Source organism: Colletotrichum costaricense, assembly GCF_030867565.1.
Source record: "Colletotrichum costaricense strain IMI 309622 chromosome Unknown Scaffold_18.1, whole genome shotgun sequence".
Classification (NCBI taxonomy): Eukaryota; Fungi; Ascomycota; class Sordariomycetes; order Glomerellales; family Glomerellaceae; genus Colletotrichum; species Colletotrichum costaricense.
Genome location: NW_026848247.1, coordinates 1 through 531,047, shown reverse-complemented (window position 1 = coordinate 531,047; position 531,047 = coordinate 1). Strand labels below are relative to the sequence as shown.

The 531,047-nt window shown below is 53.8% G+C and overlaps 177 protein-coding genes across 177 annotated transcripts; 95 read left to right on the top strand and 82 right to left on the bottom strand.

Annotated features, from left to right (window-relative positions):
- Positions 1-507: 507 nt before the first annotated feature.
- CCOS01_13725 (pre-mRNA-splicing ATP-dependent RNA helicase PRP28) lies at positions 508-2,700 on the top strand (the record flags this gene model as incomplete). The annotated part of the gene is made up of 1 exon (XM_060461870.1): positions 508-2,700. The coding sequence occupies one exon, from the start codon at positions 508-510 to the stop codon at positions 2,698-2,700; it is 2,193 nt and encodes a 730-aa protein (XP_060307590.1).
- Positions 2,701-4,451: 1,751 nt separating this feature from the next.
- Positions 4,452-5,519, top strand: CCOS01_13724 (uncharacterized protein; the record flags this gene model as incomplete). The annotated part of the gene is made up of 2 exons (XM_060461869.1): positions 4,452-4,562; positions 4,626-5,519. The coding sequence occupies 2 exons, from the start codon at positions 4,452-4,454 to the stop codon at positions 5,517-5,519; spliced, it is 1,005 nt and encodes a 334-aa protein (XP_060307589.1).
- Positions 5,520-6,301: 782 nt separating this feature from the next.
- Positions 6,302-7,041, bottom strand: CCOS01_13723 (TspO/MBR family protein; the record flags this gene model as incomplete). Its single annotated transcript, XM_060461868.1, has 3 exons — positions 6,302-6,692; positions 6,773-6,866; positions 6,930-7,041. The coding sequence occupies 3 exons, from the start codon at positions 7,039-7,041 to the stop codon at positions 6,302-6,304; spliced, it is 597 nt and encodes a 198-aa protein (XP_060307588.1).
- A 1,628-nt stretch (positions 7,042-8,669) lies between these two features.
- Positions 8,670-11,483, top strand: CCOS01_13722 (arsenite resistance protein Ars2; the record flags this gene model as incomplete). Its single annotated transcript, XM_060461867.1, has 3 exons — positions 8,670-8,793; positions 8,917-10,934; positions 10,959-11,483. The coding sequence occupies 3 exons, from the start codon at positions 8,670-8,672 to the stop codon at positions 11,481-11,483; spliced, it is 2,667 nt and encodes an 888-aa protein (XP_060307587.1).
- Positions 11,484-13,177: 1,694 nt separating this feature from the next.
- Positions 13,178-15,734, bottom strand: CCOS01_13721 (indigoidine synthase A like protein; the record flags this gene model as incomplete). The annotated part of the gene is made up of 4 exons (XM_060461866.1): positions 13,178-14,153; positions 14,207-14,500; positions 14,564-15,231; positions 15,327-15,734. The coding sequence occupies 4 exons, from the start codon at positions 15,732-15,734 to the stop codon at positions 13,178-13,180; spliced, it is 2,346 nt and encodes a 781-aa protein (XP_060307586.1).
- Positions 15,735-17,072: 1,338 nt separating this feature from the next.
- On the top strand, positions 17,073-18,252 carry CCOS01_13720 (uncharacterized protein; the record flags this gene model as incomplete). Its single annotated transcript, XM_060461865.1, has 2 exons — positions 17,073-17,165; positions 17,440-18,252. 2 exons carry the CDS (start codon positions 17,073-17,075, stop codon positions 18,250-18,252), a joined length of 906 nt encoding a protein of 301 aa, XP_060307585.1.
- A 643-nt stretch (positions 18,253-18,895) lies between these two features.
- CCOS01_13719 (uncharacterized protein) lies at positions 18,896-19,627 on the bottom strand (the record flags this gene model as incomplete). Its single annotated transcript, XM_060461864.1, has 3 exons — positions 18,896-19,095; positions 19,151-19,395; positions 19,485-19,627. 3 exons carry the CDS (start codon positions 19,625-19,627, stop codon positions 18,896-18,898), a joined length of 588 nt encoding a protein of 195 aa, XP_060307584.1.
- A 1,165-nt stretch (positions 19,628-20,792) lies between these two features.
- CCOS01_13718 (uncharacterized protein) lies at positions 20,793-22,035 on the top strand (the record flags this gene model as incomplete). The annotated part of the gene is made up of 4 exons (XM_060461863.1): positions 20,793-20,867; positions 20,926-21,223; positions 21,319-21,611; positions 21,874-22,035. 4 exons carry the CDS (start codon positions 20,793-20,795, stop codon positions 22,033-22,035), a joined length of 828 nt encoding a protein of 275 aa, XP_060307583.1.
- A 950-nt stretch (positions 22,036-22,985) lies between these two features.
- CCOS01_13717 (U3 small nucleolar RNA-associated protein) lies at positions 22,986-24,779 on the top strand (the record flags this gene model as incomplete). The annotated part of the gene is made up of 1 exon (XM_060461862.1): positions 22,986-24,779. One exon carries the CDS (start codon positions 22,986-22,988, stop codon positions 24,777-24,779), a length of 1,794 nt encoding a protein of 597 aa, XP_060307582.1.
- Positions 24,780-24,952: 173 nt separating this feature from the next.
- CCOS01_13716 (uncharacterized protein) lies at positions 24,953-25,750 on the bottom strand (the record flags this gene model as incomplete). The annotated part of the gene is made up of 2 exons (XM_060461861.1): positions 24,953-25,141; positions 25,211-25,750. The coding sequence occupies 2 exons, from the start codon at positions 25,748-25,750 to the stop codon at positions 24,953-24,955; spliced, it is 729 nt and encodes a 242-aa protein (XP_060307581.1).
- A 1,418-nt stretch (positions 25,751-27,168) lies between these two features.
- On the bottom strand, positions 27,169-30,882 carry CCOS01_13715 (uncharacterized protein; the record flags this gene model as incomplete). Its single annotated transcript, XM_060461860.1, has 1 exon — positions 27,169-30,882. One exon carries the CDS (start codon positions 30,880-30,882, stop codon positions 27,169-27,171), a length of 3,714 nt encoding a protein of 1,237 aa, XP_060307580.1.
- Positions 30,883-31,276: 394 nt separating this feature from the next.
- Positions 31,277-31,453, top strand: CCOS01_13714 (uncharacterized protein; the record flags this gene model as incomplete). Its single annotated transcript, XM_060461859.1, has 1 exon — positions 31,277-31,453. One exon carries the CDS (start codon positions 31,277-31,279, stop codon positions 31,451-31,453), a length of 177 nt encoding a protein of 58 aa, XP_060307579.1.
- Positions 31,454-33,196: 1,743 nt separating this feature from the next.
- Positions 33,197-33,766, top strand: CCOS01_13713 (uncharacterized protein; the record flags this gene model as incomplete). Its single annotated transcript, XM_060461858.1, has 2 exons — positions 33,197-33,376; positions 33,542-33,766. The coding sequence occupies 2 exons, from the start codon at positions 33,197-33,199 to the stop codon at positions 33,764-33,766; spliced, it is 405 nt and encodes a 134-aa protein (XP_060307578.1).
- Positions 33,767-35,863: 2,097 nt separating this feature from the next.
- Positions 35,864-38,379, bottom strand: CCOS01_13711 (COG4 transporter; the record flags this gene model as incomplete). Its single annotated transcript, XM_060461857.1, has 2 exons — positions 35,864-37,081; positions 37,135-38,379. 2 exons carry the CDS (start codon positions 38,377-38,379, stop codon positions 35,864-35,866), a joined length of 2,463 nt encoding a protein of 820 aa, XP_060307577.1.
- A 376-nt stretch (positions 38,380-38,755) lies between these two features.
- Positions 38,756-42,099, bottom strand: CCOS01_13710 (calcium-transporting P-type ATPase; the record flags this gene model as incomplete). The annotated part of the gene is made up of 4 exons (XM_060461856.1): positions 38,756-39,294; positions 39,347-40,645; positions 40,703-41,876; positions 41,935-42,099. 4 exons carry the CDS (start codon positions 42,097-42,099, stop codon positions 38,756-38,758), a joined length of 3,177 nt encoding a protein of 1,058 aa, XP_060307576.1.
- A 794-nt stretch (positions 42,100-42,893) lies between these two features.
- Positions 42,894-43,058, top strand: CCOS01_13709 (uncharacterized protein; the record flags this gene model as incomplete). The annotated part of the gene is made up of 2 exons (XM_060461855.1): positions 42,894-43,010; positions 43,056-43,058. The coding sequence occupies 2 exons, from the start codon at positions 42,894-42,896 to the stop codon at positions 43,056-43,058; spliced, it is 120 nt and encodes a 39-aa protein (XP_060307575.1).
- Positions 43,059-43,866: 808 nt separating this feature from the next.
- Positions 43,867-45,861, top strand: CCOS01_13708 (uncharacterized protein; the record flags this gene model as incomplete). The annotated part of the gene is made up of 2 exons (XM_060461854.1): positions 43,867-44,130; positions 44,185-45,861. 2 exons carry the CDS (start codon positions 43,867-43,869, stop codon positions 45,859-45,861), a joined length of 1,941 nt encoding a protein of 646 aa, XP_060307574.1.
- Positions 45,862-48,258: 2,397 nt separating this feature from the next.
- CCOS01_13707 (EXS family protein) lies at positions 48,259-49,529 on the top strand (the record flags this gene model as incomplete). The annotated part of the gene is made up of 2 exons (XM_060461853.1): positions 48,259-48,349; positions 48,400-49,529. The coding sequence occupies 2 exons, from the start codon at positions 48,259-48,261 to the stop codon at positions 49,527-49,529; spliced, it is 1,221 nt and encodes a 406-aa protein (XP_060307573.1).
- Positions 49,530-49,750: 221 nt separating this feature from the next.
- On the bottom strand, positions 49,751-51,370 carry CCOS01_13706 (glycolipid 2-alpha-mannosyltransferase; the record flags this gene model as incomplete). Its single annotated transcript, XM_060461852.1, has 3 exons — positions 49,751-50,059; positions 50,340-50,778; positions 50,847-51,370. The coding sequence occupies 3 exons, from the start codon at positions 51,368-51,370 to the stop codon at positions 49,751-49,753; spliced, it is 1,272 nt and encodes a 423-aa protein (XP_060307572.1).
- A 3,105-nt stretch (positions 51,371-54,475) lies between these two features.
- CCOS01_13705 (uncharacterized protein) lies at positions 54,476-56,059 on the top strand (the record flags this gene model as incomplete). Its single annotated transcript, XM_060461851.1, has 1 exon — positions 54,476-56,059. One exon carries the CDS (start codon positions 54,476-54,478, stop codon positions 56,057-56,059), a length of 1,584 nt encoding a protein of 527 aa, XP_060307571.1.
- Positions 56,060-57,560: 1,501 nt separating this feature from the next.
- CCOS01_13704 (NUDIX domain-containing protein) lies at positions 57,561-59,489 on the top strand (the record flags this gene model as incomplete). Its single annotated transcript, XM_060461850.1, has 3 exons — positions 57,561-57,986; positions 58,452-58,668; positions 58,747-59,489. 3 exons carry the CDS (start codon positions 57,561-57,563, stop codon positions 59,487-59,489), a joined length of 1,386 nt encoding a protein of 461 aa, XP_060307570.1.
- A 449-nt stretch (positions 59,490-59,938) lies between these two features.
- CCOS01_13703 (ctr copper transporter) lies at positions 59,939-61,161 on the bottom strand (the record flags this gene model as incomplete). The annotated part of the gene is made up of 4 exons (XM_060461849.1): positions 59,939-60,056; positions 60,233-60,320; positions 60,658-60,841; positions 61,051-61,161. 4 exons carry the CDS (start codon positions 61,159-61,161, stop codon positions 59,939-59,941), a joined length of 501 nt encoding a protein of 166 aa, XP_060307569.1.
- A 1,850-nt stretch (positions 61,162-63,011) lies between these two features.
- On the top strand, positions 63,012-63,752 carry CCOS01_13702 (3-hydroxyanthranilate 3,4-dioxygenase; the record flags this gene model as incomplete). The annotated part of the gene is made up of 3 exons (XM_060461848.1): positions 63,012-63,043; positions 63,149-63,224; positions 63,318-63,752. 3 exons carry the CDS (start codon positions 63,012-63,014, stop codon positions 63,750-63,752), a joined length of 543 nt encoding a protein of 180 aa, XP_060307568.1.
- A 310-nt stretch (positions 63,753-64,062) lies between these two features.
- Positions 64,063-64,945, bottom strand: CCOS01_13701 (fumarylacetoacetate hydrolase; the record flags this gene model as incomplete). Its single annotated transcript, XM_060461847.1, has 3 exons — positions 64,063-64,490; positions 64,559-64,770; positions 64,860-64,945. 3 exons carry the CDS (start codon positions 64,943-64,945, stop codon positions 64,063-64,065), a joined length of 726 nt encoding a protein of 241 aa, XP_060307567.1.
- Positions 64,946-66,426: 1,481 nt separating this feature from the next.
- CCOS01_13700 (uncharacterized protein) lies at positions 66,427-67,262 on the top strand (the record flags this gene model as incomplete). The annotated part of the gene is made up of 2 exons (XM_060461846.1): positions 66,427-66,483; positions 66,690-67,262. 2 exons carry the CDS (start codon positions 66,427-66,429, stop codon positions 67,260-67,262), a joined length of 630 nt encoding a protein of 209 aa, XP_060307566.1.
- Positions 67,263-70,925: 3,663 nt separating this feature from the next.
- On the top strand, positions 70,926-71,676 carry CCOS01_13699 (uncharacterized protein; the record flags this gene model as incomplete). The annotated part of the gene is made up of 3 exons (XM_060461845.1): positions 70,926-70,987; positions 71,106-71,234; positions 71,328-71,676. The coding sequence occupies 3 exons, from the start codon at positions 70,926-70,928 to the stop codon at positions 71,674-71,676; spliced, it is 540 nt and encodes a 179-aa protein (XP_060307565.1).
- Positions 71,677-74,982: 3,306 nt separating this feature from the next.
- CCOS01_13698 (uncharacterized protein) lies at positions 74,983-76,641 on the top strand (the record flags this gene model as incomplete). Its single annotated transcript, XM_060461844.1, has 2 exons — positions 74,983-75,173; positions 75,225-76,641. The coding sequence occupies 2 exons, from the start codon at positions 74,983-74,985 to the stop codon at positions 76,639-76,641; spliced, it is 1,608 nt and encodes a 535-aa protein (XP_060307564.1).
- Positions 76,642-77,029: 388 nt separating this feature from the next.
- Positions 77,030-77,182, top strand: CCOS01_13697 (uncharacterized protein; the record flags this gene model as incomplete). Its single annotated transcript, XM_060461843.1, has 1 exon — positions 77,030-77,182. The coding sequence occupies one exon, from the start codon at positions 77,030-77,032 to the stop codon at positions 77,180-77,182; it is 153 nt and encodes a 50-aa protein (XP_060307563.1).
- A 1,080-nt stretch (positions 77,183-78,262) lies between these two features.
- On the top strand, positions 78,263-80,344 carry CCOS01_13696 (uncharacterized protein; the record flags this gene model as incomplete). The annotated part of the gene is made up of 9 exons (XM_060461842.1): positions 78,263-78,511; positions 78,663-78,753; positions 78,830-78,871; positions 78,949-78,981; positions 79,048-79,205; positions 79,382-79,509; positions 79,600-80,043; positions 80,113-80,142; positions 80,242-80,344. 9 exons carry the CDS (start codon positions 78,263-78,265, stop codon positions 80,342-80,344), a joined length of 1,278 nt encoding a protein of 425 aa, XP_060307562.1.
- A 741-nt stretch (positions 80,345-81,085) lies between these two features.
- Positions 81,086-82,706, bottom strand: CCOS01_13695 (methyltransferase domain-containing protein; the record flags this gene model as incomplete). Its single annotated transcript, XM_060461841.1, has 8 exons — positions 81,086-81,152; positions 81,186-81,620; positions 81,708-81,845; positions 81,984-82,021; positions 82,114-82,274; positions 82,340-82,381; positions 82,464-82,551; positions 82,629-82,706. 8 exons carry the CDS (start codon positions 82,704-82,706, stop codon positions 81,086-81,088), a joined length of 1,047 nt encoding a protein of 348 aa, XP_060307561.1.
- Positions 82,707-83,988: 1,282 nt separating this feature from the next.
- Positions 83,989-85,305, bottom strand: CCOS01_13694 (short-chain dehydrogenase; the record flags this gene model as incomplete). The annotated part of the gene is made up of 3 exons (XM_060461840.1): positions 83,989-84,468; positions 84,533-84,828; positions 84,912-85,305. 3 exons carry the CDS (start codon positions 85,303-85,305, stop codon positions 83,989-83,991), a joined length of 1,170 nt encoding a protein of 389 aa, XP_060307560.1.
- Positions 85,306-86,766: 1,461 nt separating this feature from the next.
- On the bottom strand, positions 86,767-87,764 carry CCOS01_13693 (uncharacterized protein; the record flags this gene model as incomplete). Its single annotated transcript, XM_060461839.1, has 3 exons — positions 86,767-87,132; positions 87,202-87,494; positions 87,611-87,764. The coding sequence occupies 3 exons, from the start codon at positions 87,762-87,764 to the stop codon at positions 86,767-86,769; spliced, it is 813 nt and encodes a 270-aa protein (XP_060307559.1).
- Positions 87,765-89,389: 1,625 nt separating this feature from the next.
- CCOS01_13692 (BOP1NT domain-containing protein) lies at positions 89,390-91,751 on the bottom strand (the record flags this gene model as incomplete). Its single annotated transcript, XM_060461838.1, has 2 exons — positions 89,390-91,015; positions 91,068-91,751. 2 exons carry the CDS (start codon positions 91,749-91,751, stop codon positions 89,390-89,392), a joined length of 2,310 nt encoding a protein of 769 aa, XP_060307558.1.
- Positions 91,752-93,814: 2,063 nt separating this feature from the next.
- Positions 93,815-95,300, top strand: CCOS01_13691 (uncharacterized protein; the record flags this gene model as incomplete). Its single annotated transcript, XM_060461837.1, has 2 exons — positions 93,815-93,884; positions 93,937-95,300. 2 exons carry the CDS (start codon positions 93,815-93,817, stop codon positions 95,298-95,300), a joined length of 1,434 nt encoding a protein of 477 aa, XP_060307557.1.
- A 124-nt stretch (positions 95,301-95,424) lies between these two features.
- On the bottom strand, positions 95,425-95,718 carry CCOS01_13690 (uncharacterized protein; the record flags this gene model as incomplete). The annotated part of the gene is made up of 1 exon (XM_060461836.1): positions 95,425-95,718. One exon carries the CDS (start codon positions 95,716-95,718, stop codon positions 95,425-95,427), a length of 294 nt encoding a protein of 97 aa, XP_060307556.1.
- A 2,326-nt stretch (positions 95,719-98,044) lies between these two features.
- On the top strand, positions 98,045-99,288 carry CCOS01_13689 (uncharacterized protein; the record flags this gene model as incomplete). The annotated part of the gene is made up of 2 exons (XM_060461835.1): positions 98,045-98,596; positions 98,656-99,288. 2 exons carry the CDS (start codon positions 98,045-98,047, stop codon positions 99,286-99,288), a joined length of 1,185 nt encoding a protein of 394 aa, XP_060307555.1.
- A 2,036-nt stretch (positions 99,289-101,324) lies between these two features.
- Positions 101,325-102,502, top strand: CCOS01_13688 (uncharacterized protein; the record flags this gene model as incomplete). The annotated part of the gene is made up of 6 exons (XM_060461834.1): positions 101,325-101,369; positions 101,425-101,545; positions 101,737-101,876; positions 101,912-101,949; positions 102,009-102,146; positions 102,205-102,502. The coding sequence occupies 6 exons, from the start codon at positions 101,325-101,327 to the stop codon at positions 102,500-102,502; spliced, it is 780 nt and encodes a 259-aa protein (XP_060307554.1).
- Positions 102,503-103,389: 887 nt separating this feature from the next.
- CCOS01_13687 (UMTA) lies at positions 103,390-104,970 on the top strand (the record flags this gene model as incomplete). The annotated part of the gene is made up of 9 exons (XM_060461833.1): positions 103,390-103,449; positions 103,514-103,543; positions 103,617-103,707; positions 103,764-103,805; positions 103,859-104,013; positions 104,093-104,130; positions 104,212-104,349; positions 104,410-104,829; positions 104,886-104,970. 9 exons carry the CDS (start codon positions 103,390-103,392, stop codon positions 104,968-104,970), a joined length of 1,059 nt encoding a protein of 352 aa, XP_060307553.1.
- A 731-nt stretch (positions 104,971-105,701) lies between these two features.
- On the top strand, positions 105,702-107,230 carry CCOS01_13686 (UMTA; the record flags this gene model as incomplete). The annotated part of the gene is made up of 8 exons (XM_060461832.1): positions 105,702-105,752; positions 105,814-105,931; positions 105,991-106,032; positions 106,095-106,249; positions 106,316-106,353; positions 106,407-106,544; positions 106,646-107,065; positions 107,137-107,230. 8 exons carry the CDS (start codon positions 105,702-105,704, stop codon positions 107,228-107,230), a joined length of 1,056 nt encoding a protein of 351 aa, XP_060307552.1.
- Positions 107,231-107,901: 671 nt separating this feature from the next.
- CCOS01_13685 (methyltransferase domain-containing protein) lies at positions 107,902-109,519 on the top strand (the record flags this gene model as incomplete). The annotated part of the gene is made up of 8 exons (XM_060461831.1): positions 107,902-107,952; positions 108,004-108,033; positions 108,098-108,188; positions 108,334-108,488; positions 108,559-108,596; positions 108,683-108,820; positions 108,894-109,313; positions 109,366-109,519. 8 exons carry the CDS (start codon positions 107,902-107,904, stop codon positions 109,517-109,519), a joined length of 1,077 nt encoding a protein of 358 aa, XP_060307551.1.
- A 941-nt stretch (positions 109,520-110,460) lies between these two features.
- Positions 110,461-112,232, top strand: CCOS01_13684 (methyltransferase domain-containing protein; the record flags this gene model as incomplete). The annotated part of the gene is made up of 9 exons (XM_060461830.1): positions 110,461-110,502; positions 110,573-110,599; positions 110,683-110,773; positions 110,829-110,870; positions 110,931-111,085; positions 111,193-111,230; positions 111,294-111,431; positions 111,521-111,940; positions 112,001-112,232. 9 exons carry the CDS (start codon positions 110,461-110,463, stop codon positions 112,230-112,232), a joined length of 1,185 nt encoding a protein of 394 aa, XP_060307550.1.
- Positions 112,233-113,218: 986 nt separating this feature from the next.
- Positions 113,219-114,802, top strand: CCOS01_13683 (uncharacterized protein; the record flags this gene model as incomplete). The annotated part of the gene is made up of 9 exons (XM_060461829.1): positions 113,219-113,263; positions 113,330-113,374; positions 113,433-113,523; positions 113,581-113,622; positions 113,680-113,834; positions 113,931-113,968; positions 114,048-114,185; positions 114,261-114,680; positions 114,751-114,802. The coding sequence occupies 9 exons, from the start codon at positions 113,219-113,221 to the stop codon at positions 114,800-114,802; spliced, it is 1,026 nt and encodes a 341-aa protein (XP_060307549.1).
- Positions 114,803-115,057: 255 nt separating this feature from the next.
- On the bottom strand, positions 115,058-115,476 carry CCOS01_13682 (uncharacterized protein; the record flags this gene model as incomplete). Its single annotated transcript, XM_060461828.1, has 2 exons — positions 115,058-115,278; positions 115,353-115,476. 2 exons carry the CDS (start codon positions 115,474-115,476, stop codon positions 115,058-115,060), a joined length of 345 nt encoding a protein of 114 aa, XP_060307548.1.
- Positions 115,477-116,214: 738 nt separating this feature from the next.
- On the bottom strand, positions 116,215-118,236 carry CCOS01_13681 (carboxylesterase; the record flags this gene model as incomplete). Its single annotated transcript, XM_060461827.1, has 6 exons — positions 116,215-116,816; positions 116,872-117,289; positions 117,341-117,546; positions 117,659-117,800; positions 117,857-118,033; positions 118,123-118,236. 6 exons carry the CDS (start codon positions 118,234-118,236, stop codon positions 116,215-116,217), a joined length of 1,659 nt encoding a protein of 552 aa, XP_060307547.1.
- A 3,549-nt stretch (positions 118,237-121,785) lies between these two features.
- On the top strand, positions 121,786-125,570 carry CCOS01_13680 (F-box domain-containing protein; the record flags this gene model as incomplete). Its single annotated transcript, XM_060461826.1, has 2 exons — positions 121,786-121,907; positions 121,976-125,570. 2 exons carry the CDS (start codon positions 121,786-121,788, stop codon positions 125,568-125,570), a joined length of 3,717 nt encoding a protein of 1,238 aa, XP_060307546.1.
- Positions 125,571-128,052: 2,482 nt separating this feature from the next.
- Positions 128,053-128,635, top strand: CCOS01_13679 (uncharacterized protein; the record flags this gene model as incomplete). Its single annotated transcript, XM_060461825.1, has 2 exons — positions 128,053-128,552; positions 128,623-128,635. The coding sequence occupies 2 exons, from the start codon at positions 128,053-128,055 to the stop codon at positions 128,633-128,635; spliced, it is 513 nt and encodes a 170-aa protein (XP_060307545.1).
- Positions 128,636-130,194: 1,559 nt separating this feature from the next.
- Positions 130,195-130,816, top strand: CCOS01_13678 (WSC domain-containing protein; the record flags this gene model as incomplete). Its single annotated transcript, XM_060461824.1, has 2 exons — positions 130,195-130,478; positions 130,603-130,816. The coding sequence occupies 2 exons, from the start codon at positions 130,195-130,197 to the stop codon at positions 130,814-130,816; spliced, it is 498 nt and encodes a 165-aa protein (XP_060307544.1).
- Positions 130,817-131,152: 336 nt separating this feature from the next.
- On the bottom strand, positions 131,153-134,688 carry CCOS01_13677 (impB/mucB/samB family protein; the record flags this gene model as incomplete). The annotated part of the gene is made up of 2 exons (XM_060461823.1): positions 131,153-134,384; positions 134,441-134,688. 2 exons carry the CDS (start codon positions 134,686-134,688, stop codon positions 131,153-131,155), a joined length of 3,480 nt encoding a protein of 1,159 aa, XP_060307543.1.
- A 452-nt stretch (positions 134,689-135,140) lies between these two features.
- CCOS01_13676 (uncharacterized protein) lies at positions 135,141-136,774 on the top strand (the record flags this gene model as incomplete). Its single annotated transcript, XM_060461822.1, has 2 exons — positions 135,141-135,283; positions 135,334-136,774. 2 exons carry the CDS (start codon positions 135,141-135,143, stop codon positions 136,772-136,774), a joined length of 1,584 nt encoding a protein of 527 aa, XP_060307542.1.
- A 1,194-nt stretch (positions 136,775-137,968) lies between these two features.
- Positions 137,969-139,477, top strand: CCOS01_13675 (inosine-uridine preferring nucleoside hydrolase; the record flags this gene model as incomplete). Its single annotated transcript, XM_060461821.1, has 4 exons — positions 137,969-138,034; positions 138,186-138,271; positions 138,351-139,007; positions 139,105-139,477. The coding sequence occupies 4 exons, from the start codon at positions 137,969-137,971 to the stop codon at positions 139,475-139,477; spliced, it is 1,182 nt and encodes a 393-aa protein (XP_060307541.1).
- Positions 139,478-140,940: 1,463 nt separating this feature from the next.
- CCOS01_13674 (uncharacterized protein) lies at positions 140,941-142,076 on the bottom strand (the record flags this gene model as incomplete). The annotated part of the gene is made up of 3 exons (XM_060461820.1): positions 140,941-141,820; positions 141,889-141,941; positions 142,044-142,076. 3 exons carry the CDS (start codon positions 142,074-142,076, stop codon positions 140,941-140,943), a joined length of 966 nt encoding a protein of 321 aa, XP_060307540.1.
- Positions 142,077-144,637: 2,561 nt separating this feature from the next.
- On the top strand, positions 144,638-145,840 carry CCOS01_13673 (uncharacterized protein; the record flags this gene model as incomplete). Its single annotated transcript, XM_060461819.1, has 1 exon — positions 144,638-145,840. One exon carries the CDS (start codon positions 144,638-144,640, stop codon positions 145,838-145,840), a length of 1,203 nt encoding a protein of 400 aa, XP_060307539.1.
- A 1,653-nt stretch (positions 145,841-147,493) lies between these two features.
- Positions 147,494-148,472, top strand: CCOS01_13672 (superoxide dismutase; the record flags this gene model as incomplete). Its single annotated transcript, XM_060461818.1, has 2 exons — positions 147,494-147,716; positions 147,850-148,472. The coding sequence occupies 2 exons, from the start codon at positions 147,494-147,496 to the stop codon at positions 148,470-148,472; spliced, it is 846 nt and encodes a 281-aa protein (XP_060307538.1).
- A 1,351-nt stretch (positions 148,473-149,823) lies between these two features.
- On the bottom strand, positions 149,824-149,928 carry CCOS01_13671 (uncharacterized protein; the record flags this gene model as incomplete). Its single annotated transcript, XM_060461817.1, has 1 exon — positions 149,824-149,928. The coding sequence occupies one exon, from the start codon at positions 149,926-149,928 to the stop codon at positions 149,824-149,826; it is 105 nt and encodes a 34-aa protein (XP_060307537.1).
- A 521-nt stretch (positions 149,929-150,449) lies between these two features.
- CCOS01_13670 (PH domain-containing protein) lies at positions 150,450-153,177 on the bottom strand (the record flags this gene model as incomplete). The annotated part of the gene is made up of 3 exons (XM_060461816.1): positions 150,450-152,816; positions 152,893-153,096; positions 153,175-153,177. The coding sequence occupies 3 exons, from the start codon at positions 153,175-153,177 to the stop codon at positions 150,450-150,452; spliced, it is 2,574 nt and encodes an 857-aa protein (XP_060307536.1).
- A 1,899-nt stretch (positions 153,178-155,076) lies between these two features.
- Positions 155,077-155,812, top strand: CCOS01_13669 (uncharacterized protein; the record flags this gene model as incomplete). The annotated part of the gene is made up of 2 exons (XM_060461815.1): positions 155,077-155,518; positions 155,580-155,812. The coding sequence occupies 2 exons, from the start codon at positions 155,077-155,079 to the stop codon at positions 155,810-155,812; spliced, it is 675 nt and encodes a 224-aa protein (XP_060307535.1).
- Positions 155,813-156,958: 1,146 nt separating this feature from the next.
- Positions 156,959-157,189, bottom strand: CCOS01_13668 (uncharacterized protein; the record flags this gene model as incomplete). Its single annotated transcript, XM_060461814.1, has 1 exon — positions 156,959-157,189. The coding sequence occupies one exon, from the start codon at positions 157,187-157,189 to the stop codon at positions 156,959-156,961; it is 231 nt and encodes a 76-aa protein (XP_060307534.1).
- Positions 157,190-162,801: 5,612 nt separating this feature from the next.
- Positions 162,802-163,191, top strand: CCOS01_13667 (uncharacterized protein; the record flags this gene model as incomplete). Its single annotated transcript, XM_060461813.1, has 1 exon — positions 162,802-163,191. One exon carries the CDS (start codon positions 162,802-162,804, stop codon positions 163,189-163,191), a length of 390 nt encoding a protein of 129 aa, XP_060307533.1.
- A 773-nt stretch (positions 163,192-163,964) lies between these two features.
- Positions 163,965-164,204, top strand: CCOS01_13666 (uncharacterized protein; the record flags this gene model as incomplete). Its single annotated transcript, XM_060461812.1, has 1 exon — positions 163,965-164,204. The coding sequence occupies one exon, from the start codon at positions 163,965-163,967 to the stop codon at positions 164,202-164,204; it is 240 nt and encodes a 79-aa protein (XP_060307532.1).
- A 1,240-nt stretch (positions 164,205-165,444) lies between these two features.
- Positions 165,445-167,726, top strand: CCOS01_13665 (uncharacterized protein; the record flags this gene model as incomplete). Its single annotated transcript, XM_060461811.1, has 2 exons — positions 165,445-165,619; positions 165,814-167,726. 2 exons carry the CDS (start codon positions 165,445-165,447, stop codon positions 167,724-167,726), a joined length of 2,088 nt encoding a protein of 695 aa, XP_060307531.1.
- A 3,316-nt stretch (positions 167,727-171,042) lies between these two features.
- On the bottom strand, positions 171,043-171,360 carry CCOS01_13664 (uncharacterized protein; the record flags this gene model as incomplete). The annotated part of the gene is made up of 1 exon (XM_060461810.1): positions 171,043-171,360. The coding sequence occupies one exon, from the start codon at positions 171,358-171,360 to the stop codon at positions 171,043-171,045; it is 318 nt and encodes a 105-aa protein (XP_060307530.1).
- A 1,994-nt stretch (positions 171,361-173,354) lies between these two features.
- On the top strand, positions 173,355-174,674 carry CCOS01_13663 (uncharacterized protein; the record flags this gene model as incomplete). The annotated part of the gene is made up of 1 exon (XM_060461809.1): positions 173,355-174,674. One exon carries the CDS (start codon positions 173,355-173,357, stop codon positions 174,672-174,674), a length of 1,320 nt encoding a protein of 439 aa, XP_060307529.1.
- A 2,437-nt stretch (positions 174,675-177,111) lies between these two features.
- CCOS01_13662 (methylmalonate-semialdehyde dehydrogenase) lies at positions 177,112-178,910 on the bottom strand (the record flags this gene model as incomplete). The annotated part of the gene is made up of 2 exons (XM_060461808.1): positions 177,112-178,166; positions 178,238-178,910. The coding sequence occupies 2 exons, from the start codon at positions 178,908-178,910 to the stop codon at positions 177,112-177,114; spliced, it is 1,728 nt and encodes a 575-aa protein (XP_060307528.1).
- Positions 178,911-179,843: 933 nt separating this feature from the next.
- On the bottom strand, positions 179,844-181,896 carry CCOS01_13661 (calreticulin family protein; the record flags this gene model as incomplete). Its single annotated transcript, XM_060461807.1, has 4 exons — positions 179,844-180,344; positions 180,404-181,188; positions 181,257-181,536; positions 181,750-181,896. 4 exons carry the CDS (start codon positions 181,894-181,896, stop codon positions 179,844-179,846), a joined length of 1,713 nt encoding a protein of 570 aa, XP_060307527.1.
- Positions 181,897-183,913: 2,017 nt separating this feature from the next.
- Positions 183,914-185,114, top strand: CCOS01_13660 (methylthioribulose-1-phosphate dehydratase; the record flags this gene model as incomplete). Its single annotated transcript, XM_060461806.1, has 3 exons — positions 183,914-184,065; positions 184,299-184,820; positions 185,021-185,114. The coding sequence occupies 3 exons, from the start codon at positions 183,914-183,916 to the stop codon at positions 185,112-185,114; spliced, it is 768 nt and encodes a 255-aa protein (XP_060307526.1).
- A 489-nt stretch (positions 185,115-185,603) lies between these two features.
- Positions 185,604-186,243, bottom strand: CCOS01_13659 (uncharacterized protein; the record flags this gene model as incomplete). Its single annotated transcript, XM_060461805.1, has 2 exons — positions 185,604-186,002; positions 186,076-186,243. The coding sequence occupies 2 exons, from the start codon at positions 186,241-186,243 to the stop codon at positions 185,604-185,606; spliced, it is 567 nt and encodes a 188-aa protein (XP_060307525.1).
- A 350-nt stretch (positions 186,244-186,593) lies between these two features.
- CCOS01_13658 (uncharacterized protein) lies at positions 186,594-187,050 on the bottom strand (the record flags this gene model as incomplete). Its single annotated transcript, XM_060461804.1, has 2 exons — positions 186,594-186,753; positions 186,827-187,050. The coding sequence occupies 2 exons, from the start codon at positions 187,048-187,050 to the stop codon at positions 186,594-186,596; spliced, it is 384 nt and encodes a 127-aa protein (XP_060307524.1).
- A 2,585-nt stretch (positions 187,051-189,635) lies between these two features.
- On the bottom strand, positions 189,636-190,960 carry CCOS01_13657 (uncharacterized protein; the record flags this gene model as incomplete). The annotated part of the gene is made up of 2 exons (XM_060461803.1): positions 189,636-190,539; positions 190,635-190,960. The coding sequence occupies 2 exons, from the start codon at positions 190,958-190,960 to the stop codon at positions 189,636-189,638; spliced, it is 1,230 nt and encodes a 409-aa protein (XP_060307523.1).
- A 546-nt stretch (positions 190,961-191,506) lies between these two features.
- Positions 191,507-191,896, top strand: CCOS01_13656 (39S ribosomal protein L53/MRP-L53; the record flags this gene model as incomplete). Its single annotated transcript, XM_060461802.1, has 2 exons — positions 191,507-191,687; positions 191,784-191,896. The coding sequence occupies 2 exons, from the start codon at positions 191,507-191,509 to the stop codon at positions 191,894-191,896; spliced, it is 294 nt and encodes a 97-aa protein (XP_060307522.1).
- A 483-nt stretch (positions 191,897-192,379) lies between these two features.
- CCOS01_13655 (inorganic pyrophosphatase) lies at positions 192,380-194,042 on the bottom strand (the record flags this gene model as incomplete). Its single annotated transcript, XM_060461801.1, has 5 exons — positions 192,380-192,521; positions 192,603-192,686; positions 192,746-193,089; positions 193,165-193,284; positions 193,407-194,042. The coding sequence occupies 5 exons, from the start codon at positions 194,040-194,042 to the stop codon at positions 192,380-192,382; spliced, it is 1,326 nt and encodes a 441-aa protein (XP_060307521.1).
- A 1,430-nt stretch (positions 194,043-195,472) lies between these two features.
- Positions 195,473-196,800, top strand: CCOS01_13654 (dihydrouridine synthase; the record flags this gene model as incomplete). Its single annotated transcript, XM_060461800.1, has 2 exons — positions 195,473-195,641; positions 195,695-196,800. The coding sequence occupies 2 exons, from the start codon at positions 195,473-195,475 to the stop codon at positions 196,798-196,800; spliced, it is 1,275 nt and encodes a 424-aa protein (XP_060307520.1).
- Positions 196,801-197,093: 293 nt separating this feature from the next.
- On the bottom strand, positions 197,094-197,956 carry CCOS01_13653 (uncharacterized protein; the record flags this gene model as incomplete). Its single annotated transcript, XM_060461799.1, has 3 exons — positions 197,094-197,723; positions 197,781-197,870; positions 197,930-197,956. The coding sequence occupies 3 exons, from the start codon at positions 197,954-197,956 to the stop codon at positions 197,094-197,096; spliced, it is 747 nt and encodes a 248-aa protein (XP_060307519.1).
- Positions 197,957-198,365: 409 nt separating this feature from the next.
- CCOS01_13652 (peptidase family M3) lies at positions 198,366-200,735 on the top strand (the record flags this gene model as incomplete). The annotated part of the gene is made up of 1 exon (XM_060461798.1): positions 198,366-200,735. One exon carries the CDS (start codon positions 198,366-198,368, stop codon positions 200,733-200,735), a length of 2,370 nt encoding a protein of 789 aa, XP_060307518.1.
- A 695-nt stretch (positions 200,736-201,430) lies between these two features.
- On the bottom strand, positions 201,431-201,715 carry CCOS01_13651 (uncharacterized protein; the record flags this gene model as incomplete). The annotated part of the gene is made up of 2 exons (XM_060461797.1): positions 201,431-201,460; positions 201,497-201,715. The coding sequence occupies 2 exons, from the start codon at positions 201,713-201,715 to the stop codon at positions 201,431-201,433; spliced, it is 249 nt and encodes an 82-aa protein (XP_060307517.1).
- Positions 201,716-202,900: 1,185 nt separating this feature from the next.
- CCOS01_13650 (uncharacterized protein) lies at positions 202,901-203,221 on the top strand (the record flags this gene model as incomplete). Its single annotated transcript, XM_060461796.1, has 1 exon — positions 202,901-203,221. The coding sequence occupies one exon, from the start codon at positions 202,901-202,903 to the stop codon at positions 203,219-203,221; it is 321 nt and encodes a 106-aa protein (XP_060307516.1).
- Positions 203,222-204,248: 1,027 nt separating this feature from the next.
- On the bottom strand, positions 204,249-206,441 carry CCOS01_13649 (FAD binding domain-containing protein; the record flags this gene model as incomplete). The annotated part of the gene is made up of 4 exons (XM_060461795.1): positions 204,249-204,577; positions 204,628-205,662; positions 205,721-206,100; positions 206,158-206,441. 4 exons carry the CDS (start codon positions 206,439-206,441, stop codon positions 204,249-204,251), a joined length of 2,028 nt encoding a protein of 675 aa, XP_060307515.1.
- A 3,535-nt stretch (positions 206,442-209,976) lies between these two features.
- Positions 209,977-211,686, bottom strand: CCOS01_13648 (WSC domain-containing protein; the record flags this gene model as incomplete). The annotated part of the gene is made up of 2 exons (XM_060461794.1): positions 209,977-211,430; positions 211,533-211,686. 2 exons carry the CDS (start codon positions 211,684-211,686, stop codon positions 209,977-209,979), a joined length of 1,608 nt encoding a protein of 535 aa, XP_060307514.1.
- A 1,157-nt stretch (positions 211,687-212,843) lies between these two features.
- Positions 212,844-214,549, bottom strand: CCOS01_13647 (acyltransferase; the record flags this gene model as incomplete). Its single annotated transcript, XM_060461793.1, has 2 exons — positions 212,844-214,150; positions 214,222-214,549. The coding sequence occupies 2 exons, from the start codon at positions 214,547-214,549 to the stop codon at positions 212,844-212,846; spliced, it is 1,635 nt and encodes a 544-aa protein (XP_060307513.1).
- A 1,600-nt stretch (positions 214,550-216,149) lies between these two features.
- On the bottom strand, positions 216,150-218,699 carry CCOS01_13646 (uncharacterized protein; the record flags this gene model as incomplete). The annotated part of the gene is made up of 1 exon (XM_060461792.1): positions 216,150-218,699. One exon carries the CDS (start codon positions 218,697-218,699, stop codon positions 216,150-216,152), a length of 2,550 nt encoding a protein of 849 aa, XP_060307512.1.
- A 5,989-nt stretch (positions 218,700-224,688) lies between these two features.
- Positions 224,689-226,590, bottom strand: CCOS01_13645 (uncharacterized protein; the record flags this gene model as incomplete). Its single annotated transcript, XM_060461791.1, has 2 exons — positions 224,689-225,833; positions 226,059-226,590. 2 exons carry the CDS (start codon positions 226,588-226,590, stop codon positions 224,689-224,691), a joined length of 1,677 nt encoding a protein of 558 aa, XP_060307511.1.
- A 1,213-nt stretch (positions 226,591-227,803) lies between these two features.
- On the top strand, positions 227,804-228,235 carry CCOS01_13644 (uncharacterized protein; the record flags this gene model as incomplete). The annotated part of the gene is made up of 1 exon (XM_060461790.1): positions 227,804-228,235. The coding sequence occupies one exon, from the start codon at positions 227,804-227,806 to the stop codon at positions 228,233-228,235; it is 432 nt and encodes a 143-aa protein (XP_060307510.1).
- Positions 228,236-235,298: 7,063 nt separating this feature from the next.
- CCOS01_13643 (uncharacterized protein) lies at positions 235,299-235,496 on the top strand (the record flags this gene model as incomplete). The annotated part of the gene is made up of 1 exon (XM_060461789.1): positions 235,299-235,496. One exon carries the CDS (start codon positions 235,299-235,301, stop codon positions 235,494-235,496), a length of 198 nt encoding a protein of 65 aa, XP_060307509.1.
- Positions 235,497-236,101: 605 nt separating this feature from the next.
- CCOS01_13642 (uncharacterized protein) lies at positions 236,102-236,312 on the top strand (the record flags this gene model as incomplete). Its single annotated transcript, XM_060461788.1, has 2 exons — positions 236,102-236,126; positions 236,236-236,312. The coding sequence occupies 2 exons, from the start codon at positions 236,102-236,104 to the stop codon at positions 236,310-236,312; spliced, it is 102 nt and encodes a 33-aa protein (XP_060307508.1).
- A 6,160-nt stretch (positions 236,313-242,472) lies between these two features.
- CCOS01_13641 (uncharacterized protein) lies at positions 242,473-242,571 on the bottom strand (the record flags this gene model as incomplete). Its single annotated transcript, XM_060461787.1, has 1 exon — positions 242,473-242,571. One exon carries the CDS (start codon positions 242,569-242,571, stop codon positions 242,473-242,475), a length of 99 nt encoding a protein of 32 aa, XP_060307507.1.
- A 4,756-nt stretch (positions 242,572-247,327) lies between these two features.
- On the top strand, positions 247,328-249,091 carry CCOS01_13640 (uncharacterized protein; the record flags this gene model as incomplete). The annotated part of the gene is made up of 3 exons (XM_060461786.1): positions 247,328-247,576; positions 247,902-248,334; positions 248,739-249,091. 3 exons carry the CDS (start codon positions 247,328-247,330, stop codon positions 249,089-249,091), a joined length of 1,035 nt encoding a protein of 344 aa, XP_060307506.1.
- A 942-nt stretch (positions 249,092-250,033) lies between these two features.
- On the top strand, positions 250,034-252,874 carry CCOS01_13639 (uncharacterized protein; the record flags this gene model as incomplete). The annotated part of the gene is made up of 6 exons (XM_060461785.1): positions 250,034-250,515; positions 250,725-250,956; positions 251,067-252,104; positions 252,232-252,391; positions 252,492-252,552; positions 252,784-252,874. The coding sequence occupies 6 exons, from the start codon at positions 250,034-250,036 to the stop codon at positions 252,872-252,874; spliced, it is 2,064 nt and encodes a 687-aa protein (XP_060307505.1).
- Positions 252,875-253,260: 386 nt separating this feature from the next.
- On the top strand, positions 253,261-253,614 carry CCOS01_13638 (uncharacterized protein; the record flags this gene model as incomplete). Its single annotated transcript, XM_060461784.1, has 1 exon — positions 253,261-253,614. A coding segment is annotated over one exon (354 nt), but the record flags the coding sequence as incomplete, so codon positions are not given.
- A 4,551-nt stretch (positions 253,615-258,165) lies between these two features.
- On the top strand, positions 258,166-258,348 carry CCOS01_13637 (uncharacterized protein; the record flags this gene model as incomplete). The annotated part of the gene is made up of 1 exon (XM_060461783.1): positions 258,166-258,348. The coding sequence occupies one exon, from the start codon at positions 258,166-258,168 to the stop codon at positions 258,346-258,348; it is 183 nt and encodes a 60-aa protein (XP_060307503.1).
- Positions 258,349-259,468: 1,120 nt separating this feature from the next.
- CCOS01_13636 (uncharacterized protein) lies at positions 259,469-261,663 on the top strand (the record flags this gene model as incomplete). Its single annotated transcript, XM_060461782.1, has 2 exons — positions 259,469-260,068; positions 260,143-261,663. 2 exons carry the CDS (start codon positions 259,469-259,471, stop codon positions 261,661-261,663), a joined length of 2,121 nt encoding a protein of 706 aa, XP_060307502.1.
- A 3,580-nt stretch (positions 261,664-265,243) lies between these two features.
- Positions 265,244-266,004, top strand: CCOS01_13635 (ER membrane protein SH3; the record flags this gene model as incomplete). The annotated part of the gene is made up of 2 exons (XM_060461781.1): positions 265,244-265,331; positions 265,439-266,004. The coding sequence occupies 2 exons, from the start codon at positions 265,244-265,246 to the stop codon at positions 266,002-266,004; spliced, it is 654 nt and encodes a 217-aa protein (XP_060307501.1).
- A 439-nt stretch (positions 266,005-266,443) lies between these two features.
- CCOS01_13634 (valyl-tRNA synthetase) lies at positions 266,444-270,010 on the bottom strand (the record flags this gene model as incomplete). Its single annotated transcript, XM_060461780.1, has 5 exons — positions 266,444-266,850; positions 266,908-268,376; positions 268,428-269,364; positions 269,431-269,865; positions 269,980-270,010. The coding sequence occupies 5 exons, from the start codon at positions 270,008-270,010 to the stop codon at positions 266,444-266,446; spliced, it is 3,279 nt and encodes a 1,092-aa protein (XP_060307500.1).
- A 751-nt stretch (positions 270,011-270,761) lies between these two features.
- CCOS01_13633 (uncharacterized protein) lies at positions 270,762-272,461 on the top strand (the record flags this gene model as incomplete). The annotated part of the gene is made up of 3 exons (XM_060461779.1): positions 270,762-270,875; positions 270,955-271,891; positions 271,947-272,461. The coding sequence occupies 3 exons, from the start codon at positions 270,762-270,764 to the stop codon at positions 272,459-272,461; spliced, it is 1,566 nt and encodes a 521-aa protein (XP_060307499.1).
- A 318-nt stretch (positions 272,462-272,779) lies between these two features.
- Positions 272,780-273,917, top strand: CCOS01_13632 (uncharacterized protein; the record flags this gene model as incomplete). The annotated part of the gene is made up of 2 exons (XM_060461778.1): positions 272,780-272,904; positions 272,975-273,917. The coding sequence occupies 2 exons, from the start codon at positions 272,780-272,782 to the stop codon at positions 273,915-273,917; spliced, it is 1,068 nt and encodes a 355-aa protein (XP_060307498.1).
- A 319-nt stretch (positions 273,918-274,236) lies between these two features.
- On the bottom strand, positions 274,237-275,007 carry CCOS01_13631 (uncharacterized protein; the record flags this gene model as incomplete). The annotated part of the gene is made up of 1 exon (XM_060461777.1): positions 274,237-275,007. The coding sequence occupies one exon, from the start codon at positions 275,005-275,007 to the stop codon at positions 274,237-274,239; it is 771 nt and encodes a 256-aa protein (XP_060307497.1).
- Positions 275,008-276,511: 1,504 nt separating this feature from the next.
- On the bottom strand, positions 276,512-278,049 carry CCOS01_13630 (RNA binding protein; the record flags this gene model as incomplete). The annotated part of the gene is made up of 7 exons (XM_060461776.1): positions 276,512-277,038; positions 277,097-277,244; positions 277,298-277,467; positions 277,520-277,551; positions 277,607-277,638; positions 277,843-277,941; positions 278,002-278,049. 7 exons carry the CDS (start codon positions 278,047-278,049, stop codon positions 276,512-276,514), a joined length of 1,056 nt encoding a protein of 351 aa, XP_060307496.1.
- Positions 278,050-279,074: 1,025 nt separating this feature from the next.
- On the top strand, positions 279,075-280,231 carry CCOS01_13629 (uncharacterized protein; the record flags this gene model as incomplete). The annotated part of the gene is made up of 2 exons (XM_060461775.1): positions 279,075-280,157; positions 280,211-280,231. 2 exons carry the CDS (start codon positions 279,075-279,077, stop codon positions 280,229-280,231), a joined length of 1,104 nt encoding a protein of 367 aa, XP_060307495.1.
- A 964-nt stretch (positions 280,232-281,195) lies between these two features.
- Positions 281,196-282,016, bottom strand: CCOS01_13628 (ubiquitin-conjugating enzyme; the record flags this gene model as incomplete). Its single annotated transcript, XM_060461774.1, has 2 exons — positions 281,196-281,521; positions 281,617-282,016. Coding segments are annotated over 2 exons (726 nt in total), but the record flags the coding sequence as incomplete, so codon positions are not given.
- A 1,118-nt stretch (positions 282,017-283,134) lies between these two features.
- On the bottom strand, positions 283,135-285,915 carry CCOS01_13627 (cell wall proline rich protein; the record flags this gene model as incomplete). Its single annotated transcript, XM_060461773.1, has 1 exon — positions 283,135-285,915. The coding sequence occupies one exon, from the start codon at positions 285,913-285,915 to the stop codon at positions 283,135-283,137; it is 2,781 nt and encodes a 926-aa protein (XP_060307493.1).
- A 2,504-nt stretch (positions 285,916-288,419) lies between these two features.
- On the bottom strand, positions 288,420-288,623 carry CCOS01_13626 (uncharacterized protein; the record flags this gene model as incomplete). The annotated part of the gene is made up of 1 exon (XM_060461772.1): positions 288,420-288,623. One exon carries the CDS (start codon positions 288,621-288,623, stop codon positions 288,420-288,422), a length of 204 nt encoding a protein of 67 aa, XP_060307492.1.
- A 4,737-nt stretch (positions 288,624-293,360) lies between these two features.
- On the top strand, positions 293,361-293,843 carry CCOS01_13625 (Cgr1 family protein; the record flags this gene model as incomplete). The annotated part of the gene is made up of 3 exons (XM_060461771.1): positions 293,361-293,427; positions 293,493-293,638; positions 293,703-293,843. The coding sequence occupies 3 exons, from the start codon at positions 293,361-293,363 to the stop codon at positions 293,841-293,843; spliced, it is 354 nt and encodes a 117-aa protein (XP_060307491.1).
- A 1,109-nt stretch (positions 293,844-294,952) lies between these two features.
- Positions 294,953-296,340, top strand: CCOS01_13624 (uncharacterized protein; the record flags this gene model as incomplete). Its single annotated transcript, XM_060461770.1, has 2 exons — positions 294,953-295,635; positions 295,707-296,340. The coding sequence occupies 2 exons, from the start codon at positions 294,953-294,955 to the stop codon at positions 296,338-296,340; spliced, it is 1,317 nt and encodes a 438-aa protein (XP_060307490.1).
- Positions 296,341-302,376: 6,036 nt separating this feature from the next.
- Positions 302,377-305,751, top strand: CCOS01_13623 (PX domain-containing protein; the record flags this gene model as incomplete). The annotated part of the gene is made up of 7 exons (XM_060461769.1): positions 302,377-302,689; positions 302,758-302,987; positions 303,088-303,396; positions 303,461-303,749; positions 303,799-304,159; positions 304,213-305,056; positions 305,107-305,751. Coding segments are annotated over 7 exons (2,991 nt in total), but the record flags the coding sequence as incomplete, so codon positions are not given.
- Positions 305,752-306,558: 807 nt separating this feature from the next.
- On the bottom strand, positions 306,559-308,142 carry CCOS01_13622 (uncharacterized protein; the record flags this gene model as incomplete). The annotated part of the gene is made up of 1 exon (XM_060461768.1): positions 306,559-308,142. One exon carries the CDS (start codon positions 308,140-308,142, stop codon positions 306,559-306,561), a length of 1,584 nt encoding a protein of 527 aa, XP_060307488.1.
- A 1,239-nt stretch (positions 308,143-309,381) lies between these two features.
- CCOS01_13621 (pirin) lies at positions 309,382-310,299 on the top strand (the record flags this gene model as incomplete). The annotated part of the gene is made up of 1 exon (XM_060461767.1): positions 309,382-310,299. One exon carries the CDS (start codon positions 309,382-309,384, stop codon positions 310,297-310,299), a length of 918 nt encoding a protein of 305 aa, XP_060307487.1.
- An 876-nt stretch (positions 310,300-311,175) lies between these two features.
- Positions 311,176-313,323, bottom strand: CCOS01_13620 (ELMO/CED-12 family protein; the record flags this gene model as incomplete). The annotated part of the gene is made up of 1 exon (XM_060461766.1): positions 311,176-313,323. The coding sequence occupies one exon, from the start codon at positions 313,321-313,323 to the stop codon at positions 311,176-311,178; it is 2,148 nt and encodes a 715-aa protein (XP_060307486.1).
- A 1,801-nt stretch (positions 313,324-315,124) lies between these two features.
- Positions 315,125-315,841, top strand: CCOS01_13619 (uncharacterized protein; the record flags this gene model as incomplete). Its single annotated transcript, XM_060461765.1, has 2 exons — positions 315,125-315,425; positions 315,513-315,841. The coding sequence occupies 2 exons, from the start codon at positions 315,125-315,127 to the stop codon at positions 315,839-315,841; spliced, it is 630 nt and encodes a 209-aa protein (XP_060307485.1).
- Positions 315,842-316,690: 849 nt separating this feature from the next.
- Positions 316,691-319,007, bottom strand: CCOS01_13618 (oxysterol-binding protein; the record flags this gene model as incomplete). Its single annotated transcript, XM_060461764.1, has 8 exons — positions 316,691-317,132; positions 317,184-317,497; positions 317,547-317,796; positions 317,849-318,127; positions 318,183-318,293; positions 318,361-318,466; positions 318,554-318,637; positions 318,959-319,007. The coding sequence occupies 8 exons, from the start codon at positions 319,005-319,007 to the stop codon at positions 316,691-316,693; spliced, it is 1,635 nt and encodes a 544-aa protein (XP_060307484.1).
- A 2,700-nt stretch (positions 319,008-321,707) lies between these two features.
- CCOS01_13617 (uncharacterized protein) lies at positions 321,708-325,098 on the bottom strand (the record flags this gene model as incomplete). The annotated part of the gene is made up of 2 exons (XM_060461763.1): positions 321,708-321,775; positions 321,834-325,098. The coding sequence occupies 2 exons, from the start codon at positions 325,096-325,098 to the stop codon at positions 321,708-321,710; spliced, it is 3,333 nt and encodes a 1,110-aa protein (XP_060307483.1).
- A 1,676-nt stretch (positions 325,099-326,774) lies between these two features.
- Positions 326,775-327,317, bottom strand: CCOS01_13616 (uncharacterized protein; the record flags this gene model as incomplete). The annotated part of the gene is made up of 1 exon (XM_060461762.1): positions 326,775-327,317. The coding sequence occupies one exon, from the start codon at positions 327,315-327,317 to the stop codon at positions 326,775-326,777; it is 543 nt and encodes a 180-aa protein (XP_060307482.1).
- A 1,582-nt stretch (positions 327,318-328,899) lies between these two features.
- CCOS01_13615 (uncharacterized protein) lies at positions 328,900-330,560 on the bottom strand (the record flags this gene model as incomplete). The annotated part of the gene is made up of 2 exons (XM_060461761.1): positions 328,900-329,978; positions 330,038-330,560. The coding sequence occupies 2 exons, from the start codon at positions 330,558-330,560 to the stop codon at positions 328,900-328,902; spliced, it is 1,602 nt and encodes a 533-aa protein (XP_060307481.1).
- A 1,482-nt stretch (positions 330,561-332,042) lies between these two features.
- On the bottom strand, positions 332,043-333,326 carry CCOS01_13614 (uncharacterized protein; the record flags this gene model as incomplete). The annotated part of the gene is made up of 2 exons (XM_060461760.1): positions 332,043-332,891; positions 332,979-333,326. The coding sequence occupies 2 exons, from the start codon at positions 333,324-333,326 to the stop codon at positions 332,043-332,045; spliced, it is 1,197 nt and encodes a 398-aa protein (XP_060307480.1).
- A 2,718-nt stretch (positions 333,327-336,044) lies between these two features.
- On the top strand, positions 336,045-336,926 carry CCOS01_13613 (uncharacterized protein; the record flags this gene model as incomplete). The annotated part of the gene is made up of 1 exon (XM_060461759.1): positions 336,045-336,926. The coding sequence occupies one exon, from the start codon at positions 336,045-336,047 to the stop codon at positions 336,924-336,926; it is 882 nt and encodes a 293-aa protein (XP_060307479.1).
- Positions 336,927-337,519: 593 nt separating this feature from the next.
- Positions 337,520-339,277, bottom strand: CCOS01_13612 (ubiquitin-conjugating enzyme; the record flags this gene model as incomplete). The annotated part of the gene is made up of 7 exons (XM_060461758.1): positions 337,520-338,398; positions 338,460-338,628; positions 338,753-338,849; positions 338,906-338,927; positions 338,983-339,077; positions 339,131-339,164; positions 339,245-339,277. The coding sequence occupies 7 exons, from the start codon at positions 339,275-339,277 to the stop codon at positions 337,520-337,522; spliced, it is 1,329 nt and encodes a 442-aa protein (XP_060307478.1).
- Positions 339,278-340,786: 1,509 nt separating this feature from the next.
- Positions 340,787-342,106, top strand: CCOS01_13611 (replication factor C; the record flags this gene model as incomplete). Its single annotated transcript, XM_060461757.1, has 4 exons — positions 340,787-340,902; positions 340,972-341,050; positions 341,100-341,882; positions 341,936-342,106. 4 exons carry the CDS (start codon positions 340,787-340,789, stop codon positions 342,104-342,106), a joined length of 1,149 nt encoding a protein of 382 aa, XP_060307477.1.
- Positions 342,107-342,230: 124 nt separating this feature from the next.
- On the bottom strand, positions 342,231-343,778 carry CCOS01_13610 (uncharacterized protein; the record flags this gene model as incomplete). Its single annotated transcript, XM_060461756.1, has 1 exon — positions 342,231-343,778. The coding sequence occupies one exon, from the start codon at positions 343,776-343,778 to the stop codon at positions 342,231-342,233; it is 1,548 nt and encodes a 515-aa protein (XP_060307476.1).
- Positions 343,779-344,373: 595 nt separating this feature from the next.
- CCOS01_13609 (Sec63 Brl domain-containing protein) lies at positions 344,374-351,048 on the top strand (the record flags this gene model as incomplete). Its single annotated transcript, XM_060461755.1, has 2 exons — positions 344,374-350,459; positions 350,517-351,048. 2 exons carry the CDS (start codon positions 344,374-344,376, stop codon positions 351,046-351,048), a joined length of 6,618 nt encoding a protein of 2,205 aa, XP_060307475.1.
- Positions 351,049-351,902: 854 nt separating this feature from the next.
- On the top strand, positions 351,903-354,052 carry CCOS01_13608 (PWWP domain-containing protein; the record flags this gene model as incomplete). Its single annotated transcript, XM_060461754.1, has 6 exons — positions 351,903-352,107; positions 352,193-352,682; positions 352,753-353,104; positions 353,156-353,329; positions 353,434-353,958; positions 354,011-354,052. 6 exons carry the CDS (start codon positions 351,903-351,905, stop codon positions 354,050-354,052), a joined length of 1,788 nt encoding a protein of 595 aa, XP_060307474.1.
- Positions 354,053-354,859: 807 nt separating this feature from the next.
- CCOS01_13607 (origin recognition complex subunit) lies at positions 354,860-357,311 on the top strand (the record flags this gene model as incomplete). The annotated part of the gene is made up of 7 exons (XM_060461753.1): positions 354,860-354,925; positions 354,978-355,193; positions 355,252-355,325; positions 355,375-355,603; positions 355,659-355,798; positions 355,851-356,124; positions 356,172-357,311. The coding sequence occupies 7 exons, from the start codon at positions 354,860-354,862 to the stop codon at positions 357,309-357,311; spliced, it is 2,139 nt and encodes a 712-aa protein (XP_060307473.1).
- A 1,996-nt stretch (positions 357,312-359,307) lies between these two features.
- Positions 359,308-359,822, top strand: CCOS01_13606 (uncharacterized protein; the record flags this gene model as incomplete). Its single annotated transcript, XM_060461752.1, has 2 exons — positions 359,308-359,636; positions 359,699-359,822. The coding sequence occupies 2 exons, from the start codon at positions 359,308-359,310 to the stop codon at positions 359,820-359,822; spliced, it is 453 nt and encodes a 150-aa protein (XP_060307472.1).
- A 405-nt stretch (positions 359,823-360,227) lies between these two features.
- Positions 360,228-361,106, bottom strand: CCOS01_13605 (preprotein translocase subunit Sec66; the record flags this gene model as incomplete). The annotated part of the gene is made up of 3 exons (XM_060461751.1): positions 360,228-360,527; positions 360,598-360,902; positions 361,001-361,106. The coding sequence occupies 3 exons, from the start codon at positions 361,104-361,106 to the stop codon at positions 360,228-360,230; spliced, it is 711 nt and encodes a 236-aa protein (XP_060307471.1).
- Positions 361,107-362,059: 953 nt separating this feature from the next.
- On the top strand, positions 362,060-364,172 carry CCOS01_13604 (nuclear protein localization protein 4; the record flags this gene model as incomplete). Its single annotated transcript, XM_060461750.1, has 4 exons — positions 362,060-362,143; positions 362,197-362,321; positions 362,373-363,858; positions 363,906-364,172. 4 exons carry the CDS (start codon positions 362,060-362,062, stop codon positions 364,170-364,172), a joined length of 1,962 nt encoding a protein of 653 aa, XP_060307470.1.
- Positions 364,173-364,988: 816 nt separating this feature from the next.
- On the bottom strand, positions 364,989-368,709 carry CCOS01_13603 (carbamoyl-phosphate synthase; the record flags this gene model as incomplete). Its single annotated transcript, XM_060461749.1, has 4 exons — positions 364,989-365,096; positions 365,168-366,545; positions 366,597-368,277; positions 368,370-368,709. 4 exons carry the CDS (start codon positions 368,707-368,709, stop codon positions 364,989-364,991), a joined length of 3,507 nt encoding a protein of 1,168 aa, XP_060307469.1.
- Positions 368,710-370,355: 1,646 nt separating this feature from the next.
- Positions 370,356-371,953, bottom strand: CCOS01_13602 (tRNA synthetase class II core domain-containing protein; the record flags this gene model as incomplete). The annotated part of the gene is made up of 2 exons (XM_060461748.1): positions 370,356-371,504; positions 371,558-371,953. 2 exons carry the CDS (start codon positions 371,951-371,953, stop codon positions 370,356-370,358), a joined length of 1,545 nt encoding a protein of 514 aa, XP_060307468.1.
- A 524-nt stretch (positions 371,954-372,477) lies between these two features.
- CCOS01_13601 (uncharacterized protein) lies at positions 372,478-373,568 on the top strand (the record flags this gene model as incomplete). Its single annotated transcript, XM_060461747.1, has 2 exons — positions 372,478-372,734; positions 372,791-373,568. The coding sequence occupies 2 exons, from the start codon at positions 372,478-372,480 to the stop codon at positions 373,566-373,568; spliced, it is 1,035 nt and encodes a 344-aa protein (XP_060307467.1).
- Positions 373,569-373,600: 32 nt separating this feature from the next.
- CCOS01_13600 (18S rRNA biogenesis protein RCL1) lies at positions 373,601-374,809 on the bottom strand (the record flags this gene model as incomplete). Its single annotated transcript, XM_060461746.1, has 1 exon — positions 373,601-374,809. One exon carries the CDS (start codon positions 374,807-374,809, stop codon positions 373,601-373,603), a length of 1,209 nt encoding a protein of 402 aa, XP_060307466.1.
- Positions 374,810-375,137: 328 nt separating this feature from the next.
- Positions 375,138-377,693, top strand: CCOS01_13599 (pentatricopeptide repeat domain-containing protein; the record flags this gene model as incomplete). Its single annotated transcript, XM_060461745.1, has 1 exon — positions 375,138-377,693. One exon carries the CDS (start codon positions 375,138-375,140, stop codon positions 377,691-377,693), a length of 2,556 nt encoding a protein of 851 aa, XP_060307465.1.
- Positions 377,694-377,790: 97 nt separating this feature from the next.
- Positions 377,791-378,873, bottom strand: CCOS01_13598 (G-patch domain-containing protein; the record flags this gene model as incomplete). The annotated part of the gene is made up of 1 exon (XM_060461744.1): positions 377,791-378,873. One exon carries the CDS (start codon positions 378,871-378,873, stop codon positions 377,791-377,793), a length of 1,083 nt encoding a protein of 360 aa, XP_060307464.1.
- Positions 378,874-379,610: 737 nt separating this feature from the next.
- CCOS01_13597 (Nop14-like family protein) lies at positions 379,611-382,408 on the bottom strand (the record flags this gene model as incomplete). The annotated part of the gene is made up of 2 exons (XM_060461743.1): positions 379,611-382,052; positions 382,109-382,408. The coding sequence occupies 2 exons, from the start codon at positions 382,406-382,408 to the stop codon at positions 379,611-379,613; spliced, it is 2,742 nt and encodes a 913-aa protein (XP_060307463.1).
- Positions 382,409-382,729: 321 nt separating this feature from the next.
- On the top strand, positions 382,730-383,796 carry CCOS01_13596 (uncharacterized protein; the record flags this gene model as incomplete). The annotated part of the gene is made up of 2 exons (XM_060461742.1): positions 382,730-383,102; positions 383,153-383,796. The coding sequence occupies 2 exons, from the start codon at positions 382,730-382,732 to the stop codon at positions 383,794-383,796; spliced, it is 1,017 nt and encodes a 338-aa protein (XP_060307462.1).
- Positions 383,797-387,454: 3,658 nt separating this feature from the next.
- Positions 387,455-390,001, top strand: CCOS01_13595 (CAP-Gly domain-containing protein; the record flags this gene model as incomplete). The annotated part of the gene is made up of 2 exons (XM_060461741.1): positions 387,455-387,945; positions 388,000-390,001. 2 exons carry the CDS (start codon positions 387,455-387,457, stop codon positions 389,999-390,001), a joined length of 2,493 nt encoding a protein of 830 aa, XP_060307461.1.
- Positions 390,002-390,438: 437 nt separating this feature from the next.
- On the top strand, positions 390,439-391,071 carry CCOS01_13594 (uncharacterized protein; the record flags this gene model as incomplete). Its single annotated transcript, XM_060461740.1, has 2 exons — positions 390,439-390,671; positions 390,876-391,071. The coding sequence occupies 2 exons, from the start codon at positions 390,439-390,441 to the stop codon at positions 391,069-391,071; spliced, it is 429 nt and encodes a 142-aa protein (XP_060307460.1).
- Positions 391,072-391,472: 401 nt separating this feature from the next.
- Positions 391,473-392,927, top strand: CCOS01_13593 (uncharacterized protein; the record flags this gene model as incomplete). The annotated part of the gene is made up of 3 exons (XM_060461739.1): positions 391,473-391,592; positions 391,670-392,294; positions 392,380-392,927. 3 exons carry the CDS (start codon positions 391,473-391,475, stop codon positions 392,925-392,927), a joined length of 1,293 nt encoding a protein of 430 aa, XP_060307459.1.
- Positions 392,928-393,328: 401 nt separating this feature from the next.
- CCOS01_13592 (glycosyl hydrolase family 38) lies at positions 393,329-397,290 on the bottom strand (the record flags this gene model as incomplete). The annotated part of the gene is made up of 5 exons (XM_060461738.1): positions 393,329-393,938; positions 393,991-394,721; positions 394,776-396,519; positions 396,583-396,963; positions 397,286-397,290. The coding sequence occupies 5 exons, from the start codon at positions 397,288-397,290 to the stop codon at positions 393,329-393,331; spliced, it is 3,471 nt and encodes a 1,156-aa protein (XP_060307458.1).
- A 1,632-nt stretch (positions 397,291-398,922) lies between these two features.
- On the bottom strand, positions 398,923-399,864 carry CCOS01_13591 (uncharacterized protein; the record flags this gene model as incomplete). The annotated part of the gene is made up of 1 exon (XM_060461737.1): positions 398,923-399,864. One exon carries the CDS (start codon positions 399,862-399,864, stop codon positions 398,923-398,925), a length of 942 nt encoding a protein of 313 aa, XP_060307457.1.
- A 3,360-nt stretch (positions 399,865-403,224) lies between these two features.
- CCOS01_13590 (MutS domain V) lies at positions 403,225-406,371 on the top strand (the record flags this gene model as incomplete). The annotated part of the gene is made up of 2 exons (XM_060461736.1): positions 403,225-403,695; positions 403,780-406,371. 2 exons carry the CDS (start codon positions 403,225-403,227, stop codon positions 406,369-406,371), a joined length of 3,063 nt encoding a protein of 1,020 aa, XP_060307456.1.
- Positions 406,372-406,834: 463 nt separating this feature from the next.
- On the bottom strand, positions 406,835-407,934 carry CCOS01_13589 (ribosomal protein L10; the record flags this gene model as incomplete). Its single annotated transcript, XM_060461735.1, has 3 exons — positions 406,835-406,861; positions 406,911-407,678; positions 407,761-407,934. 3 exons carry the CDS (start codon positions 407,932-407,934, stop codon positions 406,835-406,837), a joined length of 969 nt encoding a protein of 322 aa, XP_060307455.1.
- Positions 407,935-408,375: 441 nt separating this feature from the next.
- Positions 408,376-410,159, top strand: CCOS01_13588 (WD repeat domain-containing protein; the record flags this gene model as incomplete). Its single annotated transcript, XM_060461734.1, has 2 exons — positions 408,376-408,953; positions 409,010-410,159. 2 exons carry the CDS (start codon positions 408,376-408,378, stop codon positions 410,157-410,159), a joined length of 1,728 nt encoding a protein of 575 aa, XP_060307454.1.
- Positions 410,160-410,658: 499 nt separating this feature from the next.
- Positions 410,659-412,089, bottom strand: CCOS01_13587 (DnaJ domain-containing protein; the record flags this gene model as incomplete). The annotated part of the gene is made up of 4 exons (XM_060461733.1): positions 410,659-410,978; positions 411,032-411,868; positions 411,925-411,994; positions 412,054-412,089. 4 exons carry the CDS (start codon positions 412,087-412,089, stop codon positions 410,659-410,661), a joined length of 1,263 nt encoding a protein of 420 aa, XP_060307453.1.
- Positions 412,090-414,808: 2,719 nt separating this feature from the next.
- Positions 414,809-416,102, top strand: CCOS01_13586 (uncharacterized protein; the record flags this gene model as incomplete). Its single annotated transcript, XM_060461732.1, has 6 exons — positions 414,809-414,856; positions 414,913-414,982; positions 415,032-415,055; positions 415,117-415,772; positions 415,858-415,988; positions 416,063-416,102. The coding sequence occupies 6 exons, from the start codon at positions 414,809-414,811 to the stop codon at positions 416,100-416,102; spliced, it is 969 nt and encodes a 322-aa protein (XP_060307452.1).
- A 543-nt stretch (positions 416,103-416,645) lies between these two features.
- On the top strand, positions 416,646-417,314 carry CCOS01_13585 (cytidine deaminase; the record flags this gene model as incomplete). The annotated part of the gene is made up of 3 exons (XM_060461731.1): positions 416,646-417,001; positions 417,097-417,178; positions 417,237-417,314. The coding sequence occupies 3 exons, from the start codon at positions 416,646-416,648 to the stop codon at positions 417,312-417,314; spliced, it is 516 nt and encodes a 171-aa protein (XP_060307451.1).
- A 3,374-nt stretch (positions 417,315-420,688) lies between these two features.
- On the bottom strand, positions 420,689-422,238 carry CCOS01_13584 (ATP-dependent RNA helicase eIF4A; the record flags this gene model as incomplete). Its single annotated transcript, XM_060461730.1, has 5 exons — positions 420,689-421,342; positions 421,400-421,758; positions 421,812-421,880; positions 421,958-422,032; positions 422,205-422,238. The coding sequence occupies 5 exons, from the start codon at positions 422,236-422,238 to the stop codon at positions 420,689-420,691; spliced, it is 1,191 nt and encodes a 396-aa protein (XP_060307450.1).
- Positions 422,239-423,210: 972 nt separating this feature from the next.
- On the top strand, positions 423,211-424,973 carry CCOS01_13583 (F-box domain-containing protein; the record flags this gene model as incomplete). Its single annotated transcript, XM_060461729.1, has 2 exons — positions 423,211-423,569; positions 423,806-424,973. The coding sequence occupies 2 exons, from the start codon at positions 423,211-423,213 to the stop codon at positions 424,971-424,973; spliced, it is 1,527 nt and encodes a 508-aa protein (XP_060307449.1).
- Positions 424,974-425,804: 831 nt separating this feature from the next.
- On the top strand, positions 425,805-426,498 carry CCOS01_13582 (uncharacterized protein; the record flags this gene model as incomplete). The annotated part of the gene is made up of 2 exons (XM_060461728.1): positions 425,805-425,868; positions 425,912-426,498. Coding segments are annotated over 2 exons (651 nt in total), but the record flags the coding sequence as incomplete, so codon positions are not given.
- A 323-nt stretch (positions 426,499-426,821) lies between these two features.
- Positions 426,822-429,115, top strand: CCOS01_13581 (smr domain-containing protein; the record flags this gene model as incomplete). Its single annotated transcript, XM_060461727.1, has 3 exons — positions 426,822-427,762; positions 427,818-428,504; positions 428,557-429,115. 3 exons carry the CDS (start codon positions 426,822-426,824, stop codon positions 429,113-429,115), a joined length of 2,187 nt encoding a protein of 728 aa, XP_060307447.1.
- A 1,092-nt stretch (positions 429,116-430,207) lies between these two features.
- On the top strand, positions 430,208-431,545 carry CCOS01_13580 (uncharacterized protein; the record flags this gene model as incomplete). The annotated part of the gene is made up of 2 exons (XM_060461726.1): positions 430,208-430,998; positions 431,080-431,545. 2 exons carry the CDS (start codon positions 430,208-430,210, stop codon positions 431,543-431,545), a joined length of 1,257 nt encoding a protein of 418 aa, XP_060307446.1.
- A 498-nt stretch (positions 431,546-432,043) lies between these two features.
- Positions 432,044-434,018, bottom strand: CCOS01_13579 (uncharacterized protein; the record flags this gene model as incomplete). The annotated part of the gene is made up of 2 exons (XM_060461725.1): positions 432,044-433,549; positions 433,785-434,018. 2 exons carry the CDS (start codon positions 434,016-434,018, stop codon positions 432,044-432,046), a joined length of 1,740 nt encoding a protein of 579 aa, XP_060307445.1.
- An 888-nt stretch (positions 434,019-434,906) lies between these two features.
- CCOS01_13578 (uncharacterized protein) lies at positions 434,907-436,366 on the top strand (the record flags this gene model as incomplete). Its single annotated transcript, XM_060461724.1, has 2 exons — positions 434,907-434,967; positions 435,018-436,366. The coding sequence occupies 2 exons, from the start codon at positions 434,907-434,909 to the stop codon at positions 436,364-436,366; spliced, it is 1,410 nt and encodes a 469-aa protein (XP_060307444.1).
- A 48-nt stretch (positions 436,367-436,414) lies between these two features.
- Positions 436,415-438,253, bottom strand: CCOS01_13577 (carboxylesterase; the record flags this gene model as incomplete). The annotated part of the gene is made up of 4 exons (XM_060461723.1): positions 436,415-436,611; positions 436,675-436,732; positions 436,793-437,869; positions 437,957-438,253. 4 exons carry the CDS (start codon positions 438,251-438,253, stop codon positions 436,415-436,417), a joined length of 1,629 nt encoding a protein of 542 aa, XP_060307443.1.
- A 1,459-nt stretch (positions 438,254-439,712) lies between these two features.
- On the bottom strand, positions 439,713-441,104 carry CCOS01_13576 (uncharacterized protein; the record flags this gene model as incomplete). The annotated part of the gene is made up of 1 exon (XM_060461722.1): positions 439,713-441,104. One exon carries the CDS (start codon positions 441,102-441,104, stop codon positions 439,713-439,715), a length of 1,392 nt encoding a protein of 463 aa, XP_060307442.1.
- Positions 441,105-442,285: 1,181 nt separating this feature from the next.
- On the bottom strand, positions 442,286-445,713 carry CCOS01_13575 (DEAD/DEAH box helicase; the record flags this gene model as incomplete). Its single annotated transcript, XM_060461721.1, has 12 exons — positions 442,286-442,323; positions 442,407-442,512; positions 442,563-442,647; positions 442,702-442,806; positions 442,864-443,091; positions 443,138-443,581; positions 443,636-443,863; positions 443,916-444,019; positions 444,153-444,602; positions 444,661-444,843; positions 444,895-445,160; positions 445,329-445,713. The coding sequence occupies 12 exons, from the start codon at positions 445,711-445,713 to the stop codon at positions 442,286-442,288; spliced, it is 2,622 nt and encodes an 873-aa protein (XP_060307441.1).
- A 5,925-nt stretch (positions 445,714-451,638) lies between these two features.
- CCOS01_13574 (uncharacterized protein) lies at positions 451,639-452,234 on the bottom strand (the record flags this gene model as incomplete). Its single annotated transcript, XM_060461720.1, has 2 exons — positions 451,639-451,981; positions 452,179-452,234. The coding sequence occupies 2 exons, from the start codon at positions 452,232-452,234 to the stop codon at positions 451,639-451,641; spliced, it is 399 nt and encodes a 132-aa protein (XP_060307440.1).
- Positions 452,235-452,627: 393 nt separating this feature from the next.
- CCOS01_13573 (uncharacterized protein) lies at positions 452,628-453,137 on the top strand (the record flags this gene model as incomplete). The annotated part of the gene is made up of 1 exon (XM_060461719.1): positions 452,628-453,137. One exon carries the CDS (start codon positions 452,628-452,630, stop codon positions 453,135-453,137), a length of 510 nt encoding a protein of 169 aa, XP_060307439.1.
- Positions 453,138-453,486: 349 nt separating this feature from the next.
- Positions 453,487-458,727, top strand: CCOS01_13572 (BAH domain-containing protein; the record flags this gene model as incomplete). Its single annotated transcript, XM_060461718.1, has 5 exons — positions 453,487-454,282; positions 454,405-454,888; positions 454,946-456,803; positions 456,859-457,255; positions 457,307-458,727. 5 exons carry the CDS (start codon positions 453,487-453,489, stop codon positions 458,725-458,727), a joined length of 4,956 nt encoding a protein of 1,651 aa, XP_060307438.1.
- Positions 458,728-459,112: 385 nt separating this feature from the next.
- On the bottom strand, positions 459,113-459,850 carry CCOS01_13571 (cytidine and deoxycytidylate deaminase zinc-binding region; the record flags this gene model as incomplete). Its single annotated transcript, XM_060461717.1, has 5 exons — positions 459,113-459,137; positions 459,222-459,393; positions 459,458-459,551; positions 459,635-459,721; positions 459,779-459,850. The coding sequence occupies 5 exons, from the start codon at positions 459,848-459,850 to the stop codon at positions 459,113-459,115; spliced, it is 450 nt and encodes a 149-aa protein (XP_060307437.1).
- A 2,516-nt stretch (positions 459,851-462,366) lies between these two features.
- Positions 462,367-462,762, bottom strand: CCOS01_13570 (uncharacterized protein; the record flags this gene model as incomplete). Its single annotated transcript, XM_060461716.1, has 1 exon — positions 462,367-462,762. One exon carries the CDS (start codon positions 462,760-462,762, stop codon positions 462,367-462,369), a length of 396 nt encoding a protein of 131 aa, XP_060307436.1.
- A 2,017-nt stretch (positions 462,763-464,779) lies between these two features.
- CCOS01_13569 (RhoGAP domain-containing protein) lies at positions 464,780-468,483 on the top strand (the record flags this gene model as incomplete). The annotated part of the gene is made up of 4 exons (XM_060461715.1): positions 464,780-465,130; positions 465,192-465,888; positions 465,947-467,970; positions 468,022-468,483. The coding sequence occupies 4 exons, from the start codon at positions 464,780-464,782 to the stop codon at positions 468,481-468,483; spliced, it is 3,534 nt and encodes a 1,177-aa protein (XP_060307435.1).
- A 1,123-nt stretch (positions 468,484-469,606) lies between these two features.
- On the bottom strand, positions 469,607-470,858 carry CCOS01_13568 (3-beta hydroxysteroid dehydrogenase/isomerase; the record flags this gene model as incomplete). Its single annotated transcript, XM_060461714.1, has 2 exons — positions 469,607-470,248; positions 470,370-470,858. The coding sequence occupies 2 exons, from the start codon at positions 470,856-470,858 to the stop codon at positions 469,607-469,609; spliced, it is 1,131 nt and encodes a 376-aa protein (XP_060307434.1).
- Positions 470,859-471,583: 725 nt separating this feature from the next.
- CCOS01_13567 (uncharacterized protein) lies at positions 471,584-473,131 on the top strand (the record flags this gene model as incomplete). Its single annotated transcript, XM_060461713.1, has 1 exon — positions 471,584-473,131. The coding sequence occupies one exon, from the start codon at positions 471,584-471,586 to the stop codon at positions 473,129-473,131; it is 1,548 nt and encodes a 515-aa protein (XP_060307433.1).
- A 513-nt stretch (positions 473,132-473,644) lies between these two features.
- On the bottom strand, positions 473,645-474,665 carry CCOS01_13566 (HMG box protein; the record flags this gene model as incomplete). The annotated part of the gene is made up of 2 exons (XM_060461712.1): positions 473,645-474,055; positions 474,156-474,665. The coding sequence occupies 2 exons, from the start codon at positions 474,663-474,665 to the stop codon at positions 473,645-473,647; spliced, it is 921 nt and encodes a 306-aa protein (XP_060307432.1).
- Positions 474,666-475,385: 720 nt separating this feature from the next.
- On the top strand, positions 475,386-476,359 carry CCOS01_13565 (proteasome A-type and B-type; the record flags this gene model as incomplete). Its single annotated transcript, XM_060461711.1, has 3 exons — positions 475,386-475,415; positions 475,505-475,652; positions 475,746-476,359. The coding sequence occupies 3 exons, from the start codon at positions 475,386-475,388 to the stop codon at positions 476,357-476,359; spliced, it is 792 nt and encodes a 263-aa protein (XP_060307431.1).
- A 520-nt stretch (positions 476,360-476,879) lies between these two features.
- CCOS01_13564 (glucosamine-fructose-6-phosphate aminotransferase) lies at positions 476,880-479,408 on the bottom strand (the record flags this gene model as incomplete). Its single annotated transcript, XM_060461710.1, has 5 exons — positions 476,880-477,100; positions 477,158-478,731; positions 478,830-479,061; positions 479,160-479,230; positions 479,404-479,408. 5 exons carry the CDS (start codon positions 479,406-479,408, stop codon positions 476,880-476,882), a joined length of 2,103 nt encoding a protein of 700 aa, XP_060307430.1.
- Positions 479,409-480,284: 876 nt separating this feature from the next.
- Positions 480,285-480,718, top strand: CCOS01_13563 (uncharacterized protein; the record flags this gene model as incomplete). Its single annotated transcript, XM_060461709.1, has 2 exons — positions 480,285-480,344; positions 480,434-480,718. The coding sequence occupies 2 exons, from the start codon at positions 480,285-480,287 to the stop codon at positions 480,716-480,718; spliced, it is 345 nt and encodes a 114-aa protein (XP_060307429.1).
- Positions 480,719-480,916: 198 nt separating this feature from the next.
- On the bottom strand, positions 480,917-481,189 carry CCOS01_13562 (uncharacterized protein; the record flags this gene model as incomplete). Its single annotated transcript, XM_060461708.1, has 2 exons — positions 480,917-481,096; positions 481,148-481,189. The coding sequence occupies 2 exons, from the start codon at positions 481,187-481,189 to the stop codon at positions 480,917-480,919; spliced, it is 222 nt and encodes a 73-aa protein (XP_060307428.1).
- Positions 481,190-481,726: 537 nt separating this feature from the next.
- Positions 481,727-482,131, top strand: CCOS01_13561 (uncharacterized protein; the record flags this gene model as incomplete). Its single annotated transcript, XM_060461707.1, has 1 exon — positions 481,727-482,131. The coding sequence occupies one exon, from the start codon at positions 481,727-481,729 to the stop codon at positions 482,129-482,131; it is 405 nt and encodes a 134-aa protein (XP_060307427.1).
- Positions 482,132-482,237: 106 nt separating this feature from the next.
- Positions 482,238-482,609, bottom strand: CCOS01_13560 (uncharacterized protein; the record flags this gene model as incomplete). Its single annotated transcript, XM_060461706.1, has 1 exon — positions 482,238-482,609. The coding sequence occupies one exon, from the start codon at positions 482,607-482,609 to the stop codon at positions 482,238-482,240; it is 372 nt and encodes a 123-aa protein (XP_060307426.1).
- Positions 482,610-482,853: 244 nt separating this feature from the next.
- Positions 482,854-483,165, top strand: CCOS01_13559 (uncharacterized protein; the record flags this gene model as incomplete). The annotated part of the gene is made up of 1 exon (XM_060461705.1): positions 482,854-483,165. The coding sequence occupies one exon, from the start codon at positions 482,854-482,856 to the stop codon at positions 483,163-483,165; it is 312 nt and encodes a 103-aa protein (XP_060307425.1).
- Positions 483,166-484,309: 1,144 nt separating this feature from the next.
- Positions 484,310-485,758, bottom strand: CCOS01_13558 (26S protease subunit rpt4; the record flags this gene model as incomplete). Its single annotated transcript, XM_060461704.1, has 4 exons — positions 484,310-484,430; positions 484,491-484,947; positions 485,013-485,399; positions 485,548-485,758. 4 exons carry the CDS (start codon positions 485,756-485,758, stop codon positions 484,310-484,312), a joined length of 1,176 nt encoding a protein of 391 aa, XP_060307424.1.
- Positions 485,759-486,814: 1,056 nt separating this feature from the next.
- Positions 486,815-488,407, bottom strand: CCOS01_13557 (uncharacterized protein; the record flags this gene model as incomplete). Its single annotated transcript, XM_060461703.1, has 1 exon — positions 486,815-488,407. The coding sequence occupies one exon, from the start codon at positions 488,405-488,407 to the stop codon at positions 486,815-486,817; it is 1,593 nt and encodes a 530-aa protein (XP_060307423.1).
- A 1,631-nt stretch (positions 488,408-490,038) lies between these two features.
- CCOS01_13556 (uncharacterized protein) lies at positions 490,039-490,263 on the top strand (the record flags this gene model as incomplete). The annotated part of the gene is made up of 1 exon (XM_060461702.1): positions 490,039-490,263. One exon carries the CDS (start codon positions 490,039-490,041, stop codon positions 490,261-490,263), a length of 225 nt encoding a protein of 74 aa, XP_060307422.1.
- Positions 490,264-493,924: 3,661 nt separating this feature from the next.
- On the top strand, positions 493,925-496,755 carry CCOS01_13555 (uncharacterized protein; the record flags this gene model as incomplete). Its single annotated transcript, XM_060461701.1, has 2 exons — positions 493,925-496,528; positions 496,576-496,755. 2 exons carry the CDS (start codon positions 493,925-493,927, stop codon positions 496,753-496,755), a joined length of 2,784 nt encoding a protein of 927 aa, XP_060307421.1.
- Positions 496,756-498,282: 1,527 nt separating this feature from the next.
- On the bottom strand, positions 498,283-503,199 carry CCOS01_13554 (RecQ family ATP-dependent DNA helicase; the record flags this gene model as incomplete). Its single annotated transcript, XM_060461700.1, has 3 exons — positions 498,283-499,470; positions 499,528-503,003; positions 503,052-503,199. The coding sequence occupies 3 exons, from the start codon at positions 503,197-503,199 to the stop codon at positions 498,283-498,285; spliced, it is 4,812 nt and encodes a 1,603-aa protein (XP_060307420.1).
- Positions 503,200-504,818: 1,619 nt separating this feature from the next.
- On the bottom strand, positions 504,819-506,414 carry CCOS01_13553 (nitrite transporter; the record flags this gene model as incomplete). Its single annotated transcript, XM_060461699.1, has 2 exons — positions 504,819-506,225; positions 506,280-506,414. 2 exons carry the CDS (start codon positions 506,412-506,414, stop codon positions 504,819-504,821), a joined length of 1,542 nt encoding a protein of 513 aa, XP_060307419.1.
- Positions 506,415-515,738: 9,324 nt separating this feature from the next.
- On the bottom strand, positions 515,739-516,592 carry CCOS01_13552 (uncharacterized protein; the record flags this gene model as incomplete). Its single annotated transcript, XM_060461698.1, has 2 exons — positions 515,739-516,253; positions 516,361-516,592. The coding sequence occupies 2 exons, from the start codon at positions 516,590-516,592 to the stop codon at positions 515,739-515,741; spliced, it is 747 nt and encodes a 248-aa protein (XP_060307418.1).
- A 5,238-nt stretch (positions 516,593-521,830) lies between these two features.
- Positions 521,831-522,664, top strand: CCOS01_13551 (uncharacterized protein; the record flags this gene model as incomplete). The annotated part of the gene is made up of 3 exons (XM_060461697.1): positions 521,831-522,434; positions 522,520-522,572; positions 522,638-522,664. The coding sequence occupies 3 exons, from the start codon at positions 521,831-521,833 to the stop codon at positions 522,662-522,664; spliced, it is 684 nt and encodes a 227-aa protein (XP_060307417.1).
- A 951-nt stretch (positions 522,665-523,615) lies between these two features.
- On the bottom strand, positions 523,616-525,188 carry CCOS01_13550 (KH domain-containing protein; the record flags this gene model as incomplete). The annotated part of the gene is made up of 2 exons (XM_060461696.1): positions 523,616-524,617; positions 524,673-525,188. The coding sequence occupies 2 exons, from the start codon at positions 525,186-525,188 to the stop codon at positions 523,616-523,618; spliced, it is 1,518 nt and encodes a 505-aa protein (XP_060307416.1).
- A 2,122-nt stretch (positions 525,189-527,310) lies between these two features.
- On the top strand, positions 527,311-528,346 carry CCOS01_13549 (uncharacterized protein; the record flags this gene model as incomplete). The annotated part of the gene is made up of 2 exons (XM_060461695.1): positions 527,311-527,418; positions 527,471-528,346. 2 exons carry the CDS (start codon positions 527,311-527,313, stop codon positions 528,344-528,346), a joined length of 984 nt encoding a protein of 327 aa, XP_060307415.1.
- A 1,986-nt stretch (positions 528,347-530,332) lies between these two features.
- On the bottom strand, positions 530,333-530,908 carry CCOS01_13548 (pyridoxal kinase; the record flags this gene model as incomplete). The annotated part of the gene is made up of 1 exon (XM_060461694.1): positions 530,333-530,908. The coding sequence occupies one exon, from the start codon at positions 530,906-530,908 to the stop codon at positions 530,333-530,335; it is 576 nt and encodes a 191-aa protein (XP_060307414.1).
- Positions 530,909-531,047: the final 139 nt, after the last annotated feature.

Here is a 531,047-nt window from a genome sequence, read left to right as displayed (position 1 = left end):
AGGGTTTCGTCGGGCGATTTCTCTTCGTCAGTTTCCGTTCGAAGATGCTCTCTCAATCGATACATTGGACAAATTTGGGAGAAGACCAGCCTTATCCACCCCTGTACGTGCATACTACTGACAGGGGTAGGAGCTAAGAGCTTGGGAAAGAATTGCCGGAAGCTCTGCGATCTGATTGGGTCGCATTTGTGTGGCGCCTTCTGACTTGTGGCGCAAATCGCAGCCTTCTCTCGAGGTATCTGAGATAAATCATTCGTCTTTAACTTCTGAAATACATAGTCACCAGGCCCCAACTCAACTTGCAAGCGGCCGACGATTTTGCGAGGGACTGCTTCCAATCCCCTCACTTGTTGCATCCACCCCGGATAGTGAAACTGTGGACCTTGTCGCATCAAGGGGTTTCCACCATTCTCGGCACCTACTCAACACGTACTGCCATAACGAAGATCTCCGAACCCAGCAAGCTTTCCCTCATCCTTCCCTCACAGCACCACACACAACCTGAAAATGAGCACCAACCAAGCGAAGAAGGTCCCTTTGGACCTCGAAGAGATTCTCAAAAAGAAGAAGGCCGCCGATGCTGCATCATCGAAGCTACGATTCATCCCAAAGAAGGAACGAGAGCGCCAGGCAGCAGAGAAGGCCAAACAGGAGGAAGAAGAGCGCAAGCGTAAAGCCGAGGAGGATGCGAAAAAGAAGGCAGAACTGGAGAGGAAATGGGCTTCCGAAGCGAATGGCACGGGCGATAACAGAGCGCAGAATGGATATGGCAGCAGAGTTCCTACTGGTCCCAAGGCCATGAATGGCACGGAAAACGGCAGAGACGGTCGAGGTGCCGGAGGCCGCGGGCGGGAAAAGCCAGAACGAAAGACGACAACGAAGGACGGCAAGGAGAAGAAGACTGCAGAAGCTATCGAGGCCGACCTGCTGCGCAACCGGTATCTCGGACCGGAGGTGAACAAACAGTCCAACTTCTCGGTGAAGAAGAAGCGCAAGAGGGCAACGGAGTTCAAGTTCGAATGGGATGCGGAAGAAGATACCACGCTCGAAAACGACCCAATGTACGAGTCCAACTCGACAACCCTGAAATCCTACACATTCGGCAGTCTGTCTGGCGAGTACACCGAAGAAGCCGAAGAGATTGCGAGGAGAAGGGCAAGGATGATTGAGGAGAGAGACCGCGAATTCGGAAAGCAACGGGCAAAGGAGTTCATGGAGGACTTCTACAAAGCACGAGAGAAGGCAAAGGAGCGCGCAGATCGGTCAGGCCTGGGCAAGCACTGGTCGAAAAAGACACTCGAAGACATGCGGGAACGCGACTGGAGAATCTTCAAGGAAGACTTTGGCATTGCGACAAAGGGTGGTCTCATCCCCAACCCGATGCGCAGCTGGAAAGAGTCAGGATTGCCGCGAAGGCTACTGGAGATCGTCGACAGAGTGGGCTACAAGGACCCTTCGCCCATTCAGAGAGCAGCCATTCCTATCGCGATGCAGGCTCGAGATCTCATCGGTGTGGCTGTCACTGGTTCGGGTAAAACTGCAGCGTTTCTTCTGCCGTTGCTGGTCTACATCTCGGATCTACCGCCTCTAACGGAAATTAACAAAAACGACGGAGCGTACGCCTTGATCCTGGCGCCCACGCGTGAATTGGTCCAGCAAATTGAGACGGAAGCGCACAAATTCGCCGATCCGCTTGGCTTCAACGTAGTCAGCATCGTGGGTGGTCACTCCATGGAGGAACAGGTGCATGCATTGGGCAAAGGTGCCGAGATTATTGTCGCGACTCCCGGTCGTCTGGTTGATTGCATCGAAAGACGCGTTCTTGTTCTGTCTCAATGTTGCTACGTCATCATGGACGAAGCAGATCGGATGATCGATCTCGGTTTCGAGGAGTCAGTGAACAAGATTCTCGATGCCCTGCCGGTGACCAACGAGAAGCCCGACACGGACGATGCGGAAAATGCGACCTTGATGAAGAGTTATCTCGGTGCCAGGGACAGGTACAGACAGACGATGATGTACACGGCCACCATGCCGCCGACTGTCGAAAAGATTGCGAGAAAGTATCTGCGGCGCCCGGCCATCGTCACGATCGGTAATGCTGGCGAGGCCGTCGATACGGTCGAGCAACGGGTCGAGATGGTGTCCGGCGAGGACAAGAAAAAGAAGCGGCTGCAGGAGATCCTTGCCGCTGGAGAATTTGCCCCGCCCATCATCGTATTCGTCAACATCAAGCGCAATTGCGACGCGGTTGCGCGAGACGTCAAACAGATGGGCTACTCTGCAGTCACGCTACACGGAAGCAAGACGCAGGAGCAGAGAGAGGCGGCGCTGGCATCGGTTCGCAATGGGCAGACGCAGGTTCTCGTGGCGACAGATTTGGCAGGAAGAGGTATCGACGTGCCCGACGTCAGTCTCGTCATCAACTTCAACATGGCGACCAGCATCGAGAGCTACACGCATCGCATCGGTCGTACGGGTCGCGCGGGCAAGAGTGGTGTTGCCATTACATTCTTGGGCAACGAGGATGCGGACCTATTCTACGACTTGAAGCAGATGCTCTCCAAGAGCTCCATCTCGCGTGTGCCCGAGGAGCTTCGGCGGCACGAGGCCGCGCAGCAGAAACCCACACGAGGGCACAAGAGGGCCGGTGGAGAGGAGCAGCAGTCGTCAGGCAAGGGGGGTCAGTGGGGCGCCTAATGTAGGGTAATGGGTGACGGTAGCATGGCGAGTGGATGAGGAAAGAGACTGAATAGATGAAAGTGGACTAGGTCCGGCCTCATAGATTATCGTGATAATCTGATCTGATAAAAATTTTATGTCCGAGCCATTATCGTCGGCGCCTCGGTTCTGTTAGCGTCTCTACTTTTGTGCCGTCTCTCCTGTCGCCCCTCCACACCGTCCCATACTGTTGTTTTTTTTGGACAAAACTGTGTCTGATCGTTGTGGGTGTTCATGTACGTCCTGAGACCTTATTTGATCCCTAAAATTCATGTCTGTCGTTGGATGTCTGTTCCAACAGATTCGTTACCTCAAGTACCTTTTTGCCTATTGAGACTCGATATCTACTGTGTATGATCCTGGTTCCTGCCCAGATGGCGGGGCTCCTTGCTGTGCCTGACACCGACAGCGGGGAAGGATTCAGCACCCGCCTTCATCGGTTCGGGGTTTCCAAGAACTCACCCGACTGCCTAGCTCCCGCCGGCCAGAGTGACAGGGCACTTCAGAGTTAACCCCACCAAGAAGAGCACTTTTACGCAATGTTCCTCCCTCGGTCTGATGTCAGGACCCCCAGGGATGTTCTAGGCTTGGAAAGTGCGCCTAGTGTCCCGTTGCAAGACGCAGGAAGCAGTGCCCGATGAAAAGGACCAGGCAGGGTACCTTATTCAGAAGCGGGAAAGGGAAAGAGGACAAGAGAATTTTCTGCAACCCGACCCAAGGTGACTTGGCTCAAGGTATATAGTACCATAGGTACATCCAAGTTGCCTCATTCATGGAAGATGGGAATGTACCGCTTCCCATGCTGACCTTGCCTTGCTGGTGCCGCCCAAAACTCCACCAGCAACTTGCAATTCCGCGCTTCCTTCCTACCTGCGCGCCCGCCCTTCACCGTTTCTTTCACATGGTGGTTCTAGTATAAACCCCATGCCATGCGCCTCTTCAAGTCATGAGCTGGCCGTTTTGACAACCACGTTGTTAATTCCCTCTCTCTCCTCTTCTGAGCTCTGAGTCTTTGGGCTGCCTCCCTCCCGCGCTCCCTCTCTCTCGTTCTCTCTAGCGCGCGGGCTTTTCAACGTTGCGAGAATTATTTCACCCAACGGGATCGACACTGACACAAACAAGCCCTTCGAATTGGTCGCAAGCTTGGTGCAAAGAATCCCCAACTTGGAAACTAAACTAAACCCTCCCCGGTATCGGTGGGTATTTTTCTGATCGAATACCACCCACCCCCGAAAAAAAAGTTCTTGGGCGTTGCGCGCTTGCTGGGTGACACACTCGTGGACACTGCCCAGCTACATTCGCTTTTGCCCCGCGGTACCCGTCCGTACTCCGTCTTCCTGTACGTTCATCCCACCTCCCTGATTCAACTCAGTACGAGGGGGAGCAGTGAGGACAGTGCTGAATAGCCTTCTATTCAACCAGACGTCCTACACTTGCTCCTTTTTTGAGCAAACTTGTTTCTTGTTTTGCTCTTTGATGTACTTGGTGGTCTCGAAGTTTCACGGCCGCAACCCAAAAAGCTGTTGAGCTGCGCGGTATCCTGGCTGGTACTTTTCGTCGAACGACCAACTCGCTCAAACACACAATAACCCCCTCCCCTCGTCCCACCGACCTTTGAGGGATAACTGGAGGTGCTCGATCCTTCGTCCGACCTGACGCATACCTTTGACGACCTCCAAGTAGCTCAGGCAGCTATCAGCTAGCCATCGCACCTCGCAATTACCATCATAATGGACTCGGCCGCAGTAGCGATGGAGATTCCCCACCATGACGCACCCGTGTCGCTGAAGAAGAGCCGTACCGCGGCTCTGGAGGCTATGGAGGACATCGTCTACGGATCAGTAAGTTGCCCGCTTGCAAATGAAGCCTTGAGCGAATTTCGCTGACGAGCCAATTACTGCCAGGTCGCCGGCGTTGTCGGAAAATACATCGAGTACCCCTTCGACACAGTCAAGGTCCGCCTCCAATCCCAGCCCGACAACCAGCCCCTCCGCTACAAGGGCCCGATCGACTGTTTTCGCCAGTCCTTCAAGGCTGAAGGCTTCCGCGGCCTATACCGCGGTATCAGCGCACCGCTCGTCGGAGCCGCGCTCGAGAACAGCAGTCTGTTCTTCTTCGAACGGATCGGTCGCGCCGCCGTATACCAGTCGGGCTGGACGCCCCAAGGCCAGGAGCTGTCACTCTCAGCCCTGTGGTTCACCGGTGCCTTCTCCGGCTTCTTCACTTCATACGTCCTGACGCCCGTCGAACTCGTCAAGTGCAAGATCCAGGCCCCTGCCGGCGCCGACGGCTTGGGGGCACCACAACAGCTGCGCCCGCTGTCTGTCGTCCGCGATATCTACCGCCACCAAGGCATCAGGGGCTTCTGGCATGGACAGATGGGTACTCTGATCCGCGAGTCGGGCGGCTGCGCTGCATGGTTCGGCAGCAAGGAGACGGTTACGAAGATGTTCAACGTGCTCAACGCCAGGTCGGCCAAGACGCAAGTAGAGAAGGACGCCTTGGTTGGGAAGCCACTACCGCTGTGGCAACAGGCGCTGGCGGGCGCCTCGGGCGGTGTGTCATACAACTTCCTCTTCTTCCCGGCCGACACGATCAAGTCGCGCATGCAGACGGCAGCTATCGGCGACGCAGCGCTGAACCGGTCATTCTGGCAGGAAGGCGCGGCCGTCTGGCGGCAACACGGCTTGAGGGGTCTGTACCGGGGCTGTGGCATTACGTGCCTTCGCTCGGCGCCCAGCTCGGCCTTCATTTTCATTGTTTTTGACGGCCTCAAGCGACATTTCCCTCTGCAGTAGAGGTCATTTTTTCCCTTTACACGTATCGAAACCCTTTTGAGATATCCCTAGACTTGGGTGGTTGTGGCTGCTGTTGTGGTAGGAAGACGGGGAGGTGGTTTTATACAATTTGGCATTTAGAAGGCGTACAAGGGGATACGATTCCGGAAACAGTATATATACTTATACATGTGCATACACTTTGGGCAGAATTGGCCCGGCTAGATGGATGTGGGTTTTTACCAAAAGTTGGGAAGAGACGTAAGCATAGATTATTGAGTCTTTTATATACAACCTTGAGTCAAAGGCTATACGATTTGATGTGTTGCCATCTACCGTCCGGGGCTTCCTCTTTGAAGACTACTCTTGCTGGCTTAACCAAGGTACCACGCATTCTTTGCGACTTGTTGGCTGTGATGATGGTAGTAACGTAAATGCTTTACTCGACAGCTGCTGAGACCCACGTCGACCAGTCCTTCCTGTCCTATATTCTCGTCAGTTTTCATACGGCTATGTATGACCTGTGACAACTGTACGCCTTTCATCTATTACAAGCTATTCAGACATTGTCTGCCCGTTGAACGGTTTTCAATTCATACGTTGAGCACATGTTTTCATAAAGATGGATATCGAATTTATTTTCCTAGTAAACGCTCAACGTAAGGAACAGGCCAGCCAATAACCAACTAGAACGCCATAGCACGCAGATACGCCCACCAAGTCCACTCCTCCTCGTCATCTTCCTTCTCTAGACCATTGCACGAGTCACACACGCCCGCACGACAGCGGTAACAATCACAACACTACTGCTTCTTCCCAGCCTTGGCAGCCTGCTCGGCCTCGTATCGCGCCTCGGCGCCCTTGAGGTCCCAGTCGTTGAGGTAGCCCGCTCCCGCGCAGAGGTAGGTCGCGAAGGAGAGCCAGCCGAGGTAGGGGACGAGGCAGGCGCCGGCGACGGCGTCGACGGAGCCCCAGAGATAGGCGAGGTAGGAGTTTATGCCGAGGAGGGCGAGGATGTCGACGGTGGCGGCGACGGGGCGCTTGAGGAGGAAGAAGAGGGGCATCCAGATGAGGTTGAGGCCGAGCTGGATCGTGTAGAGGGTGGCGCCGTGTTTTGTGTCGGCGATTTGGGAGAGGGTCGAGGTTGGGGAGAGGCCCGTGTGGAAGGCGCGGTAGGCGGAGTAGCCCATTAGTCTTGAAGGGGGGTTTGTTAGATACCAGAGAACAGCGTCATCGTGTTGGTGAAGTGTTTTGGGAGAGGAAGTTAGGCTTACCCGTAAAGGAGAGTCCATGCCGGACCAAACACCCACGCGGGAGGGCGGCCGGGAGGGTTCTTGATGGCGGCATAGGTCTTCTTAGTATCCTTGGCTGCATGAGCTTTATTAGTATCGCCTTTTTTGAGGGTTTGAAGTATCCTCAAGGGGAACGTACGCCGCGAAGAGAAGCCGACGGCCGTGCCGAGAGCTATGGGGAGCAGGATCGAGGCGGCTGCATTCTCGAAGACCTGGTGGGGTAAGGTCAGGGCCGGGATGAAGGTTGTCATTGTGGCCGATTTCGGTTATGTAGTCGGTGGGAAATTGACTAGAATTGTGAGAAAGGTATTAGACGCGATAATTGCGAGTGGTGTGTTTATAAGTAAAATGCAACGGTTCGTCTGGAACATGCGATGCGGATGGTGAGAAGTAACCTCGGGGCGGGTCTCAGTCCGACATGCGAGGAAGCTATCCTCTAACAGGAGAGCTATGACGCAATGTAGAGAAAGTCTCCTGTCAGGAACCACCTCAATCTGGCGACTTCTACTTCGAATTTCGATGTTGACGAACGGGAAAGCGCAAGACAGACGTACTCACGAATCAGAAGGTGCATGTGGTGCTTGTCAATTCTTGAAAGACGATTGGGTCAAAGTAGTGAAAATTGTCACGTTGTCTATCCGCCCATTCTATCTCAGCTGAGGTGGCAGTTTGGCAGATGGGGACCCCCGTTCCTCAGATGGACATGCTTCTGCCGCTACAGGGGTGAAGCTCTGGAGATCGCTGGGATCGACCGCCGTTGTCTGCAGCTCTCCAGCAATTGAATTCCACTGGACATTGACCCGCCTGTCACGGCTGGGGGCAGCTGCGACAGCATTAGCAGGTCTCGAGGAAGGCACTGATTACTGCGCTTGCCAGTACCCGGGATGCATTGTGTAGAGAAGGCATAGTCAACTCGAAAAGACTCTTTTTGGACTTGATTGACTGCGGCATCTTATCCATCATAAGGTAAGGTACTTCCCTTGTACCTAGAAAAGGTGCAGATCAGTCAACGACTCGTATCTAGCAAGCACATATGCGAAAACGAGGACGTATGCAGTTAAGAGTGCCGTCGCTGCCGAGGATCCTCCGAAAGAAACACTAAGCCCGTTTTGCTCAAGGTGGACCTCTCCAGCCGACCCTTTGTTCGTGTCTCGCTCCCATCGTCTCGTCGCCCTTTGAGTACGGAGTCGGGTCAGCCTTCCCATCTTCAACCTCTCCTTCGTGCATCCCAAAACCCTCTACCTTTTGGATCACGACAACATCACGCGTCTTATCGTCGAGGCATACGCCCTCGCCATCGGAATAGTTCGTTCTTCCCTTTCTTTCTGCATTATCTTTACTCATCCGCAACCTATTGTCCATCCATCACCTCAATTCAATCCCCATTATTCCTGTCTTCCCTCTCCCAGACCATCCATTCTTACTCCCGCCCAACTGCCTGTCCAACCATCCTCGTTTGTCAATCATTCTCAGCAGGCCTCACTTGGCATTCCGTCTTTCTTCTTCTTCCGTTTGCACCGTCATCGTCAGAGTGACGAGTCGGTTTTCAACTCATCTTTGCCCTCTGGCAGCTGCACCACTTTTTACTGCTACTTCCGTCCCGAATTCTCAATTCTTTCTCTATCTCTTCTTCCGTTTCCCTCAGAAGCCGTCCCGTATTCCGCCTGCAGAATGATTTCTCTAACCGCAATCATGTTGCCAATCAACAGGCTTCCTCCTTCCTTCCTTCGATCGAGCAAGCGAAACGAAATCACATGAGTAGCAACCACGCAGCTACCCGACGCCGACGCGATACTTAATCTGGCTGAAGAGGTCAATTGAACTCAACAAAGACGCCATTCACCGTCCCACACACTAGACTCAGCGCGACATATCCACGATGGATTCCTACTCTTCACATCGAGACTCTGCGCGCTCGCCGGGTGACAGGACGTGGAGCAGTCGCGACGACACGCGAGTCAAGGAAGAGCGAGCTGACACATTCTACCGCGGTAGATCGCCTGGTGTGTAGGATCTCTGATTTATCCCATCCAATGGCTCCGGTCGTTTCTTGTCGAGGCTTCTTCCACGATACTGAGCCTTGAACTGGCAAGGATTTCCTGGTCAATTACTGACAAATCTTTCAGGCCATGAGCGTCAGCACCGTGACAGACGGCGCTCACGATCCCCAGCTGCTATCGACCGATATGAGCCAAGGGGTCGCGGTCGCGACGACTACGCTGGTGGCAGAGATCGCGATGACCGCCGGGAAAGGAGAATCCAGTCACCGCCAGCCAACATTGATCGCTACGTCCCTGGACAGGACAGTAGCGCCTCTGCGCCGATGACAGTCAACCCCCTTGCGGATCCCGTCAAGCTCCCATACCAAGTCGGCTTCTCATACTTTGGCGAATGGTGGAGGATGAACGAAAAGATCAAGGAGGAGAAGGAACGCCAACGTACTGGCCGTCGCCGTGAACCGGAACGTGCCCGAGGCACACGTGAAGCCCAAGAAGAGCGCGAAAAGGAGAAGGCCAAGATTCAGGTCGCGTATGACGCCTACAAGGAAGAACTTCAAGCAAAGATGGCTCGCACTTTCGTTGGCGAGCACAAGAAGGAGCAGTGGTTCCGCGAGCGATACGTCCCTGAAATTCGTGACGGTTTCAGAGCCCAGCTTAACGAATTCCGCCGTGGCGCTTACAGCCAATGGGAGCAAGATCTTGAGTCCGGAACCTTTGACGAGTTCTCGCTGGAGGGAATTCCCAAGAGCGAGACTAATGGCCTTGGAGGCCTCGTAGAGAAGGAGGAAGGTGAAGCAACCGCCGCCAACGAGATCCTGGGCGTGGGAGACCTTGTGCCAGCCAACGGCGGTGACATCAGAGACGAGAACCTGTACCAGCCCACCCTTCTCATCAAGACCATTGCGCCCCATGTCAGCAGACAAAACCTCGAGACTTTCTGCAAGGAGCATCTCGGCGAAGAAGAGGGCGGCTTCAAGTGGCTTTCTCTGTCAGATCCCAACCCCAGCAAGCGGTATCATCGTATTGGTTGGGTTATGCTTCACCCTTCATCAGAAGTTGCCCCCGCAGTCGTTGACCGCGTCGACCCCAAGAATGAGGATGGCGATATGCCTTTGAAGTCGCCAGCAGTCGTGTCGACTGCTGAGAAGGCACTTGATGCTGTCAACGGCAAGACTGTCAAGGACGAAGTCAGGGGCGACTTCGTCTGCCACGTCGGTGTGCACAACCCTCCCAGTCACCCCAGAAAGAAGGCTCTCTGGGATCTCTTCTCTGCACCCGAGCGAGTTGAGAAGGACTTGGGCCTGGTTCAACGACTTGTCAACAAGTTTGAGGAAGACTTCGGCTCTGACTTCAACGCCGTCTTAAAGATTGAGGAACGTGTCGACGATCTTAAGAACGGCGGCCGCCTTCAGCCCGCAGTCACTGCACCTAAGAAGAAGGCCAAGAAGGAGCGTGACCTCGACGTTGATGACGGCATGGAAGACGGAGAGGATGGTGCCATTGACGATGACGAAGATGAAGGTGCTGTTGAGGAGGACGACGTTGACGACGAAGACCTCCTGGTCAAGAAGAAGCAGCTGGATCTCATGATTGAGTATCTCAGACGCGTCTACAACTTTTGCTTCTTCTGTGTCTTTGAGAGCGATTCAATTCATGAGCTCACTCGCAAGTGCCCCGGTGGTCACCTGCGTCGCCCGAGGACCACCCTTAGCACTTCCGCCAAGGCCGTTGCGCGTGCTAGTGCCAATGGGGAGCCATTCCCTGGCAAGAAGCGCAGCGAGATCGAGGAGGAAGGCGAAGCGACTGAGGACAAGAAGTTCCGCGGTACTACCGGCAAGGCAGAACAACAGCTGCTTCGCGCCTACAACTGGGTCAAGACTTTCGAGGACAAGATTATGCAAATCCTTGAGCCCGAAACGGCAGACCTGCGCAAGCTTGGAGGCCGCCCCGTTGAGGATGCCGTCAGTGACGAGCTGCTGAAATACGTCAAGCAGGAGGACGAGCACAAATGGAGATGCAAGGTTCCCGAGTGTGCCAAGTTGTTCAAGGAAGAGCATTTCTGGCGCAAGCACGTCGAGAAGCGCCACAACGAATGGCTCGAAACCATTGAGCAAGAGGCAAGTCACCTTTCCCAGCTACTTGACGTCAGCTGCTAACCAACTCCACAGTTCCACCTTATCAATGCCTATGTCATGGACCCATCTCACATTGCTCCATCAAGGACCGATGCTAATTCCAACGGTCACTTCCCTCCGGCTAATGGTTCTTCTGCAACTGGAACCCCTCGTGGATTCAACTTGCAGAACTTTACTATGAATGGCATGATGCCCATCCCTGGATTCCCCATGCCACCCGGCGGGTTCCCGCCGTTCGTCGGTGGCGGACATCCCGGTATGCAGTCCGGATGGAATGCTAGTGGCGATGACCGCGGAGGCTCTGGCCCCATTCGCCGCGGAGGTATGAGCGGTAGCCGTGGAAACTACCGAAGCGGTCCCTATGACCGACGCCCGAATCCCCGTTGGGACGGTGGTATGAGGGGAGGAGGCCGCGGTGGCGCCGGCAAGTGGGGAGACGGTGCTGCCGGCGGTGGAGCGGCTGTCGGCCCACGGGAGGCCACTCAGGGACGTAGTCTCAAGAGCTACGAGGATCTCGATCACGTCGCTGGCGGCGGCGGCGGAGAGCTGAATTATTAGGACAAGAACTACTCCCATCGCTTGGAACGTCGCAAAACAGTGGTCAAGGAGGGATAGAACCATTGGTTGTTGTTGAGAAATTTTGACTCGTGCGACTGGTCACGGGCGCCGAGAATGACGCTCTACCGGGGGCTTGCTTCTTACAACATGGGCATTGCATAATCATCGGGCACATCAAGTTGTACTTTGTAAAATAACAAAATTTCGGGGTTAGGTTGGGATTGCGAATGAAAACGGGTTTTAATTATTTGACCTGGATCATCAGACAAACAAAGTCTTGTCAGTATCCTCCTATACTGAGCAATGCTGATTCAAATGCCCTCTCATGTCCTTTGTTATAGATTGTGCCATCTATGTCAATAAGCAGAAGTACAGTAAAGAGTCCACGCACAAAGTCTCCCCACAGCCAAGGCTATTCTTCATCTCTTTTTGTTTGTTGCTGGCATTGTATTGTTGCCTCTGATTGACAAAGGCCCCTTTCATTGAGGGCTTGGTATTTGAGGATGTAATTTCGCCATTTGCTCTGGGCGCAACAATTGTTTGAGACTTATGCAACTTTGCTAGCACTGAATATCTCTTGCTGTGAGACTGTGCAGGGCAATTCTCATACAGATCTAGATAGTCAAGAGATCTAGACGCCGTGTTGTCATCACTCTCTTTCACAAACTACTTCACTTCCATGGCTGTATATGAATGCTACTAGCTCAAACAATCCCGTTCCGATATGACGCGTTCATGATGTTCATAGCCGGATCAGGGCTCTTCTCTCGTCAAGTGAAAATTTGAAGTGAATCTCTATTCTTTACATGAGAAATGATGTCTCGTTCTTACTGTTCGTGTCTGTATACCTGTTTGATACCGGGACATCAAACGTTGCCGGCCTGGACAGGCATGCTTGCTGCTAGGTACTTGTCTGCAAGCTTGAGAGTCGGGGGCAAGTATTGGCTTTTACCCTCAGTAGCTAAAACTCGTTTTAGGATTCTTTCCTCGACATAACATCTAGTGTTTAGCTATAGTAAGAAACACGGTCTTGATATCGACTTGGTGACAGCACTGTCACTTCCTTAGGCTGGTATAAGAACCATGGCTTCTTTTTTTTCCATAGCTCAGAAGCGAAGAATATAGTCGCGTGTAGCCAGGTTCGCCTCTGGCTTCACGTTGGTAAACGTATTCGAATCCGAATACGTAGGGCGAAGGGAGCTAGCTGTCTAGGGAATGATAAACGCTATAAGAGAATGTGTTCAACATAAAGAATGAATAATATCACCAAGAAAGAACGTCGATATAAGGCAGCAGCATCACTCTCACATGCAGTCCGACTAGACCCAAACCCCGGGAACCCGCCAACCTTGCCTTTCGATCTTATCCTCAACTCCTGACTTACAAGACTACGAGAGGAGCAGAGTAAAGGGTACATAGATTATAGATTTAAAGGACGGAGCACCCCGCATTTCGAAGCTGCCGAGGCCATCCAGCTGAGTGGTTGATTAGTATGAACAAACCGGGACGCTGGTGTTTCTCAGGCATATGGTTCGACTCCTACAACCCAGCTGTTCGACAGTCAAGTTTGCCTCTGCTGACATATCATCACAAGAGCACGCAACACGTTCGGTATACATGAAGCAGGTCAAAGGGTCAAGTCTCACTGAACGCCGCGAACTTTTCTATTCTACATGGGTAACTTCATGATGCTCTCAACTCCTCACAGAAGCCTTTAGGGCCCCATCCAGCCTTTCCAAGTCAGGGCTCACACTCTCGTGGCTCTTGAGCGTCATGACTGCCGCCTTTTGCGCGACATCGATCAAGTCCTCCACCTTGCCCCCCTTTGACAGGCCAGCAATGAGAACTCCCAAGAATGTATCACCAACCCCATTGACGGATACAATCTCGTCGAGGGCAACCTTCTCAGCAGGCGGGAACAGGCGCATGTAGACGCCGCCGACGGTGGGATGATCAACGTAGCCTCTCGTAAGCAGCCACTTCTCTTCGTTTCTGTCCTTGAGTCTGGGATCATTCTTGCCCAGAATCGTAGTCAGGAGAACACCCTTGGACCCCAGCTTTGTGACTAGGGTAGGGATGTACGGCAGGAGGTGAACCGTCTGCACGGGGATGCCCGCGTCAGTCATCTCCTTGGACGTAAGAGCCACGAAGCGGTCTCGCGCACCGCGCATGTTGAAGGCGTCAATAACCTCGAACCACTCGGGCGTATCAAAGAAGCCATTCTCCTTGGCCGCGCTATACATGGCGTTAAGCTCAAAATTATTGGGCGACGCGATGTCGATGCCGGGGCTGGGAAAGACGCCGAGGTGCGGGTGCTCTTTGGGAAAGAGACCGATGGACTTGGCCGTCGAGACGGGCTCAAAGGCGACTTTGCACCCTTGCTCGCGGCCGGCGTCGATCCACGCCCGGACGTCCTTGGGGCTCCAGTTGCCGTCGACGACGAGCCATGCCGGCTTGGCGCCGGCGACGGCGGACTTCCAGTAGTCTGGGAAGGAGTGGTTGGCGAAGATGCCCATGTCGGCCATGGCCATGACGAGGTTCTTCTCGGCGTCGTTGACGGCGACGTACTGCGCCGTGCGGTTCGCGACGTGGTACTCGGAGGTGAGCTGGCGGATGTAGGTTGTCTCGAGGCCTGAAGCTTTGAGAGAGGACAGGACGGTTGCGCCGGCGCTTTTCACTTCGTTAGGTGTGGAATTGTAGGTATAAGGGGGGAGCGGGCTTACACATCGTCACCGATCAAGCTACATAGGCGTACTGTCGTGTCTTTGCTTACTCTGTGAGCTGCTAGAGCGACGTTGTGACCGACGCCGCCGATGGACTGGTTGATACAAGCAGGGTTTGAGGTTTGCATATGAGGCGCGACCTCTTTCTTGTCACCCAGGGGATGGTAGTCGCAGCTCAGGTCAATCGCTACGGAGCCCGCCACAAGCACATCAGCCTTGCTGGACTTGGGTTCTTCCACTTTGACGGTAGCTTTAGGGGGAATGTCATAACCAGAAACATGCGTGCTCGAAGAACTATCTACGCAGTCAGAGTCCGAGTCCCCGGCTGAGCTATATACAACGAAATCGAAAACTTACGATTTCGAAACGCCCTCGTTCAGCAGTTTCGAGAGCTCCACCGAGATCTTGGTAGCCCGCGCCACGTTGGACCTCACCAACGCCTTGTTGGCCAGCGTGCTTCGCTCCTCCGTCAGCTGCCTGATCCTGCCGAGGACGTAGGGCGTGTTCTTGGCGCCCGTGAAGCCCTTCTCAATGGCCTCCGTGACCGCCGTCTCGATGACGGCGTCCATCTCCGCGCGGGGGATGCCGTACTCCTCGGGGATCGGGTTGGCGAAGAGCATGCCGGACTCGATGCCTAGGCTTTCTTGCGCCAAGATCATGGCGGCGGCCTCGCGCTCGGTCTGGACGACCGCGGGGCTCTTTGTGCCGCTCTCGCGGGCCCAAAAGGCGGGGAAATCGACGTTGCCGGTTCTGCCGTCGGCGAAAGTCGCGACGAAGGCGCCGTGCGTCTCGAGGAACTCGAGCGTGCGCGGGATGTCGAGGAAACCCTTGCAGCCTGAGCTCACGACGGCCACGCGCGTGCGGCCGAGCTCCGTGAGGTCTGCGGAGACGTCGAGGGAGTTCTCGCCGCCGCGGTGAACGCCGCCTAGGCCGCCAGTGCCGAAGACGCGGATGCCTGCGAGTCTTGAGAGTAGCATGGTTCCGGCAATGGTGGTGCCGCCATGGACCTTCTTTCCAGTGATTCCCTGAGATATGTTAGAACTGAGGCATGGAATGTGTGCAGAAGACGTCTGTCAATGGACCAACATGAATGATAGCGCAATGCTATCTAGTGACTTACCAGTCCAACGAGGTGAGCAACATCTCTCCTCGACACCTTGCCCGCCGTGCCAGAATCGACCATGAAGGCAACCTCAGCTTCCGTCATTCCGACGATAGGCTCGCCGTTCAGGATACCACACACAGCAGGAACACCGCCGCCCTGACGGACAATGTCTTCCAGACCGAGATCATTGCCCAGCGCACCGTGTGTGTAGATTGTAGACTCCAAAGCCACAACCGGCTTATTTGTGGCAACGGCATCGGCAACCTCTTCAGAAACACGCAGGAGATTCTTCAGTCCGCCTGATTGGTATGCAGCGGCGCTCATGTGACGACGTGCTGCGTTGGCCCCAACAATTTGGCGTGAGAGCTGCAGCTGCGAGAGAGCTTGTCTGGCCAAGCGGCAAGATGAGCGTGGGACAATCATGTTTGATAGACGACGGCGATGTGCCGTGCCCCTGGTTGCTTGGTTGTTCGTTGTGGATGAACTGATCAATGTTTTGCTTCTTCGACAAAGAGAGTGGCTGCCAAGCTTGTCGTATTAAGATATGAAAGTCGAGACTGCTACTGAGAGCTGAACACGATTCAATTAAGCTCGCTGGGTGCTCAACATATAAGATGAACGTCTAGCTTTCAAGAGCAGCGGAATACGGCGATATGAGAAGACGCCCTGCCAAGTACCCAGAGCCGAGGTGCACGCCCTCCGAAATACAGTGGTGCTTACCTTACTTACAAGGAAGGTCCAGACTGGAACCCCACCGCGCCACGCTGCCTGTGGCTTAGCGTAGGTCGATTTCGCGATCCCACGATACTCACTCTCACAACTCATAACCATGACAAAAACTTCACAAACACCACCCATTCTTCACGATAACTCATAAAATGATGAGTCCGGGCAAAAGAGTACTCCTCGACGGGGAATTGAACCCCGGTCCCCTGCGTTTCATTGAATTTCAGTGACAAGCAGATATCCTCACCACTAGACTATCGGGGATGTGTGGATGTTTTCATCCAGTGATAGTTAGTTGACGGCTCAGACCCGCTGAGGGTATATGAATAACCCATCTCTTAGCGCAAGAACAGACATAGCCCTAAGCTTAGTAAAATAGTATACCGGCCGAGACATATTTTAATCCCTTTTTATTACTACTACCTCTCTCATTGCCTCTCTCATTGCCTCTCTCATTGCCTCTCTTATTATACTCTTTCTTAGCTTCTCAAGACATATTATCAATGGAATAATTATAGAGTAAAGAAAAGCAATTGTCTTAGCAATAATGATAGTATTAGGAATAGAGCTCAAGATATACTTAGACTTGGGGATACCGATTTTTAGTCCGATCTCTTACTCCCGTCGGGGTCAAGGAAGCAGGCCTTCTCGAGGGTGTCTTTCTCTTCGTCGTCGGGGAGGTTGAGAGTAACAGCAAATAAAGTCATATACTATTACAAGACACCGACCTGCCATTCTATTGTGGGACAGGTCGAGGCACTAAAACCCTCGGCCTCTTTATAGCTTTCTGCTTTGCAGGATAAAGTTGCCACGGACCCGGCTCGGTATATACACGGCCACTACATAAACACTACAATCAGCCTATCATAGCGCACATAAACACTGTCGACTGTGGGTTCATCACGGGCTTGATCACCGAGGGCGATGGAAAAGAGTATACCTGCCTGAGCCACTTTATCGACCACTGGCCGACCATCGATAGCTACCTTGCCAGGGAGTCTGATAGCTTCGTCGTGCTTCTATAGAAGCTGCCCGATGGATTTTCCCCTTGGTAGTAGTCGCGATGCCATCTTCATTGTCGGTGTCGCTACCACAGGCTGTGTAGCTGCTCAGAGAGTAAACAAGGTGGTAAGGCCAGATCTGGATACGAGCTTAATATACTCTTACGCGGGTGATAGATTCATCCACTGCTCTCCTGGGCCAAATCTGCCACTCTTATAGCGAACAAAGGAAAACAATAATATATATATATGTTTTTTTTAGAGAAATGCTTTAGCTTATTCTGTATTGTTATATATTACTCTATCAATTGTTTTTGGCTTATTCCGTGCTGAATAGGCCTTGGTTGGAATGTGAGAGCTTGAGAGGGCCGGCGAAAGGTTTTTGGCTTTATTCGTCACAGGGTCTCTTTTGTGAGCTGTGTATCAACGACATCACGGCGCCAGAGCAGCGAAAGCAGCGGCAATGGCCAGACGAAGCACACCTGAAGCGCCACCAGGAAACAAAGTTTCATGTCGGCTACGAAGCTTGGTGCAGACGCGTCAAGTTTATCAAGAAGACACACAAGAGCACGGGATATGAATGCGAACTTTATGCGAGTTCTGCGCCCCCCAAGGCCCCCGTCCATCTCTTCGCCACAGTCGACGAGCTCGAGCGTCACATCTCCGGATCAGATTCTGGTGGTATCACGGGCATTCGGGCGGCTTGGGTGACGGAGCCTGCGATTATCGAGCAGCACGATGCCTTGAAGCAAGCTCTGGGATGGGATCGACCGGAGTTCCGATCCTCCGCTGCCGGTGAGCAGCGGAACCAGGCTGATCGTAGCAAGAAACGAAAGAGCCGCGGGTGGCAGTCTGAGAATCTCCGGGAGCTCGACGATGGACTTGATGTCCCAGGAAATCCGGCCATCATCTTGGGCGGACCGCGCAGGCCAAGCTTTCCAGCCATCAACGACAGAAAGGGCAGTGTACTTTTGTACCCAGCTCAAGAGATACTACCAGAACGTTTAGCGGATTTGCTCTCGATTGCATTCACCGTCCCGGATGAGCATGTGGGTGTGCCGGATGCTGAGTCAACTGTGCACGCACACCTTGCCAACCACCGCTCGAGTATGGTTACTATTCTGCCGCCCCCAGGCACGAACGACAACACGCCTAGCCACCATCTTGACATCATAAGCCTTGTCAACAACAAGGCCGGCACGTCCAAGCCCTGAGAGGATGCTGGGTTTAATGATATGACTTATACGAGCAGTGTGGAGAGACATGATTCGCGGCTTTACTCAGGGGAGGAGTGTCGTGAAGGTGACGAAAGGGGGACGGCCGAGTCGCCGGGGACGAATACTTACTTTGCAAAACAACTGCTTGCCTCATAAGTTCAAACTGGCCTGGTCTTTTCTCTCCTTTTTTTCCTAGGAGATAGCAAGATATTATGAAGTTCAATGTCCAACAGCCTCACCAATGCCTCTTGTAGATTCACAGTCCGTTTCTCATACCAGAGGCACTTGATGTACATTGCCTCTCTGCGGAAAGAAACGAAATTTGAGTTCCCCATGATTTGACGTGTTCAAGTGACGTGATGGAGAATCTTACAGTACAATGTCCCTTGAAGCTTCATATTCAAATCGTGTATGGCACAGTACGATAACAGCAGCCAGAACGGTCGGGACACGTTGTCAATCTTCGTTGGATGTCTTGTAGGTAGCTGTCTAAAGTATGCTTCTGCAACGTGAATCTGATACGTGATACATAGCTCCCAACGCTTCATGCACCATGGAGTGCGCCCTATAGTTCTATCTCTCATTGACATGCCAGATGATGCTCCCTTTCGCGTTCAAACGACCATTCTCTACCACACTATCACTCTTTGCTGTTATTGGAGTTGCTCGAGCCGGTCTTCCGGCGCTTCTGGCGTGATGGCCTTTGCAGAGACTCGTCGGAATCCGACGGCTCCACCTGTGTGGCTGCTGCTCTCTTGACTCTGTCGGCACCCAGTGCCAAGTAGAGGTCCTCAATCCCCTCCTGCGAGAGGCTGACGAGGGCAGTGACGAGATCATCATCTATGCTACGGTTAACATACGCATCCAACTCCGAGTAAAAGGACTTTGTACTTACTCGACTCGGAAGAATCCGACTCCAACTCGTCGCATATGGCGTCCCTGAACTCGGTGGCATTGTGGCCAAACGTGGCAGTACTGCCTCGCTTGACATACGGCTTGTACTTCTTGCGTGCGATGAAGGAGTCGTATTTGGTTGTGACTACTGCCCAAAACTGCTCCTTGATGCATCGAACGGCAGCCTCGTCCTCGTCGTCACCCTCATTGTCCGACTCATCCTTGCGCTTTTTGCCTTTGCTTATGCTTTGCTCAAGGTTAGTTACAATGTCTAGTTATAGAAGAACCAATGAAGGGGCTGCCTGGCTCTTCACCGTGCTCAAGAGAAGTCATACTTTTCACTCTTTGTGAGCTGCTGCTCGATCCTCGTCAACAGCTTGAGCATCAGTACATTCTGCCGACATAAGACCTCAAGATTGTTCAGGACTACTTGGTCCGAGAGGCTCAGGACGGACGCATCCCGGGGCATCGCCCACATCGCGGTTTTTTGTACGTCTACCTCAACGTCGGGTAGCTGGGTGGTTGTCTTTCTCGCTCGGGGCAGTGTACTTTAAGTAGGGTTTATCGTCTCTGTAGGGAAGAAAATTGGACGTGTACGTGAGAGGACACTCGGTGGTGCGGCTGGGGGGGGGGGGGGGGGTGTGTGTGTTGTTGGTGTGGGGGTGGGGGGTTGTTTTGTTGGTGTGGGTGTTTGGGGGGGGGGGAGGGAGGGGGGGGGGGGGGGGGGGGGGGGGGGGGGGGGGGGGGGGGGGGGGGGGGGGGGGGGGGGATCAGAAAAGATCAGGCTGCTTCGTACGAAATCGAAAACTTGATGACTCTCGTAAGAAACAAAAGGATAATGTACTTCGTGTGACTAGATGTGAAAGTGTACCGGCCGAGTCGACGTGATCACATGGAATGATGGAGATTTGAACGTTGGTTATTCAGACCCGACGATGCTAGACTGAGAAAGCTGAGATTTGGAGAGGACGAGAGGACGAGAGGGTAATGCTTTTTTTTTTGTGGGATTTGCCGATGTGCCTTGGGGTATGTCACGGGCGTGACGAGGTGAGAAGGAAATTGGTCTGCGGAAGGCACGATGTAGTCATTGCGCTTGCCCATCGTACCTTCCCACCCATCGTACCTTCCTACCCATCGTGCCTTCCTATCAACGTTACCCTCCCCCCCCCCCCCCCCCCCCCCCCCCCCCCCCCCCCCCCCCCCCCCCCCCCCCCCCCCCCCCCCCCCCCCCCCCCCCCCCACCCCACCCCCCCCCCCTCCCCCCCCCCCCCCCCCCCTTCCCCCCCCCCCCCCCCCCCGGTGCCTTCCCACACAACCACCCTTCCTCCTCCCATGCCTTCCTACCCAGCCGTCCTCCCTAAAACACTATCCTCGCTAGGTACATCACCATCCTCGCTGCTTCACCGTCCTCAACGCATCACCATACAACTGACTAGCTTCACGCTCTGAATCACTACTTATATCAGACATCTCTGGCGGCAGGCCGAGTAAACTTTTCGCTTCCTCTCACTTTTTTATATTCGGCTTCGACACCTCTACCTCTCTCGGGCGAACTCATCTCGCACACGAAGGCGTCATAAATTCATACAATTCAGAAAAGGACAGTGCCCTTTCACTCAACTATCACGCAACCCGAGGACAACATGGTCTCCAAGAAGCTGCGTCGCAGAGTGAAGGGCGAGGCCCAGAAACTTCGGCGTTTTTGCGCCGAGCATGAAGTGAGTCTCGCTCTGAATCTTTGGCTGTAAAAGGAGACACACTTATCCATTTGTTTAGGTTGGTCAGGCTTGGATGCGCTATAAGGCGGAAGTTGATGCGATCTCGATGGCCAGAAACCTCGCGAGATTGGACTTGGGCAACGACACCAAGGCCATCGAGGAGACGGGAGCCGAGCAGTCATCTCTGCCTTCATCAAGGCCCAAGAACAAGACGCAGCGACAAGCTACTCGTCGCAGGATTCATTACAAGGAGGACACAGACGGCGACATCTCTAGCGATGAAGGCGAGGACGATGACGATGACGAAGACGACGATCAGAGTACAGTCACGGAGGCCATTACCGACGATGGCATGAGTCTGTCAAGTCTCGCATCAGGAGAGGAGTACACAGCGGAGGAACTGGCCGACGCTCACACCAGCTTGATGGCCAAAAGAGCTATGCCCTTTTAGCGCGTGAGCAAGACGACGACGATAACCAAGTCTTGTTTATGGAGGTTAGTGATGACGAGGATGGCGACGATGATGAGGAGTACGAGGACGATGAGATGCTAGATGCGAGCTCGGTGGACTCCTTTATGGAGGAGGACGAGGCGGAAGTAGAGGATATTACGGCTTCGGAGAAAGTCTTCTTTGATATTGACGAAGGCTTTGCGGCTCAGAAGCGTAAGGGCGAGGAGCAGAGAGCGGCCAGGAACGAGGACAAGAAAGCGAGGCGTGCAAAGAAGAGAAAGCTGGCACAAGAAGTAGAGGAGTAGCTCAATTTCGGGGCATTTGGGACCCCTATGAAGCGAAAATAGACGCGTGCTGGGCAGTCTTTTATTTTGGTATTCTGAGAATTCATTCTGGTTTCCTACCTTTGACAAAGAGGTTGAATAGTCAAGACGACAAGAATAAGAAAGTCAGGAATGATAAGCAGGCCAGTAGGCATCGTAGTCTTCGCCTAGCATCTTCTTATTTGGTCACCCACTTGCCAGCCTGAGTCTCGCTTTGAGTACGGGCACATAGGTCTGCTCGCCGCCTGGCAGCGATACCATGACTGATGACGGCAATAGTTTGTCAAGTCTTGCGGCAGGGGAAGATTATACGGCAGAGGAACTGGACGACGCTCAGAATCAGCTGAACAACCAAAAGAGCTACGCCCTGATGCCGACGAGGACAAGAAAGTAAGACGAGCAAAAAAGAGGAAATTAGCAGAAGAAGTAGAGGATAACTAAAAAACAAAAAACAAAATAATATCTCTAAATACCAAGATCACAAACTACTAGTCAAGTAGGCAACACAGTCGTTTACCGCTCTATAAGTATCAAAGTACCTAGCTCTCTTATCCTTCTTCTTCAGAGTACTCTCTCATAAATATATAGAATACAAAGATAAGAAGAATGATGAAGACAGCGAGAACAATGAGGATAGTAAAAACAATAAGGATAATAAAAATAGTACAGGAAAGCTGCCTCTGCCCTGGCAGTCGGACTGATTTGGAGTAGCTGCAGCATTGTCATGCTGATGGTCGTGTCTCGCAGGGTTTCTCCGATGCTGAATGGCTTGATACCGTACTCAGTTGTGCCCTTGATGGGCAGCAATGTCCTGGGCCGTCTTCCAGACTTGGCTTCAACCGCGGTGCGATTATGATGGTTGTCTGCATTGGTTGGTGATTGGGGTGATGCCTGTTGTCTTTGTTTTCCCTTGGAGGCTTCATTTCCTCCCTCCCACCAAAGGCAGTAAGAACGATAAAGATAATAAGAAGGATAAAGATAGTGGAAACCTCAAGAATGAAGATAAGAAGAATAAGAAAGTCAGGAACAATTAAGAGGTAAGTAGGTATTATGGTCGAGTGTCGACCAGCATCTTATTTTGTCACCCACTTGCCAGTTTGAGTCTCGTTAGGAGGGGTCCTAAATGCCCCGCAATCGAGCCTTATCATCACTCAAGCACCATTGGTTGATTTGTTTTCTAGCGTGTACAACTACGCCAATCAAATCCTCCTTGAAGATGCAAGGCTGAAAGCTCCATTAAAAAAATTCTGGACGTCCTCTGCAAGCCGCTCGTCCATTCCCACCTCGATCCGCTGGTGCGCCCACGACCAAACGAGACAAGAAAATCACCACCGACCGGCGACAATGGCAAAAGAACAACCGTTTGAGCAATTCTCCGAAGAGGAAGAGGTCACCTCCTCCGAGGAGTCAGAATTTGAGGAGGAAGTCCCCCGCCAACGCAAACCGAAACCCGTGTTCGACGAAAAGGATTCCGACGAAGAGGAGCTCGAGAAGCTGGTCCTGGGAGGCAAGGCCGATTTCCGCGAACAGCTCTTCCGCAACGATGTTCTCGGCGATATCGAACGACTCGAGAGAGAAAAGAACCTCCAGCTCACCAAGCCGGACGACGAGCCCACACTAGAGGAAGTCGCCGACCACGATCTCTTCTTCCTCGACACCGGAGTCCCCGCGGCAAAGGGCGGCGCAAAGGCGGGCAGCAAGCAAGAGCCAGCGGCCGTTGACGAGAACGCGCCTGCGTGGGAGGACAGTGATGACGAGCGATTGACCGTTTCCCTAGCGGCCGCGACGAGGTTACGAAAGCTGCGCATCACCGAGGCCGAGGACATGGTCAGCGGCGCAGAGTACAGCAGAAGACTGAGACAGCAATTCGTCCGCCTCAACCCGCTGCCAAAATGGGCGCAAGAGCCTTCGTCCGAGGGAAGGCCCGCAAAGAGGAGAAGGCGCTCCTCGGCCGCCGCCTCCAACTCCTCTATTAGCTCCGACGAAGAAGGCAGCGATACGAACCTCTCCGCGGCGCCCCTCGAGAAGTTCATGCGCGACGTCCACCGCCTCGCCGGCAAAGGCGCTGCCAACGGCGGCAAAGCCCGCCTCCGCCCCGAAGTCATTGACATCCAGCGCACGCGCGAGATCCCCGACACCCACAAGGCAGCCGTCAACAACCTCTCCTTCCACCCGCGATACCCCGTCCTCCTCTCCTCGAGCGTCTCCTCCGTGCTCTACCTGCACCACCTCAACCCGACGGCCCACCCGACGCCGAACCCGATGCTTACCTCAGTGCAGGCCAAGGGCGTCGACGTCCGCCGCGCAGAGTTCCTCTACCCGTCGGGCGACCAAATTTTCTTCGCCGGCCGGCGCAAATTCTTCCACAGCTGGGACCTGCAGACGGGCAACGTGCAAAAGACGTCGCAGATCCAGGGCCACAGGCTCGAGCACAAGACCATGGAGCGCTTCAAGCTCAGCCCCTGCGGGCGGTACATGGGTCTCGTGGCGTCGACGCGCAAGGGTGGCGGCATCATCAACATCATCAGCACCGAGTCGAGGCAGTGGATCGCCGCCGCCCGGTTGGACAGCCGGCACGGCATCGCCGATTTCGTGTGGTGGAGCAACGGCGAGGGCATGTCAATCCTCGGTAGGGACGGCTCCGTCGGAGAGTACAGCGTGGCCGAGAAGCGGTTCCTGGCTGTATGGCACGACGATGGCTGCGTGGGCGGCATCGTCATCGCGCTGGGTGGCCATCAGGGCCCCGAACTCCTCGGCGACGACAGGTGGGTTGCCGTCGGCTCCAGCAGCGGCATCACCAACATTTACGATCGCCACACGCTCGTCAAGACGTCGTCCAAGGCCGGCGAGGTCGACGTCGAGCAGCGGCCCGAGCCGACGCGCACGTTTGAGCACCTCGTCACACCCATCACGGTGTTGACCTTCTCCCCCGACGGCCAGCTGATGGCATTCGGCAGCACAGAGTCCAAGGACGCGCTGCGCCTGGTTCACCTCCCCAGCTGCACCGTCTACAGGAACTGGCCCACGGAACAGACGCCCCTGGGCAGAATCACGAGCGTTGCGTTTGGGCGGAGCAGCGAGCTTCTCGCGGTCGGCAATGATACGGGCAAGATTAGAATGTGGGAGATTAGGAGTTAAGAAGGGTATCCAAAAAAGAAAATTCGGTTGGCATGTTTGTGTATTGAGGTTAATCATCTGGCGTGAGGGCCTGTCTTAATTACATCTTCCTGCATCAAAAACGGGCTGTCCTCTGTGCTCTTGCCATGTCGACCTTTCACTCATCTCTCATTTAGCATTAGAACCTCCCAGCATTAAAATCTCATCTTGCGCCGTAGGGAGCGGAGCGGATCGCCCTTGGGGAGCTCCTTGCTGGACATGAACATGCGGTTCTTGCGGCAATACCGTCCAAGCTGGGAGGGATTCTTGAAGAACTCGACCTCGCCGGGTCGGTTCTCGACACTGAGAAACTGCTTGATGCTGACGTGGACCGTCTTCAGGGCCTTTATTCATAGGAGATTCACACTGTCAGCCGCCGATATATCACGCAGTGCTTCTTGAGGGTAACTCACCTTTCGGCATTGGGTCTTGGTGGGCAGATCCGCTTCCAGACCCAGATCACCGCAGAGACGCTGCCAGTCGGCCAGCTCTCTCTTGCCAAAGTACTCCTCCCAGCGCGCGACGAGGTTCGTCTGAACCTTCGCCTGCTCCTTCTGGGTCAGCTTCCTGTTCATCCTTGGCGCGCTGTTCTCGCCGTTCGCCTTCTTCTCCTCATTAGGATCGACGTTCTTGGGGTTCTTGAGACCATCCAACGCCTCCTTCAGCTCAACACAATCCAAGATCGCATCATTACCCTTCTGATCATGACCGTCGTCGTTGCTGCCGCCGTCTGCATTCTCCTCCCTCTTGATGTTCAACTGGATCATCATCTCCTCAATGTCGCGAAGATCGGCGCCTCCTTCGCCTCCATTATTGCCATTCTCCTCCTCCTCCTCCTTCTTGATGGTGAGCTCGCCCATCATCTTCTCCAAGTTCTGCAGCTTGGCGCCTCCTTCCTCAGCTGCGGCCTTCTCCCGGGCCTTGCGGGCGGCGCTCTTGGTTCTGCGAGTCATTGTCGGTTTGCAGGAAAATGAATGAGGCCGTATCTGAGAGAAGTGAGTAGCGGATGAAAAAATGAGAAATTCTCAACTCAAAAGAGTACGAGAATGAAGCATGAGCCGATGCCGATATGACCGAAAGCGGTTTTATGCGGGCGCTCCGTTTGACCCGTGTTGGTTCAATAAGGGGGATAAGGTCGCACAAACCCGCCGCGGAAGGATGGCGATCGCAAAAGGTGGGAGAAAAGATGAAGTGAGGAACGAAGACTCACTCGACTGAGAAGCAGGCGTTTTTTGTTCCACTCGTGTATTTAGGATAATACTCAGAGCCATGGAGTATTGCGTCTCAACTTTAGAACGTACATGGACCCTGAATGGCGCAGCATGAGATTGTCTCTGGTCTTAGCACAAACCTTGATCCCAGTCATATTTAATTACAGCAAACTCAAACCAGATCCAGTGCAAGAGACGAGCAGGGGAATCATGTTCATTTACACGTCAAGAGACGTTCAAGTACTGATCGATGGCGGATGGGATTCTCTGTACCGCGTGGTCGTGTAGAGACAGCCGAGCAAGTTTGACACGTCCAATAAGGCGCTCGAGGTATACCATGTAAGACAGATTGAAAGACATGCCAAGTTTAGAGTAGCCTCGGAAGAGACAAACATTTCCCCGAGATAACCATCTGCGCCTCTTTGCCTACATAGGGGTAAAGAAAGAATAAGAAACAAAAATTCCACAAAATTGTATATGATACGATCGCACTATTGCAGCACTGCTCTGAAACATTATCATTTAGAAATAAATCTGGAGATCCCGTGGTTATGGACTCCGAGATAATCGTTCAAGGTGCTCGAGGCAAGGCACTCGAGGTTTAGATCCCATGCAAGCTTGTTCATTTATCTACCCTTGCCACGAGCCTCGAGTTTGGCCCCATTGCATTTCCAACTGTTGGTGAGTGGCGGTATGTCGGGCGAGCGCTCAAGGGCGGTAAACGCAACTTTCGGGAGACAAACGGCTCAAGTTACACAGAAGTCTTGATAACAAGGCTGACCTGGATCAGAGCAATGTCACAGAGTACGCACATATACCAGATCTGTTACAAGCGAGCATATAGAATGAGTAGTTCATACCGGTTTCTAGATTTCGTGCTTTTGATTGCCTAATTCTAGTAATAGCGACGTAGACTGCGCTTTTGATCAGGCAAAACAGCCCGCCATGCATCGCTTGCGCGCTTGCGTTGAAACCCGTTGTATCAAAACAAAGTACCCCAAACGCCAATTCATGCCAACATCCGGATTTCTGCCCGGGTGGCCGCTGGACCTAGTCTCCGTGCCGCCGTCCAATCCCCCCCCCCCCCCAAGTCATCATATCATCATATTTTTAAGAATCCTCCTGTGACGTTTATCCTTCTATCAGTCCCGGCAATGCGTTCAAAACGCGAAAGCGTTGCCCAGCCCCAAAACTCCTGCACCTCCAATTCCCCTGCTCTCGCTATTGCGTCGACTATTGCCAGGCACAAGGACCATGCCCTTATCGTTGTCGAGTGTCAACAGTACTTGCGATGGCCGTCGTTCTAGCTTCCCCTGGCTCTGTAGGGCTCTGATACCGACCAAAGCACCACGGAGACCAATGTCGAGACGACGCGGTTCCTGGAGGCCGAAGAACCCCGCAGTCGGTGATGAAAATTGACGTTTATGGCCGAATGATCCGCCGAAGGATGCGTAACTCGAGCTAGGACGGGCAAACAATGGCCGAGGGATCGACATCTTGCGCATGTGACCGAAGTAGCTGTCGCTCGAGTCGTCAAAGTGGTATGATCTTCTCTGCGGCGACCAGTGCGAGAGAGACATGGTTTCGTCGTGAACGGTCGCATCGCTGGAGAATTCGGGGAATGGTACGGTAGGCTCCGAAGGTTCTGAGTAGTCCGAATCCTCAGTTTCAGTCATCAACGGCGGAGTAGACGGTTCACGAGTTTCCTCTTTGTCGCTGAACGAGGGCGCCGAGTCCGATGTCGGCGTACGAGGAGCTTCATCCGAGACGGACTGGGCCTCGGTCAGGACTGGAGGTTGTGAATCTCTGTGAATCTGCTCGGAGGAATCAAGAGTCGGCTCGACAGGTTCCAGGGGAACCGCGGACAGCTCAATGGCTTCGGGGGCAGGAGGAACGTCGGGAACAGCGGGCTCGTGTGTTTCAGGAATAGAAGGGTCCTCGGCAACTTCGGGAAGAGAATCCTCAGTTGCTTTGGGTAGCAAGGGCTCGATTGCCTCGGGAATGTGCGGGGCGGTGGTAGGTTCGATCGTGTCAGTGGAAGACGTACAAGAATCGACTTGGATAGTCGAAGCCAGAGCGGATGGCACATCCTCAAATAGAGAACCTGACTCCATCACCTCAACAGCAGGCGGTAAAGCTCCCTTCTCGAGATCAAGGGAAGGCGAAGCTGAATCAACCCGATTAGGTGACGCCGTCGCAGAATCGAGAATAAGGGGTGAGAGTGGCCCATTGTCGAAGTTGACGGGAGAGTTCAGCCCAGTCTCCGTCGCCGTTGCAAAGCTTGAAGGGCTCGACATGATGGCGAAGGCAGATGTAGAGTCTGCGTCATGGAACTCAGCATCAGAGTCGTCCTCGTCCTCTTCGACGATGGTTTCAATAGAGTACTCTAAGAAGCCTTCGAAGGATCGGGGAGGGGTAGAAGGCCTAGCTCGTGGTACGTCTGGAGTGATGACGATCACTGGCTGTTGTTGGCTTATCGACTCCTCGGCATTCTGTACTTCGGCTTCAAGCAATGCTTCCGACTCCGGTGCGACCGACTGTTCGTCGGCATCGACTGGTTCGCAGCAGTATTCGAGCCAACCTTCTAGAGCAGGCTCTTCAGATGGCTCGTCGACCTCCGCGGCAGGCGATACCGGCAAACAGGCGGCAGCAGACTGGACCTTGGGCTCCGACTCAGCAACTTCTTCGACCTGGACAATCACATCCTCTAGTTCTGGCGAAGGCGACGGTTCCGAGTCGGTCAGTGACCGCTGTTCGGAACCAGAGTCGGTTGATACCAGAGATTGTCTGGAAACAGACCGGCTGCCTTTACCCAGCAGGCTGAACTGTCGTGGGCCGTTGAAGCGCTGCATCGTCGGTGTCGGCGGCCCTACTAGTGAATCGTCGACAAGGTCGCTATCGGAGGTTTCTGAACCGGCAATGTTCGGATCTGCGTCAAATTGTTGAGGGGTTCCCGAGAGCGTTCGCATAAAGGTCGGCGTGATCAAGAGGCTATCGTGGGGCGTGCCAATGTTATCGTCGGCAAGGCTTGGAGTAGACGACGAGGATGGATATGTAGTTTCGCCGTCTTCAGTCATCGAGAAGGACAAACTGCTGCCGCTGCAGTCGAGCTGATCTCTGGAAGCGATTGCTTTGGCTGGAGTTTCAGGCTGTTGCGAGGGCCCCACGGTGTCATTGACGCTTCCGGCCATCGTTTCAACCCCACTGCTATTCTGAAGCGTTTCATCTTCGAGGATCGAAGGTTCGGACGACTCAGTGAAGCTGCCATCGAAAGAGTCCGGCACGGCTCCATTAGGCGTCGGGATCGGGAGCGGGCTACTAGATGGTAAAGCTTCCATCTCTGCAGGGTCATTCGCTGCAGGAACTGGCCGCTCGACAACGCGAATGTTCTGTGGCTGAGAGTCGTAGAGAGCGCACGTGTCTTTCACCACCAAAGCAATGTCGGATTGGATTCGGCTCTTGAGTTTCGACAGGAAATTCTCCTTCACAGTCTCAGGATCTTCGTCTTGGCGCTGTCCCGTCGCGTAGTACGGCGAACGGGCCACGAGGGTCTTGTCCAAAACCAGGTGGCCACGCTTGTGAACCATCAGAGTGATACTTATATCGTTGCCTCCGAGGATATCCGCAACGCCGGTCTGCACTCTGTCCAAGATGGCTTTGACCGTTCTCCGAGAATAGCAGGCAGTTGAGTCGAGGCAGACAGCAAATGGCTTTTCGGTTTTCCAGCCGCGCCCGGAGAGTTCATAAACTGTGACTCTGAGGTCGTCCATCTCGTTCAGTTCCTTGTCAGTATCATCTCGCACCGCTTCAAAGGCATGTTGGAGCTGGCTCAAGAACTGGTCGCAGTCGAGACCCTCAGGGTGCTCGAAGAGGAGCAGGTTGCTATCAAGCTCGCGGCGCAGGTGCCTGTGATCCAGTCCAAGTTGATTCCGTATTTGAAATCCGACATGAACAGCGTTTTGCTCAGAATGATGGGACTCGTCAAGGAAGTCAAATCTGTCACGAGATTGGCGGTGATGCCTATCAAACACCATCTTCCTAGCATCCAAGGCACGTTGCATCGCTGTTGACAAAACCCACGCCATATCTTCTCCATGGGATAAGGTTAGCGGGGAGCTCTGCTTGCTCTTCAGCGTGATAGTACGTTGCCATTCTCTTTGCCTGCGTGACTTGCATCGACTCCGGAAGGATAGAGTGATCTCGTAGCCGGGGACGAATTCCCAATCTTGGGTAGCATCAATGAAACGCGATTGGGGGACGTGAAGGAGGGAGACCGGGTTGCTCAAAGGTTTGAGAATTTCCAGCTCGCTTGAGGATCGCTCACGTGTCCTTCCTTGCGTCCATCTGAAAGACTTGTCGTGAAGCTTCATAAAGGAGCCTATAATGCGGTCTGTCGAGCGAGCGATCTCCATGGCAGACGGCTTATCCATGGGATACTTCTGGTACGAACTGAACGTTTTCGTTGCCCATGGTTCCGGGCCTCCGCGATAGATCTGGTAGGTCAACTCAAATCGAAGCGGCTTCCCTTCCCCAATCTGTGGGATAGTCCGCTCGAGGGCGGTTGAATCTCTGCGGGTGAGAAGCTCATGAGAGCAGTGGGTTAAGCGACGCATAAGTGCTTTACATAGTTGATCGGTCGGTTCGAATCCGTACGATGATTGATATTGTCTCTCATAGGTAAGATCCAAAGACGGCTGAAACTTGATGCAGACTCGGATAGCCAAGCCACCAGCAGGCGAGGGGGTGTTGAATTTGGGGTCGTTGAGACCAGTTGCGGTTCGAGGCCGCCCCGGGCTTGAAAGAAGAAACCTCCTCTGAAAGCCCGAGGCGCCGGAATGCGACGTTGAAGGACGGACGAGATCAGACTCGGCCATGTCCGTCTAGAGTTGTGAAGGTGAGAATAGCGCCAATGGCCATTCGGTTGGTAGTGTTGAAAAAGGGAGTTTGAATCTCAGTTCCCACCAGACTCAAACCGAACCCGTCAGATGGTGTCCGGGGGAGGGACAACGGGGGTTTTAAAAAGCGGTTTCGACGGGGAAGAGCTAACACTGGCTGGCCCTAATGCAAGCAGTCTCCATCAACAAGTCCATAAAAAGGACGGTAGCACCCAGAGAGGAAAGGTTGCTTGGGACCAAAGAAAGAGGAACCAAGAAAAGTGACGAAAACGGGTAGGAGAAGGAAGCGTAGGCGCTGCAGAAGCAAGAAAGCCAGAAGCACCAAACAAGAGGGCAGCACCAACCGCGCGGGCGGGTCACGCGAGGGATATGTATGAGATGTTATGGCTACGATTGTGGTGCGGTTCTGACGCGCCGATGCGAGAGGTTGGGCGACCCATGGCATGATACGCCCAGCGTAGCTTATTACAGGGGAAGCCTAGCCAACCGGAGGAGCCTCTGCGCAGGAAGCTTTTCTTTGCAGGACAACCTCAAATTACTCTTTAGGTAGTCCGCTACTCCGGATGCCTTTCCCAACTTGGTCTACCAGTTCAGGGTGGTGGTGTGGCCGTGTTTGTTTCTGGAGTGTCCGTACGATAAGGCTGATCATGGCTGATGAGCTGACAGCGAGACTGAGACAGTAGGAGCGGGAGGCAGAGAAACCACAGAAGGAATCTATCCATATTGGTTGGTGACCGAAGTGGGCGCCAGCGAGGTGATTGTCAATGCTACCCGTACCCGCATTGCCGGAGAAGCAAGCAACAAGGGAAATTCATTCAAGGCTCGGTCGGATTGCCATGGTGATTTCCCACGGGCGGCTGCATTGTTGTAGCGTCGTAGCGAATAGCGGCAAGACAACACAACAAGACAACAACATCTCAAATCCACCAGCCATATCCGCTCTTTTCGTTGCCTTGGGTGCCATATTCAGCGAACCCGCGCGAAACCCAACATCGCAGACTCAGTGATGCCCCAAATGAGTCAGCAGCGGCGCAAGCAAGCAGCTTCCAAATAATGGAAGTGGCTGTTTAGTCGCCCGAAATATGCCACTTGGTCGTGGACTCCTCACTTCTGCTCCTCTTCGCTGCATGCTGTGCCTTGAATTGCGCTGTCCTGTCCTGTTTCTGAGGCTGGCATGTGCATATTACTCCGTAGTCTCCTGCCTCATCCAACGCATTGAAATGGAGTTCGCGCTTGACATAAACACAAGGGTCAAGCGAAAGCAGGTGGGGATTGAGCGGATTCCGTACCCCTTATGGCTGCGATTTCTGCAAGTGGTCGTCGGCGTCAGCGACTTAGCAGGCCCATCGACGACTCAGCGCTCGCGTGTCCGTAATAATCCAAGGATTCAGATATCAGGCAATTGGGCAGACCCGACTCGGGGGATGCGGGCCTGGCAAACTGTCGTACAGCACACACGCAGTCTGCAGAAGGCTGGATGCTCCGGGCTGGGCGCCATGGGCTGAACCTGGGCGTCGGAAACTCTCGCTAAGGCGCCTGAAGGAACCCGAATCCGTCACCAGATCCTGGCATGATCTCCGTCCAAACCAAGCTGCCAGATGCCGGGCCAAGGGTGAAGCGTGGGAGAGGAGAATTACGGCACAGATCGGAGAGGGGCGGGCTCACTGGAGTCACTTCTGGCGCCAGCTGCTGTTCCTCCTCCTCCTCCGGCCCCCGGTTTACCGTTCGAGATTGGAGGAGCTTGGGAATCGTGAATGTCTCCAAAAACGACTAACTCGACCCGGGCTGGTTTGCATGACGACAGTCGGACCCGAGCGCCCGTTCTTGACCGCTGCTAGACTCAGCCGTCCGCGCGAGACATGTGCCGAAGGGATTCAGAAACCCAAAGGGATTGCATCTATTTTTCTCCCGGATGGCAAAGCTTGGAGTTGACCCCCGTAATACTATGCCTCCCAGCCAATGGTGACTGTTGCATGACTGTCAAAAGGAAGGTCTACATCGCATCGATCTCTGCGCCCAGTCAACGTCCCGCATTTCATAAGTAGGAGCTCCGCATATTCAAGAACCCGAAAAAGGACCCCAGAATGTCAAGGGTCGACGAGAACCCATGTCCAAAACCCACCTACTAACACCATGTCGATGTCGTGGTCTTGCATCTTGCCCACTCCAATGGGACAATCCACTCACAGTGGAAACCGTGGATACTCTCCTGCGACCACTCAAAGAATCGAGAAAGAGAAAAAATACTCGTCGCTTGCAGGTCCGAGTCCTTCTGCGCGTGGGAATTGGCGTCATGGCGCCAGCCACGCGCCTTTTCCGCTCGCCGCCCGTCTCTGGAGTCTGCCGTTACTGGCTCCTTACCGCTCCGAGACCGAGAGTCTTTGTTCAGGCCGGCATTCCCGCTGCCGAAGAGGCATGTGGCCGCCGCCTGCCTCAGCACCTCTTTACGAATACAAGTCGTCTAAAATGTATGGTTGGTATACGTCGTCGGGCCATCTTGGCAGATAATGGGCGTCATGGAATGCATCCAGACTCGATGCAATGCAAAGTCTCAGGGTCCCACCATTCTGCTTCTTCGGTCCCCTCGGCGTCTCTATTGCAAAAAAACGCCCTCTGGAACCATGCTGCGATCTGCCAGATGCTAGGTTCTCTGACTCAGGTGAATTGGACGGATGGTGGTCCGTCCGAAGTCGTGGGCAGCTTCGAGACTCCGCCGACGCACAGAATAGTTCGTCTCGATCGAGCAGCAGATGATGCATCGAAGCCTGGGTCCGAGCTCGAAGTTGTTCAGGATCCTGAAGTGATTCGACGGCCATCCTGGGGTAGTCGACGACGCGCCGTCGTTGGCCGCCACCAATCGTAGAGTATTCTTGTCGCGGCCCGCAAACGGTTCCACGCTGCCGAACCCTCAATGTCTTCAGGTGAGCGGCGGTCGTCATCGATGGCTAGTTTCGAACCGTCTCTACGCGGGTGACCCTTGAAACGCCGGAACTTGGACCCTGTCAGTGTGCCAAGCATTCTCCCGACGACTAAGCTCACTTGATTAGTCCTGAGAATGGAGAGTTGAGATTGAGCCCGTGGCCATCTTTTATGTTGCGTGAGAGATGGTGATAGCAAGGCTGTGGACAAGAAATGGAGGACCCATTTATACATGATATCGGCTCTCTGCATAGACCGCAAAGCTTGGTGGTTGGACCTCAAGCAATGCTTTCTGCTGCTACCGCGACCGCGTTACAAGGCGATGTCAGGCTATTAATTATGAGGGGTCGGGAATGTGACTCGCTTTTAGCGACGAGATACCTAAACGAAGTCAGTGCCGCCCGCCCTGCTCGTTCATTCATAGACGTTATGTTGTGACAGAGTCGAAAGAATCCGACCTACAGTCAGGAGTGACACGGATATGCTCACAGATCAACTCGATGAGGGCTCAACATACTTGGGCCTGCTTTTCATTTCTTCCCCACAAGTTTTGCTCGTCTGGAGGTCTCGCTCGTTTCTGTTCTTCCCACCAGTGTAGTTGTTAACACGTTCGACGTTTCGTTCTTCGGAGGTGAAAATTTGGCTATAAGGAGTGAATACAGGGGCAATTTGACGGCTCGTAATGTACTAGAGCGATCGCAGAGTACACGATAAATCTGTCTCTGTCGAAGATGCGGGTTTGCCTCGCAGGCGTATTCCTCAAGTACACTTCTTAGTCACCGCCAGCACGATACCGTCTTAAGTATTCGAAGATGGAGCTCTTTTGAATTGCCTCTTAGGCCACATCGCCGAAATCTGATCTCCGAAACGGCGCGATCAGTCTCACCCTGAGTGAAGATCATCAACCAGGGATTAGTGGCGGGTATTTTTGACATACTTGCCTTCACAGTACCTTACCTAGAAGCATAGCTATAGTCGATCTTATATACTAGAGTCTTTGTCGTCTATGGCCGTTTGTCTTGCTCTTACAATTGGTTCACGAACCCGTTAATGACACGCGCTCGTACTCGATAGACGACGGCCATATATGACCAAGGGAAATTGAGTTCCGAGATACTGGGGTTCAGTCAGCTCGAATGGACTTCAAGTAGTCGAGATGATCTGTACTTACACCTCGGGGACAGGCTTCGCGATATGACCGTGGATATGTTCATCCTGCAGATACTCCAGATCAGCTCGGCTGTCGGAGCTGGAGTAGCCTTCTTGATCCAACCTAACCCCTTCAAGGATGGAAACGCGAAGAAAAAGACATCGATTAACCCTACAGGTTGAGTGCTCAAGACTGATGAGTCCCATCATCATCATCAGGTCAGCCTTGTCATGGATGTCAACGCAATCAATAGACGCCAACCGACAGATGATGGCAGGGTTTTGTTCAAGGACATCGCATGGCATGCAAACCAACTGCTTGAGACATTTGCTCGTAGTTTCGATGTCGCCACCATCTCTTCGCTTTTTGATAGTGTGGTCAGGGGGGCTGTGACATGGAAGATGTGGGAACTTGAGGATGGCAGGTGGAAATTGAGAGAAGATTTCCTTTGCTCAAAGTAGAGTATGGATCGTGATGGAAGCCTCGAGTGTGGGAAGGTATAGACCGGTTGGGGTCCTACTAGGAAGGAGGCAGGATTACGTGATGAATTAAAAATGACCAGTTGTTAAGAAATGGCCTCGAGCTGTCATACTCGATGGCAGGTGCGGCCATAGATCGATACGTCTTTGACCCGTGCTATTCACCATTAAATCAAGCAGATCCTTAAACAGCACAGATGCTTGTAACAGTCTCGATAATATTCTTTGTATCTTGGATACCCACCCCCAAGCAAACATCTTGATCGTGAAATGCCGCTTTGCTGGAGTGAAAAGGAGGTCATTTCTCATCAGCTTTTCTGTATTCCAAACCCGCCCATCACTTCTTTTGCACAAAAGCCTCCTTCTTGACAAAGGAGGAGTGCATCTCTTCTCTTTCTCTCGAGATGGAAACTCATCCTCTGCGCTCCCTAGACGTAAGATGCCTCGCCCGTCGCCTCTCATCTTCAGTCAGAACCCAAATCATACCATCATCCTCCCCGTCATCCGGCTGAGCAGAAATTTCCTCCCATTCCTCCTCTTCCATATTGGCCACCATCAAGATCTGTGAGACCCTCGCAAACAGCTCTCTGACGCCGTAGTTGCCCTTGGACACGGTGCTGACGATGCTGGAGAAGTCGCGCTCCATGCGGATAACACCATAGGCGTTCGCCCGGGCATCCCAGACCCTGCGTTCGAGCACACGCGAGAGGTACCGCGCCGTCAGGTCATGGAGCGTCGTAAAGGTGTGAGGCGTCATGAGACGCGCGACAGGCTTCATGAGCTGGTCCCAGCCGTGCTCAAAGCGACGGGACACCTGGTCTAGCATCTCCTCCTCGTCCTCGTCGTTTTGTTGAGCAAACTCGGCTAGCTCTTCTTCCGTCAAAGAGTAGTCCACGTCGCGGAAGGTGTCGCTGAGCACAGGCCGAAGGCGTGGTTGAACGACCTGCTTGAAAAGAACCTGGAGTCCCTCGTTGAGAAGCTCGGTGGTCTTCGTGGTGAAGGAGCTTTGCAGTGTGTTGAGAGCAGAAGCCACGAAAGCAACGTCTTTGTCGAAAGGGAATGTGTCTCTAAGTGATGCCTCATGAGCATCGCCATTTACCTTTGGCGGGTCGTTTGTGCTTCCGACGTTGGTCGTAATGATGCGTCCGAGGTACTCATTGGCAGTATCAAGACTGTTGATGAGGACGATGAACTGGATGATCCTGTCTTCTGGCGGGAATCCTCCTTGCACAATTGGTTTGGGGTAGGACTCGTCTCGCATCTTTCGTTGAATCATGCCGACAAAGTCTGAGCCGAGGACGCGACCGATGGTGGGAATGACGGATGAGATGACGTCTCTTTGAGATGTCGATATTGACTTTTGGATAACGGCACTGACGACGTACATGACGTCGTCAACCGCAGAGATGATGAATGCTTGGTTTGTGTCAATGTGCTTATTCATACTGAGAGACAGGCTGCTCGCTGGCGACTCGTCCAGTTGGAACGCCTTTTCAACTGATCTCCGGAAGAAGAAAGTCATCATGATGTTATAGGGGGATGTAAGCTTGTCCGAAACCTTCTTCCTGAGGTTGGACTTGACGACAACTTCCGGCACGGACAGGGGAGCGTCGTCGGGTGTAGATGGGTCCTAAAGGAGTCGTTAGTAACGTGTTCGTAGTAGTAGGGAGGCAATCAACTTACGCGAGTCTTTCCTGCTAGGAACTTGGAGTATAGAGACCACCGGCCGAGCATGATTGCGATCTCACTTAGAAGGCCATCGACCTCCTTCATGTTGACGCCCTCATCCTCACTAGCTCGCGGGTTCGCGCCGGCGCCCATGGCAGGCGAGTTGACCCGCGGGGTCCCACCTCTCTGCTGAGGGAGAAAGCTCTGCACCAAGAAAGAAAAGGGGTAGCTCTTGACGTCCTTAAGCCGCCTGTCCACGTCTCGCTCATCGCTCCACGAGTCGAGGACAATGCCTCCTTGTACGTCGGCCTCCTGCTGCAAACGCTCAATGACACGAACCATCTTGCCAGAGCCATAATGCAGCTCCACAAGACCTCCGTGACCTTCCACAATGCGTGCAATATGGTCGAACAATCTGGTGAGAGCATTCGCATAGAAGAAGCCTTCTTTCCTCGCCTGGACACCGGGACTCTCCTTCAATACCGATCGCGCCGTACCGGCCACGCCTTGGCAAACATACCGCCCATATACGTCCAGACCAACGTCTCCTCTTCCAATGAGCGGGAAGAGCTTGAAGAACCTCGTCACCTTGGCACCGTCTCCCTCCTTGGTCGCCTTCTCGAACTCCCTGAGGAACAGCCCGCATAGACTCTCCTTGGCGTTCTCGAGCGTCACCCACGGGGGGTCGGGAACCTCGACGGACGGTACAATCGACGCCGCAAATTTGCCCTTGGTGATATCTTCCGGCACCTGCGCCGCCCGCGCAAGGTACGCCGCGGCCGCCTCCCAGTCCTGCGGGGCACCCATGCTGCCCACGACGCCCTGGACACAAGCCTTGAGCTCGACGACCTGCTTCACAACCTCGAGTGTATCCTCGACCCGGCTCTTCTCCAAGTCCAGCTCCTTCACCTTATTGCTTAGCCGCCCCGCCGTGTCCGCGGCCGTCGAGAGCATGTCATTGCCAACGGACCGGGCAGCAATGACCTGACTACCGAGCCCCGCGCGCAGCAGGTCTAGTCGTCCTAATTCGCGGGCGAGGTCGGCCTGGGAGCCTAGGAGTGCGTCGAGACGGCTCGTGATTGTCGATTCGCGGGCGTGGAGAGCTTCGAGGGCAGCATGCACCTCGGCGACGCTCGATGCTGCGTAGATGCTGCTGGTGCCGCTACAGCTGGGTCGGGCCGCAGCGCTGCTGTGTGCGCCGTCGGCGGCATTGTCGCTGTCCGCGCGATGGGAGGAAACGCCATTCGTGAGTGTTGACATTGGCGCGAGCTAGCTGACGGGTGCATAGCTACCTTGGCCTGCCAGCAGAGGTAGGGGGGTGTTGTCTGTGCCGTGAGGGTTGAGGTCCAGGTCAAGGTGTTAGCTGGCCCGAAGTGCTAGGTAGGAGGTTCGGTGAACCTAGCTCACCGATAAGCGAGGTTAAGGTGTGGGCGCAAGGGAGGAACATACTTTGGGCTGATCTGCACAGCTGTCCTATTCCAGAGCATCGGACGAAAGCAGGTAGTGATTTTGCAATTGAATTTTGAAAAGGCCGTTAAAATTATTTACCGTATTCAGAGTTTTACATATATGCTAAGGCCGTTGACTGGTACGATTCCCCCGTACCTTCGCATGAGTGATACTTCCGCGTCTTGGTCTACACTGCCTGACTGTAACCGCCCCCCATGCGCCGTCTGGCATACTTCCAGTACTTTCTAAACTCATCCGCCCAAAACACCGTGCTGCAAAGCATCAAAAGCCCCAACAGATCGAATAAGCCCAAAGCCTCTGTCTGGAAAACCTCCTGGAGCCAAGGGAAGTAAATGACAAGCAACTGGCCCGCAATGCTGAGAGAGACTGCCCAGTTGAATAAGGTGTTTGAGAAGAGCCCAACCTCGCCTCGCAGAACTGACTTTGATTCGGATCGGCAGGCCATTGCGTTGAACATGTCAAAAAATACAAAGCAAGTAAAGGTCATGGTTGTATCGCGGCGATTAACCTCGCCATCGGCAAGCATCTCGCGTCTATATACGAGCATCGTGCCCGCCATAATGATGAATGCCGAGGTCATTACCCTGTAGAGCAGAGCCCTCGTGAGTACCGCATCGTTCCGCTTCCGAGGAGGCCGATTCATTACATCGGCATCAACGGATTCTACGCCAAGAGACTGAGCAGGTGGGCCATCCATGATGATGTCTGGGATATTGTTAGTCTGGGCACAACCTTCTCTAGAAATGAAAAGACTTACTGATCCAAAGGATCTGCATAGCATTCAGCGGCGATTTGAATCCGAGTATTGTGCAGATAAGTACCAGAGACAAACCGGCTGCGCTTGTGCTCAGCTGGAATGTCAAAAAGTTCTGGATATTGTTGAAGATTCCCTTGCCCTCTTCGATTGCTCTAAGGATCGTTGAGAAATCGTCATCCGTGAGAATCATATCGGCAGCCTCCTTGGCCACATCAGTCCCGTGTAAGCCCATCGAGATGCCGATGTCCGCTCTTTTCAGTGCTGGTGCGTCATTGACGCCGTCTCCAGTCATGGCGACAATATCACCTCTGGCCTGGAAAGCCCGAATGATCTTGAGCTTATGGTCCGGATTCGTGCGAGCAAAGATGGTGGTGTGCTGAATGGCGTGGGAGAGCTCCTCTTCTGACATATTATCAACGTCCTCTCCCCTTAGGACTGGCCGAACTGCAGCTTGATTAGAGGCGTATTCGATTGGCTTCGCAATCGGCATGCCAAGCTGCCTGCCAATCGCCACGGCGGTCGTCTCGGCATCTCCTGTTATCATGACAACTCTGACACCTCCACGCAGAAGCCTCCTAATTGACTTGCCAACTCCTGGCCTTGGCGGATCGCTCATGCCGACCAGACCAGCAAACGTCAAGCCCCTGTAGGTTTCGTCGACGGGTTGGGGGGTGTTGGTTCGGCTAGTCGGCGCAAGTGCTGTTCTACCCCTAGATCTAGAAACTGCGCCGCTGGCAAATGCAAGTACGCGGAGGCCCTTTGACGCCATAGTCTCAGCAGCTTGCAGGGCCTCTTCACGACGCGTAGAGTCAAGGACAATCTCTCGGCCGTCCCGAGTGAGATAGGTGTCACAAGCTTCGAGAATTCTGTCGATGGATCCTTTCATGTAGGCGAACTCCTTATCGTTAGTTCCAATGGTAACACCCATCCATTTCCGCTCAGAACTGAAGGGGGTCTCCGTCAGACGCGGGCCGATAGACTCGCGAACGTCATGTTCCTTGAATCTGTCAAGCAAGTCGAGCATGGCAACGTCCGTAGGTTGGCCACACCAGCGCGTGTAAGTCGAAGTGAAGTCAGCTCCTTGAGTTGACGATAACACAGCTCTTGCAGCTGCACCGTTTTCAGTATACTGCTGTGCTAAGCGACCATTGTTCGCAATGTTACCAATCCGTAAAATACGTAGAGTAGCAGGATCGGGCTTGGTTTCCGTCGCTTCATCATCGGACTCGACATCAATGGCATCGTTAGCACCAAAGTACCACATTTTGGCGGTTGTCATGTGGTTCATGGTAAGAGTACCTGCGGCATGTCAGCAACCAGCTGGTTCAATCTCCCTCTAGTCCTTCTACCACACACCTGTCTTGTCGGTACAAACAACATTTACTGAACCCAAAGTCTCTACCTTGGGCATTCTGCGTACGATGGCGTTATGGCGAGCCATTCTATGAACGCCCAGAGCCAGGGTTACGGTTACGATAATTGGCAGACCTTCCGGAATAGCTGCAACAGCAAGAGAAATCGAAATAGTAAAGATTTCCAACAGCTTCTTTCCTTGAAGCCAGCCGACTAGCGAAATGAGTCCAATGACCACGAACGAGGCTTTGCTGAGCTGAGAGCCTAGGTCGTCCATGGAGAGTTGGAGAGGCGAACGAGGACTCTCTGTTCCAGACACGCTAGTCGCAATTGTTCCGAAGTTGGTTTGTCCGCCCGTTGCAAAAACAATGCCTTGGCCGTGACCAGACCTCACCAGCGTGCCCATCCAGGCGATGTTATTCTCGCCACTCCCACCTGCATCACGATTGTCGGACAAGGCAGATGGGCTCGGAAGCTGAAGCGTGTCTGCACCATATGCAGGAGATAAGAGGCTCCGCGCCTTCGTCTCTGCGGTGATCCGCACAGGCTCGTTTTCTCCTGTGAGATTTGACTCATCAATCGTGAGATCTGCTGCCTTGGTGACCCGAATATCCGCCGGAATACGATCGCCCGTGGTGAAGTAGACCAAATCTCCCGGCACAAGCTGTGAGGCCATGACCTTTGATGAGGTTGCTTCCAGCATTTCTTCCCCAGGCGTGGTAGATCCAACTGACTCTGTGCCGTCCATAGGTCCCTGTGGCGGCCAAGTCGGAGTTTTGGCGCTGCCGGGTGTCTTGCTGATAGCTGAGCGGACCAGATGGGCATGGGCCGGAACCAAGTGACTAAGAGCCTCTATCGACTTCTCTGAGCGGTATTCTTGCACAAAACCGACCGAGACCACGATGGTCACGGCGACTGTGATGCTGACTGCATCATCCATGTTGCCCAAAAACAAGGACGCTCCGGCCGACACGAGCAACAATAAAATAAGCGGCTCTTGGAATTGTTTGATGAAACGAAGCCATAGCGGTTCTGGGGGTTCGTGAGGGATCTCGTTCGGACCGTAGTCGCTGAGTCGAGTCAAGGCTTCGGTTGGCGATAGACCGTGGGTAAGTGACGTTTGAAGGCGGCTGGCGGCTTCTGCGGAACTCATCGAGGAGAACTCGTCGGCGGTGCTCTATGCAGACAGAAATTAGCTAGATATCGAGGATATGGAAGTTAAGGGAGCCCATTACTCTTGATTGCGCTGATGTGGTTCGAATGTGGCCTGGCCTAGATCGCGATGATTCCGTCTCCATAGGTTCCATGGTCAAACCATTGATGCTCGGCATCTTGGCCGCCAGAGGCAATAAAGCTTCGCCATCGTCGGAGTCCTTCCTTTTATGCCACGGCCACTGCATATCTGCGTATGGCGAGGCAGAAATCCCTCGGTCACGGCCTTGGAATAGTTGCAGAACGCCCAGCGCCGATCATCTGTCAGTGTACGAAGCGAAAAGGAGGCATGCGCCCAAGCGAAAGGATATGTCGTCGGAAGTCAGAGTACGTTCGATTTGGGAGGACTAAAGTTCCTTCGTCGCCAAGGTATCAATTGCGGGGAGCTAGGTCCGAAGACATAGTTTCGTGGAAGCTGGTAACTGAGTGAAGGCAAGCGGATGTCGTGGTAAAAGATGAGAAAACGTGTGCCTTCGGCTGGAATAGCAGATGCATGGCCAAATCTGGTACCAGGGACAGGGCGTGCGGCGTGCCAACGCGACGCTTAGTACGGCGGGTCCGTGGCTGTTGTACAGGGGGCCCTGGAACGAGGACTCGGGAGCAGTGTCGCCGCTCCGCACATCCCCGTGGATGGCTGCTCCAGTGCCGTAAGCAATCCAGACATGGGCATGCACGATATCAGTTACATGTCTCATGGCTGCAACGTCAAGTTATCCATGCCATAGGTAGGTATATAAGGGAACGAACGGTTCTAATTTGACGACTTGGTGCTAATGCCAGTGTACCTATCGTACTACTCCTGCCTTGCTCAAGTTTGTATGGGAGAGAAAATGCACGGGACCTTTCACCATCGAGGTCAGTTGCACCGAGTGAGTTTCTAGAGTTTTCAAATCGCAGCGCGAGGTGACACCAACATTCATCTTTGAAAGACAATTTGACTTGCTGCACGCCAGATTTAGCCAGGGCCTCCAGGTCCCAAAGCATGGTGATCATGTTGGGGATTCAAATTGGAGACACTGGGCCTCCAATGATATCTCGAGAGCTCACACTACCCAATTTTGGTTTCATCTCATGTGTATCTCCAAACGGACCTGTAGCAGTAGGAACTCCTCGCCTCGAGATTCCTCAGCTCAGCTTACAGTAGTAGCTGCAGCTCAGGTGTTTACCGCATATGAACGATGCGTTGTGGGTGAGATGAACGAGGCAAAAGGATATCCTGTTAGAAACCCAACTCGAGCTGCATGTTCCGCGGTACCTCGACACCTCAAGTGGTATTCACCATGCATGGTGCCTGCTTCGACTTACTTGTACAGCTTCCTTGTTGGTAAAGCTCCGGTCCTCCTCGTACCTGAAAATGATTAGATAAGGCATGGGAAGTTGGCATCCCTGCCATGTACTCTTCACACCGCCACAGGACGGAAAGATACCTATGACCCGCTGCTTCCGGGATGGTCGCCGGGTCAGCAAGTTGATGATCCAAGAGCGGAGCAACGGCCTCACGTGATGTGGCTGGTGCCACCAAATTCTGCGCGGACCAATCCCTGCCCAATCCCAGCCCCGTCAATTTGCGTCCACCGGCACGGCGTCGAGAGAGAGAAGACCACCACACCTTGACTCCCCCCCTCCTGCTCATTTCCTCCATCTCCCTCATCGCTGCACATCGCGCTCTTGCTACTATTGCTATCGCTGCAACTTACTTTTCAGCCTTTCGCGATCCTCACGACTTGCTTCATGTCACCGCGCCTCGTACTCCGCGCGTGTTAGACTTCGCCCCGACCGCTACATCCCCAACGCGACCCGATTTCCCATAACAACGCGTTTTCGTGTTTACGAGAGCTTCCGCAACCACCCCTCCAACACCGGCGCGCGTCGCTGCCTATATACCTAACGAGGAGTAGTTCTTGCTTCTTGCCTCTTGCATCAACACCCTCGCGTCACGAATCGTTGTCGCCGCCATGTTCTATTCGGAGACGCTTCTCCAGAAGAGCGGGCCGTTGGCCCGCGTTTGGCTGTCGGCCAACATTGAGCGCAAGCTTTCAAAGACGCACATTTTGCAGTCCAACCTGCCGGACAGTGTAGAGGCTATCATTACGCCTGGCCAGGCCCCGATGGCTCTTCGTTTAAGTGGCCAGTTGCTGCTGGGTGTTGTCAGAATCTACAATCGCAAAGCCCGTTATCTGCTCGAGGATTGCAATGAGGCTTCAATGAAGATCAAGATGGTGCGCTTCTTGCCTCCTGCTTGGATATTTGACGCGTTTTACTGACTTATATAGGCCTTCCGCTCGAGTGACAATCACGACATGGCAGCCGCCAATCTCTACGTCAACAACCGCGAAGCGCTGCTGCTGCCTGACAAGATTACTCCACTAGACAACCTGGATCTCCCGCCGCCTCCTGATGCCGCTTGGCTTTTGTCGCAAATGGACGATGTCACAGCTACTCCAGTCGGTCGCAAGGGGCGTGTCAGCAACCGCGACATTAACCTTCAAGAGGATTTCAACAACAGCCAATTCCTCAACCAGGCGGACACCCTCGATGACGAACTGGAGCTTGCACCTATGGAAGATCTCGACCTTGAACTCGACTTTGGCATGGACATTGATGAGCGACCCACCCGCATGGATACGACCATTGAAATGGGAAGAGATGCGCCTCTGGCTCGCTCAGTCGAGGACGACATGTTCAGCGAGCTCGACATCATGCCGCGAGGCAAGGACCAGACCGAACGTGAGCCTTCACTGGGTCTGAACCTTGACTTTGGCGACGACACTGTCCGTATTGCTGACGAGGAGGGTGACATTCAAATGGGCGATGACGACTTCCAATTCCCTCTCGGCGATCAATCTGTTGTTCCCGGTCTTGCTGGCGGTCCTCTGGATATGCCTCGTGGCCGTATCTCCGAATCACCACTGTCAGAAATCGACCCGGAGTTCGCGAGAGAAGTTGAGGAGGAATACTCCCGTATCCAGCACACAGATCTCTACGAGCCAGATGAGGAGGAGGAGCATACAGTCATTCGTCATCCTCAACGAGCCAAGAAGAGGAAGGTTCTGTTGCCTGACGAGCAGACGATGCTTTCAAGCACTCACATCAAAGACCAACAAGCCAACCACGCCAACATCCTCAGAGCTCAATCGTTCTTGCCTAGAGATCCTTTCGTTCTGGCTCTTATGGAGATGCAAAAGAGTGGCGGCTTCGTCTCCAACATCATGCTTGACGGTCGCAGTGCCGGTTGGGCACCTGAGCTGAGAGGAATGCTTTCTCTCGAGGCTGTCAGCCGATCAAACGAGTTGAAGAGGAAGCGGGACAGCGGAATCGCTGATGTGGAGAGTGACAACGGCGCCACATCCAAGTCGCCTCGCCTGAACGTCGAAGAGGATGACGCGTTTGCTGTCGAAGATGCCGGGTTGGGCAACCAAAGCATAGCGGCCGATGGCACTATTCTTGAGATCCCGGCTGATGAGGAGGGCATTGCTTTTGGAGGAGACGACGACAACACCGGCCGACCTGTTTCGCGCGAAGGCAGCGCCATGCCCGACTTTGACGAGACAACAGCTCCTGCCGTCCACCCTCAGGACAGTGGTCCGGTTTCTATGGGTACCAAGCACGCTGTCCACGTGCTAAGAGACATTTTTGGCCCCGACGCCGAGCACGACGCCGACAAGCGCAAGAAGACTGCCGTGGTCTTCCAAGACCTCCTTCCCGAGGGGAGAACGACGAAGGCTGACGCCACCAAGATGTTTTTCGAATGTCTCGTCTTGGCCACGAAGGACGCGATCAAGGTTGAGCAGGGCGAGACACTCGGCGCACCTATCAAAGTCCGAGCCAAGCGTGGCCTCTGGGGAGCCTGGGCTGAACGCGAAGCAGGCGGCGAGATCGCCGAGGAGGAGGAGCTTAACCAGCCCGAGCCAGCAGCAGTCAGCGCCCCGGCTGTTGCGGTGGAGGCATAGACGTTCGCTGCTTGCTTTGGCGAAGACCACTCGATTAATGCATAGCTTTTGGAGGCTTGGCATGTAAAGTAACCGTTCTTTCTCTCTGTTGGACTACGTTTTGGGGTCGGTCCTGGAAATGGCACTCTGCCAAGTGGCGTTTGGAGTAAATTGGGAGGCTGGAGAGATACCAGATGCTGTTGCGGCCTGGGAGGGTGGGAAAAGCATGATTTGGGAACCCGAGCCGCATCTTCGTCGTTTGGAGTGGCTTTTCTACTGGCTTTTTTTTCTGCTGGACTGCTAGTATAGCTTGTTTTTGATTGAGGCCATGACGGGCCTGTAAGGATACCTCAGTACCTAGTTAGCTGTTCTCATTGTCAATGAAGCTAGACATTTCAATCATCTAGATACCTCAAGTGAGTGGTTGATAGACTGCCATGATATTTCAAATGCAATAGTCTCTGTGCCACGCCCTTCTAGCCCTAAAACATACCTCACTACAGACTCGTGTAATCTATGAAAACAACTATACAAACTTTCCTCATCAGCGGAGCCACCATGTTGTGAACAAGTGCTCGCTAGTATCGCAAGATTACAGATGGACCAATGATTGTGATGATTGGTTCATGTTGGACAATTCGCATCTTTCGCATGTGAGAGGGATTGAAATTGCTCAGCGTTGATTACTTTGTGAACACTTGTTCCAGCAAGCTAGCAAATGAAGACTTTCTAGCTCTTTGTGCCATTACCCTCATTTGGAAACATAAGTCTGTCAAATTTCAAGATCTTCAAGCACATCTTCAATAATGTATCGGTATCTTGGGAGGGAAAAGGAATACGATTCGAATAGCATGGGCACGAGTGAATGAGCCATTCCATGCCAATTTCTAATATATCCGCCCCTATATCACTGGTTCTATCAAAGTTCAAAGATTCTTTACATTGCCAGCCACCACTAGTCATCTTCATCTATTCCTTGAAGCTTGGTGATACGAACGTAGAACTCCGTCGAAAATGTTACCAACAGCAACTTCAATATATAGACCTGGCAAGCAAGCTTACCTTGGTAAGGGGTGGGGGGAACGTATCCGCTGTACTACAGGATCACCTGGAGTGACTGGCTGGATTTGACATGTGAGGAGGACGAGGCCTTCCTGATAGAAGTACGAGAGGATGCTAAGAACCGGACTATTGATGGCTAATGGCCCGTGTAAGAAACCCTTCTTAGTGTACTGATTCTCACCTGCATCTCGAATCTGCAGTATCAAGCTTGGAGTTAGGCAGTACCTTACCGAAAGCCTACTGGAGAAGAAAAACACTGCGCCTTCAGAGGGAGTGTCCATGGAAGCCGTCACTTATACGGAAATATAGCTCACCGTCCAGGATTTGCTATTCCTACGTAGCCCGTACTACATGGCGGTCATCGACAATGCCTTCCTCATCTACACCCGTGATGAGCTCAGAACTGAAGCCACATGCGCCTATATGCCCTCAGATGTTACAGCTCTAAGTATAGCGTCTCCTAAATCACTTTGTCATTGACATGTCTGCTTATTAGTCCCGAAGGACCTCGTCTCCGCTGGCATCAATTGACACAGTCTTGAACCACGCCGACCTAACAATCTTACTGCAAGGGGCTGGTTTACTAGTCAAATAACAAGTTTCGGGCAATCTTAATCACACAGTGTATGTGCAAGTAATGCTGGAGACATGACACTCAAATCCCAAAGAAAGCCCGCCAAGCCCGGCACCCAGCGTCCGGCAGCGACGTGGAGCCCTCAATGCCCTCTTCGATCGAAGATGAATTAGAATACCTATGTTTATGAGGGCCCCATTCACATCGCATGTGTCAAAGCCATGGGCCTGATGGCTTCAAATTGTCTTCTTACATGCTAATAAGGGAAACCTCATTTGCCTCAGCTTTCAACCTCGACTTTACCTCTTGCAAGGTTTTACCTTGGGTACAAAAGTGAAGCAGAGCTTTTGAACTCTCCAGACATTCTCAAAACGATTAGGCAATGCTCATTTCGCGAGACTATGGTAATGCGTATGAATTGGAATCACCATGAAAGCCTCTTGACCCAGTCAGTTACCTAAGAATTACCCCAGACGTTATTGCAGCGCCGTCAGGGGTACGTAAGGTGGTAAGGTCCCTTGAGGCACAGACCATCCGCCTGATTGATAACGATAAGACGTACAGGACAATTTACCTCCTGAACTGTACAGAGTACGGGACAAACTATCCTCATTTCCAGGTCGACCTCGAGGCTTTGCGATCCACGTCTTGAGCGACTCGGATTTTAATTCGTATGAATCTTCTTTGTATTCTCGTCACTCCTTTGCACTCGAATTTTGGCTCCAGAGAGTTCGCCTTTCCTTTCCTTCACTCGATGCCTCTTCCCCCTTCCACCAAAAACCATGGACGGTGATCCCAAGGTTGAGTCGCAGCTCGACTCGTTCAGCTTGACCTTTCCCCTACCCTATCGCATTGGATTCATTATTGTTCTCGGTAGGTCGCGACTGCGCGCAGACTGAAATGACACGCTGACTATGGCATAGCCGTATGGGGCTGGGGTGTCAACCTCCACTACCTGCACAAAGTCAAGATCGATGTGCCCTCCCTGATTCGATATCCCTCGCGATCCTCTCCGACACAACCGGCGCATCACCTATCGACTTACCGCCTTGCGACCGTACTTTCGACGGTCTTCCTTCTCTCGATTTCGACGTTCTGGATCTTCTCCCGTCGAAACCCCGCCCTTGTCATCGAGTATGACTGGTTACCGATGACCTACCTGGTCGCCCTTGCGGCCCTGTTCTTTGTGCCCATCCGCAACTTTTCGCAAGGCGGGCGATCGCGGTTTCTCGCTACACTGCGACGCGTGAGTATCGGAGGTATAGCAGAAGCAAAGGATGGGAAATTTGGAGATATCCTGCTCGCCGACGTATTGACGAGCTACTCCAAGATCCTGGGAGATCTTTACGTGGTGCTTTGCATGTTCTTCACGCCGTCAGGGTCTTCGACTGCGCGACCGGACCGAAACTGCGGCGGAACAGTGATAGTGCCGCTCATCATGGCAGTGCCTTTCGCGATACGATTCAGGCAGTGCATCATCGAGTACTTTCGAGTCCGGAGAGCGCCTTACAAGGAGTCAGTCGGTTGGGGCGGACAGCATCTGGCCAACGCCACCAAATACGCCACGGCTTTCCCCGTTATCATCTTCAGCGCACTGCAGCGGAGCGTTCCGGCTGATCAGCCAGCGCCTGGATTGAACAGAGCATGGCTGGTGGCAGTGCTGGTCAACTCCCTTTACTCGTGGTATTGGGATGTTGCCAAGGATTGGGACCTAACACTATTCTCGTCGGCACGCGAGCGCAACAATCCGGAGCACCCGTTCGGGCTTCGCCGGCGGCTTGTTTTCCAGCAGCCTGTCATCTACTATGGTGTGATCGGGATGGACTTGATGCTGCGGTGTACCTGGTCGCTCAAGCTGAACGCACACTTGGACAAGTTTACCGACTTCGAGAGTTCCATCTTCTTACTGCAGTCACTCGAGGTATTCAGACGATGGGTATGGATTTTCTTCCGGATTGAAACAGAGTGGCTGCGGAACAACACGTCGGGACTTGCGGTGGACGACATCTTGCTTGGGGACTACCAAGGCAAGTATGACTCTGATGAAGATTAGGAGCTACGCCAGCTTCCTTGATGAGATAGACCTTGTAATGTACGTGTGTGACTATAGGTGCCTGGAGTTATTGGTCTAGACGGAAGCGGATCTGAATAAGATCTTGACCTGGGCTTAGATTTCTGTATCAACGAATCCTTCTTCTATGTATTCTAACAAAACATGGGTATACTTCTGTGTGTCTCCTCCAGCGCGCGTCTATCCAACCGCTCCAACTCACGTCACAATGTCCAAGAAAACCAAGGTCGCTGCGCAGTGTTCGGCTCCTTCAACTTATTGAGGCAGTATCCGTTATGGTTCCTCCTCACCTTGCCGTCGCACTCACATCGACACCCGATTCCTCCATCAATTGGTGTTGAGTATGACGACGCATTCCCAAGCGTCTGAGACCCAGGCAATTGCCCGTCTGGCGCATTAGCCGGGCATTGAAACAGTTCGTCGTGCCTGTATCCGAAATCCTCAAAATGATGCACTTTGTCCGCGTCGAGAAGCATGCCGACGGCCAGTGAGTGTACAGCGGCGTCACCCCACTAAATGCAACGCAAAATCCTGGTTAGTGATCGACTTCAGGCTGCCAAGGGTTCGGGCACAGGGGAGAGAACGTGGTTGGACGAGATGCGACTCGGCAAGTCTTGGAAGAAGGAGCATCAAAGCTCACGGTGGAGAAGGAAGGCAGAAGCTTGGCTTCCTTGTCATTCCAATTCTCCAACGACATCCCTCAGCTTCTTCATCTCCGAGCCTTCTTTTCCAAGTCCGATTCTTTGCCCACCACACAATACTGACTGAAAATACCGTTGGAAATCCACTTACCCTTTCAAAATAGAAACCTCCCGTATCATCGAGCGCCTTGAAGAAAGCCTGATACTGTTTTCCGCGGAAGAAGTCGAGATCTGCTATCTCGAAGTTGCTCCAATAGTGGCAGCCGCTCCAGGCGTCGCCAGATTGATCGCGGTGCGGCAGCAGGCTCATCAGCGGCCGCAGTGGATACGGAAGCCATGACGGTTCCATCATGGCCTTCCACAATGCCGAAGACGCCAGATCGAACGCCTCCTTGAACTCGGCCGTGTGTCGAAAGAGTGACGGTACCGTGTCCCATTCTTCCCATAAGGAGATTGTAAAGCCGTATACCTTCTTCCGCCGAGCCATCTCCACGAACGGATCGTAGGTAATCGAGCAGAGGAAATCGACATCGGGTTCCAGTCTCCAGTACCATTTGTACTTTCGCAGAGCTTCGAGCTGGTAGAAACTCCTGCAGGTTTTAAAGTCAGTACGTGCCCCCAAGAAGCTTAAGCTGGACGTTGGGGAATTGTCACTGACCCTGAATAGAAACGACACATATGGTGGTAACCTTCCTGGCCTGCATGCATAGTGCCCCGCGCCCCTTGCTCAACGATACTGCTCTTCGCGGCTGTTTGGTTGACCCACGCGGGATATGTCCAGTCTTCCTGCGGAATCACTTCAAATGTCGCCCCTCCGCTCGCCGTACTGTTCAACACCTCGATAAAACGGTCGTCGAATGGCTCGTTGTTGAGGAAGACGATTGGGTAGTGGAACCATCGGTTAAAGTGCTTCTCAAGCGAGGCAACCGTATGGTTGGCTTCCTTAAGCTCCGAGTTCTTCGCCAACATCACCAAAACTCCATTCTCACGTTTGCCTGTCACATCTGGTTCGCGACAAGACGTGTAGAAGGGCTGATCTTGCTCGATGGTTGGCCGTGGCGCATTGAAGGTTCTGCAATGAAGTACAGACTCCATCACACCGAACGCGAGAAGCAGCCAAAGCCAGCTGGGGAGTCGGAAACGCGACGGCCGTCGCCGCGGGCTCACATATCGGCGGATCATCGCGATGGGGGGCACGGCTACATGAGCCTGTTTTCACAAACGCACCACGAGAAAGACAGACAAATGTAAGAGGAATGCAGAAAGAAAGTTTTGAGATGGAGCTCAGTAGGTTTTACTCCCAGCGAGTAGTTCGAGTAGCTGGGCTGAAGGAATAAGACATACGACTACGCTATTGACGAAACCGCCGTGCAACACGGAATGCCAGGCTACAACTTGCTACCTCCTACAGCATTGACCTCCAACAACACATACACGTGCTAATTATTCCTTGTTCGAGCTGGATCTAAAGAAGCCGACTGATAGAGCTGACGTACGCCAGAGACACGTAAAATCAGGTCCTGGGCTCGATTTTGGGCCGGCGCCTTCTAGACTGATGGTGCTGTGAAGGGAGAGCAGCTTGGGGGACAACCCCTTGACTAGCTCTGCGATGGTCTGCACGCCATCGAGACACAAGATGGGACGGCATTGGCTCCCACTTGCCGGGACGGGCCAGTGCTTGACTTAGCGGCGGAATGTCAGCCCTTCGCACGAACTTGCATAAGGATCAAAGGCTTATGATGGGATCGAAAAGGAGGTCGTTCTAGCAGCATTTTGTTCCCATCCTTTTGCTATCCTTCTGACCAGAGCGGGACGGCAGGCGACTTGCAATGTCAGTCCAGGCATCAAAGTCCGACTTCCGACAATCCACCGTCTCTGGCCCCATCTGGGTATATCGTACAAATTTTCTCTGGCTCAGGAAGACCTTCTCGTCTAGGTCTCTCACAAAGCCCGCTTTGGGGAGCTCCGACCGACTAGCTAGGGATGGACCGATGTGGGTTAGGCTTGAGCACTTGGGAAATGCCCATCCAACTTCGTCTTTGCACAATTGGGACGAATTGTGCTCATTTTCAACACTTCATTGACCAAGACTGATTCTTAATTGGGAGCTACGGGGCACGCCCCGCTGCTTGGCTTGCCATCTAATGCGTCGTCGAAGAAAAGTTACCGGGCCACGGCCCGTCACGAAGCACGTCCAGTCAGGAAGAATCGATGCGCCACTTCTTCAAGGCACCCGCCAAGTGATCTCGCCCCGAGCCTCAAAGACCTTTTTCGTGAAAGATTTACTCTCGGAGCGTGGGAGGGCGCTTGCGCTGTCTCGTCGCAGAGCTTGACAGAGACTTACGGACTGGTTGGCGACAGCCCGCAGACGAGTTTACTCATGTGATGAAGACTCTCGAGGCCAGACACAAGACAATCATGTTTTAACGTCGGAAATGGAATAAACTCGTTGAAAAGCTTCCAAACATAGAAAAGTCTATCTCTCTTCGGTCTACGGGGTCCAGACCGGCACCAGAGATGGATTCCAAAGATAACGTCATACAGAGCAGCAGCGGCCCACCCATGGTCTGCTGAACGAGGGGTTCGCAATATCTCGTTCCGTTTGCGGTTCCATGACGCGGAAACACCTACCAAATCAGAAGTTTTGTCAGGCCATGTGCAGTTTCTTGTCCCGGATGCATTCAAGATCCAACCCCTCAAACGGTTCTTCCATGTTTCAACGGCCAAGATCTGGAGGGTTTTCCAATCCCTAAGTTATATCAGCGTGTACGGAGTGTCGAGGAGGGTTCAGTCATACTCATGGTGCTAGCCGGGATACGATTATTCAATCCCCGTGTCTCAGAAGGCCAGCGGAAGATCTCCAAGATCGCCCTCGTCCCGGGAGAAGCGGCTCATCACTAAGGAAGCCCCACGGGGTTATCTTGGCAGACCCATCTTCATTTGATTGCAAAGTCCGGCGAGGTCGGCGGGGGAGGCCGAGATTCCTCTACCCATGCCGCCGATTGAGATCACCTAGCTCGAGCCATGGTGTCGGGTCAGAGGTTTGAAGAAGGCCTGCGGGCGCAACTTGCCTAATCACCAACGTCGTCAACGCACATTTGGAAACTCGATTCTACGGCACAATGCTACTGCAGATTTGCTGGTGAAGAAGATAAGAGCGCTCAGCTTTCTGCTGTGATGCATGCCACTTACAGCCATGCGATTTACCTCCGCACTAGACAGCACGGCTTGCCGGTGTCCAATATGAAGGCGCTCCTTCGGATTGAAGAGTACCGTGTTTGTCGCCCAGCACGCGGCGCAACAGTTTTCTTGGCTTCTTTGTCCATCTTACTGGCTCGCGGTTATAATGACTGAGTGTCTTTTGGCGGTTGATGAAGCTAGTACAACCCGAGCCTTGGAATATCAGCCAAGCATCCATGGTGGGATCCTCCAATAACACCCCAACGTTACGCACCGAGGAACCCTTGTTCTGCGCCTGTCAAAGTCGATTAAACTCATGATCCTACCGTCCCGCGTCTACGAATATGGAGCAAGTGGTTCATCAGGTGGGAAGCCAGGGGTGGCACAGGGAGCAGGATAACCACTGCGTCAGCCCTGTGATCCAACGACTTGCAAGGACATGACCGGGGGAGTTCTTGATGCATCCCGGCATCCTTTACGATGGGACAACACGAACAAACAAGCAAACTGATTTAAGCAGGTAACAGGATGGGTGTGGCCACTGATTGAGTTCATTGGATGGCGTAAAGGTGGCTCAATATTGTTGGCAAACAACGTCCAGCATGGCAATATCCGATCTGGACGGCGGGCGCCTGGGGGCTTTGTCTGCTTCAAATATAGATACAGTGATCCGGGCCCCTCGAGAACAAACTCTTTTAAAATCTGGCTCTCGCCCAAATCATTTCATGGGGAAGAGCACGTTTCTAGAGACTGCGGATTTTTTTGGACTGGAACCGAAGCGGCCTTACCTGACAGAGGCTGATAGATACTGCTTGGCCTGCACTTTGCATAGAAGCCTCCTTTGTCGACAGAGTCATTCCCTCGAAGCTAGCCATTCCCGATTCAGTCAACAAGCCCGACAAAGAACTTCGAGTTCACTTCTAGAAAATCGTCTCGCCGCATCCGATCAAAGTGTCTCGGTCATCAGCTTTGTCATTTGAACCGGTGGCTACCAGTGGCATGGGACATATTGCGCCAGAATCCCGGATTTCGTCCTAGGCGACACTTTCCTGCTTCGTCTTCCCTCTTACCACACCACATCGACGAAACCCGCCGCTTTTTTTCGAGATGTCCACCATCATGGAGCCTCGAATCATTCCCAGCCAGCTTCCGCCTGGTTTGGAGATTGCAATACCGCCGGGAGGCGAGCTGCCTCCTCAGCAGCCGAGAGGCACTTACGACAAGAAACCTCTCCCGCCGCTACCTCCTCTCCGCCCAGGATTTTATCGCCAAGTTTCAGCCTTTTCTGTCATGTCGGCCATGTCAGTTACTTCAGCTATATCCATCGAAACAAAATCGACTACAAGAAATTCATCGAGGTCGCGAAGTCGTGCCAGGACGACACCATCACCGTCCCCTTCGAGATTGGAACCTACTGAGGGACCCGAGACAATCGAGAGACTGGAGAATGAGATCAGCACAATTTTGATTCAGCATAGCCCGACTCCCTTATCGCCTGTATCACCAAGATCAGAACATAGGAGTTGCTCGCCTCAGAGTCGTCGACCCGAACCAGAAATCAGAAAATTGGCCGTCCGGCGTCTCTCTACACCAATTACAAGCCCGTGTACTCTTCATCGATCATCGGCAAAGATCAAGCAAATAACTGGACTGGATGTTGATTTTAGTGGCTTCACTCCAACGCCCCCCCGGCCACCTCGTTCGCCATTGGTCTCGGAAACGCTGATGCCAGCTACACCCGACAAGTCTAGCAGTGTTCACAGCACAGAGAAGCATAGTTCGGAGAAACCGGCATCAACTTCGGAGCCAGCCCGAACTTTGAGCTTGATCGACGACTACGATGACGACTCGGAACCTGATAGCAGTGAATGGGACTTCAGTCCCAGTTCACGGAGGAACCACCCGTCGTGGATACCTGCATCTCCGGTGCCGCCTCGGGTAGAGATATTAGACTTTGACGAAGCGAGCCCGCGACGTCGGGACTCTGAGATTGGATGCTTGAGATCGCCTGGTATGCACCACTTCGAGACGCTTCCCGCACGGCGAAATAACCATATGGAAGTCAGTTACGTGGGGGCCAAGGACCTCTACCACGCGACGGCGACATCGATTGCGAACTCGGCGAAGAAGACTGCGGGAGCTTCCCGAGACAGCATGGAGTCCGGGCGGAGCTCTATTCGGCCACCAAAGAATAGGCTGAGTTTCGCGGCCAAGGTGCTTCAGTCTGGTAGAAAGCGGCCACCCACGGGCATCAATACGACCCCTCAGTCACCATCATCACTGGGCCCTGGGACGGGCTCTACCATGGGAAAGCAGTCATTGAGGTCGCTTCACCCGGATATGCACGCACACTCGATGGACGACGACCGTCTACGGGTCAAGTACTCGGACGCTCTTTCTCGCGTATTCCGATGGAGCGGCGAGCACAGGAGGGTAGTTTCGGAGGGCACGACAGCGACCGACCTGCCGCCGACGTCAGAGCCTCGCAGTACCGCAGCTACGCCGGTGCCCGACTCACCTACACAAGCTGGACCCGGACTGAAGAGGATGAGTAGCCGGCGTTCAATGCAGGGCTTGGCGGCTCAGTTCAAGAGGACAGCGAACTCGATGGTTCTGACTAAGGATGAACGGCGGAGAGAAAATCTAAGGCAGAGCATCCGGGTGATACCGGAGGGTAGCACACTTGAGTAGTGCAAGCCGGGCATTATGGGACGGCGCCGGCGTGGCGTTTCGGGGTGCGGACTGCCTGCGCTGCTTAGGACGCTGGGTAAGGTACCTTAAGATGCGAACCATCTGGTTCGCGTCAAGGGAGGGAACAGCTGGCTCAGGCCAGAAGTCCTGGGATGGTGTCATGTCTCGGCGTTTGTGTGTTTAGCGTTGTTTGTTTGTCAAGGATGAAGGGTGTCTAGACTACTCACTAGTCTACCTGCCTGTCCATCGTCCTTTCTGAAAAGCGAAGAAGCGTTTGTCGTTGTTTGGGCAGTGTACGTATTACGTCTCTGCCAATCCATGAAACCTGGCAAAAGTCCAGATGACTACTTTACCTTAGATAGACATTCCTACCAAGAACAATCTATAGGGAGTGAAAGAAGATAATCTCTACTTTCTACAATATGCAGACGAATCCGGTGGATGCAAAGCCAAAGTCTGAATGCGCCCGAAGCTGTGTGATGTGAACAGCTCCCCCACCTCTAATACAGTAATCGATAAGTAATAGCGGAAAAGGGTCCCGCATTCCCATGTAAGACGTCAACCCGGGCCAATGACAAGTTCGGGTTATGGCAAGCTCCGCGGGACCTCCGTGTTCGCCGGGCCGCGGGCTGCCGAGCTTTAGGTGAGAGACCCGCGGCGACGTACCTGGGAGTCATAAGGTACCCGGTGACATGCTTTACCTTATGGTAACTACTTGCTTCCCATGGAAACAAGATGCCTTAGCTTGCCGACCCAATGAGAGTTGACCATAAGTAAGCCTTTAGGGCAGAAGTGACATCTCATAATGAGATCTCAAAAGTATGGTTGATCTGACTGCTGTTGCTACTTGCTATTGACTCACTCTGTACTTCCATACTGCCCCGGCTACTTGGCTCTTCGGGATATCTTAACTAACCCCACCCCCGCAATTCGGCTCGGCGCTTTTTCCAACAACTTTCCCCCAAGACACACGTTCGCACAAGGTGACTGTTCTGGGCCCTCGGTTTCCTCCTCCTTTTCTCCAACTCCAACCACAATACTCCGTACACAGTCTGAAAGACCTTACCTTAGATTGCCTTGGATAAGCACACAGCAACTCCGTCATCCACCCTCCTCCAACCACGTCTCACGTCCGCGACCTTCTAGGCAAGAACGCGCGCAGCCGCCCCCCTCCTCTTCCTCCTCTACCCTTGACTCCCCGCGCACGACCGCTGAACGCTTGAACGCCGCATTCTTCCTGGACCTCGCTTCCTCGTGTCGGTCATCCTTCGTCCGGACCTCTAACCGGAGCTCCCGTCCACACTCAATCACACGCACACGCTTACATACTCCTCACAACATCCTAGGGATTCTTTTTACCTTACCTTCCCCCCTTCCATCCTCATCTCATTCGATCCATAGGCGCGCAGATAGAGTTGCAAACCTGCACCTCTTCCTCCCCCTCATCCTCCTCTCCTCTTCTTCCTTCCCCCACCCCCCGTCGGATAGATAAGACCGAGAAATGAGCCAAGCGGCCGCGACGGACCCCTCGCCGGCCCCAACCTCTCCTCCGTCCTTCTCCGAAGACGCTGCAGCAACCACGGGAACCAACACCAGTAATACTGCTTCTTCAACTACTACTACTACAACGACCACCAGTACCACCGCGACGGCGTCGCCAGCCCTGCAGCATCAGCAGCAGCTAGACGAGGCCACGCCACCGACGGATCAGGAGGTCCACGAGATCAAGACCACGCTCGCCGCTGCCGCTGCCGCCAAGGATCCGGCCGCCACCACTACTGCTGCTACTAGCCAGACGAACGACAACAAGAACACCAACGACAACGGTAACCCCAACCCAGAGGGTATCCTCATCCTCGACGACCACGAAGAGGTTACGAGCTACTGGGATGCTGGAGCCATGGCTCCCCTCAACTCAGTATCTGCGGTTAGTCACTTTCTTGATTCTCTTCGCTCCGTCTGCCTCCTCACGAACTCCCCCTTCGATGTCCATGTAGATTGGAGTTGGGGTAGATGCAACCTAGATGCAGCGTTGCAGTCATGCCCGATCTCGCTCTTTTTCATGTGTTCCTCAGCCTATCACCATTCATGTATTATGCTTCCCCAAAGTGAAGCTATATTCTCACGCCCTGTTACCCCCCTCCTGCTCTATCTTGCTGCCCATCATCATGTCGCCGCATATCAAGCGCTGTATCACCCCATGAACTCATGACTTGGTGCCCTCTTGGCCCTTCCTCTCCTTCCTCTCGCGCCCGCTCCCTCGCCGCCGTCTCTTGCTCATCTTCGCTGTTCTGGCTTTCCTTTCATTTTGTTGTATTGTATCGTTTCAGTACATGAAACACCTCTGCCGGCCATGTATCTCTGCGCAAATAGGATGCTAATGCGCTCCAAGGCGGCCATCGCCCGCCTGAGACGATATGTACCGCCCGCATTCCCTCTCTGGGACAGACTCCCCGTCAGCCGCCGAGCGGCCGTTTTGATTCTACTCTACGCCGACCGCAGAGGCGACCTGCGCGTCGTCATCACGATGCGCGCGGCCAGCCTGCGGAGCTTCTCCGGGCACGCCGCCTTCCCGGGAGGCAAGGCGGATACGCTGCAAGAAACACCGTGTAAGTCACGATCCCAACGGGGTCCACCACCCACGCTGTCAACAAGTGTGTGGGCTGTGTAGCTGACTACCTTGCCAGACGAAATCGCAAGAAGAGAAGCGTGGGAGGAAATCGGCCTGCCCATGGACGACGCCCGCATCCCGAAACCCTTCAAGATCGAACCGCTCTGCTACCTCCCCTACAACCTTGCCCGCACGGAACTCGTCGTCCGCCCCTGCGTCGCCTTCCTCCACGCCGACGAGGACCCGGACGAAGACGATCCGAGCCCCCTCGTCGAGGAGCGCATGATCCCGCGCCTGGACGCCAAAGAAGTCGCCGCCGTCTTCTCCGCGCCCTTTCAGAACTTCCTCCGGTCCAAGGATGCCGACCTCCCACCCTCGTCATCCAAGGTCCTCCCGCCGGGCCACTGGTACGACGGCAGCTGGATCCAGTGGAAAGAACACCCCTGGCGCGTACACAACTTCTACGTCCCCGTCGACGACCAGCGCGTCACGACGCCGGGGAACGCGATGGAGGTGGATCACCCGCAGAGCAACCTCGCCGAGAAGCTGGAGGAGGAGAAGGATAAGGAGGGCGGCGGGCGGTTCAAAGTGTGGGGACTGACGGCGCATATGCTCGTCGACTGCGCGCGCATCGCGTACGGGAAAAATCCCGAGTTTGAGTGTAACGAGCACTTTGGCGACGAGGAGATTATTCTGCAGGCGGAGAGGGAGGGAAGTTTGGTGGAGAAGAAGCGGAAGAGGGATGAGACGACAACGAGTTCGACAAGTACGACTGTGGAGGACGGGAGGGGGGACAAGGCGGAGCCTGCGAAGATGTGAGCTCAGCATGTAGGTGACTGAGATCCAGAAGATGGAATTCACCCATTTCTTCGAGCGTATAGTGTCGGAGAATCAGGATTATGGGGTGTTTATACGCATCGCCCCCGCTATCAATATGTAGAAATCACATATATAGAGTCTGCCGCTGCAGCTAGAGCAGCCGCAGCCGCCACGATGAATGAATATTTGCTTGAGCATATCATGTGTATTCCGAGTCCTGTCCCCCTTATGCGAGGGGGGTCTCCTTCTCTTGCCAGACTCACCCGTCGCCGCCTGTCTTCGGCCTGCAGGGAGTCGGAAGCTAATGCTATAAAAATCAAAACAGATCGATGAACGCCCCTCCACCGTTGATATTTCCAAAAGAAGCTATTGTGCAAGGGAAGATACAAAAGCATGTCTATGGCTTGTCTAGGCCACCCGGGACCTTGTGCGAACGTAAGGGGAACCTATTAATGGCACGCATTGTCCTTGGTCGAGGAGGTTGAGCTTCCGAATGCGGCGTATCCCACGAAGGCGCCAATAGCGACGGCGACCATGACCCAGCCATTGTATGTCATGAAAACGAGCCTGTTTCTCGTCAGTCGCTTCTTCCTTGCATCGTGCAGAATTTCCTTCTTCTCTCCAACTTGCACATCTTCCGAACTCGCCTCTTTCCTCCCTCGAAAGAAAAAGCCAGTTGAACCCGAAATGGCACGCAAAACTAGAAAGGCATAGAGCATATGGGAGAGGGAATCAAAACTCACATGAGCATAAAGGCGTAAAAGTTCTGGGCGGCGTAGAGGGCGGCCTTGACGAGGTGTGCGCTCCTGCTGGCCTCTGCCTGTTCGCGTCCTGTCCATAGGAAGGGGGTTGTCTCAGTAACGGTTCCAGCGACGCCTCGAAAGACACAAGACTTCTTAGCTCATTTGTGTTCGGTATCACGTTTGATGCAAGGGGGAGTGAGGGGATGTATGCGCTCGTCCTAGGTCCACCTCTACGTCGGTCGGGAAGAGGGGCGCTTGGTTGGGGAGCGCAGCTTTCAAGGTAATGTGTATGTGCAAGATGGGAAGCATGTGGGTGGGGGATCATGGGCGAAAGGTAATTGTTTGGTATACAGAAGATGTGTATGATATAGGTTTATGTGTATGTATGTGCGATGGCGACTGCCGGGAGGAGAGAGGGTGCTTACTCGGGAGAGAGTCGACGCGCTTGTTCACAGAGTTCTCGTAACGGCGGGATGCGGCGCGGAGTGCTTCGTAGCCTGCGGCGAGTGCGACGACGAGGAGGAGTGAGATGACGAGGCCGCTGGTGGAGCGGACGTGCCATTGGCGGAAGACGATGCAGAGGTTCTTGGTGTCCCAGGTGAAGAGCATCTAGAAGAGAAGGCGGGTTAGCTTTGAGCTGTGCTTTCATCTTAACACTGAGCTCCGAGAGGAGCGCATCGCGGTGGAGAGGAGCTCTACGGCCGGCTCGTGGAGAGCTGAGGGGACGCCTCGAGGGGATTCCGCGATAGTTCGAAGAGGAAGCGGTAGAGAAAACACATGGCATGCGCAGGTATGACGGGCTATGTGAAGAAACGTACGTTCATGCTGCACCGGTCGCCCATGCCGCCTCCCATTCCGTGGCCTCCCATATCGCCGTGGTCCATGGCGGAGTGGTCCATCTTTGAGTGATCCATGTGCGCGTGGTCCATATTGATCGGTACTTGGGGTGGTTATCGAGGGAAGGCTTGGTTGTCGAAAGCTCGGTGTGGAATTTTCTAGCACGTAGATTGGGATATTGCGTGCTTCGTTTGGTACGGTTTCAAGATGGGTGATTGTTGTTGAAAAGGAGAGGTTGCGTCTGCCCAGTGCGTGGTCGGTCAGTCGGTCAGTCACCTCAGTGAGATATGCGGGACCGGGGATATGTCGGTTCCAGAATGGATAACGGTAAGGGTACGGGTTTCGCGGGGGTGGTACCGTGGCGGTAGGGGTTCCAATGGTGTTCAGCGATCTTGTATCTGTACGGAGCGGGAGCTAGCAACGATTCGGTTGATGACTGCCGGGGACGACAAAACGGTGAAAATTGCTGAAGAATGGGAGATGGTTTTGTCGTTTATTGCAAATGCAAAGTAATGTTTTACCGGAGAATATGTACAAGCTATCTATCCTGCACGTTCACGACTAAGGCTGAAGAAGGGGTGGCGGCCCGTGGCTTGGGGAGGATGAGATGGAAACTCGCTCAAATGTGCGCAGGTTCCCAGCCTCTGAGACGGGGTGTTCCCTTCTTGCGCTGCCTCTCTACTCACCAACCAGCCAACACTTTACCTTCCAGAACCTTAAGCACGCTTGCCGCTGCTGTGTCCGTGTAGGAAAGTGGTCAGTAACAGGTTGTCTGTGTACGAGCACAACAAAGAATACTTTAGCAAGAACTAAACCAAACGGCGGGGAGCTGACGTGCTGGGGCTAAGGTAAGATAGCTTGTCCTCGTGAGACTCGGAGGGGCTGTTAGGAGAGACTTGAGGCGGGATGCTGGCTGGGAAAGGCCTGTAAGAGACCGTCGCGGCGGCTAAGGCGTTGACTCGTCTGAAATGTCTCTTTTTCTCTTTCCATTCCGCACATGCCCGGACTCTTACTGTGTAGAATGCTGCTTAAGCAGGCAGGGGCTAGAGCATGCAGCTTTGTAAGATGGTGATGCCCTGCACTGATGCTGTGAGACTTGCTGGAGGCGGATTGTAAGATCGACAACCCGTGAGGCGGGTAAGTGGGCGCTGGACAAGACGGGTAGGGCGGGGCGGGTGGTCCCCTCCTTCCCCCATCACACTCCTCAGACGTGCCAGGCCAGGCGTCACTTGGGACTGGCCGGGTGGCTTACCAGTGACATTCTGATGTTCTCTCTCATTGGAAATCGCACCTGGGGTTACACAATGGAGTCCTCGGAGCCTGGGGCGTGTTGGTATGGCGGGGTTGTTTTTAGTGAGAGGGGTCGTAGGCCATTGTCGCCGCTCGCTCTCGGTTACTCGGAGTCTTCAGTCTATGACCATCATTACTAGGTAACTGCCTATCGACGGCTAACTGTGCCGGTGAATCACTTCCTAGAAGCTCGTCAAGGACTTACTACAGGATGTGATTCCGACCTTCAACGTTGTGTTTGTCAGCGATGAAGATGACTCGATATTCATTTCACATCTCTCTGTAACTATATGGAGGAGGATCTCAATACCTTCATAGATTGTCGGTCTTTACCTTACCCGCCGCTGTGGGCGGCCCGCAACTCTCTCCAGTGGCTCCGCCGGGCCCGTCCGGAATGAGAGCTCTGGCGGCTGATAAATGCAGCCTCATCAATGAGATGTTGTAGTCATCCAAAGCCTAAATATCTCATTCGCCACGGAAGAGAAGGAGGGGATGAAATCAACTTATCTACACAATCTCATAGCCTTACCACCCGATTTCAACTTCAGCAGCCCACAACTGTTGAATCATTGACGCCAGAGTTTTGCAAAGAAGAGTTTTCATTAAAACGCGAAACAAGCTCAAGTGACTCACGACACCACAAGCAGCCATCATGCTTGGACCCCCTGTCAACCTGCCCAAGTGGTGAGTTCCAACTCATCCTATGCCACCTAGCTCTGTTTAGCATGCTATTGTGAGGCTATTCGCAACGGGGCTCAATTAATGCTAACGTCTCTCTCACGCACTCAGGCTAGAGGAAAACTCCCACCTCCTCAAACCCCCAATCAACAACTACTGCGTCTACAATGAGGACTTCACAGTCATGGTAAGCAAAACAACTCAAAACTCATCCCCTTGACCCCTCGCCCCCGCCCCCACCACCACCATCATCATCATCATTTCTGACGCCGAGCCTTAGATCGTCGGCGGCCCCAACGCCCGAACAGACTACCACATTAACCAGACCCCCGAATGGTTCTACCAGTACAAGGGCGCCATGATGCTCAAGGTCGTCGACGAGGGCGTCTTCAAGGACGTCATCATCCGCGAGGGCGACATGTTCCTGCTCCCCGGCAACACCCCGCACAACCCCGTCCGCTTCGCCGACACGGTCGGCGTCGTGCTCGAGCAGCGACGACCGGAAGGCTCCATCGATCGCATGCGCTGGTACTGCGAGTCTTGCCGCGAGGTCGTCCACGAGGCGGCCTTCCACTGCACCGACCTCGGGACGCAGATCAAGGCTGCTGTTGAGGCGTTCAAGGCTGACGAGGGGGCGAGGACGTGTAAGAAGTGTGGTGTTGTCGCTGAGGCGGCGCCGAAGCCTGGGTCGATTAAGGATCCTAACCTGGAGTGAAGCGGCCTGCGTTACATTTCGATGAGTGGATGAGCGGGTGAGAGAGAGGCACTTTGTTTCTGAGGTACGCGGTGTGATCTTTCAGGTTTGGGTATTTGTTGTAGGCGAAGGCGAGCAGACGGTCTATATGATTTAAAAGTACATGTGATCATGATTGATCTAGGTGATCCAGGCTGAGATGTTCACACCTCGGCCCCTTTTTTATATGAGACCCAACATGACTTTTCCGTAAAACATTGCAGATAAATCGCTCAAATCCTCCCCCTACTCTAGAAATGTCACCTCCCATAGGTCATCATCAAAGCGACACTTACGTCTCGGCAAACTCGTACGAGCTAGGAGACTCCTCAACGGCAACCTCGATCTTGGCCTCGGCCAGCTCCTTGCCGCCGACACGGAGACCGGCGCGGATCACGTCACCGGGCACGGCCGGGCCGACACCAGCGGGGGTTCCGGTCAGGACGATGTCGCCGGCCTCGAGGGTCATGACCTTGGAGATGTCGCTCAGGATGCGGGGGATCTGGAAGAGCATGAGGTTGGTGGAGCCTTCCTGCTTGACAACGTCGTTGACCTTGAGGAAGAGCTCAATGTCGTGGGGGTCGGGGATGGCGGATTTCTTGATAATGTCGCTCATGGGCAGGAAGGTGTCAAAGCCCTTGGCGATAGACCAGGGGAGACCCTTCTTCTTGGCTTCGTTTTGGTTGTTGCGTGCCGTCATGTCAATGGCGAGGGCGTAGGCTGTCTTGTGTGTCAGTGGCTGTGAGGGTAGGAAGGGGGACGATGTGCCCCAAGCGAGTGAGACGAACCCTCAATGGCGTCGATGGCGCCCTTGTGGTCATCGGCCTTGAGATCCTTAACCTGCTTGCCGAGGATGAGAGCGAGCTCGACCTCATAGTGCATGTCGACACCCTTGGGTCTCAGCACTGGGCCGGCTCCAGGGAGGAGGATGGAGGAGGTGGGCTTCAGGAAGAAGAAGGGCTGCTTAGGGCGGGTGTTGTTGAGCTCCTTGACGTGATCGCTGTGGATTGGTTGTTAGTCCTCTCTTCTGTTCCCTGTGCCTGCATCTCATGTTTGTGAGAGTCGAGGGGCAGGTGACGAATCACTCACGCATAGTTGCGGCCAATGCACATGACCTTACCGGCCCTCTTCAATGAGGCGGCGGTAGCCATTGAGCGTCTGAAAACCATGGACATCTTGACGGTTGTGATTCGCGTCTCCTCGAGTTACAGATTCTTGCAAGATTTGAGATCTGTTGATTTATGAGAAGGCGTGAGGTTGATAACGACCTTCGGAAAGCATGCCGAAGCGATGCCGGAGCCAGTGTCGGATTCTCCGAATAACCGGGGAACGCAGGCCTGGGAGACTCGAGGATGCTTAGTCAGATTTTATACTGGTTGGAAAGTTGGGTGCGTCGGGAGACCTGCCGGCACTAAGCACGGAGGCTTGCCAATCTGGTCAAGGCGATTCGGAGGACGGATGCGTCAATCGGCGGCAACCATTGAAGCTTGCATACCTATAAGAAGGGCCTGTGCAGAAAGCAGTCCAATGCACGCGAGATCTGGCAGTCTGGAAACTGACTGGATTGGATTGAAGCTGGCCTCGATTGGACGGGATCGACTTGAAGCTTCGGGGGAGACACTTCCCGCCCAACCGGTCGGGGAGAGCAGGCGACAGATGTTCCAGCAGTCGCATGAGTGGCCAGAAGACAGCGGGGACAAGGAGGGCCTGGGGTGCTCAATGTGGCTGAAATGGCCCAGTGTGGGGGAAGGTGCCCTGTGTCTCTCACCCCGCTTCCTTCCTTCCCTCCAGCTCGGTTTCGTGGATTTGATCATCGACTTGGACTAAAGTCAAGGTACCTACTGACCTAGGTACCTTCACCTGGGAAGACAGAGTTGAAAGTGACAGACCATTGCACCGGACCCGATGGATGGCTAAGGAAGGCCCAATAAGGACACTTCCCTGCTACCATCTGCCACTTGGAACTGTTCCTTTACCTTGTCTCCGGCGGGGTAAATGTTGATGTCTTTGATCTTTACCCATATTCCCGTACTCGACTGTGATATACGTATCGTCACTACGTACCCCATGCCATAGGGCACACCTCACACCTCACATTTCAAGGTGGCATTCCTCCTACATCAAGTCACCTTCCACACGCAGCCTGATCACTGTTGCCAAATTTGTTTATCAACATCACTACGCGGTGAATACCTGCCCTTTTCCTATTCATCATCACACCTTAGCAAAAACATACACACACATAAACACACAACAGCGCAGCCCTTAACACTAGCTCACGCACCCTTCGCTCTGTCCCTTCTCCCCCACCTCTGACATCTCTCACAGACCCGACACAAAGAGCCTTACTGTCAGGCACTTGTGGCCAGTGGTACCTGGCCTTAAGAGTCAAAAAGTCTCCTTAGCCTTGGCCTGGAATGACGGCGTCGGTGGGTTCTACCTTATGCCCCATGCTATAATGCTCCATGTCCATTCCCTGCCCAGATCCACCCGCTTTCACTCTCCTCTCGGCCAAATTCACTGCTAACTGCCTGCATCCACTTCTAGCCCGTTAATCAACACTGCATTGTTAATTGACAGCATTTTCCATTCTACGCACTACACGACACGAGACCACCAACAACAAGAATCCGCAGACCCAATACTAAAAGTCGCCATGGAGAGCCTCCAGCTGGCGCAGATGCTTGCCGACCTGAGCAGCCTCAACGCAGCCGTTTGTTTCCCTTATTCCCTACTCTCTACAATTGTATTCTCGTCCCGGTCGCATTCTCTGACTCGCCCATGTAACTCCCTCTGCGATGCGATGCGCTTCGGCGGCTGCAGGGGCTCATGGGAAGAAAGGAGATCCGCAATAAACTTTTCCTCAACTCACCCATCTGCCCTATCTACAGAAGTGCTGATGACCTCATTCCAACACAGGAACCCAACGCGGCAGCCGCTCTTGTCACCGCAAACAAGGCCATCCAGACAGTTGAGAAGACCAGCGCCAACCCCGCCGCCCCCGGACTGCCCAGGCGGCCCACCGATGAACTCCGCCGCGTTCACACGCACAGTTCCCAGACCTCGCGGACAGGCACAGGCACCGCTTCGCCCGCCCGCGTCGACAAGTTTGGCCGTCGCATCATGATGAGCCCGCCCGCCTTGTCGCGCTCCAACTCGGCCCAGGGCTCCATCCCCGGCACGCCCAAGAGGGACTCTGATGTACGAAGCACTACCACCAACACCTTGCAGCACCAACAACAACCACTACTTGGAACGGGACAGAGAGCTTACATGATGGGTGATGAACAGGCCGAAGATGATATGGACCGCGCGTCGACCCTGATGGCACTGTACGAGATCCGCGCGAAGCTCAAGCAGCAGGACAACAGCAGCCTCATGAAGGCCCGAGAGAAGATTGCCGACCTCGCGGCGCGGCAGCAGCAGACGACAGCGACGTCTGGCAAGAAGGAGCCCGAGAAGATTACGTCCCGGTTTACATTCCCCAAATAAGCGAGGGGTTTCTTTTCAAGTACACGCATACCTTTTTCAACATAAGCGGCGGTACGGCGTTTGGGAGTGTGGACTCGGTGTGGTTTCATTTTCGACAAAGTCCGGCATGAGGGATACTAAAAGTCACGACGAATCGGTGTTTACGGGTCACGAGCGGTTCTCAGTGGGACGCTGAGCATGTCCATTTTTGCGATTTTTGTTTTGAGACCTGCAGCGGTCACTTGGGATTTTGCCATCAGGCCACGACGCATGTTTGTTCCTCATCCTTCATCTGGCTACTGAAGGACTGGGGAAAAGGTCAGGGATCACATGGGGAAAATTTGAGGGCCAGGGCCGAGTCCGGAGGCAAATCCGGGGTTCCGTTTATTCGTCGACCGGCTGTGTTTCACAGCGCTTGTCGGAATCATGCCCTCACTCGGTGAACAGCGCTGAGGGGTCCGTATGTCCTTAGAGAGACTACACTTTTTTTGATGTCAAGAGCGTACCTTGAATCCCAACAAGTCTTTGCTGAAGTTTTTAGAGTGAAGATATCTAAAGACATATGCCGTTTTACAAAAATCACTGTCGAGATGAAGTAAAAAAAACAGGCCGTTGATCGCCTAGGCCGGGTTTGTGTTGCCGGAGTGTCGCGGAAATTTTCAGGTGACGGAGCGGTTTGAGACAGTCCCAAGTGCGCGGCAAGCTGGCTGACATACCGAGAAAGAGTTGTGCCCAGATGTTTTGGAAACAGTCTTGGCGATGAGCAGCGGAGTGCAGTCGATCGAGCCCCGGGTCGAGTTGCTCGCAAGATAATGAGACCAGGCAGTGAGGCATTCCACATGGCGAGATGGACCATTGGTCCTTTGCCGGCTGGTCTATTTTTGTTCAGAGGGATTACAGTGTATTTGTTGCCTTATTCCAAGGGAAAGTTTCAAGAGAAGGGAGGCTGCTCGTCATCTCGGACAAGTTCACGAAAATTGTCGAAGAAGCTCGAGAGAAGCTGACTGCTGTTTGCGGCGAGGTGGATCTCAGCATTAGGGTGATCCGGATGGTAAGGTCCCTTAAGGTAGTGGGGTCACCGGCGTTGGGCGGAGCGAGGTGGGAAGGGGAGAGCGGCCGCACCACCTCAGCGTCAGCAGCCAGCCAGTGCGGCAGTGCCTTCAACTCTGCTGTCCAAGTAGCTCCCGTTTCTTCCAGAACATCCGGGGTTCGCGAGTCGCGGGTGACCAGGTTCTTTAGAGTTGTGTCTGGCAGTGGCACGCGTGGGGTGACTGGTGAGCGAGGGCAGACACGCCAGCTGAAAGCAGAGGAACTGAACGCAGAGGTCTGTTCTAGCTTCTCCCTGTGGTTCACGATGTACCGCAAGCTCAGGCAAGGTAGATCATGATCGAAAGATATCGGTCTGCTGCGGTGTGAGCTCAGCTTCCCTTGCCCGGATCCACCCCCGGTATGTCGCCGCCGGGGAGGCCGGCCCTTGGAAATCCCAGAGAGAAGCCGCAAACGAATATTGAAGAAACCGCAGTGCCGCGAAAAAAACTGAGGGGAGTCCAGGGCAGCGGCGACTGCAAAATGGATGACAAAATGATTGCCATGCTAAGAATGAGTAAACGAGAGAAACACAACGAGTAAATGACAAATAGGACAATGTTTTTTGTGGAAACTTGCTGGAATAAGCTCGCGAGGCGTGCACCGCCCAGTTTGCTCGGTGGGGATGGTGTTGGTTGTGGTGAACAACAACTCAACTCTCAGAGGGCCGCCGTGAAGGCCGCATGCTATTGAGGCACGTTAGGCTTTTTGGTGAGCAATGATTCCAATTCCCAGCGGCGGTTCGCTGGGGGGAAAGGCTATTTACTGAACCTCACCACAGGTATCTTAGTTGGAGAGGTCACGCTACCGCGGCATCGCCACAGGTGAACGAGGAACCCTTGGGAGGAGGATGCGGTTGATGGGCCCGCGGCAAAATGTACCACTGTTGGATGAGGGGAGGCGCGCAATAATTGAATGGAGACGGCCAAGCCTCGCTCGTGCCGGTGATGTCAGGCGCCGCCTTGAAGCCCCATTCTTTCTTTCTTTTTTTGCTCAGGTTCTTCTGCTTCTTGTCTTGTTCGTTTACCGGAACGGTGTGAGGCGCTTTTGCGATTCGTTCACGAAGGCTATGGTACCACGGTTATTCACCTTGTGGGCTACTGGGCGTTGGCCGGGCCTCTCTGGCTGACGAGAGGGCGAGAGGGCGAACACAGCCACATTCGATGCCGGAGCCCGGATGACTCGATAAGAACTCTTGCCGGGCGACGTGATGGGTTATTGGATAGTTTGGAACTGGGTGAACTATAGTGTATTGGGTCCTTGATGGCCTGAGGAAGAGGAGAGGATCCGCGGTGGCCAGTTGGTACCTTGCATGGGGCTTTGATGGGTTCGTGTCTTGGAGGAGGACCGTTAGCTTCTTGGTGAAGTTGGTGAGTGTCCGCGCGAGAGAGATACGTACAAGTATATGTAGATTCAGACGAAAAAGCACCTAACCCGTCCAAACAAAACATCGGAGGGAACGGAGGGAAAACTAACCGTCCGGGGGCCCCATTCATTCGAATCACTGGAGATGCCTGGCGGTGACTCGGCGGTAGAGTGTGGTCGGAGAGGACTTTCGTTGCTGAGGGCTGACAATGGAAGTACAATCATTGTACCTAATTCCAATTCCATACCACCCATGATGAGTCCATCCGTAAGGCAAGCACGGCAAGGTAAGTAAGGTAGGCCTGTTAGCCTATAGGTGCCTCATGACTGGTGACGGTGGTGAATCGTGAGTGGCCAGGCTCTGAGGAAGGTGTGGGCATCACTGGAAGCTTCGCCGGGGGACCAAGTATGCGAAGTCTGGGCAGAGGAGGGAGGCCACGCAATGGCTTTGGGGCCAAGTGACTGCCCAGCCTCCAAGACGTCGCTTTTGTCTGGCGACGGTTTGCTTGGCTTTCTTCATCACGCCGTCGGGCGAAATATAACTTGGATCCCTCATTCCCCCCCTCTTCCTCGTACCCCCGTCTGATTTTTTTCTCAAGAGTCTTTTCCATCAATCAACCCTGTACTTAATCAAAAACCTAAACGTCTTGACTCTCTCTTCTGGCGCTTCGCTGCTGCCTTCCTACACTGCGGATACGGATACATAACAGAAACCATCCAAATTCTTATTTGATTAATTCAACCTTGGATTGTCTCGCATTGCACTCTAAATAGGCCGCAATCCTCCCACCCAAACCTACCTACGCTACCTATTCTCTACGGGTACAACTCACCTTAATTTTTGTGCATTGCACTGCACTGCACCACCGAGAGCTCTAGACCGGATCTCGCCCATTCTGACAGGACGTCAAAAGCCATCACGTCATTGAACATCACTCGCCATCTTCCCTCCCCGCCAACGAAAAGCATAGCGAACGCCACGCAGAAGTGAGCTCTTGGGTTCTTCTGAAGCACGGGCAAGAAATACAATAGTCGGACGAAGCTTCTCCCCGGACAGCTCCTCCTGCCGTTTACATCTCGTCTTTTCTTTATTCGTCGCACCAGAACCCTGTCCGCCAACGATAGCATAAGAAGTTCGGTATATCACTGAGAGGCCAACCTTTTCCATACCTTCAACATCGAGGGTCACGAACAAGAAACTTCCCGTTCAGCGACAACATCACAGTCATCAAGATGGCGGACGCTGTAGGCAATGTTCACATTCTGCCCTTTCCCATCGACTCACTCGACAAGAGGTAAGCCTTCTCCTTCCTTCCTCCCCTCATTGCATGCCATCCGAAATGGATCTGCGAGACCCTGCATACATCAACACCCCCCGGCGATGCCCTCCGGACGCTAACGTCAATCTCGCAGACAATTCTACTGCAGCTCCGGTCAAGTCTACAGAAACGGAGCATGCTATGAACGCGGCGCATGGTACTGGTGGGGACGCTGGGTTCTCGCCGCCGTCGTCGTCGGCATCGCACTTCTGATCCTCATCTTGTTAGGGTACTCCCCCAGTGCTATTTCCCGTCTTCTGGCACGACCTCCCATTGCGTGCGTTCATCATGGCTAACCGATGTTTTTGTGATGTAGCTGCATGAACTCCCGCCGTCGCAGAAAGCGCGGTGTCCAGCCCTTCTACGGCACCGGATGGATGAGCAACAACAATAAGCACAATCAGCAGGGCACCTACGCCTACAACCAGCCGTACAATGGCCAGCAGCAAGGATACGCAGGCTACCCCCAGCAGGGCGGCGCCTACCAGAACCCGCCTCCGGCTTACGGGCCCGCTCAGCAGCAACCTCAGTACACTGGCACCACTTTCAACCCAAACGATGGATACTACGGCGGTCACAACGAGGGTATTCACCTGCAGCAGCCGCAAAACGCCTACCAGCGGGATTCTTACGCCCCGCCTGCTGGCCCGCCGCCCGGAAAGTAGATGGATGATGACGATGAAAGATAATGGGGCTTGGGTTCCGAAGGCGTGGAAGGGTTGATGCGGAGAGGCGTGAAACTTCTTTGACTGTCATGAGTACGACGACTTGCGAACACACAGATGATACCTTGATTGCGAAACAACCCGGTTAGGCGTTGGCAGGTTTTCTTTGGAAGGATTTTTACGACGATAGGGGCCAAGAGGGAAGGAAGATGGGGGCCAGCCAATATGTATGATGACGATGATATTCGGGGTTGAGCCCGGCCTGGAGAAAGAATCGAGAAAGCTCTGGACTATGACTCCATAGTAAACTTCAACATTAGTGATGCCTTCATGGCCACAATCAAATTTCCGAGACTGGTGACGACGTGTGAAAGATTTCTACCCTTGACGGGCCTGTTCCTCAATCTATGTCAACATACCTAGGAATGCGACATCTGCCCTGATCCACGAGGTCATCCAAAAACTGCGCGATCAACGCAAGGTTGTTGGACTTGGCTATCGCACAGGTTAGGTTGCTAGCCATAGCTTCTACATCAGACGAGCCCTGCGTTGTGCTGGGCTGCAGCTGTGAATTCAATTACCCTTCTAGACGTCCAGACGCTCTTCTTCTGGACGTGCGTGTCGGTGCCACTGCACAGAGCTTCTACTCTCGACGTCCCAGGACAGAGCGCCTCCTCTGACGAAGATCGACTACTTGGAGCAGCGAGAGTAAGATTTCGAGCTATCGCAAGCGGTCTCTCGAACCACGGCGGCATCCGTTCCTGATCCTACTCGCTGTCCCATCGCTACTCTTCCACGCTTCCAGGCGTTTCGTGGGGTCCTCTAGTCAGTTAGCTCGACCCTGAGGTTCATTTCAAGCTGGTGAGATTGGGGGCCAAGGACTGTTCTCGAAGCCAGCGACGGCGGTCTTTCTGAGACAAGAAGGAGAACCTGTCTCCGAGATGCCCTGTCCACTGCCGAGTCTGCATTGTCCTGGTAAGGCCCGGTGCTCTGCCGCCGTCTCGGCCGAGTTGATGCAACTCTGCACATCACATGGGTGCTGAATGTGGCGAGTGGTTGTGGCTGAGTAGAACGCAGGTGTGGCTGGAAATAACCATTGGCTTTTTACGTATTCCCGTCATAACCGAGCGCGAGGGAAGGCAGCAAGGGGTGCCCACTGTCACGGGGGTTGCGACCCAGACGCTTTGGCCAATGCCAAGTCGTAATGTGCTGTACGTATGCCTGAGGACGAGAAGAGCACCATGTTTCATCATGTTGACTCTGCATGCTGCTAACTGGCGGTCCCTCGGTCCCCAGGTTGTCTCGTTTTCAATACGGAAATGCTCCGTACGGTTGGTGCAGTTGGGTGGCGGGCACGCGCGGCGGCGGCAGACCAGACACGCTGCAAGTCAATACTCGCTAACTGATACCTTATGTGCTTACCTTACCTTAGTTAGTATCTTGATTTATCGGCCGGGGGAGAGGGGACTTGAGGGACGGCTCATCGGCGCAATCAAGATTGGGGTCGACGAATCCAAAATCATCTCCGAACCGACCCCTGAACGAACTTCATGAGGGAAAAAGCGGCACTTGCGCGATTACAAGGGGACTTGCCAGACAGCCGTTTTGGAGTTGAGGTGGAAGTGGACACGGGCGTTGGGTGTTGGCGTTGCAGACAGGCAGGCAGACAGAAAAGAGAATGCGAGGCCAAGCAGCAGCAGCGCAGCATGGCAGCATTGCAGTGATTTGACTGAACAAGCCGCAGCAAAAAGCAAAGCAGAAGGGGGGACGGGAAGTCAGGAACCGCTTCCCCCACTCAAGTTCGTCTGAGCAGGGATCTTCAGTCCGCTAGAGTGTGGCATGGCGCTCGATCGCAATTCGAATTTCCCTCTGGAAATCTCCCTGTGCTCAGGTCGCGGCGTCCCGTCGCGCTCGCTCTCTCTTAGGTACCTTACCTCAGCTCAGTCTGTCAAACAGGGAGAATGGAAAGGTGCTGATGTTTCTACCGCTGCTCCTTGACCCTTCCCACCACTACCAGTGACCACCTGGACTGCTTGACTGCCACTTTTGATCGTCCCCTCGTGGCTTTCCCGGCAAAGTAACTCTGTGTGCGTCACGCCAATCTTTTCCCGTTCCTTCTTCCTTTTCCCACACCTCGTTGCAAATCCTCCTCTCGTTTTGCTGCTCTTCTGACCTTTTGGCTAAGGGAAACATATCCTCACATCTTCTTCATCTCATCTACGGCGGCCTCTTGTCACTCTTTTTCTTGACAACCTCCCGAGGTGCATATTCCTCCGACAACCCGGCAGACTGCGTCCTGTGCCGTTTCGCTCCTTTTTCGTTTCGTCTCATCTCCTTGGCCATTCCCGAGGCTGTTTGACGGTCCTCCTCGTGTCTCTCATTTTTACCCTTTTTCGTTCGTTCTCTTCGCGAAGCAGAAGAGCAGAATTCCAGCTCAAAAGCCATTCCTTAAGCAAGCCATACGAATACCGGTACTCCGCCTCTCTCGCCGCCACTTTGGGATTTATTTATCCTCAACACGTCTCACGAAAACGACCACCCCTCAGCTACAGCCTCCCTTCTACCTGGGATAACCGTGTCTCTCGACAGCTTGGACACGAATTGCGACCCACCCCTTTTCTCGATACTCGCACCCAGCAGCGTCACCAAGCAATAAGACCAAGACACCCAATCTGTTGGCCACGGATCGCCTATTTTTCGGGGTCATCCTGTTGGACCTTGCCGTGCTTGCTGACTTGCACCGCCCAGTTTCAGTGCCATTTTGAGACGAAAGCCTCTGGGCTTTTTGCTCGTTTGTCGCTACCATTCGCTACAACGTCCCCTACCACTCGTTCACCAGCCCACCCACGCAAGGGGGCGAACGCTTTGCCCTCCCATAGGCAGTGACGACAGAAGAAGACTTGCATTCATTTACCGGCACCACAGCGGCACTACTCATTTCGGTTCTTATCCTCTGAGGCTCTCGAGGCTCGACTTTTTTGGTCACGCCTACCACTTACTTTCCTTTGCCATCTTGACTTCAAGTGAGATCGTTTTGTGCGAATCCGGCCGCCCGTTACACCTGCACGACGACGTTCTCTTGTACCACGAAGCGGCTCGCCTTATCCCCCAACGGTCCGCCGATCACCGTTCAAGCCGATTAAACGACGAAACATCGAGCCCATGAGATGATGGAGCTATAGTCCGCTTCTAATTCCGCAGATCAATCCCCCTCGACCAACCAAGCTCGACGTACCCAAATTTTGTGGGTAATTCGCCGAGAATCACGTTCTTTGTTGGAGGAAAAGCAAAACAAAATCATTCAAAATGCCTTCGATCGATGTCGCCATGGCGAGGAGTCTCCGAGGAGGAGTGTGGGGATCAGTGGTGTCGAGCATGGCCGCGGACATTCAGAGTCGCGGAATTACAGACACAGTACAGAGCGCCGGAAACTCGATCAACGATGTGAAGACGGCGTTGTCTAGTTGGGACAATTGCATGTCCGTTAATTTCTGCAAGTAGGTTATGGTCATGGCTTCACTTGAATCCCGACATACTAACTTGCGCAGGTGGCCCGTCATTGGAATTATGATCTTCGGGGGCCTGATTATTTTCTCTATCGTATGGTGCATCATCCGGTGCGCTTGCTGCGGTCTGTCGTGCTGCTGTCAGTGTTGCTACTGCTTGAAGTGCTGCGGTAACTGCTGCGGTTGCTGCGACACCCCCAAGGGAACACCTCACAAGCACCTCGACGACAATTCGTATGGACCGAACAATCAGGGATATAAATCCCAGGCGCCCATGGCTCCCTTTTACAACAATGCCAGCACCGCGCCTGCACACCAGGCGAATTCAACAGCACCCGTGGCTTCCGGAGCCGCGGCGCCGCCTCAGTATGCTGAATTCGAAGTCAGCAAATCAGGTGCCAATCCGGCAGACGCCGATTCACTTCCCGCGATGCCCAGTTGGGAGGGTGCAGGCTCGAAGAAGGTGGCACTTGAGGAGGAGGTGGAGCTCGAACAGATGAACAAACCGGCTGTATCACCGAACCCGAACGGACAGAACATGCCTCTCATGGCACCCAACGCCATGTCCCATCCGAACAGCCCCATGCCGGGTGACAGGAGCCCTTATGGCCAAAATTCTCAGGCCGGACCCAGCGGTTACTTCACCAACGCCAATCAGCCTGCGGGTCCCTACGAAATGGCAGGCAACGGCTACAGTGATGGAGCATACGGACAGTCAGCGTCTTCTTTCGGGGTAGACCAAGGATATGGAAATGGGGCTATCGCTGCCGGAGGTATGGCGATGCAGGGCAGAGGTACACCTCACCAAGATTTCAACAATAATGGCTACGGGCCCCAGAGAGGTCAGACCTACCCCCGTCCTCAGCAAGAATTCGATCAGGGTTTCGGCAACAGCTACGAGCAGGGAGGCTACGGCATGGGCCGTCCTCCCCGGAACGGCCCCAGCCCGGCACCGATACCCCGAAGCTTCACAGCACCACCTCGCGATGGACCTAGTCCCGCCCCGGCTGGATATCGCCGCTCTCCTGGTCCTCAAGCCGGTGGTTACCGCGGCCCTCCACCCCCTCCCAGCGACTACCGGCGATCCCCCGCGCCTCAAAACGACTACGGCTTTGACCAGAAGAATCAGCAAGGCCAGTTCCTCAATGAGAACTATGGTCGTCCCCAGTACGGAGCAAACTCGCGTCAACCCTCTTCAGAGTCGACTCGCCCTCTTGCTCCTCAGCGCAGCTACACTGGCGACCAAAGCATGGCATCTCCGGACCTGCATGATTCTGGCGGCTTTGACTTCAGCTCTGGCTACAGTCGTCCCCAACAATACAACTACAACCGCGGCCCGAGCGGTGGCAACCAACATATCGAGGACGAAGACGAACAGCGACCTCCGCAAAGCAGCGGCGGCACCTATCCAGGATACAAGGCGTACCAGCCAACAAAGGATGGCTGGAGTGGCGTCTGAGCGAAATGACAACAATAACGACAGAAGGAAAAGAGCACATGCACACCTGCCCAAGAGCACCAACAGCTCCCTGCACTGGGGGCGACTTCTATTTAAAGACTAATGCAGTCAGAAGTTCATTCGAGGCGGCGTTACTTTGAGTTTCTGATAAAGGTGTGCCTTGGATGGTTAATCCTTGCCTATTACATGCAAAACTACTGGACGTTTGTTTGGAAACACCCAAAAAAGAGATGCGGTTTTTCGGGTGCCTTTTGGAGTTTCGGGCATACAAAGAGCCACTGTTTTTTCAACCCATGACCGAGGAGCAAATCGGAGCTGTATAATGACCACGGTCAAAGATTCTGTTTGATTGGATTTTCAATTGTCGGATTTTTTTGTTTCATTTTTCATGTTTACAAGGCGTCGCATTGTTGGCGCGGCATTCTCAGATTCTCTGTTTGGCCCTTTCTTTTGCATCTTCTTCGAGTGGAAATGGCCAACCACATGGCAAGGTTCTTCTTACTTGGCGATGGACGAGCCGCAGGCTGGCGACGTACTTTGATGCCATGTCATCCAGTTTCGGATGATTTAGAGTTTGGGGCTGTGTGTGTGGAGGATATGACTCTGCGTGGAAGTCGCAGTGTTGAAGATGACAGGGGAGTGGGCGGCTGAGGAGACGAAGCTGGGTGTTAGGTGAATAGCACTGATCCAGCTGGCTTGAAGTAGTTGTGCTTGGCTAGAAGCCTTTCAATCGGGCTTTTCGCTGATGGCATGGTGGATGAATACCAAAAACTTCCCGATACAAAGATTGATGAAGTGCTATGTGATGGTCATGGAAGTGAGTTGGATTGCCTAGATCCACCTGCTTGCCTCAATCTATGTGTACGCTTCATCAACGACAGCCACCAGTACTCATGAGTCCGGTGGGCGACCATGATCCAACCATTCGATTGATCAAGCAAGCTCGGTTCAAATAGTCATTGAAGCGCTGATTCTGCGCTCAAGCGCTTGTCCACCAACCCACTGCTAAGAGAGTTGACTTTTCTTCGCCCACTAACCCGGGGGTCGGCCCGGCCTGCATACAACCCCCCGGCTCGTCTCCCTCCCCGGTCGTGTCGTTCCATAGCGCGGCCAGAGTGGAAAAAGATTAGCGGGCCCTCTGCAGAAAACGCCGCTTCACATTCCCAATTTGACAGCTGCAATTTGCAGACGTGCATATGCTGTTGGTTCCTTCTTGCTCCAACTCCAACTCCAACTTGTCTTCCCCCCTGCCTAGTTCGGTGTGCTCGTAAATGTTTGCCCTGGTATGTTTGCCTGGGGGGGGTAAGATGCCTGGGCCCTGGGTCGAGGAGGGGTTCGGTTCGGTTGGCCATTTTTGGGGGGCCAGACGGGCTTTTGAAGGATGCGGGTATGGGGGAAGAGGAGAGAGAGAGAGAGAGAGAGGAGTTGGTTGGATTTGTGACATGATTCCTTTCGCTCTTTTTTCTTCTTTGGTGTATTGAGTCTGGGCGCTGTTCTGTACTTTGATCGAAAGTGTTTTTGGTCCCTTACTATTTTTGAGAAAAAATAACGACGACAACTTCAGGCCCCCCGACGTTGCTTCTAAAGTTCTGCTCTGCCAGCCTTTCCTTACCCCCTGCAGATGTCACACTCTCCAGAGCGTGGTGTAGGAGAGATCGATCAGGCCAAGCATGATCAACTGTTTCTGAGCTTGAAAGCGAAGTTGATGGCGGATTATGGGATTGATCCGGACCGTGATTTTGGTCAGCCTTCGAGGGGGCAGCAGCAGCAGCAGCAACAGCATTCTCACGATGACGATGGCGATGGTCAGGACGAGGAAGAGGGATGTGGTCACGCCGCTTGCGAACATGGGCATTCCGACGACGTCCCTGTGAGTTTCCAGCCTTTCGTCTGTTGAGAATCTCACTCTCTTCAGCCTTATCGCCCCCGCCTACCCCTGCCTCTTGACTTCATTTTTCTTCTTCTGTATCTTTCTTTAAGAAATACTTAACTGACCGTGTCATTGCTTTTCTTTCCTGAAGGGCTTGTCTTCATCTGGGCTGAGTTTGAGTGAATCTATACTGGAGTACCGTATGGAGAACGGGAGGACATATCATCGGTACAAGGACGGCAGTAAGTGGGAGGCCGCAGTGGTCCGGGTCGGGTTATTGTTGGTATTGGTGTTGTTTCTGACCGGCCTTTTCTGCAGAATATACTCTTCCAAACGACCAGGCTGAGCAGGAGAGGTTAGGTGAGTCTTGCTGTTCCCTTCTCCCGCCGACATTTGGTTGGTGCTGCTATTGCTGCTGCTGCTGCTGCAAGACACAGGCACAGCACTTCCGCTCGGCAGTTTCCTCTTACGTTCGAAGCGGCAACCCTACGTTTGTCTCCATATATCCAGGCACTGATGGGAAGCTGAATTGCCAGACCTCCAACATAACGTCTTCCTCCTCACGTTTGACAACAGGCTCGGTCTCGCGCCGCCGTGCCAGAAGGGGGCCGAAGTCCCTGGCAGGGTACTCGACGTTGGAACGGGGACGGGGATATGGGCTATTGACTTTGGCGACGAACACCCCGAAGCCGAAGTAAGTTTTTCCTGATGTTTGACACCCTTTTCAGACAGTTGTGAGGAGTCGTTTGCTGATGAATGGTTGGCAAATAAAAAGGTCCTTGGGATCGATCTTTCGCCTAATCAACCTACTTTGTGAGCTCAGAACTACCTTATCCCTTTATTTATTTCGCTTTATGGGCCTGCTGATAGATTCAATCCAGCCTACCGCCAAACGTCGACTTTGAAGTAGACGACATTGAGGAGGAGTGGGTGTTTGACGAACCGTTTGACTACATACACAGCCGCCTCATGACTTCTAGCATAGCAGACTGGAAGGAGTATCTGAAGAATTGTTACGAGTTGAGTTCTTCCCCCTAACTCTCTTGGACTGTGCTGCAAACTCAGACCCTCTTACGCTCTCCCAACAGCAACCTCACACCGGGAGGCTACCTAGAACTCCAAGAAGTCGACGTAGGCCCCTCATGCGACGACGGCACCCTGGACCCTACAACCTCGGCGCTGGCGCGGTACTGCGCGCTCCTGCACGACGCCTCGGTGATGCTGGGCCGTCCTTACCAGGAGATCCCCAAGCTCGCCGACCTGATGCGTGATCCGGAGGTCGGGTTCGTGGACGTCGAGGTCCGCGTGTTCAAGTGGCCGACCAACGGGTGGCCTGCCGCGGACACGGAGGAAGGGAGGAGGCTGAAGGAGCTCGGGGTGTGGAGCGGGGAGAATATCGTGGCTGGGCTGCAGGGGTTTGCGATGGCGCCGTTTACGAGGGCGTTTGGGTGGTCCAAGGAGGACGTCGATGCGTTTTTGGTGGGTGTCAGGAACGAGATGAGGGATGAGAGTATTCATGCTTACGGGCTCGTGTGAGTGCATTCCTGGTGTCTGCTTTAGGGCAGGGGTTTTGGGTGAGAGCTTGCTAACGATACTCATAGGTATTCTATTGTTGGAAGGAAGCCATTGGAGTAAGGATACCGTGGATCCTCCGGACTACGTTAATACCAAAGAGAACAAGACACGTAATTCCGGGGTAAATAGCTTCGCAGCTTTGTGCAATAAATCAGACTGGACGGTGATGGCGCTAAAGCCCGAGTAGTGCTCATCGACGTTCTCAATGGGATCCTGAGACCAGAAGTTGATTTCGCCAGTATCGCCATCAACGATTAGTAGCTGCGTGATGTTACCATCGGAGGACAGGACCTCCTTTAGAGGGCTGTAGTAGTTATACTATCGAGATGATTGTATGGATAAAGAAGGACGAGGTTTTTGGGATGGTCACGGAGGGTATGATGAGTTTGGTCTCCTCTCTTGTGAGTTCAGAAGGAAGGGTAACAAGAGGCCGTATTTTACCGAGATCCGCACATATCTAGCCGGATACCTCCAGTACCCTCGCTCACCTACCAGTCAATCGGCCCGGCGCGTTCTATGGTACTCTAATACGGAATTAGTGAGTTTATGATGGACAAGGGAGTCTTTGACGAGATGATATTACTCGGCTCAAGTAAAGTACCTTACTCGATCGTTCTATCTTCAGCTTCAATTCAGGATGGCGGTACAGCGTGAGAGGTGTGGATCAACCGAGCGAATGTTTGGCAAACTCAAGTAACAACTATGCATACCGCAATGCTCATGGGCACTCTTCTTCTACTGTAGCTATTTGATATGAGAAGCAGGTAACTCTCCGCCGGTAAATAAGATAAGAGTGATGCTTATGCTGCTAAGGCGACTCCCCAGGTATTTACGAATGTGCTATAAAATCATGCAAAGTGGTCCGACTTGATTCACTCGCTGTTCATTGCCAGTCCACTAATGCCATCGACAAGATTTTGCCCTTGATCGTCTGTGCTGTACTGTGAATACGATGCAGAAAGTTGAAGCCTCGAGTGATCAAATCCCCTTCAACGAATCTTAAGCAGTACTCTCCTCCTTCGCCTCAAGCTCACCCTTCTCCGGTTTGCGACCAATAATGCAGTACCTGTATAACGTATTAGGATATCAGTGGATTGACAGAGGAGGGATTAAGACATACGCTGGCATATAAGCATGAATAGCCTTGTTCCTAAGATCATTCCGGACATCGACGAGGAAGACGTTGACCTCCTCGGGCGACCACTCGTACGCGCGCGTAAACGCCGCCATCGTGAAAGCCTCCATCCCAGTCGTGCCGTTCTCGAGCTGGATCCTGCCCAGCTGCTTGTACTTGGGGTCCTTGGGCCACTCGTTGAGCGGCCACTTGAAGGTGGCGATGGACACGTCGACGAAGCCGGCCGCCTTGAGGTCCAGGGACTTGGGGTCAATGTAGGGGCGGCCGAGCTTCTCCGAGGCGCCGTGGAGGAGCTTGCTCCATTGCGAGAGCGCGTGCTTCTCCGTGAGGGTGCCGTCGTCCGAGGTGACGAAGATGTCGAGCTCTTGCAGCTCAACCCAGCCGCCTGGCTCGAGGTTCCTTTTCAAGAGTGTCAGCTGTGGCTTTTTATCGGTATGATTTGGCAATCTTCTTTGTTGCTATGAGTAGCCTTTTTTCAGAACTCACTTGTATATCTTGCGGAGATAAATGTCCCAGTCGTTGACGGCGCCTGTCATGACTCTGCTGTGGATGTAGCTGAAAGGGCGGGACCATGTCCAGTCCTCCTCGAGGTCATCAATCTCGAATTTGAGGTTTGGGGGCACACTGAGAACAATCAGTGAACCGATGAATTGCTGAGGGGGTTGGCATCGGGGAACGCAAGTGTCTTTTTGCTCTTAAATGACACATTTTGGGCTTGAAACAAAAAGAATGAGCCTACGAATAGGAAAATATTAAACGTACTAATCGGTCAGGGGCGGTGAGAGGTCGAATCCGATAACCTTGCGAGCAAAACCGTTAGATGGTCACAGTTCAGTCGCCATTTCTTGCGGATTTGTCGAAATGCGAATCCTGATTTTTTTTTTCTCCTTACCTCTGACTCCGGATGATCATCTGCAAAGTCAATGGCCCAGCTACCGGTACCGGTACCGACGTCCAGGGCACGAGAACACACGAACTTTGAGTCCTTCTGGGCGGGCGGGGCGACGCCGGAAGCGAAGTCGAGAGAAATCAGCCATAACTCATTCTCCAGCTCTGGAATTTCCCGTTGTTAGCTGAGGACCAGCTGGTAAGAACAATAGCATCAGAAAGGAAGTTACCGAGTCTGTCCATTTCCCGCTCATCGTTGGGCTTCGTGTATTCTGCGTCATTGTCAGACCGTGTCTCGATGCCAAGAGGCATGGGTTTCATCAAAGGCAATACAACAAACAATAGAAAACTCACTGCCGTCTTTGTAACGGTGGTATGTCCTACCGTTCTCGAGGCGGTAGTCGAGGACGGAGTCGCGCAGACTTGTGCTGGACGAGGCAACCTGTTTGCGATATTCAGCGGTGCCAATCTTTTCTCCGTACATGTGTACGTTGGCGACGTGGACGCGCGATTGCTTACACTCCCAACCTCTGACTGGCTCTCATCTTCCGTATCGTCCCCCACAATCAACTCGTCAGGATACCTCTCAGTCGTCATCTTTGTTTGCTAAAAGAAACCCTGGGGCAGATCTCGAGAACGAAGATGTCTGGTTGGTGTCAACCCTTGCTTTTTGAGATTTGTTTGCTGGATCCCGCGAGAGAGAGCAAACATGCGATGAGAAAGAGACACACAAACTCCACGAAAAAAGAGGGGTTGGGCTGGTATTCGGTGATTTTTTTGTGATGGCCACGCCGGATCGGTCAAAGGGCGGAGAAAAATCCCAAGATTTCGAACATGCCACTCATGTTTCCGTACGGCGCAGCCGTCAACCGCCCAGTCAACTTGTGGGACCTCCCATTGAAGAACGAATGAGCAGGGGTGCAATGAGATCCATGGACGGGGAAGGCGTCGGGGGATGATTTCGATAAGGAGTCTAGTTCTCCCATCCTGCAGATTTTCCCACTTTCCGTATCTGGTTTTCATATATTGGCATGCGATATGTCTGGGGGATGGTCACCCGTTGGAACTTGGCCACGGGCCGCTTGTTCGCTCGCTTCTACAATGCGCAGAGACAGTTGGTCACTTGTCACTTTTACCCAACCTAAGACAAGGCCCAGAGACAAGGACGTTGGTTGATTGCTGCCAGCTAGTGGCCCTTCGGAGCGAGCGATCGAACTCTGCAAGACATCTTGAAGATGTGTTTTTCTGATAACGCACGACTCAGTCTGTCGCAACAACAACGGTTTGGGCTATTGGTCCTGGGCAGAGGCAATGTGTTCGTTTGTCTTGAGGCTTTTTTTTTTTGAACGATAGGAACCGTCCCGAGACATCTTTCATCCATGGAATTCATAGACTAAAGAGGAAGAGCGGTTATCGTAAGGTGGTATCTGTTTTTCTCTTCTAAATTTGCGACCGAAAGCAGTTGATCCTTGTTTGGTTCGGTGTATCACTAAACCCCGATCACCCGATGATAGAATTCGGACCTTCACGTATGTAGACAACAATACATGCCGTCGAAACAGATCGCTCAGTCAGATCCGAGCGAAGATAGTCCTGGATTGAAGTGTGCAGGTCGCCTATGATAGGCGAAGTCGCGGTTCATAGTTCTAGCTCGGAACCCACGACCAGCTGGCGGCTCTGCAGGTGTCGTTCGTGGACTCGTGTAACGGGAGACACCATGTCCCTGCAAGGATGTACGCACCCGCGGCGGGACCCTCCATCTCACTAAAGTAGTTACAAAGTTACATTTCTTTTCGGGGCGAGAGCAACGTGTGTCAACTTTATATGTACTGCCCATCTCGTCCGTCCTGCCGCAAAATAATTATCTTCGTCATCCCTCTCATTCAATGCCATTCGGCTCGGGAATGGGTTCCGCAACCAACACCGTGCTCTCCTCTGGCCTCTCTTGCGCCTCTTCGGCCTTCTTGTCCCTCTTCTCGTAGAACCCCTCAACGTCCTTAACCACCTGCCGGCCCGAAAAGTTCTTCATCAGCTTCTGCGCCTCGCCCCGGATGCGGTGCTGGTACCAGTACGGGAACGCCCGCAGCGCCGTCAGCACGTTGCCGTAGGCGGGCAGGACGACGTGGCCGCTCTCGCCCGTGAGCACCTGCCTGACCACTGCGTCGGCGACGGTCTCGGGCTCCAGCGCCGGTACAATGAACTCCACGCCCTGCTCGTAGCCGGTGAACAATGGAGTCTTTGTGAAGCCCTGGTTGACCAGTACCGTGCGCACCCGCGGGGCGTTGTACCGGGTGGTGAGCTCTGCCGTGATGCCCTCGTGGAACGCCATGGCGGCGGCTTTGGACGCGCCGTAGTCGACCTGGTGAGAGTTAGTCATCTTTGTTGTATTGACAAGTCAGATTAGCGCCGAGAGTTCATCCTACCATGTTGGGGACGCAGAGGTAGCTTGCGTACGATGCAACCGTCACAATCATGCCGTGGTTCATCTTTGCCATGTGCGGGAGGAATTCCTTGGTCGTCCAGTAGTGCGCAAGCGTGTTGACGTCGAAGGTAAAGCGGATATCCCGTTCCGTCGAGTCGAGGACCGTCTTTCCACGCGCTACGCCGGCATTGTTGATCAGCACCGTCGGGTGGCCGACCTTTGCACGAATATCGTTGGCTACGGCTCCGAGTTTCTCAGTCGAAGTGATGTCGCACTTGAAATAGTGCACGTTGGAAGCTGTCGGCGGGTGTTAGACGATGAACCCTACAGAAAACGGGCATCACCACAGATTTCTCCACTGAGAGGAAGGGATCACTCACCAGCAGTGAAAGTCAAGTCCTGGATATCCAACACAACGACAGTGGCACCGTGCTCAGCCAACGACCGCGCAACATGCCCACCAATCCCACCAGCACCGCCCGTGACGAGGACAATCTCCCTGCGCCAGTCGTACCGGTCGTCGACCCAGTTGTTCAGGGCGCGCCGCGAGAGCCAACTGCTCGCCCAACGCGTGACGGCGCAGTACGCCAGGAACTTGATGCGCGAAAAGGCTGTGGGGTGGAGGATGGCAAGATCACCGCCCTTTTTGGTGTAGCGGGCGAGGAGTAGGAGCGGGAGGAGTACGGACGGGTTCAGGGCAGTCCTGGCGATGAGGCGGAAGATGGGGTCGGCTGTGAGGCCCTCGCGCGGGAGGAAGCCCTGGTGTAGAGGCATCGTCGGGCTTGTGTTTTGTTACTGCGGTTCGCGATGGGGCGTGGAAGTCTGTCTTTACAGGCTGGCGATGTGTCACAGGGGGATCAGGCTTCCGTTTCTCGAAAACGTTGATGAATCAAACGACAGACTGAGATGGAGTTCTGAGGTGGGATTTTGCTAACACCGGTGAGTTGAGTGAGTATTCGTCAACCAACAGCCTTGAGTTGCGATGCAATGAAGCTTGAATTAGAGCTTGGGTTGTATCTGATTTCCAAGACAGGAGGGATTGTCAAAAGAAAGACAATCTCAACATGACACCACCGCACAATTAGTATGCGAACCCTCTATACTTAAAGGGTGTTTCAATGACGAGGGGGGTTTCAACAGTCATAAGTAAGAAAAAGGTGGCCAGGGTTAACCGTCGCGCACCGGGTGACAAAGGCAGAATAGCTCCCAACCCGACTTGATGCTTGGCGGGAGTGAGGTGGGAAAGGAAGCTACGACCATCCAAGTCCCCGTCCGCCTTCCCCGTCCCATCATTGCTTGCCGCACTTCAGTCGTACAACCACACCATGTGCAGACGTCCTTTTCCAGATTGGAGATGCAACGCGCAGCCGAGGTCTAGTGCGGCCAGAAAGTGCGGGGAATCTGGGGGGCCGTAGTGGAAACGGCGCGGAAGTCTGGGGTGGCAGCCATGTAGAGCCCGTCTAGTGAGTATTGTGATAGGACAAGGGCCGGAGAGAAACGTGAGTTGCGAGCTTGCGATCGACATTTCCTCGTGCCATAACTCCCAAGCGCCTACTAAGAAAAAGGCTGAGCCGAATGGTAAACCGTAGGTGTGCACTGCAAGCGCGGGTGGTTGGCCACATGCAAGTTGTAAGTGTAACGGCTCGTCGCCTGGCCTGGCGTGCGTATTGCCTTTTCCAGAAAGCAGTTCGTCGCGCGTGCGGCATGGGGCCCACCGGATGGCTAGGACTCTCAGCTCCGGGTACTCACCGACCCGGTGGGAGTGGGGAATCACCAAGGTCCCGGGAATGAGTTTCCTACTGCGTAATAGACCCGTTGCTAGCGATCGGCCGGTGTTTGCTTACCTGTCTTTGAGTTCTGCATGGAGTTCTACGAGACGAGCAGCCTTTTGTGTATCCGTACTTTTGTTGGAGAGAATTAACCTTATCTCCAATTGGCTTCCCTCCATCATCGTTTTTCACTTCTGCCAACTTCTGGAAGACATCAAATGTTCGGCCCTTTGAGATATCTGTGCGCAAAGGTAAGATACTAAGGATGTATATGCAACCCATCGGTATCGGTTTCGGCACCATCCGACGGCCGACGGACAAGAACTATGATTCCCGTCGGGAGGGATTCGATTAAGAAATATGTACTAATACAGCTTCCGCGTCTGGGGGTATCATGAATGGGCACAAGCGTAACCAGCCAGCTCGTCCGCAACGAAACTGGCAAAAAGTCTCCCTCTCCCTCCGATCAGAGTACCAGCGCAGCGCCAATGCTCACCAAACACAACCAATACGCCCCGTCCCTCCACCTCAAGCTCGCTCCCGCGCCGAGACCGTCACCGGGCGTCGCCTCAGGCTTCGTCCCGCCGAGCCCGTCGTCGCTGCCGCTTCCCGATTTAACTTCAATCGTGGTCGAGTCGCCCGGCGCGAAGAGCACGCCGATCGAGTTGGCGGCCGTGGCGTTGAGTTGCTCGGGGGTGAGGAGCGGGTTGTTGAGGGCGTCGCATGAGGGCCGGCCGTCTTTTTGCTCGATGCTGTTCGTGACGGAGATGGGCACGTCAAAGATTGTGTAGTGATCTTCACCATTGAGGCGGAAGTTTTGGCGGATGGAGATCTGGGGGGATTGGTGTTAGTCCTAGCTATATCGGAATTACATGAAGATCAGGTGAAATGCCAGACTTACATTGTATGCGCCGCGATCGCTGGAGCTGGAGCTGGGCTGACCATTGCCGACGAGACAATCCGGCCATATCCAGTTTACGTGCTTCACCGTGCTGCCGGGCTCCTGTGTCATAATCTCCCCCAAACTGGCATTGTTGGCGGTCGCCGTGCCGTTCGAGATAGTAAAGTTGCGGCCAGTAGTGTAGCTTGACAAAAACATAGTCACATTGAAGATCTTGGTCGGACTATCCGAAGCATACGGCGGCAGCGGCATCTTGCCGTTCGTCGAGACGTCAATCGCAACATGGAGGTTATCTATAGTTCAACCAGTATTAGTATTAACCATTTTTGGCCCGATGGAAGTCAAAATTCATGTTGTTTGCGAGACTTCATCTGAAGTTTTAGGAAAGGTGTATGGCAAGTTTACTAACCTCCGCCCAACGGGGTCCCCGGCTGAGGCGCGTCCAAGATGACCAGCCCGGGCGTGAAGATCTGGCCGTTGGCAATGGTGAAGTTCTGGGCCGTTCCGGAGGCCGCGAACAGGGCCACCACCGCGGTCGCGGCGTACGCCGTCGAGGAGACCATGACGATGGAACAGAACTGAATGTGACGCTGCGGAAAGGAAGATCGCGAAAGATTTGGAGAATAGAGCCGGGAACCGAGAAACAAGAGGGACAGAAAAAGATTAGCAACGTCGTTGCGCCTGCGCGGGGCAGGCAGTTTGTTTAATTAATTCAGAGTCCCACGCGCCTGAAGCATCCAACAGAGCGGGAACAGGGTTTCCTGGATCTCTCTTACAAAAGGTAAGGGAAAAAGTGGAAACGGGCGGCCCTTGAAAATTCGAGAGAGAAGAAAAGGATGATTTCGTTCGATGCGGGATGATGGATCGGGTGCTCGCGAGGGAAATGAGCATATGGGCCACACACACCTGGAGTAGATTGCCAGGGATGAAGTGGGCGAACAGAGATGAGAGAAGACGGGCGAGACAGAAAAGGTAAACAGTCCAAATCCCAAAAGAATGGGACGTCAACCGTTCTTGAAGCAGGAAGGATGAGGGGGCGAAAAAGTCTTGAAGGCTTCATACTACGGATACAAGCTACGTCGTTATGCAAAAGGCATCTCAGGGCCTAAATCGCCTCCTTTCGGTTCGATGACAGCGGCGATCCGACGCAAGAGACGGCAGAGAAACCTTGGCCCTTTGTGAGCCTTGCAGGTTCTGGGCCACTATCATTCATGCCGTGTTTGTATCCCTACACAGAAGAGTGCGTGCCTCTTCCCGGAAGTCGAGAACCGGGGCCAGGTGTTCCACCGCTTTACAATAACCTTACAACTCTACCACTATTATCCCACCTAGCACCGTGGCACCATACGATACGCGATCTCCAGCCAACCCTTCGGTTATGGCGTCTGTGCATGACGTGGGTTCGGATTCGCCAGGGGACTGGAACAGAGAGGAGCTAGAGGACGAGGAGTGAGAATTGTGAGAGGAGGGAGGGTCAATAACGGCTGGGGATTAAGATGACCGACTTGCCCCCCGCGGGTGTGACGCCCTCTTGATGCATGGCAGGTTTCAGATTGAAGGAGCGGGAAGAGTTGGATAAGAAGAACCTGAAAAGAGCACTGTAATTCTGCCAATTTGCGGACAACCCGTTACCCATCGCACATTCCGCCAAGGGCCCTTCTTCATCAACAAGAGAGCGAGCGGCCCCAACATCGAAGGAGAAAGGGACATGAACTTCCGTCAATGAGAAATGAGACGGCGAAGACGCACGAGCCAACGCCTAATTAAACTTGCAGCCAAACACCCTGCGCTGGCGCCGTGGGGTTTCCGGCTCCTTCGGTCCCTTCGGCATCGTCTTCCGTCGCCAAGTGACTGAATTCCATCTTGCATTTTGTCAAGGTCTCTCCATAATATGGATATTATGGGGTTCTTCTCGTCTCTCCAGGTTCACGGCGAGTGTTAAAAAATCACGATATCGGAAAAGATGATTTGTACAAATTCGACATCCATTAATAACACCATCCTGCGTTGTAGGTAAATCGAGGGCGAATTATCTAACATGAACAATTTTTTGGAAAAAAAAAAGGCAAAATTGTCTAGTTTTGTTGAAGGATCCTTCTTTTGGTTCTTTTTGGTTCTTCCCAACGCCTCGCTGTCTTTTTGTGAAAACTTACAAGTATCCTCCCCCAACCATGGATGAACTCACTCATTAGGTCCAGAGGATACAGGTGCCGTCAGCGCCGGCACTCACACACCAGGGCTCCGTAGGATGCCAGTCCACGTCCAGGACACCGAGCTTGTTGACAATCTTGTGGCCCTTGAGCATCTTGACCGGCACAATGGTCGGGTTCTCCATGAGATCGGTCACGACCTTGCCGTGGAAGATTTGCAGCGTGCCGTCGTCACTGGCGTCAGCGAACAGGGGGAAGCTGCGGTGGTACTTGACGGCGCGGATGGCCTCCGAGTGGAAGCGCATCGTCTTGTACGGGCGGTTGGAGAGGTCGAGGTCGTGCCACAGGAGACGTCTGTCGTAGGATCCCACCACGATGTTGTCACCACCAGAATGCACATCAAAGGACGAGATCCAGCGGGCGCCGGGTTGGATGACCTTGACGAGCTCCTGTCTTTGAAGATCGTAGCAGCGGATCATGCGCTGGGTCGCAACGAAGAAGAGAGGCCGCGAGGGGTGGAACTGCGCCGTCTGGGCGAGACCGGGCAGCTTGCGGAAGGGAATCTGAGTCAGATGCTTCGAGAGGGTGTGAATAGCAACTGCGCTGCGCTGGCCGTTGGGGGAGACGGTGCTGAGGAAGTCTCCGCGTCTGTGCCAGTTGATCACCTTGATGACGGACCTGACGGTGGCCTTGAGCAGAACCCCGGCAGCCTCCAGCTTGGAGCCAGGTCTGGCCCACTTGCCCGGGTGTTCCTTGGTGACGGCAGCTGCGGGCTGAGGGTTCTGTGTGGCGTAACCGAAACCAGCGTCGATAATGTCACGGCTGGCCTTGTCGATGCCGTCCGCACCGCGGGGAGGAACCGCAAAGAAGAGATCTTCACCAGCAGCAGCGGCCAGGATGAAGGTCTCCTTGTTGGGACGCCAGCGGACAGCGTTCACAGCCTCATCAAGACTGAGCTTGGCCATCCACTCCTGACGACCGGTACGGAGATGCCACAAGCGCACAGTACCATCGTCACCGCCGCTTGCAAGCCACTCGCCGTCGGGGCTGATGGCCGAAGACCGCACGCGACCTTCGTGGCCGCGGAAGACAGTCTGGCAGGATGTGGGGAAAGGCCTGAGCTCCTCGGGACGGGGCAGCTTGGGAAGAAGCGACGCGGGATCGATGTTGAGTCTGTTCTTGCGCACGCGAGGAGCGAGGTAAAGATCCAGACAGCGCTCAAAGCGCTCCTTGACGAACTCGCCGTAGGCGGGGACCTTGCGCAACGAATCAAACTTGGCGGGCATGTACTCCTTCTCTCTGTCCTCGGGATCCGCCTTCTCCCACTCTTCCCTCTCGGCTTCTGTCGGAAGGTACTCGGGGGGAGGATTGTAACTGAGGTCGTAGCCCGGAGGCGGAAGCTTGGGTGCAGGGATGTCCATGACGTGCGGCGGGCGCTCCTCCTCGTTCGCCCAGACGTCGTAGTAGACTTCTTCCTTCTCAGCTTCCTCCTTCTCCTTCTCTTCCGCCGACTTGTACGGCAAGATGTGTCCGTCCTTGATGGCCTTGACGAGCTTGGCAATGCGCTTCGCCTCGTGCTTGGAGGGGACGAAACGGCGTTTCGGTTCGGGCGCCGCGCTAAGGGGCATCTTCTCCTCGTGGGCTGTGAACCAGTGGACCATTTCCTGGGTATCATTAGTCTCGAAGGCATGTCGCACATAGTCTGTGGATACTCACGGGGTAGGGGTCATAGCCTTCTTCGGGAACCTCGTTCATCTGTACGCGGCGCAAAAGCTCCAGCTCATCCTGGCTCAGGTTGAGGGGCTTGCCGGTCTGGGGGTCAGTCAAGCCAGTCCAGCCCTTGGGGAGCTCAATGGTCTCGAGCAGGGCATCCAATGCCTCGCCGGCGGCCGGGCGCATAATCTTCTTGCCATTGATGTCGTACCCGATGTGAGGGTAAGAATCGTAGAAAGAAAGAGGGATGTTGCCGATTGTGTTGACGGGCTCCTGGGCGTCACTGTCATCGGAGTCGTACTCGGCGTTAATTTCGTCGTACTCGTAGCGCTCTTCGCCGTTGGCACCAGTCACGACGCGGTAGTTGGGCTTGTCGTCCTCATCGTTGTCGACAGCGCCAGCGTCCTTGCCTAGGTTTGTTGACTTGAGCTTCGAGGCAATGTCTTCGTCGTCGGCATCGGAGGGTATTTCGTCGCTGAGAATGTCGTCCTCGTCTTCCTCGTCCTCTGACTCCTCGCCGTTCAGGCCATTGTCTTCGCCCTCAGACTCGGAAGTTTCTTCGTAGTCGGAATCATCTTCGCTCCCGGACAAGACACCTTCCAACGTTGCGCCAAACTCGTCGTCAACAGGAGCAGGTACATCCGCCTGCGGCTCCTTCCGCTTGCCTAACGCTTGTCGTGCACCCATTGTGGTGGTGGAAAAATTGTCAGCCAAAAGAGGTTGTCAAGGGCTATTTTTGGAGCTTTCGGTTCGCGATGCAAGCACAGGCGGTTTGGGCGGACGCCTTCTGGGAATTTTTTTTTTCTGCCGTCGGTCGATGCTAGTGTTTCCCAGACCGCCTAGCGGGGTCGACCGAGACGCGAGGCGGAAGAGTGGAGGGATCGCTCCGGTTCGTCTCCAACTGCGACTCCAAAATCTGCCCCGAAATCTGCCCTACAACAACACCGCCAATTCCGCCCACGCGCATCCCGTTGGAACACAACGATGCAAGGAGACCAACTCTAGTATCTTACTGGTTGTTTCAACGTTTCGATTCGAACGCTGCAGGCCTTCAACTACCGCACATGCAGAGAGTTTCGAGAAGAATGCATATTTACCCGCCGGGAGAATGGCACATGCGCCACAGTGGCTGTCAGCCCATCCTGAAGTTCTGAACGCCTCTACCATACTCGAATACCTAGCGCCATTCCGGCTATTACTTTAGGTTGGAAGGGCTGTCCCTATGCAGCAGTGCACGGGTTGCCCTACAGGGCGTCCTTCAGCTATTGTCTTGCTAAGCGCACGCAACCTTCCAGCGCTCAAGACACTACAACGTAACATTGGACTCATTGGCAGCGGGTACGAGATGGTTTCTTGGCACAATTAGACGCCTACTGCGCGCTGAAGCAGGCGCAGCGACGCCGAGTGTCTCCTTACACACGTTGATGGATCGTGGACGCAACGGAGAGATCTCACCATTCCCAATGGAGGACTTATGTGTGAGTATTCTCATGTTCCATCGTCAGCCCGCCCGACCATGCCAGTGATGGGTAAGACGCTTCGGGCTGCTCCGAAACGGCTCCAAGGGAGAGAATTCTCGTGATGCCGGTGCCCTGTCCGCATCCATGGTACTAATACTAAGGCACTTACGCCGATGACTCAAATCTTTACGAAATACGCACTCTCGACCAATAACAGTGCCGCCGAACGGCACCTCAGGGTAGTCCAAGCACCGGGGGATCTCATCCTGCAAACACACGAGAAAGGCGTTGAAGCCCAATTCTTTCGCATACCAATCTGAGGAGAGCATATCTCATGGTGTCTTTCTGTCAAGTTGAGGAAGACTTTCATTCACAATAAGTGTCTTGGCGTGAGCAGGATAGAGAACCTTGAGAGGTGGCTCAGCCTTGATTCTGTTCGAGCGATGGGTCGTCTCGGTTGTTGCTAGAGAGGTACCACTGATATGAACTCAGAGAAGTGAAGACAGCTTCAACGGTGAACCAAGCTATATATCTAGCAAAAGTACTTATGGCTGAACTTTGGCTTCCGTCATATGCAAGGTTGGCATGGTGCTGACGCCGCTCCGAATCCTTCAAAGAAAGGACTTTGGAGTGACTGGTGACGAGGCCGGCCAAGCAGTGTTTTGCTGTGTACCTACCTTACTTTTACTGGGCGGATGTACCTTGCCCTACGAATGGATCCCGTACAGCAACCACCCCCGACTGCGTTGGTCTTAGGGGGCGGGCTGGAGCTAACGCGGGTAAGCTGTGCTGCGTGGCTTGCTCCTCGCCTACAACAATTACGCCGTGGGCCGGGAGAGCTTTGCCCTTTTGCTTCCCAACCGCATCTCGTGTGTCTCACCCCGTCTTTCTCATCCCGACCTCTGGACCACACGCACAAATACCTACGTCTGCATTTCCAACGTGGCCGTCGGTGTCACCATCTGCATGCTTTCATCTCGTGCATACCGCAGCCTTGAGCAACAAGAAAAACACTCCGGGATTCAGCTGGAGAGCAAGCCACGAGCTAAGGCAGCCAGGGCTTCATCGTCGTGCCTCTGGGCTTGTCACTACCTTGCCATTCAGAGTCATCGGCCCTATTAGCACATCAACTTTTACGAACTCTCCGTCACCTACATATAACCCTCCCGAAAGCCGCACTCCCAGCACTCTGGGAAGTTCTGAGTAATCAGAACAATTCAACCATCGGTATTGTCAGGCAACCACGACAACGCCTCTCTAGTCCCCTATCACATTTGTCCATATCAAATCATGCCTCAGAGTAGTAGCCCGTCCAAGTCGGCGGCCGGTGTCGTGAAGCATCGCGCGTGTGATGAGTGTCGTAAGTGAGGGTCTCAAGCCCAAATTGAATAGATGCTAACAACCCATACAAGGTTCACGAAAGCTGGCTTGCACCAAGGAACCTGAAGGTTGCTCGAGATGTCGGCGGGAGGGCCTTAGGTGTGTCTACTCGGCCCAGAAGCAGATGGGCCGGCCAAGGAAGCGTAGACACGTCGAGGAGGCTGAAGGACAATCCTCCCCCGACAAGCCCGAGAACCAAGACCAGCAGACGCAGATGCCACTCATGACGCAACCGACATTAGACACCGACTTCTCGGCCTTCTTCACCCAAGACTACTCTAGCATGAACTACCTTGACCTCCTCTCCCCCTTGGAAGGCTTGCCGCCTTCGACGCTGCCGCCCGAGCTGTCGAGCTTGACCATGGCATACACCGAGCCGCGGTTCCCTAATGGAGACTTCCAGTTTGGGGTTGCGGGTGTTGACCTGTTAGGTGGCATCAACTTTGACGAAAGTGACTCTGCTGACGAGGATTTACCTCAAGATATCAATAAAAGCCTTACAGAACTGCTCTCGGCGCAAGTGCCCGAGACGGTTCCTAGTCTCTCCCCTCCTACGACATCAGAGACATCATCTCACACGGCTGCCGCAAGCACGCCGGGATCATCCACATCTGGCAACACCAAAAATGAGGATGGAACTGGCAAAGAGGTGGACGGGGCACCGAAAGCATACAACAACACCACTTGCTCCTGTCTATCCCAAATCTTCCTCTCCCTGGACGCCTTATCGAGACTGCCGAACGATGTCAAGATTGCAATGGGCATAGCTAGGTCCGCCGCTCGTGTGGCCCACGACGTCATCCACTGCCCTTCCTGCAGTCTTACAGATATAACAAAGCCGCCTCCAATGCAGGCATTCCAAAACATGATGATGCTGGGCGCCATCCTCCCGTCCACAGCCAACGCCTACGCCAAGATTCTCGAGCTCATCGACAACGAAGCCTCCCAGGCCAAGAAAGAGAAGAGGAATATCACGTTCCGTTTCGCCGAGTACGGCGGGCTGTGGGGCGAGCTTAGTAGACGGGATAACGACTGCGGCGCGATAGAGACGTTTGACAATCGAGAGATGGACCCCGACAGCTGGAGGCTATCCGTCAGAGGCTTGCTGAAAGTCGACATCTACGGACACGATTTTCAGAGATCAGATGGGGCGGGATCTACAGTACCCTACCATCACCTTGGTCTGAAGGACGTCATCAAGCAGATGGAGGATCGGTCGAATAACCGGCATGACAAGCTCGATGAGATGGTCGCGGCCGGGCTACCCCATCCGATGCTGCATACGGATCAGCACCTGATGGTTCCGCAGGGCAAGGATGATAGCAAGGAGAATCGGCACTGCCTGAAGATTATTGAGATTGCGCGTGTTGCTTTGGACAAGCTGGTGATAGCTTAAAGGTCGAGAATGGGATGGTTTTTTTTTTTTTTTTTTTTCTTTTTCGATTGTTTTGTTTTTAGATTGGTTTTATGTTCACTGGGCTCACTACAGGATGAAAGGTATTATGATGGCAACATGTTGGCTACCGCGAGGTATTTTGGCGCATAGGATGCAAAAAGCGTGTTTGGAACGGGGACTTGGCAATATTAGACTCTCGCCTATCGTAATTATACCATGAAAAGAAAGACAATCTTTTGACATTCAGCGGCCAGAACATGGTCGAAAAAGTCGAAGATTGGAACATTCCACTCCACGATAACCTCACACTAGTGCCCGTACGTCCCCATTCCAACCCCGAGCCGAAGAATTGTTGCGCAGTACTTGACTTGGAAGATGCATTGTCTGAGTGGCTTTGATGCGCAATGCCGTGGTACATCGGGAAAGCTAACAAGCAGATGAGATAATCTCGCGCCCCTCAAGTCAACGTTCCATGACAGCTTCCATGCAGATGAGATGTGAGACGGGGGCTATGTTTGCCCTGGGCAACCCCGGGCAACCAGTTTCTCGGGACGAGTTTGGATGTCTGGGCAAAGCCAAATTTGTGGGAAGAGAATCGCCTGGCCCGTCAGCGGCGGCTTTATGATTTGGGAGCACGAGACATTGCGAGGTTGTGGCTGGAGCATAGGTATAGTACAGCAGAGGAGTGGCTTTTTTGTGAGATTTTTACTTCTTTGGTGGATGGTTAGTTGGCTGTAACAAAGGAACGATGTTTCTATTGATAGATGGCGATGAGTCGTGCAAGAGTCCGAAATGGAGTGAGACCGAATAATAGCGGGATCCAACTAAGTTACACATCAAAGGCTTCGGTATCGCATTTTCGAACGGGTTTGGGGTTTAGGAATTTGTGGTTTGTTTCTTGACCTCGTATCGGATCCTCCAATCCCTTTTTTTCTTTTTTGCCCTATCTTCCTTTTGGGCTCCTTTTGGGCTTCGTTTCGCGAAATGGAGCAGATTGTCTATGGAGTAAGTACCTGACTTCCAAGAGGACCGGAGACGGTGCCGTCTTTCGATCCAATGGCTCCGGCGGGTAGACTCGGTGGTCTGCGGAGACAGGGGAAATGGGGGAGGCATTGGGCCAAGCGCCTGTGAATCTCGTAAATCGGGGTTCTCGGCACCAGGCCGGCCTGCATTTAGGTTGATAGTGCAGGAGAGGGTCGAGAGTTTGGCAGGCTTGTGTCCTATTCTGTCCTGATGTGGCTTGCCCAGGTCAACGGCTTTTTCAGGCAGGGCAGATGGTTTTTGGGACGGATATTGGCCGCTGCAGCCACATTGACGGTTTAAGGTCTCTTGGCCTTTGCATGATACGATCCGTAGAAACAAGTAGGTGGTGGTGGTGGTACCTAGTTTAAGGAGGTAGGTAGGTAGGTCGGGTGGTGGATCTTAAACGGCGGTGATTTCTCCGGTCCGTCGTCCGCTCGTTGGCCGCGGCCTCCTGAGCTTACCTCACCTTACATTAGGTAGGTAGATAGGTACCTTACGCCAAAGGACAAATCTCGTGATGTCTTTCGCCGGCGGTGCCATCCAGACGGCGGTGTCTCTCCGTCCTTTTTAAAATCTCCTAATCTCGCCTCGATCCACCCGAGCCCCCAAGCTCCAAACTGTAAAACCCGTGGAAGCCAACAACATTACACACAAGCCTTGGCTGGTGGCCCCCCCTCGTGCCTGTCCTGACTCCGTCTATCCGCCCCCCTAGCCCATAGCCTGTAGCCTGTATCCGTAGGTGCTCCGTAATACAGAGGAAGTATTGCTCCAGGCGAGTTTACGGCAAGTCTGGGCCGTAGGAAAGTGACTAATGGAGGATCCCCCAAGGCGGCAAAGCCAGGTGTGTTAAGGTATGTGGGGACGCTAAGCCCAATCAGAAGTAAGCTTGTGTCAGGACCCGGCCATTGCCTTTCTCCCATTTCATTGTACGTACAGTACCTAATTACCTACCTTACTCTTTGTATGTATCCGTGGTATCGTTCCTTTACTCATCAATAGCTAGGTACCACCAATAGGTCTGCTCATCATCATCACCATCCTGAGGTGCTCGCTCGAACAGACACAAACGCCAGACCGCTCACTGACCGTGGCTCATACCTACTTCAGTATCAGGGCGCCACGGTGCCAAGATATCAACCCGTCACCTACCGCAGTTGCCTAAGCTGAAGGCTGAAGCTCCCCCAAGTCTGTGCTGCATGTCACTTTCTTACTCCGCCTCGTGACAGCCCGCCCTTCTGGCCCATCAATCCCCGACGACGATCACCTTTTTTGCCTGTCCGCTCCTCGCTACACCTTGGCCCGCTCCTCTTCTTTCTATCTCCGTGTTTCTCTTTATTTTTTTTTGCTTTCTTCCCTCTTCTCTTAAACATCCCTCCTCGCCCAGACTTTTCGGAGGTTTATTACTTGTGTTGCTTCTTCCTTTGGCCGCCGGTTTCCAATTTTCAAATTCCTTCCTTTTTCCTACGGTACCCCAAATCCACAACGCGGTTGCATGCGCTTGTCTCGCCTTCGCTCCTAATCCGTCAGCCAAAAACCCGTTGTTCGACCTAAAGCGATCGACCCTCCTCCCACCCCAAAAGAACGTCATCCACATACCGACGGCCGCTTTATCGCCCCCTTCCGACCAAACATCACCCCGTCATTCGCACGAGACCGCCCTTTTTCTCTCTGTCCCTCCCTCTGCTAGTCCCATTTCAACACACCCCGACCCGGCCAGGCCAATGGCCCCTCCGCCACCCTACCTGATAGCGACTGCCGCCCAAGATGTTCCTACTTCACTCGCCGCCTTCGTAGCAGCTACAGCAACAGCAGCAGTCGACGCAGCAGCAAACACAATGATCCCTATCGCGACCCCGACAGAAGCCCTCGACGGCGCCGTCGCGACTTTCACGAGTGCTGTCGCCGCGGCCACGGCTACCCACGCTGCAACACAGGGCGAAGAAGGTGGTAATGGCGAGTGCAGCCTGCTCGGTTCCTTTGCCCTCATTGTCCAGGCGGCCCTGGGCGGCCTTGCCTTGCTGGCGTTGGTTTTCAAGCGCTGGAGAGAGCGGCCACAACGTCCAGTCAAGATCTGGTTCTTCGATGTTTCGAAGCAGGTGTTTGGCTCGGTTCTCGTCCACATCGCCAACATCTTCATGTCAATGTTGACGTCAGGGCGCTTTTCTGTGACACTGGACCCCGCAACCACGGCCAACGCGCAGAGGTTGATGAGACGCGGCGAGGACTACACACCAAACCCGTGCTCCTTTTACCTGCTCAATCTCGCTATTGATGTAAGCAACCCACTCGCTTCCTTTCTCTCTCCGGCATCGTACTAACATGCGTCTTGCAGACCACCATCGGTATCCCCATCCTCATCGTACTTCTCCGCGTTCTGACAGGCCTCGTTGCCTACACACCCTTGGGCAAGCCTGAGGAGTCGATCCGGTCCGGCAACTATGGCACACCTCCCAACGCCTGGTGGTGGTTGAAGCAGTCCTTCATTTACTTCTGCGGCCTGTTTGGCATGAAGTTCTGCGTCCTCATCATCTTCCTCCTCCTGCCCTGGATCTCGCGCGTCGGCGACTGGGCCTTGCGGTGGACCGAGGGCAACGAGCAGCTGCAAATCTTCTTCGTCATGATGTTCTTCCCGCTCGTTATGAACGCCATGCAGTACTACATCATCGACTCTTTCATCAAGCAGCCGCAGCACGAACACGAGCGACTTCCAGAGGATGACCCCGATTGGAGCTCGAGACACGCAGGTGTCAGCCCGTACGACGACGCCGACTCGGCAAGCGAGGAGGGTGCGAATTCGGACGATGGAGCGAGCTTGAAGCTGAAGAAGGCGAAACATGCGGATGATGCCGAATACGACCCGGACACGGACGGCGACGCGCCGACGGTCATTGGTAGCAGCTCTAGCCGGACAAATCACCAGAGAAGGGATAAGGATATTTCGGCGGAGTTGTTCCCAAAGGAGTGATGTGCGCTTTGTTTTACTGTTTGGTTTAAGCTAGGAGTTGGAGCTAGAAACATGTATAATCGGACCAGGTCTAGATGGCCTCCATAGGGCTGTAACAATACGGGTGTTTGGTTTAAGCGCATCATCCCTTGTCAGTCCTCATGAATCATATTCAGATCTTTGACTTCCTGAAGACCGCCATATTCCTTGATGAAAACTCTCATGATATCATGTATTCACCAACGTCGACTATTGACTACTTATTCCGGCATCATAATGACCATATCCCCGGAGAACGCACTTTTGTAACCGCATCCGCGAAGCCTACCCGAATTGAGAGAGCTGGTCACCGGATATACCTCTAGTTGGCTGAGGCCGCTAGGATCGGGTCGAAGCCGGGTGCTCATCCGCGGTTCCATCCGCAAGGCAGATCCACTTCCCGGACGGCACGCTGAGGGGGAGGCTTCCGTCTAATATACTCGCCCACATCAAGATCAACTGATACGTAAAAGTGAAAAGGGTTGTCTGCAGTCCACGTGCTTTATTTGTGTATGTAAATAACAATGACCAGGAATCCACACCGGTTACGAGGACTGCAGGGAACGTGAGCTCAACCTCTTTACCTGCCCAGGCCGGGGTTGATGAAGCTGCGGTTTCATCGGCTCCACATAGAGGCGTCGTGGCCTTTTGTGAACGGGGACAACTTCGCCGTTGGCTTGCATGTCTTGTTATGTTGGTTCGTGTTCACCAAGGTGAGGGGGGAAATCGAGTCCCCCTGCCCCGGTGCCTGGACACATAATGTGGCCTATTCCTCGTTCTTCGGGCGACTTTTATCGAATAAGGCTGGTTTGCAACGAGCAGAAGTGACTCCAAACCCAACTCTCCAGTCTCCGATGCTTGAAGAAACATGGCGGAGATTGGGGTACTGCGTCCTTCAAAACTTCGTGTGTACCTCCTGGTGATAGTGGACTGACAAGTATTGTGTAATTAGATTTTAGACAATGGCCAGGCAGAAGTCGAAGTAAACCATTTAGATTCTCCTTTGTGAGTGGCTCGGCATGTGCTAACTACCTCTGAGAGTATCGCCTCGTCTGGCACAAGCGTTTCCGATTCGATTCTAGACTACTGCTTCGAGAATGGTCGAACTTATCATCGGTATAAAGATGGGAGTGAGTTCACAATCTGACCTGGAATTCTAATTCTTTATTAGTGCGGGAATCTAATCGAAATGCAAGGGTACAATATCCCCAATGACGAGAGGGAAATGGGTAGACTAGGTGAGAGTTGTCACATTACTGTTGTCCTAGGATTTAGAATCTGATGGCGTTCCGATAGATCTACAGCACCACATCTGCCTCATGACGCTGGAAGGCAGACTCGGTCTTGCGTCCCCTTGCCAAGCAGGCGCTGAGGTTGGAAGAGTCCTTCATCTCGGTAAGGGAACCGGTATCTGGGCTATCGAATGTGGCGATGACCATCCGGAGGCCGAAGTAAGTTCCGTCAATCGATGTACAGTGTTTCTTTGGACGTATACTGACATTTGGTCTGCCTCAGGTTCTTGGTGTTGATCTGTCCTCGACACGTATTAGACCTTCCGACTAGTAACCTGTGTGCTGTCATCTTGTTCGCAGAAACTAAAGAAGAGGTCGAGGTTCATGTTGGTTGTGCCGGTCGCATTCAGGGAAAGGGATGACAGTCAGTCACATATCGAGTCAGTCACCGCGGAAGCAAGTGTGAGGACCATGCAGAACAAGGACATCGCTTTTGATACACCTGCCTTGAGGACTTCGCTTTCCATTCGGCGGCAGCTCCTTCGGGTCCACCCAGAATGCTGCCAAGGGTCAACTTCGCCGGTGGCATGCGTTGTGTGCGCGTTTCTCTTGTTGGTTTGATTCGAGTCTCATTGAGGGGTTCTAAGCGATGGCATGTTGCTTTTCCACAAAATTGTCCAGCTTTCTTTCTTCCTCTGTTCCCATGCCTTTGGTCAAGATTGTCGACTCTTGCTCACCGTCGATAAACTACAGCACGTCATTCTCGCCCGACCAACACTTGTAATCATGGCTGAAGTCGATCACGAGATCAACATTGTTGCGGATGAGCAGGTATGTTTGTGACCGTGCCACAGGTGCCGTTTCCTTGGGATTATAGCAGTCGTAGGCTCTGGAAGACAGCCGAGCAGATATTGAAAGCATTGCTTCTTCGAGCACCAGCCTCAGTGGCTCAATCTTGTACTATCGGTTCGAAAATGGACGGACGTACCATCGCTACAAAGACGGGAGTGAGAAACAGGCTCCATGTCTCTTGTAAAGCCGTGCTGCCTATTGTGGTAACAAGAATATGTGATTCCTAACGATGAGTAAGAGAATGATAGAATGGGCATGTCACCTCCACGGAGTCCTTGGGACGTCTCAAGCATGCGGCTTACTTGGTCTAACACTGCTAGATATGCAACATCACATATGCCTATAGCCCTCGGTGGTCGTATCGGACTAGCACCTCCATGCCAGCCTGGTGTCAAGGTTAACAGGTTATTGGATGTTGGTACGGGCAGGGGAATCTGGGCTATTCAGTTTGGCGACGATCACCCCGAAGCCGAGGCAAGCTCAAAAGTGATGAAAATTGAATGCGTGTTGACCGTGAACAGGTTCTCGGCGTTGATTTATCTGCTACGCAACCAGGCATGTAGGTTTCTGAATTCGTGAAGCTATCGGGAGAGAGGACTAAGAGGTCGGGTCTCCCAGCGTAGCTACGAATGTCAAGTTCGAAATCGACGACATTGACGAGGAGTGGACGTATACCACCCCGTTCGACTACATTCACAGTCGCTTCATGTCGTCAAGCATCGCAGACTTGGAGGCGTACCTCACTAAATGTTTCAAGTAAGTGCGACTTTGACTCCCGGCCTTTACTCAATAGCTGTCTGCTAATGAGTGTAAGTCACATCCAACCTGGCGGCTATCTAGAGTTGCAGGAGCCAGAGATGGAGTTCCAGTCCGACGACGGCACGTTTCCTGCCGATTACCCCTTGGCCAAGTACGGTAACCTCCTCAAGGAGGCCGCGGCCATCTTTGGGCGAGAGTACGTCTCGGTGTCTTCCTTGAAGACACTGATGGTCGAGGTGGGCTTCAAGGACGTGACGCTGAGCCGGTACAAGTGGCCCATCACACGTGGCCCAAAGATCCTTCGTTCAAGGAACTGGGCACTTGGGGCTTTGAGAAAAGCAATGCTGGTTTAGAAGCTATTTCCATTGCAAATCTGACGCGCGCCCATAAGTGGACTAGGAGGGAGGTGAATGTCTTTTTGGCTGATGTCCGGAAAGACCTGGCTAACAAGAATTACCACACCTACGTTCCCATGTAAGTGCCTGCATCATACTTGGACATTGAGCAACCCCATTCGCATATTGACTCGTCGGACTCAGGTACTTCGTCGTCGGACGTGAGCCAGGATAGAGACAGAGGAACTGATCCGAATCTTGAGAATGGTAGCAAGCAATATCATTGTCAAGGGACGGGTGGAACTGTTTTGAGACTTAGTGAGTAGTCGTGCTGGCGACACCGTGGTTCGTAGCTCCTGACTCTGTACGCTTTTTCGGTTGCCACTTTCCAGCAAAGAATATCTTCAGTCATTGTCATCTTGATCAATTGCCCTCAGTAGACCTCAAACCATCTCGCGCTTCTCATCGATAACATAGTCAAAGACACCTGTTGCCGTAGCCCGTCGTTGAAGCCCTGGCCGACTCGGACATTCGCCTCGGCTCCGGTACCCTTTGCCAAAGGTCTCGTGTTACATCCAATAACTTCCAACGGTTCGCTTGTCTCACGACCAGGGGTGCGCGCGATAACTACCCCGAGTCCCACAATTTTCTTCTTCAAAGAGGCAACTTGACCGTCGGGCTGCGTTATGCAGTGTGCATTTGCTCTGTTGGTCCTCTCCGGAGACAGGGGTTGGCCAAGAAGAGGGGGCGCGCAATCGAATGTTTTGGTCACAACCGAAAGCAGATCAGCGTGCCATTCTCCCCGCCCTTCAAATGGTCTTCGCCTCGCAGAAGATCTTGAGCTGTTTCTCGTTGTCTCCCAGAAACCATTTGCAGCGAAAAATTTCCGTTGAAGATATCTCACAATGTGCCAAGACACCCCTGCAAATGTGGACCGCGAAGACCAGCTGGTCGCCGATGAGCCTGTATGCATTGAATAGTCACATCACAACCACATAGCTGTACAATGAGTTCTGATTACAGGTGTAGGTCGAAACTGACAGCGAGGCGGACCTCGAGGTGAGTGCGACTTTAGTCATCTTCATCTTGATTCTCTGTGAGAAGCTCCTATTAATATTATGACCTGGCACAGAGTCTGCTGTCCGAGACAACGAGTATAAAATCTTCCATGCTTCAGTATCGTCAGGAAAATGGCAGAACCTACCACAAGTATAAAGATGGACGTAAGCAAGCGGCCTCCCATGGTCGGTAATAATCTGTATCTGACAGGCCATGCCAGAATACTTTGTTCCCAATGACGAGACGGAAATCGACAGACTTGGTGAGACCCAATTTAGGCCTTGAGCTGATCCGCCGCTGACCTTTCACTACCAGATATGCAGCATGAGATCTTCTACCTAACGTGGGACGGTAAACTCGGCGTCACTCCGCCGTGTGAGCCCGACGCCAAAGTTGGTCGTGTTCTTGACCTCGGTACCGGTTCTGGACTTTGGGCCATCGAGTTTGGCGATTTGCACCCTGAAGCCGAGGTGAGCAATTATTGAAAAGCATGCAATCCGGGATTCGCATTGCTAGTTGAGAACGGCCTCTCATTAACCGCCTATGAAGGTACTCGGTACGGACCTCTCGCCCACCCAGCCCTCGGAGTAAGTCTGCTTTCTTCTAAGTATCAAAGCGTTCGAAGCTGTCACTCAGGACAGGAATACTGACTGCATTGCTACCCACAGGGTTCCTCCAAATGTCAAGTTTGAGATTGATGATTTCGACGAGGACTGGCTCTACTCGCAGCCATTCGACTACATCCACAGCAGAATTATCAATGGAGGAGTCGGTGATTGGAAGAAGTTGATCAAGAAAGCATACGAGTAAGTTACCTTGAAGATACGATGAGTGAATCACATTTTTGACAGAAGTACTGTAAACAGTAACCTCCAGCCCGGTGGTTGGTTTGAGATCCAGGAGTCAGAGTTCTCCCCGGCCGCCGACGATGGGACGTTGCCGCCGGAGAAGGCATTGTCCAGATTCGCCGTGCTAGTTCGCGACGCCGTAAAGGCCTTTGGCCGGCCCTTTGTCGAGGTTCCTACCCTGAAGGACATCCTGACAGAGGTCGGGTTCGAGGACGTGGCCCTCACCCGCTACAAGTGGCCGACAAATCCCTGGCCCAAGGACCCTAAGCATAAGAGAATCGGCGAATGGAACTTCCATAACTTTGCGGGTGCGGTCGAGACCATGGCACTGGCGCCGCTGACCCGCGTGCATGGTTGGACCAAGGAGGAGGTCTTAGTGTTCTCTGCCGAGGTGCGGAAGGATCTTAGGGATCCCAAGGTTCATGCCTACTTCCCCATGTAAGTCCCAGAGTGATTTTTGCCTATCTGCACTCTGGATCTAACAACATTGATAGTTACACGGTTGTGGGCAGGAAGCCGTTGAAAGCGGCCACTCCGGCAGCAGCCACCGAGACCGCTCCGGCTGAAACCTCAGCTTGAAGTGAGCTCAACTGAAGCTATTCCGAAGCCTTCTTTGGCTACTAGCGACTCAAGGCAGGTTTTTTAGCTTGGGCCGGATCTGTTCGAGAAGATGGCCCACTGGGGTATCGGATAATTCAATGTGTCTTGAATACATGGCGGCATTGATTCTGAGCGTAGCGAGTTGTTAATCAAGCCGGGTAGATGGCCCGTTCATACTACGTGTTACAGCCTCGTATAATTTGGTCATGTCAACTTAGAGATGTGACTTTGCCTCGGAAGCACCAGTTCGGAAACAACATCAAGGCATTTCTCTGAAAAATCAATGGATGCTGTACGTTGTGCCATCAGTGTGAACACTCCAGTTGATTAGAGCAGCTAGAAGGGCAGAGACACTAGCTTGGCGGATGGTTTGCCCGCGACCCGCGGCGGGGGGAAGTCTGACCCATTCCCCTGCTGCATCTCCAATTTTCTCGGTCTGTAAATAGGCAACGTCGCCGCTCGCCTGCGTCATGTGCGCTGCACGTAGACAATGTGGATGGCGACCGATTGGCAAGCCGCGTTTGGCAGCCCATAGGTTGGTTTGACAATGAGGGGTCAGTTCATCTGGCCATGTTCAAAAACTTCGCACCATCATCACCTCGCGAGGTTCCGAAACTGGTCTGCACTTCGCGAGCCTTTAGGCACAGGAAACCCGAGCATTCGCTTATACCTAAAGATACTCGTAAGGACAGCCTTAAAACACTGCCATCATGGCCGCCGCACAGGACGACCCTGAGGTTCACCTGGTCGCTGAGGACGAAGTACGAATCTGTGCAAACATCGTGCGAGTTGGTGACCAAATACTGATGAGCATCGAACCAGATTTCCGACAGCGAACAGGATCTTGAGAGCATTCGCTCAGAAACCACTAGCGTAAAGGACTCTATCCTTGAGTACAGAATCGAGAATGGAAGATCCTACCATAAATACAAGGATGGGAGTCAGTTTATCCTCCCTGCTGTAGATTCATGTTACCAATGATCTACTAACATAAATCAGAATATGCGTGGCCCAATGACGACAGGGAGAATGACAGGATGGGTAAGTCTTCAATCCTGGGATATTCTTGTATAATTGCTATTCGTCTAACTTGAATATATCAGATATGCAACACGAGATTTGCCTCCTCACATTCCATGAGAGATTGGGATTCGCTCCTCCTTGTGACGAAGGTGCAAAAGTCGGTCGCGTTCTTGACCTTGGCACCGGAACTGGCCTATGGGCCATTGACTACGGTGACCAACACCCAGAGACGGAGGTTGGTGTCGATTTCTACCAGAGTTTTTGGTAAGGAGAGGACAAGGTATCTGACATTGAGACATAGGTGCTAGGCGTCGATTTGTCTCCTATTCAGCCACGAGAGTGTGTAAACCCTCCCAAGTGAAGCCCGCAAAGTTGCTAACGATGCGTCTAAGCGTACCTCCTAATGTCAAATTTGAAGTCGACGATGTCGAGGAGGAATGGCTATATTCTCGGCCCTTTGACTACATCCACCTTCGATTCATGAACGGGTCTATCTCAGATTGGAAGAAGATCATTCAAAAAGCCTACGAGTAAGTACAAATCTCCAACAGTCTTCACATTGCTCATTGTCTTGACGATTCCTCGTTGCGAGGCCTCGCGATCAGAGCTGACAAACTTGTTCGTCTGATAGTCATCTCGTCCCCGGTGGCTATTTTGAGATTCAGGAAGGTGATTTTGTCATCAAAGCTGACGATAATACTCTACCTCCTGAGAAGCCTTTGGCCCAGTTCACTTCCCTCATCCGAGAAGCTGCAGAGAAGTTTGGGCGCAGATTCGCTCCTATCCCCGAGATGAGGGAGGCAATGGTCGATGTTGGGTTCGAGAACGTCGTCCAACAGGATTTCAAGTGGCCCTCCAACCCCTGGCCAAAAGACGACCACTACAAGAGAATCGGCGAATGGAACTTCCACAACTTCGTGGATGCCGCTGAAGCTATGGCTCTTGCACCTTTGACCCGAGTTCACAATTGGACGAAGGAGGAGGTTCAAGTCTTTCTTGTGGGTGTTCGTAAGGACATGAGGGACAAAAAAATCCACTCATACATGCCTATGTAAGTTTCTCTTGATCTTGGATCATTCTCATGAAGAATGTTTTCTAAGACTGATAACTCTGTCTCTTTAGCTACACTCTTGTGGGCAGGAAGCCGTTGAAAGAAGCCACTCCAGCCCCGCCTGAAGACCAGAATGCAGCAGCAACTCCGTCTTCAACTCAGTGAACCTATCTTCATGTATTTCTAAGATCTCGCTGAAAAATATCAAGCTTGGCTACAGCTGATTCGGGGGATGGGCAGGTTGGTGAGAATCCCAATCCAATCTGAGGGGATTTATTGGGCAACAGCAACATCCATCATCCGAAGAGAATCGATGACCTGGCTGTGTAATTCCTTGACCGAGACTAGAAATCCGACCGAGGCATCAAGAATTCGAAGACATGGATGAGGGTTTGGCGCACCGCGGACACGGGACGGCTTCCGACAGTGGGCAGTCCAGATTTTGCGGTTGCAGGGGTTGGCTGACCGAAGTGGCAAGTGGTTAGATCGTAGGATGCTGTTGGAAGTTGTCTTCACATGCCCATGTCGCATTCTTTGTCTCTTCATTCGACCATAGTTTCCCCTGCCCCGCAATTATCTGCAATGGGGAAACTGCACCGTCGAGATGCATATGCATGTTTGCTCGTTGGTTCCTTCGCCAAACCCCAGCTCTCAAGAGGGGTGGTGGGCTGAGATCGACTGTTTTGGTCACAAAAACATCGATAACCCCTCAACAGTTTTCTTCATCACCCTGTCCTAGGATTCTTTACATTCGGAGTAGTGCTCTAATATCATCAGTATTGGAAAGGCAAACAGCAAGATCGGCACGAGACTTGCCAAAGCTCTAATCCCCCAAGATGGCCGAACCGAGCACCACCATAACACCCCAAATCGTCGCAGACGATCAGGTAAAGCCACCATGCCCTCCCGAACTGTGATTCTATTCTAAATTCGTTTAGCATGAAGATGCTCGGTCAGATATTGGAAGCGTATGTGCAAGCTACACTCCGACTCTTAAACGTATCATGAGTCTTACATACATGCTTAACACAGAGCATTGCTTCTTCAAGCACCAGTCTCCGAGCCTCAATCCTGGACTACCGCGTTGAGAACGGCAGAACATACCACCGGTACAAAGATGGCAGTGCGTTTACTCTGGCCTGTTATTGAAGAGCTTTTCTAACTTTGACTGAGAATACACGATTCCCAACGATGAAAGGGAAATGGAAAGGCTAGGTAGAATCCACTGGCTCATGTACTATACAGACCCTCATTAACATTCACCATAGATATGCAGGATGAGCTTTGGGCCATCTCAATGGACTTCGCATCAGGAATGGCTCCGCCTGGGCAGTTGGATGCTGAAGCTGGACGAGTCCTCGACGTCGGTACCGGCAGTGGCATCTGGGCAATCAACTATGCAGATGATCACCCCGATGCTGAGGTACCAAGATTCTCGTAACATTGAAAACAGTTGTTCCCATCCATACTTGACTGACTTTTGTTTCCCGTAGGTCCTGGGTATTGACCTCTCTCCAACCCTTCCTGACTAGTATGCGTCTCCTTTTTCCCTTTCGTAGGCGTCGCTCATAGAACTAATGTGTTGTGCAAAAATCGGCTAACACATATGTCTCTCAGCGTGCCACCAAATGTCAGATTTGAGGTTGATGACGTCGAAGAGGAATGGACGTATTCAAGGCCTTTCAATTATATCCACAGCCGTGTTATGACAGGCAGCATCAGCGACTGGGATTTGTATCTTCGCAGGTGCTATGAGTAAGTCTATTCATCCTTCTACGTTGCGATCTGCATATGATTACCGCATAAGCTAATCCGTGTGTCAATAAAGCAACCTCGTACCTGGTGGTTGGGTCGAATTGCAGGAGATTGCTGTATACTGCGACTCTGATGACGGGACGCTGACTCCAGACCACGCGATTTCCAAATGGAGCAAGCTGCTGCAAGAGGCAACGATCAAGCTTGGGCGTCCTTACATTGATCCCGAAGGCCTCCCAGAGAAGGTGCAGGCTGCCGGATTCGTTGACGTTGCTATCACTGCATTTAAATGGCCGCTCAACGACTGGGCCAAAGACCCCAAGTATAAGCAACTTGGCAGACTCCAGCTAGAAAATGGCCTAGCTGGCATCGAGGGTTTCACCATGGCAGCGTTTACCAGGGCCTTTGAGTGGACTGCTAAAGAGGTCAACGTGTTCCTCATTGACGTGCGAAAGGATGTCAACAACCGGCGAATTCACGGTTACCTTCCAACGTAGGTCACATTGATTTCTATGCTATCAGGTTCATTCTGACTCTCGATTTAGCTACTCCATCATTGGACGCAAGCCAAACAAGGGAGAAACCTCAGCTGCCCCAGCTCCTGCTTCCTCCGAGACTCCTGCTCCATCAGAAGCTCCAGCTGCAATTGAGGCTCCTGCTTCTACTTCCTCTCAGGCCCAAGCACCGAGCTCATCTTGATGACATGGTTCGGAGTCACGGTTGTCGACTGAGGTTGCGTTCGAGACGGGATCTAGCGGCTCTAGTCGCTTTAGTGTCAATCTTACCCGGGGGTTTTGCAGGGATAGATCGACTTGCAACCCACGAATCATACGGATGCAAACAACAGCGGCACCAAGCTGCAAGTTTCAATCTCTTAGCAACCATGAAGGAAGGCATGCACTAGAGATGGAGGGGCGGCTTCGGTTCTAATTCTGCATGCCTGCTTTAATATCTGGCTGAGAGAACAATGACGGAATAACTAGACGTTATTTCGTGACTTGCTTAGACATAAATAATAAACAGCTTCCGCTCGCCGTAATTTCGCTATCCAAATGGCTTATGGCTTACGTTGCCGTTCACTTGCCGAATGGTCTTCTTCGAACGGGGCTTCCATTGTTAAAAGCCAGGCCCTATTGTTCGTGGAGCTAGCATCTGGGCAACCGCACAATGTTGGACACCAGCGGCATAGATAAGGGAACGCTAGTTGACTAACAGTCTCGATGTTTGCCTGGAGCCTTTGCAGACAAGGATGGGAGCAACCGAGGTCAGATGTGGCAAGCATTACCATACATTCAGTGGGAGACACTATTTTCCCCTTGTCCGAAGTTGGACCTTCCTATTCGGTCGCATCTTCTTCAGTTCCATATTTGTTTGCAACGCGGTGGCAACGCCATCGGTGCGCATATGCATGTTTCCCCGTTGGTTACTTTTGCGAAGAAGAGGGGTTGGCCGGGGGCATGTTGGCAAGGCCGGTTTTGTGCTTTGCACAAAAGGAATTGTAGAGCCCAGTCCTACCCCCCCATCGCTGCTACTCTTCAGTCCTTTTTTTCTCCGAATTTTGTGACATACCTTACTTGTTGACAAACTTGACCCGGTACTGTGGTTCAATAAGATTGACTGCAGCTTTCGACACGGCCAACATGGCTCATGACAATAACGCCGCGGCGCTTGACGTGGACGATGTAAGTGGAGCTAGTCTTCCGTCATACAACCAACTTTGCTTCAGAAGTATACTGAATGTAAACATGATAGGATGATGTTCGTTCAGAAGTGGGAAGTGTAAGTTCAAGCTCGTGCTGCCAGAGGCAGCACCCCAGACCGAAGAGGAAGGTCAAAATCTCACACACAGTCTCATCTTCCAGAGCGTAGCTTCATCAAGCACCAGTCTTCGCAATTCTCTTCTTGATTACCGTCTTGAAAACGGCAGGACCTATCACCGATACAAAGATGGCAGTATGTGCATTCGCACCTTTGTCTTGTCTGGAATCCCATTCTGACTCAGTTTTAGAATACAATCTTCCCAATGACGAGCGAGAATTGGACAGGCTAGGTAAGCCTATCTCACATGGTTCTGCCCCCTGCGACGACACTTCTCTGACATTGTATCCAGATTTGCAGCACCATTTGTGGCTTCTTGCGCTCGATGATAGACTTGGAGTCGCCCCGCCTTGTAGAGAAGGCACCAAAGTCGGTCGGGTACTCGATGTTGGAACTGGATCTGGCATTTGGGCCCTCAATTTTGCTGACGAGCACCCTGAAGCTGAAGTAAGTCTGCGAAGTAGGCTCATCTCGTCACGAGCCAAGGGTCGCTCCGTCTCTTGGTGTGCTCAATGATATGGCATGGACTTCATCTGACTGCGATGGTTTATTAGGTGTACGGCATTGATCTGTCGCCGACTCTTCCTGGCTAGTGAGTCGACTTTACAAAGATGTGTGTACGAGATACAATTTCTGACAAATTTCATCGTCACAGCGTGCCCCCAAATTGCAGATTCGAAGTCGATGATGCTGAGGAAGAGTGGACATGGTCACGGCCATTTTCCTACATTCACAGCCGAGTTATGACTTCCAGTATCGGTAACTGGAAGTTGTATCTTCAACGTTGTTATGAGTGAGTCTTTACACCTTTATACATCAACCATTCTGGGTTGAGGAAGAAGTACCTCAAACATGAACAACACGCTGACTCTCTGGATAAAGCAATCTGGAGCCTGGTGGATGGATTGAGCTACAGGAGTTCGATCTCTATCCGCGATCGGACGACGGAACTCTCACGCACGAGCACTCGCTAATTAAGTGGTGTGACCTCCTCCTTGAGGCATCGGAGAAGTTCGGTCGCCCCTATGTTGAAGTTCCGCCATTGAAGGATCTCCTCACAGAGGTAGGCTTCGTGGACGTGTCATTGGATCTATACAAGTGGCCCACCAACACTTGGCCGAAAGATGAGAAGTACAAAGAAATCGGCTCCTGGCACGGCGAGAATGTCTCTAGCGGCCTCGAGGGCTTCACGATGGCGGCTTTGACGCGTGCTCTGGATTGGTCGCGGGATGAAGTGAATGTCTTCCTCATTGATGTACGCAACAACATCAAGGATAGAACCATCCACGCATGGTGGCCAGCGTAAGTGTTCCGAGGAGGGCAAATTTCAGGCCGAGGCGAACATCGGCTGACACGGTACAGATACTTCATCATCGGTCGTAAGCCAGAGAAGGTGGACAGCCCGGCTCCCCCGGCTCCCCCGTCCCCTGAAGCCGCTGCCTCCCCTGCGGCCCAGACTCCGGCACCGGCTGAGACTCCATCTTCCCCTCCGGCTGCAGCTTCGGCTCCAGCTGGGAGCACAGCTTCCGCTACGAGCCCAACTTCTGCTACAAGCCCAACTCCGGCCCAGAGCCATACGCCGGCTGCGTCTTGATGGGAAATTGCATGCAAGTGCCAGAGGAGAGACAGATTTGGATTGAAGGATATTTCCATAGGACGCTCAATGTCAATGCCACTGACGTGAATGCATACAAGTGCAACATTACTTAAATTAGCGAGGGAAATTTGTATAAGAAGTTCATTGAGTGGAACGAGTTATCGGCAAGCTGAATGATGTCTATACCATTTCTCTCACCTAAGCTAGACGTCAAAGGTTGTATAACGATACAGAGGCTCTGCCCTTAGGTGGGCTACCTCCCTAGTTGGCCTTGGCGGCGGAACAGGATACCAATGAGAATGGCTGAATTAAGAGACGCTATAGGAACATGAATCAGCTATGAGATATGACACTGATTCGAGCGATGCAACCTTCACGTTATGGAATAAAGGTCGTTCGCATGAATATGTAAGTCTTTGTAGCGAAGAAGCGGTTCGCCACGGGCGTTGCTCCAAATTGCTCATCACTAGTCGTGTGGAGGTGATTTTTGCACCTTCATTTGATTGCTTTTAGTACCGCAGTCGATTTGCGTTGAGCTATTCATGGTGAGCTATTCATGGCACAGAAAATGAAGCTTCTTCGAAGCTGGTCTATGATGGTAGGCTAGCGGCGATGAGATTGCCTGATCCAACCGTCCGGTTATAGTGCAGGTCCGGCCTGCCCCTGTCACATTGCGTTCGATAAGGTGAATACCAAGCGACTGTGCCTCTTCCATGTATCCACTGTATCGACGGATGACCATTTCTAGAGACGCGTATGCATGTTGGTCTGTAGGTCCGTTGGTTCTTCTGTGCCTCCGTGGCCAAGGACAGGGGCGGTCTACCCTGGGAGTGCCGAATTCCATCACAAAAACAGCTGCTGCCCCGCGCCGGTCTTGATTTCGTTGTTTCTTTTCTCATGATTTGTTTCCGAAAGCCGGGAAGTTGGTCCCATCTGCGAGAAGAAATCATGAACCGGTGTCATCACGAACTGTAACTCCGAACATGTCGCAAGACAATCAACCTGTTGAAATTGTGGTTGACCAGGAGGTAAGACGGAGCCCTCCAAAAAATCATTTGGCGCCTTACATCTAAACAGAATTCAACGCTCAACAGCCGGAGGCAAACCACGGTGACGCCGATTCAGCCTTTGGAGATGATGTAAGTTGTAGGTCCTAGACCTCGGAGGCGCCTCACATCGCTCATATCTCCTGCACAGGACGCTGCTTCCTCTAGCATCAGCCTCCGAGAGTCTATCTTCCAGTACAGGAATGAGAACGGCAGAACCTATCACCACTACAAAGATGGAGGTAGCACTAATCCATAAAATCCACCTTATTTTTGAGCCACTTCTAATGCCATACAAGCATACATCTTTCCAAACGATGACAAAGAGCTGGAGAGGCTAGGTACTTATGAGCCACTAGAAAGTTTGCTTCAAGTTGCTTTGTTAACAAACGGGGTAGATTTGACGCATTCAATGTGGCTTCTCGTCACGGACAACAAGCTCGGAGTTGCTCCACCATGTCAACCGGGGTCCACGGTGGGCAGAGTACTCGACATAGGTACCGGCACCGGTATCTGGGCTCTTGACTTCGGAGACGAACACCCCGAAGCTGAGGTGAGCAAATCTATCACATATATGCACCACTCCAAGCATGCCACCGATGCTACTGGCTGTTATGTTTGGGTATATACTTAGAGAGGTATCCGACAGGTTATCGCCGTTGATCTCTCACCGACGATGCCTACTTAGTGAGTTTCTATCTCTCTTGGATGCTCGACATTCGACAGCAAGCAGCCGCGTACAAGATAGGCTGACATTAGCTCGCAGCGTTCCACCCAACGTCAAGTTCCAAGTCACTGATGCTGAAGACCCTTGGACATACTCACGGCCTTTTCAGTATATTCACAGCAGGGTTATCACCTCAGGTATCAGTGACTGGCAAAAGTACCTGAAAAACTGTTATGAGTAAGCATACGTCTACCTTATCTCTTAGTTCTCAAAAACAATGATTGCGAATATCTAACCGGAGGCGACGCAAAGTTTTCTTGAGCCCGGGGGTTGGGTCGAAGTGCAAGAAATCGACCTCTACCCGGCGTCCGACGACGGAACACTGAGGCCCGATTCAGCACTCCAAACGTGGGCAAACTTACTCGCAGAGGCCTCGGTGATACTAGGACGCCCGTTCCCGGATGTAGCCTCACTTAAACAGGTCATGATGGAGATTGGATTCGTCGACGTCCAGATGACGAGGACCAAGTGGCCGATTAACCCTTGGCCGAGGGACTACAAATGGAAGGAAATAGGCATATGGAATAGTGAGAATCTCCGCACCGGTATCGAGGGCTTCTCCATGGCTGCGTTGACCCGTGGTCATAAGTGGTCTCGCGACCAGGTCGACCTCTTCCTCGTTCAGGTACGGAGGGATATCAAGGACCGAATGATTCACGGTTACTGGCCAATGTAAGTACGAACTCCAGAATCTAAGACATCTTCATCACGTCCTCGACTATAGCTAACGAGTACATGTTAGATACTTCATTACTGGACGCAAAGCCGGTAGAGAAGAATTCACGCTTCCGTGACCCGCTCTCTCCGAGGCTGTTTCGTGGCCCTGAGTAACGAGAGCACCTACTAGATAAGATGAAGTGTGTTTTGAGGCAATGGTTATCACTTCCAGTGATGCAGAGCATCGGTTGTGGGTGGTAGATGATTGACTACGGAGTAGCATATAGGGCGGCTGGTTCATTAAGTTGCATAGCGGATAAGTTTTAATGATTTTACGAGCTCTTGGAACAATCCAAGGTTGAGGCATCAGACAGCCCATAAGAATAATCCAGCTAGGAAGAAAAGCTACCACAGCCACAAGACATGATTAGCTTCACTGCCTCTTCCGTCATGTCAGAAAGGAAACGAAAACTCACAAGCTCAGAAACAACATTCCCTTTCGCCTCATCTTCCTGTCTTCGAAGTCCCTGCCACCGGCGCTCCGGTCTCTCAGGGGCTACCTCAGTCGGCGGGCTGAGTTCCCTGTCTTCTCTATACTCCTCTTCAGCCGTTTCTACTGCTCCGTCAACTCCCAGACTCGGAATGATTCTCCCAACTGATCTGAAATCGTTGAACGCATAGGCATACCTTTCTCATCGATAGATGCCCTCACGTGCTCCCAGTCCGCATCATCATACACAGCCTGCTCTTCACGCTCCGACTTTTCCTCATCCTTTTGTGCCACCTCAGCTTGGGGGTCCTTCAACGGCATCTTTTTCCGGTTATCAGTCTTTTTAGCGCGAAACTGAATCCTAAAAACGAGACGGAGAAGCTTGCGTAGAGTCGAACACAAAAACCGACTCTATGATCTCACAAGATTCGCTTCCTTCTGCGGGCGGCGGGAAGGGGGATGAAAAGCCCACGACAATGTACGGACTCGTTTCGAATGTTGAGGCGGCTGCCTTGCGCCGCGCCGCTGCGTTGAGGTCGACAACATCAGTCACATGAGAGAAAGGCGGCACCTTGCCATGTCCGTGACGCAACTGTCCAGTTCAGGCCTCGTTTACTGGTGGTGGTTTTGCTGAGCGTAAGCACATGCAGGTTGGCCCCGTTCTGTGCCCGAATCTGCGGCGCAGCTTCCCTTGACTTTACCCATTTGGGATGTCGTTCCCTGGTGGTTTTCTACTGCGTCCATTATCGTGTCAAACGACTCTAGTGGCATTGATATACTCTCTCACTAAGGTCCATTATATTGCAATAAGAAGCTATTATGTGGTGAAGAAAATCAATAGTCCTTGGAGAAAAAGACACGTGTTTAAAAACAATTTTGCAATTATGCAGTAGAAAGAAATCTGAAATAGACACATTATGTGTATCATCCAATGCTGGTATCAACCCGATATGCCATCTACTCGTATGCACAAGAAAAACAAGAAACCAACCCACCAGATGCAAACGCCTCATTATCCATGGTCCGCGGTGCTCTAATATCTGAGAAAAAGGCCCTCCCTCACTGCTCCATGACCTCCACGATCCCCTTCCAAAAGTTACACCGATCCCTCTGCCCATCATCGACGTTCTCCATCCGGTTCTTATTCAACTCAAACACGTACCGCGACTGATTCCGTCCCCAATCGCCCCAGTCCGGCGCACCCGCGAGCTTATACGTATTGGGGTTGAGATCGCGCACAAACGAGATGACGTACTTCATCATCAGCGAGACAATGGGTTTGTTATACGTCCGGAAACTGTCGGGCGTCGGACACGCGTCGATGCCAAAGATGGCGGGCGCCTCAAACACGTGCGGGACGCCGAGGCCGGAGGCCGTGTTGTCGTTGTCCTGGACGTTGAAGCGGTAGGACCAGCTCGTCCCGGAGCGGTTGGCGGTTGCGTAGGCGTTCATGATGGTGTTGGCGGGGCAGATGAAGGTCGTCTCGCCGTAGGCTTGGCTGGTGGACGGGAACCAGACGTTGTGGTTCGGTAGTGGCGACAACAGGGGATACTTTTGCAGCATCGGGTCGGTTTCGTTCTTTGTGAGTTTGGGGTAGTTGTCTGTCATGAAGGAGACGAATTCGTCTTGGGTTGCGACGTTGGCGGCGAAAACGGATCCCTCTGAAGGAGTATGTGAGTACCTCGGTCATGATTGCAGTTGGATGACGGGACTAACCGTTACTTCCTGTCCCAAAGAGGACGGGGACTTTGATGAATGAACCCTTGTCATAGAGCCGGTACGGATAATCTTGTAGAATATCGCCATCTATACATGGAGTCCAGTAAAAGTGCGGGTTTGCCGCCCTCCCCGGAAATGGCGATGCGATATTGGCGTCCTGGATCGCTTTGATGTCTTTACCGCGCAGACAGCCCATCTGGTCCTTGTCATCTGTGCAGCCTACCTTAGCCAGCGTCTGATTGAACTGGTACTCAAGCTCCGGAACACGAGGCTGCGCGGGGAAGAAGACCGACTCGGACATGGCGCCTATGAAGAGCTTGTCGTCGCGTCCGCCGTAAGCTGCGAGGTGGAGGGCGACCGAGCCTGCTCCGGCTGAGAGGCCGTGGATGACTACATGGCTTGGGTCACCGCCAAACTGCAGTGCGTGTGAGTACGAATGAAAATGGCATGAAACATGAGAATTTACCTTTGATATATGAGTCTGAACCCATTTCATCATCAATCGCTGGTCCAAAAGTCCCACGTTCAGCTCGCCGTCTTTTCGAACCCGGTCACTCGCCAGGAATCCCCAAAGTCCGACTCTGTAGTTGAAATTTACAAAGACAACGTTTTTGCCCGAGACATCTACAACTTGGGAGCCGTTCCAATTGGGATTGGCATTTGAAGTGTAACCTTAAGCAGTGTCAGATCAGGGCTCAAGAACAGAATGACACACAAGAGCGTGAACACGAGTCGACTCTCATCTCTAAATGGAGCAATGTCGTATGAGTGGAGGGGACCTTACCACCGCCTTGAATGAATAACCATACAGGAAGCTTCGAGTCAGCCGTCGTGTTTGTTGGCGACCAGACGTTGGCGTATAAGCAGTCCTCGTCTTGACCTGAAGTAGGATAAGTCACATCCGTCCCGAGACAAATGGGCCCAAACTGAGGTTCTGTCAGCGAGGTGGCACTCGATCCAACGACACGTCCCGGTGCCTTACATCGATGGCATCTGTCGTGCCCTCTTTCGGCTCAGGATCTTGAGGTGCTCTCCATCTCAGATTTCCTATCGGAGGCGCCGCATACCGCATTCCCAGAAACTGGTTCACGCCGCTCGGAAGCGAATTCCCAGAATACCTCGCGTAGCCGAGATCGACGGTGACCCTCGGCAAGTTGGCCTGTCACGCAGCGTCAGTACTCTTGTGCGACGTACCGCCAGGGAATTTTGGGGAAAAGTAGAGACATCAAATCGGACCCCATCTCGAACAGCGAGATATTCACGAATGTTGAAGTAGAGGACGACGGAGAGGGCCGCTAGGATCATGCTGGCGATGGCAACTGGCGCAGAGTATCTCCGCCAGTTGAACTTCCTCGTCTCCATGACGGGTCGAAGGAGGGGTGAACATGTTTCGAGGTCATATGGTCCCGCGGGCTGCGGCGGCGCTGCGCGATCCCACGTGAGAGCCACCGTGGGAAGCCGTCTGCTCTGCTTCGGGAGACAAGAGCCCAAAGCCGAGCGGGGGAAAGCAGCAGGAGGAGCGAGACTGGAAGTGAGTGAATGCGAGAGAATGAGGCTAAACTAGCGGCTGCTGCATGTCGTTTCCGAGGAGGGATCCGTGCCAGCCTCACAGACTCTCTGCAGCAGTGAGATGGCGCGGGTAAGACGCCGAAGATGAGTCTTGAGGGGATCGTAGATGGACCTGCGGACAGTCTCGGACGAGAAGAGGCTGTAGATGTACGGGTGTTGATCGGTTCCAAAGAGAAAGGGGTGGGCCACTTTTCGGAATGACGATTGATATCGCTGAGAACGACAATATGGAATGTGTCGAACCTTGGCGGCGCCGAGCGTGTCTTTGTTCACTTTGGCTTGGCCTACCCAACTGCTACGGCCAGGTACCCCAACTCCTCTCACCTCAGTGAAGAAGGGATCCGGGAGGTGGGAAATGCGGGTTTTCTGGGGTGATACTGCCCACCTCACGCACTACACAACTGCCATCTCCCATCTACAATTCCACGCCAGGGCCCCCATGCTGGCTGCGCGCTGCAAACTTGATAGGGGGCACGGGCTGTGTCAGCGCACTGCCAAGTGGCCCATCTGCAGTGACGTCGCCAGGGCCTGTGTTCTCTGTTGGCCGGCTTGACGCAGGGCACGCAGGTAAAGCTGGCCAGGAGGGTTCTGGAAGCCAGAAAGTCCTTGTAAAGAGACCCGGCGAACCCCCCGCCAGTCTCCAGGGGACCACTGGAAACACTGGAGCGTTGTCCAACAGTCCAACAGCAGGCCGCCGGAGAGCTGGGGTCTCGCTGTTTTCGGTAACAGGACGGCAGTGGTTCACCGAGGGAGAGACATGGGCATCGTCATCTGTTTGATCGTATCGGAGCAAAACTGACGCAAAAATACCCCGTTGCTATCTTCTGATCAGTTGCCGACTTGTCCAAGTAGTTCACGGCCACATAGTTCATCCTGAAAAGGGAATCATGATGAAGTTTTCCAGGCTCAAACAGCACCGGTAACAGAGAGCTCCTGGCACGAACACGGCCACGCACGCGTAAGGGACTACGGTTCCTCCCTCTGCGCAGGGTGCTGCCGGCTTGGCGCTTCATCTGATAGATGAGGCTTCCCGCGTTCTCGTAGCCCGTCGACGAGCTTCTATCCTTGCGCGAGTACTGGCCGTGTTCCCCTCTGTGTGCCAAGGATCAAGACTCGAGAATTTCTTGTTGATCCTTATCCGCTGTCACAGAGCTCTTATCGCTCCCTGCTTTTTGGCGTCACTGCTCCTTATTCTGTAGCATTCGGTCGGGGTAAATATGGGCATCTTTCAAGGGACCGTTGCTTAGATGAAGCAAGAAATACTGGGGAAGGTCTCCAGCAGTCATGGACTCATGGCCCATGGAAAAACTTCGCAAGGTCCAGAAATAGCGCTGGCGAGACATTCTCAACTCCCGGGTGTCCATTCTTGTCGTAGTCCGACTCGGTGCCGAGTCGTGTCCGGGTTAGGTAAGCCGGCACCTCGAAAAGGTAAAGTGAGAAAGTGAAGCCAGCTGACTTGTCTCGTGATACCGTTGGTAAGACGAATCTGCTACACTGCTTCGAGCAATATAAGATGGCATCAGGCTGTCTGTCTTACACATGGCGTCCGCTGTCTCCTTTTGACGACGGTCTCTGAATGGCGGGTTTAGCCGTGGAGGCACCCACTCAGCATGTGGTGTTCAACCACGAAATCCAAAAATAGCATCACCCTTCGCCCGGAGGGTGTTTGGCGTCTCGCTGTGGTTGGCCGCTGTGAAGGGCTTGAAGGCTTGAAGCACCCACGACGATATATCATGCGCATCCGCATTCGGAAATTCTGCAACTTCGGCGAGTCGCTGGGCTTTCTGCGTGTTGGAAGTGGACTGTTGGAAGAGAGTTGTGTCGGGCGGTTGGGCTAAGGTAGTTGGCGGGGGCATTCCACCTTTCTAGCTGAGATGTGAAAAGGCCCATCTTTCTCACTTGTAGAGTTATGTGGAGATGAGACTGGTGGCTGCTCATAAGAGACACTTGATTAATGCCTTCGGGGCTCAACTTGACACAGTTGATAGTACGCTCTCTCCCTGCATATCGCGATTCGCAGGTTGCCGCTGAGGTCCCGCATCCCTGTTTCAATGTCTTCCCTAACAGCGTCAAAGCTGCACCAGTCAGAGAACGAGTCTGCCATTCTCTGTTGGTTCTTAGCGGATAGCCAGGCGCCACCGGTTTGATGTTGTGTCTGAAGTAGCTACCAGAGACTCACGATAGCCACATGGTGATGAGGCAAGGAGAAGCCAAGATAAGCTTAGAGAGAGTAAGCCCAACGAAGTGGTAGAGAGTCTGCTGCTGTTACATGGTTTCAAGACTCAGCCTCATGTTGTCAGCTCCCAAGTGACCTGGCGAAGCCTTGTGTCTCTGAAGTAAGGCCTCTATCTCCACCTTCCCATAGGTAGGAAGACAGGTTCCAATCGCCCAGATGTCAATGACAGATCCAGCGGGTAAGAGGGTGCAGCTGTGGTTGCAATGGGATGCATGTTGGTTGCCTTTGATGTAGTGCTATCGGTAGTGTTGTGAACCTCGAAGCGTGTCGCAGAATCAGAGAAAGGGATCATTCACCTTCATGGCCTTTGACCATTACTATTCAAAGTGCTTTTTAGCACTCCCAAGTCCCAAGTCTTAACAGAAAGGACTTGAGAACGTGCAGGCCGTCACGCCTTATTGATAGAAAGGGGGTCCCTGGTCTGTTTGAAATATGTTTGCCTGCGGAAAGAAACTCCAGGGGCCCCATGGAACGGAAGATCTAGGCAAGGTCAGCTCGGGTTGGTCGGGTACCTTCCGATAAGGTGCCAACGCCGATGATTAGCGCCAAATCAGTGGGTAAAGTACGTTAGGAACAGGGGGGGATGGGGGGCAGAATGAGCCCAGCAGCAGGCAGACAGAAATGCACCTGGTTGTTTTGGAGGATGCCCTCACGCAACTCACCACTCACACCATCCACCCACTGATGCAAAGATAATGGGCTAACTTCAGGTGGTCCAGTAGCGTCGCTCCGCCACATGTTGCTTGCGTTCGCACGCGCAGCCGCATGTCCATGTCCCTCAGTCCCCAATTCCCAAGTCCCAGCCTAAAGACCAAAGGGCCCAATAGAGACAAAGCCTGTGATCCCACACTCAGTTCACACTGCTGTGCTTCCTGCACTTGTTGTCTTTGCGTTTGCCTCTAACGCTTCGCTTCTGCTTCTGCGTCTACTGCTGCTTCTCCTGCACCGCACTGCGCTGCCTTCCTACTTCGTCTCAACAACGGCCCTCTTCCAAAACTCCAGACGATTCATCATGTCAACTTCCTCCCGCCCTTCGCTCTCTTAGCCTCGCAGCGACAGCAACTTCGCCGCAAGCAACCAAGCAACCGGGCTGCCCTTGGTCCATCATGGACACCAGCACTGACGCTGGAGGACATGGGGAAGTGGCATCACGGTCGTCCATTGACAAACCCCCCATCCTGGCTCCGGATTCCGCTTTTGATCGCCTCCCGGACGAGATTATCCAACAGTATGGCTGTGTCCCTGCTATCTCTCTCAATCTCTCTTCTCTTACAAGTTTACTGACATTGGCCATAGGATATTGCAGCTCACCGACCCCGACTCCTTTGCGTCTCTCGTCCTCCTCAACTCGAAATGGCGATCAGTCGCCCAGCAGGCCCAGCTCTATGCCCTCCACCTCTTCAAATGCGAATCCTATGCCTCGAGCCATCCTCAGCTTCGCGATACCGATGTCAAAGATGAAGATCTTCCGCGCCTAAGGCGACTATTCGCCAGAGAAGTCAAACGCAACCTTTTCGAAGCATACCTGCGACCCCGCGAAACCGTTATAAAGTTGATATCCAATTCCATCAGCTCCTCGTCATGCCCCGGCGGCGAGGGAATGCAATTTAGTCCGTCGCCCCGCGGTCACCACATTCTAGCCTATAACTCATCTCGAATTTACGTTCTCGATGTGCGGGGGAAGGATATCGATGTCAAGAGGGAGTTCAAGATCTTGCGCCGTCCCGTGTCGACCTGTATCAAGGACGACGGCTCGATGCTAGCCGTGTTATCTTCTGAAATGCAGGTCGACCTCTATGATCTGGAACAGTCACCACCGCGCCGCACCCAATCTCTGATCTTGGATCATGCTCCGCGCACTATCGCCCTCTCACCCTGCGGGTCTGTCCTAGCTGCTGCGTACGAAGGGGGTATCGAAGTATCCCTAGTCAACCCTGGCGCGTTACCTACAGATAGACGCGCTGTCAAATGCGACGGAGTCGATTCCTTGTCCTTCTCGTTCGACGGCACCCAAATCCTTGGAACCACGATCCACTCATCACCACCTACCACAGTCATCCTCACAGCCCCGTATTATGACCCGGGCAACCAAATGGCCGACGATAGCATCAGCGCGCTTTGGACTACGTCTATTCTATTCCCTAATACCAGTCGTGACTGCAGTCATGCTGTGCTGCTGCAGGACTCTGCCCAAGAAGAGGCGAGCTGGACCTTTACTTACGATCGTAGTTTCGAGACGTTCAGGGCTGTACGCATCGAAGATCTGAGAAACGGAACAACATATTTCACGGGTCCGAAACCTGACCCAGGATCTCAGGCTAAGCTCACGCCTTGCACTCTTCCCGCAGCGACTTTCCATGGGGATCTTGTCAGTGCTGGGTTCCAAGGAAAAGATGTCTGGCTCTATGGTGTCCCTGAAGACCTCGACGCTGTACCCGAATTCAACTCTTCAGGGGTTGATGGATTGTCAGCCTTGGCTGGACAAGCAAGAAGAAATAGTGGTCCTCCCTCGCGTTCGTCATCGTCCCGGGCGCAAGAGAACCCAAGGATCCCCCAATGGCAAATGTTGTGTGATAAGCTCCGGAACACTTTCATCTGGGGTGCAAAGATTGCCGAACTCGACGGTGTCAGCACGGTGAAGTGGGTTGCGGGCTTTGGTCAGACATCGGCACAGGAGCGCCTCGTCATCGCAGCCCGGGGCATCTCCCCTGGAAAATCCATTATTGAGGAGGACGACATCGACTTCATTGACGGTGGCAGAGTTACCCTCCTAGACTTTGACTACAATATCGAAGATGGTGTTAGAACGGAGATTGAGATTGAAGTGGGCACCAAGGAGCCTGAGGTGCTCGAAGAGGAGCAAAGAGATATCGATACCGAAGTGGCTATTGTACGTCGCAGGACTGTGGCCCAGAAACGGGGAGATCGCGGTGCCTTGATGCGTGCAGCTACGAGCGCTGCAGCCCGGAGCAACCCTTTGCCGTCTATGCCGTCGATGCCACCGATGCCGCCCATGCCACAACCCCGAGAAGAACGACAAGCCGACAACGATAACGTCGAGGACGACCCTCTCGTTCCGAGGCGAATTGGAGCAGCCCCACGTATCAGTGTGCAAGAGCCAACCTCACCTTCGGCGCCTGGGGCAGGCGAGACCGCCTCGATGATTGGAGAAGAAGAGGCAGAGGAGGCAGTCGAAGCCCCTTACTCGCATGACGGGCCCCGCTCCACCAACACTCTCCGTCGCGCTGCCACTGCTGCTGCTATGAACCGAAGCCGCCACCCGCAACCGCCGGCCGCTGGACCGGTAGAGTATCGGCGAGCTGACGGCCGACGTGAGCATCCTCACGAGAGCGACGCCGACAACTGGGTTCCACCGCCGCCTCCCTACCAAAAGGACGACCCCGGTGACTTGCCCTCTTTCCTACGGAACGCTGTCATTACACCTGGCGGTGTGCAGATACCGAGTCAGCCAGCGAGGACCCAAACAGCCGCGCCTGCCATTGGCGCATCGGCGTGGGCTCTCCCGACGCGACCTGCTCTACCTCAATCATCAGGCCGCCCTCTAAGCTATCAAGAGCCGGTCAACAGCCCCCCGGCTAATGCCAGCTATCATCTGCGTATAGCTAGTGACTCGACGCTTATGAGCCGGCCGCGCACTGCAGATTCGGCAGTTCGTCCGACGCACAGCCCTTCGGCCCATGTTGATCTTGACGATGATATCTATGACGTCTCGCCACCAGACTCCCCACGGATGGCGGCGAGAAGACAGAGCGAAACTCATGCCATCTCTCCTGACGACCAGCGGATGGTCAGCCAAGTTTCAGAGGCTCGACCATCAAGTTCTGGGACACACCAAGATTCTGAGGCAGTTTCTCCCGAGCAATCAGTCGTATCCCCGGTCGCTCAGCAGGTTCAGGCGCCTCCCTCGCTGGGTTTGGAGATTCCATCAGGCTCCTCTGCAAATACTGCGGGGCTGCGACAGCCACAATCAGCATCTACTACTGACTTGCCGTTAGTCAGACGCCTTTCCAATGCGTCAACTTGGCCTAGATCTGCGCAGCCAGGTGATGGATCTCACCTTCGTCCAGATGGCGGTCCCTTAAACAGCCACCCCTACTCCGCTCCTGCGACTGACGCAAGAGTCGACGACATTGCCGGGTCTTCACTGCCACCATTCCCCATGGCAGATCAATTGGCCAGTCTGCGGGGCCATGAGCAGCTGCCTCCATCTAGACGGTTTTCTGGAAACTTCAGTTCAGTCCAGCGCGTACCAGTGGGAAGCCGCCGGCCTGGATCTCGTCGGGCATCTGTCCCACAGCCTGTCTCGCAGCCTGCTTCAGAACCCCAGGGACAAGCTCAGAACCAGACTCAAGTTGCCGAATCACAGTTCGAAGACCAACCCTTGATTATCAGCACACCTAGCGGCGTCACTGGCGCATTCGATGCGCCTACTCGTCAGCAATCGAACCGGAGAACCGAGATGCCTCTACTGGCCCCGATCCCGCGTCATCCACGCCCAACCCAATCGGGCCCGGTACGACCAACAGTGGAACGTCTCGAAACGATATACAGCACAAACTCCACAAACCGGCCTGAAGCTTCTGGCAGCAGAAGTCTGATGCCGGCATGGTTACAGGCGCCGTCGTCGTCTGCGGGCCGGCAGTCGCATTCTTCGGTCAACAGAAGACCCAGTCGTGCCGAGCGGAGTGCAGCTAAGAACATCAAGGACGCGAAACGGCGCGGTTGGAATGGTTCCCAAAAGAAGAAGAAAAAGAAGAAGCAGGTTGATCACGAGGTCGCGAGCTCTACTGCGTGGACGGAAGTTTCCACGTCTAGTAGGAATGCCACTCATGGTAAATCAGAGAAGGATAAGAAGTGTGTTGTGATGTGAGAACACTATTGAATGTTGGCTCATTGGAGGTATTGTGATGCGGCGACAATTGCTCCAAGGCTTTTTGCATGTTTGAATCTTCATGATTGGAAGTATAGCACCGGAGTTGGGGCATGGAAGAATACGTTTGAAAGATAGAGTGGAAGCCACTGGGCTGTACCTATTGTATTGACGATTCAGATACGGGAGGGAAAAGCGGTATTATTATGGCTTCCATGGCATGCTATTGCCTTGTTGACTCTGCTATAAAGAAAGATAGGAAACTTGTAGCTCCTCACTCGCTTGAGATCGATGTGAGGTTGGTGCGTCGATCTATGATACCAATTTCTTTACGCACACACGCATTATACTACATATTCAAGTTTTTGAGGTTATTTTGCCTTCCACGTGTCCATCCGCTTTAAGGACGCTCATGGAGATCTTAAGAAAGTTCGTTGTGCGATGCCCTGATTCCTGGCCCGCCACGATGCCTACCTCATTCTGCGAAAGTTTTCGCATCTGAGGATCCCTCGAAAACGGCAGTGGGGAGCGATGTATAAACAGATGGACGGTTGTAATCTTGTTGAGCTCGCCAGGACCGCCTTGGCTGTAGAAATCATTTTAAGAAGGAGCGAGCCATGGGTATGATATGCATTCGGCAGGCGATAGACAGTTGGTATATTAAAAGAAAGGAAATTGAACGATACTCCGACATTCCGCCCATCATAGACCGTCCTGGTCGGAAGCGCGGACCTTGAACTGGCAACCCTGGATGGTCGCCTATAAAAGGGCATTTTCTAAGCAACTTGTTTCTTTTCTGTTCATCAGGAGTTCATTCCCACCGCTTCCCGAGGAACATCAAGTCGGAGAATCATGACTTGGACGTATTTTGCTTCTCAGAATCCAAGTCGTGAGATTATACGAGCAGAACGCGGAATAGCTAAGGGTAAGGGGTAGTCGAGTTGGGATTAGGGGCCGCTTGGGCTGGGTTTAACGGCAAGTCGATGAGTGATGCATTGTGGCAATGAAGGAAGGAGTATCAGTAAGGGAAGAGTACCCGCGCATTCATGATGGCTTTCCCTACTAGCAGCCTACTGAGAATGGGTTTTTGGGTGTTTGAGCTCGCTTTGAACTAAAAGATTACTGTTTGGACCTTTTTAAAAAAAAGTTCTGCACATGGATGTGTGGAAGATAAATAAGAGATGCGATCCGATATGAGTAGTCCCCTTATGGACCATGCCTTTCCACTGCCGGAATTGTGTGAAAGTTCGAGAGGCTCTGGTTTGATCAAGTGACTTTGAACTTTAAGGGGATTCTGTGATCCTTGGTTGAAGGGTTTGTGTGCATAGATGTGTGAATAGGTGAAAGACAACATGAGTTGCTGTTGCCTTTGTCGAGGATGTAACGGACGTCCCGTAACGGCTGCATCAGTAGAGCCTGTGAACCTTGTCATGATGCTTGAAGTTCGCGTGGGAGAGCTTCTCATGACTACCCATGGCATCCATCAAGCTACTGGTTCGGAAAGGTGTAGTGAGCTTCCTCTGTGGGCTGCAGAAATCGATCACATAGTAGATCTCAATGCGGCGGCTAGCTTTACGTAGTGCACAAAAAAGCAAGGTGTATTGAAAACTGGCTTTGCCTCTATACTCCACCGAGGCTGGCTTCCATGACTGGGAAGATGAAGGGGCTCTGATCAACCCGGCAGAAGGGCTCCCATTGAGTGAGGAGGACCGTTGATCAGCAAAGTAGGTGGTCAATGTAGTTCAGCCTCCGATCTGAACGACGACGGTTAAGACCCCTGAGCCGTTTCCAAAATTAGCACTCGGGAGTTAGTGGTCTACTTCGTTGCCGGTAGTGGTAGTGATACCCAAGCAGATGGAAGAATAAAACGGGTCGAATCGACAGCGACGTGGTGTTAGGATGTCATCAGCGGCGTGCTTATTTGCTTGTGGTGCCAGGCAAGCAGAGGACCCTTCGAAATGGAATGCCAAAAATCCGGGTTTTCTTGCACCGTTGGGGGCGGTTCGGGTTCCACACCTTCTAGCGATCGGCTTTCTTGCAGATCTCGGTCGATTCTTGGCCAGAGCTCCGGGGGGCGCACCCGCGGCATTCTTGACTACCCTGGGAAGCGAATACCACCCGGGCCCATCCATGATTTCATTGAGCGGTGCAGTGATACCTGGTCCAAGTGGTCACTGGTGAGAGGGCCGGCCAGGCTATTCGAATCCTGCTCGGTGCTGTGTGCCAAGATTTTGTGAGGTGCTGGCTCGTTGCTGATGGTGGTTGATGTTGGGGGATATGATGAAAGAGTTGGTCTGTTTGGGCCGGAGACGTACTTAGATGACTGTTTCCCCATTTCTGGATAGAAATGCATCTATCCTTTTGGCCAAATTCTTGACAGTCTCTCACTTCTTGACTCTCGCTGTTCTTTTTACGTACTTACACTTCACTCGCTTATACTACACTCGCTATAGAAAGGAACAGAGAGAGAAAAGCAGAAGAGATGGCAAAACGCGACAGCTTGACAGTATGGCTGCCGAAAGAAATGTACGGCTCCGTAGAGCCTCTGGCCGACGATAGATTCATATGGTGCCCGATGCCATTTGACAACTCCCTACCAGTCGAACAAACATCATTCATCGACATGGGCGGAGATGATGAGGACAACACCAACAATAAGGACCCGACACGAATTCCAGACGATGATAAGCCGATGATAGACTACGAGCTTCCCGCCCCGCCGCCCGCGGCCGTATTAGCGGGGCCGTCGACGGACATGTCAATGTCGGAAACCGAATCCGAAAGAGAGTTTCCGATGAGACAGATTAGTCAAAATCTCGGCCGGGGACGGCGAAGGTCCCGGAAGACAAGACCCGTCCGGCAACAACAGCACAAGCATGCCGGGTCCGAGAGCCGAGGGTTTGCGGTACATCTGGGGTTGAATCTTGATATTGAGGTTACCCTCAAGGCGAGGATATTCGGAGACTTGGAAATTAGCGCTTTGTAAGTTGCTTCCTGGAGGCCCCGGGTTAGGGGTAGTGTGCGTACCTGTGCTAACTACCGCTGGTCAAAGTGACGCATTGTGATTACGACTCTGATGGGTTGAAGTGATAATAGATGATTGAAGACGAAGGCAACGCGCAAACGTATCTGAGCGATTACGAGCTGAGGGTATACACAAACTTCGCCGAGACTAGCGTCGCCGAACTGGATGGGCTTCTGTCAGACAGCAAGTAATGCTGCAACACAGCCGGTCCGATGCTGTGGGTTCTCGTACTCTCAGAACACACCAGCACGGAACGCGATGGCCAAGTCCAAGGCAGCTCAGCTGTCGATTGTTTCTTCAAGAAAGAAGAGGACAAGGATCATCGGAGGTGATCCATATCAATCGCTTACCAGAGGACCTCTGTCGAAGCCAGACACTCGGTCATTCTGAAAGACTGCAGTGAGTCGTTATCATGGTGGAATCAGAAGCCAGCGGCCAGCTGTTGAAGGCCACCCATATGCGTGTTTGTGGGAAGAAGAGACCGAAAAGAGAGTGAAATGCAGATTGGCAGCTAATATGTTGACGTTGGAAAACATCTGCCGCCCGGTGCGCCCCTCGGTCTAATTAGAACAGACCATGGATAGTGGTAATTCGTCTCTTGGTTCAAACTATGATAATGAGATAGGATGCGAAACGAGACATTCACAATAATGATAGTAACTACAACATAATGGCATGCCATTTGAGTTCATCAAGTGACTATATTACAAGAAAATGCCAAAGCCTCACGAGAGAAAATGTATGCTTCACATTCTTGGTAGTGGAAACAGCTGAGATCTTCGCCCTCATCATCAAACCCCGGCGCCGGGCTCGCCCACGGACCACACCCAACTCCCACCCAAAGAGATCGTTCTCGCCCGTCTCAATCTGGTCTAGAACACGCCCCAAACTTCAGCTGTAGTGGAGACAACTCACTATTCTCCCGAAGTGCGAACAAGGGCCCTCCCCTGAAATGTGCGTTTTTGAGCCTATGCAAACCACGCGAGACCTCTAGCGGGCTCCCGGACGCTAAGAACCCACTGGACCGTTCCTGAGGGACCTGAATGTGAGATTTTCCCGTTTGTGAGGTTTATCGAAAGGGTGCGGTAGCGTCTGGGCACTAAACCCAAACCACCAATGGCTTCCAGCCTCATCGCGGCGCAGTGATGGTGTGCAAATCTCCTTGAAGGGGTTTCGCGCCGCCCGGACGGAATAAAGGTGATTTAGCCTGCTTATCATTTTTCTCTCTCATTCGTCTTGCCTCCGCGCTCCTTTGCTTCACTCATTCGCTCATTTCGGTGTTTTGTGTTTGGACGACTTGAAGGAGAACCGACCAAGAGATGACCTTAGCATGAGAATACGCCATACCCGTGTCCCAATCTCCCCTTACGATTTATGATATCCGGTGTGCCATTGTTTGGTTCCAGATAAGCGTCGATAACCGTCTTCTACTCAGCGCGCAAAGAAACAATACTCGACGATCCCGCCACTGCCGAAGTTCCCACAGCTTCACCAAGAAAGACTCAATAGATAGCAAGAGAAGGACAGAAACGAGGTCCCCCGACTACAATCGCATCCAACTACAGCCTTATTTCCAAGAAACACCCCAAAACGACAACAATGGCCCGCAACTCCCTTCTCTCCCGTCTCCTCCTCCTCGCCGTCCTCGCCATCCTCGCGCCCCTCACGGCGGCCCAGCTCTCAATCTACACGGGCTCCGACAAGTACAAGTACCAAGGCTGCTACAACGAGACAAACGACCTCCCCAACACGGCCCACGAGCGCGCTCTCTCGGGCGGCGCATCCAAGGTCATGGAGGGCAATATGACGGTGCCGCTATGCCTCAGCTTCTGCAGCAGCGGCGCCGATAAGCAGTACACCTACGCCGGCGTCGAGTATTCCCGGTACGTGTTCTCACTCTTCTCGCTTCTCTCCCCCTCCCTTCTTTCCTTCAAACCTCTCCGATAAGGCCATGCCCGCTGTGTGTGTAAGACGAGAAACAAGACTGACGAGCTCAAATGTGCGTAGCGAATGCTGGTGCGCCCAGAGAATCTCAGGCCTGGCGGTCAAGCTCGACGATAGCCAGTGCAACCTGCCCTGCGACGGAAACCAGGGCATGGTCTGCGGCGGTGCGCTCAAGTTGAGCGTGTACATGGTCAGCGCCGGCTTGCGATCGTCGCCAGCAGCCGCGTCGTGGGCCGCGATTGTCGTGGGCGGCTTGGCGACGTACGTATTGCTGTAAAATGTGATGGTCTAGTGATGAGGTGTCTTGGTGGTCATGGGAGAGAGCCTCTTCGAAGGGCGAAAGAATGGTTACACGACAGCAGCGTTTTATTGTTTCTTTGGAGGATACCCCCTGTTATGTGTGCATCTGGCCTATAGAATCTCTGAATTGATGATTTTGTCTCACTCTCGCAGCGTAAATCTCAACGTGCATCTCACATGTGAGGTCAAAAGTCAGACATCGCGATGCTTTTTTCAATTGCCGCCTCAGAAACGCTGCATAAGGTAAATCGATGCCAAACTGCAAACGCAATCAATGGTATCCTATCATAACTTCGTGACGTATACGATAGCCTTACAATCTCACGGGACCCAAGCCTCTTTGCTCAACAGCCCTCTGGACAGCCGCTTTGACATCCGCGACCGTCTTCCTCCACCCCTGCTTACCCCGTCCCTCGCTGCCGTCGTCCTCCACCAGCCAGTCGAGCCACCGCACCAGCTTCGAGGCCTTTTGCATGTCTCGCTCCTCCGAGACGACCCTGACGAGATACTTCTCAAAGACCTTGACATCGTCTTGGTGCGGCCCATCGTACCGCGTCCCGTCGTGCCAGGCCTCGAGCATGTCTTTGATCTCCTGGATGGACTTCACGGCGGAACCCATGAAGTTCATCTTGGGGGGCGGCGCAGGGAAATGCAACTTAGTCTGTCCAGCGGGCGCAGCGTCGCTCGACTCACCATTCTGTTGCCTTCTGGGGGCGTTGAACAGGAGACCAGATCGTTTGGCCAGCCGCTTCTTGCGGTGGTCTTCGATGATCTCCTTCCGGACGTCCTCTGGGAGCTCTGCGAGGAATGCTTGATCCAGCTCTTCTGGGTCTTCTTCCTGGGCGGCATTCGCAGGGCCTTTGTTCGCCAAGAAGTTCGTCTGCTGGCGATTGGCAGCTGCATCCTGCTGCCTCTCCCTGACGTTGAACAAGTTTTTGCCTCGCTTTGTCGGCGTGATTGGCTTTTTCCCCTGGATAAGTCGGTCCTTGCGTGGTGATTGCGGCAAACGGGTTTGTTGCACCGGTTTGCGTCCATACTGCGCCAGGACCTCAGCTTTCATGTCATCCGGCAAAGCGTTGAAGACCTCCGGGTCAACTTGAGATGGGATCATCTCATCCTGAACCGCCGGACTATTACTCCGCGATTTCACTTGGGGAGATGCCTGTCTAGACTCCGGCTTTGGTCTTTGGCCCCTCAGAAGCTTAGCTCGTATGTCGCCTGGCAGCTCAGCCAACACCGCAGGGTCGACTTGGGAGGGAAGGATGAATTGAGTGCCCATGATGTTGAGAGGAGTGTGGGCCTTTTCGTCCCTTTCACCAGCCCGTGCTAGAGCCAAAGCAGGATGCACTTTGGGCTTTCTGGGTGTTAACGGGTCATCTGCAATGGGATCTACAGACACATCGCCCCGAGTTTGGGCATCCCTTGTCTTCTGAGGACTCTTTGAATCCTCAATCGATTCTACTTGAGCCTTCTTTGCCGACGGTTGGCCACCAAAATTTGGAAATGCCAACCGTCGTTGACTGCTTTCGAGCCCAGTATTGCTAGACTTGAGAGGCTCCAGTTTTGTCAACTGGACACCAAGACCTCGAAGGTCACCCGGGGTAAACTTGTAGGATCGAAGAATCGAGACAGCTTCCTTGGCAATGGTTTCGGCGTTGTGAGTTGCGACTCCAAACAGGACGCTCTTGCTGAATGAATCGCATTTTCCATGCCCTAGGTGTTTTGGTGGATCTCGGGGTGCGTCTTGAGCTCGTCGCATAATCTTCATTGTGAACTGCTTGCCCTTGACCTCTTCACTGAGCAGGCGTCTCTCCAGCTCTTTGCACAGATTGAGTATAAACTCTTCGGCTTCCTGTTGATTGATGAAGCGAATGCCCCAGTTGACCTCTGCCGAGACGGACTTTCGAGGTGTTTGTTCGCCCACCTCGGTCTTGTCAATGCCGCGAGCATACTCCCAAAGTTTCTCTCCCGTCTTTGGTCCAAGCGAAGAAGATAGCCGCTCCTTAGATACCTGTCTGATATCTTTGACAAACTTGACACCGATCTCCTCGAGCTTTCCACTAAGACTGTAGGCGACCCCAGGCAGGTCCTTCACCTCAAGTTCACCAATGACTTCTAACGCCTGCTCCGGCTTTATCTGGAATTGCCCGGCTGGTTTCGCTCTTCGTAGCGCGACCTTCGCTAACAAAATGTTGGCCCCAATTCCAACTGATACGGCACAGCCAGTCGCGTCTTTGATTTTGTTACGCAGGGTGAGAGCAATCTCCTCAGCCTTTTCCTGTTCTCTCCAGATATTGCCTTCGTCAACCCCTGCGCCATCGGATCCGGCAGAGGACAGAATGATTGACGTGATGTCAACGAGGGCCTCGTCGATGCTGACACTCTGGACAACTCCTCCAATATCGAGAATAGACTCGTAGAACAGTCGACTGGCTTCTTCATACGCGGGGAAATCGTATGGCAAGACCTTGATATCCGGGCACAGCTCAAGTGCTCGCTTCATCCACATGCCATTCTTGACTCCAAATTTGCGCGCAACGTAGTTACAGCTTGCAATCTCCGAGGCCGTGCCGCTGCTGTGAGCAACTACAGTTGGTTTGTCGACGTATTGTGGGTTCTTCTTGAGGGAAACAGCGCAGAAGAAGCTGTCAAAATCGACGTGGATAACGTACCGCCGTGACCCTGGCCTCCTCCGCACCGACTTGAGAGATGGCCCTTTTTCCTTGGCGAGATTCTGCATCTTCGACTTCAGCTCAGCTTTCCAGGTCGAAAGATGGTGAAGACGACTTTCCGAGTAAAACTGCTTCAAGAAATCGGGGTTCGCCGTTGATGATTTCCAGATCTTGGGATCCGAGAGAAGTATGGCATTATGTTCCTCAGATGTCATATTGTTTGATGTCTTCGGTTCCTGCTTGACTTCATCGGTTCCTCCTCGGGTGCCGTCTTCGTCAATTGTTGGCTGTGGTGCGGTTTTCGCTTCAACCTCTTCCACTTCAACTGCTTTGTCCTCCTCTGGGACTATGCCAACCATAAGCTCGTCAATCTCCATGTCATCGTATTCCTCCACGTCATCCTTGGACTTCATCGGCGGCTTCTTCATAGCCTGCGAGACGGCTGGACTATACGAGTTTCGACCATGGTGTTGAGCGAGCGGAGACTCGGACCGTTCAGCGAAACGGCTCAAAGAGGGCGTCGCGGGACTTGCAGTAGACCCCTTGAACTGGCTCGTGTAGAAGCTAGCATCAGTCTGGTCCCTGTAGCCTCTCTTCACTTGTGGTGTCGATTGACTGAGCTTATTAGATTCGTCAATCTTGAAGACCTTCTGTCGCGGTCCATCGTGGTTGTTTATCCGATAATCCGACCAGGGTAGGAGTTTCCCAGCCTGAATTGAGTCCGTCACCCAGGCTGGTTTGACCAGTCTATACCTGCTGTAATCCACGGACTTCTTAGGCGGAACAGAGGACGCTATTATGTGCGTTGCCATGGTCTTCGAATCCAGGTACTGCAAAAAGCCTGCGCCATGTTGAACAAGCTCGCGGTGTAAGCTGGAGCGTTGATTAGCGATAGTCTTCACGTGGCAGAGATATAGATAGTGACTCACATATGAAGCGGCGGTTGCGTATAGCCCATAACATGCGCAACGACGCCTTTGAATATTTGAGGCTTGTCACTTGAGGCGGCGCGCATGTCGGCGTCCAAGTTTTGAAGCTTGATCTTTTTCCGACGAAAGTAGTCGCCAAAGCCGCCGAAAGCGCTTTGCTCATACTCTTCGCCAGTCTCATCGGTGAACTCATGGTTCTCAATCCGCTTCCTCACCTGCGAGGAGTTCTTCTCAAGGCGACTACCCATTCTATCGGTTGTCTCGGGTAATGCGCAGACTCACGGCTGGGTGAGTGTTGGTAGTGATGGCGGCGGACGACTTTTGACTTGCGTCTCGACGATTTTTCTTGCAAATCAACCCGTCCATACAGCTAGCTGACTGTAAAGCACCATCTTTGGAAGTTGTGAGTGAGTCTGACGTTCATTCGTTTCTCTTGATGAAGCGTAAATCAACAGAAGGGCGTGGTGACAGTTCAAGGTTGGTGAGTGACGGAGCCCCGGCCGAGGTGAATGCCTGCAAGCGCGTTAAGTGGGTGGGTCCGTCGCGCTCTGCAGCCCGCACGTCCAAAGATCTGCATGACTAATCAAAGTTCTTCAACTGCTCAGGAAGCACTGACAGCTTCCGCCGACGACGCCTGATAAACTAGCCCAGCTTGCGGCCGCTCACCTCTCTGTCACCAATTCTGCGACAAAGAGCGATCATGAATAATCAACAATTTCGAAAGCTTTTGGGTGCTGACTCTGGCAAGGCTGCGTCGCCGAGCAATGCTTCAACCAAAGGCGCCGCAACCCCAGGCGGCGGCGCGCTGGGATCCCGACAGCGATCTAGCATTCCCATGACTCCGTATGTTGTCTTCTTCACTTTGTGATCCATCGGCTGATTACGTGTACCAGACGCTCCGTTGGAGTTGGTCATAGCCGAAATGAATTTGCGCGACAACTTGCCGAGAGGAACCAGGCAGGGCAGCCCCAGAAGAAATTTCGCACATCAGCCCCGAAGGGATCTAGACTCGCAGAGGGCTATGTCGACCGAGCACGAGACCGAACCGACGACGAGGAAGATGACCGCGCTAAAAGGATAAAGGCGCTAGAGGAAGCCCTGAAGAACGAGGAGATTGACCAAGCGACGTTTGAGAAGCTTAGCAGCCACATCGCGGGAGGAGACCTTTCGAGTACGCATCTGATCAAGGGACTGGACTTCAAGCTTCTGGAAAGAATACGAAAGGGCGAAGATGTTTACGGGGACAAGAAAGGCAACGAAGAAGAAGCCGAAGCACCCCCGGAAGAGGAAGTTGACGATGCGTTCGACGAGCTGGAGTCAACAGAGGTGCAGGCTGTCGAAAAGGAAAAGGTGAAGAAGAAGGGCCAACTTGCGCCTGTAGCTCTCGCACCTGGGAAAAAGAGAACTCGCGACCAGATCCTGGCCGAAATGAAGGCTGCGAGAGAGGCTGCCAAGGCTCAGCAAGAGGCTGCCTTGAACAGCAAGTTTAAGAAGATTGGTGCTAAGCAACAGGCCGGAAGCCGCATCGAACGGGATAGCAAAGGCCGTGAAGTCTTGATCATTATAGACGAAGATGGCCACGAGAAGAGGAAGGTCCGCAAGTTGCAGCCAGGAGTCGAAGAGGAGATGCGCAAAGAGTTTATCCCGGACAAGGATGCGAAGCCGCTGGGTATGGAGGTACCCGAATTTTACCAAAAGCAGCAGCAAGAAGCTGAAGAAGACGACAACGACGACATCTTTGCCGATGCAGGAGACGATTATGACCCACTAGCTGGCATGGATGACAGCTCTGATGAGGATAGCGAGGGAGAGGTCAAGGACGAAAAGAAGACCAAGAACGAGAGCAGCGCCGACACGATGGCGATGCCGCCACCGCCGCGGCCAGCACAAGCGCGCAACTACTTCAAGGACTCCAAGACAGACCTTATATCTTCGCAGACTCTGCAAGGACCCTCCATGTCTGATCCGGCGATACAGGCTGCTTTCAAGAGAGCTGCGCAGCTCAAGGCGGCAAACAAAGATCCGGAGGGAGAAGCGGAGGACGACGACGAGGAAGCCAAGGCTCGTCGGGAGCGCCACAAGAGGATGCTGCAGAGTGTCGACCGAGATGCCGAAGATATGGACATGGGCTTCGGCACCAGTAGGTTCGAAGACGAGGCAGACTTTGACGATGCGCCGGTGAAGCTCTCGGAATGGGGCAACGAGGGAGAGGATGACGACGGTCAAGGCGGCAAGAGCAAGAGGAAGAGAGGCCCCAAGAAGAGGAAGGGCGACGCGAACAACGCCGCTGATGTGCTGAGAGTAATGGAGCAGCGAAAGGCAGCGGGCAAATAAGTCAACTCAAGCTGTCTAACAGCTTGTACTAGAGCTGTTGCTTGAAGTCTGCTGGCTTGTTTCTTGAAATATCCTGCACAAACGCATACAGCCGTCGTTTTTACTAAATCAAAATGATACCCTTCACGCGCCCAAACTAGAGCGCGTCGACCACACAAATCGTCCTGTTTTACCGCCCAGCGTGTGAGAATGTTGATTTTTACATGGACTTTTAAACCCCTGGACTGTCGGAAGACTATCGCTACAACCCTCAGATATGTTGGGCGGTTTCTCACTACGAATCATCCTCAAGGCACAAATCCCTGAGCTCAAATACGCAGCAGGACGTCGAGACAGTCAAGATTCAGGGTGACTCAGCTAGGCTCTAGCTTCCCAGAATTCCAGCGACCCGGCAAGCACGGGAGGTTGTCTTCTCGGGTGTGGATGCGTTTGTGTGTCTGCTGGACCTTCCGAAACGGGCGCAGGTCGAATTGCAGCGGCGCTCGGAGGGCACCGCCTCACTTATCAGAGACCGCCCGACTCCGCCCACGGTGCTTGCCTGCCCGCCGCCCCAAGAGTAATTTCGTCCTGTGAAGTGAGCTTGCGAGGTAAGAAAAGCCCGGTGGACTTTATTTTGCGCAGGATTCATCCAAGAACCATGGAACCGCAAAGCTTCCCTTGTCCCATGACTCCCGACCACTGGGGTTACCTAGATGAAGAAGCCGAAACAGAGCAGACATCATAGTCCTGATGGGATTGGCCAAACGTTGTGTGGAAAAGTCCAAAATCCAAGTCATTACCTAAAATTGACCTCCTGCTTCCTCTCGACTCGTCACCAGCAATTCCGCAGTCCGCAGTCCGCAGACCCGCTGTAGACCGGCCGGCTCCCCGCCCCCATCCTTGGAGCCCCAGAATACCTTACCTTTTGCGCAGTGTTCTACTCCATTCCACCACCCCGTGCTCGTTTGGTTTGGTCTTATCCACCGAAAGTGGACACCAGACACGGGCTTGTAAACTAAAAGCGCAACCCCACGGCACCGGCGACAACATCCGTGGTCTGCTCACCTTGCCGAGGGAACACCAAAAACCCACGTATCTGTACAGAGCATCATTTTCATCATAATCTTGTGCCGTTTCACTGCCTCTTGTGATAAGACACAAATCACACACACACACATACCTGTCATCCTCAACAACCATTTACCCTGAGCCATCATGGTTGACCTCGATTTGCCCGAAACACCGGTGCCGGTCTGGCTGGATTGTGATCCCGGCCATGATGTGAGTTGTTGTCTGTCCTAAGCTTCGTGATGTGTCACTCATCCTGTCCCTGTGATGTTACGCTGCCTCACTCAGATGTTGGTGACAAGTCAGACATACTACAACAAATCATCACTGAACACCATCAAACCAGTACTAATTGGTTCCACAGGACACCTTTGCCATCCTCCTAGCAGCCTACCACCCAACAATAAAGCTGCTAGGCCTCTCAACCGTCTTCGGAAACGCCCCCCTCGAGTGAGTAAACTTCATCCTGCATCCCGCATCTCTTACACATCTCATGATCACTCAATCACAATACTAACTACGATCTCAGAAAAACCACAAACAACGCCACCTCAATCCTCACAGCAATCGGCAAACACAATGACATCCCCGTCCACGTCGGCGCCGCAAAGCCAATGTCCCGCCCGCCGATGCAGGCCGCCACCGACATCCACGGCGAATCCGGCCTAGACGGCACCGACCTCCTCCCCCAACCCTCCAAAGACGCAGACCGCTCCGTACCCGCCATCGACGCCATGGCCGCCGCCCTCTCCGCTCAGCCCGCCGGAACCGCCTGGCTCGTCGCGACGGGCTCCCTCACCAACGTCGCAGAGCTCTTCGCAAAGTACCCGGACCTGGTCGCGCACCTCAAGGGCCTGAGCATCATGGGCGGCGCCATCGGCGACGGCTTCACCGACATTGTACTCGGTGTCGTGGACGGTGTCCCCCGTGTGGGTAACTGGACGCCGTGGGCTGAGTTCAACATCATCATTGACCCCGAGGCCGCCGCTGCCGTGTTTCATAATAAGGCGCTCGCGGCCAAGACGACGCTTGTGCCGTTGGATTTGTCGCATCAGGTTCTTGCTACCGTGGAGGTGCGGGACGCGCTTCTGTATGGTACACACGGTGGGGAGAAGACGGGCAAGGGGAAGACGACGCTGAGGCAGATGCTGGTTGAGCTCCTCATGTTCTTCGCCAAGACGTATAGGTATGTGTATATACACAGAATTCACTTACACTCGTCCCCTCCCTCCCACTGCCTCATCACGAATATCGCAGGTGATACTAACACAGATGGCGAAAAGCGACGTCTTCGGCATCACAGCCGGCCCCCCGCTCCACGATCCCCTCGCCGTAGCCGCCGTGCTGACGGGCACGCGGCACGAGATCCCCTTTCACGACTACGACGCCAAAAAGGGCAACTGCGTAAAGTACCACGAGCGCTTCGAGCTCACCGTCATCACGGAGGGCGACCTGGAAGAGGCCAAGACGGGCAAGTCGCAGCTGGGGCGGACCGTCGCGAAAGCCCTGCCGCCGGGGAGCGAGGGCGTGAGGATACCGCGCGGGTTGGATATCCCCATGTTCTGGCGGGTGATTGAGGAGTGCACGGAGAGGGCGGATAAGGTCAATGCGGGTGAGGTTGTTGGGTTGAAGGAGAACGGGACGTTGGAGAAGTAATGAGGTAATGAGAAAATCGGTGTGTGTTGTTGATCATGGTGGGTGGGACGAATACACATATTTTGGTATCAATAGACGTGAGTATTCATACACTCAGTGACCGCCTATGGTCCTTAGGTCGGTAATTTGCTTCCTCTGCCACCATCGGATGAGGAGATCTCTTTGGCCTAATAGTTGGGACTGCCCACTCCCGACCTCAACCCAAAGAAAATTGACCCTGGTGGCTTCTTCTTTTTGAAGGTCTTCAGTTCGAGCTCACTTGTAGGCTCATTTTTTTAGTCGAGTCCAATCAGTGAGCCTAATCACGAAGCACATAAAATGATGAACAATGTCTCTGAGGCAGCACGCTATGCTATTGCATGAGATTCATTTATAAACGTATAAATCGTAAGATCCATAAGACCATCGATTCCCTAAGAGACTTCATAGTTGACCAGCTCTTTTGGAAGTAAAAAACGGGAATGAAATGCATCGCGTATCTGTTATAATGAAGTTAAGAGTTAGGGACCCTGAATTTGGACTCCATTTTATAACAGCCATTGAGATATCCTAAATCTACCTGCCAACGTCGCTTACCTGCTTACTTCTGGACATAACTTAGGTAGCGATTCAATGGCAAGAATACCCTGCATAATGAGAGATCCGACGTCTCGTCGGCCCCTCCCCGGGGCAGCCGTCGTCTATTCCATATTCAAGGTAGTCAGTTCTGCCGAACGTGGAACACATCAACCACACCCAACTCAAGCCCTCGTGCGATGCGCACAATGGCTTCCAGACGTACCCTAGCTACGGTAAAGAGATGGGATTCATCGACCTTGATTAGTCTCGCCTCACCACTTACTAACCCCAATAAGTCACTCGTCTCTCTCCGTTTCCCGTCGGAGGCTGGAGAGTATTCCGATACAACGCAATGGGAAACGGCAACCAGTGGTGTCATGCCGCTTCGAACTATACGAAGATGGACAATTCCGTGGATGGGGGTGTCATCTAATGGGAACTAGAGCCCTTCGAGGACGCTGAGCCGCCAGGCGCTTTCACCACCGGCCTTGACCAAAGAATGAACACCATCAAGCAGCTGATCTCTCGTTCGGAACTCCATTCTTCCTCATCTCATTGTGATTGTCGTGTTTAAATCCCCCGCCTACAGGTAGCAAAGCAAAGGTTCCACGCCGTTGAGGGTTCCTGCAAGATCTATGTGTTAGTCCCGTAGTCAGGTGTGTGTACTCGTCACAGAAATGAATGACAGCCATCTGGCGGCTAAAGTTGTCTCCTGACGCACCAAATGTGCCTTTGTGTATTACGTCTTATCTATATGTGAAGGATGTATCTATAACCTTCAGATTGTTGTACAAGGAAACTCTCTATCCCATTCCCGTTCTCTAAAAAGGGGTATCATGCTTTTTTAGGCCCACGCGCAACTTTTAGTGTCTCCTTTTCTCTCCTTCTTATCCGTGTAGAAAGACTCAAAACCGCTGGTCATCAGAACCATCAAGTCTCTGCAACACCCTCAAAACCCTCTCATATGTCCAAACCGTGATCGCGCTCCCAGGCGCAGCCTTGATAAGACTCACCATGAGACCCCGGTACAGCCCGCGAACACCCTCTTTCGCGAAAATGATGCGCATGGCGCGCACCGCACCGGGGTATTCGGGGATGTTCTTATGCACGTACCGCGCCCTCGTCGGCCCCTGGACCTGAATGCGCTTCCGCACCAGGTCGAGCGGGAAGACGGCCGTCTTGGACAGCACGCTGGCCACGACGCCGGCCGTGGCGTCGCCGCCGCCCCAAGGCAGGTGCAGATCGCCCAGCGGCAGCCGCAGGCCCTCGTACAGAGCAAAGAAGATGCCCATGTACGGGACGATCTGCGCCACGCCGGGTCCGAGGCCGCGGAAGAAGCCGCGCGGGCCCTCGTCCCGATAGATATCCGCCACCGCGCGCCGGAGGCTCGTGTACACCCGGTCGTTGCCCTGCGCCGCGAATCGGGTTCGTAAGAGATCGAGGGGGTATGTGGCTGTCGTGGCGGCCGCGCCGGCGGCGGCTCCGGCGATGAAGGATTCAGCGGCGTTCGGTAGGCGGTTGTCAAACGCGGTCTTGAGGAACTGCGCCGTGGTGCGGTACGTCGTGAACTGAACGGCCGAGTAGCACACGTACATCATCTCGGCGGGGACGTTTCCCTTCCATAAGCCAGTGATGCCCTCGTTGGCGATGATGTGCCTCATGGTGTTCAGGGTGCCCTTGTACACGGGCCCGCCCCTGGCTGATCGGATCGACAGAGGGTCGGAGAGCGAGTGCGTCTGCAGCTGCAGGCGGATCTTGACGACATCGAGGGGGGCAATGACAAAGCTATCGCGACAAAAGGCGGCAATGGTCAGCGTGAATCACTAAGCCTCAACCGTTGGGTTTTGTCTTACCGAGCAAACAGGCCGGCGGTGGCGCCGGCCGTTACAACCTGCAGACGGGAGCCCTGGGCGCGAACAGTGTGTCAGCATCGTGACGTGACTTGATGTCGTTGACAGGTCGGAGAGACCGTCACATCAGGCGTGGAAAGGTCTAGGTCTAGCCTTACCTCATCCTTGAGGCGTTCGCCGCTGGGCGACATGCATCCGGTAGTGTCCTCGTGGGACCTGGCGCAGAAACTCTAAGATGCAGCAGGAATGGATGACAGAGAGAAGCAGAGCGGACAGGCGGCTGCTCGCTTGCCTCTGACCTTCGGCGATGGACAAGTGGGCTTCGGGCCCGGGTGTGCGAGGTTTATCAAGGTCAGATGGTTGGTGTCGTCTGTGGGTGTCCGTCCAAGTGGCGCGATCCGAGATGGCACGGCGAGGTGTCCGTCGTGATTCGTTTCTCTATGTGGCGATGACGGGAAGCTAAAACAGCAGGAATTGAGGCTTCCGCAATGAGGCTGAGGGGTCTCAATTGATGGTGAGCGTGTTTGAGAATCGGCGATTTTCTTTCGGGATTGTGAAGAAACGAACAATCTTCTAACGTCTGTTCGCTAGATGTCGCTGTTATTCTGGAATTTCCGTTGATATTCGTTGCGTGTGGAATTTTTTTTGTTTGTACGTAAGATGAGTAGCTCTGAGTACTAGTGTTAGTTAAGGTCCGAGCAGGTAAGTTTGCTTGGCCTTATCGCGGGCAAACACCCCCAGCTTCTTTACCTTGCCTGGATGGAACCGACCCCGAAATGCTAGGAGACCCCAAGCAGTGTGACGCAATTTCGACGATAGCGGGCTGTCAAGGACGGGACCTTCTCGATTCTCCCACTTGGCCACTGCAGCTCGGGGGATGTTTACTGCGGCCTGGCTCCACTGTGGGCGTGACTGCAAGCTGCAGGCTGCAACAGGGGCATCTTCCTCGCATTGAGCCTTTGCTAGATGGATGAAAAGTCACCAAAAGCAGACTAGCCAGTCGTGCCAGCACAGCCACGCAGGGTCTGGTCCCCTTCACCCGTGCGGAGGGAAACATAGCGGGCGAGATTCTTAGAGAGCGAGCGGCGATGGAAGACCACGGACAGATGCAATATGCAAATGCAAGTTCAATTTCAACATGGCATACCTACGATCGGAAAAAAAAAAGGGAAGAAGAAAAGAAGAGACGAGAGGGGGGCTTGGCTATCTCACGGGACTCGCTGCGAGACTTGCCTGCGGGAGAAGGAATGTGATGACATATCTCGAGTTCTCAGACTCGCTGTCTTGTGACGATGGTAGGTAAACCCTCGTGATCTACATTGATAACACTTTGATGATTACAGAGGACACGATAAGGTAGGGCAGAGGAAGAAGAAATTACAGGAAGAGCGCCTCAGTCAGGGGCCTGTGCTGCACGGGTCACTATGTTAGGTATGCCTCAGTGATAGCGATGACAGAGGTAAACGAGGAAGAAGTCTAGAAAAGACATGGCAATGCGGTCACTGAGTGAATGCCATGTGGGAAAGCAGTCCTGACAAATGTCTTTGTCTCGTCAATGCTCGGCAACTCCTGTTACGAGACTCCGGGAAAGCCGCGAGAAGAGAATAAGGTACCGATACCGGGTATTTTTCCAACACGTACGGATATTTTGGGAGGAGAGAGAAACAGAGACAGGGCCGGCAACGAAAGACGGAACACAGCGTAAGAGAAAAAAACAACCGTGAGACTAGGTAGCAGCCCCAAACAAGCCACGCCGAAATGAGACGAGACGTGGATGAGCAGGCAAGGACATACGGAAGTTGGAGCCGGAAATCCCATTGTGTGCAAATTGGCACCTTTGGTACCATGAGCAATGAAGAGTCTTGACACGTGCAAGAGACCTCAGCAGCGTGTCATTGGTCAGCTCGCCTTTTGTCAAGGACACCTGGGCAAGTAGCCAGTGGAGGAAAGTTCGGAGAGAGGTACCACGCAGGGAAGTAGTCATGTCGCATTGGGTCGACTGTCAGTGGTCAACTTCCCTCCGTCCGAAACGACTGCTCAGGGCGGAGTCGCAACTGCCTTTGACCTGCTTGAATGTGCCTCCGCATTGGCCAGAACCGCCTGCCTTGGCGACTTGCCCGCCCTTGCCTCCCCTCAACTGTGGGGTCAGCCCCCCGACCGAACTCACCACCTTACGCAGTATCCGTCACCCGGGAAGGTCGACACCAGCCTTTTCCAGGTGGATCTGGACCTGTTGGCCCTTGACTTCCTTGGGATCTGGGACGGGAGAGGGGGGAACCACGGAGCCATCGAGCGTGGGGCCGCCGACTCTGCGTAACTCGACGGAGACCATACCTTCCTTACCTTAGACTTTGTCGTCTCGCCTCGCCTCTCACACCTGCTTCTCATAATAGTCGCGACTTTTCCTCCTTTTCATTTCTGCGATCCCCTCTCTCTACCGTGTATACTCTCATACCTCATATCTTACAACACTTACTTACTTACCACTTTGCCCAGACCCAACTACAAAGGCAGAGATTTCCAAGGCAGGCTGAACTGAACACCAGGATACCCAGTAGCGCTGCCGCATGTGATACCTACTGTCACGAGTGCCGCCGCCAACACATACACACAACCAACCACCACAGTCGCACAGACTCAACCAGTGGCATCTCGCCTCCTCAAATATCTTACATTCCCCGCCCGGCAAGGAGTGGCCGCGAGGGAGCGATATCTCTGAAAGCATACCCTTACCTGTATCACAACCACAAACATGGCTTCAACTACCACACCAATGCCCAACATCGGCGGCCTGTTGGCTCCATTACTGCCTGCTCTCGTGCCAGCAAGCATCTCTAAACAGCCCGCCATCGGCGTCTTGCCTCTTCTCAGCCCTATCCTAAGGCAAAGAGTCCAACTTCTTTCAGAGGCCAGCACCGAGCCATGGCTCCGTCTCCTCGCATATGACACCGACAAGGCGGCGCGCCTGGCAGAGATTGTTCAGAGCGGCAGGCTAGAGCCTCACCCGGTATCTGGCGAGGTCGAGGTAGACTGGGAATACGACGCGAAGACGAGGTACAGGCGGCTCGATCTCGAGACCTTGCAGGCCTTTGTTGCTCTCGAGGAGCTTGAGTTGACCTTCCAACTCATCTACTGCGTCGGCGACAAGGATGGCGGCGGCGACGGCTGGAGGATCGGCGAGGTTAGCGTCACCGACAAGGCGGCACCCTTTGGAACTTTTGGCGGCTATTCGACCATCGCCGAGGCCGAAAAGGCCTATGCAGACGAAAAGTCAAAGGCGACGACGACGTCAAAGGCATCAGCCAGCTCAGCGTACAATGACGCTGCCGAGGCGGATGACGATGAGGACGATGGCTACTGGGACAGATACGACGCAACTCCTGCCCGCACGCCAGCAAATGAGTCCCCCGCCGCCGTCAAGCGTTCCCCCGCGCCGCACGTACCACAGGCGTCGCAGCTGGGCCAGTTCCGAACCGACTCGGCAGAGGATGCGTACTATGCACAATATGATTCAGTACAACCGGCAATGGACGCTCACGACCCCGACGAAGAGGTTGAGGGTTTCGAAACGGCCCCTCCTCTAGGACTCGGCGCTGTTGTAGGCCAGCATAACTCGGATCAGGGTCTGAACGAGACAAACGGCTCCTGGACACTGGCTGAACCCCCGCGGTCGCCCTCGATTCATAGTCAAATTGACGAAGACAGGGCTGCTGTGCTCCTTCATCCGCGCCCGGCTTCGAGCGCTAGCAGCAACGGGAGCCGCTTAGTCGAGAAGCTCGAGGAGAGCGTGGGCAAGCAGGACCAGAACGAGTTTGGCGTGAAGCAGCACGTGTCGAGGAGCATTCGCAGTCTCTTCCTGCTGGCTCGTTCGTCCGGTATCGACAGGGAAGAGTTTGAGCGGTTGGTGAAGACGGAATTGGATGTCCTTGGCATGATTGAAGACGACGAGGTTTGAAGCCACGAGGCTGGCGGACTTTTCTTGTATATGACGTTTCTCCTCCTCGGTGATGCTCCGTGGGGATTTCCGCGGGATCAGGCTGTCATTCGGCATAGGGTTGTGTTGGGCTGCATGTAACGGGGCGTTTATCCATGGCCATACCTTTGAATACTAAGAATTAAAACATACATCTTGTAAAAAAAACCTGTATCAGTGAAAAGAAGTACAAGTTATAACGAAGAAGCAGCGACCATCGGGAAACGTGTTGGCATATAGCAAAGAAACGCTCAACAATTCCCGTAGTCTGATGAGCGAACCCCGGCGCTGATGATAGTTGAGTACACGTCGGGGAAGAAGATGTTGTCCAACAAAGTGCCAACGTTAGGCCTGTTGACCGAATAAAAACTTGAGGAAGAAGGAGCGTGAACAAGAACAAGAATGAGCGCCTCTAAGTTGATCGTAAAGCCATAGGTCCATAAGTTGAAGAAGTCAAAGTAGTCGCATCGAGGTAGTCGTCTATTTGGCCGGTCCCAACTGTTGTGAACCTTCCAGCATGCCGCGGTCTGAGATGGGAGGGGGGGGGGGGTTCGAAATGAGCCGACGGCTGTCCAACCGTATCGCCCCTACTAGGTATAGGTAGTCTCGATCGTCTGATCTCTGACATTCCTCGCGACGAACGAATGGGGGAGACTCCGATGTAGGCTATATTTAATTACAGCACTTAAGTTGAAGATGCACTGTTTGAAGAAGATTGTCGGCATTGATTTCTCTTGTTGCTAGGAGCGGATCAGGTGATTTGCTGATTTTGGATCTCGGCCCATTGGGAGCATTCGCCAGTGGAGTGAGAAGTGTTGTCCGATGACGCTTGACGAGAGAAGATACATGTGAGTGTGTAGCAAGCCCTTGACAGAGAGCGCGGAGGGAGGATCAGCGACCTTGTTTGCTCATGGGTGGTTCTCAGTACTGTGTAAGCGCCCAGTCAGTCTTTGGCGGTGGTGTGTGTAAGACGAGCGGGCGCGCGGGCGGTTACGCAGTCGCCGTGGGCTGGAACCGAGTTCATGCCGTAAGCATTGAAATTGGCGGTTACGTTGGTGTGCCTGTTCAAACGTTGGTCGTGACAATGATAGACTACGATTGTGGAAGGATTGGCGGGATGACGAGTGGCAATGTTGAATGAAGATTGGGTTTGTAGTCGATGTTGGTGCATTCACGGCTTAGAACCGAACCATCCGGGAGGAGCTTGAGCAGTGGCCAGTCGCTGATTCTTCTAGTCTATCAAGTCACAAGAAAATCCAACACAGGGTTGTCTTTCTTCCCGAACTCTTCGGAAGATGCTCCTCATTAGTCGTCATGCCGTGCAAGTTGGAAGTTGCATCTTGTAAGTGGAAGCCATCACCAAGTACCTCCCGGCTCATAGACCCACCCCGAAAAAGACCCCACAAAACATCGGAACGTCTTCGCGCCTCAATCATAAGGCCACAAACAAACGCGCCAATTGGACACGCGGGAACAGCCGTCCCAAAAAAAGTTCACCATCGTCGAAGCTCCCGGCCTACAGCTTTCCCTTTCGTCGGCGACACGGTTCAACTTCCCTACCACGCCCCTCCAAACGACCGTCCTCCCCAAGATCCACCAGTGGTTGAGGAAATCCGACATACACATACCACAATAATGCTCTCACGATTAAGGTTACCGCGCATCGGCGCGAGCATCGCCGCCGCCGCCAGAGCAGCACCGGCCAGACCTCTCCAGCAGCGCTCGATACACTACGTCCCCCAGCTCTCCCACGACTTCAAGGACGGCGTGCCGGGTCTGCTGTCGGCCGACGGCTACGATATGGCGTGGAACCAGTACATGACGCTTGTCCTTGACAAGCTCAATGCCTTGATTGCAGGTCAGTCTACGCTGTTCTCCTTCTCCTCACTTGGCGATCCTAGCTCCCGTCGCATGATAATCTCGAATCGTTCCAATCACATTCAATGTGACACACAACGCAACCAGAGAAATACTAAACCACAGCAACACAGGCACCGACCTCGAACAGCGCGACGTCAAGCAAATCCTCCTCGCCTCGGCCCAGGACCCCTCCCAAGCCCCCGTCTTCAACAACGCCTCCATGGCGCACAACACCCACTTCTTCTTCAAGAACATCACCCCGAACCCGAAACCCATGCCCGAGTCCCTCGCCGCCGAGCTCTCCCACTCCTTCTCCTCCATCGACACCCTCCGCCGCGAAATGATCCTCACCGCCTCCTCCATGTTCGGTCCCGGCTTCGTCTGGCTCGTCAAGGCAGGCCACCAAGACTACCGCATCCTCACCACCTACCTCGCGGGCTCCCCCTACCCGGGCGCCCACTGGCGCCTCCAGAGCACCGACATGAACACCGTCGGCCTGGGCGGCTCCGCCAACAAGTACTTCCAGCGCAGCGCCGCCGCCCAGAGGCCGGGAACGAAGCCGCCCGGCGCGCTCGACGCCGTGCCGCTTCTGTGCCTCAACACGTGGGAGCACACGTGGATCCGCGACTACGGGCTCGGCGTCGGCGGCCGCGGCGGCAAGAAGGCGTTTGCTGAGGCGTGGTGGGAGGTGGTTGACTGGGAGGCCGTCAACCTCGCGGCGGACATTCCTTCCCGGCCACAGTTCATGCGGTAAACTAAGAAAGGAGGAGGCGGGGGTGAGAAGTGATCGCCGGACTTGTGGGAGCTGCGAGAGCTGGTGAAATGATGGCTGTGGCGCGACTACTATGCGACCTACAAGCCGCTATAGGGGAGCTTAGCCAAGCTTTTTGAAGAAGTTGGGGCGAAAGGGGGAGAAGTGAGGAGAGACCCGTCCATCGACACGGGAGATATCCCCCCTATAGTCCTGCAAGATCTTGTGTGGATAGTAGTCGGGGGCGGGCGACGGACTGGCGGACTACATGTAGGAATTATCAAAAAAGGCAAGACGAAACTGTAAGAATAGAAACCGCTGCACATATAGAGAAGATGGGTGGTTGCAGAGTAACATGTACTATTCCTGTACTACTTTAAAGACTCCCCCCCCCCTGGCAATTAAGATCGTGCCATCACTCTGAACCGAACAAACTGTTTAGATGTGCTCTATAGATTGAGTACGACTCTTGGTCGTACCACCGGGCTCATCCCCCTCGGCCTCTCCATATAGCTGCTGGCAAGACCATACCTTCTCCTACCCTAAGCTGCCCTTGATTCATTCAGTGACAGCAAGGGAAAGGGGAAGAAAAGACCTAGGAAGGAATTCTTGATGGTCCTCAACTGGGCCTTCGAGATAATGCGCCTCGTCTAACCGCGCCCGGCTGGAGGTGATGCAAAAAAAAAGCTTTCCCCTGTTGGTATCTTGAAACCGATCCAAGGGGCAAGGTAAAGTTACCTCCACGTCTCTCTACGCATACATTGATGCCGCAAGCGAAGCAACGAAACAGGACCGCAATGCTCGTTCTTCATGCCGAGTTCCAGAAAAGGGCCCGGCCACTATGTCAGACGGAAACTGCAGAGAATCCCCACGAGCTTCACCGGGTCGAATTAGCTCACCCACAAGTAAACCTTCCATTGCCCTTGCCTTTCATCTTTGCTTCAACTTGGGAAAAAAAAAGGCTTTGATAGATGGATTCTATTCGAGTCGCTCAACTCAGCAAAGACTCTTCATCGTCTCGTCTCAACACCCCCCCCCCCCCTCTTCCTCTCAACTCTGTTTCCCCTGACTGCATTTCGCGCCAGGCCAAGACTCTCTCTTGAGCAAAGACCAAAGTTCAATCTCTGATACATCACATCACAAGGGAAGTCTTCACAGCTTCAAAAGTCACGAGAAGAAAGAGCAAATGGTATTCATCTTCATAACCGAGATCCCGGAGCGTCGCCCACAAAAGCGGCTCGGCTCCTGTTCAGGTCCCCTATTTTTCATTTTGCAACCAAACTCTCTCAAATAGCTATAACAAAAAAGTTAACTTAGGTATCATGGTAATCCCTCCCAGTAGTAAGTAATATGTTTAGAAAAAAGGGCAAAGGAGTGTCTTTTCGTTCCATTTCATTCCGTTTCCATTCCGTACGTGTTGTTTTCTTTTTGGTATTTTGTTTTTCTTTTCGGTTTTCATCAGAGAAATAAGAGACAGCGAGAAATAGAATAATTATGTTCAGTGAGGAACCTCAACCGAGTTGTCCAAATCAAAATCCCCGGGTTTCCTATCCTTTCCCTCCCCCCCTGTTGTAATAAATAGAGGAAAAAAAAGGAGTCATATACCCGGCGTCAGGTAGAGGGGGGAGGGAGAATCTGATTTCAAGGATGTAACAAATGCCGCTATCCAGATGACTTATGCAAGAGAGGAGATGAAACGGAAAAAAGAGATGAGAGAGTTGATTCAAGCTTCTCAGAGTGCCCGAGAAGCTCGACCTCTCAAAGACGAAATCCAAAAAATGGCAAAAGAGTGTACCAATGACGACCTTTCATAATAGAAATAGAGTCCCCGAGGCAAATGTTGCTCGCTTGCTGGCTTGCTTTGCTTGAAGTGAAGATGAAAAGCAGTGAAAAACAGACGTTAAACACGAAACGCAAGTCATTATCGGATATTCGGTGCTTTTCTTGGCTTTTGAGAAAGGATCGTTTCGACAGGGAGGTCTAGATCATGTTGCCGTTAACACTGACTTCGAACCCATCACCCTTCTGCTTCAGCGCCTTGGCGAGCATCAACTCCCGCATCCAATCGATACGGTCATCGCGGCTCTTGACGGCAAAATGATGTGTCTTGCCCGTGCCGTTGGCGCCCTCGGCGGGGATCGACCCGGAGCTCGAGGAGTGCCCGTGCCCGAAGCCGTGCAGCGCGCTCCCGCGCTTCCGCAGCTTGGCGCCCGCGGACTCCTTGTCCTTGTCCTGCGGGATGAGCTGGAAGCTAAACGCCGCAACGGGGTCGCTCTTCTCGCGGCTGTGTGACGACGAGGAGCTGAAGTGGACGGCCTTGAAGGCGGCGGAGAGCTTGCTCTGCGACGCGAGGCTGGAGCACGCGATGGCGTAGTCGTCGACGTCGACGTACTCGAGCGTGCGGTCGACCGTCTTTGCGTCCTTGTGGACGGCGAGACGAGTGCCCTTGAGGGTGCAGAAGGTGTCGTTCCACTCGTGGCGGAGCATCTTTGTCTTGCGCTTCTTCATGGGGCCCTGGAAGGTCACGCCGTCCTGCTGAGCGGCGGAGGCGGCTTGTTTGACGGGGAGGGAGGGCGCGAGGTGGGTAATGGGCGGGATAGCTTGCTCAAAGGGGGTTGTGCGCTCGATGGGGGACCAGGGGTAGTTCACACGGGGAGGGGCTTGGAGAGGCTGCTGTTGCTGGAGGGGTTGAGGGCGGACGGATGTGCGCGGGGAAGTGTGTCTGGGTGATGTGCGGGCGATGGGGGTCGCGGTGTTTTCGTTCAAGGCGGGAAGGACGGGGAACGACGGGCGGCGGGCAGAGGAGCGGGATTGGGTGCGGGAAAGGGGCGGCTGCTGCTGCTTGGAGACGCCGGGACGGTAGTTCATCTCAGGAGGAACAGACTGGGACACGTCGCGGGCGATGCGGTCCATGGGCACGGCAGTGACGGGAACATCCATCTCGGAGAAGGGAGTCCCGAAGCGGTAGGGGTTGTTGATGGGGCTCTGCAGGTCCGGAGACATGGCCTCGGCCCGGTCCATGTGGTAGGGGACGAAGCCTTGCGGCTGCTGCTGGTGGTGGTACGGGGGTGTCGAGAGCGGCTCCGGGTGGGCTGACGGAGGAGGGACTGTCGAGGCGCGGAGAGGGCTGGCGCGAGGAGCCTGCTTACCCGGGATGGAGAGCTTCGGCAGGTGACGGAGGCGTTCAGGCTGGGCCTTCATGGCAGGGAAGCCCATCTCGAAGGGGGGTGTCGGCGGCACCGTGGTATCCTCGTGCTTCTGGAAGTCGAGGAACTGGCGCACATTGTCCTGGGGGTCCCTCGAGATGACGTTGCGGAGGGCAGCCTCTTGCAGATACTGCAGAGGCGTGGCGTTGCCGGGGCCCAGCACGTCAGAGGAAGCCACCACGGACGGGACGGCGTCCGAGACAGGCCTGAGGATTTGCGTAGGATCGAGGGCCCTGGCAGTGTGCGGATTGCCTGGGTTTCCGGTGATGACGACCTGTTCCGTGTCGAGGTCGACAAAGGGGTGCTCCTTCTTGAAGGCCTCGATGAGGCGCTGCTGCTTCCTCCACTTTGAGCAGTTCTCACCCTTGGGGCACTGGTGCGGTTTGGGGACGACCTGCTCGATGCCGACGATGGACACGGATTCCATGGGCGTGATGATATCGTCGTGCGACGGCTTCTTGGGCCGCCTTCTGCTGCTCTTGCTCCTCTTCATCCCGCAGTCGTCCGTCTGCTGCCTTTCCGCCGCCCGGACCTCGCGAGTCTCTTTTTTGACTTCTCGGCTCGGCTCGTCTTGGATCGGCGTCGGGGCGCGTGGCGAGCTAGGTCTGCTGTCGCGCAAGACCTGAATCTGGTTCCAAACGCGCGTCCTCATGCCGAATGACGGAATGTCCAATTCCTTGAGATCCTCAAACTTCAACGTAATTAGGATGGGCCCGTTGATATCGTTCTCCACGAAGCGGCCGGCGACCGAGAGCTCAATGCCAGCATTGAGCATCGACTGCGCAACCATCTCTGGCGTCCATGAGACGAGCTCCCTCGACTCAAACTCTTCGTACGTGAACTGAAAGGGACCGCTCTGGTGTCTGGATGGGGGCATCGGCGGCTGCTGCGGTCTGATGTGTCGGAATGGCTCATCGAAAGGTCGCGCCGTCTTGGGTGTCACCGGGGACAGCGTCAGGATGGCCTCGTCAAAGTAGCTGGCGGTGGAAGCACGGAACAGGTGCGGGCCGGAAGGACCCTCAATGTTCTTGTTTGGTGACTCCATCATCTCTGTCGCATACATCATCCGCCCTTGACTCGATCTTGGCGTCTGCACCTCATCGTAGGATGAGAGTGTTGTGATACTTGGCTGGCCGCCAGACTTTTTTGCGCCCACACACGTTAGCTATAGCCCTCTTGGAGACGAGGCCACTGCCGCTTCCAACAAAATCACTTACAGAGTTGACACTGATCCGAGGAGAGTTGTCTTCAAACTCGCTGAGCACGTCGTCGTCCCATTCCATGTCCATGAACTCGGTCGCTACCGACGTTGGCCTTTGCGGCTCGGCTTTGATGCCAAAGAATGTGTCGCGCATGGGCGCCTTTTCGCGCATCTCATGGCGCAGGCGACGCTCGCCTCTTTCATATTCTTGTGTGTAGTTCTAGCGGCGCAAAGTCAGCCTCAAAAGCCACACACCGCGTCGCAAAACCCCCGTTTTGACTGTCATTCCTCAACTCACCATTTTGTGTGTATGTGTGTAAGTGGTTATTCCCAGATACGGAAAGTGGGGTGGAGGAATGTTCAAGAGGGCGTGGACTGGCTATATCTGACTTGCAGTCTACAGCGTAGGACAGCCTCCTCCGTGGCAATTTTGGTACCCTTTTCTTCTTTGCTTTTTCCCGTACAGCTGGGAATCGAGGGGGGAAGCCGTTGCCGGCAGTACTCTGCTCTATGAAGCCTGTAGATACTTGGGGATAGCGGCACGCAGTGCAAGCTATGGGGAGGTTGAATACGCCTCGGGGCTAGCAAACAAGACCAGCGAAAAGGAGATGCCTAAAGGAAAAAGAGATGTGAGGTCCAGCAGAGCCGAATATGCTCGTTTGGTATGTAACGGGTCGCAAAAGAGAAGAAGGAGGGGAGCCGGTACAAGGCGGGCGCCTACCGCGAGTTATGTATGTCTAGTGTGTCCATGCACGGCGGAGCAGTGTAGGGATGTGAGACTGGGGGGGGTGGTTGACCGTTGAGAAGGAGGAGGTGGAAGCATGGTGGTTGAGAGAGAGTCGGATCACAGCACATACGCAGCAGCAGCAGAAGCACGCACAGGTATCCCATCACCTACCCATGGCATGCCCTCGTTCCCCAATATGCATGCTGGCTCTGGTGTGATTCGACCTGTGGCACTTGCACACGGCGCCGATGGTGGCACTCTGAACAGACCAGTCGAGTGTATAATAATAGCCCGGGTGGTGTGTGGGCAGGTTAGGTATCTAGGTTCTGTGTGCTAGGTTCTGGGTTGGAGAGACGACAGAGGCAGATAGAAGAGTGCGCTTGCGTGTACCTACGTGCGTGTGTGTGTGGCCGAGCGGGCAAAGGCCCAGCCCATGAATCGACCATTCATTGAACCCTGAACAACGGCGGTGGTCCTAGGCGACGATACCGGCGTCGATTAGTTGTTGGGTGAAGATGTGAGGAGAGACAGAGAGTGAGTGAGAGAGAGAGGGAACGCTTCAAAGGCTGGTGGTTCCCCGGCCAAAGGGGGTGTGTAGCCGGGCAGCCATCCATGTGGATAGAGGTGCACAACCGGCAGCAAGCACTTTGCACTTGCAGCGAAGCACCACGCAGGACGCGGCATGTACTCCGTTCGTCCCCCCCCCCCCCCCATATCCCAACACAGGCAACTGGCCAGGCACAGGGCAGCACAGCAGCAGCAGTGGGCGGAAGCTGTGCTCGTACAGGCGTGGGGAAGCGTAGTAGTCAGTACTCAGCAATGGACCTGTCTCTGCTCTGTGAGGATGCGTGAATGGAAGGGGGGTGGTTCGAACTTCGAACAGAGAGAGGAGACAGAGGTTGAAGCGAGGAACGGGAGAAAGAGGGTCTAGGACGGCGCAAAGGTCGGGAAAAGTGTAAACCTGATTGGCCGGGGACGGGAGAAGAAGCTCGTGCATAGCGCCCAGCCGACGGACCTGGACTTTGGGCAAGAGCAAGAGGCAGGCGCTGGAGATTCCCATTGGCCATAAATCCAAAGAAACAAAATGTCGTGGGATGTTATTTTAGGGAACGCTAACACGCCATTGGTTGGAAAATCGGGATACCGTGAAGTTATCTACGGGAATACGTACATATATCCTTGCCCCCGGCTTGCCGCTACGGCGGCGTTTAAGCGCCCGTCTTTCTCAATCTGGCGGCCACTCGCTGTTCGCTTGTCGTCTGAATAAGTGGGTCATGTCGACGACCACCCCCCCGGTCGCCGGCCGTCAACGGCGTGAAGCACAAAAAAAAGGGAAAGGCAGGAGACAGAAGGGAAAGAGGGGAATGGGGGTGTGGCACACATCCGCCGGGATGAGACCTTGCCATCCTCTTTCTCTTTCTCTCTGCTGTATCCGAACGGATACGTCTCTCACCTCACCTCACCTCACCTTCAATGCTTTTCCATTTCACACCTTTTTTTGGGCAGTCATCCACAACTCCACAACACCCGATTGCGCACCCTCGTTCAACCCTCGCTCAGTCCACCGCCCGCAACATGGGCTCTTGCCTCTTGGTACATACACTCCGTACGTCCTCGAACTCGACTCTTCTGGCCCATAGCCCCCACACCATTCGAGCTAAAATTCCCATCGTGCCCTGTCCATCACCTGCAAGGATACCACTGACAAGGACCAGGGGCAAGGACGAGCAGCTTCCCCGGCACACACACCTCTCTCTCCCCGTCCATTTCTCTTCTTTTTTCCTAATGACCTCGCACCACACAAGCTTGAAGCCGCATGCCACAGCAATAAAAAAAGCAAAGAAAAAAGCTGCGCTGCACTGCGCTGCACTGCACACTGCACGCTTTCCTCAACCCGCCCGCCCGTCCGCTCGTGGTTCGCTAGTGCCCAGCTTACATACCATTACCGATACAACCAGCTTACAGCTTTACCTTAGCTATCCATGCCAGAGTTCCCATGCTTGCTTGGCACCCTCTTCTCGCCTTTCGCGGCCTTTGCAGAGAACCCCCAAAATGCGCCGCCCACCGCCTGCTGTTCGCGGACTTGTGTCACTATCACCGCCCACGGCCCACCACCCATCACTTATCGGACCTTAGCTGTCATCACATTCCAATCTTATCAAGTCTCTTTTTTCCCCCCAGGATCAAGCCCAGCACCACACAGGCGTAGTCTTAGCTATGTCTTTGACACTTCGCACCTTTAGTCTGGTCAAGGCATGTGGATCAAGACAAGACGAGACAAGCCATGTGAGCGCCCTGCCCAATCCCGTCATGGCCGTCCTCTCAACGGCCACCCGAATCCTTCTGGCTGGGAAACTTTCCCAAGGAATGCAATGGCCCGTAGAAGTCCTGCATCGTGCGGCTTTTCTTGCCCAGCAGTTCGTTTTCCCGTATGGCGGGACGAGCAAATCAGTGCTACACCGTGACCGGCCACCTTACTTGACCGTCCGTCAACCATACGCAGTAGAGAGAGGCCCAAAAAGAAAGAAAGGGGAGAATTACAGCCACATCTACACCCCCTCTCCCCATTTCTGCCTCCTTCATGTTGCACCCTCGGCTACCTACAGCCCACCGCACACCTCCGATCCCGACGAGTCTCGACTCTCAAATGTCCACGGTCCAGGGCCAGGACCCCACCCTCACGATCAACTGACTTCCCCTCACTGGTCTTCTCAGCCACTCAGTATGCCCATCGGGCCTCCATCGGAGAAATCCCCATCAAACCGAGACTACCATTCCGTCCGGGGGTTTTCGACGAGGCCAATGGCCTTGCGAGAAGCCTCTTTTACGAAAGGTCCCAATATGAGGCGAGATTTCGTCTTGGAATTGGTCCTCTTGGGTGACTGGACTGACATGGGACGCTTCGGATCTTAATGGGTCCTGCCACGCCCAAAGATGACCTTTCTTCGCCCAGTTGGCCCGTTGCGCTCCTCATCCTCCACCTTGCGTGTCACTGTCGGCGCAGTCCGTGGATCGCTTATCATTAGTCTCGCCTTGCCCTCAGCTCGCAAATCATGCGCGCCTCTGGATACTTACTTACCGCCCAATCGCTCCGTGTCAATAGCGAACAACGTGACCAGGCAAAAGCTGTAGCTGTGGCACATGACCTGCGCAACTGGCTCACCGTTGCTGCCAGACAAATTTGATAGAGGCAAAGAAATCTCTCAACAGTCAATGAATCCCCAGTCACATATCCACGTATGACTTCATACTCACAAGCCCTGCAGATGGCGGTCAAAAGTGTGACGAGAGGACATGGTTGATGCAGCAGCAGCAGGTCTCTTGGGCTTTTGCATTCGTATGTATGCACCCGTCGCTAGCTTCCATAGCTTGATGCCGTGGAATGGGAACTCTTGGCCTTGTTTGCTGGATGAGAGTCTCCATCCAGCGAGCCATACCTATCCCAAGAGGGACAAAGGGGGCTGGCAGAATGTGCTCTTGATAGGTAGACGACGATGGACGGTCTGGAGATGGTGGTACGACAAGACCTTGGTGGCCAGCTTTCTACCCCGCAGAGCCGTTGAGACAAATATGCGATACATGCCATGTCCGAAATATGGTTGCTGCCACACTCTTGTAGGTTGGCGGATTGGGATGCGGTGATATCTGATAGAGCTGCAGTATCGGACCTTGCAGAATTTGGGAAGCTGACACCACCACTCTGCTCTCTCTCTCTCTCCGGATACAGGATCTGACTCTGCTAATCGAAGTGTCCAAAAAGCACATCTGATTGGGGCGCAGATAATGACATTGGAAAAGTCAAAGCATTGGTGAGTTGCCATTGCTACCATGGTGGCAGCCGATTCCGGTCCCAGAAATTCCAACCCCTCTCCCGGCCGGCAATCAACCAGTTGCGCAACATCAACTTCTGTGTGTCGGTGTCGGTGAAGCACCACACATCTCCACATGTAAGGGAGCAATAATGTGCTTCGAGGAACGACAAGAGGCCAGCGCAGAGAATTTCCGCTGACTCATAAGATAGCCTAAAAGTGCTGTGAACTTGTGAAGGTCGACCCCGTACTTGCCTTAGCAGTGTGACGCTCTGCAGGGAAGCATAAAGCACGCTCCCGCTACTGCATCCCCATCTTCCATGTTCATTCCAGGTGGTGTTCGATGCGTCTCCGAGACATAAAAAAGCCGTGGCGGTATCCGACGGGACAAGAATTTGTGAATCATATGCAGTCTTGCCTTCTTCACCGACTCTTCACGTCGTCTGGCATGCCCTTGGATGACCTCATCCGATCATTTCCGCGAGACAGGGAGAACATGTGTTCAACAATGCCTCAGTGTCTCGGCCAGATCAAGAATCTTTCCTTGCGCTGTTGTCTCAGTCCCTTCAACGGCAATCCATAGAGAGCTTGTCCGACCGGAGCCGGGTCGCACAGAGAAACACCTGGCGGTGATTGAGGTTAAACAGCGACCAGTAAGAGGCCGAAATGCGAATGGCGGAAGGAAATCCCAGCAATGGAGAATTGACTGTCGATAATTATGCTCCGCGGCCGACTCTACCCGATGGCCATTCGAGATTCAGTGCAAGACCAGGCCATGTTCCAAGGCAATTGGGCAGGGCGTCCGCATTCAATTTCTGATCCTGGAGGAGGATCATCGAATATGGCTAACCCTAACGTGGGCTGGGGCACAGTGCACCTTGTACACACCCCTCAGCCCGCAATTGAGCCCAGCAGGGGTTGATGGCTATAGTATGGCGGACGATGGTGTGGTTTGGGGGAGGCCATCCTCGAATGATCCGGCGTATTCTCGAGGGTGTTTTTACCTTGTATGTGTTCGTGAGAAACGACGTTCTCCAGACATGTCTCCAGTGCGCAACTCATGTCCTCCAATGAGTTGGCTGGAACACGTTTTCACGCGCTCTCACATGATGGCGAACTAATGCGAGCCTCGCACTACTGTTGTGGATGGATGACTCTCCCGCTCATGTCAACCAGTGGATTTCGATGCTGCAAAGGGGATTGTGATGGTGTTGACGAGTCTCAGAACCAGAACTCGTTGCATTGTGACCGTTTGCAAGCCCCTAGAAATCTCTTCGTCAGATCGCATGGCGATGCGGCGCGGATGGCCTGAGCGAGACGGATGCAGGTCATCGTGATTTCGGTCCGCAACTGGCGCTCCACTAGTGGCATGTCGAAAATGGCTGCCATCTCGTAGTTGACAGGGCGAGGCGAGCCGATACAGAGGGCGTGGCTTATCATCTGCAATGTGCTTGGCATCCATCTGCCACGAGTCGTATCGCTAGCAGTCAATTTATCCAGACAATGGGAAGCATTGTCCGTAAGATGGCTCTTCAAGGTTTCCTTTGTCATTCGTATCCTCAATGCAACATCAAATTCGTAATTCATTGTTGGTTGAAATGCATCCGATGTTAGGGCCTAGAATGCTAAATCTTCGGTGTTATTTGAATTGTCGATTGTTGAAGAGAAAGGTTGTCAGCTGCATGCCATCCCGTAATGTCTAGACATGCGACGTTGAAAATCATGCAAACTTTCCTATTGTGCCTTGGGGTCCGAAATCTGACCTCACGGGGGCCATGTTCTCTTCCAAATTGCAATGCAGTATGCGCTGTATTTGTGATTCTGTGCCGCAATACAACACAGTATTTGAGTGAATCGCGGCGTTGGGGGTTGGACCTGGAAGCTTAGATCCACAGATTCAGCGGGAGGGCGGGAGAGCATGGATCTGGTACAGTGCTCCCGTACGGTACGGAGCTCAAAGCTGAGAATGTCGGCCAGGGTGTTCCTGGCCTTGTGAGATTTGCTAGGTAGTCGACCACAAAGGTTTGTCTGCCGCTTTGAATAATGCCGCGATCTTTCTTAGTTCGCGCGTCTTCTTCTCCATGTTTACGGACGTAATATTTTCGCCAAAGGCAAACAATGAGCCCAGAGACAGACTAGAGGCCGTAGGTTCCGACTAGGATCTGTGTCGATGTGCCGCGCGTGGCTGGGGTCCAGAAGCGACGCGATGTTGCGCCGTTCGCGAGCTGTTAGCGGAAGAGCGGGAAGACTGGGATGCCCAGGCGTGGTTTCTGTTCTCCGCAAAATCTAGCGGCCGCATTCCCTGCAATCCGATATCTCGACCCTCAAGGTTCAAAGATGCTGTTCACATCACATCACATTAATCTAGCCACAACAGGACAGTGATTGGGGATGATGGGCACACCTCAACGCCTCAAAGTCTGTCCGCCAATCAACGGCGCGGGGTTTGCTCGCTGCCATTGACGACTCCAGAAGATGAAAGCCGACATAGGTAGTGGAGGGAAACGATATGTGTGATCTGGAGAAAAGGAGATTGCACCGTGACAGGGGCGTCCTTCTGTCGCCTCTTTCTGGCTGAAAGCAGGTACGAACGAGGCTGTTGACCTTGCAACCGAAGTCGACGATCGCCTCAACTCAATCGAATGGTTCAATGCCACCATATCCGCAGTGTAGTATCCGTCATGTACAAGGGGAAATTAGGGCCCGAGGGTGAGGCACAAAAACAGTGTCTTGGCCACGCCGATCGTTGAATCATGCCATATTTGGCTGCGAGAGAATGAATATTTATGTCGAATAGTGTTGTTATATGTGCCGCACGAGCTGACAATGCAAATGGAAGGGTCGGATGTAGATGAGGTTGTGATAGCGAGCACCGATATCAATCAGTTGGGCACTGACAGTCTGACAGAACGGCAACCCGACCAGCGAGGCACATGTGGCGTCTGACCGGATAAACTTGCGTCTTCCGCGGGACGGACGCTGACGAACGGCGGGCTCTACTGCGGCGAAGGCGGGACGTAGTGTATCCGTACTGCGGGACGGGCAGATAATTGTTGCGCACTCCGCGAGCCATGGGCCCCCTGAGACTCGAGAGACGCGATGGGCGACGATCGTGGACATTTTGCGATGATTGTGATTGTCAGCGGGCAGAAAGGCAGGCATCATGTTGCGAAGGAAAAGAAAAAAGACCCCGGGCTGTTGGCTGATGACCGCGTGCGCAGAAACCTAGTCAAGGTAGGTACGGCACGGATGCTGTACAGGCCGGGTGCTGCCTCGAGGCGGCGAGCTGTTGGTTCGAGCCGCCGATGCAAGACCGTTCGTTACTGACGGGTAGGTTTGCAGTGTACTCCGTAGACCCCGGATTAATGGCAAACCAACGCTCCGTCGAGTGTATTGGCGTGAACTAAAGTTGACGGAGTTCGGATGTAATGGCGGTAGGTAGTGTCGTTGGAGCTAATTAGGTCCTTTGGGCGATGGTGCCAGTTGGGTGGGAAGCTGTCGCCATAATTAGCCCGCATGATCTAAAAGTTGGCAGACTATCGATATGGGGTGATATCGTGACCTGGCGGGTTAAACTCCCGGATAAGAGGGATAATCCTCTCAGAATGGGGGTAAAATAAAAATAGAAGCAGACGACGGTTGTTAGTTGGCGTGACTGAATTCTGCGGGTGACAGTAAACAGCTGCAGCGGCTAGACGATGTGACGGGCTGGATGACGCATGGAGAGGTGTGCTCAAATTAGCCCACATGTCAGAGTTGCAAAAGGGCAAATAGTGTGACGCAAAGAGGGTTAATTCGATCACGCATCATGAGCTGGGCGGCTAATTAGGCCGCCAGAAATAGGACCAGATGGGATCATGGATGAGGTTTGTTCCGAGGGTGACGGATGGCCAGATGGTCAGATGAACGGTACCTATCCGTACTGCTTAAGCAAGCAATGGAAGGTACAGGGAAGTGAAGATGATCCGAGTATTCCGTCTCGGAAGGTGGTGAGGGCGGTACTCCGATGCCGTACCTTAGGGCAACGTAGCCAAGTACATAGGTAGTCCGTACCTTAGCTCACCAGGCAAGAGCGTCCTGTTGACGGGAGATCACCATCATCGGCGGACCTTGCCCGACGTGCCTCCTCCAGACAGCAAACTTGCCGTGCGGCGGGCGGCGTGCCTGCCAGATGCATACGGCAAGGAAGGTACCTTAGGTTGTCGTTCGGCAGCACTTGCACGGCACGGAAGGAAGCGGAGAGCAGGAATAGGAGGGGAAAGAGATGAAGATACGTCACCGTGATTGGCCGAAATTCGTGAGGAAAGCACAAAAGCCAGATTTTGGCTGGCAGATGGTGGACAAGCATCTGAGGAACGTGCCATGCGTGCCTTCCGCTGCAGCGCCTTTGCTTCCCTGCGAGGGCAAGAGCAAGAGACAAGAGGGGCAGGAAACATGGAGCTAAGGTGCCTTAGCATGCGAACCCCGCGAGAAGGTGCCCTGTCACTTGCCGCGCTCCTGCCGCGTATTGGCCAAAGCTCTGCCCCCACCCGGAAGACTAGCTGGGGGGTCCCTGACCAATATTCCTGCACGATCTTCTCGCTTGCAGCAAACAATAGCCAATCCGGGGCCGTAGCGGTCCTTTCGTAAGAGCTTAAATCCCTGCGACATCACAAGCGCTAATGAACGGTTGGTCCCGAAGCCCTGCACGAGACGACAAGTCGTCACACCTCGCCGTCGAATCAACGTCTGCGCCAGCCCTCTTGACAAAGGAACCTCGACTGCACCGACAATGACGCTAACGACGTACTCCGTACCTCTGTCAGGCTGTCCAAGCAAAGAGGTGGCAGGTGCTGGAGACTGGAGAGGGAAAAAGAAACGCAAAGCAAATACCTCAACGGAGTAGTACCTACCTACCATCGGGAGGACGAGTAGCCAGCCGCAACCTTGTCCCTGTGCCTTTCTGCAGCCGTTATTCGCAACGACTTCGGAGTACAGCAGGCAAGAAGTAAAGAAATCCTTACGGCTTTGGCGGAGCGGAGCACCTTGCACGACATCTCCCGCGGTGCCATGATACCCCCTTGCTTGCTGCACCTGCCACCACTTTCGGCTGTAGTTGGGTATCGATGGCCAAGTACCGGCCTCGACATCTTCCACTCTCCATCAAAACCCACTCGCTCATCTTTGGAGATGGATACTCGCCTCACTCGCCTATCCTCCCCACGATCCGAGGTATTTTCACTCTCTTGATTATCTACGGATAATCCAATTACACCAAGCACAAACCCACCTGCTGACAGGCTACAGGATACAGCAAAGCACCCCTGAACTTCTCGCCATGCACGACAGAAAGTCCTAGTTCCACCGTATCAACTCTGGCAGCCACATTCGACCGACATTGAGTGGCCGTATGGACCATCCAATCCGGGAGCTGACCGCCTTTCTTGGCCTTCTCATTTGTGGATGCTCTTTAGAAGGCCCTGTCTTGTTCGGTCGAGTCCAAGTCTCAAAGAAGAACACGAGGCAAGATGAGATCCAACATCGCTCTCGCCAGAGTCGGCAACCTGTTGCCAAAGTAGCAAACACTACGGGACCTAATTCGACGGGGCTTGAACTTTCACCCAGCATGGGTCTTTGGAGAACCAACAGCAATGAAGATCATTCCCAGAAAACGATCAGGCTGATTGCCATATTTGATGCCATTCAACGGGGGCTCCAGCGGTTGACTAGTCATGTTCCGCTCATGGACATCCATCATGCAACCATGAAGCGAGGCTCCTCACATGGGATGATCGGATGAATCCACCGCGTTTGTCAGACACAGGGCTAACCTCACCAAAAAAGGCTGACAGGGCCCCATACCCATGCAAACCCGTAGGTTCTTGCCCGGCTTTCGCTTCTGGCTCTACGAATACCTACGGTAGTATTTCGATGATGGGTCCCACAAGCTCAGCGAACTGTGTTGGTGGTTGGCAAGCTTCATGCAAGTACGTGCGATCCTAGGACAGAGCTTGTTAGTGGGAGAAATGATCCACGACCAAATATCATTTGCAAGGGGGAGCCTGGCTAACTGTAGCTCTGCTCAGTGCTTGGTCATCCGTCGGCCCCCGAAATCCTCTCCTCAAATCGTGCCATCGACGGCCTGCTTGGCGGCCGAGGGGGACCATCTATCGATAGTACTTGATGTCGGGGCCGGTGCAACGTATACAAGATAGATCAAGACCATACAGATAATCCATACGGATACTATTATGTGTTTCTGCAGCTCCGGCTGCGCAACGGACTCCCGCGGGGTGAACTCGCATCCGGGCGAACTGCTACTCGCAGCATCAAGTTTCCCCTTCCAGTCGATATTGAAGATCAGCATCTGCACCGGTCAGGGCCCGGGACGACAGAGTGGACGCGGCATCGACGGCGGACAGCCGGAGAGGCATATGGCCGGATGGAGCACAACTCGATAGCAGGTTGGCAAGTCGGGTTGGGCAAACAGGAGGCGGGCCCCATGTGGTTCTGCATGTCTCTGCGTAGCGTGGTGACCAGGTGGTCGAAGGTGTGCTTGGCACCTTGGTCCCCATGGCCTGCCATCCAGAGCCAGCCATGGCAAGCCACGATATGCATGCGTTGCCCGTTCACTCGCTCGACAGCTGCTCGCACCCATGTCGTCCATCTCGAAGCTGCCCCCCCTCTCGACGCGGAAGTGTCCATTCCTATTCTATTCTCAGGTGGGGTCCAACAGTGAGTGCGACCGCCTTTGGCGGCCCATTCTCATTGGAGCCTGTAAGCGCAGGTCAAAGTCTCACGCACTCGATGTGAAGGCGGCCAGCCGGCCTGCCTTGTGCCCTAGCCTACGTTAGTCTGGAATGCAGAGCAGACACACACACACTCACGGCTCGGGGGGACGATGGAGACACACATACATAGGTGTATCCAAATTTAGAACAATATTGATGTTGGCTACGTAGTGAACACCAGGCAGACCACTCAAAGGCCCGTTGGTTGGCGCAACAAGAGGACGGTCATGATGAAGGCGGCCACAATATAAGACTTTGGACCATCCATCACGAACAGTTGGATTCTGGCCTCCTCTCGTTGTTGATCTGTAGAAGTCAAGCAGAAGAAGAAGAAGAAGGAAAAGTGATCCAAGTGTTTGTTCAAGGTTTTTTCTCTCTCATTCATACAATTGTTTTTTGATACCCTCCGTCCACAATCTTCGGAAAACCCCAACCACTCGAATACCACCCGATAATCCAGTTCAAGGCAAGCCGGACTTGCTAAACGACCAGTCACTCATTCGACACCACCGAAACCAAAAAACCCACAGTCGATCACTCTCGACATATTTGCAATTTTACAATTTGCAGCGCGCCCATTGCTTACAGTTCACGAAACGAGATCAAATTTGCTGTTGCATTTTGAACGACAAGGAAGAAAGAAATAATTCAATAATCTGATACGATTTGGAACCTCGGGTTTCTGGAAACTCGACAAACCATTCGACAAACAACCCGGTCTCCCATCTCAAATTGCGTTGACAGCGGGCGAGCGAACAGACGATTCCTGACCATCGAGTCCCCCTCGTCGAGTTCTCCCCCCTCTCCAACATCGATCCCAGGTTGTCCCCGCCTTTTTTTTTTCACTCTTGGCTACCAGGAAAGAAAGAGAAGCGAGAGAGCACAGAGGAACGAAGACTGCTTCACCCAGCACACAAACGCACAGCACACACAAATCAGAAGAAAAGAGGAGAAGGCCACAACGCGCGCACTCGCACTCTCACACCCCCCAGGACCCCTGGTCGTTCTTTCCCCGGTCCAGAGCACAGTGTTGGTCGCTTCCGTCTCTACACAGTGTAACGGTTCCTGCCACGCCCCTCCACTTGTCGACCCTGGTCCCTGATCACCCCCGGTCCACCACACATTCACACACCCTTCACCACACCCCTCCCTCCCTCCTCTCTCTCTCCTCCGCCCCAGCCAGCCAGCTCTAGCTCTGTCTTCGCTGCTCGGCTTGTCATTCACACGCAGGTACCTCCATCGCGAACAGAAGAAGGGTACAAATGGCATCTCTACCCCCCAACCACATTCGAGAGGACTTCATGAGATCAACAGCTGCAGTCAACATGGCCGTCGCATCTTCTGCGAAGGCCAAGTCGGCCTGCAAAGCCAACACCACCAACAACAACAATGCCAGCTCCAAGGCAAAGTCACAAATGCACCGCCGTTCAAGGACAGGTACGTTCATCCCAAGAATCCCCTTCTTTTCCCCAAATCCCATCCCATTTGGCATGGTATTAGCCATGCTTGACTTACACCCACATCCAAATCCCACTTACACGGGAGCGACTCTCCCTTACTTACCTCAAATTGTGACCTCCACGCTGGTCAAACCTCATCTAAGCACTTGAGACTAATTGAATTTTCTACAGGATGCTACACCTGCAGACTGCGCCGCAAGAAGTGCGACGAGGGCTCGCCAATGTGCTCCGCTTGCAAACATCTTGGTTTGACATGCGAATACAAGCGCCCAATGTGGTGGAGCAACAACGATGCCCGCCGCAAGCACAAGGACGACATCAAGATGATTATCAAGCGCAAGAAGCTCTCAGAGAAGGCGTCGCACACGATCCAGACTTCCGTCGGCTCTCCTCCCGGCCTGTCGCACTCTTTGCCCACCTCTGCCACCTTTTCCGACCCTCTGGACCGCACTCGCTCCGCCTCCATTGACTCGCACTTCTCCCAGGCTTTCAACTTCAACAGCCCGCCAACTGTCGGTGCCGATTATGCTGCCTACAACCCCCAGATGCACCCCGACTTCATGTTCAGTGGCTTCCCCTCGCCTTACGAGATTGATGTCAAGACTGAGCGCCAGGTCTACATGAACGATGTGCCCACTCTAAGGGAGTCAACCATTTCCACTTTCAGCACCTACCACACTCCCCCACCTCCGGGAACCATCCTGCCTTCCTCCGTGCCCCTCGACGGCGAGTGGACCGAGCAGATCTACTCTGAGCGCAAGGAGTCCCTTAGCGAGGAGGCCCTCAACGTCAACTTCTTCGACTTCTCTCATGGCCCGGCCATGTCCAACCGTCAGGTCGCAGTTGAGCTTGACGAGAACGATCAGCGCCTGCTGGACCACTTTATCCAATTCGTCCTGCCCACCATCTTTCCCATCCTCGACTCCAACCAACATGGCTCAGTCGGTTCCGATCTGATCTTGCCGGCTCTGCAGAGCAACAAGGGTTACCTGCACTGCTGTCTTAGCATCGCCGCCCAGCACTACAAGGCGACCATGAACGTTCCCGGAGAGGAGATTGATCAGGACATCATGCGCCATCGGTACGCCACCATCTCGTCTCTTTGCGACGCTTTGAACAAGGACGAGAACCATCAGGAGATTCTCGAGGCTGCTTTGGGTCTCATCTTCTTCCAGTGTGTCGTCGGTCGCTTCGACGACGCACTGCCCGACATCCCCTGGCACCAGCACTTCCAAGCTGCCATCAGCTTGGTCCAGAAGCTTGACCTACCCCGCCTGGTTTCGGATCCCCATGAGCAGATAACCCAAACTCCCTTCAACATGACTTTGACCTCTTGGATTGACATTCTTGGCGCCACCATGCAGGGACAAGCTCCTACCTTTGCCCACACCTACCGAGAGAAGCACCTGTCAAACAATCCCAGCCTGGGTCTTCGCGAGCTCATGGGATGCGATGACCGTGTCATGTACCTCATTTCTGAGATCGCCTGCCTCGAGGCTCTCAAGGGAAGCGGCATGGACGACATTACTCTTTGCCAGCACGTCCACGCTCTTGGCGACCAGATCAACCTCACCGAGATTGGCGAGCCTGGTCCTAAGATGCCTTACAATAACAACGGAAGCCTTTCCCCTAAGCAGCTTTCCAAGAACATGACAGCCGCGTTCCGCCTTGCCGCTCGCATCTACCTTTGCAGCTTGGTACCCGGCTTCAATCCCGCGCAGGCTTCCTGTGTCGGCTTGGTTGAGAAGCTTGCCAACGTTCTCCAGCTTATCCCCTCGGGACCTGGAGGCTTTGACCGCAGTCTCGTCTGGGTCTACCTCGTGGGCGGCTCTGTCAGCTTGCCTGGCATCTCTTTCCGCGCTCTCTTTGAGGACCGCGTTGCCCAGCTTGGCGATGTCTCTGACTGCGGCTCCTTCGGCCGCGTCGCCTCGCTCCTCAATGAAGTCTGGATGCAGACAGGCAACATCAAGAGCAGTGACAGCTGCGCCGGCAGCCCTGGTTCCACGCAAGGAGCTGAGGCGGTAGCATACATCCACTGGAGGGATGTCATGCAGATGAAGGGCTGGGACTTCTTGCTCATCTAGCATCCTGGCTGGTTCCGGGTTGTATAAATGTGTGCAGAAGGCTCGCCTTCCATCTGCATGGTATGTATACCGCCTCCGCAAAGGTGATTCAGGCAATCGCTTATTCCCTTTCGCGCAACCAGGGCTGCTTGGCAGCCTGTCTTGCACTGCTGGACACTTTAGAATCTTCTCTTCTGATCTTCCCCATTTTGATACCACATTTTTCTACATTTACACCAACCTAATCAAAGGTTGCTTTGGGTTTACTAGAAGGACACGCCGCAAGGCACACGGAGCGGACATGAACGATGAGAGCGAAGACACTTGGATCACACTTTTTTACCTTTTCTTCTGACTGGACACTTTCACGGGTGAGGGTGCACGGGGCAGCTGGGCCTGGCTGCCAGGATGATGGATGATGACGAGGGATGATGGGAAAGGGACTGCCTGGGTGAGGCCCTGGAACATGCAATGCAAACATGAGATGCGACGAACGACTATTCTTCATTTACTCAGACGGAACTCACTTTCGTCTGATATCTTGGTTTTTCTTTCTTCTCTTGGGTATACCATAGCATGAGCACGGGAAACGGGCTTCATCGGAGTTTATGTTTGGGACTTTGGGACTTTGGGACTAGCAGTTCGGTGCATCTGGACTGGATCGGATGGATCAAAGAGAAGGGCTCTGGGAGCTGCGATGGGCTAGCTTCCCAGTTGACTTCTTCACATGGTACTCATTCGGTAGCCTTTCGGCTCTCTACGGAGCAGTTGGCAGAATCGAGCAGGATTATATGAATCATGTAATACCAAAACATTATACCCAACAATTTCAAAAGCACTACTTTCGAATCATGCCTTTTCCCCCCCCTTTACTGGGCTTTGAAAGCTGTGAAGAATTCCCTCACCAGTGGTGCCCACCGGCCGAGTCCGAGATTTGTCTGGGCCAGTCTATGCCAGGGTGGGGGGTCGAATCTTGGAAGAGTACACAGTAAGTTAAGGTAGGAAAGTTCTCCGGCTTACTGCGTACTTGCACGGGTGTGGCGAACACCACCACCTTCCCCCCTTGGAAGCACTTGGGCCGAAGCTTACGCGCAAATGGGACGATGGAGGGGAGGGTGCGTAAGACGGGAGTGACGGACGAGAGGAATCGATTACTGGACGAATTGAACATGAGAGACAAGGAGAAAGAGAACAGCGATGGGGCGTTTTTCCTTTGGCAACTCGGGAGTAGAGGAGGGGAACGGTGGGAGGTGAAGATGCAAGCTGCCGATCGAGGGTAGTACAAAGGGTCACTGTAACGTGTGTTTGCTCAAGGTGAGGTACCTAAGGCACCTTACAGTACAGTGTCTTCTTCGGAAGCCAATTGAAGCACGTCGCGGGAGGATGCGGATTGTTTGGATGCGATGGACATGGCGTGGGTAGGTAATTGGCTCTGTGGGTGGTCATGAGGTAGCGCAGGTCCAAAGAATTTTCCCAATGAAATGGACGGAGAGCTTGTTCTTCTCATAGTGGGCCATATTACTGTTCACACGCACTATAGTACACCTTACCTCGCTTGAGTGTACCGACGCGGTAGCGCCATCTCTTTTTCGGTCCTTTCTCTTCTTCGTCAATGGAGGTTGTTCTTGCGATGCCGGAGGGGGTCCGGTGGTTATGAGATGGGGGAAGGGGGTAGAGGTATGGTGGGAGGTTTGGAGGGGTAAAGAGGTCGCGCGGGCTGGTGGTACCCTGGGTTTGTGTATCCATGTCCCTTTGAAGTCTGGTGGTGTCGGTGTTGTGGAGGTGAAGAGATGGTTTGCCGGTAAGGTAGCGGTGAAGGTTGGCTTGGCTCGGTGAGCTTTGGCCCGGTGTGCGGCGGGGTGTTTTACCAGGTACCTTAGCTAGGGAGTGCCCTGCGAGGTGTGCGGTTCAAGGTGAGCTCACCTGACGTCCATCCTCGGTCTGTGTGGCTTGTCTTTGGCCGGGATCACGAATTGGGTAATCCCGTTTTTTTCCCTCCCCCATACCGAGGTACTCAGGTTCGGGGTGATCACGAAAGAGGAGGGAGGGAGGAGTGAGGTAAGAGAAAGATCCGAGATCGTTGAGTGTGCAATGTTTCATGGATTGGAGGTCCGACGCCAGTGGTGAACAGGGTCGTTTGTTCAGAGTGCTGACGATATGATGAGTATTGAAAGAAGGGTTGATTGGAGACTATGGGGCCTGGGGTATTGGGAATGTGGACACCGAGTTTTGCTGGTTCTGCAAGAAACCCATCGTTGTGGGATAGGATAGAGTCAAGTCATCTGGAGGCCCATGGCATCATTCCTTTGTGTGTATTCATGTTCGCTACCTTACTGTGCAATGGGGGTGGGTGTGCGTCTGTAAAACAATACAGCTGATGTGTTTTGAGGACCACAGTACCGAGTTAACTGTGGTCTCAAGATCCTATTCATACAGGCTTTGATATCGAGTCTCAATTGTTCAGATTACACACCCCTCTGTCATCCATCTAAGGTGTTGACGACAGGGAGGGGAGTTTTTGGGTTTGTGCGGGGACTTACATCTAAGCAAGGAAAGAAAAAAAAGAGACAGGGAAGAGAGATAGGTCTCAGATGACGGAAAGCGAGATTCACCCAAGCTTAAGCGCCAACCACTTGCATAGCCCGAACCCGTACCCGTTCCCCACGATTTCGGGGGACCGTTCACCGCCGTTGTTGAGTCACTGAACACGCTCGAGATACGGTGTACGCACACATGTTTCCGTATATGTGTTGTGAATCACTGTGAATTGGCGAAAATGGAGTGGTCCCCTTGGGGGTTGGTTAATTCTCGGCGCCGATATCGTCTTTGGGGGAGGGGAGGGGAGGGGTGCACAAGATTGGTACCAGCATTATTTAGCGTAGTACGAAAACAGGGAAATTCAATCAAGTATCCACGTGACGACGGTGCTCGTGGTTTGCGATTTGCCCTTTCTCCCTTGCATGGGGCTTAAAACCTTGAAGCTTGGAAAAGTCGTTCCCTCATTCCTCTCTATTTCTCTGTCTTTTCATTTGCCGGGGGCCCTGCAGCGGATGAGACCACGGGATCGGACGTGCGTGGAAATCTTCGAGAGAGGTTCTGAGCGAATCCAGTATCGTCACGTGGATGAGGGGGGGGGGGGTGGTGTATCCGTACAAGTGGGATGTTGGCGAATGGGCAGAAACATGGCAATCATGGCAAGGCATTTTTGCTGCTCGTAGATCATTTGATAGGGAGTGGATGAGGGGGCATCGGGTCGAGATGGGGACCGCCGTTGCGGTGGATCTTCATGGGCTTTTTTGGCGAACCCTGGGATTTGTGGCCGACACGACTTACATGCTCACCGACGGCGACGGCGAAGGTTGACGGGGGTTCTGACGATGGTATCATGTATGGAAGTTGAGAAGATCAAAGTGTTCCCAGATACACCCCTCCCCCCTTGGTGAGCTGAAGCGAGAAGGACAACGACGATGGTGATGCTGCCTGGTGCTGTACGGACAGTGTAGGCCAAGGCCGATTTTGGCCCGTGGACGTGGTGATGGTCCCCGGTTTCCTCCATTGCGAGATGGGAGGCACGGCTCTTGACTGGAGGTTCGTCGTCTGCCGGCTGCCGATCGGTCAAAAGGTGAGGCTTTCGCGAGGCGGTCCTGTGACCCATCTTCTGAGGGAACGTGAGGGAGCCGATGCATGGCCAGCAGAGCGGCGGGCGTATAAGCCTATGAGGTAGAATCAAGGTACGGGAATAGCGGCTTCGGTGGCTTCAGTGGCTGCAGTGGCTGGAACGGATGGCGTACGTCACGTGTGGCTTGGACGGCCCCAGTGGCGGGCCATTAAAGGTTGTCGTTGTGATTTGGAGGCTAAATTTCCTCGGTCAATGTCCATACCCTAAGGCACCATGTCTTGAACCCTTGTTTTCCTTTAGTGAGGTCAAGGGTTGAGTCTCAATCCCTACGCACCACGAGCCTTCCTTCGTGTTGGTTACCCTGGTTGCTTAGTACCTAAGATACTGAACAGTGTCATGGATGGGATAAAGCGGTTAAAGGCGGACGCCCCAAAAGAGTACGAAAGTACCTGGATCTTTGCTGAAAAGAGAATGGGGCCTTGAAAGGGAACGACGGACGCTAACAGAGCAATGGAGCGGCCCAGCGGTCCCGTTTGTCTCCACTTCTCAGCGTCCGCCACCCCGGACGCCTTTGACGCAGGGGCCATCCCTAAAGTCGGGGCCGCAATCGCCAGGAACGAATCATAGGCGCGCGTTTCGGCTGCGCGGCTACATTCTGGCACTTTGGATGACTCCTTTAGGAAATTCTATTCTTTGACTGGGCGACTCGCCAACCGCTCACAACCTCTCATTCTCCTTCAACCCTTCAACCACCAAGGGGAATAGAAAGTCCCCACTACCAAGGAGACATACTCCAACGACAGCCTCTCGTTGTCGCCGGCCCAGCGACTACCCAGACCAGCACTGCCTCACGGCGAGACTCTCTGCCGCCCAACGTTGCCATCTATCTGCTGTCGCCGCTACTCATTTGCTGATTATTGATATCCGCCAATGGTTTTCAAGCCTTTTTGGGGGCAGCGGGCCCTGAGGTCTGAATTTTGGCCGCTGATGCCCTATCATACTCTCTCATGATGGGAAAAGCTCGGGGGCTATTGTCTTCCGCGTCGACATGGTGACACTGGAGACGTCCAGAGTTCGCAACACCATCGCTCCACCGATTTTTCACGCCCGCTGCGATCCAGTCGCGCTTGCAGAGCCCAAGGTAATCTCTGCAAAGCAGGAGTCCCCCTTCGTAGACCCTCGTGAGTCGCCGCGATGCCACTCGGGGGCTACTTGGTTGGCCACCGACCAGCCGGCCTTCTTAGGCGAGGTCGATCGGGTGGCATTGTTTCTTTAGGCACAGGCGAAAGCTCGTTCGTTTCGGAGCCGCGCAGCAAGTTCGTTAGCCAAACCTGAAAGAGTCTTCTACTTTTTTCTTCTTTTCTTACACTCTTGCTGCGGGAGTCCTCCGCCGAGTGGCAGTCGTAGGGGTCCGAAGAACTGGCCCCCATGCCGCCCTGCCGCGATATCGAGCCAGACCAAAAAAGATTGGGCTTGGATGACTTTTGGCTCAGTATCGGGTGGGAGCGACATCGTCATCTCATTCTTCGGGTCATCGCCCGATTCTTCTCTTTGCTCACCTTTTCATTCTCGTCATTGTTGCATCTTTCTTCCTGAAGTCATCTTTTGCTCGATCAAACTGCTTCTTGGGTTCCTTTTGTGAGGCCTCTTGCCACCTGATGAACAACATAGTAGCCACTCCTTGTCTTACACCCTTTCACCTGTGAATAGCGACAATCCCATTGTACCTGCTTGTCTCTTTCAGCTCGAAACTTCTTCAGCCCACGACTTACTTCTACGCCTTTGTGTCCCGTTTCTCCTCCCCGCAAGGGTCTCGGGGCCTCGTTACTCTCCTTCCGTGGTCATGAACCATTGACACAAGCCGCCACCTGACTCCCGACTTACACAACTGTTGATACGAGCCTCTGACTCTGCGGTAAAAGCTCAGACTTCACCGCTGGCCCTGCAACACCATCAAGCAACGTCCCGGCTGAAAGAGACCCAACTATTACACTATCATAAACACAATACATTACCCCCAAACTCGGAACATGTCGAGATTACGAAAATGCACACGAGTCGCGGTGCTCTCCATCCTCATCGCCTCTGCTCATGCCGCCTCCATCCCCTCCGTCTTTGGGCGACAAGACAACACTTGCGCCGCCTCGGGCTTCACCTCCTGCGGCAACGGCCTCCCAGGAAACTTTTGCTGTGGTACGGGCAAGAAATGCATCACTCTAGCCGGGAACACCACCGTCCTCTGCTGTCCCGAAGGCGAGAGCTGCGACAGAATCTCGCCCATCACATGTAACATCAACCTCCAAGATCCCGTGGCACACCCCGATGCCTCCATCAAGACCACCGTCCTCAACGGCACACTCGCAACCTGCGGCGACAGCTGCTGCCCCTTCGGATACAGCTGCAATAGCCTGTCGCAGTGCACGAAAGACTCGGACCAGACCAAGGCGCCGGAGGAGGCGTCTACCCTGGTCCCAAAGCCGACGTCTACCGCCACCGCCGTCCCAAGCGTGATCCCGACGACCATCGCCGCCAGCACGACGCCCGCGGGTGACAATAATAACAACGACAACGGCGACAGTGACAACAAGAACGGCACCTTCCCCACCGCCATCGTCATCGGCTCTCTCTGTGGCCTCCTCGTAGGCGTAGGCCTCGGCGTCGCTCTTCTCCTCTTCTGCGCCCGCCGCCGTCGCCGCGGCCCGCCTCCACTCAGCGAGAAGAAACGCGGCGGCAGCGGTGGTCCTCGCCCGTCGACGTCCACCTCGTCCTTTGGCAACATCATCTCGGAGCCCATCCCCATCACGGACAACGCCACCGTGAGGACGGACTTTATCCTAAAGACCCCGTCCACGACGCACTCCCGCTCGCGAAGCGACTCCGGCTTCGTCACATCGCCGGCGGGGTCTACCCCCAACAAGGGCCACAACCGCCTCTCCTCGACGGCGACGACGCTGGCGCACCACCCGATCGGGCTCGCGCGCAGCGACTCCGCCCCGCGGACGCCGCCCGGGAGGGGAGCAGGCACCGGAGCCGTCGCTCCCATCAGGGGTATGCGTCCCAACTCCGGGTCCAGGCGCCTCCAGCCGCCCAACGTGCCGAACCCGCTCGCGCCGCCGAAGCCGGGGTACATCAACAACAACAGCAGCAACAACCAATCACACCTCCAGCGCGAGCCGAGCAGCGAGAGCATCAGCGTGTTCGCGGACCCGCGAACAGTGGGCGGGCGGCCTGGGGTGAAGAGGAACACGACGTTTACGGATATGATGGAGGAGGCGGAGCTCGGTGACGTGCGGAGGGGAAAGCCGTATGTGCCGTACACGCCGCAGATGCCATCGCAGCCTGCTCGATGATTTCTTTTTGTCTCAAGGGGAGTGAAGGGGGGGGGGGGGGATGTTGAGTGTGTCTTTCTTGATGATATTGAAGTTTTTGTAATGTCGGCATATTTGCTCCTTCGCTTCTTCTTCCCTTGTTTCTCGTATTTCTTCTCATATTCTTTAGAGAAACATTTAACATGCTGGACATGAAGACGGAGATTTGGAGAAGATTATAGGCCTGGCAGACATTCGCTTGACGCTTAGAAGACTTGGGCAGATTGTACCTCGCGGCAGTGGCAAAAGGGGCGTTTCATGTTTTTTTCTTTCCTTTGTTATCCTGGTCAGGATTATATACCCACGGTCGCTTTACTTGTCTTTCGTTGTTGGTGTAGGTTCAGTTATATAGGTTGATTAGTTTGAAGCCTAGGTGACGCTCGAGTAGGCAGAAGATATATAAATACATATCTTGTTTGCACGGATATCCATGATAAGGGCTCACCCGTGACGAGAGTTTCCTTGAGAAATTAGACAATGGGAGGCATGGTTCATGTTAAGTAAGAGGTATTTAAATATTGGCTGTATATGGTTCTGGTGATGGTCTCGAAAGAGTATAACAAGAGGTCGGCCGTGAACGACAGTCATTTGGGCATTCCATGTCCGACATTTAACAACCGAAAGCGAGGTAGAAGTTCTGTGAAATGGCCTGCCATAACGGCCGAGTGCAAGTTTCATACGATGACCAGGCATCGATTCACACTCACTAAAAGTCCGCACCATACCTTCCTTCCTAGACAAGAACAACAAACTACGATCGAAACGCCACTACCGACACCAAAGATACACATCTCGAAACACATCCCCAACCTCACTCCAAGCCCACCAAAAGCAATAGAACCGAAAGGAATCAATAAAAAGAACATTACCGTAGAAATAAAACGCCTAAAAATTCGGACATAGTCGCACCGCCGGGATGTCTGACACCCGGGGTTGAACCCGCGATGCCGGCAATCGATGGAGGATCTACAATCCTATGAGAACCTCCACCCCCCCCCCCCCTCCACCAGGGGTATTTTCTATCAGGTGTTTAACCACTCGAATACAGCGGCCCAGGGCGTCCCCTGGGTTTCGAGAGGCAAACAGAAAATTGTGAGTGATTAAGGGTATCAGGTGGGCGGTGTGAGAGGTATGAGGTACGGCTTGTGACCTTGGGGGGGGTGAGTTGGGATGAAAGGGTTCTGGTGAGAGGTTTGATGTTGTTTTTTCTCTTTCACCATGAGGCTGTGTACTATGAGGGTGAGTGAAAGGTGGTCTTATGGGAGGAGACTGGTTACAAAGGTGAACAAACGGCCAGACTCTTGGAACGTGATGAGCCCTGCTCAAGGGAACCACATATAACCGCGATGGTACACGTCGCAGTCGACCACGACCATAACAGACGATTTAAAAAAGACCAATATGTTACCATGGTTTTTTTGTACCTTCTCCTTCACGCAGCTAGCGCCCTGTCAGATTTCGAGACCCTAGTGCAGGTTCACAAGGCTGTGCCATATCCCGGCGTGCTATGCTCTTCTTTCGCACGGAGAATCTTTAACAAGTCGACGCGTTGATCACTTCCAAACGGATGTCCCGGTAGAAACGCTCATGACTTGAACCCATCAGGAATAACTTCTATCCAAGTGCTTAGCCAAGAAAACTCACAAAGACGCAGACCTACTCTGTTCCGGTCTATCCAGCTTACCTCTTCTTGACTCCGTTGTGTGACACCACTAGACGCCTCATTGTGATATCATAAAACCCTCAACGTCCTTTACGAAAATCCCAAGTCAAAGAGCGCGGGCTTGTCGTTCACGTGGTATTGTCTCCAGTGACAGTATACACCAGGAAAAAGTGACGAGTTGCTAAAGAACATTGGAAGTGAAACATTCTAGAGTTTGGTTCGCGGAACATGATGAACGAGGCTTGTTCTTGGTCGTAATTTGTTTGTAGTGGTGGGAATAGATCACGACATATGGGTTTGAGGAGGTGCCGCCATGTTTCAAAACCAGTGAGAAGGGTTCTCAGCAGGTCAAGGTATATTGGCATATGGCAAGAGTAGGGAATCGCTCTCATGATATGATGACCGAGGTCTTTTAAGTGAGGCACTACAAGGCGGGAAACACTTGACAGGGCGGCCTCGACATATTCTAGTCTCGCCGAGGATCATGACATACATATGGATGCGAACCATGGTATTTGATTGAAATTTTGTTTAATTCTTTTTCATTTTTTGGTGTGGCTATTATTCTCGAACTGTCTCTGCAGTTCTCATCATTTTTTGCCATGCCGACGTTTCAACCATCACAAAACAATAGCAATCATCCCGGTACGTGCTCAAGCAACATCTCCCTTCACAACCCACTTTACGCTGCCTGGCTCGAGGTACCTACATACGCACCATACCCACCACTCCCTTCCTCACCTCAACACACAGAACTTATGAGTGTGTAGGCATCGAGACATCAGCCTTTTGCGAAATCGCATCGGCAGACGCCCAGAAAGACGTGACCGTCTTCTGCTGCGTCAAGAAGGAAATACCGGGACGTCCGTAAAACGTGTTGGCGCCGCCCGCGGCAACACTCTTCTTGTTGCCGGTGAAGGAGAACATGGGCAGAGGAACGGGGATGGGCACGTTGATACCGACCTGGCCGGCCTCAATATTGCGGCGGAAGGCCTCGGCGGTGGCGCCGGAGCGGGTGAAGATGGCGGTGCCGTTACCATACTCGTTCTTGTTGATGAGCGCGACGGCCTCGTCAAGCGTGTCGACGTTGAGGCAGACGAGGACGGGGCCAAAGATCTCCTCCGTGTAGCACTTCATCTCTGGCGTCACGTTGGTGATGATGGTGGGCGCGACCCAGTTGCCGTTGGGGTACTTTGCGGGCTTGTAGCCGCGGCCGTCGAGGAGGATGGTGGCGCCCTCGTCCTCGGCACTCTGGATCAGGCTCTCGATGCGCTGCTTGCTCTGCGGGGAGATGACGGGGCCGAGGTCGGCACCGGCCTCGAAGCCGCCGTCAACCTTGAGCTTCTTGGCCAGCTCGGCCAGCTCGGGGAGCCACTCCTTTGTCTCGCCGACGAGGACGAGGGTACTGAGGGCCATGCAGCGCTGGCCGGCGGCGCCAAAGGCTGCGCCGACGACGCTGTTGAGGAAGTGGTTCTTGTTGCAGTCCGGCAGGACGGCGGCGTGGTTCTTGGCGCCGAGGTTGGCCTGGACGCGCTTGCCGTGGGCGGAGCCCTTGTTGAAGATGTACTCGCCGGCCTTGTTGCCTCCGACGAAGCTGACTGCCTTGATGACGGGGTCCTCGAGGATGAAGTCCACCGTCTTGTGGGCGCCGTGGACGACGTTAACGACGCCCTCGGGGAAGCCGGCCTTTTGGACGAGCTCAGCGAGGATCATGGCCGCGCCGGGGTCGCGCTCCGAGGGCTTCAGGATGAGGGTGTTGCCGGTGACGGTCGCGATGGGGATGCACCAAAGGGGAATCATGGCGGGGAAGTCTAAACCCTATTAGCTTCGCCTCTCACTTTATTTGATGCTTCACCAAAGAAACCATGTTGGGTTCACTTACTGAAAGGGCAGATGGCAGACACAACACCCAATGGCTCACGGTAGCTTCTCGTCTCCATGTCCTTGGCCACCTCCAACACCTCGCCCTTCAAGAGCTCAGGCGCACCGCAGGCGGCCTCAGCAACCTGCAGACCACGGAGAACATCGCCCCTGGCGTCGGCAAACGTCTTGCCCTGCTCGAGGGTGATGCTCGCCGCCAGACGGTCCCAGTTCTCGCGGATGAGGGCGACGAACTTGAACATGATCTGCTGGCGGGCGAGGACGCTCATGGCACGCCACTTGGGGAAGGCCTTCTCGGCCGAGTCCACAGCGGACTGCAGCTCCTCGGTGGTCATCTGCGGCACGCGGGTGACGAGGTTGTTGGTGGCCGGGTCGTGGAGGTCGATGAAGTCGGTCGCGGCCGAGGTCATGAACTTGTTGTCCAGGAAGAAGGGGGTGTCTTCTGGCTTGGCAATCTTCTCGTGGGTGTTGGGGTAGGACTCGGCCGTCGAGTCCAGGGCGGCGTTGAGGTGCTTCGCCGTGGCGTGTATCCTCCTCGCCGCGACGGCGGAGGTGGGTGAGCCGGAGGAGGCCATGATGGTAGGCTTTGAGAAGAGGAGTGACGAGCGGGTGAGAGATGCTCTAGAGGTTCGGCCAGCACCGGTAGTAATGCTTCGAGTGAATGCTCGACGCATTGTGAAAGAAAGAGGGAAAAGGGAGAAGAGGGGAGAGGAGAAGGAAGAAGAGGAAGAAGGGTATAGGAGAGGTCTCTGACGACAGCCAACGATTGGGTAAACTAGAGACAGATAGTGCTACACACTGCAAGAACAACAAACTGTCCGCTCCGTCGTCTTGGGATCGTTCGTCTCAAGCCAATTGCCAGCCACTTCTTTCACAAGAGACGCGGGCACCGGAGTTGAGCGACATCGTAGTCCCTTATAAAGTCCCAGGGAACTCGGCGAGCTCCCAGAGTGTGGGGAAAGGTTGGGGTGGGGTAAGATAACGCTGCCATGGCTCCTACTGATTCCAGAATCCCTGCCCAGTTTCCCCCAAGCTCCCAGTTGGCTCCTCCCAGCCGAAGCCGGCCCCAATGCCGCCTTATGCCGAGAGGGAACCGTGCTTTTTGGTGCTACAAGCGTCAGGTGGGCGCTCTTCGCCGGCGTAAACGGCGTAAACAGCGTATCACCCTACTGCGTATGCGGCGGAGAAGCGGCTGGTGGATCTGAGACCTTCATAGCGGGAGACCGGGGGCCACATTTGACCGCGGAGCTGATGACCTTATCTTGAGATGACGGGATGGACCTGGAACACAATTACATTTCGCTTTTAACATGTCATTTCACATCACATCTGAAATCGGAACGTAATGTTGTAATCAATCCCTTGTTTTTTTGGTAGCTAGAATACACCTACGCCATGCTCTCTGTCTGTCCCTCGATGACCAAAAACAGGCATAGAATGAGGGAGTTAAACTGAAAAAAGCAGCATCCATGATTCTCTTCGGTTCCTGATACCGCCCTTGTGCTTACGTTGAAGCACGATACTTTTAGGCCTCTGGCCTTCTCCCGGCGACGATATCAAAGAGAAAGCAAACTAATTCACAATTCAATCGCAAGAACCGTTCTCATCTAAGACGAGCTGCGGGTGTTGCGCTTGGTAGCGTCCTTCGCGACGTCGGCGCCAGAGGCAACAGCCTTGGTGGCCTTGTCCTTGACCTCCTTCGCCTTGTCCTTGACATCAGCCGCGGCCTTCTGGGCAGCGGGGGGAGCACCACCAGAGCTGGCAATGCCGACAATGATGGCAATCAGAGTGACGAGAAGAGCACCGATACCGCCAGCAACCTCGGGAACGAACTTGACGGCCTGGATGGGGTCCTTCTGGGCAATGGTGATGAAGAGGTCAAGCTTCTCCTTGATGAAGTGAACGGGGTCGTCAAGGAACTTGAGGTCGTTGGGGGACTTAGGCTTCTCGGCTTCCTTGGGCTTGTCGGCGAGCTCAGCGAGCTGCTCAATGGGGTGCTTCTCCTTGAAGGTCTCCTCGGCAAGCTTGGCAGCATCCTCAACGGAGTGGCCAATGTAGATGTTGTCGAAGAGGATGTCGTTCTGCATGGTCCAGATCTCGAAGCCAATCTGTTGATTCGTTTGTTAGTAGGCGAAAGACATACCGGTACGTTATCGGGGATACTTACAGCGCCCATGGGCTCAAAGTTGGCGGGGGTCTTGTCCTCGAAGTAGTCGGGGTTCTTAATCTTGCGAGGAGCCCAGACGCCCTTGTAGGCGGGGTTGTCAATGTACGGCGCGGTCCACTTGCCCTTGTAATCAGGGTTCTTCTTCAAGGGCTTGGTCCAGGGGCCACATCCAGAAGCCTCAGTGCACTTGGGGTTGGGAACAGTAGGGGCGACCCAGTCACCATCCTCCTCATCGTCCCAGTCCTCGGGCTTCTGGGCCTCAGGGTCAGGGATGGTCTGAGCCTCATCCTCGAGCCAGTCCTCGGGCTTAGTGGCCTCCTCATCGACAATCTCGTAGGGGGCGTCCTCATCCCAGTCCTCGGGCTTCTTGGCCTCGGGGTCGGCGATGCGGGCCTCATCGACCCAGTCCTCAGGCTTGGAGTCCTTGGCGTCGTCAATCTCCTTCTCAGGGTTGACGGAGGGGGAGAAGTCCTCAAGAAGGGAGCCGGTCTTGACCTGCTCGCCGTTCTGCTGGATGATGAAAGTGTTGTTGGGGTGGACAATGAGAGTGTAGAGCTCGGTGGTCTTGACAATGCGAGCGGTGGGGGGAGAGGTAAGGTGCTTCTCCTCGTAGTCACCAGTCTTGGGGTTCTTGTGGTTGAAGATGAAGTGAACCTTGTTGGTGTGGCCGCACTTATCGGGACCGAACATGATCACATAGGGAGTGGCGTTCGAGAACTCCTCAGAGTGAAGAGCCTTGTTCTCACGGAGAAGCTTGAGGTAAGCACCACCGCACTCAAGACCGTCTGAGAGGGAACGATTGTTAGCACTCTGTTGTGAGGCTGTAGTTTGAGCGAAGTGATGCGGAACTTACTCTGAAGCTTGACTTCGTACTGAACAACGAGGGTCTTGCCCTTGTTGTCAATCTTCTTGGGGAACTTGGCCGAGATGGCGTGGTGAGCGGCGGGGTTCTTGACAACAAGACCCTTGTCGCCCTCCATGCCCTTGTAGACGGTAGGCTCCTCGACGGACCACTCGCCAACGTAGGCCCATTCCTCGTCATCCTTGGAGTCCTTCTTGGCGTGAGAAGGGCTCCAGCGGCTCTCCCAGTCGTCGGTGAACTGCTCCAAGAAAGGAGCCTTCAGGGTAGTAGGCTGTAGAATAAAAAAACCATTGTCAGATAATCGCTTATTTCGTTGCCTATTGCGCAGGCGCGGAGAAGCTCCAAAGAATGATTCCAGCCCGTTCCCATTGTGCATTGAGCTCATGCGTCAAGCATCAGATTGCAGCGAATGAACAGTGAGGGGGAGGAAGCTTCACTCGGAGCAACAAAGAAAGCCATTGGCGAGGAGAAGGGGAGAGCTTACCGTGAAGGTGGACAACTGGGGAGTGACCGAGGTAGAGGACTCAGCAGCAGTGGAGGTCTTATCCTCACTGAGGACCTTCTGAGCATCGTCGGCGTAGACGCCAGCGAACATTGCCGCGGCGGACAACGCGGCAGCGTTGAACTTCATGTTGGGCGAGATGTGGTATCGGTGTCTCGGCTTCAGTCGGGTTCAGGTAGATGAGGGGGGGAGGTAAGTAGCGTTAAAGCTGTTGGGTTGTAAAGGAAAGATTGTCAATTGAATGACAAAGAGGGTAGAAAGGGCTCCCGGTCGCAGTGGATGGAGAGGATTGGTATTTTCGAGGAGGAAATTCCCAAGGAGAGGGAAAAGAGTTTCGGAAGGAGGAATGGGGCGAGGAAGACGACGGATTTATCAGTCTGTGAGGCAGGCACGCGCAAGCGGGTTGTGCTCAACGTGTCCTTTTTTTGCGGTAAAAGGTCCCCAGCATAACCTCAGCGACCAAAGGCAGAGAGCACCCGAAAAAAAGGCCAGGTAGGGGAGAGCTCACTAAGGTGTGGCCCGTCGGGGTAAGGTTCGGCAAGGCAGAGGTTCTGAGCCAATCAAATTGACAGAAAATTGGAGAATTTTCGGGGGTACCAGCAGCGAGAGCAGTTGCCGTAGCATGCAATCCGCTACCTAGCTTCAGGGGTCGTCGGGGTAGCACGCCGCTGCCCACCGCAGCCCGGTGTAGCCAATGCAAAGCCGCTGCGGTACCTTTTTCAGTGGGCTGCTTCTGCTGACAATGACATGCGGGCTGCGGACTGTGGCTCGGTGAGGTGAGGAAAGTGCGGGGGCCCTTGGCGACGGAACGGGATCCACTGGTTCTAACAGTGAAGGGAAGGAGGGGATATTCATGGTGCTTCGACGAGCTTCCAAAGTCTCGATTGCTGATCCTGGTTGATGGACTGAGCTCTTCCGCCCTTGGCTGGGTTGCCATTCTCTCCTTTTTACACCAGTTGGCGGAAGATGAAGAGCGACTGGTGTATCGCTCTCAGGAGCATGCACTCCGCGATGTATTGCGATTCAATCGAGGCTAGTATCTGAGGTTGGCGGCTGATCCCGAAATGTCTCGAGATGGACTGTATCAGTGCCGCGCCGTTGGACCTGCCATTGCCATTCACTGCTTTACTAATATCACACACAGTCGACCAGGGTAGTAATATGGGTGCGCATTGAGCAGACAAGACTCCGAAAATGCACAGATATGCCTCGATTTAAGCCAGCGCCTGATTGACACTCGCACGACACGATCCCGGCTGGGGTTCACCGGCTCGATTGATCGAAAAGATGTCCGTTTCGGGCAGGCGTGTTTGTGGATTTAATATGACAGGAGTCAGGCTTCTAATTTGTCCTAATATCTCACGAAAGCTTCCTCCTGAATAAGGGCGTCAAGGTGGGCGCTCCCCACTCGACGGGATAAATAGAAACATGGGCGTTCGACCGTCGTCGAAAAAAGGCTAGGTGTCCTCTTTTTTGTCGCATCACCTGCAGGACGCCTAATCAGCCTCAACCAGCGACCGGACTAGCTGCCGATTCTTCACCAGTCTGTCTCATCATCTCTTCTAGCACCACCTGCTGGTACCCGTCCCCTTTTTCCAATGCCTGAACCCGTGCTATGAGACTTTGGCAATCCCGCCGTCGCATTTACCAGCTATGACCCGGTGCCCATTTGTAGTTGGGGCTGCCGATGGACCCGAGTTGAGAGAGCTGCGAGATGGCGAGGATTGACCAATCGCAAGAGCCTCTGTCACTGTCTCCTAAGTCGCAACTCTTTGTAGTGGAGGAGGAGCGTTCCGTGCCTTTGCGTGCTCGCCATGTGGGGAAGGCGACAACTGCCACTGGCTCAACTCTCCTCCCGCCTCACTCAGCCTCATATGAGCTCGTGTGGCTGGTGAGAAAATTTACCGACTCTTGTGACTGGGAGAACTCGGTTTTACTGAGTAAATATATCGCAATCGTGAGCTCGGATTTTCCTGGATACCCGAGAAACAATTTTGTACCTCCAAACTAGGATCTCCGTATTTTTCACTGCCATCTACGAGTTTTAGCCCGAGCCAAATCGAGCATAACAGAGTCTCACAACTCGAGAACCCCCCGTTCGCTACCCAAATTACCCCGCGAAACTCACCTTAGAAGCCAGCCCACCATGGCGTCCACAACTGAGATTGAGAACCCCGACCTGCTCGTCACCTCAAACGACCCGGAACACCCCGCGAATCTCATTCCTTCGCTGTGCGCAAAGTTCTGGACACTAGGCTGGGTCACTGGCACCGGCGGTGGCTGCTCTATCCGGGATGAGTAAGTTTCGCATCTCTCATAATTGTACTTCTAGAAATGGGCCATATTCGCCCAAAACAAAAGGCATCGTGTATCTCATTTTGATAACCACAACTTGTTCCCTCATTTCATATACGAAGAAAACAAAACATCATCATCATACCCCTATCTCACAAACTTCACCTCACTTGGTGCACATACACACAAAACTACCTAAGACACACAAATCATGACTCTCACTTACACCCTCCCAGCGACCTCGTCTACCTCGCCCCGTCAGGCGTCCAAAAAGAACTCATGAAGCCCCAGGACATCTACGTCCTCTCCCTCGCCGCTCAAGAAGCATCCCTCAAGAATCGCGTCTACCTCCGCTCCCCGCCCTCCTATAAGCCCTCCCAGTGCACCCCCCTCTTCCTCGCCGCCTTCACCCGCCGCGGCGCCGGCTGCTGCATCCACACGCACTCTCACTGGGCCGTCCTCGTCACCCTCATCCTCGAGGGTCAAGGCCGCGCCGGCGGCAACGACAGGCTGTTCGAGATCAACAACATCGAACAGATCAAGGGCTTCGGAAAGGGGTTCCAGAAACAAGGCAATCTCGGGTACCACGACACCCTCCGCATCCCCGTTATCGAGAACACGGCCCACGAGGAGGACCTGACAGAGTTCCTCGAGGAGGCCATGGACAAGTACCCCGACACATACGCCGTGCTGGTGCGGAGGCACGGCGTCTATGTTTGGGGCGACAACGTCCACAAGGCCAAGACGCAGTGTGAGAGGTGAGTTTGAGTCTCCTCCTCTGGGAGAATGAGATTATCATGTCTCTCTCCTCGTTGCAGAAAACCGGGACGGAAACCTGCTCTTCCATCTTGGGAACATTCCTCCTCTTCCCCCATCCCTTGTTCCTGATTTCCCTCATACCGAGTGTTTGTCTCGCAACTAAATAGCGTGGAAATATGCTAACGAGGATGTTCCGCAGCTTGGACTATCTCTTCCAATTGGCCGTCGAGATGAAACAGTTGGGTATCCCCTGGATCAGCGACATTCCAGTGACTGTTCCTACCCGATCCTGAAAGAAGATTACGAAGTAGAAGTCGAAGAAATCGATCTAATGACGAGGGTCTTGTGACGCCCCTGCAGTGAACAACGTGATAGGGGTCACTTACGGATGACTTACGTCTGAAACCAAACCGCCACCCGTCAAAAAGCAAATCGCATCGCGCACCGAACCAAGATAATCTTGCAAGGAGCAACGCCTCAGATCCGCTTATCACTTGGAATATGCGTTCAACTCAGTACATGGACCGCATGTCACACAAAAACACGAACACCTTCAAGCACGCACGAACTACGAGGAAGACATTGTGATATTGACGTTTGGCAGACGTTGGTGTCCGCTAGTAACATTAACACATATCCTTTAATCTGCCTATTAAATCATTGACCACATATGTAGCAATCGTCTCCCAAATGGTATATACCCCTCTCCGTGAACCCATACATTCGTCCCACTCATCCTGTCATCCACCTTTTGATGTTCATCCTCCGAATGGCAAAGGTATTTAGATCAGGAGAGCGGCGCCAATAAGACCAACAACACCGAATGAAGCAGAGCCGACCAGAGCGGGAGCAGCAGCGTTGGCGGTGGAAGATGAGCTGGAAGCAGCCTCGGTGCCAGAGGCAGCAGATGAGCCGGAGGCGCGAGTGGCAGTGCCAGAGGCAGAGCCGGTGGCGGCGGAACCGGTAGCAGTGGCAGCTGTCGCGCTACCGCTTGAGCCAGAGCCGGATCCAGATCCAGCGGTGGCAGCGGGGGTAGCGCCGCTGCTGAAGTAGTTCTCAGTGATGCATTTCTGCGTACAAGCAGCGTAGCGATCCGTGGCGGCAGCACTCCCGTCACCCTGATCACACTTGGCGACGCAGGCGGTAGTCTTGTTGACCTGGTCCTCGTTGGGGTTGGGGACCTGTGAGCACCATGTGTTAGTCTTTCGTTGAAAATACTTCAGCTTGACGCCATTTTCGGGTCCCACAACGTACAGAGATACACTTGGCCTGGCAGTTGACGTCGGTGGCGGGGCAGCCAGACAGGCACTTCTCGATGACAGCCTGGGCGGAGGAGGCAGCGGAAGCGGAGGTGGTGGTGGTAGACTGGGCGGCGGCCAGGACGGCGAAGGCGCCGGTGACGATGATGGAGGTGAAACGCATCTTGACTGGTAGTAGTTCGTCTGTGGTGTTACACGGGTGTATTAAGAATGGTGTAAGTTGTTGATATCCGAACAAGAACAGCGAATGTAGGCGTTTTGAAACAAGTGATCGAGCAACGAGTGTATGGCAGAGGCTGGAGAGGGAGGAAGGAAAGGAAGGGAGACCAGGAACAGAGTGGATGGACTGGAGGTGGGTTTAATAGTGTGCAGTGTTCCGAGCGAAAATCCATCTCTGGATCCAATGTCGACCTTTTCCCGCTCGGGGTGACAAGCCAAGGCGCGCCCCCAGGTGCCATGCTATGATTAGCCTTGGTAGTGTGGTCTCTTCCCTGCGCTGCCCACTCACCCCCTTCACCTCTTCAGCTGCAAAGTTGTGTGGCCCATCGATGTTCTCCGTGTGTCGATGGGCCGGGAACACGCTTGTGTCTGCACGCAACTTGCAAGGGCGGATTCTGGGGTGGGTAGACAGGGTGTGGGTTCAACGAGGACCTGGAAAGTTTTACTGCGTACACTAGGTATTAGCAAGAAACGACGACCAAGAGAGCAAAGTAAGTGAGTACTAGGTACGGAGCAGCACCACGTACTAGAAGCCAAGCCGGCCAACAAGACCTGATTCTCCTTCGGGTTGAGCTTGTGACTTGTGACTCGACTCATAGCCGGTTGCCCCCGTCCCTTGTTGTTGATGTGGGCGGAAGGACTCAAAAGCCAAACACAAGCGAAAAAAGGGGAGCCCAAAGCAAGGTTGGATGGAGGTTGACGATCGAATTGGATCGCGCCGCGTCTGGGGAAAGATTGGGACCTGCGCCATGGACTGAGGTCAGGACGTGACCTAAGGCAGGTACGTACCGCATATAGCCTTAAGGTTAGGCACTTTGAGCCTTTTCAAAGTAAGGCAGGAACTTACGGATACACTAGGAAGGAGGCACGGAGGAGAGAACCCACTTCCTTCTTCCCTCCCGTCCGCGTCGAAAGCGAAAGCAAGAGCGAGAAAATACTCCCGGCCTAGAAAAAACGAGGTGCAGCACTTGCAGTCTTGCAGACCAACCATGCCTGCCAAAGTGGGCCCGGACCAACTGTTTAATCCCAATTTTAAAATTGCACTTTGACTTTTTGCCCTCTCCCTCTGCCAGGATTGCCAGGGCCTCTTCGAATCTCCTCTCATTGTTTACAACGGCGAGCCAATTGTCACCTGTCTCGTCCCTTGCAATGTCTCCATCCATCAGGACTTGCCGGGTCCCAGGCCAGCGAGGTATTACATCAGTGTGGAGGGCCGTTGGTCTGGTGGTCTGTTCGTATTCCCCTCTGCGTTTTGTCGAGGCCCTCGATCGAACCTTGCCACGACTTTAGCCTCCGTCCACCACCACCACGCGGGTACAAGGTCTCATTTGACACATTGAATTTGGTATTCGAGGCATTGACGCCTCAATTTGAGCCCTGTACCCATACAGCACGCTATCGATGCAACCACGGCAATATAGCTGCAGAGGCTTACCTGTGCCTGCGTGGTATTAGAGAAGAAACCCGTTCAGACGATGTTGACAGTCAAGCACAGAGGAAACATAAGCAGAAGAAAATAAAACAACAGACGATTTTCACGGACGAATGCTCAACGACCAGCGTGACACGACCCTGGCGCGTCTCCTCGAGTAATGCAGGGTTTCCTGGCAAATGGCACCGTGCCATTGGCCGAGGGCACATGCCCTTGTCTCAGGGGCTAGACGACCAGCGCTGTCGACCTGTCGACCGGACAAAGCGCTGGAGCGCCACACTCTATACCACTGCGCAAGCGCTCCATCGGGTACCTGAGAAAGCTGAGATGCGCTGCCGACTAGCACCTGAACGGCCATTCCAAGGACCCAAGATGAGCACTAGATGAGACAGAACCACAGAACCTGAGCGAGTCTCAACCTGCCGCCAAGTTTTCTTCTCGACGGTAGGACGGCCAACTGCGGTGAAATGGTGAATAGTCAACAGCATTTGGCACTTTGCCCATCCATCGGCCTAGGAGCGACACCGGTGACGGGTCATGACGATCCATCAGTCCACTGAGAATCCTCCCCCCTGTGACCTAGATTCGTTTCGAAGCACCTCCTAGTGACGGCTCTTTACAGGACGGGATGGATATCCGTCCAAACGAGCTCATGTTCGTCCGGATTCATTTGGGTCTACTCTATTCCCGACCGACAGCCGATCATCGTCATATGCCGTTACCCGTCAGGCCAACCACTTACACGGGCGTGTGAGGGCTGATGGGGGACACCCACAATGCATTCCTAGAGTTACAAGTGTCGTTGCCAGCTGCAGTGAGATCGAGAATAGGACCAACAAACCCAGAAATACATTTCGCCTCATTGGATTTCGTATGAAGCGGATTCTGCATGAATACGAGATGCTCAGCAACCACATCGCTCAATGAACGATCTCTGATCTGCATCCCACAGACAGTGCCACACGACACCTCCCAACACACCAATGCCGTGCCGTGAAGCCGTTGGACTTGCGTTACGGGTTATGGCCCGTCCAGAGGATGCGCCGTCAAGCCTCCGCCTGTGGCGATGCACCATTTCAGTTCTTCTGATTCCCGTTTGCAGCATCAAGCCGGAGAATTTGGCAACAAATAAGACATCGTTACACCTTTAGTTGTCTTGGGTCGTGTGCAGCCTGCCACGGGCTGTCTCGTATATCTGGACCCTCGAATAACTACTACAACATCGGCATACGTATTTTCGATGGCAATATTCTATGATAATGGGTCTCACCAAACCAAATCCCACGGCATGTCCGACTTTGCTCCCTGTTGCTCAATCCCAGAGAACGGAAATTTCACAACGTCATGCCGTCCTCCCCCGTCCGAACACTAGACCGCTCCGGCCCTTTCTATGCTACTCCCTGGCGCCCAAGTTCAATGCACTGGGGAACGTGGCAGAGAAAAGACACATCCCTGCCTCACGATCGCAGCATGTTATTGGCTGCTTACTCGCCCGGCTTTCCATGTCACTTCTCCTTTCTAGAAGTTAGAACGGCGCTTCTCGAAGTAAGCTCTAAAGGGTGCTTCTTGGGACGATTTTTGGAGCCGGGGTAAGGATTCGAGATGCGCCAGTATGCGAAAATCATAATTGCTAAATTCCTCATCGCGGCCTGGCCGTTACAATGGTATGCCACATACATAATGAACAAAGGAACGGCGCCTTGGGCGCTTCTCCAAACTTGCAACGAGGCACCGCTAGATGTAGGTCCCGCAGCAATACAGCTACTTAGTCGCAAGCTGGGTCAAACGTACGAGTGCCGGAGATCAAAATCATTGTCCATGTGATGATATTTCTTCTTTTACCGAAACCGCTTAGGCGTTTCGTAAGAGCAGCCCCTCGACATTTGGTCGCCTGACTACCTTACTTAGAGCTCGTCTCGCTGCCTAATCTCTTCTTGCGCCCCTTGCTTCAGCTCATCAACGGGCACCTGGTCAACGACGGCCTCACCCTCTAGCGGCTCGCCTTCGTCCACAGCCGTCTCCTCGCCGATCTCTGCCGGCATCTCCTCCACAATCTTACCCACCTTCTCGACCAGCGATTCGGGATCTCCACCGACCGCCGATCGCTGCGGCTCCCGTCCGACCTCAATGGTAGGCAGCGACTCATCCGGCAAACCCTCGACATCAATCTTGCCCTCGTTGACCACCACGGCCTCGGAGGGGCTTTTGGACCCGGCGTACTTGACCACCGCTCCGCCGCCGCCGACAGTGAGGTTATACACCAGGCGCAACGGCAGCCAAACGAGCCACCACATGGGCCCGTACAGTAACCTCCGGAACAGAAGCCACGCGCCCGTCGCCATGAGCATGTAGAGCGCCGTCTGGAGGTACCACGTATCACTCTTGTTCGAGCGGAGCAGTGTGCCCAGCAGGTCCTTGGAGCTCGCCAGCATCGTGTCGAGCGAGCCGTACGAGTCGTCGAGCTGCGCCAGCGCCGCCGAGGACTCGGTCAGCGTCTGGTGCGCGAACTCGCTGCGGGCCAGCTCCGCCGCGATGAGGTCGTGCGTGCGCCGCAGTGCGCTGGTGACGTTGCCGCTGGCGCCGACGGTCTGCTTGTCCTCTTCTGTCAGGGAGCTCGTGTTGTGGTGGGTTTGGTGGACCTGTCGGTGGCGGACGACGTCGGGCTTCTGTTGCGCGCTGAGGGACGGCGAGGACGCTTCGGAGACGGGCTGCGAGTAGGATTGGATGAGGAGTTCGCGCTCGAGGCGCTGGGCCTGGGAGAGGTTGCGCCGAGCTGCGAGTTGTGCCTTGCGGAAAGTGATTCGTGAACTATGTGTGACATTGCGTGTTAGTGACCTTCGATCTCCCGTTCGAAATCCCCTGCAATTACTGTCAACCGAGGGTAGAGCTAGGGGGATCCTCACCTCTTGATCTCCTGCTTCAACCTCTCCACGCCATCCTTGAGACGGGTCTTTGTGTGCTCCACCTCGCTCCCCGGCCTGCCGTCCCTGAGATCTTCCACCTCCTCCCCGAGAAGCTCCAGCTCGTCCTCCTCTTCCCGGAGGATCTGGCTGATTTCCGAGCTCAGCTCCGCGCTGGCGCTGTTCTCCTCGTCTGCTGCTGCGCCGCTGCCGAGCGGGACCGATCCCGGCTGGAATTTGAGGTTCTGAAGCCTGTCGATGAGGTCTTTGAGCTGGGTCGTGGTCTCTTGCAGGGCCGTTAGGCGCTCCTGCAAACCTTCGAAGGACATGGCTTCTTTTACTTCCTCTTTTTCCTTCTTCGACTTTTTGATCTGGCTCGTTTACTTCGCTGCGTGCGCATTTACTCGTCTTTTGCAAGAGTCGGGTGGGAATGCTCTCGGGCAGCGGGGGGAGAGTGTTGTAAGTCAAGGTGCGATGATGCAAGGTAGGGGCGTAAAGCTGGCCTTTCGCGGTGACGAAATGTGAGGTACAGAGGGATATTGCCCCCCGTTATACCAATATGCAACTTTCTGCGCCACATGGTCTCCGGCCACCGGGGGATGCGGCAAGCCACACGCGGCGGCGTCCAAGCTCCTCCCCCCGTCCTCCCGAGTCCCGACACGAGCCACGCGACCCAAATTTTTGGCGACAGCTTCGAAGCGCATTGTGAAGTACCTAATCGAAAGTTGAACCACCTCCCGCTTGACTACACCACCACCAATCCCCCCTCTCGTCCGACCTCGCCCTCAAGTCCGCTTTGAACGATACGATACCACTCAAACACTTCACATTCTGCCATACCTACACCTCCTGCGAGACACAATTGAGCCGCCAAGATGATTACCAAATTCATGACCGAGATCACGACAAAGTTCAACCCCTTCTCGCCCGCAGCCAAGTCCGCGCGCCTCTTCATGTCCAACATCCCGCCCACGGCGCGCTCTACGGGCACGACGATCAAGACTATCCTCCTGCCCCGGACGTCGACGGAGCCCGCTTCGCTTTATGTCAAGTTCAGTGCGTTCCCCCTTTGCCGTCTGCACCTGCCTATTTCCTATCTCAACCTACCAGGATGAAAGCATGGATCTTGGCTAATGAATTGCGTGTGTATAGAGGACGGCAAGGAGATTACGATTGACTGCGAAAAGATGGGCGTCAAGAACATGATTGAGGAGGTGGACAGACACTCTCGCGGTCTGCAAAAGGCTGCCGACTTGACCGACTAGACGTAAAGGCCAGAGAGGGAAGAATCCGTGTACTATTATAGCATCTTGTTCTTTTTAACGATAACCCGGCGTTTCATGTTGGAATTGGGAACGATAGATATCCCTCAGGGCTCTCTCGATTGGCTACGTCAGGCGGCTCAGTGTGTAGGAGACAGACTAGACGAGTGAGGCAGATGCTGTCGAATTGCTGTTGTATAAAAGTGCTTCGGGGGACTAAAACGACTCCTACGAATAGAAAAATATGGACATCACAAGAAGCTCAAGACTTGGGTCATAAACAGCAGCTCCAATGGCACAGATTTTACGGTACTTTAACTTTTTTGGTATTCTAGTTGACGCCTTTCGGGCCCTCGAGCTCTGACTCCGTTTTCGACTACATCTACTAACAAAGTGACGCGAAAAATATGGTCTGAGCTTTCGTCTGGCTAAAGCAATCCGCCGGTACTACCAATTCAAGAAAACACAAGAGGGAGGAGGAATCCCTTATGCGGAGGCACCGCTGATGAAGAACCACTTGTCGATGGAGGCGTCGATCTTGGCGGCGGGGAGCTCCTCGTGAGCGGGCAGAGGGGGAAGCTGGCCGGCGCTGATGAGAGCGGGGGACTGCTGAACGGTGGTGTTGCCGCTAAAGACATAATTGTCAGTAAAGGGTATTCAGACAACACGTGGCTTGCTGTGCCAAGATATTGCGTGATAAAAAACTTACGTGGAGACGCTGCCGGCCTGGGTCTTGCCGGTGATGAGTCTCTCCCAAGCCTCGGCGCACTCACGGACGACGTCCATGGCGTAGCTGTGGCATTTGGTTAGCTTAAGGATGATAGGTAAGTATATCAATTGTTCAAGACGAACCTCTTGTTCTTGCACTCGCCGGTGAAGGCGAACTGGTTCTCGGGCTTTCCGTCGGGGATCTTGTAGATGCGGAACCACTCGTTGGTGGCACGGAGAAGGCCGGGCAGGTGGCGCTCGACGTCCTCGACGTCGTTGAGCTTGGGGGCGAGCGGGTCGTTCACGTCGATAACGATGACCTTCCAGTCGGTCTCCTCCTCGTCGAGCAGGGCCATGACACCGAGGACCTTGACCTGCTTGACCTGGCCGGTGTAGCCGACAAGCTCACCGATCTCGCAGACATCGAGCGGGTCGTTGTCACCCTTGGCCTTGGTCTCGGGGTGGATGGCGTTGGGGTCCTCCCAGGTCTAGAGCACAGCGTTAGATATTGTTTTTCTCGACCACAAGCTGTTATCTTTTCAGGGGCCTTTTTTCTTTCGTACCTGGGGGAAGGCACCGTAGTTCCAGAGGTAGCCCTTGTGGGGGAAGCAGTTGCGGACGTAGCGAAGCTTGCCCTTCTTGATGTCCTGCTTGATGGGGTTGAGGAGCTCCTCCTTGGAGATCTGCGGGTGGAATTGTCGGTCAGCGTCACATGCCCGTTTTCGTTCGTGTTCGTGTCACAATGCCCATGGCAGAGCAACAATAGCGATCACGGCACAACAGAGAAGGGGACACGAATGCTTACCTCGAGCTTGGCGTTGGTCCAGCGGGGAATCTCAACAACCATGTTCAGGATGGTCTGCTCCTGGTTGGCGTACAGAGGAATGTCGTGGAAGGGGGAGACGGGGACGCCATCCTTCTCGATGTAGACACGGTGCTCGAGGGTGTTGGGAGCACCAACCTTGCGGAGGGAGTAAGGGGAAGCCATTGCGGGCGATTGGTGATGGAAACTTGGGTCAGAGTCCTTTGAGATGGTAGAGAAGTGACGGGCAATCTGCGCGGTGCGTTGGGAGGGAATTTTGGATTTAATACCGGGGGCACCAGCAGTTTGTGACGGGCGAGGAGGGGTGCCGTTGGCGGATGATGCAAGGAGGGATGGAGGGGGAGGGGTAGGAGACCCGGACGTTAGCTTGGTGTGTGCCGCCAGGGTTGCAGAGTGATTGGCCCGGGACGGGGCCTGTGTCGGGAGTCGACGAGTGAGTGTGGAAACGGGGCTGGGTCGGGCGGAAGGCACGCGAAAACTGAGTGCGCGGCGGCCAGTACCAGTACAGGCGGTGGAAGGCAGAGGCAGTGCGGATACGGGGGTGAATGAGCTGACAGAGCTGACAGTTGTCTTGCGAAGGGACGGGAGCTGCAGCTTAATGCCTCGTAGCAGCGGCATGTGTAGGTAGTGTAGTATACAAAGTGACCTTGGGGCCGGGCCGGAGGGAAATCGGTCAAAGGAGAGTAGAAGAAAGGGTGATCAAAGGGGAATTCGGCGTGTGGCGTTTAGAGTTATATCACACAACAGAGGACTCTTCAGCAATTGCGGTAAGACTATTTCGGTCTCATCCGAGGTTCAATGGCAAAAAGAGGTGAGTGTTGCGCAAGACGCTAGGAGTTGTAGCCGTGGCTGGATTGCTGCCGTTCGAACAGGATGGATGCTGGATGGGTCTTTGAGGTACTCGCGGCTATCGGGGCTGCAGAGGCTAGGCAAAAGGCAATTGCTTCTGGTCAGGACGGGGCAAGGAAGAAACCGGGAGAATCGTTCAGTCTGTTTTTGTCGCGACAGCAACCTGCCGACAACGCAACGCAGCCTTCAGAAAATTCTTCACTAGCCTCACCGTGGCTGGAGCTTGCTGATGTACCCCTGCAACTTTGCCCCTCAGTTACCCCTCCATAGGGTCGAGGTCTCTACTAGATGTCTCTTAAGTCTCAACCCAAGGAGATGCCATTAATTGTTCAGGTACATGACATGGTCAAGGCTCTCAAGCAGTGCCTATTCGAGTGAATTGTGATGTCAGCCTCCCAAGGTGCCTATGTCTTATGTGTGCGCTACCCATACAAAAGGCTCGAGTGTCTTCCTACCAGAGTGCACCAATTTGTGCTCATATAGCTGATATTGGTTGAGTTTTCTTCTAGAACACAATCTTTAAAAGGCTTAGCTGTAAGAGGGAATTTGTCCATGATTAAGTGGGAAGGTTGTTGCCTCGGTTTTGTAAGTGAGACGGTCAAAAACCCCAGCAACAAATTATAATGAGAACTTCGGTAGAACACTACTGCACTGGTATTTGGGGAAACCCCCAAAGCAAAAATTCTTCTCTAATCCAGTATCCAAATATCGAGTTATCAAAATGACTTACTGGATGCAACGATTTCAAGTCGCGGGCGGCACTTGACATACCTTACAAAAGCAGTGCCCAACTCGCATCCAATTCGGCAAAGCGACGCCAAGCTGAATAGTCAAGAGAACTGCCAGCAGTCAAGTACCTTTCTCAAGTAACTCAAGCAGACGCACATAAAACAGCCAATGACCCACAATCAGATTACATAGTGATCAGGGACATTTGATGGCAGATTTTCGGTAGAAAGATGGAATTCGTGGCATCTCAAAAACTTTTGGTCGGTAGGTTCCTCGATTGGTGATCCTCATTGCTTGTTCACTCGAACGCCACACCCCGATACTTGCTTATCGATAAGATACCGTGACACTTTTCTCCGTAATGCACTCTAGCCCGTCAGGGCATCGCCGAAGGAGTCAACCATCGGATTGCGCCGACCATTCCCATTCCTTTTGTACAAGACCATGTAGATTGACTTTCCCCTCTGGCCATGTCCCTTCGCACGCTGCTCAAGACAATGGGTTCAGAAATCAAGAAAGTCCCGATTCCTCGCCGGGGTGTGGACTATAGGGGCAAGCTTGTTCTTGCGCCCATGGTCCGCTCTGGCGAACTTCCCTCTCGCCTCCTGGCCTTACACTATGGCGCAGACCTAGTCTGGGGTAAGTCGCAAGTATGGGGAACATTGGAGGAATCGCACTGACAGGTTCAACAGGCCCTGAGACCGTCGACAAAGCCATGATCGGCACGACGCGCACAGTGAACCCAGTTACCAACACGATAGACTTCACCAAGATCCCCTCGTTCGGCCACAAGAACCCTCCAAAGCACATGCCCGAGGCGATGATCTTCAGCACACACCCGGAGAAGGAGGCTGGAAAGCTCATCTTCCAGATTGGGACGGCAGACCCAGACTTGGCAGTACAGGCGGCTAGGCTCGTGGCGGGTGATGTCGCCGGCATCGACGTGAACGCAGGTTGCCCGAAGCCGTTCAGCATTAGCGGTGGAATGGGCGCGGCTCTTCTAAAGACTCCGGACAAGCTTGTCGCAATCTTGGAGGCTCTGGTTGCGAACATTATGCCAGAATTCGAGATTGGCATCAGTGTCAAGATTCGCCTCTTGGACACACCCGAACAGACCGAAGCCCTTGTGCGCAAGCTTTGCGCCACGGGCATCACTGGCCTCACGATCCACTGCCGCACGACACCTATGCGTCCTAGAGAGCGTGCCATCCGCGAGCAGCTTCGTATGGTCGCGGAAGTATGCCACGAGGCGGGAGTTGCTTGCATCATGAACGGCGACGTCGAGAGCCGAGACCAAGCAGTCGACCTGATCAAGGAGTTTGGAGTCGATGGCGCGATGATTGCTACTGCAGCTGAGGCGAACTCGAGCTGCTTCAGGACGGAAGCAGACGGAGGCCTGGCGTCCTGGGAGGAAGTGGCGGCAACATACGTCAAGTACGCGCTCGAGGTCGACAACAAGTACGGCAACACGAAATACCTGCTCTGTCAGATTGTCCCGGGCAAGAGCGCGACATATCAAAAGATGAATCAGTGCAAGAGCTATACCCAAATCTGCCGCGCACTCGGGCTCGAGGATCTCATCGAGCTTGCTCAGCAGACTGATCTGAACAAAGGGGTCGACCCGGAAAAGGGGCCTGGCAAGGGTGGAAAGAAGCCTAATTCAACCGCCATGGCGGCCGGCGGCAAGATGGTCGAGAGCCGGGCTGCGCAGGCCCCTCGAAACAAGTCTCAAAGGGGTGTCGGCGCGCCCAAGGAAACACAGCCAACGCAGCCGGCTCCTGCTACCTTACAAACTTGAGGTACATCACATAGCACTTCTCAACCGGGTTCATTTACATAGATAGGAGTTTGGGGCCATCGGTAAAAAAAAGCATAGCGGCATCCTGGGTCCTTCATTGACAGGCCAGGTTAATGGAATTGAGGGATATAGAACCCAAATACGACTTTTATACACATAATATTGGATAATGCCTACTCACCATGATTTGCTACGCTCTGAAGACAAGCATCGAGCTGATGAAACATGTCAATTACAAAAGGAACCGATGGTAGCGACTCTGTTCGCTTCTATGGTACAGTTCCACGCTTCCTTTATTTGCCCTTCTTCACCCAGTCCTCGACGGTTTCCCGGGCATCCGTGACCTTCTCATCAACATATCGTACACCAATCTCACTGTGGAGCCTCGCCATCCTCCAGCTGTTCTCGATGCTCTCGCGAAGCTTGAGGTGACCCTGCGCAATAACGGGGAAACGCTGCTCGTACTTCCAGGTGAGGTTGGAGACGTTGCCCATGGTGATGGGAAGGACGGTCCAGCCGGCAGTGATACCAAAGGCCAGGGGCGCCGTGGCGCGCAGGATGATGCTGCGGTTGCGGGTGACGATGCTGCCGGCCATGGCGGCGACTAGGACGTAAATGGCGCCGGGCATCAGCTTCTCGCCGCTCTCGCGGGGCGGGGCGAGGGATGCGATCGTGCCCGTGAAGGACTGCTCGAGATTGAAGGCCTTGTCCATCGTCCGGTTGACGGCATCCTCGGCACCTACGGCGTACTGGTACAGGGCGAGGCGCGCCTTGCCGATCTGGACAGCGAGACGGTCGGTAGGGGTAGGTCCTCGCGACTTGGGTTCTTCGGCCTGGGGAGGCTGCTCGGCCTTGGGGATCGGAGGAGGGAGAGTGCCACTCGTCGCGGGGAGCTCCAGGTCGTCGTAGATGGGCTTCTTGGACTGCATAATTGTCAGCTATGCTACTATCTATGTGCTGCGAGTCGACTGCGGACGTACATGGCTGCTCTCGGGAGCTTCAGCGTAGGCAGTTCGGGGTGCCAGGGCGAATCCTCCCAGCATAACCGTCGCTGCTAACGGCGCGGCGCGCTATGGATCTCATATTAGTCGTTACTTCGATTACTAGTTGATTGGCAAGAGAAAATTACCCGTTGTAGCAACACTCTAGCAGCCATGGTCCGCTCAATTGGTCGATTGAGGGAATTGGGTCTTGGTCTCGCGAGAATTATTTGGATGTCACGGAATGATGCTTGTGCTTGCAAGCACCTAACACCAGGCCCACTGGACGCTGGTGCGGCTATTTCCGGAGCTCGGGAATTCGATTATGCACTGGCCTGAGATGACTGGCAGCACTGCACACCCTTGCACAAAAAATTACTCCCGCCGTCAGTCCGGATACCATCCCGGCTACGGCCTATCGATTGGTTTATCTCATTCCCATTAATTCTCCCTATCCAGAAGCATTCCCATGGTCACGGCCCTTGGTCGCATTTACAACCGCCCTCCTTTTTTCTTGCTACATGTTTTACTAGAACTTTCGTCTCGACTCGTAGTTATGGTCGCGCCATCGACGGATTCTTCATAATGATCAAATCTTCAACCCGCGGCCTCTGGGTCTGCACCCAATGCGTTCGGCAAGCTTCCCGAGGCCAACAGCGCCGGTGGATAGCCGCAGTGTCCGGCGCCGCTCACTCGAGCATCACGGCCGACCACTCACTTCCGGGAAGGATTACCGACGATGCGATCCTGCGCGAACTCTTCGACTCCCCCGACCGAGTGTCCAAGGCCTTCAAGGCGGCCGGCCCCAGTGTTGGCCTCTTCAAGAATCGATATCTCACTAGCCCGAATGGCTTCTACGTATTTGCCCGCAAGAGCTTGGACAAGGCGCAGAAGATTGTCCACCGAGTCCTCCATGCGTCGAGTGTGTCCGAATACCAGGCCGTCGTCAAGGACCTTGACCGTCTTAGCGACCTTCTCTGCCGAGTACTCGATCTATCCGACTTTGTCAGAATGACACACCCAGACCCCAGATTCCAGCAAGCAGCAGCCGGAGCCTGGTCGCTGGTCTATCAGTATATGAACCAGCTGAACACCATGACCGGACTGAGTGACCAATTGGTCAAGGCTATGGAGCAGCCCGAAGTGGTCGCGGCATGGTCAGAGGAGGAGAGGACGGTCGCAGAGATTCTCAAGCTGGATTTCACCAAGTCGGCTGTCGACTTGCCACAGCAGGAGCGGGACCGCTTCGTGGACCTCTCGCAGCAGATAAGTGAGGTTGGATCCATGTTCGTCTCAGACATGCAGCCTGCGAAGCGGGAAGTTGTGCTTCCCTCATCGAGCTTCTACGGCTTATACCCCGGGATCGCTCGAGCGCTCACAATGAGGGGCAAGTTGCGCCTCCCCACCACCGGCCCTGAAGCTCAGGCCGCGCTCCGGAGCGTCAAGGACGAGGGGACGCGGAAGGAGGTGTACACCGCCATGCGTACCGCTTCGAAGCAGACAGTCGGTCTGCTCGAGACGATGCTCAAGCTTCGTTCTGAGCTGGCGGACCTGGCGGGGTTCTCGAGCTACGCCCACCTTTCCCTGAAAGACAGAATGATGGCAAAGTCTCCCGGCGCTGTGATGCAGTTTCTTCACGCGCTGCAAAAGTACAATACCCCTATTGTTCGCGAGGAAATGTCGGACCTCCTGAAGTTGAAGCAGAACCGACTAGACAGCACTGCTACTCAAGTCCATCCGTGGGACAAGGATTTCCTAATGGACGGCGTGCGGTCCGAGATGAGTCTGCCAGTCCGTCATCCCGATCACCTCCCGTCCTTTTTCTCCATCGGCACCGTCATGCAGGGCATGTCGAGACTGTTCACTCGTCTCTACGGTATTCAGTTCAGACCAAAGGAGTCGCAGCCCGGCGAGACTTGGCACGAGGATGTGCGACGCCTGGATGTTGTGACGGATACGGGCGATCTCATTGCCGTCCTGTACTGCGACCTGTTCTACAGAGAGGACAAGTCGCCCAACCCTGCTCATTTCACAGTGCGCTGTTCCCGAGCCATCGCCCCGTACGAAGTTGAAGAGGCTGCGGAAGACATCCATAACGCCACCTCCGATATGCCCAAGTTTGAGAGACCTGAGCAAGCCGCAAACGACGGCATGGAGAGCTTGCAGCAGGATGGCGTCCTGATGCAGCTGCCCACCATTGCCTTGGTCTGCGATTTCCCCAAGCACGATGCGAAGAGCTCCGCCCCGGCGCTCCTGTCGTACTACCAGGTCGAGACCTTGTTCCACGAAATGGGCCACGCCATCCACTCCATCCTCGCTCGCACCAAGCTTCAGAACGTGTCCGGCACGAGATGTGCCACCGACTTTGCCGAGCTCCCATCCACGCTGATGGAGCACTTCGCCGCAGACCCATCCGTGCTAGGACTCTTCGCCCGTCACTGGAAGACGGACGAGCCCCTGCCGTACCAGATGGTCGCCGAGCGGATCCGCCTGGCGAAGCGCTTCGAGGGCATCGACACGGAGAATCAGATCCTCCTCTCCCTGCTCGACCAGTCGTACCACAGCCCCGAGGTCGCCGGTCCGTCCTTTAACTCCACGCGCGTCTACCACGGCCTCCAGGAGCAGTTCTCCCAGGGCGGCGCCGACCCCGCCGGCACGTGTTGGCAGGGCTTCTTCGGCCACCTGCACGGGTACGGCAGCACCTACTACAGCTACGTCTTTGACCGCGTCCTCGCCGAGCGGGTCTGGCGCGTCGTCTTCTCCGCCGGCGCCGACGGCAAGGCGCTCAGCCGGGAGAACGGCGAGCGACTCAAGGAGAACCTCTTAAAGTGGGGAGGCAGCCGGGACCCGTGGCAGTGTCTGGCGGATACCTTGCAGGACGACCGTCTTGCCAAGGGCGATGACAAGGCCATGGCTTTGGTGGGTAGCTGGGGCATCAAGGATGACCATGCGTGAGGGACGTATACCAGCCAGTGTATTATATATGTAAGAAGGTCCGCATCGTACGAGACTAGAGTTGTATAAGAGTAGACATGTATCAATGACTAGATCGCACTGATACGCTCATCTTGTATCAACGCCGTGATAACACTCATTCTGTCCCTAGAGGCTCGTACCTGACAGCCAGCTCTGCTTACGTGGAAAGATATAAACAGCGCCGACCGTCCCTGCCTTACCAAGCCTTCATCCGATGAATTTTCCCACCCCCGAATACACAGAGAGTACACACAGGAAGAAGCCTATATACCCCCCCTCAAGTCCATTCTCGCCACCAGCAACAGCAGGCGCCCCTCTAGGTCGGGGGGTCAGGACAAACTGGCTGGGTGGTGGAGTGGTTCAAGCTCAACAATCAAATTACGCCCACAGCCTACTCGACGACAGGCTCACGAGTTCCCGAGTTCGAATCCCAGTATGAGCACCAAGAGATGTAGCCCCCAACTCAGCACCGGGGGAGTGAACTCTTTTTGACTGTCGTTGTATCTAGTAGATATCGGCATGGCTATTCGTCTAATATTCCCATGTCTCTAATACCATTCTCACGACGCCCGCCCCACCCCCCTTCATGAACTCGCATCATGAACAGAACCTATCACAAACACCTCTTCTGGCAAACATCAACAATACAAGCAGAACACTACAACACCCATCGATTAGCGATACATGACTTCCCAGCAAATGAACTAAAACAAAAGTCAATAACCACGAGAGAAACTCACGTATTTATCTCCATTCGCTTCCTTGTACCAGCAATATCCGGACCCCTTCGCTCTGCAGCAGTCGCACTTGACTCTCCTGGGCAGCAAACCACCGCCGACATTGTTAGGCGAGGAGGATTGATCGAGAGAGCGGGCTTCTCGGACTTCTGCGGTGTCTAGGGCTGCCGCGGCGGCGGAGGAGAGGAGGAGGGGGAGGATGGTGAAGACGGAGAATTGCATGGTGGGCGATGTGGTGCCGTCTGGTGAAGTTGTGAGTGAGTCTGCTGTGTGTAGTTACACGGGTAGAGGCAGGGTGAGAGGATTGGGTGATGCTTTGAACGAGTTGGTGTATGGAGCTGGAGTAAAGTAGTTTGATTTGCTGCGATCATGGCCCAATTTATACATGATAACCTCGATTGTTACGTGGTTGGTACAAGTAGGTACGGTAGGTGCGTAAAAAGGAGCAAATTCCCGTAAACGATACTCTAGCCTTTGAGTTGGCTTTTGAGTTGAGACTAGTCATATCATACACCGTAACCTTCTGACTCTACAAATCATTGCAATGTCTACAATCTCATTTCTCTGTGTCCTCGCCAAGAGTTCTGATACTTTATGGTTCTCGTAAAAATCCCCGTACAGCTAAACGGCCAATTGGCCGTGGTGAGAGTTTGGGGCACCAGTCGATCTTTCAAGACTGTGAATCGTCTCGTTATTCTGGGTATTGGGTTATTTCTTTAGTACCCCCAAAAAGTCAAATATAGTTTAGTCAAAGCTAGAGACAACTTTGAGACTCAACCGCCCTACGCCAACAATAGACAGACCCCTTTACCATCATCCTCATTTGATTTTCCCCCTTTCGTACCTTTTCATACGATGATATTGGATCGTTGTAGAGTCTCAAGAGCTCCAGCAGTGGTTTATAAATAGGTCGCACATTTCACTGTGGACGGCGTCACCGAGGGGCTGCTGCTCATCTAACACGGGCCATTGGGCAATCTTCAGAAAAAAGCGTCGAAACCTTCCGGCCCATTTCCCCTGTACATCAGCTGTTCTTTAATGCCAATGTGTACCTCAACGTCCACTCCTGGTTTAGCTTAGTAGTTGGTTCTGCTGAGGGCTACTCATAAACTAGAGCCCATGTATCAGAGTAGAAGTGTTACGTTATATCTACTGGAGAACCAACATACAATCGCATCCTCGCAATTGGCAAGTAAATGATCAACTTCAAAATCTTCATCATCGTTGTATTCAGGGAAATCATCTCTGTGCCCAGGCGTAGCAGAGAAAAAAACGAAGGGCTGACTCTCCCACTGCTCCGCCACTAAACCTCCAGCGAGGCCTGAGAAAGGAATCCTGGATTTTTCCGCAGGCCAATGAGGTGACCTACAAGCTACCCAATACCTCCAAGTCAAAGAGCAGAAGCACATGTTGCGCACCTCACTCAACAAGGTGACGTCGGAAACCCCAAACCCCCGCAGGTCCTTAAACTCCCGAGCCTCCTCCGAAGGCCAAAGGCCAACAGCCCTCCGAAAAGCCGGTCGTGACGAGGGCTCCGGTCATCATCCCACCGGAGCCGACTCGCCGCAGTGGAGTCACCCGGACCACGGACGTCGTCGGCATAGCAAACTTACCCAGCCGGACAGCTGCGCTGACCCCCGTCAGTCCATCCCCAGCATATCACCTCAAAAGTCCTCCACAACAAACGTCTACCTCCACGACCCCGAAGAAACGAAACAAACCAAATAGGGCAAAACCACAAGACACCAACGGAGAACGAGGTCGTACAAGCAGGCATCTAAGCAGCGGGAGAAACCCCAAGCCGATGCCTACCAGCCAGCAGACGACATGCGGAACAAGGTAGGAAGACGTTCATGAAGCGAACTCCCTCTAGCGCACAATATCCAGGTACATTACAGCTTGGGCGTACGGCATGGCGTGGGAGGTCTAGATCCCCATCACATCAGACGATAACCTCACGCCAGCCCTATCGGAATCGAATCATGCTCACGTCCCGGAACTTCGCAGCACCCTCATTGATGACCAACGGCATGCCGCTGGGCGGTGACGGTCCCCATCCCTCCCTAGACCTGTGCCGTACAAGCTACTCACTCCTCCCTTCTAGCGCATGCAGACTCCGAGCAGGGCAGCGGCAGACCGACCGGTTCCTTCGGAGGGAACAAGATCCCGGATGCTTACTGCTTAGGTTTGGGACTTGAAAAGGGACGAGAGAGAGCTGCCAGGGTGGGTACATGGGGAAATAGAAGATGACAGCTCGCATGAACCCTCCCAAACGTGGTGTCATGTTCTCACGATCATTGCCCTAGCTCACAGCATACGTGGGCTCGTGGAGCTTAATTTAACCGGGGGAGTTAACCTAAAGCAGGGGATCTGTAATGAAATATTGCATCTATTGACATGTGTCTGCCTCATGTGGTAAATCTCATCCCTAAAAAGCTCAGCTATGGTGGAAAAAAACAAAATTGAGATCCAAGTACCCCTGCTTTGCAACAGAGCGTACTTAGCGACTATCCCCTTTAGCTCCTGAAAATGCCGTGATAACAACCGTACCGCGCCGCCACACTCCCCAACACCTGCCGGATAAGTTGGAAGAGAGAAAGTGATGATTTCGTGTCTGCGTCTTTCCTTGCATGCCTGGTGTCTCTCAGGCTGTGGATTATGTGTTCGCGTTTGTCGTGTGAAGTGGGATTTGTATGATACAAATATGCCCGAGTAAGAATGTCCCTGAATCGGACTCAAAATTAAGGGAATCTGTCTAAACTGCCATGGGGGTTGCGGTAGGGGTAGGCGATGCGCCGCCAGGCAATTGGAGGAAGCCGCCGTAGTATTCGTCTAGCCAGCGGGCAGCCTCCTCGCCGGCGTCGTCCATGCTGGAATCCCATCGGCCAACGGAACCCACATAGCCGTCAGGTCGTACGTTGACAATGGAAACCTCACCGGGACCGAGGCTACCAAGCCACTTGTTCGTGCAAAGCTGGCCACGCGTGTCCTGTTCTGGAATGTCGTCCAGGTAGAAGGTCCAGCGGCTGTCCTGCAGCAGGGCAGGCAGGTCCGAGATCTCCACATCATCTTTGGGCATTGTAGCTGTGGCTAGTGTTAGTGATTAAACTGAATTTCTGGTGAACAAGACTCACTAATCAAGGCAAATGTGAAGAGATGGCTGACGGCCGTGTATCTCTCGGGCCGGTAGTAGATGTCTTCAGACGATGGCAGTCTGGGCTGCGCAGCGTAAGAAGCACTAGCCGAGGCCGAGAGCTTGCTGATGAAAGAGTTGGCCGAGGCGATGGATTGGCAGAAAGTCTCCAGGAAAGGGCTCGACGCCTGGATATCCCACATCAAAAGGTAAATGCGGAACTGTCCGAGCATCGGGATGTCGAGCTGAATATCCACAGGATTTGAGTCGATGTATCTAGTGACCTTGGCCGGGGGAAGCAAGCAGCCAGGTCTGGCATCTCCCATAATGAGGCCTTGAGAGTCGGGCCTGTTCAGGGGGCTCTCAGAGTACTCAGCGCCGATGCCAGAAATGAAACGGACATTCGTCTTGAAGTTTTCTGACAGTGCTACCGCGTCACCTCCCGCAATCTGATTGGCGTGCTCGTAGTCGAAGTTGACCAGGTCAACAGCGATCTTTCTCCGCTCTTCTTCGTAACTCTCGAGCAGGCATTGCTTCGCGAGTCCTCGAATGCTCAGGTTGAGCTTCCACGCAATGTTCCACGAGTCGTGCATAGAGGTGTTCATGCCCTGAGCAGACTTAGGGGAGTGCGTGTGACTGGCATCACCAGCGAGGAACGCCCTCAGATGGGGGTCGGTGAACCGACTGGCCACTCTCTGACCAATCTGGTAACGTCCGAACCACTCAATATACTTCCAGTCGACCTCGAAAGGCGCCATGATCTTCTTCGCTCGAGCCATGACGAATTCCTGGCCAAGCTCTCGCTTGTCGGCCTTGGGGTTCGCCTTCAGCTCAATGTAGAAACGGGTCATATTCCTCTCTCTCGGGATAATTAGAATAGAGCCGTATTCTTGAGAGTATACTAGCGTCTTGGACCAAATGTCTGGGAAATCGGTGATAAGTTCGCCATCGAGAACACCCCAGATTGCTGGTTGCGAAAGGCCAATAGCCCGTGCATCAGGAATGCTCTTTCGTACTTTGGAGTGGGCACCGTCACCTTTTTCGGGTCAGTATATGTCTTTCCCAGCGCAGCGGTTTTGTAGTAGTTCACTCACATCCAACCAAGTACTGTGTCAGGATTGTCCGCCGGTCTTGGGTTACGTTTGTGCGACAGTTAACCTGTAGGGGCCCCGCCTTGTTTTCCGGAACGCTGTAGGACTCGAATGCGGTATTCCTCCGGACCTCGACCCCGCGCTTCTTCAAGTCATCGATGAAGAGGCCTTCAACCATACCCTGGTGAACGAGCAAAATGTAGGGATCGAGGACGTCGATGACGGGAGGGTAGTGTACCTCGCGGCCCAGTCTGTGCAGCGGCTCGTCGGCAGTGCTTCGCCAGAAGGAAATATCGTAGACACGAACACCGCGGAGGAGCAGAGGGTCGGCGAGGCGCATTTGACGGAAAGTCTCGATCGTCTTGGGCTGCAGTCCGTCTGCTCTATTTCGGGTATTAGCTTACAGAGGCATGGTAGGTATGTGTGTATGGATTGTCTACCTTCCAACAGGCGTCTGGTCAGCTCTGTCGTCAATAAGCTCGACCTTAATTCCAAAGCGCCCGAGATTGGCAGCCAGCATCAAACCAGCGGGGCCAGCACCAACCACGCACACCTGGGCCTCTATAGGAGGCTCAGGCAAGCTGCGCAGGAGGGTGAGTGTGTCTACAGTGGGATCGATAGCATGGAGACGGCCAGCGGCGGTGCCGGCCAGCCCGTTCGTCGGGGCAGTCTGTCCGTTTTGGTCCTCCATTGAGCCGTCCGAGTTAAGTACACCAGGTGCCATAGTCGAGAGGCGTGTTGTGATGTCACAGTCTCACAGGACTACCGAATCGAGGTAATTGGTCGTCGGTATGTGATACTGGGTGGTTTGCAAAGTAAGTGACTAGCTAGCTAGCTATGGCAGAGGACCAATCGCCAACGAGGTCGAACGAAGACTATTGGAGAGGTACGTGTAGGTGTTCAGGCTGGCTTGCCGCGCTCGCACGGCTTGCGGTTGAAGACTTTCGAACGTGGGGTCAAGGATGTAATGCGCGGGCTTGAGATACACCACACTGGCGCTCAAAGGCACAGACTGAAGCAGGCGTGGAGCTCGAAGCGAAGCGATGAGGGAAACGGGATATTTTCGTACGGGCTCCAGCCGTCAAGAGGTTTAGTGTGGTGTCTCTTCGTCCGAGGGGTCTTTGTCTTGTGTGCGACGTAAGGGAAAAGTGTTGGGTCCCAGGAGGTGGTATTCGAGATATAATAATAATATGAGATACGGCAGGGTCGCTGAATATGCAGCCAGACCAGGGCGGATTAGAGACCAAGGACCAGAATAGTGGGTGTGTGGTGAGGTGGGTTTGCAAGTTGCAGCGAACTAGCAGCAAGACCAATGACGGATGCTGCTGGACCAGGGCTGCAGCAGCAGGCGGGACAAGCACACACGGGGAACGGGGTGAGAGAGCGCAGAGAGGGCAGACAAGACGGTGAGAAAATCAGAGAAGGGAAAGAAGGGAAGAGAGGAAAAAACAACCGACGAGTCCCTACAAGACCGAGAGAGTGGGAAGAGAAAAAAAAAAAAAGAGGGGAGGGGCCTGCAGACTGATAGCTGGGTGGTTCGACAGAATTGGAGATTGCTTCGCGGATGCTTCAAACGATTTCAGAAAGTGGCATGATGAGCTTTTGGAGAGCGGCAGGAATCGAGTGAGAATCAGACCACCACGGATTATTTACCCATGCCTGCCATACTTTCAGCCTCTTCCCATTGGCCGACCCCCCTCCGGAAGGGACAGCAGGGTCCAGCTGGTTGGGCGCTAGTCCCGTTTCGGTGTGCTCCAGAACGTGGCAGGTGCGTTCAGTGCTCCTTCCTCTACCTACGAATACCACTACCTAGGCCTGGCGTGCCTGGTTCACACCTTCCAGAATCCACGGGTTGGACCTCTGAAGGCTGACGGATGACTGCGTTCACGCCATGGCGGGGGCAAGCCGCGACCGTTTATGAGGCCACTTTTTGACTTTAGCCTCGTTTCCAGCAACACCTGCCCAGCGTTTTTAGCATCACCACTTCATAGGTACGCAGTAGTTCACTTTCACTTCACTTCTCTTCCCACCTCAAGCTCCCACCCAATCCAACTCAGACCCTCTCCTTCTACACTATGACTACTGCCATGCAAGATATGGATATGGATACGTCGCTGCTCACAAATCATTCAACCTCATCCGGCCTAAGGAGTACCGTCCCATATCTTTCGATGGAGTCTTCAGTCGGATTCCAGTCTCGACCCCTCCGCTAAGGTCCGCCTATGCACCTTGGCAGCTTGTCCTCTCGGCGCCCAAGTGGGTTCTCTCGATAGAGTTGCAACCTTTGGATACCTTAAGCTGCGCTGTATAGAGTACATACATGAACGACACCATCACGAGCCAATTACTCCAGACTTTGCAGACGCCGACATCTGTCACCCTGACTCTCATATCTACCCATCCCAAGGTATTATCACTGCACCACCAGCAGACTGCGGAAACATTCCAATGTCAACGTTGGACCATCCTCGTCCGGGATTAGCTCCGCCAGCGGGTACCAAGCACGGAGGTTGGAAACGTGGAAACCCCCGATGCCGGGCATGGCATTATCTTCTACTCCCGTCGGCCCCTTCCCCATGTTACGCCAATGCTCATCTCTGACATGGCGAGGTGCGAACGGATACATCATACACACAGCCTAGTGTAGCAGCGCAGCCAGCATCCGACATGTCACTGTCACTGTCCCTGACGGAGCCCTATTCGTTTCTTTTTTCAACTTCTGACACCGGCTTTCTGCAACTTCCAGAGACCCCCTACTTTCCATGTTCCTTCCAACAAGTTCTAAGCAGAACCCTAGGGCCCATTTCCCTCCCACACCGCTGCAGTAGTCTTCACAACACCATGGCAGAATCCTACGAGACTTCATGCCTACGATGACTTTCCTTTGCATAACATGCGCGGCACAGCTACGCTCTCGTATGGCAATGGCATGGTATGGCGTGGCTCCGGCCTATACCTTCTGCTCTATCAACTGCCGTATCCAACGTGCCTCATCCTCATAGCTTTTTCTCGCCCAACTATCGACCAACCCGGCCGGCCTTAACACAACACCACGCGGCTGCTCTCCAGATTTTCCGATCTGACCCCACTCGCCAATGCCATGAACAGCAGACCCCGAGGGTACCGCCAACTTGGTCGTCCCCAGGTTTCTTTCTGGAAAGTCTTAGTCACTAGCACCGTCTTTGGTTCCTCGGGACTAAGACGGCACGTTGAGGGCTTTTTGACTAGACTGGCTAGTTCCATTGCCTCTTTACCCTGCTTGACCTGGCTCCCCTCCTTCTGATCGGCGAGGCCCCGCGTACAAGGCCTGCCTGCAGACCGGAGCCGACCGTCGATTGCTTGACCCCTAGTCACGGATTGAATGCGTCTGCTTCCAACATATCCGGATCAAACATGAGAGACAGCTCGCCTATCGGTGCAGCTATCCCAACGCTATGGCTCGATTGATAACAACGTCCCCTACGTCTCAGTGTGAACATTCTGGTTGGCTGTGAGAACGGCAAGTTTTGCCGTCTCATCATGCGGTTTGCGCGTGGACAATCGGCAAAAGGCACCAGGGAGTCTTCCCCTGCGTCACAGCTCCCACTCTCCCCGCGGCAAGTGACTTCTGGGGAATGCGAGAATCAAACACAAGCATATCGTGCGACTTGGCACATGTGTTCGAGCTAGACAAGTGCTCTTCGCTCGAGCTACGGCAAATGAAGAAGCCTTCGTTCTACTCTTGAGATGCGTAGTAGAAAGGTGCCCCTAAATGATCATACCATATGATGATGCTGGTCATACGGTTTTGCTTCGGAGTGATAGTATCTTTCTTCACAGTGCTCGGACATCACCTAACCTCTTCCCTATTTGTGATAACTTTCACATGGTATTCTCTCTGATACTGCTGAGGAATGCCGTCGCACGCATTCTTGCAATATCCTGGCAACACATGCTCAGTAGCCTCAGTCTCGCGTTCGCTTGGTATATTGTCCTTCTTCCTTCCATATGACTTCCTTGAGGACGATATACGTCCTTAAAGGCAGAAGTTGGTGATATGGAATGACACAGTTTGAGCAGAAGCCTTGGGACAAGATCCTGGATAGTTTCAGAGTTCCAAACTGCCGCGACGGGCGTAATGATGCCAAATAGTGTTGATCTTGGTACACTCTAACATCACCCAGCACTTGTTCACCCATCGCTTTGAGCTGCGGTGCGGTATCTCCTCAATGAATTATAATTATAGAATCACAGACGCGGTGATCAGAGTCACCTAAACATCATACACGCGGACAAGCTTGCGTCTTCAGAAAGTCAACCCGAACTTCCTTTTCCCCTCCCAAAACAAGATCGAAGCTGGTGCTCCAGCCGCTCGTCGCAAGCTGCACCTGGGCTTGGAAGAGCGCATACCCGCTATCCTCCTTGCCCGTCGCCGCGAGCTCGACGCTCTCGACGTCGAGCCTCCTGTGGATCGCCTCGGAACGCCGCACGAGACGCACAACGTCCATCGTCACGGCATCTCCCGCGCGCTCCTTCAACACCGCGGCCGTGACGGTGAATGTGCGCTCGTTGTTCACGCTCGTCCGGTTGACGCAAGAGGAGGCTGCTTGGTAGAGCAGCGCGTCGTCTAGCGGGAACCCGCTGCCGTCGTTCTTGTACACGGATGTGGCGTTGCTCGAGGGCGTCGTCAGGTGGACAAGAAAGCTGCTTATACCGCTCGCTGCGCTGATGGCCGTCTCGAACTGGTACCAGGCGAACGTCTCGCCCCAGAGCCCATGCGTGACGCCGCCTTCGTCGAGCGTCGCGGGGACAACAACGGAACCCTCGCCCCCTCGATCTGCGAAGCTCAGATGGACGGCCAAATCGCCAGTGTCCCGCCCCGTCCCTTCCGTCGTCCTCACGCGCACCCAGCCGCTGAACGCGAGGCTCCCGTTGCCGCTCAGCGCCAGCGTGACGTAGGGCTTGATATCGACGGGCTCCACGGGCTCCGTCAACTGCACCGTCGCGGGCACGGTATCAATCATGCGCGTAAAGACGTCGGCGCACGCCGTCCTGAACCCGTTCTTGGTACAACCCAGGTCCCTGATCGTCTTGTTCCCGTCCGACGAGAAGATGTGCTTGTCCGAGTTGAGCGTCTCGTTGTGCCCGACGACCAACGGGTTCGACGTGTTGCCCCGCACGTACTCGGTCGCGATCCGGTTATCAAAGTCGTCAAACGTGCTATCAAACTTGGTCACCGTGTCCGGGCTCGGGTCGAGGCCTGTGATGTGCGGGTTATTCCGGCTGTGCACGCCGCCGAGGGTATGCCCGCACGCCACGAGCGAAATCATCTCGCTCTGGCTGAAGCCGGCTTTCGCAAACGTCGCCAGCGTCGTGTCGAGCGGCGTCTGCGGCTCCGGTACGCCCGCGGGCCCGGCGGTGGTGGCGTCGACACGCCCCGCGCGGAAGGGCATCTTTGCACCACCGCAGCCCGCGTTGGCGACGACGACGCTCATGGCGAGCAGGTCGGCGGCGGAGGCGCGGATCGAGTAGAGGTTGCTGAAGAAGTTGAAGGTGTTGTTGAAGGCCGCGCCGCCGTTCTCGGCGCGGCCGACCTCGAACCAGATGGAGCCGTCTAGGCCGCCTGTCCCCGCGGCGGCGTCGGTGGTGGCTACGTCGTGGAAGGCGGTGCGGATCCACTCGGCGGCGAACTGGCGGCCGGCGATGTTGCCGCCAAAGGAGCAAGGGGTCACGCCTGGAAGTCATCCGTGTGTGTTAACCAGATGGAACGCTGAGGGAAGGGGAGCGAAGGAGGGGGCGGACGAGAGAGGCGGGACTGGAGGCGTAGATCACGAACCTTCGACGAAACCCCTGCTGCGGTATCCCGTCTGTAATGAGAGGATATCCTCAATCTCGTCGTACTTGGAAGGCCAGGCATATGCGGCTCCCACGCTGTGCGACAACGCGGCGATGCCGCTGATGACGGCGACGACAAGTCCGTCCCTTCTCATTATCAGAGCTGGTCTCAAATTATACCCCCAACGAGCGTCTGATCAAATGAAGGGGAAAATAAATCAAAACGAGAGAGAACGCTGGCAGACATCCCAGGAAATAAACCCACGTCGCACGCGCGAAGATTTGGTGCTGGGTATTCCTTTATAAATCCCCATCATCGCATTGGACCCGACCCTTTTTGGCACTTCATTTTGCCCCGGGGGGTTTTTATTGACTCCATTACGTGGAAGAGGGTCAATTGGTCTTTTTGTTTTTTTCCCACTCGAGGAACTTTTTTCTAAAGAGAGCGAGAGCTCCAGTATCGCCAAGACGTCAAAGGAAAACGGATCTGGCTTGCATCGGGTCCCTGGCCCGATGGAGCATCTCTGCCCGAAACTCGTGGGTTCTTGTTGGCGGCAACAAAACCTCTGCAGTGTGAAGATGCTGCTGCTTCATAGCTGCAGGTTCGAGAAAAAAAACCCTCGCAGCTGAAAAGGTGTGGATAAACGTCAAATAACTATAAACTAGTTCTCTAGACTCGGCCGAGTCAGTTCTAGTTCACATCATTCATGAAATGGAGGCAATCCTGCCCCAGACCAAGAGGAAGGGAATTCCCTTGAAAATCAGGAAACCCGAGCGGGATGCGAGCGTGGGAGGCTAACGTACTCCGTAGACCCGCGCGGAATGGCCGACAAAGCTGGACTATCAGATGTAAAAAAAAAGTTATCTGATCGACCAGGGGGGCGGTCTGTAATATTAAAGTCCCCGCTGCCGTTGTGGGGGGAGAAGGGGACTCGGCGGCGACTCGAGGGATTTGAGGAACCAACCTAAACAGGTGATCCGGCTTAGCTTTATGGTTTAAAATCTGTTCGGACAATATTCATCTCTCCTTCTTCCTTCTTTGACGGGAAAGTGATTGGTGTTAAAGGTAGGTGTTCATTTCTCCTCAACGGCATGATGATGTGAATCTTGCGTTCGAGGAAGAATGATTCCCGTCTCAAGTCAGATGTCTTATACCGGATTATCTGTTGTCATTATGATACGGCGCAACTTTGCCATATCACCCACGCAAGACTACAACAACTCTCATCATTACATCCCGCTCGTCACAGGCCCCCTGGTCTAGAGAAGGTAGTGTAACAGCATTTCAATACAAGTATTAAAGCACCCATCTCTACCTCCTCTTGTCAATCAGCTTCCCCTCAAACCAAGCCGCAAACTTGACAGCATTGGCATCCAAATACCTCTGCGCAAAGTCAGCCACGCACACCACGCCAGGCATAAAGAAACACGTCGCCAACAGCACCCCAAACGTAAACTGCCCGCTCGTCTCCGCCCCCGTCAGCCCCGTGAAGAAGCGCACGAGGTGCCACCCGTACAGCCACAGCAGCGACCCGTGGACGAGGTACAGCGCGTACGAGATGCGGCCAAAGTACTGGATCAACCGGTTCGTGAAGAGCGGCTGCAGGAACGGCGACCGGTCGACCGACAAGACGAGCCAAGCGGACGCGAGCGGGATCCAGAGGTACTCGCCCTCGCCGTAGCGCTCCGGCGTGATGGCGACGAGCGTCTTGTACCCCGGCGAGAGGCCCGCCGTGCCGGTGCCCTTTGGGTACGAGAGGAGCCAGAGCGCGCCGAGGAAGGAGAGGGTGCCGAGCATCTTTTTGGTTACGCTGTAGGTTGGTGACGATGTGAGGGAGAAGCTCAGCCGGGCGAAGCGGCCATGTGGTCCCGGGGTTGCTGCTGCTGCCACGTACGGCAGGGTGTTATTGGCTATGGCAGGCTGCCAGTAGAAGTGCAGGTTGGCGCAGAGGAGCCCTGCGAGGAAGAGGAAGTACTGCCAGTAGTTGAAGTAGAGGGTGTACGCCACGAGGAAGAGGTTCATGCCGAGCCTAACCCGGGTGCGTAACCTCGAAAAGGCGACGTGAGCGAGGAAGATGACCAGAGAACAATCAAATTCAATCGGGATCGTCCAGAGCGTAGGCTCGTACGGGTACCCCTCTCCCCTCCGCAAGTTCCTCCCGAACGGATCCGACAGCCCGATGAGGTTCATCGCCCAGTCCCACAGCTGGTCGTAAGCACGATCGAACCGTGGCGGCCGCAGCGCCGGCACGGCTACGCCCGACGTGGGGATCTCGAACCATCCGAAATACGAAATCCACGCAATCACAAACGTCGTCATCGCGGGTGGCAGAAACAGGCGAATGTGCCGCCGAAAGGCCGACGAGGCGGCCGCGGTCGCGAACTCGGCCGTCTTGTGCTGGCCGAGGAGCTTCAGGGGCTTGTAGCTCAGCGCGAACCCGGAGATGACGAAGAAGACGCAGACGGACCAGAAGCCGGAGATGACGAGGCGGATGATGGGCAGCTGGATGAACATGGGGTCATCGTCGCTCATGAAGCCGCGATGAATGTTCATGTTGGCTGTGACGAGGGACCAGTGGTGGCAGACGACGAAGAAGGCGGCTACACCCCGGAGACCATCTGCGGTTGGGGCGGGTTTCTTGTTAGCTCTTGTCCTTTGAGACTGGAAGGCGAATTGAAGTAGAACTCACCGAGCCATGCTGTAGGATGAAGCGGCTTCTGGACGGCATTCGGATCTGAGGCCTTGAGGAAGCTTGGAATCAAGGCACGGAAGATGTTTCTGGGGTATCGGAGCCACACAGGCAGCTGCCGTGCTCGAGGATGTGTCCGAGGAACAACGACACCAAAGTCGTCGTCGTGATCCACCAGCGGGATCTCCTCCTCTGCTTCATAGGCCTCCTTGCTCGGGGTGTCGAGGTCCAATGGGCCGATCCCCTCGCCGTCGTATGAGTTTGGCAAGTGCCTCAAGTGACACTCAGCCTGCGATGCCATGGCGTCAGTCCCAATATTTCCAGGCATGGCTTATGTCGTCCTCAGTCCTGCCAAGAATGTGAAGCCTCCGCGGGATTGTTCTCCTCGTGGATCGACAGGAGAAGAGAGAGAGAAAGGGGAGCGGAAAACCGATAGCAGCATGCCGCACAAGCATGAGCGGACCGGCACCACGTATTAAACCATACCGAAAGGCCGGTGATTCATCGTGCCGCCATCTCTTCCCCGTTCCCAAGCCCTCAACGTTGTTTTCTGAATATCGATCTGAAAACGATCAGCCGGGCAAGGCTAGCGGGTTTCGCCAAGATCGTCGCCGTCTAGGGCGAATCCGACGTCAATGAGGTCGTTCGTGAGGACGCATTGCGGATAGGATCGAAAGCCACGGCGTGGGAAGTGAGACAATTCGGCCAAGAAACTCGCTCCTCGTGCCGGGAATTATGTGCAGACGTCTCGGATATTGGCTTGGCTTTGGTGTCACCCGAGAGGCGGCGTAAGCTCCGTTTGCATCTATTCCGATGTATGTCGTCAACATAGAATGGCGCGGCTGACGACTACTTACTTGTGCATGAGAAGAAGACATACATCAGCGTATCTCCTTCGTGCAAGGTTGACTTATTCCATCGTGCGCGGCTCGGACCTCGACGAACACAAGCATTCCACGTCCACTTGCTCCCCGTCGCATTCATTGCCTCATGTTACACAAAACCAACTCTTTGTGATAGTAATTGGTAAAAGGCATTCATGTCAATGGTCTAGAAATGCAAAAATGATAACTGTGAGATTCGAACTCACGCCTCTTGCGAGACCAGAATACTCATCCGTTGAACGAATGAAGCTTAGTAAGCTTGAGTCTGGCGCCTTAGACCGCTCGGCCAAGTTACCTTGTTGAACTTTGCGATCAGTTAGCGTTTAATGAAGGGCGCGCAGCATTCCACCCCGCTTTCGCCAATGCTGCCCACCTCGATGTCAACTTCAAACACACCAGACTTACAAACATAACACATAATCAGCGTGGATTTCACCAAGATATCACGATGCTATTTTGTTTGTCAGTTCGCCCCGAGTCGCACACTAGAAGCCGGTGGACGAATGACGCATTCGAATCGATGATTTATGAAAAGGGTGTTTGCGATTCATTCTGACCGTCCGTCTGGTTCTCATATCACGTCTGCTTCCCTCCATGTCAGGAGATGCCACCGCGGCGAACTGTCTCTCCACTCGGTTGTACTTACGATATTTTCTGAACTTAACGTGCGCTCTGGGGAGGAGATTGCGCCTGTGCGTAATTGCTCTTTGGTAGTGTATTCCATATGAGCGAACCAAGAGACCGATTAAGTAGACTGCCACCCAATCGTATATCTCATCCTTGCGCAACGCCTCCGATGGCCCATTCCTTCCATAAGCTCGATCTCAATTCTGAGACTTCATTAATCATGTTCCCGGCTGTAGAGTGAATAGCCAACTCATTGAGGAATGGAGATAGGGGCCTCGGTACTTCAAAGGCCAACCCCCCGGAAGAGCGCCGAATGGAATGTCATGAAGAGATAGTCACAGAAGCAGTAATATACTCCAATTCCCTTGCAAATTGAACCTTTTGTCTATTTTCTTCATAGAAAGCCACCCATTGTTTTTACTTCCAAAGCCCAAGAGCGAGAACTTCCTCTCCATCAACCCCCCAAATCGACCTGGCTTTAACAAACGCCGTTGCCTGCCCTTTCTCTCCTCCAGAAGATCCGGCCGGAGCCGCAGCAGAAACCGCACACTTTGGCACATTGAGATACACCAAATACGGTTGATCTCTTCCTTCACCAGCATCTCCAACAGACTCCCGATACGCCCTCCTCACCCACTCTTCCACCTCATCAAAGGACTTCGGCGCACGTGTAGCAGGGCCATTGACAGCAAGCCACGCGACTGTAGAATGCACCAACGTCCCCGACACGATAACGTGGCAAACACGTCTGTAGAAAGGAACATCAGCCGAAGGCGCCTGGTCCGCTGACCGGTACTCGACAGACGACGAGGGCGCCTTTGCAAGGCCGAGGTGGGCGTGCCACTCGACGCCGGCCTGGCGAGGCAGCTCCTCGACCTCGACGGAGAAAAAAGGCGGAACGGAACCCTCGGCCTCTCCGTCGTCTCCGTCGGTCGTCACAACGGCCGACCAATCCGGTAGCTTCTGCGCCGCCGCGGCGTCCTCGCCGAGAGACATGTACGCCGGGTTAAACTTGCGATCCCACAGATCGGGTCCGCCACTTCCATCGCCGTCTCCGTCCTCGTCCTCGTCGCGCTTGTGAACGGCCCTCCACGCGGCCGCGGCAAGTTGGCCTTGCCGTGTCATGTCTGCCTCCTCTGGTGTGCGCGGGAAATATGCTACCGCGCTGGTCCAGAGCTGCACTTTCATCTCGGTGGCGATGCGCCAGAGGTGCTGCAGAGATAGAGTGATTTGCATCTCCAGGTTGCCCTCCTTTTCCGTGGGCAAGATCATGCTGGCCGGGACGAGCGGAATTTGGCCCGCAATCGTTACTGCTCTGATACCGTCGTGTGCCGTATCTTGACCGCCGCTCCTCAGGGGTACATCGATAGCCTGGCTATAGGGGCCGATGTTGGCTGGCGCCCAGTACGATCTCGACTGCACATGAAGTCCATTCCGTTCACGAGGCTCCAGCGCAGGCTTTATTGTCAGATGAACGTTGATGGCACTTCCGGCCTGTAGTTCGCCACAAGAAATCGTTACTCTGGACGGAGGATTAGGGTGCTGGAAGAGTTTACTGTAGATCTTGTTGATGGCTGGAAAATCCGACATGGACTGCAAGACGATGATGGTATTGGTGATGGCCGTAGTCGGCAGCGGCGGAGTGTGGTCAGCAAGAAGCTTCTGAATCTGCTGTACTATCTCCTCAGTCTGCTGCTCGACAGAGGAGCCCTGACCCGATACCGCTTGAGCACCAAAGGACCAGTGGATATCGTCCGAAGGAGTTCTCGGCAGAACCGGTGTTTTGCCATTACTTTGCGTGAAGCCATCAACGGATGATGATGAGTCCGTTATTGACACCTGGCTATCCCGAGCCGCGGGCAATGACTCTAGGATAGACTGAAACCGGGGATCCAAGGCATTGGGAACCCGGGGCGGAGAGCAGCTTTCTCCCGTGCCCGCGTCAAGGGTTTGCTTTTCTCGGACACTCGCCCCCTGAAAGCTCAACCACGACGTCCCGCCGCCCTCCCTCACGGTCCGCCTGCCGGACTCCGGCACCTCGATGGCCTTTTTGAACAGCCCGGGCGGGCCGTCCAACACGAGCGTCTCGAACTCGCCCCCCTCGCCAATGACGGCGCCCTCGGCGGTGCCAAAGCGTCCGAGAGCACGCTTCACGCGCGACGCGCCCGTGATGCTGCTCACCTTCTCCCACAAGAAATCGTCATCAAGCCCCGCGCTCGCGACCTTGATGATCCTCGCGTCGAGACCGGCGGCCGCCATGTCGTGGAGCAGCTGGGCGTCCTCGACGGCGCCCGGAACCACCGGGGGCAGCACGGGATACTTCCACAGGTACGCCAGCGGCGTGAGGCCCAGGCGCAGCGCGACGGATTCCACGCGCGTCCGCTGGTACGTGGACAGGATGGCTCCCGCACAGAGAGCGTTGGCCTCTGGGTGGTTCGCCATGACGGTACGGAGGAGGGGCACCATGCTTTCCGTCTCATCCGCGTCGACTTCTGGGCCCGCTTCGCCGCCACCGTCGCCGTCAGGACCACCTGACGGCACGGCATGGGAGTCGTAGTCTCTGCCCTCATACTTGGCACCGCCGTAGATGGGCTGGCGATAGAGCGGCAAGCCGGTGGCGTCTGCGTATAGGGGTATGACCTGGTGGCCGACGGTCTGGTACATGAAACTATTCAGGTCGGCTTCATCGTCGGCCCCTTTACCAGCCTCCTCCTCCACGACCTTCTCTTCCTTTCCCGTAGACTGATCTGACAGCTGAACATCCTTTACGTGATCCCTCGTGGGCTTGTAAATGATGGTTGCTGGGGCCGAGCGCGTGGCGTCGGAGCCGGCGCTGACGGAGGCGGAGGGGAAGAGATTAGCGAGTGCCACGAGTCGGTGCCCGTTCCTCTGACAGTGCAAGGCGGAGAAGAAACTGTCCTTGCCGCCCGAGACCAGGGCGATGACATTGAGCTGTTCGGATGACATGGCAGGCAGGCAGACTTCAGCCTGGCGTCCGACGTTATGCAGGCGGACGGTAGGACTGGGGGGACTCGGGTGAGTACGTCTGTCCGTGTGTCTTTACGGATATGTGTGTGCCTTGTGCCCGTGATCCGTGCTGTGCAGCGTGTAATTTATGTGCAGGCCCTCGCGTTGGCGTATGCGTCCGGGCGTAAAGTGTGGAAAGCCTTTGTGCACAGAGTCAATGGTCCGAGATTGATGGGCTTGTCTGGGTCTCCGCGCACCACGGAGGTATGACGGGATGGGGACTGACAGATTCGTCTAGACCTCAAGGGGACCCTTGAACGACTAGGAGCTCCGTCTTCGGGACGTCGCGGCGTCGCGAGGCCGGGACTGCGGATGGAGGTTGATGAGTGTTGAAGTGGTTTGAGCCTTTGACGTGGTACAAGACGGAGTCAGTGAGGAACCCGGTACGACGTTTGGATTTCTGACCATGGAGGGGAAGGAGGGGAACGTTCACAGAAAAAAAAAGAAAGAAAAAAAGACGGGCCCACTGACCGTAAGTTCGAAATGGAGCCCAATACGGAAAGCAGGAGGAAACGGTTAACTTACAACGAAAAGGTCAAGAATAATCTATTGTACCTGCATTATTCACAACCTCACAGCAATTGCAGCTTCTCCGCTAGTATAATGCCCCCATCCTACGTGAGGAATGGAAGTCGCAATTCCTTCTATTGCATGGATTGATGATGTGGGTAGTGGTCAGCCGTCAAGATGCTCCCCGGCTCTTATCGAATCATTCCCTGGTGACGGTATCCGTACGCATAAGATACCTTCCAGAAGGCAAGACAAGCTTGACAAGGTGAAGTGAGGTGAGGTACTCCGTACCCGCCAAAAACGGCACGGCAGCTGGATGCAATAGAAGCTATGGAGACCCTGCCCTCCAGTCGTTCCTCGCAGCGATTTCCTTCCATCGAGATCCGACTGGCCGGCCTCGACTCCTTCTTTGCCCATCAGTGGATGCTGTCCCGGGGGCCCTTGGGGGGAAGGGGAGGGGGCAACATACGGTACAGTACCACATTACAAACACGACTGTTGCATGATAAAAAGCCGTTACGACGACTGACTGGAGCATATCCATTCTCATACCCTTCGCTAGCCCTGGGCTGTCTCTGGTCTGGGTTACGTTCGGCGCATGGGTGGTTGGGACATGGTAAACAAAGGTGGTAATTTGATATTCGTTAGTCGGGGGCCCCGGTCAGTTCCGCGCCGCTGGGGACTCGGGACTGGTGGACAACGGGTGGGGTCTTTTTCGGGGGTGGCCTGGAGGGAAATTCCAAAACCTGGCCGTCCTCCCGGGGGCCCGGCCGTCTCGAACGCCTCGGTTCCCAGGATGAGGGAATCCCTTCAGCTTTGTCAAACTTCGCCGGTCCTGTTAGTGTTAGGGGACCTGGTCTGGCTTTGATTCCTTGAAGCCTTGAAGGAGAGGGGCTTTGGGGTCGCGGGCGGCGACGGGCCTTGTAGATTAGCGGGACTGCCGTTCTATGCCTGTGCCTGAGGTATCCCCCTTCGACCTCTCTCTTTCTCTCTCTCCACATCCGTAGAGTCTCATTCTCCCCTCAGGCTCACACTCAGTCTCCAGTCTCCCGAGTTCCCCCCTCCACCTCGTGCGAGTCGAGAGGTGCCCCTCTGAAGATAACCCTCGCTCGGGCGGGCCGCCCCAAGATTGCGCTGGAGTTGTCACTGGAGTTCGCTTCATGCCTCATGGGCTGATACCCTCCAAGGCCCCTCCAGTCAACCTTACACCGCCGGCACCCTCGTCCCTGAACTTCCATGTGGAATTCTAGAAAATCTCGACTCGCGAGCGAACTCGCTTAAGACCAAAAGAAAAAAAAGATTGAGAGTGAGGGGGGAAAGAGGCAATGGGACGGGTTTGCGGGTTCCAATGGAACATGTACATTGAAACTGGGGCTACCGGCACAACGACGTTGGATTACCCGGAATGCCCGCCTTGTCCCTACGGCAGCATGGCTACCTATCAAGTTGCTTGCGCCAAAAGAGTCCAGCCCTTGGATGAACGGTGATGGGCCAGCTTTCATTTCGTTGAGGTATCATCCACCACGGGGGAACTGTCAAAGACGAGTTAGGACTTTTGTTGTGAAGTCACCTGTCCACGTTGAATTCCACCAAGAGTCCGTGATCACCATCGCCATCATGTCCATCAGAGGGCCCTTCTGTGTCATAATCACATCAGCAGAAGAGATACGAATAGTTCACTGCTAGCCTACGAGCACGGTTCAAGCACCATCCCCCATCAAGCAAAACCTACCCGTCAAACTTTCGTGGCAAGAGAAGAGATAATTGTCCGAGACGCGACGACTATCCGCAAGACCCTGTTGACTAAGCCCGGTCAATCAATCTCAAGTGCAACTTCTTGCCAGCCTAATCACATCCACTTGCCCCCGCCAGTCCATCAGGTAAACCTGACAGAGCTTGAAGCCTTGACCAGCGCAATATGGATCTTGGACGGTATCAGAATTTTCACCCAGAATCGCCGTAGTTCAGAGGATGAGAATGAGATGAGGAGACGAGCCCATCTGGGAGGGATTGCTCGAGCTCAGACCCCATCCCTCATGAAGCGGTGAGAAGAAGCAATCACCAGTCCTGCAACTCTCGTCACATCTCGCTCCAAACTAAACCGTCGCTTTGCCGTCTTTTTTAATTTACTGTTCCATCGCGCGGGGGGGGACCAGTAAGATGAACAAGAGCCAATAGTCACCACCAACACAGATTTGCTATTTCACATCCGTGCCCCCCCCCCCCCCATCCCATGTAAATGTGAAGTTTGCTCAAACTGCTCCGTGCACCTTGCGAGAGCCAAGGCACCTAGCAGGAAGATCCAATATCGAATTTCATCGATTCGAACCACAGACAGGGCCTGAACTTCCTAAACTTCCTGAAGGATGCGGCGAAAACGGAGCTAGTGGGTGGCTTGGCTACCAGTCTGCGGTAAAGCGCAAGATTGACTTTCTGCTCTTCCCGCATCGTTAGTCAGGTACACGAGCCACGTTGCATGGCCCCCAAAAGACATGACCCTCGATATTAATACCAAAAAGTCAACTGAACCAACAGGTGAACTTTACGCTTTCCAACGAGCCGGGCACCCGGGCAGGCGAGCAAAGCAGGTACATATTACGGATAGGCATCCGTCGATAGGCAGGGCAAAGCCGGGGGGAAAGCTTGTACGGAGTAGTAAATGGTTTGTATTGATCCATTGTGTAACGGTGGTGGTAGTGGTCGGTCCAGGATTTGACTCGATGTTGGGCAAGCAATATCCGCGTCGAACCAAAAAAAAAACCGAACGAAAAGTCCAATAGCATTATCCCACTCCCGCCGCCCGGCCCCCAATCCTCTCGTATCGGTGCAGGGCAAGCCTGACAGCAGTCTTTGGCAGCTCGTCACTGTGACTCGTGAGTGTGTAGTGTGTATACGACCATGCAATGCATCATTGCTGACAGAACAGGCTGACGTACCTCTCCTACGACTCGCGCCTCTCTTACACAGTAGTCAGTGGCACGGTAAAATCAAATTGTTCAACCACCGATAGCTTTTCCTTGGTGCCGTTCCATCGAACCAGAATAAAGAAGAAGCTTCGATCATCCTCCCGCCGGATAGAATTGCCTCGGTTCTAAAAAGGATCAACCCACCTTACCGTCCGACACCACATCACATCACCCCGCCATGCAAAGAAGAAAGTGAGTGAATGTGACAGACCTATAGAAACAGAGCAAAACTTCGTAATCCGAAATATATCTGCCGTCAATGGTACGATTGCGGTGAGGCATGCTGTGTGTACTCGGCTAGGCTTTTTTCACTTACCTACCTCGGCACTTACACCTGTAATGTGACTTGTTCATCACGTCTATCGCACCCTCCATAGTTCCTCTCCGACTCGGATAGTAGAGCTACAGACCATATCACGGAGTATCGTTTAAACATAGCCTTCAGAGTCCTGACTAGCGAAACGACGTGCGGACGGTCTTACCGAACCCGCCGGGAATCGCCCATGTCAAATGTCCACCCAGAGAATGGCAAATAGTGTGGGAGAGAACTTGGCGAAGAGAATAAAAAGAAAAAGTGGGAGAATGAGACCGTTACAGCCGGACCTCAGTCCGCGACCGAAAATGGGGAATGGGGAGCGGAGCCCGGCCTGTCGAACAAACAAAGAAAGACGCGCGACCTACCTATGCGTACAGCCTACCCAGTCAGTTCCGCGGCAGGCTGACAAGTGTGATGACTCAAAAAACCCCAACGCACGCCTTACTCACTCCCAGAGCCTAGGCGTGCTAGGCAGGTTCCCAAGTTCCCAAAGGAAAAAAGATAGTGAGACCAACACCCGTGGCGGCGTGACCCAACAAAGAGAAGAAGAAACCAAAAAAACGTCACTTCAAATGCCGTCCGCCGTTGAAGGGGGCGGCGCACTGGAATCGTTTCGGGTACCTGGTGCCACACAGCCAGGTGGACTTTTTTTCTCGATCAGTCATAAACGCTGCGGCGCTAAGGCAGGTGTGTAAGTCAGGCACGTCGGGAGGGGGGGTGTTATGTTAGCTACTAAGCTGAGTTACATCCCGCTGGCGAGACAAGACAATGCCTAAGAAAAGACTTGGGAAGAAGAATGGGAATCGGGAAAAGACCTCAGAGATTCAGAAAAAAAGAAACCATAAAACATCCGATTGGCGAATACAACGCATGACGACGGTATCCTTTTCCGGGCTGGAACACCGGTTGATGTCTTGTCTTAGGTAGGAAAAAGCTGAGCCCATGTCGAAGGAATGTAAAAGTCAAGCCCCCATCGATCGATGAACTAGAACATTGTTCAGCCCCCGAGTCAGATCACACAACGCGGGACGCGAAAGGCACTTAGGGAGAGGAGGCATTGATCACAGGAAAGATGCGGGCTAGGTAGGGAAAAGTTTTTGGCAGCGCGTAAAAGTGTTCTCTTTTTTTTTGTGTTCAGAAATGTGTTTGTGTGTGTACAGGTTTACAAAGTTGTTTTTGCGGCGAAAAGAAATGAAAATCCATCTTCTGTTTGTCCGATGATGAGGTGACCTGCACTCCAAGCACCCCCTCCTCCTCTGCTTCCGCCTCCGCCTCCTCTCTCTCACACTGAATTGGATCCGCGACCAACAAGATAAGAGCTCAAACGAGAAGAATCCCAACTCGATGGTGAAAAAAGTAAACACATGAAGGCGACGAACCCGCAGACGGTGAACCTTCCCGAGAGAGAGGTATCCGAGCGTCGGGTCGCCGCGCACAAGAAGAAATGTTCCCATGTTCCAAATGCGATGCTGGCTGCCGGCCTCCGAACATGCTGGAGAGATTACAACGAGCGTAGAGAAAAGTACGCTTTGGCCGCTGCCAAAAAAAATTGGATGGATGTTGAGTCTTGGGTTGTGTCTCTGTGTCTTCCCTCTTCCTCTGTCTCCGAAAAAAAATCCAAACGAATAAACAATCATGCTGCTGCTGTGAGTCTGTTTGAAACAAAGTCCGCCGTTACACGCCGTTGTCCTGGTTCCGGATTGCTCTTGCCTTTGCCCTTGCGTTCTTGAACTTTTGGTGGTGATCATCAATGCTGCCCTTGAAACAACGCATCCCTTCGACGCTGACCATGTTCCGAGACCTGTGGGGGAGTCGGCGAGTCTGGCGTCGCAAATACTGATACAGTGGAAGATAATGCGTTGGTGAGAAAATGCCCAAACCCGCTTGCACTTTTCGCATGTGGCCCTTCCCAAGGCGGATCATCTTCTGGTGGTTCATGATGGTCCTCCTGTGGAAGGGCACCCTGTGTGACCCTAGTGACCTATCCGCGTAAAACATAGCGGGGCTGGCCTGAGAAGGAAAAAATATCAAAAAAGAAGTTGTCGTCATCAAAGTCGTGTCGGGCATGATCGAGAGCGACGGTTAGTCGCTGTCGATGCTGAAATTGAATGCGAAAAAAACAAGTCGCTCGGACTGTTTAGTCAGAGCGCTTGCGCTTCTTCTTGCTGTTCTCATCTTCCGAGGAGAGCTCGCTGGCGCTTCCGGGAATCTCAGAGGCAACCTGGAAGAGGACCTTGCCAAGAGTGTGATAGTCTTCTGGGTGGCCCATCATGCTGTGGTCAAAGGAGTGAACGGCTGAGTCGTCGAGCTCCATGACAATGGCGCCGCTGCCGTGGGTTCTAGCGTGCTGAGACAGGTTGTCACTGCGGGAGAACTTCTTGCCGCACTCGTGGCACTCAAAAGGCTTCTCCCCGGTGTGGAGGGAGCGGTAGTGACGCTTCAGGTGCTCCTGGCGGCGGAAGCGGCGGTTGCAGAGCTCGCAGACAAAGGTCTTGGAGGGGTCCTCGGTGAGGGACTGCTTGCGGCCGCGGCGGTTGACGGGAGCCGGGAGAGGCGCCGAGTTGGACTCAGAGTCGGAAGAGCTGTTGGCCTCGGAAGCAGGAGCCTGGCTGTTGGAACGCTGCTCGCTGCTAGCAGCCTGGGAAGCTCCAGAAGCTGTGTTCATGCTGGGCGCCGACTCGCTCGCGTCCTTCTTGACTACCTTGCGACGCTTGACCTGGTGGCAGTCGTTGTCGGAGCAGGAAGAGGAGGGGCTGGGAAGGCAGGCCGGCGCAGAGAAATCCGCCTCGTCAAAGTTGAACTCCTCGCCGATGAAGCTGGCGTGGCCGAGAGAGACGACGCTGGAGCCGGTGCAGGCACGGGGACGACGGACCTCAGAAGAGTGAGCGTCGCCGAGGTTGACAAGACCGTTGACGAAGTCGTCCTCAGACTCCAAATCACTCAGGTCCTCAAAGGCGGGAAGGCCGTGAGGGAAAGCAGGGTTGAAGTCAAAGGTCGGTTGAGAAGGGGCTGAGGTAGGGGTCTTGGCAGAAACTTCACTCCTGAGCTCATCACCGAGGGTGAAAGCGGGGAACTCGGGCGCCAGAGTCGGGTTGGAGGTGTTGGGTGCAGCAGCGACAGTGAGATTGCGAGGATCGCAAAAGTCAAGATCCTGTTCAGACGCGACAGACCTGGCGTACGGTGAGGGAGAGGGAGAAAGTGAAGGGCAAGATGCGGTGGACAGGAGGTCGCTAGTGTTGGTGTTAAGCGAGGGGACCTGGGCTGCTTGGTTTTGGAGGTAGACTGCCAAATTGAGTTAGCCTCCGAAAAACGTCCCTCAGTAAATCCCACGAAGTGCCCCGCCAAACTTGCTTTCCGGCAACCACCACCACCCAGGCCGTTGGGAATGGGGTCAAAAAATCCGCCGAGGCCCATGCAGCGCAAAAGTGTATGGAATTGCAGGTCGAGAGCATAAAAGTCGGTGCACAACGAAGAGGGAAAATTAAACGCAGTATGATTGCAACTTACCAGGTGTCATCGGGGGTGACCCGCAGCTGCTCCAGTCGATAGCGTGGTTCTCAGGCACTTCCAGCGTCTCCTTGAAGCCCTCCAGGCCGTCAATACCCTCCAAACCGGAGAACATGGGGTTCATCGGTGTCTGGAGAAGATCGTAGCTGGCATTGGGGCTGCTGATGGCACTGCCGCAGGTCGACAGCGGCGGTGTTGACGGGAAGTAGAGGCTATCGTCGCAAATCTCCGTCTCGAGCATGATGGCGGGCTTGTGGCTCATGGGTTGAGGAGATGCCATCGGCGTCATGTTCGCGGGTCCGTTGCTGTACAGCGTAGGGCCCATGGGCTGCGAGCAGGACGAGTTAGGGCGCGAGTAGATGGGCGTTGAAGGCAGAGTTGGGACCATGGGGTACATGGGCATGTGCTGGGACATGGTGGGCTGCTGCGAGAAGTGACCACGGTGCCTTGAGGTGTCGAGCTTCTGTTCGGGGCGGTAGTAGAGGAAGGGAGCTTGTCCCATTGCCTGAGCCGTCATCATGGTGGCGTCCATTGTGATGCGTCTGCTTGATGATCAGTTCCTAACTTCTTCCATCCGTTGTTCTCTTATTGCTCATGCGGGACGCACCAGACAAGGTTGTCGTGTTGAGCTGTGGGTGTTAGTCGGCGGGGTGTTTGAGTCCGTCGTTACTGATTAATCGTAGGATGCGTGGTGTAGCGTAGTCGATGTTGTACACTTAATCCAAGTTCTTTCGAACTGGGTGATGGGCAGTTGGCCTAATGACGGTGGGTTTCGGTTTCTTCTGTGTGAAGGATAGGACGACGGGTCGTTGGTAGACAATGACCGTCAGGGTGTTGATGACTCGATGAGTGAAAGTGTGGGTTGTCTTAGTTGTACATGGAACTCGTCTGGAGCGTTTCTCTGTCTGTCTTCTGTTCTCGGAAGATGTCGTTGGAAGATCGAAAAGGTATGATAGAGTTGAACTGGCTTGGTGTATTATGTGCTCGAAGACGGTTGATGGATACTGAGTTGTAGTTGTGTTTAAAGGAAGGACGGGATGGTTCGAGCAGGTCGAAGTGTTTCCCAAATGTCGAGTCTCAAAAGAAGGAAGAACCGAGAGGTCATAAGAAGAAAAGATCACAGCGCACTGTAGCCGAACGGAGTGTCGATCATGAAATAGCGAGAGTGAAATGAACGTGGGTGGTGAAGGGGGATAAGTAGAAAGAGACCAAGATCAACCGACTGGCGCAAGATAAAAGTCGTCGATAGGCCGATGGTACAGGACACTGAGTACCAAGCCAAGTGGCAGACCCGACCAGACCATCCCAGACCCTAGCGCGCCTTCGAGTCGACAGACCCTCGTCCTCGAACCCCCGTCCCCTCGTCTCCTCTCTCTCTCACTCGTCTTCCCTCTCCACGCAGGCATGTCTCACCCACACAAGTCGACCGGGGCCAGGGGTAAACGAGTACGTATCGTGTGGATCCGAGTACGTAGACGACCCGGCTAGGGTGTGTGGAGATACGTACCGGAATCCCTCCTCTGTCGGTACGTAGCTCTCGGTCGCTGGGATGGGCTTCCGTTCCTAGCGCGTGGACTCGGAAGGGGGGGGGAGAGCAGGTTAGAAGTGTGAGTGGACCGCCACACTCGTTGGATAGTGGGTGGATTTGGGAATATGTGTGGACGGATGAGCGACGGCGGCGACGGACCAGGAACAGGAACACCAGGCGAACGAGACGGTGTCATGGGTGGGTCCTGTCTGTCTGTATGCCCTCTGCATGTCTGGCTCTGGGGCCAAGCGGACATCAGGTGGGTGGTGCAGTTGTGCTGGTGGGCTTCTGGGTGCCACGGTGCTTTGGCCCTACCGCACCGGATGATGAGTTGTGTCGTTTTGTGGGTGGCATGCTGTGTGTGGGTGGGCTGGGACGAGAGGATGGCGCAGCCAGCAGGTCAATTCTAATTCTGGATGAGCAAAATGCAGGTACGGTACAAGATGGATGTTCGTATGGACACACCGTTCAGACAAGCCACGAGCTCCCCTTCTCCGTTCTGTGTTCTTCACTCCGTCTCCTGCCCAGAAAGCGACGAAACGGACGAGACGAGACGAGACGAGACGGGCCATCAAGCATCACCCGGATGTACCGACCGCACTCTGAAGGGAACTTGACAGCTTCCCCGTTCTTGTTTGTGTTCGGGTAGTCTTTTGCTCTATTTTGCTGCCGGCCTGTTTGAAGTACCCGACGACGAGGACCCTCTGGCTGGCTGGCTGGCTGGCTGGCTGCGTATCCGTACTGTAGGTAGTTTGCTGGGTGCCAACAGACGCCCACATACGACATCTTGCAGGAACACGCCGGAATCGATGCCGTCAAGGCTCTTGTAAACCCAGTCTTTCAGATGAAAAATAGCCATACGTTCTGCAGGCAATATCAACCCCAACTCGTTCAGCCCAAGGCCGGAATTGTGGCTGACGTCTTCCTCGAGCAATTCTCACTTGCAAGCCGGAGTAGAGAGAAAAAGCCCCAACCAGCCGTCACGTTGCTCTCAGACGGCTACAGCAACCAAGCCAACGCTGGCAGATGGCGTTGACGGCGGCCCTGAACGGGCGTCGGGGGAGCATCTGGACCTGAGCACAGAGCAAGCACTATACATGACTATTGTATGCCGCCGTCCTTAAGAGTGCCATCAGCCGTTTGTTCGTGATTAAATGCCCAGTCCATAGTCCGTTATGCCTTGAATACGGAAAGGCAAGAACCTGGTTGCAGTACGGAGTACCGAGCAGGCCGAAGTACAGCCAACCAAGCCACAGCGGCTTCTCAGTCATTGAACGTAGACAGGCACCAAGCAACACCACCAGGAAAGAGAACGCTTAAGGTAGTTTTAATCGGCCTGCCACCAACAGAGTATGCAAGATGAGACAGGTTCGAGGTACCTCGTTCGCCAGTGGGCACTGGGCAAAGAGTATCCGTACGTCGAGGTAACCCAGCGGAGCTGCATAAACCCGAGGACCATGTACTCATTCATAGGACGGCAATTCGAGGCACAAATGGATAGCGCCTGTCGATAGACACATCGCCGTCCACACAACTAGCACAAATGGCTTCCTCGATTGGTACTGGCCATCTCAGCCCAGTCTGGCGCGCGTCCGACCACACTCTTGGGCACCATCATTCGCTGGATGAACCCTCTGTCCACAGTCACACATGCAGACACACTCATGCTGCACGCCAGTCGTATCGCTCATTGTGCTAGCACACTCGCAGCGAAGCATGGTCGACGCGCGCATGCAAGGTACCAGTCCAGTGAACACTGAACGGCGATGCGCCGCTTACTGTTGATCACTCGAGAAGTTGCGTCTGGTAGCTGTAGTTACAACAGCGGCAATGGTGATGGTGAGGGAAACCAGCGTGAGCGGCAACCAGGGGAAAATACCAGCTTGTTTCTTTTGCGGGCAAAACGCCAACTGCCGTTCGTCTCCTTGATCACGGTGGCTCTGCTAATGCCCCAGCAAGTTTCGCGGTTCGTGGGAGCATTCGTAATCCATTTTCATGCTTCAGAGCGGCTGAGCAGAGCTGTGCTTGTCTAAAATCCCCAGACAGACGACTATGACTGCTCCGAGATGCTCGAAACGCGGAGCATCGCGGCAATTGCTGGGCTGCCCGAGCAGCATTGACATAGACAGCTAGGATAGCCAGCGGATCGCCGTCTATCATTCATGCCAGAGCCGCAGAAACGAACAGAGCCTGTCAATTGTCATTGAACTGAGGGGTCAGTGGGCTTGAGCGGTAGTATTGCAACCGCAGCTCTGGGAAAGCCGTGTGTGGCTCATCCATCCGATGTCGTCAGGCACATAATTGCTGCGTTATTGGAGTATATTCGTGGTCCCGGCTTTCTAAGAATAAAAGCCCACAGCTATCAAAATGTTAATTCGTCCGAGTATTGGATTGATTGTGAAAATGGCCCTGGCGGAGGCCGCACACCCACTAATCCCCGTTGTGCGCAGCGTCTCCTCTTTCGGAGGCCACCGTCTTCTTCTGAAGTTCTGTACGGATAAGCCCTTGGATTCCTCGAGTGGGAACCAAAGCCAACGGCATGCGAGGGGGGCCAACAACGAGTGCCCCCCCGGTTCGTAGCACAACTCGATTTCTTGGAAGCGGCGAACATGTGAGTGTGCTCGAATAATGTCGATGCATACGGGCGTCGTATTCAGCTGGCCAGCGCGCCAGTGAGCCCTCTCGGGGCCAGCTATGCAAGCCTCTCATCTGGTGGGTACCGTAGTTGTGCAGGAACACGAAACGCACAAAGGATGTGTGATGGAGACATGGCCGGGCCATTCAGAACGCTGAGCAGGCGCATCTTTGGCGACCCCCTGCAAAAATTCTAGAGCAACGAGTCTAACGATGAGCTCTGCCGTGAGGTGCCATCCACCACTAGACGTCCGTTGAGTGCCGCTTGGCATATCAGTGGTCGATTTGGGCGTCCGTCACACGTTTGCTATCACCAGTCAATGACCCCGCGTCGCGCTTTGAGGATTTGGTAGTGGCTTTGCGGCATCGCGTTGGCTAGCGATGACGCAGCCGCCACTAGCAAGAGTTTCTCGCGCGCCTGGACTCTCACGGATCCATATCACTCGTGAGTCTTAGTCTGGCGGATATGTTGACGGGCGTTGTTTCTGGTTTCGACTTGTTCTCCATTCTTTCACGCGTCTGTCTGCTGAGTCGAGCCGGCGCGGGGGGCGTTGGATTGCTGACTGCGTCACCCGACCACGACCCCGCCAAAGCCGAGTTGAGTTGTCTCGACAGATCTAGCATACCAATTCTGGACTGGCCGTCCCGGTTGGTCCAGCAGCTTGGTGACGGCCAAGCATCAACCCTGACACCCCTGGCATTGTTGACGGATTGGCGGGAGCCTCTTCAGACTGTACTACTCTCGGTTGCCTCGATATGCTTGAATGTTGAAGAGTGGACAGTTAAGACAGGCCGTTCGAGGTTGCGATGGCTGGGACTAAGCAAGCCTCTCGAGTGGCCCGCGGCCCGCGGCTGATGATCATGACGGGACAGGGCAGGGAGCCGATATTGATGGTGAAGCAACCAACGAAGCCAGTTGATTCATGATGCTGTCGAGTTTTGCACGGACGGTGGGCGACAAAGTGACATCCGATCTTTCAGGTCCGAGTTGGCAATCCGACCCTGGGAGGATGGAAAGTATGATTGAGAAGAGCGACAAGATTGTCGCCACCACGTCGCGGCGAGGAGGTCCATGCAGCAGGCAGTCTAGTTGAGGCAGTGCTCGGCGTGCATGCCGTCAAGTAAGGTGTGTAAGGCATGGACTATTGAGGCACCACGGAACCACGGGCACGTAAGTACGCAGCACCCATGGATCCGGAGCTGAGATGGGTTCGGTAGGGCAATGTTTAAATCCATGAAAGTAATGGCTGCGGGCTAAGGCACAGGGCGGGCGGGTTGGTCTGTTCGGATGAAGTGGAAAAAACGGTGATGCTCTCTCTTTCCACCTATCTTTCGACAGAGGTAAGGCGGGTGAGGTACTACACCTGAGGTACCGAGTTGTCAATTCGAGGCAGGTACGAGTGCTCAGACTCAGGCAATACGCCACGTGACTACTTGATCTAATGGGATGGGATGGGATGGGAAGGGAAGGAAGGAGGACTCGATGTCACCGTCCGTTCAAACACCAACCTGAATGTCACAGGCAACCTAACCTGGAAGGCCTCACACCCCGCATGGTTGGAAAAGGAAGGCACCAGACCAAGGATGTACCTGCAGATGCAGGAAGAGGAGCAGGAGCAGGATTACTTCGTACCTTAGGTGCAGATGCAGATGCAGATGCAGTTGCCAGCTGCGGCCAACCTGGAGAAGGCACAGTTGAGATGGAGCCAACTTGCATGCCATGGAACCCGAAGACTCTCGAAAGCCAAGTGCCAAATTCCTTCCTGCCCACTTCCCTTCCATCTCTTCCCAAGTTTCCATCGAGTTTTCTTTGGCAAGGCGGCAGGGGGAGCAAGGAAAGTTGCTGCCGTTGGGAATTGGGAAACGGGAGTCCCGGTGCCCCGTTGGTCAGTCCCGTCTGCACTGGATCCATGATGCGGGAAAAAGCAAATATTCGGCTGTGAGAAGGCGCTCCCGAGTCCCCATTCTCCCACCTACCTCATGCAGCAGCTACCTACTTCCAAGACCTAAGGTAAGTGACAACTGTGTCATAACTCACACAATCGATTCTCATTCTGAAAGCTGCGTCAACACCAGTCAGGAATTTCCCTTCGTTTTCATGGGCCGAGACTCCCGTACCCACAGTCGATGCGGGTGATGATACCATCAGCCAAGCAAGTCCTTACCTCAGCGGTCATCTTGCAGCTTGATGCCTGCGATAGGCCCTCGACAAGAAACGCAACAACGTCTAGATTCTGATGGCCAACCACCCAACCTCACTGCTCAGTAACAACTTACTTTACCCAGTTCCACTATACGCCGTCCTTCGTCCACCAATGCCACCATCCACCATGACATCGAACGAACTCGTCTCGCATTAGACGCATGGAGCCCGCCTTACGTACGCACTCGTTTCTGAATAAGGCATTCTACTATGTTTCTTAACTGCGTACCTTGCCTGCTTGAATGCCCACACAGCTTTGTGGTACGTGTGCGGCGTGCCCCAACTCTGACCACCTCCACCACCACCGACGAAATGTTGACCAGAAAAGTTTTTTCCACAGAAAAGAAAAATAATTGCTGTACCTTACAGGAAACGCAGATGCAAGGAACACCGCGAGATGCAGCCTGTCTGCGCACGCGAGGCACGACCAGCGCCTTTACCCCTCATTCGCCCTCGTCCTCCCCTTGCACCACCCCGCTTCATCCTCACCACACCCTCACGATACTCGGGTACGGATAGATGGTCGGACGGTATACACCTTGGCACCCTAAACCGATGACCAAGAATTCCCCCGCGACCTGTCACTGCTGTTCGGATTCATGTTGCACCAATTCTTGCCTTATCGATAGATATCATCCTTGACGTCCACCTCACTCGCAAGCCAGGGAGGGACAACGCCACGATACTTCGTATGAACGACGCCAGGTTCAGCCTGTCAGATCATACGTATCGGCAGTATACACTAAATCACCTTGAACTTGATGCTCGCAGGGACCGCGCTTTGAGAGGGACTCGGGCTTGGCCAGGCTCGTGGAAGTCTGCGGCGCACTAGTTCCAGCCTCCAAGCACTCCTGTCAGGATTCGATCCCTGAACGCTGCGATACTGCGGATATGCCACACTCTATCCTACACCTCTGGGGACAAGGTGCATGTGTCAACTCCACGGCCGTCTCGTCTCGTCCAGATCACAGATCCATCCGCCCGGGCCTCGCAATCTGGGATGTCAGAGGCAACCGACGGGAACGCAGTTTGCATCGGTACAATTCAGCCTATGCGGAAGCTAGGTCGTGCAGTGATGGCATGCTGGTTGGTTTTCGACTTTGCGGACCAACAGCAACTAGCACCAACCGCAAACTCATCTAGCTTCCCGATCCATCAGAGTGTATCGAATGTCGATTTGCCGTTAGCCATTGGTCTAAAGCCTCCAACAGCAAGCAAACAGATTCTGCTCTCTGTGCTGCTTCCAACAACAGCCTCTTCAATCAAGCCTTCTGGCTCTTGAGAAATGACCAGTCACTCGGGAGCTGCGCCGCTTCAAGTCCTAGCTATAATGTGGCACAGAGCAGAGCGTCGTTTGCAACGGTCCAACCAACTCAGACTGTTTACTTTCACATGTCTCCATCCAACCGTCTGTCTCAAAGGTATCCGCATCTCTTTGTTCGCCGCCAATCCCGCACGTTTCAACGGCTCGACTTATCCTCTCCGTTGCTTTCTACCTTTCCGCATTGGGCGGCCGGGTTGGAAGCAGATTGATTTCGCTGACGCCAGAGCTGTCCCAAGATGAAATGTGGCAGCTCTATCGACTCCTCCGCTAGCCATGTTGGACATGGACAATATCCCATTGGCCATAGGAAGGGCGACGGCGATGACTTCAGTCGGCAGCTCAAGTCGCGTAACGAGAGTCTGGTTTCCACAATGCTGTCGGCTAGACCCGCAAAGGCGGGTTCCATCTCCAGACAACCGACTCAGCCGTGAACACGAAAGACTTTGCAGGAAGAGAGACCTTTCCATCGTCATCGCCATTACCTTTTCAGCTTCAGGCAACTACAAGTCTCGACTATGGTACGGCCTTCTTCCCACTAGTCTTCTAGCTGAGACGTTAGCTCTCTGCATAAAATTGCACCAGAGCACCTCCGGCACCAATGGTGCATTAGTTCTGTGGTTCTGTTGTTTGCTCCATGATCCATCCAGCTGCCACAGAGCGATGGATGGACGATGCACGCACAATGGGTCAAACAGCTGCGCCGCAGCACAAAGCGGGCACAAACCGGCTCGATCCCGCGGCTTGCACCATTGACAACCGACTCGACTCGTTTCTGGCCTTATCATCTTGTCATTATCGCTCTGTGTGGTCCAGGTCTCTACCCATGCAGCCATGCATAGAGTCCAGGTCTCTCGCGCAGCGGAGACAGCATACATTATCAGCATATCTTCCGGTGCACATCGGTGTCGAAGCGGGCTATGCTAGACACTATGTTGCATAACTTGTATGCACCACCGGCGCTGTGTCCCTATTTGGGCATCTTATCATGATCGGTCTCGCACACGCAGATCATCTGCAATAGGTATTTGACCGTCGCACGCGTGGTTCTCACAGCTGGGAAAGTTCCGGTGAGCTTGTGCCAGGGTTCCATGTCCGGTCAAAACCCTGGCGATTATCCAATCACCAATTTGCCTCCGTTCATGCGACCACGCAACCACGTCAGGGCTTCCATACAAATGGTGTTTATCAGCCCCGGTCTTGCTGCGCGCACCCATGATTCGCCGGACGGTACTTCGGAAGAAACGGTACCACGTAGTGTACTCCGTCCTCACAGCTCAGCGTATCCGTACCTTGCATATTGCAAGCTTCGAGATGCTACAGGCCACTCAGTGCCCCGAAGGTGCCAAGGTACGAAGTACATTTCTCTTTCCATACATATGCAGGAACAGACGAACCGTTGCACCCTTGCATGCAGGTACAGTATGCTGGGCATCGCGGCATCCCACAACTTTCCAAGCTTCCTCTCCCCCTCACCAAAGCAACTAATCCCATTACTCAGGCTCTCCAGGTTGGATCTTGTCAAATCCCTCTACAATGATTTCAAAATAGCGAATGGGTATGCTCTTGGCATCAGCGACTCAGCAGCCCGAAAATGCCAGTATTATTATCGTCGAGAATGCGAACAACGTCAAGACGCTCTCGAGTAGTTTCCGACGGTCATCCCACCCACTGCCTAATTCCTTGGGGTTTGCTGGCTTGCTGAGAAGAAGGTCTCGAAGACCAGCATCGAAGGCCCGAAATCCCTCGTAATAACTTCGAGAACAAGGTGTTCTCGGTCGAACCATGGGTGGTAGTGGGGTCTGGCTGCAGCATCCCAGACTACGGGGAACCGGCAGCATAACGCTTGGGACCGTTCTAAAGCCCTACGAAGAAAAGTGGCTTTTCGAATTGTGGGTTTAGCAGTCGAATAGGAGCCCGGCTTCTGCGACCGACATGGGATGGCATGGAGAACGATTGCCTGCTAATAACCTTTCTGGACTCGAGTCCTACTGAAGTTGATGGCACCAGGGCTCAACCATATGCCTGCCGACCTTTTCTGGATTAGGCCAGCAAAGTAGCCTAGGCTTGTCAAATGGCCGGGGCTCATGGATGGCAGACCAGGTGCTATCTCAGCGGAGGCCACGGGGAGGAGCCAAGTGCCTGGCTCAGAATCCTTTCGCCACCGTCAGGGTGGTTGGGCCGTTCCTGGCTGCTGGATCAGACATGAGCAAACACTGACACGATCCAATACACCGGAACACATTAAGCCCAAAACAGCCCGGGTCTTCCAACAACCCGACCTAACGTGTGGATTCACCATGTAGAAATATACTTCCGACTGCAAAATTTTCCTCCATTGACCCCGTTTTACGAAGATGTCCCAACACGGTGGTCGTGTTGGTCAACGCCTGGTCTCTTGCGTTGTGTGATGTGAGCCAGACATGTTCACACTTTAGATGTCCACTGAACAACAATCCACACTAGAATATCAGCTAACGGTCCATGGTAGATCAGCAGCCGACCATTGTCATCCGCTGGAACTCTCCGACCGCCGCTTCCCTAAAGCTCCCCACCGAGAGCCATTAAAAGCCACGGATGGCGCAATTTCGATGTCCAAGGACGGAAGTTCAGCAGATCTATTCGCTGGTTGATCGAGGAGACCCCGGCGATCCGTCGTTTGATGCTCATGAAGTTCCCAATTGTACCCGCGGGCCCTACTTTTCTCTCTAGGAAGTTCCCTTCTCCAACACTCCAATTCACCTCCAACGACTTGGGTGCCTGGCTGGTGGACATGGTACTTTGGGCGGCCCGGGTAGGAAGCCGTGGGGTCCCGGCCCAGCCAGTGGCACCGAGACCCCCAACGGCGACCAGGCCCAAAAACGGGCCTTGTTCCGGTCTAGTTGCCCCGGATTTCTGGCAAATCTAGCAAAGGCCTGCTTCAAATTTAAGCCAAGCGGCGGGCCACACCATCTGTCCATCTGTCTCTTGCTCGGCCACAAGGGTCCTCGCCGCAACCGGGCATGAGTCTGGAAGATCGCCAAAGGGACCTCCAACGGGCCCGAGATGCTTTGGAGCCTGGGGCCGCCGTTTAGCCTGACTGTCCTGACCCGACTACCCCAAGAAGTCGATGAGCATATTCACCGCTATCGCTATCGCCAACCAGTACTCCGTATTGTCTAGAGATAACTGCTGAGGCTAGCAGTCCGGTCACGGACTGGGCAGGGGCTTCACTTGGCGTGGAAGATCCTCCGGGATCAAGTGAATCCCTAGCGTCACTGTCAGGCAAGGCACTTCTTATCAGTCTGCCAGCTAACGGCAATAAGCAACCATTGACAATCAGGAACGTTCTCGGCCAAGTCAAGCCCGTGGGGTGCCTCACTATTGTTCGTGTGGTCTAACAATTACACTGAACTCACTTAATATTTGCCATTTCGACAGGGAAGGTCGAGTGGATGAATTATTCATTGGGCTGAATCAAGAACAAACTGACTTGGCTAGAGCAGCCGGAGCACTGGATAGCCGACAAGTTTTCCCTTATTACGGACACTCTCTTCTCTTCTGCCGTGGCACGCGTGGATACGTGGCGTTACAGACCGGACTCATTGTCCTCTCACGGCTGAACGAAGCCCACATACGGAGTACTTTGCAGTAGTTCTGAGAAATCGGTTAATAATGGGAGCTGTCATCCTGAGGCTTCCCGACGGGGCACTCCAACTCGTCTCGTCAGGGGTACCCCGTCGCACCGGTCAATACAAGGGGTTCCTCCGGAGTGACCAATGGGCATTCCCGCGGTCGTTAGCCCATAGGCCTCCAGGCTCCAAGACCTTCGAGAAGGTTTCAGGGCCCACATACTCCGACGCCTGAGTCCCCATCACGAAGCATCCTGCATAGCCTTGGGTATGAGGGACTTGCCTGTTTAGGGCACCATGGTTATCATGACGCAGCGCCTTGTGCCATTAGAAACAATGGAAACGGAAGACAGATGGAAGGGGTACCAGCATGAAGCAGAGGCCCCAGGTCACGATGGAGCCGTTTCTCATGTTGCATCCTTCCATTGTTCTAGAAGGCATAGCTTCGTCACCACGTATCAGACTGCCCGAGGTGATGACAACCGGCCATATCATCCGGCCGATCTATATTGGTCACCGACAGAATACGGTAGTCTAGCCGTGGTTTCTCGACGCCAGCCAGTCGTTGGAACTTGTGAGGCGTTTCGAACATTCATCACCAAGAGCCACGAGGTATCTCAGTATACATAAACGTCTGTCACTAATCGGCCCATCCCCATTGATGACTATGTCGATCGAACTGTCTTCAAAACAGCATTTCGACCTCGGCAGAGGATTCTCCATGAGCCACCCGCCTTTGCCCGGTCAAATAGTACACGACATTGTTAATTGATTGCAGCTCGGTGCGGTGGAGTCCCTGGTGTCACGTTGCTCGAATGAATAGTATTTTGGTGCCCACGAAATTGACAAGCCCGGAGCTCGCCATCGGCACGACCCATTCACGATTTCCAAGATAGCAACGTGGAAGACGACCAGGCCAGGGTCCTAACAGGCCTCCCGCTTGTCCCGCCGATGGTTCGTCAGTGGTTCACAGCCAAGCGCGATAGGCTCCAATATCTGCACCAGAAAGGCGTCCACCTTCCGTGGGGTCCACGAACGGGAGATAAACTCATTTCCTTGTCTCTAACTACCGACGTTACTCAACCTTCTAGAAGTGATTAGCGTGGGGAATGGGAGATTGAGCGTCCCGGAATCCAACCTCAGCTTTTGTCATCGGTGCGGTCTCTCAGTGTCCGCACGAAGTACTGTACCGCACACTGCACAGCCATCTCAAAGCTGGAAACGGACAGGAAGCCGATGCATCTATCAACACAACGAAAACGTGGAAGTGGCCTCGGCCAACGGCTGGCACATCGGGATACCTAACTAAACTAGTGACAGCTCCACGGTCAGTAGACCGAGAACATCATACCGCCAGGTAAAGAAAACCCATGGCACGAGTCGATGCGCGGGTGTGAGACGGCGGCCGGCAACGTATGCTGAATGCTTTGTCCACCTGAATGAGAGAGCGAGATGCGGGTGGTGGCTTGACGGGAGCTAGCTCGCAATACAACGACTTTCACGTGGCGAGAGACAGCTGCAGTTTGTAGCCTCAGGTGAGCGGTCAATGTCATATGCTGCACCAGAAACTTGGAAATCTTCAATGTCGGGAGCCAGTAAGAAGCCGAGGCGCTTCCAAGATATCAATGTTTGCCGGATGGGTGATCGGGGGCAAACAGCCGTTTCCGACACAGCATGCGCGAATATTGTCAAAAGTTAGGGTTTTCGCCAGACTTTGGCATATTGGAATTCGAATACGATGAGAGCTGAGGCATGCCAGCTTATGGACCACAGAAAACAAGCTACAACCCCACCACCAAAACGACTAGAGGCAACAGACACGAGAAAAACTTGGCATCCCGTCTACCTCGGACTCGGAAACTTATTGGTTTTCTCGAGTCTCAAGTCTTGCGAGCCTGCAGTGCCCAACCTTCGAGGTCTTTGGCAGCCCTGAAACACGCTGTCTAGATGGTAGCCTGGGGAGAGGCAAAGTTGGAGGGAAACTTCACCTGCATCATGCCGAGTGATGAATGGCGAAGGAGTGCGTTGGTTTCAACTTCTCGGACCTGCATTACATCGATGTGTGGTGACTGATGGGCAGCCTTACTGCGTGGACAAAGACGTCCGCATGGTCGCAAATGCAGGTGGTTGAATACCTATCTGTGCAAAGTAAGGCGAGCATGCATATGGCAACACTCACTCAGCCTATGCTGCAACTTGCACCCGAGAAAACGAACGGCGTGTTCCTGAAGCAGAGATGCGGTGGAGGGGTGGGTGGGTTCCAGCCTTCGTCCGCCACCAAGAAACCCATTGCTTTCCAGCAAACCGGCTGTCTCTCCGGGCCTCCGGGTACACCGGTGTCTTCTTTCCGGGGATTAGGGCGGGCTTGGGCGGAGTGGTGGGTTGCATTTTGCAGCTTGATGCAGGCAAAGGGCTCGCTCAGGCACACGGCGCACAAGGCCGCTTTCAATTTCTTGTCCCGATTTTACTACATCAAAAGTTGGCTACAAGTGGTCAATGAGACATCGCGCGAAGACCTACGTCGACGCAACCCAACGCTTGACGCAACAGTCTCTCTAGTCAAGTCTCTCTCTCCACACGATGTGTGTCGTCGCCACAAGTTCTTGATGATCAGGGCGCCGGGAAGCATGATGTTGCGAAGCAGGGCTAGGTACTCTTGACAAAGTATCGAGACCTGTGCGGCACTAGAACTCTCCATCACTGGGTCTAATACCCTCGGGGGTCGCGGCTGCGTGAAAACCATCCACCAGTCTCGCTCGAGACCCGGCCATGATGAAGCGTTCACTCACTCACTTATGACATATTCCCCGAAATTCTATCTTGAGATACGCCTCTGGCCCTCCAATGGACCCTGAACCTGACCACGTTGATGGCTTTCTGTGCCCGACTTAAGATCAGGGTAATTGGGCTGCTAGCGGCTTGCCTGTGATGGCATCTTTCTGGGTCAAAATTACGATCTTCGGTCTCTAGTTGAAGATCCGAATGGGGCTCTGTCCAACTCGGGCGGGGGCGCCATCTTCATGCGGAAGAGGACCTTGCGTTGCAACACTACCAGAAAGCCCCCGGCTCGCGGAATACTGTGTAGAGGATTGAAGAGGGGCACTGGGACACAGAGAGAGAAACGAAAGACACCGCCAGTGACGACCTATGCTTGAACTGGTTCTCACCGCTGAATATCGAAATTCGGGTTCGTCACGTCTGCCGAATAATTCTGTCGATCTTCACCCGTTTGTGCCTGGGGAAAGTCTTCCCTTTTACCGAAGACTCAGGAAAGGTGTGTCCTTCGATGTGTCCGAGGTGGCTCGGATGGGACGTGGATCGCAGCAAGACGTACGAGAGTCACCTTTGACACTTGGAAAGCAAACGCTATTCATCCGTACGGTTACGTAGCATGGGAACTACTGCGAGGCTATGAGCATCCACTATTGCTGTCGGCAGTGGCCTAGATGCAGCAGGCATTGCTTCTTGTCGGTCCTCTGCCGCCCAAGGAAAAAATGATGCTCCCATAGTCAGACAGCGGCTGCGCTTCCTGCGTCCCCCGCCCGCTCGAGCAGTCAACGAACCCCGCACATTCCGGTTTGGCCCTCTGTAGCTTTCAGGCGGACGGCAGAAAGTTTGTCTACGTGGTAAGAGAATTTTTTTCGTTATCAATCAATCAATTGTCGTTGCTTTTCTCGCTAAGAAGTGTCTCGCAGATGCTTTGACCTTCTCTCTATCAGGAACTGTACGGCGCGGCAGGCAAAAATGAGCTGGGCAGGCGGAGCGCTGGGGGGGATCCGCGCGGTCCACGCCGGGCGACGCTGCGGCTGCGCTGCTTGACTCGATGAAGCGTCCGTGTCACATGCCGAAAGCTCTTGGGACGACACTGACAAGCCAGGGGATCCTCGAGGGGGGTTGGTGGTGATGGATGGATCATGGAGGGGAGGACCTGCGGATCGAGAGAGAGGTACCACTGTGTCTGTTCGCCGGTCTAAGAGGTATTGGATTTTTTGACGTTTGGCTCGGTGGCTCGGTTGGCTCGTCAAGTTCCTGTTGGCTTATGGCTCGAGCCCTGATGCTGACGCCTACGCTATATTGCCCGGCGGCGATTTGGTACGGGCGAGAGAAGGAGACGAGTCCAGCCAAGATCTAGGGAATTTGGGATGCCGTGGACCGCTCGCTCCGCGGTCCCGCGTCGTCGAGGGGATGCGTGAGGTGCGTTTCCCCGGAGAGGCGGCGCTGTGTCAAGTGACTGGCCGGCGATGCGTCCTGGATGGTGTCGAGGGCCCGTCCTGATTCAGTCTGGGTTGGGTTGGCTCTAGTCCGTCTGACCACCGGAACGGCGGCGAGAAGCGGGTTCGCGGGGAGAGACTCCCGGGGGCGTGTGTGTTTGCTCAGGTCGCTTCTTCGTCTTCTTCTTCTTCCTAAGCAACCTCGTGGCAGCAACGGGTTCCTGGTTGTGGTCTATCAATCTAGGCCAGAGTGGCGCCCTATTTTTTTCCTCGCTCTCTATCGGCGGTGGCGTTTGAATGGGCTGACTCGTAGCTCCGAGACCCTTACGACCCCAACGATGGAACACACACAGAGAGAAAGAGAGACCTCTTCTGTATGCTGTCGCCCTATCTCTGCAAAACTCACCGGACTAACGTTCGGGGACCATGAACTAGGTTTTTAGGCCGCCTCACCTTTTTTTCGTGTCTCACACAAGAGGCTCGGGGCGGGCCATTTCCAGCACACCACCACGAATTCCGTTTTTTTCTTTCTCTCTGATAGGTAAGCGGGGACTTTAGATCCCCCTTGGGCTGAAAGACGCCGGCGCGCCGGAGGACAAAGAAGCCGTTGAGAGGGGGGCGCGGCCGACGGGGGACTACGGCGACAGAACATCATGTTGGGCTTTTCCGGCTCACTAGGTAGGTACTCGTCTCCCAAAAAAGAGCGCCGCGTGGTTTCAGGCGGCTTGTGGGGTTATCTCTTGTCTTTTTTCTTTGAGGGTGTCGTGATTATGTGGGTGGGTGTATGTAAGCCCGTTCCTGGACGAGTTGGGCTAAGATGTATGTGTGTGTCGTTTGGTGATCGTCGAGGGGACCGGCGTGAGAGGACTATCCCGAGATGGCGTAGCAGGACCGGTGGAAGGCTGGTTACGTTACCGTGTTTTCTTGATCGGACGCGTTCTGCGCGACGAGGACGCGGCGAGATTTTCGCGATTGTGGGCGATGTCGTCGTCGTCGTCGGGTCATCGGTCTTGTTGGAGATAGCTGTGGCGTTAGGCTGGCGTGTGTATCGCCACGGTGTTGGGCACAGACTCGATGAAGCCGTATCTCGTTTCTGAGGTTAATCGGATGTCTTGGGCTCTCACTCGGCTCGTATATTCAATGTGAGTTCAGGTGGGCTGAGGGAATGGTCTGCATGCAGAGGTCAGGGGCTGTTGGTATCTCGAGATGTTGGGCTTGCTCCTTCCTGGTGGCTGTGTGGCCGTGTGGCCTCGGAGACAATCGGGGCGTTGCTCTTTGGGGAAAGGGGGCTTTCGTTGATTGTAGGTCATCCATAAGTGTATTACTTGATCGGGAACATGTAGATCCTAGTGGTAGTGATGGCTCTGATGGCTATTGTCTCTGCGAACCGTCACCGTGCTCTTGCTCTATGGGCTTTGAGGTGTTAGCGACATGCCAGACAGATGTAAAGGGTTCTATGCGTAGGATTCCTTGTGTCTTGCGATGTGTCTGAATGTAAGCGTGCTATAATCATCCCTTCCAGTAAGAGGATTGGGAGAAGCAGAAAAGGGTGACTCTTCTCTGATTTGATATTAACCTCTGGGCTTAGGCACTGAGGGAAGAATACCTAGCCTTGTGTTGGTTGATGTTGCTCGCTTTTTCCCTCCCCCTCGATGTGCAAGTGGGAGTTTTGAGCCTATACCTCTCTCTACCTACTTGGGAGATGTTTTGCTGAATCATGATTTGCTGCTAGGTGTCGTTTTCCTGCTCGCCTCGTTACTCTCCTGTTGTGAAAGGTGATTTGATACGCTTTATTGACGATTGATGAGTTCAAGGGGTGAACTAAGACCAATTTCCAGTGTAGAGGGCTCTAGAGGGAGACAGCAACTCGGAACGTCTATGCTTCATATGGCTTTGTACCGGGGCGAGTTGTTTGAGGAAATGACTGCTTATTCGTCAATGCTATCATCCCCTTTTCAATGTCTACGTGCTCCCATTCTGAGATCGAGCGTATCCGAGCTCTCTCATCGATACTTGAGTTTTACGACCTTCTACAAGGCGCAAAGAGCTGCAATGTCTTCTCGTGACCTTATCTCAGCGGCAATGACCTCTAGATGCCATCTCCTTTGGTATCCTGCCAGAAAAGGTGATGTTCTAGCCAGTCTCCCTGTTTCTGCCCGAAACGGTCAGGTTCATCGAGAAGAGTACTAGGTACGTGAAGCAGTTATGTCTGGGTGATCTTCTGAGTCGGAGTGTGAGGCTATAGGGATCTCAATTTCAGGTAAGTGGTCGGAGATGTATCGATATAACGTTGAGAAAGCCTATCAATGCAGTGAGAATGTTCGCGGGGCGGAGGTTGCCAAGTGGTATTTCGTAACCGACAGGCGTATCACGTAGAAAATTGGCTTTGCTCTTATAAGAACAAAGCGATACTTCGAGACATCACCAGGGCTATATGTCATTCAACTTAGACATCGCCCTCAGTAATGTTGGCTATGGGAACTCGACCGAGCCTTTCCGCATGTACGGGTTTATAGCACCTTCGCACGACCGACTGGTCGCCTCTGCAAGTGGCAGCATCTGTTTTGCTTCTGTTAGCTACGATGGAAATTACTCAAATAGATAAAGCGTGAACAACATCATGGACATATTGTTGTTGGTAGAGGTAAATTCACCCCTTTTTGTCCACAAAACGGATGTCAACTCTAGTTGCAAGTGACTCTATCTAACGGTCTGGTCACATGAGAGCCGGCCATGCTATACGTTTAAGCCCTCGTCCATGCCATTGTCGATGGTTCGTTTTCTATTGCGGCCTGTGCCGCGATCACCTGTGGACAAGACTGGGCATCATCACTGAGGCATTGCGAAGCCCCTTTATCTGTGGTATGTCATCTTACATACAGAATGCCTTGTGGAGGCGTCAGTCATGTATACTCACCGGCATGCAAAAATGGCTCAATACAGCGTAACGAAATTACTTCACTTGCCTTGGGCCGTAAGGCAGAGCAAGAGGAGGCCTCTACCACACATGATGTCACCAGCCAAGGCGAGAATAGCAACAACGTATCAAGGCCACAGTATATGTGAGATGTTATGACAGCCGCGCTGTGTCCATGATCACGTGCTCCTAACGAGAAAGAATACTCCAAATTGAAACGTCTTGAGAGTATAGACGATACATTTCCTCACCGTGACGAACCCGAGTAATCTAGCAAGACGGGTACAGATAACTGGAAGGTCCCTACTTATTGGCAATGATCCGGCTTGACTCTATGGTCCTAAATCTAGAAGGCGTCTAACCACTATTGCTCGCGTTGTAACTGGTCGCTTGAAAGGGGTGGTAGAATCTTATTGGGACGCTGTGAAGTGCTTCGGCCGAGTCTCCCAGCCAGAACTTGTGCACACGTATGCCCTAGATTCCTCTTCGTGAGAGTCTCTCCATAGAGGATCGCAGACCGCACCACCTAGAGCAGCGCATAGGTTGCCAATCATGCCCAGATCCCACGGGTTGAAGTCGATCAGCACGTGCTCAAGCTGTTCGCGGTCATCGCAATGGGCCAGATTGGCTCTAATACTAGATATGCGTCCTTTGCCTCTAGACACTCATCGGTTATTTCGCAGAGTAGGTAGAGAGATATACTGAGAGGAATACTTTAAATAACGTGGGGAGAGGAAGGAAAACTGCCACTAATTAAGGTGAACTGTATAGTCCTGTTCTTTGTCGCCGTACGCACATCGCTTCTACGAATATTAGACGATCACTCGGTCATAAGACTCAACCGTTGCGAGTACAGACATTGCCTTGGAACTGTTTGAGCCTACAGGATCGGAATTGTCATTTTATAGTGATCTATGGCGTTCCAGATAGTGTCGATGTTGAGTTTGTAGGGGCCTAAGCGGGTGAGACGGAGAGCAACCAAAGTTCAGGACGCAGGATTATCTCTTTGGATTCTGGAGAGCCATTGAATTGCAGCGGCTTCTGATGATTCTGTATGCGAGGTTATGCTTTTCTTGAAAGTAGAGATCCTAGTCCTCAACACATTTCGACCTTGGCGACACAGAGACATATCCCTATGTCGCCATCCTTCTCACGTTTATTGTTCATTGAATACTACGGCGGCGGAGGCAATGAATGAGAGATGCTCTTTCCATCTCGGAGTCACTTTGCGGGCTCCTGAAAACATCCTTAACCAGTCTGTAAGCTTGTCTTGTAGCGATCCTCGTAGCTGTGGGGGAACGGTAATGACAAGACTCGTGGCTGCTCCGGTCATCGCCAGCCCTGACGTCTGGAGATCCAACCTGCGAGAAGCAACGAAAAAGCGGCCTTTTATATATTGGATTGACATGTATATGAAGCCAGCTATACATTCAAGTCACTGTCAGTTGCTGATGTAGACCAACAGAGCCTGGACTGTGTTTTGCTTATCTACCTCATGCTATGCCAGAAGACGGCCCGGCATAGGAACTTGGATAAAATTTGGCAACGTGGAACATATTTATCATTTCTCGCGAAACAGATTGTTGGTGGATCGAGGCGATCATTCTGTTCGTCAGTCTGTTATTTTCGCCCGACGCGGATTCTGCACACTAGTGATCACCAAGGGTACTCGAGAAGCATCTTGTGAGATTGTCTACTTCTAGCTAATGGCTATATTTCCCATGAGAGTAACCCTTTCAACAGCAAGACAGTCGTTCAGAGATTACCTCAAATAATCACAAGTTATATTAGCTGGGAAAGACTGCAGAATTTCAAAGTCACACAGTCGCATTCCATGTCCGCTGGGTGACATCGCGCTAGCCCTGGGCCGCCAGCGAATGCACTGAAAGATTGAACGGCGCATTAGACACCCCAAGGCCTGGTGATCATCAGAGTTCCCTAAAATATCAAGATAGGCGTATAACTAAAGTGTGTTTACTGCTGCAAAGGATAGAAGTGAGGCTGTCAGACGTCGACCGTGGGCCGAAGGTGACCCGTATCCGTCCAGCCGCCCCGACAGCCGGTCCGATTGGCGACGGGTAGGACCAGGCTCCGTGCCATCGGCATCGGCGGGGTCAAGCGGGTCCCCCCCCCCAGAACTCTAGAGACGGCCTAGATCTTGGGATGGTCGGCGACCAACCAGTGAACGGTAACCCCCTCCATCCCAAATTCCCCAATGGATAAAATCAGATAAAGCTCTAGAGGGGCCCAAGCTATGTCATGGGGTTCCTTTTTCACCATGTACACGTGAAGAAGACGGAAACTCGACTCGTCTCGTCTCATTTCTTTACAGCAAAGGACCTGCACTTGCCAGCCTCATCTTGCTGAAACTTTATTCCTACGCTACTTTTTTTCTCTACCACCTCACTACCTACACCGTACTCCTCTCAACTACTTACCATCCTTCCAGTCCTCCACTGGCAAGGCATCCCAGGTCGGTCCCCATTACCGCATCCTCCGCCGCCGGCCGAGAAATTGCGCTAGCGAACGGCGGCATTGCATGAGGAAAACGGCACTAACGCACCTCCATCAGCCGCCCTGCGCGATCGCCCACCCAACCTTCTCCATACCTAAGCTCAACGGGGAGGAGAGCTTTCCCCAAGAGCCGAGTTCTGGGCAAGAAACATTTTAGTGCCATTTTTCGCCATTTTCGCCTTTCAAACCGTCTCTCCGCCTCTTGATCACGTCACCAGACCCTTGTTCTGGCGTGAGGGACGCCATCTTCAAACCGCGTTTTTACCAGTGTGCCTCTCTATCTATTCGGTCTGAGGGCACTCGACGTCAACTGCCCATGTCTCGGACGTGATGGCCTCCGCCAAGGAAGAAGCCGCATCGATGCCGGCAGCGGCACCGGCTACTGCTTTTCCTCCTGCACCTCCTCCACCACCACCACCGTCGTCCGATGCTCATCCACCGCAATCCCAGTCCTCTGCGACCGCCTCGCCGAGAGGGTTAAGTAGGCGCTCCTCCTCCTACGACGGACGCTCGCCAGCGTCCCCGCGCTCGCTCTCCCGGAGGCAGAGCACCAACGAGCGCATTAACGAGATATTAGAGGTACGTTCTTCTACCTGTAGCTCCTTTCGCTTCTGCATCCTACCCCATCGCCAACCGAGGACCTGGGACTGTGGAACCCTCTCTGCGTGTGTTTAAACGTGTGTCGTCTACGAGCATGTACATTTCGCTATCGCTTGGCACCGACCCTTCTGGCCGCCAATCCACGGCATTTCTTTGAACCCTAGTTAATTCAACATTGACCTCGCTTCTCCGTTTCCTTTCTGCCCATCCCATGTTCTGTCCTCCTTCCTAATTCCGGATCATTCTCCCCGTCCGCCATCATACACATTTCCTACTTACACCTCACTCTCTCGCCCCAAAACAGAACGCACGAGGCCGCGCACAAGCCATGGGCGGCGGACTCTCAACCACCCGCTCCGCTCCCGCCAGCCCCCCGCGGCACTACTCCCGCGCGGATGGCTCTCACAATGAGAACGTCGGCATCATCTCCCGCGGCCCGGACCGCAATTACCAGAGCATGAACTCGGCGCCGCAACCGTCCGCCGTAACCACCACAGCGACGACCCCGGAGCTGACCGGCATGCGGCCGCGCAAGTCGGTCCAGTCGACGAGGAACTCCCTGCCAGCGCAGGCCGAAGAGGAAGGGGAGGACGAAGACTACGATGCCGTGGTCGCGCGGGAGGAGCGGGAGAGAGAAGCGCAGAGGAAGGAACCCTGGTACACGATCCTGCTGTCCAGCTTCCAGAGCATTGAGCTGGAGAACAAGGGCAGCGTGGCTCGCGATCACCTGGCGCTCGGTACGTGTTGCGCTCGCACTTTGTCACGACAGCTCGGCCCATCCGGGTCAGCTTCCCCCTCAACCTAGACGGTTCAGCCGCCTCTCCAACCCATCACGGTTCAACGCTTCTCTACGGCTGCCAATGGCCACAGCGTATCCCTTCATGAATAACCCATCCTCCTCCATCTCCCAGGCAAACGGGGGCCAACTCCCCCGGGCGCTTTAGCTCAGTGGAACACTCAGCTGGGGACTAGGGATTTCCACATGTCTTTCGAGACGGACCTCGACCCCTTGAGTTCGACTCCACGCTATGAGCTACTCTTTTTTGCGAATTCCTTTGGCACTTTCACCTATGAAGAATCATGACAGCCTTATACAGCTCCAGCTAACCGGGACTAACTAACTCTTCTCACCAAAAAACAGAACGAACATTCCTCGCATGGCTCCGCACATCTCTCGCCTTCGCCTCCATAGGCATCGCCGTAACGCAGCTCTTCCGCCTCAACTCGTCCCTCTCGACGCCGGGGACCGACGACCCAAACAGTCACACCCTCCGCCAGCTGGGCAAGCCGCTCGGCGCGACGTTCCTGGGCATCAGCATCCTCATTTTGTTTTTGGGCTACCAGCGTTACTTCCGCGCGCAGCAGTGGGTGATGAAGGGCAAGTTCCCCGCGAGCCGCGGGACCATTATCATCGTGTCCATGGTGGCGTTTGCGCTGATGGCTGTGAGCTTGGTTGTGGTTGTGGTTGTGAGTCCTACGAGCAGGGAGCGGTGATTTGTCCATCATGTGACAGGTTTTGGTCTTTATACGGGGAGTTCATATGTTTGGTGCCTAAGTCTGGCTGCATATGTTTGGAATGAGAGCGTTCTGCATTGAGGTGACACTTGGGATTTGAGTTGGTTGAAAGATGCGTTATCTACATTATGTCTATTGACTTCTGATATGACGCAGCAATGAGTATATAATACCCTGATAATACACAACCGAGGACACTGTAGCACAACCAGCAATTTTCTACGGTGACGTGAGAAATCCGCCTTGAAAGCTAGGAGACAGAGTACACTTGAATGCGATACTGTAATGGCTGCGGAAATCGACAACGTGAATATTTAAGCAAGTCCAATTTAATCCTTGCAAAATTGGGCGGCTCAGTGAGCACGCTCACTTGAAGACGAATTCGCCATTTGAGCAACCCTTTCTCAACCGGCATCATGCATATTTGTATTACATGTAATCTACCCTGCCAATCTCTGTCCGACGCGAAACCCACAAAGGGCAATTGCATCAGAGACGCATCGCAAGACGCAGGTATCCGGCCCGTTCGGGCACCTCATCTCATCTCATCTCCTTACCTGAAAGCTAAGAGCCGAGCGTCGAGAGCTTTCACCCCTCTAAAACCCCAACCTATCAGATGACGTCAAAAAAGCTGAGCCAGCTGCACCTCACATTGTGGGGAACCCGCACAGAACCACTTACAACAGGCGCAGACAACGACACACACCCTTTCATCTCGACCGCAGCTCCCTCACCTCACTTTCCCACAATCTCAATATCACCACCCATTTACTTGCGCGCGCATGAGGCCACGAGAACTCATCCCGCCAACAAGACAACCTGACTCAGAAAGAGGCGCCAGGAAAGGGGGGGAAAAAAAAGAAGCATTGGGACCACGTCAATAAAGGGAACAGAAAAGACCCCCCTCCCCAAAATACAAACATGTCCCCCTCAACAGAACCCCTCTCCCCCCCCTCCTTCGCAACAACCCAACTCACCCTCCTCGAAGCCGAACTCGCCGCAGAAGTCTCGGAATCATCCGCCCTCGTCTCCTCGCACTCCCCCACGGCCCTCCAGCGCGCAGGCCTCGCCCTGCCCAACCTCGTCGTCACCGCCCGCCGCACAGGTCTAGGCGGCCGCACCGTCCTCGAATTATCCTCCGATCCCGCCGTTGCTTCTTCTTCCGGTGAACTACCCGAGCATGGCCTCCGTCCGGGGGACATTGTGCTCATCTCGGAGCAGCCTGCGGGAAACGCCAAGAAGAAGGAGGTGAAGGAGCTCGAGAGTAAAGGGGCGAGGGGGGTGGTTACGAGGGTTAGGAGGGAGCTTGTTGGTGTTGCTGTTGATGAGGGGAAGGGGGAGGAGAGGGAGTTTACGGGGAGGGTTTGGATTGTCAAGGTTGCTGACGATGTCACGTACCGGAGGTGAGATCTTCTGTTCTTGATTCATTTCCTTTTCAGTCGTCTGTCGGTCAAGGATCAAATGCTTGACAGAGATGGAGTCTGTCAGCTGCGTCACTTGGTGCGAGACTTCACGGAAGCAGGCTGGGCTCTCCGTGATTGACGACTTGTGGCAGTATCACAATGCTGCAGCACCTAGCGGAGGAGCAGACAGGACTAACAAGCGCCTACAGGATGAGCCAAACCATGGGCAAGATCGAAAAGATGACGGAATCGGAATACACGGCCTTCATGCGCGTCCTCTTCGGCCTCTCGAGCCCGTCACCGGTGCCCCCGGACCTAGCATCCGACCCGGAGCTCGCAAAGATCCAATGGATCGACCCGTCTCTCAACGACTCCCAAAAGGACGCCATCCGGTTCGCCCTCGCGTCCCGCGAAGTTGCCCTGATCCACGGCCCGCCAGGCGTGAGTCTTACTTGACCCCCTAACCGACCCGATGAAAGAAACGCCATGGCTGACGAAAAAGGAGGAAAAAGACGGGCAAAACACACACCCTAATCGAACTAATCCTCCAGCTCATCAAGCTCAATCTCCGCATCCTCGTCTGCGGCCCCTCCAACATCTCCGTCGACAACATCGTAGAGCGCCTCGCCCCGCACAAGATCCCCATCCTCCGCCTCGGCCACCCGGCCCGCCTCCTCCCCAGCGTCCTCGCCCACTCCCTCGACGTCCTCACCCAGACCTCCGAGGCCGGCGCCATCGTCAAGGACGTCCGCGCCGAAATGGACGCAAAACAGGCCTCTATCAAAAAAACGCGCAACGGCCGCGAGAAGCGCCAAATCTACGCCGACCTCAAGGAGCTCCGCAAGGAATTCCGCGAGCGCGAGCGCGGCTGCGTCGCAAACTTGATTCGCGAGAGCAAAGTCGTCCTGGCGACGCTGCACGGCGCGGGCGGACACCAGCTCCGGGACCAGCAGTTCGACGTCGTCATCATTGACGAGGTGAGCCAGGCGCTCGAGGCGCAGTGCTGGGTGCCTTTACTGTCGGCCAAGAAGGCCGTTTGTGCCGGCGATCATCTGCAGCTGCCGCCGACAATCAAGTCGCTCAATTCCAAGGTGAAGCCGCCGGCGGCAGCAAAGTCAGCGGCCCCCATAGAAGACGCGGAGAAGAAGCATATCAAGGGCATGACGCTGGAGACGACCCTGTTTGATAGGCTTCTCGCCCTACACGGGTCATCCATCAAGCGTATGCTCACCACACAGTACCGCATGCACGAGAACATCATGAGGTTCCCGTCGGACGAGCTTTACGAAGGAAAGCTCATCGCCGCGGAGGCGGTCAAGGAGCGCTTGCTCAGAGACCTGCCGTACGAGGTCGAGGACACGGAAGACACCAACGAGCCGGTCGTCTTCATTGATACGCAAGGGGGCGACTACCCCGAGAGGAGCGAGGACGACGACAAGGACGCCGTCAAGAAGGCAAAGTTCAGCTTGCACGGGGAGAGCAAGAGCAACGAGATGGAAGGGGCCTTGGTCCGGCAACACGTCCAGAAGCTGGTCGACGCGGGAGTGAAGCCAGAGGACATCGCCGTCGTGACCCCTTACAACGCTCAGGTAAGCCTGGTCAAACCAACGAACCCCCCTTCCCTCCCTTTGATTATGGATCTTCTGTTTGGAAATCTTGGGTCCGTCGCGAAGAGCCGCAAGGCATGAAAGCTGACATCGGATGAACCGAACGCAGCTCGCCATTTTAGCGCCCCTAAAAGAACGGTTCCCTGGCATCGAGCTGGGCAGCGTTGACGGCTTCCAGGGCCGTGAAAAAGAGGCCGTCATTGTCAGCCTTGTACGGAGCAACTCCGTAGGAGAAGTAGGGTTCCTGGGCGAGAAGCGCCGACTGAACGGTAAGCTTCAAACGAGAGATGATCCCGCCGGCCGCGGCCAGGCTGGGAAGACCCCAGTATGCGGCCGACCGTTAGCGCATGAATGTTAATGCGTTCTTAGTGGCGATGACGAGACCCAAACGCTCGCTGACGGTGATCGGAGATTCAGAGACAGTCAAGAGGTGAGTCGGTTTGAGAAAATTGCTTTCTTTTCCCCCTTCTTCCCCAAACCTTCCCCTTCCCTAGTTGAATTTGGGGCGTGCGGCGCAGAGTACCTCTGCAGTCTGCACAGATGGTGGCAGGCTTATCCTGAGACATCTGCTGAGCCGCGTCAAACGTCCAACATCTCGGCCCTGTTTCTTCTTCTTTTTTTTCTTTTCTTTTTGTGCTAACTTGAGTTGTGCCATGATCAGAGGCAGCAACTTTCTCAAACGGTGGATGGATTTCCTCGAAGAGAACGCTGATCTACGTTACCCGGATTTATCGTCACTTCAAGGGTCCTGAAAGGTCCCCAAATTTGGGACGGTTGGGGAGATCGTGGGCTGGCGGCGTTACCGACGGACCATCTTCCATGCAAGGTCCGCCCCTCTCCAATGTCGACCTTTATGCGACGAGAGGACTCGTGGCAAGAAAGAACAGACGATCTGGAATACCGACGAACCGGCTTTGTCGATGTGGTGGCCCGCCGTGGAGGGGTAGCTGGGATGAATCCTTATGCGACGGGATGTGCTGGTTTCCCAACGATGCCAAAACAGGAAAAGGCTGCATTGTCTGACTTTTGGCGCGGCGTATCGTAGAATTTTGAATCGGCCGTCAACCATGCTCGCGGCCCACCAGGGGTTCATTGGGGGAGGGTGCGTCCGTTGACGCAAGTTGATGGGCGCTAGGGCATAGACGACTTGGGTCGCGACTTGTCGTGTCGTGTTCGCGGTCCTGGGCAGCGGACGAAAGAAGACGGGAGAGAAAGATTTTGGGTCCTTTGGAGTGGAGGGACGGGGGCACAGATGTCAGCCGTCACTGATCAGACGAAGAAAGTGGCATCCATGTATGTTTCAGGTTACTTTTCACGTCTGGCGACCTGTGCCATCCTTGTTCGCGTGGCCAGACCCGCCATATTCTCCTACCGAGGAGGAGGGGGATGCTTGACTGGGACGTTGCCCTCTCGGTCTCGACGAGATTGTGCGCTGGAATTCGCGGTGCCTTCGGGGTTATGTACGGAGTCTGCGGACTATTCGTACGGATGAAGTATTTTGAAAGCAGACCTGAGACTGCGGCTGATATTGGGTTGCCCGCACCAGTCTTGATCCTTCTTGGCACAAGATATCATCTGTAATCTGACCAGGGCTCTCTCTCCTGTGTTGGGTTGAAGCCATGTCTGTCGTCAAGACAAAACCAAAGTGAAAAAGCCTGTCGCCTATCTTGTACTCTGTATATCTGGTTGCGTTGACTCTCGCTGCGTTGTGCACTCTGCCTTGACTCCGCGCAGCGAATATATCTTGTTGGCTATCACATCTGTAATTATCAGATTGTACCATCCCGACTGCGCAGCCAAGTTTGGGAAGCTTAGACATCCGGATGTATAGTGTGAGCTAGGGCATTGCACAGCCCAGATCACTCACATTCGGTCGGCACATCAACTCGCTTCCAGAATAATGGTTCATCTCCATGTCTATGAGACATGGCTAATTCCGGGGCAAACCACCAATTGGATGTGTGTTCCGATGGCTGAGAGAGCGCCGGCGAGTAATGTGCTTTGCCAGCAGCTTCAGCCGTGTGCCATTTGTTATACTCGGCTCCTATAGATGCCGGCCGCTCGTGCTCTGGGTTGACGGGCGATCATAAGTCGGTTGTCTCGCTATATGATGCTCCGCCAAGGTCCACTGTGCAAGACGATCAAACCGTTGCTGGAGCGGGATAGCTTCTCAGGTGTTGGATCGAGGTTGGACTAGGGGGGCTACATTGACGTGATTGACTAGGCACGAGCACTCCGTGTGGGTGTTTGGCATGGCTTTGCTACCTGTATCGCCCACGTAACTGCAATATGCATTGCATGATGTTGGTTGTCCACGAGGGAGCCGCCGCCTTCCTGGACGAAGCTATATCGTGATCGCATATAGGCACCGAAAATAGCTGACTGGCCAATAATTCTTCCGACGCTTTGTTCTGTGCGACTCTGGCAAGGTGTTTTAAACCAGAACCTCAAGGGAAAAGCATCACGGCGGGTTCGCGGTGCCTTTAGCCGTCGCTGAAAACCCCCCACGAGTCAGGGTGAGCAGGCCAAAGAAGCCACCATTTTGCGTTGCGGAGAAGCTGTCCACATTGATACGAGCCGTAGGACTGTCATCGAGCTTCGCCCAGAATTGGAATGGTCTTGATCTAGGCAGACAATAGGGGACAGCGGGGGTCCTGCTCGACGGGCAAAAGGCTTGCAAGCCATGTGGTGGTTTAGCCTCCTCTGAATCCTGCGTTGTGGGGCTGTCCCAAATGCAGTTGTATGGATACTGGCCTGTCTTTTGGGCACGAAGATGCTGCACGTCGTCGACGGGGGGGCTGGAAGACACGGCTAAGAAAGGGTTTCGCTCCTACACGAAGGGGCTCAAAGTGAGTTGTGATGGAAACTTCTTGATTCCTACGCAGTATTGGAGTATTGAATGAGGTAGTTGTGCCGCAGCATCCAGAGGTTGCCGCTGGCGTGAACCAAGAATAGGTAATGCAGGCAGGTGGCAGGTGCATGCAGGAGGACGTGGCATGTGGTTGCAGCGATCCAAGTGAGGAAAACTCCGTCGTAACCTGCGGCTCGGTGGCACATTGGATTCGTCCGAGAGGCTAGCAATCACATCTCTGCAAGTGCAGCGTTGCTTCTGAGGAGCTGAAGCCAGCGCTACCACAAAAGATGAAGAGTCGTTGAGCAATCGGGATTCAACCAGCTAGAATCTAGTGTGAATGGCTGTCAGGTCTGACGGCGGCGGCGCCAGTCAGAGTGACAGAGGCATCCAACCGCAAATGAGATAGTGCAAACGGCCAGGCGGACGAGACGAGTTAGTGCCGTTGATTCTTGATGGCAGGACGCTCGAAATTCCAGCATTCCGTTTGCCGGGGCCTTCGCTCACTTCCTATTGGGGTAAGGCAGGCGTTCGCTGATACCCTAGCGCGGAGTCATGATATTGGACGACTAGTTGGCGATAGAGGTCTTGGATGGCGGGATCTGGGACGCCATGTCGGGTGAAGATGCTAGCTAGGCTTGGTCGATTTCCGATGGTGTTGGCCGATGGCCGACAGACTAAGAGGTTAGACGCAGTGTGGATTGTTGGTAAGAATTACCAGCACCCTCGAGCAGCATGGCTTTGACCTCGTCCACGACTCGTCCGTCAACTCGAAGAACGACTAGGATTCATCATACAAGAGCGTGGACTTGAGAGACGAGGCCTGTCGCTGGTCGATGTCTTCACCCGATCAGCACGGATAGAGTCGGGGTTTGGTAGCGACAAGGCCAAGAACCGGGTCGAGTGATGCGAATCTAGAGTCGTAGCGGGTGGCAGTATCCGTGTGTAGGGTAGTAGTATGTAGCCGTAGGCGGCATCATCAATCACACACCGACTCTCGATGACTGTCTTTGGCTCTTGTTATCGGTATGTGCAGGCTTGTTGCAACCCGAGGACCAAACGAGGATGAAGGTAGGTACTGGTAGTCTCGTATCTGGCGATGCGAGGTGAGGTTGACACACACGGACCACAAGACACAAAAGTGACCTCCGACCTGTGACCTCAACATGGATTCATGGAATGAGCCACGGCGGGACGGGCAGCGGGAGCGAGTTCCCTTGTTAGGCCCATATTGATGTAGAAAAAAAAAAGAAAAGGAAGCAAAGACTGAAACAAGACGCCAAATGCGGCAGCTCCTCGGAGGAGAAGTCGGACCAGCAATCCGGGTGAAATGGAGCCGGCAGGGCCGGGAATTGCCTTTCCACAGACTCCATACTCTTTCCACCCAGGCCGTTACTCTTCTTCTCGAATCCTTACGAAGTAGTTACCCACGGAAAGTTCTTACTCAGTGCCGCCTGCAGATATCATGTCAGGACCACAGATGGCGGCAGTCACGCAGGCAGGAGGAGCTTTCTACACAGTAAAGTACCTTAGTCCCCACCAGAGGTACTTCTCAGGCATGGTATCCGTACCTGGTACCCTAGACATCTACAAAAACTTCGTACCATCCGTCGACTCCTCATCTCACAGCTGTCAGTGCAGGTGAGTCGCGCATGTGGGGGTGGTCACGGTCGTTTAACAAGCAGGTCGCGTGGATCACAATGACCTTTTAGGCATTCGGGAGGGTAAACTGTTTTGCGTTGAGGCTGAGACATTGCATATCCGTGGGAAAAGTGTGGTCCTGGAACTGGAACTGCCACTGACGAGATGAGAGAATCCAACGATTGATACCCAGGCCTCTTTTCATCGCTTTGTATGGGCACAACGGAGTACTTGCTTTTGCCAATACACTGCCCACATACCATACCTTATTCAGTCGGTGTAACGAGCCCCGATATTGGCCATTTTCGTGCCACTTCTCACGATGATTCCGCTTCAACATGCCCGCCCCCCGCTCACCACCCGTTCCCTTGATCGACGCCTGGAACATTGTTTGTTGATGGATAGAAGAGCCGACGTCGCTGGCTTGTTGCTTGCCTGAATGGCGAGTATCGAATACCGGTACAATGTGCCCAAGACCTAGGTCACTGTCTACGCCCCTCGTTCTCCCACATTCCACTCATCCCTCACGTCGCTCATACACGCCTACGACGCCCAAGACGCCCTCCTCCTGCGTATGGACGACACACGATATCTCAAACGTGACAATTGGTCAAAGTCAACGTCCACCCACGTTCCTCGTCCAATCCCGACTCATTCTCAACCACACAGACCTACCACAACAACAGACACCACACGCAACTCTTGCAGCTCACGTCTAGTCCCGGCTCTGTGTCCCCTGGCAAATGGCCTGCTCCGACCTGCACAACAAAAAGGTGGCTTGCCTTGGATGGGCAAAGACGCCGAGTTCAGTTGGTCGAGGTGTCACCGTCTGCGCCTCTAGCGCGACGACCACCACTTCCAGTCCTCCGAGACTCAAGTCCACGACCCCCAAATGTCCAATGGCTCATCCAATGGCTCATCCAAGAGTCCAAAAACTCCAACATGCTCTTCCAGCCAAGGGGGGTCCCACGTCCTTTCTCCTTCCCCACTGCTCTGGGCGCCCCAAGCACTGGCCTCAAACAAGGGCTATCCCCCGAGCCAGGGAAGCCAAGAACGACATGGAGCAGGGGGCGGCGAGCGAACGGCGACGGCGAAGGCCACGAGGGGCGCCGGGGGCACCACCAGGGAGGGCACCCTGACGAAATGAAATGGAAACCGTCGTGGAATGGGATGCATCGGCTTCCATTGCGGCTTCAAGCTTGTCGTTGACCTCGGACCTTTCCTGCTGCCCCATCCCGTTACTCTGCTGAGCAATTTGAGTCTCTGTTCGCTCTCTCTTCTCTCGACTCAACCCTGACAAGTTCGAGGGCAAGACATGATGTGCAAATTATGTACCATAATATGCCATGACCATTCAGTCCAGATTTGGAAAACGCGTCTGCGTGGACGGTGGCTGTCCGTGCCGTAGACGCAGAAAACCAACGGCTGGCCTGTCCTTCTTCTCGAATCTTGCGGCTTGCGGCTTGCAACTTGCCCCATCACTGTATCCTAGACGCGGGCCAATACGCACCATTGACGGCGTTCCAATGGTCCGTATCCTCCTGGTCGTGCATGCATACTTGTTTCATCGCGCTAGCATCTGCGTCTGTTCTGCATCTGCCTCTCTGGTCTTCCGTAGTGTACGGATACATGGTCCCCATCAGAGAGCCTCCCGCCCTTGTCTTTCCATCTCCTCGAGTCCCTCCCCTTCAGGAACCCTTGCTGGTTCGTTGTAAAGTCTGGTGTGCCTCGTAAAGTACATTGTACACATCGTGCGCAAGAACAACCGATACAGATACATGCCATTGCTTTCCCTTTTCTCCCGCCCTTTCTGTCCTTGTTTGTTTCTTTTTCCTCCTGCCCTCTGCCGTGTTGTGCTTTTTGCCGTTGTAGACACGCGGAACAAGGAATAAAGAAGCATCTTCTGAACCAACCGCATCTCTTCGCTTCTTCCCCGACCAGTCTTACAACACATCTACTATTACCTATTACTTGCCTATCGGCTTATTATTCAAGTACGAATACCTGCCGTACCATATTCCTTGCTCCCTGATCTACTTCAGGTACCACTACTTTGCTCTCACGTTCCTTACGCCTCTACCACTATTCATCACGCATTCCTCTCTTGTCGTCTAATTCATACCCTTCACCAACCATTCTTCTTCCACGCCCTACCTCTCAGGCTAAGCGGCGCGCTATACGCTACCGCCCGTTCTAATCAACATTGCTCCTCCGGCCCGCCTCGTCAGCCTGTCGCAGACCTGCCCGGGTGCTCCTTTGATACATGACGCATGCGCTGCTAGGGTCCCCCCTTCTTAGTTGCTTAACTACTACCCCAATCCTCGGTCCCCTCGTGGGTTTCTCTCCTTTTGTTCGCCTCAGTTCTCGTGCCTTGATTGACCACTCGACTTCCTCCTCTCCTCTCGTACGGATACTCAGCGTCACCGCGGCTGTAGAGGGCGCATTTCGCCACCTCTCCCGCCTCTCCGATTCCGACAGGCCTAGACGACAAGCCGCATTGCTGTCTATATGCACCATGAATCAGGTTCCAGCATAGATCACCACCTGGCCTAGACATCTGGGGCGTCCGATCAAGAATCCCACCCAGCCTGGGCTGGCGAACCGGGCATTGACATTGGCATTGGAACTAAACAAATCGTCACGGCACGGCACCGGACGCATCCCGTTGGCAATCCTCTTGGGTCTCACCAACAATATCTATACCCTTCTCCGTCATCTCTCTTCGGACCTCACCACACTTCATGGCATAACAGGGGTCAGCTATCAAATACAACGCTCTTCGTCCTCTGGCCTCCTTCACACTCGCTCTAGCCTAGAGCCACGCACGAAGTAATCACCAATTGCTGGCACTGCCATGGGCCTCTTCAAGTCGGCCAACCCACCCGCCGCTCCTGGCGCAGTACCTCGATCTTTAACGGGCCAGTCCATTCGGGGCAAAATATCAGGCCCGATTCCTATCCCTAGCCCAGTCGACGACGAATTCCCAATGCGCAACCCGGGTACCGGGATTGCTACGCCTCTGACCGAGGGCGACATGAAGGAACAAATGATGCATCCGCCGCAGGCCGAACAAAGGGCCGGGTCGATTGTCTCGGTCCCTCAGCCTCAGCCCGAAGTTTCACAGGCCCCGAGAGCAGACTCGGTGATTGCACCAACGGGTTCCGCCGGTTCTGGCTCCGGTTCAGCATCATCACCAACATCGGCGACACACGCGACACAGGCCAACACGCCCCAATCACAAAGAAGAACAAACGCATCCAGCAACTTGCGATATTCCGCCGTGAGTGCATCATCTGAACAGACGGGCGCGAGCAAGGATCGTCCACAGCGCAAAAAGTCAACATTGCGCGGCGCGTTGGGGAAGCTTTTTGGTCGCAAAAAGAAGACGGGCTCTCAGGGCTCGACCGATTCGCAGCGCGTATCGACGTACAACGCCTCGAACCAACACAAGAGCGTAAGTTTCGGCACCGGCTGCTCCCGTACCATAGCATTCTTTCTGAACTTGGAGACTGACGGGGGGACCAACAGGACACTTCCGGGTTAAGCCGAGTCAAGGAAGCCGAACCAAAGCGATCGGCGTCCTTGCCGATCACGGAGTACGACAGAGCATTACGGTCTCACTCCATAGGGCCCCAAGACATTACCGCCATTGAGAGTGCGCGCAATTCAATCAACGTCGACCCATCTCTGTATCAAGGCCACAAGAGGGCGGCCACAGCCACGACAAGTCAGATCTACTCGGCTCCTTTCAGGAGTCGCGAGGGAGAACTTGCAGGCCTCTCGCCTCGTCCTGCAAGCACCCACGTCCGCGGGAGCCGCCTTTTCACAGATGACGATGACCCCGAAGAAATTGGGCGAGCCATCACTAGTGATGTTAGCCAAAAGCGCCGATCCAGGAGTCTCAGTGGAATGCAGAATCCAGAAGGACGATCCGAAGTTCGGCGCAGAAGCGACGAAATCCGATATTGGAGAGAGAGCTATGACCCAGCCTTCATCGCATCGCCGGCGTCATCCAATATTCCAGACCATGAAAACCAGTTCACGGGCATGGCCCCTCCCATGAGCATGCCCGAATCCCCAATCGAGCAGGGACAGGTGCACACACCACCTCAACCATTCTCGTTTGGGAACTTGACGCACATGAATGTCATGGCTGGCATGAAGATCACGCAGGCGGCCAGCATCGAGACGCGCATAGAGACGCTGGAGGAGAGGATGCACCGTGTGGAGGACGTGGTGACGCATCTGTGCAACTCTGTTCCTGGATTCCAGATCCACATGAGCCAGCCGCAACGTCTCGCGCCATCGGTTCCGGGTTCGAATCCATCTTCTCAGACGACAAGCACCGCAGTCAATCCGGCACTGCAGCAACTCTCGCGCCAGCAAGCCCCAGTCTCCCGGTACAGCAGCTCTGCACACTCAAAGGAGTCTCACACCTCCTTCGGCGAGACTCCCACGTATGTGGGCTCTCTTCAACTCCCTGCATCCATGAATAGGCCAACCTCGAATTCCACCATCCGTGGCGTGACGAGCTTACCAGCACTATCTCGTGTCGAGCCGAACAGGGCGCAAGAGACCTTCACAGCAGATCACTACACGATGCTTCTCGCGCTGCTGGAGACGGAGAGAGCCTCTCGACAGGCCCTAGAGTCTCAGGTCAAGAAGTTGACGAGACGCCTGAATATGATCTCTGGGCCCAGCGGTCACGGCCGCATGTCTCTGGCAATGGAGCCTCCCCCAACTGCCAAGTCGTTTGGCAGCGTGTCTGCCTTTGACCAGGATTCATCCGATGAGGAGGAGGAAACCGCCTCCAGGAATCGGCAATTTTTGGCTGAAGATTCTGGCGTTGGGACCGGCCCCGGAGACGAGGACTCGTACTCGGAGGTTTTCGCGACGCCAAGGGAAGAGCAGCATCACGGCTACGGCGCGTTCGGGGAAGAGTTGCGCGACGAGGACGAAGACCCCCAGCGAAAGAAGGCAGCCAGGACATTGTCGCTGAGCCAAATGACGCTGGGTAAGAAGCCGTCGTCGACAGGAGTGCGGATTTGATATTTGATTTGCGGCACTGTTTTGCATTGTTTTCCATTTCAGGTTTGTCATTATACCCCGGGAGATGTTCTCCCACTCACGAGGCGACGATGACGATTCTGTTCTCGGCAGCCGTTGAGTTGAAGGCGTCTCCTGTCTTTGCGATTCGGCACTGATCCCTGCCCGCAGCTTCTGACGGGCTCAGCATTGTCATGGTAGCGAAACATTTTTTATTTTAATTTCTTACTTTTTCTACCCGTACATACGACTACCCAATCCCGTTCTTGACGATCTGGTTGGAACACTCTTTGTGGGATACATTCCATTGACGAGGATTTCTGTTTTCTTTTTGTTTTATCCAAGCGTGCGGATATCTCGGTGAGAGGAAAGAGGGAAAGGCTAGAGAGCCTTCTACTGGTGCAATCGAATTTCAGGACGATAATGCCCGCAAGAAGTGGAAGAGGCGACCGGTCAGGTAGCCACAACTTGGTTCTGCAGGTTGTGTGCGTGTATAACATGCAGATGTGTGCCCTCAGTTGGACACGGATTAGTTCCAATCATGACAAGACCCAAAGTGCTCCGCTGCTTTAGATACAAGATGCACCAGACGTGTGGTGTACTCCGAGTGATGCACAATTCAGACAGACAGAGCAAGACAAACAAACGACGGGCCCGTATGACAAGGTTACCCAGTCGTAATCTCCGGATTGTCATCTCGGGGAAGAGAGGCCAGAATGTTTCGAGAACATCTCCAGGGCCCCCATCCTTACCGTCAGGCTAGGTGAGTGTAACGCGGATTCGGGAAGCCTAGCAGCGTGATTAGTGGCTCGGCTCGTCAACATGGTGTCAGCTCGCCCGCACTTGGTGATGGCGTTTGTCAGTGACAGCATGATAAGTAGCCATATCGCTCCGCTCCGCCCCCGCCCGACGAAAGCCGCACTTTGCAGGTTAAAAACTTACCACGGCTCGAGAAAAGCCAGGTCAACCGGCCGGCTACCTAGCAGAAGCTCTAGCGGGCCAGCCGTAAACCGACACTATTTGAATAATGTTCCAGTTGGAATTCCTTGGGCTTTCCAGAAGACTAGATGCTAGGCAATCTTAGCTCAATCCACTCATGAGTCGCTCCATCCATAGGTCCAGTCAACTCCGCAGAAGATTAAGATTGAGTGATACGGATAGAGGATTTGTGGATAACGTAGGTAGCTTCTCCGCCAACTGGGTCGGGGAGTAAGACCCCACCCCACACGACGGATCACCCCCCACGACGGATCACCCAATTTAGACAATTTTTTCCCTCCTTCAACACCACCACCACCATAATACATAAGTAATAAATAATCAAAAAAAATCGCAAAAATTATACTAAAATTACTAGCAAATTCGCTATACTTAAATACATAGAAAAACACGTTAAAAACGTATAATACGACGTTAGCTTTAGTAAGTCGATCCGGAAGGCTATTATAAACTAAAAAATCCCCTATACTACCCTCTTAAACCGGCTATAAAATATTATAATAATTAAGAAGTTAAAAGAGGATTACTAGAGGCTTAGTAAATACTAGGAGTAATCCCTTATTTACTAAGTAATTATATAGGGCTAATTAGGGTTCGCTCTAACCTATACCTAAGTTAAAAAGTTCGTAATATATATTTTTTAATAGAGTAGCGACTAGTACTTACTTAAAAAGAAATAGTTAGAGGGGTTCCTATATAAGAATCCTATACTCTTAACGCTACGGGCCCGTTATATAAATTCTAAGCGCGTTAAGTTTATTATTATTAACGTTATATAAGCTTTTTAAAAAATCCTAATATTCTTAGATATTTATAAAATCCTAATATCCTTTTATTAAAATATAAATAAAACGGGATTAATAAAAGGGAATAATAAGGACTATTTAGTACTAAGTAAGTTTAAAAAGAGATCTACTTATATTTAGATACTAAGAAACCGTATTTAGATCTCTATACTTAAGTATATTTTTATAAATAACTAGTACCTCTTACTATTAATAATCTTTAAAAAATAGACTATATAATAATAATAGTTCCCTATAGAAATATTAAATTATATTTCGTAAAGCTTTACGTCCTCTATAAATAAGTAAATTTTAAATATAATTAGGTTAGAATAGTTAATTAAGATATTTATTTTATAAACAGAAATAGAGGCTAAGAGACTCTTATCTAAGTATTTACTTATTATTAATAGGCATAGTAATTACGTTTCTAATAATTTTATATAATAATATTACTTTAAGGGTATTTACTTATATTATTTACTACCGCATTCTAATTATATTACGTAGCCCCTAAATATTTTAATATTCTTATTACTTAAAATATATTATTATAATAGGCTTATAGATTACGGCCTCTAGCTTAACTTAGCGCTAATTAAAAAATAGAACTTCCTCTATTATTATTTCTAAGCCTAAGTATAAGTACTTATAAAATAGAATATATATACTAATTAAAAAGTAATAAGGCTATACCCTATTAATATATAATAACCCCTATTTAGTAAATTTATTATTATAATATAGCCTATAAACGTTTTATAAGTATTATTATAAGAGCCCTTATTTTTAAAAATACTTAAAATACCCTAAGATTATAGTATTATTACCCTTAAAAAGTTAGAAAACTTTAAAAAGTACCGGAAGCTCTAAGTACGAAGTAAGAGCGAGGATAACTTCGATTCCGTTATTTATAAATTAATATTTAATAAGGTAAATAAGTAATTAAATACTTAAAACGTAGCCTTAGTTAATACTTAATTAGTTATTAAGTTACTAAAGGCTTAAGTATAATTATATAAGCTAATTACGAAGGTAAAAGTACGTTAGGATCTAAATAAATAATTCGTATAAATTAAGGCTATTATAAGGGTAAAGAGGGAGGCTAAGGCTCGCCCGTAGTACCCAATTACGGTCCTAACGCCTATAAATAGTATAAAAAAAACTTAATTTACTAATATATATTTAGAATTTTAAATTTAGTAGTGTTATGCTATTAATAATCGAATTCGTAGTTATAAGGTTAAAAAGTTAAAGTCTAGAAAATTGTCTAAATTGGGTAATCCGTCGTGGGGGGTGATCCGTCGTGTGGGGTGGGGTCTTATGGGAGGACCCAAGGAGTGAGGATTTGAGTGGGCACCTACGTAAGCACAACTCTACCTAGACAGAGGCCGTTATCAGTGGGCTAAGCTCTTTGCACAAAAATGCGAACCACGAATACGGATACAAGGAATTGGGGGGGCATTTTTCTGCGAACAAACAAACGCACATACCACCCAACCTCTCTCTCTCTCTCTCCTCCGCCCGCGGTTTCTTGCCCCTCTTGATTACTTCAACTACACACGTAACTCCGTTCACCCAACCCCTCGTTGTTCGTGTTGCGCGATTGATAGCTATCAATTGCAATTGAACGTGTCGGCTTTCTGACCTCGATCGAGAAGGTCAGCGGATATCTTTGACGAGTCGAGACCTTTGCGCTTTATAAAGCGAATTCTTTCATCGCGACAGCAAGCTCGCGCGCATTATCGCTCTCTACCGCAACCACAAAGCCGAATAGCAGAACGAGAAAGCCGCCCAACATGTCCGGCTGGGTCGATTGGTCAAAGACCACGCAATCCCGCAACTACCGCGGCTCAACCTCCTTTGCGACGTTCATGATCATCGGGCGTACGTCCCCTCTCCTTTCCCCCCTCCCCCATCAGCAACTCGCGCATCGAGAGCGAGAACTCCTTGATCACGAACCCAACCGAGAAAACTAACAACCCACCAAACAGCAACCTGCTTCTTCCTAGGCATCCTCTTCGCCTCCTTCCCCTACGACTTCCCCCTCCTCTGGACCTCGGCCCCCGTCCCAGAAACCTTCTTCGCCCACCTCGAAACCCACCTCAAATTCATGCACCAATCGCCCCCCCTGATCGGCCGCCTCCTCAACATCATCGTCTTCACCGGCTTCCTCGGCTTCTTCATCAAGCTCTTCCGCCCCTCGGAAGCAAACGTCCTCTTTGACGGCGCATCCCTCGTCCTCTACCTCATCGGCGTCGGCGTCTACATTACCAACATCGTCAAGGGCCTCCGGTCCGTCAGCGCGGGCATCTGGGATGACCCCAACTTTACCGGAGAAGTGAAAGACGGCCCCGTCACGGGGGAGATCATTCTGGGCAAGGAGGATAGTTTGAAGGTGCTGGCGGCGAGCAATACCATTTTGGCGCTCGTGTTGGTTGGTGTGCTGGTGTTGCAGGCTGGGCAGTGGTATGCTGAGCGCAAGGACCGCGAGGACTTTGCGAAGCTGGAGAAGGAGGAGAAGGGGGCCAAGGGATCTGCGAGTAAGAAGAAGCAGTGAGAAGCTTTGGACTCTTCTTTCTGGGTGCTTGCGCAGGTGGGCGTTACGCGGATGCGTATAGGTCCTTCGGGGGGCTGTTGGCAAAGTGAGAGGTTGCGACATGGCATGTGATTGGTATGCCCCCTACATCGACTTTGATTGCTTTTAGGGTGGCTCTATGTGACATGTGACGTTCGCATCGATGCAAATAAGGATCACAGTATGAAGCGCACCACTAGTGGGCAGAGGCAGATTATGCCTCATTCAAAATATATCATGTCTCAACGCCTATCATTTTGAATTTTGACATTCGGGCTCTATTTAAACCCTAACCTCTCGATAAGGTAACAACGACAAGCAAAGAAATCCTGCCTCCTCAACTAGCAGTCCTATCGCATCTCTACTACAGATGAATGCGTCTACCTTTTTTTTACTCCTTATCCCACTCACACGCAAGCCCTTACTCGAGCTTGAGCTGCTCAAACTGCTTAATCGTGTCCTCGAAACTCCTGGCCTCAGACTCGAGGTCGACGAGCTTCTGCTTGTCCAGCTTCTGGACGGCCTCGGCGACCTTCTCCTTGTAGATGGGGTCGTTGAGGACCTTGTGCTGCTTGTCAATATTGGCGCGCGCCTTGTCGAGCCTCTTCTTGGCCTTCTCAACCTCGGCGTCGAGGTCGACGCGGCCCTTGACGTGAAGGTACACAGAGGCGGAGGAGGCGACGGGGAACGCGACGCAGCCGGCGGGACGGGCGGCGTCGGAGGTAATGATGTCGATGCCCGTGACGCCCTTGCCGCTAAGGGTTTTGATGGAGGCCACCTGGTCGTTGATGGTCTGGTGCGAGGTGGCATCGTGAGACTGGATAATAACTGATGATCGTGTCAGTGGGTGGGACCTACATCGCAACATCGGCACATGTGACTTACTCTTGCTCTCCTCCTTCTGAGCGTACTCGCTCATGAGGGATCTCGCACCACGCGAGCATCCCAGGACAAGCTCATACGCGGCCTCGGACTTGGGGTCATCAAACTTGGCGTCGTAGACGGGGTAGCTGGCAAGCATGATGGACCTGGTCTTGTCTTCAGGGCGGCGAGGCAGACGCTGCCACAACTCCTCCGTGAGGAAGGGTGTGAAGGGGTGGATCATGGTCAGCGCACCCTCCAACGCGGTGTACAGGGTCTGGACGGCGCTGGCGGCCTCCTCGGGAGTGCCATCCCTGATGATGGACTTGCTGTTCTCAATGTAGACATCGCAAAGGAAGTTGAGAATGTACTGGTACACGATACCAGTGGCCTGCTGGAAATCTCTCGCCGCCAGAGCGGTGTTGATCTCCTTGGCGGAGTTGTTGAGCTTGTGAAGGATCCACTTCTCCGCAAGAGTAACACCAACGGTAGCCTCCTTGGCGGGAACAAAGTCCGCGGGCAGGTTACCCAGGACATACTTGGACGCTTGCCAGATCTTGTTGCAGAACTTTCTCCAACCGGTCATGACCTTGACGTCAAAGTTGACATCACCGCTCGTCGATGTGAGCGCAGCCATGGTGAAGCGAAGACTGTCAGCACCGTTGCGAGGCAGACCATCAGGGAAGGCCTGCTTCTGGTACTTCTCGGCCTTGGCAACTTCGCTGGGGTGGAGGTTACCGGTGCGAAGCTTGGCGTGGAGGTCCTCGAGCTTGATACCAGCGATGGCGTCCAGGGGGTCAATGACGTTACCCAAAGACTTGCTCATCTTGCGGCCCTCGGAGTCACGGACGAGGCTGTGGCAGTACACCTCAGTGAAAGGAACCTGGCCAGTAAGCTTGATACCCAGCATGACCATTCTGGCAATCCAGAAGAACAGAATATCCCAACCAGTCTCGAGGACAGAGGTAGGGTACAACTCCTGCAGGTCTTGGGTCTTGTTGGGCCAGCCCAGGGTTGAGAAGGGCCACAGACCAGAAGAGAACCAGGTATCGAGCACGTCCTCATCTTGCTCAAGAGTGAAGTTCTTGCCGGGAAGGGCAGCCTTGGCCTTGGCCTCGGCCTCCTCGCGAGTCTTGCCAGCGAACCACCGCTTGTTGTCCAGGGAATCGGACTTCTCGCCCTCAACCTTGGCCAGGTACACAGGGCAACGGTGACCCCACCAAAGCTGACGGGAGATACACCAGTCGTTGATGTTGGCCATCCAGGCGTAGAAGCTGCGCTCGGAGGACTCGGGCTTGATCTTGATTCTGCCGTCCTTGACAGCGGCAACGGCATCGTCGGCCATGCTGCGCATGCTCATGTACCACTGGGGCTTCAGCAGAGGCTCAATGACGTCCTTGGAGCGCTCGCAAAGGGGAATAGTCATGGCGTTGTCCTTCTTGTCGACGTAGAGACCGAGCTGCTTGAGCTCCTCCTGGATGGCATAACGCACGCTAAAGAGGTTAGTTTGCATGAGGGTATGCGAGATCTGCGCAGTCACTTACTCGAATCTCTTCTGACCCTGGTACTTGCCACCATTCTCGTTGATGTTTCCATCATCAGTAAGAATGTTGATGAACTCGAGGCCATGCTTCTGGCCCAGGTTGAAATCGTTGGGGTCGTGGGCCGGGGTAAGCTTGACGGCACCGGTACCGAACTCCTTGTCGACATAGGTATCCGCAACGATGGGCATCAGACGACCCGGGATGATGGGGTGGATAGCCTTCTTTCCAACCAGGTGCGTATATCTAGGATCATCCGGGTGAACAGCGATACCTGAATCGCCCAGCATGGTCTCAATACGGGTGGTGGCAACCTCAAGATACTCATCGGTACCCTCAATCTGGTACTTGAAATGAATCAAAACACCAAACTCAATCTTCTTCTCGTAGCCGGGGACCTCCAACAATGTCCTTCCAGTCAGCTCCTTGTTGATAACCTCGAGGTTGGAAAGGGCGGTGGTGAGCCTGGAAGACCAGTTGACAAGTCTGTTGGCGCGGTAGATGGTACCCTCCTCGAAAAGTCTGACAAAGGTCTCGGCAACGGCGGCGGACAGGTTCGCGTCCATGGTGAAGGCCTCACGGCTCCAGTCGAAACTTCCTCCCATCTTTCGGAGAGCAGCGTTGATCTTGTCGTGGTATTCGCCCTTCCAGGCCCAGACCTTGTCGACAAAGTCCTCACGGCCGAGGTCGTGACGGGTCTTTCCTTCTCTCCTCCAGAGCATGTTCTCGACAACGCTCTGTGTCGAGATACCGGCGTGATCGCAACCGGGGATCCAGAGCGTCGTCTTGCCCAACATGCGGTTCCATCGAATCATGATATCTTGAAGGGAGTCGCCAAGGGCGTGGCCCAAATGCAGGGCACCGGTGACGTTAGGAGGAGGGTGAGCGATGACGAACTTGCCCGCGGGCTTAACCTTGCCCTCGGCAGTGAATTCGGGCTCTGTTGAGGTTGTATTAGCTCACGCAAGACCTCCCACAAGAAAGGGGTGCGACCGGTATCACGTACTGAAGAAGCCTTCCTTCTCCCACCAGTCATACCAGGCACTCTCGACAGCTTCAGGGTGATACGCCTTGAAGTGGGGGTCCTCGAGGGGCTTGAGGCGCTTCTTCTCTCCCTTGGGGGTATCTTCAACGTATTCAGGGATAGCCTCTTCCTCCTTCTTCTCGGCCTTGGCCTTCTTCTCCTTGTTCTTGGATGCAGCGGGGGCTGCGGCGGCCTTTGCGGCCTTCTCGGCCAACTTCGCCTTGAATTTGGCGTCCTTTTCGGCCTTCTTGCGCTCCTTCTCCAATTCCTTCTCGGTCTTCACCTTGGGAGGTGCGCCAGCGGTCGCACCAGCATCCTGACCGGCGGCATGGGTGGCGGACGTCGAGGCAACCTGGGCCTTGGTTTCGTTTGAGACGGCAGGAGGAACCTCCTCCTTGAGGCCCTCAGTAGCGCCGACTGGGAAGGAGACACATGGGTCAGCTCAATGTCTGAAAGCGTCACAATGGCAATTGGGCCGGGAGGCATCGTGAGAATGTGGGGTGTGGGATGGGGGAGGAGGGGCTTGCGCACTGGGGTTTCCGCGTCCGCTGTCGGTGGCCATGGTGGCACGTGTCTGTAGGAAAGGTCGAAGACGGGGAGGACGTGGACGTAGACTGAGTGATGGAGGGCGCACGCGGAGTGCTCGAAGAAATATTGAGTTGGACGTGGTGGATATGGTTGCGAAGAAGCCCGGGGAGGTGGGCTTCGACTGATGGTAAAATACAAAAAAATCTCCAAAGGTCTCCGAGGAGGGGCAAGCAACTATGACTCGGCGGTCTGATTGCAGCACTTCGCGGATTTGAGTCACAGGATTGGGTGTTCGAGGAGGAGGGCCTTGGAGGGGTCATGCAGCTAAAATTCGGGTGCGAGCCACAGGCGCAGGGAACCTGAGGTGCTCAAGTCCGATTTACCAGCCACAAGCAAGGGGGGTTTATCGATGACTTGCCTTATCGATAACGAGTATCCGTTCCTCAGAGCCGATAAGGTACCAAAGTTCCATTGGGATGAGTCGCACGCCGCTTCTGCCCCTGGTGCATTTTCCTGCCGCCGCATTGAACCTGGGAAGCTCAAGCTCCAGCCACACCAATCAAGGTCGTTGGATAATTCATCATACATTCATTCACTTTCTACCTTCCAAAGCTGGAGCAGTTGCGGAAACCTGACTCACACAAGACCTCAATTCGATTCAATGGGTTTGTAAGGAAAGGGAGGAATCTCATCAGCATATGCGTCTGTGATTAACAATCCAGTTGCGGACGAAAAAGAAGCGTTCCGAGACCTCGGCCCAGCCTGGACGTGGTAATCGTGACGCGATGTATATCCAGAGAGCCATCCCCCGGTTCGCTCAGTGTGCTAGACATTCATTGGCTAGACGAGGATATAAAACTGCATGCTTTTCTGTCCACGGGAATGAAGAGAGCTGGCAGGTGAGCCTGCCGGGGAAAAAAAAAGAGATCTTCCTTGCATCGAGATCTCATATCTCATTAATACTGACCGCGTGAATAGGGTACCCTCGTTCAGAGAGTGACCAAGACTGTCAGGTCTTTACAGAAAGCAGGCCTCGAGAAAGATGACGGCGCGGTTGTAGTACTTGCTTCCCGGCCATATGCGTCGTGGCTGCTAGATGAAAAGTTTATGGCCGCATTGCTGCGACCCTTTGGGGATTCGAAATCATCCGGCGATGTGGGTCGCGAATTCAACGCTCTTACCGGTGCAGTCGATGGGCTTCACCCCCTTCGTGCATTCGGTGACATCCCACACGGATTCTCATTCTACTACGGGCCAAAGGATATGATCATGCCGAGGCTGTGGCAGGGGAAGAGCCCTAACATGCAGTCTGCTCCTCGTAGCAACGACAAGCTGAACGCTGCCATTACGTTTTCCTACGGGTCGAAGCCTGGCAGTTACGTATGCACACTTCCCTTGGCGAACACGATCTTTCAGAATGGCCTTCAGTCGACTCTCATCGCTAGCCGCTGGAAAGTCAACCTGAAGGGGGGTTTGGATCTGGTCGAGCGCGAAGAGCGACGGGCTCAGGAAGTCAACATCTACACCAGAGGGAGCGATCACACCAACTCGATTCAGGCACCCCTGGTCCCCATCACGGCTCCGCGGAAGATCGTATCGGGCCTGGGCAATATCATCAGGCAGGTCGACGTAGATGGTAAAGAGACGCCTGCTTCTGCGGAGCTCGAGACGGCTGTCCAAGCGCTCTTCGATAGGCGGACGGCAGAGGGCCATGAGTTCCCTCCGGGCCCCGTAGGTGTATGGGGAGTTGTTTGTCCCCCTGGTGATGACCAAGCGGGAACCATTGAGTTCTTGAACCGTTTGTCCGAGACAGCGTCAAAGGTACGGAACGCTGGAGACGAGTGGTCCATGGTCCTGAATACGAAGGAATATATGAAATGGCTCATCAATAGGGGTGCCAGGGTCTACAAGATTCGTAAGTTGAACACCCAGCCCAACAATGAGTAAGCTCATCTAACCAGAGAATGAAGAGAGCGGCGGCGGCGGCTGGGGGAAGAAGGCAGGCCTCCTTTCGCTCGATCCCGAAGTCAAGTATTCCGCTTCCTCTGAGGAAGAGGATCTTGACAGCTTCATCCGTTCCTTTGAGAACCGGAACGACGGTGGCGGCGACGCCGAACAAGGCGTCATCGCTCCGGGCTCGTACATTCAATACTTTGTCGCTCCGCCCTTCACCGCCGCCAAAGCGAATACGGCAGCGGAAGGCGAATCTCAGTTCACCGACTCCTTTGGAGTGACGGATGACGCGCGGTTAGAGGCATCGCCAGTTCCCGCTTCGCGAGACTGGAAACAAATCCGGCACCAGTTTGGAGCGGTGACAACTCACGGGCTCTTCCTTGAGTGCAGGTCGCTGCATCCTCTCGTCCGTGAGACGAAGCTGGACGTGCCCGGAGCGTGGATCGGACATTTGGGACTCCCTGACCAAAAACGTTCCAAGTTCAGAAGGCTTAGCCTGCACACGGAGAAAGGCTTGGGAGCCTCAAGCTAAGATGTAAAATCTATGGATGTAAGACTAGGGGGGAAAACTACTGTAATTGTTTTTTTAGGGAATGAGCTCTGATACGTATTTTCTCTCGTCGTCGCTGCAAAGCTTGAGCCGGTCATCCGGTGTCGTGGTGTAGGTAATCGGGAGGGTTTTGACGAAAAAGAACTGACGCAATTCTGTAACTTGCAGCTCAGATCGCCGCAGGTGGATATGCATACTCTTTCTCTTCCATACATCTCATTCTTTATCAACGGGAGGTAACTCAAGCATTTAGACAGATAATTTAGACGACATAATCCTCAACGTCCCGCTTCCTCGATCATGGCCGCAACCAACGTGACGCCCTCAAAGATCGGAGTCATCTCCATCGGCGACATGGGCGTCGGCATCGCCAAGCTCCTCATTGCCAAAGGCTTTCAAGTCGCAACGAACTGCAAAGGCCGCAGGTAAATTCAAACACTCTCCACCTGTATGAAGTAAACATTCGATATCACCTTGGAACTAACATTGCTACAGCGAGGACACCCTCCAACGAGCCCGCGACGCAAAAGTAGAGCTCCTAGACACAGACGAAGCCCTAGCATCCCAGTGCGCCGTAATCCTCTCCGTCGTGCCCCCGCGCGACGCAGAAGCCACCGCGGAGCGCATCATCGACGCCCTCGCCGGCACTGCATCGTCGCGCGAGACACCCCTCTACTTCATCGACATGAACGCCGTCGCCCCCTCCACCTGCAAATCCATCGCCGCCTCCTTCGCCCGCGCCCGCGCCCCCGCACGCTTCGTCGACGCCTGCATCATCGGCGCCCCGCCCAGGCCCAAATCCGCCCCCAACGCCGGCACAAACGTCTCTGCCTCGGCCCCGCCGCCCGGTCCCGGCGACGACGACAACGACCCGGATGCGTGGTACGTCCCGGGCATGCCCATGTCCGGCCCCGACAAGCTATCCGACCTCTCCCTCCCAGGTTCCTCCCCAGACGACGCAAATGCATCCTTCGGCGCCCGCCTAAGCGCAACCCTAGGCGGCAACCACATCTCCGACTCCATCGGCGCCGCCTCGGGCCTGAAAATGTGCTTCGCCTCCCTCTCAAAGGGCTTCACCGCCATCGCCACCCAGGCCTTCACCTCGGCCCACAGGATGGGCGTGCTCCCCCACCTGCGCGACGAGCTCGCCGCCCGCCTCCCCTCGCACCTGCAGTCCGCGGAAAAGGGCGTCGTGACGATGCCGCCCAAAGCGTACCGCTGGGTCCGCGAGATGGAGGAGATCGCCAAGACGCACGCCGAGGAGGGCGGGTTCGGGCCCGAGTTGTTTGTCGGCGCGGCGGGCGTGTATAAGTCCGTGGCGGAGGATTCGCCGCTGGGCGGGGAGAAGATTGGCAAGAGGAAGAGGGGCACGACGGTGGAGGACGTTGCTGCTGCTTTGACGGAGGGGTTTGAGAGAAAGAAGAAGAAGACGGACTGAAGACTGATTCACTCTCCCCATAAGTACAACTTGGACGAAATGTAGATTTCAGGCAAAGGGTCAAAAGTAGCTTTGAAGACTTAAACATTGTCTCAGTTACATTTCAACGCTGCACTCGTTTGTTTGAAGTTTTCCAAAGATCGCTCTCGACGCCATTCGTACCATGAACCATATGCTGCCTGCCCAAACCTCCTAGCGCCTCCTATCCCCAGTACTATTACACCATGATCCATTATGCGCCGGCCAGGATACTCTTACACTATATAACATCATCGCACCTTCGTCACAAAATTCGTTGTCCTTATTCCAATAACAGATATTATAACACTGACAGCGTCAGGTCACCAGAGAGCTTCGCCTTGATGTGCACCTCGACGTCCAGGTTGAGTCTGAGGTCAACAATAAAGCCTCGCTCGCCTTCGTGTAAGATTTCTCGCGGGTTCTTCTCGCGTTGAGGTCGCGGTGTAGAGAAGTCGGGACCGCCAGGAGGGAGCTCGCCACCATCCTCGGGCATCTCAGTTATCGGAGCTCTCAGGGAGAGATTCATATCCGACGGTCGCCGACGACACGCCGGAGGCCGCCGGATCGGTGGGAACGCTGATGATGATGATGACGATGAGCTACTCGTGGTGTCCGTGTCAGATGCCAGCGCAGACGCGCTGTTCTCGCCGAGGCGCGGCACTCTTCTAGGTGCGGCCCGTCGGTTTAAATGGCCTGACCGGAGTGGTACCGGGTCGACTAGTTGCTCATCTTCCGAAGGCATCGCTGTCGATGGTGCTGGCGCAGGCCGAGGGGCAGCTGGGCGTCTTCTGGCAGGCCTCGACGCCGACTGTCCCGAGCCTGACTGATTAGGCTTTGGGTTGGCAGCGCCTTCCCCAGCGTCGTCGGTCTCCCTGTCGCGGTCAGAGCCGTCCGACGCAGGTCTCCTACTCAAGTCTGATCCCTGTGACCGCGACGGTCTCCTCCGCTGCTTGGGTGGTTGAGATTTGGGCCGGGGCCGTGATTGTTGCTGGGAGTTATTTGGTGTAAGTATAGTGTTATTGTTGTGTGAAGCTGGCGACGGGCCCTCCGTGTGCTGGGCTGATTCCATCCCGTGTAAGTGATGAAGAGTCTGCCCAGTAGAACCGGTTGATGGATGATGACGGAGTGTAAGTTGATCAAGAGTTGTTTGGATTAACTGTGTATATACTGAACCCGACGATGGTGGTTGCGTATGTTCCGCTGATGTCAAAAGTTAAGATGTTGGAGATTCGAGGGTTGAAACAAACCCTCGTGTCGCGCTCTGCAGGTGGTTTGCCTCTTTATGTGTCGATCGTTATTCTCACGATTCAGTCGTACAGCGAAGGGCGCAAGACGGGCCTTCGTGCTCGGGAGAGGTGATATAAGTCTGTACTATCACTAGCAGCCGTCATATTGTTGCGCTTGCCCTATCGTCGGTCCGTTTAGAGTCGCCAGGTCGATGGTAGCAATCGGTGTCTCCGTTTGAATAAAGTGTGGTCGTGTCCGTGTTCACGGTTCACCGTCGACTCTCCATTCCGGTTGCAACGATTTCCAAGGTTTGAGGTGACGGTGGGAAGAGTGAGGCAAGGTAGACGCCGGGAGAGAGCTGGAGTGTTGTGGTGGAAGACTTGGGGGAGACGGGAAGGTGAGAGGCGCAGACTGGGGGCCGGGGAGTTGGAGTGGGCATTTACCTTAGTGCCAGAGCTTCTTCCTGCGACGTGCAAACGCGGGCGCGGGCGAGGTGCATGCACCCTGACGTTGCAGGCCGGGACGTGCACTTGGCGGGGGACCTGGGGCGACATGGGTGATTTTTCTTGGTTTTTGGAGGACCGTTGCCAAGTTATATGTCACACTCTTCACATGCATGGAGGGTCCCCGACGATCGCAAACTTGATTTTTTAGGGGGCGGCGCCGCGGCGGCTCACTCGTGGACCTCCCCAGATAGGCATGTCCCTTGTTTTGACGACTGCGATTTACGGGCACTGCAGTTTATGTACGGACATCCAGTCAAGCCAGTCTCACCCATACCGAGACATGCCCTGCTCTTTGCCGCATAGGTGAAGGTGAGCCTGGTTGGACAACCAGGCCCTAGCACACCGAGGTACCCAGGAACAGCCGCTACCATCGATAACTCGTCCTTGTTGAGTTGCTCCAGTCTCCAGGGGGCCCAAAGCGGCGAAAACGGGGATCTGCAAACCTACCGAGTAACATCGGCAGGAATATTTCAGGAAATCTTCGGCGGACCACTCGGGCAAGTGGACACAGAAGCCACGGAGGCAATGCCGAAGAAAAGGGTCCAAGATTCCAAAATCCTTGATTGGTGCCCTGGTTCACTCGAGTCCCTGATTTTGGACCATGCGCGGACTGTAATCCGGATTCAGATCAGGTTCATCAACAAGCTGATGGTGTTATTGTTGACTTCTATAGTTAATGGTCCACGATGCTATTGGTGAAGGCGCACAATGGGGGGTTTTCTGACAACTGGCTTTCCACGTGTCTCAACCAGGCTTCTCCTCTCTCGTAACTTGGTCTGAGGACTGGCCCGAGACATTCCGTGCAGCATAAACCAAGGTCAGACTGAGCTGGACCAGTGTTTACTCGATCATATCGATATCATCGTTCGCGGCGGGGACCGCGGCAGCGGCAGCGCCACCGTTCGGCTGAGGCGCAGCCTCTCCGGAGTTGCCTCCGCCAAAGTAGTCAGCCATCTCGGCATCCAGTTCCTCCTGTGTCTTCCGAGTACGACCGTCTCTACCCGAGCGGCCACCTCTTCCACCTTCTTGGTCTCTGCCGCCATCTCTACCACCGTCTCTGCCACCATCTCTACCGCCTTCTCTGCGAGCTCCAGGTCTGCGTCCGCCACCACCGCCACCGTTTCCGCGCCGGCGGGGCATAGGGCTTCGCGAACGGTTTCCACGGCTTCCGGGGACGTATCTGTCAATGCCTCTCTCAGCAGCCTCGTCGACATCGTATCTTCGTCCAGGGGACATGGATCTCGAGCGACCGCCGGGAGCAGAGATTCGCTCTGCAAGTGGACGGCCCGGCATCACCGCCGAGTCAAAGGGGTTGCGAGATCGACCGCCGGCTCCACCGCCAATGATTGACAGTTTGATGGGTTGGCCTGAGATGTTAGTCTTTGAACTGCCACTGACAAATTGACTCGAAAAAAAGGCACTTACCGTTAGCATTAGCACCGTCAAACTGCTTGATCGCGTCCAAAGCATCCTCGCGGGACTCCATCGTGACGAAGGCAACGCCCTCCGAGCGACCAGCGCGATCATACTTGAGATCCAACTTCGCGACAGGGCCGATTCTGTTAAACAATTCCTGCACAAGCTTTAGTCCGGGCCACGGTATTCGACACCTTTAGGGGAGCATACTTCCAAGTCGTCAGGAGTCAACTCGTAGTGGATGTTCTCGACGCGGATTTTCGAGCTGCTCGAATCTCTGTGACATCCAATCAGCGTATGCTCGGATGGATTACGGCACAAAACTTGCCTTTGCTCAGGCTCGTCGCGTCTCCGTCGAGGGGCCGGCGCACGGCGATTGTCTGCTCCGCTTTAGCTCATGTTGTAGGTGTGGTATAGGATATTCGGTCGTACCGTGCTCTTCGAATCGATCGTGAACCCATTCACTATTCGCAGGATTAGCTCACTGCCACCTTGGGAGTTCATTCTGCGTGGAAATACCTATCGAGGTTTCTAGGCTCGTCACGGAAGGACTGTATCGCAGGACGGCGACACCTGTTAGCTGTGCCATTGCAATCGACAGGTACCGCTCCCGGCCTTCAACAAGACGGTCGGCATGGAACCGAAAGCTGCGCGGTAGTCGTGGTCGACCGGGATGAGGAGGGAGGAGGGTCATTCAACCTGGACAATCAGCCTGGAGATCTACCAGGTGACGGGTTGTGTATGCGGCATCGTACCTTTCTAACGCCGTCGCGAGGATATTCCTGGCGTTCGCGTTCGCGTCTTCGGGGGGCGCCTCTACCGTTTCCACGGTTGTTGCGAGGGCCGTCGCTCTTCTGCAATTATTTTGGTCAGATCCGAGGTCGCATATCGTACAAGGCTGCGGGTTTCCTTACCTTCTCGCCAAGGATCTCGTCAAGGCTGCGGTCCAGCTTGTCCGCCATGATGATTTGTTGGGTGGAAGTATGTTCAGAAAAGAATCTATGCAACCCAAGATGTCGAATTGGGTGGTCAAAAAAATCACCTCGGTACCGTGGGAGGTGAACTTTGCTGCAGGATGTAAAAGGGACAACAATGCTGATCGCGACTCAAGTGACCGAGTGCAGTAGACGCAGCTGGTAAAGGCAGGCACGGCTGACCGCGGATTGAATGGAGCATCCGACCGCCAAAGAAGTGTGGCGCACGTTGTGCTAGGGACAAAGTGGGTACGTGGCTGAAGCCCCTCGACTCTGCTGGAACTTTGCTTAAATAGGTTAGCACCAATTGGCTTCGAGATGTAGAACAGGAAATCTGGAAATAGCTCCCCATGTTTTGACGCCTGGCGGGCTCCCCACTACAGGTCTCAGGGGTCCGAGTAATCCACTCCATTTGACCCACCTCAGACTCCCAGTGGCTTCCCATCCGCCCACCGTTATCCACTCAGTCAGTGGAGTGAACCCGCAAGTACGCACCAAATAGCGCTGCTGGTCGCAAGCTTTACAGGTGCTGTCTCGCTTGTCTCGCCTGTATCATCCGTGCCGTCAGCGCCCTGCATCCCCTGATGTGAGGCAGGAGGATCTCTCGGCCCGGAATTAGTCCTCGAGGGAGATGAAGCTAAGCCCCTTTTGTCGTCTGAAGTGTAACTTTACTGTAGAGCTGTCCTCCCGATGCGCCTCCCTTGAGTTGACCAGCCCGCCAGAAATAGGAATCTCGTATCTGGCCAATTTCTTCACTCCCTCGGCGAGAGACACACGGGAAGGAGCGCTCAGTGTCATCTTTCATATCTATTGCATGGCACCCCCGATTCCCTGCGACAAAGGAACGAAAACCGTACCTGTTCTTCTTAGGACCCAATACCCGCGATAACCAAAGCTCGCTTGCAGCTTCGCGAAAGCCAAGCCAAGCCAAAAAACCATCGAACAACCACCTCTGATCCCTCGACAACCTTTATGATTTCCGCATAGTCCCCCTACTCGTCAGATTGCCTGCCATGGCCCGTCCCATGGGGTCAGTTCGCTTGAAGAAGGCGAACCCGGTAACCCTCGTCCTCGGCGCCGTCCTCTGCATCTTTATCGTCGTCTTCCTCATCGGACCTTCCAAGTCAACAAAGGCAGAGCCAGCCGGTACCGCCTCCCACCATCTATCACCTCCTACCGCCCCATACCGAAAGAAGGCCAAGGGCGACACGAGACCGCCGCCCGTCGTCCGCTACAACCTCAACAATGTCACCATCACGACCGACCCCATCGGCAACCGCGAATCCGTCCTCATCCTGACGCCGATGGCGCGGTTCTACCAGGAATACTGGGATAACCTCTTGAACCTCAACTACCCTCACGACCTCATCTCCCTCGGCTTCATCCTTCCCAAGACCAAGGAAGGAAACGCAGCGACCGCGGAGCTACAAGAGCAAATCACAAAGACCCAGGGCTCAGAGAAGAACCGCTTCAAGAGCATCGTTATCATGCGCCAGGACTTTGAGCCGGCCATCGCATCCCAGGACGAGGGCGAGCGGCACAAGATGGAGAACCAAAAGGCCAGGCGCGCCGTCATGTCAAAAGCCCGCAACTCGCTGCTCTTCACGACCCTGGGCCCCCAGACGTCGTGGGTGCTCTGGCTCGACGCCGACATTGTCGAGACCCCGCCGACCCTGATCCAGGACCTGGCGGCGCACGACAAGCCCGTCATCGTCCCCAATTGCTTCCAGCGCTACATGAACACGGAGACCAAGAAGATGGAGGAGCGGCCCTACGACTTCAACAGCTGGCAGGACAGCGAGATTGCGCAAAAGATGGCCGAGACAATGGGCCCCGACGACATCCTGCTCGAGGGATACAAGGACATGCCGACATACCGCGCGCTGATGGCGTACTTGGGCACTGATGAGAAGGATAAGTCGGTGGAGATCCCCTTGGACGGCGTCGGCGGTACTGCCTTGCTTGTCAAGGCAGATGTCCACCGCGACGGGGCCATGTTCCCACCCTTCTCCTTCTATCACCTCATTGAGACTGAAGGTTTCGCCAAGATGGCGAAGCGCCTAGGCTGGCAACCGTTCGGACTCCCGAATTACAGAGTAAGTAGACGTCAAGATGTCATTGATCTACACAACCGCTCACACTACTTCAGGTTTATCACTACAATGAGTAAGGGCTAGGCATCACGATGGATGTGATCTGGGAAACAAAATGACGAGTACATCACGCCTTTCATCTAGAGGTGTTCAATGGAAAACAGAAAGTTGAAACATCCCCCACCCACCTCTTAGTCGCCAACAGCATCGGTGGCGGTATTACGAATTTTACGCGCGGAACAGACCTCATTGGAAAGAAACCTCATATGCTCCTTTACCCCTATGTGCAGATTACCCCCTTTCTTTCGTATCTTGCCAAAACATAACTGCGTCCCACTTTCTTCGGATGGGAAATGGCGGCCGGGGGGTTGGGCAACGGGCGTTCTCTGCAGTACATTTCACACAGCAAACTACATAAACAAATCTGGGAGTCTGGTGGAATATCGGAGGGATTAGCTGGTTAAAGGGGGTGGGAGAAGGCTTCACTTCTGACCATTGGCTTCTTGAGGGTGTAAGATGAAAAACAACGACGCGCCGCGAGGAATCGAGAGGGGGGTGCGGTGACGAATCGTGGGTTGAGCAAGATATCGGCGGCATTAGAGAGAGCACCTATTCCATGTTTTCAAGGGCTCTAGTGTGATAGAACAAATGATATTGTATCTCAAAGTGAGCTTCTCGCTGCAATTATACAATCTGTCATTGAGTGATGATGATAGCCCTCTGGGTACTCCCTACCAAACGAGCCTTCCGTCCTTTCCCTTCCCAGCCCATCCCGTTCCATGTACATTTTATGTATGTGATCTTGTCAAGTTATCTTTATCCAAAAACATAAGCCACTGCTGAAATCCAACCCAAATTCTCTCCCTTTAGAAGACTGGACCGCATCAGTCTACCAGCCAGCTAGGCAGGGTAACGTTCTCCCAAGTCAGACTATGCCGCCTCCAAGCTACGATGACAGCGACAGCCTTCACCCCGCAAATCAACCTCCCCTCGCCTCCCCAATTCCTAACGGCCCTCCATCTACGGTCCTCTACGACCCCTCTACGGCCCATCATACCGCCCCTCGTCATCGCGGCACCAAAACTCAACGAGCGCGCGCGTGCCCAGCACGTCCCCGCCGCGCAGCAGCGCCGCGACGTCGACGTTGAGCGGCGAGTCCGTCTCCGGGTAGGCGAGCAGCGTGCGCACGGCGCGCACGCTCTCGAGGACGCTGTAGGCGGGCGTCCAGGCGTCCTTGAGCAGGTCGAGGCAGATCTCGCCCGTCTGCAGCGCAATGTTGGCGTGGACCACAGGCGTCGCGAAGCGTATCGTCGGCGGGCGGATGGGGTAGTCTGTCGGGATCTGGATGTGTAGGAGCCAGCGGCCCTCTGTGTCGTTGGGTTAAGTATTAGCTATGGTCCCCAAGATGGAAAGAGGGGGGGCGATTGTGCAAGGGAAGAAGAAGAAGAGAGAGAAGACCTACCATCATACCCGTTCCCGATCCCCCGCCCGTTGACAACAGCCTCCCACGTCAACAGATCCTCATCGTCGACGGGGCCCAACCTCTCGATGCCCCTCTCCTCCTTCTTCTCCGACCGCCACACGTCGAGCTCCTTTATGAGCCTCTTGATCGCGCCGCGCCCGTCCGACGTGGACTTTGACTTTGACTTCTTGCTGCCACGGTCTCGTTCTCCTTCGCCTCCTGGCGCCGCGCCCGAGGGATTCGTCTGGGAATCGGGCAGGTTCTGAATGCGCCACGACATCTTCGACAAGTTAGGATTCCTGTCTCCTGCTTGCAATCCGGGCTGTGCGCGCGATGGATGGACGGACGGACGGACGGACGGAGGGGGGAGGACCTGTGGTTCGACTGATAGGCTCCTGGAGCTTATGGGTCGCAAGTAAGGGAGGGAAGACGGCCAATTGGTACGTAATCGCGTATGAGTTGATGTGGTTCACGACAGTGTTCGAGTAGATTCTCGGAGCAAGCTAGCTATATGAATAGCTGTTGATAATCTTTTTGGATTGGGGGGAAAGCTTTGGGGCAATCCCCAAGCCGATGGGCTGGGTTTAACTTAGTTACCTTACCTTAGCAGTAGCCGAGCCACGCTCTCCAGCTTCCCCAGGGTGTCACTGAGACGTACCTTGTGACGCGACAGGATACCTAGGTGGGTCCTGTGGGTTCAGCCGAGGTTTCCCACACCGGCTCTCGACTCCGGGTTCAGTCCGGCATCTGACCAACATCATCCGCATCGTCCGTACGCCGTTTGCGTTCCATTTTGTTCCGTCTCGTGCCATCCCGGCCAGTGTCACTGAAGTCTTCACAATGCAAATGCTCAAACTCAGTATCATTGGCAAGTGGTCAAGTGGAAAGATTCAGAGTGACTCTCAGAAATATGTTCATTAATATTTGTCTACGTCGCGATTTGTGCCATCTTCCATCGTCTAGAGGGCTGAAACAGCCGGCCGGCCAAAGAACTATGAGAGACACTGCAAAAGTGCCTCGACTTGTCTGCCTCGCCAAGTTTTCGCCTTCCTAAATTCGCATTTCATCCCCGATATGTCCAGAGAACGGAAACAAAACCATTGAACCACATGTTTCCGGCCCCCACAGTTGTCACCAAGACATATGGCCGCGAACCTGCTATGCTCATGCAACTTGCTGCTCATGCTATCATCACAAAGAACGCCGAATCCGTGTCCCAAAAAAGCCGAGTCGTCGGGGTTTCCATCTCTGCGCGTTGCGTGAAGCTTTGGTGACGACCCGGTGTTGCTTTTCTTTCGCTAGCCAGGCTGCGTCGGCAATGTAGTTGCAGACGCAAATCCCGTCCTAGCGAAGAAAGACATTGTTCCGCCAGAAGGATCTGGTCGAAGAGAAAGTGTAAAGAGTTGTACAATAATTCCATATACATGCGTCATGAAGTCACATTTGTTGTTTGCGGTGAAAGCTGGCTATATCGTAGCCAGTCACCCTGACTCGTTGGTGTGCGTCTCCTATTGAAGTCTAGGATGCGGCCTCCTCTTTGCTGGGCTTCCAGAATCGCATCATCCGGCTGAGTCGTTTCGATTTGCTGGACTTGTGCTTCTTGTCACCCTCGCCATCGTATGAGACCTCCATTGATAGCTTGCTTCGCTCCCCATGAGAACTGCTGATAAGTCTACTCAGACTGGCAAGGCTGGATCGCCGCCGCCCGAATGCTGCTGAAGATACTGAGACCGGCCGCTGTTGGTCGGGTCGTATGGGCTCCTGTCTCAATTGAGAGCTGGTGGCAAAGGAGCTGTCCCTTGTCATGGTCGAGTGACTAGAGGTCAATGACGGTATATCTACGGAAAGCCTGACTTCTGGGCCCGGCTCCCCGAGAAGTAGAGATTGGAAGTTGTTCTCCTCATTGACTGAAGATGGTGCCGTAGAAATCCGCTGAGCGTCGTATGACATGGGCGAACGGGGTGATGGGAAGGATGAGGCGTGGCTCATTGAATAGGGGCTGACGGGAACGTGCGAAGCAGTCGGCAGGTGGAGGGGACTAACGTCGACAGGGGCCAAGTCCTTGCTGGCGAGAATTCTGCGCGGAGACGGGGTTGCGGAACCAGTAGACTCTGCTTTTTCGTTGAAGATGGAGCCGGTACGGAACTCGGGGATCTGGGCAAAGGGCTCTTCAACAATGACGTCCTCTTGCAGGGGAATGGGCGCTGTCTCCGCGCTCATCTTGGCTTCTACTTTCGGTGCGTCCGTACCAGTGACCTGATCACGGCTGATGCTGCCATCAGGGCCGCTGATAGAAGTATCGTCGAGAATGGGCTGCTGGACTTTGTTGACAGCGGGCGGTGTCGCCTCGTCGCCAGAGGATTCCGCACTGTCGTTGAAATCGCCTCTGTTGGCACGACTGCTCGTGTACAGTGATGCGCACTTGCCAGGGTGCTCGTCGTCTTCTTCGTCCTCCTCGAATACGTCGGCCATTGTCGAGCTGCTGCCAAAACGATGTATGCCAAATCGGCCCACATCGAATGGTACCATCTCAGGGGCGCTTTCAGCGCGACGGTGGTAGTGCATTCCTGGCCCGCTGAAGCCTTTCATACCCTGTGCGCTGTGCAGCTGGCGCTTGGTGGAGGCTGCGGCTTTTTGGGCGGCGTCCCATTCAGGGTTATTCGCAAGAGGCGTGTTGAAAGGACCCAGCGCAGCATCCAGATCAATCATGGGGAAAGATGTGTCGTCTTGGGCCGAGGCAGAGCGCGGCTTCCATTCTTGTAAGCTCTGAGGTTGGCTGGATGTATCCGTCACCATGAGTGTAGGTGTGACCGGTTCGACGTTCACTTCCGGTTCCATCAAGAGTGTGAGGGGTTCATCCTTCTGCTCGATTGTCTCGAACTGGCGGGCAGAATCGCCCGTAAGATCCAGGTCTTTGCACTTCTTGTTCCGCGGTTTACTCTTTCGTGCTAGAATTGATCCGGCCCAGTTCTTGACCTTCTTCTTCTTCTTGGACTTCTTGCCGTCTGCTCTCTGGCCGGCGTGGTCCGAAAATTCTGAGAAGCCAACCGATTCCGAGTTGGGCTCTGAGGTTGATGAGGAAGATGAGCTGGTTGGCTTGGATCCAGAATCTGAAGAACTCGAGCTCACGGGCCTCGTGCGAAGTGGTGACGCAGTTGCGTTGAAAGGGTCCAATCCGAAGAATGACCACCTCTTGGGAGTCTTGGTTGGACTAGGCATCGGGGGGCCGACAGAGCCTGCTTCAGGCACGTTGATTAGGGTAGGAATGGAGTTTCTCCTCCTTGGCGATGCCCCGACTGATTGGATGCTCTGGGATCGTTCCAAAACCGCCCCAGCAGTGCTAGGCCTGGACTCGTTGTTCTGGCGAGAAGGTGTAAGTACCAGAGGAATAATAGGCTCGGTCTCCACATGTGTAGTTGTCGTTGGGATGGAAATGATGGACGAAATGCTTCCAGATACCGAATGCCCTCCGGGTCGAGCTGTAACTGTGCTGGAAGTATCGCTTGACACCATTGATAGCGGGCGTGGGATGAACTCGAGGGTATCAGAGAACCCAACACGAGCACGCGTGACTGGCCTGGCTGCGGGAGAAGCCCTGCCACTTGATGAACCCGAATCTGCAGTGACTGGCCTGGTAAGTTCTCTGGGCACTCTGAGGACTGGTTCGGATTCAACACCCTTCAGAGTCTTCTCGACCAGACCCGCATTGTGATGGTCTAAACGCCGATCAAATTCAGCCGGGCTTGTAGGAGCACTGTTGCCCCTGAGGTTACCGGACGCTGAAGGCTGGACAATGAGAGATAGGTCATGGCTTGAGAGCGCAGCAGAGCGTCTGTGTTTGTGGCCACGACCGCCCGGAGGCTTCGGGGGCAATTGGAAGTTTGGGGACGCAAAACCACTCTCGGATCTCGTTGGGCTTGTGCCAGTTACGGTGATGGAATCTCCAGAACGGATGCTTCCTCCTACAAACTCGCTCCCTCCTCTCCTGTGTCCAACTCCAGTTGGTCTTGCAGGTGATGCCGCTAGTCTCGGGGACACAGGCGGAGGGGATAGAGGCGGGCTAAGCAAGAGGGATGTATCTGGAGACAACGAAGCGCCGGGATTGAAGGTAAAGTTGGGAAGCGCGGGTGATCTTGACGGCCGATCTGCTGCTTCTGAGTTCATGTTGAAGGTCGATCGGTCTTGGATTTCGATGGCGGACAGCGGACGTCGCCCAGTTGCTCTCGAGAAGGATGACGGTGCAGAGGCCGAAGAGGGCCTTGCCGGGAAGACGAATGGTGGGTTTGGTAGTGGAGGCATCGTTCGTGGAGAGTGTGGTCCGGAGAATGATGATGTTGAGGAAGTAGAATTATCCAGCATTACTGGAAGAGAAATCGCTTGCATCGAGGGCTCGTCCAAAACCTGTGTACTTGTGGCTATCATCATACTCTCAGGTCCGACAGTGGTTGCCATGCTTTACTGAGCCGCTCTGCGGCTACAGGTTTGATCAGCAACTAAAAGAGGGACATAAAGAGGGCGCAAATGCAAAATGGTCGTCGTTGGTTGAGAATGGAGGATCGTTTGGGTGCTCGACAGAGGACGACGCGTCAGGGGGCGTTTTGCGAAGTGATGGCGGGTTGGGTAATTAATTCTGCAAGGTGGCAGATTTAGCGAGTTGGTTCTTCTTTTCGTTTTTGATATCGCGAAAGAGAATTGGAAGAATCGATGGGCGAATAAACACCTTTCGGAACAAGTCGAATATGGCGCGCTGACGATGGGAATTGGGCGAAATTGGCGTTCACGATTGCGTACGTGACAGAAGCGGTCGACCAGGTAAGACAAATGCTATTTATCGAAGATGAAAATTGAAGGTGTTGTTAAGGAGCGGACGGCACAAGACCAGAAGCAAATCTGCAAGATCTACAACTAGAATTGAACCACGAGACAGAAGTCAAGAAACGACGACGGCCTCGAAGGGTTTTGGGGGGAAGAGAGTTGATGGGAAGAAGAGGGGGGTTGCGACGCGGAAGACTAAAGAGAGGATGGGATGGATGGGTGGATTTAGGATTAGAATTGGGGACAGACACACACACACACACACACGCACACATACACACAACAGCGAAGAAGCGACGAGTCGGGTCCAGCGGTCGGGGTGTGTTGGCGATGGGAGAAAAGGGGGGGTGAGAAGACAGGGATGAAGAGGGTGTGTGGGAGGAAAACCTCAGTTGGGTTTGGACTGGCTCGGGGAGAGGGGGGGCCAGTCTGCAGAGGAGGAAGGAAGTCCAGGGGAAAAAGAGGGAGAAGTAGTAGTAGCAGGAACAACTACGACCAGGGGGCGTGCGATTGTGATTCCAACCTGGAAGTCACAGTCAGGGCCCGGACAAGCAAGGCAGGGACGACCAGGGGCTGTTCAGGTTGATGGGGCAGCAGCCGTAGCGCACTCGCATTTCATCACTCAGAGTGCCTCAAAGACAAAGTACGAATATCCGCACCGGATTTACTATGCAAAGCAAGGTATCTCTCCTATTCACGCATACGGAACGGGGCAGACAGACAGCAAAGAGGCACCTCGCGTCGCAGGATTTGACAGAGCACACCTCACTCAGCTTTGAACCCAGCGAGACATGAACCAGTCATTAGGAGGTGGGTTGGACTCTTGGTAAACAGAGCATATTATGTATAGGCAAGCACTACAAGGTACGTGTTAGGTATCTGTTGTTCATGAAAGACATGAATCCAGAGAGTCGCGTCGAAGCAAAGATGTGTATGTAAGGCGGTTAGAGCTGAACAAAAATTATCGAGTACTCTTTATTCACTGTTTGGGACAGTTGTTGAAACTCGTATGCGCCCACATTCGGTTTTTTGCCTACTTACTTAGTTGAGGCACAACGCGCCGTATGTATACCTTTACACACAGAACAAGACCATGCATGCTCTACAGTTCCAAATGTATCAGTAGTTCATCAGGAGTACCTAGCTGGAAGATTCATATCCCCATCAATGAAGCCCCTGGTTCCCTACTCACTTCGACGCTTCCAGATGACATTGACATCCTCCGTCTTCCAGACCTGTCTTGGTTGTGTCTGTAACCAACGTAACGTGCAGCAGTATCGCTGTGCTGCCCTGCATTCTGCATGAAGCACTGCATTCACGCACACACGTTGCCGCAACTAGACGGGCCCTGACAGGTTGGTGTTTTGCCTTGCAGCCAATTCTACACTGAGTTGGGTGCGCCGACCAGCCTGCCTCTAGCAAACCGCCCACCTCACTCAAAGCCGCTCAGTTCCTGAGCAACCTGACCAGGCGGCCCAGGTCCAGGTCGTCGAGGAGGGCACAGACTGGATTCTCTAGCGTATCATGGAACCTGCTTCCCGTAGTTGTGCGAAGTGTGGTGAGTGGCCGTACTAGTACCGAGTAATCGTCGCTGAGGTGAGTTGACGGTGAGATGTTGGCTGCCACACCTTTTCCTCCCCTCCTCCTTGCTAGCGAGCTCTAACACCCGTACCAGTTCGCACTAAGACTCGGCCGTCGTTAGGCGGCCACAGCCCAGGCCCATCTTCCTCTGCTTCCTGGCCTTAGCGGCGGCCCAGTAGGTTGTTGGCTTGTTTGGCTTGGTTGACTTGACGAGGTTGCCAGGCAGAAGCTGGCACGAGAGGACTAGACAGAGCGTAGTAGAGCCTAGAGGACCCGCGAAGCTGCACCTCAGCCGTCAATGGCAACGCAACGTCTTCACCGCTTCGTGTGGCCTCAAACACACGTTCGCTATTGCTTTCCTTTGTCTCTCATGCGTGTATTTGGTACCTACCTCTTTCATGACCCTTCTACTGGTAAGGTAAGATCATGGACTGGGCAAAGGGAATCTGACTTTTATCGAAATGGTTTGACGATAGTTCTGAGACTGGAACAGTGGATCTGGGCCTGCAATGAGTCGGCTTGCTATAAGTCAAGAGAGAACCTAGGAACGGAAGTGGACTGAAGGCAGGGAATAGAGGCGCTGAGAGTTCAGTGCGCTCTGTGTCGTGCATTGTGTAAGGGACGGAGACCACGGTACCCTTGGGCCGTTGTGTTCAGGTACTTGATTGCGGTGCAATATTGAATTTTCTGTTGGCCACCACCACTGAGACTGAACTTGATTTCCTACCCTGGTATAACGGAGTATGCGTACCTTTTTCTTTCTCCTCTTACCCAAGTCCACCCCAAGCACTCAAGCACACACACGCACACCACGCAGGCACGGCACGGCAGGTAAGACCTTCCATGCGGGGAGGTAGCGATACGTATCTTTTCACACAGGCGGAAGGAACTCCCCAGGAGCGCTTCCCCGTCGCATCCCGCAAGTGGCCCACGAAATGCACGGTCAGAGCAAGACTCAGAGCGAGAAACTTCCCTTTTCGCAAAGAGAGAAACCACCAGATGTTGACTTTCTCTGACGGATAACTTACCAGCAATGACTGAGCCAAGTAGGGCTCGGCGAGCGATTAAGTTCAGCCGTCAGCTACGTTAGTATACCTTAGCAGCAGCGCACATCATCAGCTCAACCACAACCACGGCACCTCCGGGTTTGGGGGGATGACAAGAGAAGGTGCCGATGGGAGCAAATCCAGACCGGTGCTATGATGGACGACCGGATGGCCAGCACATGGCAAATGCAAACGAGACGAATCATCGCAACGCCGTGCCCGACTAACAGCACCAGAGTAGCGATGGCAGACAACCGTCTCTGCAGGTACAGCAACGGCGTTGGCTCCATTCGACCACGCCCCCTCCATCTCCATCGCTGCCATCCGCCCCTTGCGGCAATTCTGCGAGAAAGCCACCACAAGACACAACTAAAGCCTCGAGAGAAGAGACGGGACGATGAGGCACCAGAAAGTTAGGCCAAGTCACTTCAAGTCATGTCATATCATGTTTTGCTTGACACCTACCACTTCCCAAGGTTCATACACCCAGCTCCCGCCCAAGCACCACCTCATCGGGGATTACACTTTCGCTTCGTCTTCTAACCTAGATTCAGTCCCGTATACTGAACACCTTCTTTGCTTCTTTTCCTCGACCCGAGCGACCCGGCCTGGTTTCAACCCCAATCAAAGACATCGGCGGCCGTGCCTATGTACGAATATTGCGCGGGGGGCTTCAACTCGATTCGAATCGACAGCCACGCCGCATCTCGAAAATGGGCCGACGCCTCGGGTTCTACCTCGTCCACGGCCAACGCCAGAGCCAAAGCGGTCAAGCGATGTGTGTGGGCTCAGTGCAGCGTCCCAAAATGGACTTCTTCGATGGTAACACGGGCGCTGAGGCGGCACTGGAGCCGAATTTCTCCTCCACGTCCAGGTTCAACGGCGGCCTCTGACTGGCTTACGGTCCTGAGAACGAGAGATGGCCAGGGGTGTAAAACATATGTGCCAAGGTCCCTTCGTCACTCTTTATCCACTCTTTATTGCTGGGCTTCAGAAACGCCCGCGTACCCCCAGGCCCAGAGGAGACGATGGCCCCCCCTCCAAGCCTCAAAGACCCCTCCCATCTCCATTTTATTTCAATCGGCCAGATGACCGATAGCACCTGGCAGATCTGCTTGCTTTTTCCTTAGTCTGGAAAGGGAAATCTCTGGATCCACTGGAACCACAGCTACGAGTGTCTACGAATACCTCACTATTGTGAATAGGGTACGGAGGACAATGGAGAGGCGTTCCGAGGGAGACGAATGCCATTGTCAATAGTTGCCTCTTCAGTTGTTCACTTTTCGCATATCGGGATGGTATGCGGACATTCGACTGATGCCGTCCGTCTTTTCAGCAATTGGCGCACAGCATCTGTCAAATCGTCGTACCGGGACAGCAATGGCGACATGATGCTAGAGGAAACATTTCATGTCCTATCATTGGCAACCACCACACGCTTTCCGGATGGGATGGGATGAGATGGGATCATTACCTTATTTCTCCCATGTTCCCGTATTTGACGCCCCCGTTTCCTCAACCCACTTGGCCGCCTAGGTAGTAGTGGGGGGGCATGTCACAGTCGGAGCTGATGGAGCATCAAAGGCAACACAACCATACAACCCCACACAGGGCTATGTCTTCTTCTGTCACTGGCAGGCATGGCAGGCCAGTTCGTATGCACGGAGCGCTCGTTTACGTTCACAACGGCAGCAATCGATTCCAGGGCTTTGTGCGGGTAGTGCGCGTCGAGCCATCATTGCACAGCTTCGGCGGCGCCTTCAACGTTTGAGGAAGCCACAAACTATGATAAACCGCCCGAGGGATGGTTTATCTGAGGCTTGCAATTGCTTACAGCGGAACAAAGAGAGTATCACGCGGCTTAACTCTAAAGTCTGTTTTCATTTTCGTTGCTACGGTCGGGAGCCTCATCTTAACTCAGTCGCAAACTCGGGCGTCGGAGCCGGACCAGGAGCTCTCTTGATCGAACGACTGGGCCCGCCGAATTTCTTCCAAGCCTGGTCTTACCTAGCTCTGATCAACGTCCGCCAGCCCGTTGAAAAATGAACAGGTTCTTCGTGCGACGGCGCCGTCACGGTTCAACCCATGGCATCAAAGTATGACAAAGAGGCGAAGCTATCCCCAAACGACTAGCTTTGCTTAGTGGCCTGGCCATCAACTCTTTACCCTTCAAACGTTTCCGAGTCGCCCATCGCGACGAGCATCAACAAACAGGCGGCTTCTACCCGTTGCTGGCCTACCAAGGCCCGATGCTTTTCCCAAGCCGCCCTCATGCGGCTGCTGCTCACTCACCCTGAGAGTTGCAGATACACCTGCAGAAGCAACAGATGATAACCTTCGCGCCTCTTGCATCGCTCCAACCAATCTGGCCTGTCAATCGCCATGTTGCATTCGAACCCACTACGCGAATTCAAGTTGCATAGTGCACAGACGGACCTGCATGACGCCACGCACCAATCGAACACAGAATGAGGCACTTCGGTTTGATATCGACGAGAGGGATTTTGACAATGGTTCTTCGTTCGATACTAAATACAACGCGGTGAGGAATAACGCATCAGTTGCATCTCTGCTGTTTATCCGTACGGATATCTATTGCCACCATGTTGAAACCCTTGGTCGATGACATGCCGAGACTGATGGTCGTATTCAATCCTGCCACGGGCAGAATCCTCCATAAGCAAATCAGGAACAGTTCCTCCTTTCAAACACTCATCTCCCAGCAGGGAACAAAAATCATCCTCGTGATGGTGCTTTGCCTCCTTGGCTGACAGCCATCTCCACCCCGACTGGGATGTTCAGTCCCCATCAATTCCCATTTCGTACTCTTCCCTTGTCAAATGTTTCTTTCCCCCGAACTCCCACCAATTTTTTTGCAAGCGCGGCTCCGGCCCAAACCATACTGACTTGCATCATTTCATATCCGATCCGATCTGCCAACTGTTCTAAGAATACCTCACCCAACTATCCCCTACGCTTCTGCCAGCTGGTGGCCCTCTGTCGACCCTTTCAACGTTTGCTGGCGGCAATTCTGAACAAGCCGGGTCCGGTTGAATTGCGGGTGACCCAAACTAATCTCGCCTGCAAGATTGACCAGCAGCTGCTTTCAGCATGACCCCACGCCCTCGGTAATGAAATGAAGTGGTGGCCAAGTCATCACAAATTTTAGGTGCCGCCGTTGTTCAAATTTTTTGTGCCAGCTGTCTTTACCTAATTCCCCGTCAATATTTGCTCCGGTATCCCTGCGCCGACCAGTAAAGACATCATCTTTAAGGATCACTAGAGGCTCTAAACATCGGGAACCTAGTGTTTAATATCTGGGATATCCAAGTTTGACGTGACAAGGCACGCGTTCGATTAATTCGGGGGGCAGGGATGCCGACTCCAGAATCTGATAGTCTTGGCCAAGTTGGCAGCTGGGGAAAGGAGGAATGTCTTTTCAGTGTCATTTCGGCAGCCTCGTGCGCCGCCACTTCGTCGGACATGAGCTTGCCTGCCTAGAGGCGGTACATCTCAACCGCAGTTTGATTGATTTGTTGTTGTTCCCTTGACAAGAACCAAATCTCAACGCCATTCATCTCTGCCGACACTACACACCAGTCCTTCATGCGAGCTCCCGGCCGAAGTTCGTTTTCCTTGAGGCACCAATCGATATGATGTCTCAAAGCCAGGCCCAGCCATGAGCCACAGCCGTTAGACGGCGGCGCAAAGAGAATAACACAAGAGAAAAAAAAAGGACTCAGGCTTCGGACGTCATTTCAAACGGCGGATAGGTACATCGGGTTATTGATGACGAGACTCGTTTGGCAGGCTTCTCGCAAGCACAACAACGTAGCGAGTCAGCTTTAGGCAATAGATCCAAAGTATATCGCGAAACCAGTTGAGCATCGTCATCTAAGTCATGGAGATCGTACTCCTTGTCGGTTTCTTTCTTGGTTTCCCACTACTCCCAACCTCGAGGGTCGTATCAATGTTGCTTCTGTCACGAAGCGGCGCCATTATCATGTACATCTGGCTTCTGAGCGGAGCAAGGACCCTGAGAAGCATCTTGGCACCCTTTCCTCAGCCACATGCACGGTAGCTTATTTTCTGGGTACTCGCACCGCCACAAGTGACAGCGTACATCTTAACTGGTTGAACGGCAGAGCCTTGCGCCCCGCCCGCCGCATTCCCTCGCTTTGCAAGAAATTTTCTGTTCGGCGTGAGGGACCTTGAATGCCGCCCGCTGCACATTGAAATCTCGACTACGTAAATTAACGTTCCTCAGCCTTTGAAGTCTGCAATTCTTCAACACCTGTCATCATGTCTGCTGCGGAGCCCCAAGCTGCTACTGCCGCTGTCGACAAGCCGCTTGGCATGCGAAAGAATGGTACATTCATCTGCCCCATTCTTGGGCTCATCCGACAGCTTGAAGCTAACTTTTTCTCCCTTTAGGCAAGCAATGGCACGAGACGAAGAAGGCATTTAGGCCGACGTCAGGCCTGACTTCCTACGAGAAGCGCGCCAAGGAGCGCGTCGCAATGGCGGCGATGAAGGCCAAGGAGAAGGAGATGAAAGACGAGAAGGAGGCAGAGCGCAAGGTATGATGATGCTTCCCTATGCTTGTTTTCCTCTCTCGGGCTACTCGGCTGACAACAATTACAGCAAAAAGTCCAGGCTATCAAGGACAGAAGAGCCGCCAAGGAAGAGAAGGAGCGATACGAGAAGATGGCTGAGAAGATGCACAAGAAGCGTGTGGAAAGACTCAAAAGGAAGGAGAAGCGAAACAAGCTCATCAATTCATGAGCTTGACTGCACACGGGCAGAGTTGCTATTGGAAAGGGCACTACGATCGAATCTCGGCGCCGACAAAAGTCAGGAGTAGCGCCGTTCCCCCCGTGACAAATTCCGAAACAGACTCCGGTGGTGGAGGAAAAGAGTCGGGCCTAACGCGCCCGTATTTTGCACAGCTCAGTCGACAAACGACTCGACACACACGGGGCTATGCGAGGCCGAACGCTATATCGTCAAGCGATACCCCCGTGGAGATACCAAGGCTACAACAAGGAGCAAACCCACAGAGCGGGCGACAGGCGACAGGGAGGCGGATCCGGAGCCGGCGGGACGGAACAGAGGAGGGATGGAACTGCTGATCCCATCTGCGATGATCTACGATGTGTACTACGAAGAAAGCCCAATGAGGCTACTCATCCGAGCTTTTTTCGCTCGGTGAAATCGGATCAAAGGGCCAGATGGCGGCAATGGAAGCCCAGCCAAACGTGGGCCGCGATTCATAGTTACATAGAAACAATAAGCGTATGACTTGATCCTCATTTTTGGGAAGGGGGGTTCTGGACCAGCAGTTTGCAAGTCCACCAAGGAAAGTGCCGGTGGTTTCGTTCAGACGACGTTTCATGACAACGGGGAAGGACCCCGAGAGGCGCATGTGAAAGTGCGTCATTGGCCCATACACAGAGAGGTGTGCAGAAAGGCAGCACCAAACGACCAGCTTTCACTGGGGATTCTGGAAATCTCCGTGCACACTCCACCTCCACCTTTTTTCCCGATCTTCCACACTGCGACCTCCCTTCTGTAAGGAAACAGCCACACACACAAACCCAGCGCATCTCTTTTGCCCCCCAAAAGCCCAAAGCATTGACCGTTCCAGGCATAGGTCAGAAAAGTCTAAACTACGGATAGGCCGTCCCAACCAAAGAAATCGTCTGGCTCGGGGAGGGTCTTCTTTTTTTCAGCGCTCTTTCAGCGGGCGGCACTGGGCAACAAGCATAGGTACTCGCTGGCGTGTGCGGCTTTGCTTGAGCGCGGCGGAGCCGCAGCTGGAGCGCCTCTCTCTATCGTCCAGTTTCTTTGAAAGGGGGTGGTGGGAAAAGGACGAAAAAGCACAGGGTGAAACCATGTCTGCCAACGGCGACAGTGCTCACGGCTTTGAGCTGCCGTCGGCATCGGCCTCGACGTTGATGACGGCAGCCGCTATCGCCAACTTTTCCCAAAACCACGGTCAACAACAGCACCTATCCGTACACCACAGCCACAGCAGAAGCAAGAGCAAGACCAGAAACAACGATAAGATAGCTTCGGTCCCGATCTCGGCGCCCGTCACTGCTGCCCCTCCTACCACTGCTGCCACAACCTCGACGGCCACCGCCGCCGCTGCCGCCCTACTCCCCGCGCGACGACCGCGGCACCAGATCACGCGCTCCATCACCGAGTTCTCGCCGCCGCTGAGGATGCATCGGCACCGGCACAGTCACCACCACCACCCGACGCAGCACGCGCTGCACCTGAACGCGCAGAGCCGGAAAGATAGGGACAGGCTTCTGCTCTTGGATGAGAGAGCGCCCGGCGCTGCTGGTGCTGGTGGATTGGGTGGGCGAAGCTCGTTCGACATGACGAGGTCGGAGTATGTGACGCCTAGCAGGAGTCCGGACTCAAGTCGGAGGACGAGCGCGCTTGTTGGGCCGATGATTGGGGGTGGAGAGAACCCGGCTGCTGTTACGCCGCCTTCGAGGAAGCTGAGGAAGGTGAATAATGAGGCTGCACTGGTGGAGGAGAAAGGTCGGACGGCGAATAGGGTTGCGTACGTTCTCTTCCGTGATTGTCTTTCTTTGAAGAAGCTTGGGACTGACATGTCGGTGTTTCTACGTATAGCGGCTTGAAGAACTCGCTCGTCGAGCTAAGCGGATTCTCAACAGCGACAACCCGACGACTAGACGAGACGTACTACTCGGTCCTCGAAAAGAAGAGCATGCTGCAAAACACAATCTCGGCGATCCGCGAGCTGACGGAGGCCTCGCGGCAGATGACGGGCGAGTTCGTCTCCGAGGCCGACGAGATGGCGCGGGACGTGGCGGGCCAGCTCGACACTTTCGGGCAGTTCGGCGAGCAGGAGTCGCGCATCAAGACGCTCCAGGGCCGCATCGAGTCCGGGCGGACGAGGATCGAGGGCTTGAGTGGTCGCGTCGACCTCGTAAGGCGGCGGATCGAGGGGTGGGAGAGGGCGGACCGGGAGTGGCAGGAGAAGACGCGCAAGAGGCTGCGGGCCGTGTGGATCGTCACGTCGGTGGTGTTTGCGGTGCTGATTCTGCTGTTTGTGGGCGCGCAGTACCTCGGCGGGCCGACGGATCCCGAGGGCGCTGCTGGGAGGGCGTTGAAGGGGCTTGAGAAAGGGGCGAATCGGAGCGTGGATGGGGCTGGGGGAGCGCTCAAGTTGTCGCCTTTGTGGGAGGATAGACGGGGGCGGGAGGAGGAAGAGGATCGGTTGAGGGTGTTTGACGAGCTTTGAGGAGCTTCGAAGGATCGACTTGTGATATACTGTGTTTGAAAAGGCATTTGGCATTGCGGTTACTGCATATTAATATGATACCCACACAACAAAGGCATTATTAGATTGTTTCATTACAATATAGCTTCTTTTTCGTTTGCAAGATTGTGACTCGTTTCGACTCTCAAAGCCATTCAGTTCGCAATTCTACCTAACTTACCCCTATTTCATTGCCAAAGCTTCTGCTCACCACTTTCATCGAGAGAGCTTCACGTGGGTCTGACTACCCACACCCGCGATCTTCGTGATATATAGAGGCTTTACCAGGGGGTTTATACCTCAAGCTTCATCATGGCAATAGTCGCAGATGTCCACAACCCACACCTTCTTCTCAACCTCGTGTGGCATCCTCAGGTACGATACGGCGATAATGCTCAGTCGGCATCAAGCCTTGTCGTATTGTCCAAGGGCCTTGCATTCAGGCGTATTCTAGGAAATCGGCCGGACTCTGTATATTACTAGGTTTCTATCTTGCTTGGGACTCTCTGCTCTATGTATCGTAGTGTACTGGCACTTGCCCCCACTTTGGAAGTCATCCGAGCTTGTCGGCATGAGATTATCACGTAGAATGAGATTAGACGCGTAGCGATGAAACACGACGAGAGAGCCATTGGGCCTATGGTCTTGCCTCTTTTGTTTGCAATCTCGGTGTAGATATTTGCTCGCGGTGCATTCTGATTCTTAATATCTCTTCTCGGTCTTAGCTAGACTACTGAATAGGGTTCTATGCCTTGACCTGTAGAAAGCACCGCGTAGAATATAGGTTTGATTTACCTCCTCGTATTACACCATCCTCTTTCGTCATGGCCATGGATATGGCCATGGATCACGCGCAGTTGGTTCCGCGCAGTGCTGGATACTGCCCACACTTATCGAACCATCCTAGTTCCCAATGATGGCTCGTCAGTTTTCCATTTGTGTTTCAAGGAGCTCTGACGTGGGGGAACGTTATTCTGCCATCGGGGCAATGGAATACCGAAAAGGCAGGAGCGAAGAGCGCTCGTAGCAAACTTCCGCCTTTAGCCACCTTCTCTAGCACAAAACTTGTATACCTAGCTATCACCGTGTTGTCTGGTGTGGCGTTGTACGATGTAGTCGAGACCGGTATCGAAGACGAAGAGAATCCCCTCATGAAGCAGAATCGAAGGGCATAGCTCTTTGTTTGACATGGGGGGCTGATGCCCTGTACTCAGACTAGTCCATTCTGTTTCCTGATTGAGGCAGGCTTCCCCTTGTTTTCATGGACATGCGATAGACCAGCCTTGGTAGATCCTTTTTGAAGCTCAATCATTGGTTTTTATCTCTACCTAATACTGGACATGTATACTGCCCCTGTATATTACGGTGAGAGATTGCGATGGCTTTGATACTGACTTGCTTAGGATCCAACTTCGCCAACGCCTTTTCTATAGCTTCAAGCTGCTATAGTATGATGTAAAGCAAGTACTATAATGATGTAGGAATAAAGAGTATGCGGCAGTCAGAGATCGTAGTGGGTAGGTGAATTAGCAAAGTAGGACTTAACGTCTGTAAGTTCTTGGACGTGATCGGAATGAGGTTCCCGGGAAGACCGCACGTTTGTGACTCCCAGACTTGACAAAAAAGGGGTAAACCTTCGGAGGAAATACAAGGCGGTGAAGAGGGTCAACGACCTCGTCGGGAAGGAGCCATACAGTCACTGAATATGGGTAGCTTTTGGCAAAATTATTTGCTTCACCTGTCACCATCGGATGAGGAGCCTCCTGGCGCAGTAGTTGCGACTGATCACTTGCAAGAACACACAAAGGGAGTCGACCCCCGGATGATTTTGTTTTTGTGAGGTCTGAGTTCGATTCTAGCTTGCACCGCTTTTTGTTCTTTTTCTTTTCACTCCAATGATTTTTTGACTTGATGTCTTACCACATTAGTTCTATATCAGCTTCCATACGGGCTTGAGATAATACTCGAGGCAGCTTTCTATTGATAATAACAGACGGATACACTCTTAGAATAGATTGTCCCCAACAGCTCTCTGGCAGATACGAAGCAATCAATATCGAATGAGACACACAGCCGACTGAGGAGCAGCTTTTGATACGTGATCATTTCCCCACGATCGATAAAGCAACTCGTCTTCTGAAATTGTGTGACAGGCTGACGTTTAATCGGACACATGGTCAGAGTTTACGTTAATCCATCACTTGCAAGAATATTGACGATGTAGCTTAGGGATTTGCCCCTCATAAATACTTTAGCCAGTATCGTATGCTCACAATTTCACAACGAGAGCTCGACCGCATTCTATCCCGAGAAATCTCCACATAGGCTGCTTAAGATGGTATGCGGTGGAGTTCGGCGACGATGTACCGGGTTTCTCGCTAAACCAGTGACCTACGTCCAACTCGAACATCCCTTGGTGTCACCCTTCTGCTCGCATCTGGCCCTCGATCGGCCTGACCTTTCTTCATACGTATCGGCGAGCTCTTGACTACACTGTACCACCCGCGTGCCCTGATGCTCCAAGCGAGTACGACATGAGACCTCTTACGACAATCGGAAACAGTCTCTATTGTCGTCATCAAACTCATGATTTTTTCCCCCCTTTCATCTCTGGAAATGGAAAACGCGTTCGACAAAAAGTCTACAGAGCTCACAAATTGGCAAAACAGTCATCAGTCATACAAACTATCAAATCGTGGGAAAACAGTCCTGCCGTGAACCAGGTCGGTAGTTGCGAAAAGACAGCAGAGCCGGCGATGTCCCGAAGCGATGTGACATCCCGTCCGCGGGCAGCCCTACGAGTACTCCGTACCAGGTACGCAATCGGGCATGCCGAGGTGCTTCCTTAAATGAGATATTATGCATGTTGTTTAGGGCCCTGGACGATCACCGAATGGGCGCCGGCTCCGAATCCCGACGGGGGCGCGGTGACCCACACCCCGTGCGTCTTACCTACAGCGTCCTTCAACTCCTGGGCTTCCGGCACCGTAGCCGGGTAGGCGCAAGGATTGGGTGGTGCGTGTGGGATCGGGGTCATTCCTGCCTCTGTCTCTCTCTTGATACTTCCCTATCTGGGCTGTTCTAGCCGTTCCGATTTCCTCGGAGCGCGACAGCGTATAACACGCAGGCTGATTTTGGACATTTGGCACTATCTTACTTACCTTACTTTTTGAACGTCGCACTAAAGGTAGATCGTCCGGGCGGGTGTCCGCAGGCCGCGGGTTCCAGAAGCCCGTCTAATGAATTCCATGCTTCCGTCGTATTACGGCGCCAAAAGAGTTTGGCGCGGTTGGGGGAACAGATTGGGAAACACAACTAACTCCCCCCATGTTTTGGCGAACCGAACCACGTTCTGGAGACTCTGAGCCTGAAATCAGCCTTGGAATGTTTGTTGATCAATGGGAAAAGCAATTGTTCTGTGATGTCTTTGCGAGAGTGGATACGGCGGGGATAGATGGGAACAAAGTCATCCAAAAAAAGGGCCGTAGAATCTCACGAAAGAATGAGGTGTGCTTCTGAGAGCGGATACGTCAGTGAGGAAGTGGGCGGCGCTAGACGTCGATTGCCCCATAAGGCGATTCGGTCTCGTCCGGAGCCAAGCACCCAAGGAAGAGCTGATGGCGACAATGATTGCGCGTCTACGGCCTTGGCTCTTTTGCACAGCTTCGCGGCTGATGACTGAGTTGTGAGTTGATAACATAATGTTTTTTTTTGGTGGGGTCAACCAAGGGAGTCTTTTTTTGCTCATGACTTGTTCGATTCGTTTCAACGAATGATGTGCTGCGATGTGCAACTTCTGCAAGTCATGCCCAGTCGCCTTCTGCAACCTGATGACTATACTCTGTACTTCTTACTTGCTTGCTCTGCGGGTCCGGCGCATTGCCTCTGTGAATCGTGAAAACGGTTTGAACAAGGAAATGGCAAGCGAAGCACGGCCAAGACTGGACGCGTTGTGTTGCCCAGAGTTGAGGTGTAGTCAACCAGGGAAGTTGAAGAAGCGGTTGTGGCTGAAGTGTGTGAGGCGTGTCGAGGAAACAGCGGCTGGGCAGCCTGGTCAAGAAGCTCAGTGGGCGTTGCGTCCGTGTCTAGCATCTCTACTAGTATTGTGTGGTGTCTCTTGTGTCTGGTCTCGGCACTCGGCTCCGCATCGCTGGGGTGGATGAGAAGTTGAGAAGGTACTTGCACAGCATGCAGGTGTGCTGCCCCACGACGTCATGCATCCCATGGCCAATTTTCGACAATATGGGGAGACAGGTCATAGTCACCGCCACGATTCTCGGCGCCATTCGGGTGTGTCTCGACGCTCGAGTCGTGAGTCTTTGAGGTTATAAGGTATTGCGGTTGGGGGGCTTGGCCTCCTGCGGTGTGGCTGGGCTGTTTGAGCCCTTGGAGAGAGAAACAATTGGGAACAATTCGATGGCACACAGCCAGGCGCAGCAGCAAGTCATCGTCAGCGTCAACGAAGAATACCGTCGGGGATTACGGGCAACCTACATGCAAAGTACACACATTAGTAGTCAGGTGGGCGGGGCCGGGCAGTTCCCTATCCATCCCGGACTTCCACCCAGCGCCAGCGGTGACTAAAGAGGCATGCGGGAGCGGAAAGGCTTGGCTTCTTCGTCCACCTCAAGTTGAGGTGCGAGGTGTTGCGCAGTGACAGCAACATGGAACGGATCCCTGCCCTGTCTGTGAGCTTCTTCTCTTCTTCGTTGGTTCTTATTCGCACCTCCAACTATTCTCGCGTCTCCAAACTTCGCTTCGCATCGCTGTCAGGCACCCGCAAGCCGCAACAGGAGGACCCTGAACTTTGGAGTCTGTCTGTCTGTCTGTCTGTCTGTTCACACAGAGTTTACACCAAGGTTGGGCGTACAAGTACTGCACTCAGTGTAGGTACTGGAAGAGAGGATTGGGGACTGTTGGTTTTTTTTGGGGTACTTCCGCGTGTTACGGAAGATGTTCCTTGCTTTTTTAGAAACGACCCCTGCCTCGTTTTATCTGCTTTTGTCAAGTTTTGCTGTGTTTTCTCACCCCGCCAAACGACGCTTGCGTGCCGTCTCTCCGTGCTAAGGATATCCAACGTCCGTCCCGGCCGGGCTTGAGCCTTTTTCGAGGCGACTCGCGACGTGAGAAAGAAATGAAAAAACATCCCGATCTATCCCCTCCCCCTCACCTCCCATCCGTCCATCCAGCCCAGCCCTCTTCGCCTCTCGCACAGCTGACCTGACGCACAGCACACACCTACGCGCTCCCCCTTCCAACGCCCAATCACATCTTTTGCTTAGCTTCACCGAGCTCTAAGCTCATTCTGTCTCGTCTCATCCAACCTCTTGGGCGCTACGTAACCTGCCGAGCTCCCATCATAAGTTATCTTGATGCCACCCAGCTTCTAGTTATTAATAAGAGCTAGCTAGGTCTCAACATCCGGGAGGGGGAGCATCTGAGGCAACACCAAGAAAAGGAGGGCTCTGGATTCCTTACGATTGATGATAGACACCAAAGACGGCGAGGGTAACGAGTGAGGAAAAAAGGTTAGGCGGTTTGGGAACCGGGACTAAAATAAGGCTCCAGCCGGGCTCCCCCCCACTTGCTTGAACCCAACCTACAGGGCCCCGCGACGAGCACCTGACAGCACTGACTTTTGGCCAAGGTACCTTCGCACTACCAAACCAAGTACCTCCTCCCTCCACCTCACCTCATTCACTGTTGCTGCCAGAGCTAGGTGCACTTCACCGCAGCACCATAGTGGGCAGCGCCTGTAACTACCCCGCCATACGCGCGTTACGTACAGCGACCCTACAGCCTACCGCCGCCTGCGCCCCCACTGCGATCTGGGCCCGCTCCCTGCCCGCCCTGCGACCACAACCTAACCATTGGGATCTGCCGCGCGCACTACACACTATTGAGACCCGGCTCGTGCCCAGCCCCCAAGTACCCAGTCACCCCCCAGTACCGCTGTACCGTCCGTAAATTGATTATTACGTCGCGGGTCCCCAGCTGTTGCTCTGACGCCAGTCAGCTTGTCCACCTTCTCTCGACCCTTACTTCCTTCCGCAAATTCGCAACCACCTTTCTCTCCTCTCTCCCACGATCTTGGCACCGAAGAAAAACGAGGGCATTCTGAGAGACTTTTGTCAGCCCACGAGAACGGTTCAAACAACTCGAAAGAAAAGAGAAACGACGCTGATGGCTTCGACATCCCAAGAACAACCGCAGAATGGCGCTGCTGTAGACCCAGCCCAAGCCCCGGTCACCAGGGAGCTTCCCCTTCGTTCAAAGAGCAACATGTCTATTCCCCCGCCGGGCCAGTCCCTGACAGGAAAGCAAGAGCATTGTAAGCCGCCCGTCATTTTCGACATGATCCAAGAAAGAGGAGAAGGTGCTAACATTCCACCCCGCCAGACCTCAAGCGCGAGCTCGTTTCTGAGCAAGTCAAGTACGAAATCTCGGAGCTCAACTCCCCCACGGCTCTCAAGCGATTTGGCGCCCCCTTCAAATCCGACGTTGGAGAGGTATCCCCCCTCGACTCGGAGCTCCCCATCCTCCGCTACATCTTTGTACACCATGTTCGCGATTTCCCTTTCCTCGACAAGGCCAGAGAGAAGGAGTTTTGGCAAGACAAGCTCCAAGTAGTAAGTGCAAAAGACAAGAGGCTTCCCCCGCGCCATTACAAACCGCCCTCGCTTCCTCCGGACTAGCTCCGCTGACTCGTTCCACCACCCCCAACTACAGTTCCTAGAATCTTTTGCGACGAAGAATATTTCATCCTCCGAAGACAGACTCGAAGAGACCAAGCGGCGCAAGCTGGCTATCAAATGTCAAAAGCTCGTTGAGCTGATGATGGTGTCTGGTTGCAAGACTTCGTCCGGCTTTGAGGAGAGGATACGCTTTTCCGAGATCGAGGTCGTCGACAGCAATGCCATTGACACGGGCGTCATGCATGCCTTGCCGGAAGGCAACTACATCAATGGCTGGGATGTGAACATCGCTGCCGTTCGAATCACGTCGGAGAGGAAGACTATTAGATCTCACAATCATGCCGTAAGCTGGCTCTCCCGAGTTGTCATTGCTGGGCGAGCAATGCAGAAGCTAACTCCGATTTCAGGAGTTCATTATGCGCATTCACCGAAAGGGCGAGCTCGAGTTCTTCATCGGTAGAAGATATAGCGATTTCGCCAGGTTACATAAGAGACTACGCCTCGAATTGCCGGGCAAGGTTCTGCCCACTCTGCCGAAGAAGAACAAGTCGGATACGACGACTACGGGTCTGTTCTCTTCTCTGACGGGAGGTGGAAGTCCGGATTCTTCGGCCTCCTCGGTGTCATCTGTTTCGACCATGATGACTGGTCTTACTCCTCACGAAAAGGACACCCACTCCAAGTTGTCGGTGCTAGGTGAGTATTTCTCATCCCCGTACGGTGCTGTGGATGCTAATCAGTGTAGGACACAAACGTGCTAGCTCTACTACTTCAGGTCGCAACTCGCCTCGAGTGTCAACAGACAGCAGGCCCAAGAGCCCCCTGCCATTCCTCGGAGGAAAGAAGAACGAACAAGTGACGCTGTGGCGTGAAAGCCAGCGTGTCTCTCTCAGAGCTTTCGTTCGCACACTGCTCTCGAACCCCCAGATTGCGCAAACAAAGGCTATGGAGGAATTCCTCACCAGGGACCAGATCACGCCGACGGATGCCGATATCGACGATATTGAACGGAGAAAGGCAGTCGATGCGATGCGTGTGGAAGAGCAAAAGAAGTTTTACGAGGTGGCAAGGAAACGCGCTGCCGAGCTCGACATCTACATGGAGGAGTGCGTAATCCTGCACTCTGTACTCCCCACTACCAAGTACTAACAGCGTTTAGATTCCGTCAAGAGATTGTCGAGCGCAACGGTCTTACGTCACTGTTCAAAGAGATCAAGGAGAAGGAGACCATCCAGGATCTGAGCATTCAGTACCGGAAGTTCGCCGAGTGGCTCCGGATAGAGGTCGCAGCTACGATTTACCACCTGTTCCTTGCAGAAGACAATTCTCCCGAGCTTTTCGCTCAAGCCAAGAGGATCCACTCGCTCATTCCTTACACCGTCATCAAGAACGTTATCAGAATTGCGAACCCGGCTGCTGTCATGTCCGGTGTCTTGGACGTGTTCCTGGCGCAACCTTTCGGCACCCGATCTCTTCTTCAGCGCATCTTCTCATTGACCCTCAATGACGGCATCAAGAGCTTCCAAAAGTCTATCGACACGCTCGGCGCTAAGATCGGCGATGCGGCCTTTACTGGCAAGCTGAAGATGTATACCGAAGCCGAGGAGCACATCAAACTCGCAATTAGGGAAGAAGCGACTGCTGAAGACATTGACTTGATTGTCGTGATCCTCCGCTCGGATTACCTTGAGCCTGGTCTCACCTCGGAACAGATTGGCCGACTCTACAACGCCTACGTCGCTTTCAACAACGCTGTTGAGAACATTGACGAGGAGTTGAAGCAGGGTGCTCAGCTGTTCTCGTACCTCAAGCAGTACCTGAAGCTTTGCACAAGACAGCATGACAAGGCCATGATGTTGCAGTTGGTGGAGCAGCCGGTCACACTTCAGCTTTTCAGAGATCTCTTCAGCATCTTCTACGAACCCCTTGTTCGGGTCTACAAGTCGGCAAACGTTTACAGCAGTGTCACGGACTTTGCTGTGTTCATTGACGACATGATTCAGGTAGGCAGTCTCGTGAAAAACTACTGTAACAGCACTAACATGCAATGTAGGTTGTTGAGAAATGCCAAGAGCAGGACGCATCGGCGGACCCGAACCAGACCGTCCAGGCCTTCATTGATCTCTGCCAGAGACATGAGCACAACTTCTACAAGTTTGTGCACGAGGTCCACACACACGACAACGGTTTGTTTGACCAGCTGATGGGCTGGATTGAGGACATTTTGGAGTTCTTGAGGAAGGGTCCCAAAAACGGCACCTTGAATGTCAATGCGCTCTTCGAGGGAGGTGTTAGCTCCGGTGCCATCGATAAGGCCAAGGTCATCGATGAGGTTAACCAACTCATTGCATGGCAAGAAGCCAGGAAGAAGTGGCATCACGACAAGACGAGACAAAAGATGGCGGCCGAAGGAAACGGAGGTCCCGATTTGGTACCCACTGGTTTCTCTTCTTCCGACTTTGGCCTCGACCAGATGGACTTGGAGGACATGGCGTATGACGACGAGGACGGGGATGAGGAAGACGAGGCGGAGGAGGAGGATGAGCTCGACCCTATCGAGGCCGAGCGCCGCCGCCGGGCCAAGAGACGCGATAGACTCCGTCGGAGCGCCGGCGAGCCGGCCAAGCCGCCCGTGTCCGAGGTTCACAAGCTCAAGGATAATTTCCTTGTCATGTTGCGCGAGGTTCTTGCTCAGTAAGCTTTTGAGAAAGCATGATATCCCCTGGCTCGTAACTTGGGTTCACATACATGGGTGGTTGGGTCGGCTGGGACAGGTTTCATGGGTTTGGCACATTTGAGGGCATCAAGCCGCATAAACCCTGGCGTTTAATGGTTTTTCGCGTCTACAATACCTGAATTACTTTGAATCAGTTGACGAGATTTATACATTTCATTGAGTTTTGTGACATTATTCTTCGATTTTCCCAAGGTTTGCCAGAACTCTGCGTTTCTTTCTCTGCGATTCGTTCGATACTTGGGAGAGGCGAGACTAGAGTTGATGGTACTTCAGCATATGCGGGAGCAATAACGTCAGTACATATAACTTCATTTAGCTAGCATTCTCGAGGGAAATCATGTACTCAAACAAGGAGGACTATAGTATGTTCTATAACGACCGAAAGCCGATTCATGTGACGGTGCCAATCTCGATGGGAGTACACCCTCATCACAGAAAAGGGGTTTTCAAACGGAAAGAAGGTGGACTGAGAATGAGAAATCATCTTCTCCATAGTTGCTATCTACTTACTACCAGTAAACCATAACAGAAGGGCGTGCGAGCGGGGGGTATCCTCAATTCCAGACTCCATCATAGCCCATCTTCGTCCAACCTTGGGAGAATGGATCACTAGCCCACCTCACGGGTTAGATAGCTCTCCATACCCGAGTCTCCATCCGAAGCCTCTCTCCCTTCCCTCCTAGACCGCCTTAATCCAGACAATAACGAAACACCAAACGCACTCCAAAGCAAGGGGGGACGTTGTCCGAGAAAAGCGGAGAGACACCCTCAATGCTTCGAATACAAATCCATCATGCCAGCCTTGAAGTCCGCAATCTGCTCTCTCTGCGTCCTCGCCCGCGCCTCCAGATTCGCAACCCGTTCCTGCAACTCCGCAATCTTCTCGTCCTTGGCCTTGAGCGCCGTCCGCACCGTGTCCCGGCCCCGCGCCAGCCCCTTGGCCTTCATCGCGAACCGGCCCAGCACGGCTCTGACGGCGGCGACGTCCACGCCGTTTTGACCCTGGTAGAGCAGGGCCATGACTTCCTCTGTTGGATCGAGCTGCTCTTCTTGTGGGGTCGAGGTTGGCGGCGAGGAGGAAGGGGGCATAGTTCCCGCTCCTGCTGTTGAGCGTCCGAGTGTCGCTGACGAGGTGCTCGTCGAAAAGGAGACATTGCCTGGGGAGATCTCCCCGACGACGTCCTCGCCGACCTTGCGGCGTTTCGCGTCGGGGAAGAGGGTTCGGCTGACTGTCTGCGGCGTAGGCAGCGCACCGCCATGCACCGTACGCTGCGCAGCGGGCGTGGAAGGCGCACCGCCGCCACCACCACCACCAACACCACCATCCTCGATGCGAAGCTTCTTGGCGCTGCGTTCCATGGCCTCGGTCATGGCCCTCTCCTCGTCCGAGGAGACGTCGTCGTCAAGACCGTAGTCGTCGGTCCCGGCTCCTCCTCGCCCCTGCCCCTGTGCTTCTTCTCCGTCGTCGTCGTCAGAGTCAAAGTCGAAGAGGACTCTCTTCCTCTTTCTCTGCGCGGGTGTCGCGTGGAGCTCGGCTTCTTCGTCCGTGACCATGAGATCGTTTGGCTCTTCTTCCGCGGGTACCTGGACGGGTCTGTTCTTGAAGTAGGTATCCATGAACTTTTGCTTGGCGGCGCTTCTCTGCGCCGTAGGCGACGACGGCGGTTCCATCGTTGCCGTTGAAGAAGCCGCCGCCGCCGCTCTCATCGCAGAGGGTTTGATAGTGGAAGCCGTACCCGGCGTGAAACTACCTGGAGTCTGGCTAGTCGCCCGACGAGGCGTTGCAGCAGCAGCAGCAGCAGCAGCACCATCCTGCGGCATGGGCGGCAACGTCATGGTCGCCCCCTCGGCCCTGTTCTCCGCGTCCTCGGCCCATAGAAAGAAGTTGCAGCCGCCGCGCCGCTTCTCGCACGTGTAGAACCACCGACCCTTGTTGGCCGTGTTCTTGCTGACTTGTAGGAATTTGGCCGTGTTTCGCGGCTGGCAGTTGCAGTACCAGTTTCCTTCGAGGAAGAGCCCGTCGAGACGCTTCTTTTGCGAAGGAGGGGGCGAGGGGGAATATGTCCTGCCGCCGCCGCGATTGGGTGTATAGGGAGTCGTCGTTCTGCTGCTGCCGCCGCCGCTATTATACATTAGCCGTCGGCCGCCGCCGCGGCGCGGGGTCCGGTAGCTCATTTTCCTCGTAGCTGTGAAGTAACTGCTGATATCGCGGGTTCCGGTATCGATGATGGGGGTGGTAGCGGTAGCGATGGCCGTAGACGTAGCCCGCTTCCTGGATTTCGGTTGAGTTTTGCTTTCGACGGCGTGGCCGACTTTAAGGTGTGGATGCGTCCACGGGAGGCGGCGGACCATGTGCGTTGTCCGGAGGGGGGGAGAAAGAACGTTGGTCCGCGGTTGTCGGGGAAGCTTTGGTTTCAAGGGCGGTAGGTGCGGGAGGGTGATGTCATACTTTGGACATTGAACCCTTTTTTTGTTTACTTTGTCTCTGATCCTGATTAAAAACTTTCAAAGTCGAATCCAGGTGTGGTGTTGTTGTGTATGGTTTTCCAGCTCACAACGGCTGAAGCGTTCGGAGTCTCGAGTTGCAGGTAATCGATATTTCGTATATCTCGAGGGGGGTTGAGGTTTGGTTTGGGAAACTGCCCCGCGGCTGAAGCTCCGATATTGAGGGGCTGGAAAGCCAACAGAGCAGGGGTGGATATTGGGGGCCATTGTCTGGGGCCTCCGGGGGTGGTGGATAGGATAGAAGCTTCCCCAGCCCTACGAATACTCTGAAATCCCTGTCCGCAAGATAGGTCTAGGAACTTGAGTCTGGTGACACCTCTGGTGATTTAGCATTTCGAATCAGATGCAGCGATATTAATCTTGACTACATTGACTGCGCGCCGCCAGCCAAACGCCCGAAGTCAAGGCCCCCAACCCTCTAACAACCAGCCAACCTCAAACTTATTATTGAGAAAGACTCACAGCACTACCCAAGATGATCAGGAATTAAAAAAAATAGCACGCACTTATATCTGTACTCACTGCTAGCCCACGGATGAGGAGTTCTTTAAGGACCGTCCCGCGCGGCTGGGATCCTCAAACCCCAGTTTCTAGATAGTGATCTTGCCGCCGTGCTCCACTATTGCACATTAGCCTGGAGATCCCGCGCGGGACCACCTCCGGCAATCTTCAAATGTCCGCTGTCCAAATTCGTCCGTCTTGTAGACTCTTTTATCATATGCGACAAAGCTCCTTCATAGCTGCTTGATCCGCTCCTCTAATGAAGAAATATGGCATTGGAAAAGCATATTGTAAGCATTCGTAAGCGTTAGGTGAGGTGGATAGTATTTATAAGCTAAGTGCTACTGTATTGACACTGGCTTAGAAGGGCACTTACACGACTTTGGCCATGATCGTGAGAAGCTCGCATACAAGTATCATTCGCCTTTCGGACAAGACTCAAGCTGAACGATTCCATGAATGATTCATTCCATCGACTGACACTACAGCCGTGTGTTTTGAAAACCTTCCCCTTTTCTGATAGAACTTCAACACCTACAACACCGAAGCCCGGACGAAAATCCAGCAACAGTCAACTCTTACATCATGTCAACCCTCCGAACAGTCCACACAATCTTCACCGCCCCCGAGCAACCCGAAGGCGCAGGCGCCCGCGTCCGCCGTTCCATCGGAAGCAACCACCTCCGCGCCTTTTCGCCCTTCCTCATGCTCGACCACCTGGACGGCGCCACCGGCGAAGGCTTCCCGGACCACCCCCACCGGGGCCAGGAGACCGTCTCCTACATCCTCAAGGGATCCGTCGAGCACGAGGACTTTGCGGGCCACAAGGGGATCTTGCACGCCGGCGACCTGCAGTTCATGACGGCCGGCAGGGGGATCATGCACTCCGAGCAGCCGATCCCGTCCGAGGACGGGAGTAGTGGAGCGGGATTGCAGTTGTGGGTGGATTTGCCGCGGCACTTGAAGATGTGCGAGCCGCGGTACCGTGATCTCAAGGCTGCGGAAATCCCGCTCGCGAAACTAGACGACGGGAGGGTTTCTGTGAAAGTCATCTCGGGCGTATCTGGAGGTGTCGATAGCGTGAGGGACCTAACATATACGCCGATATGGTACCTTGATATTCAAATCCAACCGGGCGGCGAGATAGCCCAGCAAGTCCCTAAGGGCTGGAACGCGATGGCGTACGTCGTCGAAGGATCTGCGCAGATCAGCTCCTCCACCGAGGACGACCGGATGGAGGCACAGCAGTTCCAAGCTGTCGTGTTTGGGTTGGAGGGAGACGCGGTGCAGATGCGAGTTCCGGACACGGCGACTGTTGGCGCGCGGATTCTTCTGATTGCGGGTGAACCCCTGGACCAGCCTGTTGTGCAGCATGGTCCGTTTGTGGTGACCAGCAGCCAAGAGTCCCGGCAAGCGCTCGAGGACTTTTATTTCCACAAGAATGGGTTCGAGAGGGCGGCGGGGTGGGAAAGCCGGTCCTCGAAAAGGCTGGCGAGGTCGTAGATGGATAGGAGTACGGGTCACAAGCTTTGAGATAATACAGAACTGGTTTGAACTTGCCTGTTGAGCTCGCTCCCTGATCACTCCTTGCCTTGCGGAGTTATAAAGCAATGGCACAAGGAATTCACGTTGTAGAGAAAGTCGGCACCAGAGAAGATCGGGTAATTGGGACTTCCATCTCGACCTATAGTCGCGCGGAACCGTGGGCAAGAGAACCACCACTAGCACGACCATCTGACAATATCGTACCGACTTACAACATTGCTGAAAAGGAACAGTACGCAATCTCAAGCCAGGAGAAGCGTGTAAGTCCAACGAATCGTGAAAACCCAGCAGCCGAAGACATCACGCGCACTCAAACACTTGGTCTTCCCTTCACCTGTCCCAACGAGAATATGTTCATGAGTTGTAGTATTGACGTCTGGAATATACTCGAGCAAGTCTTCAAGACCTAGCTCTCGAGAGGCATGAGCATACATGAAGAGAGAGAACAAGAAAAGAAGCCCTGCCAGCACAGCTACACAAACCCACCAAAGACCTGTCCACCATATATAGTAGCATTCTCGCCACTGTAAGAAAAATCGTCGCCTGCCAAATCCAAGCCTTTCCTTCCCATGATTACCTAACGACGCCACTGGACCGCTCGCTATGCTTCATTGTAGGCGGCCAAGCCAGAGAGAACAACTGATCAAGAGTTTTTTTTTCCCTGTCTTGGCTCCATTTCGTTACATCTCTGGCCGGTATAGAGCAAGAGGAAAACGCGGGTATATGTAAGCCACCAAAGAAAAAACCAGCATCACAAAGGGAAAAAAACAGCGATTTCGGACCGCTCCCCATTCCATGACCTGAGCCCTCACCGTCCCGGTCATACGAAATCTCTCACACGTCGTAGAAGTAGTCTTCGTCGAGGCCGTCCCTGCTAGGTATCACTCCGGCGCCTGGTGGCGGCCCGGTATACGCAGCCTCGATTCTCACATTGAGAAGCCTAATCTTGAGCCCAAAGTCGCTCACGAGGTTCACAAGCTTGTTCGTCTCGGCTGTGATGGGGGCTTGGTTGAGCAGCATCAACAGACCGTCAAGCCACTCCGACGCCAGGCTGTGCGAGACCGGGTTGAGAGTCAGGATAGCCTGCTCCTTGGCATCGCCGCCGTTGGCAGCTTCCGCGGGATTGGCGTAGCTGAAGATGGTGATCTTGGTTGTCGATTTGACTGTCACGTTGTTCTTGAGCGTCGAACTACTAGTCGCGCTGCGGCTTTCCTCATTGGAGGCTGACACATTGGACACGACTGAGCTGATGGTGCTGAGATCGACCTTTTCCGTCAAAATGTCAAGGCCCGGATCCTGTGCTGTTTGTGCCTCGAAGTCGGCGTAGTGTAGGTACCGGCGATTGTGTGAGAGCTTAGCGAACCGCCAAGGGCGCGGCGTATACAAACGGCGCTTGAGGTTCTCGTCTCTAGGGTTGGTGTCTCGCCGCGGTAGCGGCTTGGAGAACCAAGATCCCTGGAGCAGACATCGGATCCGCTGCTCCTTCACAAACTGAAGTGCCTCTTGCCTCAACTCCTCACGGACTTGATACAAATGCTGACCCCACTGATCCTCAAACGACAGTTCCAAAAGCTCCATTTGAAGCTCTCGTAGTCTGGTGCAGTCGTACTCAAGCAGCTCCTCCTCGACCTCCAACACGTCCTTGGTCCGGCTTGCCTGGCCGACAACTTGCTCGATGAGAATTCGGACCAGCTCTGCCACCTTTTCGAAATCCAGGTGCTCCGCAGCGGTGGACTTCCATACGCGGAAGAAAGCTTGCAGGCCGGCCGTGTGGAGTCGCGACCACTGGAGGAGGAGCGGACGGAATAGCTTTTCGTTGTTTTTAATACCGTCCAAGCCTTGGTAACCCTTAATGTCCTCAACGTCCGACTTCTCCACCTCGAAATGGTCGTATAGGATCATCGTTACCGCGAGACTTGCCCTAGCGACCGGGCACCTTTCGTTCCTTGCTTTTGTGGATTGTTCCAGAAGCATCTTCTGGAAGCTGTCCTCGTTCTTGCGCACGTAGTCTGTCAGGTCCATCATGCCCAAGAAACCAGGGACCTCAAACTCCTGTGTAGGACTCTCGGTTTCGAAGCCCAGTCTCCTCCATTTCTCAGGGTTGTGACGCCGGCTTCCCTTCTTCCCAAGCTCATTGACCTCGTCCAACCGGTGAATGCCATTGACTTGCTTCTCTGGGTTGCTGGCAAGGTGAAGTCCCTTCAGTCCCCGCCTGTGCTCGGGCCGCTCAAGGTCAACCCTCACCTCCCGCCACTTTCTCAGGAGAACCTTAGTCAAGGACTGGAACTCAAGCAGAGGATGCGCAAGATCCTGTAGTGACGAGCTCTGCATCAGGTTGTACACTGCCTTGATAAGACCGAGATCCTGCAAGCGCTTGATGAATTTTGACCACTCTTCCATCGCAGGGTTGTTCGCCTTCGTGATGTTGGTGTCGCTGGATACAGCGTCGCGGATCATGGCATTGATGAGCATGAGGGCATTGGCGCACAGCGCGTGGTCGGCGGACTGGAGCTGGGCGATAACGAGCTCAAAGAACTGCGGGTAGACTGCGACGGCGGGCTTCAGGGCTCTGAAACCAAAAGATCCCGGCGTGCGAGGGGTCGTCGGGCGAGAAGACTGTGTGTGGCCGACGAGGGCGACCAGGATCGACATAGCACCGCGCAAAATGTTGACAAGAGGGTTCGTAACGATCAATTCGACAATACGCTCCACGAGATCCCCTGACGACGATCCCTCAAATATCTCCCAGCCCATGTCTACTTCCAGTAGGCGCGTCAAACTCTGCAACGAGTACGCCAACGTGTTTCCTCCCGCACTCATAATCAGGCGTCGTAGAATGACCAGGCCTCCCGAGGATATGAAAACGTCGGCAAAGGCAGGGTCGTTTATAGAAGACTGCAGCTTGAAGACGGCCATTTTCCTGGCGGCGTCCTCGTCGCTCGCGAGGCGCGACAGAAGCGCGGGAATATCGGCCTGATCCATGGTAGCGGCGTCGAGAAGGTATGTACAGGTTCGGAGCGGGAAGGAAGAGCGTCGGTGCTGTGACCGATTGTCGAACAGAAGGTCGTCAGCAGTTGGAGTACAGAGTCGCGTCCGTCGTAGTCATGGCCCACGGCTGTGAGAGAGAGAAAGCGCTCGGGTCGGGTTATATAAGGCAAAGGGTATCGGACGGAAGATCTCGAGGATTGGCGGAAGAGGGTCCGTGTCAAGCAAGATGGAACACGGGCAGAAGCTTCTCTGTAGATCCCTCGCAAATGTGGACGGAGGGAATGGCGTCGATCGTGGGTATAAAAAAAGAATTTTAGGATGCTCCGTCGACAAGGGGGAAATAGTGTACACAGAAGGGTCAAGGAAGGATTGTGAGGGTGGTGTAATTATTCGTACACTAAAAAAGGGGAGAGAAGGAGACGGGACGGGAGAGAAGAGTGTGCGTCGAGGGCTGTCGAAGCAACAGACCAGTTGTGTTGACTTTGGTCCGCGTTAGATGCGCACGGGCGGGAAGTTTGCGCATGTCCTGCAGGAGGTGGGAAAGCACAGATGCAGCGACAACGGGGAGGATCCCAGCAAGCCTCCAACTGATTTGGGGCCGTTTTGGGGTTCACTTTCACCACAGTCAGCCGGTGTTGCACCAATGGTGCTGCACGGCTTGGTCTTCTTTGCTCCACCTCTCTTCTCGGGGATGTTTTAGTGGATTTTGGGGGGGGGGGGGGGGTTTGCTTGGCTTCAAGTCCGAGAGTGACTGGGACGGCGGGACTGCGGCGACTGGTCGGCAAGTGAGATAGCGTCCAACGACTGGTTTCACCATGTCTTCCCACCGGAGACCGTGAATATTTTCATCATCTCTCGGAAGGAACCTTATTGAGATTGTTCAGCGACGCGCGGGTTTGTTGATTTTCCATCTAAGTGTGGTCTCGTGACCTGAGGTTAGACTGTACACCTCGGAATTTTGACTTCTGTCGACAAGTCATCATCATCGGATGAGTGAACCTTTAGTTACGGTGGGCAGAACATCATTTAGTCTAGCAGACGCACAAACGAATCTGAAAGCCGGTCCATAGCATTAGACCAAAATGATGATCCCTCTGTTGGCGTCTTTCAACTAGTAGTCCGATATCATTGGGTTGAGGAGAACCCAGTGTTTCAGATGAGGAGCTCAAGAAGCAACTTATCGAAGCCAGCATTGCAATGAGGTCGAGCAAGGCGTTTTGATTGGTATCAAGCCTCTATGGCCTGTTTAGATGAGGGGAACATTGAATTGTGCCAGAACCGAGGATCATTGTCTGGACCTGGAATGAGAAAAAGCCGTTGTAAGGCTGACCTGGGAATGTTTGGATTCTATCGTAAAACAACGAGAAACCACACAATTCGCCCAAAACGTTCTAGACCATCGGCTGGCAACGCCGGTACGTACTCTGTTTATTCCAGTCCCTGAACACAATCAGCGGGGTTCCATAAGCAAGAACTGCCTAGAACCCACCACTGCTCGAGCCACACGTTTCTAGCCACAGGCCGAGCTCCAGCCTCAACATTACTAATCGTCGTGGCGCGCGAGGCTGCTAGAAATTCCAACCTCTGGCCCGTCGCATTTGTCGCGCCGCAAGCAAGCCCGTTTCCGCAGCTCCATCAAAAAACGCGGCCGCCAAACGAGACAATCGAATTTCTCCCTCCCAACGAGCAATCAAGCATCTAGAACCATCGTCCATCACTTCACCACGCGGGAGTTACATATCAGATACAAGCACACTCGAAACCCACAGCGCGACGACAGTCTTAAACCGCAACCATGGCCAACTTCCTCGCCTCCATCTTCGGCACGGAGCTCGACAAGGTCAACTGCTCCTTCTACTTCAAGATCGGCGCTTGCCGCCACGGCGACCGCTGCTCGAGAAAACACGTCAAGCCCAGCTACTCGCAGACCATCCTCATGCCCAACCTCTACCAGAACCCGGCCTACGACCCAAAGAACCGCATGAACCCGTCCCAGCTGCAGAACCACTTTGACGCCTTTTACGAGGATATCTGGTGCGAGCTCTGCAAGTACGGCGAGCTCGAGGAGCTCGTGGTGTGCGACAATAACAATGACCGTGCGTCGTCGTCCTCTTCTTCCTTCCCTCTCACCCATTCTCTAGTGGTCTTAAGAAGATGATCGTATACTAACCAAAGACACACAGACCTCATAGGAAACGTCTACGCCCGCTTCAAATACGAAGACTCTGCCCAAAAGGCCTGCGACGACCTCAACTCGCGGTGGTACGCCGCCCGCCCCATATACTGCGAGCTCTCCCCCGTCACCGACTTCCGCGAGGCCTGCTGCCGCCTCAACTCGGGCGAGGGCTGCGTCCGCGGCGGCTTCTGCAACTTCATCCACCGCAAGAACCCCTCCGAGGACCTCGACCGCGACCTCACCCTCAGCACCAAGAAGTGGCTCAAGGACCGCGGCCGCGACGAGAGGAGCCCGTCTCGCTCGCCTACCCCCGAACCCACGCGCCGTCGGTACTAAAGAGCAAGAAAGGGATGGTAATTCGGTTCAGGGGAACACAACGATTGGGAGCTGTTTGTTTGAAGCGTATCGTTGTCGTATGAGGCGGAACAGAGCGCGACGGTTCCAAACGACAAAGGATGCGGACGATGATCAAACTCTGGCATTGAAGCTCGGCTGAGCAAAACAAACCAGGCTGTTTGGAGGTTGCCGGAAGCCGGGCCGCCGGGCATTGGCATGTCGTATCATGTCACGACAGGTCTAATCGCAGAAGGAGGAAGAGGAAGACGAAGAGTGCAAGGCGAAACCCCCAGAAATTGAGAATTTGATACCCATCCCCCGTACCTGTCTCAAAGGGGTGGATTGGAAGACCAAATAAAAAAGAGGGTGAGAGCGGCGTTTATGGCGTTTCCGGGATGGGCTGGGGTACTATGGGAGAAACTCTTGAAAGGGCAGAGCACCATGTAACAAAACATGTGAGATTAAGTAGTGCCTCCAAATCGAAGAGCAACTACGACCCCTGCATCATCATCATCAACCCTTGCCTCGAATATTGGGGGTGAATCATGTCCAAAAAAACTTCTCCGCAGTTGAGTGCCGTTATTACTGAGCAGTAAGCAATGCTATACATATCTACAGAGGTATCCCTTTTCTACCAAACCCCTTCCCCGGGTGTTCGCCAATGCAAAAGCTTTATAGTTTGTTACCCCCCGACCAGCCTCCCTTTCCTCCATCCCCTCTAGCCAGAGATCCGCCTCCCATGGTGAATTAATGTGATGTTTGGCAAAAAAGGGGTTCGCCAGATGGGGTGGGAGGGGAAAACAAAAACCAGAGGGACGGACGTGCGTCCTAGAATAGCTTGGCTCTGATCTACTCCAAAGCATCATGGAAGCTGTCGTTACTCTCATCGGCTCTCTTCAGCGGCGGTACGCTCTTCTTCATGTCTGTGAAGTCCATCAATGGTCCCTCTTTTGCTTGCGTTCCGGTGCTGTTGAGCATCCCTTCGATGTCCTTGGATCCACTCCGCGCCTCCTGAGCTGCCGGAGGAATACCGCTTGGTGGCTGAACAGCAGGCGCAGTTGCTATTGGGGCTGATGGAGTGGTAGCTGGCGCGTCGCCGAAATCGATCAAGTCATTGCCTCCAACATGTTGCTGAGCGACCGGAGCGGGGGCCGGGGCCGGGGCTGGGGCCTCTGCTGTCGCAGAGGGCTTATGGGGAGGAATGGCGTTTGTCGTAGAAGGTTTCTGGCCCGGAAGAATAGGGTATATGGCCAAAATTTGCTCAGTCTGCTTCTCTGGGTTCGTGTGGTCACTATTTTGTGTCAGTATTTCTTGATCCGATGTGAGAGTTAGATGTACTCACATGTGAGCATTGATGATCCACTCCAGCTCTTCCTCGCCCTCTTCAGGACCACCCGGGCCGCCCTGAACAGCTCTGAAAAGCCTAGGCTTCCATTCAACGCCTTCGCGAGCTCTTGTCTCGCGTTCCTCGCGTTGTCTGTCCTCAACCTTGGTCTTCTCGTCCGTCGCAAGCTCATGGTTGCGATCCTTTACGGCCTGAGCTGTCGGTGCCCAGAGCTTCTGAGATTCGCGCTCATCCTGCTCTTCGATGGGCCGCACCAGGGGACTGCTGGGCTTCGACCGTCTAGCGTTGAAGAACATCTCCTTATGACCGGTCTGAGGCTGTCAGCAACGTGTCAAAACTGCAGCATCATCCTGAACCTACCTTGACATCCTTGACAAACATCTCATCGTTCCAAAAGCCCGAGAGCTCGTAAAGGACCTCGCCTGTGCTCTCATGCTTGATTGAGCCACCAATCGCATTATAGGTACCGCTGACCCAGCCCTTCACCTTGAACTCAATGTCGGCGACCAAATCGAGCTCTGGGCACCGGACAAAGCTGTGGTCGCCAAGCTCATACTTCATCTTTCCAAAGAGAATGCCTCGAGCGTACATGTTTGGCTGTGTCAAGATACTGGTCTCAAGGTCAGCGTATTATGTCACGAGCGGATTCCTAGCCAACATACTATCGTTCGCCCTTTGTCTTGTCCTTGCCCCTATTCAGGAACGACAAGACCGCTGTACCCTCCATCAAGCTCGCCGCCGAGTTTCCGAGAAACTTGCTCCTGGGCTTGAGTGTGCCATCAACACGGATGTTGTGCTCGGGGACCATGTAGAAGTAGCTAGACTTGGGAGGGTGATGCGATGTTTGCTCGGAGATGTAGTATGCCCTGGTGTTATCGGGCAAATCCCAGTAGCAGGAGAAAACCTCGCCGAGGATCGGGTTCAGGGGTTTCTTCACTCCTCTGGATACAGGTTAGCAACGTATACGGCTTATACGGGTGGCTCGGAAGAACCGACGGTGGTTTAATATGCCATCCACTGAGGTAGAACTTGACAACGGAGACGAATCGTAGTACAGGGTCGTCGATCTCGGGTATAGGGAGGAGCATTTCGGGGTGGCACATGAAGCTACGACAAACGCACATAGTCAGCGAAGGAGGTCTCATAACCCGCATCTTTTTCGGAGACTACTGACTTTGTAATCCTCTCGAGCATACTACGGGGCTCAAGAATGAAGGTCGGCAAAACAACGCGACTCAAGTCAGCTCCCGGACGAAGCTGGGAGATGATGTGGCCGAGCACTGGACTCCATGTTAGCCGAGTGCGCGTGAAGCACCCCGCGAGCAGGCAAATGCGGGCGCAACGTTTCTTGCAGAGGCTTCACTCACCGTTGCCCTGGTCGGCCTCGACCACAGTCGTGTCGTCATCTTCAGCAGCGCCTCTGGCCTCGTCGATGCTCGAGCGATTGCTAGCTGGTGGGTTGGAAAGCCAAGAGGTCAGCATGGTTGGAGGCAACTTTTTTTCTTCGATTTGCGCACGACAGAGGTTTGGAGAGTGGGAGTGGAGGCTTTTCGGCTCCCGGAAGACGCCAGAGCCAAGGTACGCGACTAGGGAAACAAGCAGGGTATAGGGAAACGGGCAACGGGCCGTAAGGGTATGTAAAGGGAAAAGGGTGTTAGAAGGCGCGCGAGTTTGCCGCTGTATGAAGTCCACAACAGGCGCGACGAGGAGGGGACGACTGGTATTATCCAGACAACGGACCAGGCAGTGACGCTAGGGCTGGTAAGACTCACTGAGGCTGGAGGCTCTGGAGCGTCTTCCTGGCACATGGACCAAACCCATGACTGCGACTGGCTCTTGGTGGGCGGTGGGTGCAGCGATGCCCCTCAGTTGTCTTTCAGACCGCTATCGGTCTTATCGGCGCGGTGCCCGGGATGTGCCTTCTTGCTGGAATGAGGGGCAGTGCTCCCCTAAAAGGCGTCTGCGGGTTGCTTGAAGCTGCAAGTAGGGGTAGAGTCGGCAAGTAAAGGATGGGGCCTCGCAGCCCGGTACGTAGTCGAGCGAGAGCGAGGGGACGGCAGTGAAGAGTGGCAGCAGTTGAACAGTGGACTTTGTGGGAACCTGTCGTACTAAAAGTAGTTGTTGGTCGATAAAGCCGAAGATGGTTTGAGTTCCTCCGGGGCAAGGGTTTGCTGGCGAAGGAAGCGTCGGGAGGATAAAGGTTGGGGACGTATCAGTCGGATGCAAAAGTGGGAAAGAAAGAAGTCGGGTTTAATGATGTTGAGTTTAGAGAGGCGAAGAGTTGGAGAGAGAAAAAGAGGCCCGCTTGGCGAAGGGCACTGGCGGGAGGAAAGATGACCTATCGATGTCTCACTCGCTTGCTGTTTTCGATTGGGCGTTGCCGCCTCTGACAACCTGAGCTGGAACGTAAACCAGAGCTGTAGAGAACAAAATGGATAAAAAAAGGTAGCTGGGCGCCCACTGGGAGACCGGGCGAAGCGGAAAGGGTGAGGCGGATGTCAGATGAAGGTCGATGGAGGTAGGTAGCTGTTCCAGGTTGTTGGTTAACCAAGGAACGGCCGGAATTTGAGAAGAGACTGAGGTCAAAGATGAGTTCCCATGTCTGAAGTCGTAAGGAAGGAGCACAAGACCGTGTACAATGTAGTTTGGTGACACAAGATGACGATTGCCTGGTAGATTCCTTAGCAATTGTCAATGGCGAGAGCAGATTGGTGTCAAAACGAGGCAACTTTGGGTAAGGTCGTAGACGGAAGCTACCTCGACGCCTACCTTAGCAGTTCTTAGCTACCTGTGATGGTCAGCACCAATCCAGTCGCCAGTGGCCTGGGCTGGGCTCCCATGCAGTCCTTACGTCGCTGATGTACGGAGGGGACCCCACAACGGAGGACAGCGGAGGAGGAGGGGTGATGACGTCGCGCCATTCATTGGAAAACTTTTTTTTTGTCCATTTCTCCAATGCCATCATGTTCCATTAGCTCCGTGCACCGCTACTTTAGCTGCCTACCTCGCCGTGCTTTCCCCAACCTAGCTGTCATCATCTCTAAAGTCCAGTGCAATGGTACCCAAGAAGAAGCCTAAAGTAGCCCGACAAACCCGAACCACCTTATGAAGAGTCACTCAAAACACTGGGGTGTTCATCTGCACTTCCGCAATATTTCCCACAAGTGACAACGGGCGGGGAGGAGCGAGCGAGCCATCGAGATGCCAACCCGCGCATCCGCATCTGTTCGCACGGGAGTGTCTGTCACCCCAGCTTCCCCCCCCCCTCCACTCCTTTCTTCCGTCCCATCCCATGTTCAATACCATCAAATGCTGTGCTACCCTGCACCCAATCACATGCCCGCCGGCTTCTCTTCATAAGCCAATCATGCAGTGAGCGACTCCCCCTTCTGTTCAAAATGCTTGAATCCCTCGCCCACTACACGGTGCGCCCTGCTGCAGGGTACTAATTATTGAGACTTATGCGGAAAGGTATCTCATCTTGAGGACCTGGCCCATCTCGCGTCTATTTTATACATGAAAGCTTTCGACCAAATCATATGTATCTACCCAAATGAAATGCTCTACAACGAGCTAGCAATTGTCTATACGTGCATATGTTAGGTACCTAAGGGAAGCATCCCAGTTGAAGATGGAGAGGAGAACGCCGAACAAGATCTCAACAAGACCAAGTCACCTACCTTACCCAGGTGATTGGCGTGCCCAGGCATCTCACCCCCATTATGCAGGTCAATTGTGGCAGTGCTGCTACTTCCAAGCAATATTAACCACTTCGAGTTGCAGACCGAGACCTCATACCCTCAAAGTCCCACGCCCTTCGACCAAGAGGTCCACGACGTTCCAGTCTGGTGGACCACTGAATGGACAGCTCTGTTTCCATACACAGCTTATTGACGAATGGCCCGCACGGGTACCATAGCCCATGTCACTCGCGTTTTTCGGCACCATCGTATGTGTCGGATACACGTCGTGTGTCACTTAATACGCGTATCATTGTCAAGCTGCTGTCCTTTCTACCTAAGGAAAGGCACGCTGCTCGTAAGCGCGTGCTTTGATGCCTGCCCTTTGCTCTACAACCACCATGATATCCTGACAGGCAGCCAAACAGTGACCAAACCCTGATGATCCGGTCGTGTTGCTGCTTAAAACCACACGAAAAAAAGTAGGCCGCTCTGGAGAGGCTCCCAACGATGCCTAGCCTCGCAAACCATGGCGGCTGTCCCGGGTCTTCCGGCCAGACCTGCCACATCATCCGAGTGCCTAGGCACTTGTCGTCTCGGTATAAACCAGTGCCAAATCCACCCGCCATCTTCAGGCTGCGGATTCTGCCCTTTTCCGTCCCCGTGCTTAATCCATCTCTCCTTTCTCGCTATTCGTTGTTCGCAAAGCAATGTGATGAACAGATTGATGGGTATCTTGTTTTTTCCGAATGTCCAGGTCTTGCTTCCAACCACAACAATGCTTTGGATAATTCTTCGCTTTTCTCACAGCTCCTTACTTGTCAATTCGAGTGGGCTTCGTCTATCGGCCTCTCAGTGACCTGGAACCCTTGACGGTGGCCGGTAGACACTGCGTCAGCCGGTCGCGTTCTGTTCGGGAGTTAGCATGAGCCCGAGTCCATTCGGCAATGGGTCTAGGAAAACTTACCCGCTTCGTTTTCGAAGAGGAGCGTGATGTCGTCGTGCTCACCCGGCAAGTCCGGCAGGTCCAGACAAATGAATCCCATGTCGTCTGACGGTCCGTCGCTGCCGTTGGGCATGCGTGGCATGGGGAACTTGGCGTCAACAAACTTGATACCAGCTTTACTGCTCCTCGAAAACGTCTCGTATACATCCGTGCCTTTCAAAACGAAGTTCATACACTGGCCGTGGTGAAAGTCTGGGAAGAACGCGAGGAGTTGCATGATTGTGCCTTGTTGCACCACTTGGACTCGAGTCAATCCCGCCTCCCATTTCTTGTGGATCGGAACCACCATTCTTCGTCGAGAAATTGCAAAGGTAGCGGCGAGGCCGTCGAAGACGACTTGGAATCCAGTCAATGCAGCCTGGAAGGCATGGAGATCTTTCTGCGTCGGGAAGCTGTAAGTGCGAATTGTTTGGGTCGTCTGCAGCATTTGGAGCATTTCGGTCATAGCCTTGGGGATCTCCTTGCCAACAGTTCCGTCTGCTACGTTTGCAGTCATGTCGAACTGTGGCTGGCGCATCACCACGAGGGACTTGGTCTCTTGAACCTCGAGCCTCACTCGCAATTCGCCAGGTTGCAGGTTCACTCGGTCGGTGAGTAAACCCTGCTTGGATTCAACGATGACTCGTAATCTGTCGGCTAGAACTGTCCGAGGATATTCGTCGTCGGCATCTTCGTTGATGACTCGAAGGGATGTCCAGGGGATCTGGCTGACGCCTGGAAGATACTTGCTATCCTGCAACGATGTCGACATGGAGAATCCGATAAGGGGCACATCTGCGTAGATCGTCTCATCCTTTTGCACAGAAGTACCGGAAATAAGGCTGTTAAGCTGGGCCCGCTCCCCCTCATCAGCGAACGAGAGCACCATGCTCACCTTTATGCGCTTGTTCGGATCCGGGTTGACATTGTCGTACTTGAGCATCAAGGCAGCATCACCTCCGTCCGACCTAAGGAAACTGAAGGGGATTGGCATCTGTGGCGTGTAGGTGTGGTTGACACCACTCAGCGTTCTCGTGCGAGGGCCTGTTACCACGACGATTCTGTACCCCCTATGGTAAGCGCGTGGACCTGCAGCAGCATGCTCCTTATGAATCTTCTCAAACAGAGCCACATCGCAATTTGCCACGGCTTCCTTGGGAAACGCCCGGGAATTGGGATTTGAGTCGAAGTACTGGAATGACCGAAGGGTAGAACGGAAAACGCAGTGCTCGTCGGATCGAGCGTACAGTGTCGACTGCACCTGGGCACCGAAATCGTACATATTCCACAGCATTCGGTAGTCCTGCTGTGAGCACTGAACGACGATCATGAAGCCTCTGGGCAGTTTGATCTCGAGTGAGTGGGTTGAATTGCGCCAGCGGACATCGTCCCAGGTCGGGCCCGAGTTCTTATTTCCTTGGATTCGTAAGTTCACTTCACCGTGTTGACTAGCGATAACAAAGACCAAGTTGTGCTGTTTGTTAGGTCGGACCATGGTCAGGAGGCAAGGGAAGTAGAATCTCTGAGAATCCATGCCTTGTTCCATCAAGAACACGTCCGTGCTCACTCTGCCGAATGTGAAGTTCTCAGCAGTATCGTTAGGGGGCAGAGTCTCCAGAATTTCGAAAGCAGAGGGGGTGCGAACAACACCCGTCATGGCTGCAGATGAATCGGCAGTGAGCAAGGCAATCATGTCAACGCTCAGTCGGGGATATTCAACCCAGATAGACTTGTCGATGGTCTGAGGCAAGAACGCCTCTTCAGGCGGAAGGAACCCGTTTCTTTTCATTGAGACGGCAAGCTTCTTGAGAGCGCCGACCAACGTTGAGCGAATCTCAGTAATGCCTGCATCGGGCGCAAGGCGCTTGTTCTCCTGCACCTCAGGTATGGCTTCCTCCACCAACCAGTAGCCTTTGGCAAGGTTGGCATATGCCTGCTGGCGATCATTCTCGTTCTGCATCTGGTCTTGAGGACTACCAGGTCGTGCACGAACTGCAACCTCTAAAGCAGTGCGTCCTTTGATGAGCCACCACAGTGCAGCACGTGATAGCTCTAGCGGTGAACAGGCCGAAATGGGCTTGATTGTCTCGGCATGCAGCCTGAATAGTTCATTAAAGTGGCGAGTGCGAGTGACGAATGTGTTCAGAGCGTCATCACCAACTGCAAGGACTGCATCATGCAAGTTGAAGGATGCCTGTCTCGAGGCGACTGTTGCAGATGGGGGCGCCATGTGGTACTGGGAATTGACAGAAGGCTGCCGAGAGAAGTTGGCAGCTGTGTTCTGCTGCTGGCTGAATTCGGTGCTGCTGGAATATATGGATGAGGGGCTTTGCTCGGGAGGCTTTCTGTAGTCATCTGGGGATCTCGGCTGGAGAGGCACCTTGCTAGGTGGCACTGGAGATCTGGTTGGGGACTCGTTTATCTGCGGTACGAGAGGCGTTTGGCCTCCATGCTCCTCCCGCTCAGCTTGACGTGCGGCCTCTGCAAATGCCTTGCCCTCTGCTTGTCGCATCTCCGCCTGCTGGTGCTCGATGAAGGACTTTCGATTCTCGTTCTTCGCGATGGTCGGGGTGTCTAGGAATGGCGCCGAAACTGCGTTACCTGGTGCCACCTCTCTATAAGCTGGAGGGGGTTCTTTGGGCTCGATGGGCTCGTTGCTGACAGAGGAGAAGCCTGTCTGTGTTCGTCGCAGGCGGCCAGGCATGAAGTCTGAGTCCTCTTTCGGCGCTGAGGGCGCTCTCGGCGGGGAGTCGTGAACAGCAGCCACGGGTGTACGTCGTGGGGACGGAGGAGGTCGCTGCTTCTTGCGCCTCGATACCTCAATGGCTGGGATCTCCGACTCGTCACCACCTTCGCCAATGATGTCGGGTTTCTGGTCCACAAAACGAACGGTCAAGCCCTTTCGGTTGCTACGCCGCGGGCTCCGAGGTGGGATGCCCGGGCTTAGGCCAGGGCTGCGGGCGGAGTACTGGTTCGGGGGGTTCAGGCTTTGCTGTGAGTGACTAGCAACAGACAAGGCTTGTGGATAGCGAGTAGCGGAGGAGATATCGAGCTTCGAAAGCTGGGGGATGGCGGTGGAAGGCGAGGCATGGTTGACCTGCAGGGTATCAGAGGGGCCGTTGAGGAAATCATTGATATTATTGCCCGTTTCTTCGGCCGTGGGCTTGCGATCTTTCTCTTTGAGGGCAAAGAGCTTCCCCATTAGACGACCCCGCCTCGAGGTCGCGGAAGGCGGCTCGTTCTCCATTGTTTGAAATCGTTATCGACGCGCGGTAATATCGAAACCATAGGAGTAGGTGGGATCCTGCGCAAAGTAGGCAGCGTCAGCAAAGTCAAGCAAGGTAGGAGGCGTGAGCTGCCTCTCCGGTGGGATGTAGTTAGAGGAGGAAGGAGGTATGGGTATCAGCAGCCAGACCAGAAATTGAAATACCTCGAAGAATTACAGAGCAGACTACAGTCGAAGCTGCTAAAAATGCCCGCAATCACTCGTGAGCGGAAAGTGCGATTCTTGTATTTTTGAAAGTTGGCAAGTCGATTTGAGAGAAGGACGCGGCACCCGTGATAATTGTGCGAAGTGGCCTACCCAAGGTTTGGCGGTAGGCAGTCGTCTGTCAGCCCGGCGGGTGCGAAGCAAGGTAGTTGCAGCGAGAGCAGTGACAATTCAAGGTTGGAGAAGGTCTGGATTTGGCACAACAAGCCCAGACGAATCGGGATTGTTTGCCTTGCAGCAGGTAAGTTGGTGGTGCTTGCTGCTGGCGTCACTGCAAATGCGACCGTGACTGTGAAAGAAAGGCGGTCGGTGGCTTCAGCCCAAATGGGGTGAGATTTCGACGTTGGGTTATTCAAGAGAAGCAAGGGGTTTCAGTTTCGGAGAGATCGCAGGTAGGTACGCAGTGGTATTGTATTGGAAGGTGCGGAGCGGCAAGGTAAGGTAAGGTAGGCAGGCACGCAGGTAAGGTGCAGAGCAGTGCAGTCGACGCGCGGGTCTGCGGGTGCGGAGCTTGACAACGACACAGGGAAGGTAAGGTAGGTACGGATACTGGACCTGGGTCTTGGCTTCCTCACTAATAATTACCATGCGGATTCCAGGCGAAGGACGGCCACATGCACCACGTTGAGGAAGGAAGTTCCAGCGTCCTCGAGCATGGAAGTTGCAAAAGATGCAACAAAAGGCATGGGGGAGTTGAATGTGGGCAGGCGCCCGTGAAGTGCGGATACGTGAGGTGGTGAGGTGAGATTTCCAAGTTGTCTTGGACCGACTCCTCGCTAATACCTCGAAGTACCTTACCAAGGTGCGTACAGCGCGTCTGTCTCCAAGTTCCTTGCCTAGGAACTTTACGCTACTTCCCCTCATGCGTGGACCCTTGAAGACTCCAGTCCGCCCTTTAAGTGGCCAGGGGCCGTCATTGACACTACAACAAACTCAACCCCCCTTTCCGATCCCCGCCCAACCAGGCCGGGTCGACTTGGTTGCACGTCACAAGCGAGACAGAACAGGTACCTTCTTCTGTACCGGACAGTGGAGGGGCGTTAATGGAGGTACAGCAGGGCGGGCACACCAGATGGTTCAAGTACGTACTCGGCTGTCAGGTCAGGTTGCCCCAGTATCAGCACCAATCTCGAGTGGACGGCAACCGCATCGTTTGCAAATCCCCAAGAGGAGTCGGATGGTATCTGTTCTTTCTCCACTGATTCTGATTGCGGTACTGATTCTCTTCCGACTATAGGAACTTTGGCTTACGGCTCATTTTACCTGCATGAGGGAGGGAAAGAAAAACAAAGGCAGCAAGGCGATTGTCGAGGTGTCCAGACATGGGTCTTATCAACTTGATGGACGGGCACTTTGATCGGGAAGGCTGCCCTACCCATTCGGCAACGCAAACGAGACATAAGTGAACAGGTGTCTGTCAACCTCAGTGCACCTCACGCCATCTCCATCGTGGGACATCGTACATGGCCATTATCACGCCGCACGCACAGCATGACACCAGAGGCACGTCGCAGCACGAGCACGTCCTTCCCTCCATGGCGAAGCTTGACTCCCTCGCTGGGCTGTAGGGCGGCCATTCCGGGTCGAGTGTCCGGGGAGGATTGGAATCCCAAGCCCCAAGAGCACGGAACCTCTCTAGGGACCTTGTCCCTACCGTTCCTGGGTACGGGTGGCCTACGCAGTAGGTATACCGCACTAATACTTAGGCGCCGGCCGAAGGCAAATTCCACACTATTTTTGGGGTCCCATTCTCCAGCTCCGAGGCCCAGGGTGCACCAGGTGGGAGGGACCCGTTGTGCCGTTGCAGTTGGGGGCTCCTGCTGGACGACTGAGTCGGGTCTTGGGGCCCTGGGGGAGCATTGGATGGGGCTTCTTGGTCTCACTCTCGGGGTCCTCTTTGCTGGGCGAGAATAAAGCTGCTGAGTGGTGAGAATGGGTGAAGGGCGGAGACGAGAGAGCGCAGGCATTGCCGTCATTGGGTCGCGTTTTAAAATAAGAGGGAGGTCTGGGGGGTCTGGGGAGGGGCTCTTCGGCCTTGAGCGGTTCTCAACACGAACTTGTCGTACTCGCCCGTTGACAGTTCTACCTGTTAGCGAATCGAGTGAATTGGCCGCTTACTATCCGTAGATAACTGTTTCCTTTCAAGGTTGAGTGGGCTCGTAAATCCTCCCTCGTGTTCATAGTCTGCATACGACCTGTTTCCATAAAATAATTCACTTCGTATCCGTTTTAATTCCTGACCACCACCTCGCTCCAGCCCAACACGGGCTGGCCCGCTGGCATCAATTCTTCAGCTGCTAATACTGCAGCAAGAGGTACTGGGTAGAAGCAACTTTGTAAGGTCGGTCGCCGGTCGTCTATGGAGTCGTGGTCGCGCCTAGCAAATCGCACGTGTAGGTCACAGATCAAATGCAATGCAATACGCAGTCTCATGTACCCCTTGATTTCACGGATTTGCATACACATCGGACAATTCAAGGTTCAGAGTTCAGACGCTACTTACATGATGATGTGCAGCCCTTAAGTTTCAGACATGGGACGAATCTATCAAGCTGTCCGAACCTTAGCCTACTTGAGCAGCAGCGTCCTTGGCGAGCCGCAACTTGGCCATCCCATCTCAAAAGGTACCTTACACTGCGGTAAGCGTGTGGGTGACAAAATAAGATGTCTGGGCCGGTCAACAGACAAGGAGCCGCATTCTCAAAGTCATTGTTGCTATCATAGTTGCCATGCGCTGTCTAAATCGTGTTCAGTGAGAAAGACATGAGAAATGTGAAGCAATCATAGCAGCAGTGGCAATAAGTAGAAACAAGGCCGAGGAAAGTTTTGACCATGTGTCTTGTAGATTTCCTCCGAGAACTTAGGAAGGCACTCTCAGAGAGGCCACATGTCGCGTGAGCAACACCCGGACTGTCCAGCCGGAGCTGTTCCCTGCGACCAGCCAAAAAGAAAAGCTTCCCGCAACAAAAACAAGCAAACACCACATGCAAGATCCCGTCCAAGACAAGAGGTGTGGATAACAAATCTCTTCAACCGGAAAACTTAACTGCCTTGTCCGTTGCATACAGCACGTGGCATTGACGCCGCTTGCCTTTTTCTCTACACAATTCTGTCCGATGCAGCAGAAGTTCTCTTCTCCTCCTTCATGAGACATCTCTCCGAGACAAATCGATGAGGAACGAGCAACTTGGTCGATGAAAGGCATCCCGCTAAAGCATTTCGGAAACCTCGCAAGTCATGCAAGCCGCCTATCGAGCCGCTAATACGACGCGGAGCCGAAACTTCTTCACCTTAGCAAAGATACATACGAGTCATTTTGCTTCTCTTTTCACGGACACGACGCAGACAATTACCATCAACTCCACAACACACAAAGTATGTCGAAAATCAAATCGCTTTCATCATTTCATTTCCTAGCTGTCGCTCGCACCGCAATTAAACCCAACTCAGGGATGGCCACCCGACCGTGTCTGTGTTACTCCGTACGGGTACAACGTTCAAACTCGCCCCGATCCAACAAACTAGATGCCAAGGCCCGCCACGCCGTTATCAATAGGTTCACGCATGGACCATTTGCCGGAGTCTCTTCTCAATCTTCTGACGTCCATCCAACGTCTCCCACACGTTGTGAGGCGCGTCGTCGACCGTATCCCAATGCTTCAGGTTTCTCGTCAGATGGCTGAAATCTCTCTGCTTGTCCTCCCATTCGCTGTCCTTGCGAATGTTGACGCCGGAGCTGATGACCACCAGCGGGGTATTCGGGTACTGGATGGCCTTACTACTAATCACCTCGCGCTTGGTGAGTGAATCAGCCACGAGACTCTCCTGCAACTTTGAGAACAGGTACTTTCCACTCTGTCTGGCTGAACGACCCCAGACGCGGTCTGCGCTAGTGCGTCCACGGAAGATGGCGCCTGGCAGACGTTCGATTCCGAGAGGGGAGAAGACGCCACGAAGCCAGTAGAAGAAGCCTCTACCGGGGTCCGAAACCCGGTGAAGAAGGTCTTCGTGAAGCGGATCGATCAGAAGAAGGCCGTTTACTTCTCTGCCGTGTCGAGAGGAGAAGATTTGAGAGTAAACGGAACCAATTCCAGCGCTGGCAAGGATCCAAGGGCCCTTCTCACCAGCTCGTGCGAGAGCCTCGCTAAGGGCGTCAGTTGCCATGCCTGCTGACAGAGGGCTGGGGGCGGTATCGCTCCATCCGTAGCCCGGACGGTCGGCGAAGCAGTATCTTGAGATGGAGTCGTTCTTCAGAGCGTTTTGCGCAAACTGCCACAGTCCATTCTCGACTGGCAAGTCACCTCCCTCGAAGAAAACGGTAGGTAGCTTGTTGCCCGCGGCATCGGTGCCGTTCCCATCGCAGTAGACGTGAATGCGGTATTGGTCGCCATCGACCCAGTACTGCTCGCCCGGCGGGCCAAACCCGGCATCAAGAGATCGTAGAATCAGAGTGGCAGTGATAAGAATGATGATCAGAGACAGGACGACATAGGCCACCGTTGAGATGAGCACCTCGGTCCATTCCCAGACTGTGCGCCTCGTCTCAACGCGGCCAGTCAGCCTCTCCTCCTCTTCAGCTTTGCCCCATTTCACAGTTCGGTCACAGGCGAGTGCCCACAAGCTCACGACGAATGCCCCTGAGGGTGGCCTTGTCAGCAAAGGACCGGTCACATCAGATGCCAAACTCTCAACTTACAGACAACACTCGCAACTCCCACTCCAGCCTCTTCGTAACGGTTCTTCTGCACCGCAACAATGAGGATCATGTTGACAAGTAGCATGAGAGCCATAAAGATGGCCAGAACCCGGACAGCCTTGGACGGAGCCGCAAAGAACACGAGAGTAAACAGAAGCGTGAACAGTGCTACACTCGAATAGCTGAAGGCGTAAAATCCGGAACCGCGGGTGTGCATCCCAGGCGGCGTAACGAAGGAGGAAACCAAAGTCAGAGTCCACCACGTGAAAGTGAGTGCCGTGAAGAGAACAGTCACCCATCGCAGCAATCGCACCGTCCACAGGTTGTAAGGAGACACCGCCGGGTCATCGGGCGTCAAATACTGGCGGTTGTCGCTGTCGAGCCGGTTCGGTAGGAGCCGAGTGTGTTCATCGGGTTCCCGTGCCGCGTACTCATTCGAACCTCTCTCTTCCGGAGGACCAGGTCCATCACGGACCTCCTGATCGTCGTCCTTCTTGTTCCTCGAACCCCAAAGCGAAGACATGGCTGGCGTTTTGTGTCGTAGCTATCGTCGAAGGCCTGGACAACGGGGGGGATGTTCGCACCAAGTGGCACAAGTGATATGCGGCAGGGTATCTTTCGTAAATGCAACCTTGACCGAAAAGTACAGAAAACCGATGCAAAAAAGGAAGAATACGAGGGAGAGAAAGAGGGAGAAAGCTGGGAACTGGGGGACACACGTCCAAGTAAATGGCGGTAGACTGAAGCAGCTAAGACGAACGACCGTGGACTAGGCACTAATACCTACTTACATCCCGCTCACAGACGTCTCAATGACGGCAGGGGGGGCCCAGAGCTTCATCGAATCAATGCTGCAACCACCACTCACCAGAGGGCAGAGGCCAGAGCTTCCTGGTCATGTACGTCATCCTCTGCAATTGGGGGAACGCGACACACAGCGCTGTCACCGAATGCGGAAAGGTGGGGAAAACAACCACGGCGCTGGCGCCGTGAGGATCGCCGATTGGAAGGCCCCATTTTCCAGCAGTCCAGTCGGGGGAGCTGGCCACTGGTTACTGCTTCAGCACACTGCCCGTCCGAAATCTCCACACCCGAATCGGAGCTAAGCTCCGGCCTAGCGTGGGGGATTCACGAAGCGGTGGTAGCCAACGCGGGAGCGAGTTGGCGAGAAGCAAATGCTCGCGCCTCACTTTGGGCAGCGTGGAAAGAAACAGGGAATTCAACGTTGGTGGTGGTGACCCAGCCAGCTGCTCTTTGCTGTCCTGCAAATGCATCTGCATCTGCGAGTGCCAATGACAGTTTTCGGCTCCATACCTGAGCTAACACGAGCATCAAGTGGTGTCTCGGTGTTCGACTTGACCAACCAACCAACCGCATGCGATGGAGCTGTCACTCACGCAATCTTGACGGCTAGGCCTCCTCCACACCACTGGTGAATCCCATCGTGACTAAATCTCTCAATTGTCCCGCCCCAGTGTGCCCTACATGACTTCCGGCAAGTGTGTGGAGTTATGCCGCGATTGGGGACCGATATTGCGATACATTTTGTGACTGCCCCAATTTCCTGGCCCATGATTTCTCCAGATCTCCAAATAGGAACTATTCATCGTCAATGTCAAGTACGCATGTACCTTCAACATCCTCTGTGACCGTCACCAGCCGTCAACCATTGGGAACATTACGTTGGCATGTGAATTTGGCACTCAAGGAGCATAGTGGGAAATCTTCCGCTTTCATCAGACTATGGTGCTCTTATAGACAGTCGTTTCAGGCCCTCCATCCTGTGGCGCACAAACGGCCAACAAAGTTTGAAAATTCCACCGCAGCTTCTGTGACAGGCTCATTGCCGTGGCGTCTAGAAGCGGGTATAATGCAAACGCGATTCAAGCAAATCGTCATCATCTTTCAGTCGTTGTCTCGTTCATCAATCCACATACTCCCGCGTCTGCCTTGTCACAAATAAAGGCATGCCCCTTCCCCAATTTCAGCCTGTTGAGTATCACGCCTATGCCCATGGGGCAATAGGGTTGACCTCCCTGCTACCCGCCGAAGACTCAGATGAAACAGAGCCGGAGATTCTCTCGCAACCGCCATATGCTTGGCGAACCTGCTTTCGATTGGCAAACTTCTTCTTGGCAATCGTCTCGGGATCAGGCCCGCTGGAAGGCTTGATGGCCTCTTCGGGAATTGCTCCAATAGGAGCGTGCAGCTTTGCGCTGGCATCTGGGTCATTCATCGCGATCCCATGTTTGTGGTACTCTTGTTTCTTGAGCTGTTTCCAGTCTTGAGAGGACGGCTCGCCAGTACTGAACCAGTCTTTGAGCTGGCTCACCCAATGATGCTTGCCGTCTTTGGGTTTGGTCTTACCACTTCGTCTCTTCTTTGTAGGGCTTCCACTGACACTAACTGTAGAAGCGCTGTACTCTGATGTCTGAGAATGGTCGGAGAACATGCGTTTCGGAGGGGACATCCTCAAGTCCATCTCCGAGATTCTGCGTCTGAGACCCATCTCGTCGTCTGAGAGATCGAGCAAAGTTCCTGGATGGTTATCTTCTTCGTCTATCGCTAGTCCTATCCTATGAGGGGCAGTTCGCGTGTCGACTGTTGCTATTCCTGAGCTAGATGCCGGGCGAAGTGGGCTCGGCGGGCGTAGGTGGGTGGATGCAAGATCGACTGACTTGGCGAACTTGTGACCAAGAACAAAAGCGCGCTTCTGAGGAGACGCCTTCTTAGGTGAGCTTTCAAAGACAGCCTGAGCTGATGGATGAGTAGTTCGAGATCCAGTGAGAGAATCTCGGTCAGGATTCTGCGGCGCACTTCTATCGATTCGAGGCAGTCCTTCGGATTCAATGATCTTTTTGGTTCTCAGTGGTGTTGAGATTCCGAGGAGACTTCGCCGTTTCTTCTTCTTCTTCTCTGGAATCGGCCCCTAGCCGTAGACAAATGCCTCTGGACCAGTATCGGAAATGAAAGACTGCGAATCTGTCGAGGGTTCGATTTCTTCCTCCCGTATGGGTCTGTACGATGACGCCCAGTAGAACGGGGGCTCGATGAGGCCACTAGTTGTGGATGTTCGTGCTTCTCCAAAACCGGCAGGAGGTAGGTGAATACCCAGCTGTGCGGATGAAGAGATGGAGGGTCTCGACGGTGGTCGTAAGGCCGCGGTTGGGTATGAGAAATTCCGAATGGGAGGCGAAGGTGCTGGTGAGTCGAAGGGTGAAAGCAGGTCTTCTTGGATAGGTTGAGGCGGGTTCTTCTGCTTGTTTCGATGTCGATGGAAGAGCCGCATTGTTCGGTGAGAGAATAGACTAGTAAAACTGCTATTCAAACATTCGAAAAACACGCCCGAATTCCCCGAGATTTGCAGAAGAGACGCCAGACAGTATTCTTTGGTAGGTGAGGACGGACAGTGTCACACAATTTCCGTATAGGGCGAAGGTGAAGGTGGCTTGGAGGATATATATATGTGCGGAGAAGGCGAAAAAGAATGGTAGAGTTTGATAACAAGTATTCGAGGGCGAAGAAGTTGGGTGTTTTGGAACTGAGTGTTGAGAAATTTGTATGTTCAGTAAAGTTGAGGCCGTGTCAGAGAGGAGAGAAAGAAGAACTGGCGGGCGAGGAGTAGAAGTAGAAAAGATCAACAGAGAGAGAGAAAAGGACCTCGTGGCAGTAACGTGTAATTTGACGCCGGCCCAAAAGAAGCGGAATGGAAACAAGAGCATGGGACGGAAAGGTCTCAGAAGCCATGCATGCTCGCTCTTGTGCTCTTGCCCCGCTCGTGTTGATTACCTTCCACGCCTTCCCATGTTTTTCTTCAGGAAAGAGCAGGCGGATTGGCTTGGCCTGCACCTTCCATGCTTTCTTTTGGTGGATGCCATGCCTTGTCCCGCATGCCACCCCGGCGTTCAGCACCTCGTGCCCATTAGCTCCTGCCATGTTGAGGGCAGAAAGAGCGAGGCATCACGGACACCATCTACCCGACCCTGTCGATATGCCAGCCCTGCAATACGACTGGACGCCACATGTCACTAATCATACGCTAACGCCAACGTTGGCAAAGACTGTGCGGTAATCCATAAGAAACGACGTTTAGTATTCATTGTTAGGGCACCCTCACAAGATGAGTGACGTCTTCCCCGCCCGCTCTACTACTGCAGCATCGTTGAACTATGAGCAGAGCCCTTGCCTGAAGTTGTTCGAGGGCTGGGTCCATGCAAGGAATGGGACTTCCACCGTCGGACTCCTCGGTCGACCGTCGACCTAGTCATCCCTTGGTTAGGTGTCTCGTAGTGTCTCAGGAACCAAAACGCAAGACTGGCCCAGCAAAACCAACTGCTAGCCCTTCGACGGCGTGTCGTTTCGTCCTTTGTTGACCGTCTGAGATGGGGAATGTGGTGCTCTCAGCTTGAAAGCACGGCTAACCCAGCGGTATGGTACAGGGACCAAGATGCATCTCACACACTTTAGGCTTCCCGTATTGGGGCGCAGCATCCTTTGTCTACTGGCCAGCAGGTTGAGGGGGCCCGTTTGTGCGGTAGTTGGATGTTTTGAAGGAAGAAGAATGCACTGATGATCGCCAGAAAGAAATGAACCAAAATCTTCGCCGATTAGATTCAATATTGAAGACAGACCGAGTTCAAGCTAGATATTGGCGGGTCTTTTGCGACAAGTTTTCCTTATTCGGAGTTGTGGTACTGGGTCATATCAAGATTTCGATAGCGTGGGCTGTAAAATGGAAGAAGCAAGTTTTCTTGCTGCAGCCACAATCTGATGTATCACAGATTCAACTTGCCGCCCGCGGATTCCGTTCCTCGTTCCGGTGCACCAGATGTGCCCTCTCCTGCGTAAGGTAAAATATCACATCTTCTAGAGGCCGTCGAGCTTCTCACGAATCTAGGCAAGCTCGGAAATCTACCATGGGCTGTGCGGGAATACGGACGTACGGTAGAACAACGTTGGACGGATTCTCAGAAGCTCTGGCTGGATAGCTGAACTGCTAGACCTGAACCGCACCAGTGCTTTCGACGTCATTGCCAGATGATCGAGATTCGAGAATACGCTCTTTCGTTGGACGTGAACTCAATGCCCATGGAGTTTCTCTCCGGAAAGAGGTTCATCGTCGATTTCTGCATCGGCGACTCCCCTCACAATAGCGGCTGAACAGAAGTCTCGGGAGGACAGCCAATCAGTCCACCTCTACACTTCAGACCCTGACGAAAATGAATGGAGCACCTGGCACGTGCACGCTCTTTCTAAGATGTACATACGGATACCGAGTGCCTAGGTAGGTAAGGTAGTAAGGTACCGGTAGACCGTGCACTGCCTGCCTCCCGTCGGCGACGTGATTCCGATCTTGACAATCTTCTGCAGGCGCCCTGCTCCAATCGAGCTAGCCAGTGGCGAACCTGCATTTGAACGTCAACCTCGGAGCGCTGTTTCCATTTCCCTGTCTTGCATCCAACCTTTGACTTTGGAATCCGTTGAATGAATCGGGCGGGCCACACAAGTAGGTAGGATAATACTTCCAACAACATCAACAACAACACCAGCAAAGTCAACAAACAGAAACCGTCGCTTGGCGCACGCACTTTGAGTTCACCCAACTCCTACGTCCGTTGGCTTACGCAGCCCGCCCTGCGCCCTCATCGTCGAAAGTATCATATCACAACGCAGTTCCTCTCTAGAAGCCTCTCACGGGCACACAAGCCCACAGGCACCTGCTTGAGATCCTGACTTAAGCTGAATGCAGCCTTCCCTGCACGGCGCTAGTATCCGAAGCTGACAAACTTCCCGAGCCATCTGCACGCGCGGCGCACCAAACGCACGGTGCACATTCAGCTCCGATTGCACTCCCGTTCCCCCTCCTTCCCAACCCCACCACGAGACGAAACACATTCCAACTTTCAACCTTCGATTCTCCCGCTCACACACCCAGGCGCCGACCACAAGAAAACAAACCAAGAAGCACCGCTGCTCCCGAGAGCGAGCCGCAAGCCTTCTCCCAACTATGCCCGGACTCACGATACAAACAGACGCGATCTCACCGCGCACATCGAGTGCGCCGGCACCCGCGCCATCTACGTCTGCGGCTGCTGGTCCGACTGCTGCCACAACCTCTTCGGCAGGCGGAACAAACCCACCACATGCGCAGCAGACCCCTCCGCGATCCTCTCGCTCCTCATCCCCCGCCCGGCCCCCCATCAGCCCCATAACCCCGACCCTACCCCCGGCCCGTCTGCCGGACCCTCCCGCCCCTTTCGCTGCCGACCGCCCTGTCCTCACCCACTCTTCCCAGCCGTCCGCCGCTACCGCCATCCCCCCTCCGCGTCCCGAACCCATCGACTTTGATTCCAACCCCGATGTCCTCGCCCTCAAGTCAGCCATCTCCATCCTCCAGATGCAATCGAGAAAGGCCGCCGCCGATATCCAAGGGCTCAACGCCGCAAAGAACGCCGCCGTAGAAAACCCGTCAGCTTTCCTCGCCGACCTCGGCGCAGGCAAAGTACACACGCAAGGCGACAAGCTGTTTGCTGAGTCTGATTCGGACTCAGACGACGAGACAGAGGGCAAAGCAGATGGGAGTGCCGCGCAAGGCAAGGCGAAGGAACCGCCACAGCCGTGGGCGTCACTTCCTAAGCCCCAGAACGTGGTGCGCTGTCCGCCCATCAACTGGTCACAATATGCCGTCGTCGGCGAGTCTCTCGACAAGATTCATGCGGACCAGCTGGCCAGACCAAGCCAAGGCGCTCCGGCAACGTTAGGACCCAGCGGGACATACGAGTTCAAAGGGGAGCCCGGAGGTAACCAGAGACCCTTTATCGGCGTCGCGGCCCCTTACACACCTGGGAAGGACAGGATCGAGAAGAAGGCAAGGGGAAGCAAGCGATGAGACGTGACGTTTCTTCCGTCCGAAAGATTTGAGAAAAGCCGGTTGAGGCAAGGTTGCCGGAACAAACATCCCGGGAATGGATGTATGATTGATGCTTTTCTACTGAGGTCATGAGATTACGAGGCGTTAAGCATGAATAGGGTGCATGGAAAGGAAGGCGTTTTGATGTGTTAAGCCAGGGCCATATTTTCATTTCGAGTCTGAAGAAGAAAAAGAAGAAGAAAAACAACGATATCAACTTTCGAACGTAGCTACTTTCGTCGCGTCGTTATCCGAGGTATCTACTGGAGTCTAGCGGGACAATCCCAAGCCCGTTCCTGAATATGCATGATTCCTATGCCGTTAACGCCGTCCAGCCCTCTGAAAGCAACTTGAACTTGGACAAGCCAAGATCAATTTTCACTACCATCCCCGTCATGACCGGGGAAACCGATAACCGGAAAAATGTCCACCTTTGGTACCGCGTTGGTCGCGTGGTGAACACCCGCGCACCCGTGGTGATGTGCCTTAGCCTAAAGGTGGTCATGAGAAGCAATATCAAAAGTCACTGAAAAGTTTAGCTTAGAAACGTAGGGCAAGATTCCGAGAGCGACTTACTCCATGCTCTGCTGCACAGATCTACGAAGCCGCCTGTTGTAGTTCTTCCGCGCCTCGGCACCTCCCCAGTAGAGGGTGTGCGCCTCAGGGTGTACCAAAGTTCGAGGGTCGTAAGCCGGATCTTCTTCTTCCAGTGCCGTAAACACAGCCTCGATGTGAGTTCGAACGTCCTCCTTCCTAAGTGAGTTCGGGAAATAGCACACTGTCCCGTCTTCTGCAATGCGATGGTGGAAAATGCGTGTGTGAAACTTGACTCGAGGTTGCTCCTCGGGGAACTTAGTACTGAAGTGGATTTTGAAGCGGAATAGGCCACCGTCGAGGTTCGTCATTGGACGCCCGAAATAGGTGATGATCCAAACGAAAGGATTGTTGTCCTCTAACTGGACGTCGTGAGGAATGTCTTGACGTTTGAATGCCTGCACCACTTGTTCATACTGGTGGCGCAAGTTGACGGAAAGTGTCATTTCCTTTTCGATCGCAACCTCGCCATCCTTCGCCCACTTGACGAGCTCATTGTCAAGCGCGGCCTTGACATTCCGCAGACGTCTTTCCAATTCTGTGTAGTTGAACTTGCCATCCATGGTGTTGCTAGCACCTTCAAACGGCATGCGAACAAACGCCTGGTGGTCCTTGACCTCGGTCTTTGCCTTCTGCACAGCAAGGAGGTAATTGTCGTAGTACCATAGGAACCGGCGCTTACATAAATCCTTAAAAGGCTCGAAAGGAACGTTCGTATCGTCGATATCATCGTTGTCGATATCCAGTTGATCTCCGTCCGCCGCAGACTGTTGGGCAATAGCGTTGCCGTCGGGTGTGAGACCAAGGTATTCCTCCATACGCTGGATGACGGAGACTCGAAGTGTTTCGTGACGTATCTAGAGCAATAATTAGTTATATTGTCTCTCATCATCCCCACACACCAGCGAGTCAATTCACCTTCTGGACGTAGTCCTTCTGGTTCTTCTTATCCGATGCTTCGTTGGCCTCCTCGAATCCAGGCTCGTTCTCGTAAGGGTTTCCGGACATTAAGCTCTGGATTGAAATGAGGATAGATTCGAGGCCCTGTGCCGCAGACCATTCCTCTCCACGCTCTCCACGCCATGTGCTAGGTCCTGTTAGTCAAAAGTCCCTTGGCAAATCCCATGCGCCTGGCTATACCCGAGGATGGACCTGCAACACACGTTAGTGCTCTTTGCTACTGAATACTCCATTGTGGGAGGTAAACCTACAAGCAAACCTTGCCAGACGAGTAGATGTTGGGGTTGAATCGGCATCGACCTCCGTTCGTTGTAATACCGTTGACATTGGGCGACTTCCTAGGGTAATCTACATTTGCGTCAGTCCAACCCACCCATAATTGCCACATTATAGTAGAAGTGTACCCTTGTTGAATCTGATCGCAAACTACTTTCCCGTTAGTACTGCGAGCAAATCGGGCACTTTCACATCAAATCGGTACCTCAAAGAACCCAAACTCGTACGGAGTGTCGTGAGGTCCGATGATCAAGGCCTTAACATTGCGAACATCGACATCACGACAAGCAACAGCTATGGCTGGCAAGGAGGTCAGCATGTGGGCTCGACTGTGTTCGCGGGGAGGCTCGTACAAAGATCCGAGGTTCGCTGGATGTCGCCGAGTTCCTGTTGTGCGATCAAATGTCAGCCTTGCCATTCTTGCCCCTCCTTCATCGCTCTGGTGAGGGGCGGGGCAGCTAAGGTACCTTGGTAATCCGAATGATGGATTGATCCGCCATGATGCCAGTTGGGTCAGGCACTGCCCCTTGACAGTCAGTGAGCGTGCTTTGGCAGAAGCTTGGTTGTAGGCAGTGATCGTAGATTCTCCTTGACGTGGGGTAGGTAGTTGATGGAGAATCGAAGATGTGAGTGCGGCCTGAGAGCCTGGGAGGAAGGTAGATGTCTGGTCAGTAAGGCGCTCTCTGCGACCGGGCAGATGCAACTTGAGGTGGGTTCTGTTGCTTGGTTGGCGGTCGAAAACCAGGGTAGGGAGGTGGATAGGCACTACCACAGGCTACCTTAATGCTGCTCGGGCTGGTAGAAGTACAAGTTCTGGGCGGTAAGGGCTCACCCCAGTTGATGGGACACTGGGACGAGGCAGCTGCACCAAGTGCCTAAACTGGCAGTTTGGCGGGGCAGGAGGGGTAATTTTAGGGTGCGTTGATGCAGGTGAATCGCAGCGTTATTGTATGGTGAAGAGGCCTCTTTGAACTTCACAACTAAGAACCCCTTTCAAGCCCCACAGCGTAAAGCGGTGCTTTCATTGACGCGAAATTTGAGAAATGCGACGGAGCAACAAAATGGAGAAATGCCCATAGGATATCTTCTTACCTCAGCCTTGAATGAGATGTGGCTGAATGAGATACTTGATGTCACACAGTCACCTCTACTAAACAGAGCCTGCTTTACCTGGAGAAGTATTGATGACAGTAGCTGAGGTGTGGCACTTGCTTTAGGCGGTGTTCACTATATTTGTCAAAACGATCCCTTGCCGCTCCTAACCGCTCAAAGGTCGCCTCTGACCAGGTCTGAGTCCTAGTCATCTGGGTAAGGTCTTACTCGAAATCTTACATCGGATGCCATCGGGTTCTATATCGGATAGTGCTTCCTTCCCCCCTTATGATATCATTATCTTACGTGTGGCCCAAGCAGTTTCTAAGGAAACAGTAGTATACCCCTTCCACCGTACAATCATGCTTGAGAAAACGAGAACGCGATGACCAGCTTGCTTCTCGTATAGGAACCCTTTACGCCCATTTGCCCATCTGGACCTTCGTACTGTTCACATTCTCAGCCAATGAGCGATTTTTCTTTGATTGAACAAAGTGAGCCGTTGAATGAAATGAACTAAAGACAAACTCACAATGAACAGAAGTAGAGCACTGTGAAAGAAGTGATGTTATGGTCGCTTTCTTGACAAGTGTAAGATAGTTTCAACATTGCACTGAGTACCTATCCCGGACTGGAGAGCTTTCGGTACGTATCTCATGTAAGGTTCCGAGGGTACCTCGAAAGTGGGACGGTCGCGGGGTTCCGTCGACGCGGTGGGTTTACACCCCTGTCGGTTAAGAAAGCTCCAATACGCGTCAAATCGACTGGGCAGCGCGTCTGACAGTTTAATTGATTTTCTACGATCGTCACTACCGCCACACACCTGAGGTGCAGAGAAGAGCTACGATTGATAGAACAGGACAAGATAGCACGACCTGCAACGTTAAACCTCCAATTGATATAACGATCAATTACACATGGCGAGCTTTTTCGACCTCAAGGCCAGGAAGGCCGCCGCGGCAAACGGCACATCGACCCAGAAGCCAGAGAAATCTGCGCAACCGCCACGAGCACAGCCATGGGTTGAGAAATAGTTTGTCTTCCCACGAACTTGCTAGAAGTCATACGCGTTCTCACTCACCATACTGACGTTTACCGACAGCCGTCCCAAGACTCTCAGCGATGTCACAGCACAAGACCACACCGTCACGGTTTTGCAGAGGACGCTGCAAGCCTCCAACGTACGACTGCTCCCTGATGCATTGAGGCATTGCTAACCCCGAGACGCAGTTGCCGCACATGTTATTCTACGGCCCCCCAGGCACAGGAAAGACCTCTACAGTGTTAGCTTTGGCCAAAGAACTCTACGGTCCCGAGATGATCAAGTCACGCGTGCTCGAGCTCAACGCTTCCGACGAGCGTGGAATCTCCATCGTCCGAGAGAAGGTGAAGGACTTTGCTCGCATGCAATTGACGAACCCGACGAATGAATACAAGAAGAGATACCCTTGCCCGCCATTCAAGATTATCATCTTGGACGAGGCCGACTCCATGACCCAAGACGCACAGAGTGCCTTGCGCCGCACCATGGAGACATACAGCAAAATCACGCGGTTCTGCCTGATTTGCAATTACGTCACGCGAATCATCGACCCCCTTGCTAGTCGTTGCAGCAAGTTTCGCTTCAAGAGCTTAGACCAGACCAACACGAAGAAGAGACTGGAGGATATCTCAGAAAACGAGGGCGTACAGCTGGAGGAAGGCGCAGTGGACGCCCTCATCAAGTGCAGTGAGGGCGATCTGAGAAAGGCTATCACATTCCTGCAGAGTGCTGCGCGACTAGTGGGCGCGGGCGAGAAAGACGCCGCCGGGGGTGATGCTATGGACGTCGACAAAAAGCCCGTCACGGTGAAGATTATTGAAGATATCGCTGGTGTCATTCCGGACAAGACCATCGACACATTAGTCTCTGCCATCCGCCCGCAAGGCGCTGCAGACACGTACGCAGGGGTGGCCGAGGTGGTCGAGGACATGGTGGCAGATGGCTGGAGTGCTGGGCAGGTTGTTACTCAGGTGAGCTACCCCCCAATATTTGACTGCTCGTCGCGTTGCTAACAGTTTTCCAGCTCTACCAAGCACTCGTATTTGACGAGACTATCCCAGATGTACAGAAGAACAAGATTGTTCTCATCTTTTCCGAGGTCGACAAAAGACTTGTGGATGGCGCGGATGAGCACTTGTCTATCCTCGATTTGGCCTTGAGGATATCGGGGGTTATGAGCGGTCGTGTCAACTGATCAGTACTCATATTGGGTCATGGGCTTGGTCAACACTAAGCGGCGTCCGGGTTGGCAAATTAGAGGCGTTGATAATGGCAAACAAAATCCATCTATGAGGGGTATGTAACAACTGCACAGAAAATCAAATATGATCTTCATGACCGATGAGACCGAGCTTCCCATCAATGACAGACCAAATATCGTCATGCGTAATCGTGGATCCCTTACTCTGGTGTCTGATGTGCTGCCTCGTCCCCGTCTTATGTTCTGACCCTTGCGTCAACCATATGTCTTCCTCCGTCGTGTCTCCCGCCTCCATCTCGGCCTGTTTCGGCTCGTGACCTAGGAGCTTGTCAATTTCCTGAAGCGCCGTTGTAGAGCCTTCCAGTGCGACCTGGCCCTCCTCAATCTTCTCCGCAACAGTCTCCAACGTCGCAATCTTGGCCGAGTCTGCTGCGAACACCCAGGGCTTGACTCGGTCTGAAGGCACTGGCTTCTCAGCCATGGCTGTGGAGAAGTCCTCTCCGAATCCTGACTTGGGTCTGCCCGCCCCAGGCATAGGATGTCCCGGAAGAAGCTGACTTTCTTCAGCGAGATGATCCAGCGCCTGTCGAGTTTCCCTCGCCTGCTTAGCTAGAACATTGTGGATGTGCGATTTCTGTGTGATCATCCCCTTCTGTTCTCGAGAAAGCGAGAGAAGCTTCTCGAGGTAAGGTAAGAGAAGGTGCATAGTGGGTGCTGGGGGGATGGGCTGGCTTCGGCCGTTTGAAGATGAGACGTCACCGCCAGGCTTCAGGACTGATTGCGTCTGCTCTGAGACGATGTTGAGCAGCGCTTTCCTCGAAGCTACATATTTGCTGTATTTGCTCTTGATATCGCCCAGATGCTCGTCGATAGTGGCTTGTTCGGTATGGCCGTTGTATCCATTTGCCTGGTCGTCTGCTTCTCCCGAGGCCTTACTGAGCTCCGTCTCAATCCAGTTGATCAATTCAGCTCGAGTAGCATCCAGAGCATGCGCCTTGGCCTCGTCGCTAACTTGGCCTGCCAGTGATGCTGTGTTTTGTCGAACACCGTTAAGGAGTTGCTCTTCACGCTGAAGCAGAAGCTTGGCTCTCAGCACGACTTTTTCGAGCTGATCAGCTAGACCTCCTAGGTTTGTCTTCGTTGCACTGGCGCTAACAGAAAAGCCGTTCACAACCTCTTTTGGAACTTCTGGCAAGGACATTGACTTTCTGAAAATATCTTCCAGGTCGAGAAAGTCTGGTGATGCTGCGGGCTGGCGTCCCAAAAGGTCCAAGTACTTTTGAATCGTCAACAGTCGCTGTTGCTTCTGGCGTAGTTTGACAAGGGCCACATGTTGCTCAATCTGATCCCCAGGGTCGGCAGCCTTGGGCCGGGATGGGGCTGCCGTTACCGCTGCATCCCGCGTGATCTCGTACTCATTGCGAGCCTTGAGGTTCGCATTCAAGGCTTTGAGGTATTCCTTCTGTAAGCCTCTGACCTCACTTGTTGGCCTCACTCTGCAAGAAGCATCAACGAGAGATAATGGCTCCTGAATGGGCCCTGGTTGACGGCAGGCCTGAAGATGGAGGGCCAAGGCGCGCCGGATGTACGCTACCTGCTCCCGTGGTTTGACGTAAGGTTCAAGTGATGCCTGAACCTTTTGAATGGATTTGGGAACTGGATCCATGTCGCAGAAAGCCTCAGTTTATGCCATAGAGAATGTTCCAGTCGTGCCAAGGTAGGATGTTTCCGCCACATCAAAATTTGGCCTCAATCCTGCTTCACGTGTAAATGTTGATGGATGCTGGTACCGTGATTTACACAGCTCGGTGGTTCAGGGGTGGTGTGGATTTCTTGGGTATCGCTACTCCACCCTGTGTCGATGCAGTGACAGGTTGACGCCACGACGTCACGTGCAGCTATCTGCCTGAGCTGGAGTGCTACTAGCGCGTTTGCCGCCTAGCGCCATCTCCCGGGTTTTGCCATTGCAACCAGCAGATGAAATTTGTTTCGCGCGACAGGCGTCGAGACATCTATTACACGCCTCCACCCACCTTAGCCACATCGCGATACTGTTCTCATTGAGTCACTTGAACTTCGGGAACATACCAAAACGATACTGTAATATTTGACGAATCATCAATTTCAAGGTCAACACGGCGTTATAAACGGAATAAAGACACGGCGCGAGCCGCTCGCTGCTGTCGCTCGACAAGCTCCTGCACCAATTCGATCATCGAGCGCAATCGAGACAATACGATACCCTCCAATTCATCGCCACAATGTCGAACCAAGACCAACACCGCGATGTATCCCAGTATAAGTACTCGGCCATGTCCAACCTGGTCCTCCAGGCGGACCGTCGTTTTGTTTCAAGGCGAAACGATGAGGCCACGGGCGATCCCGAGTCTCTCGCTGGAAAGCTGAGCATTCGCGACATGGGAGCTCGCGTCGCTCGCGAAATCGCACCGAAACAAAAGAAGTCGACTGGCCTTACCGGCGTGGAACGCGGTAGCTTACAGGAGGGTGAGGACGTGCTAGCTCGCGAGCAGAAGAAGAAGAAGGGCGAAAAGGCACAGCCGAGAGGTGCTGGTGTCCTGGGAACTGGAGACCTGTTCGTCGAGGGCATCCGATACCGCCCGCGCACACCGGCAACACGGGCGACGTTCGAATTGATACTGAAGATCGTTTCTGACAATCTTGGCGATGTCCCCCAAACTGCCGTGATCAGCGCCGCCGACGTGACTTTGGAGTTCCTGAAGGACGACGACTTGAAAGACACAGAGAAAAAGAGGGAAATTGACGATCTTTTGGGTGTCTCAATGAGCGCGAAGGAATTCAACGAGCTCGTAAATCTCGGAAAGAAAGTCACAGACTACGACGCGCAAGACGAGGACGAGGATATGGACGACAATGCAGAAGACGCCGACGGAGCCGAATTAGACGAAAGACAGGGTGTCGCAGTCGTTTTCGAAGATTCCGATGATGAGGAAGGAGGCATTGTGAATGAAGTCAGGGAAGAGTCCTCCGAGGACGAGGAAGCGGACGAGGATGAGGACGAACCCGCCGCCGACGCAAACGATGCGATGGACATGGAAGACGACGCCATGGTCATCGATTCAGCCCCTCGGAAGCAAACACAGGAATCAAAGCAGGCAAAGAGTGTCTCTGCTCGAGACATCGATGCATTTTGGCTGCAGCGACAGATCGGAAAGCTCTATGCGGATTCCCACGAACAGCACGACAAGACGACCGACGCTTTGCGCATTCTTTCCGGCGAACCTGATGAGCAGGGCGGAGAGGACAAGTCACTCAGAGAGATCGAGAACGACCTCATGGAGCTTTTCGACTACGAGCATCACGAATTAGTCCAACTCCTTATTGAGAACAGGGAGAAGATGGTTTGGCTCACTCGTCATTCAAGGGCTGAGACGGATGAAGAGCGAGCTGTGGTGGAGCGCGAAATGGCTTCCGAAGGTCTGCAGTGGATTCTTAATGAGAAATTTGGAAAGAAGGGCGACGACCAAAAAGGACGGAAGATGGAAATCAAGATGGACCTTGATGCCCCATCATCACTCACAAATGCTCCCCCCGCAGAAGACGAGCGCCCCCAGGGATTGGTGGGTGGTTTGCAACCGCGCAAGCTCATCAACCTGGAGAACTTGGTCTTCGACCAGGGCAATCATCTCATGAGCAACCCCAAGGTCAGGTTGCCGGAGGGCTCAACAAAACGAACTTTCAAGGGATACGAAGAAATCCACGTGCCCCCTCCCAAGAAGCGCAGTGATGCCAGCGACACACTCGTTCCCATAACCGAAATGCCAGAATGGTCTCGCCTGCCCTTCGGTACCACCAAATCCCTCAACAAGATCCAGTCGAAGTGCTACCCAACAGCCTTTGGCGACGATGGCAACATGCTGATTTGTGCACCCACTGGTAGTGGAAAGACAAATGTGGCAATGCTTACAATTCTTCGAGAAATCGGCAAGAACCGCAATCCTGAGACTGGCGACATCGAGCTGGATAACTTCAAAATCGTGTACATTGCGCCCTTGAAGGCGTTGGTACAGGAACAAGTTGGCAACTTTGGAAAGCGACTTGAACCGTATGGTGTCAAGGTCTCTGAGTTGACTGGTGACCGTCAGCTTACCAAGGCTCAAATCGCCGAGACCCAGATCATTGTCACTACTCCTGAGAAGTGGGACGTCATCACGAGAAAGGCTACCGATCTCTCTTACACAAACCTAGTGCGCTTGGTTATCATCGACGAGATCCACTTGCTCCACGACGACCGTGGTCCTGTTCTGGAGAGCATCGTCAGCAGAACTATCAGGAAGACTGAGCAGACTGGCGAGCCCGTCCGTTTGGTTGGTTTGTCTGCGACACTGCCAAACTACAAGGATGTTGCTAGCTTCTTGCGTGTGGATATCAGCACTGGTCTCTTCCACTTTGATGGCAGTTTCCGTCCTTGCCCCTTGCGCCAAGAATTCATTGGAGTCACGGATCGCAAGGCCATCAAGCAGCTGAAGACCATGAACGATGTCACATACAACAAGGTCATTGAGCATGTAGGAGCGAAGGGAAACCAGATGCTCATATTCGTCCACTCACGAAAGGAGACTGCCAAGACTGCGCGCTACATTCGTGATAAGGCTCTAGAGATGGACACTATCAATCAGATTCTTCGTCACGATGCAGGAAGTCGCGAGGTGCTCAACGAAGCGGCCAGCCAAGCCACCGACAAGGACCTCAAGGATATCCTTCCTTACGGTTTCGGTATTCATCATGCTGGTATGAACCGCATCGATCGTACAGATGTTGAGGACCTCTTCGCCCGTGGCGCTATTCAAGTCCTTGTCTGTACCGCGACCCTTGCTTGGGGTGTCAACCTGCCAGCGCATACCGTCATTATCAAAGGCACTTCAGTATACTCTCCAGAGAAAGGTAGCTGGGTTGAGCTCAGCCCCCAAGACGTCCTGCAGATGCTTGGACGTGCCGGGCGTCCACAATACGATACCTATGGCGAGGGCATCATCATCACAACCCAGAACGAGATCCAGTACTACTTGTCGCTCCTCAATCAACAACTACCAATCGAGAGTCAATTCGTCAGTAAGCTCGTAGACAACTTGAACGCCGAGATTGTGCTCGGCAACGTCCGCAGTAGAGACGAGGGTGTCGAATGGCTTGGCTACACCTACTTGTTCGTTCGTATGCTACGTTCGCCCGGCCTCTACCAAGTTGGCGCGGAATACGAAGATGATGAGGCTTTGGAACAAAAACGAGTTGATTTGATTCATTCTGCTGCTTCAGTACTAAGGAAGTCAAATCTTATCAAATACGATGAGAAGACCGGCAAGCTCCAGTCAACGGAGTTAGGGCGCATCGCTTCCCACTACTACATCACACATGGCTCTATGGAGACTTACAACAACCTGATCCAACCCTCAATCACAACCATTGAGCTGTTCAGAGTATTCTCTCTGAGTGCAGAGTTCAAGTACATCCCCGTGCGTCAGGATGAAAAGCTTGAGCTTGCCAAGTTGTTGGGCAGAGTTCCGATTCCAGTTAAGGAGAGCATCGAGGAGCCTCACGCGAAGATTAACGTGTTGCTGCAAGCCTACATCTCACGACTTAAGTTGGACGGTCTAGCCCTTATGGCTGATATGGTCTACGTCACTCAATCCGCTGGTCGTATTCTCCGCGCCATCTTCGAAATTACCATGAAGAAGGGATGGGCGTCTGTGGCCAAGACCGCCTTGGATCTTTGCAAGATGGCAGAGAAGCGCATGTGGCCAACCATGTCACCACTTCGTCAGTTCCCCAACTGCCCTAGAGACATTGTGCAGAAGTCGGAGAGAATCGAAGTGTCTTGGAGCAACTACTTCGACCTCGACCCTCCTCGAATGGGAGAATTGCTTGGCATGCCCAAGGCCGGCAGAACTGTCTGTGGCTTGGTTGCCAAGTTCCCCAGAGTGGAGGTTCAGGCTCAAGTTCAGCCACTTACGAGATCCATGCTTCGAGTCGAGTTGAGCATCGCTCCCAACTTTGAGTGGGATGTCGAAATCCACGGCCCAGCGGAAAGTTTCTGGATCTTCGTCGAGGATTGTGATGGAGAGGATATTCTCTTCAGTGACCAATTCTTGCTGCGCAAGGAGTACGCCGAGTCTGAGTCGAACGAGCACATTGTCGACTTCACCGTGCCGATCACAGAGCCAATGCCCCCGAACTACTTCATCTCAGTTGTGTCTGATCGCTGGATGCATTCCGAAACAAGATTGCCAGTATCATTCCACAAGCTGATTCTTCCCGAGAGGTTTCCTCCCCACACTGAGCTCCTTGAGCTTCAGCCTTTGCCTGTTGCGGCGCTGAAGGCCAAAGAGTATGCCAAATTGTACCCTGACTGGGACCACTTCAACCGCATACAGACGCAAACTTTCAACTCGCTGTACAACACCGATCAGAATGTGTTCGTGGGTGCGCCGACGGGAAGTGGCAAGACGGTATGCGCAGAGTTTTCTCTACTGCGACACTGGTCTAAGGCAGACGCTGGACGTGTAGTCTACATCGCACCCTTCCAGGAGCTGATCGACTCACGCCTTGATGACTGGCAGAAGAGGCTTGGCGGTCTCCGGGGTGGAAAGACTATCGAGAAGCTCACGGGAGAAACCACTACCGACTTGAAGATTCTGGAGCGTAGCGACCTGATTCTTGCGACTCCCATCCAATGGGATGTATTGTCCCGCCAGTGGAAGCGCAGGAAGAACGTTTCCACTGTCGAGCTTTTCATTGCAGATGAGGTTCATCTGCTCGGAAACAACATGGGATATGTCTACGAAATCATCATTTCGCGAATGCACTACATCCGAACCCAGACTGAGCTTCCAATGAGAATTATCGCGCTTGGTGTTTCCCTTGCCAACGCCCGCGACCTCGGCGAGTGGATCGACGCGAAGAAGCACGATATCTACAACTTCAGCCCGCACGTCCGCCCTGTACCCCTCGAACTTCACATCCAATCTTACACCAACCCTCACTTCCCTTCACTGATGCTGTCTATGGCGAAGCCGACTTACTTGGCCATCACGCAGATGTCCGCTGACAAACCCGCTATTGTGTTTGTTCCGAGTCGGAAGCAAACACGAGCGACCACGCGTGATCTGCTGACAGCCGCCTTCATGGATGATGACGAAGACCGTTTCCTGCACGCTGAGGTGGAGCAGATGCGCCCTCTTCTTGATCGCATTTCCGAAGAAGCACTCGCCGAGTCTCTTTCTCACGGCGTGGGATACTACCACGAGGCTTTGAGTCAGAGCGACAAGCGTATCGTCAAGCACCTGTACGAGCATGGAGCTATTCAGGTGCTTGTTGCTTCTCGTGACGTTTGCTGGGAGCTCAACAGCACTGCCCACCTCGTCATCGTCATGGGCACGCAATATTTCGAGGGTCGCGAGCATCGCTATGTCGATTACTCCCTAAGCGAAGTCTTGCACATGTTCGGCAAGGCACTCCGACCTTCCAAGGACGGCAGAGGCCGGGGCGTTCTTATGCTTCCGTCAGCCAAGAGAGAATTCTACAAGAAGTTTTTGAATGAGGCTCTCCCTGTCGAGTCACATCTCCACAACTACCTTCACGATGCCTTTGTCACCGAGATCAGCACGAAGATGATCGAGTCTGGTGATGATGCCATCAACTGGACGACGTTCACCTACTTCTACAGGCGTCTCCTGGCCAACCCCAGCTTCTACAGCTTGACCAGCACTACGCAGGATGGTCTCAGCGACTACATGTCGGATCTCATCCAGACCACCCTGCAAGAGCTGAGCGACTCCAAGATCATTGAGCTTGACGAGGACGATGGCTCCGTTGCGCCGCAGAACGCGGCCATGATTGCAGCATACTACAACATCTCCTACATCACTATGCAGACGTTCCTCTTGTCTCTGAGCGCCAAGACCAAACTCAAGGGCGTTTTGGAAATTATCACATCGGCTACTGAATTCGAAGCTATCCAGATCAGGAGGCACGAGGAGGGCATTCTCCGCAGGATCTACGACCGTATTCCTGTCAAGATGGCAGAGCCTGTGTATGATTCGGCCCATTTCAAGGCCTTTGTCCTCCTGCAGGCGCATTTCTCGCGAATGCAGCTGCCGATTGATTTGGCCAAGGACCAAGAAGTCATCATTTCCAAGGTTCTCAGTCTCCTGAGTGCAACGGTTGATATTCTCTCATCTGATGGCCACATCAACGCCATGAACGCCATGGAAATGTCGCAGATGGTTGTGCAGGCGATGTGGGATCGCGATAGCCCCTTGAAGCAGATTCCTCACTTTACACCTGAGGTTGTGAAGGTGGCAAACGAATTTGGGTATGTACCAATTTATGCAGTGCTGATTTGCAAAACTAACGTCGAATTTTCTCACAGTGTCAAGGATATCTTCGATTTCATGGAAGCCATGAACCCCGAAGAGAACCCGGATTACGCCAAATTGGTCAAGCGTCTTGGTCTCTCGCAGAAGCAGTTGGGTGAGGCTGCCGCCTTCACCAATGACAAATACCCCGACATTGAGCTTGAACACAGTGTCTTGGATGAGGACGATATCAGAGCCAACGAGCCTGCGTACCTTAGTGTGCAGATCCAACGACAAGTGGAGGAGGATGAGGAGTTTGACCCGACTGTGCACGCACCGTTCTACCCAGCCAAGAAGTTGGAGAACTGGTGGCTTGTTGTAGGGGAGCAGACGACGAAGAACTTGCTTGCCATTAAGCGTGTCACGATCGGACGGGAGCTGAAGGTGAAGGTGGAGTTTACGGTGCCAACAGCTGGTAAGCACGACCTTAAGCTGTTCCTAATGAGCGACAGTTACGTCGGAGTGGATCAAGAGCGCGAATTTTCCATCACGGCTGCGGAGGGTATGGACGTGGACGACAGCGATGAGGAAGAGGACGAGGAATAGACGGCTCGGCAGATGGCAGAACCATCTCGTCCGTACAATATCGCAATGTGTACTATATCGATCGAGAGAGGAGTTGAGGGTAATAGACAGACTTGGTCACATTCAGTTCTTCGCCCTTATCAGAAACCATCTACAGGCGGCTCTTGTCCTCTTTCGACAGGGTTGAATGGCCTGAAGACCGGTTGCGCAGACAGTGTGCGGTGCGACAGCAGTTGCGGTGGTGCCTCAGCGGCCAAGGTGGCATGGGAACGCTGAACAACGGTGATTGATAACCTATCTCAAGTGGGAAAGGCGCAACTAAAGTCAACGACGCATCTTGATTTCTTTTTCTTCAATAAACCACAAGAGGCAATGTAACCTGATCGCGGTGTATCTCTGCCGGAGGCGTTCGACAGGGGTCAAAGTGATATTGAAGTGAAGGAAGCGTGGCTGAGTCGAGGCAGCGAACGTTCGGTGGGCTGGGCATTGACCGGGCCACGTCCACGTTCCCTCTCACAGGCGTCGCGCAACTGAGACTCCGCGATTTAACTCGTCCCTTGGTGGATCAGCGCTAGTCACGTGTCTCCGCCGTCATCCGCGTCCAACTCCAAGAGTTTCTGCGTTCATCTTTTTCCAGGCCATTGCCTTTTTCTGCTACCACAACACGGGGAGCTCCCAATCGCGCCCATCATCCTTCCTGCAGCCAGATTATCTTCTACCATCGTCGCGACAACAAAAAATCACGAATCGCGCGTATCACGACGCGTGTTTCTTCCTTTGACCCATCGCCATTAGTCTTTGGCGTCGCGACTTGCCTATTTACCCCATCCATACCCTTGCAACCCAGCTTCCAAGCTATCGCCACATCACCGACCATGTCTGACGAGCCGACCACCAGCGGTCAATCCGCGCCTGCCGCGACTGAGGAGGTGGAGAAGAAGGTTGAAGGAACCTCGCCTGCTGCTGAAGCTTCTGAGGCGCCCGCGACTGCTGCCAGCGACGCGAAACCATCTGAGTCTGAGGCAGCTGCCAAGGAGACCACCGAGGATGCGCAGAAGGACGACTCCAAAAACAAGGATTGTAAGTCCCTTCTCCGTCGCCACTTAACCTTGATATCAGCACTTGCATACTCAATTGACCATCTTGCTGACGCATTGCTTGACAGCAGCTGAGACCAAAGACGCGGAATCATCCGGCAAGACAGACGAACAATCCAAGGACGAGGACGTCGAGATGAAGGACGTGACAGATGGAGCTGAGGCGAAAGAGACATCTGATGCCGTTGCCAATGATGCTGAGCAAGCGCCTGCTGCTGACGCTGACGCCGCTGATGCGACAGCTGATAAGTCCAAGTCGCGTCGGAGATCGTCCGGTATTCCGGAACACAAGGGCAAAAAGCTTAGCAAGAAGGCATCGAAGGCGAAGTTCTTCAACACCAATGCGCAACCCGGCGATCACTTCCTCGTCAAGCTCAAGGGATACCCTCAATGGCCCGTCATTGTCTGCGACGAGGAAATGCTCCCCGAGACCCTGCTCAAGAGCCGTCCCGTCACCGCGAAGCGTGCCGACGGCACGTATCGCGAAGACTTTGCTGATGGTGGCAAGCGTCAAAATGACCGCACATTCCCCGTCATGTACCTCCGGACGAACGAATTGTAAGTCAATTGATGATACAAGCTCCCAACCCGACCACAAGACGTTCGATGCTAACTCGTGATTGTCCAGCGGTTGGGTACCAAACTCTGCTCTCCAAGAGCTGAACTCCGAAAAGGCGACCGAGCTCCTCACCGACAAAGTCAAGAAGGTCGAGTTGCGCGATGCCTTCGAGCTCGCCATCGAGCAACACCCCCTTGATTACTACAAGGACGAGCTTCAGAAATACCAAGATGAAGTAGCTCAGAAGCAGGCCGCCAAGGATGCCAGAGAGGCCGCAAAGAAGAACAAGAAGAAGACTCCTGCGGTCATTTCGGACGATGATGTCGACATGGCTGATGCTGCGGACGAGGAGGAGGAGGTCCCCGAACCTAAGGAGAAGACCAAGTCCAAGAAGAGAAAGGCGGACGAAGAAGCCATTAGCGTAAGTTACTGGAGACGTAATAGGATTCGTCCTAAAGCTTACTTCCTACAGACCCCGGCACGGACTGATTCTGCCAAGAAGCCTAAGATCAAGCTGAACACATCCTCCACTCCTAAGACGACAAACGGGACAGCTACACCAAAGTCGGCTAAAGAGTCAGCCGCTAAGCCTGCGAAGTCCAAATCAGCCAAGAAGGAGGGTGCTGAGAAGAAGGCGGAGAAGGAAGTTCCTAAGGAGCCTGAGCTCACCGCTGAAGAGAAGCACCAACGCAAGGAGGCAAGTTAAGATCATGACACGGCTCCCAGCCTAGATGCTAACACGGACTACAGAAGGAGGTTCTCTTCTTGCGCCACAAACTTCAGAAGGGCTTGCTTACCAGAGACCAAGAGCCGAAGGAGGAAGAGATGAAGATGATGTCAGACTACATTACTAAGCTTGAGAGCTTCCCAGATCTTGAGGTCTCGATCATTCGGGCGACCAAGATCAACAAGGTCCTCAAGGCTATTCTCAAGCTTGATTCCATCCCCAAAGAGGAGGAATTCAACTTCAAGAGTCGTTCGCAGACGCTCCTTGACAAGTGGACCAAGATTCTCAGTGGTGGTGATGCCGCTGCTGCGTCTGCAACTCCGGCTCCCACCAATGGTGTCAATGGCACCTCCGGAAAGACTGAGGAGAAGAAGGAGACTTCTGCCACTCCTAACGGTGCTAAAGAGGAAAGCAAGGAAGCTGAAAAGTCCGAGGATTCTGAGAAGCAGACCGAAAAGGAGGCAAGTGCGAAGAAGTCCGAGGAGCCTGAAAAGGCAGAAGAAAAGCCCGAAAAGGCCGAGAAGCCCGCTGAAGAGCCCAGTGAGAAGGTGAGTAACAGTGTCTCATGAACATGCTGAGATGAGCTAACCAAATTCGTAGGAGGCATCTGCGGCCCCGGAAACGGATGAGGTTAAGTCTTAGGGAACCCGTTCACGTTCCCAAAAATCTTGAAAGTGAAGACAAGGCCCAGCCGACTGTGGGCGTCTCGGGCCATTTGAGCCTGGGCTCTTGCGTTTCCTGGCGTATACGGTTTCTCTCGAATCGCAAAGCGATCTCAACTTGGTTTCGGTGTAAAATTACTTGTTCCCGTGTTTCTAAGCGGTGCAGCTGGGAATCGTTAGACGACAAGCAACTGCGGTAGTGCTGATCTCAGACGGCATGCATCGTCTTCGTCCAGTGAAGCGGGTTCATTGTACAAAGGGGTGAAGGCGCCCCCAAGGGAGAGGAATCCAGCTCAGAAAGGACAGTCTTGGCATCCACGGATGCTCGCATTGCCTGCGGCGACCGCTTGTTTGGGTCATGATGAGGCAGGTGTAGGATGGCAATGGCCTAAAGTTTTTGAGGTAGAATGAAGCTCGCCTCAGGTCAAGGGTTTGCGATGTTAGGAGGGCGAGGAGACTGGTAGTCACTAGTTCAACACGGCCTTGGAGGATTGATTTAATGTCATTTATATGGAAAACGCCTTGAAAGACGTGCTTGCGTCCCGACGCACTTATCTGCCAATTCCTAGGCATCTAAATGTGCTATGTCCCTGATATTGTCACCACGGGGATAAAGGTATCCCAAGCCTCTACACACTGTGCACACCAGCGTTGCTAAGGGGTAAAGTGCAGTGCTCCACGTCTGCGACACTGTGTAAGTCCGTGCTTTGAAGATGTTGGCGACGCGTGCCAGTCAGAAAAGCGCGACCTCCATTTCAACGACATATCTTCTCACCGCCAACCGCCTATGTCAACCCACAAAATGAGTGTTGAAGATGACCAAGAACCCCAATTTAGGCAGGAAGATCACCAGGTCAGTGGTTCTGCTTCTCACATGTGTAATTGATGCTGATCTCCGTCTACAGGCCGCCTTCATCTTCCGGCCTCCTGGTGAGGAAGCTGGAGTGGATCGACCCGCCAAACGTCGCCGTTTGTCCAACAAGGCTGTCGTCGAAAAGGCGAATATCGCAACCTCGTCCTCGTTTGTGCCTTTATTGAACGGCGAAGAGCTTCCCGAGTGCGTAGCGCTCCGCGAGAAGCAATTCCAAACGAGCTGGGACCATCTTGAGTCCAAAGCCCAGGTAGGTAGAGCATTATGCCCAATTACTAGAATCTTACGCTGAGCACGAAATCTGGTAGGAAAAACTGCGTGATGCCAACTCGGCCACTCTAGATCAAGTGACTGCTTTCATTCGTGACCAGTCTGGTTCACAGTGAGTGAGAACGGCGTGGGGTTGACTTGCACGACTGACGGCACCACAGGAGCAAAATCCCGACTGCTTTTATCATCACCGGCCCAAACATCTCATCTCAAGACCTGCTGTTCGAACAGTTATCCGAAACGCTTGAGGGGAATACGCGAAGCAAGTTTGTCAGGCTCAAGTCATCGGAAGCGTCCAATTTGAAGGCTGCTCTCAAGAAGATCATTGAGGATGCCACGTCTCGGGGATCTCTGGATGACGATGATGTCGAAATTGCATCCGGACAAGATGTGGGTTTACTTTCCTTCAGCTTGAAGAATGCAATATTAAGCTCACAAACATCAGGGCCGGAAGTATCTCAACTACGACCTCGAGGGTCTGTACGCATTCTCAACGGCGCAGAAATGTGATCACATTTTTGTCTCTTTCCAGGATAGCGAAGGATTTGACAGCGCTCTTCTCTCCGATCTCATCATCCTCTTCAAGTAAGTTGCTATCACAGCAGACTTCTGAAGCATACTGACGTTTTGAAATTAGCTCATGGAGGCCCAAGATCCCATTCACACTTTTATTTGGCATCGCAACATCAGTAGAATTGTTGCAAGCGCGATTACTCAAATCCGCGTGCCAACATCTTTACGGTGCTCAGTTCGATGTCGTCCAAACAAGCGCGATTTTGGAACAGATCTTCAAGCCGACTATTGCGGGATCGGATGCTGCTCTGACTTTGGGAGAGAATTTGTTGCATAGTTTCGTGGAAAGACAGCAAGACCAGGTCGCCAGCATTCAGTCTTTTATCGCATCAATTAAGGTAAGGCTTCCAAACGAATGCTATAGCGGCCGAGCTAACATTTATAGTACGCATATATGTGTCACTTTTATGCAAATCCGTTGAGCGTCTTTGCTGTGGAGGACGATGAAATGAACAGCGAACTTGTCCAGGACGTACATATCGAGTCAATCCGGTCGCTTCCTTCATTTCGGCGCGAGGTTGAGAAGGCCGTTGAAGCGAAGGATCTGAGATTAGCGAGGTCTTTGTTGGAGGATGATGACCTGTTGCGCGAAAAGGTTTTCGACATTCCAGAGAAAAAACGGGAATGGGTCACCCGCCTTCTCCGCTCGCTCAAGCTCATCCAGGCAACGGGTCTCGTTCAAGATGACTTTTCCTCAATGTACATGAAGGCGGTGGCCGAGGGAATTTCCCCTTCGTCCGATGGCTGGGACATTGTTGAAAGCATCAAGCGGATGCAACCGGATGATTTTGTCTCGATGCTGCAACGTGTTCAAGACGCCGTGGCCAGCGGAGATGCCCAGCTGTGTCTCACCGGATGGGAGTCCGAGGCCGGGGACCTCCCTTCTCTTGTAGAAAGCCTTCTCCGCGACTCAAAGGAGCTTCTCGGCAGGGCGAAAGAGGACGGCAGCACTTTGCGGAGCGCCTACAGTGGCCACAGCCGGGTCCTTCGCACCACCGTTGTTGCGCAAAAGGTGCAGCTCAGCCACGATTCGGCAGCCCTTTCCGAAGACGATAAAGCTTTTACTAAAATCGTGGACCGTGTCGCGGAAGTATTCCAAGACGTCATACACTGCGAACCGGCCGCAGAGATTTTCCTGCACGAGACATGGCTCTACGATTCCAAGACACCGTACCGCGACGTTTTCGTACCTCGGCCCCAGGATGTCTTTGAGCGGAGCCTGAAGCGACCGCAAGACTACCTCGCGTGTTCGTGCTGCAGTACCGACGAGGGCATCTCCACGACGATGCCTGTCACGTCGCTGCTCTATCATTTGTATTTGGAGACGGGTAACCTCATCAACGTCGCAGATCTATGGGCCGCCTTCTACGCCATGGTTGCCGGCGATACGGAGAGCGAAGGGAACGCCGATGAGCGGGGGGCGCTGGTGTCCTTTTACCGGGGCCTGGCGGAGCTAAAAGCACTCGGCTTTGTCAAGATGAGCAGGAAGAAGACGGACCACATTGCCAAGCTCAAGTGGCTTTAGGAGCTGAAAGGCTTGTCGACGACGGCCTGGGACTGTGAAACGAGGCCGTGGCGTCAGGTTGCACGTCAGACACGTAGTCCAGGAGAGATAATTCGGCGTTTGGTGATGTTATTTTTTTTGTTCAGTATCAGCAGGCAAAATTGATGCTTTACCTCTACAGACCACTCTTCGAATGATCAAAAAGACGGGTTGTAAGGCTATTTTGGAGGGGGGGACGGGTGTCTCTTTGAAGGAAATTTGTCATTGACATGGTTTTTTTAGGGTCGAGCACAGTGTTTTCGTGTTTGTGTCTGTCTAAACCTTGGACAAGGCTATTGTACGTTGACTTCTTTGTCTAGTAGTCGTCCGGGACACCACGGAACCGACTGCTCAGCCCCCCTTCACAAATCCAAGCTCCGTCCGCAAACCGCTGAAAGCACGGCTGTCCGATTTACCGGTCTTTGGCCAGGCGAGGGACTGTGCTAAGAGTAAGAATTGTAATTGAGGGTAAGTCAATGTGTAGGAGGGTAGAGGAAGCATGGCGAGGAGGGAAAACGGAGTGGAATGGGCGGATCTTGTCTCGGAACCTCCATATTCGGGGCGGGCGGAGCTGGCTTCTTGTTGCGGCCGGCACGCGACTCGTTTCTAGGCCGGCCGGACTGGAATTTCTCAGACATTTCATACGCAACGAGAAGCGCGAGCCCACCACCTTGTATCCTTTCCGTCGCTGTGTCTCGCTCCTCCACCCCCTGTCGAGCTGTCACTCACCCGACCCTCTTCCTCCCCGCCCTCCGCCATGTCTCATACTGGTTTTTAGGCGTATCGAGCAGATAAAGAGAGTCGGCACACCAAAACCACCTGGACTTGTAAGTCCGAATAGAGAGCGAGAGAGAGAGAGGGAGAAGGCGAGAGAGAACCGGCAGTCTGGGTAGGGGGGCTTGTTCTTCCCAAGCCCTCTCAGGAGAAAGTAAACGCCGCTTACAACCTCGCCTGACCTTACCCAGGATGGCAAACTCTGGCCGTCAACGGACAAAGCAGTCGTGTCTCGCCTGACGTATTAGTCGCCCTGCCGCAGCCCCCCTCCTCCTCGTTTGACTTCGGGTCCCAGTCGGTCGGGTCGCTCTGGTGGAGTAATGCGTGCGAGGAAGTGTGGTCTGGATTTCTGTTGTGACGGTTTCTTTCCCGTCTTTTTTTCACTGTTCCAGCTGCTTGTGGTGGGCCCCCCCATTGCCCCATTGATCCATCATCTTTCCTCCTTTGGGGGAGGGGGGTTCTGTTCTTGTTGTTTTTGTCTCTGATCAGGGTTGCTGTTCCGGATCAAAGAAAGCCATATCGAGGAAAAAGGGGGAACGGTGTGATGGGAGGGTTCAATCAGCTAGTGGCCGGGCCCCGTCCCTTTGGGTTCGGTTTGCTCACGAACATACAAGAGAGGCGGTCTTCCGCATCCTCAAGTGTGTATAGATGCTTCAACATTGATCTCTTTCAGATTCCATTACCACAAGTTTCCTATCTCGAGAATCTATAGAAGTCAACAACGTTTTTTTCACACAAACACGTATTACTTTCTAATTCCCTCTCCCGTCTGTGCAGGCATAGATCTAAAGCACAGAGCCTCCTCTTCTATTCTATTCAAAGGAACCAAAAATAAGACGGGGAGAGGACAGCATCAAAGCTGCAAGACGCCACAGTCTGTTCTCACGGAGATCTTCATTTTATATCTCTCAAAACACTTTATTCATCACTCTACTTTTTGCTGAAAACTCATCTCATCACTTGAATCACTACTACAAAATCAATTTTCTCTCTGATCGTTGCCATCGAACCGTGCTGCCGGTACCTTGATATTCATAATACTCTTTCGAAAGCATACACAGAGCTACCGAACTTAAGACACCCCAATCCCTGGAGACGAACCGCATACTTCGGAAGAGTTTGACAGGAGGATAAAAGGGGAGCTGAGAACGCAAGAGAGGAACCATAGAGCTCAAGGAGGAAAAAAAGAAAACAGAAGAAAAAGATGGCAACCAGACACCACCACACCACCAGCGGCGGCATCGGCAACCGGCGAGCGGCCCGCAACGCGGCTTTCCAGGAGAAGATGCGCCAGATGCGCCTCCCCCTGGCCCCTCTGGTCCAAATGTCGACGGGCGCCGTCCACCCGGCCTTCCCCGCGACGCTGCTCAACTTTTGGCTGCTCACCGAGGACCAGCTCGACGACCTTGCGCGCTTTTACCACCAGCGCAGTCCCTCGCCTTGGTCTGGGCAGTACCCCTGCCCCATCACCTGGCAGTCGGGCCTCACCGTCGAGGAGAAGCGCAGGAAGATTGGCAAGTTTATCGGTCTTAGGTACGTTGAAACGTTATAGCACTTTGAGTCTGGATTTGCAACTGACGTATATTGCGCAACAGAGGCTGTGAGACTCCCATTCGGATACGTATCAAGACCGAGGAGCAAATCATGGAGGAGGCGCGGCAGGCGAGATTAGCCGAGGACGAAGAGGCTTTGAGAAGGAAGATGCCGTGGTACTCATGATTTTCGAGACCACGAAGGTTGTCATTGATAGTTTGGGTTTGCCCTTTGGTTTTCTTGCTTTCTTGCATGGCATTGCGTTGATATCACAACACATTTCAAGGCGTTGGTGGCATAGCTTTCCACATAGAATTAGACCATGGACTCACGTCTGGGGAAAAGAGGGGTCAACCAAGCATTTTAGAGACTTTCAATCAATTCATGATGCAAAACGTGCCGACTATGACCCTTAACGCCTAAAAACCGTGAAGCCGTTGAATGCTCTTTTTCCATACACCGGGGGGATGAGGTATCTAATGACAATGTGGACGGTGCGGAGCGCCTGAGCGCTTATTGATATGTGGACGGGACGTATGATGTGTGGATGGAGGTGAATCTGTGGTATAGTAGAGATGATGGCCGTATTGCTTATTTCTTGCCCTTCTTCTTCTTGGAGGGTGTGCTGGTGGTAGAGGCGGTAGAGGCGGTAGAGTCAACGAGAACGGCGTCGCCATCAACACTGGGAGGGGCGGTCGAGCTCTTCTCGGACTCGTCGAGCTCCTTCATAAACTCGGTCTGGATAGTCGATCTGCGCTTCTCCCACCACGCCTTCTCCTGCTCGACGGTGTTCTGGACTTCCTCGAGGCGGTTGCGCACAATGGTGTTGGCGGCAATCTCGTTGGCGGACTGGAAGATGGACTGACCCCAGTTGGGGGCAAGGGCATTGGCCTGGGTATTACGTTAGTAGGCAATCTCCTAATTTGAACAGAGCCCCGGGCTCTGGAGTAGGTATACTGACCTCCATCACGACGTCGCGCAGTTCATCCTCCATCTCCTTCTCTGCACGCTGGAAGCGCTGCCACAGATCATCACCGACGCTTCCCCGCTGCAGCAACGTGCTGCAGGCCTGCTTGGCGGAACGAATCTGGACCAGACGGTGGATATCCTCAACAGCGCGGCGGAGGAGGGCGGCTTTGATGACGGTGGAGGGGATCTTGGGGGACTTCTCGGCGCCCTCTTCCGGAGATTCGAGGTGCAGCAGCGACAGGTAAATGTTGCGCTGCAGATGGGGACCGAACCAAGGAGCAAGGTTGGCGCTCTGAGCTGTAACAATGAAAGAGCCTTGGTCAGTATTCTTGTTTTTTGAGGATATCGTCGGCATCGCGGGCTGCTCTTGCGCGAAAGAGGACGGTAGGACTTACTGGCTTTGCGCTTTCTGTAAATCGTGGAAAAGGTCATGAAGACGCCGCCGAGAACCGTGAGGTAGGCGAAAGGGAGCACAAGGCTCATCCAGTCGACATCGAACATGGCTGCGGTTTATTGTGCGCTCGTAAGGATCGTGGTGGGAAAGTAAAGAGGATGAACGAAGGACAAGGAATTTGCGGTTGCAGGCGATTTGTCGTTGGTGTTGATGAAGCGTGTCCAGTACTGTACCAAAGTGACAGGACAGCTTGCCCGTCGCATTGGACACTTTTTTGGCTGCCCACTGTTAAGTCAAAGGCCGTCCCGCTGCTTTACTCCGCCCTATATCTGAGCCCTTGCACCTTGGATTTTCTGGCCCGAGTAATTCACAGGAAGACTAAAATCGACTGGCAAACTGACAATACAACGATTCAAAGACATACTCAACTTTCGAATCTTCCATAATAAAAGTACATCTTTCTTTTTCCATGGTTCTTTGGGTGCTTGATGAATGCAGCTGGTAAAGCGGCAGCTTCCTGGACCAGGTACAAGGGTACAAAGAGCCCTTTGGTCCTTGAGCAGGGCAAGTGTGGCTGCTGGTCCGGTCGTACCTTGCCTCGAAAGCCATCCTAGTACTGTGTAAGCCTGTAAGGCCGTTCCCAACTGCCCCTGCTTGGGTGGTGAATAAGCTATGCCAGGGGCCGCTGAAGGAACGTGCATCCCCCTCCGTCGTTTTGCCGGTCCCACAATAAGGCACCACCTTTGATGACGCTGTTGCAAGCTGCGGCGATTCACCTTTAGGTTGGCCAAGTGGTACGCACTGGAGCTCTCATGAACCCATCTCATCCCACTAAGCAACAGCGAAAGCAAAAGCTGCCACAAACTCGAGCCTTCTTTCCACTCCTTCACCCTGCTACAACGTCTCTTTTTCACGCACCAGCTTTGAAACGACATATGCAAGGGCATGGGCGCTCTACTCTGAAATCAATTCTATAGATTTTCTTATTTAATCCTTATACCCCCCGACCTTTTTTCGACATTGATCACACCTTCCAGAGCTTCGATTTTCGCCATCCAAGATGCTCCTCAGACTCCGAGGGCCCGACGGCACAAGTCGTCTGAATATAGACGCCAACGACACATTTGGACACCTGGGCAGTCTGGTATGAGGGTCATCTGTTCTACAAGCTGTGCGAGGTCCGACTGACCCTTCCAGTTGATTCCGAATCTTCCAGAGACCGTCGACCCGAACTCCATAACCCTTTCAAATGCACCTACAGGTGGCGATGCTAAGAACTTGGTCGAGATCGCCTCCTTCAAGGTTGGACAGATCGGACTGAAGTAAGCCAGCGTCTAGCCTCTAGCCTGAGTACAATACTAACTTCTTCGCAGACATGGCGATCTCATCTTCATAAACTACAAGCTCAAAGATGGTCAAGCCAACGGTGATGCGAACGGCACCGAAGCAAGCCACCCTTTGGCATCTTCAAACCGACTCAACGGCAAGCCCATTCTGCCGACTGAAAACCTGCCGATCGATCCCCCGCCCGTGACGTCGCCGTCCGAGAAAATCAAGAATCCCTGGGATGTTGTCAGGCAGCATCCACTAGACGATCGGTTAGACAAGAAGGATGGGAAGATTCCGAGAGGCCGCGACCACAAGATGTGCCGGCACGGACCGAAGGGCATGTGTGACTACTGCATGCCTCTGGATCCGTTCAACGCGAAGTACCTGGACGAGAAGAAGATCAAGTATCTGTCGTTCCACTCGCATTTGCGGAAAATCAACTCCGCCACGAACAAGCCTGAGCTTGGAAGCTCTTATATCCCACCCCTTGTCGAGCCATACTTCAGAGTCAAGCGCGACTGTCCTTCGGGCCATCCTCAGTGGCCTGAAGGTATCTGCACCAAGTGCCAGCCGAGCGCCATCACCTTGCAGCCGCAGCCATTCCGCATGGTTGACCATGTGGAATTTTCGTCACCTGCTATTATCGACACGTTCATCGACGCTTGGAGAAAGACAGGAGGTCAAAGATTGGGCATCTTGTACGGCCGGTACACAGAGTATGAGGTTGTACCTCTCGGCATAAAGGCCGTGGTCGAGGCCATCTATGAGCCGCCCCAAATCGATGAAGTGGACGGAGTGTCGTTGAATACGTGGGAGAACCAGAAGGATGTTGATGAGGTCGCAAGGCTCTGTGGGCTGCAGCAGGTCGGCGTCATTTTTACTGACCTTCTGGACGCTGGAGCAGGCGACGGATCAGTCGTTTGCAAGAGACACGCTGATTCGTACTTCCTGGCTTCGCAGGAAATCTGCTTCATCTCACGTTTACAGGCTCAACACCCAAAGCCCACCAAGTGGAGCGACAGCGGCAAATTTGGATCCAACTTCGTCACTTGCATTGTCTCGGGCAACGAGTCAGGAGAAATCTCGATTTCATCATACCAGGCTTCTAACGATGCTGTGGAGATGGTCCGCGCCGATATTATCGAACCCTCAGCTGACCCCAACGTGATGCTGGTTCAAGAAGAAGAGGAAGACGACGGATCCACAAGCCGGACAAGATACATCCCCGAAGTTTTCTACCGTCGGATCAATGAGTACGGTGCCAATGTACAGGAGAACGCAAAGCCATCGTTCCCCGTAGAGTATCTCTTCGTGACCTTGACACACGGATTCCCGGATGAGTCCAAGCCTACTTTCACCCAATTGGGTTTCCCCATCGAGAACCGCGAGTACATGGGCGAAAGTCAAGAACACTCTGCGGCCGCTAGGATCCTCAAGTTCTCAGGCGGTCAGAAACCCGCCGAAGGTGGCTTGGAAATGTCCAACTTCCACTTACTCACCTTTATTCGCCAGATGGGCATTCTTTCCAAGGTGTGTTGGTCACGCTCATTTGGAAGTTTGTTACTTACATATTCTAGGACGAGGAGTCGCTGTTATGCCGAGTTGCATCGCAACACGACCTGGCTGACAATTACCAGCTGCGATCTACCGAGGGCTGGAGGACTTTGCAGGCGATCCTGCAATCGACCGGTGAGCGAATCCCCAAGCGCCCACGGCAGTCCGAGGGCCATCCCGCTTCCAGTGAATTGCATGATCCATTTGGGCGCCAGTTCAGTACCACAGAAGAACCCCTTGCTAAACGATTTGCTGCCTTCAGGCTGAACGAACGTCGCCCACCTCGGTAAGCAGAGCAATTTCGTGAGATGTGCTCTGTGAATCCGTATATTCTACGCAACTGGGTGTCATCAAGCGATGATGCGGACCCTGGGAAAAGGCTCTCTCAGAACTCTCGAGAACTCTAGATGGGAAAGGATCGGGAATGCATGCTTATGCGATTGGCCAAAGGTGACAGGCTTGGTGTTTGGGGATCAGGGAATCATGTGATGGCATGGGAGGCACAAATGGTCCTTGGGCAAGTGGAAGCGATCAAAGGCACCTGTACCTTAGTCAACAGTTTCTCCGGATTAAAGGGGGGCCTGGGTTCAAATAAGAAACCCAAATGAAGCGGTCTCGTCTTCTAATCCACTGTTCACGATCTTCAAGTTCAAGTCATTTTACCTCAGCGTCTGCTGTGCTTGATACGTCACAACATTCCGATCCGAAGGTGGCCATTCCTGAAAGCATAGCAGTACCCCTCATCACGACGTCTCCAAGTTCTTGATGATGTGAAAGGCCATCGTATAGTCAGTCTTGTTGCCATAGTAGTTATCCAGAAACAATTTCAAGACGGGAATAGAGCAAGAGCATGAAGTCACATACAGGAGCGGAGCAGGGGAAGAGATGTTGTTTTAAACAAGTTCTTTTCTTTTTCAACTAGAAGAAAAAGGGGTAAAATAAAAACAAAGTTCCTTATTTTTTTAATCCACCCCCTTTGCCGATATCACCATCGCCCTTCGCCGATTTCGAGGTCTTTCTTTTTTCTGTTCGTAGAAACGAGAACATTTCCGGCTAACCTAAAACTCCAAATTTTTGAAAAAAGATACGAATAAAGTTGGTGGTATTTACAAAGGCTTGCCGCCGAGGAAGTTGGACCACGGGCGGACTTCGGAGGGGATTCCCTCCTTGCGGGGGAGCTTCTCGCTCATGCACTGAGCAAAGAGCATGGCAGTCTGTTGATTGTTTGTTAGCAAATTCATTCACATCAAGTTGACTTTTTGTCATGGTGATCCGGGGAACTTACCTTGGGCTCCATGAACAGAGGGACGCCAAAGTCGACGGCGTTGCGACGCATGACGTAGTCGACGTCCATGACGGTCTTGCCACGGGCCTGGGCCAGGTTGAAGACACCGCGGATGTCGTACTTCTGGAAGACCTCGCGGAGGGCGCGCTTGTCCTCCTTGGGGAACTCAATAACCTCGACAGAGACCTTGCCCTTGGCGCTGGACTCGATGAACTGCTTGACCTCGTCGTCGGCGGCGAATAGCTTGTAGCCCATGGGGGCAAGGTAGTTGACGACGGTGGGGAGCCAGTCCTTGTTGAGCTCACCGCCGAAGAGGAGACCTTCACCGGGCTCGGGCATGCGGAAGTTCATGGTCGACTGCAGGGAGGTCCAGTAGGCCTCGACGAGATCCTTGCCGAAGCAAGCAATCTCACCGGTAGAGGCCATTTCGACGCCGAGGAAGGGGTCGGCACCGGCGAGACGGGTCCAGGAGAACTGAGGTACCTTGGTGGCGAGGTAGTCGCGCTTGACGGCCATGAGGTCGACGGGCTTGGGGACGTCCTGGCCGACAAGAGCCTTGGTGGCGGCATCAATGAAGTTGGTGCCCAAGACCTTGCTGACGAAGGGGAATGAACGGGAGGCACGGAGGTTGCACTCAATGACCTTCAGCAGAGGCTCGCCGCCCTCGGGGTTATCGGCCTTGATGATCTGCATGTTGAAGGGACCGGTGATGCGCCACGCCTTGGCGACACGCTCAGCGATGTCCTTAACACGGTCCATGGTGGTCTGGTCAAGGTTCGCGGGGGGGAGGACAAGGGTAGCATCTCCAGAGTGGACACCAGCCTGCTCAACGTGCTCAGAGACGGCGTGGAGGATCAGCTTGCCCTCAGAGGCAACACCATCGACGTCGATCTCCTCAGCGCCCTCAATGAACTTGCTGATGACGACGGGGTGGTCGGGGGAGACATTGGCCGCAGCCTCAAGCTTCTCCTTCAGGTCCTCCTGACTGCGAATGACAGTCATGGCAGCACCAGACAGGACGTATGAGGGACGGACGAGGACAGGGTAGCCGACCTGGTCAGCGAAGGTCTCGGCCTCCTCGACGGAGGTAAGCTCCTTCCAAGCGGGCTGATCGATTCCGATGCTGTCGAGAATCTCAGAGAACTTCTGTCTGTCCTCGGCCTTGTCGATGTCCTTGGGGTCAGTGCCGAGAACCTTGGCTCCGCCAGTCTCCTGCAGACGGAGGGCGATGTTCTGGGGCAGCTGGCCACCGACAGAGACCACGACGCCCGAAGCGCTCTCAAGCTCGTAGATATCCATCACACGCTCGTAGCTCAGCTCCTCGAAGTAAAGCTTGTCAGCAGTATCGAAATCCGTGCTGTAGGTCTCAGGGTTGAAGCTGATTGCTTGTTAGCACTTGGCATTTCGTAGTTGAATCTTTGAGACTTACTTGATCATCACGGTCTTGTGGCCCATCTGGCGCAGAGCCTGGGTAGCGCTCACAGCGCACCAATCGAACTCGACGGAGCTACCGATACGGTAGACACCGCTACCAAGAACGATAGTACCCTTGTCCTCGAAGGTGACGTCGTGGGAGGAGGCGTTGTAGGTGGTGTACAGGTAGTTGGTGTCGGCGGGGAACTCAGCAGCGAGGGTATCAATCTTCTTGACCCACGGGCGAATGCCGAAGGCAAGACGAGCAGCGCGAGCCTGGTCCTCAGTGCTTCCAGTGGCAAGGGCAATCTGGCGATCAGAGAAACCGAGCTTCTTGGCCTTGGTGAGCTGGTCCTTCTTGAGGTTCTCCAAACCACCAGCCGCCTCGAGCTCGTGCTGGCAGTCGACAAGGTTCTGCAACTTGTACAAGAACCACTTGTCAATCTTGGTCAGGTCGTGAACCTTCTCTACTGAGTAGTTCTCGTGGAGCATGGCCTGGCCAACAGCGAGCCAGCGGCGGTCAGTGGGGTTCTGCAGCTCGAAGTCCAAGTCCTCGAACTTGTCACCCTGGAAGCCGACAAACTTGGGGTCGACCTGACGGATGGCCTTCTGGAAAGACTCTTCGAAGGTTCTGCCGATAGCCATAACCTCACCGACAGACTTCATGGCACTGCCAATGTCGCGCTTGACGTGCTGGAACTTGGAAAGATCCCAGCGGGGAATTTTGGTGACGATGTAGTCAAGGGAAGGCTCAAAGTTGGCAGTAGTGGTCTTGGTGACCGCATTGGGGAGCTCAGGGAGGCTGTGGCCCAGGCCGATCTTGGCAGCAGTGTACGCAAGAGGGTATCCGGTGGCCTTGGAGGCCAAAGCAGAAGAGCGAGAAAGACGGGCGTTAACCTCAATGACACGGTAGTCAAGGCCGTCGGGCTGGAGCGCGTATTGAACGTTGCACTCTCCGACGACGCCAAGATGACGGACAATCTTGATGGCGGCAGATCGCAGCATGTGGTACTCCTCATCGCTCAGAGTCTGACTAGGAGCAACGACAATACTGTCTCCAGTGTGGATTCCCAAGGGGTCAAAGTTCTCCATGTTGCAAACAGTGATGCAGTTGTTGTTTGCGTCACGGACAACTTCGTACTCGACTTCCTTCCAGCCCTTCAGAGACTTCTCAACCAGGATCTGGGGGGAAAGAGTAAGGGAGCGGGCAGCCATGTTGCGAAGCTCCTCCTCGTTGTTTGCGAAGCCAGAGCCCAAGCCACCAAGTGCGTAGGCGGCACGAACAATAATGGGGTATCCGACCTTCTCGGCAGCGTCGAGAGCCTCCTCGATAGTGCCAACGGCGATGGACTTGGCGATAGGGATGTCGATCTCGCCGAGGGCCTTGGCGAAAAGGTCACGATCCTCACTGGTCTCGAGGGTCTTGACGCTGGTTCCGAGAACCTTGACTCCGTACTTCTCAAAGAGACCCAGGCGCTGCATCTGAACACCCAAGTTCAGGGCGGTCTGGCCACCGAAAGACAGGAAGATGCCATCGGGCTTCTCCTTCTCGATGACATACGTCACGTACTCCGGTGTGACGGGGAGGTAGTAGACCTCATCGGCGAGCGAGTGGTTGGTCTGGATGGTGGCAATGTTCGGGTTAATGAGGACAGACTTGACGCCGGCCTCCTTCAGAGCCTTCAGAGCTTGTGATCCTTTATGAAGAGTCGTGTTAGCCAGAAAGCTCCTTGGTGTCTGTGACTCATTCTCTACACTTGTTGAGCGCGAGTTTGGCAAGCAAACGAACCTGAGTAGTCAAACTCTCCGGCCTGGCCAATGGCGAGACCACCACTGCCAATGACGAGCACCTTCTTGACATCGACGCCCGCTGAGGGCTTGATCACACCGCTCTCAAGATAAGCCTTGGGATTCGGCGCAGATTGCGCGGCACTGGGACGAAGTGCGCTCGCGGTAAAGAGACGCTTTTGAAGCAGCTTAGCACTGCTGTTCTGGAGTTGGGCTCTGGCCAGGCCGTTGGAGGCGGCGAGGGTGAAGTTGCGGCCGGTCAGAGCCGTAGGGACTCGGCGACCATGTCGGAGGACAGCCGGAGCTCGACCTGCCAAAGAACTTGACATGGCCGACGGCATTGTGAAGGATTCAAGGGATCAATGCGACAAAGGCCTTGGGGAAGAGAGAGAATACTCGAGGTCAGAGCCAATTGAATGGTTTTTGGACCAAGAGAGAAGAGGTATTATGGCCGCCGGGGAGGGAAGGTTTGTGACTCTTCCGTGAGCTTTGTTAGAGTTGTGGGGAGGGAAGATGGTCGCAGCGGTCTTCGTCTTCAGCGACAAAAGGCGGTCCGAACTGTGATAAGATAAGGAAATTTTTCTCTCAGCGGTTGTTGAATTGGCCGATCGGGGGGGCCCAACAATGGCTCAGGACGCTAACTGGGGTGGTATCACATCCGTCTCTTCCCTCAAGGCCCCGTCTGCTGCCCCGTCTACTGCGCCAGGGACCACTTGGGCGCCGTTATCGCAACTTTCTGCGTCACCGCAGTGACTGTACACACCCTCGCACATCCATCTCTCTCTCGCTGAGGGACCACCCTAGTGTCTCCCGCCCTCACCTCTAATGAGCGAGGCTTGGGATTTGGCGAAAATTTCTGACAGTGCAGGTACTGAACAAGGTTTTACAGCGTTGTCAAAACTCTCAGCAACGCATTCTCGTCTGTAACCGTCAGATGCCCCGAGCCGTTCCCTGGCTTTTGGTTTGTCTTAAAGCGAGAGAGTATTTGAAGCTGGTGGTTCGCCCACTGGTTCGTCTCAGTCGACTCGAGCTTTGTGCATACCTTGCCTTCCATTCTTTCCTGCGTGTCTGCGGAGGTAGGTAGCCCTGAGCTCAAGGTGCCCAGACATTGCTGGCAGCTTGGACAACATGCACTGTTGAGTCACGGAAACAAACTCTTTCGGGATGGAAATAATGCTACATGTACAGTACATATCGGGAGTGTACCTTAATGATTGACTCAATTGAGACGGCTGGAGACCCATGGGGACTTGCAAATATTCCCCGGGCGTGCTGCAGCTGCTCCAGTCAATCTGGCAAGGACTACTCGACATTGGAGTCCTGGGGGAGTGACTCACGGCGCTCGCTCGCTCGCTCGTTCGCTCCTGCCCGTCTGCCGGGTGGCATCCCGTCTGTCGTCTACTCTCACTGAGGCGCCACGGTGCTCAGTGAGTCTTACACCCTGTGCCAGAGTCGAATTGCACGCACCTTTTCGTCCTGAATGAGGGCCCGAGCTTCTTACCGTTTGGGATGCGATCTGACGTTTGGCCTAACCAACCCCGCTACATCTGGCATTTGCCCCGCCTTTAGCACTCAGTGCCGGGGAGTCGTCAATTTTTCATCTCAACCATTGGCCAATGCCTCAACTACAGTCCGAGCAAATGCCGCTGAACGACTCGGAGGCGGCCGAATCGGTCCTGGCGCCGATGACACCAATGACACCGATATGGGATGTCAAAATCTATCATGAGGATCACCTGCCGACCCTTGCCAGACGTTGACAGCTCATTTAAATCGTCCACCTGCGGAAGGGTAGCCGTGGGGCAGCTGAATCTCACCATCGTCGATGGGACAGACCTGAGTCCTGACACCCTGGTAACCTCATGGTTGACAGCTTGACAGTACGACCTTTCAAAACGTGATTGGTATTCCATTCGCCAACATATGCCAGCCCAAGCTCATCTCATGTAAGTCGTGTCCCTTTTTCTACTTTCCCATGCCGAATCCTCTAGTTTTTGTCAAGTCTTACTGCTGGGTTTCTCTCAATGAAGTTCAAATCCACCTTGTGTCCCAACAGCTCACGAATGTTGGAGATGCCGTACTTGATCATAGTCGGTCTCTCCAGGCTCAAACCCCAACCGTATACTCTCAAATCCTTGGGCAGACCCATTGCCTCGAGCATTTCCGGTCTGAACATACCGCTGTTACCGATTTCGACGAGCTTGTTCAAGCCCTTGTGGAAGCTGAAAATCTCCATACTCGGCTCCGTGTACGGGTTGTACGCCGGCTTGAACTTGATGTCTGTAATACCCATCTTGTTGAAGAAGATCTCCATGAACTCCATCAAGCCTCCCAGTGTAAGTCCGTAATCCGCAATGACACCCTCGACCTGGTGGAACTCAGCCAGATGCGTAGCGTCGACACTCTCGTTACGGAAGACTCTGTCGATGGAGAAGTAACGGGCCGGAGGAGGTCTGCCGTCCGGTCCCTTTCTGGAAGCCAACTGATGAAGTACTGCGGTGGAGATGGCCGTCGTGTGCGTGCGGAGAACAAGCCTCTGAGCCTCGTCCGCAGCCCAGGGGTAACGGTAGCCGATTGAGCCAAACTTGCCATCCTGGTGGACCTCCTTGACGTTGTCCCAGTACGTCTTGTAATCCTTCTTGTCGTCTTCCGACTCGGGACCAGGCTTGTCTGCAACCTTGGGATCCGAGATGTAGAAAGTGTCCTGGAGATCTCTCGCGGGATGTTGTTGGGGCACGAAAAGGGCATCGAAGTTCCAGAATCCAGACTCGACGAATTTGTCGGTCGGCATCTCCTCAAAGCCCATCTCGAAGAAGATTTGACGGAACTCGTGGCGGACCTTGTTGAGGGGGTGAAGCGCGCCAGAGTTCTGGTCGGATCCAAGAGCCTTGAAGTTGTACGGCTTGAAGTTGGCAGTCTTCCATGAGCCAGACGCAATCATGTCAGCCGTCAAGTCCGTCTCCTCCTTCTTGATTTCCAATGCGAACTCAGGTCCCTTCTGGATCTTGTATGCGATGACCTTCTGGGTCTTGATGAGTTTGCGCTTCTTCAAGTCGGTGATGATCTTGGGCTCGTGGGTCTTTGTCTCCAGGATCTGCTTAAGCTGAGCCTGAGTAACATCTTGAATCGTGTCGGCCTGCGCACACGGTATTAGCATGTAGTGGTGACATTTGGGGCAGACAAACTTACAGTCGCAATGAGCTTGCCGTCGCCACCCTTCTTGATCCACTTCTCCTTGAAGGCCTTGCCTTGGCCGACCTTCGTCACATTCTTGTCTCCCACAGCAGCCTCAAGCTCTTGAACCGTCAACCCCTCCAAGGCTTTCCGGACCGCCTCAAAGACACGAGCTTCGTGGCTGCCGTGCTCAGCAATTTGCTTGCCCTCGGCCTCAAGGACGGCTTCCTCCCGGTCAATTGACTCGTATGTGACCATGGAACGACTAGCGAGGCGGTCCAGTGCGGCCTTGACGTCCGTGAAGTGGAACTCTGGGAAGTGCTCGGCAGACAGGATGGGATCCTTCTGAGACAAAGCCAAAAGGATCTGGGATGTAAGGTCCCCAGAAGGACCGTTGCTTGCCGTCGCCATGATTTCGTGCGTTGTTGTCTGGATAGGTGGCTTGCACGTCAAGATGTCGATGTTCGGCTCGTTGAGTCAGAGGGGCACTTGTAAATTAGGCGGGAACTCCTGGCAGAAATTTGGCCGCTGCGAATGTTGAATCGGAGGGGAGTGTGGACCCTTGCGCGGGATGGATGGAGGGGTATTCGTATCAAAGATTCTCCTGTTCCGATATCAGCAGGTGCCCGCGCCAGTGGATCTAGCTCCTGAGCTTACCGCGTCGAGTCCTGGACAGCTTGCCTGCGTGCCTGCCTTCCATTCCTCAAGCTGTGGCGTCACACTTGGTATCCCTGCAGCTGGCTTCGGTCGGCTTTTATCCACATCTGTTCGCATCACGGTCCCAACGGTCGGGAATACCTTCATTCGTGCTTTTATCTTGACAGCCAACTCCACTTTCCCTAGCCGTCATTTGCCAATCTGCTGGAGTATGTGAAGCGTCGCACTTGTCGCCACGCTGCAGGAATCCCCGCCGACACCAATGAGGCCAACGAGCTATGGTCGATGATGCCGCGCCAGAGACCCTGCCAGGCCGATCAATCCCTTTCGGGAACGACCAGGAGGATGGCAGAGGGGATCCAGAGCCTTTGAACCGCGCCGATGATGCAGAAGCTAGAGGTTCTAGAAGAAGGCGACGGCGGAAACATCGAAAGATCAATCCCGGCCTGGCAAAGAAGTTCGACTTCTTGACCCAATTACTGCGGAATCTCGACTCCATAGTATACGCAGAGCTATGCACATTATACTACATGGAGTATGCCACTCTCCCCTTCTTATGCTTCGTCATCTCATGTTCTGACTATTATTCAGGTGCTCCATCTTCCGCTTTGCAGTTCGCGTCTATGGACAACACCACTGGCTTACACCCAAGCCTGACGACTACCCATTGACTATGGCGGCAGCCCGGTCACAAGTCATATCAGTGTTTGTCCCGAACTTGCTATGTATCTTGCTACATATATTTGCATCCCTACCTGTAGCTGGCGAAGCTGCGCGTGGCTATCTTCACGGCGGCGTCATCGTCGACTTCATCGGGCAGAAACCACCAACCTCGAGGCTTGCTTTTCTAGCTCTCGACTGTATAATACTGGCTGTGCAATGTCTCATGCTGGCTGTCCATGCCGAGCGAGAGAAGCTACGGCCTATTGTAAGGCCATTGCTTTTCCGCCTGCCCCCGGCACTAGAAGAGACGATCGGCCTTTCAACCCAAGATCACGACGCCGAAGAGCGGGGCGTTTTGAGAGATGCACCTGGACTGGACATGGAAGGCGCAGACAGTGTGGAGCTCCAGTCTCTGAGGCCTAACGGCGAAGCTGAACATGGCCAGGAACCTTCACGAAGGAGATCCTCAAGACGACGCTCGTCCTCGAATGCAGCCAGTGGGATGCATTTATTCGATGTCTTCAGTTCAGGAAACGGCGATTTGGGGGAGTTCCACATATCTCACACTATTAGACACGCTACCACTGATTACTGGGGAGCGGCAGGGCACTCGCTTCAAACCCTGGGTTATACCGCGACATTGACGAGACTGTCCGCAATGAGGAGGATACCACAGCTAGAACGCAACCAGAGGAATCAGAGGTAGTCTAGATGGTATCATGATCGCATTCTGGTATCTTAAGCAATTTTGCGACCAACATTACCAACACCGCTTCCCTTGACCGAAACAAGTATATCGTTCGACTCGTCGTCTTCAACGTCCCTTAAACCCCAACTACTCGCGCCGAATGTCCGCAAGTCCCTGGCGAGCCCAACCATCTCTTCTGTTCCGATGACATCTCTTCCTATCCTCAATCTTCCTACGTCTTCAGATCCCATAGCCATCAACGTCATGACGGTGCTGGCTGATGCTTTGCTGACACATCCACCTTGCGCAATGGTTTCCAGCAGTTGATAGGCACAATTTTTGCCAATATCTTCAGGCACTACGCCGCCCACAGGTGGCGCTACTACATCTGCCGAGTAGAGAACACCTACAGAGCTCGACTCAGCCACCAAACTGAGACCGAAGCCAATGCCCGTTCGTGTCTTTGACTTGTCGGCCGCCGTGATAAGAGGTGCTGTATCGTACTGCGCTGCGATATGAATGTCTGAAACGAGAGCATTCAGGACCTCTCTTGCCGAGTGAATCATTCTGCTGTTGTTGGACGCTGAGACTCCCGTACAGTATGCGACTCCTCGTATCCTCCTTATCTTGCCGGGATTGCGGTTTAGGTGCAACGTTTTCGGAAGTCGGACCTGGCTTGCGAACCGGAGCTCAACGACACCACCGCCACCTCTACCATTCTTTCCAGGGCAGGATCGCGACAGCACTCTCAGCTCAATTCGCGCAGGCGGGATACCGAAGAGCCCAAAGAGTGGTAGGATGGCTGTGCGGAAGGAGTCGACAGAGATATCGCCGGTCTCAGTCGCAGATGTGATGACACCCGGGCCAGTGAATCGGATGTTGACGTGCGCCTTCGAGAATGGCGCGAGGAGGCAGATTGGGAGGAGAAAGTAGGTGACGCCGCGGTTGTTGTTTGCGGGGAGGTTGTGCTCGATGACGTCGCCGTCGGATGCGCCAAAGCCAGCCATCGTTCCAGTGATCAGACCGGGGTGGTACGTGATGGTCGTACCGGTGTACGAAATTTGCATAGAGCTACCATTGGTGACGGCTTCCAGTAGTCGGAGGAATGAAATCTCGTGGGGCGCAAGACCGGGGTGTGTCGGCGACGAGCTGCGAATCTTAGAGATGTGAACTGGCCGACCAGTCAGAGTTGATATGATTAGTCGCTGCGCAAAGGACCTATGTCCTGTGAACCGCAGGTACTCGGGAGCGGACGCCATTTTTGCCGTGGGTCGTTTGGGTGCTGGTGATATCCGCGGCCAGAAAAAAAAAGAGTAGACGAAGGTGGGATCTAGAAAATTATCTTTTTCTGCCGGAATATGACCGCTGAATCTGTTACAAGTGGTAGGCGGTAAAGGGAATCCAGATGTCTCTGATAAGATAAGCTCTTAATGATTCGCGACGCGCAGATGCAGGTGCACCTAGGTTCAGGGTCCATCAAAAAATCTGACCCGTTTCTCTACGTGCCATGAGCTTCCTCTCTGCTTGAAGCGCCCATTTTCTTCGCTTTCTCCTTTATCTTTATGTTGACCAACTTCGCCTCTCCTTATGTCTCATAGAACTTTTTTTCGTGACATAGCATGTCGAAACACATTCATTTGCCAGTCATGCCAGTCAACTTTGGGCTCTTCTGCCCCGCCGCCATGGGCGATTCGACATAGCTCCCGTATTGCTCAACTAGGAGTCAAGCCTCGAGGTGCTCAGAACGCACAGCGCAAATCTGCTCCGACGCCCTCCACCCAAAACGATGCCGATCCGAGCAGAGCAGCCGCCGACCTTCTCAAGGAACTGATGCAAAAAAGAACCGACGAGCCTATTATAAAGTTCTTCGAGAAGGGTGAATCCGGCCAGATTGAGCGGCTGGGGGACGAGGATGCTTTCAGAGAATCTATGGGTGGCGTAGACGATCTGAAGAAGGAGCTGAACCAGACTTTTGCGGCTGATATGCGGCGCACGCTCTCTCGTTTTCAGAATGAGGGCGGCTTGGGTGCTTTGGGAATCAACGATGTCGACTCGATTGCGAAAGATTTCGAAGACAAGCTCGGGAATGCCAGGAACCCCGAAGACACATTGGAAAGCTTGAACGCATACATCAAAGACTTAGAAAGCCAATTCGAGGCAAGAGGATTCGATGTCAGCCAATTCGATTACAAGAACCACGCGGCAACACTGGGCGTCATACAGGCGACTGCTCGCGTGGACCCCTCACAACGAAAGAAGCAACCCCCAATTCCGCAGATCCCCGAGAAAGTGTGGAGCTTCAACCAGCGAAAACGGATAGTACGATTAAACACGCTCCTCTCCCGAACGACTAAAGAGATGCGACGAGGTGAGGATGTTACGGCAAAGACTGCCCAGACGGTGTGGAAGACGTACGGCGCGGCGAGGCAATCTCTAGCCAAGGCTTGGGCGCATGTTCCTCAAGACGTTTGGAACCTTCTGTGGGACATTCTGTCGCTAGACGATGCGAAAAACCCAAGCCGTCTCACATATCTTTCGCTGCTAGCAAGAGATATGAGCGAGGCGAAGGTTGCTTTGAGCCCTTCGCAACAGCTTGTCACAGTCGAAGCCATGTTTGTGGACGGATGGGAGGCCAAGGCCATCGATAACTGGAAGCGATGTATGTCCACCCTCGGCGACAGTGGCGCAGATACCTTCAAGGAGTTTTGGGAGCTTGGAGTGCGCATGTTCTGCCAACAAGGTGATCTTGTGCAGGGAGAACGCGCGGTGAACAAGCTGCTCGAGCGCCAACTCGATCCACGCATTCTGTTGCCGTACATTAGGAGTTGTGCAACAAATCCGAACGCGGAGCCAAGGATAAAGGCCTGGGACGCATACCGTCGAATGAGGGACCTTCTTGGCTCTTCAATGGGGCTCGAGGACTACGACCAGGTGATCTCTTTCTTCCTAACGACTGGACAAACGGAATACGCTTTGCAAGCCTTCGTCGATATGATGAGCTCTAGTACGGTCGAGCTGAGTGGACGAGACCGATTGCCTTCTCAAATCGGCAACAAATTCTTCTTCGGAAAATGGCTGAAACGACTTATCGGTGCTGGAGACCTCGATGGAGCGCATAGCGTCTTCGAATTCATGCGGTTTAAGGGCATCGAAGCGGCCAGCATTCAGGTGAATGGGCTTATTGGTGCCTGGCAAAGGTCAGGTGGCGCCGATAATTTGGAGAAGGCGGACAAGTTGGCATGGCAAATGATCGATGCTCGCGTGGAGTTTGTCGAGAATCGTCGTCGACTTTCAACCATGGAAGGGCCGGTTCGTACAGTCGAAGTGTCTGTGAAATCTCATACAGCTGCCATGCCCAAGGCCACGCTCGAAACGTTTTCCCTACTTGCGGAGAATTATCGCCTTCGAAGTCTTCATGCCGACTTAGCGAAGTTATGGGACGCTTTCAGAGAAGCAGAAATCAGCCCGGACGCCTTCATGATGAACCAGTTGCTGGAGTCACACTCACAGAACGGCAACATCTCTGAGGCACGCCAGCTGTACCAGACTCTCGTGTATGACCGTCAGGTCAAACCTGATCCCTACACGTTCATGGCATTGTGGAAGATGCTTGGTGCCAATCGTCTGCACAATATTGCAGGCGATGAGCTTGTCAACGAAACCGGAATTACACGCGAGACTTTTGCAGAAATGGTTCGCTTCGCGTCTGTGTTCAAACCAGACGGTCTCGACGGGCAAATTGCGAGGAAGATCCTCCACACATTCCGCCGACTAAAGGACAAAATCGGCATCGTCGTTGCCCTCCAGGCTTTTAAGGCTGTTTTCGACTTCACTCCGCCCGAGGTTTTGGCCCTCGAGATGATGATGGAGACTACAAGTCTTGCCTGGGAGACAACGCAGGCGCGACAGAAGCTTCGCCTCATTAAGCGCAAGATTGACTCGCACGTCGAAACCCGACAGAAGTCCATTGGAGGAACTCTGACTCTTGACGAGATGTCGCTCAAGCAGCGTGGCGAGGAGTACTCGTCTTACTTGCAGACGGCGTACATGCAAGAAGCTGGTGAGCTGGCCAAGGGCCAGGTGTCGATGGTGGCCAAGGAGATGGGCGTGTACGATATATTGGCACGCAAAGGCAGGGGCTAGACGCCACAAGTCCTCTCTGTAACATCAAGATGTAGATATTGTACACTATAATGACACTCAATACTATGATACCATGCAAGCAAAATTCCATTCCCACTTAGTCGTGATCCTCTTCCGTAACACCAGGACACCCCTCCAACTCATCGTCCGGATACGTGTACTTGCACCAGAAACAGTACCGATGCTCCCTCCTCAGATACTCCACCAGCCGCCGCAGCTTCTCAGCGTCTTCCAGCTCGTTGAACTCGTCAAGCTCGGGATCCTCCTCGTCCAGGTCCTCCGCGGTGACGTAGACAACCTGCTTCTTGCCCAGCGCCGTGCGGTCGTCGGCGTCCTCATCGTCGTCCTCGTACGTCGGCAGCCGCGACAGGCTCTGCTCCAGATCATACCTCATCCTGCGGTCCCGCTCCTTTTCCTCGCGGTGGCGGGCGAGACCCCTCCAAAGGACGTTGATCGACTTGAGCGGTCTCGACGCCGCGCCGGCCGCTCGCGTCTTTTTCGTCGTTGTCTTGTCCTTCTTGCCGTCTCCCTCGTCGTGATGACTGGTGCCGTCCTCCGCTGCCCCTTCGACAACCAGCGGCTCGGCCACCTCCTCGCCCTCCTTCTCCTCCGCCATCCTCTCCGAAACCCGCTGCGCCGCAAACACCTGCGCCTGCACCCTCGCCGCCTCCCTCTCCATCCTCACCCGGTCCCGATACTCCAACGGATCGACCCTTACCCTCTTCCCCTCCCTCACCTCCTCCTCGATCCTCTCCGCCGCCTCCCTCAACTTGCGCTTCCTCTCGCTCTCCATCCCGATACCGCCCCGGTCCGCCTTGACCTCGACGGCAATCGGCTCCGTCCTGGCATCGTTGCCAGCACCAGAGCCGCCTGTCGCCCCGGCACCTGCACCCAGCGCACTGCCCGCCTTGAAGCCCATCTTGGCCATCATCGCGAACCCCTTGCTCTTCTTGGCGGCCGCGGTCTCGAGGAGGGACCGCGAGAGCGCCTTTTCGCGCGCCGCTTCCTCCTCGGCCGCGAGCTCCTCCTTGGACTTGGGCCGGCCGCGGATCTCGCCTTCGCGTTTGAGGCGCTGGCGGCGCTGCAATGAGGTTTCTGGTTGGGATTTTGCTTTGGTGGAGGCGGCTGGTTCGTCAAAGGTCATGTTCATGTAGTCGTCTTCATCGTCGGAGGCTGCCATGGCTTGCTGGATGGTGGCGGGTTTGCCCTAGGGCCTGTCCACCTGAAAGTTTTGTATAGGTGTGGGGTTGATTTTTGAACGTAAGGCTTTCGCGTTCTTGGGTATTGGGTTTGTTTAATGGTGTGAGTGAAGCCGTGTAAGCGTAGACTTGGTAGGTGGTTCTTCAGTGTTATGAGGCGCAGTGTTGGTACGTCGAATCCAGATCTTATGAGCTGGGGAATTCACGGCTTGTGAACAGCTGGAGAGATCTTGAGTCGTTATACCGGGGCGGCCTCTTAGACGAACATCTGTGATAATGGTGGCAGTTCGCCTTCATCGCAATGTTGAAGTTGAGGGATGTCGAAAGAGCTTGTTGATGCATGTTCTGGGGTACCTTGGAGTGGGACCGACGTCAGCTGGCAGGCCAAGCAGTCAATGGATGGTGGAAATTTAGTTAGTCACACTGTACAAATGCACTTCATATGGACGACTTCGAATCACCTCACACATCCGTATAACAGAACCATGAACGCTGGTGTCTCTGGGCTTTATAATGGCACTCCGTCTGCCGACTGGTTCGTTTGGGTGTGGAATTTTGATTAATGGCCCTTTGCCTAATCATGTATATGAAGCCACGACTGAGCTCTCCACCCCTCCACCTCTACTGGTATTGAATACAAAAAAAGGGAATAAACTATGCCGAAAAGCACCCGTCAACTTTTTCATACCGTAACACAAAAGACCGAAGCGCAAACCGTCTACCGGTTCCTGGCCCTCTTTCTGCCGTCCTTCTCCCTCTCGTACGCATTCGCCTCCCTGCCCTCCTCGTTCTGGATCTCCGCCACGAGCCTCTTGTACTTCTTCTCGTACGCCTCGTCCTTGGCCTTCTTCGCACGCAGGTTCTCGCGGGCCATGAACTGGGCATCTTTTCTCAGTTCTCTCATGGCACCCTTGCGCTCCTTCTTGTGCTCCTTCTTCAACTTGGCCATCTCCGCACGCTCGCGATCCGGGTCGTAGTGCTTGTTTGGGTCGTACGAGTCCTCGAACTTGGGGATGAATGTCTTGATGGCAAGCGGGCGGTGGTGGTGCAGCTCAAGCGGCCGTTTTGAGAGCTGGGCAATCTTGAGCATGCGCTCCATCTTGAGCTTGGACTTGGCGAGGTGTCCACCAAGAGCCTCAGGGAACTTCGAGCGGCTTGACTTGCTGCTCAGGTGAGCCACAATGTCAAGTGCTGGCTGGAACGTTTCATTGAAAGCAGGCTTTCCAGTCCAGGTGTCTGCAGCAGCGCCCAAAAGCTGAAGAGTTGTGCTCAACAGGGCAATTTTCTTGGATTCAGCTTCCGCACCGCTCACCTCTAACTTGGCACAGTCAGCCGGCGAGAGCTGTCGGAGCTCCGTCTTCCGCGCGTTTGCGACGCGAATATCCGCTGCAGGCTCATGAAGAGGGAAGTTGCCAGAAAGCTTCGAGATTGCTGAGGGAGCCAAAGCACACAGGGTGTTGAGAGAGAAACTCATGACCTCTGGAACGTAGCGCTTCGAGAACTGCTGATACTGGACTGCCAAGGTCGAAAGGTAAATACCAGTGGCATAGTCGCTGAGTGTTTGAGGGATCTTACCACCGAGATAGCGCCCGATGGTAAGCATAGCAGGAGTTGCGACCTGGTGGAAGTGATCTGATGTAGGGAAAGTCGATCCGATAGCAGTCAGTAGTGTCAGGTCGCCAACATGCACTGCGAGAGGGCGTTGTTGGCTGATCTCCTCAAGATGGGAACGGTACTGGTTGGCAATGTCGACGGGGAACATCTTAGCGAGGGAGTGGATGTGTCGTACCAAACTCTCCAGCACTTGGAAAGATGGGCTGCTGTTGGTCCGTGGGCCGTGACCGATCATGTCCACAAGCGCCTGAGCAAACTTGCCGAGCTTCTCCTTGTTCGCGCTGTTCAGCTTCGGATGGTACAAAGCTCGGATACGCTGCACGATGGTAGGCAGCTTATCGCTAGGGTACTTCTGTGCCAGCGCCGAGAGTTCATCGTAGCTCTGCGGACATGGGAAAGTGTAAGGCAGCTCAGAGCTGTCGAGTTCCGCGCCTCCTTGTCCACCAGGGTTTGCAAACACAGAGCTCTTCGCTTCCTCCTCGTTGAGCAGACCTTTGGTGAATTCGTCGTCTTCGGAATCGTCGCCTTGATATTCCTCCTCTTCCTCCGATTCTTCCTCTTCGCTCTCGATAGGCTCCAGGTCCGAACCGCTAGCAATCAAATCGTCCTCAATGAGGAAGTCGTCTTCATCGTCAAAGCCGAGCTCTGTCGCCGTCGGGCGGGTCTTGGTCTTGATGCCCTTTCCGAGACCGAAATCCTCTTCCTCCTCCTCAGGAAGCCACTGGAAAGCAGGATCTTCGGCAGGTTGGTCCTCCATCTCTTCATCCTCCTCGCTTTCTTCGTCGGAAGAGACAGCTTCGCCGTTCATTCTCTTTAAGCGCTTCTCTTCGAGCTCCTTCAGCCTCTTGGATTCCTCCTCTACCAACTCCTCGTCGGTCTTTGTGCGCTCTGTTGGGGCTGCACGGCGGTCCTGAACGAGCTTCTTCAGGCGCAAATCGAATTCCTTATCGAAAGTTGCCTTGTCAACTCCAGCAATCAACTTGCCACCCTCATCCTTATTCTGCGCATCCGATTTTCCATGAGCCATGAGGAGAGCGTGGAGGTTTGGCAGCTCCTTGTCCAATTGCATTCGCAGGTCCTCATCCTCGTCCTTGGCAATCTGTCGCTCGTACTTATGCATCTTCGATTTCGCAATGACTTCTTCCATGACCTCCTTCTTGGACTTTTTCCTGTCCGGCTCGTCAACCGCTCCCTCTTCGTCTTCACCGAAACCAGCTTCGCGCAGGCGCTTGAGCTTTTTCTTCGCGGAAAGGGAGGAGTCGCTGTCGTCGTCTGAGCCAAGGTCGTCCTCGTCGAAATCGTCGGCCATATCCGGATGGTGCTCAAAGTTGAGAGCCTGACCCATGTGTGTCAATTCGCCCAGTGGTTCGGCTTCCTCGAGATCGAATAGCGATGTCTTCTTGTGTGACCTCTGCTTTTCGCGGGCGAAACGTTCGAGCATTTTGTCTTCCTCGGCCAAGGAGGGGTCGTTTTCACCGAATCGACGATCAAGAATACCGCCGACTTTGTTGCGCTTCTGCATCTCGACGAGAAGTGTCTCTCGGCGCTATCAGATTTATTAGCATCGCAAAGTGCTGCATAGGAGCGGTAGTGTAGTCTTACCCTCTGCTCGCCCAGAGACTTGGCCTCGGTAGGACGGCCATTGACTCCTCTCGCTGCAGCTCCAGTCTGAGGCCTGTTGGTTGTAACATCGAATTTGGGTCCTCGTGGGTTGTGCTTCAGGTCAAAGGGGTTGAATTGTTCTCTGATTTGTCCCAGCGCAGCACCTCTTTGTAGACGCTTGTCAGTCTTGGCCTTTTCGTCCTGCGCGAATTGGCGTTTCTGCTTCTTAGACTTCTGAGGACCAGTGATTCCCTGCTCCCTCAGGGAGGCTTTGAGCCGCTTGAGTTGCGAGCCGGCCATTTTGTCGGGCGTAAATGATACTCGGCGTTGTTGTCGCTGAGGTACGAGCAAACTCCATCAAAAAGCAAATCGGTCCTCGCACTTGCCCAAATTTTTTGAGCGGGACGGTTGACTTATCTTATCGGGATGGTGGGGATTGACTGGGCGGTGGCGCAAGGCAGAACCCATGGATGCTTTGGCTTGAGCTCCGAGCATCCATCGTTACAAGCTACATACTCCGTACAGCTGTGTGCCTTGAGAGTTTCCCACACGCGAAAGCTCAATGCTTATGTATCGATAGGCGACCATGCTTCATAGGGCCGTTTTTCAGCATCAAAAAAGATGACTCTCATGTCATTTATCCGCGATGAGCGCATCATCCTTGTCGGCATTGGGGCCGCTACGTTTGGCCTGGTCACTATGATGACCCAGATGCTGACGTACATTCGCGACGACAACGAAGTAAAAGTCACTCCGCCAAAGACGCAGTACATTACACAAGAAACCGAAGACGCGCTTGGCCTTGACACTCTCGACAAGCTTCTATGCCACCCCAACTTCTCCATTCGAGATGTTGCCATCAAAATACTTTGCGACCGTGCTGTCAACGACAGCGGTACGGTGCGACAGCTCCTCTACGGCATCACGCGACCGGACTACGATACTCGTATGAAGAACCTACGTGCCCTGGCAACGCTTACTGGGCAGACTAATGGTAGGCAAGGGAACCTTTCTTATAAGACGGACGAGCTGACTGACTTCTAGACTTCGCAGAGGGCCTGTCGAAGTTGCACACATGGAGAGCGTACTCTGCCCTCGTCAGATCCCTTGAACTAAGTCTCGACGATACGGAGCGAACAAAACTCGACGACAAATACTGGGACGAATACTACCTTCGCGATATGGCTGAGAGGTTCTGCCTCATGTTCGTACTCGAGCTCATCACCAAGTACGGTGCCGACATGTTGGTCAAGGCCAAGTTCGTGGAAAAATGGTTGGCCAAACAACACTGGGGAGACACCGAAGCCGAAAGGCAGGAAAACTTCATATACTACATGGAGCACAAGAATAACCGCATCGTCGACATTGTCACGAGGATCGCACACACTACCCAAGGCGCAAAGGCGATCCTCGCCTGCAACCTCGCCGCCAAGACGAGTTTCGACCTCAACCCAGACACCAACTTGGCCGGATTCACCATTGCCTTGCAGTCCACATTGTGCAATGCAGATGTTGATGACGACGCGGAAGCGCTGCAAGCAGTCGAGCAAGTCCCTCGGACACGAGAGCACTCGGCCGAAGAACAGCGTCTTAGGCGGCAGCACCGTGAGGCAATGGTATTCAACGACGGTACCAGACCGATAGGAAGGGAGGACATAATCGAGAGAAGCCACGATTCGCCAAGCTAAACAACAAGCATGGTTCCAGCAGAAAAGCAAAGAAAAGTCCCAGCAGTACGGGCGGGATCGCGAAAGTGCCCGACAGGGACACACAATGTACGCTCAAGTATGGATTCGGAGACAGCATCAACATCGCAATGAGTAACAGGCGACGTGCCGTCAGGTTCCCTGTGGAGGAACTCCTACTCAGCACAGACCAGCGAGAGGAAGGATAGCCAGGGACACTCTTAAGCCATCGATATTGAGTAGGGGTAGGGTAGCCTCATGTCGTATGACATGAGTTGGACTAAAGGCACGCGTCAAGACGCGGCATATGTACTCCGTACGGAGCCTGGAGTACAGCATTCGCGTCTAATTGACTCGGGAGGTGGGAGACTCGACCAGAGAAATAAAGGGGCGGGGCTTCTTCCGCGAGCACCAAGCCTGCATGGGTGCAGCAAGCTTAGCAGCATAACACCAGCGATAGAGTTATGACGAGATACAAAGAAGAGGATCGAATTGCTTCTCAGGTTAGTACGTGAAATGCCGTTTTAACCCCACCGTCTGCCGTGCACGATGGCTCAAGGGGTCAAGGTGATAGATTCGCGAACCCAGGTAATTTTCATCCGATGATGGATGCCCTTGGGCGCTGGGGAACTTCCAGGCTCCGGCGTCGAGCTTTAAGAAATTAGCGCGTAAACGCACTGAACCGGTGGCACCCTGTGACACTGGTCAAGCCCAGCTATCCGCACCCGATTCGGAGGCTTGTTCCCAGAAGCTTTGACACTAGACCCCGGGACCCGTCTTTCATCTTCGGCTTGTACTGTAAGTTGTCGGGTACCCATTTCTCGACCGACCAGGCGGTCCTAGTACAGTACGGCTCATCCGGTTCATCGGGTCTTGAAAGCATGTGGATTGATTATCCGTGGAGTGCTCTCAGATGGATAATATCGAATGGGAATATGCATTGGGTTACGAACAAGCTGAACATGACTTGCGCCGTTCTGACTCGGATCAGTATTGTTTACTTGAGCTTGATGCAGGGGTTTGATACGAGCAGCACGGCGACGAGCCGGAATGCGGGCTCTCTCAACTTCTTGTGCTCCGTACGGAGTACTCTGTGCCTATTCTGTAGTCAGCAGCGCCGTTTGGCGGATCTGATGCGACGCTGTCCTTTCCTAACTGGTGCTGATTCGCATCATGCAGCCGCGTGACGGGCTGCAGGGAGGATCCATCTTCTTTCAACGGATAACCTGGAGGAGCCTCTTTCTCTTTTGAGAGCCGAGGACAGTCCAGAGTAGCAATGCCGCAATGCTCGGTACTACGACACGACTCATTCCCTGGCTTTCTTGGAGTCGGTTCGACCGTTGAGGATGAATACACAGTAGGTTTTCATGGGCGGGCTGCCGGGGTGAGGGGGTACTGATGAGGTAACATTTGTTGTGGTAATTATGTGACCCTCCAAATCCATCAGAATTCGACCGGTGTCTGTCTAAATTTGGGAGGCGCAGACGGAACGAACTGGTGCATCGAGCCAAACTTAAGATTGCCTGGCGATATTGGACTGGAGTGGTTGCTCGCAATAACTGCTCTGATGCTACGCCAGTCACAGTGTAAGTTGCATTGATACATTGGATAGTAATTGCTCTCCAGAGATGATAGGGCCCATGTGCGACTGCAGAAATTTTGATGAAGCACACCATCAAGATGAGAGGAGGCAGATTTTCCCACCCATGGTGTGAGCAGCTCTGCTGGTGAACCACCCGCTGCATGGCAACGAGCAACGGCGGCGTGAGGAAGAGACAGGTTCTGTACGGATACTCTTCAGACGTCGAACACGTTGAGGTGCATGTAGGCGGTCAAACTGCCCCTGCTGGACTGGGCTGGGCGTCTACTTGTACATACAACTCCGCTGTCTGCATGCAGCGTTAAGCAGCCACCGGTTCGGACGACGCAAAGCTACGACAGCGTCATGGCAACCGCGAGGGGAATGGGGAGCAGCTGGGGCCACTGACGAGCCTCCTTTTGTGCCTTCTCGACGTTCCAGGGTCTTTTTTTGTGAGATCTGCGGCCGCGCTACGATGTGTGATGGGGAAGATGAAGGAGCGATGCAGGCTGATGGCCCAATTGCAGGCGGGCATCTACTCGATCCCCTACCTTTAGGTACCTCGTCACCTCATGAAGCTTCAAGACCTGGTAAGGTAAGGTAGACGAAGCTGCCTGTCCAGTCCAGTGAAGGACTGAATCGGGATCCGCGTAAACAAGCAGCTGAGCTGTTGCTCCGCGATACAAAGAGACAGCTGTGGAATGTGCCCGACCTGACGAGACCAAAACCAAGAAGACCAACGCAGACGCAGACACAGTTGAGTCTTGCTCGTTTTGTCTCGTCCCAACCCAGATATAGCTCTCTCCTTCCCAATCATTCGTCTTCCAGTCTTCCGTCTGTCTCGCCTCTTTCTTCTCAGCCCGTGTGCCACGGCGTATGTGTCTTGCTCTTGTCATTCTTTGCATCCCACCATCCCGCCATCCCACCTCATTTGCGAATTTGCGACTCCTACCTCTATTCAGTCCTCACTTCAGTCCTCACTTCAATTACAGACAGAGTATTGAGTATTCGCCCGAGAATACCACCTTCCAACGACCACATACACCTCCGTCACGGTACCTGATCCCATCGCAAGGGTAACGCTACTCCAACTGACGGATCACCAACCCATTTCCCGCTCCCCTTGACATCCATCACCCCTGCATCTCGCTGGTCTACGGATCCTTACCCAAAGAGCTGAACCAAAAAGTGGTCAACGTCTGAGACCCCATCCCAAGGAGTCAGGACGGCCGTGCTCTCTCACAAGGGCTCACAAGGGGAAAGGAGGCTCAGAGCGTCACAAAAAGCCCCTCGTCTGGCGACCACTTTAACTCTTTTGCTTGCGTCGGGCTTCTTTTGTCCTTCATCTTCTCATCGTTGCCGTCGTTGCCGACTGCCCTGGTATCTTTGCCCGGGCCTCTCTCTCTCTCTTTCGCTCTCCCTGCGACTCATACGGAACCCTTGGTATCAGTCGGCGCTGGTCAAGCTGTTCGGAGCTGTCAGATGATCTGTCAGGCTCATTGAAAGACGAACTCGCAACGACTGTTAGAGACAAATCATTCTCCACGTCAAAGACACGCCCAAGGCCCCGAGACGATCACACCTCCCGGTTCTTTAGCTCTTAGCGCTCTTTCGGTATAGCGTCCGCCTGTCTATCTGCCAGTTTACCGCCTACCGCCCAATCGACCGAAATTTGTCCTGTCCGCCACGTCTTTGCGCTTGCCTTTCCCACCCAAGGCTGTCAGATATTTACGAATTAACCCTCCCGTTCTATCGCCCAACACGGCCTGCCTCGCGCCTCTCATTCGCTGCTCAGCTGCAATTGCGACTAAGGCAAGCAACCTTAGTTGACGTTGGCCCCAAGATACCTTACCTTGCGGGCGACGAGTGGGGCGTTCGGGAATCAACACCACCACCACAACCTGGAACCTGGTCTTACCTGCGCCGCCTAGTAGTGAGCCAAGGCCAGTAAAGCTGCCATCCGGTGCGCAATCTAGCGGTCGCATTACTGGCCGGCACCCTGTACGCGAGCACCCGCGCCCAATAATCTTCTGGACCCCTCTGGCCTTAAACACCCAAATCGACCCGACCTGACTGTTCATCATGTCCGTCACCACAACAACAGCGACCGCCGCATACGCGCCGACCCATAGAAGTCTTGCCCACCCGCCGCGAACTCTTCGCAAAGCTACCAGCTTCACTAGCAACTTCGCCTCCTCCACAACCGCTTCCTCTCCCAGTCTTAATTCCCTCTACAACACACATTCGCGACTTACGCCCTCCCATCAATCGCTTCCGCGCAAATCCTCCTTGGCTGCTCTTACTCCCAAGTCTCTCGCCTCCATCCCCGATGTAAGCGAGTCCTATGCCTACAACAGCGTGCTAGCCGAGTCGCCCGATCGCAAAATGCCACCCGCCACGCCCGGTAGGGCCGGGACCGATTTCGTTCTCGGTGATGTCGTTGAAGTCCCGGGCAACATGTTAGGCACTGTCCGTTTTATTGGTTCGGTGGATGGAAAGAAGGGCACTTTTGCTGGTGTCGAGCTGCATCCCGAGTTCTCTCAGCGGGGCAAGAACTCGGGCGAAGTGGAAGGGTAAGTTTGCGCCCAACCAGTTTGTCAATAACATTCGCGCCTGACTGCATCTAGTGTTTCCTACTTTACTACGACTCTTCCTGGCGCAGGCATCTTTCTCCCTCTCAACAAAGCCGTGAGACGAGACTCTCCTCCTGGCTCGTCTTCCAGCTCGTTTCCTCACACTCCCACTGCCAGCACCATGGGCGGTCTCAAGGTCGGCACGCAGAACTCCACGAACACACCTCCGACGCCGTCAGTGCCGCTATTCAGCAAATCTGTTGGCCCTGGCATTGCCCCCGGCCGATCAGTCAGTCCTCAACTGAAGAAGTCGATGAGCAGGCCCTCTGTACGCCCGGAGTCGCCTGTACGAAAATTACAGATGACCCCAGGACCGAGACCATCACTGGCGACACCCGGAAAGGTGCCTTCCAAATACAGCTCTCCTGCCCCGAATCGCTTCGCGCAGAGCGTTCGTGGAACGGCTGGAGACCCGAGCAAAGGTTCACGATTAGATAGGAAGCCAAGTGTTGGTCCGCGCAGTGCCTCTGCCCTTGGCCAAACGTCAATGTTTGACGAAGAGCCGATGCCCCAGCCACCAGCCACTCTGCAGCGAACACAGACCAATGGGAGCACCAATTCGGTATCTTCCTACAGCTCCAAGTTCAGAGTACCGTCGCGGGCTGGAGCCGGCTCAAGGGCCGCGTCACGAGCTCAGAACGACGACGAGGTTGATCGGCTTAGAGCACAACTGGACGACCGTGAAAGGCAGTTGAGGGATCAAGCATCTACGTTGGCAGAGATGGAAAGCAGTTTGACCGAGCTTCAGACTCTTATGGAGAGTTCGGATCTGTCAGCACCCAAGCGCAACAGTCTCGACGATAAGGACTCGATGCAACTTCGCGCATTGGTCAGAGAAAAGAATGAGAAGATTGCGATGCTCACTGCCGAGTTCGACGCACACCGAGCCGACTTCCGAAGCACCATCGACACCCTCGAAATGGCTAGTTCCGAAACCGAACGAGTATACGAAAAGCGCATCGATGAGTTGATGATGGAAATGCGTGAGCTCGAATCGCGGACGGATGACGTAGATTCGGTTGCTCGTCAGTTGAAGCAGCTTGAGGAGTTGGTTCAAGAGCTCGAAGAGGGTCTCGAGGACGCACGACGCGGTGAAGCGGAAGCAAGAGGGGAGGTCGAATTCCTCCGTGGTGAAGTCGAGCGTACACGAACTGAGCTGCGCAGGGAGCGCGAAAAGGCATCAGCCGGAATGAACGGCACCACAGGTCCAAGCAACGGAGACCGTGGCTCCATTTCCAAGGAATTGGAGCAGAAGGAAGATGAGATTCGGGGTCTTAAGGCGATCATCCACTCTCTCAGTCGCGATTCTGTTCCTGGGGCCGACAAAGCTGAGGACCCCTCCGTACGCGAGAACGCAGTGGCTCGTGAAAGGCTGGAGCTCGAGTTGGCAGAGCTCAATGATGTCGTGAAAGACAAGAGCCGTCGCGAGGAGGAGCTCGAGCGGGAAGTGGAGAGACTTCGTAGGGGAAGCGTCACGACTCAGCTCACCGGACCTCTGGCCAACGGCGGTGCGCAGCGTTCTTCATTGCGCGATTCTCGAGATACCGTCATCTTGATGCGCAACAGCGAGCCTCAGTCTCCCACGACGACGCACAAGCGTGTTCGTACACTGGACACGATGCCCGAAAGTGACGCCTACTCATCAGTCACGGATAATAGTACCCTTTGGTGCGAAATTTGCGAGACTGGCGGACACGATATCCTTACTTGCACCAATATGTTTGGCAACGAGGGTGGCAAGACCAACGGCGATGCCGGCAAGGCCATCAAGGAGGAACTGAAGCCCATCCCCGCCGAAGACAAACCGGCTCCTCTATCGCCAATCAAGTCTAAGCCGCTTGCTCCTCCGCCGACCGTCAAGATCTTCCCAAATCCGATGGATTCCGGCCCTGTGGCTGGAAAGGAGAGCGGAATTGTCGACGTCTCCAAGTGGTGTGCCCTATGTGAGAGAGATGGACACGAAAGCGTCGATTGTCCATTCGAAGATGCATTCTAGGCGGATGGACTTTGAATCTCGACAGCAAGCGTTGTTTTGGGTTGAAAAGAAGGGCCTGGCCACTCTGGTGTGCTTGTCTTGGCCGGTCTTTCAATGTCAGAGTGCGGTATATCCCATTTTGTGTAGGATTCAAGGGCGGCTAGAGCGATGGAAGTTTTTCGTTCTTGACAGCATTTGTAGCGATGATACCACAGCTCGATGAGAATTGTGTTTCGCGGAGTTGGTTTCGCATGTTGAAGTCAACCGACAGCAGGGGATGGTGGCATGAGGTCATTGGCTTGCTTTGTTGACATTCAGTTCACCCCGAGAGGTTTCTATAATACTAGTAGTAGTAGACCTTCAAAACATGAATAATGAATCCATTGCAGACACCCCTGAATCGACGGGAGATTCTCGTGGGCTGTGAAGCTCTTCGGTCGAGAAGTCAATATCATCAAATGTTCCTAGAGGACGGGCTGCATTCAGACGACAAGGGTCTTCCCGTCGCTGCCGGCCGGGGGCCTCTGGTGTTCAATGCCACTCTCCAGTGTGTGCCCTTCCACGTTTCTCCACCTCAGAGGGTCCCTGGTGACGTTTCACGGCCTTTGCGCACGACGGGGGATTCGTACCTCAAATCCTCAGCAGGGCGCAGCCCAGAGCTGGGTATTGGGTGCCAGGCACGTCTGGTGAGGTACATACTCCGTTGTTGGTCTGATGTGTCTATCCCCTTGAAGAAGTCGCCTCAGATCATGTCAAAGTTTTCGTCGTATTTTTTCCCTTTAATTTCCCATTGAGAATAGTGATCTCGTCCCTAACAATTGCTTGCGGCAAGCACAGAATAATCGCATTCTTTCCCGGCGACTATACACTAGAACATCTACATACTCGATTGTAGACTCTACAACGGCCCTCCCGAGTCCCGCGTTCCCCGAAAGCGGATCCTAGGAAGCGCACTACTGGGACGTGGACCGTACCGCAGCACTACGGACCTGCGTCAGCGTCCCCGTCAACCCGTCAGCTTCCTGCCCACTTTGGTTACCGGGGGGAAAGCAAGCAAGCAGTGGCACAGCACACAGCATAGCAGCAAGTAAGCGGGCAAGCTATTAGCTGTCCTGATTCTTGTTTCTTCAATCGCGCGCCAACGCAATATCACACGATCTTACAGCATTCGACCCCGTTGGGCCTCTTTTTGTCATTTCAATTGTTGTCCGCGTAGTTCAATCGCGAGACTTGCTTAACGACACTTTTCTCCCGACCTCATTCGTCACGGACCTCCAATTCCGGGTAGAGAATACGCTTTCTCTTCTCAACGTGTCTGATCACCAATACGCCGACCAAGAACGGACGACTACGGAATCTCTTTGGTCTGCAACACCAGCGCTTCAACGTCTACCATACACGAACTCGACGACAATCCCCTAGACTACCGTATCGTACCGGGTTGAACCCCCCAAGTCGTCTTTACGCAATCAATACACATCCGCCCTTCAAGATGGCGCAAATATTCCTCGACGTGCTCTACTCCTTTGGCAACTGCCTCAACTGCTTCCCCGGCTCGCCGACACTCAAGATCAACAGTCGGAGCTTCAAGATCCTCCGCCTGCTGGGCGAGGTAAGCTTCCTTCGCGCTCTCCTCTTTTCCACGCTTGACGAATTGGAACATGTACTAATCATTGCGAAAACACACAGGGCGGCTTCTCCTACGTCTACCTCGTCCAAGACACCCAAACCGCCGAAGAATTCGCCCTCAAAAAGATCCGATGCCCCTTTGGCGCAGAGTCGGTCGCCCAGGCCATGAAGGAGGTCGACGCCTACCGCCTCTTCGCCCGCAGCCCGGGCATCATCCACGGTGTCGACCACGCCATCGCCACCGAGCGCGGCGGCGAGCCCGGCTCCAAGACGGTCTACGTCCTCCTCCCCTACTACCGCCGCGGCAACCTCCAGGACCTCATCAACGCCAACCTCGTAAACCACACTGCCTTCCCCGAGCGCAGGCTCATGCTCTTGTTTCTCGGGGTGTGCAAGGCGCTCAGGGAGATGCATCACTACACCGGCGGTGGCGGGCAATCCTCGTCACAGCCCGCCGCAATGGAGAGGATGGAGATGGGCAACGGCGACGAAGACGATCAGGGCGCCGGGCCGAAGCGCAAGAAGAGCGGGAAGAAGAACAAGGGCGGGAAGCGCGTCTCCAGTATGGCGGCCGCCGCGGGCGCAGACGAAGAGGACGAGAACGAGCAGCAGAGGCCGCTGATGGAGGGCGAGACGCCCGGGTCCGGGGACGTAAAGTCGTACGCGCATCGGGATATTAAGCCAGGTTCGTTGCTCCCTAATCCCTAATCGCCCTCGTTTGCTCTTCAGAAAGACAGACGCCCAAGACTAACGTTGCGACCAAAAAACAGGCAACATCATGATTGACGACTCGGGCTCAAACCCAATCCTAATGGACCTGGGCTCCATCGCCCCCTCCCCGATCCCGATAACGTCCCACTCCCTCGCCATCGCCGTCCAGGACACGGCCGCCGAGCACAGCACGATGCCCTACCGCGCCCCCGAACTCTTCGACGTCCGCACGGGGACCGTCATCGACACAAAAGTCGACATCTGGTCCATGGGCTGCACCCTCTACGCCTGCCTCGTCGGCAAGTCCCCCTTTGAGGCCCGCTCCGACGAGACGGGCGGCTCCCTCAGCATGTGCGTCCTCGGCGGCGACTGGCGCTTCCCCGACGAGGGCATCAAGCGCACGGGAACCAGCGGCGGCATGAAGGGCAAAGCGGCCGCCACGGCGGACGCCGGTGCGGGAGCCGGAGAAGTCAAGATCAGCGAGCCCATTCGCGATGTCGTGAGGAAATGTCTCAATGTCGAGCCTACTGAGAGGCCAGACATTGACGAGCTCATTGACCTGGTGGAGAGCGTCATTGAAGACCTGCCTCAAGAGGGGTCGCTGTGAATGAGGTAGACGGACTCAAAGGACGAACGAAACCAAGAGGCTTGCGCAAAGAGTGATGTATTGTATAACGATGTTTCATCTTTCTACTATTCCCAAGGAAGATTCGATGGGCTTCATGTCACCACGGCGTTCTAGGGAGGGCGTATGTAGGCAAAGGAGCTAGAGAGATATTCTGGGGTTTTTTGGGGTTTTTTTAAGAGTTTTCTGAAGTACAGGCATTCACGTCCCAGGCGCCTACTAAAAGCCTTCATTATCCATCGCAGCGCCTCCTAGCCCAAGTGTACATATTCGTGGTCCAAGATCTCGCTCAAGGTGGAGGCGAGCTGTTCGTTCACCTCGTCATACTCATCCTCATCCGAGGGACACTCGTGATCGAGACCGCAGTCGCTCAAATCTTCGTCCTACAACTCGAGGCGGTATGTTGCGATCTCGAAGGGTCGCAGAGTAATCGAGAACTTTCCACCGTCAATCTTGATTTCCTCAATGTCGTCCTCCAAAAGGTTGCACTTGAAAACGCGCTTGACGTCCCAAGTCGTCTCAATGACACCCTTGCTTTGGCCGCCGAGACTGTCGTAAACGCGAAGAATAACGTTGCGGCCCTTGCGCTTGGGGAGCTCGCCACGCGTTACATCCTCGTCGTCCTCGCCACGCTTGACGGTATCGAGGATTAGGGAGCCATCCCCAGTGAGCTTCACAGGGCTCTTGTTGAGAGATGCCTGCACGGCGCTGGGCGCAGAGAGTAGCTTCAGAGGGCTGTTGAAGGCGTAGGCTGCCCGTACAGTGGAGGAGCTCAGTGTTCCTTCGTGAGGGAAGATCGCCCAGCGAATTTGGTGCGTTCCCATGTCAGCGTGAGCATCAGGAGCCTTGGGAGACCGAAGAAGAGAGAGGCGCTGCAGGTTACCGACAGTGGCGAAGCCGTACTTGCTATCGTTAAGGATAGAAACTCCGTAGTTGTGCTCAGAGAGATCGGCGAAACGGTGGCAGCAGACCTCGAACTTGGCCATGTCCCAGCTGTACAATTCATTAGCAATAGCTCTGTCATGACATGTTGGAAAAAGCATACCTAGTGTTGTAGTGAGTAGGTCGCTTCACAAGACCATACGCTGTTTCGTAAGAGGCCTCGGTATTTCTGACATCCACGGGGAATTCGACCTTGAGGAACTTCATAGTCTCGTGCCAGTCAACTTCAGCACTGCACTCAACCCATGACTGTTGCCCCTTGAGGGCGGCGGAGAGAGAAATAGTGGACTTGATCGAACTTTCTTCGCTGATCTTGATCTGAGTAGTCAAGCTGACGCGATGGGCCTTTTGCTCAGTAATTGACGTTGTGCCACTCGGGAGCTCCTTTCGAGTGTCGAGATGGTACACCTCGACATCCCAAGCTTGCCAGTAGAGAGGCTTGTCATCAAAAATGACATACTGATTGGCCTTGCCTCCCTTTGCGATCACCTCGCGATCGGCATTGCGGTCGTAGAGGGATGTAATGGTGCCATTCTGGACCTTGACCTTGAGCTGGTCGTTTTGTAACACAAAGACGCCGCTGCTAACTTCTTCAATCGTAACAGCTGGTTCTTCTTCAGAAATCTTGAAGGGACGAATGGTCAACAACTGGCCCTCGCCGCAGGCAACACCCGCTTCGGTCTCGGATATTTCGACAACCTCCTTGCGGTGCCAAGGGAGAGTATTCAGGGCAACCGTCTCACTAAGACGGCCGGTGGTGGCGGCGGACGCTCCAAAGACACTGTGGATATCTTCAAGAATCTTCTTGCCCGTCTTGAAGACCATGTCATAGAGCTAGCCAATCTAGTCAGCAATAGTTCAGGTGAAATCCGCTGTGTCGAGACTTACCTCGTCTGAATCATCGTAACACATCTCGATGGAGCTACCCGGAAGACAATCGTGGAATTGGCAGAGCAGAACAGCCTCCCACATATCGTCAATTTCCTTCTTGGGATACTTGTAGCTCTTGCTGGTATCACTAAGCGTCGCAATGGTGGCAAGCAGTTCAACTTCCCTGAGCAGGACCTCCGACTTGCGGTTGTTGAGCTTGTTGTTCGCCTGCGTGGTGTATGTACCACGATGAAGCTCGAAATAGAGCTCGCCGTACCAGGTGACAAACTCTGTGGCTTTCGGCTGCAGCTTGTCGAAGAAGTCATCGACGCTGTTGCCCATCTGCACTCTAGGCAGCATGCCAATCTGATCGGAGATACCGCGACACCGGCGGAGCTTTTCGAGATGCTGCCAAGTAGGGCCGCCGCCACCATCGCCCTTTCCGAATACAAGCAAGGAGGTGTGGTCCTGGTCCATCGACTTGTGCTGGCTGACACTGCGCTTCACGTCGCCAAAGTGTGCTTCGGCAGTATAGGTCTCTGATGGTGGCATGTGGCAGATTACTTGGCTACCATCAAGAGCAACCCAGTTGAAGGTGGTGTGTGGGAAGTTGTTGATGTTGTTCCAGCTGAGCTTCTGGGTGAGGAAGCGATTCATGCCAGCAAGTCGGCACAGCTGTGGAAGCTGAGCAGCGTATCCAAAGGTGTCGGGAAGCCAGAAGGTCTGGCAACGCTCGCCAAAGTTGCTCTCAAAAAATCTCTGTCCGTACAGGAATTGTCGCACAAGAGACTCTCCACTGGGCATGTTGGTGTCGTGCTCGACCCAGCTGCCTCCGATAGGATGGAATCGGCCCTCCTTGACCTTCGTCTTGACACGATCAAAGGCGTAGGGGTACAACTCCTTCAACCATTTGTATTGCTGGGCTTGCGAACAAGCAAAGTTCAGCTCTGGGTATCGATCCATCAAATCGCACTGGTTAGACCAAGACCTGACGACTTTGCGCTTGGTCTCAGCCCAAGGCCAGAGCCAACAACTATCGATATGACAATGGCCAATGCCGTAGACTTGAGGCTCTTTGTCATCGCTGTAGACCTTGTGCGAGTCGACATTCGAACCAAGGTACTCCTGAGCAATCTTTCGACACTTTACGATCGATTCCTTGTTGCCGAGCTCAAAGGCGTCAATGACATCGGTGGCAACCTTGAGAGCTCTGTGCTGCTCCCACGAGTCCTGAGGAAACTCCCGTGCAGCATCGCCAATGATCCAGATATCAAAGTAAAGTGCTCGTGCTTCGGGGTTGACAGCAACTATGTCAGCCCGTCCCAGTTGGAAGTACTTGTTTGGGTCTGGAGGCTGGATTGAGTCTCCACCGGGAGCGTTTCCAAACATGCCGTTGCAGGCCATCTCGATGTAGATGATGTGTTCCTTGCCGTCCCTGAACTCCTTGGGCAGGATCCATTCTGCCCGCTCGCCACCCCCAGTAAGACCCTGCAGCGGCTTGCCATCCTCGGTCCAGATGAGGCCTTCATTATTGGCATCCCAGTGAAGTTCAAGCAGGTCCTTGTCACGAAGTTCTTTCGGAACGGTCAAGACAACCTTGAACCAATGTGTCGACCATGATGGGCCAAACCAGGCGCCCACCTCGGTCTTTTTGAACTCGTGCGAAACAGCGTCCTTGAACGTTGGTCGAGTGGTTTCGGGAGCGTCCCAGACGGACAGTTTAACATGAGGTTCGCCCGATGCGGTGCCCTCCGTCATCATGCTATAGCGCAGTTAGCGGGACGTTCCCCAGCTTTACTACGGGGCATTGTGGGGGGTTACGCACGCCAGGAGATTGTGCTTCTCCCATTGCCCGGTAGAGTAGAATTGGTTAATCCTATCCTTGTAGAGCTTTGAGATCCATTGTCCGACAGGTCGAGACGCGAGAGCTGGGTAAGAGCTCTTGCTCTTGAGTTCTTTTCCGCCGCCCATGGTGGTCTGTCCAGCGAAGCTGTCGAGTAGCCTGTCTTCGGACTGCTTCAATTGCTCGACGGTACCAGGTGGAGCTGATCGATTGTTCAATCGGCGTACACGATGGGGCACCGATAAGTGGTGATGATCGGATCGCGAAGCAGTTAAAGGTGGGCCGGCGCCTTGTTCTTCTGAAGACTGGGAAGCTCGAAAGGTGTCGTTGAGGTGTTGATTAAGGGTTTTGGAGTTGTTATGGCTACGAAAGGAGGGTGTTCTTGTTAGCTTTGACCTCGGGATTGTCTGAAAGCAGAGACGGACTCGAAGCTCTTGAGGGGGGAGCTAAGGTAGAGCACGGGAGTACCCCTGCAGTACAGATAGACAGATACTGAAACACAGCCAGTAGGAGCGTGCGGGGACAGCTCGGTGCAGCGACAAGTGCGGGGAGGTTGGGCAAAGGATGGGCGTGTGATGGAGGTGACGCAGCCATCATGCGATTCCCCTTGGAGAAGCTAAGTAGCTCGGAACACCGGGCGGAATATGCTCGGTGGATCGTCCACCATTGAGAGCACCTCACATACCTCATCTTGTCGATGTGGTGATACGAATACAGCGCCCAGCGGCTGAGAGGGGAAGGTGACGGTATAGAGGATTGTCGACAAGACCGATGTTAGGATTGTGATTCGATATCCGCCCGGGCTGAGATGGCCGGAGCAAGAAGCGCCACGGATGGAGATGAGGTAGACGAGTACAATGAGGATACAGATGGCCACCAAAAAGGAACAAGTGCCCTCGTAGAAAGGAAACAAGAAACGATGCAGAGCACAGCTTGTTATTGTGATGTGTCGAATGCCACCTTGCAGTGAGTGTGATGTTGACGATAGAATTTGGAGACAGCCAGGATGTACCTTCGTCGGTGTAAGTCATACTTTCATTGCTTTCGACCGAGTGTACTTAACCCCAGCCGGTATGCACCAACACGCAAGTACGGTTGCTTTCCACTGGCGCACTTGCAACTTACCTTGGTTCATCCATGGTCATACAGGTATCGCGGTCCAAAATGCTCCTGCTGCGCCTGAAGTGGGCGAGTACGTAGCGCTTCTCAGAAACCTAGGTTACACATGAAGGGGGCTCCGCAACGAACTACCCTGTGGCTAAATATTGTATTTTGGTTAGAAGCACCTCCCTACCCGGATTACTCGTTTACTATCTCGACCACGTTGTATTGTTTCCTATGCGCGCTTTCGACTTCAATGTCCATACAACGGATTAGATGGATAGAAATGGTGAGAGAGGGAAAGTCATATCATACAGTCAGGGTACTTGGTCATAAATATTCACAACTTCGAATTGGATCTCGTGAACAGTTGCCCAGCCATCAAACGCAATATCACGCACCACGATTTGACAAAAAATGGTCTTGTGAGCTTGAGACGCAAATACAGTTACACCAATACAACGACAAGAAGAGGTCACATCATTGGGAGACATCGGGCAGAGCAGGTGTCAGTTCTGTACGCCTTCGCTTGCATGTAAGGGTAGAACGAGGTGGATATCCGGGGCAACCTGTAGGGAGTGGGAGACGTGCAGATGAGTGCGCATATCGCTTGTCAGTCAAATGGGGAACCGGCGGCAGCTTGATCGCGATGACCAGATCACCAGTTAAGAGCCCGAGGGCACACTCTTTCATAGGAGACCCCCTCCACTTCCCATGTGCAAGAGAACAGCACCGGAAAATGTCAACCGACGGAAGTGGCGCCAATAAAGACAAGCCCAACCCCGGTTGGTTGGAGGGCATGGCTTGCTGTTCGTAAGCGAAAAGCGATGGTTCGATTGTTCCACGAGATTTAAAAAATCGGTGCCCGCCAACATACGATCCCCCGATTCAAGGTTTCCCCCATCTACTTCTATCACTTTGCAAGTTCAGAGGCAGAGATCCATCAGCTTTTCAAGGCTTGAGATGATCACTCATCAGCTGAAACTTGTAGAATGGGATGATTTCAATGTGTTGTAAGAATATTCGTCTTTGTTTCCTACAGGCGCGGTCCAGGATGTATAGATACTATGTGCAAAGTGGCCAAAATAGCAAGGTATGTAGATCGCCCAGAGTAACTAATCCAATCGTCACATCGTTGTCCATGCCCGCCGTTCAACGCCACACATTAAAAAAGCCAAAAAGCCGAGAAAGAAGCAAACCTGAAGTCCCCAAACACCAACTTCAAGATGACAAGCCAGAGTCCTTGCCCCGACTTCCGGTGCCAGTGCCTGTACCGCGGTGAACGAGTTCGGATCCATCCTCTTCGTCCTCCTCATCGTCTAGATCCAAATCTTCATCGTCGTATTCTTCAACTTCCCCATCTTCGAGCTCATCCTCCATGAGCTGGTCAAAGTCGTCATCGGCCTCGCTCTCACTCTCGCTTTCGTCCTCCTCGAAGCCTAGCACGCCGAGGATGGGCACTTCCACCTTGCGGTACTGACTCCTAATCATGTTGTCGGCCATCTCAAATAGCTTGGTGTCTTTGTCCGGTGGGACCTCCTTGTCCATGGAGAAGTGGGCTTCCTCTTGGTCAGCGAGGTCATCAAGCCCCGGGATGTGCGGTGATGACATGCCCTCGGGCACATTCATGACCCAGCGCCGTACTCCTTCGCCCTTTGTAACGCGGGACCGGGTGCTCTGCGCCCTCAAGCCGGTGCGGAACTGCTTCTTTTGCCTCCGGCGTCTCCGCTGAATCCGGTCGCGGATGTACCACGCCACCACCAGCATGGCTGCCTGCATCATCTCTTGACACTTTTGCCTGTGCATGTTGGCCCAAGCCTGGCATCTTTGCTGCTGCGCGTTGGAGATAGCCTGGCAACGTTGCTGGTAATAGGCAGCGATACGCGAAACCATGGCGACATATCGGGGATCCATGGGCGGCTGGTTCGGGTCTGCATTCGCACTAGGAATCGACGTCGGCTTTGGAGGGGCCATGGACGGGTTGTTTAATGGGGGTTGCTCCTTCTTCATTGTGACATGATCATTGGTGATGTTGGCCTCGGCGGCCTTGCGTTTCAGTTGAGCAGACAGGGGAAGTGCAGGTTTCCGGAAGGAGAGATGCTCGGGCGGAGGTGTGACGGGAGCTAAAGGGTTGAAGTTGATTGTAGGTAGATGCGCCGCCATAAAGGGTGGATGTGATGTGAGCAGCGTTGCTCTATCGTGGAACGTGGTGCAGTTGGTTTGGTGTTATTGAGGTTCAAGCTGTAAGTGCACCGGGGCGTGTAAGCGAGTTCGGTCTGTTGTCGATCGAAGACACGTTCGTAAATGGTGTATAATATCTGAAATACTAGACAAGTCGTAGGATAAGGTATTCGGTAGTGATAGATAACAGAGGGAGATGAGTCCGGGAGGATCGAGGACCAGGAAGGAGTCGTGGATGTTGGGAGCGGCGGGAGTAATAGTAGTGGTTGTGGTGGGCGGTGGTGGTGGTAGTAGTAGTTGTGTTGGCAGCAGATGAGACGGATAAGGGTGTGGGATGGATGGGATCCGCTGAAGACAGATAGACAGGCGAGGTAGACGTATCAAACCAAGTGTTCGGTAGGAAATGAGGGGTGACTGGTTGGAAACGGGGGGCACTGAAAAAGAGATATATACCTACAAGGCGATATTTCAAATGCAAAGGGCGACATGACGGCGCATGTTGCCATGTTTGGGCCAAGGGTCTGATGATAAATTTGGAGAGTGAGCGAGAATGGGCTGAGAAGGAGTCGAAATCGGCCGATACCGAATGGCAACCGCGCCGTACTTTTGGGGCCAGGCCCGGTACGTACCCCACGTACCTCGATGCTGTAGGGCGGGCGTCCCAGGTACTTTCACCGACTTGTTGCAACTCCGCTTACAACGGCCATCCCGTGAGCCACGGGTGGGTCCTCTTGTCTTTCTCTCTCGAAGGTGCTCCTTCTTCCTTCCGTCGCACTTTCCATCCATCAAGCGGACATAGGGATTAGGGGATTGTGCTTTCCTTACAGCCATTTACCGGTCAAGCGCATTACCTTCCTGTAAAGTAAGGTACCTGCTTACCAAGGTGCCTAAGGTAAAGGGAGGTAATGGCGGTCAGACTGTACTTTCCTTTCTGTCAAAAAGCGATGTATCCGGCGCAGGTGAGGTAAGCAGTGGGTGGCATTATTGTGCTTACACGTCGTCGCAACTCTCCGGGCCCAACCTAACCTCATTACACCTCACCTCGATAGCCAGCCTGGGTGAAGTGGGTGGACTCTCATCCAAGCATCATCCAGTCGCCTGGTATGAGTGTGGCATGCTACGATCCGAACCATCCATTTCCCCATAATCCCATGTTGCACTGTCCCATCGTCTGCCTTGCGTCCACATGCGTGCACGTCCGACGATGTCTTCTCCAGATAGCCTCCAGCAGCCGCTGCCAGACCAAGCCACCCCATCACCACACATGCCGTCTCAGTAGCCACACTCGCACAACATCAACGCAACTTTCGCTTTTGAACTCCATCTTTTGTTCACATTGGCTTTCTCCCCCTTACCAAACCCCCGTTTGCAGCCCCGCGCGCTGCGGATCGGGTCCTGGCATGCGGATTCTTTTCTCCATCCATCGTCAATGTCAAAACACAACAGCCCATGTCTTTCCATCTTAACCGGACATTCCCATGCCGCCGCTGCCATGTGTCCAGGCCCAGACACCGCCAGCACACATTACATACAGGTAGTTGTCAAGCTAGGAAGGCACCACGAGCAAAGCTACCCTGGAAAGGGCAAGAAACGCAGGGTGCTGCCGCACAATGGAGATTGGGTGTTCTGGGGCGGCGGCAACCTTTGCCCGTCTGCCCATCTTTGATTGTCTCCAGCCCACCCTCATCCGCCTTCCTGCAAGCAGTCTCAGGCTCATAGGTTAAGTTCCCCCTAAAGACCCAAAAGACCCGAAATGGACAAGGTGATGGATCCAGCTGTTCGTTGATCCCAATGGCCAGTGAGCCACGATATGGCCATGACCGCTACGTATGATGCGACCCCCGCCCTGTCAATCTCAACATGACGGTGTTATCATTCGACCATCGCCCGCAGAGCTATGCACTATAGCACCAGCCTCACCACCAACAGAGAGTTCGCTTCCTCTCAGTGGTTGTCTAGGCGCTGTTGGCATGTCAGACACTGTGTTTTTGTGCCCGAAATTCTGGTTCTTTCGCTCACCTCCTTGCTGCAACGAGGCAACCAAGATGCCGGATCGTTCCGCAACTCTGGCCCAAGAATACCCGAACCTTTCATCCAAAACAACCCGGGGCTTGAGATCTTCACCCTCGAGACGAGTTTACTGGAAAGAAATACAGTCATCCATTACAGGAGCGCACTGTTACCCACACACCATGATCCATTGAAACTCCCTATCTTGGCCAACAGGTTGTTGTAATTGTGGCCCTTTCAACTCCAACGGGCCTCCACGCTTGTCCCTGCTACGTACGACCTCTCCAACAGAATGACGCTAGACGAAACAGAGTCTCGTAAGACGATGATGCACACCAGGCAGGTACCCGTAAAAAAGAACCAACGTGCCTACCCAAATGCAACACCCTACAGCAAACGCAATCTTTGATCGTCATTGATGCTGTCCTTTCTTGGCTTTTTCGCGCTCACAGCAACTGCGATCTTGACACATCCCTCCCTTTCGCCGCAAATCTTGCTTACAAGACCGACTCTATCTGCCTCGATGGGCCAAACAAGACCTTACTTCTGCGGGTACAGGACCCCTAATTCCGATATTATCCCCTTCTCCATTAACCCCGTTTCTTCTCCGCTTGGCAACTCCATTCTTGTTTGGTCCTGCATCCGGCTGGCGAAGCTGCCGCAATGATTACGTTACCACTGCAATAGACTGGCTTTATCCAGATCCCAAGGTATCCGCAGGCATTCATTATTGCCCGCAGTCCGATTGCCTCCCGTCTGTAATTGTGTTGGTGTAAGCAGGCCCCCCGCCGTCACATCTCCGACGACACAGAGGGCCTCGTTTAACTGCCCGTTTATCGCCGATAGCCTTCAGGAACATGTCATGCCATTTCCACCCCGGTCTGTACGTATGCCATGCTACCTTACCTCAACTTAAGGCACCTCAACGCGGTGCGAACCACAAACCCGGACACCTGGACCATGTGCCCCACACAGCAGTTCACAGCGACCGGCCTGCCAGGCCCGTCTACAAAGAATCTTCCCAATGGGAGCCAATCGATTGGGGCGGATTCAAGCTACCGTCCCGAAAAATCTCGCGATAATTCACGTCCGCGCTGCCGCTCGCATGATTTCCATTCAGCCCATTTCAACCCCGGTTTCCATCTATCTTTTACCCGAATCATTATCTCATCATTCGACTGTAACCTCCGCTTGCCGTCACAACACCATACTACATTCCTAAGCTCCCTTGCGCATGTACCTACACTGACCAACCCAACCAACCAACAAGGCCAAAGGAAAAAACTTGGATCGACGTCGCGTCCAAACAGCTCACATTCATGATATGCTCACATGTTACCCCGACCACTCACCACACTCGCCTGTCATGATCTGGTTACCCCGTTACTGAATACTGCCCGATCTTGTTCTGTCTCCGCACCTCACCTCCGCCTGCGCCGCTGCAATGGAGTGACTCGCGGCTCCAGCTTCGGCCGAGAAGTTGGAGTTTCTGGACTGCCGGGCGGGAGGAGCTGGCACTTGTCCGTCTTTGCCAGGGGCAAGAAGACAAAGTCCAAAGTGAAGCTGGATGATCTACCCCAGGGCGTTTTGCCGCTGGATCCCCGTCCCGTGCAAGATGAGGGCCCGACCTATCCAACCGTGGTGCTGCAAGCGCGCCGCAACATGCAAAAATTCGACAACTGCGTGCTCTTGACGCGAGTCGGCGGTTTCTATGAGCTGTACTTTGAGCACGCCGAGGAGTTCGGCCCCCTCTTGAACCTCAAGGTTGCTCAGAAAAAGACGAGTGCTGGTCCGGTTTCCATGGTAAATTAGTTCTCCTCTCGTGTACCAGAAAAACGTGCGTTGTTAGTCTCGTGTTCTTTGGTTCTGATATGTGATGGTTACTAGGCCGGCTTTCCCTTCTTTCAGCTGGATCGGTTCCTCAAGATGCTGGTCCAGGATCTGAATCGCTATGTCGCCATTGCTGAGGAGTTTCCCAATAATGCGTCCGAGAAGGTCAAGTCCGGTGGCCTGTTGCATGATCGGAGAGTTGCTCGTGTCATCACGCCAGGAACCTTGATTGATGAGAACTTCATGGATCCCTATGCCAATAACTACGTGCTGGCTATCCATGCGACGACAGCCCAGTCCGGGGGAGGGGTAGACGAGACAGGAGCCCCAGACTCGTCCCATTCAGCCGCTGACCGGAGCCTGACTCCGGCAACTGGTGACTCTGCCGCACCACCACCGCTACCCCTGGGCCTCGCCTGGCTAGACCTGTCCACCGGCCAGTTCTACACGCAGGCCACCGATCTGTCGGCTCTATCTTCGATCTTGTCGAGGATATGCCCCAAAGAAGTCGTGCTTGACAGCGAGATCCAGGCCCAGACAGACCATGGCCTGTTACCCATTCTCGCAGAGGACCGTCATCTGGTCACGTACAGTCCCCTCGGCGACATCAGGCGTCTTTCTGATTGGACCTTTATGCTGGAGAGCGAAATCCCTCAGGCCACGCGCGATGCCTTCACCGAACGCGAGGTCACGGCCGGCAGCCTCCTGCTGCATTACGTCAAGGAGAGGCTGCTAGGGCTGAGCATGAAGCTGCAGCCGCCGACGCGACACGAGAACATGCAAATCATGAGCATCGACAAGAACAGCGTGCGCTCACTCGAGATTAAACAGACGATCCGGGACGGCAACTTTCGCGGCAGCCTCCTCCACGCCATCAGACGGACGGCTACCAAGAGCGGCGCCCGGCTCCTCAACGACTGGCTCAGCGCGCCGTCCACGTCGCTCGACACCATCAAGCTCAGGCAGGACCTGGTCGCCCGCTTCATCGAGGAGCCGGACCTGCGCGACGGCGTGGTCCTGCTGCTCCGCCGCAGCCACGACTCCCAGCGACTCGTGCAGAAGTTCGCTCTCGGCAGAGGCGACCCGGACGACCTGGTGGCCCTGGCGAACACGATCCATGCCACCAACAGTATCCATCGGCTGTTGGCGGAAGCAGCCGACGAGACAACGTGCCTCGCGCACATGACGGCCCGCCTGAACCTCAAGGGGCCCCTGAGTCTCGCGCGCCGTATCAAGGATGCCATCGACGAGGAGGGCATCGTCCACCAGCATGAGATCGAGGCTAGCGAGGCAGGGCAGATGATGGCCCTCGCCCAGGAAATCGTCAGTAACGAAGGCACAGAAGATGATGCAGCTGCTCTCCCCAAGGGAGCCTCCGCCGCCGCCGCCGCGAAGAAGAAGCGCCCCACCTCGGTCCGGGAGGCCTACGCCGACGACAACGAGACGTGGATAATGAAACCCGAAGCCAGCGCCGTCCTACGCCGGCTACACGCCGACCTAGCAGCCCTCCACGCTGAGAAGGAATCCCTCACGGAGACGCTCCGAGACCGCCACGGCGCCGCTTCCCTGACCCTTCGCTGGTCCCCGGCCCTCGGCCACTTCTGCCATATCAGGGGCAAGGACGCCGCCCGCGCCTCCACCAGCATCAGGGCCCTGAGTTCCAGCAAGTCGACGAGCTCCTTCCACGACCCGGAGTGGACGCAGCTCGGCCACCAGCTCGAGCACGCCCGGCACAGCATCCGCACCGAGGAGCAGCGCGTCTTCCACGCCCTCCGCGCCGCCGTCGTGCTCAACCTCGTCAAGCTGCGTCGCAACGCCGCCGTCCTCGACGAGCTCGACATCGCCACCTCCTTTGCCAAGCTCGCCGTCGAGCAGGGCCTCACCCGGCCCATTGTCAACAACTCCACCGGCCACACCATCATCGGCGGTCGGCATCCCACCGTCGAGGGCGGACTCCACGAGCAAGGGCGCACCTTTATCCGCAACGATTGCCTAGTAGGAGGCGGCTCCGGCTCCGGCTCCCAAGGGGCGAAGCTCTGGCTCATCACGGGGCCCAACATGGCAGGCAAAAGCACCTTTCTCCGCCAAAACGCCCTCATCACGATCCTCGCGCAGGTGGGCTGCTACGTGCCGGCCGATTACGCCGAGATAGGCGTCGTCGACGCCCTCTTCAGCCGCGTCGGGTCCGCGGACAACCTCTACCGGGACCAGAGCACCTTCATGGTGGAGATGATGGAAACGGCGCACATTTTGCGTAATGCGACGCCGCGGTCCTTTGTCATCATGGACGAAATTGGCCGCGGCACGACGCCCGAGGACGGCACAGCGGTCGCGTACGCCTGTCTGCATCATCTGGTGACCGTCAACCAGTGTCGGACGCTGTTCGCAACGCACTTCCACCGTGTTGCTGACTTGGCGGTGCGGGATGGGTTGGGCGGTGGCGAGGGTGAGGGTGTGAGCGAACGGGTACGGGTGGAGATGTATTGTACGGATGTGGACGAGGATGAGGACGGCGGGTTCGTCTACATTCATAAGCTGGTCAAGGGCATCAACAGGCAGAGTCACGCACTCAAGGTTGCAAAATTGGCCAATCTGCCTGAAGCGGCTGTAAGCATTGCGAAAAAGGTTCTTGGTATGGAAAAAATCTAGGCTAAGTAAGACGTGGTGGTCATCACGTTTAGCGGCATGGGGAACGGTGGAGAAAAGTCACTGTACGATAGGGCGGTGTGTTGTCAAAACCTGTACACTTTTGTATGTTAGCCATGATACCCACGTGGAACTGAGGCTGAAAAGTAAAGATAACGATTGAAGTTGCTCTCTCATACGGAAATTGTGTGTGACATCAAGTAGATCAGGGTTAAAAAGCTCTTGAACATTTAAATAATCATAGGAAGCGAGGGGGAGGTTATAGAAAGAAGAAATAAGCAAGTACTAACCTTCGAGGGACGGAGAAGTGAATGCTTACGAGCATAGTCACATCACCAAGAGTCAAGAGCGAATTGTTTTTGCCGTCAAATGCGATGTGCTTGATTGACCGGCAACCCATCTATACAGCGATCAAGATCCACGTATCTTCGTAAACCCATTCGTAGCCCAGATAGTAGCCGTAACATCACCGATTTCCCGTCAAATTTAGTCGCTAGAAAGGATGTTAGCAATGGCAAACCGCGCAGAAGGATTGGGTGAACATACAAGAGACCGCCGAAGCCGCCATCCTCATCGGACTCCTCCTCCTTCTCCTCCTCCTTCTCCTCGGCCTTGGTCTCGGCAGCGCCGCCGGAAGCAGCACCGGCAGCGGGAGCGGCAGCGGCGTAGGCGTCGGGGTTGGCGATACGGTCCTTGAGCTCCTCGATCTCGGGCCAGGAGATGTCGGTCTCGATGGCGACAGCGAGAACCTTCTTGTATCCGTTGAAGAAAGAGTGGATGACGGAGGGAAGGGTGGGGAAGTTGATGGCCAGGGAGACGGCGGCGATGGCAGTGACAGCGCCGGCGAAGGTCTTGAGGAGCTGGTCCTCGGAGATGTCGAGGACATCAGCGGGGAAGCAGTTGCCCTGGTCGTAGACCTGGGCGATACCCATGCCGTAGGTGAAGGGGGAGATGTTCAGCATGTTGAGGAGGGTGGCCTCGGAGGGGCCGACCTTGGTGTTGGCCTCGACGAGCTTCAGGTCCGACACAATTTCAATGGTACCACGGGCAATCTTGGTGGGGACACCGAGAGCCTGGAAGAAAGAGGTCTTACCGGGCTCCATACCGGTGTTGCCAGCGGGAACCCAGACATCGGCGGGAGCGAGAGCACCGGCACGAGCAGGGGCGGCGACCTTGTTGGCGAGAATCTTGTCACGGATGTCCTTGAGCTCGCCGTTGGTGAAGACGAAACCGACGTTACCCTTGACGAAGGGAAGGAGACGCTCGTACTCGGGGGAGTCGGGGATGAAGGTCTTGAGGGCACGGCGAACCTAGATTTCAAACTTTGGTTAGCAAACGCGTTCTTCCAAGGTCGGCGATGCGCGATTGAGCTCCGCGTCGCGAAAAACATACCATGGTGTTCTTTCCCATCAGGACGACACCCTCACCACGGAGGGACTGTCTGATCTCGTGCATCTGCTGAGAGCTGACATTGTCGACGGTGACGATGAAGATGGACTTGTACTCCTCGAGCAAGCCCTTGAGCTTGTCGAAGTAGCCGGCCTTGTTCGCAGTTTTGCCCCCCATATCTTCTTATTTACGAAGGCAGGTTGTTTAAGGGCAAAAGAAATTTTGGGTATTGGTTGGTGATGGGAATTTGGGTATCAAAAGTTGATGTTGTAAAAGGCAAAAAAGAGGCTGCCCCTAGAATTTGCGCTTTTTGCTTCACCAAACGAAATTTCGGTGTGTGTTGCGGCTGGGCGCCGCTGCCCCCATCAGGGCAACCGAGTGGGTCTAGTCCTAAAGGAGGACAAGCGCGGGGCAGCCTGCAGGCAGATTGATGGCCCAAGCTTTGGAGAAAAAAGATACATGTTAGCTTGTACCGCTCTTTTTCCTCACAGAGATCTGGTGGTGGGGCATGTGCTCAGATGCAATGAGTCTGAAGTGAAAGTTCTACGTCCCTTGCAGGCGCAACCTCAACTCATGCCAATTGAGCGAGGACAACTTTGAATAAGTCGCATTTTCACGATGAAGGTTCCCTACAACTGCCTCGAGCCTGCGGGTAATGTGGTCTTTGCTGCCAGGGGTGGAAAGATTCACTCTTTCAGCCTGGAAGACGGCGCTCATATCTCAACATGGAAGCATCCCGACGTCGAAAAGGCTGCTGCTGCTGCTGCGTCAGCTGCTGCGGCGAAAGTTGAGATTGAAGTGAGCTCTGGTGTTCCCACGCCTTCAACCCCAGCCAACGAGGAGGATGGACCGCCCGCCAAACGTCAGAGAGTCGATAGCGGCGAGGAGGGGAAGGCGGAAGAGGCCCAGGAAGAAGTCAAGGATACCGATGCCATGGTTGTCGACAGCGAACCTCAGAAGGCCGAAGAGCAGAAAAGAGATAGGAGAAAGGGAAACAAGAACATGAGGCGCAACAACCGGGATGGCCAGCAAAACAACCGCGGCACAGCTTTTGCGAGAGTCCCGGACTACCCTGTCATCACTATCATGACGACCACCAGCAACGGAAGTCACCTATTGGCCATCTCGGGTCATGACAAGTCTCTTTGGGTCTTTGAGCACGACGGCAAGGGAAACCTGAAGGAGTTGAGCCAGAGGTACGTTGTCCGACTTACACCGTCATGTACATTAGCCTTAACACATAACTCGAAAGACAAATGCCTAAACGTCCCTGTTCGGTCCTCATCTGCCCAGACAGCGAAACCATCTTGAGCGCAGACAAATTCGGAGACGTCTACTCTCTGCCGCTAATCCCCTCGGAAGCATCGCAATCCTCCGACGCCGCGGCTCAGCCCGAGGCTGCCTCCGAAACGGCCCCCGCGGTTGCCAAACCATTCACGCCGGAAGCCAACTCCTTCACAGTGCATTCCAAGAGCAACCTCCGCGCTCTCCAGAGCCAGCTGCGCGAGCAGCAAAAGTCGAAGCGCGACGTCACAAAGGAACAGCCGGCGTTCGAGCACACGCTCCAGATCGGCCACGTCTCCATGCTAACTGCGCTGACGCTTGCGTCAAAGAGGTCCCGCCGGTACATCATCACGGCCGACCGCGACGAGCACATCCGTGTCTCGCGCTTCATGCCGCACGCCCATGTCATCGAGGGCTTCTGCCTCGGTCACGCCAACTTCATCAGTGCGCTTACGCTGCCGAGTCAGGATGTCTTGGTCTCGGGAGGCGGAGACAGCGAGCTGTTCGCCTGGGACTGGGAGAACGGCAAGGTCCTTTCCAAATTCGATATCCTGGGGCAAGTTCAGCAAATCGACAAGGAGACTACAAAGGTCGCTGTCGCCCAGCTGCTTTCGGCCAATGTCACGGAGAATGGCTTACAGGTGCCTGTCGTCCTGGTAGTATGCGAAAGGTTCGTCACTCTCATCTCTAACACCAAATCCATGATAGCTAAGTCGATAATCAGCGTATCTGCCATCCTCGTCCTTCGTTTGGCGGAAGACAACACCCTTTCACACGTACAGACCATCTCGCTCCCTGGAAACCCGCTTCACGTAGCACCTATTGCTACCGAGAACTCAATGACGAGCATATTGGTGACCATTGACCCGTCAGAGAACGACGCCGCACCCAACGGTATCGTCTCTTTTAGATGGACCGGCGCCGCCTTCTCGTCCCAGGATCTTGGAATCCAGGACGCTAGCGTGAGTGAGGCTGAGTTCGATATGTCTCACGAGCAGGTGAGGAAATTGCTTTACAATACCGAGGACTTGCGCAAGCGAGGCGATGATGAGCATGGCGAGGAGGGAGAAGGCGAGGAACAAGCGCAGGCTGAAGGCGAGCCTGTGTCAAAAGAATAGACATGGGAAGAACTTGCGTCAAAATTTACGTTGCGAGGGCTGCATACATCAGGCGGGCAAAAGCAAATCAGGCACGTTTATCATCAATTCGATTCAGCGAATTATCCTCTCTATGACCGTGAACGCCTTCCTACCAAGTCTCGAATGTCCGTCGAGCAAAAGAAGCCAAGTGATGTTTTGAGAATAAGCACGCGCTGGACCAGATTTCCCTGTTAATGTGTGCTGGTCCACTTGAATCCAGCCTCCATTCTCGACGAACCCGACACGGGCGTCTAGGCGAGACGTCGTGGCTGGTTGATTTCCACCATCTGAGAACGGTCTCCCAACGGCGAGCCCCTTCACCGTTTTCATGCAACCGTGTCCGTTCATTCGTGACTGGAGAAAATATGCAATTTCGTTCTGTCGAACGGGTTTGTGAAAAGAAATCTCGCCCACGCCCCCTTCCCCCCACCACGCCAGAGATGCTCGTAATACCAATACCATGGGAACATGACGTCATTTACTGAGAAGCGCACTGCACGCGCTCGGCACCGGGGTGGCCGTCCTCGTCGTCCTCGTCCATACCGCCAGCACCTCCGAAGACTCTAGCCTGGGAAGAGTTGTCGAGATCCTCGAGGTCGGCGGGCTCGGTCATAGCCTCAGGGGGAGGAACGGTTTGCAGCGAAGGGGCGGGAAGCAACTTCTGGAGAGCCTCGAAGGCCGCGGGGTCCTCTGTCCAGCCCTTCTCAGGAAACTTGACGTTGAACTGGATGTAAAGGTTGCCGAAGTCGTGGTGTCTAGGAGAAGGCATACCCTGGCCGCGAACCATCTTGACAGCGTCTGTGACGTGTTAGTAACTACGAACATGAAAGGCAGCACGGAATTTGACATACCAGGTGCAATGGCTTCACCGGGAAGGATCTCGATGCTGAGCCACCTGTCGTCGAGGTGCTCAATGTAGATAGTTCCACCGGCCAGCGCAGTCACCAGCTCAATCTCACACTGGTACAGAAGGTCGTCCTCCTTGCGAGTGAAGCGGTTGTGGGGCTTCTGCTCGATCTCGAAAACAACGTCACCAGCCTGGATGCCAGGGGCCTGGTCACCCTCACCGCGGAACTCAACCTTGGTGCCACTCCTGACACCACGGTCGACGTGGACGTGGAGAACCTTGCGATCGACAATGGTCTTCTTTCCGTTGCACTGCTTGCAGCGATCCTTGTCCTTGATCGTCTCGCCCTCTCCGTTACAGTCAGGGCAGACGGTCTGGAAACGCTGGATCATAGGACCCATTTGTCTCATCATGGTCTTCATGCCGTGACCATCACAGCCAGCGCAGCGCTTGACAGCACCCTCCTTGCCGCCACGGCCCTCGCACTTGGAGCAGATGACGGACCGCTGGAGAGCCAGCTTAGAAATCTTTCCGCGGTAGACATCCTCAAGGGAGACCTTGTGAGTGTGGTGAATCGTACGAGCCTTGGGGGGTCCGCGGTTAGGCATGCCGCCGCCACCGAACATGCCTCCAAGGCCGCCGCCGAAGCCGCCACCGGAACCGAAGAACTGAGCAAACAGATCCTCAGCAGCCATTCCGCCACCACCGCCGGCACCGCCTTCGAGACCAGCCTCGCCATATTGGTCGTAGACAGTACGCTTCTGGGAATCGGAAAGAATTTCGTAGGCGTGGGAAATCTCCTTGAACTTCTCCTCAGCATCGGGGTTGTGGGCGTTCTTGTCTGTGGAGGTCTTGTCAGCCGGCCCGTGAGGATGCGGCGGGTTTATTGGTGCTTACCAGGGTGGTACTTCAGGGCATTTGTCTTGTACGCCTTCTTCAGCTCCTGTTCGGTCGCCGTCGGCGCAACCTGTTTCAATGTTAATGATCTGTCCCAGCTCTTTGGAGGCACTTCTGTGTTCAACGTACGCCGAGGGTTTCGTAGAGCTTCGTTTCTTTGACCATCGTGCTGGTTGGTACAGTAATCCTTATCTAAGGATTGACGATAACCGGAGTTCTGAATAGGAATCTATGGAGGGGCCTAGGTGACCAAAAGTCAGCTGAATGAATCGAAAATGGTTCGCCAGGTTTGCAGTGTCGTCTTGCGCATTCCCGCTTTTGTGATGCGAACAAGACAGGGTCGAAGCAGAGAAAACCATCGTTTTTTGGCGGCTTCGGGGTAGAGCCGTCTCAGCAGGAGAAAGAGGTAAAGCGGATTTAGTTTGGCGGGTAAAAACATAACTCCGATTCGCTTTGCGCTGCAGGAAACACCGAGAGGTACTCACTTTCTGAAAGAAGCCGAGAATGGCGATTGCGCAACTGGGTATCTGATGTAAAACTAGAAAGAGGGAGATAGTTGCGGGGGAAAGTAGGAAAAAATTGAGAGGAGATCTGTAGCCGGGCTGGCGAGGAAGTTATTGATGGGTGAGGTTCCTGGCGGGGAGGAGTACGGTGGAAATGTACCTTGGCTGAATGGACCGAAGTGCGCTAGTGACGGGACACTGGGACACTGGATTTTTCACAATAAAGGGAGAAGCAGGCTGCAAAGGCGGGTCGCCTTGCGCATGTCCCGCGCCCAAATGGCCCCAAATTGAAATCGATGGAAGAACATGGAATTCTTTCCAGCCACTGTGGCGGTGCTGATGATGCAATACCTGCAGCCTCTCCGTCCTCTCCATCCATAGGTACCTGGTCCGAGGGGTCTTTGACGGTCCTTCGACTCCTACCTGGAGGACCAGCAGGACGGACCCTGATCGCCTTTGTCCGCCTTCCAGGGGTCTCTGATAACAATCTGCGCCGTCTCTCAGCCTGATTTCCTTTCCCCAACCAGCCTCGAAGCCTATTCTTATCCCACGCATCCGACGTATCGCAGAAGTAGCCCGTTAACAATTTCCGACAATCTGGTCCCCACCACCCGACGGGAATCTTAGCTAAGCGGGGCAAAAGGTAGAGGTGGATTTCTCATCCGTCATCGTCATTCTGCACTGCGCAGGAACGGCGGACCAGTCTCTATAGGAGTATCAGTCACCGTGGGCGACTGCCTGCTCGGTGGATAGCTCAGCCTCCAGCAAACAGACATGCTCGCTTACACCAGTCTCTAGCTGAGTGCGAGACAACCTCCTTGTCGTACTGTCACATCAGCGTTCCGAGGCCGGCACTCACCCTACTAATTGCTCATCAAACAAATATGCCTGGTTGTAAGTATTCATGTTTCAACAGTTCGTTGAACGTGTGGCAACACAATATTAACTGTAAACCTCATACCTAATACTGGCAAAAAACCCCCACGACTTCGGCCGATGGCATCAGACTACGCTCATCTTTAAGTCATGCGTAGTCGCACTCTATTGTGTCGCATCGTCTCATATGGGCCGTAAAATATTTGTTGAGGTTCCCGGCCTTTCAGAACGTTGACCCGGTTGCGGGTGTGTTCAGGTCATCCTCCTCATCCTGCAGATGTCCGTGATTTCGGACCTTTGGTACCCAATGCACCTCTGGTCGTGCTCGGACAGTGTCGTCCTAGGAACGGTACACTTCTTGCTCCTTTGAAACTCGGCCCTGAATAAGCTCAGTATCTCTAAGAAAGATAACCAGCACTCTTGGGCATACCGATACTCGGTTCTCTTACCACAGTATAACTTCCTCCACTTCTCATCGATGGAAATCAGCTGGCATAGACACCAGCAGAAGCTGGCGTCTTAGCCTCACGGGTTTCGATACTTGGCCAAGGTATTCCAGAACCGTCGCTGCCAACAGGGCAAACCGATTTCAAGAGTTACACCGGCTTACTTCCCCTGCAGTGGGTCACATTGAATGAAAGAAAGTTCGCGCGATTCCTCGACGTATTGTTCACCTTCTAAATGCTTGACTACTCTAGGCTTCAAAGGCTGCCAAAGTATGATCAACAATTGCATTAGGGTCAACAGCACTGCAGGACATTATGATGATCAGCTCATACAATAACCAGCAACCGTCAAAATGCATATGATAGGCCGATCTGTAAGGTAGGTATGCGATCAAATTATTACTAGAAGCTGGTGGGGGAGATATGAGCATCTCCGTCGTCCGGGCCTACGACCAGAATCCTCCAATCAGACAAAAATGATTTGAATGTCACTGATATCGGTAGTAAGCGCGGATCTCAATGGACACCCCGCGCGGGCTGAAAGCTAGAGCCAATGCCGGCCCCAAAGCAACGAAACCCACCGTTAACTGGTTTCGCAGACTGAGTTGAGCCATGTTCTTACGGCATGTACAAAGACTGACTTCTCAAGTCAGCGAGTGGAACAACACCTGAGTCGTTGGTATTTAGATTGATTCTGCAATACCTTATCTCTGACCAAAAAACAGCTTAAATCTTGCACTGGTTGGAGGAAGTTTCGCCTCCACAGTCTGGTAGCTGCAAAGGCTGCCAATCCCCTCGGAGAAGCATCATCTCAGTTCGCGTGTTGGTGACGGCATTGGCCCGTTTGGGCATGCAAGGTTGAGCCGCTCAGAGTCTAGCCTCGAGTGTGGCACAACTTGAGGTTACTTCTTCTGCTCCTGACTTTTTGTATCGAATCTGAATATTTCAGCTCGGCCTCCCTTGTTTTATCTGAGAGGAGACTCTGTTAGGTTCTGTTCTTCTCACGTATATGTAATTACGGTTCACTTTAGTTAGCACATCATCTCATAAATTGCGAAGATGGATACGACTGTTGACTTCAGTCCCTACCGCGCCGATGGCAAGCTTGTACGTCATTGCTACCATTAGAAGTTCATGCATGGTGTACTAAGTATCGTGGCCAGTATGGCTTCGTCTGCGTTGTCACAGGAGCCGCTCAGCCTGTTGGACGGGCTATCATCGAGGAGCTGGCAGGTAGGAGTTTGTTCGCTACCTCGAAAAGGCGTCACTAATACATAGACAGCTCATGGGGCCGCTTCTATATATGGTAAGATGACAACCAAAATCTTGAACGAAACCGAGGACAGAAAATGAATGACACGGTCCAGCATGCGACAAGACGGCCAGTGATGAGACGTTCAAGCCTCTCGTCACCAAGGTGCACCAAGAGCACCCCAACACCAAGATTATTCCCTATCCATTCAACGTTGCCAAAGAAGAAGAGACTCTGGTCCTCATTGACGAGCTTCTCAATGCCTTTGGGCGCCTCGACATTTGGGTGTCATCCGCAGGCCTGCTCGGGCCCCCGTCCATCAACGAAACGACACCAGCCGACCTCCAGCGGTGTTTCGAGGCACATTCCATGGCGCCCTTCTTCGCGCTCAAGTATGCGCCTCCCGCCATGGCCAAACTGACGGAGAAGCAATCGTACCCGAACGCGGCGCCAAAGAGCCAAAAGTACGGCAGCATCATCGTCATCAGCAGCGTGGCATCGACGTATGGCGGGTGCTGGGGGCCGTGCTACACGATGGCGGCCCACGCCGCGCTTGGTGTCGTGAAAGCCGGCGTTGCTGTGCTCAAAGGTTCGGGGGTAAGGATCAACTGCATTTCTCCGGGCCAGATCGACGTTGGCCTAGATTTGAACGGGGTGAGAGTGCTCTGCTTCCCCAAGCTGAGCAGAACGGTACTGATCAGTGTTGCCATACAGGTCGATATGAAGGGAATGAACTCCCAGTTCCCGCCTGCGGTCTTGCAAGGAAAGGAAGTAAGTCCAAAACCCCACAAAAACAAGGGCGAAGAAGGGAAGGTTAGGCCCGATGGATCTATAAACTGACACTCCTCATCCAAAGGCATCGGAAGCAAGCGTGGGCCTCGAGCGACCAGGTAGCCCTCAAGAAGTAGCTCGAGTAGCCGGATTCCTAGCTTCGGGCTTCAGCTCCTATATCACGGGAGCAAACCTGGTGGTCGACGGCGGCTCTTCGTAAGTGTATCCCGTCAAGGCACATCTCGTGACCCCATAACCAAGGCATTAGCTCACGGATATCGATTACCTAGTGCCATGAACCCGCTTACGATACCCCTCGGCAAGGCGTAAGTAGGCGCTGAAGGTAGGTAATCAGCTAAGGATAGACTGCGGGGTTGTCCAGTGGTTGCAGAACGGCGAGGCGTACATGCTAAGCCATGGTCATATGGGGGGGGATGTCCGTCCAATCCGGGGGTCTAATGTCATGAGTGTAAGCAGCCCAACTAGGCAGGAAGTTTGGAGGCGGAAACGGACGTCTGCGACGGTTGGGAGAGGACGGGAGGGTTCATGGCAAGTGCGGGTTTTCGGTTCCAAAACTGATAGCAAAAAGATTACTTTGAGGAGACGCAAACGGAATTCGGAGACGGCCGGGGGGCGCTTTTGGCACCCGGACCCCCCATAAATGGAGCATGCCAGTAGCTCTCACAGAGGGCGTTCCCACCGTAGAGACCGCCGAGAACAAACTAATAGCAGCAGCCCGTGGTGGACCCATCATCCAAACTACACACATAGGATCATAGATTCGTCTCATACATCACGTCCGCTTCCTCATCTCTCAACCTCATTATATCACTCCCTTTCCCACACATATCTTTGCTCTCACTTAAGATCAATATGGGCTTCACACCAGAGGTTTTCGATATCGCCAATGAGTCTCAGACGGCCGAGACAGCCAAAAAGTACGGACTTACTCCAGCCGAGGTGACTGAGCTTCACCAAAAGGCAACGGCAGCAAAGGCGACGGCGTACTGCCCTTACAGTCAGTTCCGCGTAGGAGCCACACTATTGTCTAAAGATGGACAGTACACATCTGGAGCAAACGTTGAGAATGCCTCTTATCCGGTTGGCACGTGTGCCGAACGAGTAGCCTTTGGCAAGGCCATCACAGAGGGCATCCGGGGTTTCAAAGCTGTCGCCGTAGCCACCGATATTGAGGCTCCGTGTAGCCCGTGTGGCATGTGCCGGCAGTTGTAGGTCAACCTCTTGAGGGTGCCCTAGTCCCGCAGCCTTCGGATACATATCATGAACCATCAAGGCGACCCTTGACTGACATTTCTTTTGTTAGCATCCGTGAGTTCGTGGACCTGGAAACGCCCATCCTCATGTTCAACAAGGACGGAAAGTATGCAGTCATGAGACTGGAAGCCGTAAGTTCACAAAACCCAAGTCATTGAGCCAAACTCTTGGGCTGATCATCGTGAATAGCTTCTCCCGCTGTCGTTTGGCCCTGAGTACCTCCCACCACCAGACGTTCTGGAGAGGGCCCGGGCCGGCGGAAAATAGGCCGTTGAACGGCCCGTCGTCGTGCTATACAAGTCGGTGAGAACCTACGAGCTCATGCGCTCATCAGCGATAAGTGTGTGGAAAGAGCTTTTTGCTGTAGGGACGAAACGTCCACACGGCCCCTCGTGGTACTGATGGGGATCAGATCATTGGCGCAAGCTGGTATGGGGTGATTTGGCGTTGAGATTGGGTAAGGAAAGGGAAAGCATGCTTGGCCGGGGTGATGAGGAGTGAGCTGCCCGAGTCAATCGATTTGATGCAGATGGGCAGTCGATTGAAATTCGAACCCATAAATGTCTTGAGTAGGATATCGCAATAGTTTAGGACCGATGGCTACGGTCTTCAGTCGTCCAATCTACAAACAGATATGTCACTCAACATGTGCCTATAGCTTGTCGTGAATTTAGTACACATATTCCCCCAAGCAAAAGTTCCGAAATACGATTTGCCTAACCCACGCTAGGAAATTAGTTCTTGGCTTTTGGGTGTTGAAAGATGGGTCTCATTACCAAGTGCTTGGTGTCTCGAGTTATTATGTGGACTCGTCCGTTGAGCATCTGGGAGCCAGGCATCACGAGCGAGTAGCTTGGGAGTTAGATATCCGGAATAAGGAGAGGAGCCGGCAGGATACCCCTTGAGTATCACAGGCGTGAGTGGGAAAATCTTCTGTCAGTTTGGTCTCCTACTATTTGATCATTTGAAGACATTGACTGCATGTTGACCAATGTTCGGCGGTATTGTGCATTGCATAGTGCGCAACATCTAGCAAATATCAAGCAATGTCCGGGCGTCTTGCGGATTCAACAAGACTTTACGACGGGTGCAAGCCAACGATGACTGCGAACACTCTGGCCCAAATATTCATAGCAGACATGTCCTGTCAACAGATCCGGCATTGCACCACTTTGGAACCCCACGGATATGAATAGCGTCTCTACCTAGCAGTTTACGGCGGATGATGTGCTCTCCTTGAACAGACTTTCATTTTACAGTAGCTCTTTTTCTTTCTTTTTGGCACCGATAAATAGCAGCCTTCGCCATGTATCTGCCAAGTGTATGGCAACAAGAGTCTGTTTCTTTCAACGGGCGAGATGCTTGAATCACCTTTCAAGACCTTCAAAGAACTATGCTCTGTACATGATCTACCGCCGTGTGGTTGGCAGCGCCTACTCTTACCGCCTTCGCAATGAGACTCCTCAGGTATACAACTTAAGGAGATCGCGCTTCTAGCAACGCACATCTTAATCAAGGCCGAAAGAAAGCATCGTCAGAACTTGTCCAAACATGATTGCTGATTTGAAGGTGCCAATTGCACAACCCGGAGATGTACTGCCAAAGCAGCCCCGTATAAGTGGACAGGGGCAGTTTCCCCATCTCACGCCCCCTTGGCAAGGGCCTGGTCATTCGTTTAGTTGCATATACTCAATAGTTTCAATGCAGGTTTCAATCCCGCTTCCTTGCAACCCTAACGAACTGCCCAAAACGAAACGAAACAGAAAGGGGAGGGGGGTTCCCAGGGGTGGTCCCCTCCCCGACACCTCAGACGGTCCTTTGACAGGACGGAGGAGAAAGGGAGGAAGGGAAAGGCCGGAAGGGCCAGGGCAAGGAGGGGAAGGGAGGGAGATTCTGCTGTAAGTCAGCCGCGGCGGATGAAAAAAAATTATCCCCCGGGCATGAAACTTTTCTTCCCCTCAACCAAGGTCTATCCCGCACACAACTCGAAACCCTCATCGGCCGGGCCACAAAAAATTGTCGTCTGCGCGCCGATGCACTGCACCGGTGTCTCCGGGTTGTTCAACGAAAAAAATGTCATGTTCGCCATGTCGAGTGTATCACCAAGTCTGAAGGGTAATATGAAAAGATATTGATCTTCTTAGTTTGTGGTAAGCGACACCGAGTCTCGACGAGAATGACTTTGGTGGTGACGGGGTCTTGGTGTGTTTGGCGGGGTAAAGACCGATGTCCCGCAAACGCAGCAAATCCCCCACCAAAATTTTGGCAGCACTGACATTCAGGTTCTCTCGCTGAGGTGAAGGGGGAGGAGGGGTTGTTGAGCTCTGGCCTGAGGATGAAGCCTAAGAATGGCCTCTGCCTCAGGCGCTGAGCACGGGCCTACTGGTGCGGAACTTACGCCCTCTATAGGGGGCCAAATTTGCTCTTGCTTTCGCCTTCGGGCATTTGGTCAATTTGAAACGATACAGAGAAGATGTAAGTTTATTCTGAAAGCCCCGGGTTCGAATCGTGCAACAGCTACTAACCTCCCTCACAGTAGCATGGCCCCTGCACTAAGGATGACACGCTCAATCAAAGAGAAGCTACCAATTTTTTTGAACTTTTTTTTTTAACTGGTTCGATATAACGTGAGGCGATTGATCGTGATTTTTTGGTAGAATTTTCAAACTGTGTTACTGCAGCACAAAATTCGGTCTAAGGAAACCTGAAGAAGAAAATGTTGTCGCATCGTCCATGAGCCCCACAACTGCACGCTCAGGCTCCGACTGGGCTATGTCGAGCCACGAACGTGGAGAGCCTTTACACAAGCTGGGATACGACCAGAGAGACATCGAATTTACGGCCCGCCCACGTGGCGCAGCCCAACCTCGTTTGATGGGCGGCGGTTGCTTCCAAGTGCCTTGACAACAGGACCCAGCTAGGCCTTGCTCAACGGCCCCATTCACTGAACGCACTGCGTGTTAGTTAGTGTCTGAATGGACTCCAGCCACTGGCAAGCCTGTATGGTGGAACATCCGAGGGCGATGCTCCATGTCGTGGCAGCAAGTCGCCCTGCCATTCCCAAGTATCCAGCCTCGTGCATACTCGCCCCCGCTTCCTTCGTTGGAACCCTGGTGGTATACTGCCTTGCGATCAGAGTGCCAAGAGGGGAGTTTGGGGCATTTCGCCGTAACGTTCTGCTACGACGTATGCTCTGGCACAATCACTTTGAACAAGAGAGACACAGAGTATTTTTAAGAGAAGATTCATCGTGACGTGGCCCCTACGTACAGAGAGACTAGGAAACCGAAAATCAAAAACTAGAACCCTTGCCAATGATTCTTTTAGGTACCAGTCCGCCGCACCTTCGTGGTATTAAGGTGCCAAAAGACTCGTAAGCCGTTCCGCATGCAAGCCAGTTTTCAATTCCACCCATGAGTCGGGGCGCGTCCAGCAGTCAACCAAGAAGATGGTCAGCTGGCCACGCCCTGTGACTCGCCAGGTAGCCTTCCGCGATCTATCAACAAACAAGTCCTGATGAATCTCGAGTAAAATCCACCCTCAAGCGTCAGTGCCAGATCCGGTGCGTGATCGATCTCGGCAGACAACAGGGCCTGTTCCGTTCCAAAGAGAAAGTATGCGTGTATCCGTGAATTCGTTACTTAGATGAGGTCGGCAACGTTCATGGGCATCTCCTCAATCTGGGTGCTGTAGAACTGCTCAATCTCTCTCATCATGCGGACGTCCTCGGCGGTAACGAAGTTGATGGCAACACCCTTACGTCCGAAACGACCACCACGACCGATGCGGTGGATGTAGTTCTCGCGGTTGGCGGGAAGGTCGTAGTTGATGACCAGGGAAACCTGCTGGACATCGATACCACGGGCCAGAAGGTCAGTGGCAATCAGGACACGGGAAGATCCGGAACGGAACTCCTTCATAATCAGGTCACGCTGAGCCTGGTCCATGTCACCGTGCATGGCGGAGACAGTGAAGTCACGGGCAGTGAGCTTGTCGGTGAGCCAGTCGACCTTTCTGCGGGTGTTGCAGAAGATGACGGCCTGGGTGATGGTGACGGTCTCGTACAAGTCGGAGAGGGTGTCGAGCTTCCACTCCTCCTTCTCAACGGCAATGTAGAACTGCTTGATACCCTCAAGGGTAAGCTCGTCCTTCTTGACGAGAATGCGGACGGGGTCGCGCATGAACTTGGTGGTGACCTCAAGGACGTCCTGGGGCATGGTGGCGGACAGAAGGACGACCTGGGTGCTCTGGGGAAGAAGCTGGAAGATGTCGTAGATCTGCTCGGTGAAACCGCGCTGAGAGATTATATTAGCACGTAATCAAGAAAAATTGCAGTCTTTTTTATAGCTTACAGAAAGCATCTCGTCGGCCTCGTCAAGAACGAACATCTTCATGGAGTCGGTCTTGAGGAAGCGGCGCTGGATCATGTCGTGGACGCGGCCAGGGGTACCGACAACGACCTGGGGGCCGTCCTGGAGAGCCTTCATGTCGTCACGGACGCTGGTACCACCGATGCAGGCGTGGCACTCAATGTTCATGAAGTCGCCGATGGCGACAACGACCTTCTGGATCTGCTGGGCAAGCTCACGGGTGGGAGCAAGGATGAGGGCCTGGCAAGCCTTGACGTTGGTGTCGATCTTCTGGAGGACAGAGATGGAGAAGGTGGCGGTCTTGCCAGTACCGGACTGAGCCTGAGCAATGACATCGTGGCCTGGGCAAAGCGTGAGCAATGGAGTTCGCAAAACAATTAGGTATTTAACATACCCTTGATGACGGGCATGATGGCACGCTGCTGGATGGCGGAGGGACGCTCGAAACCGTAGGCGTAGACACCTGGTGAGGCAAAGTCAGCAACATAGTCCACAGTGAGGGCATTTCCGCCCGAAAATTTTGAGCGCGGGAAGACATACCACGAAGGAGCTCCGACTTCAGGTTCATGTCATCGAAGGAGTCGACGGTCTCATCGTAGTTCGACTCGATCTGGCCTGGCAGGAGATATTTGTTAGCGACTTGTCAACTTGAAAAAATAATGCGCTAGGCGCTGGGTAGAGGGAGGGGGAGGCGGTCGGTCGGCGACTCGTAGACGTCCTCAGTATCGAAATACGAAGCCTTCCACAGCCGCGCCCACGTTCTCTCATATGTTGTCGCAAGACTTACCCTCAGGCACATCCTCAAGACCCTTGTCAGCCATGATTGCGGTTGTGTTGTGGAAAAAATCTAGATCACAAGCACAGCTTGGGATCTAGAAATATCGTCGTGAAGGTGGGGTTTGGCGAGGGGTTGGAAAATCGCAAACGTCTCGTTGGAGAGTTTTGCGAAATATGTCGACGAATCGAAGTCTAAGAATTAAAGTCTCAACTAGATCCGATACTCTTGGCGAAACGCAAGAGTAGAACTGAATCTAGGAAAAAAGGGTGCGTTTGGTTTGGTTGTTCGTGGGGTGATGGTGCACGTTGATTGTTCGGGGTGGGAGACGAAGTTTTTATCAGCAGCTGCAGGAATTCTTGACCACGTAAAAAATTTCCTGGCGGCGGGCGGCCCCTCGATTTATGCGGTAAGCGAGGTGGCGCTAAACGGAACAGGCAGGATGGGTGATTAGGGCACACCCGCCGTGCCTTCCTTAGTGAATGAGCGACCACTAGCAGTGCAGCTATGAGAGACTGCTGACAGCGGGACACAGCGCTGGCAAGGCCGGAGATAGCAGGAACGATACAAGGCACAGCAGCCGCACTTGCCTGCTAGGTTTTCTTTGCTCTGTCGCCCATCCCGTCCCCCTCGAGGGTGCATCGTGGCGGAATGCCTACCAGATTTTCTTCTAGACAATCTTCATGCATTAATTGAGTCACAGAACATGTTTATCGAAGCATGTGTCCGCCACGCACTGCTGCCACCCACACCCGGCTCGTACCACCTGCACCTGCGATGCCGCTACGCCCAGTGACATGATTCCTTGTACAGCTATTTTCTCGTCTCATTTTCACACCCTTCTTCTTTGACTTTAGACTGTCAGGTAGATTCTTCAACCTTTTTGCATGTCTGGTTTCTCCAACGTTATCCCCGCCACTGTTTTTTTCCCTCCCTTTAGCCAAAAGCAGCATATACACATGTCAATGTCCTTCCAATGACCCAAGGATCCTAGTCACTCGCCTACCTACCACCTTACATGGCGAACGATACCTCATCTGTGCCACACCATGGCACTGTATCCAATAGCCGGACCAACAGCCATGCTGACAACACCAGCCTCGACGACTATGACTCAAAGGCCCTTGAAAATGCAGTCACGTCGACTGAGTCAATTCCAACTCATCCTTTGGGAGTGAAACCGCTGGGCAACCAGTATCTCTCGGACCGTCCGAACGCTCGGAAACACATCGGATATCTGAAAATTTTGCCCGATGAGGCTCTTATGCTCCTTTTGGAGTATCTCGATGAGAATCGTCTTCGAAAGCTAGGCTACACTTCCAGGTTCCTCTACGCATTCTGCCGATCGGATGATTTGTGGAAGACGCTATTCCTTCAGTAAGTCAGCCACTTTGTTGAGTAGAGGGAAATCATGAGATCGGGTGTTATTGGTGTCTAGTGGCAAGCGCTGCGACTTACAGAGTCATCCGCACCCCGGTGGTTTTACTCAATCAAAATAAGAGCTGTACTCGACTGGGCATTCCTGGTGACTCTTATCCTAGAAGGATCAGAGAACGTTACCGTGATCACGTATCTTGACTAGTAATTCATTGACTTTACTAACGCAATCTTAGATCTCACAGCTCAGGAAGATTTGAGGGCAAATGGCAAGGATCCTGGAGGGCTACCCAGCTGAAACTCTCGTCTGAGCAACAAGCAGTCATTGATTGCAGTGATGTCTTCTCCGACGTTCTACACAGACCCTTTGTCTGCAGCCATGTAGATTTGAAGCAGTTCACCTCAAGGATACCAGCTCGCAACACGATTCAGCGCATGGAAACCCTGACCTATGAGGAGTTTTCTGAAAACTGGACCGATACCCCTTTCGTTCTCACCAACTACATCCAGAAGTGGCCCGTTTGCCACGGATGGACTATTGATACCATATCGAAACGCTACCACGATGTAGAGTTCCGCGCAGAGGCTGTTGACTGGCCCTTTTCGACATATAACGAGTACATGAACAACAACGATGACGAGAGCCCTCTTTATCTATTCGACAAGAAATTTGCCGAAAAGATGAAGATTACGATTGGCCAAGAGGAGGGGGCAGCTTATTGGAAGCCGGAGTGCTTTGGTCCGGATTTATTCGAGCTTCTGGGAAAGGAACGGCCTGCCCATCGCTGGCTCATCATCGGGCCTGAACGGAGCGGATCAACTTTTCATAAGGACCCCAACGGGACAAGTGCATGGAACGCGGTGATCCAAGGTGCGAAATATTGGATCATGTTTCCACCCGCGGCTATGGTCCCCGGAGTGATTGTCTCGGAGGACAGCAGCGAGGTTACCAGCCCCTTGAGCATCGCAGAATGGCTTCTCGAGTTTCATGCTGAAGCACGTCGGTCACCCGACTGCGTCGAGGGTATCTGCCAAGAGGGGGAAATCCTACACGTGCCTAGTGGATGGTGGCATTTAGTGGTCAATTTGGAAAGCGGAATCGCCTTGACCCAGAACTTCGTGCCGAAGAACCAGCTCTCCGAAGTCATATCATTCTTAAGGGACAAGCCAGACCAGGTGTCTGGCTTCAAGCAAGAGGTAGCTGATCCATACGTATTGTTCATTGAGCGACTCCGCCAGGAACAGCCAGATTTATTAGAACAGGCCCTTCGGATTCTGGAGAAGAAGAGCATCCAGAAAAAGAGGAAGTGGGAGGAAGCAGTAGGCGGAAGCCAGGCAGAGGCCAACGGAGGTGGCTTCAGCTTCGGATTCGGGGATGACCTGGATGGTGAAGAAATCCCTTAAGCTGCCTATTGTACATGGCAATACGGCGTACTAGAGCAAGGATTTGTCCGATACTGGGAGGCAGAGACCCTTCGTCGTGTTTGTCTTTCGAGTACATCACTCATTGTTTTCAAAGACATGGCTGATTTATCGTGGACGAAGCAGAGCCACCCTTGTATCTCCATATCCTGGCCGCAGCTTTGTCCGACACACCTCGTAGGTAGCCCTCAGCCGAATGGGATTTGGAAACAGAGTACAAAAATGGCTCCTTGGTTGAACCTTGCTCGGGTGTCATCAAAGTCAGCTCACTCACTAAGACGGAGCGACTTGAGTCAGAATAGTACAAAGGGCGTATTGTGGTCGGCAAGGGCAGAGCTGAACAGAGGATCGGCTTCAATGAAAGCACCGAAGAAACGAGAATCTGTCTTTCAATCTTGTTCCGCTACCGAGTACCTCGCCGCTTAGCATCTAACATTGGAAAGACAGCATTACCATATTCCCTTTCCAGTCTAAAACGTATTCGAGTAATTCCTCAAAAGCAAGAAGAACCCACAACATATAGCATACCAAGATGTTGGATTTCTTTCCAGGGTGCAGGTATAGATAGCTTCATACTTCAGATGTCGGGTCTCACGCCATAACCCGCTTCAAGCTGTCGCTGAAGTCAGAACCCTGGGCATTCTTGAATTCGAACAGTTTAGATGAAAATGTCACTGCCCAGGATAGGAGGGTGTCTACCGAACTTGAGGTAAGGCGAGGTACCAAGCAAGGTACGTACATCATTTTCCCCACCCCGTTGTGGTCGTCCCTGAGGACTCCCATCAGTGGATCACTGGGTGGGCAATTGGGAGGTGTGCTTCTTGGGGGTACGTCCCGGTTACCTATCCTAGCGTGCCTCGAGATTGGCTCCTTTCCGGTACGTGCCCGCTAAGCGTGAGTCCACTGACACCGGGTCCCAGTTCCCCGACCCCCAAAGAGCTGTTGGCCAGCTGGTGGGTGGTGTGCATCATCCCTTCCTACCTACCTTTCTAGACTCTCTCTCACCTTGCCTCAACCTGTTTCCTTGCATCCACAGGAGCGGTGCAGCAGCAGCGCAGGAAGCACGCACGCACCAGTACCCGACCGCAACTCACCTTACCTCTGCCGCCCTCAAGTGGCCCCGTCCTCAGCTGAAGGGGAACGACGACGTGCACCTGGCTGCATTTCCGCCATCCAAACCACCATCTCCAAATCTCCCATTTTCCTCCCGTCGTGTCTCGCTTCTACATTAGCCTTTCAACGGCTGGCAACAAAGGCTCAGTTTGCGAGCAACCCAAGCCCACCTAAAAGGGGAAGCCTCTTTTCTTTCGCGTACTTTATGCCCGTAATACCGACCGCTTCATTCAACAGCAAGCTCGAGACGATCCCCCCTCTGCCCCTGGCTCCGAAACCATGTGACGGAACCATCGAATCCCGCCCACCAACTTCGCTCCCATCGCCAACTCGCTCGCTTTTCTTCGATTACTCTTTCAAGTACACACGAGACTTCAGCGCGTCCTGCTTCTAGTAGTTCTGACTTTGCGCTGGCGGACAGAACTCGTCTACCCTCAAACACAACCCCCCACGGCCATCCGCGAAGGCTGACATCCGACGTCGACTCCTACCTAAACCCTGCCTGACGCCGCTGCAACCGCTGCTTTTGCATTCCCGCCGTCAGCCTTACGTAGTAGTTGCTCCGCTTCAACCCAAGACCGAATACCATCTATAGACGCGCCGTTACGGTCTCGGCTCTAACCGTTACATACGCACGCAATACATTACTTTTGACGCACCTTTGCTGCCTCTATCTGCTATACCTAGGCCCGCGTCTTGGCCTCCAACCGCGCAAACATGGTTTCCGACGAGCATTACGAGATCTGCCTACCGATTCTCCAGGATGTCACCCTCGAGGATGAAGACAAGACGGACAAGCTAGAAGATCTCCTGCGAAACCAGACGACTCTGAATGGCTCCTCACTAGATAATGCGATCCTGGATGTCCTATGGCGATACCGTGATGGAGGTGGACTGGCGGCCTCCCCTCCTCCTATCCGCCAGACTATCTTGCGGCGACCATCACCTGCATCATGGCGCGGCAATGCCACTCCTCTGTCTGGCTCGCCCAGACTTGGGGTCAGTCCTTTGGCCCCTCCAGGCTTTGTTCCTTCCTTTACTCCATCTTTCACGAGAACGAAATCGTCTGCGGCCTCTCCCTTCTCCTCTCCGAGGCCCTCTCCGAGACTTGCATTTGCGACACCCGCCATACCCAATAGCCCGAACTTGAACGCATACGAGTTCGCCAACGACAAATCACCTTCTCATGAAACTTTTGGCGACTATCAGACGGAAAACGTGGAGTGGCTTGTCGCCGATGATGCTATCAGCGTTACATCATCTGTCGGAACCTCAAGTGGCCTGAATGCTGCTGCGCCCGAGTTTTCCTCCATGTCGTCACAGCAAGCTGACATGTCTCCATATGACATGCTGCGTTCAATTCTCGGCCGGACGCGAACTGATGAGGAGATTGAAGCAGCTCTTGCCCTCCATGGCTACGACCTAAGCGCAACGATTGCATCAATCATGGAAAGTCAGGCGCAAGAGAACGGATATAGCAGCTCGCAGCCTGACGACAATAAGGTGTCTCTGATAGGAAAGGCGCTTGCTGCAGAAGGACGGCCCAGTACCCCAGCTGGACAAAGGTCGGGCGTTATCTGCAAATTCTACATGTCCACGGGACAATGTTTAAGGGCAGATTGCAGATTCAGTCATGACTTGAGCAATCATTTGTGCAAGTAAGTATATCCTACTCCAGCTTTAAGTACAACTTCAGCTAACATGACTACCAAGATACTGGGTAATGGGCAATTGTCTAGCTGGCGAAACTTGCATATTCTCCCATGACCCAGCACATCTAATGAACAAGCTGGCGCTGGACGGGGCCAGTACTCCGCCAACAAGGCAGGCCAACTTGTCCGATCTGAACTTGTTCCCAGCACTTCCACCCGGCACGCCTGATCACATTGGCAGTTATAGCGGAAGCCCAGGTGTTACAATCGGGCTTACGCCCCCACCCGGCCTGAAGCCGTTCTACGCGAGCGACAGCCCTCGGTCTAGATCTCGCCCAGGAAGCCGACACCAGCAAGCGAGGGAACTTGTGGCTCCGTCGCTGGACGATGCAGACGCATTCCCTACTCTAGGCTCTGCTGCAGCGAAGCAAGGCAAGAAACACCACGGGAAAAGGGGTGGACACGGCCACAATCATAAGGAAAATTACGCACCAAACTCCCTTGCTGAAATCGTCAAGATGTCGCCGTCTCCAGGGCCGGCTTTGCTCCGCCAAGATATTAAAAAGATTGGACGAAATGGGAGCTCAACCAATATCCGGAACGGGGAAAACAGCGCGGCAGCACAGGCGATCCAGAATCCGAAACACATTCCGTGGTTAGAAACCGGCGAAAGAGCCAACAAGGCCTACCTCAAAGCTCGACAAGAAGCTATTAAGCACGGCGGTCTCAGGAATAAGTTCCTCCAGAGGTAAGAGCAGCAATTTCTGAAAGATACTTCGCCAGACTAACCACTAAACTAGCGCTGCTCAAGCATGGAACCGGAACGATGCTAGGGCTGCCAAAGCTCTGAGTCTGCGAGGCCAGAGCGAGAATGACTTGATGCGGAAGGCACATCGAGAAGCAGCGCGCGAGCTCTATGAGGAACGCAACAGAGGCATTGCGAACAGTTCCGAGATATATGTAGACCTGCATGGACTTCACCCTGAGGAAGCCGTGGAATACCTTGAGCGGGTTCTAATGGAGAACGGCAAGGAGACTCGACCGATTTACGCCATTACCGGTACTGGTCATCACAGTAAGAACGGCAAGGACAAGGTCGGCAAGGCGATTCGTAACTTCTTGAACGAGTGGAGGTACGCCTACCGCGAATTCTCCGTCCCTGGAGATCGCAACAATATGGGTGGCATCTTGGGCATTGATGCTCGAAGCTACGACAAGTCGTTGGCGCGTGAAGGAACGCCGAGTGCAGACGACAGTAAAGAGGAGGTTGATATCTTGAGTCAGGGTGTGGAGATTGGGGACGGCAAAGTCAGGATGCTTGTTAGGGATCCTCCGAAGGGGCCTAGTGGACGGCGATAACAACCGGCTACCTAGAAGTGATGAAAAGACAATAAAGTAGAAAGAACCGCAAGTAGAAAATGTCAACAAGACGCTCCAGGAAGCGAACTCCTCTATCAGAATTATCTCAAGGCCCTAGCGCGTAAAGTGATGCATTATTGCTGATGACGACGGTGGAAGTAGAGCCGCGTCTAGGTAAGATCGGGCGGGTATCCGTACCTTACGGTAGGTTGAGTTCATGCAGGGAAGAAGCACTTTGAGCTTTCCAGCTCGAGTGGAGCCCCCACCGAGGTTGGAGAGCGCCGGACACTGGGCCGGTCAGTCGGCAGGCAGACCGACGTGGACGGGATGCACAGCGGCTGCCATTTTGGGACGTGCGAGTGCCTTATGCATCGAACCCCCTGTATGCCATGCAATTGAAACCGTCCGCAGGAAACATGAGACATTCTCATTGCGTTTTCCCATGAAACGGGCTCTTTAGGTAATGCTCTGTAAACGTCGTCATCAGGAACGGTAGCAAGCCTTGGTGTTCCAACTCTGAGTTTCTTTTCTGCGCAAGTTCACGTATTTTGGTTTCCTACCACGGCCCTTCTATACGTGTAACCGTACATTCTGGGGCAACTAAAATAAGGTACGTCGTACTAGGGCATTTCCAACGACCCTGGAGAACCCCGGTTATTTTTGGCAAGGTAGCAGCCCGCCCGCATTGACGGGCCCGGCGATCCATGGAAGTTAACCGCGGACCTTGCGTAACGCATGTCTCTAGGTGTGGCTTGGGGCACTCTGGTTAGGCAGCTTACCTCATCGCGGTGGGTGAGTGAGGTCAGTTCCTTCAACATTGCGACGCATTCTCCTCCCTCATCACTATTCTCTGTGTTCCATTTCTGTACTTCCCTCAAAGATTATCCCATTTTGTCGAAATGGCCTCGGAAACTTTTGAGTGAACCAGTTATAATTCTAACTGCGAAAGAAACGAAATTACGGTAAACGAGCGTGCAATCCACTGGTCGAAGCCCCGCGAATAGCTTCCTGTATCCGGAGCCTCCGGGCCCCAAAAAGCCACCACGCTTCCAGTTGTCTTTGCCTCCTCCGATCCCCGATCGACTACCCACGATGCCGGCCGACTACGAATCAGCAGCGAGGGCGCTTTCCCTCTCGCCGAATCCCCCGTCCTCTCCCTCCGAAGCCCACGCCGACGTTCGCCCGCCATGGATCCGCAACATCGGCGGTAACTCGTCCTCCTCGAGAACGACAACCACCCGCCGCATGTCCGCGGCACGCTTCGGCCGCGGGGGCCAATCCGGCTCCAGGCGCACCACGGCGCTATCGGGCGTGAACCGCGCGGTGCGCTCCGCCGTCAAGGCCGGCAACCGCCTCTGGAGCATGTACCTCGGCCTCAGCCCTGTCCAGCGCGTGGCCGTCGCCGCGTTCCTCCTCGTCGTCAACGTCCTGGGTCTTCTGTTCCTCATCTACTCGCACGCAATCTTCAAGTGGCTGGCGCCCGTGTCCCAGAAATGGCGCGCGCTGCCGTTCGGCTGGCTCATCATTTGGGCCTTCACCTTCATGACGGCCTTCCCGCCCATGATTGGCTACAGCACCGCTATCTCGGTCTCAGGCTTCGTCTACGGGTTTCCACTGGGATACCCCATCGTCGCGACGGCCACGGTCGCGGGAAGCTTGACGGCTTTCTACACGAGCAGGGGCATCTTCAGCGGTTACGTGCACAAGCTCGTCGGGCAGGATCACCGGTTCATCGCGCTAGGCCAGGTGCTGAGGAAGGACGGGATCGGCATGTTGACGGCGGTGCGCTTCTGTCCGCTGCCGTATAGCTTGTCCAACGGGTTCCTGTCCACGATCCCTTCCATCAAGCCTTGGATGTTCGCCGTCTCAACGGCCCTTGCCAGGTGAGCACAGTAGGGACACCTAATTGTGTCCTCGCCTCACTTCCCCAAGTTCTAGCACAACTAACAGAGGATCCCGAATAGTCCAAAGCTTCTCGTCCACGTCTTCATCGGCAGCCGCCTCGCCCTCATTGCCGAAAAGGGAGACGAGATGACGGCCGGCGGCAAAGCCATCAACTACATCTCCATGATCCTCGGTGGCCTCGTCGGCCTAGTCGTCGGCTGGCTCATTTACCAACGCACCATGGCCCGCGCTGCCGAGCTGGCCCTGGAACAGGCCGAGACGGAGGGCGGTCTGGTGCCCGGCCAGGACGCACCCGATTATTCGGATATTGAGGCCGGCCTCGTGGACCCAGAGGATGTGGCGGCGCTCATGGACGATGACGATATTTCGCTGTGGACGCGTGAGGCTGATGAGGAGGGCGGGTATCATGATGACGATGACGACGAGAATGAAGGCGGCGGGCAGAAACTCGGGCGCGAGGGTCCCGTGAATCCGTTTGATGATGAGCACAACGGAAAGGGGGTCGGGTTCAAGGATTCGGATTAAGGCGTTTTTTTGTTTCTAAACGGACAGCAACGGCACTGTAGACTTAGAGCTGATGTGGCACTAGACACTGCTTCTATACATCAAACATGACTGAAATGTTCCAGGACAAATGATGCTCAGGGCAGCGTACGGGGAAGCACCAATCGGGCAGCAATAGTACGGAGTACTCTCGTGATATCAATGTCTCATTTCGGGTCTTGTGTGGTATCATACGGACGAGTTCTGTCTGCTTTTCCTCCTGCGTCCACTCATACCATACCCTCCCTTTCTGCCTCATCAATCCGTACATCAAGCTCGTGCAGTACACCGCGGGGTGCAGCTGGAATAAGGAAAATCCACGAAGGTGGACGAGGAAAACTAGCTCTGGATTAAAGGTCACATCCCAACGCCTTCGCTTAAAACAGACAAACGCCGCCCTTTCCCGAAAATAGAAAGTCGTATGTGCAAAACGGAAAATGGAGAGAAACAAAGATTAGAAGGTGTCATGAGCTCAGACCACTATTGCCTCCCCTGGAAGTGTTGCATAAACTGGATCGCCTGCTCAATGGGATAGCCGATGAACACTGGACCCGTAAAGACCATCTGTGGCACGCCGTTCGGCGTGTACTGCTTGTTCGCGTCGAGAGGTGGGTTGATGAATGTCGGTTGTTGAGGGGGTGCGCTGTAAGACGGCTGCGGCTTCACAGGCGTCGATGGTAGTTCGATAGGTTGAGGATCCGGTTCAGGGTGGACAAAGGTTTGATCGCCAGTATTTGGCGGAGGCGACGCGAAGCCCATAGCAGCAAGTTGAGCGTGATCGAAAGGGCATTTCCCTGCAGGCTTTGGCGGCGATACATCTTCGCCTATCTCGTTTGACATGAGCTTTGGAGCTGGTGTAGGAGACACAGGCTGGGCCTCTTCACGAGCGGCTGCCATCGCTGCCATCTTCGTATGATCGAAGGGGCATTTGCCAGTCTTTGTCTTTGGCGCTGGTGTTTCTTCGCCTTCAGAACCAGATGGCATAAAGACGGGTGCTGGAGGAGGCGAAAGAGGACGCTCTTCGTCGCCCATACCGTGAGGCTCGTAGATTGGGACCGAAATACCCCATGGACGGCTAGGAGACTCGCCTACTCGAACCTCTTTTAGCGTTCGGTCGAAGTGGCTCTGTCGGGCCTCATCTGCATCTTCGGGCTCCGGCTGAGACTGCTCGGCATCTTCTACCGTCGTGTCTGTGACAGCCTTTGCCCAGTTGTGAACCCTCTCATTCGAGGCCCGTTCGATTTCTTCCTGCTCCTGCTGTGACTCTGGCAACATTGGCTGATGTAGCGCACTAAGCCCCTGAATCATGTTCACCAGATTGCCATATTTTGCGTCCAACTTCTTGATTTGCACTTCGTTCTTTTGGTATCTCCTCACACAGACCTCGTGACTGCGAGGCAACTCGTGTTTGTGTGTCTCGACGTAGTGTGCAATCTCTTCCGGGGAGTGTTGGTCTAGGTAGCGAATGGGACATTTGGCCGGGGAATCGGCAGCGCCGGGAGCCGGTTGAGATGTTGATTCCTCGAACATGGCGGCACAGATGGGGTCCGTAGAGTGGTGCGGAGTAGGGTCCTGGGAGCCCTTCTCAGCGCTTTGCGCTTCACCATCGCCCTCGCCTGCGCTGTCCGCCTTCTGAGAAGAGAAAGGACATTCCAAAGGCCCCTTCTTCCCCTCGATCGTAAAGTCTTGCTCAAGGACGGTAGACATCGAAGTTCCGGTCTGTGCCTCACGAGAAGAAGTCTCTCTGCTAGAGTCGCTCGTCTTACTCGTTTCGCCGATTGACGTAAGCTGCTGAGCAACGCGCCGGCCGTCTCGGATGATGAGAGCAATCTGATTTCGGGTATCCAGCTTGTTGCGCTTCGGTAGCGGTACGGGGTTGGCGTCTTCTAGCGATGGATTCGCGAGTTCTGGCGGCAGCTGTAACTTTGCCAATACTTCGGAGATTTCGGGGGCAGCAGGGGCATGTTTGTCGGCCAAATACTGGTACTGCGAAGGTCGGCCGATTAGCAAGGTTTACCACCGAAGCTGGCCTGGAGGCGAAAGCGATGGGGGAGTTGCAAAATTGCAAGTCAGAAAATGGTAAAAGGAATCAGTCTTCGCCCCTTGTGTAAGGAGCTCTTGATCTAGAGCTAAGGTTGTTCATCATGTTGGAGGTGGTGAGGAGAGTGTCGCAAAGCAGTGGCTCTGCTGACAAACCCCTGCGCGTTTCGTTTCAACTCACCTGCTCGTGGGCGAATCTGAGCTTGTGCTCCAGGATCGTCTTCCTGTCGGTCAGGATCTGGACCTCATCGGCAAGAGCGTTGAAGGATTCAACAAGCGTCGTAGTTAGATGTATGTAATTCATCCCACTGTTGGTGGCTTCGCGCTCGGAACATGTGGAATGGGGCATGAAGTGGCGGGAAGAGAAGGTATTCGATGTTTGGGTGGATGGGGAGACTTTCCTTTGGCAGCCCATCGTGCACCAGGCGCTTCCCCAAGTTGGGACTTGGTAGGTTCGCTAGAGAGACGGCGCGCGTGGAGTCCGACCCAGGTTTTGCCGAGCCGAGCACCTTCGGATCGTACGCGGGGGTTGATGTCATTGGTGGATTGTCACCCGGAATCGGAGCTGAGCTTATGTAATGAATCTAGAACATTGCTACCTCTAAGAAAGTGAAAGTGAGGCAAGGAATGGGAGTTGAAAGAAATTCCTGCCTGGCAACGGATGGCCCGCAATGTCGCCAGCATGCTTGCTTCTTTCTACGCGCGTATTTTATCGTAATTCCAGTTTTGTGTAATTGCATCGTGCGATCATATACAGGTCTTCTGTTCTCTCTCTCTCAAACCTCACGTATTACCAGTCCATGTCGGTCCCTATGCTCGAAATTGTTCAGGACGCCAGCACCTTATGCTCTAATGAGCAGTTAACATCTCTTCCTTCTAGCCAACTTCGAGAATATATAATCAGTTGCATATGCATATCCCCGTGACTTCTGTAAGAAGTCATTAAAATCTTATCGACATATACCTTGGCAAATAATTGCTTCCAAATTGAGAGCGAATTCTAATTCCTGAAAGTGGAAAACCTGAGGAGTAATCAGTGATCGAATCCTTTCCCTGAAGGTGCTGTTCCTGAAATGCAATGCTCACAGTGTCACACTGTGACTGACCCGGTTGCCCAACTGAGAAGGTGCGACATCTCACGGCACTTAATCTTGCACCGCCATCTAGGCGGGGTTCTCAAGGTCCTCATGCTTGCGTAGTTGCCAGCATCAAGTCTAGTGTTCTTGTTTAAGCAGTTTGCTCTGCGGTTTTCCCGCTTTCCTGTGCCGTCACCAAGCCTTCACTTTACTACCACCGGCTCAACATGGCTTCTAAAGTAATTAGTGCGGCGAAACTTCTCAGCAAGAGGTCGCATGTCATCCCAGGTAATTCTCCATGTAGGATCGTCTAAAGATCAGCACTGATCAAACGACAGGTCAATTCCTCGTGTCTGAACTCTTCTTCGAGGTTCCAAAGGACTACAGCAATCAAGCTTCGGGCGTTCTTCAATTGTTTGGCAGAAGTGTCACCAAGCACGAGAGGCCCATAGTCCCTCCGACAGAAAGTGAGAAAAAGCAGGCAGAGCAGAAACCATGGATGGTGTTTCTGCAAGGCGGGCCAGGGTTTGGTAACCCAGAGCCTCAGGACAGTCCTATCACTCGCACTGCCTTGGATCGAGGATACCAGGTCCTGTTCTTGGACTATCGAGGAGTTGGACTTAGCTCTCCCGTCTCCGCTGCTACCTTAGCCCTCGAGGGCAATGCTCAGAAGCAAGCCGATCATCTCAAACTACTTCGCCAAGACAACATCGTCAATGACCTCGAAGCCGTCAGAGCCTATCTTACTGAAGACTTCCCGGAAGAAAAGAAAAAGTGGTCCCTCTTCGGTCAATCGTTTGGCGGTTTTGTGTCTCTCACCTACCTTTCGAGGTTCCCTCAAGGCCTTCGGGAAGTTTTCCTCACTGGCGGTCTCGCACCTGTCGGCAAGTCGCCCGAGCAGGTGTACGAGGCAACCTTCAAGAAAGTCCAGGAGAGAAACCAAGCCTACTACCAAAAGTATCCCGAAGACATCGAAGCCGTCCATCAGGTGGCTCGTTTCATACAGGAAAAGAAGCAGGTCAACCTCCCTGGCGGCGGGTACCTCACCATTCCAAGACTGCTCACTCTTGGCCTTGCCTTTGGTGCTCATGGTGGACTCGACTCGGTGCATTCGACCATCCTCAAGCTGAAGACGGACTTGGACCAGTTCGGCTTCTTCACGCGCGCGTCCCTGACGGACGTTGAGACCGCAACGTCCTTTGACAGCAACATCATCTATGCTATCTTGCACGAGGCCATCTACACTGATGGACCGGGTTCTGTCTCCAACTGGGCAGCCTACAGAGTCGGCAAGTCCTTGGAGAAGTTCTCCTGGTTGGCGAAGGAACCCGCTATCTCCGAGTTCACAGCCCCGCCTCTCTACTTCTCGGGCGAGATGATCTTTCCCCTACACTTTGAGACATATCCGGAGCTGATTGAACTGCGCGAAGCCGCCGAGATCCTGGCCAAATTTGACCAGTGGCCGGAGTTGTATGACCGAGAGAAGCTGCGCGAGAACACGGTGCCTGTGTACGCCGCCGGCTACATCGACGACATGTACGTCGACTACGAGTTCGCCAAGGACACGGCCGCGCTCGTCAAGGCCAAGGTGTACGAGACGAACCAGCTATATCACTCCGCGCTGCGCGCCAAGACGGAAGAGGTGATGAGGGAGCTTTTCAAGCTTCGTGACAACCCAATCGACTAGTTTGTACCTCTATTCTTCACTTCACGCATGTACATATCTAGAATCGCCTCAAATGGGTATCTTCGCAGCCGTCCTTTTCCAGAATCCACATCTCTTCTCTAGTTGCCCCAGGTCAGTGGTCGCGAACCCCTCAGGGTTGACGACCCATTCCTTGCTGTCCTTGAGGGGCGGCACACCAGCTTCCGTTGATGCCGACAGTTTGAGCGCATTCGGGTCACCCGTTTGGAAGAAAGACGCAAACGCCCCTGCAACAGTAAGTGTTAGTGATGGTATTTTACCGTACGCAACATGCAATCTTGTGTACTCACCGGCATAGCCCTGGTAGCGTGCTGGGTCCGTCTTTTGCACGGCATTGACCTGATTCCACTGCATATCTGTTAGCAACCCACCGACTAGATGCTTCCCTGAAGAGGCACCAAAACTCACCCAGACGGTATCGCTAGCATGTTTGGACGGGTTGAGTGAGTATTCGCCCAACCAACCCCCCTTCGGCGCTGCGCCCGAAAACCAAAACGCCGGACACGACAGAACCACGTCCCGGTAAATGAGTCCGGCCCGCACATACGTCGTGTTATACGAAATCGTCTCCGTCGTGCCAGCCGCAGGATACAGCCTCTTGACGCCCTCAATCTCGCAGTCGCCAAAGCCAGGGAGGAACCCCCTCAGCCACTTGTCAAACGAGGCCTCGCTCGAGTTGAACGGCGGAGACCCGACGTCCGTCGCGCTCTGGAGCCCGCCGGGCAGGAAATTCTCGCCCTCGTGCGTGTTGTGCATCGCGAACGCCAGGTCCATGTTCACCCGCCCCGCCGTGGCGGCCTCAGAGAGCGGCTCTCTGAGGAACTCGCCGTCAATGACAGGTGACCACGTGAAGGACGACGTGTTCGTGACATGCGAGCTCGAGATGGCGAGGCTGGCGTCCCGGATCGTCTGCACGTCCGCCTTCTTCAGGCAAGCCAGGCTATCCTCGGCGCCGGCGCATCCCGTACGGGAGGCGAGCTCGTCGTAGAGAGCCTGTGCCTCGGGGCTGTCGTAAGCGTACGTCTTTGGCCAGAACGGGCTGCTGGCCATGGCCTTGCGGAAGAGCTTCTGCTGCCCCCCGCGGCCGATGGCCTGCGCCAGCACGCTGCCGCCGCCCGCAGACTGGCCCCAGATGGTCACGTCGTCCGGGTCACCGCCGAACTGCTTGACGTACTTTTTCGTCCACTTGAGTACGGCCTCCTGGTCCAGCAGGCCCGGGTTCAGATCCGACTTTGGGTCCGCGGCGATCTGCTTCCCGGGGAGGAGGCCAAAGGCGTTTGTGCGGTAGTTTGGGTAGATGAACATCATGTCGGACGAGCTTGAGACGTTGAGGATCGGGTAGGCCGAGGGCGGGATGCTGAAGTAGGCCGAGCCCTGGATGAAGCCGCCGCCGTAAAAGGTGACGACGACGGGCTTCAGGGGTTGGTCTTGCGTCCAGGGGCGGGAGTAGAGGCCGAGGTACAGACAATCTTCGGAGCCGTTGACCTACAAATGCGCCCAGGATCCAGTCAGCACAACGTCTTCTTCTTTCGATGACTCAACAGCCACGAAACCACAAGATTGAGAACATACCGTCCGTTGAGGGCACATATCAAACGGCTGGCTAGAGTCATACACGACACCCTCCACCGCCGCGGGGGGCTGCGGCCCCCGGAACCGGTTCTCACCCACGGGAGGCGCCGCGTAGGGAATCTTCTGCCAGTACGAGATGTTATACTGGTCCGAGTAGGCGCCCTGGAAGTTGCCGTAGTCGAGCTCGGCCAGGAGGTGATTCTGCTCCGCCTGCGCCTGCAGAGCGGGGCCGGAGGTCCTAAAGGCCGCCGTCAACGCCGTGATCACCGTCGCTACGGTTCCTGAGATGGGCGCCATTGCGGTACACGATCGTCGGGGAGGGTGGAAGATCCTCCTTTCGGCGTGGGGTGGCGGTGTTCAAAGAGGGAGGAGGGTAACTTCGATGAGCAGCGGCGGACTCGACTCGACTCTCACGAGGCTTCAGCAGGAACGCCGGAAACGAACTGGATGGGCTTTAGCTGACGCTGGTGGCTGGAAGACGATTATTATACCCATGTAGAGACAGTTCGCCCCCCGTTGCAACCGATGGCCGCCCCCCAGGGGAGCCTAAGGAGGAGGAGGAGGGGGTCAACCAATGGATGTAGGTAATAATCTAATCCAAGCCTGTCTGCCCAATCTACACTAGTTTGCATTTCCACCATACGTAGTACATCCGCCGTCCGGGAACAGAGGACCAATTCGGGGCCTGTTCCGGACGAAAGCATCGCGAACAACCCCCAAGAAGCAGGAAGAATGTAGAAGCTGTCATTGTTGCTTTCCTTGTGCCTGGTTCCGTGTGTGGGGTAGCTAGCGCCGATGGTGGGGATCTTGGGCGGACAAGGTTTCCCCTCTTGATGAAGCTGTTTTTCACTGGCTTCCCCGGAGCTGCGGAGCTTCGAGCAGCGCTGAACAGCCTGTGAACCAGTGTCCCCGACTCCCCCAGAATCAGCAAAGCTGGGGGTGACGGGGGGGTTGGGGTTCGTTCGGGGGCGGTGGGCTCGCGCCGCTCGGTATTTCTGCTCAATCATGTCCCGAAAGTATTCGTATGGATGGCAGATTCGACCATGCAATTTCTCCGCCGCAACCATTTACTTTTTTCTCTTTCTACTTGTGATGGATCCAATGGCATCAATGACTCTCTTACCCTTCGCTTCTGCCGACTCGCTTGACACTCGCGGGCCCGCGTGGATGCGACGGCTAGAGTCTGTCCTAATATCGCGATGCAACAAACCCTACCTTACTAACCTTCCACTACCTATTCATTCCAAAATTGACCGACCGCTTTTACCCTGCCGCCACGGCCCCGGCGCAACGCAGCGCAGCGCGCCGAGCCGGGCTGCTGGCAAGAAAAAAAAGGGTCACATGGGCCAAAGACCTGCATGGATTTTGGTTCGATCGGATAAACGGGATGCGCCTTTGTTTTATTTCAGTAATTTCTTCCCTCGCTTTCCATCCAAATGACGGGGTAATATCTCTTTCCACAATGAGGGACCCGTCGCCGTGGGACAAAGGCTCCCGAACATGGGGCTCCATCGAACAGAGTTTCTTTCGCCTTGACCACTCGACCACCCATGTAGCAAGCAACGTCTTCGCTTCCCTCCTTTTTCCCAACAACATACAGATACAACCGCCTACTACCTAGTCGTGTCGACGACGATTTCTTGCCTTCATGTGCCGCCGTCTCCATATTCTCCTCTTTGTTGAACAAGACAACCATGGCAGACAATCCCTATAGGGCAGACTCCATCGAGAGAAAGCCGTGCCTTTTCCTAACCACTTAAACACCAAACGGTCCTGGATGCCAATGATGCGGCGGCGGAGGCGGCGGAGGCCGCATATGAGGATGCATAGGCGGCGCAACCGGCCACATAGGCATGACGTGAGGGTGCGTCGCCCGTTCCATGGACGGTAGCGCCCTACTGCCTAGATCCTCCTCTCTTCGAATGGCTGTCTCTCGGAGCATAAGAGCCGCAACTTCTGGATGCCCAATCAGAAATTCCGACGTGGACTGCGGCGCTCGTTGCCAGAGCAGAGGCTGTAAGAAGCCAACGCGCGCAAAGATCATCCTCAATAATGGGTCAGATTCAGGGACGCCGGCGTAGAGCTTCGAACAAAGTTGCAACACAATCGACTGCGCTGCATCAGGTCCGGCGGATTCGAGCATGTCGATGCAGTGACGCTGGATCGCAGTTTTGAAGTCATCCATGAGGAATTTATTGGCAACAATGTATACCTCTAGACTTAGCTCGTATGTGAGCAGAAAAGTCCGCATGTCTTGGCCTCGTATACGGTCGCCATCCGCATACTCGTCGTTGGTAGAGACTGGCAAACCGACCGAGGGCGTTGACTCTGGCGGTGTGATGACTTGCTGTCGGCTACGGCGTCGGCTGTGTGGCTGTAAACCTAGGGGCCGCACTGGTGGCATAGGGTTGATGATGTGCGGCGGAAGGTGGCCCGGAATCGGCCTTGCGCGACCAACGCCACAGTTCCAGCATGGCGGGCCGATGGTTGTGGTGCAGCGCGGACATCTGCAATCTGGGCGGTGTGTACCTGGCTGTTTCCGGTTCATGCGGTCCCATTGCCGCTCCCGCCGCCGTTGCCGCCTCTGCGCCCGGATTCGACTTCTGGCACTGGCCTCACTGGCCTCCGACGATGACACCTCCGACTCCGATTCGCTTCGGTAGCCAGAGTCTTGTGCTTTCCCTCGTTCTGATGCCTCGACAGCCAGTGCTGACGCTGCTGGCTTGATAGGAATAAAGCTTCTTTGGTAGAGGAAGGCGACGAGAAAGTGGAAAATGGCCGGATCCTCTTCTGGAAAGTCCATGGATTGGGCCTCAGCTTCTCTGAAATCTCCGCAAAGGGCTTTTCGGAAATATTCCGTCGCTAGCAAGATATTTCTGTGTACATGGAAAATCTCTTGATTCGGCGCTCGTCCAACTCGCAAGGGGACGATGGTCGAACTGTATCGACCGTCTGCTGAACTGAGCCACAAATCTTCGCTCGGGCTAGGATCATCCTTCCGTTCGTTCTCTTCATGTGTCTGATCGATGACAACGACGTCCGGGAACCCGGTCGGTCGTGCTCTCATAACATCGCCCAGCGTTCGAACGCCATCATCTGCATCAGCACTGCTCCCGCCAGCACTATGGGCATGGCTCTGAGTGGACATTTCGCAATGCAGTCAGTGTACGAGGTTGAATCAGTTCGACTCTGTAGGAACTGTTGCGAGGCCGGACCTCACGATCTTGTTTTCTGATGAGCTGTAACAGGTGACCAGAAGAGAAAATGAACAAGTCGAGTCGAAGAACCACGAGAAAACAAAAACAAGAAAGAGAGAGAGGAACATGAGAGCGCATTTCGGAGACAAGGAACAACCGCTTCATATAGCTTAGACTTGTACCAGACCGAGGTCAGGCAGCCACACCCACAGCTATGTGCAAATGTCGAACAAGACGGATGAGGGTGGGTAGCTCGGTGGGCGGTGGCTGTCAGACCTTTGTTGGTCGCGAGCCTTCTGGGCGCGACCGCCAACTACCTATGGCGAGGCGCACCTCGGTCACTAGAGGTCCGCCGGACAAAACCCTTTCGGGACAGAGTCAGATTCTTTGCTTTTCCCGTCTCCCCTGCTGTGTAACTCGCGCATGAACGGTTGTGTTGTCGCATAGAAGAATCGATTGCATGTCAGGTGCCACCCGGGATTTGCGCTGGGTTTGCCATTCCTAGGTCGATCGGTTGTGGCTCTATTTCTCTAGCGAACATTCCCAGGAATGCCACCCACCTCGGTCTGCTTCCTATGCAATCCGTCGCCGTGGGTGTCTAGGACCCAGGTCAGTCTTGGTGTGGGTGCCTGTCTGGACCTATGCGCACCTCCGGAACGGGACGCAGGCAAATGCAGCACCGTACTGCGGGTGCCATGTGATGAACCTGAGTTGCGTTTGGTTGTCTTACACCGTTGCACCTTTTTTTCGTGTTGGTTGCTGTCGGTCTACGGCTTTGTTCCAAAATCGCGGCTAGTCAGACCACTGAGAAGCCACGGGGACCCAGAGTAGCGGTGGGAGCGGCCCTCTATCACACGCACTTCGCGTTAATATCCGGCCCTGCGAATGCGGTGGGAGGGGCCACCATCCGATGCAATGCAGGTTAGGCATCTTCGTCACCAATTATTGGCGGATGTGCGACGGCATGCATGCGCATCTATTGCGGGAGGTAGTAAAAAGAGCCTATGAGCACCATAGCCAAATGCCCGGGTACGATGTACCAGCTTCGTAACGGCCGCGGTGCTACCAAGCTGCAAGTAAAGAGCGTGCTGTAGGCCGCTCCAACCGTTGCCAACAACCTCCGACATGTTGGTCATTCTTCCTCATAGACTTCCTGTTGCATTTGAATACCTGTACGCAAGTATAGTCAGCTGCTGTGCTAGCCCGACTTACAGTCCACCAACGGCGCCGATATGTCTCTCGGTTTGACTTACGCCACAGTCGGTTGGCCGAATCCGAGATGACCCTGGCCTTGGCCATGAGTTTTCCTTCGTATTTGATACTTTCCTGCTCCTTGATGCGCAATTTACTTGGTTGAGCCTGTCAAACAATGAGGTTGTTATCAATCAAGAGTTCCGTCGCCTGCTTACCTGCATCAGAATTGGTAGGAGCTCGTTGGGATCAGCATTTGCGATGGCCGCAATGCTGCGAAAACCGTTCTCCCAAAAGACTCTTCTGTTCCACAAAGTTAGACGATATTCCGACGCATTCCCCGGTCGCGCAACTTACGCTGTCCGACTCTTCACAAAAGTGATCTTTGCCAAGGCCAGCAAGTCGGCTTTTGCCCCAGCTCTTAAACGGTCCGAAAAGTGATCTAATGCAGCAGACATAACGCTGGCCGATGCGATTAGCGATTGATCTACTACCCGTGTGGCGAGTAGTTCGACTTACCCCCAATCCATGTATTCGCAGAATTTGATCATTCCAGCCGCAAACCCATTGCAAGTTTGGGATAGGGTTTGAACGGCACCTCGCGGCACATCGTACTTTCGCGCCACAACGTGGATGGGCATCTCGTTACACAGGTCTCGTAATTGAAAGGCCATGTAAAACCGACGGTGTACACGAACTACTTCTTTCTCCTCAGCAGTCGTTTCTTTGAGTGCACTACCCTGCGCTCTGATCACGGTTAGCGACATCAAAAAAGGGCGCGAGGGGTACCTACAGCCGGTTGATTACAGCACGCTTAAGCCCAAGGAAACCGAGAACTCTATGTCCACTTTCATCCATATTGTCCATCTCGTTCCTGAAGACTTGCCAGTTGATGTTGATGCCAGAGTCCTGGACGGGTGTGAAAGTGTAAAGGATATGCATCTCTCCGTCCATAACAAATGCTTGAAGCGCCCTTTCCAGTTCCTTGTGGATGAAGACACCATCTTCAGGATCCAATGCAGAAGCCACAATGGCCCTCCCAAGTTTTGTCGGTTGGTAGTTCTCGCAGTCGTCTACGGACACAAAGCCCATGTTCGTCAGATTTCTGAGGCTGACCTCGACGCAGTCTTGGAGGGACTCCAGAGGCCCAGAGTGGCTTAGCAAAGTCTTTGTTATGTACTCGTCCAGCGCATCTCGGCTTGTTGCTAACCGTATGGCAATGACTTCCAAAAGTGCTCTGAGTACTGTTAGCACGATGGATACTACTGCGCGTTTATGCCGAGTCTCTGACCTTTGTATTCGCCTTCTGTCCGTCATCAACCCGCTTGTGATTTGCGGTATCTCAGCGTGCATCAAGTCGACAACCTGCTCAAGATCGTCCTTTCGGCAGCACAGGTAGGTTTCTCCGACTTCGTCCTTTCCCTTGCGACCGGCCCGTCCACGCATCTGTCTGAGCATCGATGGCCCTACAAAATCTCTTCCCATACGAGCATTGTGAAGAATTACTCGTCGTGCCGGCCTCAAAGCTGTCAGCAAATCAACACACGATTGTGCCAAACCACTGGACTTACAAGTTTATGCCAGCTGCTAAGCTACATGTTGCTACACACACTTTGAGTGTCCCAGCATCGTATGCATTGGCGATGATGTCTCGTTCTTCCGTGGTAAGACCCGCCTGCAACATTTAGCTACTGATTCGATGACACGGCATCTAATGTAAACTGACATCTGAATATGATTATGTTAGTTCTTAAGCTTGTCAAAGTTTCGTGGTTGGACTGACGGTGAAATGCAACGCCCATGGGTACCGTCTCTTCCAGAACAGGATCGATACCTGTTCCGAGACTACGCAACTCGGCCATGAGTTCAGTCCTCTTCTCAACTAGACCAGATTCGAGCTCGTCTAGAGCAGGCATGACTTTGGCAATCCAACGGGCGTCTGCTTCACAGCCGTAACGACTGCTGGCGAAGACCAAGGCTCCGTAGCCAGCCTTAGCAGTCTCGCTAGCAAGTGAAACAACAGCGTTGAGTACGGGATCTTGGAATTCCTTGTGACCAGAAGGTTCTATGCGTCTTGTGGCTCTTGATCCCGTCTTTTGAGTGACTGTATTAAGGTTCTTGGCCGTCTTCAGCAGCTCGCTTGTCGTTGTCGCTGGGTATATGTTGCCTTCGTAAACGAGATGTTCTTCGATCGGCACTGGACGATAGCGCGTTTCATACGAATGAGCTCCCAGCCACGTAGCCAAGAGACTGATGTTCTAAGATGTCGTGTCAGAATATGCCGTGGCTGAAAATCTGCAGCAAGATCGCACCCACAGACATGGTAGCGCTCATGCCGATGATTTGCACCGGTTGAGGCAGGGTGAGCAACTTTGTGCCCATTAATTCCATCAGATACCCGCGATGGTCATCGTCGATCATGTGAAGTTCGTCAAGGACAACTGACTTTAAATGTTTAATGGTGCAATCATCTATCGCCGTATTGACAAGTGCGTTGGCCTGTCGGGTCAAAGTTAGCTGAATCCAAGGCGTAGGCCGTATGCTTCCCACCTTCTCTATGGTACACACGCCAATGTCAAAGTCGGACCAAGTTGGCTTAATCTTGCTTCCCCCAAAGAACCCAATGACCCTGATCGTGCCTTCGTCTGCTCGCTGCCTCCAGATGCGTTTTTCGTCGTCAATCTCATCTTTTGGTTTCATTACGCCCTGGACGATGTTTCGAAGCCAACGGACCTTTTCCTGTACAAGGGCGACATAGGGTAGAACCAAAAGGACCTTGGCGTTCTTTTCCTCGAGCACCCTCTTCAGCATCAAAACTGTCGTCTAGTCAGTCCTGTGTCAGCTAGAATGATGGACGAACTTGCCATCAGCCACGAGAGACTTTCCACCTCCGGTCGGAGCACTATAAACGAGGTTTCTTTCGCCAGCGAGAAGCCCCGGTCCGCGAAGGCATGCTTTTTGCCATGGATACATTATTTTGATACCCAGGCTGTAGAAGTTCCGGACCAAGGAACGTGGAAGTCCATAATACGGATGGGCAAGAGCGAGTAAGGGATCCGAAGACGACGAAGGCGTGGGCTGGAGCTCTCTTCGCTGTGTGTATTCAGATGGACCTTGAGTAGCCGCCGGGCTCAATGAGATGATCGGGCTCGCGACAAGCTTCGGGGGCCCAGGTGGTAAACTTGATGCTCTCTGCACTAGCGAGGTGTGACTGGGCAAGATTGTTGGTTTCGGCGCAGTGGGATGGGCAGACTCAGCACGAGGTCGTTTCTGCCCAGCAATTGTGGTTGTCACGGCGTGATATCTCCGGCCTTGCTCCTCGGCAACCTCGACGGATGTTTTGTGCCAGATGCTGTTATTAGTGGCCATTGTGAAGCAAGATGTCACCAAACGTCAAAATGCAGTCCATTGAAACAGGGCAAATCCAAATTTGCAGTTAGATGCAAAAGCCAAGGCAGCAAAAGGACGAGCAGAGAAGTGAAATGGAACGGGTCCCAGCATCAGACTTGAATGTTGTTGTGCATGGGACTGCATCGGCAGGCAGCTACTTCCTGTTGGTGATGCAACGCTTGTTGCTAAAAATTGGGGAAAGCGCGTCCTGCAGAACGTGTGGAAGGCAGCAGCAGGGATGACCCGCTTCTGCTGGGCCACGCGAAATCATGTGTTGGAGGATGTGGTTTGGTTACCTCAGCATCAGCACCGTGACGGAAGACGGCCGGTGTGGCAGGTATTACCTCATGTGCCGCCCGAAATTTAACCACCAGGTGAAAGTCAAGCTTCTGGAATCGGCCGGTCGACGGGGTCGCAAATACGTACTCTAGACGCACCGGTCAGACCGCCCCCACTTGAGGCCGAGCCACACTTCTCACACCCAGTCTGGTGGAGTACCACTGGTGACCTGCGTGGCTGACTACCTACCTTACTCCATAGACCAGACGTGGCACTGACCTTCCATCGCTGTTGCAGAAATCTGTTGGAATCGGGGCCGACTAAGGTAGGCAGTCAGGGACTGGGCTAGATAACCTTGAGCCGATGGGGGCTACGGGCTGCCCCAAGTGATGATTAGATTTTGAGGGGAGACCAAGTTCGCTTGGCCCCGGGGGGGGGGGGGGGGGGGGGTTTGGGGGGGGGGGGGGCGGGGAGGGGGGGGGGAGGGGGGGGGGGGGGGGGGGGGGGGGGAGGGGGTGGGGGGGGGGGGGGGGGGGGAGGTGGGGGGGGGGGGGGGGGGGGGGGGGGGGGGAGCGCTTGTCTGAGCTGTAAGAGACTGGACGGGATGAGATCGGGGGTGCGGAGGGAAGAAGTCTAGGTAGGTAGTCTCCGTTTAACGACCATTGGCAATGGAAGACAAGAACCCGCAGTCGAAAAGACAAAGGGCAGGGCGGGACAGGTCAGCCTCTCAGGGCGCGTTGGGGGCAAGGGGGACCGGTTCCTTTGTAAGAGGCACCGGACAGGTGGCCAGCAGCAGCCATCAGGAACCCAAACTACACCGCAGAACAAATTTGTTTGGGCGAAGGATGATCCAGGTTCCAGAGCAAGTGGTATTGGAGCATTGGAACCATACGGTAAGGATTATACACAGTAAGGTAAGGTAAGGGAATGGAAAGTATCGGGTCCCCAATGCCTAGCTTTGGTGAGGAGCAAGACCCTGTCACAATACAGGGATCCTCAAGTTGGCCCCACATATTCCTTAACGCTCCGTCATGGCCTGCCACCACCAGTGATCACGACCCCATCTCCCAATGACGAAGATGGTCAGCCAGAACGGCTCCCCTCCTTCGATGACCAACACTGTCGCCGACGTAGAGTGAGGCTATTCGTCAACCTGATGGATACAGCGAGCTAAAGCCTGACTCTATGTACTGGCAGCTCAATGACTGCATCGAAAATTGTCACCTCGGTCAAGCCTATCCCACGTCTTGGCCTTCATTTTATACCTTTTCCCACATCGATACAGCCAGTTGCACCTGTAGAGCCAGTAGCAGTACATCAGCTGAAGAATACCTTGTGCATGTCACGCTCGGAGCACCAGATTCGAGGGCAGACATATGCTGCGTAGGGACTAATTCCGGCACAGGCCCAGCCAGGTTCGAGGTCCAATATTGTCAATTCCAGTCGGGGCGTCGATGACTCGGCGCAGGGCATATGGTCATTGGCCCGACCGGGTGAGCGATTGCCTCGTGTGCCTTGGTGCGTTACCGCTGACATTTAAGTGAAAGTCGGATCTTCACGATAAAAATATCGCGCTCTCCCACTGCCTAAGTTGCATACGCAGTATTGACCTTGGGTTCCATTCGATGAAACGAGTCGGGGTTCAAGGCAGCGCATAACTTGGAAGCCGGTAGATTAGGAGTGATTGGAAATGGCCGGGAATGCGCTTGTTGCTGGTCAGCGATCGGCCCCTGGCAACATGTGGCATGTGGTGCCCTTCCTTTTTTCCCTCTCTTGTGCGGCGTGCCGGACCAACCGACAAATGCGGTCAATCTTATCTGGTTTTTCTGACGTCCCCCGTCTGCCGCTAGTGGGCTTCACCACCGATCGCGAAAGCCATTGCGTCCAAATAATACCTATCCAGTCGACAGAAGCACTCCGGGCAGCCATCACGATTTTGGTCGTTTCAATCCCTTTCATCTTGTATGTCCCCTTGAGAGCAATCGTGGAAAGCTGCGCGCGATGCTGAAATGTAGGCGCTCGATTGACTCGTGAACGAACTGCTTGTATTTTCGACCAAGGTAGCCACACGTAGCTAAGGGTGGGATTCGATATCGTGGACATTGCTGAGAAACCCAGCAAATGGAATGGCAGGATATCCCCATCGCCAGAGAGAGAGAGCATTCGATGGCGACAAAGGGGGTAAATGGATTTTTGGCTCATAAGAAGAAAGACGTGGCCCATTCGTCGTTCGGCTCCAGGGCTGCACAATCCAGGCTTAGATTGGAAGCAGCTGCTTGTACGCCTTGTGGGTGTACACACCCGTTGTCGATTGCACACCACGGAGAACTCCTCACCTCATTAGTCGCGCTCGCCGAGGCTGGCCCCCCGTTTGTTTCGCGCGATGCGGTCGCTGCCGCCGATGGCTTGCGGCGCGGTCGTGGCCCAAGCTGTGAAAGCACCAACTTCACTCCGCAGTATCTCTGCTAGAGACAAAAGCAAGTAGTGCCCTTTTGTTTCCCTCTTCAAACAAAACTGATTTGAAGGTCCTGACACCGATTGTGTAAAACCTTCAAAACAAGTGTCTTGGAGGTGAGAGAACGAGAGAGAAAGGTTCCTCCAGGTCTCCCATCATCGTTGGGATAAGGTACGTTCGAGTTGTCTTAGGTAAGGTAGTGCCGCAACTCCTGGAATGGTGGAGGAAAGATACGTACCTCTTAGTCGTCTGCCAGCGGTCCCTTGCGGCTCCACTCCGACGTCCAAGTCGGTACGTATCCGTTGGGATACATGACCATGTACTACGTACCTTACCTGTCTCTCCACGACGCCTTAAACCTCAGCGCGCTGAGTCTCCGTGCCAGGAGGGAATGGGTCGAGCTGGCTTGTGGTTTGAACTTTGAAACACATCGTAGTATTGTTTGCGCTGATGTGTCTTCAAACCGGACGGTCGCCAGAAACGTCAATAGGATATTGCACTCGCCTAAGAACAAGTCCCGGGAATGCGGGAGCGGGACCCAGTGTGCCTCGATCTCATCTGTAGTCCTCAAGTGCTCTGTGTGGTGGTGCGCGCGCCTTGCCTCGGAAGCTGGGCGGGCAACGGTCGGCATCTGACTGCTCTGTCGATGCAGCTCTCGCTCTGCTGATTGAAGCTGTCGCTCTTTACCTCTCATTGATTCTCAGACGGGAAACTTGGTTGCGTGGCTTGGGTGACCCGCCATTTCATATGAGAACCTTACAGTGTCAGACGGTAGCTCAGAGTGTAGGTTTCCCAAGAAGCTAAAGACCGATGCAAACATGGTCGAGGCCCAAGGCTGATCTGCCACCAACAACGTGCCGTATCCGCACAGCTCACGTGCAAAAACCCATGTCGTTTGATTCCGCAGAATAGTGATTATTAGGAAGATATTGACGATGTGGAATTGCATCCATCATAAGCATCAGCTGTGTCTCGGCTTGGCTGGGTTTACAACCAGTGCTGGGGCTGGTAATTGACAAAAACCCAGATTGCATGCCAGGCGAACTGGTACACGATGGGATAATCCGCCGAGAGGTGAGGTTCAGATTAAGGAAAGGGGTGAGGGTGGCAAAGGAAGGGTGCTCAATACCGACAGCGGGGGACATTGGAAGCGTTGCCGTGATAACCTCCGGAATTTGTTACCCCCATGTCGTGCATATAAGTTTGACAGGGCTTTGACGCACATAACCAAGCTCAGTGCGAAAATCGTAGTAGGGAATGGCGGATCAATACGGTCGGTCTGTTGTCCGAAGTCATGCTATGACTGATTGGAAAGGGGAAGAAAATTGGATAATGGGGGGTAAGAAAAAGAGTACCAAGGGAAGAGAGCATACGTATGAAGTTGGGTGTCATTAATGAGGCACCGTCCCATCCGGTTGGTGTGCAGGTCAAGTTGAGCCAGAAGTGACCACCTCATGCGGCCACCATTTTGTGGAGAAGACAGCCATCTAATGTAGGGCGTCGATCGGCCAGCCTGGAGCAATATGCGAATACAGACATAGTTGGCTAGGAAAGCAGAAACAGGCTCGGTTGAAAAGGCGCCTATTTGATTGAGGAATGGCGAAAGAGAGGGAAAACCCAGGCGCTAGACGGCGAGAGCAGGAGGTGCTGTTGATTTGATATTGGGGTGGGCGGCCAAGAGCCACTGAGTATCCCAGGAGGTGGGATGGAAATGGAACCGACACACATGGATGATGACGGGGGTATGGACGACATCTCGTGGGCACATCCCTACGTGGTAGGGAGCCCTTCGTTTCCACAGGGTTGGACAAGCCGGGGGTGCAACGAACCTAGGAAGGGCATCGAAGGAAGAAGTAGGCGAGTCGTTAGCCTGTTGAACATAAGCAGCAGCCTTCAATCAGCAAGCAACAATTGAGGCAGAGGAGGCGCGGCGACTGCGATAGTCAATGTTGTCAGTCCCTATGAGGGCCTTCGCACCTGCATTCCTTTGCTGTGCTCTTTGTCACCGGATGAGGAGCAGGAAAGATATCGCGGTGGCTCTTCAGGTCAAGACGATCAAGATGCTGATCAAGATTTGACTGGATGATGCCGGACAACGTTTGAGATGTAAATTGAGTGATGTGACATAAGAGTTGAAGAGGAAAGACTGTCGATACCTTGACCAGATTCAAAGGCAGGCGCGATTGGGAATGAAAGTGAAGGAGGAAAGCAGGAAGGAGAACTAGTCGGCTAGGAAAGGCGGGCGATGTCAAAACTGCAGGGAAAGTGCCAAAACAGATGGCGAGATGGAGGGACAGACAGGATGGACATGGTCCTGCTAGGTAACAATTGTGTGGTGAAAAAGACAGCCAAAAGTGACTTTCTCGCACCTTGCCATGAAATGCCCAGGCAGTCGCCTCGTGCCGCGCTGCGCTGCGTGTCTGCCAAAGTACTCGTACTTCCATGCCAAGTACTGTGTGCGTAGAACCCCGACCCATACCCAGACCCAACGAGCCAGCTAGCCCCGGCCGGCAGGCTCTCTGAACGTCAACGTCGTTAACTCGACTTGATCACGAGCGAAGCAAATTGAAGAGACTGATAGCTCGCATCCGATGAGGCCAAGTTGCTGGCGCGATTTGATGGTACAAGGTGCGAGATGTAATTTATCCAGAATTGATTCGGCAAGTCGGATAGCAAGAGATGTGGTCGGGGCAAGGTATCTGATGTCCGATGAAGGCAGGGTAGCGTATGCACGGAGAACGGGTACCAGCCAAGGTACGTCAATACCTTAGCTACCAAGCGAGCGAGCGAGTGAGCGGGACACGGAGAGACATGGCTATTTTGCTAGTGTAGTTAGACAGGGACAGGAGACGACGGAGACCATAGGAAGAGAGAGAGAGAGAGCGCGCGCGCGAGAGAGAGAGAGAGAGAGACAGAGACAGAGAAAGAGGGCGCGCGTGCGGAGGGACAGACGTCGCCTCATGCAGGTCTTGGGCATCGTCCACTCACACTTTCGCTTTCTTTCCCACTCCCCATCTGTTTCTGTGTCTCTTTCTCCTCTTGTGGGATATTTCCTTGACAACCTTACCTTGAAGGTGCCGCACTCAATCGATGGAATCTGTCGTCTCTTTTCCCTCCCTCCGTCACGCACATACACTCGCGCGCACCTCTGCGGACGCGAATGAGTAAAACTATGACTTGCTTTGACTGAGTTCGGGGCTAGACCCTTGGAATCGATTGAAGAAACTGAACGAAGAGCAAAAACCGCAGCAAAAGTACGGTGACGATCTGATAGAAGGCAACGGGTGGTGAGATGGACGGGGGGGCGTGCGGTTGGATTCTGCGGCGTTGGCAAGCCTGTGGTGAGGTGTGAGGTCGCCGGGCCCTTGCCCGGTCTTTGGTGCGAGAGTGATGACTGCGGGAGCGGGTACAGAGGTACAGAGTGGATCCATCTGTATCATGCAGGTCGTGGAGACGTATCGATACCCAAAGTTGCGCGTACTTTGTGTGTAGCCGCGAGTAGCATTCCCCGACCTGCAGCAGATCGATACTTCTCACCTCCCACGCAGCCCCATCCATCCGCAAGAGAAAAAAAAAAGAGAGCGAGGGGGGCCTGCCGCTGCTGCTTTCTCTCTCTCCTGCTTCTGTTGCTGCTGTTGCTTCTTTCCTGCTCCCGCTGCCGCCCTGCTGGCCCAGACGGGACTGGAGAGGCATTAGGTACTTTAGCTTACCTTAGCATTGGTCTGTCGGTACGCAGGTACGTATCCGTACATTTCCAGATTTCCATATGGCGCGCACACACGCACTCTCTCTCCCTCCCCCCATTCTCCCATATTAATACTACTTGTCCCATCAAAGTCCCTGGGCCCTTGCCCCGTGTGTGTGAGTACCTTGCCATAGATTAGCTGGGGAGAGCTACATACCCACCCGACTTCATTGCGTTGCGGCAGTGGGAGCCATCCATCGTAGCAGTCGGTCTCCGTAGCGGCAGCCCAGATTTATGGATGAGGCAAGACAAGGCAAGTCGCAAAGCCAGGTTAAGGTGGGAAGAGCAGGTAGGCCAATCTATCGGTAGGCAAGTGGATGAGGTAAAGACGGATCAGGTGCAGGTTCGTCGGTGCGTGGTGCTTTTGCTTTGCTTTGCTTTACTCTGCTGTGGTTGCTGGTCCTGGACATGGACATGGACCTGGACCTGGACGGGACTTGGTGCCATGCCGGCGCTGCTATGAAAGGTACACCGTACACCTACACACCTCAGAACAAAAGGCAGGTACGGGGTCGGTCGACCTTCTTCGACGTTTCTTACCATTTTGCCTTCCGCTTGTCTGGACCTGGACCCATCTTCTTCTTCCCGTCTCCTTCCTTCCTTTCCACATCACTTCCTCCCTGGCCCATCTTGACCACCTTCACAAACACGCTCGATTTCGGCTCTCCAACTGGCTCCATTGCTTCCATTCTCCCTGGTCGCGCGGATCCGTCGAACCTTCCTCGTCGGTTTCCTACCTACTGGGGTCCCAGCTTCTCACTCGCCCTTTGCTTTTCCATCGTCTCGTCTCTCACACTCACATTCTCATTCATCTACACCACCACACCTCACTCACTTCACTTCACCTCACCTCACCCATCACCACCACCACCGCCCACCACGCTCAAACCCAGACGCACATCTCTACTTCTCCCACATTCATAATCCAAATTCCACACTCACCCGCGTCACTACCTCCACGCGCCTTCCCCCCGCGACTTTCTTTTCTGGTCGATAGAGCTCCAAGCCTTTTACATATACCGTTCTTCCACACCTCGACACGGTCACTCACACATATCCATCTCCATCTCATGGGTTGCGTCTGGCTCACGGCCGCCTGCCTCACCGGATAAGTCGACGTCGGGTCCCATCTGGCTCAGCCTATGGATCGGAGCCTCCGCCGCCTTGCAGACGAACTTCACCCTGTCGGCCCTCTTGCATCTCGTCACCCGCGGGAAGGGCCCCGACATATTTCATCTCACCTCCCGCCAACGCGCAGCTAGCCACCGCCATCATGGCACAGAAAAACCAAACCGCCAGCAGTTCTGACGACCAATCTGCCAGCGCCACACCGTCTGCACAAGACGCCTCGGATTCCACGCAGCCTGCCACTTCGGGCGCGTCGACATCCAAATCAACATCTGCCGCCCAGAAATTACATCAGACTGAGCTGGACGCCGCCCTTCGCAACGCTCAACCCACGACCAAGTCATCTGCCATGGGCTTGGACCAGTCTTCAAAGGACGCTGCCGCCTTTGAAGCTGCAAACCCTTATGGGACGCGGTCACGAAACCGCACTGGCTCATCGCGCCCAAACTACGCCGAGGACAAGGATCTCGATGTCGACATGTATGATTACGCCCCAGAGAAGAAGGATCAAGAGTCCAAGAAATCGGCGCGTCACAGTAATGTGTCGGCCGCGTCCATCCAGGAGAACGCGCGACCCAACGGCTCAACCCGCAAGGCCCTGCCATCTGACGACACAAAGTCGACCGTCCCTCAGAACGGAGCAAAGGACGTGCAGCCAGCAAATTCCACCCCGACCACGCAAACACCGGCTTCGACAAACTCGACGCAACCCTCAAAAAAGCGCAAGGCTGCTTTACACGCCGCAGCTGCGACTTCTCAGGCTCATGCTTCTGCGACGGCCTCGTCGTCTGGCGCCAGCACAGGGGCATCACGAAAAACGGCGTCGGGTCCTTACGCTAGCTCTTACGCAGAGACGAACATGCTCAGTTTCGAGAACTCCGGTGCAGTCCCCAGGGATGGAAAGTTGGTGGCGGATGACGGTACCGTACTAGCACCCAATGGTAAGACAGCAACAAACCACACACGCACCTTCACGTACCCTCACTCATCATCCTTACGCCTCGTCTTAATTTTTTTCCCTCCTTCTTCCTGGAGAGGATTGTTCGCTGATCTAGATTCACAGACAATGTATATCTCGTGTGTGAGCCTCCGGGCGAGCCATATTACCTGGGTCGCATCATGGAGTTTCTCCACATGCAGAATAACAGCAAAAAGCCGGTGGATGCACTTCGCATCAATTGGTTCTACCGACCCAAGGATATCGGCAAGAAGGTCAATGACACCCGACTAGTGTTTGCGACGATGCATTCCGATATCAGTCCTTTGACGGCCTTGCGTGGTAAGTGCCACATCCTGCACAAGGCGGAAATTCCCAATATGGACGAATACCGAAAAATTTCGGACAATTTCTGGTACGAAAAATTGTACGACCGCTACATCCAGAAAAATTACGATCTGATCCCTACGTCGACAATTGTGAACGTGCCTGAGAGGGTGAAGAAAGTGCTAGACGAACGCTGGAAATTCGTTATTGTGGAGCAGGGCCGCGGAAAAGAGTTCACTAGTGCGGTGAAGTCCTGCAAGCGATGCAGCGGCTACTGTGCAAGGTTAGTCCGCCCACGCAGCAGTCTCATGGAGAGTTGGGGTCACTAACAGCATTACAGCAATGACTCGGTCGACTGTGCTGTGTGTAAGAAGACATACCACATGAACTGTGTCAGGCCGCCCCTGCTCAAGAAACCCTCCAGAGGCTTCGCTTGGTCCTGCGCTGCTTGTAGTCGTGCGCAGGAACGGAAATTGGAGGCTCGGCATACTCCCAACCCGAACAGTCTCAAGGAAAATGCAGGCGATGCTGATGATGAGGACTTGTACGACGACGATGATGATGAGATGCAAATCGACACCGAACGGACGAGTCCTGCTGAGGACGACGACGCCCATCGTACGGGCACTGCAGAGCAAATCTACCAAGCCAGCCTGTGGCCTTGGCGCTACCTTGGAATGCATTGCAGGCCCGAAGATGCCCTCGATTACGATGACCGAATTTACCCCCGCGCTAGCACTCGCATAGGTCCCAAACATCAAGCGCCCGTGCTTCCTTGGCCCGGCCAGCCTGTACAGTATCAAAAGCCTCTGGAGTTCAAGAGGACAGGGAAGAAAGGGCCCGGGCTATCGAAAGAAGCGCTTGCCGCTCTGGAGGCTGAGAAGATTCGACGTGAGAAGCGTCCTAAGTGGGTTCAAGATGAACCTGCGGGTTATGTGGCGAGAGGAGAAGACGACGACCCTGACGACCCGAACGCTACAGCTACACGCATCTGGTTGCCTCCCCCAGCAACGGAGAAGAATACTGGGTGGGAAGCCAAGCTCGACCGGTACATGAAAAAGGCGGAAGAGTTGACGGCCAAGTTTGGTCTGGCAAAAAACTCGACCAACTTCCACGATATTGCTGTGGCAAAGTACTACAGCAGTGACTTTGATGAAGATCGCGCACTAAAGGCGCTCTCGGAAGTGAACAAGGCGACTTTCAAGGAACCCGATCTGACGGCCACGGAACAGAAGAGGTTCGAGGAAGGTGTCAGCAAGTACGGATCCGAGCTTTATCTCGTCAAGCGACACGTCAAGACTCTTTCGCCTGGAGAGATTGTACGATATTACTACAACTGGAAGAAGACCCCGCAAGGCAAACAGATCTGGGGAAATTTCCAGAACAGAAAAAGCAAGAAGGAAGCCAAGAAGGCAGAGGTTGCTGCAAGCAAGTTGCAGGACGATATCGCCGATGATGCAGACGACTCTGCATTCGATTGCGAGAAGGCGGCAAGCAAGAAGAAGAGTTTCGTGTGCAAGTTCTGCCACACCAAATATTCCAGGCAATGGAGGCGAGCTCCCAATGCATCGGGAACACCTGTCAGCGAGGGCAAGAATTCCACCAAGGACAAAGGCCAGTACATCAATGCTCTTTGTCGCAGATGCGCGGAGCTCTGGCGGCGCTACGGCATTCAATGGGAAGAAATGGATGAGGTCGCCAAAAAGATCGCTCAAGCAGGTGGTCGAGCCTGGAAGAAAAGACAGGACGAGGAACTCCTCAAAGAGCTTGAGGCAGCTAAGGAAATGCATACTTACTGGAACACCCCTCCGCCGGCCATCGCTCCAGAGCCGGTTGTGGCAGTTTCAGCGGCACCTTCGAGCGAACCTCCGCGGAAGAAGCTCAAGGGATCAGCCCCAGAGAGAGACTCAGAGTCGCTCGCCTCAGACTCAGCTCCTGCTGCCGCTCCACCGAAGAAGAAGGAAAAGGCGGTCGAGAAAGAGAAACCAGCGCCTCCACCAGTTCCAGAAATCCCGAAGCCCAAGACTATGCCTTGCGCAATTTGCAACCAGTTGGAGCCCTTGGGAGATCAGCATCTGTCGTGTAAGGAATGCAGACTGACAGTCCACCGCAACTGTTATGGAGTTGTCGACAACAGGCACCCTGGCAAGTGGACCTGCGATATGTGCGCCAATGACAAGAGCCCACAGGTTTCGATCGTAAGTGGTTTACCGCCCTTGACTAATCTCGTTTCATATGCTGACTTCTGGATAGCAATACAAGTGTGTCTTGTGCCCGATTGAGCATACTGAGCATGACTTCGTTGAGCAGCCTAAGATCTCTACTTCCAAGAAGAAATCAGAGAAGGAAAAGGAGCGCGAGAGAGTGGAACGAGAGCAGGCACAAAAGGCTGCCGACTACTACAAGAAAAAGCAGGAGGATGCCAATCGCCCAGTCAACCCCAGGGAGCCTTTGAAACGGACCGCAGACAACAACTGGGTCCATGTCACCTGTGCTGTTTGGACACCTGAGGTCAAGTTTGGCAATGCTAAGGCATTGAGTCCATCTGAGGGCATTCCTTCTATCCCTCGTGCCAGGTACGATGAGGTTTGCTTGGCCTGCAACCACAAAGGTGGTGCTTGCATTACTTGCCATTACTGCCGAGACCCTCGTAAGTACTGCTCATTCAACTTCTTGGATGCCTACTAATCGCTATTCCCAGTTCATGTTGAATGCGCTCGCCAAAAGGGTTATCTCCTCGGCTTTGACATCACCCCTGTAAAGGGGTCTCGCCGTGACCAGTTCAATCTCGTCACTATTAATGGCGAAACTGGTGTCATGTCCGCCACAGTGTGGTGCAAGGAGCACGTTCCAACAAAGAGCGTTATTCATCAGATGCACGACATTGTTGATGAGGATGGCCTCACTGCTCTACAGTACTATGTGCAGAGCTACAAGCAGGCAGATCTCACCTTGACTGGCACAGTCAGAAAGGCCAACCTGATGACGAATGCTGCGAAGATGGGAGGTGTTCCTGTGACGCCAAGCACTCGGCGAGCATCAACCACCACTGCACCTTCTAACGTTGTTTCTCAGAGTGTGAACAGCGAAACCCCGAGCACTCACCAAGCAGGAGAGAAGATATGCATTACCTGTGGCATCGACGTCGCTCTCAAGTGGTGGCCCATTGAAAACTCCGATGAGCGGGAACTCACCAATGGTCACTACGGAAGCCTTGGCTCAGAGGCTCAGAAGTTTGTCGAGCAGAGAAAGTTCCAGTGTCACAAGTGCCGCAAATTGAAGAGGAAGCCGGTTCCCCATGCACCCAAAGAACCATCTCCAGTCATCGAGGCTGCTGCGAGGTTGGTACCACCTCCACCTTTACCGGTTGTCCCTGCACATCACGCTCTCGCAGCACCTCCTCCGCCCTTGAGGAGCCCACCAACGACCGGCGCAGAGGCCAGAGCTCGAAGCCTCTCTTCATATGCCTGGGTTGCTCCGGCACCTCCTCCACAGCCGTCTGCCTCCCAGCCTGCAGCTCCGCATCCAGCGCCTGTGCCTGTGCCCGTGCCGCCGCCAGTTCAGGCTGCTGCCGCACCACCGCCGCCAAACCCGGCTCCAGCTCCTCACCAAGCTCCGGGTCCCTATGGCCCTCCTCCGGCCCCAAGATACGAGTGGAACAGTCGCCCACCTCCACGTCATGGATCGCCACCACAGCGTCCTATTTTCCAGCCGTTGGCTAACCTACGTCCTCCGCCAATGATTCCAATGTCGATGGCCCCTACACCACCATCCGGTCCCAATGGACATATCGGCCAGCCTGTGCATCACGGAATGCCGCCTTCGCCGCTGATGGCGGGGCCCATGTCTCATGGATCCCATGGCCCACACGCACCGCCCTATGTGCATCCTTATCGGCAACCTCCTCACGGATCACCTCACGGCCTACCAAATGGCGGGCCTCAACCTAGAGGCCCCGATGCGTTCGCTCAGGGACTTCTACCGCAGCGTTCACCATACGGAAGTCCCCCAGCTCATGATGCCGGAGGTCCGCTGAGGACACCCGGCATGCGCCCTTCCAACGAGCCGCCTCGACCCGCGGGAGCGAGCACTAGTCCTTCTCTACGCAACTTGCTCTCTTGAGAGACTACGGCATGTTTCTTTCATTTTGCGACTTTGGGGAGTTTTGGAAGATGGTATGAGGTATAAGGAATGGTTGAAGTCCAGGGCCGGAGAGCGGAAACTCCCGCCCCGCTAGTGTAGATTATGCATTTCGTTCAAGCGCGAAAGAAAAACTTGTGTCAAGGTACAGACACGTTGTCTTGTGATAGCAACCGGCTGCACCGGGGAGGCTGGCGGAACGGGATGGGTTCCTTGTGCCAAGGGCGGTTGCTAGATGTCCTAGTGTTGAATAAAGCAAGTTCTCGAGTAAAGCTGTAGCTCAAGGCTCTGGTAGCCAACATAATGCGTGATACGTTGTCAAACGCTCACTACCTATACATACGTTGTCCACCTTTGGCTATTTACTTCATTCCTCCCCAATATCCTCGTTCCTGGCTTGGTCAGTATTTTTCTCTCGAGGTGCTTTAATGGCAAGATGTGCCGTCCGGTTGGCAGGGGACGGGCATCTTCCTTACCAGACTTCAGGCTTTTCAGCAATAAACTTGTCCATGAGAGCCTTGCATTCTGCGCTATCGACGACGATGACTTCCACGCCGCGCTGCTTGAGGTACTCCTCGCCGCCGAGGAAGGTCTTGTTCTCGCCGATGACGACGCGAGAGATGCCATAGAGCAGACAGGCTCCGGTGCCTGGTGGAAGAGGTTGAGAACCGGGTTCAGCATTCAGAGGGGAAGAGAGGGGAGGGAGACTCACACATGTCGCAGGGGGAAAGAGTCGTGTACATTGTGCTGCCCTTGTATGCCTTTCCGGGCAGACGTCCTGAGTTGAAGAGGGCGTCGGTTTCGCCCTAGTATCCAAAGCCGTTTGAGTTTTTGATACGATTTGTGATTGGGGGAAGGGGGGTTTCATCGGAAGACTTGTTTGACTTACATGGTGAATAGCCGAGCCCATCTGGACGCGGCGGTTGTGGCCGCGGCCGAGGAGCTTGCCGTCTGCGGAGACGAGGGCGGCTCCGATCTGGGGTCGGGTTAGGGGTCGTACGTTTTCCCCGGGTGGTGATGAGTTTTAACGTACCGGGACGCCGCCCTCTGAGGCGCCGGTCTTGGCTTCCTCGATTGCGATCGCGAGACCTTCTGTGTCGTTCATATTGCTGCCGTTGGGAAACTGGGTGGCAAGGTTGTCAGTTGAGAGGTGGATGGACGGAAGCGAACGAAGTGGGGGCGGGGTTACTTTGGGATTGTTTGGTATTGGAAGGGAAAGGGAAGGGAAAGGTTCTCACGTTTGAGTTGGGATTGATCAGGATGAGAGTATGCCGCAACTCTTGCTCAGCAAAGCAGGAAAATAGTGTCTAGTACAAAGGACGCTAGAGCCGTGTTGCTGAGTGTGCTTTTGAGTACGATAGAGACTTTGGTGGCGAAGATAGAGGTGGCGTATGAGATGGTTTGATTTGGGAGGGTCCTTATCGGTGTACTCCACTTGGTGATGATGGGTTACGAAAATCACCAGATTGATGAGCATCAAGGCCTTCGAAACTGTGAGATGGGGGTACTCTACTTGAGAGCGTTGGAGAGGACTTGGGCTCGTTGTGTTGATGAGTTGTTGCAACGCGGGGGTGAAGTCGGACGTGTGTGCGGTCGTAGCTCCAGCACGGGATAACCAGTCAGCAAGATGTCTACGCGCGCGAGTAATAAACGCGTCAATTAGCAATTATGTAGTCGGTTGATCGAAAAGCATTGATGTGGGACTTTGAGTTAGTGTAGTTCCGCAACTAAAAATATTCAAGTTGGGTCTACCTCGTCTGTCTTCACTCTCTGTATCTCCGGGACAAGCGCTCTGTTTCCAGGGGCGAGGATGGTGTGTTTACGAGACTATGCCACGTTGAGTTCGCTGCATGGTCAACACGGTACCCGAAAGCTTCGATGGTGGATATCAGCCTCTTTCTCTCTCTCACTTATCCTGTGTGCGCTGGAATATTCACAAAATGCTTCAAGAGATATCGGGTTGGAAGTAGTTGGAGCCTTTTGCCTTCGGCTTAGGACGTCTCTCACCGATCGAAATGTGTCAAACTCACGCCGAATGACCGACTACGTCAAATCAGTCATGTTAGATGATAGACTCACTGTACAATTAGGGTGGTGAGAAGGGGTGAAATTAGTTCTCACTTCCTTGCGGAAACCCACTCGGCCGATGAGGCCATTTCAACTCTGGTCATCTCGCCTTTTCAAGATCATCCATCCTAGGGAGCAAGTTGCAGCAACATGAATAGAATCAGCTCGTCATGTTAAAGAGATTGAAAATGGCCACGATTGGTCCCTCAACTACGAGCCTCCCGAACATGATCACCATAGAAGGCATTTGCGACGGTCTCATTCTAGGGGTAGCGTACCTCTTGAGTGAGTCGTGCCTTGACACCTTTGACAGCAAACCGCCAGGTCTGTCCACAAGGAAATGCGGAACTAGGCAATAATGGGGCAGATCAAGCTCATACTCTAACATAAAGAGTTTGATATGACTGTGGCAAAGAATGCCACTCTGAAAACCGTCAGAAGGGCATAGATAGCGCAGATATTCAATGAATACATCACGATACTTGGCACCGGGACTTCTGGAGTTGTATCTTATGGAACGATGCTGGATTGAGCACTTAGCTCATAAGAGAACAAGGCATAACATTTCTGGAAGAGCCCGAGATAGACTATAGTCATAGGTAGTGTTACCTAAAAAAGCTCAGATGGTACATCCAGCAGATGAAGTTAAGCGAAAGTGATACCTAGCTGCATCACCATGTCAGCTCAACCCATGTTCCTCTGTCACGCTGGGAAGCTGAGTCGTAGATTCTCATCTACACAGACCACGATATCACTCGAGCCAACCTATTCACCTAATGACCGAAAACCAGACGTTTGTTCGGCCCATAGGTCGCTGTAGCTTGTTGATAGCTGTTCGGACCGTAGCACCGGTCGAACTATCGGACGACGCAAAGCAACGGGTAAGCAAGACCACAGTCTGGACCAAGTATATTTTGCAGCTACAGGTGGCTGGCTAGGCATAACATAAATTATCTTCTCTGAAGACGACGCAGGGCAAGATGAGGGGCAAGGACGTGGCTGAAGATGCAAACACATTTTCGGATAGCGCAAGATGCATAAGAGACTGATGTAGCAGTCAGAAGTGATCCGACTGAGGTTGAATAAGTAAAAGGGGGTTGAAAAAGACCAGCACGCTTGTGAGAAGAAGCCGGTGAACAAGTTCCGAGACCGAGTGAGGTCCCTGGTCTCGTCCCGAGGCTCACGATGAGTCGTTAGATGGGTGGAGCAGGCCCGTTGGGATCAGCAGATTACATACGACGGCAATGTTACTTTAGATCAATCTTTCCCGAAGCTTGCATCGGCGTTTATCTAAAGTAAACTCGTATATCCAAATTTTGGTGGAGCCCCGTTTCGAGATCATCCCAAGGAGGGAGATGGCCGAAGATCAGCCAGATCCACGTGATGTTGCAGGTGATCGGATGCTTTTTTCCCCCTTGCGATGTTTACCTCAGCTTTCTTACAGGCAACCTGGCTTAATTGATATTGTGACTTTCTCTTATTGAGGAATTGGTTGACTGCCATCATCGGACTTGAAAATCAAGGTTTTGCACTGTAAAAAGGTGCCTTGGTGTCTTATGTAAGAAACTTTGGGGGTAAGGTTTCGACAGGAAGGGAACGTCTCGCGTCCCGGGTCAGATTGTCTGCTCCTGACCTCGTTCCTGCTCGGCCAAGCGCCCAAAAATGCTGTGAAGCCCCTCCTACTTCTCCGCTGCGCGGGCATCTTTGCGGTGGACCGTGCACCGACGTCAACTTGATTCCTCGGCTGAAGCGCCAATGGGGGCAAAGGTATGGTATCCACACGCTCGTCCTGGCAGGAGCATTGCAATTCCACTGTAAATAGCATTGGATCCCCATCATCATCACGGGTTCCCTTTCCATGTCCAGTGAGGACGAGACAGACTTGTCCCGTTCTCCGCTGGGAGAAGAGGGGGGACGCCCAATGAAAGCCCCCCTGGCAAGGCATTGCATGGCAGACGGCTTCTGCTGCCAGGTGCTGCTGGCTGTTCTACTTGAATAACTTCCCCTCGTGAGAGATTGCCTGACAGGTATTCATCCACGGTACAGACAGAGGACTCACCGTCTTAATTGGGCTGGGAAGGTGGGAGAGGGCGGAAGTGCCACCATGCAGGTGCAGGCTCAATAAGGTACCTACAAATAGGTATGGGCAGCAAAGCCCAACGCCGATGACTTGAAGGCCAAACATGTTGTCACCTTCGTTCTCATTGGCCGGGGGTATCTTAATCTGTACATCACGTACTGCGTAGGTAAGCCGTCGTATCTTTCGACCTCGTTGCAGACAGACTGGGGAGGCTTGAAGGAAGGAGATGGGCAAAATAAAAAAAGAAGTCATCCTCTGGGACGCCACAAGCCAGCGTACCTATCTGAAGAACCCAAACAGTGCATAGAGATGATGATCCCCAGTGTTAGCGCCTTACGGCAGTGAGGAGTAATTTGGGTATCCGAAGGAGGAAGGGACGGGAAGGTACCTTACACTTTCCGTAGTGTGGCGTGCCTGACTTCCTGCGTGCCTGGGTGCTGGCTTTTCGTAACGTAAGGAACCTCCCATGCACTTTGGGTACCTGCCTGAAGGTAATACCTAAGGTTAGGTAAGAAACTTGACCCAGTCTCACTCTCTCGCTCTCTCTCGGCTCTCCCATTCCTTGCCCGCCCAGCTCTCACTCCGCTCTGTCTTGCTCGCCTTACCGCTCGCTGCCCTCCACTGCCTTAGGTACTTACCTTCCACCCGCACAAACCACACCATACAAGAAGCAGGCACGGCAACAGTGCACACCACTTACCTCACTTTTGGCGACTCATATCCGTACCTTTTACCTACGTACCTACGTAGGTACCTCGTCTTCCCATACATACCTTGCCTTACTTTCTTCCTCCCGAGGTACCTTTTCTGCGTGCTCAAGGCTTAAGGTACGGACAAACAAAACGCAAAAGAATAAGAAAAAAAGATAGAGGGTTTGGATTCTCTTGCCCATTTATTTACCTTCACATCACCCACATCTGCACCCACAGTACAGCCCGGCCCTGGGATTCGCCCATCTTTTTGGGTGCAGCCGATCAAGCCCACACTAAATCTCCCTACGGCCAGCAACGAACGCCTCACAACAAAACCACCACCGCGCCTTCGCCCACACTCCTTTGATCATCCTCGACCCGGCCCCTTTTTTCCTTTTCTCCAGCCGGTGTTGGTGCTGGACTTTGGACTGCGACCACTACCACTACGTATACGACGCCCAGGACAGGACGTTTCTAGGTTTTACCTATTTTCCCCCTCCCGCATCACATAGCCTTGCATTACTACTGTGGTCCGCCCTTGTGTGGTTTTTTTTCCTTCTCAATCTCATTTCCGCCTTCCTTTCTTCGGACGAGACGAGACGAGAGACGAAAGTGTTCGGTCGGTCGCTGGCAGCATTTCAGCTCCTGCTCCAAACGTCGCCCTGTCGCTGCTGGGCTGCTCCACTACCACAAGCCAACAACCTAACCTCGACGACCCCGACCCATTCTCCCCGACCCTCTTCTCACCCACGCCCTCACTCTCACCCTGACCCCCGACTATTCGTACTCGACCGACTCCCAATCCCAATCCCAACCCCGACTACCACTACTTTCACCACCACCATCCCCTTCAGGCCAGCGCCTGCGACGTGGCTACCCGTCTCCCGCCAGTCTCGCGAGTACCTGACGGCCGTTACCCGAATTATTTACTATCGCCCAGCACGATACCGCCGCCGTGCGACGACGACCCTTTTCTTCAATTCTCGACCCCAGTACATACCTACCTACCCATTCCACCACGACCACCCCCCGGCATTTTCGCAGCCCAGCTGATGCCGACCGATAATTTCCTGGCAACTTCCACCTCCGACACTCAAGGCTGACGGGCCGCTTTCCAATCCATCCCGCCCTACCAGTGAAGAGTCGCAATCCAACACACCACGCGCAGACAAGACGACGCAAACATTACTGCACCATGGCGTCGGATTACGATCATGGGGCGCCGGACGACCGCTTGCAAGCCCACCCCGCCGCCACCCCTATGGAACCTGGTTATCCCGGTGATGGAGTCTGGCAGAACGGAGGACGGAGAACTCCCGAAAGAAATTACCGCTCACAACAGCCCTCACGTTCACCCGGTCCCAGAACACCTGGCCGAGAGGGCGACTCAAGGCGGAGCGGTGAACGCAGTAGATCCAAAGGAAGAGGAGGTGGGCGGTCAGCCAGCGGTCAACAGAGGACCTGCAAGAAGTGTGGAGAGCCTCTCACCGGCCAATTCGTTCGCGCACTGGACGGAACCTTTCACTTGGATTGCTTCAAGTGTCGTGTACGTCTTCAGAATATCCCCTGTTCTTCCCTAATTGTTCTAACCCGGATTTTACCACCAGGATTGCGGCCAGATTGTAGCCTCCAAGTTCTTCCCCGTCGATGACGAAGGTGGTGAAGGACAGTATCCTCTGTGCGAGACAGACTACTTCCGCCGGCTGGGTTTGCTTTGTTTCCAGTGCGGCGGCGCCCTTCGAGGCTCCTACATCACCGCTCTCGACCGAAAGTATCACGTCGACCATTTCACATGCTCCCTGTGTCCCACGGTCTTTGGCGCGCAGGACAGCTACTACGAGCACGATGGCAACGTGTATTGTCACTACCACTACTCTACGCAGTTTGCGCAAAGATGCAATGGCTGCCAGACTGCAATCCTCAAGCAGTTTGTGGAAATTTACAGGAACGGCCAGAACCAGCACTGGCATCCCGAGTGTTACATGATCCACAAGTTTTGGAACGTGCGACTTACGCAGCCGAGTGACCCCTCCGAATTACCTCAGGAGACCGACGACCCCGCGACGCGCGACATCATTAGAGAGGAGGAAGAGCGCATGGAGGAGAAGGTCTACCGTATTTGGAGCGTCCTGTCAACTTTCGAGGAGTCGTCCGCAGCATGCATCTCCGATATGCTCCTCCACGTGAGCAACGGCGCCTATGTCGACGGTGTGCTGGTCGCCAAGAAGTTCATCTGGCACGTTGAGATCTTGTTCCAGTCTGCTGATCGCCTGGACTACTCCATGGATCAACTGAAGCTCAAGGGTGAGCTTTGAATAGCCATACTCTCAGATCACGTTCTTCGCTAACAGCCCAGAAATAGGATTGTCGTACGGTCGTGAGGCCAAGCTTCTGTGCAAAAAGATAGTATCTTTCTTCTCGCTGCTGTCCAAGACCCAGGACACGGGAGCCCGCAAGCTTGGCGTCACTCAGGAGTTATTGTCCCTAGTCACAGGTCTTGCTCACTATCTCAAGCTTCTCATTCGAATCTGTCTGCAGGGAGCGTTACGCCTTGAGAAGGAGTCTAAGAGCTCCGACGGCATTTATCAGTTCCTGGATGACCTGAGCGAACTGGACAGCGTAAAGCCCGACGACAACACCCTACAGGCTATTACGGGCAACTCGCGCCTTTCGGCGAAGGATTCTGATCACTGTGCACTCTGCAATAAGTCTGTCGAAGACGAGTGCGCAAAGAACTCCGACCGGCGATGGCACATTGCCTGCGTCAGCTGCTCACGTTGCACAAGAGACATCGGTCGCAAGCTGGAAGATGCTCGCTACAATGCCTTTGACAAGAAGATCTACTGCAACAACTGCATCGGCGCCAACGGTGATGATATGCCGCCTTTTGAGCATGTCACCAAGCTCCAGCAGTACGTTTTCTTGTTGAAGGTGGCGCTCGCGCGGTTGTTGGACATCCTGCGAAGCAATGGCGCTTTGCCTCGGCAAAACGATGACCAGAACTCGGATGGTTATGGTCCAGGCGAGGGTGCCCGAACTTTGGCTCCCGGAGAAGCACCCTACCTAAACTCAGACAACCGCTCGAAGTCGTACGCTGGAGATCAACGGGAGCACAATCGCGAGTCTTCCTACGAGAACACGCTGAATGATGTTCGCCGATTGAGAAGTACTCGTCTCGACAAGCATTTGTCTTCAAGCTTTCGCAAGGCTAGAACGTCGCGCATCATGGACGGGCCTGAGGGACGTAGCGTTCGCCCAGGATCCGCGGGCGAGGACTTAGGCCGCGCTGATGGGGACCTCCATATTCTCGAGGAACGAAGAGGCCCAAACGACGAAGGCACAACGGACAAAATGTTCAACCACCAAGACGCTCTGACGCTGGATGATATCCCGCGAATCGTTGCTGCCGAACAAGTCAAAGAGCAACAATATAAGCCCAACCGCCAGGAACTCTTCCGGTCCCCGGCTACCGACCCCATGGGACATCAAAGATCGCAGTCGGCAGGTAGAGAGGCTGAGTTGCGCATGGGCGATGCGATGCCTCAGCGTCTGGGACGGAAGTACTTTTCGGAGCTCTCGGGATTGGAGTACTTTATCGTGCGCCACCTGGCAGTCTTGACTCTGGCGCCTGCCGTTGAGAACGAATTCCCTCTGGAAGAGTTATTGAGCTTTATCGAGTCGAGAAAGCAGCCCACGTTCTGGAAAAACTTGGGCAAGGCCTTCAAGAACGACCGGCCGAAGAATGTCAAGAAGAAGGGCATTTTCGGAGTACCCCTGGACGTCATCATTGACAAGGATGGCGCCGAGTCAACAGACGGTGTAGGCCCCGGAACACTCAAGATTCCTGCAATTATTGACGACCTCATCTCATCCATGAGAAAAATGGATCTTTCCGTTGAGGGTGTTTTCCGAAAGAACGGCAACATCAAGAAGCTGTCTGAGCTCTGCGAAAGAATCGACCGGGAAGGCTGCGACAGCATTAGCTTCATGGACCAGCCTGTTGTACAGGTTGCCGCTTTGTTGAAGCGCTATTTGCGTGAGCTGCCCGATCCACTCTTGACTTTCAAGCTCCAGAAGCTCTGGATTTCTGTCGCCAAGATCCAGGACGATGCAAAGCGCAAGTCGTATCTGCACCTCATCTGCTGTCTCTTGCCCAAGGCTCACCGAGACTGCTTGGAGATTCTGTTCTGCTTTTTGAAGTGGGCTGGATCCTTCCATCAAGTGGATGAGGAAGCCGGATCTAGGATGGACATCAAGAATCTGGCAACCGTTATTGCACCGAACATTCTTTACAACAGCAACAAAGCGCCTGCACTGGACAGCGACCCCATGTTCGCCATTGTCGCCGTGAACGATATGATCACGTCTATCGAAGAAATGTGCCTGGTAAGATTGCTGTCCCGTCATCAGACATTTCGCAATACTAATTAGTTGTAGGTTCCCGACGAGCTTATGGAAATGGTCAACGATCCATTCGTGTTTGGCAACACTGCCGATCTCACTACAAAGGACATCCTTAAGCGTTACCAGGACCGCATGGGTCAAAGACCAGGGTTGGGCGAAGTTAATGAGGTCTTTAACAGACCAGATAACTCATCCCGGCCCCCTCCCCGAAGGGTTGAGACTGACCCCGCTCTGTGGCAACAACAAGAGAGTAGCGTCCGCACTGTGCAGGAACCGCCCATGCCCATTCCTCCTTTCAACCAACCCAATCCTGGTACACCACCCCAAAGATGGCGGCCACATGAAGAAAATGGCCACCCTTCACCCTATGGTGGAAGCCAGTATGAGCATTCAGACACCGAAGGCCCTTCGGAAGCTCAAAAGAGAGAATGGCGCCAGTCGGGTGGGGTTTGGGGAAGACAGAACAGCGGTGTTGGCGTAGGTGGAAACACATAATCCAACCAAACCAAACCGCAACAGCAAAACTACACACATATCGAAGAGTGATTTCCTACGAGGCTCACATCACTTGCTACGCATTCTATTGGGACTGCGATTTGGGGTTTCGGAGAGTCACATATCCATGCATTGTTGGCGGCGTTCCCAACCGTTTTTCATCAAAAGAACAAAAGACTTTTCTTTTGTTCGGCTACTCAACTCACGACAAGGCGGCATGAATGATTTTTTTATTTCTTTTCAAAGTTCTCTTCCAACACTTTGTCAAACCCTCTGCTTCTTGGCTTCTCCGAGAGTGAAGCATCGGATCGATATGGAATGAGGCATCCTAACGGTCTGCTGGTGTTCCTTCGCACAAATTACGATCCCGTCGTCTACTGGAAAGGGGGGGAAAGAGGACTGGTGGTCTTGGTTTGACCCTGGCTTGTTTGGAGTAAAGGCCCTATGCCCATTGACTTGTCGATGGGTAATACCGGTCTGGTTTGATTGATATGTCTCGAGCTGGACAGCTGGCCTCGTTTCTTCTTGGCTTGCGCGAGAGACCTAGTATAGCTTCGCTTCTTTTGTTGAAAGAGGGAGATATCGGATTACATTTGTGAGATGATCTGGAGCCAGGGGGAAGGGAGGAGGCCGAATAGTGCGCCACGTTTGCGCGCATCTCGAGAAAGGGGTCGGGAGGAATGGGGAAACCTCGTCCATTGTTCGCCTTTGAAAGACGCTCCTCCGTGTAGCTATGGATGGAGTAAAAGGGCCACCTAGGTAGTTCCGCCAACGCGAATAGGACAGGCCAAGCATTGCCTGCAGGTTTTCTCCAACTATTGCCTCTGAATATGTGTGCAAACATGTTGCTGCTCGCGTGTCCTACAATCATGTTCCACAGCCCATTCGCAACGCCTGCTTACACGCATAGAAAGGCAAAGAATACGGCCTGAGATATGTTGCTCTTGCTCATGATGTGGCCGCTTATTGGCCGTTTATTAGTTCCCTCTGGCATTGAGGGGTTGTTCATGTATATATACGATGAAAAATCTCTGAAAACTTTTTTTTTCAACATGAAGGTCTCATATCCCTAAAACACCACCATCCTCCATCATAACCATCATCGCCTTTGTAACAGCGTCCTTCATACCTTGACGCTCACCTTGCCAGCCTTCTCCTGGTCGAGGAACCACTGCACGCCCCTCTTGATGCCGTCGTCAAGGCCGACAATGGGTCGGTACCCGAGGAGGCGCTTGGCCTTGCTGATGTTGTAGTAGCGCGTCATGCAGCTGTAGATGCAGCGCTGGCGGTTGAAGATGGGCGGCTTGCCGATGATGGCGAAGAAGATTTCGGAGCAGAAGCCCAGCGCGATGCCGAACTCGCGGGAGATCTTCCAGGCGTGGTCGGTGCCCTTGTCGGAGCCGGCGGCGCGCCAGATGGCGCGGGCGAAATCCCAAAAGTAGATGGGGCTGTCGTTTGTGACGAGGAAGGCCTCGCCGTCGACCTTTTCGTGGTCGAGGGGCGTGATGGAGGAGGCGGCGGTCGCGAGGAGGAGGCGGGCGGCGAGGAGGTGGGCGTGGGCGACGTTGCCAACGTAGGTGAAGTCGAAGAGGTTGTCGTTGTCGCCGAGCTGCACGCCCGTCTTGCCCTCGCGGTAGATCTTGACCATTTGGTGCGTCACCATGGTGTCGCCCTCGCCGAAGATGCCCGCGGGGCGGATGGCGGATGTGAGGAGGGGGTAGGGGTCTTGGCGGTTTGCCTCGAGGACCAATTCTTCTGCGGCGGCCTACGGATGGTCACATGTCAGTCATTGGTAACGCAACAACACTTGAAGGAGAAGAGCAGGAGATTGGCCATCGCATTATAAGAGCAATGGAGCGTGGGAATTCGTAGGCTGGCGTGCGCACCTTGGTCTCGGAGTAATACTCCGTCTGCAGTTCGCCGCGGATGACGGGCCAACGCTCGTCGGCATTGATAAGGTCGGTGGCATTGTCGCTAATGATACTCGCGGAAGACGTGTAGACGAGAGCCTTTACGGAGGCGGCCTGGCAGGCGGCGATGATGGAAGCGGTGCCGTCGACGTTGACCTTGCGGAAGAGATCCTTTGCGATGGCGCTATCGCCCTGGGGCGCGGGGGAGGCGGTGTGGACGACGACGTCGGGTTTAACGTTCTCGAAGAGGGACTTGATCTTGTCTACGTCGGTGATGTCCGCCTCGTGGTAGTTGGCTTTGGGGTTGCGGTTGTTGGCGCAGCGGAGATCTACAACGTCGACGGATGCGACGGCCCAGCGGTCGCCGGCCAGGAGTTGGTTGACCACGTGGTGGCCGAGGAAGCCGTTGCCGCCGACGACGAGGACCTTGCCCAGGTTGGGGGGCGTGGTGGGCTTTGCAGACATGTTCGCGGCGCTGCTGGTTTTTGGATGGGAGAGAGGGTGGTCGTTAGGGTGTTATCACGGGCTGAGGTGGAGGAGTTGGAGGAGGCTCTGGGAAAGGAGAATTAATTGGCGTGGTCTGTTGTCTCTGGTCCCCTGAACTGAGGATTTCTGGGGTAATGGCACAGCACCAGAGAGGCCAAGCTTCAATTTATTTGATCCAATTTCGAAGTACAGCTTGAGTACCTAGTACACAATAGCTAGGCAACACTACTCCCCCTGGGTTAGTATAACTACTTTTGAACTTTCTGAGTGGCGCTCATTGCATTTAGGCTACCCGTATGGAGAACATGCCAGAGAATACCTCGCAGAACATCCAACCTCTACGACGCTGTTGTGGTGGGGCCAGTGAGATGCGTGTCTGCTTCCGCATTCAACATGACATGAGGTGCAGGGGGAATACAGCAAGGTGCCCCACCTCGAAGAGCACTGACTTTCGAGACTGCTATGCAGGCGCGTCTCTTAAGACTTCACTTTCACTTTGAGTCTGACATATTCTTAGGCGAAGAGTGACAGACGGAATTGCTTTATTCTCATTCTCACCTCTTTTGGTCAAAGCTACCCTCACCTATCATCTTCGTAACCTGCTTCATCTTTTTTGGACCTTACGAGAGCACCTTCCATTATTATGCATCTTGGCGCTTGCTCTTGGAGATGAACGTACTCTCCAGTTTCGCAGTGAGGTTGTCATGGAGGCACATGACAACGTTGAGATCCTAGTGCACGTCACAGCGCCGTGCAGAAACATCGATGATGTGCGCTACCGAGCCCTTGCACAGGCATATCTCGATTTTGCACCAACGAGACAGACCAATATTTTCAGCAAACCTTCAGAAGAGGAAGATGTCGAAGCTATCCCCAGCTCAGAGGCCGAGCCACCAGCGTTGCCTGCTTGGTCAGATGTGCCGAACCTCAATAGCGAAACAACGCAACCGGCAACCTCATCACCACCACATATACAACCACCGCCACCTCAATACCCCGCAACTTTTGGATCTTTCGAATCACAGCAACTGTCCTTTAGGAGTGTCTTGGATAACAGAAATTCCCCGGGTCTCGGTCAGCCACTTGCATCTAGAGACTTACCACCTTCGTCTCAACCTGTGGCTGATTCACAGCCAACGCAGGCTAGCTGGGTAGCTCCTCCCAGTGTCGTCGGTGATTCTCAGCCGTCATATGACATCACACTCGCCGAGTTCTCATCCCCGAGCCGGCTCTTTGAACATCTGGCAGGGCAGTTCGATAGCCAACTCGATGAGGAATCTCAGCAACTGTCCTCAGAAGCAAGCCAGCAACAAGTTCCAGAAGTAGTCGCAACGGCTACGCCAGTCATAGAGGAAGACTGTAATGAAGATGAGGACGATGGTCAGGTTATTCTCGTAACGTCGAGCAACTCCCTGGCAATTAAGAGCAATGCCACCCCAGTTCCAGCGGCCTCTACTATTCCCGCAGATGCTATAATCCTCAACACGCCGTTCCCTGCTCTGAAGCGACCGCCTTTAGTCAGCTCTCCTTTTGAGCAGATAATACAGGACACGCCTTGCCAACCGTCTCGGAAGAGAGCAATACCGTCATCGGCAAACCGAGCCGGCTCCGAGCCCCTACTTCCATCGAAACGGCACAAACGGTCAGCGCCCATCTCGGAATCGAGGTCTGTCATCACGAGAAGCTCCTCAGATGTAGGCCCTGGGCCTAGCGATCTTTTCAGACCTCAACGGCCTCCTAATGAGAGGCACTTGAGCTACCTCGCACGTCTTGAGATCCACCCCGTTGGCCCCCCCGTCGGCACCAGCGAACTGACGCCAGATGATCTCCTGACGCCCAAGCTGAAGGAGCTGGCCCGCCAACTCAAGATATCGAAGCGCTTTGCCCCGGTTGAACAGACGAGGGAACTGCGTCCATTTGAGCGAGGCCACTGGCACTTGGACTGGACCGGCTGGCGACCGAGTCTCCGCGAGCGAGCCTGGCACTTTTTGACGGATTACATCCTCGAAGGGTTCGCGGGATGGGGCGTCTGGTGTAAACGCGCAGAGGACTGGTCCTGTATACGCGTGTACTGCTGGGGCCACATCGTCGGTCACATCTATCTGGCCTTATACCTGGCGAGCGAGAGGGCGCTGAAGAAGGATGCGGCGAGGTGGCTGGACGGTGCGGGTGAGGTTATTGTCATCACCAATGGCCACGAAAACTCCGACTCTGGGGAGAGCGTGGAGGACGATCCCGACGACGGAATGTAGTAGGATGGGAGACGACGCGCCGGGCTGTTCTCATTTCGTTTTCCTTCCTTCTTGTTTTCCTTGGCTAAGCGAGGCGTTTGCATAAGGTAAGGGGTTCGACAGGGCGCTACTGCTTGACAAGTTTGGATACGGGGCAAACAACCTGATTAGCATAGAAATAAACAATGGGCGCACCTTCAAAATGGTATATAGGGAGCAAATTGAACATTTCGTTCTAGTCGCGAAACCTCTCTTTGGCATTTGGTATCTGAAATACAGCTAAGAAACATCAACCGATCCTTCTTGCAATTCCTACTCTGTACAGAACAAGGAAAACCAATAAGCATACCCTCCTCTTCCCGGCTTGCTCCTCCTCGTACACGATTCATCGCACTGCTGAACTCGCTCAGGCATATCCTACTTTTTTGACACTTGACGCCGCGGGGTGGAATTTATTCCTCAAGGGGAATCCTCGAGGAGAGAAAGAAAGGGGCTACCGCTCAGATTCGTGACCTGAACTGGGTAAATTTTTTCTTACTCGGGAGAAGGGCTACGCTTGACGACATGGCCCAAGACTTCCAGCGACTCGCGCTCCCAACGGTCAAAGTCAGCCTTGGCGAGCTCCTCATATGCGAGCTTCTCGGGCGGTGACATCTGCTTCCACTCGTTGCCAATGGCTTGCATGTTCTCACTCGCCTTGCCGGTGTGGTTGGAGTAGTCGCCGCTGCCAAACCGCGCCTTGACGAAGAGCGCGTAGGCGTTGTGCGGCCTCTTGGGGAGGCGGTCGTCGCGGATGGCCCGCGGGACCTGCTTGCCGGTAAGGTTGCGGAGCCTCACGCGGGCGCGGTTGGCCTCGGCCACAACCGTGGGCTGGAGCGACTCAACCCACGACTTGTAGGCCGCGTTGTTGGTCAGCTTGTTGGCTTCGGCAGTCTCTTCGAGACGCTATGTATTCCAGGTTTGTCAGTCTCTTGTTTGATATGGATCGAGGGGCTTCTGTTGGAGATTCACAGCAGAAGGAACAAGACAGAGGGTCAGGCCTTACCTGGACTTCGTATGAGGACAGGTTCTTGTAAGACTCGGCAATGCTCTTGACCCGGTCGGTCAACTTCAAGTCTGAGGTGGGCTCCGTAGCAAATTGTTGCTCAGCGTACACCCGGAATGTGTTCGTTGGGAGCTTCTTGGGCTCCTCCAGCAGCGCTGCCGTCTTCAACTCCCGCACCCTGAGCCTCTTCTGTTGCTCGGGCGTGAGCACCACCTTCTTGACCTTCTTCTTGGGCACAGCCTTCTTAACGGCGACCTTCTTCTTCGCCTTGGGCTTCTTAGCAGCGGGCTTCTTGGCCTTGGTGGCAGGCTTCTTCTTGGCGGCCGTGGTCTTCGTCTTGGTCTTAGTGGTTGTCGCCGCCTTGGTGGCAGGCATGCGCGCCCATTGCGAGGTTGAGAAGCCGCGGCAAGACGCTGCGCGCACGACGGCAAGCTGAGTTCGCGGTACTGCCAGCGGGGCGGTGCGGAGGAGCACGCGCTGAGCGGCGGCGCGGCCGATTGCTGTCAACATTGTTGTGATCTTGTGGGTGGGCTGGTGTTTGGTGTTTTGGAGCGAGCCGGGATATGTTTAGTGGTGGTGTTCGATTGCGATAGGGCAATCCGGAAGGGGCTGGATAGGGCGAGTCGAATGCGAGCGGTATTGAGGCTAGGATCAGGCCAATCGTGGGAGTCGGGGGAGTCGGGGGTGTGTTTTCGACACCACAATTGCCGTCCGTGGTATTGACGGAATGACGAGGGACTGTGAGCAATGCGACTGAACTTGGTCGACCTCCTTGTTTGTTTGACCATCCACCCCTGGAGCTCTGATGTACCGAGTACCAAAATATTCTCATAAAAGGGTGCAAAACAGAGTACCGAGTACGCCACCTCCAATCACCCATCACAACAGCTCCAAGCTGACCATTTCTGGTAAGCCCACCCCCAAACTTGCAGCCCCGTTTGTCAGGCACCAGAGCCTTGACGCAGTAACTCTAGCGGCGGCGGGAGCAGCAGCAGGAGCAACTGGCCTGTCAGCCAGTCAGCCAGTCAGCCAGTCAGCCAGCCAGCCAGCCAGGCGGCCTGCAGAGGCACCCACGGGACGCGAAGCTCACCCCGGACAAGCTTCAATCAACTTCACATACCGAACCATCACCAAACCTACCCACGAACTTGCAACAACGACGAAGCCTATTCTCCTTTCCGACCACCTTTTCATCATCTTGATCTCCAAACTACACAAAATCCAGCCACCATGGATCACAGACCGCAAGCTTGGGGCCGTGTACGCAATCCCCAGTCTCCCCCCTCCCCTCCTTCCCGGGAATCTCAGCCTCGCATTGTAGACTAACAAGCCGGAACCCCTCATCATAGCCTAGAGACGACGTCTACGGAGCCTACGATGGCTCGTACATGAACACCAATGGTCCCAACCAAGCGACACAGGCCCCCATCGTCACGGGTACATCAGTCATTGCCATCAAGTTCAGCGAAGGTGTCGTCATCGCCGCCGACAACCTGGGTACGTCTTTGTCTTTGCTCGCCCTTCAATGCCGTCTTGTACTGTCACCATACTGTTCCAATAATGAAAGCTGACAATTCTTCTATCATATAGCATCCTACGGCTCCCTCGCCCGTTTCACCGATGTCAAGCGTCTCCGCACCTTCGCCAACTCCACAGTCGTGGGCTTCGGCGGCGACGTCTCCGACATGCAATACCTCGACCGCCATCTCTCAAGCCTCGACATTGAGGAGTCCTACGACCTGGCCAACGACGCCCCCGCCCGGCTCAATGCCGCGAACCTTCACAAGTACCTCTCCAAGCTCCTCTACAAGCGCCGCTCCGACTTCGACCCCCTCTGGAACCACCTCCTCGTCGCCGGCCTCGACGACAACAACAAGCCCTTCCTCGCCGCCGCCGACCTGCTCGGCACCACCTTCACCTCTCCCTCCTTGGCAACGGGTTTCGGCTCAGCCCTCGCCCAACCCATCATGCGTCGCTACGCCCCTGATGAGGAGACCGCCGCTAAGCTCTCCAAGGAGCAGGCCGTCGACGTGATTAAGGAGTGTATGAAGGTTCTCTTTTACCGTGACGCTCGCAGCTCGGATTCCTACTCGATTGCTGTAGTAACCAAGGATGGAGTCGACTTGAAGGAGAGTGAGAAGCTTGAGAAGCAGAGCTGGAAGTTTGCGGAACGGATCCGCGGCTACGGCACGCAGGTGAACTAAGGGGAAGGCACGGACACAAGGATCTTTGGGACATAGAGAGACAGGCAGTGAGAGAATGGGTGGAAATGACATGAAAATGACTGGGTATTCGGCATAAGCTCTGGCAGTTCCGTGGGTGGGAATACTCATGAGACGCAAGTAGTAGAAGAGAAGCACGAGCCCTGCAACCCAGGGCTTATCGACATCACGATGAAATCAGGCGTGTGCGAGCAAGCATGTGTAACACCAAATGAAATAGACAATATTGTTCTTCATTGCTTCAGGTTGCCTGACTACGGCATTTAACCTCAAAAAGATACGCTCCTTTATCTTGACCGGCCCAAATCTACCATGCTGGACCATTCCCTCATTTTCACAATACCCAGTAATACATCAGAGGGCTCCGAAGTTGCCATCGCCTTTTTGTGGCCCGCTGTGACATCAAAAGCATCAAGGGCTTATCCTCCCTTTTGGCAACCCAACTCCAAGGGGGCGAATCACCCGACAATAAACCAAACTTCACTCAGGCTATGTGAGCAGTTTACTCGACAGTGACAGACTTGGCCAGGTTACGAGGGAAATCGACGTTGAGTCCCTCCATGACAGCCAGCCAGTAAGCAATCAGCTGCAGAGGAACGACGTTGAGGATACCCTGGAGGGCATCGACCGTCTTGGGGATCTCAATCTTCTCAGCCTCGCTGGTCTTGAACTCCTCGTCACCAGGGTTGCAAATGACAATGGGCTTTCCGCTGCGAGCAATGACTATTCCATTTGTTAGCAAATTATCAAGCTTAACGTTGGCTGATATTCTAGACTTACCTTGCTGGTAGGCGTTGAGCGACTTCTTGAAAAGATCATCACGGGTGAGGATCATGATGATTGGCAAGTTCTCGTCAACGAGAGCAAGAACACCGTGCTTCAACTCACCGGACATGACAGCCTCGCAGTGAAGGTAGGAAATTTCCTTGATCTTCAGGGCACCCTCAAGGGCGGTAGAGAACTGGGCACCACGACCGAGGAGCAGAAGGGACTTCTGGTTCTGGAAAGTCTTGGAGCAGAGCTCCTTGATGGACTGGTCCTGGGTGAGGATATCCTTGATCTGCTCAGGGATCTTGGCGAGACCCTCCATGATCTCCTCGCGACGCTTCTGCTTGGATGCGCGGTCCTCACTAAGGGAGAGGGCGAACATGACCATGGCAATGAACTGGGAGGTGTAGGCCTTGGTGGAGGCAACACCGATTTCGGGACCGGCGTTGACGTGGACACCGCAGTGGGTGAGCAGGGAGATGGAGGAACCGACGACGTTGACGATACCGACGGTCAGGGCACCGCGCTCCAAGCAGTAGCGGAGAGCCATGAGAGAGTCAGCAGTCTCACCAGACTGGGAGACGAAGACGCAAGTGTCGTCACGGAAGACGGGCGCCTGTCTGTCGAGGAAATCGGAAGCCAGCTCAACGGCGATGGGGATCTCGGCCAGCTCTTCGAACACGCCGCGAACGGCCATGCATGAGTGATAACTGGTACCGCATGCAATGAAGATAATTCTGCGGCAGCGGCGGATGGTAGAAATGTAGGAGCGGAGACCACCAAGGGTGACAGTCTTGTTGGCGGCATCGAGACGACCTCTCATGGTGTTGACGACGGACTCGGGCTGCTCGAAAATTTCCTTTTGCATGAAGTGATCGAACTTGCCCTTCATGATCTCCTGAAGCTCAAGCTCCAGGGTCTGGATGGTGCGCACATTGGAGCTGCCGTCCGCCTTCTTAAGACGGTGAATGTTCAGCGAGCCCTCGTGAATGTGAGCGATGTCATCGTCCTCAAGGTACATGACCTTCTTGGTGTGCTCGACAATGGCAGACGGGTCAGACGAGAGGAAGAACTCGGTGGGCATGGGCATGCCGTCGTCGGTCATGAAAGCGCGCGACTGCGAGCGGTGCAGAAGCGACTTGTCGGGGGCACCCAGCAGAGTGTTGGGGTTCAAGAAGTTGTCCTGCTGCTTCTTGAGGGCAACGTTCTGAGAGGCAGCCTCGGCAGAGAGGGCACCCTCCTCGGAGTACTCGACATCGACGAAGTCGACCTTCATGCGCTTCTGTGTCTTGACACCAATGACAAGAGGAGAACCCTTGCGGGCAGCGATGACCTCATGGGGGTAGTGAACGGACTTGATCAAAAGTCCGTAGGCGCCCTCGAGCTCGTTGATGACAGCCTTGGCGAGATCGGTGAAGCCAATATCGGGGTGCTGGTCGTACAGGTACTTGGCGAGCTTAGCAATGCATTCGGTGTCGGTTTCGGTCTCGAACTTGAAGCCCTTGGCGCTCAAGAGGGTCTTGAGCTCCTTGTAGTTGGTGATGATACCATTGTGGACGACGGTGAACTCCCAGGTAGGGTCAGATCTAGGAGATGGGAAGTCATGTCAGCTACTTGAGATTTTGATGACAGGGAAGCATTCAAAGGGGAAAGTTTGCTGTTGTTTTTGCGGGTGCAAACGTACCTGTGGGGGTGGCAGTTCAGACGAGACGGGGGGCCGTGGGTAGCCCAGCGAGTGTGGGCGATACCGGCATGTGAGTCGAAGTACTTGGTCTCGTCGACCTTGGACTCGGCGATGAGCTCCTTGAGCTTGGCGACCTTGCCAACCTCCTTGAAGGCGAAGACCTCATTCTTCTTGTCACCGTCGACAGCAAGACCGGCCGAGTCGTATCCACGGTACTCGAGACGGGAGAGACCTGTTGGAAGCAGAGGCCCGTTAGCAAAACAGCTCTCGAGATAAGGTGGAGCTATGTGGCTCCAATTGGAAGTATTCAGGAGGAGGCGGTGTACTCACCGTTCACCAAAGTGTCGAGGATGAACTTGCGGTCCTTCTCCACCAGGTAGTTGACGTAGCCGAAAATGCCACTATTGGGAGAGAGGTGCACGTCAGCTTACTGCCTGCTTACTGTGCTGCCAATTGCCTTTGTGGCTGTCGGCGCTCCGACCCCTTTTTTCAGCTGGCAGAAGCTGGATGGAGGGGAAGGGGAGGATGCCGGCAAGCTTTCAGGAGAGCGGGGAGCGGAATTGGGGGGACATACCACATGTTGATTCAACGCAATCGAAGACCCTGACAAGAAACGTAAAAGACCAATTAACAAAAAGAGGCGGAGACTCGGGTGGTAGAGGCGGCGGCGAAGGGTATCAAGAAGAGCGAGAGAGATGAATAGTTGGATCAAGAGAGAATGAGTAGGGTAGAGCAAGATGCAGGAGGCGGGAGCTGAGCAGCTTTATGTGCAGCTGGTTCAACTGGCTGGAGAGCAATGGGAGGGGAGAGTGTATTGTGTACGTGGAGAGAATACGCAGTAGCGCCTAGAGGCGTGGAGGGGGGCGGTGGGCGGGGTGTGGCAGGGGCGTGCTCGTATTGAGGATGACCGAGAGGGCGCGGCGCGGCACGGGTTGAGGGTGAGGGTGAGGACCAAAGATGACGGAAGGATGGGGGTGAGTGGGCAGGGCCAGGTACACTATGTGGTGGTATTCGTTCTTGTTATGGACGATGATGTCTTGCTATTGCCCAGAGAAAGCCAGGGAAGGAAACAAGGCTGTAAGAAACAAGCGCGCAATGATTTGCTGAAGTGTTGTTTTGAGTGTACTGACTGTTTACTTGCTGTTTGGTAGGCAATGCCTTCATCACAGGATAGCAAGCAGGCAAGTTCGGATAGCGTGTACGGATACCTACAATTCAACTGATACATCAGCAGAAGACTTCAGTCTCTGAGAGCAATGAATGAGGCCAGATGCTTTGAGAGACGGTCATGTTTGTTTATTGAGCTAGTTGCCTTGCCTGTTTTCTTTTTAGCTGTAGAAGTTGGCAGGAAGCAGCGTCTCATTGTCGTTTTCGCTTGCTAGATATCATGTCTAAGTCATGGATGCGAGTGCCTCCAGGAAAGTCCAGTAGACTCTTTGCTGGGTCGGTTTACAAATGATGATGGGTAAGGCAGTTCTCGAGTCACCGAGTCGGAGGTGTCTAACACTTTTGCAGCTGGGATGGCATATGCCAGGACTCGGAACAGACAGGCGCTAGGGCAACGGAATGGAGAATGGATCTAGATTTCGACGGAGCAGAAATACCTACTCTGTGTACTCCGTAGACTGCAGAGAGACAGACATAGCCCTATCCGTACCGGTATCCGTAACCCGCACTTCTTTGCAGTTCGATGTCTGGGGCGACCCGGTCAGAGTTGGGAAAGACAGACGTGCTCAGCCAGTGGAAGAGCCGCGAATGCAGCGAGTGAGGGGCAGCAGGTTTCTGGAGACTGGAAGGGCCCCCACCTCACCGGCAACAGCAAAGGAGCTGCAGCTTCTGGCACCACTTGCCTGCAGCAACACACATCGCGATATTCCTTGGAACCTTGACTTAACCACACATCTTGAAGAACATTTCTAGCCCCATCCCGGCGAAACCCGTTGTTTCTTGTGTGCCTGAGCAGACTGCAGACAAGGAAGAATACCTACAGCCCAACGTCTGACATGTTGTCTGTGCTGCATCATTGACTGGTCCGTCGTTTTCTGTGCCATCCCACCTCTTGCTTTCATTTCATCCAGAGACAGACACTATTTCAGACTATCCGTACGGTACCTGGACGCGGCCGCAGGCGCAGTGCAGGAATGCCACCCACCGCTCCCATCCCTCACCTCCTCCAGGCTCTCCCAGTGGGTTCCTCTTGGGTTCCTCCTCCTCCCGTCCTCCTCAAGCCCCCCCCTCCTTTCGTGGACTGTGGCGCCATTCCCTGGCTGAGCCATTCGGCTGCTACACTAGCTCCAAAGATCGCCCTCGGTACGTACCGCGATAACATCGTGGGCTTTAGAAAAGACTTGCTTCTTCATTTCAACTGCTGTTACGGATACAGTACGACCAATGCTGTTGGCCAAATGGTTCACAATAATATCTCCATAGCACTTACTTGCAAGTACGGAGTCCTGGATAATACCATATGTGCTATGCGCATTCACCTTTCTCGCTTGAGGAATTCTGCAGATAATCAGCCAACCAACACTTGATTGAGCACGATTTGGCATCCATCTGACTCCGATGCTGCTCTCGCCGCTTCCATTCCAATCCAGCCGCTAGAAAGGCACGATTTCCGCAAGCTGCATTTGTAACGCTAAAGCCTTCCGAAATGGTCAGCTTGTGATGAAGCCCGCACCAAGCAGGCACCAAGCAGGCACCGAGTTAGGAAAGCTGCTGCCATCAACTTCTGTTGTAACGCCTCACCCGCCTTGCCATCCATCGAATTTCAACACACCTCTTTCTCTGCCACAGCCCGTACCTTTACCAGCGCGTCTTTCCTATGGACTACTATGTACGAAGTAGCTACGGGAACTTAACTTGACCCGAGCTCCCCCACTCTCCCATATACATACATGCACACGCATGGCATGGCAGGTACGGTGTACGGAGTACTTCGTACCTATCCGAGCAAGCGCCTCCTGAAGTGCTCATCCCATGTGCCCCCGAACCCGCCAACACCAAGATCTGATTCAGTAACCGCCTTATCCCAACAACATCTCGTCATTAATTGGGAATCACAATTCTACCAAGCAAATCAACAACTGCACGTAATGTGTACTAATGGTCAGGTACACAAGAGATCAAACATGACAACTCGCTACCTTAGTTGTCTAACCTCTGCGATACGCTCCGTCCACCCGATTTGTCGGTTTGATTATTTCTTGGTGTTGCGTCAAAGACGTCCCCTATTCTCGGGCATCGGTGCGACGGCTACCTACGTTCGTCATGCCCTGTCCCACCCTCCAACGTTTTTTTGAGGATTCCATCACCGACATCATCGCTTTTTTTACCCCTTCTTTTCGTATTACCTGGCTCCGACGTGCCCCAGTCCCCAATCATCTGGGTGCGGACACCCCTTGGTTGTCAAGCGCTAGAAAGAATCCAGCGGGGATCGTCGCCAATGTGACACCGAGCGACAAGAATTCCCAAGCTCGGGTCCCCTGGTGTCCAACTCTTGCTGTTTGGCTCCGTTGCTGGTTGCACCCATGAAGCATGGAGGGGCTGCACAGGGGAGGGAGGGAGTGGGGCCTCCAAGTACGAAAAGAAGCGGACGTGAAGGGGAAAAAAACAGAAGAGAAGACAACGCACTAAGAAGAGGTACAGCCTCAATTGCCATCGTGAGAACGGGCCACAAAAGGGGCGGCTTGTCGTCCACTCCGTATACCAGTCGCCAAAAATAACATCTCGCACCGAGGAGAGAACCCTGCTAGACCGGCCTCTCCTGCAAATCACCATCTGGCAACTTTTCCATGCCACCGCCCATCTCGCCGCCCCAGCTTGACCCAGATCTTCTCGAATCGGTCGCGAGTCCACCCAGCCGAGGCAAACCCTGAAGTTTTGAGCCAAGCCCGGACACGTCGAGCGCGCCTGTTTAGTATCATACAGCCGCTCGTTGCGCGCTATCCAGATCTTTCTGATATCGATTTCGTGCTACGCATAATCCACGTTCCACGGTCCCTGGAATCAGCAAATAGGCCGAATGGAAGACCGGTACGGCCCACACAGAAACCATGCATCGCACAACTGTATGAGGTACCTCGCCATGGCTTCAGTGTTGCTCAATCCGAAGAAAAGCGAACGCCGTACCCACCAAGCCAGATTCAAACAAAGTCCAACACCTCATGCGTGGATGCGTTCATATCAGACGGCCGCCGGGGTACTCGAGACGCCGCCTGCAGAGCATGCCCCGGTTGCAGTCGCTCATCTCCAGTCTTACGGCAATCTTCCCATCGAAAACATGTGGCTAAGCTTTGTCTCTATTCGTTGCCGTGCGAGATCACCCAGCACATAGAGGTGGTCTCAGCTAGAGCCCCGCCATCCGCTTGCAGCAGCTTCAACAGCCTCCTTTGCACGGCATGGCGGATTCGTCGAATCACAAATTCAGGACCAGACCTTCGATCCTCCCGGGCTTACAATGTGCGACCTCATTCCCCACCCGTTTTCTTCTCGTCAGACAGGATTGTAAGCATGTGCTTCCGTCGTCTGCCTGCAGTGTAAGCTGTTAGCGAAGGAACAGAAAGATCATGTAAGACTCGACTAAGAAGCACAACCCGCTGTAGCTTCGCTTACACCAAGCCATGTCGATGAGCAGTACCTAAATACACCCCCTGAGCTATCTGTGGCTTGGACCACAAAGGGTACACCCCCCGTTCCTTTCTCCCCAGCCCTACGCTTACTCGGGGGCCTGCTGTAGATATGAAGGCCCGTGTCGAACTCGACATTGGTGACTGGCCTAACACGGCATCCTCGCCGTGCGCCGAGGTGGATGAGTAAACGGAGGCCTTCTGCCAGCGAGTAGCGCTCTCGAGTACAGACACACTATTGTTTGTTGAGCAGTTCAATAAGATGGCACTCTGGCACGTGGCGCCGCCGCGCCGGACCACACCCCGTACCCAGCCCCCCAGCTCAGTCGAGGCTGTGCAATTATCAATAGCTTCAAAAATGGAGCCTCACAGCTACGGGCTACCCTAGACTCGGGCCCCCCAAAAAATACCTACCTACCTACCAGGGAACATTCGAAGGGCGCAGAGATAAGAAAACTCACCATGGCCATGCATTCTTCATGATATTCCTTGATACAAACGCCAAAGCGCTTCGTATAGCTCTTGTTGAGCGGTCATAGAATGCAAGCTGATCATACGGGCTAATATACCTCCGTACAACGTCGCCGTCAACGATGGACATTACTGCTTGTGCATGCGCTTGTTTCATCTTTGGGATCCCGTAGCTGCTTCTATTCCACACCGTACGTCTCTATGATCCCATGGCAAACAACCCCAAACCTGGACTCGGGTATTGTACACTGTTTAACACATTAAAAGACCCTCTAAACGGCTGAGAACCGACGATGCTCGATCCAGCCGCCCCTTTCGATGTCTTTCCTTTGCTCCTCCGCGCCTCATCCCGTGAATCATCATGTCGCCTCCTCTCTGACCTTACAACTTCTGGTACTCGAGCTTGCCCTCCAGCTTCTTCGACTCGGCGACCTTACGTACTGCCTTGTTGAAGTCGTCCTGGTTGATTGCGTCGCGGTAATCCTTGATGGCAAACAGACCACTGGGCATTACTAGTTAGCTTCGGGTATTACGGGTGCTGTCAAAATGTGCAGTCACTTACGCTTCTGTCACGACGTTTCTCAAATCCGCACCATTAAGACCATCGCTCATCTTCACCACGCTCTCGAAGTCAATCTCACCCTCCGTCACCACGCCCTGGGCATGGATCTTGAGAATCTCCAAACGGCCGACCTCGTTCGGCAGGGCAATCTCAATCTTGCGGTCGAGACGTCCAGCACGAAGCAGCGCGGGATCGAGGGTATCAGGTCTGTTCGTGGCCATGATGATTTTGGTCTTTCCGAGGTAGTCGAAACCGTCCAGCTGGTTGAGCAACTCCATCAACGTTCTCTGGATCTCACGATCCGCACTGGTTCCCTCAGAGAATCTGCGTCCACCAATGGCGTCGATCTCGTCCATGAAGATAATGCAGGGCTCGTGCTCCTTGGCGTAGCCGAACATCTCGCGAATCAGGCGGGCAGACTCTCCGATGTACTTGTCGACAATTGCTGAGGAAACAACTGTTTGACCTCATTAGCACACTTCCTTCTACCGTCTTCCACCACTCCCCACGGAGTAGACCTACCCTTGAGAAAGTTGGTCTCGAGACTGCTTGCCACGGCACGTGCAAGCAACGTCTTTCCCGTACCAGGAGGTCCGTAAAGCAAAACACCCTTGGGCGGCTTGATGCCCACACGCAGGAAGAGCTCGGGGTTCTTGAGCGGCAGCTCAATGACCTCGCGGAGCTCGCGAATCTGGTCGTTCAGTCCACCGATACCAGCGAAGCTGACTTGACCGGGGTCTTCCAGTGACATGTTGTAGACGAGGGGGTCGACTTCTCGGGGAAGCATACGCATGATCGTGAGTGTCGTCATATCGAGTGCCACGCGCGTGCCTTGCTTGAGCTTGACCTTGTCAACCTTTGATCTGCATCCGACGACATATCTGGGACCGGAGGAAGCCTTGACGATGACTATTCGTGAATGGGAACGTTGATTAGCAAAAGTTGAGTCCTAATCATTCGCGTCTCTTTCTTGGCGGCAATCGTGGTAGGTAGTGGTGGTGGGGCGGGGACGGTGTCCATCGGAGGCGGAAAGCGGGATGGGGATGCCTTCACTTACATCTTTCGTCATCGAGCTGCTTAAGGACCTCGCCGATAATCTGACCGACACTCTGCAACGCCTTAATGTTGTCTTCGGTTCTGTCAAACTCCCGCTGCAAATCCTTGATCTCGAGCCGCAGGGACTTGAGCTTAGCTTCCCACTCCCGGGATTCGAGCAGCTTGGCCCGGTACGAGTCGAGAGCCTTCTGGCGTTCCTCGTCGGAAGACATCTCTGATTGTGGGAAGTTGAAGAGGAAAGGGCTACTGCCTTGATCTCGTCGAGGAAATGGAATGACTGCGGTTCGGAAGAGGGTGCTGTGGCGGTGGGTGATCGCGTTCGGGTTTCGAGTTTCGAAGGTTGGGTCGGTTGGTGGATGGGAGTGGGTGAGGCAGCTCGTGTGGTAATCAGATCGTTGTTTTCGGAGGTTGTGGTGTCGACGTACGTCCCACTGCAGCCTTCTACCTCAAAGGCAAGCACGGCTCAGCTCCGACTAGCGCCCTATCCCTGTGGCCACCGAAGCTCTGCCACTTTGCTCTGATTGGTTGTAGTCTCGGCTCCGGGAAATACCAGCTCCCGGTCAATTCTCAGCTCCTGCCATCGTCAAGGAACATGACGGCTTCAGCTTGAAGTGCTGTGCATTGATGAGAAGTATTTGCGAAGCTCACTTCATCAGTAGCCTATCACTGTGGCTTCGATGGTCTGATGAATCGGCCCTCTTTTGAACGCGGCCTCAAATCTCTATCAATGCTGGACTATGAGAGATGGAATGAGTTCAGGTGGGCAACATTAATACGGGAGCTTCAATTTGAATAGCTTTCCCGAGTGAAAAGCACATTAATGACTACTCAATCCTCCCTCTCGTCAGGAGAACCGCAAAATATGTTATACATCCAGCAAATCGGGTACCGAAATCTCAAGCATTCAGAAATCGAGGCAGGTTCAAAAGCGCAGTGGTCGTAGATCAATATCAATTGGGAGGGACAAGCCTCCAGTAAAGTTATGTACTAAGAATGGTAGGAAACAACTGTCCAACGCCCGAATTTCCTATCTCGCGTCCATTGATGGACCATCAATTTTCCACACTTCAATCTCCTGAAATCTCCGTAATCTAGATGGTATTGCGAGATAACATGCAAACCGTCGAGTGCGTGTGTAGTGCATAGATCCGAAGCCTCCTAGGGGGTAAACGCAACAAATGAAAACCAAATTCCACCACAGAACTCCAGAAAAGACGGGTATTTGGGTGCGTAAATCATAACGACAGCAGCCTAGGACAAGCAAATGCTTAGCCCAAAAGTTCAGAAGTGATCTCCTCGCGGACCTTTCGGCTCCAATCCATGATGGCCTTCTCAAAGTTAACCCAGACTTCGGGAGAATTATTGTAAACAATACCCAAGGCGTCCACCTTGAGTAGCACTTCCCAGCGCAGCTCTGCTGCTTTGGCCCAGTATCTGATATTGTCTGCAGACCGATACGGCTTGTCTGTGTCGGTATGGAATGTAGTAATCAAGCCGAATCGCCGTTTTGACCTCTTCACCGCCGCATTGTGCAGTTCAATTAGGTGAATGCCATTCTGCAAACTGATGAGATAAGGCGTCGGACACTCGCTTGCGTGAGCTGCAGGCGTGTAGTCTGGTAGCGGGTCGGCCTGAGGGACGAGAGAAGCCATGAAAGCTAATTCTCTTTCCACTTCTTTGCCAGCCCAGTCACCCTGCAGCCATGTCCAAGAGCTTCGCTCCGCCTTTTCTGCCTCAATCATCTCCTCTTCAATCTTCAACATGCTGAAAAGTCCGGAAATCCACGATTCGAGGATGCGCAGCTCCTCGTCTTTCATTCCGCCTGACCATTGTCGAGTTGCCATCTGCTTCAAGGTCTCCATGACAGAGAGCAGTTCTGTGCGGATTTCCTTTTCAGATTTGATGGCGTCCAGTCGCTCGGGGACTTCATGCGCTGTGTAATAGTTCCTGGCAGCTCGAATGGCCAGTGTCATGACATCAAGAATGTGCATGCCCTGAACCTCGTGCCAGCCTGTTGACGTTTTCTTGGGGGGCTCGCTTTGTCCTCTTGTAGGAATCTCCGGCAGTTCCGGCACAGGGCTGCTATCCCTATGCTTTTTTGCGTGTCTCAAGGCCTGAGCCGCCTTCTCGAGAGATCCTGTCAAGTCCGCCTTGAGCTCTTCGATCGTAGGAGGCTTCGGCACCGGCTTGTTTCTGTGAATGTAAGTGCTCGCGGTCGGAGGCAGAACATCCGGGTCCTCTTCGAAATCGTCAGAGTAGTAGTGGTCATCGGTAGGCGATTCCACCATGGGTCCTGCGCCAAAAGGTTGAGAGCCTAGTTCTGGGCTGTTCCCCCCCGAATCAACAATTCGTGGCGAGTTCGAGCTGGAGCTGCTGACAGAGGAGAGATCCAGTCCTCCTTTGGCTTTGTTCTTTCTTGCTAGCTGAGCACCCTTGCCGTCGAGAAGACCGGTCCGCGCAAAATAATACTGTAGGTGGGCGATGCTTCCCAGGCTGAGTACGCTTTCTCTGTGACGAGCACTCGCAGCGAAGTCGGTGCCCTGCGGTCGAACAAAGCCTCGACGGCGACTAGAAGAGCGGCCAACTTCCACGCTGCTGCAAGTGGACTGTCGAGACGATGCGAAGCTGATATCGGAGCGGCGGCTGTAGTTTCCAGAGGACTGTCTGGAGTAGGTGCTGCCTCGGAAGCTTCCCAGAGATTCGCGAGAGTTGCCCTCGGTGGCGGATCCGTGGGAGACGGAAGAAGCAGTCGAGACGCAGCGAGAAAGCTCGGGGCAAGCGCCAATAGCTGGGGTTGGAGATGCATCTGATGATGGGGAGTCGCATCGGAACGACGGCGTCTCTTCGTTTGCCGTGGCCATTATTTCGGTTATGCTGAGAAAGTCGAATGCTCTGAAGCTCGAGAGCCTGGTTGGATTATGTGTAAGCTCTTGGGCGGGTACGTGATATTGTGGAGGGTGCGGTAGCGGTCGAGCAGATGATGTCGACGTCTCGTCTCAGCTAGGTATCGGCGGTGGTCTCAAAGCTATGCGATAGGCAACGTGAGGGGGTGCGATGACCAATGTGGCAACGATTCAAGGTATGTACAGGTCGGAGAGGTCTATTTGCAAATGAAACGGTCGTGTAAAGGAAACTGGGTGCACAGCAGCGTCCAGAGGGTCGGCAAGCAAGACGGTTGACGCTCGCGAAGAAACGTGTGCTGGTGGTTCGAGGGACGTACGGCGAATTATTTGGTCAGGTGAAAGCCAGAAAAGAATGAAGCGAGCGAGTGGTGATTAGACGGTCCCCAGAATGAACGAAGCGGACGGAGAAAGTTTCTTGGACTAATAACCCCGGACGGTAAACACTAGCTAGGCAGGGTAGGTTGGCAACGGTAGGGCAAAAGAAAGCTAAGTCTCGTCTCTTCAAGGCTCGTCGTGGGCTAGGAACGGTCGAGGGTAAGGTGTGCCTGCGTGACTACGTGCTGTGACAAGACGCGACTCTCCGGTGTCAGGGGTCTGTGTTGAGCTTGGCCACAGCGTAAGGCACTGGCAAGGTACCTAGGTGAAAGAAAGAGTCCGGTGCGGTGTGTGACGGGAGCGCGTGGTCGCCTGGCGGTCTCTGGCACCAAGATCCTCGTCCCGGTTGCGTCAGTGGAGATGTGTGGAAAGGCCGAGGGCGAATCTCTGACGAGGGAAAGTCTCCAGCGGGCAAATTGGGGGTCCAATCGAGTGGCTCGCGACTTGCCAGGAAGGGACGGTTTAAATTGAACGTCGCGTCTTCTCCGAAGGTGGGGTGCGTCGAGGGTGCCTGCTGCGTGCAAAGGAAAGGAGAGGGGAAGGTGGGACGTAGGATGCGGGACGCGGGACCTTGGAGCTTGCTGCTTCAAGTGTGAGCCTGGAGGCTGGAGCTGGAGGGATACGATGGAACGTGTGAAACGGAAGCCGTTATCTTCGATTGTGTGTGATTGCCTTTTTTTCTTTTCGGAATTCGGAGAGATATTACAAAACGGCTGGTTGGCTCTTCTCGAGTTCAGAAAGAAACACAGCACCTCGGACAGGTACGACCGTATGGCCTACTATAAAGAATAACGGAACAAGTTGGTTTCCACAACTGGACCTGAAGGTGAGTAGCTAGCGTAGGTACCCGAAAGAACGATTGGCATATCAGCAGCTTCTCCAACTTCATGTGTTCCTCACTAAGGTACATACACTAGGGCAGAGGGGATCGCCGACTACTTATTCCGCCACAAACTCGTCAGGATGCGCTAAGTGCGAAGTAAATGACCGCTGAATCTCAGCCAGACATTCTCAAAGGGAACTCATAAACATCGACTCAGCAACGCGCAAATGGCCAAGCTGCGTAAAGATGCCCAGAACGAGCTCAACCTTTATCCTAACTATATGATAAAGCTACCCTAGGCATGAGAAACATCAGCCCTCCTGCATCCCAAGCTGTCGTTGAGCTCATTATCCCATCCCTCTACCTTGTTGCAAGTCGGATTCCCGTGGTGATGACAATTTCAGGGGCACAAATCATAAATAATGTCCAGCTGGCAGCAGCTCGTCCGGCCAACAAAGCACAAGTGGATAATCTCATTCCGCCAAAAGCCTCCGTGTTTCCCGATATCGAGATGAACCAGACCAACAAACCCCCCTCTTTCTTCGTCAATCCCAAACACGGGCTCCCTCCCGCATCGCTATCAACTTCCTCGCTGGTTGGTCGGCAACTATACTGAGGGTTTCCCACCCAGAATGCAGGAAAATGATGGGTGCACTCCAAGGAGCGCAGAAAGACAAGTTGCGAGAGAAACAGGACTAAGCATGGCTGTTAATTATCGCGCAACCTCAGCCACATGGCGCCAAGGGCCATACATTTCTGCTTCTTGCCCTATCCGTGTCGCGGCCCGGTCATTCCCGCCAGACTCTAGACCATTGCCCCATGCTTGACCCTGTCCCGCAGAAGCTCTATTCGTCTGCTGGCCGACCTTTTGTCAGTGTCTCAACATCTTGATTCTTCGAGCAAGTGGATCGATAGGTTCCGAAGAGACATTCTGCAAGTTCGCTGCGGCCTCGGAATATGAACGATATATGCTGCATTGAAAAGTCTTAGGTGAAGTAGTGCCTGCCTGTGTCTTGCCCTCACCCTTGTTCTTCTGCTTCTGTGCTCTCAAGCATGGTATGTTAGGTATGCTGAGTGCAAAACTCTCCACTTCCACATCTCTGTCATTTTCCATTCTGGCCCCCTGGTGATTCCGGTAATGCAAGTAATATGCAAGCCATCGCGTCAGACAACTCTATGTCAGCTTGAGGGGCTAACCTCTCCACTCACGACTCCCCTCTCAATATAATCAATGGCGTTGTGCTCAACCTCATCCGTGATCTGTACCAATGCGTGTATAAATGAGGAGCACAAAATCTGTGCAGGCAGAATTGGGTATGACGTGCATCCAAGTTTCTCAGGAAATTGGACGAGAGACATTCATCCAACCTATTGCCGTTAATAGAACTGCCAGTACCTTGCATAAGCCCGACGTCTTAATATGCAGCATGCTATGCAGCACTAGCCGTTGGTGTCGCGGCTCAATCCGACAACACTTGTCCCGAAATGTGTGAGTCTTTGTTAGATTCTGTTAGATTCTGTTACCTGACGTAGTATCAGCGTATCAACGGCTATGCCTGTTGGACTGGCACATGTGAGAAACATCAGGCGCCGAACGGCTCGTGCTGCTGGTTCTTGAAACGCAACGTGTGCATATGAAATACCGATCAGTCAACCGTGGTTGATGCAACAGCCCTTGCCCAAGCCGAGAAGCAAGAAGGACATGTCCGGGTCTCTGGAACTGTGCGCGAAGCGTCGAGGCCCTACGGCCCACGGCTACCGATCCGCTGGCCCACGACACAGGGTCCCCCCGGCTCATCCAATCTTCCACGGGCTTCCGAAGAGCCAGGACTCCCGGCCAGCTAGCGGGTGACCAGTCCAGAACGGGGAACGAGGTCTGCCACTGCGGTCAGGGTCGGCGGAGAGGAGAGGACATCAGCTGCCACAAGTGGTGATACCACTGCAACGTCGTAACTTGCGGAAATATGGTCAAGGCTCTCTAATAAGAGCTGTCTCGAGCAACGTGGTGGTCCACTCGGGGATTGCAAGGGCACTAATGTTAGACCCTAAGAGCAATGAACTCTTGGTTCGTGAGCGACATGGGGCATGGTCGCGGGTCGATACGTTGACGGTTGAGCAATCGCTACTCTGTTGACAATTTGTTCGAAATTGTGCGTTTGGTGGCGGCAATCTAGAGACGAGTACCTTAAATCCATCTTTTGAGACGTTCATTCGTTGTCTGAGCATAAAACGACATGATGAACAGCTATGTCCGAGGTTGTCTTGTGGTAGTAAAGGCTAATGCCACCACCTTGCTGCCGTACAAAGGGAAAACATGTCTCGACGAATGCTTCAATAGATACGGGCGTCTTTTGTGTCAAAGACGATGATTGTTGAACATGGCGAAACTTTTCGGAGGAAATCAACAAGGACATGTGCAAGGAGTCGAAGGATGTTTCATCGTCCGGGGGCCAAGGAGCGAGCGTCGAGAACGACTGGGCAGATAAGTAAGCTTGGGCCGATGTAACTGTGGTCGAGGAACAGACGGTGTTAGTCGTCAAGTGTTGACGATGGCGACGCACAAAGATATATGTATTCAACGGCTGCATGTTACGTCTGTGAGACAGCTTGCTGTGATGTGTCGTACTGGTAGAAGGAGGCCGCAGATGGGCGTTGTAGCTCATGCTTGAGTCAAGTCTCGTCTTGTCACAATCGGTCTGTGGCTCCATGCTCTATTGAGTTCTCCGTGTAACATTGACGATGGGTCACGGAGTCGAGGTAAGGTTAGAGAGATGAGGGAAAGGCTCAGCTCCAGAATAAGGTAGAGGCTAGCTTGATGTAGCTTGCGCAGCTTCGTGCAAATCAATAAAGTATCACAATTTACGGGACGCCGTTGATGAAGGGATAAGAAAACGAGCCCGCCGCGTCTTGTGCAAATCGCCCAGGTCCTCATCGCCTTCCTTCCCGAATTCCTAAATCGTTCCCCTCCAACCCCCCCCCCCCCCCCCCCCCCCCCCCCCCCCCCCCCCTCCCTTCCCCCCCCCCCTCCCCATTCCTCTTTCCCCTGGTCCCCCCCCCCTTCCCCCCCCAATTCCTAAATCGTCCCCCCCCCCCCCCCCCCCCCCCCCGATTCGAGTTCATTCTCGGAAGGCACTCGTTTCCCTTCCCTTCCTTCCTTTTTCCCTTCTTCCCTTCTTTCCTTCTTTCTGGCCAGTGCTTTCTTTCCATACCTTATTCCACCTCATCTTGACTAATACGAACACTCCGCCAGAGGTAATACTCCGGAGAACGTTTTTGACTTTCGTCGTCGCTCCCTCACACACTGTTTCTAGCATTCCTGCTGCCCAATCCCTTCTCGTCTTCTTCTTCTTCTGCTTCTTCCATTCCTTTTGTCCCTTCTGCCTCATTCACCCAGTCGACCCGGACGCCTTACTACAAGACACGACGCCTTTGAATTCATCGCTTCGTCCCTCCTCGATCGCTCTTGGAGATTCCTCGCCTACATTAGTCCTCCTCCTACTTGCGCCGGAGCAAGGACCAACCCAGCATAATCGCATGCGACCGATCCGAGCAAAGAACGAACGCCAATTAAGCCAGAGACTGAATTGACATCCTGCTGGTCTCCAAACTCCCGAGGTCTTGCGAGACCCGTCCATATCCCATACGTACCTCTCACCCTTACCTTTCCGATGCCGCGCTAGGCAATCCATTCAAATCTTTGGCGCTTTGTTGGACGAATTGCCTCTGCATCCCAGCCCAATCGCGTGGACGCCCAACAAAGAACCACACCAGTACCGACCGGCGTCTGCACTCCCATACCTAATACTGCGGCGTATGTCTTTTGCCTCCAATAACGATTACATTCCCGTTCGCCGGCTCCCCCAGACTCCCTGGTCGCTGAATGCTGCGGCGTACCCCACCGACTAAGGCACTGACAACAGTGCGCTTGACGAGCTCGCCCAGGCATCCAGCAATCCCAGCATTCCAGCGCCGCTCATCGATCCTCCTCATTCGACAACCCGCAGATGACCCAACTGAACCCGGCGAGGATCAGTCTGCTAGACCCAGTTATCACTCGAGCTCAGGACCACCGGACCCAGCCTATCCACGAGCCAGCTCAGTCGTACTCTCATTGTCATCCGTCTCCGACTGGCCACGTACCGTACTGCAGCAGAATTAACTGCAAGAGGTGATTGTCTCTACAGAGGCGCGCGGGGCCTGCGTTAGAATCAAGGACGGAAAACCGCGAAAGGGCTGTCACGTCAATTGAAGGTTTGCCCACAAAACACTAAGAACAAATGTCAGCCACGGAAGGATCGGTTGCAGAGGCAGAGGCCAGCTGCAACAACACAAATACAACTGCTTCTGCCGTTGTCCCCTCTGGAGACTCGTGTTCCAGCCACCAACCACAGCGCCTGCTGCACGCGGAGGACCAGGCGCAGGCCCAGGAAGCCACTACTACAGCAGACCACTTGACCCTTGGCTTCTCTGACGTCTCCAGCCCGCAACTTTTCCAGCTAAACCCGCAGCCCCAGGTTGTAAACAACAACATCATCGACACCACCGAAAACAAACCGTCCTCACGACCGACAAATGATAACACAGTAACTTCAAAATCCACAAACACCACACCAGCAGGCTCCCCTACAACGAATAAGGCAAAACAAACTCGCAAACCCTCACCCAATCTCGCCGCCCGATTGAAAGCGCTCGGCTTTACCTCGCACAAGAAGTCAACAGACCAACCACTTCAACAAGACCAAGTTGGGCGCCTGCCTGAAGACCAGATTCGCTTGATAGACGAGAACCATAAGGCGAGTTCCGTCGAATCGAAGATCAATCGACGCGGTCGCCCTTGGAAGGGCTTTACATCGTCCGACGACCCGAGACCACAGACTGCATCTTCTACTGCTTCGAGAGAAGACCCCAACACTTGGATATTGTCATCCTCGCCAGACGTTGCCCCGGGCGCGTCTCTTGTCCTACCCGAGATCATAACAACGGCGCCCTTGGACATGGAGACACATAAATACCGTCTGCCTGACCACACCAATGGGAACGGTACCAAGGTACAACTTGAGACTAGACGAGAGCATCTCGAACGCAATGGAGCCCTTCCCGCCTCCGATCAACCACCACCTCCACCTCCGAAAGATACACCGCCGGTGCCAGCGGTCGAGTTTACGCCTGATCTTGCGTCATACTTTACTCCCGGTCATCAGCGACCCGGTTCCATCTACACGCTTTCCCGCGCATCTTTCGCCAATCAGCTAGCTCAACTTACATCACTCCAGCTTCCTGATGCAGAGTCCTTGTCCAGCAAGGTGTCTGCCATCCCGACAGCACAGGTCGCATCGAAAGCTTTGATCAACGCTGCGGAGCAAATTAGAAGTTGGATCTATAAGGCATCAGAGGTTATTGGTGGTCTGGATAGCGATGATGACGTTGAGTGGGCCGCGGCGGGAGGTCGCGAAGGATACGAAGAGGTCGAGAACGCCATACATCGCTTCGAGAAATTGATTAAAGTGTACGTCGGTGCTATCGAAGAACTGCAAGGCCGCGAAGACATTGCCGACGTTCCGCCCGAAGATCTCCATCGCGCCGTCTCCCAAATGGAGTCCATCATCGAGGAATGGGCCAACATCAAAGCAGCACTCAATACCGTTAAAGGACAAGTCGAAATCGCGATGGAGTGGGAGGAACTGTGGAACAGTGTTCTGGGAGACATCCAAAGCGAAATGGACGAACTGAGCCGTCTGGTCTTCGAGATGGAAGAAAGACGCCACAAGTCTTTGATGGCTGCCGCAGGCGGCGACGGCGTCGACATTGGAGACCTCGAGAATATTGTTGAGGATACTCCTCCTCCCGTCGCCAGGATGCAAGCGCAAAACCGCTTCAGCCTACCTGGTCTTCCGCTCAGTCCTGGATCAACGTCTCCAGGAACCCCTACACCCACTTTGTCACAAGATGATTCTAGTCTTCTAGCCCTATTCGCGCGGATGCAACCCTTGCGCGCATCGCTAGACTTCCTCCCCATGCGGCTCGCGGTGTTCGCTGCCCGAGCCGAGAAATCTTTCCCAACTGCTTGTGAGGAATTGGACATGCGACGCACAGGTCTCGATGGCAGTTACAAAAAGCTGGAAAAGGATGCCGAATCACTGCGTAAGGAGCTGGGTGAGGATCGCTGGGTCATTGTCTTTCGCGGAGCAGGACGACAGGCCCAAAAGATGATCGAATCAGTTGAGAGATCGATGATCAAGCTAAGGGAAGCTGTCGACACCGGTATGCATCTGAGCAACCCACCGACAATGATCAAAAAGATCGAGAGTTACGACGCCAAGAAGACGCATTATGGCCCAGCTATCGAGCGAGTTTTGGCCATCATCGACAAGGGTGTTAAGGACCGCTTAACTGTCAATGGCGAAATTCTACGTTTGCATGCCGAGATGCAGGCGAAATGGGAATCGATCAAGGATGAGATGAGAGAGATGGACGTGGTTGTGGACGAAGTTCACGTGGATACTAGAGGCCAGCAGTTGAGGGATTCTATCTCCAGCATGCTGTCAAATGATCGCTCCACGATTGGTAGTGGCCGCGATACTCCCGGCAGCTCCCCTCCTTCCTCGGTAATTATGTCGAGTCTCGGATTAGAGCCAGTCACTCCCAGAAACAAGATGGCCAAGAACCGTTCTGTGAGCACCAACAGTCACTTGCCGCAGCCATCGGGAAGAAGACAGTCGTCGTTGCCAACACCTTCCTCTCAAATGCCTCGCAAGCCCTTGGTACCTCGATTGTCCAACATGACTTCGAGGCTTGGCACTCCATCTGCGGGCAATATCCCCAGACCTGCTTCCACGCAGCCTAATCGGCCCAGGTGGAATGGTTCGACCAACACTACTGATGTTGGTATCGGTCACAACTTCAAACCCTTGACCCTCACCTGCCCTAGCCCCTACGCCAAGAAGACATCGCCAGCCGCCCGTCCATCATCCTCTTTGACCCCGCGATCTTCATCGCCCGGCGGTACGAGGTTGCCAACCCTTCGGAGCCCCCTGACCCGAGAGTCATCCGCGTCGCCCATGCCCGAGGACACACCTACGAAGAGGGCCCCATCGAAGTTGTCTTTTAGGGAGCGTCTGGCCTCACCTGGCCCGTATTCTCAGCAGACACTCTCTAAGCCGCGTTTATCTTCATCTGTCTCTACGTCCGGTCTGGAGTCTCAGTCCAGCCGACGTGCCTCTCTTCAACCACCCAAGCTTCACTCATTTGCCGACAGAGCCGTACCAAGCCGTCCTGCAAGCTCGTTGGCATCGACGCGTCGAACTAGCCAATTGCCACAACTCAAAGCAAGCAGTACGACAGGTGGCATGGAGACCCCTCCAACCCGATCAGTGTCGCGGAATACTACACGCAAGACTCTTCCAGAGCTGTCTAAAAGCACCTCTAGCCAGAAGCCTCGATGGAGGGGCTAGGAGTCTCTTTTATCCAGGCAAAGGAGGGTTTTTAGTTCTCCGTTGGCAACAATTACGCAGCAAAACGAGGCGGTAGCTGAGGTGGCAGGCAAACCCCGCTGGCGGACTTGACGAAGCACCAATGGCAGAAACGGAGGACAAGGCTTTGAGTCGTTTTCGACTTGCTTTGCCTCGGCCGGATTGGCATCACACCACGATATTGAAGTTTGTACATATTCGAATACCCTCTTTCACGGCAGTGCCACTGATTGATCCTACTTTATTTGCTTTATGGCGAGGCGTCGGATTGGGATCCGTCGAGGGGCGTTTGAGTTTTCAATCTTGGGCAGGAGGATACCTGCCTGACGGTCTTTTTAGTATTATACCAGGAGGGGAAACATGGAGTCTGATTTCGGACGAATGTGGGAAGGTCCAATATGATCGTGAGCCATCACCGTCACGATGCACTGCACGGAAACCCCAAGTCGCGCTCCGATGAACCCGAGGCTATACCCTCAAAAACTAACAAAACAAAAGACACCACTTGTATTGCAATGAATGGATCGGACCTCGCGAACGGACTTTATACCCCTCATGATACTGATATCTCACGGGAATGGTGGGATGGGCCGGAGGGCAGGAGACGCGTAGAGGGAGGGTTTAGATAGCTAGCTGCGCGAAAAGACGCAAATTGATAATTCGTATTTTCGAGTCCCAAAGTTACTCTCATACATCATGGTCGAATTGGGACTGAGTAAAACCTAGCGCTAGTCTGGTCATGTTATGAAGCAAGAGAATCATCTGCCATAAAGGTTGTGGACATCGGGGAGCATCTTGAGTACGGCAGAGGAATACATGTCTTAATCATTCATGGTCAACATTAAAATGCCAAAATGTGCCTATGCTGCGCCTGAGAGAATGCTTGTAGACCGGGCGACGCCTGCCCCTGAAATCATCATCGTACGGAATCGCTTGCTCCATCGCCGCCCTGAGACATGAAAGGTATAAAACTTCTTCTCCCCCAACTTGTCACGACCGTTTCCCCCCTGCCTCATGAATGTTTGCTTCTCGAATAAAGTGGAGCATGTGTCTTGTGTTCCTGACCCCAGTCATGTTTGATGTTCCTCTCGTCCGTTGTATCCCTTTAGGTATGTCTAGTTCCATACCAACACATATATCATATGCTAGCCCTTCTCACCGGCTTCTCAGTGTGGCATCAGCCCGATACCGCTGCCGCCACCGCCACCACCTCTTTTTCCCTTGGAGAAGTAGCTGGTCACGGCGCTGTTTCTCGAAGCTGATGCCCCGCCGCTGCTTCTTCTGTTTGTCCCGCCAGAAGCCTTTTTCTTGGTAACGCCGCCTCCTTGTTTTTTGCTTGCCCATGAGCTGGAGCCCTTGCGACCCCCTGATCTCCGACCGCCTCGAGCACCACCACGCCCCCTTGTCGAAGTTGACGATGAGGCTCGGCTCGGAGGCGCCGTATCTAGTTCCTTCATTCGCTGGTTCCATTCCTGGACAGAAGGCGCGAGGGGAGGCGGTCCACTACTGAAATACTTCGAAGATTCCTCTTCCTCTTCCTCATCATCCATGTTCTCGTCTTCGTCGGAGCTAATCAAATCGACGATGCTCTGCTCTTCGGCTTCCATGTCTTCGTCTTCGTCCGCAAAGCTGAGCATTGCCTTGTAGTTGCTGTGAAAACGCTTTATCAGGGGCACGAATTTGCTCCCAAACTTATCCACCTTTCCTGGCTCGATCCCTGAAATTTGTCGCATTTGAGGGAGAGTCTCTGTCCACCGGATAGCCATTTCTTGGAAACTCTTCTCGGAAAACAGAGGTTTTCGGAGCCCTTGCGCATTCCGCAGAGACTCCTCGAGCTGCTTAGCCTCCTGGACAAAATTGTGGACGACGTCTTGGTGCAGTTCGTCAAGTGCCCCTAGGCGTATGTCCTCCTCGATACGGGGCCCAACCGGCTTGGAGGCATTCCCACGTTTTCGAGGTGGGGGCAGTGGCTCGAATCCATCGTCAGATTCATTGTCGGACATGACAAAGCCATCCTTGATGTAGCCGTTTGCGTGTAGCGAAAGACTTTCCTCTGCCATCTCTTGCCTTAGCACCTCGTCTTCCTCGTCAGAATCGATGACGGTCGCAAGGGACTTGCCCTTTGACCTCTTGTCTTGCGTTCTTCGAGCTTGCGCTGGCGAAGACACGTTGGTCGAAGGCGGCAGGCGTCTCCTCGGCGGTTCTTCGTCCAGGTCCTGCTCTTCGTTCTTCTTGCTCTTTTGGGTCCGCTTTTTGGGTTTTGGTGCCAATGGTTCCCTATTCCTATCAGAAACCTGGACCGATAACAATAGTTTGCGTCGGCCATTGAGAAACAAGTGGGCGTTGCGACCAGGCTACGAACGTGTTAGATTTATTGAATAGAGCCAGATATAAGCAGTAGAGCAACTTACGATGAGATACTGGATCGCGATACCGGCCCTCTTGTTCACCACATTCTCCTCCTCTAGGGCCTCCTCAGCTGTAAGTCTATCGATGATGCGTTCGAGTTCATGCTTCTTCATCCCCTTTGCGATGCCATGAGGATCGTCAGGATGCGGATCAATTGTCTTTTGGTACTTCTTTCCCATCAAGATTTCACTGCACTGGTTTATAGTCAGGCGCTCGTGAAGTTGGATGGTCTGTATAGCTCCAACGGCAAGTTCAGAGAAGTCTTGCTGCTCAAAGACAGCGCCTGCTCGACAGTTGTCGCAGGTCTTCTCGCACTCGTCAGAGTTGAACTGTTCGCCAAAGTAGCGAAGAATCTCAACGCGGCGACAGTCTTCCCGGTTGTCGCAGAACGCAGTGACTCGATTGAGCATCATTCGTTGCCGTTCTTTTTGTGCCTCGCTTCCTTCGCCCTGCGAAATCATCTTCTTCAGTGTGGCTACATCCTGATAACCGAAAAATAGAATGCAGTCCGAAGGATTACCGTCTCTCCCAGCGCGCCCTGTTTCTTGGTAGTAGCCTTCCAAGCTCTTGGGGATCGAATGGTGAATGACGAAACGGACGTCAGGCTTATCAATGCCCATGCCGAACGCAATTGTCGCTACAACGACATGGATCCTATCCGCTTGCCATTCCCTCTGTACTCTGATCCTGTCCTCAGGAGTCATCTGCGCGTGGTAGTGACTTGCTTTGACGCCATACTGAGAACGCAGCTTCTCGGCGACTTGCTCTGCAGTTTTCCTCGACAAAGTATAGACGATTCCACATTGTCCGTCGTACTTGGACATAATCAAATCAGCGATCTTGTGGATCAGTTCCTTCTCTTTCCGCCGAACCTCATACGTGAGATTTGGGCGATTGAAGCTCTGACTGAAGACCTGGCAGCTGTCCATGCCTAGGTTATGCTTGATGTCGACAATGACGTTCTGAGTCGCTGTGGCCGTAAGTGCAATAATGGGAACAGTAGGAAAGCGGTTGCGAAGTTTGCCTAGTGCCTTGTAGTCTGGTCGAAAGTCGTGACCCCATTGACTGACACAATGTGCCTCGTCAATTACGATTCGTGCGAGCCGCTTGTTGGAGTAAAGACTGGTTAGGGCCCTCATGAAGTTGTCACTGTTATTCAGCATCTCCGGCGTGACGTAGAGCAGCTGGATGTAAAGTTCCGGACTCCTCTCTTTGAACGAAGAGAAAATCTGACTTCGCTTCTGGGAACTCGTCTCGCCATTGAGCGAAACAGCTTGAATATTGACAACTGACATGTGATCCACCTGATCTTGCATAAGACTAAGCAGAGGGGAGACGACAATCGTAATTCCCCTCGTCTTGCCGCTAGTAACAATAGCTGGAAGTTGGTAGCAAAGGGATTTACCGCCGCCGGTTGGCATCAGCACGAAAGCATCTTCACCTCCGAGTGTGGCGTTGATAGCCTCAAGCTGATTAGAGCGAAACCCTCTCATCCTGAATCTGTCTTTCAAAGCCTTCCTCACGTCTGCTGACCAGGGGTGTTTCATCAGTTCTGGTGGCATTGACAACTTCGCTTTCGAAGGCTCTCTCTTCTTCAGTGGTTCGACTGCCTTCAAAGGCTGAACAGCATTGCCCGATGTCGAAGTCAGTGCACTGCGGCCTCTCGTTGTTTCGGCAGACGAAGACTGCCGAAGCTCGAAGTCGTGAGCCAGTGCAAGCATGTCCGCGTCTGCATCATCGCCGTAGTCGCTGGACATGTCTTGAGCACGATGACCCGCTTTCTTGGGAGGACTCTTTCGATTTGGCGTTGGCCTAGACACAGGTGGCGGGGGAGGAATGAATGCGCCGTAATCGTCTTCAATATCATCGAAGAATTCATCTTCGAACTCATCGCGTCGACGGGGCTTGGCACTTGGTGCAACAGGTTTCGCACTCCTTGGAGCTGCCGGTCGACTCCGGGGAAACGGCGGCGGCGAGTGATCTCTTGGGTCAGTAAGCCTTGACGACCCGGGGAACTGTGTCTGGTGAATGACTTGACTATCCATTTCCGTGAGTCCTGGTATATCCCTGGATGCCCTAGAAGACATTTTGTGGCCAGGCTGCGTGCTCATGACCACGGACTTGGATCTGCGGTATTCTTCGATGAAGGTTTCGTCCACTATGCCGACACCAGGGAGAAGTTCATCGATGGACTGCTCCAAATCTTTGACTTTGTCGGCGATTTCATCTAAGCGGTTCTCTTCCTCTTCAGTATCGCGACCTTCGTTGTATGCATCGGCAATCTGCATTGCGAGAGACTCTCTCTCATCTTCAAGTGCCGCATGTGCATTAAGCAGCTCAGAAACTTCCTCCAGCCCAGCCTGTTGTTTCAGCAACAATTCCTTTGCGATCTTAAGTTGGGCACGATCTTCTTTAGTGCCTTCTCGTAAGACCCTGGCATAGTCCTTCAGGTTCTGATCGCGCTGGTCTTGAATCATCTTCTCCCTGGCCTTGAGGGAGTCTCTGTTGTTTAGAATGAACTTAAGCACAGCAGACTTTTGCGTCTGTGAAGAGGTGCTTTGCTGGGACGTGGAATTCGTCGGTTGATCTCGAGATGGCAAGGGTGCATAGCTCGTCTCGGCTGGAGCCTCGTGGCTTTCCGGTCGCAGCACCGATGAGGTAGGTATGGAGGGGGTATCAGGAGCAACAAGCCCATCAGATAGCATGGTGTCATCGAGAGGAATCGATGCTGGCCTTGACCTAGGATTCGTAAACGGCATCGTTGAGCCTGTATGGCGGCTTGGTGTAGCAAGAAGCTCTTCATCAAGATCCCCGTCATCGAACTCGTCATCCGTATCTTGTATTACCCGGGGTTTGCTGCGTTGCTTCTGTGCTTGGAGATCTAGTGACCCGACTCTGGAGTTCGACTCTGGACTTGACGATATCCGTAAAGCCTTGCTTGGTGTCCGACCAAGCACCTGCTGACCTCCCGAAGCCATAGGTAATCGTCGCGGTGTGCCGTTGCCAGCAGGCTCTTCAGACATTCTGTAGGTACGCTGGGTCCGACTGATTGTTTGTGTAATAGTACGCTCTTCAATGACCCCTTTGTCGGTAGTTGCTCGACGAATACTGGAGGGAATCGTCCTCGGTCCCTTAACCGAACAACTACCCTTTGGCGCAGGTGTTCCCAACGTCTTGTAGATGTCTGGGAACTCGTCCGAATCCGACTCCAAGTCACCCGCTTTGCTCATCTCAGTGCTCTTCCGCTTCTGCCCTCGTTTGCTCAGCGGCTCCGGTCTTGACGCATGCGCCTCGTTCCATATGGTAACCCCATCATCAAATCCCACTGAGTCTGATGACAAAACGGTATCATTGCCAGTCAGGTCGAGAATTTCGTCATCGTCGTCATCGAGGAAGTCCGGCGTGGGTGCCGGCGCCGGCTTGTGTCTTCCTTCTTGCGAAGATAATGGAGCAGCCCGGTTCCGCTCGTTCTCTGCATCTACAGTCGGTCAGTCAGTGTACTTTCAGATGGATAGTGTGTATTCACCTTCTTGCCGAAGCTTAGCTGTGTAAGCTTGCTGGAATCTGCCACCACTCGTCGTCGAGGAGGGCGTCAACAGCTGCTGTGGCGGTTGCTGCTGTTTCACCGCCAACGAGGGCTTTCTAGGCCTTGTGGAAGATGTCAATCTCGCCATGGACGCGGAGTTTCCCGTTGTTGCCACCCTAGAGTCCCGTGGCTGTTCCACCACGTCCAGGACATGAAGTGCAGATCCTGCATACGTCCTGCCAGGTATTGACTGGGGATTTGGTCGAGTCGGAAGCTCTTGTTGGGAGCTTGAGCTACCAAAGCGGCTCTGGGATTGTGAAGAGTCGGCACCGGAGGGGTCGTGGGCTGGTGGAAAGGCGAGATCGGTGGGTTTAGATAGCGCGACGTTGCTTAGCAGCCAGGAGAGATGGTCCCCAAGGTTGTTTCGAGTCATTTATCCGACTGCAGGTAGTATACCTGGGGTGTTCCGAACGTCATTGGGAGACGGTTCTGGGCACAGTTGAGGCTCTTTGATGGTCGTTGCAAGATTCGTCGTTGGTGTTTACACCCGGCCCATCACGCTGAAAGTGCGTACCGCGTTTGCTCCCCCACCCACTTTAGCTAGCGTGTCGTCGCGTCTTGGCTTAGTCAGTTGCCCAAGGAGCATCTCGTCTTCACGTGATCAGGCGCCCGAGTACGAGGTGGGTCTACCTGTCGACGACATTTCTCATGCAGCCAATCACACTTGCTCATCATCCCGACACTGTTCGCATGATGATGAGCATGTTAGTTATGATTGTCTTGCCTTTAAATCTACACCACGATTAGGCTGGAAATGGCGTTCACTGGCAAGCGCTCACAAAACTTTGCAACGTAGATGGTTGGCAAGACGAAGATCCGTTTATTACTGGCTAACTTGTGATTTGGAATGTCTTTTTGAAGGATACCCCGTATGCAGTGGGTAACTGAAATGTTCTCCGTCCTGCCAAAATCCCAATCTCAGATGCCATTGCTGCACAGAGACCTCCGGTCATGATACCAAGAGTTTTCTCCCGCAATGTTGTTGGCAAAAGAGAGAGAATAGTAGCATAATTTACACGCAATCTCTACGGCGCTTGTGCAATCGATTCCTATGCATGACGTACCTGAGTAGCGAGGTGGCTTCCTCGGACGGAGCAATGTCCCTCCTATCTTTCAGACCCTCAGTGGGGGGAGTGAATAGAAGGACGGGAAGCCGGGACCTGATGATGTGGAGGCGGAAAGGAAGAACAGGAGAGTGGGGAGGTGCTTACTTAGAGTGTTGGCGGCACTCCGGGAAGCTACCTGTTCCTTTGAGATCCACGATGCCGCAAGTTCGACGTGGGTCATCAGACAAGTCTGTTTGTGAGGTACGTACGCCTCTTTCCTCATATGCACGCATGTTTTAAGCGTCAGTAAACTTCCTACTTGGGCTCTCACTCACTGGTTCCCGCTTGAGGTACAGTTTCTGACACTCCATCACTGTTCTGTTCGGTGCAGTCGAACCACATCAGCTAAGCCATCCGTACAAAGTCACGACGAAAAGGGTCCAGAAGTGGTTGTATACGTTGTAGACGGAGCTAAGATTGCGCAAAATCGAATTATTTACTAAGAATGCCAACAGTGGATATCATTTTTGTCCGTTCCATACTCCAGACAGACCCCCAAAAGCCAGTCTACCGGGCTCAGACCCTATTCAAAACAAGCGAGCTATGAGACAAGAAACCAATCGTAACCAAAAGTCATTAATGTTCGTGAACGTCCTTGCGCTCAGTGGCGCTGAGCCTTGGGAAGCGGGTGAATCCAAGAAACCAACAGGTTGACAGCAATGTGAATGCAGCCAATAACCCAAAAGCCCTTTGCATAGTTCGTTCCCTGGTCCATGAAGCGGAAGATGATGGCGAAAATCACACCGCCAAAGTTTCCGCCGGCACCGGTGACACCAGACACGATACCGTTGGCATAGCTGTGAACGTGCGGGATGAGACCAAAGTTGGCTCCGTTGCCTGCCTCGTGGAAGACAGCCATCAGGAAGACAAGACCAAACATGGTTGATTCGTTGTGAGGGTTCAGTTGACCGATGAGAATGAGCAGAGCGCCGGTGAGAACACCGCAAGTCGTGATCCAGCCCTTCTTAAGCCAGAGGTTCTGTCCACCATAGCGGTAAAGCAGATCAGACACGACTCCGCCAGCGGGGCGGGTGACGACGTTGAGGAAGCCAAACATGGCAGCCCAGTTGCTAGCACCAGTCTGGCCCAGGGAAGGAAAGTTCTTCAGGTAGTAAGAAGAGAGGATGGCGTTGATTGCGAGCTCGCCGCCAAAGGAGCAGCCGTAGGTGGCTACGTGGAAGATGGTTTGAGGAGACAAGACGACCTGCATGGCCTCGTTGAAGGACGGGTTGACGACAGTATCAGCTTGAGCCGTCTCAATCATCTCCGTGCGAGAGAGGGTGGCCTCATGGTCGGAAACGACACCGTTCTTGCCGTGAGTGCTGTTCTTCTCCTCATCGGATGCCATGGAGCCCGTGTTGTTGCGGTCAGTGATACCGCCAGGAACATCGACAACGTCGGATCGCACAGCGGCATCAACGCCGTGAGAGTGGAGGTTCTCTTGGGCATGAAGGTGGCGATCTGCCCACTTGCCCGTCGGTGTGTCCTCGCACAGGAGAAGAAGACCCATACCACAGCAGAACAGGCAGATGACGGGTACGATGAAGGTCAACCGCCAAGCTTGACCAGGGGAGTAGCCGCGTGCGTGAACAAAAGAGTCGTAAACTGCGGGCATGACGAAGTAGGTAATTCCACCACCAGCGTTACCCCAGCCTCCGGCCAGGGCATTAGCGGTTCCAACAACATTCTTATCGAAGAACCCAGTGCACCACACCTGGCAAGGAACGAAAGTAGCACCGAGAACACCGATGAAGAAGCGGGAGATGTATAAGCCTGTGGCGTCCTTGACCAGCGGTGCAAGGCCAATGGGAATAGTGCCGATGAGAAGCAGCGAGCCAAAGACGATACGCGAACCGAAGCGATCACAGGCGGGTCCAGCGATGAGCCGCATGAAGAGTGTTGCGACCAAAGAAACAATGTTGGAGTTTGCGACTTGTGCCGTAGTAAGGTTGAGGTCCTTCTTGATTGTGACTGTCAAAAGAGGCGGAAACGTGTACCAGGCCCAAAACTATCGCCATGTCAGTCCACATGCACGGAAGAGACCACCAAGACTTATACGCACGGCAATCATAAAACCGAGCCACGAAAAGTGGAAAGCTCGTGCGTAGACATTGAAAATGTTGAATACAGGGATACTGCGCGCTTTGCGATTGATAGGGTTCACCTCAGGTGCCCTCCAGAGAACGGAGAGCTGCATCGTGATGATGATTGCGCTGTTTCCTCGTAGTTTTCGGTGTCGTGTGGTTTAAGGCGTAGGTAAACGTCGTGGGTTCGTGTTAGTCGCCAGTGATGACCCACGTAAAAAAGGATTCCGAATCTCGAGGCTTGTTAAAAGAACCTGGTTGCTGATGTTGTCGATTGTCTGGATGGTGAGATCTACGATTATGGCTACTGGGAAGGCTCAAGGAACACTCTTATATGAATGCTTGCAACAGATAGACATATGCTTCTTGAAGATCGAAGACGGTTGATGCATCTCCGGGACAGCAAGACGCTAAACCGGATTGATTCTCCCGCAAGAAATCCCCTGCCCTGCCGCGGGGATACAAGGATGAAGGGGGGGGACAAATGCGAAGGTGACGGAGACGTGCTGACGGGATGGAAGGCGGCCAAGAGGCGTAAAGGGACCGGACCACACCAACTGCGTGGTAGACTTGATACTGGGCAGCAGGCTGGCTGGTCGATCTCTCAGATAAGAATACGTCGACGGGAGAAAGACGGAGATGACACAATCTTTCCTGTAGCGTAGGTAGGCCGAGGCACTAGGGCGATGTCTTGAATGAGAGTGCCGATACTGCACGTTGTGTCTCTAATCCTCGACCCAACGTGGCTCCTAGGTCATGGTAGCCGGAAGCCAAGGAGAAGCTCTAACAAGTGACAGCTATGAACTGCGAATTATTGTTTGAGGATCCAACATGAAGTGAGCGAGAGACAGCCACGATCTTGACGAGACACGGGCGAATCTCTTCCAGAGCCGAGAGGAATGCTGAGACGAACGCCAACGACGGCGTACTTCTTTCCTGGGCCTAATGAATCAGCTAGAAATTTCTTCTCCGTCAACTGAGAAGCGGCCTGAATATAGCAAGAGGCCTAAAACTGCGCTGTCGCAACCTTCAGTGCAATAGACAGTGAAGCGCAGTGATATGATGAGCCAAAGCGGGTGGCCTCTGACGCTAGGTTCATATGCCTTATCTCGACAGTCCTTGCCTTTCTAAGATACTCAGTAAAGTGCTTTAGAAGGGGAATGATTGGACAAGGGGGCAAAGGGAAGGGGGAACAATACGACGAAACGGAGGCTTCTGAGCTTATTGCTTATCTTTGGTAGGTTCACAGAAGGCGCTCAAGATGCGGTTGTGACGGTCGAGCCCAGGCCCCACCCCTGGCATCCAAGAGATAAGGAACTGACTCTGGTATCTGACTGGCGAATGCTTAATCGTTGGCGTCGATCTCCGCGGGGCTCATTCGACCATGGATGGCATGTGCGTCAAGTTTGTAACGATGATTTGGAACCAACCGACTTTGAGGTCTGTAATAATGCTCTCCTGCGTTGTTGGCGACTGAAGGGCACAGAATATCAGGTGAGCAACGTTTTGTAAAGGTGAAAGTTGATGGAGTCCTGGCCGGCGACGATTTAACTTCAAGCACTGGCTTGGCTCCCTAGAAAAAACTAGACTAGGTAAGGACCTGGCACTGGTCTTTGATATGGACTAGGCCCGTCCAATTGGCACCCGACGGCCGTGTCTTCCTTGGTGATGGTGCCGTCTGCGCTAGCTGGCAGTCATCACAAAGCGAGGCCAACGTCGTGGAACAATAATGTCATACTTTGTCATTATTTGACGTCGCAGAGGAATTGGCACAACGTTGATCCTGATCATGGGCCGCGTGCCGCTTGCTGTCCCTTAAAGACTGGCCAGAAATAAACGGGGTGGTGTAGTCCGGGGACCCGTAACTGGGGCAAGGTCGTGGTTTCCTCCGCCGGCTCTCCCTGATACTCTCTTTCCCCACGTTTCGTTGGCCGTGATGCTCCCCAGGTATGACGGGAGAAGCATGTTGGGGTCCAGCTGCCCAAGAGCTGATGAAAATTGAGGATGACTAGGGAGATTTAGGTTGCTACGCTGCATTCGGAGAGGGAGGTTGAGTTGAGATAAGATAAAGAGACAACGAAGGCCGGACAAAAAATGGAAGGCCCTAACTAGCCGCACAGAAGATCCACTAACAAAGGGTTCCGATGGATTATGTCATCCATTCAAACCCCCACGTCAGTCCCATTTGTCTGGTTCAGGTCTTCAGTCTTCCCGTCTCCCGTCGCGACGTGCATACCCCCGGTTTGCGGCTTCCATTCCCTGCCATCCACACCCGGCGTGGCGAAGGTCTGGACTTTACTACTCGATTCCGACCTCAAAATCCATGTCTATCAACTTGGAGCTTGTGGCTCAAATGTCAACATTAGAAGCATCGTACAAACTGGCGCTACCGCATCTGTTGTGTATGGATCCGGCACAGCGGCCGTGGGTTGCGGGCGTTTTGAACGGCTCTTTCAGCCTCCACTCAACGCGGCAATGCGGACCCCCTTTGCCATTTCCACACGTGTAAGTCAACCTCCGCGGAGTTGTCCAATCCAAGATAACGGCACAACCAACATCCAGTCGCCAGCCCTCAGTGCATTCAGAGACCCATGCGCTTAAGCTGCGGCTGCATGGACATATCCAGTTCTCTTCCTTGACTTGAGATGAGAGTAATGGATAAAACCTGTCCGAAGATTTCTTGACCATACAGGCGTTTGCTTGTACTCGACTGCATCACAGGTACAACCTGGGAGCAGGCGCTCAGCATACGTAGCACATTCAGGGCGCAGGAAACGTGACACATATGTAGTGCTGAGCAAAAGCATTTCGTCGGGTGCTCTCTTATCAGACTAACGACGACCTTTTGTTATCTGAAGTTGAGACGGAGGGAGCCTCATGCTTCAACATTTCACAATGGCCGCTATTTCCTGCCCAAGCGGGCCGCACTGGACACCTAACTTTGTGCTTTTCTTTCCATTGTGAGCAGCGGCAGGGACCTGTATCTGAGTGTTTTCGCCTTTCGCCTAGACCCTGCTTCAAGCTGGCCTCCTTTGGATCCCCAGCCTGTTGAGGACACCCTTCCCTTCAGCCAAGCACGACAAGTTCCGATCACAGCATTGAGAGCGAGTAATTCCACTGGCATTCGTGAACTTAGCCGGGTCCAGAACTCCCTATCTGGCGCCATCGTGACGACGCTGTTGAAGTTTTCGACTTGTCATGCTCAAGAGCATAACGCCAGAGGACGTGGGGTCTAAGAAGCAAGTCTTAGTTGCCCGGAGCTCCACGAGCTGGCCGGCAGTGGGCACAAAATTGCCTTCCTCGTCTGAGCAAGTGGATCGAAATTTGTATCTCCGGCTAACGTCCACACCCATATCTTTACTCATGGAGACACCATTGCGTCCAATATTGATTTGAAAATCCGATTAGCCTACTTATGTATGGCCTTACGTATCATCTGGGCGAGGTAGGTGTTGTTTATCTCTTCCAGGAGCGGAGTCACTTGGACTGATTGGTGTTGAGGACAGGCTCTGAAATCAGATCGCTATCACATCTAAGCCTTCAGTCGGGGCACAAAGTAAATGACACCTTGTCCGTACATATGCCACCTTAAAGCGGCTATGTACCTTGTCCCACAAGCAGTCTCGTCGTCGAGAGCGAACGATTTGTGTCCAGCCGAGCGTTTCGAGCTCAATCATGTATTCGCCACGTTCATGATGTATTTGCAATTTCGGGCAGTTACTGAGAAAGGGTGCCCCAGACCAAGCCAGACCAAGTACCAATTAGCTCAATAGCATGCCACATGGTACGGCCAGGATTTCTCGTAATTGTGTGACCTGGTATTCTCGCTGACATGCACATCTGACCCGGTTAGCAGAATCTGGGAAAGATGCCTCGTAGCAAAGCGACCACTCACAGGATTCACAGTTCGACTAGAACAGCTTTCATCCGATGTCTTCGAACCGGAGTCTCCGTGCTAACCTGTACGACAATATTTAGCCCCCCCCCGAATCTTGGCCGGAGGTTGCCATCAGCGAACAAAACGTACGATGCGATCTATTCAGTGTTTCTGATGCTGTCCAAACTGCGCCGCTTTACTTCTTACGTCCGAGACAACAACGGCTAAGGACATCCAATGATATCAAACCAGCCTGCGCGAGGCTTTTGTCTCGGCGTTCGCGCGGTGAATCACCATCCGATACTCGTTGTTGTTCTACAGATGAACGCTCCAGCAACACGTAATGGTCACCCTTCAACGTCATCTCTGAGATCGCCAGGCCATCAGACACGAGACCACACCCTTCGCCCAGTAGCACTACCAATGCCGAGTTCAACTGGTGCGTCTAGATCTGCAGGAAGTTTTTCCAGTTTCTCGATTTCGAACCTGCTTTACAGAAGTTGGATATGCAGTGAATCATGAGACAGGCTAGCGAATTCAACGTGCTCTCTGGGCATGATAGTAGGTCTCTTCCATTTACACCACTTTGGCAAGCCTACGCTAATTGGGAATCTCAACCTTTGCAGAGGCTGAATGCCCATGTTGATACTAAGGCTGTTCCCATGCCACGCTCGAAGGCCCTTACGCGTAGTAGCGAAGCAAATCCCATTCCTAGTCATCCCGTTGAAAGAGACACACCTCGCGAGGCACACGATACACAGGTCTGGACTCTCCAGTCTCGAGGAAGGTCTTTATGACTCGTACTTAGAGACATTGGCCGCCGCCTCTTAGCTTATCGAATCAGGTGCTCTCCCTCGTATTATGGAATCGTTCACATAGAAGACGGAATGTGCCTGTGCTCAAAATTTGTGTCTGATGGTTGTTACCATCTGAATGGCCCTGACCAGTGCTTGCCGGCCGCACTTCCTTCGCCTCACATGAATATCTCCCGCAAGTCCTGCATGTGGCAGACTTGAGACAAGAGATGGTCATGGCTACACTGAATTGTACGAAGCTTAGACATGTAAGAAGCATTTGAACCTGTCCAACATGTTTAGACACCTGGCATATTGATCAGGGATAGTTTCACAGTCACGCCAACGCCGTTGCTTGCACGGATAAGGTCTTACCTCATGACCATATGTGAGATACTTAATACGTACGACTAGACATCTCAGTATATCTGCCTATATGTCTACAGGGGGCCAACCTCCGTCTCACCTTGCTACCTACAAGCTCCAATAAGTTGGCCATCATGTTCAGCATTGGAACTACTCGAGAAGTCATGTACCTCAAAGCACTTGATACCCAGGGACTACACCATTCCATGTATATATCCTCCAAACTGCTACGAGGGGCCCGCTCAAGACTATGGAGCCCTCCCCCCCCTTTGCCCTCCAGCCATAACCGTCCACGGCCCTCGACCCGTCACCAACCATCAGGCAGGATTCCATCCGCCCGGCTAGCTCAATCGGTAGAGCGTGAGACTCTTAATCTCAAGGTTGTGGGTTCGACCCGTAAGCTTCATCCATCACTGGAAAAACATCAAGGACCACATCACTAACAACAACCAGCCACGTCGGGCTCAATTCCCGTCAGCGATTGACACAAACACTTCTTTTTTTCGTTTTCGATTTTGCTTTCGCCTTCTACTTTTGACATTACTTGAGAATCTCTTGGATTGATATATGCAGTAAGTTTTCCTTTCAGCAAAGCAGCCCGGCTCGACTCACCACCGTTGTATGTGTGCGTTTAGGGCTTTGGGCAGATCTCCATCACGGGCTGGGATGTGTGAGTTGAAATATGAGCTTATTCGGTGGGTCCCCGTTGATGACACTGGCATCCTCTCACCTGCACATAAATCATTCGCCGTGTTTATTTAGTGACTTTCTTGTGTTCTGGTAAAATCCTCCATGTTTCGGCGTCATGATGGATTTGAAGGCATCTGTGGTTTCGTAGAGTGATGCCTGGGTTGATATGGTGTACCAAAACGGGAACGTTGACTTGTGTTCAAGTTACTTTTCTTGCGCGTGGTCGGCACTTGCTATCTGTACATCAGTGACTTCAGAATTGAAAGACCACCCACCGGTAGCTTATCTCGGTCCGTTGGAAAGCTGATCGGGTTTCGTTTCACGATGAGCTGATAATAGTCGTAGAACGTGAGCACTCCTTGAAGATTTTGGACCCACTCGTTCCGGAGGCTGGGCTTATGGAAGGCAAGTAGCTTTGCTTCGCGCTTTTGTGACACTTCCGAACGCTATGATTCAGTACGAAAATACAACTTGGCGCTCTTGTGAAGTCAGAAGTGATAGATGGCTTCTTGTTCACTTCTTCGCTGTACTTTGCTCGGTACCAGGTTTAACATGCTGAAGCCGATGAGATTGTCTGCTTCTTGAAATTGAAAGCAACATCGTTGAAGACATGTGAAATAGACACACAAACGCTCTATATTTTCTGCATACAGAGGGTGTAAACTTAGGACTAGGAGGTCCGATCCCATCACAGCAGATTCACCAGGAGTGGCTCCATATGTTCCAAGTTGAATCAGGCAAGTCGACACTCTGTACTCTCTCAGCCTTAGTACACTACCATCGTTGGTATTAAGACTTCTCGCCCTGTCAATTTTTGGAAACAGAGGGAGATGATTGGGGTGCCAGACCTCGCAAGTGATACTGATAGCGTACACGACCCTAGGGACCTAGCTATATAAGAGCTTGGAACTGAGTTCTGCCTGTGTTTCGGCACAGACGAACGGGGGCTTGTACACTCCTACAAGTCTCTCTACCGAGCGCCGACAATCAGCAGGGCCGCTCTTGACTGCCTGGAGGAGATGAGTGTCCGACATTTGCCTTCGTTAGGAGTGTATTCCCGTTGATTATGTGCTTAAATACACCCTGACAAGACTGACGACGGGATACATGGCCATGAATTTGGGAGGCTCTGCTATCCATACTCTTTGAGCAGATACTTGTGGCAACCTGGTCAGATGTTCAGGCCGACCTTTGAAAACACGTTGAGAGGAGCCGATGACGCTACTATGAGAGCACTCCGGCATGAACAAGTTTAGCATGTAAGTTAGACCTTCAGCCTGGCATATGTAATCGCGATTTTGCGAATTGATTGAGAAAGATATTCTCAAGATGAATGAACTTCCTAAACATCCACCCATCAAGAGCACACCCTTCTTCGTACGCGCAGCCGTGTCTCCCAGCACAAGCATGGCAGTGGAACGAACAAAGTGATGCTATGCTCATGCTTCGTTTCAAGGAGTTCATACCATCCACGGAAGTACTCCATCAGCACGACCCAGACATGATCCGTGGGCTTTAGCAGATCTAAGTGAACCCTTCCCATTGCAAGAATTTCGCAAGAATCTAGCTCTCGCCACAAACCACGGCCGAGTTCTAGTCAAGTTTGAGATGATTCCCCTAGGCCCCCCTGGACACGCACCGTCAAAGAATGTGTGTCACGCAAGCAGGACGGGTTCAGGACCGTGGCAGACATGATTGGAACGGACGGGGAGTGCGTTTCTCGCGGGCTCAAGGGGCAGACGCGCGCCTACCCACTGCCCATACACTCAGCGCCCCGGACCCGGATATCCAGGGAGAATGTTTCCCTCTGCCTGACTCTCAGCTGGACGGAGTGTCAACTGATACGACCGACTCAACAGGCATTAATCAGTTCTTCAATATACGACCGCAATACCGCACTCGCAGCTTTCAAACAAGGTCAAACCCTCCAAGGAACTGGGAGAAATAAATGGTTTCCCCGCCATTCAGCAAAGTGAGACGGTATTGCTGGCGTGCGTGAAAGAACCGTTTAGCCTGGGCAACGATGTCACCGTGGGAGGGGGTTGCGGTAGTCGGTACTGCCGCGCCGGAAGGCCACGCATACTCCCACAACGTTCCTCCCGAGATGAGGAAGCCGAAAGTATAATACATTGCACACGCAGACGCAGATGCAGTCGCACTCTTTTGATTTCCTCTATATTGAGGGTAAATTCCCACATCAGCGCCGCTTTTCCCGTAGTCGTATTGGATACCCGTGATGAATCCGAGCTCTTTTGTCTTCTGACTGCAGTTTATTGTCGAGAATACCTGGTGATTAGGGACTCTCAACCAGTCTTTACCATAGCTGCAGGTAAATCCGGAACCGCCGGAGTGGCCGCTCCCAAGAGAGCAGAGATGCTGCCGTACCGGTATCTGAGGGGGTAGTGACAGAATCCGAAACAAGGGCCGCCAGGATAGATTGAAGAATCATAGAATGGCGAGTTCGGGCGGCACCGAAAGCGTCTAAGGAGAAAAGAAGAAGGGAAAAAGCAAGAACTGCTGCATACGGATACCTCGCACTCAGCAAACGGAGTACTCCTGGAAAGGTTTCAACAAGTCTGATCCCGGACCGCCGGACTTCTTACAGAGTTTCCAACCGTCTCCAGAAAAACTGGAGTTGCAATCTAAACCGGCCGAGTCATGAGCCAGTTCGTGTCAGGTTTCTTATTCTGATTCTCGAACTACTCCGTACTCCCTGTGTAGGGAAGGAAAAAACAACACACACACAAAACCCTGTCTTGGCGCGAGCTGGCCGCTGTTCTCATGTTGTTATTGAAGATTATTGAAGATTGCTGTGGGGAAGCAACAGAGGGGGCTTTGAAAATTTGGCGTTCGTTTGTCGTTGGCCGCTAGAGCCAGACCCCGACCGCCACCTTCCTGAACCCGAGTCCGACCGGGCCCGGGAAATCGTAGCCGTTGACGGCCGGGGGCTTGCTTTGTGGGTTTTTGATCGGCGGCCTTTGTAAATTGCCTGAACAATAGGCATCGTGGAAGAACGAACAAAGACGTCATTGCTGAAATTGAATCGGCAGGTGTCATTTCAAGAATGAATAACAACACAACAGGAAAATGTTACCTAGCTTCACGGTGTAGAATTGTCGGTACCAAGCTGCAGGATCGCTGTTGTGGTTGCAGACCCTTGCCACCTGTGGTCAACACAAGAAGTCAGCCCGCCGAGACAGTGTGCTGGGACCTAGGCGTGGTAGGGAGCGCAGTTGTGCCTGAAAATCCCACCTGTTCACGTCAGACAAGCTGCGGCCGTCCCGTGGCAGCTGCAAGGTTATCTGATCGACATCTCAGCATTACCCCAACGTGATCGACATGTCACAGAATTCAGTTGAATCATAGGCAAGAAGACTCAAAGCATTGTAAAAAGTTGTTTTCTTTTTCTTTAGAAACAGACTGAATCGTTCTCTCTCACATTATCAACTAGAAAGGTATCAACCCGTCCCTCGTGATCACCCACGTCCACGGGGACACTGGTATCGAAAACACAGGAAAACGCCATGTGCGGAGGAACCCATTCCTCAAGGCAGTAGTGATACGGAATACCCGAGTTCATTAGCCTTGAAGCCGTGTCACCCGTCTTTTTATCCATTCATGACCAAATATGCACGTTGAAACCCAAAACCAAGCTCAATGCAGTTTTAACAGATGTAGTGAATCCGAGTAAATGCTGCAACGGAGGTTGCTTAGAGAAGGGCAGCAACGGCGAGACCACCGAGGACAGCGAAGACACCAGCAGTAGCCTGGGCACCAGCAGCAACACCAGTAACGGTGGCGATAGCAGAGCGGGTAGCGGTGCCAGTGCTGTTAGTAGCAGGGCGGGTGACGCTGGTGATGGTGGAGGCAGGAGCGCTCAGGGTAGCGGGGGTCGGGACAGCGGTGGTGGAAAGAGCGGCGGTGGAGTTTACGATGACGCTCTCAGACTTGGTGACAGAGGCGGAAGCCGAGGCAGAAGCAGAGGCGGTAGGAGTGACCGAAACGCTGGCAGCGGACAGGGTGACGGTAGCGGTGGGCGAGGAGGAGACAACGGTGGTGGTGCCGGAGGCAGAGCCCTCGCCAGCAATGATGTGGAAGGGGTTGGAGTACTGGAAGTCGACGGTGGGGTTGGACTCAGACTTGACGACCAGGCCGTAGAAGGCGTCCTTGCCGAGAGTGCTGGGGATGGTCCAGGTGTACTTTCCAGCAGAGTTGGGGATGCCGGCTGAGAGCGTGTTAGTTCTCCTTCCTGATCTCATCGCGAATTGGCTACCGGGAGGATGATAGATATCTCCATCACGTCCCAGACAGCCAGGTGACTTGTATACTTACAGGCAATGTCCTGAAGAGGAATCTGGGTGTTCTGGGTAGCACCACCGATCAGGCTGATGGAGACAGTGACGTCCTTGAAGGCATCGGGGGCAGTCCACTCGATGGTGTAGGAGGTGCCGGCGTTGATCTTCTCGTTGGGAGTGGGCTTCGTGACGGGGTCGAAGTTGGCGTTCTGGGCCAGGGCGGAGGCAGCGAAGGCCAGGAAGGCAGCGGCGGAGATCTTGAACTGCATTTTGATGATTGAGTCGACAAGGTCGTTTGAGTGTTGGAGAGGTGTTGATTAGAAGTTAGGTCTAAAATAAAAAAGACTTAAAAGGTCCAGGAACGAGCGACTGGAAGTTAGAAAGTGAGAAGGTTGGTTTTGGAAAAAGGGAGAGTGAGGTGTCTTTGCGACGGGTTAATGAATGACTATATTTAAAAGAGTGTCAGGCTGAAGCCAGATGATGAGACGCACAACGGCACGGGGTAAAGTGACTGGGACTTGGGTTGAGGGTAAGGAGGGAAAGAGGAAAGAGAAGGAAAGAGCAGACGACGACAGGAGGGATAGGAAAAGAAGAGGAGGTGAGGTGAGCATGACCCCTGCTAGTACTGCACCCCGAGGGTGAGGGTGGTGAGGTGAACCGTGAGTGCTCCGGGCGCGCGGCAAGGGGGTGCAAGGCAATGGCCCATGGCTTCCTTCCTCCTCTCTTCCATGGTCTGGGGGGTCCCATTGACATTGACATTCAGCGAAAATACCAGGTTCTACGGGTGTAGACAGAGAGAGGGGTGAGTCGGGGACATCCTGACCCAATTAGGCAAGGTACACACGATGGCCTCATGGGCATCACATTGGGAGGGAGCGAAAACCTGGAGAGGCACAGGCACAGGCTGTGACGAAGTAAGGCACAGAAGGGGGAAGCCCAGCAAAGTTGGGCGCAATGTTCCCGCCGACTGGTGAAGTTGTGCATGCCATCGTCGCAATTGTCAACTGCGCCGCCGACAGCGCAGACATGGGTGTGGAAATTAAAGACGAGATTACCCCGTTCTGATTGGGTGGAATCATCTAAGCCAGGGGGTGTGGGCCATTGAATTTCCCTGGCGCAGGTACCTAGGGCCTAGAGGCAGGCACCTCCTTCCCGACTGCAACTTCCTCCATTCTCATGTAAGACAGGTACGTACCTGCACCTGAGGACTCGAAGGACCGCCCAACCAGCCGACCTCAGTTCTTTCCATTTCTAACCCAAGGTCAGGTAACGCTCCATTTATTTGACCGCGGCGTGAATTGAAGCGCGTACGTAGATTTCTACGCAGTAAAGGTTCCCACCGACAATTCGTGGAGCTGCAGCCTGACGGCATTACACTATTGGCATCTTCTGCAAGAAGAGTGCCACTGGGTGCCACAATGCGGCGCGGATACTCTCCCAATTGCAAAGTAACTTTCCCACTCAGTGCAAGGAACAGATCACAACCGAACAGGGCTGAGCCAACGCGATTTCCGCTTCCTGCTCAGTGGACCGCGATTTCACCCAATGAAGCGACCAGCGCAGCACCTCGCAGGCTCCCAGGTAACCCACTCGTCCCATTCCAGGGGGTGACGAGACGTCGAGATCTCCCGCAACCCACTTGCTTCCGAAGCTGCTCCCATTTGCAGGCGGACACTTTTTTTTTTTAGTGCAGTGGTTCGCCTCAAGGCAACAGTACCACTTCCGAGGCAACCAAAGCTTTCGGCAACTTCGAATTCGCTTCGTCTTGCAACTCTTGCTCGCATCCATTTCGAAATGCCCCCCATGTTACGGATTCTCACCCATCTCACGCGAGGCCTCGAAACGGAATGGCTACGTTTCCCAACAGCCGGGATAGGGCGGAACCTAGTGTACGAAGCACGGTGTAAGCTCTGGAAACTTGGAAACAAACAGCAAGCCTCGAGTACCACTTCACGCACGAGGCCAGCCTAGCCTAGGCCGCCAACAAGAGCCAAGTTTCGGGCATGGCGTGCTAGCCAAGGTACATTGAGGAAGAGATGCTTCGAGGCGGAGCAGCATTGTTGACTTGACCTCCAACCAAAGCCTGGAGACAACTGGAAGAAGTCAAGAACCAAGACGGGGTTGCGGCCAGCAGTTCCAACCGCTGAATCGACCCTCACAAGGTAGTTAGTTAGCTTTACCCACATACCTCTATGCTCTGGCGGTCTCGCCCCTCGAGGGAATTTCCCCGGCCATCTATCCGTACGGGTGTGGTCAAGAAACCTGCTACGCTGACATGAATACTCATTATTATCCAATTTCCAGCGGTCATTGTTGGTGGTGTCTCGCTCCCGATGAGCCCACACATGGCTCAGATGATGCGACGTTCTGCTACAGCGTGTTCCATCTACTGACGAGAGAGCGTTTAAGCTAATTAATTACCTTAACGGGGATCTCGAAATAGACACTGCTGATTGCTCAGTCACATCTCTTCGTTGGTACGTACCGACAGGAGCAGACACGGCCACTGCAAGGAACGAGGAAACGGTTCATGGGACCGCCTGACTTGGCACCAGCCGCTGCCGCCAACTCTCCATCCCTCAGCTTTCGCTGACACCTATGCCATCCACCTGGCACCAGTCCGTCTCTCATCCGTCTCCTTTTCACCGCAGTGCTAGGTGGCGGACTACCATCGGCCTGGCGTCAAAGCGGCCACTTAAATTTGCCATGCCGCATCCTCTAGTCTGTGCTTCATACTCCAGTGGTCAACCAGGGGAAGAGACGTTGGAGATCCCCCCCCCCCCCCCCCCCCCCCCCCCCCCCCCCCCCCCCCCACCCCCCAAACACCACCCCTACCTCCACTACCCCCCACCCCCCCCCCACCCTCAGTTGTGTTTCCTATCCCCCGTGGGACCACAGGGGAAGGAAGGGTGGGGACCCCCCCCCCCCCCCCCCCCGAGGGCCCGAAGTGACGATACATCATGCACAAAAAGATCTTTTGTGTCCTCGGCCCTTCCAGAACCACACGAAGGAGCGACACTAGCTGCCAAGCGAGAGCATACACGCTCACAATCCAGCGAGAAAATTCGAATCAGTAATGTGTCCGATTGATCCATTTTGCAGCTGGAAATCCGTTGCCACCTTGAATTGGCCTTGCGAGTTAATTCACATCACAGATGAAGCGGATCCAACCAAATCAATTACTTGACGAAGCATCCAACTCTGGATGTGAGATGTCGCAATCACGGAACACCAGACAGTCTCCCCGCTGGCAATTGCTTTTCAACCCCTGCCACTTGGAGTCTGGAGATATATCCATTTCCACGCCGATGACGACTCACACCCTTGTTTGCGGAATGTGAGGACATCGTGGACCTGGGGCAGCTTGAATGCAGCACGGAGGGGCGGACTGGGCCTCAGCTTCGCGCAATGGTTAACCCAACGTCCTCCACATTAAACCAGCTGCTCCAATCTAGACCTCGGACAGAAGCCGATGGGCGCTGTGAAGTTGAACTCGGCTATCTCGTAGCTTTGCGAAAACACCATCTCTTCGAAGACATCTCATATGATGGCTCAATTACGAACCTCAGCCCTCGCAATGACTTCCAGCTTGCAGTCTTCCGCCCCGTCTCTGCATAATCCGATGTTCTGCATTCACCACTGCCACAACCCAATTTTGGACCCAAGGAACGACTCGTCCGACGCATCGGGTCGGCCGTCAGCAAGGTCCCCATCGCTTGCGTCCCTTGTCAGAGTTTCAACACCAAACTCTATTACCCATAGTCAATTAGCTAACGACCCAGCAAGCAAGACCCATCCACAACGAGTCGCAAACCGTGGAACCCAAGTCATGGAGGCATTGACTGGCAGGACATCTGGAGCTGAGAAGCCCCTTGACCTGCCACTACATTCAAGCGACGTCATGGGCCAATGGCAGCAAATCCGACAGCGACAGAAATAGTCTCTGCATAGGTGAGCTCGCACATATCTAACTGAGGCCATTTTCAAAGACACCCAGACCTTGAAAACGCATGCTAGGTTGTGGTTCTTGTAGCACGCTCGACAGCCGTTGACGAGGTTGCTTTTTCTCTGCAACTCTACGATGCAGTCAGCGTGCCTAGCAGCTCGAATACGGCCGAGGACGGACCACTGGTTTTTCGGCTACGTGCAGTCAAGTGGCACAGCGATAGCGCTCACTGCGAGATCTGGTGTCACAAGACCGCCTTTTTGCATTCCAGTTAGTGTGGTCAAGGACTGCCTGTCGTTCTTTTCCCGCGACAATGCAGGCGGTGCTAGCGAGCAAGCTTCGCATGCGTGTAGTGGTGCCACGATGCTGGGGCTCTCGCACAACGTTGCTTGTCATTCAGTGACTACCGAGTGACGGTGAGGAAGGGTGTAGCATCGTGGTCAACACGAGTCAACCTTGTAAGCTTCCTGCAGGTTAAGAAACTGGTTGCGACATCAAAAGTCACACCAAAAAGCCTTTTATTGATTTCACCTCAGCCCTAAGTCAACTTGCGATGCCCGAAAGAGGGCATTCGGCAAACCTGGGCGCGCCTGGGCAAGCACGGTACTTTCTCCCACCCCCATGTGAGGAAAGCGCAAGCCAGCCAGCCCACTGCCGATGAGGAGAAGCAATCGTCGGAATGGTGGCTTTCCTGTGCCTCACCCTTTCGTGGTTTCAAGGCCAGACAACTTCTGAGCCGGGTCTCGACCGTTGGAATGCCCTGCCCACAAGAAGGTGCGCTATTACTAGCGTCAAGCTATGATCAGATTTGGGGTGTTTTTTTCCATTCGCATGTTTTGATGTCATCATCTGCACGAAGAATGCACATGGGAGCAAGTGCCGCTCAGGATCATCTAGGTTGGCCACGCGCCCGAACTTCATCGCCGCCGTCGCTGGGCGGAGGTTCCGTGGAACTGGAGAGAGCGGGAGTGGATCCGGCCGGCCTCTACTGGTGCGGAGCCCGATGCATGGCTGTCCCGTCCGTCATTTCAACTCCCGCTCTTTTTCTTCAGCAACCCGATCAAAGCCCGTGGGCCTGTCTTTCCCGGCTCCTGTTAATCCCTTGGTAGAGAACATGCACACCTACCGGGCTTGAGGAACCGGCAGAAGACATGCCGCAATGTGGCTTGCGACATTCGCAAACCTAGAGACTTGTGTCACCAGAAGCTTCGCCCTGCGGTGCGGAGTAGAACCGCACCACACCACGTGACCTATACGTCCCGATGCGGCCGGATGGTAGTGCAACGTCCCGCCTCGAACGTAGAACCTTGTAGAAGGTGCTCGCACTACGTGACGAAGTCAATCACTTGTTGATTGCAGGAGACCCAAAGTCGTGAATAGCATCATAACTGTCCAAGATATAAAGTCCAACCCAACCCCGGGGAAACACTTACATATCCGAAGTGTCTTCGAGGACCTGATACCTATCTCACACAACTATCTCACACACCTCACCCCTCTTCCACCTCCATCAATCATACCAACCATTCTACATTCTCCAAAGTCAACCGGATCAAAAACAATGGCCTCCTCCGCCCCAGTTACAGAATTCATAACCTTCACCTTCAAAAACCACAACACCTCGCCCCCCTCCCAACCGCCCGCAGCCTGGTCCGACGTAACCTCGACCCTCAAATCCGTCCCCGGCGTAAACGCCCTCTACACGGGCACCCAGCTCGAGGACCCATCCAAAACAGTCCTGGTCATCGAGTGGGCCTCCCCGGACGCCTTCTCCGCCTTTGCCTCGTCCGAGGCCTACATGCCCTGGTTCGCCTCCCTCAAAGCCGTCGTCGCCGCCTCCTCGCCCGTCTTCTACAAGGTCCCCCTTCTCTCCGCGAACCAGGACCCGCCGTCCGTTGTCCTCCGCGCGCCGTGCACAGAGGTCTTTGTAGCGTACGGCGTAGAACCCGACTTCGCGGGCCAGACGGCCGTGTTTGCCAAAGCGTTGGTGGAGGGGCGGGCGAGCGTCGCCGGGTATCACGGGCACGCGTACGGCGAGATCTCGACGCCCCTTGCCGTGGACGCCGCCTCCGGAGGCGGGGACGGGGAGAAGGGCCCTGCTGTGACGCTCTTGTTGGGATGGGATAGTAAGCAGGCTCACCTCGACGCCAAAGCCAAGGCTGGACGTAAGTTTGGTCAACATTAACCCCCTGCTGAGGGGGGTTGTCCCACGTAGGCTCTAGCAAGAAAGCTGACTGAGTTTGTTTACAGCCATATCCGATAACATTCACTTGCTGAGATCAGGCCGCAAGGACATTTCCATGGTATGTTGTTGTCGAGGCCATCGATATCTTTTTACTTGCCTGCATCACCGACTGACGATGAACAGTATCACGTAAATCTGAAGCAAATCTGAGGACCGAATATACTGAATGCTAGTTCCATGTGAAAGTTTGTTCCTTGGAAGAAGAAAGCTACGAGGATGGGATGACTACGATTACGTACTGTACCTTTATGATGGGATTACGATGAGACGAGATGTGTAATATACTTTTGTGCCCCAACCACCGTCTATCAACACGATATCCTGTGTGCAAACTTGTGCGGCTTACTTCTGATCCGAGGCAGGATTGCTGCGCGTCATCAGCACATGCAAATCGAATGTCAACACTTACCGTCTCCTACGTCCATCTCATGAATTCCAAGTTGTGGATGCGTCTCAGCCCCAGCCAGCAAACTTCGTCACTGCCGCCTTCGTCCGATGCCTATTGGGAATCGATTAGCAATCTCATTCTCACGAGGCCAAACTATCAGTGTCCACGGTGACCTCGTCTCCTGCGCCAAGGCGCGGGCAAGGAAAAGAATTGATCTGCTCCTCAACAAGACGAGATATGCGCGCGTGTCATACGGCAGGTAGAGAGAATGTAGTAGGGCAGAGTGCACGAATGTATGTGGTAGAGTTGATCAGGGCGATGTTAGGGAACGGGTCACGATATTCTAGGGGTCAAGGCTGTCATAACCGTTAGGGCTGTGTGAGTGAGGGTGATAGGACGACAAGCAGGGCCGAACAGGGCGGCGACCGATGGGGCGCGCGACGGTGATAGTGATGAGAGTGGGCAGGAAGTCAAGATGTGCTGGAGAATGGATGAAGTAAAAGAGAGTAGTGCACTATTAAAAGTAGTACCTCCTCTAAAAGCACCTTTGATCTGCCGAAGCTGATCGAGACCAGTCCCCCTTTCCAGATGTAGCCGGGGTCTCGCGGCGTAGATGTCGCTAGAGACCAATCCGATATCCCCCAAACACGGCGATGATGTTTCGCAAAAGAAAAGAAACTGTGCCATTCCGCCCGAAATTTTGGTTTGCCGAACTAAAATTTGATAGTCAGTAAAGTCATGAACGTCGTCAACGCTAGATCCGGTGTTTTTCCGATTCTGTTGTACTTGTTAGCACTTTGCTCGACCCTGCTGACGTTGGCCTCAATCTGCTTACCAAGACGAGAGTAGAGCATGTAAAGCGCCATCCTGTTGCACTCCTCTGTGCCCGTGATTGTGACCAGGCGTTCGTTGCTGTTGTCTTGCGGCTCGTTGATCTTAATCACACTACCGCTGATCTGGCGTATTTCGTTGATCTTTTGCCCGCCCTTTCCGATGATGGCTCCAACCATATCATTGGGAATGTAGATCTGCTGGGTCAGAGGCGCGCCTGGCATGGCTCCTCCGTGAACGGGCTGAGCTGGGTGAGCGCCGTGAGGTTGAGGCATGGCAGCACCTGCGTGGGGTTGCATAGGAGCAGCGGCGCCATAGCCGCCAGCCTGCGCCGCACCGTAGTGAATGGGCATGGTCGGGTTGGGCTGGGCTGCCTGGTGAGGGTAGGGCTGCGCGCCGTACGGAGCAGCTGGCAGGCCGTGATGTTGGGCGCGAGCGTCGTGTCTGCGGTTGTAGTTATCGCGGTTACCGTAGTTGCCAGTGGTTGGCTGCGGGCTGTATGGGACAACTTGCATGCCGCCAGGGACAACGCCAGCGGGGCCACCACTCCTTGTCGCATATGCGGAAGCAGCAGGTCCACCGAACCGGTCATTCAGCTGCTCTAGCAGGGTGCTGCCGACGTAGTATGTAGCGATGTGAACCGCGTCAGCAACACCCATAACCACCAGCGAACGCTCGGTCGACAGAGGCAGGCAGGAGTCGGACGCGTTAAGCCTTGCACCGGAAGCCTCCTGGATCTCGCGGATACGAGCGCCGCCCTTTCCGATGATGGAACCGATCAAGATGTGAGGGATGAGCAGGCGCAGAGGGTACGTCTTTGACTGGGCACTGGATGGCTCGGCCAGAGGCTCATTGTTGAGAGTCCGAATGATGAGACCGAAGGCCTATTCGACTGGGTTAGCTACGACCCCTCTGGGCAAGAGCAAGTCAGTTACAAACCTTTGCAGCAGCATCGACAACGCCGCTAACGGTTAAGATGCGCTCAACGGCCCCCTTTTGGTAATCGCTAACGGTGCACTTGGCACCCGACATCTTGCGAATGTTTGATACATTTTCTCCACCCTTTCCAATGACAGTGGCAGCTTCCGGGCTGGAAATGACAGCGCGAATGTGAATCCAATCTCTCTCATCGTGACTTGCCGAGGGCGTGGAGGTCGCGGGAACGGAGCCGGCAACGGAGCTCTGGATAGGCTTCGTTTCGGAACCTTCGGCGCCTTCGTCGCCAGCCTCAGACTTTGTATCAGCGCCGTTGGTCTTGTCGGCACCGTTCACATCCGTGGATGGGATGGTAGTTGCGTCGAGTGGCTGCGCCATCTCAACCTCCTCATCACTCTTCAGTATTTTGTCCAAGGCTGGGCGCTTCGCGTCGGGCTGGTCGTTGCTACGCGAAGGGGACGAGGTCTCCTCGAGGGGGCGCTTGGCCGAGTTGGCGGGTTGGGTGGGCGACGCGGACATGATGGGCTAGTTGTTAATGTCTCACACAAGTTTTCGCAATTCCGTGTATGTTCAAGAAGAGCTTGTTTGTATTCGACTATCTACACCACAACGGTTTTCAAAGGAAAACGGGCTGGTGTAGTGGCGTAGTCGGGATCGGGTTCAGAGAATGTCTCTTCGGTGAAGTGGCTTTGATCGTGCAGGATAAAGGTCGTAGGGTAGGCAAAGATCGTGAAGTTGAAAGATCGGGATGTGGGTTCAGGATGACTCCTATCCTATCAGGTTCGAGGTGACTTCCGAAATCGTGAGAATCGCAAAGATACTCAGGTCAAGCGGAGGGAAGGCGAGGCTGGGCGATGAGGCAGCGGACGGGCAGGAAGAAGGTGGATGATGGAAAAGAGGTAAAGAAGGTGGGAGGGAAGGAGCTGATGATTGACAAAGGTTGTATCTGGGAGGCGATTCGGATGCAGAAGCTCAAACCTTTCTTCCGAACAGTCCAAGCTGCGATGTATCGCGACGTGGTGTCAAGTCTGCAAGCAGAGCTTTGATGTTTCCTTGCGTGAGGTTCCTTGTCTCCTTGAAGCTTGTCGAGCTGTTAAGCAACGAAACGATGATGGCAACGCGCCGACCGTCAAGCCAGAGTAGTCGGACCTGGATAGCTTTTGGAGGCGACACGTGAGAGGGAAGCGAAACTGTGGGAGACCGATGCGCTGCGCCGTTGGAAAAACACAACCCACCGAAAGCTTTCGACAAACGAGGAGAGAGACGAAGAGGCGAGTCGGTGATTAAAAGAGATGGGGAGAGAAAACCGTGCAGGGCAAACAGATGGGTTGGAAGGGGGCTCCGGATGTCTCGAAGAGGTTTGAGAAACGGGATGGGAAGGCAAGATATTCTCACGCTTTCTCCTCAGAGCAAGCAGCGCAAGTGCCAGCGCGGCGCCAATGCTAGGAGCCCATCGGTGCCCGCCTGGGGGCAAGGGCCAGTACAGTGTCTGAATTCGATGCACGGCCTCCACATTGACGCAGCCAGTGCCTTTGCCTCATTTGCGGCCTGGCCTCGACAAGTCTCCACTCTGCACCAGAAAAAAAGAGGTATCCACACAGTGAGAGACGATACCTTTCCGGCAGATTAAGCAACATGGGGGAGAAGGTGGCCCCCGCTCCGGAGGTGCCTAACGTACCTTCCGCAGCGTGAGGTGCGCAACCAGCTGGTCCTTCTGGTACTCTTATGCTGTACGGATACCTGTGTGCCTTCCCACCTACGTGCCTATGCTGGGGATTGGATGTTTCATTGGGCAGATCCATGCAGCGAACCGCACAGTGTTTGCTATTCCGTGTGCATTTCCTCCGCACATCTCCCGCAGACTAATTGACCAAAGGAAAAAGGTGCGGGAGGGAAATGGAAGCTGCGCCTTGCGCCTTGCGACCGACCCTGCCTCCAACGCGGTGCTCTGCATTGTTTCCAATGCAAGGGGATGCTCCCATCGGCACCAACACACCTCCTGCACACCATACTCCGTACGGGGTATTACAGAGTACACAAAGCGAACCGGCACAACGTCACGACACGTCTCGCCAATGTGAGAGAGATAGGCATCGATTGCTTTTCAACAAGTTTCCTCGTCGCTGCCAATGTCATCGTTATGAGCAGCCACAGCCCTACCGACGACTAAAACAATTCCTTCTTTAATCCAGTCCACCGAGTCAGGAATCGCGATTGACAGCGCGCCAGACTGCTTGACAGCCAAGACAGAGCCATCATCTGTGCAAGTCGCGGACTGTCTGCGCCCCCGGAAATCTTGATAGCACCCGACACACAGTGACACCTCGTATGAAACAAGCAGAGACGATCTAGCGCCCGAAGTCGCCTTAATTATTCTGACAAGGATCGAATCAGACGCTCGACACCATTGGACGTGCCCATTGCCCCGACGGGCCGTGAGCTTAGGACGGATTGAAGACCTGCGCGTGCTACCGTTGCTTGAAGTGTTTCGTTTCCTCCGGGAAACCCTCTCGAGGTCGCGTGCGCCATTCTATCTGATATTTGCACCGTGTCGCCAAAATACCGGATTGTTTGGCCTGTATCAGGGACATACAACAACACACAGCAGCCTCTCACTTTGAGCGACCGCTTTCAGCACAACATGGACGAAACACCCCGTCCCGTCAGCGATAGGTACACCTTGAGCCTGGATCAGAGCTTGCGAGAACTCCAAGAGAAGATTGAGCAACACCGGGAAGAGCTTGCCGCAGTATGCATCCTAATTTATGCTCGTTGAGTTCTATAAGTTAATACGTGAACAGCTTCAACGAAATGCCAACTCAAGCCAGAATGTTCCTGGACCAGGAAAAGAACCTTATGAAGTCATGAGAGGCGCTTTCGAGCAAGTTGCCAGCACGCCTCCCTTCGTACCTTTCTCGGAATCCGTTCTACCCGCGCTACTTGCCCTGCGAACGACTCGTCAGACCGTTGTTGAGTCCCAAGACTATCTGACGAGTCAAGGAGCCACTTTCGATCAGACCAAACGCAGGCTCGAAGTTGAGCAGGCGAATTTGTCTGACCAGAAAACCCTCCAGCAGAGTTTGGAGAAGCGGGTTCTGTTTCTCAAAGACGAGGCCGAATCTAGGATGGATTTGACGCCCGAACAGGCAGCCAAGAAAAGACTGGACGAACTGAGGCAAAAGAAGAAGCGTTACGACAAGGAGACAACCAAGCTACTCAAAGCTTTGAGAAACTTCATTGACGGTCACCTGGGAGGTCAACTAGCTGCGGAAGACCTCGGCGGACCTGTCGTGGGCGACATGATGGAAATTGATTCGGATCAACTCGGTGCTGGTTTCAACGCCCAGGGCCGACCTGTCAAAGTCAAATCCAATGTGGACGAGGATAAACGACAACGACGCCTCGAGGAAGTTTGGGGTTTATCCCAAGGGGATGCCGGCCGCGGAAAAGGCAATACGGACGAGGCAGCGGCTGCTGGTCGCGAGATGCGCGATCTTACAGAACAGCTTCTGAATCAACATGCTGAAGCAGCTGGCGATAGCACTGCGGCGTACGTTAAGCTCTCAAAGGAAACAGCAGCGGCGCGATTCCTCGTCAGGTCCAAGGTCGCGCAGTTCCATCCTAGGGACGCGACTAGGCTCAAGCTCATTGATTTTGGAAGAGAGCTGGACGACTAGCAGGGCTTGATCTGCCGCACATCCGTGCGAGCGTGACTGCGACGCAGTCGGCGCAGATCCCCCGTGTGGAGATGGCCAACCAGGCAATCAAATGAAATTTTCACGATAGCATGTCTACCCTGGGCCTTGCAATGTCAGAGAAAAGCTCCTGTTGTTAAGCGTTGAGTCTCTTGACTCAGGGCACGCAGTTCTCATAGGCTCACTAGGGCCATTGCAGTGTACAAATGAGGCTCCGATGTTCACAGTGCGCGCTCGTTTTCGATAGTGCGTCACAGTGTATGCGATTAACTCTACACTTGCCTCCGGGTCTGGGTAAAACGGACAAAAAAAAAAAGTTGGTGTCCAGGTTGGCACCTTGGCGTACGAAGCATGCGTCTGAAGCATCTCCTTCCGCCCTCGTCAATGCAAGAAATCAGTATGGAGAATCGACAGACTTTTGAGATTTCGAGCCTTTCTTTCAGGAGGGGTTCACAAGGCAACTCTGAGGCTATCTGATTCTCCTGAGAGAGATCGTCGCAAGATGAATGAACTCTGCCATGCCATGAGGTAGCTTATGCCCTTGCATGCTACCTTAAGTCGGATGACGACCTCTTCATAGTACGGAGTACTTGATGTGTAAATGGGCAATTGGTATCTCTGGTTCTGATTGGTCAATTGCTCTGCCGCGTCCTGACGCGTCTCGCGCGACACCGCCAGAGTGCAGACGGTGGGAGAGTGTCCACTGACAACCCAGCAGTGGAAAACTCCAGCAGAGCAGGCACCTAGCTTGTCGATTCAAAGGAGTAGACTCTCGCTCAGCATTCGACTCCCCACTTTGCTCTAGCCCAGAATTCAAACGGCGAAAAGGTAAACTCTACTCTGTAGTCTTTGCATCCCCTAACGTTTCTCTCAACCCAAAATGACCTCTTCTGAACCCGTCGCCGCACAACAGCAGCAGTCCGATCCTCCCGCCAAGCGAGTCAAGACCTCCTCCAACGACGCCCCCGTCCCCGCCGCCATGGAGCCCTGCCCACCTCTTCAGATCAAGAAGCTCTCCGACAAGGCTCGCCTGCCGACCCGCGGCAGCTTGTTCGCCGCCGGCTACGACCTCTACGCAGCAAAGGTCACCACCATCCCGGCCCGCGGCAAGGCCATGGTCGATACCGACATTGCCATCTCTGTCCCCGCTGGCACCTGTATGTGTTGAGACCTCTCCTGTTGACAGCTAGCTCCTCAAGAGCTTCCCCCTTCTTGGCACTTGTAGTTATGGCGATGTACTGACCACACTTTCTCGTACACTATAGACGGCCGCGTTGCTCCCCGCTCTGGCCTCGCCTCCAAGAACTTCATCGACACCGGCGCCGGCGTCATCGACGCCGACTATCGCGGCCAGGTCAAGGTCCTCCTCTTCAACCACGCCGACACCGATTTTGAGGTCGCTGAGGGCGACCGCATCGCCCAGCTCATCATCGAGCGCATCTTCACTCCCGAGGTCGTTGAGGTCGCCGAGCTCGAGGAGAGCGTGCGTGGCGCTGGCGGGTTCGGCAGCACCGGCGTTTCTCTTGCGCAGTAGATACGGTAGCGTTTGGTAGGTTCGATAGGGAGGCCTCGCGCTATGGCTTACAAGACATTGAGCTCACGGGGATGAACCAACCGATGCCATCACATCACCATGGGAACGATACAAAAGTTATGGATTTCTTATAGAACTGGAAATGGACGAATAATGACAAATGCTACGACCACCACGATGTGCCTTTTTCTAGTCCTGATCCACAGGCCGTCTCTACATGCAGGTGACATTTATCTACCCAAGCACGCTTACTTTCAAATCTATGAACCAGCAAAGGAACACCACACAAAAGCGCCTTTCCAAAACCAAACACGCCTCTATAGGTCTTTCTCTCTCTCTTCCCCGTCGTAAAGATTTCGAACCACGCCCCCCCCCCCCCCCGTCCCCTCCAAACCCCTGACTCTCTGACCCCTATCGTCCAAGGGGAGCACCCTCTACAACCTTCTCGCTCTCAACTCCACAGTCGGCTCCCGCAAGCTCGCTAGGTTTCTCACGAGCTTCAGCTCGGCGCTCTTGCTCTTGAGCAGGTGAAGCTTCGTCCTCCCTTCCTCCGTCTCCGCCAAGGCGTCCCCGCCAGCGGCCGCGACGACCTCCTGCATCCCGCGCGCCGTCTGCGTGAGGACCTCGTGCATGCTCGCCAGCACCATCTCCGCCGCCTTGGCGAGGGGCAGGTCCAGCGCGTCGACCTCGTCGCCGCTGAGCCAGGATTCGCGGTCCTTGAGCTGCTGCTGTTCCTCGCTGTTGGCGCTGGCGGCGATGACGGCCTCGCGCATGCGCACCGTCATGAGGGCGGCAAACATGTCGCCCGTGCCGGAGAAGTAGGCGTCGATGGCGGGGAAGACAATCTTGAAGAGGCGCGGCTCGCCGGTGGAGGGCGACATGCTGGAGCCGACGACGGAGAGGTGGGAGGGCGGGTGGTCGGGCGAGGCGAGGGAGACGGAGGTGATTACGACGTGGGGGATGCGGTACTTTGTGTGCAGGGCGCGGATGGCGGTTTGGAGCGTCTGCATGTCGGTGATTTTGACGCCCGAGAGGAGCCTTGGTGTTTTCCCGTTCGTCAGTCTTTTTTGTCTTGTGGTCTCTGTTGTGCGTGTGAAAGAGGGGTTTGACGTTTCCTTCTTCATATGAGGGTTCTTTCACCGGGGGGGG